We start from the raw sequence: 576716 nt of genomic DNA on the forward strand, positions 1-576716 counted from the left end.
ACTACCATTTAATTTTGGCGTGCTTTGTCATTGAGCTTACCAGATGATGTCAGTTTCAAAATGTATTATGTAATATTGAAAACATCCCCTCACCAGTGCCAGCTTCATACGAATTGTAGCATGGCAATAAAATATTGATTTTTACTATGTAAGTGTTCAGTGCTTCTTGAGTGGATGGGAGAAGGGTGTTTTCAGGTGTTTGTATTTTGAACTTTTTCTTACAGTCAAGTCAACTGTAAAGATAATCTGATTTTGAGTACACATCACATTAATTAGTTATTCAAATAGTCTCTCCTGTTTTGGATCGAAAGCCACCAAACCTAGCTAGTTCTTGAGCAGAGAAACTTGAAGGCTGGGTTAAAACTACGGTGAACTCCCTTTGTCGTTTCTATAGAGAGTGTTGTTTTGTGTAGGACCGTTCAAAAATGCAAGTTTTCCTTCTCCACCTTTAAATGGTGGAATCTGTTAATAGCTCCTGGCCATTATTTTTGTTGATAGTTTAAATTGGGCCAGATCAGAAGGGTTCCTAACCACTATCTCCCATCTTGAAGTCCAGGTCTCTGACATTTGTGGCAACCCAGTACAGTATTTAGAACCTTCGGTTTTGCCTAATTAAAAAAAATATAGATACCACTGTGTGAGACTGCTATACCCAGAACTAACAGCTGCTTCAAGCTGTTGTTGCTTCAAGAAATCTTTCTGCATACTCCATAAGTTTTTATACCCAATTCTTCCTTTGCTGGGACTTCTGCTTCTTTCCATTTTGGGGCGAGTAATATTCTTGCCGCTGTAGCAGCTAGATCTGAAAACCCATCTCCACCCGTTACATTACAAGCTCGTGCCGATCCCTGGCTACGCTCCAACCTGCTACGCAGAGGTATAAAGAACCCGCTGGTGGGGGGGGGAACTACACTTCCCGGCATGCAACGAGCGCGCTCTGCCCTTCCTTTCCCCGGCGGCGAGCGTCATTTCCGGTGTTCGTTGAATCCGCTCGAACGCGCAGCTGCGGCTCCGGGCACGAGGCGGCTGGGAAGATTCGAGTAGCGGCCTGGAAGCCCGACCGCGCCGTCAACATGGTGAGCCTCGAGTCTAATAATCCCATCCCCTACGTCCCTCTTCGCTGAGGGGGAGCCGGAGCCCGGCGTGGCTGAGAGGGGGAAGGGAACCGAAGGTTCCAGAATTACCGGAAAGGGGGAGGGGAGGGGAGCCGGTGACGCCCTGCCGGCAACGGCCGGGGATGGAGAGGCCCCTGGGCCCCGCTCTCTACTTGGGCGGCGCCGTCCACGGTGGGTAGGATGCTGGGGCCTTCAGGCCGTCCCCGTCGCCTTTCCTCGGCCCGAGGAGGAAGGGTCGCCTCCCTCTCCCTTCGGTGCGCAGGCGGCGCTTAAAGGCAGCCAGCGCCAGAGACAAAGGAAGCCGCAGCTCGGGGGGGGGGGGCGGGACTCCGGAGAGGCCTCTTGGTTGTAGTTCCATGCAGTCACTTCATAATGTTGGACGGGACCCCGAAGGTCATCTAGCCCAACCCCCTGCAAGGCAGGAATCTCGCGTAGAGCTTCCTTTTATTATTCAAAATCTTCCAAGGAAGGAGAGTCCCGTCGCCTCCCGAGTTCATTGGGGATCTGTGTGAAGACTCCTTTCACGGAGCCTGGCTGCTGCCATGCCTCCGGCGTCGCATATCACACACACCGCCCTTTTTCTTAAATTTCGATGTACAGTGGTACCCCGGGTTACATATGCTTCAGGTTACATACACTTCAGGTTGCAGACACCGCTAACCCATAAATATTACCTCGGGTTAAGAACTTTGCTTCAGGATGAGAACAGAAATCGTGCTCCGGCGGCGCGGCGGCAGTGGGAGGCCCCATTAGCTAAAGTCGTGCTTCAGGTTAAGAACAGTTTCCGGTTAAGAACGGACCACCAGAACAAATTAAGTTCTTAACCCGAGGTACCACTGTAGTGATTTGCACCACAGTTTACGTTGCATTCTGCAGCAGGGGTGGGGGGCCTGGATTTGGTGGGTGGACCACATCCTTGTTTCCTTCCCCAAGTTTGACAGGTGGGCAAGACTACCCGTATTTGCCCTTGTTGTTTGAAACCAAGCAGCAAAGGCAGAGAGGCACGTAAAGTGCTGAGCGCTGTCTGATCGTTGAGCCTGTCGATGCCAGGTGTGTGGCATTCTGCAAGAACTAGCAGCCGTCTGATTGGCGGGTCTAGTCCTATGCACAGCACTTTGCAAGACCTGATGATCAGAGCTTGTGAAGCTTTGCAGACAGTGTGTCTTTAGCTGCCCCACACTTGACAATAGCAGGTACGAGACATTCTCGTGCGGCTTGACCAGAATGGCTTGGTGGGCCGTGTGGGTGTTATTTGGCCTGAGGTCAAGATATTCCTCATCGCTGTTCTGCAGCTGTAAGCTCTTGTTTGGTTGTTCGATTTGTGTGTACATTTTACACCTGAGGAGGGACAAGCATGCTCAGCTCATTCCCCAAACATCACCATACTGTTGCCCTCCACAAATTGGATGAAGTGCTTCTACTCATTGAGGCTTATTATTTATTAAATTTGTATGTCGCTCTTCACCTGATGACCACAGGGCAGTTGACAACATTAAAAAAACAAAACAAAATGAGAACACAAAATACATAATAAAACAAAAACAAACCAATTGCTTCTCTCCCGCAAACACATTTAAAAGGCCATAGAATGTTAAATCAGCCCAAGACCTGGTTACAGAGTAACATTTTTGCTGGGCACCTAAAGATGTGTGATGAAAGCACCAGGTGGACTCCTTGTGAAGAGCGTTCCACAAATGGGAAGCCACTGCAGAAAAAACCTGATCTTGTGCTGCCACCCTCCAGACCTCTTGGGGAGGCACTCAAAGAAGCACCTCAGATGATGATTGCAGGGTCTGGGTTGGTTCATACTTTAAATCACACTGTCAGCCTCCACCCTAACCCCCAAATAGAAAATGCTGTCCACTTCAGACTCATGAAGGGCGATGACAGTGGTGATCTGGGAGGCAGAACTTATTGCTCTTGTACCTGTTAGTGTGTAGGATTTATAAGTGATCATCATGCCTGAAAGGAGCAATAGTCACAATGTGAGCAATTCAGAAATCACATAACACTCATAGTAAGTGGATGGCAAGGTGTAAAATTGTTATTTGAAAATTAAGTCTTTACTATATGCTAATTGGCATTTTGTTTCCTATTATTTCAGGCATCCTTATCTCTAGCACCTGTGAATATCTTCAAGGCTGGTGCTGATGAAGAGAGAGCAGAGACAGCCCGTTTGGCAAGTCTAATATTCATTGACACTTGATATCTAGAACTGTAGTTGCACCTGTATATGTTTTGCTATAAAAGAAACTTGAGCTTATTCTGCTTGGGGTCATATTTATAATTTCCCCTTTTTTATTCCAGTCATCTTTTGTTGGGGCTATTGCCATTGGAGATCTAGTTAAAAGCACTTTGGGACCTAAGGGCATGGTAAGTTATTTGTAATTTCTGAAATACATTGTTTTTGTCACTGCTACCACTTTTGAGTCAAATATTTAATATCTTCAAATATGGACCTTCAGGACAAGATTCTCCTTAGTACTGGAAGAGAAGGCACAGTGACAGTAACCAATGATGGGGCAACTATCTTAAAAGCTATTGGAGTGGACAACCCTGCAGCCAAGGTTTTGGTTGGTATGTTTGACTAAATACATTACGGGGATATTTTATTTTGCTAAATTAAAAGATTGTAGATTGTCTGCTTCCTGTGAAAACTACACTGTGTTCCCAGTCTGACATTATTCACCACATCATGCTGGTTCTTGAACCAAAGCAGTCAAACTTAGACGTAAAGAAAAAGCTGGATGGTGCTGCGTAAGCATTGGATAATGCTGTAATTGCTTCTCATGACATAGTGCCATATCCTGGGCACATACAGCCTTGTCTGTAGTATGACAATGCAGTTAGAGAGATCCTGTTTTTATCTCTGATTTCTGTATAGCCGTTTAGAATACTAACATGCTATTTCAATATTAAAGCTTATGTGGTAATGTTCTCCTCACAGATATGTCCAAGGTTCAAGATGACGAAGTTGGAGATGGAACTACTTCAGTAACTGTTCTGGCAGCTGAATTGCTAAGGGTAATAAATAGTTCCATTTTTTAAAACACTGAAAAGGTATGCTGAAATGCTAAGTTGAAGTTTTTTTGCTGCAACAAACTAATATAGCTAACTTTATAGAATATGTATAAGGTATAAAGTAAAGGTAAAGGTACCCCTGCCCGTACGGGCCAGTCGTGTCCGACTCTAGGGTTGTGCGCCCATCTCACTTAAGAGGCCGGGGGCCAGCGCTGTCCGGAGACACTTCCGGGTCACATGGCCAGCGTGACAAAGCTGCTCTGGCGAGCCAGCAGCAGCACAGCACACGGAAACGCCGTTTACCTTCCCGCTATAAAGCGGTACCTATTTATCTACTTGCACTTAGGGGTGCTTTCAAACTGCTAGGTGGGCAGGAGCTGGGACCGAAAGACGGGAGCTCACCCCGCTGCGGGGATTCGAACCGCCGACCATGCGATCGGCAAGCCCTAGGCGCTGAGGTTTTACCCACAGCGCCACACGCGTGCCCTGTATAAGGTATTCTAATAATAATAATAATAATAATAATAATAATAATAAAGGTATACTAATACCTTATTTTATTAGTATACCAAGGTATACTAATAAAAAAAATTAGGGAGTTTTTATTTGTTGAAGATTCCAGGTAATCTTATTTAAGCTGTTATATCATTGAAACAACTGAAAAAAGGGACAAGAAAGTGGCATGTGTTTGCCGGAAAGCACACTTGAAGTTACTGTTTTACTTGCAACTGCATTAAGATAAACTAAATGCTTTTATTTTTCTAGGAGGCAGAATTATTGATTGCCAGAAAAATCCACCCTCAGACCATTATTGCGGGTTGGAGAGAAGCCACAAAAGCAGCAAGAGAAGCTTTGGTGAAATCTGCTGTGGATCATGGGTTAGTTCTAGTCACAGACAACAGGCATTTGTCTCTCAGATTGTTATGGTCCAATATCATGTAACTAATGGCAGGTGTGTGTAGCCAAACAAAAAAGGAAAGTAGCGTTAAGAGCTGAATGGTGCTTGCACTTAAAGAAGTGTTTCCTGCTATTTGAAACACACAATTCGTTGTAATATTCTACCAATAAGCAAAATAGTCTTGAAATTTATCCTGAGCATACTACTACTACTACTACTACTACTACTACTAATTTATTTATACCCCGCCCATCCGGCTGGGTTTCCCCAGCCACTCTGGGCGGCTCACAACAGATTAAAAACATTCGGAATTCTGCAGTATATTATTTTAGATATTGCTGTATTTATTTCTGAAAAACATTTTTAAAAGACAATTGTGTCTGATGCAAATGGCTTCTTCCCTCCTTAGTTTTCTATTTTTCCAACTACTTTAAATATTTTACAGTGGCTATTATGGAAAGAATAGCCTCCCTGTTCTAGATTCTCTTGTCCTAGTGAACAAGACTTCTTCACACCTGGATAGGACAGTGTTCTAGGACATTATTCTACATTTTGAATAAAATTGTCTTGTATTAGAAAAAATTGACCTGTGTTGCAAAACTTTGATTTATACCAGAGTTCAAAAATGTGCTAGATACAGAGGGAAAGGAAGGACTGGCACATTAATGAGGCAAAACCCTATTGTACGGCTGTTTATTCATGGATTTTAATTGCTGAGGAGGTTCTGCATTTGAAAAAATAAAATCCATGATTCATGGATTAATTTAGTCTCATCAGTATGCAGATGAAACATTGGGTATTTTCTTTATGTGAAAATACACTTTTACATTTTTCTAAAATACAAATAGTGCAGCACATGCTGTTAGGCATCTGCATGGGCTCACAGTATTTTTGTTCTTAACATTCTTAACATTTGAAGATGATGTCTTCCAAGTTTGGGTAGCGGCTTGTTAGGTTGGTGTAGGTGGGTGGTTGTTGTTCGAAAGTGGAGTGTCAGGAGCCTTGCAATTATATGCAGAACTTTGCTGTGTGGTTCTCTGGATCAAGGCCATATATTTTAGTGATGATCCAAGATGTGCTTTTAAGTTTACTTTTTCTGCTTTTCAGGGGAAATGAAGCTTCATTTCACAAAGACTTGATGAATATTGCAGAAACCACACTCTCTTCAAAATTGCTTACTCATCATAAAGATCACTTTGCAAAACTTGCAGTAGATGCTGTCCTTAGGCTGAAGGGATCTGGTAATCTGGAAGCTATTCATATCATCAAGAAACTAGGAGGAAGTCTAATAGACTCCTACTTGGATGAAGGTATAATTTTGCTTACTGGTAACAATTCAGTAAATTATGTCAAAGCAAGGAACCTTGTCATTGCTTACTATGAAGATAAAATAGCAGGCTTTCCACTAAGCCAGTTTAAAAATCATTGTTTACTGTCATGTAAGCCATAACACCAGACAGTGTTCACAAACAAAATAGTGCCTGCTTTATTCCTACAGGCTTGCACTGGGAGAAAACTAGCTCACAATTTCTGCCTTAGTATTATGCCCAAACCAGGGATCGTAGTTTGTTTCACTCTAAATAAACTGATCTGTAACCAAATTTTCTTCTTTGCTTACTGCTCACTGGTTTGTAGGAGCGAAACAAACAATCACTGGTTCAGATATAGCGCTGAAAATGGAAGGAACAAGATGGGTTATGGCTTACTGTGATATATTAGTGCAGCCAGTATTTGCATATTTCTATTAGCCTTGGTAAAATTTTGAAGGCAAGTTCCAAAGTAATATTTTGCATGCAGAGAAGGGCCTCCGAAAGCTATTCCCATAGATGTGAAGCGTAAGTGGATCATGTTTACATTGCTTCCTGAATGGTTTTAGATCACAGGATTACCGTATTTTTCGCTCCATAGGGCGCACCTGACCATAAGGCGCACTTAGTTTTTAGAGGAGGAAAACATGAAAAAAAATATTCTGAATCAAATGTTGTACTAAACTATTTAAAGCAGCAAAGCGGGAGCGGGTGGCTCCTGTCCGCTTTGCTGCTTTAAAGTGAGCCTCAGAGGAGGGAAGGAAGGGGAACCATGGCTTATCTAAGTCCAGTTAATAATGCTGAGCCTGATTTTGTATGCATCTCAAAGCCCTTGACATATATACATTATAATGACAAGCCGAGATAGGCCTCCTGCATAGGAGGAGGGGAGGAGAAGAGAGGGAACTATCATAGCTCAATGGGGAGAGCATGGAGAAGATCCCAAGTTCAGTCCTTGAAAGCTTCTCCAGGTAGGACTGAAGGTGTGTCTCCTGAAACCCAGGTGAGCCTCTGCCCATCAGTGAAGACAAAACTGAGCTAAATGGGCTCAGGGGTCCTGGCATGGTACAGGGAAGGTCCCTCTGTTCATGTTTAAATTAGCCCTTTCTTCAGAACCATGGGGACTACAATCTTAGTTTGTTTTTAAAGGGAACAGCTGTAACCTCAGTGGCTTTGCATGCAGAACACCACACGTTCAATCCCCAGCCTCTCCAGGCTTGAAACTCTGGCAAACTGCTACCAGTCAGTGTTGACATTACTAAGCTAGATGGAGTAGTGGATCCAACTCCTTATAAGGCAGCTTCCTAGGTTCCCATTAATGCTTCAGATCTGGGTGTGAGGCTTGCTGTCACATTTAGTGTGGCGAGGGTGGTTCTTTGCACATCTGGAAGATGACTGTGTCACCTCCCATCACCCTCTTGAAGGTGCTTTTACAGCTCAGGGAAAAGGGCAGGCAGCCACAGCATGTGTAGACTGTAGCATCCTGAATTAAGGGAGGGATTCCCCTTGCAGCTAAAGGGTTGTTTGAGGCCACCACGAAAGAGCTGATCTTAAGCTTGAAACCAGGACTTGCTCTTTAACCATGCTGCTCCTCCAGTTGCCAATGCCATCCATGTAACCTTGTGTGAATATCAAGTGTGGATTGTGTCCAGGAACCTGGGAGGATTTCTTTCACATGAGTGCATGTTTTCGTCTTTAAATAAACAGCCCATGCAAGTTTCCAGCTCTTATGGCCATGCCTGGCTGTCTCAGTGGAAATCTGGGGAGGCTGAGGTGGACTTTCCAGTGGTCAAAGTCTTCCTGCCCAGCATCTATTTCCTACCCTCTTTCCCCACTGAACCCCCGCACCCTGCTTCGAAGCAAGCCACGGAGGGGATTCCCTCCACTTTGAAGCAGGAAAGTGGAAGAGGAGCTGCTTACACGAATGTAAGCTGCTCCCCTCCCACTTTCCTGCTTCAAAGGGAGCCCAGGAGGAGGGAATCCGCTGCAGCCTCGAGCAGCGAGGAGGATCCATGGGTCCCCTCCTTCCCTCCTCCGTAGTTGCTTTGATGAAGGAAAGTGGGAGAGGAGCTGCTTACACGAGTGTAAGCTGCTCCCCTCCCACTTTCTTGCTTCAAAGGGAGCCCGGGAGGAGGGAATCCGCTGCAGCCTCGAGCAGCGAGGAGGATCCATGGGTCCCCTTCCTTCCCTCCTCCGTAGTTGCTTTGAAGCAGGAAAGTGGGAGAGGAGCTGCTTACACGGGTGTAAGCGGCTTCCCTCCCACTTTGCTGCTTCAAAGCGAGCCACGGAGGAGGGAGGGACCAACGGAATCCCCTTCCCTCCCTCCTCCCCGGCTCAGCTCAGCAGCCGCGGCTCTTGCTGGGTTTACAATGAGCCGGAAGGAGGGACAGACGGCAGTCCCTCCTCCCGCCTCCCTGTAAACCCAGCCAGAGTCGCAGACACACTCTATGCAGCTCTTGCTTTAAAGGGAGAGCTGCGCAGAGCTTGTCGGCAGCAGCGGTTCTTGCTGGCGTCGCTCCATAAGACGCACAGACATTTCCCCTTACTTTTTAAGGGGGGAAAAGTGCGTCCAATGGTGCGAAAAATACGGTACCTATGTAAACTGAATGTTTGCCCATTCTGAGAGAAACCTTTTCATATTTATGCACTTGGGTCACTTAATAACGTATTGTACGAATTAAGCATCTGAAGTAGCCTCAAATTATCTACATTTAAGAAGCTAAGTATCTTCTGATTCTATTACTGTTTCATTTTGGTCTGCCTTATGTGTTCCTTGATGCTTCATATGATTTGGGTGGGGGGATACTGCTTTGTTTTATTCAGCTAAGTGTTTGAGTCTATTCCTATGACTGTTTGAGTGAAAAGAGACCCAGGCAACCTGTTCAGTTTCATAAAATATGCCCGATAATCCTTGCTGCTATAACAAAAGTCTGATTCTTCTTCATTTTAGGTTTTCTGTTGGATAAAAAAATTGGAGTCAACCAGCCAAAAAGGATTGAAAATGCAAAAATCCTTATCGCAAATACTGGCATGGATACTGATAAAATTAAGGTGTGTAATTTTTGTGGTGCAAATCCTGGTGTAGTCAAAGCAGTTGAGCTATTGCTTAATATTGCCATATTTATTTCTTAGATATTTGGCTCCCGTGTAAGAGTGGATTCCACAGCAAAGGTGGCAGAAATTGAACAAGCAGAAAAAGAGAAAATGAAGGAGAAGGTTGAACGTATTCTGAAGCATGGAATAAACTGCTTTATCAACAGGTATGTATTATTCTGAGGGATGTTCGGAACATGCTGATTGACCCTTCAGAGCCTCTGCTGACAAGCCTGTAACTACATAGTGGCACAGTTCACACATCACCTTAAACCACAGCTTAAAACAAACTGTAGTTTAGTGTGAGGAAACAGCATTCTGGTGCAAGGTGCTCAGAAATTCCCACATCACTCCTTCCTCGTATCTGCTGCTGCTGCCTGCCATACCATGGGTGAAAGCTTCTTGAACCCAAGAAAAAAAGCTTGGTCACTAGTCATTAACAGTTAAAAGTCATACACAATGTTTAAAAATCATTGTACTGTTAAGCACTATGGAAGTTTTTGTTGAGATAAATTAAGATATGTTTCCTGCCACATTATTATGAGCACCTTTTCTTATTACAGACAATTGATCTATAACTACCCAGAACAGATGTTTGCTGCTGCTGGTGTTATGGCTATTGAACATGCAGATTTTGCTGGAGTTGAACGTCTAGCTCTTGTTACAGGTACAGAATTATTTTTAACCTGCCTTTTGTTACACAAGGGATCCCAGAATGTGGTACAGTAAAATAACAACAACAATACAATTGCTTAATAAAAGTAAATCAGCAGCACCAGAAAAAAACATGCCAGTAATAACCAGGAATCACATAGTAAATACCTTACCTTGATGGCAAAGTACTATCCACTGAACAAAGGATCTGAACTCCTACTCCTACACTTCATTTTTTTTACAACATACTGTAAATCTGATTTCTTTCTTAGCTATTCGGGAAAGAACCCAGCTTCTTTGCTGCTTGTGGGCGAACTATGAGAGGTGAAATTGGCTACCAATACATTTTTTAACTTTTTTTCGCACAATGATAGTAAGTGGCATATCAGCATAGTAGTTCCTTTAAAACAAAACACACACACACACACACACACACACACAGAGACTGATGAACATCTGCTCATACTTCTTTTCATAAACTTCTTTTCAAAGTTCAGGTTTGTATGTCTACTAAGCAAACAGTTACTAAAACTATTGTACACTTGTGGGAGGAAAAGGCTTACACAAAGTTGCATTCATTCTCAGGTGGTGAAATTGCTTCAACTTTTGACCATCCAGAATTGGTAAAGCTAGGAAGCTGCAAGCTGATTGAAGAAGTCATGATTGGTGAAGATAAACTTCTTCATTTCTCTGGAGTTGCCATGGGTAGGTTTTGCTTCTCAATGTTGGACAGAAAAATCATATGCACCAACTACCGTCTACTGCTATGTCTGTGGAGCAGCTGCCACCTTGCATTCATGCTTTTCCCCAGGAAGGGAGGAGAAGATACCCACAGTCTGAAAATTTTAAAAACAACAGGCACGTCCCTGGAAACTATCAGGGATGGTGGTTAGCAGCAATGCTCATATGTTACCCACTCATGGAAAGAGCAATGACCCCAGCACCTCTACCACCTAGAGACAGAATAACACCTTTTGCTAGTATGCAAAGGGAAATGCCTGAATATGCAACAAGAGCAGCTACAGAGTAACTATCTCTAGTAGCTCAGTTCATCTAGTGGGGGGAGGGTGGTTTATTGGTTTGTTGTTGTTTCTTGTTTTTATGCTTTTATTTAGTGTGTTTATGTTGTGAACTGCCCTGAGATCTGCAGATGAAGGGTGGTACACATATTTTAACAATAATTAATAAAAATAATAATAACAACCAGTCACCACTATACGGCTTTAGGATTTGGCTTGATAGACAGCAGGGCAGCAGGTTCGGTGTCCTTTTATATATCGCTATGTAGGAGACAGGATTTTGTTGGAAATATTTTTATTGCTTTTCCTTACCTTTTAATACCTTTTAGGTGAAGCATGCACCGTAGTTCTGCGTGGTGCAACACAACAGATCATAGATGAAGCAGAAAGATCTCTGCATGATGCACTGTGTGTTCTTGCCCAGACTGTAAAAGATACTAGAACGGTGTATGGTGGAGGTAAATATACAGTGTTCTTATTTTAACTCCAGCAATTGAAAGATTAACTTTAATACTTGCTCAGGTTGGTTACAAGGTGTCTGTTTGTTTCCTAACTCATAGGCTGCTCAGAGATGTTAATGGCTAATGCTGTCTGGGAGCTTGCAAAGAGAACACCAGGCAAGGAATCTGTAGCAATGGAGTCATTCGCTAAGGCCTTGAGCACGGTAAACTAGTGTTTGGTTCTTTTTACTACCAGTATAACGAAGCACAGTGCTCTGGAAAGCTAGTAATTATGAGGAGGAGGCTGAGCACCCAAACGACATTTACTGGTTGTTGGTCATTGCAAAGTCTTTTGAGATGGTAGTTTTCAGGTTTGTGGCTCAATGCAACCAACTTGTGCCCTTGTTAACCAAGGAACTAACATTACCTATCTTCCTCTAGGCCCTTTCCCATGTTTCTTTTGGCTTGGCTGACGTTACATAGTGTTATTTCTAAGCGTTTCTAAAACATGGGTTGGTTTTCTCTCTCTCCAAACCAGTTGTAGCAGGATTCCCTTGAGCCAGGAATGGAGGACTGTGGCCCTCCAGATGTTGTTGGACTCCACCTTCCATCAGCCCTGGCCAGTGCTCAAGGATAATGGTTCCCTAGCCCTGACCTAAGCAGAGATCTGGGATTCTCTTGTAAACTTGTTTCTCTTCAGTGAATGGGAGGGATTGCCAAAGATTGTCAGTATTGACAAATTCAGATTCTGCATCAAGGATACACAGATTTTGAGTAAGGATAGTGCAATAGTACAGTAGTAACTAATAGCGCTTATATGTGTGTTGTGCATTATTGTTATTTATTTTTGCAACTGGCATGTAGTTTGCAGGTTTGTTCTTTGCTAAATTGTCTAACAAGCCTGCTTAATTTTGTTAGCTCCCAACTATCATCGCTGATAACGCCGGCTATGACAGTGCAGATTTGGTTTCCCAGCTTCGAGCTGCTCATATTGAAGGGAAAACCACGTATGGACTTGGTGAGGATTTTTATATATAATTTGTATGTTTTATTTTTATAAAAAACACACTTGTGTTACTAAGACTAATAAACACTTGCAGTGGGAATAGAAGCTGCTTTGGGGTGCTTTACATTCAACAACAGCAGTGAAAATTAAAATCCGGCGTAAGACTGGATTTCACTAAATGCAAATTCCACTTGAAAATGTGTAGACCTTTAATTAAAATCAGTGTCATTTTAATAGTGCCAAGATATAAAATGGAAAACAACTATGGAAATGGGATGCTTGCCTTAGTAACACTGAGAAACTTTTTTTTTTTTAATCTCTTGAAGACATGAAGGAGGCTACCATTGCAGACATGGCAACTCTGGGAGTGGTGGAAAGCTTTCAAGTGAAACGGCAAGTTTTGCTGAGTGCTGCTGAAGCTGCAGAGGTGATTCTCCGTGTCGATGATATTATCAAAGCAGCTCCAAGGTAAAACCCAAAGCTTTTCCAGTTCTTGCAAGACAATCTTCATCAGAAAAACAATTGATTTGAACTATAATTTCCTTATAATAGGTATGCTTCTACGTTTACTAAATTTTGTTATGGTTGTACATTTGATGCTACCGGCTAATATAGGATATAATCCCATCAAGGTGCCATCAGTGTCCTATTTGGTCTAGTAGGATCCGTTTCAGGTTTTGAGGCCTGAGGATGTGGCCAAGGGAGTTGAAGCAGCGGGACTGAAAACATACCCTCTTGGCACTTGCCTTTTTTGGCTGATTCAAAATAATCAGAAGGGCTTGGCCAAAGGGATCCAACGTGTTGGGAGCTTGTACATGAAGATCTGTGGGGAGGCCCTCTTGATGGAGCTGCAATTAATTGTCTGATAAGCAGTGCAGGAGGGAGGTCTTTCTTGGTGTTGGTTGTCTGACTGTTGAATTCCCTCCTCCTCAGATACAGCTGGTGCCAACTCTCTTGTAGGCATCTGTGGTAGTGGGCTGAAAGGTGGTCTTACCCTCTTGACTTGTAGCTATCTCTGTCTGCTAGTGTTTCGAATTGAAATATTGTAACCTACTCTGGAATTACCTGGGCAATTAAGAGTAGACTGAGAAGGCTGTTGCTGATGAACTAAATAACAAACATGTACAAACACTTTTAGGTTCTTAATATTCTAGGCTTGCAATGAACTTGGAGACTCTTCTTTCCTTCCAACATTTGTGTGTACTGAATTCTGATTATTCTTTCAGGAAAAGAGTACCAGATCGTTATCCGTGTTGAGTATTCCGTGGTCAGTAAAAACATGTGGACCAGAAGTTTGCAAAATACGTTGTGCGCTTCAGACCGATTTGAAGAATAAAGGGATGGAATATTGAGCTTTGGCATGTGATCATTCTTTTGTTGGTTTAACTTATATTGTTTCAAAAAGACCAAGTCATTCTTATTGTATAACATCTATACTTCCCCACCATCCTCTTTGTAGTCCCCCATAATAAAAGTTTCAAATCTGTTTTGACTTTCCATTTACCTTGCTATAGTACCGGAGTGTGCGCTTTTTATTGGAAAGACCTTCGAATGCATACATGTGAAACAATGAGAGCACAATTCAGATAATATGCAGGTGGCTGATCATGAAAGCAAAGTTTACTGCTGGTATTTAAAAATGTCATCCTGTGTGATTCTTTTATTAAACATTGCATGAAGATAATACAGGCCACTAAACCTTAGCTAGTTGTGTGTTTATCACATCTCGGCAAGGAGGAAGTAATCTGAACCCTCACTGTTTTTGCTGGAATTGGAGGTTCAAGTACATAACTTCCCCAAGACAAAAAAAGTTAATTTCTAGTTGGCATGATAAAAAAAAATCTGGAAGAAGTAACTGTATTAACTGGTTGCAGCAAATGATAGAGTGCTGTGGTACTCTAACTATGACTGCATGTCTTGTGGCATGAGCTTTTGTAGGCTGTAGTCTACTTTCAGAGTTCTGAAATAAGTTGGAGGAGAAATAGTTCACAATGAAATAATAATAAAGCTTTACTTAGGATCACAGCCAACATATTTCACGCCTTTTAATTTAAAAGGTAAAACAACTAACTGCATAGATCCTCTTGTTAGGCATGTGTAATGGGCTAAAGCAGTGGTTCCCTGTTGGTGGTCCGTGGTACCATTCACATAGCAAAAAGTACCACAGAGATATCTACATTTTCAAAATTAGGAGGGTCATTGGCTTGACTATTGAAAAATGGGGTCTGCAGTACTTCGTTAATGGGATAGCACCGGGTAAAATAGTTAAATGGAAACGAACTATTCTAATGGCATATCTATAAATCTTGCTTTTCTATCAGTCATGGCTTCCCCAGAGACTGACGGCGCTGAACACTATGCTAGGGGTACTATGTCTCCTAGCCCTACATGCTATATTTCCCTGAGCAGTGCTCAAGCTGGTATGCAGATATGCTCCATGTAGCTGGATTTGTAACTGGTGAACCCCAACTTAAAAGTTCTCATTTACACACAAAACCAGGATAAATGCAAAGAATTTCCCTGTTTGGCTGTACTAGATACATTTGCAGGATAAAATATCTTCAAATTGCCTTCAAAATACACACAATTTCTTTAATACCACAGAGCTAGTGCTGTAGCATTGGTTTTAATATTACAGAAGGCAAGGCACCTGCATTTATATCTTTAAATGGATTCCTTTCCCCCTTCTCAAAGATTTGTTTCTAGGTTTTATTCCATCTGAATTCTGTAGAAGAGCTGCAGGTATCAGAAGGGGTACGTTAGCTGGCTGTCACAGTTCAGAGTTTATCTTGCTAATTCTAGATATTTAAATTACTCACCAAGCTGGGCATGCACACAATACTGTAGAAATCAAGTGAAATCGAACACATGCAGCTTTACACTGGATTATACAGCCTGTGAAAACACAGTCCAGATACTCTCATCTTTATCTGGTGATGAACACCCTGGCTGAGAAGGCTCCTGCGGCAAACTTACAAGTTCTAGTGGAAATTTTTGTCACTCGGCTAGACTGAGATGGCCTGGAGGGGGGAGAATGGAGTCTATGTCCTCAGATCCTTTGTCCCTATCCATACCAGATCGTTTCCTAGGTTCGGGGCTTTCCTCAGACCACCTCCCAACCCTATGCACCCCCTTGGCTACCTTGGGTGCGTTTCTGCAGGGGTTGTGGTCATAGATCACCAGCTTCAAGCTGCTCAGGTGCACGAGACTGGGGAAGTGAGTGATGACGTTGCGGTCGACGTCGATAATTTCCAGGAATGGCATGTGAAGCAACACGGGGGGGAATTCAGGCAGCAGGTTGCCTGAGAGCCAGATGCTGCGCAGGTCCTTCAGATACCACAGCTGCGCAGGGAGGGAGTGCAGCGCATTGGAGCCGGCGTGCAGCGTCTTGAGTTGCTTCAACTCGCACACCACGTTGGGCAGGTGATACAAACAGTTGGACTCGATCCAGAGCGTCTTCAGGTTCTGCAGCTGGCGCAGCTCCACAGGCAGGTCTCCGAGTCTGTTGTTGCCCAGGTAAAGGATACACAGCTGCTTCAAGGTGCACACCACCGGGGGAAGCCTTTGGAAATTGTTGAAATCCAGTGCCAAGATCTGTAGGTTCTGCAGCTGTTCTAGCTCAGAGGGCAGATGATTCAGATTGTTGTTGCTCAGGTACAATTTGACCAGTTCCCTGAAAGAACAAATGTGCAGTGGGAACCTCCTCACCTGCCTGCTGCTCAGATCCAACATTTTATCAATTGGCATCTCTTCAAGGTCTCCCAGGATGTATTTCTGGCAGGCATCTGATGGGAAGAAAGCAATGACTGTTCGGAAAGCGTTGCCCATCCTAACAACTTTGGAAAGTTACATCGGTTCTTCGCTACCCAGTGAATCAGGCTTATGGAGCAGGGAAGCTGCCTGGCTTCTATTTTGTGTGCTGTTCCCTCCTCCTTGCTGCAATATATATGGTCCACATAGCAACAATCATGAATCTCAAGAGCCCTGAAATGTTCCTGATAACTGAATGAGTGTCTGCTGATGAGAAATACAGGCATTGCCTTGGAATAGCTCTCGTGCGCAAAAGCAGCAGAAAACACCGAGGTGAAGTTCTGAGATTGCACAGTGGTTAATCAGACATATTTTCCAAAACAGTCCCAATGTTCCCCTTAGCATGCTCTACTCTAAAGGCTCTGCTCTAATGGTGCTTTATGCTATAGTCACTTGCTAGTAACATGAGAGAGGGATATATTCAGTTCTCATTTATGTAAATGTCATCTACTGTAAGTGTTTATTCATTGCAAGTAACATATTATGCCCTCTGGCACAAGCTGAAGGGCTCTCAGCCATGGCTTTCAGTCAGGGTTCAACCATCAGCCAAGCAATTCTTGTTGGCCCTAAACTGTGACAGGTTCCCGTTCTGGATAGGTGCGGCTGTTTTAGTATACCTGATGTAAACCACCCTACACCTGTACCACAAACCTGAACTGAATTGGACTCCATTGGCTGCTTTTGGTTAAAAAATATGTGGGAGTCTTAAGCATGGGATTCAAAGACACCTTTAACATCTAATTTGACCCTGAGTGGATGGTTTCAAATTTCATGGCACAATTAGGCAAATCCTACTGCTTAAATTGGACATTGATTTATATGACACTTTGCTATTTCTGGATGCAGAATGCTTATTTACATTTATTTGTTGTTAAGGAACATATTTAGGACTTACTTAAATATATTGTGGGGTAAAAACTCTGGTTCACAGTTTAACTATTAATCTAGTCTTATCAGTGCAGATCACAATGACCTTAGATTGCTGCACCTTGTGACTATGTTGGCAAGCCAAAGTCTCCTTGCAGTGGGCTAATGAGATCAAGGCAATGAAAAAATAGCCAGAGTCTGGACTTTTGAGGACCTTAATGAGTGATGGGGGGTGAAGACCAGTTAATGTAGGATGCTCTGCCTCTCAGAGGTGAAAGTCTTGAGACAGACAGTAGTTGCACCTTTGTCTGCAAGAGAACAAGAGCTGATTCACGTAGCCCTCTGCATGTGATCAGATGTGAGTGTTGACTGAATCCTGATTCAACTTGGGTTGTGTCCCCAAATGGTTATGCAGTGACTCCATCCACTGGGGCCCATTGGGGCTGCTGGAGTGCAAGGCAGGGAGGCCAACAGGAAGTGGAGCCACAGCCAATGACAAACAGAGCAACTAAATTCGTTTGGACCCCATCCTTGTCCCTGCTGAGTTTTACAATGGGAACAGAGAGACTGGGGAGGAGGAGGGAAGCGATAGACAATGCTACCCCTTGGGCTATAGTTGTAGGCACGCAGCCGGCCAAGTTTGGGTTTGGTGGGGCAGTGAGCCATTTTCCCTAAGGGATGAGCCTGTATAGTCTCCGTTACTCACTGGGCTTGGCCTGAGGTCTTTGCAAAGCTGCTTGCGTTAGATGTGCAAGCTGAAGGCCAGAGCCATTGAGCAACAGCTTTTGACACAAGGATTACTCAACTCCATGTTATATATGTCAGGAGTAGGGAAGCTTTTTCAGAGGGCCACATTCCTCTCCAAGCAGCCTTCTGGGGGCCACATGCCAATGATGGGGAGAACCAGAGGTAAGGAAGAGGCATTGCCAGAGTTCAAGGACGCACTTGAGCTCCAGGAGGGTACAAAAGAGGGCTAGTGAGAGGCATGGCCTGGGGAGAGGCTGTGTGGCTAAGGAGGAGGAGGAGGAGCAACCTGGAGACAGCCTATCTGGAGGGATGAATGTGGCCCCCAGAATTGAGGTTCCCCACCCCTGATACATTTTGTAGGAATAACTTGAACTGATGAATTGGATTGCAGACAAACTGTACCTTTGAAGCACATTCTTTCTCTCCATGAATTCTGGACCCTGTCGTTTGTTTATGAGGTGCTTGGAATTATTGCTCCGTGAGGGGTAAACTACAGCAACCAGAATCCTTCGAGGGAAAGAATGTGCTTCAAGGGGGGTTTAAAGGTATATAGTGTCTAAACAGCCTTAGAGTGCAAGCTTTGCTCCTGCCTCCTTGGGGAGAGGTTAAAAGGTAAAGATAAAGGGACCCGTGACCATTAGGTCCAGTCATGAGAGAGCCAGTGTGGTGTAGTGGTTAAGAGCGGTAGTCTCGTAGTCTGGGGAACCGGGTTTGCGTCTCTGCTCCTCCAAATGCAGCTGCTGGGTGACCTTGGGCCAGTCACACTTCTGTGAAGTCTCTCAGCCCCACTCACCTCACAGAGTGTTTGTTGTGGGGGAGGAAGGGAAAGGAGAATGTTAGCCGCTTTGAGACTCCTTAAATGGAGTGAAAGGCAGGATATCAAATCCAAACTCTTCTTCTTCTTCATGACCGACTCTGGGGTTGCGGTGCTCATCTCGCTTTATTGGCTGAGGGAGCCGGCGTACAGCTTCCGGGTCATGTGGCCAGCATGACTAAGCCACTTCTGGTGAACCAGAGCAGCACATGGAAACGCCGTTTACCTTCCTGCCAGAGCGGTACCTATTTATCTACTTGCACTTTGACATGCTTTCGAACTGCTAGGTTGGCAGGAGCAGGGACTGAACAATGGGAGCTCACCCCGTTGCGGGATTCGAACCGCCAACCTTCTGATCGGCAAGTCCTAGGCTCTGTGGTTTAACCCACAGCGCCACCCGCGTCCCTGGGGAGAGGTTAAATGAAATTAATTCAGTAACAGTTAATGAGAAAACCCAGCTGAAATAAGGAAAGGTCAATTTGCTTGTTATGGTGCTGAATCTTTCAGATGAGCCCATTTACCCTTCATCTTTCTATAGTGCTTTGAATTGCATAGGTTCACCTAGGAAGACCTGGGGACATGGTAAGACCTGGTTTATAATAACTTAGTCCACACTGAAAAAGACTCATTATTCTTAGGGCATGTGTGGTGAGACACAGCCAACCTCCTTACAACAGAGTCTACCAGAGGCAGACTTTCAAATTTCAATAGCGCCCTGCGCAACACAACTAAATTTGGCACCCCCATCCACATCTCTCAACTTTCACTATAAGTAATTGTTTCAGCCCCCCTACAGCGCCCTCTCACCAGTGCAGGTGAACCAGTTGTCCTTCCCTAAATCCACCTCTGTCACTGCTCCTTATTTGGACAGCGTTTGGGCAGGGCGATAGTGGCAAGGTTGGGGTGGGTTGGTTGCGCCAGTGGGAGCATCCCTGCAGATCCAGCACTCCTGTCAGTGCAACTGCACAGTCTGGCCCTTATTGGCACCTCAGCCCCGTTCAGGTAAGCAACCACACCAGCGTCAAGCTCTACCACATGCGCTGCTACTACCTGCCTCCATCACTCCCTTGTTTGAGTGTTCTAGTGCAGAGGTGGGGAACGTGTGGTCCCCTAGATGTCACTGAACTCCAACTCCCAGCATCCCTGGCTATTGGGGATGCTGGCTGGGGTTGATGGGAGTTGGAGTCCAACAGCATCCTGAGGGCCACCGGTTCCCCATCCATGTTGTAACAGATTGCAGTATTTACACAAATTGGCGGGTCCTTGTCCAGCACATTACAAATGTCCTGCCAAGCAACTGACCTGCAGTCATTGACTGACCCTGCAAACAGCTGGTTGTGATCCAGCAAAGTATATAAAAGAGATAGAGAGAAGAAAAGCCAGCTTTATTTCCACTTCCAGCTGAAGCCATGAGGGTTCTCTTAGCAGCTCTGGTTTATATTCCGTGCCTCACAGCTGTAGTAAGGTAAGGAAGCATTTCATATATTTTCAGTGTGTTCTTAGCAGTGGGCCCATGTTTCTGTAAAAAGGAGTCTTGTTAATTACTTTAGAAGCTTTTTTTATATATAAAAAAGAAACTGTTGGTGTTGGCATGCTATAGAAAGGCATTTGCTACAAGATGGTACTAGACTCAAACCCTGGGCAAAATTCATGGAAACATTTCCCCTGCAACAAGTCCCAATGATTGGAAGGCATAATACAACAATTTATGTTAATTTCAGTTCTTGGGAAGATGCTTTATTCAGGCTATTTATCTAGTCCAGTACTACACAGACTAGCAGTGGCTCATGTACCTCAAATAGGAATGGGGGAGAAACTTTATTCCATTGGCACTTAAAAGTGAGCTAACCAACTTTGTGTTTTCTGAAACAAGATGCGAACTGAAGAACAGCTATCCTCCAATATTCTCAGCCAGCTTTTTCAGTGCAGTTCTCCAGTCAAGTAATGTACATAAAAGCGCCTATACAATGGTAAAGGGTGCACATATTAGTGAAAATAACATATAAACATGTGTATATTGGTATGTGCATATAAAAATGTACACAGGAGAGATTTTCGCTAAAATGTTGGCAAATTTTCATGAGGATTTTTTTTTTAATCGCAAACTGATGCAGAAATGTGGAATTTAAGATTAGAAAACTGAGAGAAACCCAAAATGGACATGTTTGCCCATTCCAAGCCTCAACATCTACCATGTAATTTTATAACACTCTAAGGGCCGGATTCAACTCAACTGGTGCACTAGCAGAAGCCAGAGCAAAGACTTGCGATAGCTCAGAAGAGCTGTCCCTCCTCTTCTCCCCCTGCACTTCCTCAATTCATTTCGGAGGGTCGGGGAAACCCCAGAACAACACATGTGGGGAGGAGAAGGACGGTTGTTCCATCTGGCGGGCAGAAATGCTTGAAGAATTATCTTATTAGCTCTATGTTGATTTCTATCCTAAGCTAGGCAAAATTAACATGGTACATACCAGGGGAAAAATATTGATTACACCACCCTAGAAAAAACATACTAGTCCTAGTCCTAATTTCTGCTTTTCTGTGATTTTATTGTCCATTGTGTGCCACACAAAACATGCATTCATGTCATCCGCCCAGGATCCCTCTAACGCGATTTGAATCTATCAGAGGAAAACTCCGTAAAAGAGGAGAGCTGCATAAGCTTCTTGAAGACCGCCAACCTGACATTTTTGTTCAGAGGTACCCGCACTGTCTCCCTTCCGATATTAATTTGTCACAGGGACTTGCAACAGAAAGGCTCTATGATTACATGAATGTGAGTATGTCACTGCATAATAATGGGATGAAAGCTCATAGGACAGATGTTGCTCATTGATTGATTTATTTGAAGACTGATAACCTGCTCTTTCATGAAATAACAAGGCTCCTTCATAAAATAACAAGGCAGATTGCAACATATAAAATAGTCTATAAATGTCTATAAAAGAATGTCAGCAAACATCCATTGCTCAAAGTATATGTCCATCTGTCCCTTAGTAAAATTGCTGCACTTGGAATCCATTAAGCCAATATTTATAGAGCTGTTAGTAGCCCAGACCATACCAGAAACATTATTGTTGTATTGTAAAGTAAACCTAAATTAGATTGCAAATTTAAACCACCCGTTCACTCCCAGGACAATTAGGAATTAAAGCACATGCCTCAAATAAGCAACAATTGACTTTTTATGTTTTCTTAAAATATAATAGAGGCTCCATATGTAAATTCCTAATTCTAGGAAACATTTATTCCTCATAAACTGCAAAGAGAAGGAAGGTTGGGTTTATCATTTAACATACCATTGGCAATGTGGTGCCATCCAGATGTTGCTAGACTACTACTTCCATCATCCCTGACTGTTGACCACACTGCCTGGGGCTGGTGGGAGCTGTATTCCTCCGAAATCTGGGGGGGGGGCACCATGTTGACTCCCTCTGTGCTAACCATTTGAGCAGAATAGCTATCAGACTTCTTGTCTAAGGATTTGTGAATGGTTCTTGGTTTAATTCTGATCCTGTTTACTTGAGGAGGTGGCTGGACTTAGAGCAGGTCCTTCAAAGGGACTGTGCGAGAAAAGGAGGAGAAAGGGATCGTGAGGTAAATCCACTGGATGAGAGGTGTGGTAAAAACAGCTCTTTCCTCAAACTGCTGTAGAAAAGGAACACAACGAGATGGAAAACAGTTTCCTTTAACAGTTTCCTTGTGAGGCCACAAATGTTTTCGTTTTGTTTTAGCTATGTTTTGAGGTAGCCGTCAACAAAGGCGCTGCCTTGAGCCAAAGATTGGGGGGCCAGCAGTGCGGTGCGGTCCATGTGTGACATGCCAGTGAATTTTGTAACACGTGTTGTGTCATGTGTTGTGTGTGCATCGTTGGGAGAAGGCCTTGCCCAACACCACAGCTGCTCCTCTCTCACACTCAGGAGCAGGCTGCCTTTGATGCTGTGCCACACTTGGCTTGGTGGTTTGGCCTCCTCCACCCCCTCAATATTGGGGGCGCTGAGGCCCCTGCTAAGAAATATTGAAGGCGCTGATGACACCTCCACCCCTTAGAGTTGGCACACCTGGCCGTGAAGGTCTGTTAAAGCAAAAACAACCAGGAGTCTTGTGGCCCCACTATTATATATGCATGCATATGTGTGTGTATGTACAGTGGTATCTTGGGTTAAGAACTTAATTCGTTCTGGAGGTCCGTTCTTAACCTGAAACTGTTCTTAACCTGAAGCACCACTTTAGCTAATGGGGCCTCCCGCTGCCACCGTGCTGCTGCACAATTTCTGTTCTCATTTCTGGGTTAGCAGAGTCTGTAACCTGAAGCGTCTGTAATCCGAGGTACCACTGTATATGTATATAATATTGTTAATTGTCAATAGCAATAGAGGGACTTGCTCCTTTGCAGTTGCTGACCCATGTTGCTTCAAATGTGTCAACGAGGGCTGGGGAACCCGTGGCCCTTCATACATTCCAGAAATAAAAAGTTAAAGGTAAAGGACCCCTGGACGGTTAAGTCCAGTCAAAGGCGACTATGGGGTTGCAGCACTCATCTCACTTTCAGGCCGAGGGAGCCGGCGTTTGTCCACAGACACCTTTCTGGGTCATGCGGCTAGCACGACTAAACTGCTTCTGGTGCAACGGAAACTAGAGTGCATGGAAACGCTGTTTACCTTCCCGCCACATCTGTACTTATTTATCTACTTGCACTGGTATGCTTTCGAACTGCTAGGTTGGCAGAAGAAGGGACAGAGCAAAGGGAGCTCACCCTGTTGCAGGGATTCGAACCACCGACCTACTGATCGGCAAGCCCAAGAGGCTCAGTGGTTTAGACCACAGCGCCACCCGCTTCAGACATTCCTGGACTATAGCGCCCGTCATCCCTGCCCACTGGCTGTGCTGGCTGGAGCTGATGGAAACTGGAACCCAACCATGTGCCACAGGTTCCCCAGCCCTGCTGTAAACAAGGATCTTGGTTTGCTCAGGAAAGAGTGAAATTGCTCCAGGAACAGCACCATGGTAGCTTCTCCTATTTCGTTCTTTAAAATTTGCCGGGTCAAACAAATATGCAAAATATGCATTTCCAATTAAAGCAATGAAAATATAAATTAACAGTTAAAGCCTGTTCTCGGAATACAAGATCACATCACCTTCTGCAGCAGATGCCAGGAATGGGTTGTTTTTTTAAAAAAATACTAAAAATAGAACGTGAGACGAGGCTGTGCTGCTGCCAGGGGATGATATGGAAGTAGAAGGCTGATAAGCTTGTGGAGTTCATTGGTGGGCTGATCCTGTCTTGGCATCCAGGATTCTTTGCCTGGTTTCTAAATTCACTTGGATATTTAAGAAAGCAAAGCTTAATCAGGCTTGTTAAGAATTTCTGAATAAAACATTCCCTCCCCCAATTTGAACAACATCCTATGCAAGGTATGTCTCAGAGTTCTGTGCAGTAAGTCATTTAGAAACATAGCTGTGCCTTTAAGTGCAGGGTTTTGTTTTTAAAAGCAAAATTGCCTTGGTGGGTTCCCTAATACAAACGGGAATCCTAGCATTTCTCCAGTTTGTATAGAGAGAGAAAAAGCTCCTGTTGCTGGTGTGGGGATTGGGACCACAGCAGGAAAACAAGATTAAAGCCCTCTGGCACCACACTAAAATCCCAGTCCTGATTGGGACCCTATGCTGGCAATTCCTTTAAAAGACAAGCACCAAATTGGCAGGTTTGTGACTAACGTAACATGTGAAATCCCTCCCAGCAGAGGTGTGCCTGGCACCTTGATTAGATAGCTTCTGGTGAATGCTGAAGACATACCTCTTTACCTTGGCTTTTTGGGTGTATACCTTTCAGACCCACCTCTATTTTCAGTGTTTAGGCTTGGAGGGTCGTTACTTCTGCTTCTAAAATGGAACTACCTACCCAACGTTGTGTTCACCTGCTGGGCACTATCACCCACCTGAAGCTCCCCTAACCTTGTCTGTCAGGTGACTGAATACTGGACTGATGGGTTGTTTTCCCCATAGGCCCAGTACTATGGAGAGGTGAGTGTTGGCACTCCACCTCAGCGATTCACCGTGGTGTTTGACACCGGCTCCAGCGATTTTTGGGTCCCATCCGCTCGTTGCTACAGTAAAGCTTGCAGTAAGAAATATTTTGACATTTAATGGGTTTAAAGCAGCAGCAATCTCAAACATATTCCACCTTGTGTACCACAGAATTCTCCAGTCCCAAACTAAAATAATTTAAGGTTTGTTTCCATTCCACACACCCCAAAAGATGGGCGGGGTACAAATAATATATATAGAGAGAAATAATGGATTGGAGACAGGGAAAGGGAGATTTTAGATGGCTGATTGGGATGGAAGCAGCACAGAATTTTAGTCAGGGAGGGACATAAAAAGGTATGTAGGGCATTGATGTAATCAATTTCTGTCTTTTCTACCCCTCTGTGAGTTCCTGAGCTTTCACCAATTGCCCACTGTTAAGGAAAATTCCGGGTTGAGAGCCTACTCAACAGCCCAGCTCATTGGGGTATAAGTCCCCCGCGGGTCCATGCGGTCAGTAAAAGAAGGAAATTCCAGCCAAGCAATTTGGAGCAAATCAGCAGTCAGTAGACTTAGATCCTTTATTGTTGCGCAACAGGTTCAACAGCAGCGAGTGAACCCAGAACAGGGGGCAACATTGACTTTCCCACCATATCTCAGAATACAGTGCGCACAGCATCATCAATACATCATTGCTACATCACTAACATGTCACAAAAGGGGAGGGTTGCACAAGATTAGCATAGACAGATATATCAGGGCAACACCCAAGTATAAGATTAGCATAGGCAAACATATCTTAAGTACCCACCACCCAAAAGTACGATAGAACTTCCTTTGCATGTCTGGAGCCTGAAGCAAGTCTAGTGATGAGATTTGGCTTCCCTTGGAGAACAGTGAGCCCAGCAATTGTCACCTCTGGGAATTTCCTGGGGTAGGAGGTGTGTAAACATGTCTTCAAGCTTGGGGAGGTGGCAGGGGAAAGAGTCCTTTTTCCATGGGCAAAATGGTGTTGGAATGGAGGAACTTGGCAAAGGGGTTGATTTTACAGTGGTACCTCAGGTTAAGTACTTAATTCCTTCCGGTGGTCTGTACTTAACCTGAAACTGTTCTTAACCTGAAGCACCACATTAGCTAATGGGGCCTCCTGCTGCTGCTGCGCCGCCGGAGCACGATTTCTGTTCTCATCCTGAAGCAAAGTTCTTAACCTGAAGCAATATTTATGGGTTAGTGGAGTCTGTAACCTGAAGCGTATGTAACCTGAAGCGTATGTAACCTGAAGCGTATGTAACCTGAGGTACCACTGTATATGATTCATAAAGCTAGGTATCTTCCCTGAGCTGTCAAGTCAAAAGGATACATTCAGGCATAATATTTGTAACATTTAACAACTTCAAATATATGCCCCCCGCCCCTGTAATTTCCGTAACACCACACAATGCCAGTAGAAGGAACAGCCAAATTCGGTATCTGAGTGATCTCTTGCAGGCATGGAGGAGGTTCCAATGCATGCAAAGAGCTGCTTCTGTGTTGGCTTCCCCATTTGCTTTAGTCCCAATGGAAAGGATGCCTGCATGCATCTTCCCCACTTATCAGAGCGAAAGCGAAGCCTGCAGGTGTATTCACCTATTTTAACTCAAAGGACTCCAGCCCCAGGATGCCCGTTTCACATTTCCATGACATAGAAGATCCATACAGAAAATGCAGTGCTTTGCTTTTTAATTAATGCAATGCTTTGCTTTTATTATTTAATCAAAATTAGGCCTAAACTTGGGGGGAAATCATGTTTATAGCTGAGGTTACTAATGGCCTTTGTTTTTACAGGCATGCATAAAAGATTTGAGTCATTTATGTCATACTCCTATGCGCAAGTAGGGGAGCCGTTTTATTTACAATATGGGACTGGGAGTTTGATCGGCGTCACTGCCAAAGACACCGTCCAGGTGAGAGAAGCTCTTCGAGGGTTCTGTATTTCGTTGGGTTCTTGGCAGTACACGTGAGGGCATGGATAATTTGGGACATGTCTTTTATAATAATTCAGCTGATGTTCAAAATGCATTGTTAAGGAAATCCAGTCCATGTTTTGTGTGTTCCAGTTCACCAAAGTCTCTTTGAAGGTAAGGGAACACTAACCACACAACTATCATATAAAGTAACTTTATATGCAGATGATATAGCATTAATACTATCATTGTTTCTCATCTTTGCCAGAACTGGAGAAAGTTACTGGCATATATGGTTCAATATCAGGTTGTGTGATAAGCTTTTTCCATCAGATGCAAGGAAACTTAGGCCCAAACTATAGAATTTTGTGACATAAACCAAACCTGAAAAGGTTCAAGAAAGAAATTGCTTTGAACTGAATAACCTGAACTATAATGTGGTTACATGTTTTTCATATTGTTTCTCTTTGGCAAATCAATGAACCAGTTCAGCAACCTTTCCATTGAGGCTCAAGACTTTGGAGAGTCTGTCTATGAGCCTGACCTGACCTTTACCTTTGCACACTTCGATGGGGTGCTGGGCTTGGGATATCCATCGTTGTCAGTGCTGCATGGACTTCCAGTATTCGACAATATGCTGAGGCAACAATTGATAGAGGAACCTGTATTTTCCTTCATCTTGAACAGGTCAGTGTTTGAGAGTGAAAAGATAGGATGGCGCAAACCAGCCTTTCCACAGAATGGTTTCTGGTGAAATATTCACGTTGTTGTTGTTGTCTCGAGAGACAATAGAGTGTGCCTTCTGGGGTAAATCAAACCACTGTGATAGCAACACTGAAGTAACTTCCCTGGGACATAAGCCTGGGCTTTGTGTATGAGAGTCCTTGGCTGCCTAGACAAGACCACCATCCCTCTGGCTTCGTTGATGTGGTCCAAAGGAAAGCAGAGCAACACTCTTGGCACCAGCTTGGCTGCAGGAGTTGCCAGAAAGAGGAGCGCAAGGTGCCATCCAATCATCTTAGGGACTTCACTCCAGATTTGTGGAGGGTTTACTCAGTGCTTTTTTTTTCTAAAAGAAATGTTTAGAGGTACTCTCATTTTGACTCAAGAACACCACCATTTTATAGTTCAAATTGGGGGAAATAAATACAGTAAATGGACAAAAGTACAAAGATTCACAACATGTTTAGGGTACCCCTGCATACCCCCAGAAAAAAGCACTGAGTATATATATATTTATTTATGCAGTTATTGTGAGATTTCTGGTACAGTGGTACCTCGGGTTAAGAACTTAATTCATTCTGGAGGTCCGTTCTTAACCTGAAACTGTTCTTAACCTGAGGTACCACTTTAGCTAATGGGGCCTCCCGCTGCCGCCGCACAATTTCTGTTCTCATCCTGAAGTAAAGTTCTTAACCCGAGGTACTATTTCTGGGTTAGTGGAGTCTGTAAACTGAAGTGTCTGTAACCTGAAGCATCTCAAGTAAATAGAAATTTAAAAAATCCAAAAGCAGTTAAAAACAAAAAGAACAGCTGATACATTTTAAACAAAACTGAAACAATACAAAATAGACACTCATAACAAAGGTCTATTTATCCAGCTGGGAAAGCCTGTTGGAACAAAAATGTCTCCAATTGTTTCTAGAAAGTGCAGATAGTGGGCACTTATCATATCTCAGCAGGAATGCTATTCTGCAGAACCAGGGAAACCACACTGAAATTCCTGCTGGGAGTTGCTGAGATCTTTGGAACTTGCATGAGAAACTTTCCTGCAGACCACAGAAATCTTCTGGATATGTAAGGGATAAGGCTATCCCTCAAGTAACCTGGTTCTGTATATGTTATTACCAAAACCTTGAACCTGTCCTGGTAGCAGATTTCTGTTTCCTCTTTTTGTTAGAAAATGAACGTATTCATATTTGAGCTTTTAAAGAACTCCAATCAGGGCTGTAATTTCTAATGAACTTCTATTATTATTACTATTATTATTAATAGTAATAATAATAATAAATTTTATTTATATCCCGCCCTCCCCAGCCGAAGCTGGGCTCAGGGCGGCTAACAACAATCAAAATAATCCAACATTCTAAAAACATTCATTATAAAATTAATTAAAATCAAATTATTATTATTATTATTATTATTATTATTATTAATTTATTTAATCAATTTATACACTGCCCTATACCCGGAGGTCTCAGGGCAGTTCACAAACAAAACCACAACATATAAAATCAAACCAAGCACAATAACCCCCCCAAAATGTCATTTAACTCTATTTGAGTTGCTTTTCAGATTTGGATTTGATAGTTCTGAAGTATTAAATACTGTTTTTGTATTCTGGCTATTCTCTTGTCATGGTTTGACTATGGCTGCACACATACCATACATTTAAACCATGGCTTTCCCCGGAGAATCATGGGAACGACAGGTTACCCCTCACAGAGCTACAATCTTCACCACCCTTATCAAACTCCTGTTCCCAGGCTTATTTGAGGAAAGTCATGTGCTTTAAGTATGCTTTGAATGTATGGTATGTTAGCAGCCTAGGACACTTGCAGCTTCCAAGACAATCACAAATATCTGAGAAGGCTGAACTGGTTTACACCCTCATTCAACTTCATGTCAAACCACAACTGTGTTTATGCTTGCCTATTCAATAATAGTTTTTCTTTCTTCTTTTAGAGGAGGCAACACTGAGAACGGGGGTGAGTTGATATTTGGAGGCATTGACCATTCTCTCTACAAAGGGTCCATTCACTGGGTTCCAGTCACTGAGCAAAAGTATTGGAAAATTCATATGGACAAGTAAGTTTGAAAAATAAATTAACCAGAAACCTTTGGAGTGGCAATGTAGAAAGGAAAGCATCTTCGGATCAAATAACACAAAAGAGTGAGGTACGGGGGGGGTGTTTGTTGTATTTGGACCAAAGCCCTTGTAGAATGTGATTTATGGAGCAAAAAATGTACAGACTCCATTCTAAGCAATTGCTTTGGGAGAAAAGCACTTGCTCTCACCTTTCAATGTTTTTAACCAATGAGCCAACTCACAGCTTTGATTGTTGGGTACTATAGAGAAATAGTAGAATCATGCATGTCCTAGAGAGGACCTTTAAAACTAACCAGGAAGTTCCTTCTCCAGAAAATGGCTGGCAGCAATTCAGCAGGTTAAACCCTGGCTATTATGGAAATACAATTATGGTGGAAAGTTCACCTGAGGACATTATGCCTGTCAGGCAAACTTATTACTTGTGTGTGTGTTATGTACTGAGTTGAATAGGATCCAAACTGCAGCAGTCTGATTGGTCCTAGAACAATAGGATCCAAAAGGCAGCAGTCTGATTGGTCCTAGAACAATAGGATTCAGAATGCAGCAGTCTGATTGGTCCTAGCACAATGCAGCAGTATGATTGGTTGGCAGGAACCACCCAATCATGCTCCAGATAAAAGTGAATCCACAACCTGATTGGCTTACAGTAGAATTCCGGAATTAGCCAATCATGTGCAGCCCATTGTGTAAATAATGTATATAAAGCAGATACTTTGAAGGGACATTCATTCATTCCTCCTCACCACTATGAGCTGAATAAAGAGCATGAAATCACTTTGCGACTCTGAGTATATTTCACTGGCGACGAGGATGGGATCCCGCTGAGCTGACTGCCACACACAGCACTGCAGCACCGCCACCTGCTGCACCGCTGCCTCGCACCGTGTATCCAGGCTTCAGCTCCGGGACACAAGGAACTCAGAATGGCAACCGACAGCAGCTTCTCGCCGTTCAACCCAGCATCTGGAGACTGGGAAGCGTACGCCTCCCGTTTCACCTTCCTCCTAGAAGCCAAGGGGCCAATCGTCACACCCGTCAAGCCTAATGGTTCGGTCCGCATCTGCGCAGACTACAAATGTACCATAAACAAGGCCCTCACGGCCCATGCATACCCAGTGCCAGTGGTCAGCCATGTCCTTGCCACCCTGGCTGGGTCGAAAATTTTTGGCAAGCTGGACCTGGCCCAAGCATATCAACAGCTGCCAGTAGATGAGGCCACAGCAGAGGCACAGACGATTGTGACGCACAGAGGAGCGTTCAGGGTAAAGCGGCTGCAATTCAGTGTCAGCGTGGCACCAGGCATATTCCAGAATCTAATGGACTCTCTCCTTAAAGGGATTCCTGGCGTCACCCCCTTCTTCGATGATGTGCTGATTGCCGGGCCCACACCCGAGGAGTTTGAGGACCGCCTCCGCACCGTTCTGCACCGTTTCCAGACGGCGGGTCTCAAGGTGAAGCGGGAAAGATGTCTACTAGGAGTGCCTCAGGTGGACTTTCTGGGATTTATGGTGGACGCAGAAGGGGTCCACCCGACTGGGGACAAGGTACGGGCCATTTGTGATGCCCCAGCGCCCAAGAGCAAGACTGAACTTCAGGCCTTCTTGGGACTATTGAACTTTTACCATTCCTTCCTTCACCACAAGGCGGCGGTAGCGGAGCCCCTACACAGACTCCTGGACAAGCGGGCCCCTTGGGTGTGGGGCCAGCGCCAGGAGGCCGCATTCCAGGCAGTCAAGGACTTGCTAGTCTCAAACTCGGTCTTGGCACACTTCAACGAGAGGCTGCCGGTGGTGCTAGCATGCGACGCCTCGCCCTATGGCATTGGCGCTGTCCTGGGACACCAACTCCCGGATGGAAGAGAGGTACCGGTGGCATACTTTTCCCAGACACTCAACGCAACCGAGCGGAACTACTCGCAAATCGACAAGGAGGGTCTGGCAATCGTGACGGGAGTAAAAAATTCAATGATTTCTTATACGGGTGGCCCTTCACCGTGGTGACTGACCACAAGCTGTTGCTTGGCTTGTTTGCCCCCGAAAAGCAGACCCCCCAAGTGCTGTCTCCTCGCGTCCTCAGGTGGTCAATTTTCCTTGCCAGCTACCAGTATGCACTGATTGACCGCCCTGGGAAGGCGATGGGCCATGCGGATGCCCTCAGCAGGCTACCACTACTGGAAACAGGCCCCGACCCAGCACCTGCACAAGAGGTTATGAGCCTGGAGCTGCTTCCCGACCGCCCCATTCAGGCACAAGAAGTTGCACACCATTCCAAGAAAGATAGGGTCATCTCCCGGGTCCTGGACTGGGTGTGGAGGGGATGGCCCAGCAGCAGCCCTGGGCCAGAATTCGCTGGCTACACAATCCGCAAACATGAACTGTCGGCCCACAAGGGGTGCCTGTTATGGGGAAGCAGGGTCGTTGTTCCCCAGCCCCTCCGCAAACGGGTCCTCACAGCCCTACACGAGACACACCCAGGGGTAGTAAGAATGAAGGCCCTTGCCAGGAGTTATGTGTGGTGGCCGGGGATCGACGGAGAGATAGAGGCCTGGGTCAAACACTGCCAGGCCTGCCAAGAATCCCGCCCAGATCCCCCAAGGGCCCCAGTCTAGTCCTGGGAGTCCGCCCGAGCACCATGGTCACGCCTGCATGTGGACTTCGCTGGCCCCTTTCAGCGGAAAACATTCTTCATAGTGGTGGACTCCTACACCAAATGGCTAGAAGTCGCACTGGTACCGTCCACTTCTACGTCTGCAGCCATCCGGGTACTACGCAGGCTGTTTGCAACCCACAGGCTCCCTGACACTCTCGTCTGCATTTACGTCAGGGACTGCATTTACGTCAGGAGAATTCCAAACCTTCACAGCGCAGAACGCCATCCGTCACATCCGTTCGGCGCCATTCCACCCTGCCACCAATGGCCAAGCAGAACGCATGGTGCGGACCACCAAGGACACCCTTCGCCGCATGACGCAAGGGGATTGGGAGTACCACCTTGCCACATTCCTTCTAGCACAGCACAGCACCCCCAGCTCAACGACTGGCCGGAGCCCCGCTGAACTACTAATGGGTCGGCGCCTTGCAATCAGATTGGACCGCCTTCACCCCGATAGAGCTCAGGATGAGGTAGTGGTGGGGGAAGGCAGGAACCCCCGGACCTTCGAGGCCCAGGACCCAGTGTACGCAAAGAATTTTGGGGCAGGCCCTGCATGGGTACCCGCCACAGTCACCAGGGTCACTGGCCCCGTGTCGTACGAGGTGCTAACAGATGGGGGGCAATGCTGGCGCCGCCACTGCGACCAGATACGGCGACGATTCCCGGGAGAAAACCAGGAGGAGGAGGACGACAGGTCAGAGGAGTCCCAAGGGAACAGTGGGGCAGTGAGGCCCATAGAGCAGCAGGGGCAAGCAGGAGAGGCAGAATCAGTAAATACAGAGAGGACCCGTGAGGCCGAAAGGACACCGGAACCAGAACCACGACTGAGCGAGCCGGTTGCACCAGACCAAACAGCCCCATCACAGCCAGCATCCTTGGAACACGAGCCAGAACCTGAACCCCGGACCAGGGAACACCCCAGGCCGCAACGCACACGTAGGCTGCCGGTGTACCTTGAGGACTATGAATGCGACCTCCCGGGCAGGACTGGAACTTAGAGGGGAGGGCTGTTATGTACTGAGTTGAATAGGATCTAAACTGTAGCAGTCTGATTGGTCCTAGAACAATAGGATCCAAAAGGCAGCAGTCTGATTGGTCCTAGAACAATAGGATTCAGAATGCAGCAGTCTGATTGGTCCTAGCACAATGCAGCAGTATGATTGGTTGGCAGGAACCACCCAATCATGCTCCAGATAAAAGTGAATCCACAACCTGATTGGCTTACAGTAGAATTCCGGAATTAGCCAATCACGTGCAGCCCATTGTGTAAATAATGTATATAAAGCAGATACTTTGAAGGGACATTCATTCATTCCCCCTCACCACTATGAGCTGAATAAAGAGCATGAAATCACTTTGCGACTCTGAGTATATTTCAGTGTTGCTCCTGATTATTTTTGTGAGGGTTTCCTCCACCCCCTTGCAAAACAGTCTGAATACAAATATATTTTACAGCTAATTTTATGCAAATATTGTGCCAGTATTTGCAGGGTGTGGGGATGACCCAACCTACATGCCATATACCAGGCCCAGAAAATCTCTTTGGAGCTCCTGGTATTTGGAGCCCAGCAAAATCTAGACGCCACAGTTCCCCCAGAACTGTTTTAAGCTATTCAAAATTAGAACTAGTTTGATAATATAGAGGCAAATTTTAATATCTATCAGAAGATAATTTTGCTGAAATGATTTTAAAAGGTTATGTTTTAACTGATTGCTGACCTTTGCATGCTTTCCTCATCTCTATTTCCCCGCATGCTTGTAACCTGATTCAATCAAGAGTATTCATGTTTGTTGTTTTCTCCCCTTAAAAATACAGCGTGAAAATCCAGGGACAGATAGCGGCATGCAAAGATGGCTGTGCAGCCATTGTAGACTCGGGCACCTCTCTCATTACTGGCCCACCCTCAGAAATAATACGACTGCAACAAAAAATCGGAGCCCACCCAGCACCGCATGGCGAGGTAAACAGAATGTTTGGGGCAGCAGAGCCCCAAAGAAAATCCAGAGCTGTTGATATGATGGTGGTCCAGGACATATTGTTTTGAGTTGTGGGGAAAAAAGAATCAAAGGTCAAAATAAGGGGGAAGTTTTGGGCAAGGCTAGAAATATACCGTATCTTTTGCTCTATAAGACTCACTTTTTCCCTCCTAAAAAGTAAGGGGAAATGTGTGTGCATCTTATGGAGTGAATGCAGGCTGCGCAGCTATCCCAGAAGCCAGAACAGTAAGAGGGATTGCTGCTTTCACTGCGCAGCGATCCCTCTTGCTGTTCTGGCTTCTGATATTCAGGATAATTTTTTTCTTGTTTTCCTCCTCCAAAAACTAGGTGCATCTTGTGGTCTGGTGCGTTTTATAGAGTGGAAAATACAGTACTTCGCTGAAATTTGAGAGAAATAGGAAGTTACGTTTGTCTACTCTCATGTTATGGGCAAAAGCAACAAAGATTCTGGTGTTACCTTGCCTCATCCACACCATACATTTAAAGCAGCCTTCTACCACTTTAAGAGTTGCGGCTTCCCCCAAAGAATTATGAGAACTGTAGTTTGTCAAAGGTCTCCTAGCTGCCAGCTCTCCCCACGTACCAACACCAATAGGTCACTTTCGCTGTTTATGTGAATGACAATAAGAACCCCAGTTCAAGTGGAGGAATTCATTTCTGTTACAGTTTATTGTAGACTGCAGAAGACTCTCCAGCCTGCCTCCCATAACCTTTACCATCGGGCAGAGAGAATACACAATAACTTCAAAGCAGTATATAATCAAGGTACGTATCTGAATTCTCACGGTTGCTGTCTTCTGATACAAGAGCTGTGTGGAGTGTTTGTGGGCTGAGTGTTGATATGGAATGTGGGTTTTTAGCTGATGGGCGTAAGAAGTCTTTCAAGAGCCTCCCTAGCAGCTGGCATTCAGAGGAGCACTTAACAGTGGGTGCCCACTGCCTTCTCGCCACTTTCCCCTGTACAAACATCCCTGTACCCTTTGGCCCAAAGGGTGTGGAAAATTGTCAGAGGAAGGGCATGTGTTTTGCAGAGGCCAAAAGGCTCATGAAACGAAAGCATGTTGGTTTTGGTTCAATCCAGGGACGGCATGGCTCATTTCACCACTTAAGGTGAAATGGGAAATGGCAGGTTTACTCTGCTGCTGCTCCCACTGCCACATGTCATGCTGCATCTGAAGCTGGTGGAGAAGTGGCGGCCCCACCAGCATTGATTTTGGGCAAGATTGCACTGATTTTGAGTGACATCTCACCCCAAATCACGTGAGATCTGCGCTCTCTGCCTCACCCTGCCTAATAGCTCTGGTTCAAACAGCTCTGGTTCAAACGCTAGTGGAAAAGCATCACCCAAACAGAAGTGTTTGTTTTTCTGTGACAGCAAACCAGTGGAGGAGAAGCTTTTTGCCTCAGTGGCTTTCAGGCTCTGGATCTCGGCCCCCGCAACAAACCGATGTGGATTCTGGGAGACGTATTTATGTCAGCTTTCTATTGCGTCTTTGATCGCGGGAATAACAGAGTTGGATTTGCACACAAAGCAAAATAGCACAAGTAATGGGAAATGCTTTGACAGCGGTTTGCATCCCGCCAGTAAACTTGCCCTAGGTGCAATGAGTCCAACTGATTTGGACAAGGAGGGGCGGGGGGAAGAGGCAGTGTTAAAGAAGACTTGGAAATTCTTTGATCAACTTGGAAGTGAATCAGTGTTTTTTTTCTCTATGTGGGAATAGGAAAGCAGTCGTAGGTTGCAACCCTGTAGCCACTTACAGTGGTACCTTGGTTCTCGAATGGCTTAGTTGTTAAACAAATCGGCTCCCGAACGCTGAAAACCCAGAAGTAAGTGTTCCAGTTTTTGAATGTTTTTCAGAAGCTGAATGTTTGACACGGCTTCTGCTTGAGTGCAGGAAGCTCCTGCAGCCAATTGGAAGCCGCACCCTGGTTTTCGAACTGTTTCAGGAGTTGAGTGGACTTCCGGAACAGATTAAGTTTGAGAACCAAGGTACCACTGTACTTGCGAATAAACCCCATTAAACTCGGGGCTAAAAATGCATGGAATTGTATTTTAAATCTCTGGACTAGAATTTTTCTCAAGGAGCTGAAGGCGAAGCAGGAGGTGAGGCTGTCTCAGGGATGGTGGCCCTCCCAGAGCAGCCCCACTTTTCAAAGAATGGTATGTGCATCATTGTTCTCACCTACCGTGCTCTTCCAATGGCACATTTCTTAGTGGAGGGAATTGGATACCAGACTAATACGAAAGGGAAGAACCCAAATTATTCACTGCAAACTGGATTTCCCCTTCTTCTGAGCAGTAGTTATGGAAAGAGGAGTCTTGGCTTCTCAGAGTTTGTGTTGCATTATAGGTAGGCAGTGATAATAATAAAAAATTCCTTTGACTGTGCAATCCTATGCACGGTTTACTCGGAAGTAAGGATGGAAGGATCTGTCCTTTTCAGTTCTCCCAGTTTCTCAGTTTCCGAACCTTAAATCAAGTTCTTCCCATTTCTGTGGCAATTTGTGAATTTTTTTTTAAAAAATCCTCATGAAAATTCATCCTCATTTTTAGTGCAGGTTTCTCCAAATAAACATATTTTTGTATGTTCCAACTAATGTACACATTTTTGCAAGCATTTCCCCTAAATATAGGTGTTTTCATATGTTATTTTCACTGTTGTATCCACACATTTCCATAACACGTTCATTATTGTGTAAACATTATTTGGTTGGAGAACTGCACCGCAAAGTTTGGCCGAGTCTGAATTTTGTAGGATATCTGTGTTTTGGTTCTCGTATTGCTTTGGCAAGTGCAAATTTAATAGATAAGGCTTTAAATGTGTACTGAATCAAGGTTCTCCTCCATCGCTACTCAGAAGTCAACAAATTCCAGTGGGGCTTATTGCCATGTAAGTGTGCATGGTCCAATGAATGGGATTTACAGGTTAAACTTATGCAGAGCTGCGCTGTAAGTCTGGAATTTGTCACTTGCACAGTGGAAAGGAGAGAACTCCAGGCAATTTGGTTTTTAAATCTCAACTACAGATGCTGAAATCGCTTAAAGCAATTTAAACTTTACTTCTGGCAACTGTGTCAACATGTCACATTTTAGATCCTGCTTTGGCCATCTCTCCTACACAAAAATATTTTACAAAGGCTGAATACTAATCAAATGGTGTTTAAACAGATACTTTAAAAGGCTGCATTTTTCACTAATGCCCACAGGGCTAGATTTGTTAAATCTGGTTTTAGAATCAGATGTATGGATGAATTAAAGTTGATCAAGAAAATGCCCTTTGGGGTTGTCCTGTTTTCACTTTATTTGACCATTTTGTTTTCATTTGCAAATGACTTCACTCTGTTTGTGTCCTCTTGCGGATTTATGCTGTGGGAAAAGTGAATGGAGGACATTAACTCTGTCATACAAAGAAATTTCTCTGTTGTTGTGAGGCATAAAAGGGGGAAAATCCAAATGTAATGGTGTGGAAATCTCCAAAGTGTTTGCTGCCGACTTTGATTTATACCTCTTCCTTTCATTGCATTCTCCTAATTTGACTGGAGATATTTGGTGGAGACAAACAGCATATTTAAATCTGAAGGAATCCTGTTATTATAAACAGGACAGTTCTTACTTCAGCCAGAAGGATAAACACCCTAAATGTAGCTTCACGGATCCTGTGAGAACTCCTCTTTTAGTTGATATTCCTGTGTGCAGATTCAAACATCATTGTTTCATCTGCCCCACTACCCCCACATGCCGTTTGCATTCAGATACAGATGCAGGTGGCGCTGTGGTCTAAACCACTAAGCCTCTTGGGCTTGCCGATCGGAAGGTCGGTGGTTCGAATCCCCGCGATGAGGTGAGCTTCCATTGCTCTGTTCCAGCTCCTGCCAACCTAGCAGTTCGAAAGCACGCCAGTGGAAGTAGATAAATAGGTACCGCTGCAGCGGCAAGGTAGATGGTGTTTCCGTGTGCTCTGGTTTCCATCACGGTGTCCCGTTGCTCCAGAAGTGGTTTAGTCATGCTGGCCACATGACCCGGAAAGCTAACTGTGGACAAACGCCAGCTCCCTCGGCCTGAAAGCGAGATGAGCACCACAACCCCATAGTCGCTTTTGACAGGACTTAACCGTCCAGAAGTCCTTTACCTTTACTTATATTACAGACAGTGGTAGAAGGACCAAGGAGATTTTAACGGCCCGACTCTCTTTGGGACTGTCTCTTTCACCTCTGTGCCTCCCTGCAGCTTTTTCTCCTGTCTCTGACTGCTCAGCCTCTTCCTCCTCCCCCTGCCTCATGGATGGCACAGAACCCCACAAATCACCGGTCCTTTATCCTGGATCATCTTCCTGCCCCCCTGCCTCCTTTGCCCGCACTTTGGACTCTCTAACCTGTTAATGACACCAGGCCGTTACCAATGTTTCATTCCTGTCAGTTTGTTAATTTGTACCCTGTTGGTTTATCATCTACACTGGTTATTTTCACTTTAGTTTTATTGTTTCTTTATTTTTTATTTAAAAAACCCATTCTTTCAATGGGCAGTCTCTGGCCCCACCCACTCTTGGCACTCAGCCCCTGGAATAGTCACTATAAGGGGATGCAGCCATTGGGCTGGATTCTGCCTTGGGTATCGAAATGTCTTCTCTGGTACCAGTGCAGATAAAGGCTGCTGAACCGCACCCACCATTGTGAGGTCTTGCTGAGGTCACGATGATGCTTCCACAGCTACTGCCATTGGCTGTGGACTGCCTGTGATGTCACAAAATCAATAATGCTGCTGGGTGGATATAAAGGAGGTTCATCCCCTTCTTCCTAGCAGAACGCAGTTGGCAACTGCTGTGACGTTCAACCCTCAGGTGGTCCACATGGCAGACGGAAGGAGGTAATCGCCCAGCCATGGGATGCTGTGGAGCAGCAAGAAGGCAAGTTCATATGCTGAGTGGAATTGAGGCTTGAAGGGACTTGATTTCCATGGTTGGTAATAATAATAATAATAATAATAATAATAATAATAATAATAATAATTCTTACACCCCCACTCATCTGACTGGGTTGCCCCAGCCACTCTGGGCGACTTCCAACAAAAATACAGAGGGAAAGAAAGAGGGTGGATGGGGGGGGGGAGAGAAACCTCAGACTTTAAAAGCTTCCCTGTGTCTCTCAACGGCACCAGCCATATTAAGAGTGTTCAGGCTGTTGTGGGGGAAATTAGACTTCTGCTTCAAACAGTGAGATGGGGGGTGCGGTGCATCAAAGGGAGCTGCAAAATGGGGAAGGAGGGAAGGACATCTGGGGGGCATAAGAGGGGAAGGACAATAGTTGTGACACTGTTTGTCAAGCCCTAATTTCTCTGACTGACTGTGTGCCTGAAAAGTCGCTTGATGCACACGCACAGAGATAGAGTGTGGAAGCGGCCACAGCGGCCATATTCACTTCATACATACAGTTCCCTGTCATGAGGGATTTTATCGTTAACCCATTCTGGGGAATGTAGCTATCTGAGGGGAATATGGAGTGTCTCCTAGCAACTCCCAGCTCCCATAACAAACTACAGCTCCCAGAATTCTTTGTGGAAAGCATTTAAAGTGGTATCAGAGGGCTTTAAACATATTATAAAGTGAATGTGGTCTAGAACTGGTGTACATCCTGAGGAGAATGCCACTGCAGCTAGAGCTGGGAAAAAAGAGATAAGGGGAATACTGACTGCTTTGCTATCCACGCGACGTGCGGGGGGTGGGGGGCAAGCTACACCGCAAAGCTTAGGCTTAGATTATGATGGAGCAGCTGCTGTTTCTGCTGTTCTTCACACTGTGGACCACCAGCATGGAGCTCTCAGGCCACTGGTGATCCATGAGCCAGTTTGGGAACCTCTTGATATATGCAACTGTGTTGATAGGCAACTTTCTCTATTTGCTCCAAAGTAAGATAATGTAACTCTTGTAGTGCTAATCATTAGGACTATTTTTGGCTCCTAACTTTTCTTTTAAAAAAATAATTCTTATTCGATTTTACAAGTATAGAACTATAACAATACAAATTACATATCCATATTTAGAGATATTTCCCAAATCTCTAGACTTCCCACCTTCCCCTCCATGGGTCCTATTGTCCACCTTCTCAACTGCATATTATTTCATAGTCCACATTTTATATCTCTCCATATCAACCTTAGTATTTGCTACATACAAGTGTTATTAGAATCCTGCTAATGTTTTCATCTGCTTATAGTGGTCTCCTAGATCATTTCCCCCCATTCTTTTGGTCTTCTTGGTTCCTGAGCTTTCCAGTCAATTGGCTCCTAAATTTTCTATAATTGTTGAGCTAGCTATTGAAAACCTGAGTACAATTTTACTAACAACAAGAAAGAAAAGTTTTGAAAGGCGTTAGTTATGAAAAGGACAATTCAAGAGAAACAAAGCCATTGTAATGATATCCCACCTCAAACACTCATAATATTTGCACAAGCGTACGCTGTTTTTCGAAAATTCCTGCGTGTTTTTGAACCGGTTTTCTTTTCCGTTGAAGAAGGCCGCTGAAATAGTTGTGTGGCACTTTCTAATTGAAAACATCACCAGAAATGTCACACTAATTAAGAAGGCCTGATAGAAACTGATGATCCGACGCTGGTGTCAGAACTGTGAGGGGCTTATTTTGCAAAATGCCAAACCTGCCAGAGTGTTAGCGAACAAAGACAACTCATTTTTACTTGTTCACAGTTTGAAGGGGAAAGGATGGATCTTAAGGCAACAGGGAAAGTAATGGTTGTTTCAAAGCCTGCCACATTTTACCTTTTGTGAACAGCGCTGCCTTTGAGTGACTATAGTGCAATATCCCATCCATGCAATATAGTCAGTGCTGAATAAATAAAGCGGGAAGGGGTGGAACTGTAACAATCTCTGCAACTGAGTGAAGGAGCGTGTCTGGATCCCATGTTACAGGAGCAAGAACAAATTTATTACGGCAGGGGAAACATCACATAGAAAGGGGAGATTATCCTTTTGCATTGCTGCCACAGGCAAATAGAGATCAAGGGAAAGGCTATGCACAGATTCACCAGGCTTCCCCATTGCAGACATTTCTCCAACGTGGCATGGAGGTGGACCTGGCAGTGGTGGTGGGGCAGGGCCAATGGGAAGCAATGCCATGCCCTCTTCATGCAATCTTAACAAGAGCCTGCTAGATCAGGATGATGGCTCCTCCAGCCCAGCGTCCTGCTCTACAGTGGCCAAGCAGATACCCCAATGGGAAACCCGCTAGCAGGACCTAAGCACAAGAGCTCCATCTGCTCCTGCAGTTTCCAGCAGCTGGTATTCCGAAGCAATACTGGCTCTTAACTGTGGAAGGAGAGTGAGACCATCATGGCTAGTAGCTCTATGGGATTAAGCAACAATTAACCACGGAGGATAAGGCTAGTGAGTCAGGTGTGCGTGCAGGAGCCAGGCCCTGTGACCAATAGGACTTTGCAGGACTGGGGCCTTCCTAAGTTTGTTCTGAAGAGGCAAGGCGTGGCCACACAGGTGAGGCCGATTGGTAACTCACAGCACCTGGTGGCAAGAGCTGGGAAGGGATAGAAGGTCAGCATTTCCCTTCAGCTCTTTGCCACAGCAACACGCTTCCTGCCTTGCTGCGTTTGGCTTCTTGCTTTCTGATACTTGAACCTCAGCTTCTTGACTCCCTCCTTCTTGATCCTCGGACCTTTGACTTCTTGACTCCTTGCTTCCTGACCCTCAGACCCTTGGCTTCTTGACTCCAGCTCTCTGACCCTCGGACTCTTGGCTGCTGACCTGGCTTCTGGACCCCTGTTCCTGCTCCTACCCCACCATCTTGCCCCCAGTCTTGACATCCCCTGCCGGGACTTTGATCGCCTGTGAACCAGACCTTGACATAGTGACTGATGGGAACTTCTATGAGCTTATTTCTTTTCTACCTATTAAGTAGCAAAACAGGCTAGAAATGATACGGAATGAAATGCACCAGTAAAATGTCAACCAGTTGCCAGAATGGACAGGGCTCAGAGGAGGAATCTTCACCCTTCTCCAGTCACAATGTCCCAGTAATGGGCAGAAATATGCCTGCTGAATGTTGCCGCTGCCTTCTTATCTGTGGCTCTTAAAGAAGCTCCAACACCAGTTGAGATACAGGCAGCCCCCTGTTTATGCGAAGGTTATGTTCCAAGGCAACACACACATCGGTGAAATCGTGCATAACTGAAACCCACTGAAAAAAGCCTGCAAACACCCCACCCCACCCTCCATTCTGCCCTTTTAGTGGCATTTCAGTGATGTCTTTATGACGTTTCCGGGTGTTATGTACTGAGTTGAATAGGATCCAAACTGCAGCAGTCTGATTGGTCCTAGAACAATAGGATTCAGAATGCAGAAGTCTGATTGGTCCTAGAACAATGCAGCAGTATGATTGGTTGGCAGGAACCACCCAATCATGCTCCAGATATAAGTGAATCCACAACCTGATTGGCTTACAGTAGAATTCCAGAATGAGCCAATCATGTGCAGCCCATTGTGTAAATAATGTATATAAAGCAGATACTTTGAGGGGACATTCATTCATTCCTCCTCACCACTATGAGCTGAATAAAGAGCATGAAATCACTTTGCGACTCTGAGTATATTTCACCGGGTCACTTCTGGGTTCGGTGCAATGGTTGTATACACAGTCGCACACATATTGAATATGCATAAATGGCGCACTTACCTGTATGGTCATCTTACTGTGTACACACACACATACACCCCCACCTGTATCTCATATTTACCTGTTCAGTTTGAGCTAAATTACCCAGTATAATTAAACCAAGATAGGATTAAATATTTTCAAATTGTATTATCAATATTGAGGCTTTTGGTGAAGCATAATGTTGCCTGCAAGCTGTTGCCTGTCCTGAGGTGAGCTGTTAAAAAATAGATGCCCTGCGTGGCATGAGTCAGCAGCACAAGATCTTGGCGCTCCAATTTGTCAGAGGTGCCCTTTATTTTTCTCATTGCTACACTCAACGATATAAAGGATATCAGTTTCTCTAGCATCCACTTGTTCCAGTAAGTGGCTTATGTCAAATGTATTAGTAGCAGCAGCAGGAGAAGAAGAAGAAGTGGGAGTGCTCTCAGTACTTAAGCTGCCTTCTCCAGGCATTGTCCCAGACTCTGTTGAAAGAGATTCAGTTTTTGTCCTAGGTGCCGCATGGTGAGTAAAAACTTCTGGGTATTGCCACATTTGATTATTTGGCAAGTTGCTGGATGTGGTGCTTTGATGGGTGTGAGGTTCCTTTTCCTGTTTTGCACCAGTGGATGAATCCTGTTGCCCGGATGCCATATGAGGTGGTGCAATTTTTGAAGGAGTTATGAGCAAATCTGTGGGAGAGCTGTGCAGGGGGGCACAGTGGGTCATCCCAGGTCCTTCGGAATCGGTCTCTGACTCACTTTGATTGTCAAAATCTTCTTCTGTCAGGATGTTAATGTCCTTGTTTATTTGTGAATTCAATCTGCCTTCATTTTCAACAACCATCTTTTCAACTGCTGCCGAGTCCATTTTAGCTAGGCTTTCTTCCGCACTGGACTGGTAGCCTGTCTCCAGTCCTTCATTCCTGCTGCTTTCTCTAATGACTCCAAGATCCATGCTCCCATGCCCCCTCTCGTGGCTTTTCATGCTGTTTGAGGAGAAATGTCTCCCCCTGGAGTGCATTTCTAGCAACTTGCCAATGTGATGCATTTCGTGAGAGGGGAAGAAAACAGAGTTCTCACTCGACTGCCTTTGGTAGGACCGTCTTGTTGGGGCAGGAGAGCCTTCACGGACACTCAGGAACCGTTTCACTTTTCTTAGCATCGAATGCTGCCTTCTGGGCTTATCGTTATTCCGGGGCCAGTTTTCTCCATGGAGGAACTGGCTATCAGTCAGGCTGCAAGTTGAAACATGAAAGCAGTTATCATCCCTATTGCTAACAATGAACTCAATTCTTAGCGTGTGGATCCTTATGTGGCCCCATTCACACATGGTGGCATCATCCATGAAGAAAAGGGAGGCAACATCTGCAAACCCCCCAGGATTTACAGAAGTACAACAAAACCTTTGGGAGGGGAACTCTATGAGGGGAACATAAAAAAAATCCCAACCTCAAGGATTGCCTCTCTCCATATAAACCATCTCAGACTCTATGCTCATCATCTGAGGGCCATCTTGGTGTGCCTCCTCCATGTGAGGTCTGAGGGTGGCAACACGAGAACAGGCCTTCTCTGTAGTGGCTCCCCATTTGTGGAATGCTCTCTCCCAGGGAGGTTCGTCTGGTGCCTTCATTATAGGCATGAGACAAAAATGTTCTTCTTCAACCAGGCCTTGGGCTGATTAATGTTCTGCAGGCTTTTAATATGCGTCTGTGGGAAGGGTGGGTTATTGTTCCGCTGATTTGTTTTAGTTATTTACATGTGCCTTCATCTTGTAATAAACTACAATATCTATAGTCACCGATAGCTTCTTCTAACATGAATTTGCCTACTAGTCATGGGGCTAAAGGTTGCCTACACTGGACTGGAGGCAACGTTCTCCAGAATACCACTTGCTGGAAGCAACAGTGAGAGAGTGCTGCTGCCCTCATGTGCCTGCCTAGTGACTGGAAACAAGAGACTGCATGAGATAGCAAGAGCTCTGCTGGATCAGACAAAAGAGCTATGTTCTTAATAGTCTGACATCTGGTATCTTCTATCAAGAATTAGGAATGTCTAAGCCTGAATTCTTTTAGGACTGGGCTGTTAACGATGGAACAAACTGGGCCCATGAGGAACCATTTTGACCCTGTCTTAACTGTGGTAGGAGACCGCAGACTTGCGTACCGCATTTCGATGGTGGATCCAAGGAAAGATGGAATACAGGAGTCTGCAGCTGCTAATGTGTAGGGCGGGCGGGCGGACGAATCATCCCAGTAAATGTCTTTTTTCATTCTGGGTAAATTCATGTGCATTTCATCAACAGCCAGAAGTGAAACCTGGAAGAATGGCCGTGAATTAGAAAGCTTGCAATGCAGTTTTAGGCGCAATAAACTCTGACCACAGTCTAGAGAATAGAGAGAACTGCACTATTCATACCCAGAACACCCAACATGACCTGGTCATTAGTTTTTTCCAAGCAGCAGCTCCTTGCACCCTATGACAAAATTATACTGAAACATGGGCATTTCAGAAGCAATTTGTGAAGTGGTTGCTGTTTGGAGTAGGGCGGATCTGCTCCCACAGGGTGTCTGCAGGCCTTTGAGCATGCATAAAAGAGCTCTCTTCTGGTAGCTTTAAGCTACAATCTGTCCAGACTAGCCAAAACCAGAGGAAAGTGAAACAACCTCAGAGGAGAAAACGCCACCATTGGCCAGAGCACTTACTAGGGTTTGGAGTACCTGCTGTAGGAAAAATGCATGCATACGAACACTAAAGAGCCATGCAGCCTGACATTTCAGATACTGCAGCAAAAAAATATTTGGAACTCTTGATGATAGCATATTGTAGGGTAATGATGTGTTTCTCCTGTACTTTTGCCAAGAGAACAATCCGCCTCTTAGCTCCGAAATCAGTCACAGCAAAATAAACGAACATGGCAGGCAGTGAAGAGCCTTCAGCAATGTGTTGAAGTGGAGCTTGCGAAGAAGTGTTCGAAATATGTCTGTAGTCTAATCTGTGAAATGTGGGAGGGGGGCATCACGCAATATTATCCATGGCAGAAATTTTTTTAAAAAATTACATTGCTGCAGAGCTGAAGAAAATAATTGTAAGTGGCAGCAAGAAAAGTCACACCTGCAGATTCCTATCGATGCACCAATTTGTTTCAAAATCATCGTCGTCTTCACCAAATGGGTTGATGAGCTGCTCAGCAACCTGTTATTAGAATTGCACGTATATATAAGTACATCACCAAAAGCTGAAATATCAAAAGATATTTATGCTACAGATTTGTACTAATGCACAGTCCCCTAGAGGGTAAGGACGATGCTTTTGATAGGTGATTGTGCAATCTCCACATTTTCCCAAGTGGATTTTGCAGCATGCGGCACCTGATCTACTGGACTGAGAAATCTGCTGGAGTAGGGGAGGTAAAGTATACAAAGAGGCTGGGTTTTCTTTGATAAATCTGACAGATTCTGCCAGTTACAAAGAGGAATGGGTAGAAGAATCCAAATCCCTCGTCAGTCGTGCTGGGGCTTAACAGACCCAATAAGCACGCGAGATGTAACCGGCTGTGTTCTTAGACAAATAAGGTATACTATTCATAGTATCAAATTATAAATTGCAGCAGAAGTAACTTATAAAGTTCAACAAACGAACAAAGTAGAAGACCCAGTGGATCAGATCATACTTTAGTCAGTTCATGCATAACGTCCATCTGTGTAATGGTGTCTATTCCATCTGTCTGTTCGTAAAGTCCAAAAAATCCACATGAAAGGTTGTTACAGTTCCACAAAATCCTTACACAGAGTCTAGACAAGGATTTCCAGAATAATGGCCTTGTTTCGCCGTCCTGGGCTTCATCAGTACTTAAAGCTCATATGTGATATTACAGGACAGTGGATCTTATGGCATCATAGTATCTGCATGACCAATATCACCTCGAAAGCCCAGCTGCTCATGACTGCGAGAGCGGAAGGTGGGTGGTTCAGGAAGGAAAGTGTTATTTCATTATGTCACTTCCTGGGCTAACATGACGAAAAGGTCTATATTGGGCCTATCTTACCATCCTGTGATGGCAGAAGTATTGGCTCAAGGGTGCAGTGGTTCCTAGCACGAACCCAGTGGACTCAAGATGAATTACGATTTTACGAACAATTATGTATCTAGATGCTACAGAAGTAGGACAATGAGACTTGCTATACTACCCAGCTAGGCAGATATCTGTGCACAAGAAATCACATTGCAGGGCATCCTTAAATGAATGTGGAAGATATAAAGGAGAGTGACTACAAGTGGAAACATTGCGTTGGCTCATCTGCCACAGGCAATGCGGCACATGATATCACAGTCTGAAAAGAAATGCAAACCAGGACAATTAAGTGCTATTTTAGGATTCCTGGATATGAGAACTGAACAGATTAGTGACTAATCCAGGACAACACAAAGTAGGATTAAAAGGGCCTCATGTGAGGGGGACTGTTGTCCTATACATAACAGCAATGACTGGCAGCCAGACAATGATTTCAAATAACCTGTTTTGCAAACTAACTTGTATTCAGTGCCATCAGTAGATGCAAATGTCCCTTTCATCTAAGACTTCATAGAACCTTTATTTTCAGTGAGGATAGAACTCACAGGAGGAGAATGCTTTTATTTTTATGTATCTTTGTTATTTGTAGAGGGAACCTTTGCATAATACCTTTGGAGCTGTGCTGTAACTTCTCCTTCTGGGCTGTAATGCTTTATGGTTTACATTGCTATTTATTTTTGTTATGTTTGCACTTCTTGTTGGTTAACAAATAAACACCATTTTTTTTTGCGTTCTTCACACTGTCGTATTAGGTGGACAGTAGCGTGTGTTTTAACATCGTTACCGGGGCCAGCAGCATAATCGCAACAAACCTCTTTTGATAAAAAATGCAGCAGAGGGTGTATTCCTACTTGCGATTTCACTATGACAAGGTCTGCTTTGTAGATATTGTCAGAGAGTGAGGGGAGAGTTTGACCCAGTGAGCACAGTCATACCTTGGATCTGAAACAGCTTAGTTGCTGAACGTTTTGGCTCCTGAACGATCGAAAACTGGAAGTGAGTGTTCTGAAGCCAAACATCCATCACAGCTTTCGAATGGCTGCAGGAGGCTCCTGCAGCCAATCAGAAGCCTCACCTTGGTTATCGAACGTTTTGGAAGTCGAACGGGTTCCCTCCAGCTTCCAAGGTATGACTGTACTTGCAAGAAGGACTTGTGATGTAGCTGCCTCCGGACTTTGGGAGATTGGAAGTGCTGCTACTTTTTAGTTGCATTGTGATTTTAGGAAGTTCTTATGATGAAATTGGACTGGGCTGTGATTTTTTAATTACTTCCCTCCACATTGGGGGGAAAATATTCCTGCATCGCAGGGGGTTGGACTAGGTGACTCTTGCTGCCCCTTCCAACTCTACAATTCTATGATTCTATGTCTGATTAAAATGTATAACCTGCCCCATATTTAGGATTTAAGATGTGTGAGAGTTACAATGTAAACATTACATACTGGGGAAACCCAGCCAGATGGGCGGGGTATAAATAATAAAATTATTATTACTTCATATGGTAAAATCAGATTAAAACATATGGTCTGATGTTCCTAAATAGGCACCATTAGAGGATCAATTTTCTCTGGAGGAGGATAGTACCAGAGGGTTACTGTTTTGTTGCCACAATCTGTTTATTTGCTAATGTACAGGTTAAGCAGATATTATTGAGGCACTGAGGAAAAGCAAGTATGTTCCTCAGCCCCAGGTACGTCTTCACAACTCTGTGGGCAGGCCCATACTACCTAACAACTCTCACCGGACTCCTGGGAGACACCAGTGCTTGCACCAGTGTCTCCGTGTGCAATGGCTTCTGAAAGGGCCGTCAGATCACGGAGGCCCTGTGTATGTTCAGTACTGATTGCTCCTATTGCTCCTGCCAGGCGTCTACTCTGGCAGGGATGCCGAGCCTGAGGCCCTCTAAATGACTCCCATTTCCTTTCATTATTGGCCATGCTGGCTAGAGCTGATGGAAGTTGGAGACCAACATCAGGAAGTGGCGCACATTCCCCACCCCTGTGCAATGGTAAGGTTTCATCTGATACAGTGGCTGTACCCTTTCGGGGAGACATGAGCTCTTCCACAGCCATGTATGCTTTTGTCTTTCCAGGGATGGTCTATTGCAATGAGGTGTACATGGCATTATGGAGCTCTGGTAAGAGTGGGGAGATGCATATACAGCGGTACCTTGGTTCCCAAAGACTCTCCTCCTGCAAGAGAGGGGAGTGGTTGTGGTCGGGAGCCGGACTCCGCCTCAAGCAGGGGGCTTTAGCCCCCTGCCTCCCACTCACCTGGCTGGCGCCCACACCCACGGGCAGGCACCCAACCAGGTGCCTGCGAGGGGGCGTGTTTAGCAGCCTAAATTGCTGCGGCGCCAGCCTTCCGGCCTCACTTTTCGGCGTCCCGTCACGAGTCACCCACCCTCCACTCCCTTAGAGCTCAGGGTCTCAGTTTTCTTTTGGCCTTGCTATGGACTTTAGGTTGGTCGCCCTGGTTGTCCGGGGGCCTGGTAGGAATTTTTCCATTTGGCATTAGGCTTTTTGGTTTTTTCGCCTACCTCGTAGCAATCGTCACAACTTTCGTGGTATTGGTGGGTAGGTTAGGCATTGGAATAATGTGTTGTGGTGTGTCGAAGGGCTAGGTGTGGCCATCGCCTGCGCCTTCAATTTTGGGTATTCTGTTAAAGGAATCCGGCGGTCGTGTATTCTGTCCGATGCCTGCGTGGCGGGAGGCCATGGCACAACCCTCGGTGACATCAGGGGAGAGCTTATAGTTGGATTAGCATCAACAGGCTCCACCTACTGGCGAATAAACCCCCCTGTTTTAGACTCACCCCTCTCTGAGGGGGTGGAGTCAGCTGATGTAATCCAATGCCTAAGCCAATACCTTTTCACTTGCTGTAATCAATAAAGTTGTGGCCTTTTCTTGCCCATTAACCTTATATCACGTGTCCTTGTGTTTTCATTCCACTACGCGGGGATCGGGTCCTCGAACCACAAACGCTTTAGTTCCCAAACACCGAAAACCCAAAAGTAAGTGTTCTGGTTTTTGAACTTTTTTCGGAAGCTGAACGTCCAATTTGGCTGTTGGCTATTGTTTCCGGGGCTCTTGCACCAATCAGAAGCCATGCCTTGGTTTCTGAACATTTTGGAAGTCAAACAGACTTCTGGAACGGATTATGTTTGAGAACCAAGGTACCACTGTAATTGGCGCTTTTGTTTTTGCTGTTTATTTTGCGTTTTTGTTTTTGAGGATTTTTTGGTTAAATTGTTTTTGTGACTGTGCGGCACCCAGTTCAGCTACTGATTGACTGAATGTGTGAGTGTGGAAATGGATAAAAGCCCCCCATCCAAACAATGACTATCATCAGTGCAAGTAAGAAATACTTTTCATTTTATTTTTATCATCTACAATACTGTCTTATTTATTTTATAGTACAGTACACTGATTATTGCTTTCATTTTATGGATCAATGGTCTTGTTAGGTAGTAAAATTCATGTTAAATTGCTGTTTTAGGGGTTGTTTTTAAAAGTCTGGTACGGATTAATCCATTTTGCATTACTTTCTATGGGAAAGCGTGCTTTGGTTTTGGAACGGACTTCCGGAATGGATTAAGTTTGAGAACAAAGGTACCACTGTACATTGTAGGACAATGATTGGAGAACAACTTCCCTCTTCATCTGTGATATCCACTATGGTAGAAGCAGGAAGCTCTGGCTACTCACTCATATCTCTCTGTCTCTGTCTCTCTCTGTACTATTTTGTTTTTACCTTGTAAGCACCATTGAGTGGGCTCCTGCCCTTTAAAGGCAGCCTCAAAGCCCCCCACCCCCCACTACTACAGTTGATGAAGTGGTCTGTGAAATCCAAGGCTGGCAGATTCCTCTATACACCACATACATAGCCTTCTCAGTGGGATTTCAAGAGACAGAATAACACTTGCAGCAATTTATAGTAGGCTATGTATAAAACTGCCAAAACCTGCATTGCTGATAGCGGGGCTGTTTGCAAAGTTGAGCTACAAGGGGCTCAACACATTGGTGTGGCTGATACTGGGCAGGGTGCTGTGCATAATACTTGGAGTCTGCAAGAAGCCTGTGATCCAGAAATGCTGCTTGCAGTGTCATCGTAAATGCCAAACCTTCTGCAGTATGCACTATCAGCAGTGCGAACGTGTTCAGATCATTGTAAGAAACATAGCACATTGGATAGCTATATATTTTTGGTATTACCTAAACCCAGTGCTTTTTTTTCTAAAAAAATAATGTTTAGGGGTACTCTCATTTTCCTACTCATATTGAAATACTGCCCCTCAATGAGGCCAAACTTAGATTCACAAAATGTTTCGGGGTATGTGTACCCCTGCGTCCCCCCAGAAAAAAAGCACTGCCTAAATCACTATGTGATGCTGTATGCTGAATAATTGCTAAGTGTCCCTCTCTATATCCCCTTTACTTTGTAATTGCGTCTATTCAGATTGCAAGCCTGAGAAGCATAGCCGGTGCGCTTTTAAGCTTTATAGAATATTTTTTTAATAGAAAAAAGCAGTCTGAATATCATTGTTACTTTATCTTAGCCTAGCTTGGACTATGAGACATGGATGCCAGATATGATGCTGTTGGCTGAGCTTCATGAAACACAGTGGGCTGTGTCCAGTGGTGACCTCGTGTGACCACAATGGACTTCTATCTGAGTGACAGGACAGACTTTCCAGAGCAGATTTTCCAGAGCAGATTTGCAAGGGAATGGGAGAGGGGAATGGGGGGGGGGGGAGGGAAGGAGAGGAGCAATGAAAGTATAGATAGCTTTTTAAAGGGGCCCTTTACTTCCATTGACTTGGCTGGAATAAATCTTACTCACTGAATCTGAACAAACAAATCACAAGAAAATTCCGAACACACTGGAAAACTATAGTAGCGATTTACCTTTAGCCATCCTGCATAGAAGAAAAACTGTAACAATGTGAAGATAGGAATGTAAAGATCTAAATCATGACCTGGATAGTTTTGTTCAGGGTCCAAAAACTGACGTCCTATCAGGCACGTGAAGAAGAAGGTGTAGACAGCAAGTGTTACAACCTGAAATGAATTAAGGCCACATTAAGCTACTGCTATGGATATAATAAGGCAAAGGTAAAAGGTAAAGGACCCCTGAATGGTTAAGTCCAGTCAAAGGCAACTATGGAGTGCAGCGCTCATCTCGCTTTCAGGCTGAGGGAGCCGGCGTTTGTCCACAGATAGCTTTCTGGGTCACGTGGCCAGCATGACTAAGCCGCTTCTGGCGCAACGGAACACCATGACGGAAGCTAGAGCGCATAGAAATGCTGTTTACCTTCCCACTGCAGTGGTATCTATTTATCTATTTGCACTGCTTTCGAACTGCTAGGTTGGCAGGAGCTGGAACAGAGCAACAGGAGCTTACCCTGTCACATGGATTTGAACTGCCGACTTTCAAATCAGCAAGCCCAAGAGGCTCAGTGGTTTAGACCACAGCACCACCTGTGTTCCTATTACGGATATAATTACTGTATAAGAAGTGTGCCATATATTTATATATATATATATATATATCTAGACCTACACAGTGAATGGGCAAAGTTCTGTTGGCCACACACAGTGCAATACATTCTCATGCAAGATGATACAAATGTGATATGGCAGTGGGAGAGCAGTTCCAAGTTGGGCTGTTAGGGTTTGGTCTTTATTCAGTCTCCAGTTCCACCTCAGCCCTAAGAAGTGAATAAACCAGAATGGGAAACCTGTGGTCCTCCAGAGGTTGCTGGACTCCAACTACCACCATCCTTGGCTATTGGGCAAACTGGCTGGGGCTTCTGGGAGTTGGAGTCCAGCAACATCTAGAAGGCCACAGGATCCCCATTCATGGAATCAACTATTTGTGAAAGCAGGAGGTGGAGGGAGAAACACAAACCTTTCAGGTTTCGAATATACACTACATTTAAGTTTAAACTTTTCAGCATCCCAAGATCCATCTCTACCCAACATTCATCATTGTTTCTGTATATTGGCAAAAGGTTTCACTTAGATACCTGTGTGTACACTAGGGGAATTCCAACCCAGTCATAACCAAATAGCAGGCTACACCATGATCGATAACGATTCATCTCCTAAGTGGAAAACAAACAAACATGAACACAAAGTTGATGTGGTCATTGAAGAGAATGACTTCATTCTTCTTATTATTAGCATGGTGGAGCTTGGTAGTAATAGTGATGTAACAGACTCTCTGGCTGTAATTGGTTTAACTGATGTGATGTCACAGCGTAGCAGAGCAGGATTGGTTTAGGCCGTGGATTGCCTAGGGCGATGGCAGATCTTAGAGCCAGAACCCTAAGGCTGGAACCTTAAAGCCAAACAGTAACATTTTATGAAATTAACAGTGAAATCGATACATGTCTACTCAGAAGTAAGTCCCCTTGAATTCAATGAGGCTTGCTCCATCAAGGTATCTGTGGATAGGATTGCAGCCTGAACTATGCAATTATATCCTGGATTTCTCAGTTGAACTTTAAATCATATCATTGCTACAGACCAGAGGAGGTCACTTTTGTATGACAGCTGACAATATAGTTGTATTTTTGTAACACACCTTTCATGTTTCCTGGGGCCAGGAGCAGCAATTTTAATGTCTTACAAAGTCCTAGAATGACACTACTACGAGGGCATTGTGGGAAATTAAAATAGCGGCTCCCAGACCCAATTGCCTAGTACTGCTGTTAGGTAAGCCAGAGGAGGCTCACCAACATAGGAGGAGAATCACTAGTGGGCACTTTGTCTGCCCCACACTCAAGCCTGACAGCAGCCCTGCAATAGGCTACAAATGCAATAAAAATAAGGCATTCAAAATGCGAACCAATGGAAGGGTAGGATGTGAAGATGCCTTGTCTGGGGTGTCATCTGATCTAGGGCTGGCCCTGGTGTACTGTAGTGTAGGATGAAACCCAGTCACTATGATATAATGGAAAGGAAAGAGACAGGCCTATGGTTTATATACGTAAAACAGGCATGTTTAAGAAAGAGCACACCCCCTATGGCGTTAAGCTGTGTTGGCTTACTTACGATCAAAAGGGTCTGCAAGTCTACACTGTCTCTGATCCTTCCGTCCTGTCGCGCTTTCGCTGCCAAATTTCCAAACCAGACAAAGGGGACCCAGTATTTAAGGTGGGGAGATTTAAGTTCATCAAATATTTTCCTTTCCTCTGGTGTCATAAAACCTGTTTATAAAGAGATAGAGTTGCCTTTGGATCTCCTATATTTGTTCAGAAAGCGCATCTTCTGAAGCATGTGACCCCAAACAACCTTACTCATTTCTGCTTGTACCCATATATTATTAAAAGGATGATCATAAACCCCTTCATATAGTCAAATGTTATGTCTAAAACAAGGATGACGAATCGGCTCTTGAAGCAGTTTTATATGACCCTTAATGACCCAACCAAATTGTAGTCAAGGTGTAGTTAAAAAACAAAAAAACTGTCAGTTTAACCTGAAAGAAAGAGAAGCAACAGCTCATGCTGTGTACTGCATATATATGGTGGTCCCAAACCACCTTTGGGGTTGGTCTGGAGGCAGCAGTTGTGCAGAATGTGGAGGATAGTAGTGACTTGCGGTGAATTTTTTTGTAGGGGAACAGTTAGAGCCAGACATATCAGCTTTTGAGGACATTTTTTTTGGGGGGGGGTGGAGTTTGTTGTGCGTGTTAGCATCGCGCCTTCCTCCCTAAACTGGGCAGAAGCTTCCTTGGCTTTGGGTTTCTACCATTTTGAATCTAAGCTCTTAAAGTAAAACTGCACCTGCTTGTGGAATCCCATTTCCTATAATGCTACATTTAGCATGATTGTCATGGTTCATGCAACACCCTAAGTACTTACTAACTGGAAAAGCAACTCCCAGGATAAGGACGGAAGTGCTGCTTCTCTTTCTGACGATGTGGCCCTGTGCCTTGTCTACTGATACGTCAAAATATTCTGCCCCTGCTCAGTTATGGCCACATGTGACGTGGCTGAGATGGAGAAGAAAAGAAATGGACAAGTACCTCCTTCTACCACGTGGTCCATTGTTGGAAATCGCTTATAGACAGCTGTGCTCACTGAACGGAAGATGAGGAGGGACGTTAAATTCACGTAACGCATTAGAGTTCTTCTGAGCAAGCGGCCGTGCTCGTCTCTCCCCTGGATAGTACTGGAGATCAAGAACATAAGTCTGTCTGGCCACGGTAGATTTACAAACTGGTTCCACCAACGGTTCACCACCAAAGTAACATAGAAGCCTGGAGATTTTGAAAGATCCCGATTCACATTTGTTGCTACAAATCATCACATAGCTCTGGCTCTTCTAAAAAATGTGCACAGTTAAAATATACACCTAGGCTTACAACAACTCTGTCATGGAAAGCACTGGGGGGGCCCTATCACTCAGTAGTGGGGAACTTGTGGCTCTCCAGTTGCTTCTGGACTCCTACCCATCCTAGTCAGGAAGCACAATGGTTAGGGCTGATGGGAGTTGCAGTCTAGTAACATCTGGAGGCAGGGGTGCCAACTTGAATAAAATATGGGGGGGGGGCAGGGAAGCCCTGCCATGCATAATTGATCACAAGATGTGGCACACACACACCATTTGAATGGCAATGTCCATCAACTTTAGGGGGGGCGGGCCCTTCAAATATTTTATTGGGGGGATTGAAAGCACCTCGGCCCCTAGGAGTTGGCTCCTATGTGTGGAGGACCAAAGGAGGTTTTCCACCACTGCTGTAGCTCTTTTGTGAAGTCAGATTTCTTGACGGGAGTATTCAACAGGAAAATATCATGACAGAGCAGCAAGTGCATTCCTACTCCCACGCCACAATTCAAGGTGCACAGCACCCAAGACCTGCCACATTATTTTGGCAACAAGAGGCAGAAAATTCCACAAGAACTTCCCCTCCTTCTCCTCCCAAGCAGTAAAAATACAATCCTAATAAATTAAATAAGTAACAACTCACTGCCTTTTCATGATATCCGCTCTGCCTGAAGCGGATGCTACACTTTGCCAGCCCTGGTAAATGGGGAGAAACTAGTGCTAGCATGTCTCCCATCCTCAGACTGGTACTGACATTGTGATCGTACCAGCATCAGAGCAGCTTGTGAACTGAGCTGCCTACTGGCTGTACACCCCTGGTGCATATGATGTGCAGTTAATATTGTTAAACAATTTGGGAGTAAGAAATCTGGGCCAATCTACCATGACTCACCCAGAGATCTATCCAGTACATCCCAAGTGTCTTCCTGCCCATCCCTGCTTCAAGGTTAGTGGTGAAGTCCTAAATGAAGTCATGGTAATTATGGTATATATATATATGCATATACTCACCAAGCACAAAAGTAACTGGGATTTGTTCTGCATATTTGTCACAATAAATGGCCAGTTTTTCAAAGTATCGTTTCTGGCTACCAGTAAGAAAAAATCTGCAAGGACAAAAGAAAAGGGGGGGGGGGAGATATTAGTTTTTCAAGTTAGTTTTGTATAAAGAGCAGGTTAATTCCATCTTACGAATATAATATGGGCAAGCAGAAATACTAGTATTAATAGTCATTTACTGCATAGGAGGTGATAAGGAAGCTCGTCTGTGTGTTTCACAATTATGACAAAAGCCACTGCTCCGAGACTGACAAGTGAATGGAAAAATCTCAGATATGCAGAATGAAATGCATTATACAACTATTATTCCGGGCATATAACTCATTGGGGCATGCTTCTCAGCAGACATGTATAGGCTTGTCCCTGCTTAGCAACGTGGGTGAAAATGAGAAATATTCAGTGCATTATGACAATATTTCTACAACAACACAATTCTGTATAACGGTAATAATACAGCCCATTAAAAACAGATCTGATTATATAATCCATGGTGGGAAAGCAGGAATCCATCAAACAATGGCCACTCAAAAATAGCTTATGCAGGTTGTGAATCTTGGAGGTTGTGAAAGATGCAAACTCTAAATCCACATCAGCACCCAGATCAAACTATGCAGATTGCATCTAAACGACTCTCATTACTATTCAGGACATTCCCCAAAAGATCTATAACAAGACAAAATTGGCTAGATTGCACCCCCCCTTTTTATTCATTTATAAAAACAGTTTTACACCACCTTTCAGTCCTAACTAGGGCCCCCTGTGGCAGTGAACAAGAAGACAATAACAAAATTAAAATTCAACAACAAAATTAAAACAGAAAATTACAGATCAAACAAGAGCACAGTAAATAAAAAACCATTGCAAGCATGCAGCATTATAAAACATTTTTGCTGCCTGCCTAAATGTCATCAGAGATGGGGCCAGTCTAATGTCCCTGGAGAAGCTGTCATGTGATCCAACTCTGAAGAAACCCAAAGCTCTGGCCAGGGACACCTCGGGAAGCAACCCACACTCAAGGCTCTACTTGCAGAAATTTGATAGGAAAAACCATCGCAAGACATACCGTATTTTTCGCACCATAGGACGCACTTTTTCCCCTCCAAAAATAAAGGGGAAATGTGTGTGCGTCCTATGGTGCGAATGCAGGCTTTCGCTGAAGCCTGGAGAGTGAGAGAGGTCGGTGCGCACCGACCCCTCACGCTCTCCAGGCTTCGCACACCTCTCTGCAAGCAGCAGGAGCCCAGCGCTGGGCTCCCGCTGCTTGCGGAGACTTGCCTGCATGCCGAAGCCTGCGCGCGCTGAACTCAGCACGCCCAGGCTTCGCGGACCTCTCCGCAAACAGCGGGAGCGCTCCCGCTGCTTGCGGAGAGTTGCCTGCATGCCGAAGCCTGCGCGCGCTGAGATCAGCGCGCCCAGGCTTCGCGGACCTCTCCGCAAACAGCGGGAGCGCTCCCGCTGCTTGCGGAGAGTTGCCAGCATGCCGAAGCCTGCACGCGCTGAGATCAGCGCGCCCAGGCTTCGCGGACCTCTCCGCAAACAGTGGGAGCGCTCCCGCTGCTTGCGGAGAGTTGCCAGCAAGCCGAAGCCTGCGCGCGCTGAGATCAGCGCGGCCAGGCTTCGCGGACCTCTCCGCAAGCAGTGGGAGCGCTCCCACGGCTTGCAGAGAGCTGCCTGTTTGGGGGCTGGGGTCGGGGGAAGCTCGAGCTTTCCCCGCCCCAGCCTCACGCTTGGGGGGAAAATAATTTTCCCCCTTTATTTCCCCCCCAAAAAACTGGGTGCGCCCTATGGTCCGGTGCGCCCTATGGTGCGAAAAATACGGTAAATGGGCCTGTTTTTGCTAGAATGTATTACTAATTGGGGGAGGGGAAACTATAGCTCTCCTACTGACATATTGTTATAATTGAGTATTTGTCTTCATAAAGGGATGTAGCTTTGTTTTCACAACACTTTTGCTGTTGAATATCAGAGACTTTTCCACTTCATTGTCAGTCGGTGTAGGAGTGACTCCCAAGATAACTGCAAGCCAATCAGCTTCCTTACTGGAACAGGAGGCATGGGGGCTGCACAAGAGATCCTGGACCATGTATGCTCTTGCTGAAGCCAAGCAGGTCTGAGTCTGGTCAGGGCCTGGATGGGTAGACCCCGGGAAACCACTTGTACGCTGTCTCGGGTTCCATGAGAAAAGTAGGATATACATTTAAGAAGATTAAATAAATAGTGATATTGCATAGCTCCTTCAGTAGAGCTTGTGCAGGAGAACATCCTAGTGGATTGTGTCATAGTCATGTTTCTTCAAGTCTTTCTTCAAGTACCAATCTTTATGTGGCCTAGATAGCACCATCCTTCTACAAAAAGATACAAGCAGACCTGGGGGAAATTCAGGTTTGGAGAAGTAAATAAATTCCTTGTGGAGGAGAACGAACCCATGCATTTGCGGCGGGGGAATAGTTCAGGCCACAGATCACTTGAGTGTTGGTGAGGGGGATGGGAGCCATAAAACTGGGAGGTGTGGCTAATCTTTCACCCTCCAGATGTTGCTTGATGACAACTCCATCATTCCTCACCACGGTTGGCCATGATGGCTTGAGCTGATAGGACTCCCAACAACATTTGGAGGGCTACACATCCCTGGAACAGAGTATCCTGAGAAAGGGCAGGATTGGCTACAACTGCATCCTGAACAGAAAACAACATACTGAAACGTTTTGTTGCAGATCCCTCCATCATTATCCGAGGAAAGATTTCAATATGGAATTTTTCACAAGGTGGAAAAAAACAAAACCCAGTACCTGTATAATAGACTTATTGCCGTGTAGAGAGAAGCAAAGAGCAAAAATTCTCTGTAAAGCAGTTTGTAGATGCTTCCTTTCCACTTGAGAAGCAATCTGTGGAACCCAAAGAAAGTGGCATTTGCTACTTTGCTAGAGTATGTGACTGTCATCGCCTCTGCTGATTGCTCCTGGGAAAATGGAAAGACAAAACACAACAGGTAACCCGTATAACTTTTATTTATTTATTTGCATATTGATAATCCACACTTTCATTTAAAAATATACACCAAGGTGGTATACTACATATAAGAATGCAATTGGAAAAAGCATCCATAAAAATGCTATTATAAGATCGAAAAAGCATCATTGGTTAAAAAAGAGGTCTGAAAGAAGATAGGAGTGGGTCCCACCAAACCTCTACTGGTAAGGTGTTCCACAGGCCACACTAACGCCTCCTTCCACTCCCTAGTGAAGGACAATTGAAACTCAGGGTGTGGGGGACTACCACACTTGCCCCATTGGAAGATCTCAGTACATGTGGTAGCTTTGAAGGGATCAGATGATTCTTTAAGTAATCTGGGCCTAAGCTGACTAGGGTTTTGTGAATTAACACAAGCACCTTGAACCTGGTTGCGTAGCAAATCAGCAACCAACACATCTCTCTCAGCAGAGTTACTGAGCGGAGTAACTTGTTGCCAGTAAGCTACTCCTGTGAACAGTCTGGCAGCTGCATCTCGCCCTAGTTGAAACTTTTAGAAGGGATACAGGGGCAGACCCACGTAAAGTGTGTTACAGTAATCAAGCCTTGACGTTACCAGTGCCTGGGCCATTGTGGTCAGGCTGTTGTGGTCCATGGCATACCAGCAGGAACTGGTAAAAAGCACTCCTGGTCATGGAGGTCACTTGGGCCTCTGGTGACAGAGGTGGCTCAAGGTGTACCCACAGACTGCATCCCTGCTCCTTCAGAGAAAGTGCAACCCCACCCAGAACAGGAAATCCAGCTGTCTCCTGGCTCTGGGAACTACTCATCCATCAGGCCCCTCTTTCCAGGATTTAAGCTCAGTTTTTTCCAATTAGAATATCAACTTGGACATACAGCATCACAGCAGCCACCACAAGGAACAGTGTTACCAGAGTATTCACAGCATGTACAATCTGGATGCCTGCTGTGATCTCCACAGACATAGCCTACATTTTCCCAAGCTACGTAGCCCCAAGGGATAACAATATGCTGTAAATTATGAATTCTGTAAGAGACACCGGATCCTGCAATTGTGTGGCAACCCTGCTAATAGACAGAATATATTCTACGTAACTCAAGCTGTTCTAATGCCAATCTACCATGTCATTAGCAATGATGCTGCAACGAGCATAGAAATACCAATAGACCCTCTGGACTTTTACTGGGGTTTCAACATGCTGCTCAGAATGCAGCTTTCCATCCTCCAGGTAGACTCAGCAGTAGGAGACGTGTTTCCCAACTAAGGCAAATGTTCCATTAGTGCAGGGGTGACCAACTCTCAAGAGACTGCCATCTACTCGCAGAGTTAAAAACTGGCAATGATCTACCTCCTTTCTTGGGGTTCAGGTAAAAGTTTTTAGGGGAGCCACAATTGTTCAGCTTCTTTGGGGGGAGCCAGTGATCTACCAGTGGTCTATTGCAGACATCCAGTGATCTACCGGTAGATCATGATCTACCTGTTGGACATGCCTGCATTAGTGGAAGCTCTAGCTAAAACATTTTCAAAGCACTGATTAAGCCAGTTGGGATCTAAAGTAGCAAAAGGCATTAGTTGCAATGTTATTGGCAGTATGCATTGGCTGTGTTTAAGAAACCACCTAACAAAGACATGAGCTGCAATCTGGCTTTACTGAAAATGGTGGAATTTAGGCTGTAATCCCCGTAACACTTAACCTGGGAGCAAGCCCCAAGAAATTCAAGGGGATTTACTTGCATGCAGACTTGCATGGTTTTATTAGCCACACATAATGGATAATGGGATTGTACATTAGCCTCCAAACCATATTATTTATTCAGTTTATAACTCAAACTTTTCAAAAAAAAATTATAAAATAATAATAGATTTTTAAAACTCATATTGGAAAGGAGTATTAATCCCACCTCTATTCATCATTTCCCCTTTGACGCCCTTCCATGACACCCTCCCAATAAACGAGCTCATATAAATTGATCATGCAAGCTTTTAAAAAAAAGTATTAAATAATCACAAACAGACAATAATCTCCCCATCATGAAAAGCAACCACCGAATGCCTCTACAGTCAGTACTTTTAATGCAACTATAAATAACTGCTGTGGGTTTTGTGTGTGCTGTACAGTAACTGTGTATCCTAGAATTGCAAGTGTAAATAAAACACCGTAAGAACATCAATCACATGCAGGCATAAGAAAGGCTACAGCATGACTGGCCGAGGTAAATGAGGCTTTGCTGCATGTTTAAAAAACGTAATTTATTTCCCCCAAAAATATTTGTTCAAGTGTTAACTCAGGTTAACTCAAGCACGGAGAGATATCAAAATAAAAATCGACTAACCTGCTCTCCTGATGAGATCACTCAAACACGGAGATGATGATCTGAGGCCTTCTGTGCTCCCCAAGCGTGGGAGCGTTCAGGTCACTTTGTTTCCCTCTCCACCTTAGGCACACAGCCTATCAGGGCTTTAATTGCTCCCTGGAGTCCTCACCATAGCGGACTGACAAGCACAGGGGTTAACGTGTCTTTCCACTTCTGGAAGCCTGTTTTTGCCAAGTTCTCTACTGCTGTCAGCTACAACAGGGAACAAACGCAAGCAGCAGCAGCTGCTGATCTGGCTCTTTTCTAATCTATAATTATCTCTCCACTTGTTATCCAAAGGAGGACCCCCTTTGGTCTGAATGCAGAACCAGCCGTGGGCATGATTTGCCACGATGTTTTTTCAGCTTGGATTCCTGCCCCCCCTTCTGCCATCTGCCTAGTGCAGAAGAAGTAAAGAACCACTGCAAAAAACAGGAGCCTGCTTTTTAAAAAAGTGCTACAGAGCAACCTGCGTCAAAAACAAACGGGGCCCCTTTTTTGGGGGGGTTGCAACCCTTAGCTGCTCTGCAAAGTTCAAAAACTTGTGCAATTTGGTGAAGGGGAATTGGATCAATAAATAGGTATTGCTTTGCCTGCTTTCTTTCTTCTGAAGGCAATCTGTCTGTGCCTGTCTCCAGTGGTTGCTGAGATCAGGAGAAAATACGTTACAAAAATAATGTGATTAATCTGAAGACTGTATAATAGGAAGATGTATGAGGTCTAGGATTCTGGGCTTTAAAAAAATCCTAAATCCTGTTAGCAGAAGATAGCAAAAAATAGTCAATTAGAATAAATTATGCACACTGAACATGTAATTTGTGCGTGTGTTTTCTGTAACCTGACTCATGATGTGAATATGCTTTGTTTAGGTGGCCCAGGGTTCTTGGTGGAAGAATTAGGAATTCTGTGATGCATTTTTTCTCTCCTCCACAGCCTACAAGATGAGGAAGGTTAGGGGTCTGACTGGTGGGGCAGGACGCTTGCTCATTCCTTGGAAACGAGTGGAACTAGGGAGAAGTAGTGGCTCAGGGAATTTATTTGGAGCCTGAAGGGACCAATGTCTGGAATGCAGAGTAGAATTAGTTAACATAAATAATATGACATGGTAAATATGTGAGATGAATGAATCAGGACTTAAGTCTGACATGTGATGAAATGGTTGCGTTATTGACCGAATTTTTTAGGCTTTGCTAGTGACATTGTTCTCGACTATTTTTCAGTACTCAGAGATATCATAGTTTATTCTGATACATCAATTCAGTAGTTCATTCAGGTTTTCCACTTAATAAACGTATAGGCCATCAGCAAGAACTAGGGATGGATGAATCTGCCAATTTCCCCCATTTCTTCTTTTTCTATTCTTAGTTTCAGTTCTCCACATTTTTGCAGTACTATCCAATTAAAAAACCCACAAAAACTTAATGAAAATTCACCAGCATTTCAGTGTGTATGTCTCCTGATGAGAAAATTTTTGTATGCACCTAAACACGTTACAGGCAATTTCCTTTAATATATGCATATTTGTATAGTAGTTTCACTAATACATGCATTTCTTTCTCCATATTCACTTTCTCCATGTTCATGCATTTTTGTACATGTTGTTGGGTGGCAGAACTGCATCAAGTGTGAATTTCAAAGGGTACTTGAGTTTCAGTCTGAGTGTTGGTTCAAGAAGTGTGAAACAGGTAGTTTCTCATTGACCATACAAACAAAACTGAATTTCACCTCCATCCCAAGTAAGAATCTTTGTACAGTCGTACCTTGGAAGTTGGACAGAATGTGTTCCGGAAGTTCGTTTGACTTCCAAAACGTTTGGAAACCAAAGCGCAGCTTCTGATTGGCTGCAGGAAGGTCCTGCAGCCAATCAGAAGCCATGGAAGCCCTGTCAGACATTCGGCTTCTAAAAATAGTTTGCAAACTGGACATTCGGCTTCCAAAATACCGTAGTTTGCAAACCTGCGTTTGTGTTTGGGAGCCAAAATGTTCGAGAACAAGGCTGTTCAAAAACCAAGGTACGACTGTACTCTGGCACTTCAGTCTGTGTGAGTGATCTCGTGTGTGTAGATTGGCTGTGTACAAAGGACTGCTATAGAGGGGGCAATTGTACCTTGCACTCAGGGGCAGAGAACCTATGGTCCTCCAGTTCTTATTCGACTACAACTCCCATCATCCATGGTCACCATCTACACTGACGGGCATTGGAATACAGCAGCATTTGGAGGGCAACAGGTTCCCCAAGCCTGCCTTGTTTAGTACCTGGAATTAATTTGCAAATCTCCACTCTGCACTGACAGTACCTGTTAGGAGGGAAGAACAGGGAATTGAGACCCTCCATCTTTGCCAGCCATCAAGAGATCAGCACTTTTACAACTGCTAACATTTTAGATGCTAATGGGTATTCAGTGAGTGCAGCAGTAGGTACCCTGATCCTCTGCTGGATTGGGGCCATGGCCTTTTTGCTCAGGGGCACCAGCTGCTTGCTCAGTTCTTGGCAGTGTCTAGGAAAACACTGGCTGCGAAGAGCAGACATTTCCCTTTCCAGACAGAACAAAAGCCTGCCAGAAATGTGTGAGCAAATGGGGAGAGGATTTACTTAGATGTATATGTGTTTAGGATCCTATCCAGACATTGTTATCAACCACTTATTCCTGTATGGGGGTACTTCAATAGTTTGCTGACACTGCAGTACTTCAGGTATGCTGCGAACATTCAAACTACAATCTTAAAAGCGACTTGTAGAGAATCAGCACCATTTACCTTAGTAGAGTTTATTATTTCTGAGTAAATATACACAGGATTGAACTGTAAATTTCCAAGAATTATACTACTCTCATACTCATAGCACGCAAATATAATTAAATATAGCCACAGCAATATTTGAGTTTTAACACGTCTTGAGAATAAGGGAGTTTTTCTATCTTGGGTTGATTGCTAAATGAAGTCTTACCTCAAAGGAAGCTCTAGTCTGCAATTCTGAATACACTAATGTCTTTTCAGTGCCGTGTAAATTTCTCTTTATTTTCTAACACCGTTTAAATTTTTATTATGTTGTTATTTAGTTCTCTGATAGGTTTTACTTCTTTGCTCTCTACTTTAATTATGATGCTGTGGTGTTTTATTTGCTTGTTCTAAGTGATCTATTTGACTTTAAACCTATCTGATCTTAAAGCTGTGCTTTTGCTGCATTTAAACTGTCTTTCACACAACTGTGATTTTTGTTTTTATTTTATAATTTTTATTGGTTTTTACAAATACTTTCTTGCATGACACCATAGCAACCTTTTTACAAAAGTAAAACATCTGGTTCCAAGAGCCTATGACTTCCCTCCTACCTGACTGATCGTTTTCAAACCAAATCTCTATATATTGCATTTTCCTATATTTCTTATTCCTTCTAAATCTTATCCTTATATAATTACTTAACTACAATAAGTAATATGTGATTAATTTCTCTATACAAAACTTCTTATAACCCTGCTAGCGATGTTAATTGTTTACAGTTGTCTTTCAAATATAACATAAATTTATTCCAGTCTTTCTGAAAAGCCTGATCCTGCTGGTTCTGAATTTTTTTCTGTCATTTTCGCCAATTCTGTGTAGTCCATTAATTTCATCTGCCACTCTTCTTTCGTTGGTAAATCTTCTTGCTTCCATCTTTGGGCTAGTAACATTCTTTCCGCATTTGTTGCATATAAAAACAATGTTTTATCCTGCTTGTGTATTTCTCTGCCTACTAGACCCAACGTGATTTTTAAAATTATCGTTTTCCTTCGCAGGCCACCCAGAGACCTTCTGTTATATGGTGGCTAATAAATCAATTGAATGATTAAATAAATGAGTACTCAATTGGGCTTGCTTCTGAATAAGCATGCATAGGATTTGCTCCTTCTGCTAGTCATAGTCTTCAAGATATTTAAATAAATCTTACGATTTACATTAAAATTTATATCCCATTTTTCTAGACAAAATGTCAAATCATGATGGCTTTAGAGTATCTTAGGATAAAACAATGACACAAAACAATACCAAATTCATTAAATCAATAAGCCAACAATAAAACAATGGAAACAGAAGAGACAAAAACCAGGGGAAAATGATATATTTCATATTGTGTTTTAGCATTTTATCTTTATGAGGATGCAGAGGACTGTGTAATTGGGCAGTTGATAGAAATACCACAAATAAAAAATATATTTAAAAAAGTGAATTTTACATTTCAGAATTAAAAGGTATAGCTTGATCTTCACCCCTTGATTGCACCCCAGCTTCAGCCTTGACAAGGAAAACCATTCACACACAAAAAACCCCACTTTTAATTAAAAGTAGCATTTCCTTCTAAGCAGTTGCTAATATATTTATTGGCTATAAGAATTTCTGGGTCTTGGCCGCACTGTTATCTTTCAAGGTTAGCACATACTGCTTTGCAAAACTAACAGTTTTAAGTTCTCAGTGTACCCTGGTTAAAACACAGCTTTCATTAACTTTCATAATAAAACACCACAACTTTATTGAATTAAAAAAAACAATAGAAACAGAATAGGGGGTTTACTACAGTGATATACATATATTTGAAAGCATTCTATGTAATCAAGAGTAAATCTATCATAAACAAATGTTACAAAGGAGCATTGTTTACTGGGTTGCCAAACACACAAACTGGTCATGGCGCTTCGAAACAATGCCGGTGTAATCCTGACAACCCCTGCAAGGATTTGTTGCACTTAGTCAGCGCTTCCCTCCTGATCAATGCTCAAATTTGAGGGGGCTACGAGGCAGGAGGAGCCCAGACCACTCAACTTATCCCTTTATAAGCGCTAGAAACCACACCGCTTTAACCTACAACAATTTGCAAGCTGCCCGGCTAAGTGCAAAGGGAGAGCTTTGCAGAGTTTCTGCGCCTCTCTTCTTCTTCCCCATGATTGGGGCCCGGAGAGGCGTTGAAGTGACGGGACGCAGCCTCCAGGGGGAGCCCGCGGAGCCCTCTGGCGCCGCCTACCTGGACCTCCTCCTCCTACCCAGCGGGCCGCTGCTTCTTACCTGGCATCTGATTACTGGAGTTCCGCCCGGCCCGAGGGCGCCGCGTCCCCTTGGGCGCATGCGCGGCGGCTCCCCGCCTCTCCGCTTGCCCTCTTGTTATCATAGACTGGCTGCAGCCGCCGAAGGAAGAAGGAGTAGCGCAGGGAGCCGCCGCCGCCGCCGCCGCCGCCGCCTTTGGCAGGGAAGCGTCTCACTCGGCTTGGCAGGTAAGCCTTTTCTGTCCTTCTCTGCAACTCTGGCTCTCCGGGGCGCCCCAGCCCCACCTGTGGCACCTTCTCGCCTCCCATCCCGTCGGGGGCTCCTCCTCTCCCCGGGCAGGGGCTCCCCGGGGCACCCGAAACACGCAGCTCCCGAGCAGCCGGGACGCCTGGAGGGGAGGCCCTTCCCTTCCCTTCCCCGCCGCCGCCTCCGTCCCTGCTGTGTTTTGCTAGGCACCCATGGCGGAGAGGCGCCCTTCTGCACCCCTCTCTTTCCACGCGGGTGCGCCTCCAAGATCACTTCCAAGCCCATCTGGGTGGCCGTTCCTCAAACTCGACGGAGTCACCTTGCCCAAATGCGCTCAGGAGCGGCTCCTTCTCTCCTCCCCCACCTTAGTGCATTCATCAAGGAGGGTGTCTAACAGCCATATACCGATGGCACCAATTTAGATGCGAGAAGGGGTGAATGAAGATAGTATTTGATGGGGGGGGGGGTAACCTGATGCAGCTCCCTAGATAGCACTGCATTTAACGGTGTTTCTTAAGAGAGGGTTGGACACCCAGGATCTATGGTTTTTAAACCCTTGACACTCTTTTAAGTGGCTTTGCATTCATTCTAGACACCCTACGAGGTTCCCAGCACTCAGCGCCTGTGGCCCGGCCATCTGCAGACGGCCACATTTTGCACAGTCAGTCTTTCTGTTGTTTTTCAGAAAGCCAGCACTTGCAAGTTGGAAAGCCTGCAATCGTGCAGAGTAATGTTTGCAACCCTGTGGCAGCCATAATGTTGTCTGGCTAGCCAGTCGTCTGCTCCAAGAGCGTTTGTTGTTTCTATGCCCTGCTTTCCTGGCTCTGCCGGCTACATAATTTAATGCTGTTCCCAGCTGTCATCCCCTATATTCCATCTTGAAAGCAGAATAAATTATACAAGGGCAATATATGCAAGTTTAATTAGCACAACTTATTCTGAACTTGATCTTGACTGAAGGGGGACTAGAATTTGGGAGGATGTTAAAGTAGGCTTTGCATAAGAAACAAAGTCAAATGAATTTAAGAGGCAAATTTCATGAAAGGAATGGGAAGGTGCTGGTAACTATTGCTTTAAAAATCAACATGGAGAACAGATTGGAATTACTCTTCATGAAGAGTTGACAGTAAAACTTTGTTCCTGGAGTTAAACATTGTCGGTTTTTCATGAAAACATCGTCTTTAAAGTTTTGATACGAACTTGACAGTTCTGCTGGATGTAAAGCAGACTGTATCCGTTGTTCTTAAAATTAAAGTGTCCATTGTGTTGTCTAGAACAATTTATCAATAGGAGACCTACTTTCAATAGCATGCTAATACCTTGTAACTGGAGATTACCAATACTGTAAATGCTACAGATTATGAAATTGAGGTTAAGTTGAAGGAAGGATAAATGGAGTCTCTGTTCCTCCACAGTTAATGTTAAAAGTTCTGGATGGTGGCTTGTGGGGAACAAAACAACTATTTTCTGAAGCAGTGTTTGGTTTGAAAAAGTTGTGAAAGCAACTTTTATTTTGATAGGTTTTGTGTCTCTCATTTTGTACAAGTTCTTCCTTGTCTGCTTGGTTCATAAATGCTAGAGCATTAAAAATAAAAAAAGAAATAATGTATGGTTCTTTGAAAATTGCTTCTAACATAGATGAAAGGTTGATAATGCATGCATATGAATGTCATTACTGCATAAGTTTAATCTATTATACATGAAACAAGGGGGATGGTGTGCAGAAATTAAAACAAAATTGTGTGCTTTTTATGTTTCTGGCAGTTTATGTTTCTTGTTTTCTGTGCATGGTCACATCACCCTTTATCTGTCCCCTCCCCCCCTTAAGTCCTTTGTCTATTCCACCCCCCAAGGCCATTTAGTAGTGCTAGAGTTCTGTTACGCTAGGTTAACATTACCTTGAGAATAAAGAGGGATAAATAATTTATCCTAGTCATTATGCTTTTAATAAATAACTAATGTCCATGTAACTTGCAGCTGACACTTAATACTCAAATCTCATTTTAGGAGGGCCATATTTAGTGGAGAATATTCAAGTGTATCTTAGAATTGTCATTTTCGTTAGAGCAAAACATATTTTGAGTATCATGACATCTCCTTAGCACCCTGCAAGCAAATATATTTTGAAGATTTTTAAAATGACCTAGAAGCAAGTTAATGGATATTCTAATAGTGCACATTGAAAAGTAGCCTTGTACTCAGCACAGATTGCTATTGGCACAGGTATGCAAATTTAATTTGCCCAATGCAAGTAGTAAACAGTATTACCCCTGGCTTGCCTAGGAATCTAGTCCTGATTCATAGCCTCATTGCCATGCGCATTCTCTGTCAACTGCTGTTTCTCACTGGTTGCCATGCTCCTTGGATACATAGGCTACTGTCTCATTTGTTTACCTGCAGCAGCAGTTCTTCACACTGTGTCTGAGAAATGGTTGGTCTCAGGAGCAGTACTACTAGTCAGACTGAGCAACTGATAATGATTGGGGAAGCAGAGAGATTTAGGGGGGGCAATGTAATACAGTGGACGCTTGGGTTGCGAACGTGATCCGTGTGGGAGGCACGTTCACAACCCACAGTGTTCACAACCCGCAGCACAGCACCGTGTCTGCGCACACGCGGGTCGCAATTCGGCGCTTTTGCTCATGCGCAAAGGACCGAAACCCAGAAGTAACCCGTTCCAGTACTTCCAGGTTCGGTGCAGTGCACAACCCAAAAATGCGCAACCTGAAGTGTCTGTAACCCGACGTATGACTGTAATCTGGAAAAAGGAGGAGGGAACATTATAGCTGTCATTTGGAGTTTGGGCCTAATTGATTTAACAGTATTTCTGGCCTTAGGGTTTGAGTTAGTAGGTAACATTATGCAGCCACAAAGTTGTGTTTTGCTTGCCTGATATAAGTCCTGCACTTCTGTTAGCACTCACTCTGTTCCCAAGATCACCTTGGTTCATTGCACTGCCTGTTTCATGTCATCCAGCAAGTTGTTCTTAGTTAGTGATATAGCCCCGCTGAGCCATTGGCTCAGTGGATTAGGTGCTTATCGAGAAGTGGCTCAGTGACCCAGCAGAGCCGCTGAGCAACTTGATTTGTAACATGCACCAAATACATGTTTGCAGTGTTTACATGTTCATGATACTAGCAAAAGAATCAGGCAAGGCATCCTTCGTATAACCTCACATACCTGCTATTGAATACACAAACTGCCATTTGTAACCCACTGAGCCTCTTCAGCTTGCTGATCAGAAGGTTGGCGGTTCGAATCCCCATGACAGGGTGAGCTCCCGTTGCTCTGTCACAGGTCCTGCCAACCTAGCAGCTTGAAAGCATACCAGTGCAAGTAGATAAATAGGTACTGCTGTGGCAGGAAGGTAAACGGCGTTTCCATGCGCTCTGGCTTCCGTCACGGTGTTCCGTTGCACCAGAAGCGGTTTAGTCATGCTGGCCACATGGCCTGGAAAGCTGTCTGTGGACAAATGCTGGCTCCCTCGGCCTGAAAGCGAGATGAGCGCCACAACCCCATAGCATAGCTGTCAACTTACAGATTCGAAAATAAGGGACCAGCAGCCTTAAAAATAAGGGACCAGCAGCCAAAATAAGGGACCTGCAGCCTCACCTGTTCCAGGCACTCCAGCCTTCCTGTCCTCCTGCAGTCTGGTCAAACTCATGCTGGTAGCTTTGAGAACACTGTCCAACCAACTTTGTAACCAGAGGTTCAACTGAATAGAATCTGAATCGCATGCACCACAAGGCCTATGCAGCCTCAACTTAAGATGGCTCCCCGACCTGGCTTTGCACTGCAAAGTTTGCAGCAGCACGTGCAACAAAATGGTGTCCAGCATTCAAAAAACCCCTCAGCTTGCATTAACTAGTCACACACAAGGCATGCAAGCTCCACCCCCCAGTCGTTCTTAGACTTCTTATTGGGTGAGCAACACAGCCAAGCAACACAGTTGGAGCCTCCCTCCTCCCTGGCCGGCAGGGAGGGAGGGAGAGGAGCTGCTTCCTTTGAAATTTAAGGGACATTTAAGAGACATCCATCAATAAGGGACAGCAGCTGGAATAAGGGACTGTCCCTTCAAATAAGGGACACTTGACAGCTATGCCCCATAGTCACCTTTGGCTGGACTTAACCGTCCAGAGGTCCTTTACCTTTATTTACTATTTACTCTGACTGATGCTCTCCAGGGTCTCTGCTAGCCACTTTCTACCAGAGAACTTTTATCTGACTGTCTCGTGGATTGAATCAACAACTTTCTGCATGCAAAACATAGCATCTATCACTGAATAATGGTCTCTTCATGTAGGGTTTAATTCTATACACTCTTGCTGCTTTTTGCCTAATACAGAGGTGCAGGAGAGGAGCATTGCCTATTGGTCTGTGCAGGAGATTTATTTTATTATTACACCGATGTTCCTCTTGCCACAGGAGTGCTGAAAATGTTGTGCATGCTTCTCCTCACAACAGCCTTGTGTGACAGGTTAGGCTGAGAGCCTGGCCCAAGATTGTTTAGTTAACTTCACAGCTGGGTGGAGATTTTCCAACATTCTGGTCCAACATTCTAACTGATATATCACACTGTCTCTTTAAATGTTTGGCTTTAATGGAAACTTTGAGATTTAACACTAAAAGTGTAGAGGATAAGAGTAGCAGAAGAAGAAGTAGTGGAACATTTCCTGCCAAATAAACATTAACTCAAGGGAGTCGTGTCCTTTGGTCAGAGTAAAAAACAACAACCCATAAACCCATAGCTTTGTGTTGTGCAGAGATGGCAAAGATTGAAAGAATTTTGCTAGGAAGATTACATTTAAAATATTTAACGAAAGACACATTCTTTGGAATTTAAGATAGGTAAAGCTCTAAGCTTAAGATCTTTAACCAGCTCAACTCCATAGTAAACCAACAGTTAACATTTGTACTTCTATCCAGAAATAGTCCATTCCTCCTCCTGCACCAGGGGCTCACTTTGCATTTCTGTTATCTTCCTTACAACAAAAGTGATTGAATTCACACTTTTTTCAAAATATTCAATTACATGTTATTGCTCTTTCTTCCTTTTTTATTATAAAAAAATTGCGTCTGACAGAAATGGGCATTAGGGTTACAAACAGGATTAGAAACCTCATTCCTTAATGGAAGAACACTGAATTGGGATTAATGCAAATTCACTAGTACAGTGGTGCCTCGCAAGACGAAATTAATTCGTTTCGTGAGTCTTTTCGTCTTGCGATGTTTTTCGTCTTGCGAAGCACGGTCCGTCGCAACTGCGCCTCTTCAAGCGGCTTTAGGAAAAAAGCGAACAAACTCGCAAGACGTTTTCGTCTTGCGAAGCAAGCCCATAGGGAAAATCGTCTAGTGAAGCGACGCAAAAACTGAAAAACCCTTTCGTCTTGCGCGTTTTCTGTTTTGCGAGGCATTCGTCTTGCGGGGCACCACTGTAATGCATATAAGTTTCCACTCAAAGAGTTCTCATTTTTCAAAAAATTAAAATGCTCACTTTTAAGAATCTCATCGAAAACAGCAAGAAAAGTCACAAAGCAGCTTTCTGTCTTGTTATTGTTGATGAAGGTAGTCTCTGGTGATTGGTTGCAAAGGCTAGTGATGGCAGGAATCTGGGGAAACTTCCAGAATCCTCATCAAAGATGTAATTATTCCCTTGCCTCCGACATTTTTCTTTTTTTTTTTAAGTCTGCTGATTTGATTATGTCTTGCTTGATTGGGATAAATGAGGTTGTCTTGCAGGCTGTTCATTAAGGGTTTTCATGCAGAGGCCGAATCTAAATGTGGCATTCTGCATTTGTGGGCAACTACACAGAGTGGGTGTAAGATGTCTGTGAATCTCAAAATGCCAAAAATAGCCCTGAATTGCAAAAGCCTACTGGTGAATCACGTGTGTTTATCAGTTCATGCTGTGTACTTAGCGGAGAATTAATCCTTCATCTGTAAATGTGCAATATCTTGAGTTAGCCTTCCCTTCAATGCTGCTGTTTAAGTGAATTGAGGAACCTCTCAGTCTGTTGTCCCACACATACAGGAAAAGCACAAATCCTTATGAATCTGGTGGTGGGCAGGAACTTGGAAGATAAGCAGGTTCTGTGGGTTCTCTGGAGAAAGGGCCTTTCTGGTGAATCCCCATCTCTTTTGGCCCTGGCTTACCCAACTTTAGGGACGCAGGTGGCGCTGTGGGTTAAACCACAGAGCCTAGGACTTGCTGATCAGAAGGTCGGCGGTTTGAATTCCTGCGACAGGGTGAGCTCCCATTCCTCTGTCCCAGCTCCTGCCTAGCAGTTCGAAAGCACGTCAAACTGCAAGTAGATAAATAGGTACCACTCCGGCGGGAAGGTAAACGGCATTTCCGTGTGCTGCTCTGTTTCGCCAGAAACAGCTTACTCATGCTGGCCACATGACCCAGAAGCTGTACACCGTCTCCCTCGGCCAATAAAGCGAGATGAGCGCCGCAACCCCAGAGTCAGCCACAACCGGACCTAACGGTCAGGGGGTCCCTTTACCCTTTACCTACCCAACTTCAGCAGCAGTCAGTTGCCACCCAGCCCTGGGTGGGCACTATTTAAATTTCCCTTAATGCCCCAGAGTGCCACTTCATTGGGGGAATTGTGGGAAATGAAATGGCACCTAGAACAGCCAGCCAGTGCTGATCAGAGCACTAAGTGAGGTGGGGGGGAAACCTAAAGTGGGGGGCTAGACAGACATTAGCACTGGACCTTGCCAGGGATTTGGGGTCTTGACAGCTGCCCATGGGCACTGAGTGCTGATGTCTTCCCCTGAAGGGAAAACCATTACTGGAAAGAATGGCAAGATTACGTCTATATTAGAAGTGGAAAAAATATTTAAAAATCTATTTTTTTTTCATAGACTCATTTCTGATACGTAAGTTAGCATTCTAATGGACTGGAAAACTGAAATGGTATCTGAAATGGTCATTATCTACATTAAAATTCCAATGTATATATTATGTAAGGTATGATGTGGTCATAGACTCTTCCTATTATGCATGTTTAAAATGATTTATATTTTAAGAACTTAAAACTTTGTAAGTTTTATGACTTTAGGATGTAGCTGGGAAACTGAACAGTTTCTATCTCATACCTTACTGAAGTACCCTCTTAATTAGCTCTGTGTCACATGTGCTTTCAGAAAATGTGGATTGACCCTGTGCTTGCGTGTTGTGTGGTGTTATCTTTAGAGAACTATGTCCATGACTCCAGTGTCTGGTGCTTACCAAGCTAAAGTCTATAATATAATTTATTAGCCACTTACCCAGAAATTGTACAGAGGCCAGTCCAAAGCTTTTTGTATTCAAAGCCTCTTTCCTTTAGTTAGCTTGCAGCTTTTGACACATGTGACACCGAAACATGTTTTAAGGTCTCCTCAGAGGCTAATGCATTGTGTAAGCAAGCCTTGAGTGCTGATTAAACCATATCACTTTCACTCTGTTTATAGAACTAAAACATAAATAAGCTTTAAATGGTGGTTTGTTTTTTAAAGTGTTTTTACAACTTTCCGTCACTGTTTCACTAGAGATTTAAATATTGGAACTTCCTTGTTTCTTAGATTGTCTTTACACATGAGGCTTAAGCTGGCTTTTCTTTGAGAGCGTAGAACTACTGTGGCAGTAATTTACATAAAATGTCTTATTTGTCATATAATAATGGTGTGGGTGGCTCTGTGGGTTAAACCACAGAGCCTAGGACTTGCCGATCAGAAGGTCGGTGGTTTGAATCCCCGTGACGGGGTGAGCTCCCGTTGCTCGGTCCCTGCTCCTGCCCACCTAGCAGTTCGAAAGCACGTCAAAGTGCAAGTAGATAAATAGGTACCGCTCTGGTGGGAAGGTAAACGGCATTTCTGTACGCTGCTCTGGTTTGCCAGAAGCGGCTTAGTCATGCTGGCCACATGACCTGGAAGCTCTCTCGGCCAGTAAAGCGAGATGAGCGCTGCAACCCCAGAGTCGGCCACGACTGGTCCTAATGGTCAGGGGTCCCTTTACCTTCACCTAATGGTGACAAAACATGGCATGACTATCTCTATAGAAGTTCTAAGGTCCTTTTTACTTCTGAAATTGGTGCTTTCCAACACCATGCAATGCTTGGTAAGAACACAAAGTTGTTTTGTCTGTTTTACATCCGAATGAGCACAAAACTGGTTCTTGTATTCATTTTCTTTGTTACCTCAACGTGTAAATCACTCCCTCTAATAGCTGGTTTGGCTGGTGAGTGCTGACAGGATTGTAGCCAGAATGAGGCCACTGAAGCAAGAGAGAATGATTGGCATGGTTCCCAGAAGTACAGAACATATTTCAGAAGAAATACCCTAAGCTGCCCCCCACCCAAAAAACCCAGCCTGGCTAAAGCTGAGCAGGCTGAGTGGACTCGAAAGGTGCAAATGGAAAAGGGGGTGGCATTGAATGGATTGGAGTATTCTGGAAGAGGGCGTTACTTGAATGAGCAGGAATTTTGTTGCTGTTCTCATTTGTACTTGACTAATTCATCTTTTCACAATGAAGACAAGGACATTTCCAGACTAGAACAATGCCAAATGCTAAGATCAAATTGTATGTAAATTGGCCACTTGGGAAGTCATGCTCAACCATAGTTTATTATGGCCGGAACAAGACTTGGGGGCTTGCATGCTCCCCCTCCCTTATCTGTCTCTGGCATGACTTTGAGGAGGTGATCAAAAGTTTCCATTTTTTGCTAGCCATAGTTTAGTGTTTTATCCCAACTGAATGAATTGTTTTGTTTGAGACAAGCCAGCTTTATCCCCCATGTCTCTGAAGTCGGTTTATTCCAAACAAACCACTGTTAAACACACCAAACTGTGGATAATCATTGTGATATCGAAAACAGCTTAATGATTTGTTTAGTCGTTTAGTCGTGTCCGACTCTTCGTGACCCCATGGACCAGAGCGTGCCAGGCACTCCTGTTTTCCACTGCCTCCCGCAGTTTGGTCAAACTCATGCTGGTAGCTTAGAGAACACTGTCCAGCCATCTCGTCCTCTGTCGTCTCCTTCTCCTTGTGCCCTCAATCTTTCCCAGCATCAGGGTCTTTTCCAGGGAGTCTTCTCTTCTCATGAGGTGGCCAAAGTATTAGAGCCTCAGCTTCACGATCTGTCCTTCCAGTGAGCACTCAGGGCTGATTTCCTTAAGAATGGATAGGTTTGATCTTCTTGCAGTCCATGGGACTCTCAAGAGTCTCCTCCAGCACCATAATTCAAAAGCATCAATTCTTTGGCGATCAGCCTTCTTTATGGTCCAGCTCTCACTTCCATACTTAACTACTGGGAAAACCATAGTTTTAACTATACAGACCTTTGTCTGAATGCAGCTGCCTGTCTTGCTAAAAACCCTCAAGCCTCAATATCTGCTTGGTGGGGGAAGGGAGTTCAGGAGTTGCATCAGGTAACAACCAGCTCCCTTGGGGGTTTGGATTACTGACTATATAAAACAAAGATTTAGCAATGCAGTGCCTTGGGAAGCTTTGACCCTCATGATCTTTATATAGTTGTTATTATTAAAGATGTTCATAAGACGATTTTTAGGGATTAAGCCTGGTCAAACACACTGAGTCAAAGTACATCAGATTCTACTGTAAATATTGAGTAATGAAGAAAAGCACGGTATGGTCAAGTTATGTCTTCTGGTTAGCTGTGGACATTCTAAAAATAATTCTGGAAAATCTTCCTATCCAAATTGGGGTGCTTTGCTTCGGAAAATGTTCGGATGCCCTAGAACAGAGCTTTCCAAGCTATATGTTGCGACATGTTAGTGTGTTGGCTGCACTGTGTAGGTGTGTCACACAAACACTCCCTGCTCTCCTCCCGGGGCCGGAAAGGGGTTAGTTTAACCTCTGTGGTTTGCTAGTAAAACTGAATTACTATGTCGCGACGTGATGTATGCCTAAAAAGTGTTTCACCAACCTGAAAAGTGTGGAAAGCTCTTCCCTAGAGAATGATCTAACTTAGAATGTTTGTTTCACTTATATTTAATAAACAAAGCTAAAAATTTGATATTGCCAAACCTCCCAAAGACCATATTTGTAATTGTCATCCAGTCATTGCTACTAATGAGTTTATGAAATAAACATCTATCTACCTATCTATCATCTATCATCTATCTATCTTTGAGAAAATAAAAGCACTGAATTTTTTTCTGACCCACGCTACTGATTTGATTACACCTTCCCATTTCGAATCTCTGGCACCCTATCTGCATAACCTAGCAATTCTAAAATATAGGTGCGCTTTTACTCTCGCAAGATTGAATGTATTCCCCTCAGCTGTACTTGAGGGATGATTCCAACAGATACTGTGGAGATGGCAGTACCGAATCGGTGGCGCATGCTCTCCTGGCTTGCACTCTTTATAAAAATTTGAGGAATGAGAATATCTTTTATTGTCCATTCCGGGTCGCCCAACCACTGCCGCAGTATCCTTTCTGTTGGCAGATCAAGATGAGCAGGTGACAGCAAAGGCTGCAAGGTTTTTAGCTGGGGCAATCAGAATAAGATCCACTATTTGACTATTGATTCAAAACCCTAAAATGTATTTTATATAATTGACTTTTTATTTCGATTCTTTGTATATCACATTCTTGTTTTATTGCTATGGCCGATGGCTGGCGCAAATAAAGATTCATTCATTACAGCAGAGGTAGCCAACTTGGCTAGCCAACAACAGATGTTGTTGGTTTATATTTCACCAGCCCCAGCCAGCACTACCAATGGTAGGGGTGTTGGGGCTCCGCAACATCTGGAGGGACCTACATTTGCTATCCCAACATCACAGCAAGGCTCATACCATTCATGACAGAGGAATGAATTGAATATTTATTACGAGATGGAGAAGTCTTTTGAATATTTCTCTCTAAACAACAACATGCACGATACTTGCAGAAACACAGTGATTTTTGAGCTGTTGTGTTTGCAGCAGTTTTGCCTTGCCGACCATACTTTCAGGGTGATGAATTGTCCTTCAATTTCCAGCTTATATCAGTTTTGTATATTTGATTTGTGATCCATGGAAATTGGTCTTTTCGGGTAGGCAATATAGAAAACCACGAGGTTCAGACTTGGTTACAAAAAGTAATTTGTGTGTCTGTGAACATTAAAAGAAGCTTTAATTCTCATTTATGTAGGCTGTAAGAAAAAGGGAGAGCACCGTATCCACTGTAGGCAAGAACTGAAAGTGTAGCTACACTTTTCTCCCTGTGTGCTTAAGTCAGGCACCCCCAACCTGTGGCTCTCCAGATGTTTTGGCATACAATTCCCATGATCCCTAGCTAATAGGACCAGTGGTCAGGGATGATGGGAATTGCAGTCCAAAACATCTGGAGGGCCAAAGGTTGGGGATGCCTGGCTTAAGTGGTATTACTGTTGTACAGAAACTGAGCATTTAGTTAAGCACAACCGTAGAAGACTACATTTTTAAAAGGAGGTATTATGCAAGTTTGTGCAAGCTGTATATTCAGGCTTTCTTCTTCCTTACAAAGCAACCATTTGAGATGAGATGGGAGGGAGACTGGACAGAGTGTGTGCCTCTAGAAAACCAGTAGGAATACCAGGAAGTCCCTGTTTACTGCGCAGACTTGGTGGGGGGTTTCTTGGCAGAACACTTTGGCAGTTGGGAGATGAAGCCGCATTCCACAGAAAATTACAGTGTTTCTTTTGTGTGGCTGTTTCTTGGGTTATTTTCTTCGACAGTCAAAAGCTGGAGTACAGTTGTCAGGGTAGCAATTTATTGCTCGCCACTTCTGCGCGCAGTATGCAATAGGAGCAAAAATAACATTTTGAATAGAGCTAAGCCGCAATATACTTGTGGAAAAAATGGATACAATGACTGAAATAGATAATAAGCTTTTACCTTCATGTTAGTAAGCAGCAGAATCTCTTTCCTCCCACCCACACCTCCCGGCAAACACATCTTTTCCATAGTTGGAGCTTTCTCCATTTGTCCTGCATAAAATTATCTGAAAGCTCATAGCTATCATTCAGCGGTTCTCCATGGTATCCTATACAGTGGTACCTCTGAATGCAAATGGGATCCGTTCTGGAGCCCTGTTCGCATCCTGAAGCGAAAGTAAGATGCGTCTGCACGGGTCGTGTTTCGCCGCTTCCACACATGCGCGTGATGTCGTTTTGAACATCTGTGCATGCGCGAGCGACGAAACCCGGAAGTAACACACTCCGTTACTTCCGGGTCGCCGCGGAGCACAACTCGAAAATATTTAAGCTGAAGCTTTTCATCCCGAGGTATGACTGTATGTGTTATTATCATCTCCTTTTTCTAAGCATCTCAGAGCAGCATCTTAACATCATAGTACCCTTGAAAGGTAGGCATCATTAGACTTTACATCTGAATGGGAATGTGAAGCTGGGTTTCCCAGCTGTATGCTTCAGCCACTGTCCCATGCTGATTCCCCACACCAATAGTTACTTCGGCGAGGGCACATTTGCTTCCCTCACTGTCTGTCAGTCTCCTTCCTTTCGCTGTGTTAGCAACATGCTACAACTTTCCCCATTCTGCTGCTGAGTGTTACAGAGATGAAACGTAAGTGTGACCCCCCTAAATCTGGTCTGGGTTTCCCCTCAACCCTCTAGAGCAGCGTTTCCCAAACTTGGGTCTCCAGCTGTTTTTTTTGGACTACAGCTTCCATCATCCCTAGGTAGCAAGACCATTGGTGAGGGATGATGGGACTTGTAGTCCAAAAACAGCTGTAGACCCAAGTATGGGAAACACTGCTCTAGAGCAGATTTAGGGGTTGTGCTGGGAGGGGAGAGTTTCATTCTGTTGCTAAAAGCGCTTGCACTAGGGGGGCCACTAGGTGGCGCGTCGGAAGATGGCTGACAATAACATCTCTCCGACCCACACGAGGTAATTTGGAGGCTATGATGGGGGTAATTAGCCTCCTTAACCCCCCCAGGATTGTGGGGGGGACGGCCCTTGCCTGCTGTGCCCTATACCACCCCCAAATTTGTGGGGGTGGGGGCACTAGGCACAAAGCCCTCCTGTGGGATTCCGGCACTCCTGGATGCCGTCCCTGATTCGCGCTGCTAGTTGCAAGCATCTTCAAAAGAAACAATTTGGACGAGATAAATTGCACATGCTTCAAGGAAAAAGGGGAGTAAAGACTGCTGACAGAAGAGATCTCTGATAACAAGACAAGAATAAAATATGAGAAGATACGTCAAGATACGGTACGACAAATGACTGAGGGGGGAGGGGGGGAAAAACCTGCCTTCCTTTTTCTTATGTGATTTAACAAGAATCCCCTCCCCTAATGAGTCAGAAATTAAGGACTTAAGCTGTGGATTTAAGGCTGTGTGGAGATAAACTTTCGAACCAAAGCAATGTTTCAAGATGAAGCGGGAAAGCTAAGAGTTTTGGAATGACGCAGTTAAAAATGCCGTCGCCATTTTGGGAGGCATTGTTGGAGCTCTTGGGTCTGGGAGGAGAAAGAGAGAAATAGAGTTGTTTACATATCGTGGATCAACTCCTCGGTGGGACTTAAGAGCAACAAATGCCAAATTCATGATGGAAAGAGCGATGCTATCTACGAAGGAGATATATGGAAACCATCTGGACTTAGTGGAGGAACGGGAAATCCACACAGGATTATTATTTTGCTTATCGGCTTAAGGAGACTAACAGAAGAGATCGTAAAGGAAAAATAGAAATTATATGAACAAGATATGATGTGGAAACACCAAGATAAGACTGGATAGAATTATGAACTTTGTCTGGACTGATTGGGACTGATTTGGACATTAACACAGTAATAAGAAGATGATCTGAATCCCCCTTTGGATCTTGAAGTATGGGTTCCCCCAACAAAATTTAAAAATTTGGCTTTGTAATTTGGAATTATGTGATGTGATTTAATTTGATGTGATTAGCCAGTTAATAAAAAATATTTTAAAAAAATAAAATAAAAGCGCTTGCACTAGTGGAATTGTTTAGTTGGGTACCACCCAATGGCTTAAGTGATTTATTTCAGTGGAACTACTAAGTATGACTTGGTTAGGTGTCATCCAATGTCGCCATATCTGGCCACACTGTTTGCCTCTCCGTTTCCTAAGGGTCATCTCAGGTAAACAAGCGATACAGCTGACGTAGTGCAATAATTCAAAAATTGTTCTCATTTTAGGACTTCATATGATGAATCTTTTATTATGGCCAATGACACCCTGGAAGGTTTTCATGAAGTGAATCTAGCCTCACCCACCACTCCAGATCTTCTAGGAGTCTATGAATCTAGTGCTTCTGAACAAACTACCTCACCCACGGTCATCTACCGGCTTCATGCCTCAGCTGTGTGCTCCACGCCAATTCAGCCGACTGCCCTGAACGTCTCTGATCTTCCTACACAACCCGTCTATTCATCTCCTAGGCACCTCAATTGTGCAGAAGCATCAGGTATCAGGTTGGTTGTGAAAATCTTCTCTTGATGATCTAAGCAAGCTTTGTTGTAAGTCGCTTTCTGGTGTATGTGTTCGTCTGTGTTTTGTTTTTTAACAATACTTTATGTGCAGCAGTATACATTGCTAAAATATGTATGCCTTTTTCTTTCAGCATCAATGTTACAGAAACCATTCCTTGTTCTACCTCGGGACTCCAAGGTGCTTCGTCCAAATATGATAATTCCAGAAAGGCAAGTAGCAATGCCGAGAGAGAATTTTTGCAGGGAGCAACCATAACAGACTCCTCTGAAGGAAGTGATGATGTTTTGGGACTGAGCACAGACACTCTGTCTCGCCTACGGAGCCCATCGGTTTTGGAAGTCAGAGAAAAGGGCTATGAAAGATTAAAAGAGGAACTTGCTAAAGCTCAGAGGGTAAGATTAATGTATATGGTATGTTTTTTCAGTTCTGTGTAAGTGCAGTTTACTGTTGAGTGCAGAATTCAGCATCCGGAAAATCTTGGAGTTCGTGCAAACTTCCATACTTCCTTTATTTATTTATTCATTCTCTTAACGTGATTGGTATATTGAAAATTATGAGGCGCTTCATAAAAATAAAACTTGTAAAATCAGTTGGAAGGAACCCCAAGGGTAAAAGATTTAAAATAGAAGCAGACAGAACTTCAAATTTCAGTCTTGATCAAGTGGTTTTCCACTCTAACATTCCAGAAGAATAAAAATGTGATTTATTGCCTCTGAAAGGAGGCAAATAACAAGGCCTATATGGAATAGCCTCTCATTGGGTTGATTGCAGAATATGCTCTGCTCTTAGCAGAATCTAATCTTGCATCTGAACAAAACATCATGTGTATATGGTAGGGAGAGTTAGGACTTCTTACAAAAGACTTTCCATGACCTGGACCCACTTAAGGCTTTAAGTACCTTTAACCGGGCCTGGAAACAGTCTAGCAAGTAACAGAGATGCTGTAAGATCGGTGTAAGATAGGTGTAATATGACCCCATAAAGTTCATTGCAGTAATTGAGTGTGGAAGGTGCATGGATGACAGTGGCATGTCTCTGATGATGAAGACTGACTTCAAGCTGCATGGGCAACATTTGATGGAATTTCAAAGGTTGTGAGATAAAATGTCAATATGAATTTCAGTCGTTCAAGGGAGAGTGTTTCATTGCCCTGTACCCCCTCCCTATGAATAGTCAAGCAATTTAAACTACAAATATTTGCCAATTCAGTGATTTATACAGGTTCTAACAGTACTATCCTTCAGGTACAGCATACTTTAAGTGTTAAAATACATAGTTATGAATAGCCAAATGGGCATTTTGCAAAGCTATCATTACTCTTTCTTGTTTTCTAACAGACCTCTAAGAAAGTGCTGTTAAAAGTCGTCCCCCCCCCAATTTTATTGCTAATTACATATGCTTATTTAGCCAAGCTTAATCATTCAACCTCTTTTAAAATGAATATTATTTTCACTTCAGTATCCTGATGCTGATGATACTGATGTTGTTAAATGTGTATATTGTCCTTCATCCGTACATCTCAGGGCTTCAATTCTGTATCTATAAAATGAACTTAGGTTGACTGATTTTAGTTTGAAAAGTGATGCAAGTCTTGGGTTTTCCCTTCACTCATATAAATCACATATGGCCATAGCCTGTGGAGATGCTCTACAATGTAGGCATTGATGTCATGAAAGAGAAGGAACGATCTTTCTGCTTGGTTTCTGTTTTCTTGTTTTGGCCAGGTCAGCATTGCTTTAAGCCAAGACTGCTCACGTCCCAATCTTCAAGCTGCTTAGTCCAGAGTAACCCTATTCACGTAAACAGGGCTCTTTCTAAGGAACGGGCCTTGGAACTGCCTTTTCAGCTCACCTTGCTTTCAAAATGAAACCCTTTGCTACTTTGCAATTTTGCCGAGTTGTTTGTGAGTGAGCTTTGCAAACCTTTGCAAATCTTATCCATCATCCCGAAAGTATCCTGTTACCCTCCTGGAGATATAACTCTTTGTTTTCTGTTCTGTGTGAGTTTGTCATGCATATCTTCTAAATATTGGCTGCCCCCTAGTGCTGTATACTTACTAACACTGGCAAATGAAAAGGTGAAGGGATTGTTTCCATTTTGGTTCATTCTTGACATCTTTTGGGGAGAGGCAAGGGTTATTTTGCTGCAGTTCCTACTTTGCCTGAAAGCATATCATCAAGGTGAAACTACTGGCTATGCACCAGTAGCAATTCCCACGAAGAGCTTGTATGGAGCAAGGTTTCTGTTCCAGCAAAAGACAAGCAATGGGCAACAAGGCAACCCATAAGAAGCAGTGGGCCCTGTTTCTTTTGAAAATGTAGAGCACAAGAGCAGAAGGGCAGCGATAGCTTCTCCTCTCTTGCCTTGCTATGCCCCATTGCTTCAAACACTTTTATCTCCAGCACAGCTTGCTTCTGGTATGAGAGCCACGTCAGGAGAAAAGAGCAGAAAGGAACTCAATCTCCCATTCTTGCCTGCGTATTCCATTTCATGTAACGCCACTGCCCTTTTCCACGTGAACAAAGCAGACACGTGAGCAAAATGCACATGGCTGCTGTATCGTGTCTGGTTTGGTCCAAACATCTCTCTTCTGCCCAGGGTTGGAAAGGCCGTAAATTATAACTCTCAAAATCAACACCCATTTCTTTTTCTTAGGAGCTGAAACTGAAAGATGAAGAATGCGAGAGGCTTTCTAAAGTGCGTGACCAACTCGGACAGGAACTGGAAGAACTTACTGCCAGCCTCTTTGAGGTTTGTTTGGAGACTTTGCTGTGATAACACGCTTCGGATTGAGGTTGCCATTTCAGGATGTACTTGAATGTCTTCCCCCACTCCACCTTCAAAAATGGGAAGTTTAGGAAGTAGTTTGTTCTTGTGAGCTCATCTACTAAAAATGGAGCAAATTTCTTCACCAGTTGGGGTGACAGCAGATTCACCAGGGTGTGTGTGCTCATGCCTGTAAATGCGGTTGTGTAGTCGAAATTGTCCAAGCCATGCTTCTCCAAATAAATGGCGGGTTTCCTGGGTGGAATAGCAGCTATATTGTTGCCTTTTGAATGGCAATCAAACCGCAAAGTAGCTGTCTCTTTTGATTGGACCTCGGACTCAAACATTATGTTTCCAGCACTTTCCGTCGCTTATCTTTAAGGTATGGGCGACTCGCCTGTTGGTGCACTTGAGAGTTTCAGAAGCAACGTGAAAAGCAGCTGTGCGGTTGGGTGACTTCAAAACCTTATCCCTTCTATCTATTCTTTTTAAAGACAAAAAAAGGCCACGTTTCATAGCTTACTGTTTTCATGTGGCAGGAAAACCCATGCAAAAGCGTTTATATACCATGCAAATGTTTGTTCTTGTAGGAAGCACACAAAATGGTGAGGGAAGCAAACATAAAGCAGGCGACAGCTGAAAAACAACTGAAAGAAGCACAAGGAAAAGTGAGTTAATGATATCCCTGTGACCCAGAGGGGTTTGTTTTTGTGTGTATGCATTCCTTTCCTCAGCTTTTCACTCACAAAACAGCCGCCTCAGGTTGCCAACTGACCTTTGAACTCTAGGTGTTTAAAAAAACACAGTAGTGGTGTCAAGCGAGGAGGTTAGGTGTGTAAAAACAGACTAAGGTGGATTGGGACCCACGAGTGGGCCTTGGGCTAGTTTCAGGTGGGCCTTGGTACCAGAGCCTGCCTTGTACATCCTCGTTGAGCCTTAGCTTTGTGGTTGGACCCAGTGCCAGTACTAACAACTCATGCTGAGTAAAAGTAGGCAGGAGACAGATGTTTTGGATGACACAGGAAGAAAAGTCTCCTTTCTAAGGATAAAGGCTAGAGGACATGCTGAGGGCAATTAGAAAGTGAGGTGAAAAGTTAATATTATAAATAAAAATAAAATTGGTTAGCAAAGTATTGGAAGACACAAGAACTACCCACGCTGGAAGAGTGGCAGACGAAGGTGATTGACTATATGGGACTGGCTGAGATGACAGGCAGAATCCGTGACCAAGGGAAAGAGACGGTGGAAGAAGATTGGAAGAAATTTAAAGTTTATCTTAAGAACTGTTGTAAAATTAACGAGTGCTAAAATATCATGGGTAATGTAAAACAGAATTGCAGTGATAAATAATTGGGTAAGAGGAAAAAGATTAGAAACTGAATTATAAGTATTGAAATTAGGGGTTGCTGGAAAAGTTTAAAACAGGGATGCAGAAAAGGGAGGTATGGGGAAGTCATTGAAACAAGGTTCAAGAAAGAGAGGTTAAGAAATTATATGTGTTTATATGTTTGTTTGTTTATGTGTTGTTAATTGTTAGTTGTATTGTGTTTTAATATATGTTGGAAAATCAATAAAAATTTATTAAAAAAATAAGAAATAAAATAAAATTGGGAATATAAAGGAAAATTGATAAGAGTGGAAAGCTGTTGCAGTTAGGAAGAAGTGAACGTGAAAGGACAACAGAGGAGGAGGGAAATTTGAAGGGAGGAGGAATACAAAGTACAAGCTGAGTGTGAAAGGAGAACGGGAAGAAATTACAGGAATTGGGCAAAAATACTTTCAGAGGCAAATAGGTGTGGGAAGGGGAGAATATGAAAGAAAAAGTATTTTCCATATAGAGCCTTCTGGATCAGCAAATTCTGCCCCAAGTGGGAAGGCTGAGTCACTCTAGCTTGAGGAAAGCTTATACAGTGGTACCTCTGGTTACGAACTTAATTCGTTCTGGAGGTCCATTCTTAACCCGAAACCGTTCTTAACATGAGGTATGCTTTCACTAATGGGGTCTTCTGCTGCCGGCGCGCCACCGGCACACGACTTCTGCTCGCATCCCGGGCAAAGTCCACAACAAGGAACATCTACTTCCAGGTTAGCAGAGCTCATTACCCAAAGTGTTCGTAAGGAGGACGGTACGTAACCTGAAGCTCCAGTGTATATGAAATTCTTTGCCACAAGGAAAATGCTGTGACATTTTGTAATATTTTTTTTTTAGTAATTTCCAGAGGGGGATTAGATATCCAGTAGAAAATGACATTAGTAATTGTGAGCTGGTGGTGTCAAGCTCTGTCTTCATCCGACACCATTTAGTGATTGTTTGGCCTCGGTGATTCTCATTTATGTAACCTATAGATATACTTGTATGACAATTTGAACAAATATATGAGCTAGTTCTTGCCAGAGGTCAAATTTACACTACTTGGAGTTGTGTCATTATTTCCCTTCGTAACTATTCTGCAGTATGTTACAGACTTCAGCTGGAACATTCTTTACCCCGTCAGTCATTAGAGTTCTGTTTTTCTAGTTCAACAATGAGCTGAGGTGATGGACTCCATTTGTAGTGAACTTAGAGATGAATAATTTCCTCCCCGGTGGACTTTCATGTTTAGTCTGTTTCCACTGTATGGCAATGTGAGGAAAACTCAAGAATGACCATGAATGGTAAACTGAAAGATCTGTTGAACAAGAGGATATAAAGTCGATTGCTCTCTTGCTTTTGTGAAAATGACTTTATGTTGTGACTCTGGGGCACACAGGTGTCTTCCTTTCTCCTGGTTTTTAACAAAACAGATCTTTCAAGCAGGTGAAAGGGCAGAGAATGAAACTAATAGCTGTGGCCATGCAACGTTGCTGTTAAAGGCCTCTTACGTGGTGACCCCTAACCTCTGTAGCTAGCCCATTGCTGAGATTTCACCTTCAGCTCTGCCAATAAGGCATCGCGCAAGTTACTCATATTCAGAAATGCCCCAGAGTGTTCTTGTCGAATTATCCAAAAGCAAACCCCAAACTAATTCAAATATACGAAGATTGCTAATGCAGAGTTCTGAATGGATAGGCTTTCTTCTAGCGTCTTACTGGCGAGTGAAATCCTAGGTCTTCGGGGCTAGGTCCCTTGGTTACGTCAGGTCATTTTGGCTACAAATGACCTTATTCCATGAAGGACCTTGCCATGAATGAGTGACTGTAGTAGAAGCAGCTTTTGCTTGCTTTCCAATCAGTTACAGTGGTACCTCTGGTTAAGTACTTAATTCGTTCCGGAGGTCCGTTCTTAACCTGAAGCACCACTTTAGCTAATGGGGCTTCCCGCTGCTGCCGTGCCGCCGGAGCACAATTTCTGTTCTCATCCTGAAGCAAAGTTCTTAACCCGAGGTACTATTTCTGGGTTAGCGGAGTCTGTAACCTGAAGCGTATGTAACCTGAAGTGTATGTAACCCGAGGTACCACTGTATTTGCTACTTGAAAGTTTGGTCTCTCCTTTTCTTTCATACGTGTTTAGATTGATGTCCTTCAGGCCGAAGTAGCAGCCCTGAAAACGTTAGTGCTGTCCACTTCACCGACTTCGCCCACGAAAGAGCTTCAATCTAGCGGAAAGACACCCTTCAAAAAAGGCCATGCGAGGAACAAGAGTACGAGCAGTGCGATGGGGGTCAGCAACCAGGATGTCGCCATGATGCAGCCAATTGTGAAAGACTGCAAAGAGGTACCGTATTTTTCGCACGATTGGACGCACCGGACCATAGGACGCACCTAGTTTTCAGGGGGGGAAAATCAAGGAAAAAATATGATCCCCCCCCCGCAGCTCTGGAAGCAGTGGACAGGCTGCACGCAGCCTGTGCGCTACTCCAAGACCTTCTCCCTGCTTTTGCGGGAGGTGGCGGAATTCCCCCACCTCCCGCAAAAGCCCACAGGAGCCCCGCGTGACTCCTGCGGGCTTTTCGACCAGGAGGGAGAAGGGACTGAAACGGCCAGTCAGTCCCTTCTCCCTCCTTGGGGAAAAGCCCCCAAGAGCCGCTCGCTCTTTAAAGGCTGCGTGGCTCCTGCGGGCTTTCTTGCAAGGTGGGGGGATTCCCCCACCTCCTAGAAAAGCCAGCAAAGCCGCGCAGCTCATTTAAAGAGCGCACAGCTTTTGCCTGCTTTTGCGGGAGGTGGGGGAATTCCCCCATCTCCCGCAAAAGCCCGCAGGAGGGAGAAGGGACTGACTCGGCCAGTCAGTCCCTTCTCCCTCCTTGGGGAAAAGCGCCCAAGAGCTGCACGCTCTTTAAAGGCTGTGCGGCTCTTGCAGGCTTTTCTAGGAGGTGGGGGAATTCCCCAACCTCGCAGAAAAGCCTGCAAGAGCCGCGCAGCCTTTAAAGAGCGCACGGCTTTTGCCTGCTTTTGCGGGAGGTGGGGGAATTCCCCCATCTCCCGCAAAAGCCCGCAGGAGGGAGAAGGGACTGACTCTGCCAGTCAATCCCTTCTCCCTCCTTGGGGAAAAGCCCCCAAGAGCTGCGCCGTCTTTAAAGGCTGCGCGGCTCTTGCAGGCTTTTCTGCGAGGTGGGGGAATTCCCCCACCTCCTAGAAAAGCCAGCAGAAGCCACGGAGCCCCTTTAAAGAGCGCGCGGCTTTTGCCTGCTTTTGCGGGAGGTGGGGGAATTCCCCCATCTCCCGCAAAAGCCCACAGGAGGGTTGGAGAGTAGCGGGAAGGCGTCGCGCGCCTCCCTGCTGCCCCCCATCCTCTGGGGCTGGCGATGGGGGAAGCGCTGCTTTCCCCACCGCCAGCCTCGAAGCCGGGTTGGAGAGTAGCGGGAAGGCGTCGCGCGCCTTCCTGCTGCCCCCCATCCTCTGGGGCTGGCGATGGGGGAAGCGCTGCTTTCCCCACCGCCAGCCTCCAACCCGGGTTGGAGAGTAGCGGGAAGGCGTCGCGCGCCTTCCGGCTGCCCCCCAATCTCTGGGGCAGGCGATGGGGGAAGCGCTGCTTTCCCCACCGCCAGCCACCAACCCGGGTTGGAGAGTAGCGGGAAGGCGTCGCGCGCCTTCCTGCTGCCCCCCAATCTCTGGGGCGGGCGATGGGGGAAGCGCTGCTTTCCCCACCGCCAGCCTCAAAGAGCAGACTCTCCTGGCTTCAGCGGAAGCAACGCGAAGCCTCCGGAGCGCAGGCTCTGAGGCTTCGCGTTGCTATCACTGAAGCCAGGGAGCCTGCATTCGCTCCATAGGACGCACACACATTTCCCCTTCATTTTTGGAGGGGAAAAAGTGCGTCCTATAGAGCGAAAAATACGGTATTTCACGTTTGTATGTATTGTAGGTCTGCATAAAAACACCTGCAACGAACTGGTAGAAAACAATGGCACTTGGAAGCTGCCATAAGGCAGTACAATCCACTGAGGCAATGGAACAAAGCATTTGCATTTCTCTTCCAAAGAACAGTTTGTTAATTCGGCTGCCTAACTGTGGCCAGATCACTCTGTTCCCCCTCAAAAAAGATGTGTACATTTTGCCAAAGGATTGCCTTCAAACTCTGTCTTTTGATTCAGTTGTTTTTAAATTCAGCTCCCTTACCCCGTTAAACAGGTCTTTAGAATGACCCACAAAGAGAATATTTCTGACTTATATCAGGTGTTCCATGTTTCTTTCCTTTGTGCACTCAAAGAAAATAAGGCGTGCAAATTTAAAATACCTGCACCCTTATGTGAGTTAGTCTCAAGAGCATGAGCTGAGGTTAAGAAGCAAAGGCAGATGTTGGCAGGTAACCAATGCCCTAGTTAGTGATTGAACAAGGAGGGAAATATAACCTTTGTGCAACTTGACGCCTATAGCTGTGGTATTAGGGTGTAATCTACCCATGTTAAATGTGTGTAAATCAGTGGGACTTAGGGGTTCTTATCACTGTCTGTATAGTCATGTGGATTCTGTATTCAAGGAGATGTGGATGTCGTCTGCAATATATGACTTTAGTATGAATTTTGCATTCTTTTTTTTCATTTTGTTTCATTTTGTTTCTTTAATGATAGGCTGACTTAGCTCTGTATAATGAATTCAGATCCTGGAAGGATGATCCCACTATGGACAGGGCATGCCCTTTCCTGGATAAAATCTACCAGGAAGATATCTTTCCGTGTTTGACCTTCTCAAAAAGTGAGGTAACGTTTTGGAACCATATACAGGAACTCTCTTCCTTAGGAGGCAGTGATGGCTACCAGCTTGGATGGCTTTCAAAAGTGGGTTGGACAAATTTGTGGAGGAGAAAGCTATCAGTGGCTACTAACAATGATGGTTACTACTTTCTGCTTCTATGGTCAGAGCAGAATGCTTCTGAATGCCAATTGCTAGAAACCTGCTTTGCAGGTTTTTCACAGGCATCCGGTTGCTCGCTGTCCAGAGACTCAGGGTTCAGCTACCTTAGTAAAGAAAAAGTGTTTTATATGGGTTATAACACTGTGGCACCAGATGGCGCTGTAATGCCCCATCTTTCATCAATGGGATTTCCCGTTACGAAGTTTACAGCGTGTTTTCCGAAACGCGTTTTTGATGTGCCTAGATCCAGCCTAAGTGTGCAGTTGTTTCAGGGTAGTATGCTTTGTATTTAATATCTTTAGGAAATTTCAACAGATCTAAACTCCGTGCTCCATTTTCAGCTGGCATCTGCCGTCTTGGAAGCTGTGGAAAACAATACCTTAAGCATTGAACCAGTTGGCTTGCAACCTGTTCGATTTGTGAAAGCTTCTGCGGTTGAATGTGGAGGACCAAAGTATGTTCAAACTGGTGGAATCGGGATCGTGCAAGAGACATGAAGATGCTATTTCAAAACAATGTCTGCCTGCCTGTCAGAAATGACTGGCATAGGTTTGCTAAGGGCCAGAAATGTCATAGGGTGCTGCAGAAAAGGGCCGTAGGGTTTCTTTTCCATGTGAGCTGTTTTGTGCCAAAGAATCACAATGTGCATGTGCATACAGGCATAGTAACATAAATGGCAGCTGCTGTGTGAACTGTGGGGCAGGCCTTGTCCTGAGTTTCTTTGAGGAAAATTGGTGTTATGTGTCCTGAGTTCTCAGGCTCAGGAGTTGGGGAGGCAGCTGGACCTGGGTGGGGTTTCTCTCTTTAGGATGGAGCAGGTCTGTACTTTGGGGGTCCTCCTCACCTGTCTTGGAGGCTCAAGTGGCCTTGGTGGCTAGTATCCCTTTTTCCTGCAACAGCTGGTTTGCCAGCTATGGCCCTTTTTGCCAGAAATTACTTCAAATCTGTGCTAAAATTTTGGAACTGATCACTCAAACTTGATTCATTTTGGTATAAAGTACCAAGTGCCATGTCACTGCCATAGAATCATGGAATTGGAAGGGACCCGGGCCTTATTAGTGTGATTCTCGCAACTTGATAGTGTACTATAAAGTTAGCATAACATAGTTTTCTCTCTCTCTGTAAATACTGCAAGTGCTTATTTATATTGCTACATAATAGCTGAAAGTAGTGATAAGCACAGCCCTTTCAGTTGTCTTTAAATATTTGTTGTGTCTTGACTTTGAAATTATAGCTAGCAATATATTCCACAGTTGAGAGTGGCTTACTGGATATCCTTACCTCTGCTGTCCACCTAAGGCACATTAAGTGACTGAGAATTTATGGTGGATGTTCTCTGAAGGAGATTTTCGGCCTCAATAAGCACGATTGAGGAAGAGAGCGTGAAAGCTGCATGACCACTGTGCACAACTATCGTTCACGATGTCAAGTGGTGTCTGTAAATCATGGTGTAAAATCAGATTGCAGATTTCTTGTTTAATTGTAGGCAACTGTACCAGACCTCAGTTTTCATGTAGTTTAGATAGGTTTCAAAACAACAACAAACAAACTACTTTTCTGTTCCATCCATACAGGAAATGTGCTCTCAGTGGACAAAGTAAAACATGCAAGCATAGAATCAAGTTGGGGGACTCAAGCAACTATTACTATATTTCTCCTTTCTGTAGATATAGGGTAAGTATTGGGGTTCCCCTGTGCTTTGACTCTGCTCATGGAGCAGACAGTTGTGTAATGCGCACAATTAAGTATATTAAATTATAACTCTTGCATCTCTCTTGTGCAGATTACATCTGTATGTAACTTCTTCACGTACATTCGGTATATACAACAGGGGCTTGTGAAGCAGCAAGATGGTAAGTAAAGAGCTATGTCTAATGCAAATACCAAAAATTACTTACTTACTGGTGAACTTACTATAGGAAGGCTCTGTGTCTATCTGTAGTTGAGACTTTTCTGACCCTAAAGATTGCCTACTTGTTATTGGCAGTGACCGAGTGTCCATTAATTGAGCAAAGACTTTTACAGCAGCCTTTCCCAAAACATTGCCTTCTAGATGTTTGGGACTACAACTCCCATCATTCCATGAACATTGACTGAGCTGATGGGAGTTGGAGTCATACGACATCAGAAAGGACCAGAGCTTCCCCATCCCTGCTTTGCAACCTCTAGGGGTATGCATATACCATATGCAGTCGTACCTTGAAGGTCAAACGGAATCTGTTCCGGAAGTCCGTTCGACTTCCAAAACGTTCGAAAACCAAAGCACGGCAGACATTTGTCTTGCAAAAATAGTTCACAAACCAGAACAGTCACTTCCGGGTTTGTGACGTTCAGGAGCCAAAACGTTCTGAAACTAAGCTGTTCGACTTCCAAGGTACAACTGTACTTTGGGAATATGGACAAGAAGCAATACAGCTAGCGAGGAGAAGTCTTCATAACTAAGCCTGAAATAATATAAGATTTATACCACCTAACTGTTGGTAAGATTTAGGAAGTGTCCCGAAAAACAGATAGCAATCCAAATTATAAATTACCAGGTTATCACTGGATGCCGCGTAACCAGATAATTTTCTTTCCCTATGCTTTAAATAACCAGAAAAGAATAATTTTTGGGAAGGGGGGGCATTCTAGCAAATGCTGTAAATTCGGTGACTGCGACACACGGGCACACATGATTTATAGCTGTGGTTCAGGGACCACCAACATGGTACGAGTGGGTATAATGGCATCCTTGTCCGGTGCCCACAAAGACTCTGAGCCCCTCCCCTCCCCTGCCTCTTGGCCATAAGGTACCCTTGAAAAGTACATAGCTGAAGGAGGAAGTTGGAAGAGTTGACACCCTTTCCCACTTCCTCTTTCAGCTGTGAATGCTTTCCAAGGCTCAGATGAATTCCGCTGGATCTGATCTTTGCTCAGCTCCCTGCTATCTCTCAGGGGTGTCAATGGGGGGCGGGGAAAAGTGATTGGAGGTGGGTACTGCTTGCGGCACTTCCTGAAAACTCAGATTGCGCCAATGGGCCTAAAAAGGCTTGGTGGACCCCTGTTGGAACCAAGCCTGGTAGACTAGTTATATTCTTTCCTTCCCCTGTGCCCAACTGCATTAAATTGGTAAGAAAACTGAACCCTCGGCAGTTCAATGAGAGGCTAGTAGTGTTTCTAATGCAAAATGCATTAGCCATGCTTTGTAACGATGCTCTCAAGCTGCATTATTTTTAAATACTGAATTTTTAATATCTGAAAACTCAAGACCCTTTCCCTTTTCTTTCTTTCAAAAAAGAAAAGAAAAGAAAAAAGCCCCTGTTCCTGGCACAGTGGATGATACTTAATGTTAGTATGTTAATGCTTTGGAATGTCTTTGTCTGACTCATACGACTTCTGCAACCAGTTTGCGTTCTGTAAAAGGGAAGGAATAACATGAAAGTATACAAAAGTAGATAAGTATACAAAGCTGGGAGCTTTTAACGAAACGCGTTTCCCCAACATGTCTGTTTTCTTTGTTTTACCTTTTGTTAAAACTTTAAAAGGAAAGCAGCACTAGTAAATCTTAGTAAAATAACGCTAAACATACTACAGTGGTACCTCGGGTTAAGTATTTAATTCGTTCCGGAGGTCCGTTCTTAACCTGAAACTGTTCTTAACCTGAAGCACCACTTTAGCTAATGGGGCCTCCCGCTGCCGCCACGCCGCCACTGCGCGATTTCTGTTCTCATCCTGAAGCAAAGTTCTTAACCTGAGGTAATATTTCTGGGTTAGCGGAGTCTGTAACCTGAAGCGTATGTAACCCGAGGTACCACTGTAAAGGAAAAACGAAAACAATCACTTCGTGGAATACCAAGGCAAGTACAAAGCAGAGAGGGAGCCATAAGACAGCAAATGAAAAAAGAGAATGTCGCTAAGTAGGGTTGGGTGAAAGGGGGCATGATTTGGACCACACAGTCAAACAAAGTCAGATGTCAGAGGTGTTGTCCAATAAAGTCATGCTTCACTGGGATAAGTAGCTTCATATGTTTGTTTATGTGTATGGCAAAAGTCCTCCAAGTGGCAGCAAAGTCCACTGGTTGAGCCTTAAGATAATGAGTTAATTTTTCTGAGACACCTAAGAACAAAGCTTTCTTACACCAACGGTTCACCATAGTAAACACATGCTTCCATTTCCCTTTTTACAACCAATCTAGCTGCAACTAAAATGTCTTGGGTTTTTTCTTTCTTTTTTGTGCAGTGGATCAGATGTTTTGGGAGGTTATGCAGCTGAGGAAAGAGATGTCGCTGGCAAAACTCGGATATTACAAGGAAGAGCTGTAACTGCTACACTTTTCTGGTGCTTGCATGCACTTCCATAAATGTACATATCTTCGGAGTGGTTCAAAATCCTTGTCACAACATTGATATTTATTTTGAAAAGGGTCCAAGGCTTCTCCTCCTGTGCAAATTGCGCCACATACTCTTGGAGTTCAGCAAGATTATTTTATTTAAGGATGGACATTATTGTTTCGTTTGAAATGAAGGCGAGAGGATTTTCAGGTGTACTATAGCGATTGTAACTTTAACAGTTGAGAAACGCAGGTTTGATGCTGTTCAAATATTGTGTTCATTTTTGTGTTCTGGAGAGTTTATAATGTAGGATTTCAACTTAATAAAAGTTAAGTCAAACTTGAGTCCTGTGGTGTCGAACTTTAAAAGGAGAAGTGCGCATTCTGCAAATTGTGAGGGGCATGTTTCTGCACAGATGTTCCCATTACTATAGGGAACTTTGCGTTAATAGCTTGGGGTAAATATATATGGCAATACCAACCAAAAACTAGGGCTTTGAAGTAGTAAAGCTGCTTCAAAGTTGGTATCCCAAATTACCCACCTGGTGTCTATGGGATTGGAAATATCTATATAGGGGTTTTCCTCTGGAGTAAAAAAGTAATGGTAAAGGACCCCTGGATGGTTAAGTCTAGTCAAAGGTGACAATGGGGTTGCGGCGCTCTTCTTGCTTTTAGGCCGAGGGAGCCGGCATTGGTCCACAGACAGCTTTCCGGGTCATGTGGCCAGCATGACTAAACAGCTTCTAGTGCAACGGACCACCGTGACGGAAGCCAGAGTGCACAGAAACGCCGTTTACCTTACCGCTGTAGCAGTACTTATTTATCTACTTGCACTGGTGTGCTTTTGAACTGCTAGGTTGACAGGAGCTGGGACAGAGCAATGGGAAATCACTCCGCCGTGGGGATTTGAACCGCCAACCTTTCTGACCGGCAAGCTCAAAAGGCTCAGTGGTTTAGACCACAGCGCCACCCGCGTCCTTTGCCTTTTACCTCTGAGTGGAGAACATGAGAAATCCCTTCTGGACATTTAGTCCAACATCCTGTTCTCATTGGCCAACCGGATGCCTATAGGAAGCCTGCAAGCAAGGACTCGGTACGACAGCCCCTCTGTCCACTTGTGGCTCCCAGCAGCTAGTCCTCCAAGTCATCCTACCCCCCCCCCAACCTCTTTTTCTGTATTGAATCTTTTACTTTCTTGGTTTATCTTGTATGTTTTCTTATCTTACGCCATTCTGTGCTCCACCCCTTTTCCCATATGAGCTTCCAAGGAGTGACGATTTACGCACCAGTTCTATTTCCTTCCAAAACCTAAATAAAATGCTTGTGCACTTAATGTAAGGTGTACATATCCCAACCATTCAGCATTTTAAAAAGAAAATAACTGACAAATACTAGAGGACAATTTTCCCTTGCCTTGTATGCCATCTTTTCATGGCATCTGAGCTTTTGGCATATGACTTACCAGGGTATGGCCATAAACGTGTTTAAAATACCCCCGAGGCCTAGTCACATAACCACGCTGCTAGTGGCCAGAGGCTGCTTTTCATTCAATCTGGATTGTGTAACTAAACAGGCAATCTGCGTATTTTGCACATCTATTCCATCTTTATTTATGGTACTCTGCAAATATCCTTACGATGGGCAGGCCTTTTTGGTAATGTCCATCATCCAAGCTGATCTACAAAAAATCACCAAAGCCCTACTCAGAGTAGACCCATTGAAATGGATGAACCTGAGTTACATTTATTGATTTTAATGGGTCTACTCTTGAGTAGGACTAGAATACAACTCCATCCCATGACAGTGTATTAAGCATAACCATAAGAAGACAGGGTGTCAAAGATGGACTCCTCCATTGTCTCCCGAGACAGACAGATGTCAGCAACAAGGAGTTTGGGGGCCGCACGCCAATGGTGGGCAGGGTCAGGCACAAAAGCAGGCTTACCATCATATAGTAGGCTAGTTCATACAAACTTGGTACACTCTTCTCTGTCCTCCAGCCAGGTAAGCAAAAAGTAGGATCAAAGGTTTGGCGGCACATTCCTGCCCAGGCCAAAAGGAGGGTAAAAAACAGAGCTGGTAAGGAGTGTCGTCTGGGGAGAGTTCCTGGGACCATCTAGAGAAGCAGCCAGGAGGGCTGCATTTGGCTCCCTGGTTTGCGGTTTCCCATGGTTCCATCCATGGTTCCCCATAGTTTCTCTAGGTGTGCTTCATGGCTTTAAGCTGGACTTGATTCTTTGGAGTTCCCTTCCACAACAGAAAATTTTTGCTGTTATCCTGCCATGAGGGAAAATGGAGAAAGACAATTGCAAAGTTTTATTTGTTTCTTTGTTTTCTTTTTTAAAAAAAATGTCTTTATTGAAAGTTCAAAAAGTACATAATTATATGTGCACTAAACATGGTGAGACATAAATGAAAAAGAGAAAGAGAACCCGTGTAGAAGGGAAAATAAAGGGGGGGGAATATATTTTACAAGGTGGTTATTGTACTTCACCAGATGTTAACCTATTACAGTATTTGTAAGAATGGATTCCAAATGTCATTGAATTTGTCCATTGCAAATTGCAAAGTTAAAAGTTATGCTCGTTTTGCAAAAAAGTGCACAGGAATTAAAGCTGCCTGAAACTTCATTAACTATTTTACCAAATACAGGTCTGTCTGTCACACACACGGCAAATATATTGGAGGTTTGTGGTACTATACATCAAGTACATAAGAAGTGCAACTGTGGGTGGAGAAGAATGAAGTTTGTTCTGCATTTCACTTCCTGGACTTTAAACATGCAGACTGGAATATAATTATCCTTCAGGTTTTACACTTGCTTTGCTATACAGGTGTTGGCTTTGAAAGCAACAACAACCCAAATGTCAACTGTATTTTAAGATAAAATATGTCTGGAAATGTATATAGAGATAAAAATGAGCTTTTTAAACTTTTATACAGATTTTGTTGTTGTTGTTTAATCAGATTAATGCAGAAATGGGACAAAACAGATTTATGAATGAATGTATCGTAACATTGCTACCCCAACTTTTCTCCAAGGATCTCACGGTGGCTTACATATTTCTCCCCCTCACAATAAACTCTGTTTGTTGATTAGGTGGAGAGAGAGGGACTGGCCCAAGTTCACCCAGCCAAGTTCATTGCTGAGTGGAATCTTGAACTTGGGTCTCCCGGATCCTAGCTCAGCAGTCTAACCATTGCAGCACAGTGGTGTAACAAGCGCCATGTTGAACCGTGACTGATCATCAAGAAATAGCTGCATCTTCAGACTAGCTTTTTAAAAAGAAAAGAAAAAGCAAAAAATCCGTTCATACCTCCGTTTATAGCATTTGCCTTAGCTATACATAAACACATGCAGGGGAAGGACAGGCAAGAGATAAGCAACCTTTGTTGCCTTCTTAATTGCACACATGCCGCATAGCCGAGGGAATTAAAGGGTAAAGGTCCTTAAGGAAGGAAACACTTACTGGGATCAGCATTACGTAAGGCGAAAATACTGTACACGTTTTGGTCCTAAAGTTGTGGCAGGATCTTTATTTGGTGCTGAAACCTTCAAATCTGACCAGGAGCTCATTTGCAAAAGTCCTGGATTCTCTCCGGCACACGTAGCCTGTGTGTTTTGACAAGAATGAAGAAGATCTTTTTTGGATATGTTGGCAGCCCTCTGAAAAAGTGCCAGCTCTCCGTAACTAGCTGAGCAAGTCTGAACGCTCGCAAAGTGGTTTGGGGGTGCAAACTGCCGCCTCCTCCTACTTGCCCATGGATGTTGTGGGTGAAAATGAGGCTCTTCAACAGTTCTTCGAAGGTAGGTGGCCAGCAGCTAAAGTCAAAGATCATTTTGTCTGTGCTAAGGGAGTGTGTTGTATTTTCGTTGCCTCTTCTGATCACTCCCTATTCATATACACCAAAAGATAACTTACTTTTTGCTGGGCTATTCTCCCAATTTCGTTACCAAAGAGAGCACATGTATTGAGTGGGTGGGGCCATGTGAATGACTAGAAAAGAACATATTTTAATATATTTATATCTTGCCTTACCTCCCAGGAACTTGAGATTGATTCATTTATGATATTTATATATTATGCGGGAGGCAGTGGAAGACAGAAGTGCCTGGCGTGCTCTGGTCCATGGGGTCACAAAGAGTCGGACACGACTAAACGCCTAAACAACAACATGCTTCTTATTTGGACTACAGGGACTACAGAGTATATGAAGCATAAAATCAAATACAGTGCTACCTCGGGTTAATAACTTAATTCGTTCTGGAGGTTTGTTCTTAACCTGAAATTGTTCTTAACCAGAGGTACCACTTTAGCTAATGGGGCCTCCCACTATGTGATTTCTGTTCTCATCCTGAAGTAAAGTCTTAACCCAAGGTACTGTTTCTGGGTTAGCAGAATCTGTAACCTGAAGCGCCTGTAACACGAGGTACCACTGTAACTCAATACAGAGAAAATGTAAACAGACCTTAGAGCAGACATAAAGCCATTAAAATGCGTAAGATTTTTTTAAAAAGTGCTTTCCTGGTGCCTAAAGAATAGTAGTGTGGGTGCCAGGTAGTCTAGGTCTAGTGCCATGCATGACTACAACAACAACAACAACCCTGTGAGGAAGTTTAGGTTGAAAGATGATCACTGCTGTGAGCGCATCTAGTAAACTTCATGGCCGAGTAGAGATTTGAACCTGAGGTTTTAACACACATGAATGTTCACCATACTGTCTGCAGCTTCAAGCTGTGATCTTATCCAGCACTGCATGCATATGGGGTTTTAATTTTAAAAATCTTAGTACAGACGTACCCGGGTAGTTGAACAGAATCTGTTCCGGAAGTCCGTTTGTCTTCTGAAAAGTTTGGAAGCCAAGGTGCGGCTTCCAATTGGTTCCCAGTTGCGCAGGTGTGCTGGAAACAATAGCAGAAGCTGCGCTGGATGTTCAGCTTCCAAAAAAACATTAGAAAACCAGAACACTCACTTCCCATTTTCGATCATTCGGGAGCTGGAACATTCAACTCCCAAGGCGTTCGGGAGCCGACGTTACGACTGTACATTTTAAAATATTTTAAAATATTTAAATGTACAGTGATAAGAGAATGAACTTTGTAGTCATCTTGTTCAGAAAACCCTAAAATCCTCTGGCAGCAACTTTACATGCATATTAATCAAAACATTTTCCTGAGATCTAACCACATATTCACACATATTCACATTAGCCACATCCCATATTTTCTAAGCTATAAATATATAAAGGATAATTCAGTTTGTTTTTTAGTATTGGACAACTAATATATATATATTAGCAAGCAGCAGTCCCCCTCCCCCTTTGACATTATAATACTATTGTGCCTGGAATCTTTGAAGTCAGAATAATAATAATATAATGATAATGATAATAAATTTATTATTTATACCCTGCCCATCTGGCTGGGTTTCCCCAGCCACTCTGGGCAGCTCCCAACAGAATATTAAAAACAGAATAAAACATCAAACATTTAAAAACTTCCCTAAACAGGGCTGCCTTCAGATGTCTTCTAAAAGTCGGATAGTTGTTTATTTCCTTGACATCTGATGGGAGGGCGTTCCACAGGGTGGGCACCACTACCGAGAAGGCCCTCTGCCTGCTTTCCTGTAACTTCGCTTCTTACAGTGAGGGAACCGCCAGAAGGCCCTCGGTGCTGGACCTCAGTGTCTGGGCTGAACGATGGTGGGTGGAGAATTATTTGGTCACCGAAAAAAATAAATATATAACAGCATTTTTCAGCCGAAAACCATAGCCCGAATTCTCCATGTTTAATCTTAAGGGCAAGACGTGCACAGAGCATTGGAGAATGCATTGGTGGATACACGGATGCTGGAAGAATTCATAGACAGTGACTTTGAATCGTTTGGAAGCCTGTAAGTATGAAAAGTACACTGTTTTCCTCATCATTTCCCTCCTCCAGCAATTTCTTAAAATCGCACACAAATAATGGCAGGGATGACGCGCCATTCCTGAAATGATCCATGCCTTATTCAAAATAGTTTTTTCAAGGACAAATGACAAATGAATGGCTGCTAAACAGCAATGAGATTTATTTTATCCCTCCTCCTGTGTCCTCCACCCCACATTGTTCAAGATTGTTCCATACCGTCTGAATAGGCTTGGGGCTGGGAAAGGTCGCAGGGGAAAGCAAGGAATGGGAAACTTTTCGTTGTCAACTTAGGACCTGAGCTAATATCTTCAACAGCTCAATTGATTCTTAGAAATATCCTGTGGAATGGGAGGGAGAGAACAGCAAATGTGCCCCAAGCTTCTGTTTAATGGAGCCATGCCAATGCCGAGAAAGTGGCAATATTATCAGTTCTGGATTGTGCTGCTTCTTCTTCCATAGGCAACTCTTTGAATATGTCAATGCATCATATAACACATGCGAATGTGTGGTAAGACAAGTGTCAGCGGTCATTAGAATAGCAGACTCACTTTGGAAGGAGAAGGAAAGAGTACAATCGCTGCTATCATAATTTCCCGAGAATCAATTGCAGATCTTAATAACCACAGTTTCTCTTCAGTACTTGTTATAATGCCATCTGTGGGGGTTTTGGGTGGTGGGACCTCCACATTTATTGGGCCTATCAGGAATCCTTGCAGAACGAGACTTTAATAGCTCACGTAACATGTAGATCTGCATTAAAAGCTATTCGCATGGCCTTGGCATAGCTAACAAATAGGTTTGTGGGGTTTTTTTGTAAACACATAGAAACTACATTTTTTAAATTAATAATTTTATTGTTTATTTAACATAATTGTTACAAAATATTGCAAATGCATATATATTTCAAATAAGTAGATATACATGAAAGAAGGAACAAAAGAGAAAAAAAGAGAAGAAGAAAAATAAAGAGAAAAAAAGAAGAAAAGTTGGAAGATACATTTTTGTTATCTGTATAATGGTGTTTTTTTGCCCTGCCCCTCTTGACTCCAATTCCAGGCAAAACACGCTCCCAGACTCCCCGCCAGATTCAGGATCGGAGCCCTGCTCTCCACCACAGACCAAAGGTTGGTTGTGTGAGTCCTGATTGGTTGGCATTCTGGATTGGGTGTTCAGTGTTCATCTGAAGTGGTGACGCTGGATGATGCAATGCTTCTCTATCTCTCTTTCTCCACAGTCACGTATTATGACATTTCATACCCTGCCGGGTTGCGACCTTCAGCACCTCTCCCTTCCGTAGGGCCCACCAATAAGTTCCCTTGCAACTTTTTTGAGACTTCTTGTAAGACAAACGCTATCGGACAAGCGTGTGGTGCACACCATGACTTCAGTCTGAAGACAGGCAATGCTCCAACTCCCTGGAATAACTCCACACCATCAAATAATCATGCTTTAAATGGCTCCCCGTTAAGACCTTCTCACAACCCCAGGTAATTTAAAATATATATTACTGTAACCAGTGCTTTCCCCCTCGTGGGTTAGCAAGAAAAAGTGTGAAGAAAAAAATGACTCTGATTTAAATTTCACCTGCAAAAAGAAAGAAAAGAATTCTGCTGCATCTTTTAGAGGCTCGTCATATTTTAGAGGCATTTCCTTTTGTAGGAAAGAGCTGCTGTCAGCAAATTCATGTTGTTAAGGCGCACAAAATAAGATTTCAATCTTTCCACAAGGTGGCAGCATTTAAATGTTGAACAGCTCAGTCTTGTGCAAGTTTTACTCAGAAGTAAGTTACATTGTAAGGGACATGGGTGGCATTGTGGGTTAAACCACAGAGCCTAGGGCTTGCTGATCAGAAGGTCGGCAGTTCGAATCCCCGCAACGGGGTGAGCTCCCGTTGTTCGGTCTCTGCTCCTGCCAACCTAGCAGTTTGAAAGCACGTCAAAGTGCAAGTAGATAAATAGGTACTGCTCCGGCGGGAAGGTAAACAGTGTTTCCGTGCACTGCTCTGGTTCGCCAGAAGCGGCTTAGTCATGCTGGCCACATGACCCGGAAGCTTTCTGTGGACAAACGCTGGGTTCCTTGGCCACTAAAGCGAGATGAGCGCTGCAACTCCAGAGTTGTCTGCGACTGGACCTAACGGTCAGGGGTCCCTTTACCTTTACCTAAGTTACATTGTGTTCAGTAGAATTTAGGATTGCATTTGTCACATGATCTTTCTTTGAAACATTGCATTCATATTTTAATCAATCGGTATCAACGTTCATGTTCCTTCTAGTCTTTCCTTGGTATCTAAAAAGAGAAAGCACTCTGAGATGTTGGAGGACCCTCTAGAATTTCAAACATGGTCTGGCAATGTTGGACAAAGTAAGTGGAAATGTATATTTTGTGGGTGGGGATCATCCTTCAGCACAGATATGTCCACCTCCATACACCTGAGACTTTAAAGTACCGTATTTTTCGCCCTATGAGGCGCACTGGCCCATAGGACGCACCTCGTTTTTTTTGGGGGGGGGGAATGAATAAAAAAAAATCCCCTCCCCAGCCTCAGGGCTGGAGTGGGGGAAGCCGAGCTTCCCCCGACCCCAGCCCACAGAACAGGCTGCTGCCCGCAAGCCTTACGAGCCCGCGGGAACTCCCGCCGGGCTCCCCAGGCTTGCGGATAGCTGCCTGGAGAGCGAGAGGGGTCAGTGCGCACCGACCCCTCTCGCTCTCCAGGCTTCAGCGAAAGCCTGCATTTGCCCCATAGGATGCACACACATTTCCCCTTCATTTTTGGAGGGGAAAAAGTGCATCCTTTAGGGTGAAAAATACGGTAATATAATAGTGGGGTTGGAAGATGGAAAGCATGAAACTAAAAACACCCAGACTTGAGCCAAGATCTGTCTATCTACCTATCAAACTGATCACTGACATTCCTGAGGGGCCTGTATGAGAAGGCTTGGACTATTTCCTTAATTTTGTTTTTTGGTTTGCTGTGTTCTGTGGGCTGGAGATCAGTGCAACTCACATGTCCCATGTGTAATGCCAATGAATATACACAATTGCACCAGGCGGGGAGCTGTCATTGATCCAATGGGCCAATCAGCACCTCTGTTGTTTGAGCAGAAAGACCTGGACACCTTGGATGGTATTCAGTTCAGTAGTTCTGCTAGTGCAAGCACTTTTGACTGTGCAGCAGAACTTCCCCTCCCTCTCCTCTCACCACAAACCCTGTGCACTCCCTACATTTGCTCTGGAGGGTTGGGAGGAAACCCAGGACATCTTTTAGGAGTGTGTGGGGAGTACACAGGGAAAGGAACTTCAGTTGTACAGCCAAAAGTGCTTGCTCTTGCATAATTGTTTAGGGGGGTGCTGCACTCCGCATGCAATTGCACACACAATGTATCATCTTCTTTGGCCCCAAGATTCTGCACTCCTAATCCTGTAAACTGCTATCCAAGCACAACAAGCAAGAGATGGTACAAGAGCGTCTCTATGGCTCAAGGTGCCATCACCATCATTTATTGTTTATATGCCTCCCATCTGACTGGGTTACCCCAGCCACTCTGGGCGGCTCACAGCAAAATATTAAAAACACAATAAAATATGAACCATTAAAAACTTCCCTGAGCAGGGCTGCCTTCAGGCATCTTCTAAAAGTCAAATAGTTTATCTGTTTGGCATTTGAAGGGAGGGCATTCCACAGGGCAGGCGCCACTACCAAGAAGGCCCTCTACCTGGTTCCCTGTAGCTTCATGTCTCGTAGTGAGGGAACTGCCAGAAGGCCCTCAGACCTGGACAATGGGCTGGACAATGCGGGTGGAGACGCTCCCTTGGGTATACAGGGCCAAGGCATGCTTCTTCTAGCCTGACAGAATCCCAGAAACGACAATATGACAGCTCTGCTGATGGTGTGATCTCCTTCCAGTGACTGTAAAGGATTCTTCTCCTGACATGCAAGAGTATGACGGTGATGTGCAGAACGTAGCGTCTGTTGAAAAATCCTATCCATCCCTCGCCTGGCAACCATATCGGATATCTCCCTGGAGCAGCCTGTTCAACCATAATTATGAAAAGCTGTAAGTGCTTATCACATTCCATCCTTTTTTCATTGTGATGCTCAGATTGGAAAGAAATAGACACCACAGGCTTCTCTTGAGGAAGAGACTGAATTGATGTTTGAACTAAAAATTTAAATGGGTTTGATGATGATGATAAATTTATTCATACCCCACCCATCCGGCTGGGCTTCCGCAGCCACTCTGGGTGGCTCCCAAAAGATTAAAAACAGAATAAAACATCATGACTGGGATGTTAGGTTGTAGGCTGCCTTGTCCCAAGTCAGAACACAGTCCGTCTGGCTCATACGGCTTCTGCTGACTGGCAGACGTTCTCCTGGGTTTCAGACACTGGAGTTACCCCCAGCCCCACTTGAGAGATGTGAGAATTATACCTGGGACCTTGCAACACAGGAGGCATTCTTGGGGAGTGCGCACAGCTGGGGAGGGAAGGATTAAGGGGAACTAATGAGTGCAGGGTGTCCATGCCAGACATGCAGATGACATTAGGAAGGCCAAGCCGGTGGCTCACCCTGTTAAACTGTTCAGCTTGACTGTGTGTCCACTGGGTGAGCCATCTTCAAGATGGCATTTCTAATTTCTGTCCTCATGTCTGACATGGACACCCCGCGTCCATTAGTTCCAGGCATTCAGCATGGAGGCTGCCTCTGAATATTGTTTGCTGGGGAGGAACAGATGAGGAAAGCTATTGCTGTCATGCTTTCTTGTGGACTTCCTAGAAGCATCTGCAGAAAGCAGGATGCTGGCCGAAATGAACCTCTGGTATGATCCAGCAATGCTGCTCTTCTTATTCTTTGAAAATAAGAGACATTTTTCACCTGAAACTGATTGGTAGCTTGAGCTGCATTTTTAGTATTGTGTAAATCAAGTAAATAAATAGGCACCGCTCCGGCGGGAAGATAAACGGCGTTTCCATGCGCTGCTCTGGTTCACCAGAAGCGGCTTAGTCAAGCTGGCCACATGACCCGGAAGCTGTACGCTGGCTCCCTCAGCCAATAAAGCAAGATGAGCGCCGCAACCCCAGAGTCGGCCACGACTGGACCTAATGGTCAGGGGTCCCTTTACCTTTACCTTAAACCTACCCTATAAGCACCCGGGGGTTTGCTGGGATCATAAAAACAAGGCACCATGGCATCTCTCTGATGTTCTTGCATCCTGTTGGAAATCAAGTGACTGTCAATGTACTTATGGTTACTGCTTAAAACTTAATATAGTCTTACTTTATGAATACATTATTTTACTTCTTGGATATGTGCAGTAGTTCAAAGTCTTTCATATCTATGGATACCTTATTTTATTTCTTGGAATTGCACAATTGTTAGAACCATTTCTTGCTTTATCATCTTTTTAGAAGTAGTCCTATAATATGAACAGGGATATGAGACTGGGCTGGGGTGGAGGTGTCCGCAATACAAAAGAGAAGTAGTGAATATCTTCTCAGTCTATATATCTTTTTGTCTTTGTTGTCCAAAACCGGGCATATCAAGTCTTTCAGCAGCAGGGTAATATTGGGACTACCAAATGTTTACTCTCCAATGTAGAAGAAACATTTAAAAATACAGATAAAGTCTGATTTTCAGACATTTGTATCTTCGAAATTTGATATCCTCTTTATTACATGCTTTACAAATCCAGAAGTGAGCGGACATTATTTATGAGCCGGTTCTTTTCTCTGCTGTAGATTAAAATCTCATGAAGAAAGTGACAGGTCTCAAAAGGGACCATTTGCTCTTTCTTCACCATCCCGAGAGACCATAAAGTTGAAATAAATCTTTTGCAAAAGGCTATACATTCTAACCTCTAATGGCCAAGTGAAAGGAGGAACCCCAAAGAGCCACCTTTCATTTGCTGGGAGGAAAGTGGGTTTCCACAGTACCATGTGACAAGGGATCATTGTTCAGCCTTCCTTTAATGAACAAAGTGACTCTATATAATGGAGACTTTGAGTCTTGGGCTGTAGTTTTCAAGTGATGTATTACAGAGATGCAGACAGAGAGGCACAATTGTCCTAGATAGCTAATTCACTGCTTCTTTCTAGACGGCCTTTGAGACCTTTGCCCCATACACGATAGCAGAAAAGAAGGGTCTCACATTTGGTAGAAACCCACATTTAAACAGCACATGATAGCAGCTATCCTCATAGTGACTCTGCATAGTAACCACCTCCCAATCCACATTGCACAGTATATTTATTAGGACCAAAACAAAATGTCACAAAATAAGATGTAGGTTTAATGCTCTCCAGAATTCTTCTTCAGGCTGGGATATGACACACAGCCGTGGACTGGGATGGAGGTTGGGGAAAGAAACAAATAAGCAAATGAGGGACAAAAATGGGCTTGATGCTATTGCTGTCTCAAGATGGGAGATTGCAGACTTGGTTAGATTTGTCCCTGCTAGAACCTGCTGCAAGTCTCAGGTTATGCCTATGATTTTAGGACAAAGAAGCAATTTGGAAACACCGGGGCATCAGTTTTCCAGATCTGTTGCTAGCATTAAGTGAAACAGACACGAGGAAGTAGAAAGAAACATACTTATATTAACTAAACTGGAGATCAGTTGAAGTGGGTGTTAATCTTCGTGAGACTACAAATGTAGGAAATTTTTTATTACCCAGAAAAATTCTACTGGATAATACTGCAGGAGGTTGAAACAATCTTCCATGTATTTTTTTACTGTCATTTACATCAGGGGGTTTGATGGCACACAAAATATCCTCAATCTTAAAGAGTATACTTAAAGAGTATCTTCCTTGAGGGTGCTACTACATTTATTAATGAGCAGCTGCAAAACATCAGCATGTCTCTTAGACCTGATGTGGCTGTTAGTTCTTAGCTAGGCATTTTTTAAAATAAATGGTTTTTTGCTGAGGTTGTGATTTTGCATTTCATATTTGTATTTTGACTTATTGGTTGGTTGACCGTCATAAATATCTGACTGGATGTTTTAAAATGAGGGTTATATGAGAAAAATGAGTAGCCTTTTCGCTCACTGCGTCAGAAAAGCATCGTGAGCAACAGTGCTCCTTTCTGCTTCCTGTCAGCCCTGGAAGGAGCCAATCACTCTCTTAAAAAAGGAACTACTTGAGGTGTTTAGGTATCTCTGCCTATTTCCTGTACAGCATTAAAAGCCAATTTAAGAATCCATTATTACTTCAAAGATCCCCCTCCAAAAAGACATGAATAATTTGTTACTGGAGTATCCACATCTATGATATTGTCTGAGCGATGTGACTTGCTGAAATATTATTCCACTTACAGATTCCTCTTGTGTGTTTTTTTTTCCAGCCCAGATGTGGGATATTACATTGTTACAAACAAAGGATTTAATTTTTCAACAACAGATAGCGCTTTTGTTTGTCAGAAGAAAAACCATTTCCAGATCACAGTCTACATTCGAGTGGTTGGACACCCAAAATTCGTCAAAACGCATTTGGGGCTGAAGCTGGTAGAAAAGTTTTACTTGAAAACTTTTGGTATTAAGGCAAGTGTGTTTCCTTCCTTCCTTCCTTCCTTCCTTCCTTCCTTCCTTCCTTCCTTCCTCATTTTCATCATTAATTTATTTCAGATACTTCTATGCTACCTTTTAGGGCAGGTATGGGGAAGCAAATACAGCCCTCCAAACCCTTGGGACTATTCCCAGGCCTTCCCCCACCACTTGCCCTGCTTCACACCTTCCTTGAATGTTTTTGTGTGGCTGGAATATGCCCTTGAACTCTGATCCTCCCTCTTTCTTGCCTGGATGGAGGTCAGGTATTTTCCCAGATAAGCTTAATGTACAGAAAGCTTCTGGTATGTTAAGAGAGAGAGAGAGAGAGAGAGAGAGAGAGAGAGAGAGAGAGAGAGAGAGAGAGTCTTAAACCTCCTTTGCTTGTTATTCCATATTTAGATGGAAGCCCCCAATCAAATAATCATCATTGAGCAATCTCAACCTGATCGAAGCAAAAAACCTTTCTACCCTGTTCAGTAAGTAAAAACAAACATACAAACCACAAAACACCAAAACCCACCCATTATTATTACTATCATTAGTAGTAGTAGTAGTTCCCCACCCATCTGACTGGGTTGCCCCAGCCACTCTTAGATGCTTCCAACAAATAATAAAGCACTGTACTTAACAAGTAAGTATATGTATCCATTCAGTTATTCACTGGACATATCCCACTCTATTCAGAAATACACAGTGGCTCCTTTCGATTTCCAGTCTAGGCACCTGTCCATTCCAGACCCCCAGCCACCCAGCCACCCCTGCCTAAAAAGGGCAGGTAAAGCAGAAAACTGCTCAGACCCATGCTTTCTCGGCATGGCACAAGGGCATGTGTGAACATCCTAACTATTCATTTGCTAAAGCCACTAAACTGTTTAAGCTGTGCACTCCTGAGTCAGAAAAGGTAAAGGTAAAGGACCCCTGGATGGTTTAGTCCAGTCAAAGGTAACTTTGGGGTTGTGGAGCTCATCTCGCTTTCAGACCGAGGGAGCAGGCGTTTGTCCACAGACACCTTTCTGTGTTATGTGGCACAACAGAACATCATGATGGAAACCAGAGTGCACGGAAACACCGTTTACCTTCCCGCTGCAGCAGTACCTATTATCTCCTTGCACTGAGAGCTCACCCTGTTGTGTGGATTCGAACAGCCGACCTTCCGATCAGCAAGCCCAAGAGGCTCAGTGGTTTAAACCACAGCACCACCCATGTACGCACAGGATCTAAATATTCTTAAATTTAGCGTCTTCAAGTGCTGCCTGTCTGTATTTGTCAATAATCCGTGGATTGTGGCAGTACTACCTTTAGGATTAGGAAGTGTGAGTATCAATGAGCTCCATCCTTTCACTTTTCATAGAACAACTTTCCTTAGGACAACTTCCTCCCTGTGGGTAGGCTGAGATCCTGCATGCGTAGCCTGGGGACCAAATTAGATGTGACATCATTCACCACAATTAGTAACTGCATAAGTGATTTTTTTAAAAAGTGAATTGTATGGGTGTTCCTCAGGCCCAATCTGGGTTGGGACTTCAGTGGGCATTGAAGACCCCCTTCCACCATTGCAATCTGCCAGGGTCCAAACTGGGCCCACCAGACCCACTGTTTACTTTAGCAAGCCATTCATGCAATTGCTAATCTTGGGAATGCTATCATGTCTAGTTGGGCTCTTTTGCAGTTGATACTTGTTGGGCAGCTCCAGTCCTGTTTTCATGTTCCTCTGCCTACATCATTGTTTTGCTGATGAGAAGGCCAAAGACATATCTTTTTCCTGGGAGGTGTTATGTATTCAGTGGTCTGTGTTTGTCTGAGCTTGAGTCTGGACTAAGGATTCTGAGCTCCTGTGTTCTGATTCGATACATGATGCCCAATCACAAAACATTTCAGGATTTGGGCCTCTGCCATTGGCCCTTGAACTCTGAGTCATTATTTGCAGCTTGGAAGCTGTCAATCATGCTTTGTGTGGGAGTGGCCCAGGCTTTCAGGAATGTATATAAGCAGCTGCTTTGCCCCTGTTTCCCAGTTACGTAGTTAAATAAAGGTTCTTGCTGTTATCACTGCGTCTGGCATCATGGGAACCCACCTACACTTCAGGAGTATTTGAGGTGAGGGATATATCATTTGGGAGATGGAAAGCACCAGGGAAGGAATCCAAAACTGTTGAGATCTGGGGGCATCTAGCTGTAAGAAGATTCAGCAGAGCGTTAGCCAAAAATGAGTCTTCACAAATTGTCTTGCCAATTATCTGTCAATAACCTGGTGATACCCCGCAATATACATCTTTTCACAAATGTAAATAGATGAATACTTGAGAGACGCAATGGAAATTGGGGTGCGGGAAGTGGGGAGCAAAGTCACCTATTATCACTGCCACCTCAAATTAGGGGTTTCTCTCTTTGAAGTGCATGTGTGTTACAAGTTATTAAAAAAAATTCTGTGCACTACATAGATGGCGAATGCTCACCTCTGTTAAGGACTGAGAGTTTAACTTATTAGGCACCTTGTGGAAAATTTGCTGTGAATTAACAGTTAAACTGAAATCTGTGTGCTTTCCCCCTTTTGTGCTATAGAGTTGATCTGCCAGGAGACCAGGTGACCAAAGTAACCTTGGCACGATTGCACTTTAGTGAAACAACAGCCAATAATATGAGGAAGAAAGGAAAACCTAACCCTGACCAAAGGTACTGCATTTGACAGCAAGCATTTCACACATTTCACCATGTGATTATGTTTTAAGGCTCATTACTCTTCAGCTCCTCTGTTATCTTACTTCTTTTTCTGGTCCACGAAAATCTCTCATATAGATTTGTGTGTGTACACACACACACACACACACACACACACACACACACCTCATGGGAAAAGTGTGACGTAATTTGCAAGCACCACTGAACCCAGTGAAACTTACTTCTCAGAAGTCCCATTCAATGCAGAAGGGTTTACACCCAGGTAAACCTTTGCACATGTAGTCCCACTGTTCAGAACAGTGATTATCTATTGTGTAATTAATGTATACGGCATGTGCAGCCTTACAGCACAATCCTAAACATGTCTACTTAAAGCAAATTCCATTGAAATAATGGGCCTTACTCTGAGGTAAGTGGGTTTAGGATTGCAACCTTAGTGTATGTATTGCTATAAGTTTGTGGGGTGCCTGGTGTCTCCTTCTAATCCTGGACCCCACTTCTAATTCCGGGGTGCCTGAATTTAGCATGTTAAAATATAAGTCATGTTAAAACATGAGCCAGGCTGGCTTCCTGATGAAGTCATTGCCTGGAGAGATGAACCATTAAAATAGCACAAAGAAGGCCATTAGCAGAGACTCTGGCCCTGGTGGCAAATGGTGAAAGCCCCTCTCGGAGGTGAGAGATAATTAACAGAGACAAAAGGCCAGAGTTTCAGGAAGGTGGGGGCAGAATGCAGCGGAAAAAGAGGTAAGCAAACAGGAAAAGGTGTCAGTTTTGCAAGCTGGACAGGGGAGGAACACGAGGTCGGCTATCTGTTTCATGCTGCAGAGAAGGTCAGATACAATGTTTGGGGATCTCTTGGAATCTGAGGCTACAGCAGCAGAAGGACAAGACCCTGTTGGGATCTGAATGCTCTGCACTCTCACTATCTAGGCTCAGGTTGTTGTTGTTTAGTCATTTAGTCGTGTCCGACTCTTCGTGACCCCTTGGACCAGAGCATGCCAGGCACTCCTGTCTTCCACTGCCTGGGTTGTACATATGTGTAAATAAACCATATATCATAAAGACATCGCAATCTCTGTTGTGCCTCATTGTCCAAACACAGACCCTGGTAAGGACACAAGACCCTGAATCTCACACCGCTCAGAGATTGGGGTGGTGTGTCACAGTATGTTTACTCAAAAGTAAACCCCAGCTTCAGGTGTGGGATCCCCTGGGGGCTGGGCAGAGAGAGAGAGACTTTGTCAGGCAAGCTCCTAAGCATGTCTACTCAGAAGCCATTGACTCAATAGCATTGACTTTCAGATAAGTGGATTTCAGCTTGCAACCTTACTCAAAGGGAAATCCCAACTTTGGGTGTGGTTTGGACAGCATTAGCATCCTTGTAATGTAAGTCTTGGACAGAGTACAGGAAGCTTCTCTGTTTTTGAGGCACACACCCCTTTGTTTCCGGAGTTCTTGGCCATGTCTGTGATTTTTTTTAATGCCTGAAATGATTTTCTAATTTAAAAAACAACAACATTCTATTTAGGTACTTCATGTTAGTTGCTGGGTTGTACGCCGTCAGTCAAGACCAGCCTTATTTGGTGGCTGCTCATGTTTCGGAAAGGATCATTGTCAGGGTAGGTCCAGTGCCGGATACGGCCCTCTGTGTTTTGTTACTGCTCTTCACCTCAGCTGCGTAGTATTACTATTGAGATTTATGGGGTGGCTTTGCTGCTGCAGTAATGGTTTTGCACTCTTTGCCCCACCTCTTCCTCCCTTCCCCCACCTTTGTGCTTGCAGTGGGAAGCATGTTTTATCTTCCATTTTATTCCTGTGAAAGTTGGGATGCTAAAAAGTCCTTGCAATTACAAGGGGCTGCCAAGTGGATCCAGCCCTTGGAACTGGAATGGTCTCATAGCCTGGGCTAACTCACATGATGTTTGTGAGAATAAAAGCGGGATAACCCGTGTTTACTATTTCGATCACCACGAAAGCGTGGGTTGCAAATGTTCATTCAAAAGTTGGCATTTTAAAAAAATATTTATAAAAAAATATATATCGCTGCATTCTAGAAATACATCACATCCGTTTGCAACTATATAAAACCATGCAGTAAAATCATTTTTTAAAATTAAAAACAAACTAAAAGCAAAACAATTAAAAACAAGCATCCAAAAATTCCACGATTGCCATGTAAACAAAAGCTCTTTTCAGGCCTTCTTGGTTTGCATCCAAGGAGAGGCACAAGACCACATATCTCAGCCTGACCCCTTTACCAACCCACCACAACCTTCCTGCGTTGATTGGGATGGTCTGAGAGGGAATTCTAACGGCACACAGCTGATCTTGGTTCCATCCCCCATCTCCAGACTGTGCCACTCAATGTGGGAAGGTCAGGGTGGAGAGGGCTGGGGTGTCATGCAGAGTCCTGCCACCCCAGATACAAATTAAGAATGCCTGAAGAGGACTAAAATCTTAATAAGAGCTCGTGCATCTGAAATCTCTGCTTAACTCGGTATGTGCATCAAAGGTCCTTAAGAGAGAAGCTCTGCTCCGCTTTTCCTGCAATACTGGGAAAACTCAGCCATCTACTCACCCAGTTGTGGTTAACAGGCATATCAGATCATGCTCTAATTGTGAGGTGCTTGGCTCCACATTCTTACAGATGGCAGAGAACGGTTAAAAAGAAAGAAAGCTTCCCCCGGTGCTGTTTTGCTTGGATACAAATGGGAATCCTTGAATTCCATACTGATTGTCTGATCTTTTTTAAAATAAACGCTAATAAATCACTAAAATCTCAGCATCATCATGTTTTGAACACCTGCCCTAATTTTGCATTCTCATCCCACTTCCCTGAATGGTAAGATGTTTCAGTGAAATGTTATAGTGTTTACAGCACAATCCTAGGCATGTCTACTCAGAATTACGTCCGGCTGAGTTGAGTGAAATTTATTGCCAGGTGACAGAGCAATCCTAACAACAGGAAGCGGGCATAATTTAGGCCAGTGTAATTTATGCTCTTGCCCTTGTTCCCAGCTTCCTTCAGGACCCTCTGGCAAGGGGCTATTGCTGGATGAAACAGGATGGAGGGTGGGCCTGAGTTTTGAGGGCATGACTGAGCTGAACAGGGTTTGGAATAGGTGCAAGTCTCTTCTCATACCTTCCGGTACACCAAAGACAAAAACCAGGACGCCATCTTCTGGGATGACATCTTTTTCTTGTGAAAGGATGGCAGCCATTTTGGACGCCATGACCTTGTGCAATTTCACACTGCGATTATCCCTGCTGAAAGTGCTTTTTTGGGCACGGCACCCAAAGACGTGCGTTTGGGGGAGCTGCACAATATTGTGGCCCGGTAAAGCTGCTTTTTAAAGGGGAAAATTGCCTGAGATCATGGCACCCAAAATGGCCACCATCCTCTTCAGAGGAAAAAATGGGATGTCCCAGGTTTTTTGGGACACTTGCCCTGTCCTGCTCAGGCCATGCCCCAGAACACCCCTTTGGGGGATTTATGCCATTGCAGATTATCTTCTTGTTATCTAGCCAGATTTGTCTAATATCAGTTGTGCACTTTTGAAAGTCACTTTGCTTTAGTAGATGCTCCCAATCCCATCCTCCATCCTGCCCCCCTTCCCTCTCTGATAAGATTCAGTGAGGTGATTTTGGACCAGATGTTTGCTTCAGGACTTCCCTTCCTTGCCCCCTGTTGCATCTTTAAAGTATTTCAACACACACCGACTCCTTTTGGGTGAGGTTGTCTTTACTCAGCTGTTAATTTTGCTGCATCACAAAGAAGCATGAGGGTGCATTTCACTGGAAGGATTTTGCGTGGTACTAATTCGCCCCCCCCTTAGAAAACGAGTTCTGTGTTTGTACGCTACTGACCTGAAAATGTTTTCAGGCCTCTAACCCTGGACAGTTTGAGAATGACAGCGATACGCTCTGGCAGCGAGGACATGTTCCTGAAACCGCCGTTTGCCACGGTCGAGTGGGAATTAACACAGACGCACCAGATGAAGCCCTGGTTGTCTGTGGAAACATGAAAGTTATGGGAGCAGTCATGCATCCATCTGACAGGCGAGCCAAACAGAATATCCAGGAGGTGAGCAAGACAGGGAAGTAATTTCCCAACACAGCAGCGCATGTTCGCATGGAGACGGTGACTGAGAGGCAGGCATTGCGTTGCGAAGTAACCAGATGTTTCATAGCTTTTGCTCATACCTTAAAAAACTAGCAGTGTGCTAGAAGGGATGGGGAGGAAGGAAAAAATAAGAAGGTGCCTTATACGGCATAAAAGTATTTTGTCCATCTAGGCCAGTATTGCCAACTCAGGCTGGCAGCAGTTATATGGGGAAGGGGTTGCCCCCATCATTTCCATTAAGTGGGAAGTGAGGAACACAAGAAGCTGCCTTATACGGAGTCAGACTATTGGTCCATCTCATTCAGTATTGTCTACACTGACTGGCAGCGACTCTCCAGGGTTTAAGGCAGGAATCTCCCCCAGCCCACCTGGAGATGCTGGTCATTGAACTTGGGAGTTTATATTATTATTATTATTATTATTATTATTATTATTATTATTATTATTATTAATTTATTTATACCCCGCCCATCTGGCTGAGTTTCCCTAGCCACTCTGGGCAGCTCCCAATCAAGTGTTAAAAACAGTACAGCGTTAAATATTAAAAACTTTCCTAAACAGGGCTGCCTTCAGATGTCTTTTAAAGACAGGATAGCTGCTGATTTCCTTCACCTCTGAAGGGAGAGCGTTCCACAGGGTGGGTGCCACTACCGAGAAGGCCCTCTGTCTGGTTCCCTGTAACCTCACTTCTCGCAATGAGGGAACCGCTAGAAGGCCTCGGCACTGGATCTCAGTGTCCGGGCTGAACGATGGGGGTGGAGACGCTCCTTCAGGTATACAGGACTAAGGCCGTTTAGGGTTTTAAAGTTTCTGCATGCGACAGATGCTCTACCATCTTTTCTCATCTTGAGCCTTTTAACGGGAGGTGATACTAGGTGACAGTTAACAAAAAGTACGAAATTCACTAATTTATATTTAAATGATGTCTCAGTCGTCCTTCTTTGTGGTCACATCCACACCATTCATTTAAAACATATAGTTCCCCCACATATATTTGTAAAGGAACCTATCCTGACTACGTTGTGAAGTCTGTACAGTCGTACCTTGGTTCTCGAACGGAATCCATTCCAGAAGTCCGTTTGACTTCCAAAAACGTTAGAAATCTAAGGCGCGGCTTCCGATTGGCTGCAGGAGCTTCCTGCACTCACTCGGAAGCCGCGTCGGACGTTCGGCTTCCAAAAAATGTTCGCAAACCAGAACACTCACTTCTGGGTTTGTGGCATTCGGGAGCCAAAACGTTTGAGTCACCAGGAGTTTGAGAACCAAGGTACGGCTGTATCTGGTTTGCATCCAGTGGTGGTTTTGCACTAGTGGAAAGTACTTCTGTACTTGTACAAAACAGGGCACCCAACCTGCCCTATCAATTTCAACCCCCTGTGATCCCCAAAAAGCTACTCCTGAGGGTTGAGGAGGCTTCTGGGATGGTATGGGATATGGCACAGATTATTTCAGTAGGTAATCTGAAATTGGCAAAAATGGGGTACCCCACCTTGTGGAAACCCTCTCCCTAGGGCTCCCCCCCCAGGTGGATGCCATTGCCATTATAAGAGAATGAGGGAGGTGTTCGTGGTGAGTTCCTGCACCTCTTTTTCTAGATAAATAGCACTGCCTCTCCCTTTGCCTCAAAATACGAATTGGAATATGGGGGCATTAAAGCTGCTTAATAACAACTAGGCATATTAACTGCGGCCACCTCAGACTTCAAAAGCACGTGCACATTAAAGCCCTTTGACATGACTTGACTGTTTTAAATATTTTAACATTCTAAGCCTTGTCTTTGGTCAATTAGGTTGATACGCATGAGCAGCTGAGAAGAATAGCACAGATGCGGCTGGTTGAATACGACTACAAGCCCGAGTTTGCATCTGTTATGGGGATTAACCAGATCCACGAAACAGGTATTCCATCAAATCATCTGTTGTTTTCAGGTCTTCAGGCATAATAATCTTGAATACACCCCAGCATCATCTTCCTTTATAACGTTGCAATGTTTGCCTTGGCAGTCAAACGTAACGCAGTAATCCAATTAATGAATGTATCAATTGCATTGTATTGTGTTTTTTAGACTGCCCTTCAATCACATCCCCAGGGCAATGGGCAAAAGAACAAAACACCTAAAATGCAAATGCGAACACAACAGCAAACCTTTACACAAGGCCCCAAGTTCAGAAAAGTGTCTGGAAAGTTGGGGGAAATAAAAAGGGGGTTGCCTAGTACAGGAAACACCTCATAGTAGGTACCTGGTCAACCTTTTTAGAGAGGGTGCTCCAAAATTGGGGTGCCTCTGTCTTCCACTAAATAATAAGGTACAAAATGTGCAGGTGGGTCAAGGGTCTGAACTGGGAAGAATAGTCCCCTGGGTTATATCAGGGACCACATACAGGCATTGCACCTAGACAAGTGGAATCTGCAACAAAATATTGCAGTGTGGAATGCTTCTGTCCGGGATTCAAATCAATAAGCCATGTCCTTTTTTCAGGATACTCCATTCCATTCGGAGGGAGGTCCTCCCTATTTTCCATAGCCTCCTTCCCAGCAGTCAGTAATCCATTGTTTATTAATATTTACAGTGTTTAAGAATAAAATAAAACTTCTAGCTTGTAAGTAAAGCAACAAGGAGTGCTTACAGAAGGAACCCCCTGTGAGAAATGTTCTGCTTTCGATTGCACCCCTTCTCTTAATTTTTTGTGTGAGCAGGAGTAATTGCCCAGGAAGTTCAGGAACTTCTGCCAAGAGCTGTGAGAGACACTGGAGACTTAACATGTGAAAATGGAGAAAAAGTGGATCATTTCCTCATGGTTGATAAGGTACGGTAATTCTATTTTCCTACAGTGCAGTAAACCATCTTGCTTTGAAAAAGAGTAGTTGTAAGTTCACTGTAATTAGTGTTCATGATTAGTCACATCATTTTTGAGATTCACCTTCTGGAGAAGTAATAGTCTACTCTTTGATGGTTCTGTGTTTTAATACAGCAGTGATTAGAAACAGATGTCTCATCCAAGCAGGGAAAGGGAGAAGGCAACTTCAAAATGTTGAACTGGGGAGACCCAGGGTCAAATCCCAACTCGGCTTGCAGTGCACAAGAAGACCTTAGGTCAGGCACACTCTATTGACTTGGCCTAGCTCAAAGGATTGTGGTTAAGATAAAATGGGGGTTGTGGGGGGAGAGATTCATGTACGCCACTTTGAGCTTCCTTGAGGAAAAGCAGAATATACATTGGAAATAAAAAAGTAGTAATAACGAGCTATTCCTTCCTTTCATTTGGATCTCCCTTTGGCCAACTTGTGTTATGCCAACGTTCCCAGCTGAATTACCATATTTTTCGCTCTATAAGACACACCAGACCACAAGATGCACCTAATTTTTGGAGGAGGAAAACAAGAAAAAAAATATTCTGAATCTCAGAAGCCAGAACAGCAAGAGGGATCGCTGTGCAGTGAAAGCAGCAATCCCTCTCACTGTTCTGGCTTCTGTGATAGCTGTGCAGCCTGCATTCGCTCCATAAGAAGCACACACATTTCCCTGTACTTTTTAGGAGGGAAAAAGTGAGTCTTATAGAGCAAAAAATACAGTAACTTCCAAGACTCTCAGTCCTTCACCATTGGCATGAAATGGGACCAAAGGCAAACTTGAATTAAATGCTAGGCCCCATCATTTGGATCTTTCAGATACCTTCTTCAGGCTGCTCAAGATAAAGTAGACCTGTGTTTTTCTTATCACTGGGTCCTGATGGGAGAAGAGCATTTTCACAAAGGGGAATAGGTTAACCATACGTGCATCCGTTCAGAAAAAATGTGCCGAATTTGATTGTTTCTGAAAATATTAATACTATATACCTGGGGTTGCCAATGTGGTGCCCTACAGATTCTGGACTCCAGCTTCCATCAGCCTCAGTCAGCAAGGCCAATGGTCAGGGATGATGGGAATTGTAGTCCAACAACAGGGCATTATATTGTGTACCCCATATTAATAGTGATGTAAATTATCTGAGTGCCAGTCCTTATGTTGCCAAAAAAGCACTATCCACCTCCACAAAAGAGCAGGCACCAGCAGCCTGGGGGATGTACAAAAGAAGAGGAATGGTCTACACTGCAACTTTTTGTTTTAGCAGGCCCCTCCCCTCTTGTGGATTTCACTATGAACTTGCACAGTTTCACTTAAATGGCTGCAAGCTCTGGCACTCTGTGGGACCTTGTGACTTAATAAAACTCCAGTCTGTCTCTCTCGCCTCATACAAACTATACTTTTGTGGAGATCTGGGCATGACCGGTTGGGAAGGCATCAGATTCATATCTCCTGTGCAGGGGGACAAGAGGACCATGTCATCGATGTAATGGCTTCAAGACCATGAGTGTTTTGAAGATACCCTTCAGCGAACCAATTGTGGAATGTCTTGTCTCTGTTGATTGTGTGGGCTTTCCCAACTGTGTAGGTTTTGTTTATGCTACATATCATATGCGGCAGTACAATTTGGGCACCATAAAAAAAACCAGACCATCTCTGTGCGGCATTTACAATGGTGTTTTGTATGGCTTAAATGTACTGTGGCAGCTTAATAACATATGGAACAATAACTGCTTTATTCAAAGGCTGAATGGCAGCTTTCAATTTGCACGTTATAGTGTGGGAAAGCAGTTTGCCGAAATACAGCGATATAAATAGTATAGCATCCTGGGGGCCTTGCGTAGACAACTTCCCTCAACCATAGGAGTGGCTGCACCTCTGTACAGAAATGTGTTTGTTTGTGTGATGAGTAAGAAAAATGGGAATGAAAGGGCAGCTTACCCAAGCCATCACAACCCTGCAAACATCTAGGAAGAAAGCCAGGATCCTGAGGGAGCATTCTTATGTCATGTATGAACTGCTTTCACACTTGCGTGGCTGCATTTGTGAAGAGGAACGATGTGGCTTGAGCCAATGGTGTGGCTCCTTCTAGGGAAGCTTGAGAAATCCAGTCTTTGTGAATTCTCATATGACCATCAAAGATTGGACCAGGGACCTTCCATGTGAACAGTAAGTGCTAAGTGTTTAGGACTGCGCTGTACATCACATCTGAGAGAGACACATCTGCTGCTGCTGATCCCAAGTACCTAGTATGCTACCCCTGAACCCATTTCAGCTGTTGTGGGGTTAGGAGGAACAGGCGCTTGGAACTCGTTCCTCCAGAAATTAGCCTACCTGTGACTACTCTGAGAACGTATGCATACAGAAAGTACAAGGCTTTAAGGACTGTGAAGATGAGGTGAGCTGTGGAGGAGAACCCCACCCACCCACCCATACATGATGTTGTGGAGGCATCAGCCCAGGCTTTGTACCATGGAAGGTGCTCATGGTGGAGAGGACCTCCAGGAGACACACACTGTTACCAGCTGCAAAGCCGAAGAGGTGCCTATGCTTAGTGACCTTACCCTAGCCAGGCAAATGCATAGATTGGAAGGCCAATGACTCGGTCCACTTCCTAAATATTCCAAGGCAGTTCTCAGCTCAAGAGATCTATTGTAAGATTTCTCAAGTGCTTATTTTCAGAGAAACAACTACATCTTTAAATGCATCTGGAAGAGCCAGTGTGATATAGTAGCGCAGTGTGTTGGGCCACTTATGAAGTTTGTCGTGTGGCCTTGGGTTCCAGTCATGCTCTCACAGCCTAACCTACCCCACAGGGTTGTTGTGGGGATAAAATGGGGAGAAGGGGACCTTGTATGCAAACTTGAGCTCCTTGGAAGAGAGATGGGATATAAATGCAATAAAATCAATAAGCACATTTAAAAAACAACAACAGATCAACATGGAAATGGGACAGAGTGGAGTTTCAGGTGAATTCATGAGAAAGTGTCACAGAGTAGAAATAGCAGATTTACCAGTCCCTCGCTCCCCTCCTTTCTATCTCACTCTGGTGCACTCTGGAACATGTTTGGAACATGTTCCACTATGTAGCCGCATGGCCACTTCTTCATGCATTCAGATTCAAACCATATTCCCTCAATACTTTCTCAGGTTTATATAAATTGACCGGTTCATACATAAGAAACAAGGACACCTCATAGAAGGCCCACAAAGAGGACCTGGTGTTAGCTGATTCAGTGTCTGTTATCCTGCTTAGCAAAAAAATAAACAAATACTTCCCAAGCTCCCATTTCAGAAATAGCATAAGGGGACTCTCTTCTTCCATCTGTCTTTCTCTCCCTGGGGAAGTTGTGTTGGAGTTGCAAGATAAATGGTTCAGCTGAGTCTGTTTGCACCACCTGATCTGCACAGAACGTACTGTGTGACAGGGAATTCTGAATCTGTCCATGGGAAACAGTTTGTGGAGGAAAACATTCAGAAACCTCGAATGCCTGTCACGATCTATTTAGTGTTTAGGCACAACACTAATTTAAAACAAATGTTTTAGCGTGGTGCTGCATGATGTCTTCTTGTTAGTCACTGCCTTTCCTGCACAAGTGCTCACCGGCAACTGAGTGCAGATGGCACATAATTTATTATTTTTATTATTTACATACATAACTGATCCAGCAGTTTGGGGGTTGTGGGGGGGATTTTTGTGGTCTTTTTATTTTGAATAAAGGTGTTGGTATTGCATGCACTTGAACTCTCTTTAGGGTAGAACTGAGAAATCACATGCCAAGGGTAGTATCCAAAGGATTGTAAAGCTTACACTTGTGTTTCCTGAACAGCAATCTGCTCTGGTGCACGGTGAAGAGCTTTTGAAATCGACAAGAGTCTTAAAAGCAAATTGTGATTTGGTTAGTGTTGTGCCAAACTCTGTTCTCCAGATTCTCAAAAGTTTTCTTCTCCTGCAAAAGAAGCTTGCGTTTTTCTGTCACGTTTTCAGAGGGGAAAAAAAAGATTAGGGAAAACTTTGGCACATCATTAGTCATGATACAATGGAAGGGGAGTGAGTTTTGTGGTTTAAAAAGGCAGAAATAATACCTTCAGGAAGCCATCTAGGATGCTCAGCTAAGGTAATTCCTTTCTTCACATCTTATTTATTGATGGGATTCTTTGTCTGTGTTTCTTTCAAGGACCAAATTTTCATGGAGAATGTGGGTGCAGTGAAGCAGCTTTGCAAATTAACAAACAATCTTGAAGTCCGGATAGAAGAGTTGGAGGTGTGGAATAAAAAACTAGCCAGACTGAAACAGATAAACAGCTTGAAGTCAACGACATCCAGTGAAAAGAACACAAGAAGGTATCTGCATTTCTCCACAGGGCACACAGCCAAATTCACCAGGTTCCTTAACATGTCAGACATAACCTGTATAGCTAAAGGTAGAGCTAAATTCATAGGACGGCAAGTTCTGGATATTTCAGGAACATTTTTGTGTTTTATTGTTTAGACTGCAACTTGTTTCAGAGCACTTAAAAAAAAGAAAGAAAGGTGGTTGAGGGAGCAACCCCAACTGAGCCTGGCACAGGGCTTTGGTTCCTTATCAGCCTTGCTTGAGCCCAATAAGCCCCATTTTTGAGAGCTACAGTGACTACCCACTGGCAGCTGCAGGCACTCTGCCATATCATCAGTGGTGGAGTCTAGTGTACACCTCTGCAACATCTTACCCTTTTCCAGCAGTGTGCATCAGGGATTAGTACTCACCCGTAGCTATCGCCATGGTCAGATTTGCCCTTTGATACTTATGATTTCTGAAGAGTCCATTGTTTTGGCAAAACTGTTTCTAGTCACATACTATTTTCATGCAAATGGAATGCACTCCAAATGTCCATTGCAGCTTCCATGTAATAATAATAATAATAATAATAATAATAATAATAATAATAATAATTTTATTATTTATACCCCGCCCATCTGGCTGGGTTTCCGCAGCCACTCTGGGCGGCTCCCAACAGAATATTAAAAACAGAATAAAACATCAAACATTAAAAACTTCCCTAAACAGGGCTGCCTTCAGATGTCTTCTAAAAGTCAGATAGTTGTTTGTTTCCTTGACATCTTATGGGAGGGTATTCCACAGGGCGGGCACCGCTACTGAGAAGGTCCTCTGGCTGGTTCCCTGTAACCTCACTTCTCGCCATGAGGGAACCTCCAGAAGGCCCTTGGAGCTGGACCTCAGTGTCCAGGCTGAACGATGGGGGTGGAGATGCTCCTTCAGGTATACTGGGGTTTGTCATTCTAATCAATGTTTCAACATGAAAAACAATCTTTGATGGCATTCATCTGAGCAAGCTAACAACAGGATTCACCTCCTTGTTGATTTCCCCTTCTAATATTCTTTTTTTTATCACTTCCTGCAATGAATTCACAAAGTAAAGCATTTTTTAAAAAATATGTATTCCAGGATTTTTAGCCAAGCTACTTCTCGTTTACCATCAAGAAAATCAGCCCCCATAAAGGTGAGTGAAAGTAAGAACATAGATTGCGAATAACTCTCCAATGTGTAGGTAAAAAGACTGTCAATTTAAACAGAAAACCTGTTGAATTAGTTATAATCTCTTAAAAAGGAAGGGGGGGGCACATGTGGAAATCACCTTGCTTCCAGGTAGGAACAAGCATGGGAAAGTTGGGGAAAGGCTACATGCTCTGCATGCAAAAGGTCAAATCCTGGCTCTTCCAGGTAGGACAGTATAATTTGGGCTACAGTCCTGGAATCTTCAAACTGCAGCTTACTTCTGAACAGATGTATAAAAGAATGCATTGTAGGTTGCTAAAGCAAGTGAGCTAAACTGCACGCTGTGGGGGTAGGAAAAATAATTTTAAAAAGAGCAAATTTTTTTGCAGACACCTCAACTCAGCAATTGGTTGTCTCAGGCAGCTGATTTTGGGTGTAAGGAAAGGGCAGCATATGGTTTGCTATTCAATTCCGCCCCCCACCCCCCTGGCTTGGGTCAAGACTTAGTTCCACTGAAATCCACTGAAATTAGACTTGTGGTTCATTGATTTCAGTGGGTTGACTCTTAATCCTGGGTCCAATCCCTTGCATTTTTATTCCCAGGGAGAAGTGCTTGTGGGATCTTCTGCCTAGAGGTGCCAAAGGAACTTTAACAGGTGTTGAATAGTTTTCAGTGTAGATTCTGAGCTATACTCGCAGAAAAATATTCTGATGATGCACACTGCCTGCTCCCCATAAGCATTATGGATTAAGCCCATGCTCCTTCCTTCCTTCTTCCTCAGATGCGTTCTCCAGAGAAAAGTCAGTCATGGTCCAGCTCCAGGATCTTCCAGATAACTGTGATTGCCTTGGTTGCAGTTATGGCAGTCTGGTAAAGAAAAGCATATTATTAATGAGATGTTGGGATGTAATTTCAGCATTGCACAAGCAAAGTTCTACTAGTGCAATGGGACTTACTTTTCCTCTCTGCCCCTCCACGTGTTATCAATTTTGTCCTGGAGGGTCCCTCAACCCTCTGGACCAGATTTTGAAGGCTGCAAGAAGGAAAGGAGAGGAAGTTACATTGTGCGAGTGGAAGTCTGTTGTGCAAGCAGAACAGCAGCACTGGATACGACCACTTGGTTGTTTTGTTCATCAGTTCATTCATAAAAGCTTTTTGTAAAACAACAACAACAACAACATGGTTTTTATTGTTATAGGGAAGAACACACACACACATACACATTTAAGTGGTGGTGATAATCATCAACACCATCAGACTTCATTTCTTTGATCCTAATATTAAGTACTGGTTTAATGAAATAAATGATAACTGAGGCTCATAAGAGAACTTCAACAATGGGGAGGAGATATTTCAAAGATTTTGCTTCTTCTGTACTCTTTTTTTTTTGGTATATGATGATAGATGTCAATCTATGGAATAAATGTCTCGTTACAGTGTTCTGTCGATAGCCACCATTTATGTCCTTAGCATACCCGACCCAGTCATGGCCAGTTCTACAAGCAGGCAAGTAACTGATTTGTCACTTATTTGAACTTTAATTGTTTGCTCTTTGTAATGCTCTGGGGATGGGCAGATAGCAGCCTATTTATAGCGTATAAGCATTAAATGAAAAGGATTGGCAAGCCTCCATGGAGATGCAATTGCACTCTTTGGGAGCAGTCACTTTTATGTGCGTGTTTCCCACTTGGTGCTAGCAAAGCATACTTGAATATGCTTATATACCCTTGTTGCTGCTGTGTTAGAGTAATAGCTGCATGGTTTTTTTTATATGCTAATGTGATTTTATCAACCTTTCCCAGCAATTCAACAAGTCTGATAACACTCCCTCCACCCACCACTTTGACAGGTACTGTGCTTTACGCTGTTATTTGAGGCTGAAAAAATGTTAATAGAGTAAATCTAAAAACTGTACCCTGCATTGATGGAATTTGGCAGGTGACACAGAATTCTGCATCCTCAGAACCATGACCTTCATTGTGCTGTTTTTTTAAAAAGCTCATGAGGTAGAGCCAGCAGAGCATGAGTGGACATCCGCTCATACAACAGGATTTATCCCCCTCTCTTCAGTCCTGAAAAGCCTTCCATTCCTCCTAAATCTGCTCCAGGGGGTTGGGAGATGCCCTCAGAACAGATGTTTGGGGTGTGTTTGCAGGGATCTTGTGGGGTGAGTAAGAGAAACAGGAAGTGTAAATGGAATTCTACTGTGCAAACAGGCGGGCGTCATTGGACGTTGCCCCATATTTCTAGGCTATAAGGCTGAAGAAGTACACTTAGAAATATATGGGCAGCACTATACATCAGACTCACAACTTATGCTCACTTTACATATGCAACCTTATGCAGTGGGCAGGAAATAAAGGGAGATTGGGAGAAACGATTCCCTGCTCTCCCTTTATTTATTTTCCATTTATTTATTTTCCACTTATTTATTTTCCACACTCCCAGCAGGTTTTCCTTCCTTACCAGCCTCTGGGAAGGAGGTGTGAGGGCTCTGGAAGCATCCCAGAGCCTGGTAAGGAAGATGGCACATCACTTACAATATAAAGCCACAAAAATATTGAACATAGTAACAAATGAAACAATAAACCCCCAGGGGCTTCTGGGAGCTCCTGACTTTGCATGATGTTGTCTTTGAGCATGGATCCCCCCCAGAACTGAACCCTCACTTAAGTGGCATGCCAATTGTGTAATATTTCTGAAGGCAGGTATGTGGGTCAAAATTTCCCATTGTCGTGGTGTGCACTGCTACTCAATGTGGAGAGCAGAAGTAGAATGAATTAACTGTTGAAAAGAAGCAAATCTGTTTGAACTGAAAAATTAGAATGTATTGACACACCCAAATTTCGCTATGTTAAAACTGGTGAAGGTGATATGTGTGTCACTCATGGATTTCTTCTACTGTAGTGACCAGATACAGCACAATGTCTTCAAGCCCCAAACCTACTGGCGTCATTCCTGAAGTGAATTTTTGTGGCATTTTACCTTGTCAGGAAACTTACTGCTGTCCAAGTCATCAAACAGTAAGAAAAGACCTAAATTATCAGAAGGTGAAGGCAAAGGAACATAGTAAGTTAAATCATGAATGGATGTTGCTACTACTTACGAGAAGGCAATTTCTGTGGCAATTTCTGTGATTGTAGTGATTGTGAAAATGGTTGCTGAGGATAGATCTCTCCATGTAGCTGTGTGCCTACACTTGCCCAATGACGATAATGTGGAGACAAAATTAGCACTTTGCTGAAATCTGTTCTCAGTTTCTCAGAAGTCTTATTTCTCTGTGAAAGATTATTTTTCAGTTTTTCTGTTTCTTTCTCAGGGAACATGAGGATTCCTTGAGAATTTCAGGGGGTGGGGGTATGCAGCTTACCTTACTGCTGCAAGGTGTTCAAAGGTGGATTATGTGTTTTTCTTTCTGCAGCCTCCCTGGCTGGCCCATCTGAAAAACAAAACAAAACAGACCACAAGAGGAGTTACTCATGTTATCTTTCTCTGGGCTTTCGCTGATGTGCTGGTGACCAGAACAGATAATGCTTTCAGACCAGCACCAGGGGCTGGCTGAATATATTTTGCTATCTGAGGCAAATATGGTGAACCACACCCCATTCTATATCCTGGAAAGTGGCCAGACTGGTAGCTAAAACTTACTTCAAGACTGACAAAGGGACAGTCTGCTCCCCCACTGTAGCTGAGAGCAGCAGGCTAGCTTAGGACAGTATTCTTCAACTATGGATCTCCAGATGTTGTGGGGCTATAACTCCTCTGACCCCTGACTACTGGCTAAACTAACTGAGGATGATGGGAGTTGTAGTTCCCACAACATCTGGGGACCCAAGGTTGAAGGACACTGGCCTATGGAGCACACTGCAGGTCACATGACACACACAGCTCTGTTCTCTCCACCACCTCCCCACCATGTAAGGTCTGAGGCCACCATCTCACTCTACTTAACAGTGGAGCTGACCCTGGCTCATCCTGCCGGGACTTGCTGCTGCACCCCCCAACACCTAATTCGCTTTACACTTTTGTAAATAAAACAGAGTATTGCAATGCAAACTGTATACAGTATTCCCTTTGCTTATTCTCTTCTCCAAATGGAATGGTCCTTGAGAAACTGAATATGACCTCTAGAGTGTGAAAAAAGTCCCCTTTCATAAAATGAACTGTCTTCAGAATAGAGCATCTGCAAGCATCCTTCAAACCTGTGCTTGGAAAACTCATGCAGAAGCTCATTTTGCTGTATTTGTTTTTGTCATATAATTGTTTCAGTTTGTGAAGGCCCTCTATTCTTTCCTCAGGAACGAAAAGGAAAGTACTGCCAGGAAACAACTGGTTTGAGAAGCCTGACCTTGGAAATGACTGTAAAGTATTTTTTATTTCCTTTGAAAAATAAAGTTCCTCAAAACCCCTTTGGTTACTTTAAAATGTTGATCTAGTTTAGAGAAGTTATGCATTGCCAGGACAGCTGGCGCATCTTAGTCTCTGTGGTCCATTATGATTTCCTCCTATCAATAGTTTTGAGGAAATGTATTAGACCCACTTTGTGAATAATTATTCTGGGGATGTCACCCACAACTTGGCTCAATGGGTCGTGTTCTCCTCCACCTCTTCCTTTTGCCTCCCGTTACCAGCAGGAACGGGGAGAAATTTGAATCAGTTTGTATTTAAAGGTAAACCTACCTAATCTGCACTTTTTGAAACAATCCTTGGGGCTCCTTCATATAGAATTATAGAATTGTAGGGTTGGAAGGGACCTTAGGGGTCATCTAGTCCAACCCCCTCAAATGCAGGAATCCTGCCCACAGCCATCGCTGGATGGGCTCGAACCACCAACCATCTGGTTAACAGCCAGACACATTGACCCATTGCTCCCCTAAGTCCCATCCTTTTTTTCTGACACGATTTGCACATGTGTTTTCGAAATGGTACCACGTCGTTGTTTTCACATGTGGTGTGATTTGGATGAAATTGTGTGTGTATCAGAGTTACAATTCCAGAGGACTCTTCAAAGTTAATATGTCTTCTGAAAGCTTGACTTTTGCTTCATGTGAAGACCATAAGGCAAAGTCACTACCATTAATAGGGTGTTATGTACTAAGCCTGGATCCTAGAACAATAGGCAGGTAGGATCCTAGAATGCAACAACTGATTGGCTTGCAGGAGAAGACCAATCAGGCTCCAGGAGGAAGGTAATCAGTCTATTAAGCTGGTAAGATCATAGAATGCAACAACTGATTGGCCTGCAGGAGAAGACCAATCAGGCTCCAGGAGGGAAGCAGAATCAGCCAATCAGAAGGGACTCATTGTGTAAATAATGTATATAAAAGGCTGGGGTTTGGGGGGAAATTCAATAACTGTTTTACAAGCTGCAATAAAGAGGATGAAATCACTGCAGGACTCCGGGTATATTTCATAGGGCCTTTCACCAGGAGTGCCAGGGTGAGGGCAGAGGGCAAAGGCAGCTAATGGAATGGGGAGCCAGTTGTAACAAAAAGATTTCATATAAACTTTTCATTATTATTGTGTGTGCATTTTTTTAAAAAAGTTTCTTCATGCCAAATGTCTATGCTCATGAAAACAATTCATCTTCCTCTCAGGGACTGACACATCAATCATCTCTATGCAGATCTTAGAGACGCAACAAAAAATAGATCGCCGTTATTGTCGCAAAAACCTGCAGTGTGGGTGGGTAAAATTGTTTCCTTACATCTCTTCGTCTAATGCAGTACGAAACCTCAATATGTTAAGTTGAGCTAAGGATTTTGCTGCTGCAGGCGGGCCACTATGAAAAACCAGTAGAGATGGAGGGGAAATTTTATTCAGCATGCACTTAAAGCCAAATCCGACAAATTTCTGAAACATTATGCAGACTGAAACACAGCTATCCTTCAGCAATTGCACTTAATCTGAATTTTGCAATGAAGTTCTCGAGGCAGCCAGTGTTTGCGGAATTGCATATATTAGGGGAAATTGCTTGCAAAAATTGGTACATTGATCAAAACTACATATAAAAATGTATTTATTAAGAGAAATTTGCACTAGAATGCAGATGAGTTTTTATGAGGATTTTTAAAAATTGCCAAGTTGCTGTGAAATGTGGAAAACTGAAGTTCAGATTCGAAAAAACGAGAAACTGAGAAAACGGATCTTTGAATCCCTAGCTGTCAGTTGGTTTTACCATAACTTATAGTTAACTCAACAGAGATTAGCTATTTGGAGAGGGCAATTCTATACCTGGGAGTAAAGTGCCATTGAATTCAATGAGACTTCCTTCTGAGTAGACATATGTAAGGTGGTAGTGTCATGCCTCCACAATTAATGGTGCAAATATTTTCATCTAAGAACAAAAAAAGTGATACCGCATGCCCAGGAAACTGATCTTGTGAAATCACCGTGTGATCTTTGGATGAAGGGCGGTATACAAATTTAATAAATAATAATGATAATCATCACCATCTGCACATGGGGATGCAGAATCTTCAGAAAGGCAAGATTTTCTAAATTTTGTTTTTGCTTTTAGTTCATATCCTAGCTCAGTCATGCTCCTGTCATTTATTTCAGCTGTTTTTAATACTGAATTTTAAAGTGTTGTAACGGGACCTGTTGCTGAAGGTTGGATCATAATTTGCAAGAGGATGGCTGAATTATTTTACCTGTTGCTCACTGCTGTTCTCAGTTTTAAAAGCAGGCTACCTTGCTATTCTGTGCAGTGCAGGTGATTGTCTCAAAGTGCCTCCCACTGAAATTGTTGCCCCGTTATGCTACTGGGAACTGTTCATTGCTATTTCCCATTAGAATAGTTGATAAGGTTGCTTAAGGCTGTACTTTGCAGTCTCCAGTTCATATAGCTGATTGGCTCAGCATTTGACTTTTTTTCACTTTTATTGATATTTGCCTAGAATTTCAAAATATTGAATGCCATTGTCACTATTTATTATTTTAGGTCCGGAAATTATAGTTACATTGTTCCCATTAACAAACACACACCTGTCATAGTGAAAATCTCTCTGGAAATCAAGTAAGTACACAGACAGATTTTGCTATAGATAAACTTTTTTTTTTAACCTTATCTGTTATTATGTATATGGTATGAATGAAGATTGTGCCCAGATCTTAACAGATCCTAATGAAACGGCAAGGATGAGAAAGCACAAACCGAAATTTACGAAAGGCCTTTAATGGTTCACATTCTGCTGGAAACCTCAGTTGGCCTTAATGGAGCTGGGTTGAGTCCTTAAAGCCAATTCATGTGTTGCGCTTGGCTGCTGATGTTTACAGTAGAGACCCCCTGTGAGTGCAGACGTTGAGTGTACTGGCCGTTGAATCTAATTTCAGCTCATCACTGATGATGGGACAGCATCTTCCACTGAACCTGCGAGCAGCTGACTAATATAGGAGGTCCTCCAACATCTCTCCTCTTCTCCCTATCCTCCAGCAATCCACCAGCCTAGGCAGCTGCTTCACTCTGCCTAATGGTGGGACTGGCCCTGAAAGTCCATCATTCAAACATTCACAAAATTTGATTTGCACTATTGATATGAGTTAGCCCCTGCTATGCTATGGTACTCCTGGAAGTAGATCATTCACTTGATCTGCAAAATGGGAATGCAAGCAGTCATATATGAACTGGCCCATAGAATTTAAACTCAACATTTCCAAATTGCTATGATCCCATTTCCATGTCGGTACACTCTTTTGAGCAGCAGCTATATTGTTAGAATTAGCATTGATTTTCAGTGGAATTCTGTCTCCCAATATGGAGCCACGCATTTGCCTTGGGTGCTTTGCTTGTTAAACTCCATAGGTCTTATTTCGTATATTTTTTAAAGCAGTACTATAGAATCTTGCAGCTTTTAATATTATCCTTGTTCCTTGAAGTACAACGGAACCACTCATTATCTTTCAATGCAAAATCACCTTTGGAAAGTCTTGCTTTCGTCTTCCACAACAAACCCGTCATAAGAGGGAACCCTTTCCAGAAACTACACAGGTACTTAGTTCTGTTGTCTCTTCCATACAAGGAGTTTATTTTATTTACTTCATCTTACAGTTAAAAAACAACTAGAAGGAAGCACTGCCCACTGCTGTTATATTTTCTGGAACCTAGGGAGGCTCCAGCTCTTGGAAATAATACAACAAAGGCTTGTAAACAAGCAAGATGTGTTTCCCTTGAGTTAGGATAAAGTACTAATTCTCATTCTGACCTTGGCAAACCCCAGAACTGCCATAGCCTTAGAAACTGCAGCTTTCCCACATGTGTAATAGGAATGTCAGAAAATTCTGATGAAAATGGGAAAGGAAGCGGAAATTACTGCAGTTTGCGTATTTGTCTGTGGTCAATGAGATGAATGCAATTGGTATTCATTCACGTTGCTCTTGTTCTTGATGTGCACAGATGATTTGTAATTAATGGCTTTTTTTACGTGGTGGCGATGTTTCCGTTACATTGAAATGAATGTAAGTTATGTAAATTGCTACCTAAGTTATGTGCGCTAACTATAACTTATGTAACTTATGTGAAATAGTAGACAGCAAGACAAATAATGTATTATTTGGTGAAAACTGAACTGCAGCAGAATGGAAACAGTGCTGCTTGCAATGACTACATGTCCAGATGGAAATGGCTGCCTTCTTACTTCCCTAATGTGCATTTGCAGCAATAGACATACATGCAAGTTTCATTCCCTATCATCTTCCTCTCTCTCTCTCTCTCTCTCTCTCTCTTATTTGGTTATATAGGGATTCCATCATATTTGGTATCTCCCTGTAAGCTCGTTCCATGACAGTGCTTACCATTTTCGTGTTGCTGCTCCAGTAAGTCTTATTATTATTATTTTTTTTAAAAGACTAAAAAAGAACAAAACATTTAGCTATGATTATTGGATCTATCTTAATCTTACTTTATTGTTTTGTCCCACCAGGATCTTGCAGACTGTTCAACGGATCCTAACTACGCTGGGATATTTTTCACTGATTACTTCTTCTATTTCTATCGGAACTGCATCTGAAAGGATGGCTTTAACTCTCCCTGAAAAGAATGGGGATGGGGAAATCTTTAGTGCTGCTGAAAGCTTGTTTGCCACATTAATTCTTCCTGGCAAACACTTAATGAACTTCTGTTTTATGCCCTTGTTTTGGGAATATCAAATGGGAGTAAATAAAACAAGCATTTTGTTGTTTTGTGAGGTATTCATAGAAGCTGCTAGTAAAATTGTGTGATTGCTGATGATTCAAAGGCGAGCACATGAGCCGACTTCAGTTTAAGCTGATTTCCCGCAGTAAGACACAATTGGCTTAAATCCAACTATCTGTCTGATCTAGTTTGTGGACTGGGCTGTAATCATTCATTTTAATGGTGCAATAGAGTAACAGAGTAATTGGACGGAAACAATCTTATTTTGCAGAGCCTCTTGGCATGTTTAACTGCCCCCCTAACCAAAGGGAAAAAACAATTGGATTTCTAATGGGATTTGTGCCCCATACACAATATTGTGCTCTTGCAACCCGCGCTAATAAATTGGAAGGCAACGGGGAAACCTACCATGTTAACCAAATGACTTTTTCTTATGTCACCTATAAATGTGCTTTGTAGGAATGTATCTTGAGCTGACGCTGTTACAGGCCTCTCCCAATAGTATAGGCACCCCTCCCCTTACATGCATGACTGCACATGGACATGTGGTGCCAGGAAATAAATAAATAATTCAATTCAAACTTGGAAATGGCAGGAGAGAGCTGGTGAGCCCTCCTGGCTTGCAAGGAGACCCTCCCTGGAGCCTGAAGAGGATGTCATTGAGGGTGGAGCAACCCCTGAAGAGACTGGAGGCACAGCCGGGCTTTGTTTAGGCTGCTCAGCCTCCCCACCTGACAGCTGATGTGCGGGGCAGCATGGCAGCTGCAGTCATTTCCCCATGACTCCTCCAGCCTCCAGCCAGCCCCAGAGCTTCAATTATTGGATGCAGTGTTTTTGGTCTAGACTGGAGAGACAACAGCAGAGAGGGTGTTTAGAGGAAGCTCCCCACTTGTGTAATTTTCGCCTATGCGCACGGGGACCCAGAGCATAACTGGAGCGTAAGTGGAGAGGGGGGATGCCTGTCCAATCACAATACTCGTGTCTAAATATGAATGTTTAGATAGGCCAGAGTAATTTTACATGGGCAACCAGGCCATGGCAGCGCAAATGATGCATGTACAGCCCATGTTTAAAAAAACACCCCATATTTTTTGTGGGTGCTGAAAAGCCTAATCTTATATCTACAAAACAAACATTTGGTATTAGGTGAAAGGGCCCTGTTTTGTGTTGTGTCCTCTGTGGAAACATTTTTTTACAGAATTCGAGCTCTGCACAGGTTTTGGCAATTTTAGCGGTTTGTGACTATGGGGGTTCTACACACCTTGCTGTCGGGGCTCTTTGTGCAGGCCTGCAGCAGGGTTTCTTTCTAGGCCAGGAAAAAAAGGATTATGCTTGAGGGGACAGCATGCAGTTAATTCACTCTGTATGAATAAAACACAATCTTGACCCACTTTATTCCAGTTACTAGAGAATTGACAGAATTGCAGAAACGTGTATTTATATATATGTATATCTACACACACAAATGTACACACAAAGTAAATCAATGTGGGGTAAAAATCACAGCCTTTTATTCTCTCTGTCTTAAATCCAGAGAGCATGCGTGTCTCTTGACAGTTGGCTATCGTTTCCGTTTGTTGAGAAGGAGCAGCAATGAAATTGCATTCACTTTCGCAAGGTCATCTTTGTATTTTACATAGCGAATTCACACCATACATGTAAAGCACATTTAATGCACATTTAAAACACAAGGCCTCCTGCAAAGAATCCTGGGAACTGTAGTTTTTAGGGGAGCTGGTAATTATAGCTCTGTGATGCGTGAATTACAGTTCCTAGGATTACTAAGGGGGGGGGTAGCTATGTGCTTTACAAAATCCATATACCACTTGATTGTGACATAACCTTTGGTGCCCAAACAAGCAAACAGCATTTCTGATCCTGTTGGCAAGGACCCACTCCCAACCTGTCCCTAGTGTGCTCTAGACCACATGAAGTCTGTTTCCTGCTCTCTGTTTGCCCCCTGGAAGATGAAAAATTATAAGGGCTCAAGCTGAAAGCATCATTAAATGTTAATCTGCCAGGGCCGGCGAGGTCAGTTTGTGTTGCTGAATGTAGCGACAGATGGAGAGTCCTCTGTGAAATAATGCAGCTTTGCCAAAAGCTGTCAGTACATGAGCTGTCTGTCATCCTGCACATGTTCTCACCATGCGCCCTATAAACAGGGAATGTGAGCTGGATGGGGAAGCTCACAAAGAGATCACCAGTGGATCTAGATGGTCTCATTACGGAGCTTCTAACTATGGAAAAACTTGCTCTTGGTAGTCTGGAGGTGGCGGGGACAAAGAAGAAAGATGCAGGAGCACACGTTTCCCATTTCTTTCTTTTAAAATCCCCCCCCCCGTAAGAATAAATATTAAACATGTATTAATCTATATTTAAACTTCAGGGTAGATTTAAGGTAAAGGTAAAGGGACCCCTGACCATTAGGTCCAGTCGTGGCCGACTCTGGGGTTGCGGCGCTCATCTCGCTTTATTGGCCGAGGGAGCCAGTGTACAGCTTCTGGGTCATGTGGCCAGCATGACTAAGCCACTTCTAGTGAACCAGAGCAGCGCACGGAAACGCTGTTTACCTTCCCGCTGGAGCGGTACCTATTTATCTACTTGCACTTTGATGTGCTTTCGAACTGCTAGGTTGGCAGGAGCAGAGACCGAGCAACAGGAGCTCACCCCGTTGCGGGGATTCGAACCACTGACCTTCTGATCGGCAAGCGCTAGGCTCTGTGGTTTAACCCACAGTGCCACCCGTGTCCCTAGGGTAGCGTTTAATTTAGGATAAACTTTCCACATTCGTTCTCAACAACTCTGTGATGCATGTTTTAGTGATATCCTTTTTACAGACAGGCAATTAAGGTTGGGAGCTTTGTCCAGGGTTATTGGTGGAATGAAGTCTTCTCAGAGGACCGTTCTAAAATATATGGCACAGGATGGTGATGCAGGTAAGAACATAAGAGCCCTGCAAGCAGGACCAGAGGGAAGCAGCACACTCTCTGCTTGTGATTGCCAGCAACTGGCATTCAGATGCATCCTGCTTTCAGCAGTGGATGTAGAACATAGATATATCCCTGCTGGTAGCCTTTGTGGGCTTTATCTTCCATGGACTGAGTCATCCAAGTTGGTGGCTCTACATCTTATATTAGACAATACTTTGACTATGTGTTGAGTAAAGAAGTGCTTTCCTTTGTCTATCCTGAATCTTCTAACGTTCAGCTTCATTGGGTGGTCCTAAGTTCTCCCAAGTGCTTCTTGGGAGAAAAACAATGACAAACCTAGACAGCATCTTAAAAAGCAAAGACATCACCTTGTCAACAATGGTCCATATAGTTAAAGCTATGGTTTTCCCAGTAGTGATGTATGGAAGTGAGAGCTGGACCATAAAGAAGGTTGATTGCCAAAGAACTGGTGCTTTTGAATTATGATGCTGTCTTGGACTGCAAGAAGACCAAACCTATCCATTCTGAAGGAAACCAGCCCTGAGTGCTCACTGGAAGGACAGATCCTGAAGCTGAGGCTCCAATACTTTGGCCACCTCATGAGAAGAGAAGACTCCCTGGAAAAGACCCTGATGCTGGGAAAGATGGAGGGCACAAGGAGAAGGGGACGACAGAGGACGGGGTGGTTGGACAGTGTTCTCGAAGCTACCAGCATGCGTTTGACCAAACTGCGGGAGGTAGTGGAAGACAGGAGTGCCTGGCGTGCTCTGGTCCATGGGGTCACGAAGAGTCAGAAACGACTAAACAATAACAACAAGTTCTAATATTATGAGAGCAGGAGAACATCTCCCTATGCACTTTCTCTATCCCATGTATACTTTGAGTCACCTCTAACATACTCTCTCTTACTTGCCTTTTTTTCTAAAAAGAAGAAAGAATGAAAAAGCCCCATATAACACCCCCATATTTGTGTAGCTGCCTCACAATTTGGCTAAAAGAGACTGAGCTACAAATCAGGAGGTGCCTGGCTCAAATCTTGCCTCTGCACGAGTGCAAAAGAGATTGGAATAGCTCAGCTGGTAAAACACGAGACTCTTAATCTCAGGCTCATGGGTTCAAGCCCCGTGTTAAGCAAAAGATTCTTGTATGGCAGGGGGTTGGGCTAGATGACCCCTGTGGTTCCTTCCAAATCTGCAATTCTATGACTCCATTCTAATAGGCACATTGGATTTCTTCTGATTATTTTGCCATAAATCTGCCACTGTGCTTCATTACCGGCATTTATTTTTCACTAGGTTGGGTTAGGTGTGCCCGCCGTCCTGTTCTTGAACTAAAACCATTTTTCTCAAGAACCACTTAACCAGACTCCGGGAGCCTTTTTCTTTAAAAAGTGCTTGCATGAGGAGTAGGTCATGCACAGTTAAATGCATAAATATTTCAAGCTGATGGAACCTAAGCAGCAGTCGTGCAGGAGTGAAAGAGCACAGCAATTACAAACGTTAAGTGGCGGTTGTTGTAGTGCCACATTACGTATGACGCAACAGTACCACTGAAGCTTCACAAAGCCTCTGTCAGTTGAATGCTACACACGCAACAGCGAGAAGAGCTTGCAGTCTGTGCGTAATATGCATTTTTGTATTCTGTTATTTTCTCTGTTAATTCATGCTCTCCAAATGAGAGTTTTGCTTTCAACACTCCAGTGCCAAGGATCACATCAAGAGTTCTACCGCAGGGTTGCCAAATTTCAAGAGGTAAAAATCCAGAGACAGAAAGTGCCGCCCGAGCTGCCCACATCGGAGCCTGAACAAGAGCCGTCCGGCACATTATTTTTTTTAAAAAAATACCCAAATCCAGTACATTTGATTTAAATGGTAAAATTCCCCCCGGAGGGGCATGTAGGACCACCAAAAGAGGACATGTCCGGGAATTCCTGGACATATGGCAACCCTATATCTATCATTTCCATTATTATATAGATAGGTTGTTGAAGATTTGCCACTGCCTGCTTTATTCATTGGTGGGTCAAATATGGCCCTGCTGGCCACTGATTTAAATGCTCAAACAATTCATTCCTCTTTTGGGTTAAAGTTCAACCACCGAAGATGTGCTCAGTGGGGGGATTATCATATAATTACATTATTGACAGTTCAAAATATAGGACAGCAGCGGCAGTTTTCGAAGTGGCTGGCTGTGCGCCATATGTCACCGTAGGCTGCAATCCTATTCAGAGGCGTGCCTAGGTTCCCTTGTGCCCTTGGCAAGGAGATGTGGGCCACTCTGAGCATTGGAAGAGTGGCCTGGGGGACTGCACAGGTGGGTTTCTAGCCATTCTGAGCCAGATTGGAGAGATGTGATTTTTGTGGCTTCTTGGCCCAGCCACCTAGGGACACCCCTGATCCTATTCCAACTTCCCTTGGAGCTATCTGAGACATCTATAGAATTGGACGTGGGTTTAAACCACTGAGCCTCTTGAGCTTGCTGATCGGAAGGTCAGCGGTTCAAATCCCTGTGGCGGGGTGAGCTCCCGTTGCTCTGTCCCAGCTTCTGCCAACCTAGTAGTTCGAAAGCATACCAGTGCAAGTAGATAAATAAGTACAGGTATGGCGGGAAGGTAAACGGTGTTTCCATGCACTCTGGTTTCCGTTGCACCAGAAGCAGTTTAGTCACATGAATCAGTGTGTGGACAAATGCCGGCTCCCTCAGCCTGAAAGCAAGATGAGCGCCACAACCCCATTGTCACCTTTGACTGGACATAACCGTCCAGGAGTCCTTTACCCTTTACCTTACCTTTTTTTACGCATGGATATGCATGCGCATTTAGAAGTAAGATCAGCCCTCTCCACCATCTGAGATCTAGCTTCTAGAGACCCTGGGGAGGAAGCTAAATCTTAAAGAAGGGGGACTCTAGCAATTTACACTAACTGCCTTCTTGTTCATGGGACCTACTATTGGTCTTGTCCTCTCAACCCGCCGGAGCCTGTCTTCACATTCAGGGGGAGTTCCTAACTCACTGAGGGTTCGAAATCCATCCCAACTGTACTCCATCAATAAATGACAAAATAATTTGCATTTTAATGTTATAAAATGGGAGAGAAATTTTTAATTAAATTCTCATAGGTGGGATGTAGGCTTTGTAGAGGATTGAATGGTGTCCAAGAGTCTGAAGCTCAGTCCAGACTAGTTAGAGGGGCACATTGTACGAAACAGGCAAAATGACACATTTTACTGGGATTTTATTTTAACAGCTTCAGATGGTGTTAGGAATGTGTAAGCATTTGATTATTACGAAATTCTTACAAAAACACAAGTGACAAAACCAAAGAAACTTCACATACATGCACACACAATTATCAGAAAAATAGAAACATTTGACAAAGCCATTGTCCCAGGAGCCAATAAAACGATTATCTTAAAAATGTATATATCTTAATTCGTATTTCTTTGTAATACAAAGCACTAGGAATATGATTGAAGGATGATATAAAAATACCATTAATAAGGAAATGTACATACTGAATTACTGGCCACCAGAGAAGTTTTGATTTCATTCTCAACAAAGCAGTTAAAATTTAATTACATTTTACAGTTTCCCGTGTCTTTAATAACCTTTCTTTCTTATGGTTCTTGTGGCATTTCCCAATATTTCCCAAGGCTACAACTGACCTCAATGGGATCGATTACTTGACTATCAAGGTATCTAACTCCAAACTATTCCTGGAATCAGGTATTAGAAGAACACATCTTTTTTAGTTCATAGATCTAATTTCAGAGACATGTACATGTATATTATTTAAGACTCTGCGTTCATTGCTATGCATAGGAATCTCCCCTGTGGACTATATCCAAAATGGCAACCTGCTCCTACATGTTGGATGCCATGGGTGACTTAGGGAGACATCAGCAGTAGGCAAGTTATTGGCCTAGGAAATGAAAAACACCACCGGCTTTGCATATTTGAAATATCACCTTCTTACTTTCATTGTTCCATGATGATTTGAAATCAACCAAGTTTATTATCCTGTTTATTTCTTCTATGCACCATTTAGATCTAGAGAAGCAGAAAGGTTTGGGCAGAAAGTGATTTCCCCAGTCCTCCTTCCCCCTCTCTGAAAAAGTCCGTCCCAAGGAGGACCATCCTGAACAGGGTGATGGGCCGAGGGGGAAAGAGGCTCCCTGAAAACTGGGTGGAGCTAACTCAGAGTGTTGCTGAAGGGGACAAGCAAATTACCTTCTGCCCACCCTCTTCTGGTGGGATTTCTCTAATAACTCAAGCTTGTAACTGTAGAGTTCTGCCCCACAGAAATGGTAGCCTATCCATTTGAAAACCCCATGCTTAAAGAGCCTTAATGCAATTTAAAAATGGCGAGATTAAACTGCTGTTTGATGGGGTGAAGAGTTGGGAAGATTAATCTTTTTTAGAGCTGGAGGGGGGATTTAATATGAAGATTCTGCAGTAAGAAGAATTATGTGTGTTTGGTTTTTCAACCAGCATGATCCTCTCAACCTAGGTGATGTGACGGAATTGAAATATAAAGAAATAGAGTTTCTCGATGTATCCTTCTGCTTGAACTAACACAAAGGTATCTGCTTCCAGAGAAGTAATTGCAAGTCTGGTACTAAACCTTAACGCTGATTTAGGAGAGTGACCAGCGAGCACAGATGGAAATCACTGATAGAAGGGAAGACTGCTGTTGCCAGGCAGATTTTGCCTCTTACGCCCTCACTAGGTGTAATGACTTTCCATGTGTGGTGCATGTGATGAAAGGATTATGTTTGAATGTGAACTCTTCTTTAAAGTAATACTCTCTGCACCGAACCGAGTAATACTCTTTTCCTTGCAACTCTCCATTTATTTTTGTTTGAAGTCCTGAAGGCTATTTGTGAATAAGTACTTATTGCCAAAAAAAAAAAAAAGGGAGGATTTGCTATGCCAGGATTTTTGAGTCAAGGATTAGTTCTGTTTGGAACTGGATTAGGCATGTGCTGATAAAATAAATTCAGCATCTGGATGGCTTCCATAAAGAATACAGCATCTTATTATTTCACCAACTTTTTCAAACACCCCCCACCCCCGAATAATTTCACACCAATTTCTGCCCAGGTTATTTTTGTTCTCCAGAAGGAAAAGCTGCATTTCCACTTATATGTAATCTTCCTTGCTAGACATTCAATTATACGACCCTGTCTTGAAAACGACTTGCACCAATTTACTAGGAATCCTACTAGGAATAATCTCGCTTTGTTCGTTTTGAAATTAATCCTATATGATCTTTTCAGCTCAGATGACTGACATAGATTTTCCTGCTAGGCATTGCATATATAGAAGCGTTTCTGGCTACAATCCAGCCTCCGCTATTGTTTCTGCTGCCAAGAGAAGGATATATGGATAAGAGATCAAAGAACAAGGACTACAGAATTGGAGGATTTGGCGATAATAATCCACACACAAGGGATGCTCTAAAGGACACCTTGAATGAAATGCTGATTTTTCATTTGCCTGCTGGCCTTGGATACTTACATATACAAACAATTGCCTCAGGTAGCAAAATGTCCTAGTCTGGCCAGTGGTGGCTGTTGCCCATTGGTACTGGTGGAATGGTAGGCTGGGAGGCCAACAGCAGGGGGAGCCAGAACAAATAGTAGGCAGGGCCAGCTCATTTGTTCCCAACCTCCTCCCTGCTCTGTAAGAGGCAACACCAAGACTAAGGAGGAGTCAGCTTTACAGGCAGTGCCACCTCTTGGAAGTAAGGAGGCAGGTGGGTGGGGGCTGGCTATGGGCAGATAGAGTTTGGTGGAGAAGTGCCCCATTTTCTCCCCTGGGTCCAGCCCTACTGGGAAGTGAGGTGGCTACAGTGCTGAGGAGGAAATAAAAATGGCAGCAGTGAAGAGATGGAACTGCCGAGGGTGATCTGCCCAAGAACCCCTCCCCCAAAAAGATCTGGAACCAACTCACAAGTTTGTTGTGGGGATTAAATGAGGAGGGGGAGAACCATTGAGCTTTCTTGAAGGAAAAGGTATAGATGCAATAAAACAAACAAACCTTTCAGGGGTTGCCAACATGGTGCATGCAGAGGCCTTCCTTGGAGCCCATAGATCATGGGTAGGCAAACTAAGGCCTGGGGGCCAGATCTGGCCAAATCGCCTTCTAAATCCGGCCCGCGGGCGGTCCAGGAATCAGCGTGTTTTTACATGAGTAGAATGTGTCCTTTTATTTAAAATACATCTCTGGGTTATTTGTGGAGCCTGCCTATTGTTTTTACATGAGTAGAATGTGTTCTTTTATTTAAAATGCATCTTTGGGTTATTTGTGGGGCATAGGAATTCGTTCATTCCCCCCCACCTAAATATAGTTCGTCTCCCCACAAAGTCTGAGGGACAGTGGACCGGCCCCCTGCTGAAAAAGTTTGCTGACCCCTGCCATAGATTCTTCTCTGCCCCACTTCTTTATGAAATTAGGCTTGAAAGAAGCCTTCAGCTGTAGCCAATAGAACAGAGCATACCAAGTGCTTGGTTGAGGGGTGTGTGCGTGCCCACAACAGTTTGTCCAGTTTGCAGATTTACCCACAGACCTCAAAAGATTGGTGACCCCCTATATGTTACTGCACTGACTACTTACCATATGTCCAAAGAGCCCCACAGTGAATAGGACTCTGTGCTTCACTCTACAGTGGTACCTCGGGTTACAGACGCTTCAGGGTACATACGCTTCAGGTTACAGACTCTGCTAACCCAGAAGTATTACCTCGGGTTAAGAACTTTGCTTCAGGATGAGAACAGAAATTGTGCTTCGGCAGCGCGGCGGCAGCAGGAGGCCCCATTAGCTAAAGTGGTGCTTCATGTTAAGAACAGTTTCAGGTTAAGAACTGACCTCCAGAACGAATTAAATTCTTAATCCGAGGTACCACTGTATTTGGTTTTTAAAGTTTTCCTTTCCTTCCAGATTTTGCAAAGTTTAAACTAGTACACCTGAGCTTTGTCTCACTTTGAAGGTTGCTGTCCTTTATGTTCAAGCGGCAGCAATATTTCATTTTGCTATGCATCATGCACAATTTCTTGTTACAAAGTATAGTTCAGAAGCCCGCCAGTTTCTGGGATTTAATCCAATTGTTTATTTGCTCTTTGGGGATCGCTTAATACGTTGCAAGGGATTTCTCTCTGAAGTCTGTGTTTCTCTTTTGATGTTCACTTTGGAATTGTATCCGTGTCCTTGCAGAAATCCAATGTCCCGACTAATACAGAACAGATATGTGGGAAGTGGTGAAAATGAAAAATAAGCTGTTAATAGTGAAAGATGTAATAATACTTCATTGGCATTGGTGGAACTGTCCTGTTCTCTGCGACTTCTTCTGGGAAGACTATAAACTGATTCTCAAGAGAGCTGCATAATATGTTTCAGTGTCTTTTTCAGATTTTATCTGTGCTCACTTTTTTATATAAAAAAAGCAAACTTTAAAGATATGGTGACAGTAATTATTGTTTGAGATTTTTCAAGGCATGCGGCTGACAACAATGGGAAGCCCCAGACTGCACTATATAGATATTTAGCCTGATCTGGCACAGTTCAGAGATCTTCGTATGCAACAATGAGCAGCTCAGAGTCGGGGCAGAGGAAGAGGGTGCGGTGGGGGCGGGCTGCCCCGGGTGTAACCACTAAGCAGGGGGTGACAAAATGCCGGGCAGCACTCACTACGGGGCCTGCAGCATGCCCAAGCCACGCGTCTCTCCTGGGAGTGACTTGTGCGCCCGCAGGCTCCGTGCTGCCCCAAATGGTCTGCCCACCGCCTCCCCCTCAGCTGTAGGGCGACTGAGTGGGAGGAGGGTATGGAGTTATCCGAACCCTAAGTCATCTGAAGGCAGCCCTGTATAGGTAAGTCTTTTAATGTTTAATGTTTTGTTATTATTTTTATATGTTGGAAGCTGCCTGGAGTGGCTGGGTCAACCCCAAAAGATGGGCGTGATATTATTATTATTATTACTATTAAATAGAATGCCCCTATTTTCATCAGAGAAATGTTGGAAGGTATGGAACTGGAAGATGAAATTGCAGTGCAGGGAGAGAGAGAGGTATAATTTTCTACCTCTTATACAACAGTTGACAAACTTATTTTTCAGCAAATCCTCTGCATGTCTGCTCACAGCTAAGTCCCAGGAAAGTGAATATTGGATTGCAGCCCAAATTTATTTATTTATTTCCTGAGCTTTCTTTGAAGTTTCAGAGCTGCTAACACAGTCACTAAAAACATATTTAGATCATTTTTGCGGGGGGACGGTAAAGTAATACAAAAACACCAGCAGCTGAATAAAACCTCGTCCGTAGGATGTAAAAAGCATAGAATGCTTACAGCATCCTCAATAAATCAACAGCAGGGTAATGTTATAAATGCAGAAGCGTTGGCAAAAGAGATTAAAACAAGTCTGGCAAATATTTCATTGCAAAGCCTTTCTAAGAAGAAAAGTTCCCCCCGTACAGTCCATGAGAGAAGGAGCAACACCAGCCTTCCTTGGGGTGATTTGCCCAAGTTTACAGACTCCTCCCCCTTCCACAATTCAGCAAAAAGCTACTTCTTTAACTCAGTCCTTGAATATATTGTTTTACCTACATCTTTAACTCATAAACCATTCTTGTGTCCTTAGCGAGCTAATTTATATGTTAATACACAGCCAAAAGCTTTTGCAGCAGTATAAAATTGATCTTCTGATTATTAGGTCTCCCCCTTTTATTGCTCTGTTCTGCCAAATGTTATTTGCAAATAAAATTGGTTAATGCATCCTGCTCCAGACAGATAGATACATTTACCCCACGGCCTGCTAATAAGAGCTGTTTTTAAGCCAGCAACTTAAGGAAACCCATTTATACTCACAGGAGAGACATTGCTGCTTAGGTGAAGGATGTGCCTTCATTAAAATGAAAAATGGTTGGATGCCAGCTTAAAAGATGCTCTATAATGTTCACATTTTCCGTACTCTGTGACTTCAGACGGCTTCAGTAAGAGCTTCGGTATGACCTTTGATGCGAAATATAAAGTAAACTTAGTGAATTGAATATTTTCTTAAGGTTGCTGGTGTGGTACAGTGTAGTGGTTAGAGAGTTGGGCTAGAACATTGGTGAGGAACTGATGGGATGCTATGATTCTATACATGACTGTGGCCTGATGGGAAGTCTTGCTCTTAAGCTTCGCTCCTGCACATAATGCTGCACAAACCGTTCTAATACTAAGACATTCACTCACCACCTTAGAATGTTCAGTTCACATTGAGTTCAGGAAAAACATTGTACTTTGACCCGTTCTTAATGCATAGTTGATCACATCTATGGAACGTGATTATTATACTCTTTTAAGTTTCCTATATCAATCATTAGTAATTGTTTTAAGTCTTACTATATTAATCATTGGTTATAATTTAATAAGGAGGTTTTCACGCCTGTCCAGTCCTGTGCTCCCTTTCCCAGCCTTTAATCTATTGGTGATTAATGCCTATATGCAACCTTTGCTTTGTACTTGTGTTAACCAATCAGCAATAAGCACATATGTGGCAATGCTGTAATATTCAATAAAAGAGGCTCCTCGAGACTTGCTCGAGAGATGCCTCCCAGATGACACTCGCTACCTGTCTGTCGTTATTTCAACCCAACAAGGAACCTCCAGCCCGTGGGCCTGACTAGACCTATATATGACAAGTGTAGGGCAGGAAAAGACATGACTGGGACAAAAAGTGGTTTGCAGGAAACTGCAACCCCCGTGCCCTGATAGCTCTCTGCTAGTCCCTACAATCAGCTAACCATTGGTGCTTGCAGACATCCATGTGTGGCACTATGAAGCCACAATGATCAGCTGGTTCTTGGGGCTTCATAGTGCCATGGATCAAAAGTGGGTGTCACTGTGATATCAACAGTTTGGCAGCCCCACCCACCTGCCCTACTAGGCCCACGGGGTGGGGGATAAGGATTGAAATCTTCACTCAGTTGCAAAATTCACTTCGTACCTTCCAACATTTCATCCCATTACATCATCATATTACTATTTCTATGGCTGCCATACGTTCAGATTTTCCTGGACATTACTGGGATTTCAAAGGTGGAACTGACGTCTGGGGGGAATTGCCAAAAGGCAGCACTTTGTCCTTGGTATTAGGCAAGTCAATTGAAAAGTCAATGATTTTGGAGTCTTCGAAAAAACCCTCAACAATTTGTATCCCATAATAAAAACTTCCCTATACAGGGCTGCCTTCAGATGACCCAGGGATTGGATAACTGGATGAGTTTCTTGGTCCATCACACTCTCACACAAGTGCATTGTGAGGATAAAGGGAGTGAGGGTACTACAGCAACAGCCCCCTGGAACTCCTCAGAGGAAGATAAGACTGTACAGCAGGGATGGAAACATCTGTGAAATTCCAGATGTTGCTGGATTTCAGCTTCCATCACCCCTGACAATTGGCCACGTTGAGCAGACGTTTATAGGATTGCACTGTAAGATAGCAAAATATTAAATGGTGGAGAGATTTCTTCTGGAACTCAGTCAGCTTTGAAACTTATATATTCTGCATGGCGCTTCTCTCCCCACTCCCTGTTTATAGGTTGAGGTTTCAGTAATTTGCAATGACTCTGCTTGGCTGTTTTAATCTCCCATCACAATAGCATCATCAGGGGGCCTTTTATGGGCATGCAAGTTGGGCTATTGCAACCACTGCTATTGCTGTTTTCCCCGTTGTAATGGGTTTTGTCAAAGGGCTTAATTTCTAAATTTAAGCGAACATGCTTATGGCGGAACTAGGCAATCCTTCCAGATTCTGAAATGCTTTGCCTTGTTAAAAATTCTCAGGACAATGATGATATGCATGCATGTATGCATGTATGTCTTAACTGTAGATAATTCCTGATTCTTCTCTTGGGTTGCAAAACATATTGGCGGGGGGGGCTGTGTCATTTATTATTAGGCTCCCAATGAGCTTAGCATTATCTGGATACACTGGAAACGTGGCTTCTCCTTCCAAAAAAAAAAAAAAAAATAATCCTAATCAAAACAAACCCCAGAGGCTGAATGATAATTTCTAGGGTCCCAAACCACCAACCCAGCCCTGGTAAGATTCTACATGGTGCTTTAGGGTTAACATTTAGGGATTTGGCTAAATCATACACTTCTCATTAATTTCTGATGATATGGACCCAAGCCGCTGCCCTCCTGTTGTTTAACACGACTATAAACATTACATTTTATAGATTTCATATATCTGGAGGTGCTTTTACAGCAGAGTAGATTGCAGTCCTGCGGCAATAAAGGCAAACTGCATTGTGGCAAAATAAGTCACACAAAGCTATTGGCGTTGAGGCTAGAAGCACCTTCACCCTCCTTTTGCTGCAGTCTCTTCACACCGCAGGCCAGATCCTGCAACTGCCATTATCCCTGACTAGGGATGGGTGAATGTGTCAATTCTGGTTTCTTTACACAAGCCCTCTCTCAGAAACAAAGCTAAACTGTTGTGCACGAGATAAGACACCTCACTTGACCTGTATCTACGCTTAAACCCACCAAGGCAGGAATCATTTTGGCACTATACCATTATTACAATAACTATTTAAAAGTGAAACCTGTTTTATTGTTTACTATTGTTGGCTGAAAAGGTGTCTTCTAAAACTGCAAGATGTAGGGATGTAACTACATTTGCAATCAAGGGAAAACTCCAGACATTCTAGATTATTTATTCTGAGAGGGAGTTGCTTTGGCAAATGCCTGATTGTGATGGGACATAATCGTAATTGGTTGCTTTGTTCCTCAGTGCACAACACAAGGACATGAGAACATTTGATTAAATTAAAGGGCAGTAAATTTTCAAATGCTGCTTTGAGCTTCAGACAGCAACACCCCTGATACTTTCTATGATGAGAGGCTCCTGAGACCTGGCAGTGAAGCTGTGGCTTAAAGAAGTCGAGAATATTATAATTGCAAGACAATGCTGTTTGGCTGAAATGGTGCCTTAAATGGCTCAGGACTGCAATACCCCAAGGACTGCCTCGCCCCTTATGAACCAACCTGGACCCTGTGGTCATCATTGGAGGCCCTGCTTCGTGTGCCTCCTCCACAAGAGGTCCGGAGAGTGGCAACACGAGAACAGTTCTTTGCTGTGGTGGCTTCCCGTGTGTGGAAATGCTCTCCCCAGAGAGTCTCGCCTGATGCCTTCATCACGCACCTTTAGGTGCCAGGCAAAAACATTTCTCTTTAACCAGGCATTTGACCATGACCTTTTAAATATGTATTGATTTGTTTCTGTTTTTATTATTGAAATATACTCAGAGTCGAGAGTGGATTTCATGCTCTTTATTCAGCTCATAGTGGTGAGGAGGAAAAAAAGTCCCCTCAAAGTATCTGCTTTATATACATTATTTATACAATGGGCTGCACGTAATTGGCTAATTCTGGAATTCTCCTGTAGGCCAATCAGGTTGTGGATTCACTTCCATCTGGAGCTGGATTGGGTGGCTCCTGCAGACCAATCATACTGCTGCATTGTTCTAGGACCAATCAGACTGCTGCATTCTGAATCCTATTGTTCTAGGACCAATCAGACTGCTGCATTTTGGATCCTATTCAACAATTATGTACAGTTGTACCTTGGATCCCGAATGCCGTGCGAGTCAAACATTTTGGCTCCCTAACACCGCAAACCTGGAGGTGAGTGTTCCAGTTTGTGAACATTTTAGGAACCCGAACGCCTGATGAGGATTCCAACGCTTCTGATTGGCTGCAGGAGTTTCCTGCAGCCAACTGAAAGCTGTGCCTTGGTTTCCAAACGTTTTGGAAGTCGAACAAGAGTTCCAGAATGGATTCCATTCGACTTCCGGTGTACCGCTGTATTTTGTGTTCTTATTTTGTATTTTTCTGTTGTGAACAGCTTTGTGATCTTCAGATGAAGGGTGGTAAATCAGTTTAATAAATATTAATAATAATTGTGAGGGGGTGGCCCAGGAAGCCCAAGCCCTGTCCCACTCCAGGCCCTGGATCTCCTGCCTAGGTGGGTTGAGCTAGTGACATAATTTACTTTATACCCTTCTCTCAAAAACATGTTTTTGTTTTACTTTGGTGGCAGGGTGTCTAGGTGCACTGCCAAGTGCCAAGTGCATTGCTGGCGAGATCCCACTCTGGATTTGCTCATCCTATGCATATCAATCAGCACATGCAAATTTGTGGCATAGGCCTGTCCCCCAAGTCCTTTAAGAACTTGGCAACACTTTTGCAGATAGAGCTAGAACAGCTGCCCATGCTCCCTTTTTTCTCCCCAAATCCATAGCACTGCTCTTTATTTATTGTCTCGATATCCCACCTTCCTTCCAAGGGGCTCAGTGGGGCATACTTGGTTCTCCACCCTCCCCATTTTATCCTCACAACAATCCTGTGAGGTCGTTTAGGCTGAGAGACAGAGACTGACCCAAGGTCATTCACTAAGTCTGAGTGAGGATTCAAACCCTGGTCTCCCAGGTCCTAGTCTGCCATTCTAACCTCTACACCACACTGGCTCCCGGATGGTAGTGGTAGCCATTGCCCTATTCATGCCAAAGCCATTGTGGCTATTTCTATCTGCTGCTTTTGCAGCCAGGACTTCAATTTGCCTTAGGATCTCTGAGAATGTATTGAGGTAGGAAGCGCTTGCAGCTGACCTCCTTCATCTGGAACGAGTTCAAGCCTCCAAACCCCCATCAACTCAATACAAATGACTGCAGGAGGTATTGTGAGAAAGACACCCAGCTCCAGTAAAGGTAGGGGGACTCTTAAATGTAAAAGCATGAAATGCTGAACATATACTTTGATTAATATCGCCCCTTCCCCAGTAATGAATCAGCAACACTTCCTCACTCCAACAGCAGCTGAGTGATGATGACAGCAGCCACTGATTTCATGAACGGACAAAGACTAAACTATTCCACTGCCTTGTTTGAAACCTGACGGTAATTTGACGATGGAGATAAAACAGGCAATGGGCCAAAATATCCATTTGTGATGCCCCTGTGCACTCGCCTTGCCCAGCTATGGTACCATTTATATCCTTTTTAAAAAAATTCAAAATATTTAATGTGGCTGCTAAACTATCTTGCATGCACTTAATGAGGAAGCCCTGTGGTGGGCATGAAAGATGATAAAACGAGAAAGGTAACTTAAGGAGGTAATAGCAAGCTTTATTGGCTCTTTATAACTGGCAACGGACCTTAAAAGCTTCTAGGATAAAGGAGGGGGGACACATTTTTCAGAAGGATTCCAGTGTCTTCTCCTAAGATTCCGTTCTATCAATTAATCTGACGGTATGAATGAAGCTGTGATTGCCCCAAGAGGTGCTGCTATGACTATGAGACCTTAAGGCCTAAAATGTACAGTGTCTATTTTGTGCAGAAAGTTTGGCATGTTTAGAGCTAAAACTACCTCCAGCTGTGGATCTTTTATTTCTCTCTAAAAAAACACATACCCTGCATTTCACCACATTGGTGAGTCAATGCATCTTACAAAATAAAATTACAACATTGAAAACAGGGCCTCAGACATTAATGAACCAAAGCAATAGAACAGCATTAGCGGCGCAAAGGTCTCCTGAAGTGAAACCGTTTTAACCGGGTGTCTGAAGCTCAGCAGGGGCAATGCCTGCCTGGTTTTGTTTTTGTTATAATTATACTTTATTGAAAATTTTCAGTAGAGAGGTAGAGTGAAAAAGGTGATTTTCACTGCCTGGTTGTTAATGGGAGGGAGTGCCATAGTTAGTTGGTTTTTGCAGGGGTCCCCAACCTTTCTAGGCTTGTGGATACATTTGCAAATGGGAGAAACTGTTGTGGGCACCAAGAACACACTGCAACCACAACACTCACTCTCCCCTTGCCAGCATTTAGGCTGGGAATAAAGCTTTCTGTTGGCTGCAATGGAAGGCTTTGTTTAAGTTTAAGCAAGGAAACAGAGGCAAGGTAACCATCCAGAGAGCCAGTGTGGTATAGTGGTTAAGGGCAATAGACTCATAATCTGGTGAACCAGGTTCGCATCCCCACTCTTCCACATGCAGCTGCTGGGTGACCTTGGGCTAGTCACACTTCTCTGAAGTCTCTCAGCCTCACTCACCTCACAGAGTGTTTGTTGTGGGGGATGAGGGGAAAGGAGATTGTTAGCCTCTTTGAGACTCCTTAAGGGGAATGAAAGGGGCACGGGTGGTGCTGTGGGTTAAACCACAGAGCCTAGGACTTGCTGATCAGAAGGTTGGTGGTTCAAATCCCTGCGACGGGGTGAACTCCCGTTGCTCAGTCCCTACTCCTGCCAACCTAGCAGTTCGAAAGCACGTCAAAGTGTAAGTAGATAAATAGGTACCGCTCTGGCGGGAAGGTAAACGGTGTTTCCGTGCGCTGCTCTGGTTCGCCAGAAGTGGCTTAGTCATGCTGGCCACATGACCTGGAAGCTGTACAGCAGCTCCCTCGGCCAATAAAACAAGATGAGCGCCACAACCCCAGAGTCGGCCACGACTGGACCTAATGGTCAGGGGTCCCTTTACCTTTAAGGGGAGTGAAAGGTGGGATATCAAGTCCAAACTCCTCCTCCTCCTCTTCCCTAGGGGAATTGGGAAAGGCTTTTGTGGCCGCATCTCTTCCCATGGGTGCCATGTTGCAACCAGTTTGGGGCTGTGCAGTTTCACAAGTGGGACTGTTGAGCTGCTCATCAGGCAGTCCTACAGGTGTTCCTGTGCTCCCCAAACATTGCTGCTGCCTCGTCCAGGGAAGCAGTAGTGATGTTGGTGTCGGGAAGGTGTCCTGGGGCTCTACTCTAAATGCACCAAACTCGCCATTACTGGTATCTATGGTGTGGTAAATTGAAAAGTCTTTGTCAATAAAACTGTTTTGTAGACCAGTGATGCGACTGTGACACCCTTGGGTTTCAGGAGGAGCTAGGAAGATAGGACAATGGTGGTTTGGTGTGTTGACAACTATGCATAAACCAATATATCTGCAAAGGTATTTGCCTCTCAAGAAGAGATGGCATCATGACCCATCTTGTCACATAATACGATGGATAAATATAGTTGTTTTCAACAGGACATGTTGGAACTATTCATACAAGCTATTGGGTATCTGCAGAAGCTGGCTCCCCAAAGTGCTAATTAGAGCCGCTTGCAATGTCAAACAATTTCTGCAGTAAGCCAGAGAGAGTCAGGAAGTTGTTGCTTGCTTCACTGATTACGAGTTATAACATCAACTGGGTTGAGGCAGAACTCCAGATTTTTACAAAAAGTTTTGTTCTGTAAAATGTAGCATGATCATTCCAAAGTAAGAATGAAATGAGCTCACCTGTTCTACACAGACATCCAATGATTATTTCAATAAACCAGAAACAGCCCAAGTTTGCATCCTCAGCATCTTCAGCCTGCATAGCTCAGCTGGTTAGAGCATGGTGCTGATAATGCCAAGGTTGCAAGTTCAATTCCCGTATTGCAGGGGGTTGGACTAGATGATCCTCATGGTCCCTTCCTACTCTACAATTCCATGATTCTAAATATCCCTCACATATTATGAGCTGAATTAAATTTAATCCCTTGGCCTCACTGATGAGAACTGAAGGTGGACTTTCATCATCCCATAGCATGAAGCTGAAGGAGCAATCAGGAGCAGCACAATTCCTTACAAGCCTGAATTGCAATTCTTGTGATCTATGGTGGGTCATGCATGGAGTAGGTCAGGGGTGGGGAACTCATGTCCCAGGGGCAATCTTCTCTCTGGCTGCATTCTCGCATTTTCCTTGAGTAGTTTTGCCTGCCTGGAATATGCCTGATAATGGACTCTGATAATGCCGCTTGCTTGCCTGGATGGAGGACAGAGATGGGGAGGTGAGAGTGTGTAGAAACTAGTCTACCACACAAAGGGAAAATACACATTTGTAGCTCTGCCTACTGCTGGCATCCCAGAAGGATGTGCAGAACAGTGGCGTAGCGTGGGTTGTCAGCACCCGGGGCAAGGCAAGTAATTTGCGCCCCCTAACCCATGGATTTGCGCCCCCTAACCCGTGGATTTGCCCTAACCCCAGATGTTGCGCCCGGTGCGGCCGGCCCCCCCTGCACCCCCCACGCTACGCCACTGGTGCAGAAGGCAATGCAGCCTTTGAACTGAAAAAGATTCCCTACTCCTTGTGTATATAGTCTAAAAGTTTGTAGCCATGCCTGTCCTATGTCTGAGTTCAGAAGGATCATCACAGAAGGGTTGGAAGAGGAATAGAGAAGAGTCTGGATGGGGATGAGTTTTACACTAGAGTTGGAGAGCCTTGGGCCCAAGGACTGACCGCAACCCTCTAGTCCTCTCTTTCTGGTCCATGGGACCCTCTGTAGCCACACCCCTTTGTCCAGGCCACACCAGGCCTTCTTCACAACCTCCTATGATTTCATCAATGATGTCTCCAAAAAGTTTGACACATCACTTGGAAAGACAGGCGAACTAATGTTAGCGTACTGGAAGAAGCAAAGATTACCAGTGTCGAAGCAATGCTTCTTCAACATCAACTCTGTTGGGCTGGTCATGCTGTACGGATGCCTGATTATCGTCTTCCAAAGCAACTACTTATTCCAAACTTAAAAATGGAAAGCATAGTGCTGGTGGTCGACAAGAGGTTTAAAGACTCTCTCAAGGCAATTCTTAAAAAATGGGGTATAAACACCGACAACTGGGAAACACTGGCCTGCGAGCGCTCCAATTGAAGAACAGCCTTTACCAAAGGTGTCATGGGTTTTGAAGATGCTCAAACTCAGGACGAAAGGGAGAAACGTGCTAAGAGGAAGGCACGCTTGGCAAACCCTCACCATGATCCATTCCCGCCCAGAAACCTATGTCCCCACTGTGGAAAGACATGTGGATCCAGAACTGGCCTCCACAGTTACTTATGGACTCACTGTTAAAACCGTGTTCATGGAAGACAATCTTACTCGACTACACGGGATCGCCAAAGAAAAAGGAGACATAGCCTCCTTGATTTCTTTTGGCCTGGCTGGAATGTATCCTTGAATTCTGATAATGCCTCTTGCTTACCTGAATGGGGGACAGAGAGGGTGTAAAAAGGGGGAGGAACTACAACCATTGCTGTGCTCAGTTTTGCCTCAGGCCCCATCCACTACTGGCATATGCTCCCTAAGGGAATGTGGCCTCTGTTTTAAGCAATCCATGGTTCCTTGTGCACTTGGCAAAATCCAGCCCCCTTGACATGACTGTGGTTGAGAAAGGATTGTGCCTGCTCCACACAATAATTGACATGTCTGAGAAAGGCATACGTTGTGTCCAAACTGTGCAGTGTGGAAGAGACTCAAGGTTGAGCCCTTCTGATTGTTCCCTGAGTGCAAGCATTTTTGCTAGCCAGATGGAGTGGTTCCCCTTCTCCTCCTCTTGCTCACTGTTCTGGGGGTTCTTCCGACACTCCAGAGTGGATTTAAGGGAAGGGGGACACATGAGGGGAGGAGAGAAAGCCCAATGGCACTAGCGGGAGTCTTTGCACTGGCTTCCACTAGCACGGTGGGTTAGTTGAAACTGGACCATAATCTGTATCCTGGGGACGCACAGCCTCTGTGTGGACATCAGAGACAGGACCAGGAAGTACCATTTCAAGCCTCCTCCCCCACCCCCATCCATTGTACACACCATGTTCTGTGCACATGCTGTGTTTTAAGACATTGAGCAGCTGTTTGGTTTGATAATGACTGTGTAAAATCATGTAGTAATTGCTTTTTTTTGTTCTTTTGACATTGCTGTGGTACAAGATCGCTCATAAGAAACAAAACCTCCTCACTCAGCTGAGGCTACTGCTGTTTCCCTCCCCCCCTCCCTTTAGTGTCCCCATTTAGAGCAGAAGAAAAACAGAGACATCTGCAACTCTTGAAGGATCAAAGGCGAGGAAGAGGATTGAAGGTATACGAGAAGTATAAATTTCACCTTTTCATTTTATCCTATGCTAATTAAGGGCTAGGGATCCAAGCCTCGTCTGGTGCCATGAAAGGCTCTTACATGTGTAACTAGGATACATGCTACTGCGTGATTATACATATATCAAATTGGGGTGGGGAATTTATTCTTTGGTGATTAATGCTGTTATCTGTAGAATGCACACTCGACACATCTGGTGCAGACGGCCTATTATTCAAAAAATGAATTCGTCCAAGTAAGAAGGTGCTGCGAAACATGAAACAGTTTCCTGCAGTGGTGCCATCAGGGGTAGGATTCTGGTGCACAAGATGACTAGAATGAACAGGAAGCCCCCCCCCCATGCAATGGGGTGTCCTACCACATTTTGAAGTAAGTGGGGGCTGTAAGAACATGAGGTATAGTCTAAAATTATGTAAAAATGCCCCTGGTTTCAAAGAGCACCATCAAGCAGCTGCCCAAACTATGCTTTGGAAGAAATGAAACTCACACTTCTTCTTACAATAGAGATTATCTCAGAAAGAAAAGGGGGGGGGGATGCATGAAATGGCCCGTATTGGCTGTACAGTCGTACCTTGGTTGTTGAACGGTTCAACTTCTGAAAACGTTCAGAAACCAAGGCAAGGCTTCCGATTGGCTCCAGGAGCTTCCTGCACTCAATCGGAAGCCACGGAAGCTGTGTCAGACGTTTGGCTTCCAAAGAACATTCACAAACCGGAACACTCAATTCCAGGTTTGTGGCGTTCAGGAGCCAAAACGGATAAGTACCAAGGCGTTTGACAACTAAGGGGTGACTCTACATGTTATTTGACTTATGCTGGTGAAAGTAAAGATCAGGCATGAATGTGATCTGTGTAGAAAAGTGTGGCTAAATTATCTTTAATTCAGTGGCTTTTTGGTTACAAAGAGTTTTGAGGAGGGAGCATTAAGCAGTATGCCAGACCGCTCTAATCCCTGGATCCAGCAAGTGTCAAAAGCTAAACAAGACTTCTAATTCCTGGAATAGCCAAGCTAGCTTACTGGTGAGGTGATGGGGAATTAAGGGGCTCTGTGTGAAATGAAGAATGGGTGGGGGCCCCTCCCTTAACAGACAACGTCAGAATTTGGAGAAAAGAGTTGCAGTGATGTAGGACAGATGTAAAACAGCAAGCTGGGAGAAGGCAGAGAGAAAGAGCAATGTTTGATGTCTGTTTGAATCCAAGGCTGCAGCTATGGGAGAAATAAGATGCATTTGCGGTGTTGATGTTTGTGAACCCCTCCATCGTAGGCTCAGGTTTTATGTGTGTAAATAAGCCATATATCATAAAGACACCACAGTCTCTGCTGTGCCTCATTCCAAAAGGGAGCATGAACCCTGGAATCTCATATCACTTGGAAACTGGGGTGGTGTCAGATACTAAAATCCACATGTCCCCCACCCACCTAATTGGCTACATCAATAAAGCTGCAATTGTATGCACGTTTACCTGGGAGCAAGCCTCATAGAACTCAATAGGAATTACTTCCAAATAGCTTTTCTGCTGCAAATGTGTTTTCTGCATATCAGCACAATGAACACTGTAACTTTCGAAAGGCCCATGTGCATCTATAAATATACTTGTATTAAGATACGAACGGCATACTCTTGAATAGGAAATATACACCTGTAAAACACAGTCCAGTTTCTGATGCAAATTAACGTCTCTCCCCTTTGAATGTTGCCACCATATCTGTGGTTTGGCAAGCACACTGCAAACATATTTGCCATCTAAACGTGAGTGTCCATGAAGTGTCTCTAGTATAAAAGGGAAGAGATGGTATAGAAATCTGAGAGAAGATCCCTTGTTCCTCCAGGCTGAGTTGGATTACTGCGATGTCATATGTGGGCCTGCTTTTAGAGACAGTTAACTAACCTGCACTTAGTTCAAAAGATGACCGTCAGGCTGTTGTCAGGATCATACTTCACCTGTGCTGAATCAGCTTTATTAGCTCCCAGTCTGTTTTCAATTCAAACTACTGTGCTGATCTTACGACGTCTTGGATCCCTGAATGCCTCTGGGATGATTTTCACCTGCATCAGTCTGTTTGTCCAAAGATCATCATGTGAGGCTTTCATCCAGGTGCCTCCACCTTCTAAATTAAGTCTGCTAGTAATCCTAGAGAGAGAGTTTGGGGCTGTGGCACTTCCCTTTGAAATGCTTTTCAAAACACTGGTGCCACCTGGCACTAATGTTGTCATTTGGTACCAGGTAGGCAGAGCCAGAGACGAAAGTGTTCTGAATTAACCACAAAGGCATAAAGACCACTCTACTGCCATTTTCACCATGGCTTCTGAGGTTAGAATTCTCAGAATCCCCACTGGGATTGACAGGGCTGCTCTCAAATAAATACACAGTGGTGTTGTTGTTTTTTAAAAAGTGCAACATACCAATACAAACACCATTTTGGAAAGCAAGTGAAAACAATTCCTTTCTGACTGTAGCATGCCAGAGAGAAAGAGAAGTGTAACAATTTGTGCTCCTACAGCTGTAGGAAACACTTGCACCTCAAGCCTAGGAAAATGTTTTTTTTAAAACATCAATTTATTTTAAATCAAATAAAATATTGTCCCTTTTGGTTATTTTGAAACTGCACTGAAATAGGGAAAAAAACTAAAACAATAATAATGAGATGGAGAAACAAGCAGGAAGGGACTCTGATAGGCTGGGGAAATGGGGCTTCATAAGGAGGGATAAGGAGTGGCATGATAATAATAATAATAATAATAATAATAATAATAATAATAATAATAATATTTATTTATACCCCGCCCTCCCCAGCCAAGGCCGGGCTCAGGGCAGCTAACAAGCAATAATAAAAACAAGTTGAATGAATACAACTTAAAAACAAGATTAAAATACATTAAAATATTGAAACATTAAAATATTAAAATGCAGCCTCATCACAGGAGGAGAAAGGAAAAAGAAAAAAGAAAGAGGGGCAGGGAATCAAATTGGCTCCAAGCCAAAGGCCAGGTGGAACAATTCTGTCTTACAGGCCCTGCGGAAAGAAATCAGATCCTGCAGGGCGCTGATCTCATGAGCCAGTGTTGAAAAGGCCCTGGCTCTGGTTGAAGCTAATCTAACTTCCTTAGGGCCCTGGACCACTAGGGTGTTGCTATTTATGGACCTTGAGGCTCTCCGTGGGGCATATCGGGAGAGGCGGTCCCATAGGTACAAGGGTCCTAGGCCGTGAAGGGCTTTAAAGGTCAAAACCAGCACCTTAAATCTGACCCTGTACTCCACCGGGCGCCAGTGCAGCTGGAAAAGCACTGGGTGAATATGCTCCCATGGCAGAGACCCCGTGAGGAGCCTCGCTGCTGCATTCTGCACCCGCTGGAGTTTCTGGGACAGCTTGTGGGCCCTATGTGGCCTTCAGAACTCAAGTTGCCCACCTATGAAGCAGGTATCACTCTGGAAGGTGCACCAATTGGCTGGCTCAGAAGCACCTTTATATTTTCATGCTTGGTCATATGTCTGCACTACCCCACCCAATTCTCAGTATACAGCCTGCAGCAGGTGTTACAAGTTAGTGCAAATCTCCTGCACAGTGCATGGTGGCAGCAGAAAGTGAAACCCCCTTTCCCTCCCCCTTAGATCTTCCTCCTTACATTGTCTCAACTTGTTTACAGCTCATCTTGAGGAAATCTTTTGTACACATGCCCTCCAGTCTGGCCTTTACATTTGCTGGGGTGAAGGACAAGGCCAACACGTGACATGGCACCAAGATGGAGGTCTCCATCTCATGATGTTCCACTCAGCCTTTGTGATGATGTAGGACATGGGTAGGCAAACTAAGGCCCAGGGGCCGGATCTGGCCCAATCGCCTTCTAAATCTGGCCCACGGACAGTCCGGGAATCAGCATGTTTTTACATGAGTAGAATGTGTGCTTTTACTTAAAATGCATCTCTGGGTTATTTGTGGGGCATAGGAATTCATTCATTTTTTAAAATCCAAAATATAGTCCTCCCCCCCCCCAAGGTCTGAGGGACAGTGGTCCGGCCCCCTGCTGAAAAAGTTTGCTGACCCCTGATGAAGGATTATTGAAGTCACATTGGAGTTTTGAAGCCAGCAGGGAAAAATATCCTTGCACAATTGATCTTTATTTGCAAAAGAAGTTAGTGCTATACAGTATTTCACCTTGAATTTAGCCAGTGGTATAAAGTTATTTTTATTTGAAGCAAGCCCAGTGCAGATCAGTGGAGGAGAGATTAAACAACTGAAATAATCTGATACTCTTTTCAGCATGCAATTGGCAAAGCTCTTTTGCTTTGATTTTAATCTAAGCCTATACAGACCTATATTAAAACACAGGCATTAAATCAGCAAGCAGTTCAGAATTTGTGACTACGGTAAATATATTTACAAAAAAAAGAGTACAGCATTAGACATCACCATTAATAGCGGCGGTGAACATTTTATAGTAGTCATATAGAACCACCATTCTCCTTTCTCAACCTTCACTCTATATTAACTGGACAGCTTACTCAGGCTTTGCTTCTCTGAATGTTTAAGGCATGTGAGCTTTAGCACTCTGTGGACTTGGAACAGCTGTGGTGTGGTTTAATAGCTGCCCCACAGATACAAATCCCATTGACCTCAATAAAGTGAAATTTAAAGTCAAAGTTAACCATTAAATGCTATGGATCGAGCTGGTGCTCCAAAAGTGTGTTTTTCACTGCATTTCTAGATTCTTAGCCTCAGCCCTTCCTTAAATTGTCTCGAGCTGCAATCCCTAAGCACATTACTCAGAAGTAACTGAACACAGTGGGGGACTGAACACGCAGAGCACTGCACTGCTAGGCTGTGATTTTATGCACCTTTATCTGCGGTAAGATCTGCTGAATGAAGTGAGACTTTACTTCCGAGTAAGCATGCATCATATTGCATTGTTTCATTTTCTCTGGTTAGCTAAGCCTTATATCTAGGCTCCCTAGTTTCCAACACCCTCAGGTGTGTTGTTGTGTACTCCACATCTTTTCTAATCGCTCATCAGTTTATCTCTCATCTGAAAAATAAATAAATGCAAGCAACTAAATAAATGCCCTAACAATTTAAACATCTTCCTAGGGTGCCTCTAAACACAACTTTTAATTTTTTTGATGGCAATCCTTATGAACCTGTTGATGGTGCCTGATTTTGAATATACAAAAGCCAGACAGTTTCAGACTTTGTTACCTTAGATTAGAATGACATCGCTGGGTTTAAGATTTTTTTATGGTCTGTGTGTGCATGTGAATACACTGGGGAAGAACATTTAATCTTTACTGAAAAATATACTGATGAAAACATTCACTCCTGGTCAACAGAAAGAAAATATTTCAAAGCAAGATTGTTGCCCTCCTCTAATATTGCACGCTTTTATTCTGGGCCAAAGGTATAAGCGATAATTCACCATAGAAGGCAATGGCCGAGGTCTTGTCTATACACTGTAGCTTTGATGTTGCTTGTGTCGGTTTGTAAGGCTTGTACTGTTGTTAATATCTGCTCAGCCCCACTTAAAATTGCAGCCAGTGTATAAGCAAAGCCTCTGCTTACACCGTGGTGGTCCTTGACAGAACAAAAGCAGATCATACCAGACATGCTTAATCTCTGACAAACTAATTGGCTTAGTAAAGATGTTGTCTTCTTGCATTATATCTTGGGTTTTCCACCATGCTCATCCACATTATTATAATGCTTTTGAATCGTTGATTTCAAGAAACTGCTATAAGATTTGTGGCCCGTTGGTGGGAAAGGTAAATGGCTTGAAATCAAATTAGAAAGTGTTATCCAATTACATTCCACTAGGCCCGTCTAGAGTCAGTGCTAGGATTGCTTTTGTTCAGTGGTTTGGTTTTTTTTATCAGTGATTTAGATTGCACTTGCCATAAAACTCTGGTATTGCAAAATAAAGAGATGCTCAAAACAGACTGAGATCAGAGCTAAACACTGTTAAATGATTTCAGTAAATGGGTGAGTTGGGCAGCTAGCAGCAAAATGAAATTTCCACGCGAACTCCGACATGTTGTATACAAAAATAAAAGCATGTATGTTTTAGGTGATGATAACTGCCCGAGAAGCAGCATTTTCAAATTATCAAAAGGAGCAGTGCTCAAGCTATTTTCTTGTCACTAGTAAAATTGGAAAACCTTGTTAAAAGCTATTGACAAGCTGAAAATAGTTTCTTCTACCCAAATAGTCACGTGGCTAAAGGAAAAATCCAATAGGATTTCCAGGCTAAAGGAACCGAATGTGTTTTGCCTAGAGAAAAGAGAATGTGTGCTTTAGTGCTGATGGTGGAATGAGGGGCATGGGCAGAATATGCGGGCCAATATTTCAGGATTTGAAATAATGAATTTTTTTAAAGGATCCCAGGAAGAAGAGGGAGGAAACACTGGTTAATTTAACCTGATCACAGGGAATGAGACAAGGAATGGTTTAAGGCAGGTAGGCTAGTTTAAACTACTGGTAAGAAGACCTCTGGGGACTGTAAGAGCAGTTTAAATTATAATTTAAATTTTAAAAAGAGCAGAGCAGCAATGGGGCGCACTGTTTAGGAGTGTGATGGGATCTAGTTCCTGATAAGTTTTGAGGAAAATATTGAAGCTAGATTCCACTAGTCCTGTGACCTATATAATCAAAAAATTCTGGTACATGTACTCCCATATATCTCCTGGTTGGGGTGAAAGGGACTTCCAAGTGGTTGCACCCAGATTGTAGAACACATTGCCCTCTGAAGTGCAGCCAGCCATCTTTTAAAAGAATACAGTGGTACCTCGGGTCAAAAACTTAATTCGTTCCGGAGGTCCATTCTTAACCTGAAACTGTTCTTAACGTGAAGCACCACTTTAGCTAATGGGGCCTCCTGCTGCTGCCATGCCGCAGCCGTGCGATTTCTGTTCTCATCCTGAAGCAAAGTTTTTAACCCGAGGTACTATTTCCAGGTTGGCAGTCTGTAACCTGAAGCATCTGTAACCCGAGGTACCACTGTAGTCCAGAGGACTGCATTTGACCCTAGGCCTAAGGTTCACCATTCCTTGACCACTGGTATTGCTAGCTAGAGATGAAGAGAGTTGTAGTCCAGAAACAGCTGGAGACCCAAGTTTGAAAAACACTGATGTTGCTGGTCTAAGACTCCCATTATCTGTGACCACTGGACATTCTGGCTGGGGCTGATGGGAGTTGGAGTCCAACACCATCCAGAGGGCCAATGGTTAGCTACTCCTGAAGTAGACCAAGACCACCCCAGAGGGCGATATATAGAGGTGAGCAGCAGCCCACTGCAGCCGGTACCATCTGCCAGTTGTTGTGAAGTTATAATACGTTTTGTAGCTTCTTCCTCTGAACTGCAGTGGGTCAAGACTTGGGAAGCATAACTGTCAATCACATATAGTTGTTTCTGGGCTGAACAGCTGGTGAACTATTCCATGTTTGTCAAGGTTGTTCATACTGTCTGCGTAGTTACAGGAATATGTGCTTCACTGAATTGAGGTAACAGTGTTTCAAATTTAGTCAGTTTATCTCAGTATTTTATATCAAATTTCTACTCGTCAACAAGCAGAGTACTGATGGCTTGATTTTGAACAAGAACTATTTTATACATTCTGCTACATAGTTACGGCATTGAATAGCAGCTGTTTTGTAAAACTGTATTTATTTTTTGTACTTGTCAAACATACTAGAGATGTTAATGATTTTCTCATTATTCAGTTAATCTCACATTATATGCTGGTCAAATTACTTATTTTGATGGCTGGTGCCATGCTATTTTTATTGTATTTATTTGTATATTTTAAACTGCTTTTATATATGTATATAGTTTTAAATTCATCAATATTTAATTGTTTTTAATGATTGTTTTTTTCTGTGTTTTTAGCAATTCTAGGTTTTATCTGCAAGAGGACTTGAGTCCCAACAGGGAAAAAGGTGGGGTATAGATAAGTATATAATAATAATAAATATTACTATGATTATTTAATTTAATAATAAGGTGATATAAAATAAGCAGAGTTCCAGATGCTTTCTACAAGTGCATAGATGGTTTAAAAACAACTGGAAAACTCTAATAACTATTTCCAGAGGGCTAGCTGTGTAAGTTTCTTGCACCAACAACAATCAGAGACTCTTGTGGCACCTTAAAAGACTAGTCTTGATCATTCATTCATTCATTCATTCATAAATAAATAAATAAATAAATACAGTAGGTTTCACAATCCTGATTACAGTATTACCGATTTCACTTATGAATTGCTTCCTATGAAATATCCTGAAGTGATTAACAATAAAAAACATATATAAATTCAATCTCTAGTCCATTGCAGTTAAAAACTGGGATAAAAACCTGTACTTATTAAAAGGCTTGTGGGAAGGCCTTCATCAGGCACTGAAAAGATAATACAGTCTGATATGTAACAAGAGGGAGTTCCAAAGAGTACACTAAAAGTCCAATTCCAACACAGTGTGGAACAGACCTGTTGATGCCCCTTTCCTGGAAACTTTTGAGCCGCAAACATTTGCTCCGCAAAGCACAGAGGTACTCCTCTTAGGTCTGCTTCACAAGTAGCCAGATTCGTACACAAAAGGCACGTGTGCCACACATTGAGAAGCCAGGTCTGTGTGCCATATGACAAGTGTGAAAGGGCGTCAAATGTGACGCTGTGCATTCAAATTCCTGCAGGGACGGTAGAAATTCGTCTAGGAATTTCATCACATCTGAGGAGCCCTGTAACTTCTGGGGCAGGAACCTACTGGGAACTATTAAGGCCTCAGTCCTTGGGAAAAGAAAGGAGATTCTCCCCAGGCTCTACTGTACGGACCTGCCCACAAAAGAGGACAAAAGTTGTATAATTCCGGTCAAATCCTTGCGCAAGGTTCAGCTAGTCTTCACATCTCTGACCAGCTTCTATTCAAGCTAGTCACTGTAAGACTCTAAGACCTGATGCCTCAGTTTGCTTTTACCCTCTTCTCTCCCCACCCCTCCTTCCCCCTTTTGTATTGTGTCTTATAGAGCAGAGACATCACCTTGCCAACAAAGGTCCGTATAGTCAAAGCGATGGTGATGTATGGAAGTGAGAGCTGGACCATAAAGAAGGCTGATCGCTGAAGAATTGATGCTTTTGAATTATGGTGCTGGAGGAGACTCTTGAGAGTCCCATGGACTGCAAGAAGTTCAAACCTATCCATTCTGAAGGAAACCACCCCTGAGTGCTCGCTGGAAGGACAGGTCGTGAAGCTGAGGCTCCAATACTTTGGCCACCTCATGAGAAGAGAAGACTCCCTGGGAAAGACCCTGATGTTGGGAAAGATGGAGGGCACAAGGAGAAGGGGACGACAGAGGACGAGATGGTTGGACAGTGTTCTCGAAGCTACCAGCATGAGTTTGACCAAACTGCGGGAGGCAGTGGAAGACAGGAGTGCTTGGCATGCTCTGGTCCATGGGGTCACGAAGAGTCGGACACGACTAAACGACAACAACAGAGTGCAAGCCTACCAACTGTCTTCTTTGTTATTAGTAAGATTGTAAGAATAGCACTACTGCACCTGGCCAGTAGTTCACCTAGTCCAGCATCTTGTTCTTACAGCAGCCAACCAGATGCCCATGCAAGCAGGATCTTAGTGCAACAGCCTTCTCCTCTGTTGTGGTTTCTAGCACCTGATGTTCAGAAGTATGCTGCCTCCAACAGTGGTGGTAGAACATGACCACCATGTCTAGTAGTCGTCAATATGAATATCCTTCATAAATTTGTCTATCCCTCTTTTAAAGGCTTCCAGGTTTGTGGTCATCACTGCCACCATTTTGTTATCCTGTGTAAGTCTCTTTTGGGAGCCCATTCAGCTGAAGAGCAATGAAAACGCTTTAAATAAATCCTGCTCTATTCAATGGGAATAAAGTAATATTTTAAAACATTAATAAATCACCTTACCTATTCTACAAAAGTTGGAGATGTCAGAGATTGAACCTAGGACCTTCTCCATGCAAAGCATGCCACTGAACTACAACCTCTCAGTTCTACATGTTTGGAAGGAAGTAAACAAAAATATTTCCAATGGCGTAGGTAGATCCTACTTAAATGCAGAAAATGTGCTGAGCTAGTTACATTAAGACACTCTGCTATTTCTGGGTTCTTTAAATAGTGAAACTGTTATTGCCAAATTTCCAAATCCTACACAAACCATCCCATTACACCCTACTGAAAAATAAAATCAATTAAGTGTTGCCATGGCACCCTTCAACCTGACAGCTCATACTGGGCTACTACGAATTACCGTATATGCATAGTGGAAATATTAAACACCATCTGATTATACCAAGGTGTTAAGTCATGAACAGAGAGAAAGCTACTCTTTAATGGCAGCAATTGTGGGTATGGTTGGTAGTGCCTACATTCAGTCTACCTGCTTGATAAATGTCTAGATCAGCATAAAATGTGGCTTTGTTGTATTATGAAATTAACTCTGCCTATGGACCTAGGAACTCTTGCAAGTCATTAGCTGGAATAACCACACACTGCTATTGTCATGACAAGTTTTACAAAAGTTATATGATGCTGAAGTAGGGACACCACATACACATACATGGTTAAACAGTTTGGGATGGATGGACAAATCCAGATGGCCTGCAAAATTCTACCTAAATCACACGCCTTTCGTGCAATAATATTCTACAAAAGTCATGTTAGATTTGTTTCACAATTGTCATTGTAAGAAATGAATATCATTCTCATTTCTGGTTGGGAAGGCAACAGTTGGAGAACTTCCCCAAATGTCTAGGGCTATAGTGGAGTTTCCCTGTATCACTATGCACCAGAGCTACTTCAAAAATCACATATTTCCTACATTGATAGGATTTATTGGCAGATCATGTGTTCTACAGCAAGAGACGGTGAAACTGCAATTCAGCACCTGGCTGAGGCCTGCAGGGAATTTCCTACATGCAGGTGCTATCTGTATAATAATGTATGACATGGCCTTTAATCAGATACAAAGGTTCTGATGTAAACATAATTATATCACTCAAACTCAAATAAATCACAAATCTAGACACAAACCTAAACACACTTTTTAGAGGGTACATGATCTCACTGAACTTAACAGGACTTCTTTCAAAGTATGTTTAGATTTTCTGCATGAACGGATTTAAGTTTTGTATTTTGCACCTTGTCACCTGTATTAGATCCTTCAGTAGCTAATTTATGCCCTGAAATGTGAAAATTAAATATGCTCCTGCTCTTTCTTTATAAATATGGATTTCACGTAATTGTTTTTTAAAAAACAAACCATTGAGACCATTTTTTATATATTACTCTTTAAAAGTTTATACAGAACAAGAGATGGAAAATATTATAAACGGTAGTTCAGGGCAACAAACTAAGCATATGCTGCGGGGAGTATAGGGATTACAAAAGATTACCTCTGCCCCTATCTTTTTCAGTGGATAAGATTTACCTTCATACTGGCACCAAAGTGCTGCACTCATGAACTTTCAGCCAGGTTTGTGGGAAAAGATGATTTGTTAATGTCTCCATTTCAAAATTTTGTTATTGGAACTTTCCTATATATTTTCCCACATGGGAAAATGAGAGAATTTTATCCTCTAAGAGGTGTCATGGTCTGTTACTGGCTACTGTTCTTGGCTCCTCCTTTTCTCTATAAGGGGGAACAAGGGCGTGTGTATGTCAATTTAAACATGTTGGGAGATGACCAAGAACTTACCCATCCGGTGTTACACATATCTGGTGCCTCATATAACCTGGGGCACCAGGTGCTAGCACACCAGTTCCACAGACCAGGCGGTGCTGCACTCAAACGCTATCACTTTATGCACAGCGGCCAAGGACATAACAATGGCAGGGGAGTACAATGCCTCACAGGCACATTGCTTTTGGTTTTTATAGTATCATGTGGAAACGGGCCATAAACTATTTCGGGGGGGTGGGGCGGCGGCTATGGTAGTTAAAAAATGTTGATTCTAACCCCACTTTGTCCTTACCCCTTCTCCCATATAGCTGCTGCTCAGCACTCGCTTTTACTGTGTCGCAAGTTATCCTATGGACTTATCTCTTAGACCAGGGTTTCCCAAACTTGGGTCTTCAGCTGTTTTCGGACTGCAATTCCCATCATCCCTGACCACTGGTTCTGCTTTTGTACCATGTTTGTGCTAATACTTTAAATTGTGAACTGCCCCGAGATCTATGGATGAAGGGCGGTCTACAAATTTTAATAACGGGAGTTGTAGTCCAAAAACAGCTGGAGACGCTAATTTGAGAAACTCTGTCTTTAAACCATTTCCCCTTCATTAAGAGAAGTGTCTTATCCCTTTCCTGGAAACTTCTGAGGCGTTCCTCCATGAAGAAACGGGTACTAGTCTTAGGCCTGCTTCGCAAGTGGCCAAATCCTTACCCAAAAGACACCACACACGGGGAAGCCCTGTCTAGGTGCCACACAGAACACGCGTGGAAGGCCATCCCACGTGACAAGGTGCATTCAAATCCCTAGTTTCGTATAGGAATTTCATCACCTCGGGTGGGGGGGGGTGAGCGTAGCTTTTGTAGTAGGAATAAACCGGGGACTATCCTGGCCTCAGTGGTCGGGAGGAGAAAGGAGCCTCTTCCTCCCCTCCAGGCTCAGATGAAGGGGCTCTTGCGACCCCCCGCGCCACAACTCGCTCTCCCAAGGACGTGTGTAAAAGGTTCCCTCCCTCCCAGCGTGTAAATAACGGCTCCCCCGCCCGCCCGCCCCGCTTCCCCCGGATGTCTCGGGAGCTCTTCTTCTCCCACAAGGCCGCTCTCTCCACAGCGGGGCCTGGCGTCGCCGCCATCCTCCTCCTCCTCAGGCCCGCAAGCGCCTCCCGCCGACCGGGCTCCGCGCCGCGAGACTCCTCCGCGCCCGCCCGAAGAAGCCAGGCCGAGTTTCGCCCCCCTCAGAGGCTCTGGCGGACGGCAGGCGCCTGCAGGCCGGCACCGAGCGCTGGTCCCGCGGTTGCTGCCGGGCGGCGGCGACGGCGAGGTCACGACGGCAGCGGCGGGGTCAGAGGGTAAAGGTCGCTCCCCCAGCATCCTCCGTGCAGGGTGCTCAGCCATCTTGGATCCTCGGGACAAGAAAATTCATGCGGTGAGTTCGGCCCGATTCTCCTTCCCCCCGCCGCCTCTCCCCCCCGCCGCGGCCCAGCTCGGCAGCTCCCGGGGGAGCTGGCGGGCGCCGGGGGAGGCCTTCCCGACGGCTCCGGCCCGCTTCGGGCTGGCCGAGGCCCGCTTCATCCCGCTCGGTTTCCGTTTGCTTTTGTCTCTCTCTCTCTCTCTCTCTGAGGGAGAGGAGCAGGGAGGGGGTGAGAAGAGATGCGTGAGGGGAAGAGGAGGAGGAGGGCGAGCGAGGCGACGCGCAGGCTCTGAGCAGGCAGCCCCGAGGCCCGGCCCGGAGCAAGGAGGGGGTGGGTGGGAAGCCCCGCCGCGGGAGGCGGCACCGCGGAGGCCCGTCAGGGCCGCGTCCTGCTTCTGCCCGGCCGCTCCTCCCCTGGGCCCGCTGCTTCCGTTCCCGCCGCCGCTGCCGGCCGACTCGGGTCCTGCCTGCCGCCGCTCGGCCTAGTCGCGGCCGCCTCCGCTCTTGTCCCTCTTTCCCGCGCTGCTGCTGCCCTTTAGGCCACCCGAGTGCGAGCGCCGCGTCCCCCCCGATGCCTGAGGCTCCGGGTAAGGAAGCGACAAAGCAGAGCTCTCTGCCCCTTCCCGCCGCCTCGCGTCTTTCTCGCTTCCCAAGCGGCCTCGGCGGCCTGTTTATTAGGATGGAAGGCCCGGGATGGAGAAGGGGGGGAGGTTCCCTTTGCATTTGCCTGGGGGGGTATGGGGGGTGTTTCGCCGCAGCCGTACGACCCAGCGGTTGCGAAGAGCCTCCTTCCGGCCCCCGACGAGGTTTGCAGAACAAACTTGCGAGCGAGCGGTTGCGCTCTCTCTTCCAGGACGAGGTCTTTCTTGCGTGTATGGGCTTGTTTTTGTTTTGCTCGCTCGGGAGCGTGCACTGCAGTTCCCCCGCGGTAAACTGATAACGTGTTTGTTTGTTTGTGTGTGTGTGTGTGTAAATAGTAACATTGCATTTGGGGGGGTGGGGTGGAAAAGCAGCTCCCCGGAGGAAGTGGCAAGGCTGCCCTTTGTTCGCGTTGAAGCTGTGTGTAATGTGGCTGATCCTGTCAACGTTTACTGAGCAGGAGTGAGGTTTTTGATGAGACTGAGATGGTTTGGGCCATTAAGGAGTTTTGATACCCGGCTGCCTTTAAAAAAAAAAAAAAAAGTTCGAAGTTGAGGCCTTGCATGTAGCACATCTTTCAGCCCTGGCAAACTGCAACTTGCAAAACTGATCATGTTAGAACACAGTGGGTGCATTGAAGCTTCCCCTGCCTAGCCCCTGCTTTTTAAGCAAATATCATGGTGATTCTTACAATTGCATTGTGGTTCTTGAATTAATATATGTGATGTGGCATTCCTTAACATGCTCTTGTAAAGTTTATAGGGGAGTTGTAAGCATCCCAGGCAGCTGGTTGTTTTGGTCTTGTGTGGCCTGCTGGCACCTAGATTTTAGGTATAGGCTGTAAGATTCAGAAACAGTTTTGTGAGTCTGCTGAGCTTTCTACTTGGAATTTGTGTATTGTTTCAATCCCTAATTTACAGTTTGTTTTTCAAAAAAACTTATGGTGGGAGTAATACTGAGCATTAATTACTTGTGAAATATTTGGGGAGGGGAGTGGAAAGTCAGTCTTCTTTTGCTGCTGGTAATTAATTTAATCTGTACACACACACACACAGAGTAATCAACATTAAAAGACTACATAGAACTGTTTCGATATGATACACAAAATAATACATCTGATCATAAAGCACAAATCATTTCTAAAAGCACTGTTCACTTCATTTACTATTTGGTGAAAGACAACAACAAACATTGGTGTTCCTGAAATAGAAATTTTCAGCTTTGATCTTAAAGATGTCATGAATGTGTGCAGGGAAATCTTTTAAATACCATTGTTTTAAGAAAAATCATTTTTAAGGGAAAGTTAAAGAGCAAATGTTACTGATAAGGCTGGATAATGAAAATTGTATAACTTATGACCACCAATAGATTTCTAATACAGTATGATGTAAAATCTCAAGCAGGTAATACCTTTTTCAAAATAATAATTAGAAATGGGTATTCATCTCTTAATGAGATATGCATAGATTCTACCAAAGTCCATGTAGTGTAAGTTCTAAAAGCTACTCTGATAGTTGTTTGTGAGGGTGAACTTCTACTTCAGTGACTTCAGAAAATTGTTACAGATCATGACTTTCTTCTTCCTGTTGATAAAATATTAGTGATGTGGCTTTCTCAGAAAGAAATTGAATAGAATATTTTTCTGGAATTTTTATGTGTGCAAGTGAGGATAATTTCATCAGTAATTTTTCTGATGTCATAAAGTTTGAGCTAATTACAGACTGTTTATTTTACTTGTATTTAGTGAGCAAAACTAAAAACTTGACTAATATTTTTTTGCAACTGGGATCCATACATTTTTGCTGATGGACTTCTTAAATGGGAAATTTTCCACAGAAAAACAAAGCACTGGAAATTTTTCCAACCATCACCATTAGTTATGCCTTAGAGTTAAGGTTTTCAACCTTTTTGAGTCCACAGCTCCTTTGACCCAGCTACATTCTTTCTGTGGGTCTTAGGAGCCCAGTTATGTCACCCTTTGCCTGCAGAGTCAGCAGCCCCTCACCTCTTTTCAAACATGCTCCCTTGTGGAGTGTTCCCTCAGCCTCCTATCCCCTCTCCTTGGGAGTCCTGGGCAGCTGCAGCTGCCGCCCCTGTTCTCTGAGCTGCCCCCTGCCCCAAAGAGAGGTGCCTTCTCACACTGCCCTACAGGACTTGGGAAGCACCCCTGGCCAGCCCCAGAGGCACCATTCACCTGAGGAGCTTTTAACCAGGGGTGCTGTAACAAACAGTTGTGTAAGTCTTTTGGCGGCAGAGGTGCAAGAGGGCATAAGAGGAGGGAAGAAAGGAAAGAGGGACAGAGGCCAGTGTTCTCTACAGCACCCCTGACTATCATTTAAGGCACCTCAGGGAGCCATGGCACACTGGTTGAAAACCACTGCCTTCGAGGTTTCTTCTCATTTTAAGCAAGACCAAGACGTCTAGATTTATGTACTAAAGTAACTGCAGAAAATGGTTAGTAATTATCAGGAGTAGTCCTTAAGCTCAAAAAGTTGTACTTCAATGATGCTCCCTGAAAAGTTGTCAGATACACATGTAACTGAAGCAGAGGTCTTCTGATGTCTCTGGTGGATATTTTTATACCGTAAAGTTAGGTTTTCCATGGTGAGACTTGTGTATGGATTCACTGCACAAAATTTTGAACTGTTTAAAGACTGTAACCTTGAGTACAAACAACTTACCTGTTAACTTGAGTAATTAAAAGTTGCATGGAGTAGGTGACATTTTCTGGAATTACTAATATATAACATAATGATTGATATTGTCCATCGTTATGGATTCAGAGCTGGCCTTTCTATAAATGGAAGGGACTGCAATCCATTGGAGGCTCCTGCTGACGGAACTGGGGAGCAGGCAGGTAGGAGGAGGCTGAACACTTCACCCACTGTTCTGAAGGGTCTCTCAGCCCTCTGGAACAGACTTTACATGAGAAGGATAGAATTCACAGAAAGCCAGAGGGCATCCTGTGAGCTCTGTTCCACTCAAGGGAACTCTGGATCCAATTATACATTACTTGGAAATCATAAGTTGTGGCAGTTACTTCATTTGCAGAGCAGTCCTGTGCATGCTTACTCAAAACTAGTTCCACTGTTTCAGTGGTGCTTACTTCCATGTAAGTGTGCCACTTAAAGTGGCACATTACTATGTTCTACAATTTGCCATGGAGATACTTTCCTCTTAGCTTATTAAAACTGCAATTCTATGTGCATGTACCTGGAAGTAAACCCACTTTAATTCAGTTACACTTATTTCTGAGTAAACATGCAGAGAAGTGCATTCCATGTTCACTAGAGTATCTGAAACACAAAAATTAATGATATAAAATCAAGTTTCTTTCAAGGATTCAAAATAGATATTCACAAAGTTACCACTCTGTGACCATCACTGTTTCTTTATTTTTTAAGTCCTTCGTAAAATTGTTTGCAATAGTAATGCAAGTGTGAGTTTCTTTCTCTTTTTTAAAAGGCTGTTTAAGGCAACTTAAGATGAACATGTAATGTATATTTATGATGAAATTAATATATTAGATAATTTTGGTCTAATTATGTAATATTTACAGGCAATAAAATTCCATGTACTGATTGACTGCAGTTTCCCAGAACATGTATATACAGTAGATGCTTGCACAATAATCAAATATTATTTATGTACTACTTAAGTAACGTGTTGTTTACATGTTACTTTCACATGGAGTTGCTTTCTGTGTAGACAGTATATAATACTTGAGGCAGTCTTTGTCCTCTGAAACTCTCCTGCACTTCCTGGTTTGTTAAGGTATCTCAGCACACGTTGTGACACACTAGACATGAAATTTCATGAGGGTGAAGGCGATAGCAGTTGTTTGTATAATGAAATGTCTTCATAGAATGAAGAAATAGTATTAGAATGTCAAAGAGGGTAGTGAATAGTCAAGTCAATATATTATGGAGATTCTACCCGTTTCTATATGTATGTTCACCTGAGCATTTTTAATTTATCACTTTAGCTTGTTGCTTGCTTCTGTTTTTAGCAATTGTGTGTGAAATACACTATATATGCCTGCTCAGAAATGAGCCCCATTGAGTTCAGTGGTGTTACTCCCAGGTGAGTGGATATAGACTTGCAGCCTCGGGTATTGATCATAGTTGATACTGTTATTGAAGTGTTTTAGTGATGAAATTCAAATGCTTAACAAATAGCCTGTGACATCATTAAACTTCTTGGCACATTTGAACTAGCTTTAAGAGTCAAAATTGTACTTTTACAGGTAATAGAAAGATTTGCAACCTAATTCAAAATTTTGCATAGGATTTGGCCTCCCTGCAGGTTCCTTGTGATAAAAAGCTTCTCCTATTTATTTCCGAGTAGTGGACAATGCAAAGCTCTGACATCCACAAATAGTAGTCTTGTGTGTTGGGACTCAGATATGTCTGCCATTTAAACTTGCCTTTTTAGCATACACATACCGTTAAAAACTTGTTTACATTTGACTGGTAATACTTTTGTATATTAAGTACTCTCAAATTAGGTTATTGAAAAGCTAAACTAGTAAATTTATTCATTTAGATTTAAAAACATTACAGAACATCCAGTTTAACTTTATGTATTCAGGGTTGTATCTAACTAAGCCATACTCTGACTAGATCCACTGAAATAAATGAGCTTAAGGTAGCCATAGTTTTGAATGGGTGTGGTTAAGCCACACTTGTTTGGATACCACCCTTGGTTCTAAAATCAACTTTGGGGCTTCCTGTGATTTTATTTATTACAATAATTTATATCCCATCTTTCTATGGAAATTGTGTGCCGTTTGGTTGTTACAAATAACAGGACAGACTTTCTGATCAGAAAATATCTGACTGAGTTCTGCCAGGTGATTATAAGCTACATGCTTCCTTCAAACAGTTCTGGGTTGTGAGGAGTTGATGTAAGGGTTGGACCTCTTCTCTGGATAAAATTGTATATTAGAATTCTGTTTTCATTTTAAAAAATATTCATCCTCAAACTAAATAAATCTGTAGGCCTTGAATGCAACTGAGTTGGAGAGCCTCTGTCCATAGCTCATAAAATTTCCTTGTCTTGGCAGAGGGACTATAATTGATGATTTTTAAAACAGTTATTTGGGTTATGAAGTACAGTGGTACCTCGCAAGACGAATGCCTCGGAAGACAAAAAACTCGCAAGACGAAAGACTTTTTCGTTTTTTGAGTTGCTTTGCAAGACGAATTTCCCTATGGGCTTGCTTCGCAAGACGAAAACGTCTTGCGAGTTTGTTTCCTTTTTCTTAAAACCGCTTGAAGAGGTGCAGTTGCGACTTGACCGTGCTTCGCAAGATGAAAAATTCGCAAGACGAAAAAACTCGCAGAACGAATTAATTTCGTCTTGCGAGGCACCACTGTATGCAAATGCTAGGAGGCTCTTTTGAACTAAAGTATGTAAAAACAGAATCTGTTTATAATGCTGCCAGGTAGCCAAATGAACCTCTGCCTGGCCTACTAGTGTGCTTTTGGTATGCAATATGCAGATACACCTTTTCATAGTATAGAGGTAGATGTTGTCGCCTGCTCATGCCTGCACATCCAGTTTCTGTTAGAGGTACAGAAAATGGACAGCCCTGTGTTATCACTGTACATTAAAGGGTAATTTTGAAGATGGCAGGTTTTTATATTTCATGTGACCTTGAAATTGGTTAGCATTGTTAAGTTGCACAAGAATAAAAGGAATGGACTCTCTAGGTACCAGAGAGAGAGTAGTGCAGAGTGTGTATAGTAAAATTTAACAAGAGACATTAGTTTTTAGTATCTTGGAAAGCTTTAAGTCCAGGGTTCAAAATTAGCAGGGCGGCAGGTGAATTTTGCATCTAAAGATTCTCCATTTGCGAGAACCTAAAAAAGTCTGGGTGCTATTTTTTGCACCTGGCTGACATTCAAGGATTACTGAAATGCATGTGCTTTAAACCTCAAAGTATATGTTAAGGTTAGACAATATGTCAAAGAGTTTAACAATAAAGAGTAGAGTGTTTGGAAAAAATGAAGTATGGTACCAATATTTTTATTGTAAACACCAAATTAAACATGTATTAACAATTTCTGCTAAAAACTGATATTAACAATGTGTCACTTACGTGAATTGCGTATTAGTTCATGCTTATCAAAATAAATAGGGTTGCCGACACTCCCCCCATGGTGACTAGACATTCTGTTTTGACTCCCACAACCTAGGTCCCAAAAGCCATTTGACTCCTAGCTTTTCTATCCCACTTTCTAACACTGTTCAAGCCCATTAGGATTTGAAATATATTTGTTCTTATTTGAAATAAATTAATTAGGAATGTGTATTTGGATTTCATTAATGAAATCAATCTGATATGAAAACACTTTCACCTTCCTAGAATAATAGTATAAAGATGATATTGGAACTTAAAATACGAACATTGCCTTCCTAGAGCACATTACCGAACATTCAAAAAGGAGAGATAAAGTAATCATGGGATACTTCAGCTACCCTGAAATCTGTTGGAACTCAATCTCAGCCAAGAATGTAAAGTCCAACAAATTCCTCACTTTCTTCGCTGACAATTTCATTTCCCAGAAGCTTGAAGAAGCAACAAGGGGATCATGTGTCTTGAACCTAATGGAGGAACTGGTTGACAAAGTGGAAGTACTGGGAACCTTGAGAGGAAGGGATCATGTCCTCTTGGGTTTCATGATAGAGGCAAGGGAAAGCTGAGTGTAGTTGGACATGCACCCTGGACTTTAAGAAGGCAGATTTCAAAATGCTTAAGTAACTTCTGGGTGAGATCCCATGGTCAGAAATATTCGAAGAGAAGGGAGTCCAAGAGGAATGGGAGCTACTTAAAGGAGAAATATTGAAGGCCCAAATGCAGACAATTCCAACAAGAAAAGAAAGTGGGAGGCATCTAAAGAAACTAGTGTGGCTACAGATGAGCTGAGATTTAACAATGGCATGTATAAGAAATGGAAGAAAGGGGAAATCACAAAGTAAGAATATACATGAGCAGCCAACAAATGCCGGGAGAAGGTCAAGCAGACCAAAGCTCAGAAATGAGCTCAGGCCTTCAAGAGAGGTTAAAAATAATTTTAAAAGTTTTCTTCAACCATGTTTGAAAAAGCAAAAGAAAGAAAGAGTATGTATTAGGTTCTCTGCATGGAGAAATGCTTTTGGGGTGGCAGAGAGGTGGAACTACTCAACATGTACTTTACCTTTGTCTTCACTTAAAAGGAAAGCAGTGCCCAACCTGGTGATAACATAATAAATGATGCAAGGAGAGAGCTTCAACCCAATATAGGAAAAGAGGTGGTAAGGGAACACCTAACTACTTTAAATGAATTCAAATCTCCAGGACGTGATGAGCTGCATCTAAGAGTACTAAAGGAGCTTGTGGATGTAATATCAGAGCCTGTCTATAATCGTTGAGAATTCTTGGAGACAGGTGAGGTCCCTGCAGATTGGAGGCAGGCAAATGTTGTCTGCATCTCCATAAAGGGGGAAAAAGTAGACCTATGTAACTACTGATTGGTCAGTTTGACATCTGCACTAGGCAAGGTCCTAGAACAGATAATTAAATGGTCTATGAGCACTTAGAGAAGTTGTGATTACTAAGACGCAAGCATGGGATTCTCAGAAACAAGTCATGACAGGCAAATCTCAATTCTCTTTTTGGAAAGAGTTACAAGCTTGAAGGACCAGGGTAATGTTGTAGATGTAGTGTATCTTTCTTTCAGTAAGACTTTTGACAGCGTCCTCCATGATACTCTTGCAGAGAAGCTGGTAAAATGGGGGCTGGACAAAGTTACTGTTAGGTGGATTGGTAGCTGACCAAACCCAAAGAGTGCTCACTAATGATTTTGTGTCATCCTGGATAAAATGAAAAGTGGGGTACTGCAGGGTTCTGTCCTGGGCCCATTGTTCAACATCTTTATAAATTACTTGGATGAAGGAATTGAGGGGATGCTCAGCAAAATTGCAGAAGACACCATTCTGGGAGGGTGTAGAATACATAATCAAGGATTCAAGATGACTTTAATAGATTGGAGAACTGGACCAAAACTAACAAAATGAATTTCAGTAGGGATAAATGCATGGTTCTACACTTAGGCAGGAAGAACCAGCTGTACAAATATAAGATGGGGGAAACTTGGCTTGCCAGTAGTACATGTGAAAAGGATTGAGGAATTTTAGTTAGGCCAAGAGCTAAACGTGAATATGATGCAGCAGCAAAAAAAGCTAATGCTAGTCTAGGCTGTACCAACAGAAGTCTAGTGTCCTGCACGTTCAAGAGAAGTAATGGTCTCGCTGTATTCTGCCTTGGCCAGCCCACGCCTGTAGTGCTGTGTCCAGTTTTGGCCACCAGAATTTAAGAAGGATGTTGACAAGAAGTTACAAGAGAGGAGATTCAGACTAAGCATCAAAAAGAACCTTCTGACAGTAAGAGCTGCTTGACAGTGGATTGGGAGCCCCTTGGAAGGTGGAGGTTTTAAAGCAGAGTTTGGATGGCCATCTGTGATGGATGCTTTAGATGAGATTCCTGCATTGCAGAGCGTTGGACTAGACTAGATTCATAAATAGTGAAAAGAGTTGAGAAGCCGCTTTCATTTCATTCAAACCTTCCATTTTCTGAAGACCTTGAGGCTTGCTGTGAAAATTCAGAATAGGAAGCAATTGGTCTTTCATACACATATACTGTTTAGAGAAATAGAAGAAGTTATACTGTTGTTTTAAGAAAAAACATATTTACTGGGATTGGAATAGAATTAATCATCATTTACTCAGTTACGTTGATGCTTGCTATGCGAAGTAACAGTGGATAGAATTATAAAGTGTATTTGATATTCAAATTTATTGCAACTTCTTAATTACATTGTGGTGGTGTTTATATCTTTGAGCCTTTTCTCCAGAAATTATTTTTTTATGTTTATGTGTGAAAATGCTTCTAAGCTCAGATAACATAACTTACTTTTTGTTTGTTACAATGTTGATCTTTTCTATTATCTTTTCTTTTTTAGTTTCTTAATTGTCAAATATATATATGTACCGGGGGTTGTAACAACTTACATCTTCATCTTTGGGTAGTTGTTGTTTCAATAAAACAAAGGCAAGCTATATTTTCACAAATTTATCATACTTAACCACTTTTATCAGCTGTTATACGTAATAGGTGATACCACACTAGAATGCTCAGGAGTTCCACTGAAATCAGTAGGATTGATTTTTGGTGAGTCAGTTCTGAGTATGACTAGCAGTGGATATCACCCAATATATTTCATGATCTTGAAGTACCAGAAGAAACTTAGCTACAACTCTAGTTGGAACAGGCACACTTTAAAGGTGAAGCTGGCCACATTCCCACTGAATTTTTTGGGCGTATTGTGTCAAAGAGGAAAATACCATCTAGTACATATACCTTTGGGAGATGCTAAACTTTTTAGTTTAAATTTTATGAGCAGAGTGTTTACCTGGAAATAAGTTATTGGAGCAGTTTGTACAACAGTTGTTCGTATGCTGTATTGAAAATAGTGCAAAATATAAGAACCACTGTTTTACTCATTACTCCTTACCCCAATAACTTAAAGTGGTTTGGTCTTTGCAATCTTCCACATTTCTTAGCTTCTCTTCCCATGTGGTGTGGGAGGGTGCTTTTATAGAATAAAAACTAAAATTTGCCTGCTTTTGTACAGTTGTACCATTTTTCAGCCAATAAAATACATGTGCAGAATAAAGAGGAAAGGAAACAAGCATTGAGAAGTAGTGTATAGATATACTGGCTTATTTCATTCTTTGTGTCCCTGATCTTTACAATGGACTAAGGGCTGTACTGCTAGGTTATTTGTTCTGCCTGTATAAAATAGTAGCTTACAGGGTTTTTTTTACCATGAAAACTAGTCTGGAAGAGTTTATCAGTGGGCCAGTGGACTGTACAAATGGTGGACTGTACACATTTTCTTTTTGTTTTGTTTCAGGCGGCACAAATCATATGCAGCAAAAATTACTCCTTTGATCAGACAGTTTAGACATGTAGTATTCAGCTGGTGGGTTGGGACTCATTGCTGGACATAGTCTGACCAAAGGTAGGTTACAACAGCAGCACTACTTTTACCTTTTACAACAGCAGCACTACTACAAATGATAAAGAAATTAAGAAATGGATCCTCAGATGGATGTCAGGGTAAAGGCGGAGCCTGGGTTTGAAAAAAGTTGAAGACTTCGGCCATAAGGATTCAGATGATCTGAGTTGTTTTGGTGGCAAGCTGATTGTAGAGCCTTACATGACTGTCTACAGTTATCTTCTTTCCAGAGTGGACCATGGGTTGGATGAAAGTTGTAGCATCCCTTTCTGTATCAGAATTCAAGGTTTTGTTATTTCCAAGAGTTGAAAATAGGTCGAGCATATCAATCCTAAGAACTTTCCTGAAGAGAACTTGTTTTGAGGCTCTGTAAAGTAGCGTGTGTTTGCAGTACTTGTTAGAACATGTTTGAGAGAGGCTGGAATTCAAATTTTGTGCGTGATCTTTCTTATGCTGATGAACCTGTTGAATATCTGCTTGAACCAATCTGCCTTTTGACGGTTTAAGTGAGAGCATAGACCATCATTATGAGTGTGTATCATTTGATTTGATATTGACTGCACCACCAGCAAGAAATGTATGCAACACCACCTGAGCATCTCCCCTCTCATGTTTACAGCTCAAGATCACTTTTATGTCTTCTCCTACAGTTACATTGAAAGCTTTTGGTAGTTGATTGTATATAAGATACCGGTAAATGAGGCTAAACTACATGTACTGTTATGATCAGCCCAGATTGATCAAGTGAGTCTGCCTTGGAATCCATTCCTCTTCTATTCCTAGTCTTGATAACATTTACAGCTGCTTCCTTTTAAGTCCAGTGCCTTTAAGGGACAGCTTATGGAGTTGCATAGAACAGTCATAGTGTCAGCCTTCTGCTGCAAGGTTTGCTAAACCTTCTGATTCTACTCCAGGTTGAACACACCATTCTAGTTCCATGAGTCCACATTGCTCACGAAGAAGCATTTAACCACATCATAATAATGTGGAAATCACCCACATCAGTAACTTGAATATGGCTTATTTTTCTAGCAATTTGGCTCCTAGCTTTTATATCTCACTTTCTAACACTGGTTCCAAACTGTGACTGTTGTCACAGGGAAGCCCTACATATAGTACATTGCAGTAATCTAATGATGAAGTACCAATGCCTGAACTATTGTGGTCAAGGTCTCCCATTCCAGGAATTGCTGTAGCTGTTGCACCATTTGCAGCTGGTAAAAGGTGCTTACAGCCATCAAGGCTAGCTGGATTTCTTGTGACAAAGCTGGATCCAAAGAACACTCAAGCTATGTTCTTTCTCCTGCAGGGGAAGAGTAAACCCATCTAGGACTAATTTTCTGGACATAGGAGCCACTCACCCACAGTGCCTCAGTCTTGCCAAGATTCAATTTCAGCTTACTTTCCTTTATCCATCCCACCACTTCACCAGGCGTTGGTCCAGGGCCTGCCTAGCTTTGTTGATTCAGGTGTTATGGAGAAATGGAGCTGAGTGTCATCAGTGTATGATGTCACCCTGCCTCAAAATTCTTTTAAAGACTGCTCCCAGTGGCATCAGGTAAATATTAAGTAGCACTGGGATTAGAGTAGTGTCATAGTGTAACTGCTTGAGGCCCCCAAAAGTACTCTTTTAGCTCTGTTCTTTGGACTCTGTCCTGAAGGTTGGACAGGAACAATGACAATTCAGTTCTTCCAGTTCCCATTCCATAGAACCAGTCTGGGAAGATACTATGGTCTATGGTACCAAAATCCTCAGAGAGCTCAAGAAGCAGGAATAAGGTCACATTCCCTTGTTCCACTCTCTGCAAAGGTAATCTATCAGGGCGACCAAGACAGACTCAGTTCAGGCTTGGCCTGAACCCAGATTGGAACTGATCTAAAGAATCTGTGTCATCCAACAATGCCTGCAGCTGTCCCACTACAATCCTGTCTGCCACGTCCCCCAAGAAGAGATATTTAGTACAGTGGTACCTCTAGTTACAAACTTAATTCATTCTGGAGGTCCGTTCTTAACCTGAAACTGTTCTTAACTAGAGGCATGCTTTCGCTAATGGAGCCTCTTGCTGCTGCTGCACCGCCGGCACATGATTTCTGTTCTCATCCTGGGGCAAAGTTCTCAACTCAAGGTAACTCTTCCAGGTTAGTGGAGTTTGTAACCTGAGGCGTTTGTAACTCGAGGTGCCACTTTAATTATTCCAGTCCAAGGGGTCCAGAGCTGGGGTCTTTAAAGGAGAGGCTGCACCATGGGAAGTGTTAACTGTGCTTTGGAGCTAAGCAGTCAAGCCTTAGCTTTAATAAGCCAGTTGGGGACAGGGTTAGGAGGGCATATGGTTGGATGTATTACTGCCCCCACTTTGTCCACATCAGTTGCCTGTACAGGCTGAAACCGATCCCACAGCACAGCACCAACTCTGGTTTTGGATACTTCATCTGGAACTACAATAATTGAAGAGTCAAGGTCACTCAGAAGTCAAGCAACCCTATCCTCAAATTGTGTAGCCAGTTGGTCACAGCAGGTCCTTGAATGCACCAAAGTTCCCACCCCTCGAGTGGGAGTCAGTAACCTCCAGACTGTGAAATAATTTTGCCAGCTTGCTATTAGAAGAAGCAATCCAGGCTGTGATATGAGCCTTCTTTGCAGCCTGTACTGCACCATGGTAGACAAGATTATGCCCACTGACAAGGGTTCAGTCTGCTTCAGAGTCAGACTTGCGGCATTTGCGCTTTAGTCTTCATCTAGTTTGCTTCATGGTACGAAGCTCTTCAGAATACAAAAGAATACAAAAGAGCCCATTGGGGCTCCACAACGGCAGAGAGGACATTTGGTAGTGATCATGTCAACCACTCATTTCAGCTCACTATTTCATAGTGAAACTGAGGCATTGACAAGCTTATCAGCTTTCTCTTCTGAAAGATCCCCAGATCAGATTCAGGAACTCCTCATATTCCATCAATTCCTGAGGATAGACCATTCAAAAAGGCCCATGACCTTGTGAGGGAATAGCAGTAATTAGTCTAATCTTCACCAGGTAATCATCCAACCAGGACAAGGAACTGCATTGCACCATGTCACAACTTTGTTTCACTGCTCATCACTTGGAGTAAAGACTACATTGAGGGTGTGCACTGCTCATTTTGTTGGACTAATGACTGAGACAGCCCCATAGTTGTCATGAAGACTATAAAGTGCTGAGCAGGCCTAACATCAGTTTCTGCATGGATACTCCAAGTCCTCCAACACCATGCGAGATACAATTTTGGCCAGCTTTGTCAGGGGTGCATTTGGGCAACAGGAGGCTTGATAGACCACAGCACCCCCAGTCTGTCCAACACCAGGCTGAGACCCCCTAAACTTAGAGAGTACCAACATGAAACTTACTCAGGTTTGTAATTATTCTAATGTAGGAGCTCTCACCCGGTTTTTGAACCCTTGTAAAGATTTCTGTTTTATAGTTTAGCAATAGTAGAGCACCAAAGCTACCATCGAAGCAGACAATGCCAAACTCACAAGAATGCTGCTTCTTTTTAGAATGTGTCAATAAAGTAAATTTAATTTTCCTGCTTGCCCTTTCTTCATCCATTAAAAATTTATTCCTGAGCCACATTCTAGTCTCCAAAGTTGAGGATGCCTAGGGTGGAGTGGAATAGATGGTCTTGTGTCACAACTGTATGTTAAAACCACTCCTGTTGTTATTGTTTTTCAAAACAACGTTGTAAGAAGTCTGCTCCCAACCACATTGCAGGAAGAAAGAGGATGGTCTTACAGAGTTCATGCAACCGACTTCCTGGTCTTTTGCGCCAGATCATTGCTTTTCGACATGGAAGCTGATTTTCTTCCCTTGCTTCTGTTCAACATCTTTCCACTCTTTGATATTTCTATTTCAGCTGTTTGCACTGCTAAAAAGAGGCAAACTGCTTTAAGGTTAAATTGTAAAAGTTGAAATAGATAAGGAGTTTCCATCTTCAGAACAAATTTTTAAGAAACCTTTGGCTCTTCTGGTATTCTCTCTATATTGCAATTGTCTCAAAAGCTAGCTAGAAGTACAACAGTGAGTACCTGTACTTGGTCTCTGGGCTATTGTGTAGATCACTGAAATGACACAAACTTTTAAAAATATATGTAAAAAATAGAAAACGGTAATGTAGAACTGCTTCATGGAATATCACAAATATAGTTTCTATATTCTTTGGAATCTAAGATGATGTCTGTATGTATTCTATCTCGTCTTCTGAAGTCCTTCATATTTTTCCCCATTACAGTGATACTGTTCCATTCTCATTCATCTAGGAGAAAGTAAGGAGTTTAGATACTAACAGAATATATCTAACACCTTCTGACAGCAAGAGAAATTCATAAGATATTAATCCTGCTGCACTTGTGTATCAGCACTAATGTTTTTGTTTTTTTAAAAAAGTTTGGATAGTTTGGAGGTTAAAAGTTGGCTCTGCAGAAAATTGGTTTGGATGAGAATGAGGCGGCACTTGAATGTCCATGAGATTATAGAAAATGAAACTGGGTGGTAACCACTTAAAAACACAGAAGTAGATTTTGTACTGGAAGTGCTGATAAATTTAGGTACGTGTGATGGGATGTTGAGCTGCTTGTGCGTAAAGTTCCTAGTCCCTCAGTGTTTGGCTAAGTCCACAAACCACTGTCTGTAACGGAGCGCCATAAGCATGGCTCCGTCAGTCGCTGGCAGAATCCGACAGTGGGCGTTTACGGAATTTCTTCCAGCATAACAGCTCCTTAACGGAAACACGTCTTCTGGACTCTCTACGTGACAATTTCCGGCGAGGAGTGGGTGTCCCTATAGGAGGTCCTGAAACCTCCTCGCTGTTCTCGCTGGAATTGTCTCTGAGCCATTCTTCTGACTCGCTTTCCCTTGGAGCTCTTTCTCGCCCCCTGCTGGTTCCCTCCTCCGCTGATAAGTCTCTCTCAACCTCTGGGAGCCCTTGCACCACCTGTTCTTCCGATGACAGTTCCCTGACAGTACGGATATTGAAGTTGGCTTCCTTTTTGAAAGGTCTAGCTTTATTGGAAAGTTATCTTTCTAAAATGTATGCTTATAGTTTTGTTTATTAAAAATACACACAAATTTGTAAAAGAGTCCATAACTTGAGATACACATCAAATAAAATGTTTTTAAAAAGTTGTCTTCTGTTTACTATTGGCAAGGGTTTCCCTTATTTCTAAATGTTAAGAGACAAATATTAATTACTGGTAATTAGCTTCTGCAAAACTCCTGTTGACAGGATGGCTTGGAGAAGAATTTCTCCTAGGTTGAATTTTCTGTATTGCTGTCTTCTATTTACTTTATTAGGAAAGTAAGTTACATTTTTAATTCTTTGGACAGTAAGGACATTTCTATTTTTTCCATTTTCTTGTTCCAGGCATCTGTTCAAAATGGAATCAGTTAGCCCCATCAGTTTAAAACAGTTGCATGTATTGGATGTTTTTGAAACCCCGTTTCACTTTCATTATCATAAGTGCACATATTGTTTCGCTGCAATGTTTCATGATTGTTAAGATTTCTAAGGAAAATATCCAAAACTCTTGAAAACACTTTGAAATATCTGAAGGTAAACTAGTGTTATAATTGTAGGCAGTGACTTAAACTTGAAAGCTACAAAATAATTTAATTATAGTTAATCTTTCAAAAATACGTATTTTAAAATGGCTTTCAAATAGCACTGTTACACTCATTAAGTTCCACTTAATGAGTTACCACTTAAGCTCCAAGACAAGTTTGAGTTAAGTGTGTGCCAGATTATGACAAATAAGCTCTACTTTTTATTAACAATTTTTAATTAAATTTTAACAATGAAAAGCAAAGAACAAAATTATTGTTAATTACAACGATAAAGAACTCTTAAACCTCTTACCTTAGTGTGGGTTGTTATGAACCCTTGCTACCTTACTGGTGTTGTTGTGCACTCCAGTGGCTTTTGGAAATACTTTTGAGCAAACATGAAGCATCATATATTCCACGTTCTCTTCACAATTGTGGGACCAATTGTCCTGTGGTGTTTCACCTCCCACCGCCATTTATAATTTCTTATAATTTACAATTAATTTACTAAGTTGCTTTACTGCTTTTGAAATGAATGGGAAAGGGAAGCTCTTAAATGCCAAAAGTAACTGGGGTCTGTTCTATTCCCATCAACTTCTCAAAATAGGATAGAGAAAACAACAGCATTCCATCTGTATAATAAATTCCTTTTTTTTTTTTTTTTTTTTTGGTAATACCACTTAACGGGTACTGGAGGGTGGTGGTGGAAGGAATTAGATCTGTACAGTCCTGTATCAGAAAACAAAGAAACCCCAATACAAAGCATTGCAGGAGTCTGTTGAACTCCAGGAGTAAATTTTGCCTAGGGCAGTGATGTTGAATCTCAGGCCTCCCTGTGCTTGGAACTCTTCCCTAGGAAACACACCCTCACTTCCCATGCACATCTCTCAACAGCCATGCTTCACACACCCCTTGAATGTTTTTGCCTAGTTGGAATTCTTCCTTGAACTCTTGTTACTGCCTGTTGTTTGCCTGGATGGAGGATAGAGAAGTGTATGTGAGCGTATATAGAAACTAACTTACTGTACGGAGGTAATTTTTACTTTTATTGCTCTGTCCACTTTTGCCCCTGGCTCCGCCTGCCACTTGCATGTGACTCTCAGAAGGTTGCTGTGAAGGCACTTGGGCCGAAAAAGTTTCCCCTCTTCTGCGCTTTGGGACTAATCCTACTCCTAGTTGGCCTTTTCTGGACGTAAGCATTAACATTCTCATAATGAAATCAGTTATAACCTTTATTTCTAGCTAGAACTTTAATGGGATCTTTGGACCCCAATATCAGATTGTTACCATTAAAAAATAAAAGTGTTGAAGGGTTAAAATTGCATAGCAGCATTACGCAGCTTGAAGTGACACTTGCTTGTTTTTTGGTTGCAGTTAACACAGATAAGAAGTACTTCCAAATAACTCACTGCATTTCTGTAAAAAGTGCATATAGGGGATAATTTAACCATAGCTTAACTTCTGAAATAGAATTGCAAGAGTTATATTGACATTAAAGAACAAAAAAACTTCCAAGAAAGTACCGTATTTCATGATTCCTGCATTGCAGGGTGTGTGTGTGTGTGTGTGTACATGACCCTTATGGCCCTTCCAACTCTACAATTTATAATTCTATTCTGTGGTTTTGTGTATAGCTGAGGGTATATAAATCCATTTTCTGAAAGCTGTTACCTATCGCGCTGTTTGAAAAAGTCATCCAAGCCTCTGGAGCAGATTTAGAGAACAAAGGGTGCTGCATAGGGAAGTGAAATCACCTCCTTTCCATCAATGAAAACTTCTACTGGATCAACTATCCTGCTAAAATCTGAGATATTGTTCACAGTAGCATAACTGATGCTGGAATCTGGTCCCACTATCTGGAAGCACGCCCCACTTAACACAGCTAGGCTTACTATTGAGTAATCACTCATCCTTGGGACAAAAGTTAAGGACTTATTATTGCCCATCTTTTCTAAGTGAATAATATTGAAGTTAATATTAAACTCTACAGTTCATTCTTTAGGCTGAAGTAACTGTTTACATGAACATAGACAGTGTTATCATTGATGAGGACAAATCTGCTTGCATTAGAGGAAGTGATGGAAAGGAGAGACACTCCATTAGCTTCTCTCCCTGAACTCCGATTTCAGCTGGTCATTAGAAGAACTATGAAAAACTATTTGTACCTGAGTTAGCTTGTTTTTCTTCTTTTCTCCTCATCACTTTTTCCTTTTGTGTCCCATATTTTAGAATTATTGTGAGTCTGCAGGCAGGGGCCACCTTGCTTTTTGGTTTGATCTTATGTGGGCCCCTCAAGGAGCCTTTTCAGCAGAAGAGTGAGGTAAACATGCTTTAAAACAAGAAAAAAGTATCTTAAGATAATAAAAACTATGCCAAGTAAGTAGCTTTATTGAGTATCTTTGGAAAAGCAAACATGTTGAGGGCAATTGCCTATCAGTGAGGTTTACCAAATAGCTCATACAATAGTAAGCAATGATTTTGGATTATGAGAATAAACTATGGTAAGCCTCAGGTTCTCTCCCTTCCCATTTCCCTTCCTTTGCATGTGAGCGTAGAGATAAAGAGCTTCCACTTTCTGTTTCAAATAACCTGCAGCTTCCCATTATGTCTGAACTTTGCAAGCGACAATTAATTCTAACTGGTTTGTTCAGGGAAACCAGGATTTAAGTGTGTCTTCAGATGCTGATTTCTTTGAACTTTGGGCAGGGTTCAATGGTAGAGCAACAGGTTTGCATGCAGAATGACACAGATTCAGTCCCCAGTTTCTCCAAGTAGGGCTACTAAAGACTCCTGCCTAAAACCAGGCATAGACAATACTGGGCTGGATGGGCAGCCATCCCATGTTTCTATCAGTCTTAGAAACTCAGATGTGTAAGCTAATCGCCAAGTGCCAGCTTAAACCTCAGTTACTGTCGCCATCATGGAATGTCTAGGCACCATCCCCCCCCAATAGAATTTATTTTCATTTTTATTTCTATGCTGCTTCATATTTTAAATCTCACAGCAGTTGACAACTTCCAGAATAAAATATATCCAAGCTTCAAGGAAAAGATTTCAGATCCTTCTCTAAGGTACATTTTGCTTTCCCCATATTGATTTACCGATTCAATTTATAGAACTGCCCCATAGCAGAAGGACAGTAGGAAGCCAGGGTGGTTTAGTGGTTGGAGTGTTGGACTAGGACCTGGGAGATCAGGGTTCAAATCCCTACTCAGTCATGAAGCTCACAAGGTGACCTTGGAGTTGATCGCAACCTCTTCACCTGCCTTGCAGGGTCGTCATAGGCATTAACTGATGAGGCTGTGTGTGAACAATGTCCTTAGAGCAATAGGTAGGAGATAAATGCAATAAATAAGCTTTTCTGCTGAGCTGCTTAAGAAAGCTGAAGATGGAGGTGTCTGTCATCAACCAACATCTGTACTAACCAGATGAACTATTTTCCTGACTGGTTAATACAGTGGTACCTCGGGTTAAGTACTTAATTCGTTCCGGAGGTCCGTACTTAACCTGAAACTGTTCTTAACCTGAAGCACCACTTTAGCTAATAATGGGGCCTCCTGCTGCTGCTGCACCGCCGGAGCACGTTTTCTGTTCTCATCCTGAAGCAAAGTTCTTAACCTGAAGCACTATTTCTGGGTTAGCGGAGTCTGTAACCTGAAGCGTATGTAACCTGAAGCATATGTAACCCGAGGTACCACTGTAATGTGATTTCTGTCCCCCATAACATAGGGTTCCATCGTAGCTCAGAATGCATTGCTTGCTAGCGTTCAATGCTCCCTTTTCATTTTATTTTAGAGAGAATCCCTCCTAGAGCTTGTTTTGCTTTATATCTTTGCAGTCCACTAGCTCAGACTTGTCTTTAATCACTAACTTGGAAGCCATAGGTAACCAGGAATCCATTCAGCTGAGTGAGCAGATTGGTGGAGGAGGGAAGAAGTGGCTGATCCCTCCATCATGCTCAGCTCAGAAAGTAGTGAGCTGGAGGAGAGAAGTCCCCTCCTCTGTGTCCGGCATTAAAATGGATTAGGCTGCAGGACAGAGTTCTCAGCCTGCTGAGAGCTGGCAGACCTTTTTTGAAGGCCAGCAACTTTTGTGGCCTTATTAAAAGAAATCTCATACTTTTATTAATATATCTCAGTGGAGAGAGGTGGAAGGAAAGGTGACACTGTTTCATTGAATCTATTGCCACATCTATTTCCTCAGATGTCTGCTGTACCTTCTGTGACCCATTATGTTGTAGTCAAAAAGAACTGACACAATATAGCTTGTTTAATTGTAATTTGAGAAGCCACTGGTAGAAACGCCAGGTGTTCAGTGAACACATTACTGAGTTAACAGTATTTCTTTTGAATATTAGTACTCTATAGTGAATGTGCCTTTTCGTGGAAATGCCTGGATGCTTTCTGTATATGCATCCTTGGTTTGATCTTATATATAAATGATCTGTGTGAGATTAATACAATATATAAAGTGGGGTGAAAATTATTTGAACAGGCTTCTTTATGAATTGACAAATGGCTAAAGAACAGCAAGCAGAGAGGAAGGAGAAATGGACATTTCTCACAATGGAGAGATGTAAAAAGTGATGTCCTCAAGGATTTGTATTAGGATCCCTGTTCTTTAACTTGTTCATAAATTACCTGGAGGTGAGCAGGGAGGTAGACAAGTTTGCTGGTGACACCAAGTCATTTGGGGTGATAAAATAAAAGGGATTTCAAGGCATTCCAAAAGGTTCACTCCAAACTGGATGAATTGGTATTTAAATGGTAATTGTGGTTCAGTCAAATAAGTGTAAAGTGTAAGTGATGGGGCCTTCACTTACAAGGAAAGGGATCCTGGTGTTGTCATAGATAGCTCAAGGAAACAGTTGGCCCTCTTTTTCAGCATTTATGAAAAGACAAAGTCTGTGGCTGAGGATCATTAGGAAAGGGGTGGAAAATAAAACTGGCAATATTGCAATTCCTTTATAAAAATATATCGTGCAACCACAGTTGGAATACTGTAAACAGGTCTAGTTGCTGCATCTTGAAAAGAATATTATAGAGCTAGAAAAGGTGCAGAAAAGGGCCACCAGAATTATTAGGGTGTGTGTGTGGAACAACTAGCCTCTAAGGAAAGAGCTACAGCATTTGGGGTTTTTTAGTTTAGGAAAAAAGTGAAGGGGGCCATAAGTAACGTTGTGTACCTTGCCCCAGCCCACATCCTCTGGCATTCACAGATGACTTTGAGGAGATCTCAGGTCCACTTCTGAACTTGTACTGGGATTTGCAGGTGTTTCTGCCTGCAAAGGTACGGTAAGTGAAGAACTCACTTTGTGCTGTGTTTTGAAGACCATCAAAGGCAGTGAGAGGCTTGTTTAAAGTGTAGGAGGCTTCCACCTTAAGAGTCTTCTGTAGGTTTCTCTCTTTGGGGAATGTACATATGATAAGACATTCATGCAAAAAATGAATTTAAAAAGCAGTGTTAGGATGAATCTTTGGCATGTTTAACAAGGAAAGAATATCTCTTGTTAATGAACCAGACAAAATTGTTGTTGATGCAGACTGTTCTATTAAGTGGCAGTCCTAAAATTCTGTTTTCATCAGAATTTGAATTGAATGTTAGTTGCACTTCACTTCATTTCTTTTATTGGTGTAGGGAGCCATGGTAGAAATTGTTTCATAACTTTGCTGCAGCATCAGTTAAAATGTTTATTCTGAAATCTGCTATATTATTTGTATTTAATTTAGTATCAGCACAAATTGATTCATCCAGATTTTGTAGTAATGGGAGAGAAGTCCGGAAAGCAGTTTCCCATGCACCCCTTTTTATAATTTAACACCTTTTGATGTCCTAATGTTCTATTGGGATTGCTATATTACATTACATTATTTATTGTGTTAGAATAACAATACAATTTTCTCTAGTTTGTCTTCCCATTGGCCCCCTAAGTGGCAAGCTGACAGCAAAGGCAATGGCAAGCCACAAATACTCCTTCTAGGCTGATTATTTTAAGCTTGCTTGCTGATTCTAGCCACATAGGCAGCTTTTCAAATGAGTTTAGCTATTCCAAATGCTGTTCAGAAATCCGTGTTAAAATTCTTTCTCACGGATCACGTATTGTAACCAATGACTTTGCAACATACTTAAACCACCTTGGGTCATCTTAGGGTGGAAAATTAAAAAATAAAAATATTGAATATTGTTTTTCATATGTGCTGCATGTGAGTTGAGTAAATATTACTCCTTTGTTTATTTCATTTACTTGATTTGGTTCTCATATTCTAACCTGCCCAGGTAGGAGTAAATGCCTTCCTCTGGAATGTAATTGATTTCCTCTTGTTGCCATCTTGGATGTGAAAAGCCAATTCAGAAAAGTTACCTGGGTGTGAAAAGTTCATTTTCAAATAAATGAAATAATTGTCTGATCCTTCCACTTCCGCTTGATGCAGCCTAACATAATAAAAAGTTTGCAAAATAACACATTCAAATACCATCTCTAGCATAGAATATTTTGCCATATTGTATTCTGGGTCTAAATACTTTTTTTTTAAGGGGTTTGTACGTGAACAAGTTGCATAGATTTCTGCGAACACCGTGTATTTCAGGCTTTTGTCATTTTGCAACGAAGAGGAGGGGCATGGTGCCAAACTCCATCCCACTCCAGTGCATCACTTTTTTATTGTTTTCAGCCCTCCATGAGTTGGGTGGTCACGTTCTGAAACAAGGAGTGTCTCTACTCTTGGAAGGGGGAAAGTGATCCGCTGGAGGGGGTGGAGCGTGACAGTGTGCCCCTGCTTTCCTTTGTGCAGTATAAGCCACATAGGGCTGCCATACGTCCGGAATTTCCTGGACATATCTGGGATCCGTCCATCGAAAACAGCCAGTCCATCGAAATTCGTACAGGCAGAATTTCCTATGGCTGATTAAAAACCCTGGTGTATGGCAGTCTATATTGGAAGTGTTGATTTTTTTGGTGATTTTCATTCAAAAAAAAAAAGAAGCAGCTTAAAAGCCTCTTTGAGTGGGGGCTCAACAAAGCTCAACAACTTTTCTAAACAAAGCCTGATGTTGTGTACAAAAATTGTATGTGTTTAGTTATATGTGAGAGACTTCAGGCATCTTCTTGTGTTAAGCAGTGCTTCATTTCTATATGTGGCATGTCCATACTAGTTTTAACTCTTTCACCCCTGCCTGCATGGAAGTAGAGAGAGACGAGAGTTGGAGCTATGTAAGCTCATGGGCCAGGCTTTTCCTAGCTGGCTAAAAATGGTGCCTTATCATCCTATCCCCATCCATTAGTGCATTCTTCTGTGTTAATTGAGAGGACTGTGGTCTTTATGTCCTGCTTGGGAGTTTGCCAAAAGCATCTGCCTGGCAACTGTGGGAAATGGGATGCAGGATGCTGGATCCAGTAGGGAGCAATTTAAAAGATAGTTGGTTCACAAAAACAAATGCTAATGTTAGATCACATAGGTAATTTTGCTGAGAGAAGGCTATGGTCTTGAATAGAGATTCTTTAGTTCCTGATGGATGGCGGACACGAGATATCTAGAGTTATCCTATCCAGAGAGATAGGAAAAGATGTTGTCATTGAACTCTGAATTGTATCTTCATATTGCTCAGTTTTGTATTTTCAGGGTTGGGAAAATATTTCACTTTCTTATTTGAGCCCTGCACTGAGATTAAAATCTTTCAAATTCCTGGGTTTCAGAATAAAAATTTCCTAGGTAGCCATGCTCGGCAGTGTTTTGCTCAGTGTTCGAAACTCCCATTGTTCTAGGCGCACTTTGTGACAGGGAATTTCATTAGTGCGAGCAGCTTCTGAGCTCTGGGTACAGTACTGCACCTAAGATTTCAGATTAAAACTGCAGAGTGGAAGGAAAGGAGGACCTGTTTCTGCCTTCCCATTTCCAGCTGCTACTCTTTGAAGACTAGAGAAGAGATCCTGTTAGGAATATTAGGGGAATGGGCAGGGGCAGGACTAGACTATGTGGAAAATGAACATAATATTCTAGCTGCAGTTCATTCATTTTCAGCTGTGTATTCTTGTTATGAAAAAGCGAGACTAGACATTCCATTGTTGGCCCATAACCTCTGTTTAAGGTGCGATTTAGCTCCTAGTTTTCATATCTCAGTTTCTAATACTTGTTTTGCTATATTTTAATATCCCCATTTTTGCATATTCTGTGTTTATAAATGCAAATATACACCATCTATAATTCCTGGGTGTGGGGAAATGATCAGAAATAAGTGATGGAACCGCTGTGTCTGTTGTGTAGGTGGCTCAGTTTTAATAGTTACCAGAACTCATTAGAGAAAATAAGCAATGATAGAACATAACTTACGTAACGTTATAGCTTTGCTGTATTTTGTACTGTGGTTTGTGTACCTTTTGACTTTTTTGAGAGATGTACTATCAAGCTAAGGAGAGGTTTTTAAAATAAACTTGAGTTACTGTAATATTTCTCTATAATTTATTCTTTATCTCAGTATGCGGTCTTAAAAGGCCGTTTACAAACGGTACAACATGAAAACAGTCTTCAATAATAAAAGTTTCTAATTAATTGAAAATGCAGTCATTAAACTGTAATGGAGTCAAGTCTTTTGTTTCCTTATTTCATTAGTTTTTATCTGGCTTGGGCACAATCTGTAGTTTGCAATCCATGTTTTGCTTGTCATTCTTTCTGTAGCTGGCTGCTCTGACTTTCATAGCCCATCATTCCCAGCAGTTACCTCCCGCATGGGTATGGTGGGAAAAAAACGATGTGGGGGCAAATGCATTCAGTGCCAATGTCTCACTCTTTCTCCTTCCCCTTGGACATGCAGGTGCTGCTAAATTAGTGAACAGTCCAACTTCTCGTTTCCTGTCCTTAAACAGTGGGGTTAAGGAAGCCATATAATGAATGGCAGTTTTTGTCTCTGCAGTAGCCACAGAAAGAACAAAGAATTCTTAAATGTAAGAGATGGTTTGAATTCTCCCCCCGCCCCTTTTTGTATTTCTTATTTGTGTAGTATTGGACTGGGGCTATATATGGAGCTGCTGCTTTAAGCAAACTCCTGCTGTTACAGCTGAGGGAGCCCCACCATGCATCATATGTATGTATACAGTGGTACCTCTGGATGCGAACGGGAGCTGTTCCGGAGCCCTGTTTGCATCCAGAAGCGAACGCAACGTGCGTCTGCACGTGCCCAGCTCGCAATTCACCGCTTCTACGCATGCTTCATTTTGACCATCTGCACATGCGTGAGCAGCGAAACCCAGAAGTAACGCGCTCTGTTACTTCCGGGTCGCCGCAGCACGCAACCCGAAAATACTTATCCTGAAGCTACTTCAACCCGAGGTATGACTGTATTGCAAGAAGAAGGGGGTTGAGGATGGAGCTGCTCTTGGCCTTTAAGGATAGCTACATTGATGAAACTCCTTTAGCACCCTTGACCAGTTCTGCACAAGCGGCTTGAAATGAAAGACTGCAGTTTAACAACTTTTTTAGTTTTAAGCTCATACACTTTAGTGTATAAAGTAACTGCTATTGAGGCCTCAGTCCCTATGAGCACTTAACAGAGAATAAGGCCCTTTGAATTTAATGGGGCATACGTCTAAGTGAAGATGCATGCATAGCATCAAAGCATGCCCTTTTTTCAGTTAGATTTTACACATTGTTTGTGGCTTCTCTCTGTATGCTGTTAAGATCCATATTCCTGGGCTGACTATGATGTGTTTTGCCCTCTGTATGCTGTTAGAGAAGGACAGATTAAAGGAAGTGAATCTGGGTCACTTGCTTATCATAAAGGAAGGCTCAGCCCTTTAGCAACTGTACTGAGTCAGAGTTCTTTTCATGTGTTAGAGAAAGTAGTAATTCCCTTGAATTGTTGCATTAAGAGTACATTTCACCTTAACATTTTATTCTTATGGACTGGCCCTATCGAGGAGAAGCTTGTAAGGCAAACAAGCGGTCATGGAACACTCTTCTGCATCCACAGTCTTCAAAATTTAGGGAGGCAAAGGAAAAAACAACCAGTGGGAAACTTACGCTGCATAACATTTTAATGTGTTTCAGTAACATTTACATCTATATCAACGTAATACTTTCCAGTTGACAAAAAGCAATTTGACAGTATCTGTGTGCCTTTTAGTTGATTTATAAACAGAAGTGACTACTGTGGGAATGAGTTCCACTGTTTATTTATGTGCTGTGTGAAGGAGACAAAAGAAAGTACTACTCCACACAGTGCATAGTTAAACTATGCCATGGAATTTGCTTCCATGGGAGGTAGTGATGGTGACCACTTGGATGGCTTTAAAAGGAGATTAGACATTTATTATTACTGCGTTTCTGATTCATTTCAGCAGAAGAAACCCCCCCCCCAAAGTAATAAAAAAAGGAAAAAAGAATTACATATTACACAATATGTTACATTAAAAAATACAATCATTGACGGACTTCCCTTCCTCTCCTTTCTTGGTTTCTTGTATATTCCACTTCGTCTCACGTTTTCTTCGTTTCCCCAGTCTTTCTCTACTCCTCCCATTAATTCTAGTTCTAACTTACACTGCTGAACATACTAAGATGAGACAAATTCCTTGTCCTAGGCGCATTTTGCAACAGGGAATTTCATTAATGCGAGCAGCTTCTGAGCTCTGGGCACAGTACTGCGCCTAAGATTTCAGATTAAAACTGCCGCTGCTGGAAGGAACCTTTTTCTGCCTCCCCACTGCCAGCCATCCTGAGGACTGGAGAAGGGACCCTCATAAGAATATTAGGGGGACGGGCAGGGGAAGTATGGCTTTTTTTTTTTTGCAGCCTTCAGATGAGGACTAGACTATGTGATTTTACCAGTTTATGAGGAGCAGGCTGCAGTTTATTCATTTTCGACTTTGTGTTCTTGTTATAAAAAAATGCGCCTAGACAATCCTTTGTAGCACCTATAACCTAGGTTTAAGGTGCCATTTAGTTCCTAGCTTTCATATCTCAGTTGCTAACACTGATGCCCATATTAACTGGCAATATTTCAGTGGCTGGGTGGTTGTTGTTTTGGTTACCATCTGGCACACTAAAAACAAAAACAAACCCAGAATACCACCTCCATCCTTGCCCATGCTTGAGATTTGTATTGGCACTTGGTTGGATACTGTTGGAGACAGTGTTCTGGACTCGGTGGACCCTTGGCCTGGTCAATGTATTTGGTATGTTCCCAGTAAGTAAATAAGGAGCATATAAGTAGAAGACTTGTAGCTAATTTTTGATAGCCCTTTTTTAATCCTGTAAAACATTAATTTACATTGGCAATAATACCTTGCCGTTAAAGAATTCATATATTGTTTATGTTGTACCACATTTCATAATGGCAAGGTCAATGCTTTTGAAGATCCTTTCAGTTCTGTAAGTAACATATAAATTAGCCTTTAACTTTATAATATGATTTTTCATTTTATAGTGAAATAAAACCTATTGTGTTTGCTAAAGTTGTTGATTCCCTCAACTTTTCTAATAACTTAATCTACTTCATTTACAGGAAGTGTCCATCAAAGCTTGCTTGCTTCAACAGACACAAAAAAGTTAATGGGCAAAAGTACAGTTTTTAGGTAGGTAGATATTTTCTTAGTGTGTGTTAGGTTTTCTAGGAAAGATTTTCTAGTAATGTTTGTAAACAGATAATAAATAAAGTTTTTCACTGATAAATATTTGATCCAGTGCAGGATGGAAAAGTAACCTGAATGTTTGTAGGCAATTTTGCAATCTTTTATTTTAATTTATTTTTTGTTGAACTTTGCATATAATGGCAATTCAGTATTGTGGAGGGTTTGTAAGATGAGTGTTTTTCTTGTGAAAACATTTTGGAATACTTGGGACGGGGGAAATGCCCAAATGGGAAGTTTGCTTCCAATATTATAGTTCTAATAAGTCAAATTGCTGCTTTTAAACTGAGTTGGTAACACTTTGTTGTGGTTGAATTACCGTTTTAGTTAGTCATAACTGAAGTGTACCCTGTGTATGTTTTTGTACATTATTTTAGTGGTTTTGCCATTGGCATTTTTGAAGCCACCTTGAGTGCCCATTGGGCCATTTGTTAAAAGGTATGTTTATTCAATGTATTTATTTGAACCTTAATATTAAAGTGTTTGTTCAGTTCCTCTCACTGATCCAACATTTGAGACTGCATGCACATAACTCTTCAGGGAAAAGCACTGCTCAGCTGTTTGGAAGTAGGAGTAGGCAATTTTTTTCAGTTCCTTGCTTTTCCATCCTGTTCCTGCCAAGCAGTTGAACAGCTGTATTTTAAGATTTTTGGAAGGGGCTTTCCACACGAAGCCCTGATTGATGCACATGTGTTCCTTTTTTTGAGATTAGGATAACTGTCTGGTATTTGTGCTAACATATTGTGATGGAAAACCTGTTCAGCCTTAAGAACCCTCTTGACCTTAACAGTCCTATGAATTGTTTACACAGGAGTAAATCCCACTGTGCTTGCTTACTTCCTGATAAGCATGCATAGGATTGAAGACTTAGAGCAGGATCATTGAAGACATTTGCTAGTGCAGCAGGGATTTCTCCCTTCCCTGTCCCCTGTGTATCACCCAAATTGGGCTCTGGTGGGGCTGGGAGAACCAGAAGGACAATATGGGAACGGGGTTGGGGGGGAGAGAGATGTTCCATCTGGCAAGTTGAAAAGCTTGTTGTGCTGGAATGATTGCCACAGAGCTGCATTGAATCCCAGCAAGTTCAAAACCCCATGAGTTCTGCATACTTGAGGGAAATCGCTTCCATATGTACCTGCATGTCTCCTTTGATCTCTTTCGGAAGTGGTACACCGTATGCCACCACTATTGGAATATTTTAAAGCTATGTCCTAATATCTTTGATTAAAGAGTTATTCAGGGAAATGTCTTCAGAGAGTTGTAGGTGGTAGACCTCCCTTTTATAAGTATAAGAGAGCAAAGTTTTGATGAGAAGACTCTCCCTCAGAGGAAAAATATTTCAAATTCCTAAGAGTCTGCATCATGTACTAAGGACAGTACCCTGAGCAAACTTGAGGGAGAGCAAGAATGCCAAATTGTTTGGTGTCAGAAGCAAATGTTAAGCTGTTTGGAGGAAATGTACAGAATTCCCGCCCGCCCTCCCAGCTCCAGTCTATAATTAATCAGACATGATTTGAATTAAATATCTTCAAAGAGGAGTCTTACAGTTTGTAACCTTAAACACTAGATATCTAAAATCTGACTATGATTTTTGCCTTCCCTTAAAGAGCTTGTTATTCTTACAAAATCTGTTCTGCCCTTTTATGACTTCTCAGACAAGATGTAAATTACTGTTGAACAGATCATATACTAACTACCCCATTATGACAACATCTTTCTCTTAGCTGCTGTTACCACAGCCATGTGGCTCTTTGTATGCCTATACTTGGGAATGCAAATCCCTTGTCTTGGCTGGGGAAGGGTACTCAAGTTAATATTTTCCCTTGCCACTTAGAGATGCTTCAGGTTTCACTCTTTCTTCCCTTGTGGGAATGCACATGGAGGCAATTCTCATGATGAAAATAAAAATGATGAGAGTGCCTAAACCACACTGGCTTGTGGGACAGACCTAGTTTTTCCAAGAATTCCAGAAGTAGGTTCATATATCTCGTTTATACTTGTGAATAAACTCCAGTATAAGTTATTGCTAATAATACCTATTTCAAAAGCTGTGCTTGTTAAGAAGTAGCCATCAGTAGATGGAGTACGGGTGAGGAATTACTACAATTTCTTAGTTTTGGTGGAATGAGTAAAGATTTATAGTTCTTTGAATTTAAGAAAATCTTACAATTGAAATCCTTTAAAAACAGCCATAGAAGAATACAGTATAGGAAAACTGGGAGGCTAGAACTAATTATCACTGGAGGAAGAAAGTACTTTGATCTTGAGACTGAGGCTAGGAAGGTAAAAATCGTGCCTAATGGAAGATTCTTCAAAGAGAGCAAGCATTAGCGTAACATGTGTGAAATGACAATGCTATTACTGCTCCACTCCCTGCTCCAAAAAGGAGGAAATTATATTTTCCTTTGGCTAAATATGGCAACTCCGCTCAGGAGATGGGTGGACTATCATTGTCTCTATAGTTGATGTTTCAAATGGGGAAACATTCCATGAAAGTTCCTTATGTTTACTAGGCAACCTTGGCATTATCGGATCATAGAGTTGGAAGGGACCCTGAGGATCACCTTAGTCCAACCCCTTGCAATGCGGGACTATGCAGCTGCCCCATATGGGAATCAAACCTGCAGTCTTGGCATTATTAGCACCACACTCTAACCAACTGAGCTATCCAGGCCTGGGTGATGTATTGATAAGTCGCCCAGAACCGGTTTGAGGACCAGAGCATGATGGTGCCTTCACCTGGCAATATATTGCAGGTGAGGCTTGCTTGGGCCTCCTTCCTTTCTGCACCAAAGGTACAGCACAAACTTTGCTGAGGAACAAGATCAAACTTAAATCTGCCGTGGTTACTGATTTATGTCTTTATGCTGGCAGTTTGTAACTTTAAGTGCAAGTATTGATAACTACAAAGCAATTCTGCCTTTTTATTTTTAGTGAGGGTAATGCAATGGTAGTAATAGTAGGGTAGGGTAGTGTTATAATGAGAAGGGAGTAAGTTGGCAAAGAACATTCTTTCTGGCTTCACTGCATGCAAGATTACCTTGGTTGACTCTACTCTTCTTCACCCTTGCTAGGAGCAGCAGCTGCCACCAATAATTTCTCAGCTCATCATCACTTTGCTCAGCTAGAGTAAAAGAGGAGATAATCCCCTTAGCCTGTTAAATACTGCATTCCATTTTGTAGGTGATTTGTGAGCCAATTGTGAAGTGAGAGCGCTACCTAAGTGTATTGGGAAAACCTGGAATTTACTTTTGTGTGAAATAAAAATTAGAGGAGTGAAGGGGGGACTGTGGATTCCATCCTACTTACCCCAAAAAAGGCTTTCTTGTTTGTTTTCAGGGAAAAATGGATTATGGAATATTTTCTTTTAGAATGATTGGGGGGGGGATGTTTAAGCCAAGGTGTTCATATATTTACACCCCTGAAATGATTTCTAAAAGCTATGTAACACAAAGGCTTTCTGTAAGACTATGTACAGTGTCAGATCATTGCAGCTCCTGTGCACTGAGGACAAACAAGCCCTGAGTTGTAAACAGAGACTACTACTATCAACCTTAAGAGCAAGATGCATTTGTGCCTCTGGGGCACTGCCATTGTCACAGGAGGAGGAGGAGGAGGAGGAAGGTTTTAGTGCCTCCTTTGCTTGTGGGCTTCCTCTTGTTGGCATAGTTGGTGCATCTGTTTCTGTCCTTGACTAGGCCTCAAAGGACCGGAGCATAGTACAGTGCAACAAAAAAGAGCTGAAAGTGTACTTAAATTACCTGTACGGTATATTTATTGAATCTTTCTTGCCCAGTCTCCCCTTTTTCTCAACTGTTTTTATGGAAATAAGTGTTTTATGTCTGCTTGACACTGTGAAGTACTGTAGGATACATAATAATTTTCTTTGTTGTACTAATGTTGTTTTGTTTCTTCTGTTTTTATCGGTTTTTGCCTGCTCCTCATAAACTAGCAGAACCAAAGAGGTTCCTTATAGCTCAGGTTCCTTACAGTTCAGCAGTTTGTAGCTCAGTTTGTAACAAAAAAATAAAAATTAACTTCAGTTTCGAATTATTGTCTGACTAAACTGTTCTTTTAATATACCAAACATATATACCAAGATATAAATAATACAGTCTGTGTTCCTAACGTACGGAAATTGCTTTTAATCTGTAACGGGAGAGAGAGAGAGAGAGAGCGCGCAATAACTTTCACTGAACATTAGTGGCTGGATATAAAAGAAGCTGGCCTAAGGAGGATATCATCATATATGACTTTGTTTTATCACTGTCTGGGCCCTTCATTGCTACAGCACTCCAAACACACATCCCTGTTGGTAAAGAATTAAGAATGTTACAACTAAGCAGAGATTTGTATTGTATGCATTTCTCAGCTTCCACTGCCCATTAACAAAGTAGGTATAATAGTTGCCTACTTCATGGTGTTATTGTGAGGACATACAAGTAGTAAATTAATTTGTGCATTTTTAGGAACACAAGGCAATTGATTATTTAATAGTAGTGTGTACAAATGAGTGGTGTAGACTGCAGTCCTATATCCACTTGGGAGTAACTCCCATTGAACTTCTGAGTAGGCATGTATAGATCAAACCATTAACCATCAATAGCTAGGGAACTGGTTTGCTGTTCTGCACTGTAGAATTTTGGTTTGAGAGAAGCTATACATTGTGCTGGGTTTAACACGTTTTGTTTTGTGGAGCTGGAGGTGCTACATAAGAATGAGTATGATTAGGTTCAGATGTGTAACACTAAACTATGGCTTCTATGCTTCTGCTCCCTTCTTTGTCACAGCCACAAGAAGATTGGAAACTTTCGTTTCTGTTTTCAGCTAACTGGTGATCATTTTAGCCAAAACCAGAACTGTGGTTAACTTTAACTGTGGTTTAGGGAAACAAATCCTGGTTTAAGTTCGGTTCATTCCCCAAATGAGAGATTCAAATATAATGAGTAAGTTTGGTTTTCAACAAACAAATAGAAGCAAATGCTTCCTCTTGCCTGTGGTAGAGGAGTATTACAGTAAACCATAGTTTAGCAAATTGTTAGAACTGGAGTATGTGTGTTTTTAAGCATCATTAAATTCAGGAATTGCTTTACTTTTGTTACAGAGATTAATGCCATATTCATATTAATGCCATATGTAGGTGACAAACAGCATGTTTGGTGCTTCAAGAAAGAAGTTTGTAGAGGGAGTCGACAGTGACTACCACGATGAAAACATGTACTACGGCCAGCCTTCGATGTTCCCACATCGATCAGAAAAAGATGTAAGTTTTTATGAACACTAACTTATTTTTTCCATTTTTAAAACTGGTTAAAAATACATGATTTTGTAATCAGGGATACCAGAGTTAATTGGCTTGAATTACCATACATGCTGCACAGAATGTGCATAAGTGTTCACACTTGCGATAGATTGGAAAGCTCAAGGCCTCAAGTGTAGATCTAACCATTAACTGGAAAAATTGGCATTTGTGGCTAGCATTTAACATATTTAGTGCTATAATCAGATTTCCAGGCACCACCTTATTTATTTGTGTAAGCATTTTTGCTCCAACTTTCCAATATGTATGTATTTACTCAAGGGAGCTTTTGCAGATTAAAATTCACAATAAAATAGTAATATGAAAGAAAACACAACAAAAGCAGGCACAGTAGGCAAAATCTCTTGAATAAACAACTGGAAAATATTTGATATCATATTTAGGTGCACACATGGTACTTGAGTGTTTGTAAGCTCCACGTTTGTGCCACATCTGTGGCAATGTATGCCCTTCAGCTAACTAGGAACTATAACATGTGTAGGTTGTTCTTGTGCCAGACCTGAGTGCCTTGTGAAGCTATCACACAGGACATGAAGGAAATAATCTTCTCCAGTTATTCAGAATATGAAGTTTATTGCTGTGCTGCCTGTAAATATGGAGGCCCCATTTTGCCTCCAGTCATTCCTGAAAGCTTTTATAATGCACCTATTCATAGTCCAGTGGCTCTTTTGCACTAAATGCAAACTAGGGATCACTCCAAACATTCCAGTGTTCAGTTTTTCAGAGAGTTAGAAATGCTATTTATGCTCATGGAGCTTTTCATTGGCATATGGCTGTGTGGTTGATCATCCTTGATAAGAAGTCCACCCAATCTCTCTCTCCCCCCCCCCCGGTTCTTTGTCTTATTCCCCATGCTTCAAACATTCTTGAGGCATTTCTTATACATCAGTGGCCTGAGAGAGGGAAAATAAAATCACTTTTCCAATTTCCAAAAAGCTTTTCTGTTTAGTTACTTCGTGGTGACCTGCCTACTGGTGACAAAGTTCTCAGGGGGCTAGTTTTCAGTGTGGTGGCAAGCCTATTGTTGGGCAGTACCACTTCAGACTACAGGTGGAAGAAAGTTCATATGACTAAATACCCCTCTGTTTTGAAAAAATAAATAAATCTGGAAATCTAAACTAGAACACCCTGTCATACAGTTATCTATGTAGAGAGATGCTTTATGTACAGGAGCAACTGATGCTGTAAACTTCCACCTGCAGTCTGAGCGAAACAGCTCAGACTGAGAACTAGGTCAATGATACTTAGTGAGTTAGATAATCTCTGTTAGGTTTAATGTGCTGATAACAAGTCAGAATGCAGAAAATGTGCACATTACTGCACATATGTCATAGAACCATTTTTTTCTGTGAGTTTTGAATAATAATTTTGGATGTTAGAAATTTATGGTGAATTGAGAGTATTAATAAATCATGGATGGCCTTGCATTCTGAGTGTCACATTGAGAAATTTCCTCCCTTTCATGTCAAATTGTTTTGTTAAATGTGATTATTTTGAATTAGAGCCTGAATAGTTTATTAGTATTTTTTTTTCTTTTGGTACTATTGCTCATCTATTTGCATCTGTGTTTTTGGAGCTTTCCAACCTCCCCCTTCCTCCTGCAACTCCCCGTGGTGCCTTGAGAGCTTCTCAGTCTTTCTCAACCTCAATCTTTTAGAGCATATTTCGTAGGAGAGGGGCACTTGGGAGCTTCTGTGCATAAGCACAAGTGCTGCCTTTGTAACTTCAGATACTTCCTGTATGTTCCATTATCTGTTCTGTTAGTGGTGGTCCCTAGCTTAGAGTACCTTCCTAATCTCAGTTTACTAAAACTGGGTCCTTGTACGCAGCTCCGTATAGCAAAATGTAACTAACAATAGTCCTATTTAGGCAAAAGCTTGGGGGTATAAAGTGGGGAGGGCATCTGCACACAGGGCTCCACTCCCAGTGACTGCTGGTTCTACTTTCAAACTTCTGGTATTAAATGCAAGATCCAAAGAAGGGCGATTCTAAGCTGAACATGCTTAGAAGTCTCTTCTTAGCCAAGAACCCTGTGTTATTACTTTTGCACATCTTCATATGAGCACGCTTAGAACTCCACTTCAGACCTATGCACCCAACACACAAAGGAAGTTCGAAGGGTGCCAGAGTTCACTGGGAGGTTGGGAGCAGGGCCTTCTCTGCACACTGCCTTCAGTAAAGGTAAAGGGACCTCTGACCATTAGGTCCAGTCGTGACCGACTCTGGGGTTGTGGTGCTCATCTCGCTTTATTGGCTGAGGGAGCCGGCGTACAGCTTCCGGGTCATGTGGCCAGCATGACTAAGCCGCTTCTGGCAAACCAGAGCAGCGCATGGAAACACCGTTTACCTTCCCGCCGGAGCGGTACCTATTTATCTACTTGCACTCTGACGTGCTTTCAAACTGCTAGGTTGGCAGGAGCAGGGACAGAGCAATGGGAGCTCACCCCATTGCGAGGATTCGAACCACAACCTTAATAATAATAATAATAATAAATTTTATTTATATCCCGCCCTCCCCAGCCGAAGCTGGGCTCAGGGCAGCTAACAACAATAAAACAGTACAACAGCAAGCCCTGGGCTCTGATCAGCAAGTCCTAGGCTCTGTGGTTTAACCCACAGTGCCACCCGCGTCCCTCACGCCTTTAGCTCCCTATTTTAAACCTGCACATGCTTGCCCCAAACACATGAATTGCAGTTAAAACTTGCCTGCAGTAGATGATTTCACAACTGCCTTCATTAATTTTCTTAAAGAGTTTAATATTGTAGAAATACTTTATTATTCTATCCTTGACCAACTCTTTATTTACCATTTTAGATGCTGGCATCACCTTCAACATCAGGTCAGCTGTCTCAGTTTGGGGCAAGTTTATACGGGCATCAAAGTAAGTATTCTATTCTAAGTTATATGTGAATGTACAGGCTTGTATAAGTTGTTTTGCCAACATGCTGGCTTAATGTTGCTGTTTCTTTGCCTACCACTGTGATTTCAGTATATCTTTAGAATCTTGTTTTTTTAAACCAACCCCTGAAAGGTCAACGGAGTGCAACATACATTTCTAGTGGCCTACCTTCTGTCTAATAGGGAGGTTTTCCTAGGTTACAAGAGGCTGAATATCCTCTATGGGGCAGTGGATTTTTTCTCTCATAGGCCTAGTTCACACACCACATTAAATCATAGTTAAAATAAACTATGGTTTAATGTGAACAAGCATGGTCCTGGTGCATGCTGCTGAAATTGCATCTTTTCTGCTCTTGTTGCTGCTGTCTTGCCGGGAAATAGGGCATGTAGCTTGTATTGTCTGAATCTGGCCTCGTGGTTTATTTCTCTGTGAACAAACCATGATCAGAAACCAGCTTGGCTTACCACTTGTGGTTTGTTGGGAGGAAACAGAATCATGTGGTTTGTTTCAGAAACATACAGGACCATAGTACAACTTGCTTCCTGGCAGTGTGGCAAGAGTGAGAGAAGAAGGAAGTGCTTGCAATTTCAGCACTGTACAACAAGCACATTGCTCGATCACATTAAACAATAGTCTGTTTTAACTATGGTTTGATGTGAAGTGCAAATCAGGTTACATAGCTGTTAAATACAGCTGATTTTTCATGACTTTTGGGGTGGGCAGCCTCCCCTTGACTCTAAATTGAAAAACAGCTGGGCTGAATTTATTAGTTTAGCGGATATCTGGAAATAATTCAGTAGGTCAGGATTATTTCCAAGTCTGGATAAACTGCCAACAGGAATTAAAAGTGAAAGTAGACAAAAGCAACTCCTTTGCCTTACAAGACTGTCTAGGAATTTATCTTCATTTCAGCAGGCAAATGTAGAAATCTCTTAACTGCCCACAAGAAATTCTCCCCGTGGTGCAACAATGTGCTAATACTTCCCCACTTCATAGTAGCCAGTTATGATATAATAAAGACAGAATTGCTCTCAGGATTACTAACATCTAATTCCTCACAACTAAGGTGTTTTAGGATTCCACATTTTTTTTAAAAAAAAATACCAATCATGTTGATAGCCTGATGTGTTATTTCTTTTCATACCCATATTCATGAGCAGGAAGGCATGGTGGTATTTGTGGCACAAATTTTCCCTGTGAAGAGCAAGCAGGAGTAGCAAACAGTAGGAAGCCTGGCTAGACAATTCAGGTGGTAATGTTGTGCAGTGCAGAACAAAGGCTAATCACAGCCCTAGCCCAAACTGTTGGAGGCCTGAGGAGCCAGACTCACATGGATGAATGGGTCTCTGCTGTCAGGGATATTGGCAATGCTCATTCAGGGAAATGGCTAGGTGCAAACCTTTTAAGATCTTTGCTAGAGCTCCCCGTGGCAAAACAAAAGACACATACGCACCGCCTTTTAATTGACTTTAATATTGTACCAATTAATCAGCATTTTCAACATTAATATAAATAGTGCAGAATTTTGAAAGTAATGACTTAAACATTATTTCTTGGGCATAATGAATGTTCCAGGGTGTGGTTTTCACTATGATTTTCCACTTATTTTTTCACTAATAATATAGAAGGTATTGCAATGTAAATATAGTCTACTCTTTAAGAAGCCTATTTCTTTGTTGACTGAAAATGGAAAGTGAAAAGTTGTACCAAGGGCATGCCTTCTCCTTTTCCAAGTGCTTTTTAATATTATGCAGATCTATCTCTGAAACCGTGATTTACAGCAATAGTCCAAAATGAAATCAAACCCACCAGCAGACCCTAAAAAGAGCCACAGCATGTTGAGATAAACAGTACTTACCATATTCAAAATTCCAAGTTATGCAGACGCGTAGGAATCAGTTAAATATATTTTATGACGATGAAGATTAAAACAACCTATAAGCCACTCCAAAATAAATACATACCAACTGATGCATGTAAAAGAACTGTTGATTGCTCTTAGGCAAACCAATATTAACAGCTTCTTTCACAACACATAGAGTGTTGTAAAACTGATGACAGTACATCTTTTTTCCATTCTGATCTTCCATTCTTTTTAAATTTGAGTAGTCCCACATGAAGAAATGTTTCTATATTTTCAAACAAATGTGTCACATGCAATGGATCAATGACAAATCAGTAGGTTTGCCACTTGAATATTTAATACATTACCTTTAACAAGGGCAAATGAGTTTAAAGTTGGGGGCTTGTATATCAACAAAGTTGGGTAAAACAAAAGCCCATATTTACCCCTGCTTAACATATAGGTATATAGTCTTTTTTGTTATACCTTTAGGTGGCTTGGTTTTTGGAATATAGAAACTTCTCTGCAGAAGTTTGTGGTACTTCAGATGGTCTGGATGCCAAATAAAACTTCATAACATACTCATTGTGTCCATATTCACAGATGTGTTGCAAAAGAGGAGAATGAACCTTGACTGCAGTTTGTAGTTAGCAAGGAGAGACCTTATACATAACCTTGGGTTCGAATGACACAATAAGCCAAACCTTGATTTAACTTGGCATGGTTTTTTAAAAGGATGGAAGAGAGAATGAAAACAACAGGGAGGAGCAAAGACGCTTTGAGCTCCTCTCCAGAAGCCTGCACAGTTCTGTGGTTCTAGAACTATAATGTGAAAACCAGGCCATTTTCTAGTGAACTGGTGAAGGATTTCAATCATAGGCACTCAGTGACTATGTTTTGATGCCTAGTTTCCTTTGGCATTCATTCTTCTTGCATAGCTGTGAAGTGGCCAGGTCTCTTTTTGATTAACTGCCACTTGTCACCTGAACCCAGCAAATTCTGGTTAATCTTGCTTTGTTTCAAACAGACTGTGGGTAACTTCAAACCGTAGTTTATGAAGCTGAGTCCCCGCTCCCAATAAACCATAGTTAAGATTAACTGCTTTTTAGGATTCAGATGAAATGCTAATCTGCTTAATCTAAATGGGAAGCAACAGCTTCTGATTTCATGGCACTGCAGTGGGAGAGGAAACATACAAGTCTGGAGAGAGACTAGGTTTGTTCCTGTCATAATTAACACAGCCTGAACAAAGCCAATGGAGCTTACAATCAATGTAAGTGACATTGCAGTCCACCAATAAATACTGGAAATGAAGACTTCTGGTATACCCTTTTTTAAAATCTGGATGTTTTAAAGTAAATGGAACAGTTTCTGTTAGTGAAATTTGTTTGGAGCCAATATTTGCTTAGGAGGCTTATGGTGCCCTTCAAATTAAAAATAAGTTCTAAAAACATAGCTGCTGCTTGAAAATCTCACTTAAAAAAATGTTTTGTCAATCAAACACATTAACATTTCAGGGAAAACTTTATATTAATATATATGTAAGTAATTTATCTCCAAAAGGTAGTTCCCTTTACCCAATTAAAAAAACAACAACAAAAGTTTGGAAACTGCACCCACTGAATTTAGAACTGATTTCATAAAAAGATAGCCTATTGTGTGCATTTTTGTTTTTTAAAAAAACTACCTAGCACATTTGGCTGTCAAATCAGAATGAATACCCATTTTCGCGAAAACCATACTTGTCTTCCTTAATTCTCTGCATTGCCACTCCTCTGACTTTTTTCCAATAGGTGCACTAGGCCTTCCAATGAGGGGAATGAGCAACAATACCCCTCAGTTAAATCGCAGCTTATCGCAAGGCACTCAGTTACCGAGCCACGTAACGCCAACAACAGGGGTACCAACAATGTCACTTCACACGCCTCCATCTCCAAGCAGGTATTTATTGACAGCACTTATTTCTGCAGGGGTTCCTAAAATATGTAGCATATGTTTTTACTTTACATTATTTTGCAGTGCACATACATTAAAAAGAACAATGTTTTAATTTTCTAGATTACGGCTTGTGTTTTGAGGGTACTGGAAGAAAGCTTGTAATGCAATATTGATCCCAGCCTTTGGAAAATAATATTCACATTCTGCTGTGCAGCTTGTTAAAATAAGACACTATATATATATGAAATGTCCTAAACGTGCTCACCCTTTTAAAAAAATCTGAAACTAACCGAGCTAGGGAAAAACTTTGGGAGCCACTGCCAGTCAAGGTAGACAATACAGGCAGCTCTTTATATGCGTATGTTTCTAATAGCCAGTTTGTTTAGAAGCAATTCTGAAAAGAATGGTTTGCTTTGACTGCTTCAGAATAACGATATTCTGCTGAACATCATTGTATCTGTTGGATCTTCTTTTCCAGGGGTATATTGCCTATGAATCCTAGGAATATGATGAACCACTCCCAGGTCGGTCAGGGCATTGGAATTCCCAGCAGGACAAACAGCATGAGTAGTTCGGGATTAGGCAGCCCTAATCGAAGCTCACCCAGCATAATCTGTATGCCAAAGCAACAACCCTCTCGACAACCTTTTACTGTGAACAGGTAAGGCAGATTCAGTATTAGGAACCAGTTTGCTGCTATCAGCTAAGCAAATGATCTGAATTTTCAAAGCTGGGTTATGAGTTAAATTAGGTCAATTTTTGTGGGAAAGTGAATGGGTATTATTATTATTAATAATAATAATAATAATAATAATAATAATAATACCCCGCCCATCTGGCTGGGTTTCTTTTGAAATGCTTTCACCAGTTTTTGCCCTACAAACTAAAATCAAAACTTTTTTTATCAAATTTATCAAAACATAATTATTTAGGATTGTATTGAATGCTACACCAGTGGCGTTCCATTGGCACAGCAGGACTTTCCCCCACCCCACCCAAAATCTGCTCCAGTGTGTTGCCAACTCCCCCCCCCCAGCTGAGGTTGAGGGTGCATGAGGGACAAGAGAGGATGAGGAAGAGCCATTGTGAGCATGGGTGTCTTACTGTTCAAGTGGAACAGCAGCCAAAGCTGAATTGCGATGCATTAGGATTAGTTAGCTCGTATTGCCAAGCCTTGTGTTAAATGTGTCAACTCTCCCAGCTCAAGGAGCAATATGAATACGTGAACTTCATGTATTCATAATGGAGCTTCTCTTCTTCTGACATAAACCCATGTCCCACAAGCTGCCCTTCCTTCCATCCAGAACAGCGCCTCTGAAACAGATCAAGCCCTTACACAAATATAACTGGCTTCTCTGGATAAGATAGTGCAGACATAGGCAAACTCGGCCCTCCAGATGTTTTGGGACTACAACTCCCACCATCCCTATCTAACAGGACCAGTGGTCAGGGATGATGGGAGCTGTAGTCCCAGAACATCTGGAGGGCCGAGTTTGCCTGTGCCTGAGATAGTGCTTATCATCTACTCTTCCTGATCCAAGCTTTTTTAAAAGGACTAGAAAAAGAAAGCAAACTTTAAACAGAACACCTTTTAGTCACCCATGTTAACCTGCTGAGATTCAGTCTTGGATGCTTGTAGACCAAAAATAACATTTAGTACACTGGTATCATGTATTTATAATTCCAGACAGAATAACTCGAAAGTGGTAATAGGAAGTAAAATAATGTTATATATTTAGTATTTAAGTTGCAGTATAGGTAATGTAGATCTTCATATAAGGAAATAAATACAATTGCTAATAAGCAAGTTCCCATATCTAAGGGAGGTCATATCACTACTTTATCAAATTTAGCCAAGGTTTCTTTTAAAACCTCTTAAATTATTAACTGGCTTCAGTTCTCAACAATTTTTGTACAGTGAAGACTTCTGTGTTTGTGCAGTTGTTTCATAGAGAAATCTTTTCACTCGCTGGGTCTGTTGGTCAATGTAATATCCATTTTCTGAACATTTTTAGCCTGGAAGAGGTGCAGTATTGGTATTACTGTACTTTAAGAATACGAGTGTTAGACATAAATTTTACCAAGGCATAGGGCAATAGCTAACAGAACTGTATATGCTCCTGCAGCGTGTTTATTTTAAATAAGAAATGTTAAAACATAAACCTGTTCAGCCATCATTCCAGTTTTCTGACAGTGAACAATACCAATTATTCCAAACAGTGCATTTTTGAAAATGGAAGGCAGGTGTGTCAGTTAGAATGCGACTAATAATTCATTAGCAGTTCCATTCTTTTCACTTGAAGAATCTTGAATCTGACCATCAGATACCCATTTTCAAATAACATACTAAAACAAGCTTATTGTTGCATTAATAAATTACGGACAACACGTTAATAGCCTTCATCTTATACTCATGGCTGTTCTTTCTCTGCACTCACCCCCAAAGTCAGGTGGACCGACTGCTTGAAGTATAAATGAAGAAGTGGCTAAATAGAAAAAACACACCAAACAGCTGGTGAAAGGGAGAAACAGGAAGAGAGACTGAGTATTAAAATAGTTTTATACTTTTATGAGTATGTTTCAAATCTGAAACAACTAAGAGCCCTTTTTTTCTTTCTCTTTTTACCATATACTGATTGTTTTCAGTATTATACGTGATCTCTACTTCCTGGGGAGGTTTTGAATTTCCTCTGTTGTTTTGAGAGCTTGCTCGGATGCTTACTTCTGCATTTCCTCAGAGCTGCACTTTACACCTTGTCCTAACATTTTCCATGAAAGGATTTGTTCGAGACAAAGCAACCTTGGAATGCACACCCTGCTTAAACAAATGTAGGATATGCATAAAGATGCTTCATTGAACCCGCTAAAATGCTCCTTTTTTGACCTCTTTTGGTGCAAGTTTCCACTTTAAGTTTTTATTAAGTTAAATATTCATGGAAAAGTTGAAACAATCTCATTCTAACATTTTGACCAGCGTTGAATACAATGGTGTGCCATTATATTCTATTGGCGGGTTTAGGTTTTTTGTTCCTCTTCACATGGATTGCCTTTATCAGCATTCCATGGGATCCTAGCTGTACTGAGGATTGCTTTTAAGAGCTCAAAGGGCTGTCAACTTAAAATCCCTGATCCTTTTAAAAAAAACCTGTAAGGATCTATTTAGGTTTCCAGCAGGAGCCAGTTAGCTCTTTACCTATTTTAGCCAATGTAGTCATCCAGATCTGAAAGACGACCAAAGCATTTTTGAGATTGAAGCAGTATAATAAAGATTTTTGTTTTAAATTTTGAGCTTTCTTTTTAAACTTAACATTATATTGTGTTCAAATTAATGTTTGTTTTGCAGAGCTGTGTGTGTTGGGGAGTCATATGAGAACAGTTAGTTAGGTGTTAGTTATGTATCATTTACTCTCATCCCCCACAGATGATTTTAAATCTGTTCCCTTACTCTACTTTTATTTGTTTGTTTTTTATAGTATGTCTGGATTTGGAATGAACAGGAATCAGGCGTTTGGAATGAATAATTCTTTATCAAGTAACATTTTTAATGGAACAGGTAAGCCCACTTAAAATTGCACACTTGGGAGACTTTGCTGGAAGCACATTTTGTATACAATTTTAGGGTTCCCCCCAAAATTACAACATTTGTGTAGACATTCATGATGTTTTTCAATAAATGTTCAGAGTTCTTGAATTATAAATGACTTAAGTTCTGAGTCATATAAATTAGAAGGCAAACTAAATTATTTTATTTACAAAGACACTTAAATAATGTGTGTTAAATGTCTTGCTTGTAATCATAGCCCAGCTCCACCAAATTTCTGCTCTGGGTTTGCAACCTTCTTCCAACTGAGTCCTGGGGATCTCAGGGGAAGCAGATACCACAATGCTGGAATGACGGCCTTCTCCCCATTCCCAGCCACTGGACTTTCTCACTACAGTGGGAATGTCATAAATTGTGTTGGTAGTATTTGACACACAACTATCCATTGGTTTTCCTGGGACTCAGCTGCTTATGCTGCTGGCTAGACATCAGGCATAATTCCCCTCTTTAAACCCTCTATCATGTAGGATGTTTTGAACTGCTGTTGGATCATTAACTGGGTAATTTAACACTAGACAACTACTAGTTAAATTAAAATTATATAGTGATGCCAGAGCTGCATCATCTGTAGTCCCAGTGGTAAACCACTGTTATATTGAACCTGTTCCAGTATGTTGTTGGTAATGTTGTTTTTTTCATCTTTTTTTGCCAGCTAGCTATAGCCACAACATGGTTTTAGGACTGTTAATTTTGCTTTTAATTGTTTTCTGTGTCCATTCAAGAATTAGCATTTTATTTTTACTAGCTTGCGTTAAGCTCCTGGTCATATTTACAGTGCGAGACCCTCCTCTAACTTGATCTCTCCATTTTGGGATATTTCTTTCCTTTTGTTGTAGGGGCAAGAAAATGATATAAATATCACCCTGGTGCTTGAGAGTTAGTAATTACCGTATTTTTCGCCCTATAGGACGCACTTTCCCCCCTCCAAAAATGAGGGGAAAATAATTTTTGTACCCTTTATTTCCCCCCCAAAAAACTAGGTGCGTCCTATGGGCCGGTGCGTCCTATGGGGCGAAAAATACGGTATTCACTCTGCAGTGTCGTTTTTATGGGAGACAATTTTTGAGAAGAATTTTAAGTTGCCTGCATTTACTTTTAGATGGCAGTGAAAATGTGACGGGACTGGACCTTTCAGATTTTCCGGCACTAGCAGACAGAAACAGAAGGGAAGGAAGTGGGAATCCAACTCCACTAATAAACCCTCTAGCTGGAAGGGCACCCTATGGTGAGTGTGTGTCACTTAAAACTGGTACTTTGGCAGCCTAGTTTGCTTTTATCACAAGGCACAATGGATATTTGAAAACAGGTTTGTTGAACTTGATACTTGACACTGTTCTATAGTTAATGTCATTTCTTGGGCAAAAGGAAATTGCAAGATTCCAATAGAAACATAATTAAAACATATTTAGGCTGCAATCCTATACCAACTCACCCAGAAGCCCAAAAGAGGCAAAGTTCCTAAAATCAAGAGAGAACTTTGATTTCGTAATCTGAGAATAATTAAGGGAAGCAAGAGAATTGCCAGATCATCTGTGCTATAAATTTTCCTCCCCATTCTACTTCCAACTGCTACTTCGTATTTTTTTATCTATATGTGAGTCAAACAGTTATTTCTGATGTACTTTCCATTGTTGTAGCAAAGAATTAATCTCTTTAGCCCAGTTTCACATTCCCATCTTGAATAGCTTGGCCTATTTTTGTGTGTGTGAAATAAGGGTTGAAGGATTGTGTCTAGAGGGTATCTGCAGATCTACCAGTCTAAGTGCTTGCAGTTTTTCTCCTGCACTTAGTCACCATAAACCATTGCAAGGACGTGTTGTGTTACCAATTATCTTAGTATGTTAGATGAGGAAGAGTGCCCAAGCAATTTAGAACTGCTTTCTTTAATAATACTGTGTTAAATGCTGTTTGTTTTATTTTTTAAAGCACCCTGTTGCCCCCCTCCCATACCTTGACATTGTTAATTGTAAGAATGTTAACTTAAAAATGACAAGCAAATCTTTTATGAAGAATTGGTTCAGTAGACCTACATTTATAATAGTTTCTGCAAACTGCTGCATTGAAAGAACATATTTTTCCCTGTTTTTTAATTTCTTCTTTCATTATCTGTTGAGGTAGAAAATTTTGCTGATGGAAGTGAGAAAAATCAATAGCAGCACAGAAATATAATATCTAATTTGGTACACTTATCTTCAACACAGTTGGAATGGTAACAAAACCAGCAAGTGAGCAAACCCAGGACTTCTCAATACACAATGAAGATTTCCCAGCTTTACCAGGCTCTAACTACAAAGATCCAACATCGAGTAATGATGACAGTAAATCCGTAAGTGTCTCCTGGTTTTAAAGAAAGAAACAATTATTTTGAACCAATTGATCTAGGAAGAATTATCCTCATCCAGAACAGGTTGAACATCAACCTCTTTGGCAGAACTTCTGTATTGTTAGTGTTGAGCATCAGTTTATGGACCCTCAAAGTCTACTAATGTACTGTGGTACTAATTTTGCATTCCACTACTTCCCTAAATTTTATGTAAAGGAGAAATAGAGTTGGGTGGTGTGAGCACATTGATGATGCCCTATTCAAATTTCCCAGTTCATGGCATTGAACAGCTTTATACAGATCAGCAGTGGGGAGCCTGCAAGCCAGATTAGGACCAGCACAGCTCTTAATTTGGCCTGCAAAGCCAGCCATTTCCCCCAACCATTTCCACCTGCCCTACACCTTAAATCTTTTATTATGCTGGGCAGGCAAAGATTCAGCCTTCAAGTACACTCCTGACTGTTCCATGGCAAGCAAAGCTTGCAGTCGGTTCTAATCAGTGGTAACTAGAAAACCTTTTCCATGATAGGTTGCACCGTGGCATTCCCAGCCATGCGACTTTGCAGCCTGCCATGAGTTCAAAGAATCGGGTGCGCACTTAGAACACCAGGTGATTGACATGTTGGCATCCTCACCCAGCTAGCAAAATGGCCAGCAGGGATTGAGGAGCTCCTGCTCGTGTTCTCCGCCCCGATATAGATGCTATAAAACATGGGGAACGAAAAGGAGACCTGCAAATACTTCATAGCAAAAAATGACATATGGTGAAATCAGCTGGACAAATACTTAAAAAAGGAAAAGAATTTGCAGCTTTAATTTAAGGCCCTATTCCAAAGGGTTGGGATGTGGACGCCTTGAATATGCACACAGCCAATCTTCTGAGCCCATGGTTTTAAGGCTGTTGTCCTCCCTTACAGTGCTGCACTCAAAGCTCGTGGGAGGTTCAGGATCAACCTCTAACACAAGGAAACAGTTGTCATTGGGAAGAAAAAATGGTACACAAGCACGTATCTCTGTACACCTCTAAAGGGATTCTGTGGCTTACAGTTTATGTATACTTGTCCTTCTATGTCTTTTCTCATGCTAAATTTCTTGCTACATTTTCTCTGAATAGAATCTGAATACATCAGGCAAGACATCTTCTAGTGCAGATGGACCTAAATTTCCTGGAGATAAAAGTTCAACAACGCAAAACAATAACCAGCAGAAAAAAGGGATCCAGGTGTTACCTGATGGTATGCTCAATCTCTTTCTCTTTCTCTCCTCCTGCCCCTGTTTTCCATTAAATTTTCTCACAAAAGCTTTTAAATGTTTTTTGGTTCTGGACATTTTGGGATTAATCTCATGGTGTGTTTGCCTAGGTCGGGTTACCAACATTCCTCAAGGGATGGTAACAGACCAGTTTGGAATGATTGGTTTGTTAACATTCATCAGGGCAGCAGAGACAGACCCCGGCATGGTACATCTTGCATTAGGAAGTGACTTGACAACTCTAGGTCTCAATCTCAACTCTCCTGAGTAAGTTGTTCTCTGTTTCCATACCATTTGTTGTTCAAACTAATGATTTCAGCTAGCCACCTTGAAAAATCAAAACTTTAAATATATTTTGCTAACTGAAAATGTAATATTGGAAAGCAAAAAAATACAGTTTGTTTCAAGATGTTGAGTTCAACTCCGCAAGCTTCCAATAAATCAAGATCCTCTTTTCATTTCCTTCTGTTTTCAAGAGTGTGAATTGGAAAAATGCTTCATATCAAATCAATTAAAACAAAACAAGATACTGATTTGCATTTGTGAATAGTGTATGTTCTTGTGCACATTTTTTTGTTTAAAACACTTACATAACACTTATTTGAGAATATCCAAAAGGAAAAAGCATACAATTAATAATAATAATTATTTATGCCATAAAATTTATCTACTGCTTGATTGAAAAAAACCATTGATAATAATAATAAAACAATAAAGCACCATAATATAATTTCTAATATCTGCAGTAACCAACCAACTGCACCAACCAATATTAATAAGAGAATATAATAGGTCATATTCGGTGTACAGCCACAATCATTACCATTTATAATACACACACACCCTAGAAAGACTTTGTTTTCACTGACTATGTAATTCCTGCTTTTCTTGAGTTATTTGTTGTCTGAGCGGCAGATAATGTGCTGGACTACTTGCATTAGCATAGTTTGCTGCCCTTATTGCTAGGTGAGGAATAGCCATTGATTTTATTTATCAAGCTTTCCATAGAAAAGTGTGCAACTGAGGATGTACACGTGATATTAGTAGAGTAGGCTCATGAGAATGGCTGAAAGTGCTTATTAAATGTATGTTTTATTTTTTTGGAGGGTGGCTGTCCCAGGGAGCATGATAGACACCTCCCCTGCCCCTGGCACTACATTTTTAGGAGCATTTTTCCCCTTTGCAGAGACTTGAGGAGCTCTCTTAACTGACAATCAGCTGCTGGTCAGTTGCATGGAGTCTCTGCAAAGTCCCTGCACCAATCAGCTGAAGGCGCTGAAAGCACGTTTTCAAAGGAGGTTGCTGTTAGCCAGCTAATCAGTGGCTACAGCACCCTCTTCTGAAAACGTTGTCACTGATGGGTGGGGAATACATCACGGCGTCATATGATTGACTGGGGTAGGGGTGGGAGAACAGAAAGATCTGGTCCCCCGACACAATCTCGTCCCATGCCCCTCTTTATTGGGCCTATGCCGCTACTTTGATCAGGACTCTGGTTTTGTGTTGTGTGTTGGGCTTTTGCAAAAATAAAAATGTTTGGTAATAGCATGTGAGGGCTCTGCTGCTTCCAGTTCCTTTGCTGCGTGTGAGTGTATGCGAAGAACAAGTTCCCTAGTGCACTATTTCTCCACACATCCCATGTTCAGAGCAGAAAGGTAATTGAGTAAGCTTGAAGGTAGTTAAATTGTAATGGTTTTAAGGCTGTACGTGGTGAATTTTAGAACCTATTGACAGTTTCAGCTGGAAAATTTCCTTCATCTACATTCCCTCCATTCCACCAGAAAACAGGGTATGCTGTGACCTCAAAAGAAAGATCATAGCTCTGCTGGTATCTGAATGGTTGTTTCCCACTCTGTGGAGTACAGTGGTGCCTCGCAAGACGAAATTAATCCGTTCCGCGAGTCTCTTCGTCTTGCGGTTTTTCCGTCTTGCGAAGCACGGCTATTAGCGGCTATTAGCGGCTTTAAGAAAACAAGGAAACAAAGGAACAAAGGAAACAAACTCGCAAGAACTCGCAAGACGTTTTGTCTTGTGAAGCAAGCCCATAGGGAAAATCGTCTAGCGAAGCGACGCAAAAACCAAAAAACCCTTTCGTCTTGCGCGTTTTGCGTTTTGCGAGGCATTCGTCTTGCGGGGCACCACTGTATGAGAAACCTGAGGAATGGTGTAGTTCCTTCAGCAAGAGAAGAGAAGCAGTGGTATGCTCCTTCTCAGGCCTGAGATGAAGTATTGGTATGGGAAGTACCCAAGAAGATCAAGCAGCCCACATGTTTTGCAATTTCATACATTACCGTTGCGCAGTGGAGCCAAGCCATACCAAATCAGGGTTTCAATGGCTACTGTGTTGTCTATATAATGTATGAATTTTAGCCTGTGTGTGTGCATAAAGTAGTTTTGTGAAAAGTAACACAAATGTTGGGAGAAAGGTGGATCTTGATACCAATTCAGTCACTTTTTTTTCTGTGCAGAAATCTTTATCCCAAATTTGCATCACCTTGGGCTTCTTCACCTTGTCGACCTCAAGATATAGGTAGGGTGGATGTTCGTGTGTGTGTGGTTAAAATTCCTAAGTGAGAGTCAGTGTCATGGGATCAGAATTAAATCGCTTTTCATTCCTTTATCTAGACTTCCATGTTCCATCTGAATATTTAACGAACATTCACATTAGGGATAAGGTGAGCAATACCGTCTTGTCCCTTTATATAAACAAAAGTTTGCCTGTTGAAATGCTTAATGCAAGTTTCTTTGAGTTGTCTATAATTTCAGCAAAAAACTTGATTTCTAGACAGATTAAATTCTTTACTTCTCCCAGGATAATACAGTTCAGGAAAACTATTTTAACAGATACTTGTTACGTAAACAAACTAGTAGTAAGGACTATGAATATGTGAAGGACAAGAAAATTATAAGACCAGATATTTTCTACAACATTAGCTCTGCAACTGCTAAATAGGTAAATTGAAATAGACGCTAGAGGGGGAAATGGATTGTTTTATTATACATGCTAGAAAAAGTGTTGGCAACATGCTTGGAGATAGGTTCACAATCTAGTTACACTCTTCCTGCTTCGTTGAAGCCAGCTGGAATTCTACCAGAGTAATTTGTCTCATAATAGCACCCTTACCTATAGGTCAATAAAAGTTTGATTGGATTTAGTGCCTTTATGCAAACTCCTTTCTTTAAAAAGTGTTCATCTTTTTTTTTTTTTCTTTTACAGTTGGCTGCAATAAAGCTTGGCCGCTATGGGGAAGATCTACTGTTTTATCTCTATTACATGAATGGAGGAGATGTATTACAGCTATTAGCAGCAGTAGAGCTGTATGTTCAGATTTCAGTGAATTTTGTATTAGGATACAAAGGAGACAATTATTCTGGTTATTTAAAATTTTTTAAATTGCTGTTTCAAATGCAAGTTATTTTATATGCCACATGTTAGGGAATTCCATGCTAGCAAGAATGACACTTGAAAGGAAACAGGTTTCTGCGTATATATTTCCTGCACTTGTGCTTGCATAGTGGAGAACCTAATCTCTAATCTCTGCCAGATGATAGACACCCATCGCTCATTAGAAGGAGAATACTGGGAGTTCTTAGTGTGGGGGGGGGATGTGTGTGTGCACCGCTTTATCCTCTAGATTGAAGCCATTAATTAAAACCGTAATCTAAGCTCTCATAAATTGTCTTGCAATTTAGTTATATTGTATTGCCTACTTTATGCTGGGCAAAAATATTTTATTAATACTTCCTAATATTACCATTGCATATAGGACAATAAGTTCAGTTTTTTGCTTGAGGTACTAACTTTGATAGCGGCTAGATTATTGTAGCATGTTAAAGATGTTGAGCAGCCATGTTGGCGTAGATATATTTTGAGTTTTAAAGAAGATTAAATCAGTGGAAATTAGCCAAGCTAACAGAATCTCTTCCTTCCTGATTGGATAATAATAGATTCAACCGAGATTGGAGATACCACAAAGAAGAAAGAGTATGGATTACCAGGGCACCAGGCATGGAGCCAACAATGAAAACCAATACATATGAAAGGGGAACATACTACTTCTTTGACTGTCTTAACTGGAGAAAAGTAGCTAAGGTATTTTTCTTCTTCAGAGAAATATTTAAAAGTTGCACATAAAATGTTTACTTTGTGCACATTCTCAGTAGTATTTGTAAAAAATGGGGGGGGTATTCAAGGCTGTGCACATTTATGGTGGGTTGTTCTACACCAAAAATTCTGATTATGTGAAAGGAGACTCTGTTGGGGCAAAGGCAGTTGCATACCAGCATTCATTACCTTGGTTCCCTCTCAGTTCGCTGACTGTTGCCCATCTTCGGAATGCCTCAGATAATGGCCCTATTTTTTTTTTTTACACAAATGCTTATCAGAAGATGAACCCAGAAGTATATCAAGATCCCCTAGTTAAGTCGGAACTGTGTTCCTTCTTTTCAACTTGCTTCAGCCTTTGATTGTCCCCTCGTTGCGTAAGTGATTGAAACGTATTAAGATTATTGTCATGGGGATAATTACGTAAGGATGACATCCATCAACCAGCTTCGTAGAAAGCCTGTGGGGTTTTGATTTCACATTCTAGAAATGGCTCTTAAAACAATAGTTCGTTCACCTTAGGAGGAGGTCTGATTTGTACCTTTCTGTGAATCTTGGTTGAAATGTAAATGGAGTGGTAAAATGCAGTTTATTTTGTCACAAATCTATATATCGGCAGTGGGGAACCACTACTTAGGCTCAAGCAGGGTATCTTCTGCAGCATCCAGAATCTGTTGCTAAGAGGTAACCAGGGACACTCTGGGCACTGTGACTCATATCCTACTTCCCTTTTTCTCTATACCCGGCTTGAAGCTAAGCTTGGGGTGCAAAGGAGCATTTTTCTTTCTCAACTGCAGCTATTCAAATTGGGCTGCAAAGGGAAAAAATTCTTAGGAGGTGCATCTTAAAATCAAGCCATACCTGCGAAAGGAGGAAGGAAATCGCATGTGGATTACATTACATGTAGTATTTGTTGACTGAGTACAGGATCAGTAATAGATATTTTGTATAAATGAGGACATTTCTCTCCAGACAGCTCACAATCTAAAGGCAGGAGAAGAAACAACTTAAATCTTGGAATAATTGCTTACACACAAGATGGGAGAGAGAGGCATGTCCTAGCCAACATAGCAGGAAGCTTGAATGGCTAGGAGTTGGTCTTGCTCTCTGTGGACATGAGAAGGAGTTTGAGTGTGACTTTGTATCTTTGAAAAATGTTGTTTTTGTAATTTTGAACTGAACTGAATGTTATCTATCTTGAATGTGTGCTGCGATACAAATTGTAGGTAAATAAACCATTGTTTAAAAGAAATGGATGAGAAAATACTGTATAGCTATTTCAGATCACCAGAAAACATTAGACTTTTTCTTGTTAGCCTTCATCACAGAAAGACGAATGGTGTGTTTGGATGCCGTCTTGTCTTTAAAATCTTAAACTTGATGGGTATTCCTAAACATGCTGGCAAGCACAAACCATTACCATTAGTACACATAACATGCAGATCTGTCCCTGATATTGAGATGGACAGGAAAGCTCTTTCATTCAGAGAACTCTGATCCAAAGAACTGTCAGAGCTTAAAAATCTACACTGAGTACACACTTCAATATGTGTGTTTTACCTATAAAGCTCTGAACGTGTTGAGGCATAACTAAAGGCCTTCCTGCTCTCATATTTCCCCCCGCCCCCCTTGTAAGATCATCTGCAGAAGTCTTGCTCTTTGTACCCATCCTTTCATAGGTAAGTTAAGCGGCCATGAGGAACAGAGCCTTTTATTTGGCAACCCTCTGACTATGAATAGTACTCCCTTGCTTTATTCCTCATGGGCCTGTGTTATTTATGTTTTAAGCATCCAGATCTTTCTGTACGTGGATTTCTCCCCCATCTCTCAGCTGCAGTCCATCACAGCCCCCAGAAAGATGCTCCTGAGGGTCAGTGCATTGCATCACGGGAGAAATGGGAAATTCCTGCATGTGAGCAAAAGTGCCTTCTGCTCACACATGGGACAATTTGGAGCCAATCCATTTGGAGCCAGTTTGGAGCTCCCACACACGCCACTGCGGTTGAGCTGCAAGGCGATAACATTTTTCTTTCGTTATTTATAATCTGCCCTGAGATCACTGAAGTGGAAAGGGGCAGAATATATAGAGAAATGAATAAATAGATGTCTGCCTATCACCTGGAGGTAGTTCTTACCAGCTACAGGTGAGCAGGTGACTGACTGGCTTTACATTCCAGATATATCCTTTAGTAGGATTTAAAACTACAGCACATCATTTTCACTTCACAAGTTGCTGCTTCTTCATCGTCAAGAATGCCTTCCTCTGCCTCCTTATAAAAGAGCTTGCAGGGGAAATGTAATTTATAGTCCAGCGCCTCCCAAAATTTAGAATATGTTACGCATTCTGCACATCTGCAGAATGTGGCACAGAATAAAAAAAGTAAAATGGGGGGAATAGTAGATGGACAGTTTTGGGAAAACACTTTAAAGTTTGTATGTAGTGTTTTACCATGATCCTCCAGAGCAGATTTTGGGGTTGCAGGGAGACAGGAAGCCCTAAGTCTTTTCTGCAGGAGTGGAAGTTCATTGGCATTATGTTGGATTCTGCCATAAGTTTTAAAGTAGCTACTGGAGAGTTTTTGTAAAGCCAATTTCAAAAGTGAAGGCTGTTGCTGCTGCTGCAGAATATTTATTTCCCCCTCACCATCATAATATAAAAGGAGACAAGGCCAAGAGAAGATTAGCTTCTTTGGTCAAGAGAAAATCTAGCAGATTTTATTTCCCCCTGAAGCAGCATTTTTCTTTGGGTTACACATGACCTTATAGAATTTAGTGGGCCATCTGCTGATAATGAAGTGATCGTCTTTTTTATTTGGTTTCTAGGAGTTTCATCTGGAATATGACAAGCTAGAAGAAAGGCCTCATCTGCCATCCACCTTCAACTACAACCCTGCTCAGCAAGCCTTCTAAAGACTTCCCTTGTCTTGGGGTATGGCTGTCTCAGCACAATACTCAACATAACTGCAAAACTGATGTGGCTCAGGCATCCTGGTTTTAATTCCTTATGAGGATCTGGCAATTGGCTCATGCAAAAGGGTCACCATTTGAAGTCCTGCCTTACTAATTATGTGCTGCCCAACAACTAAATTTATAATTTGTTTTTCTTTAGTTTGAGCAGGGTCGGATTAAATTTTTTTTTTACTTTTTTTTTTGCCAGCAGACAAGCTTGGGTCTGTAAAGACAAGCAAGTACACTGACAAAAGTTTACCACTTAGTTTCCAAATTGTAAAAAAAGGAAAAAAAGAAACAAGAAATAGACAATAAAATTTGCATTGTTCATTGTAGCACTCTTGGTAATAAAAAAAAATGTTTGTGCATTTTTATGTGAAGATCCTTCTCGTATTTCATTTGGAAAGATGAGCAAGGTCTGCTTCCTTCATTTTACTTCCCCTTCAGTTTTTGAAAAGGCAGTTTTCGCCAACTTAATGCAAGAATATCTGACTGTTTAGAAGAAAGATATTGCCACAACCTTTGGTTCATTTCCAGGGTTGTGTGTTACTGAGCTTCATCTTTCCAGAATGAGCAAAACACTGTCCAGTCTTTGTTACGATTTTGTAATAAATGTGTACATTTTTTTTAAATTTTTGGACATCACATGAATAAAGGTATGTATGTACGAATGTGTATATATTATATATATGACATCTATTTTGGAAAATGTTTGCCCTGCTGTACCTCATTTTTAGGAGGTGTGCATGGATGCAATATATGAAAACGGGACATTCTGGAACTGCTGGTCAGGGGACGTCTTTGTCGCCCTGTGCACTAAAGGGCCAGATTTCAGCAGCCAAGGACATCCATACCCAAGTGAATGTGATGGGACTTAACGAAGTGAACTGAGACAATTCACTCTGGCTGTTTGAACAGCAGCGTTTCATAGGAAGAGAAAAAAAAAGATCAATCTTGTATTTTCTGACCACATAAAGGCTTCTTCTCTTTGTAATAAAGTAGAAAAGCTCTCCTCACTGCAGTGTTGACTTTGATTTGAGATTGTGATATCACTTCTTCAACGATGAGAAAAATATGGAAAAAAAAGTTGAAGTATTAAAACATACTAAGCTATAAAGTGTTTGTGGCACTTAAAAGGAAGAGTCTTTTCGCTGCTGGAGCTTCATTGAATAAGAGTCGCATACGTTTCCACTGTAGGTCTGAATTCGTGATCAAACCTTGTTAATGTCAGAACAGGCTGACGTAATAATAGAACAATGTATTTTTAGCAATGGGGTAAGATGGGCAATCATGGAAGATGGTCCAAAAATTCACATTGAAATAACTTTCTTTTTGTCATGAGTATGTTGTTTAAACTTTTTGAGCAGAGAAGGTACATTTCGTTTAATGGCTATTTTTTCCCCTGGAGGTTCAAATCTAAATAAACCAACATGAAAAGCATTTAATTTGTGAAAGGCACTGTAACTATTCTCTAGGCGAAGGGGAAAAGGGGATAGTGTATATCCTTTTTTTTAAACACATAATTCAGTCAACTGTGAATTATATTGCAATCGGATATTATAAGTTGTTACAACTTATCTGAAGTTACCAAAGTGGGAAAAGACAGCAAAATAATGTCGAGAGAAATGTTTAGTTTAAAACTTTTTTCTATATAGCGCAAAATAAATTTGTTAGCTCTTTTCTCAAGCGACTTTGGGAAATCAGCTGCTAGTAACATTGCTATGTTTTCTGTATCAGGTGTACAGCAAATATAAATTCTACATTTTTATATGTATTTTGGGTTAATGACAGACATAAAAATATAAAATGACAACTTATCATCTTCTTCTTATTTAAAACAAAGTGCTTCCTCAGCCAGTTAATGCTGGTAACTTACACCGTGACAAATACTGCTTAGTTGCTTGGTTTTGTTTCTCAGTTATTCAATACATTTGTGTTATTTACAAAGACCTTTAAAAGGGATGGGATTGGAAATATTCTCCACATTCTATTAATTTGTGAAACATAGAGCATTACCACAGAAGCCTCCACAACACACACACACACACAAATGTAACGTCAGCACTGGCACATTTTGTGGTGTCAAAATGATCTCTCTCATTTTATGCTGGACCCCATGCGTTCAAATGTTCCTGTTGCATTATAGTTTGGGATGATTGCTAGGCATGAACTACTCTCCTGCAATGTGCCCTAATAAATAATGTTGCTGTTTCAAAGGGCCTGTTTTAAAATACTTCTAAGTATAACTTTAGATGCACTTTCTTGTGGCCTAATTCACAGTATTGTACATGATCGAAACTTGGAAATGAATAAAGCAAGAACAGGATGTTGATGCTGGATGCTAATATAATAAAGCATTACATGCTGCCAAGAACAGAATTCTACTTTAGACTATCATTGTTACGGAGCTGAGAATAGGTAGTAGTGGTTTATAAAACCATTGTGCCCTTCACATTCACACATTTGATCTATTTAACATTGAATTTAATATTATGAACAAAATGCTTGTGCACAAGAAAAATAGAAGACTGCCACAGGATTAAATATCTGCCTCTTAATTTCTTTTGAAAGAGAGCTGTAATTTAATGCTATTTTAATGATCCTTTATGCCAAATTGAGGAACAACTAGGTAAAAGTCAAGTATTCCCTTTTAGATAAACCTAAATGGACACATTGCTGTGTTTTGAAATATAGCTCTCATGTCATCGTTCTGGTTACAGAAGGGTGAAACTGGGCATTATCTACTTGCTCCAGAACAGTCCCAGTAATAATAGCAGGACTTGAACTGAAGTCAGCGAGTTGCTGAACTCCTGTCTACATCAAGTTCACATTGACAGATGAACGACAGCAATTCCATATTGATTTGTGCAGTCCTAGAAATACTACCGTTGGCCAATTTTGATGGTGAAATTTCGCTTGCACTACAATTCACAAGGTAAGTTGAAAAACAACATATCTTTCTCAACGGTGGGAAAGTTTTAATTGTTTCCAAATTAGTCCTATATGCACTTACTTTCCTTTCTATATTTAAACCTCATTTATTGGCAGGGTACAGATTTTTTAGATTTTAGAATGCTGCCTTTTACTTAATGTCCATCATATCCCTATCCTGCAGAATACATAAATGGGCACTACCAAATTGTGTTTCATTTTTTAAAAAAAGAAAAGATGCTGACACCACAATAGAGGGAGCAGAGCTAATTAGGTTAAAGAAGGGACTGGGTACATTTATTTATAGTAAATAAGGAACTTGGAACAACTTGCAAATAGTTCCCAGGCAGTTTCTAATCAAGTGTTAGACCTGCTTAGTTTCAGCCGTACGACTTTTATGATGTGTGCTCATCACCCAAAGAATGGTCTGAAGTGGCCATGAGCAAATTTAGGTTGAATTCACAAATACTCTATTAACAGTTTAAAAATTGCAGAATGTAGTTTTGCAAGGTATTTAAGTCAGGGGTGACTAACCCGAGGGCTATATGGTCCACCAGGAGGTTTTAAGTGGCCTATGGGGAACCTTCCAACAATTCAGTAGCTTTAAAAAATACTTTTCCGATTTACCCCCTTCTTCTGTTTTACACAGCTGTTTAGTTCCATTGGGTTTGCTCATGTGCCCTTTGTTATATTGGGGTGACTTCCATTTCTGGGGGGCTTATTTTAAAGTCTGTTGTATCATCTCTGTCTGAGGATGCTTCAGTTTCTGGATGTGCTATCAATAGCCCCACTCATAGAATTGTAGAGTTGGAAGGGGCCGCAGGGGTCATCTAGTCCCACCCCCTGCAAAGCAGGATCCTGCCCACAGCCATCTCTGGGTAGGCTTGGACCACCAACCTTCTGGTTAACAGCCAGATCCACTAGCCCATTTTTTTTCTATACCATCGGCAGCTGAAGACTTGACGATCTGCCCTGCCTGCTGCCCAATTCACCACAGCTGGAAAAAACCGAATAGGCGGTAAGTAGCACCTCTTCAGTATATTGGTGAGCAAATGAAAATGAAGTTGGAGGAGGGAAGAAGGAGCAGAAATGGAATTCATGAAGGCACAAAACCAAATCTGGAAGGAATAAGTTAATAACAAGATTGATTTGCAGGAAGTAAGCAGAATGAATGAAAACAAGGGAATGAAACAGGGCAAAAAGGAAGAAATGAATAACAACATTTTACCCTTTTTTGGGGGGGGGGAGTTCTGCCTCAGCCATGTCTAGTTTTCTATGTGGCCTCTTAAGGGTTGATAATGGGTCAAAGTACTGCATAGAACATTGGGTAGCTTGGGAGGGGCACCTGATTTTCTTTGTGAGTGATTGCTTGTCCTGGTGTTTGACACCACAGCAAGAGCACAAACGGTTCTGCTTAAGTCCCATCAAAAACAAGGGCACTTGTTAGCTTTTACTGATGTCCTTGATTTTGATGGGATAATAATGACTGACTGCCTCTCTCTGGACAAGTTCTGTGCAGTCAGGAAGGCATTTCTGCTTAGGTTGAAAGAATAGTTTAGGGGAGGGGTTGGCTGCCGTGCATGGTGGGACTCTGCTCTCGTCTGTTGAGTGTCTTCCCACAACACACTTGCTCTGCTTTTGTAACTTGCTGCTTTCTAGATGAACCTGCTGAGTGGATGTTCTTGTGTTACGGAGCAGGCGTTGGACTAGATCGGATGTTCCCGACATGAAGCCCACAGAGCCTCTACATTCCTCCACTTCCCTCAGGGCCATAGCTGTCAACTTTCAGATTTGAAAATAAGGGATAAGCAGCCTTGAAAATAAGGGATCAGCAGCCTCACCTGTTCCAGGGACAGTCTACGGGATATCTAACAATCCAGGGTAGCAGCGGGAAATGGAGCTGGAATAAGGGAATGTCCTGCAAAAAAAAGGGAAGGTTGACAGCTATGCTCAGGGCTGTCTTTGCCAAGAGTTACCATTTTTGCCTGGAGCATTGTAGAGGGTTGGGAGAGGAAGTTCGAAGAGTGTTGCTCCTCCTTAGTTCCTCTTCCGGTTCTCTGTGGTTCCGGGCTGAGAATGCCACCTGAGAGGAGGGAAGCTTCTTCCATTCCTGATCGCAGCCACCAGAATGGAAGGTGAGATAGCATTTTGGAAGTAGTTGTGTAAGAAAGTAAGGTGGGAAGGAGAGACCTAACTGGGTACCAAGGATAAGGAAAAGGAACAGAATTTGTGTGTTTTGTTTTTTCCTTTTCCTGAAGATGAGGGTGTGTGCCCCCCCAGGGGGGGTCTGTTTTTGAATTTTGGGTTTCCACCCTCTCTGGGGAGACGTCTTGCATATTATTGTCCTTCCTCTGGGAGGGGTCTGTGTTCAAAGCTGTCCCTGTGCTCTGGGCACCTATAGGCTTGTTTCCCTCTTCTTGGGGGGCAGTTCCACTTGTTTTTCCTTCCTATTTGGTGTTCCGTAACTCTTGGTTCGCCAACCCTTTGGAATCTTTGGGGGAAGTCTTCTGTTTGGCTTCCCCTTCTTACAGCCGGCCAACCTGTCTCCCAACACCGAAGAAATGCACACAGAGTACAAGCTAGCAAGGGGACACCCCCAAAGATCCGTGGCTATGTGTGCCTCCTCAAGGCCCCGGCAGCCCTTTTGTGACTGGCAAAGCCCCTTAAGGCAGCCATTTCCCAGTGGGGCTACTAAAACCTTTTGAAAACTTCAAATGTACCCACTGGCCCAGATGAATTAGGGACCCATGGATTAGATAAATTAGAAAGTTTGTGCCCATTCTAACGGATTATCCCTATGGCTTCTTGATTCAAATTATCTTTATCTCCCATCCACCCCCATAGGGAAAATCTGAATGAGAAAAAAAGCCTTCATTTTTGTGTATTTTAAACATAATGCTTTTAAGAGTGGGTCATATGCATGTGGGACCAGCAGTCGTTTCAAATGTTTATATGCTACTCTACTTGTGTGTCCTTTGTGTACAGTGATTTATTCGCAGTACTTTTCGCTTATAGAAGGCACTAACTTTAAATGAAAACGGCTGGTTCTGAAGCAAGCAATTCCATTTATTTTAGTAACTATACTCTTAAATGTTCTGGTTTGGCGACTACATCCTCCTGATCTCAGCAGATAGCTTTCAGCATTTTTAGTATTTTCTTCTTCCTAAAAGTCTATTTAATTTGATACTGCTGAGGTTGGAGCCGATTTCTAAATTAAAAAAATACTAAAAAGATGTAAACTGAGAACCAGTGTTTAAATTAGCTTTGGTACTGTTCCCATAAGCTGAACTACGTACCCTTTAATGTATATTTACATGGACTAAAATTTAAATGTAAATTTGACTAGCAGTCTTCCTTTATTCATTAATTATTCAGACTAAATATTACGACTGTGGCTAAAATGAAACTTGGGGCACGGTATCCTGGCTTTAAACTTTTTCATTTCAAGGGGATTTTGTTTTCAAATTATTAAAAGGCCTCAACAATGTAAATTGTGCCTGGATTGCTTTTATGGAAACTGCATACACCAAGTCCCTCTGGAATTAATTTGATGCAAGTCCCTGCGATTTCTCTGGATTGTAACCAAAAGCAACACTTGTAATTGGTTTGGAAGGAAGCAAGACGCTGTGTGTCAACAGAGTGCTGAGAATCTTCACTTTTGATTACTTGCTGTGTCCAGGTATAGTAAAACAAGGAACTCTCATACCTATCTGCAAGGTACATTTGGATATTAACGCAAGCTGATAGGAAAAAAGAAAAGGTAATGTTTTCTCCAATTAGCTTCCGTCCCATTACAGTGGTTCCTCAGGTTACAAACGCTTCAGGTTACATGCGCTTCAGGTTACAGACTCCGCTAACCCAGAAATAGTACTTCAGGTTAAGAACTTTGCTTCAGGATGAGAACAGAAGTTGTGCTCCGGCGGCGCGGCAGCAGGAGGAGGCCCCATTAGCTAAAGTGGTGCTTCAGGTTAAGAACAGTTTCAGGTTAAGAACGGACCTCCGGAACGAATTAAGTATTTAATCTGAGGTACCACTGTACTGCATTTTTACCCACTTCTATAAAGTATTTGGTGGGTTTTCCTTTTCTTTATCATCGTAGCTATTCTGTGTTAATAGGTGTATATTATATTGGTGTAACCAGCACTGGGGCTGAAAACATATATAAATATATTGTAAAACTTTTAAATGAAGCAAGCATTAGGAAGAACTCCACTGAGCCACCTATTTGGGAGAGATGCTAAAATCATTTGGCGTGAGGCTGCATTCCAGATAAGGTTTTTAAAAATAACTTCTGGCGTTGTTTAGTAATCGAAATAATGAGAAGATAAACGAAACCGAGGCAAATGCTAGTTAGAACTAGCTCTTTAGCTGAAGGCTTCTACATTCCTTTAAACTCATTTATCTTTCTCTGGTTCTCAACATACAAAGATTTTTCTGTTTTTTATATACAAGAGTAAATTTATCTTTTCCTCCCTGTTGGACATACGCCATCATCTATCACACAGGTTTTGGTTTATCTTCAAGTTCCTTTATAATCGCTATCAGTCTGTAATCAGGTCAGCTTTGACAGGCACCATTTATGTAAATCACAACTCATTACTTCCCATCTTGTAGTTTATGCAAATTTCTTTATACTGAAATAAAGAAATGTGCATGTGTCATGCATGATATTTAACTGTACTGCATTCCCCGCTCTCAGATTTGTTTAGACTGCTTTAAATTATCTGTGGGCATAACTGCATTGCTTCCCTTCCTTCTCTTGATTACACTCATGATTTGCCTCTTCCAACACAGGTGTGTTTTCCATGAGCTTAAAAGCCCAGAATTTTTAGTTTGAGAAACTTTTAGGCATCCATCTTAAAAGTTCCCTAAACTAGACATATTCATAAAGCAAATGTTAGCCTATGGGTTTTTTTGTGTGTTTTCATTTTTAAAATATTGCCTCTTATCACACAGGATTTAACATGGTGCTAACCCTAGCAAACCACTGAGAAAACTGATATAATTATGTTACATCGTTGAAAAGCTTGAGATGTTCAATGTGAATGCAATCTAGCCAGCTTACGATTCGTCCTTTCAATAGCAGTTCATTAGTACAGACTCAGGTTGGAATCCTAAACATACAGAGGAGCAAACCCCCACTGAACACAGTGTAACTTCTGAGTACACATGCTTAGAGTTGCTCTACATTTGGGGTAGCTGACATGGTGCCCTCCAGACTTTCATCAGTCACAGCCAGCATAGCCAACAGTCAAAGAGTTGATGTGAATTGTAGTTCAACATCTGGAGAGCACTATGTCTACCCCTGCTTAACATACAGTGGTACCTCGGGTTAAGTACTTAATTCGTTCCGGAGGTCCGTTCTTAACCTGAAACTGTTCTTAACCTGAAGCACCACTTTAGCTAATGGGGCCTCCTGCTGCTGCCGCGCCGCCGGAGCACAATTTCTGTTCTCATCCTGAAGCAAAGTTCTTAACCTGAAGCACTATTTCTGGGTTAGCGGAGTCTGTAACCTGAAGTGTATGTAACCTGAAGCATATGTAACCCGAGTACCACTGTATTTGAAAACATCTGAAGTTAAACACTAGCTGGGTGATGAGGATTCCTGCTTAATCCCCAATGTCGCTGCCCTTAAAATATAGGGCCCGAACTATTTTGCCAGTCGTGATTCATCACCAGAATACAGAAGCTCCAGCCATAGTTTAGTGATCCCAGTTTCAATTCTTCGCATCTTCCATTTAAAAGAGACAGCTGAGAGCCAACCCAGTCAAGAGTTGGCCATACTGAGTTAAGATAGACAAGTAGCAAGGTTCCTATGCCCATCCCAAGGGACATGGCAGCATTGCTCTGCCTCCAAACTCACTCTATTCAAACTTGTGATTGTTTTTTCAGCTGCCTCTCTTTTCCAATGTTTAGCAGATAGGGAACTTCACCATCCCCGACTCTCATTCTCTTCGAACGTCTTCAGGATGGGACCGCCATCTGGATTTTCACTCAAGCTGTGGCTTTGCCATTGGAGCACTAGCAAGGAGAAAGCTTGAAAGTCCTTGCAGCTTAATGCCTATCATTATCTCCTCTCCTTGCCCCATTTACTGTTGATGTGATTAGGCTTGCATTGCTATGAGGGAGGTTGGGGGTGATTTATGAAGAGGTGTGCTGGGTAAATAACCAGGTACATGAATGAGTTCATTTGACTGATCCCTCTTTTTCCCCTTCTTGAGCTATTTTCTTCAGTTCTTCTGATGCTGCAGAGGAAGCATAGGATGCTAGCTAGCTCCATTGATGCAAAGGTCCAAGGTTGATGTGATGGTCTTTAATATGACCATGGGGTTGCTTTGCCCAGCTTTCTAGCAATGGTTATACAGCAGAGCTTCTCCTTTTGCAAAAGTTTAGCTATGCCAGTTTGTTTTATACTGTACTAAAACACTGTTCTTTTGAACAAGAACTGCAAAAATGGCTAAATCTTGCATTAACCAGATGTTAGTGCAAATCTCTACAGATTCATTCAGAAAGTTTTGAGAGAGATTGTCTCAATGAGCTTATCTTTGCAAGCTTCCAGTAACTGCATATTGTCATGTTCTGAAGACAATTTTCTTGAATTATGAACCTTCCTCATAATACTATGTACTGTATATGCTTCCTCTACTGCATTGCACAAGTTGTCGGGGTGCACATGTCACGTACAGATAGAAATATTATTTTTCTCTGGAAACATCGGAGCCTTGTGGCATCTTAAAGGTGAGAAATGTTATTTAATATGGCCATAAGATGAAATCTCGGGCTATAATAAATTTGTTTCGCAGTTGCTTGTGTGAATAGCAGGTGAAAGGGAGAATCGTGGGTTCATTTATTGACTTTTTTTGGGGTGGCATGAAAACCAAATCATTAAACAAAACCTTAAAATGGAACACTGGGGAAAAGAAGGAAACTTCCATGCCATAGGTTACAGTACCTTGACATTTTCTGCCATATATCTTTATATGAAACTTATTAAATGTCTGGGGGATTGCCTCACCGCATCTCTTCCCCCACCCTGACAGAGAGCAGATTCAGAGGAGGGGAAGGGTTAAATTCCCTCTACATGGCTGAGCCTCCAGTGTCTGCAATCTGTGTTGCATCTTCAATGCAAAGACATCTCCTTTGGTCCTTAGTCCTGGGTTGCAGGCCTAGTTATATGCTTTTCTTTGAATACTTCCACGCTCCACATCTAGTGCTGAACTCTGGCCTGTAAAAATCCACTCTGAACTCATGCTTCCTTATGACCTAGTCGGTCCACGTTGATTCCTGACACTGCTGACTTTTAGATTTAAAACAAACCCCGCACATGTGTTCCTGAACTACAGTCCAGGAAGCGAAGTTGCATTCTGAAGGAACTGCAGTAGTCAGCTGAGTTCACAGAAAGGGGGAATCTATAATATAGCGGCCAGCTCAAGTGATAAAGTGGTTATTGACTGCCTGTAGTGTACTGCTGGGCTCTCGTGGTGAGAAATTAAGTGTCATGGCTTCTGTTGTTAAGGATGAAGAATGCTGATGGGCTGCTGAGCGGGAAGCAGCGTTCTGTATCATGCAGCAGTGTGTGTGTGTGTGTGTGTGTGTGTGTGTGTGTGTGTGTAAGTTACATACCAAGGCCGGTCCAGTTCTGCCTCTGCTTCTCCATCCATCACTTCTTCTTAGAGATGCAAGTTGGATTTAGCTCAGGCTTGTGTGCAAATAGGAACATCTACTGGATTAGCAGTGCCCATCCAGATTATGCCTCTGGTCTCCCCGCTCCCACTGCCCAATAAAAGCATGTGAGCTTTTTCAGAGCCGATGATCTCCAGTGTGGAGGAGTGGGTTAGAGTGCCAGACTAGGAACTATAGTTTACCCTCCACAGAGTTGCAATTCCCAGCACCCTTAACAATAAATTCCCAGGTTTCTCGGGCAAGGGGCGTGCTTTAAATGTATGGTTTGTATGCAGCCGTCTACAGTTCAAAGCACTGCTGCCAGGAAATCTGGATCCCAAATCTGGGGGTGCCACCACAGGGAAGACCCTCTTCCCACGGAGCACTTGGTGGGGAATGTGTTGTGGCTGCTGCTGCTGTTGGAGTTCCCTTATCTTGCCACAGGGTGTTTGCCTGACCCCTCTATTGTTCCCTCTCCTGTTGTAGGCCTAATGAGGCGAAAGGCGGTGACTGCCTTGGGTGGCAGACTCTGGACAGTTGGGAAGGCTGGCAGATCCACACCTGAGGGAGATAGATGAAGCTGCTGTGAACCAAGCCCCTTTGCTGGGTCTATCTCCCGCAGTAGGGTTGCCATATGCCTGGGATTTCCCGGACATAGCTGGCAATTGGCCTTCAGAAGCAGTGTCCTGGCAGAAATTGCTGAAAAGTCCAGGAAAAGCCATGTCAGCAGTGTCTTTTTTTTTTGGCAATTTCCCTTAAAAATAGCTCAAAAACTTCCTCCTTTTTTTGAGAGAGAGAGATTTTGCAAAAAAAAAAAAAAAGCCCAACAACTTTTCTGTCCAGATTTTCACTTTTTGAAATATGGCAGCCCTATCCCTCAGGAAAGCAAAGGGGAAAAGCAACCACTAGAGAGGCAGGGCCCTGCCTGTGAACCAACCAATGTGTGTCATTATCTGGTTTGCCTCAGGCAGCAAAACATATTGGGCTGGCCCTGGCTTGGATTGGAGAAATATTTAACCCAATCAGAGGCAGGAATTGAGGCTTCCTGTGATGAACCCATTAAACCCAGGCCACCAGTTCCCAGAATCTGTTTTCCCTCTGTTTCATTACTGCTAGTAGCAATTCCTGCCACTGGGTTTTTGTATACTTGGCTTTTTTGTTTTTGAGCAGACTCTTGGGATGGTACTGCTGTGTTTGTTGGAGTTGCTTTAGCTTCCCTTCATTGTAAGGACATTTTGGTTGTTTTATCCCATGGCTGTTGCTGCTCTGTAGCCCTAAAGCATAGCTGTCAACTTTCAGATTTGAAAATAAGGGATCAGCAGCCTCACCTGTCCCGGGGACAGTCTACGGGATATCTAAAAATCCGGGATAGCAGTGGGAAGCAGCGGGAAACGGCGCTGGAATAAGGGAATTTCCCGCAAAAAAGGGAAGGTTGACAGCTATGCCCTAAAGCCCAGGGCGTGGATAGGGGACGTTCTCGAGAGAGATACTATCCATTGCTCAGGGGAGAAAAACCGAGGTTTCCCCGTCGCTGCCCAGGTGGACTGTGCAGTTTGAGCTAATCTTGCCCCGGGATTTGCCATTTGAACAATCGGAAGAAGAGCGCGGAATATGCACGGGGCACCGCCCAGCTGCCCTGTAAGGCAAACCCTTATTCCAAGAGATGGCGACACTTTGAAATAATAGTAATACTAAAGTTTTCTTGCCAGGAAATCACCACCATCATATTTTATAACGGGCACTCCTTTATTTCAGATCATTCCAGTGCACATGTAAAGCATCGGCTCCGGTTTGGAAACTTTTACGCGGGCGCAAGAGAGTAAGCGGGATGCGCATGTGGTTTCCGTCGTTGCTGTTGCGAGCTTGATGGTTGGCCAGCTGGGCCGGCCGGGCGTGGAGGGCACGGAGGTTGGGTGGGGGAGGAGAACGAGAAATTACTGAATGAGATTTCTCGGTCTCTTCCAGGAGATTAAAGCGGCTAAAACCCCTTCATAAAAAAACGGAGAGGAGCAAGCCGGCCTGGAGGGGGCGGCGAGCGCCTGCTGCGAGCCACGTGCTCGCTCCCGTTCCAGCGCGACTCCCGCGCGTCCCTCCCCGCCCTCCACGCTTGGAGGCGCTTGAATGAGCTGCACGTGGCGCTGCCCCCATTCAAGACTTGCCTCCCTGCGGACGCCCTTAATCGGGGCGAGTAATCAAGCTCCACTTCCGGGACTTAAAACAAGAGATAATCCTGGGCCGAGCTGTCCCTGTCCGCTTTCACTGGAGATGAGGGGGGGGGGGGGGGGAGGGAGGGAAGAAGAGGAGGAGGAGGAGGTGCCGCCTGCCTGCCTGCCTGGGTCCCCCTTTCCGATTGTCAATGGCGAGCCCCCCTCCCCGCCCTACACCCCCCCCCCGGAGCGGCTGGGAGGGAGGGAAGAGATTGAGCAAGGGCAGCGCGGCGGCTCGGGCTCCCTCCTCCGCCGTAAGGCGCTTACCTCGTGGCAGATGTCGCCAGGCTCCCAGCCAGCTCGGATCCAGTCGGTGGGAGGCGAGCCGCGAGCCGCCAGACTCCGGGGAAGCCCCCTGTCCTCGGGAGTAGGGAAGCGCAGCGCAGCGCGCCGGGGTCTTTTTCCCGCCTTGCAAGGCCTGTTTGGCGCGCCGCGAGGGGAGCCTCCCTGCCTGCTCGCCGGCCCCAGGCGCCTCCCCCTGGGCTGGAGCCCGGCCAGGGCTAGTCCCGCAGCTGGGATCGAACGGGCGGCGGCGGGACGGAGCGGGTCTTGCGGGGCTTCCCCGCTTTGGACGGGAAGGAGCCAGAAGCAAAACCCAAACCCCTCGCCGATTCTGCTGCTTTTCCTCTTCCCGCCCCTCTCCTCCTCCTGCTCCTCCGCCCGCCTTTCCGTTTGGTTCGCTCGCCGCCTCCCGCGATCCCGATGGCGAAGATCCGGGTGTCTTACGAGTACACCGAAGCCGAGGACAAGAGCATCCGGCTGGGCTTGTTCCTCATCGCCACGGGCATCGTGTCTCTCTTCATCCTGGGCTTCTGCTGGCTCAACCCGGCCCTGCAGGACCTGCAGGGCAAAGCGGCCAACTGCACGGTGGTGTCGGTGCAGCAGGTCGGCGAGCTCTTCGAGTGCACTTTCACGTGCGGCGCCGACTGCAAGGGCACCGCGCTCTACCCCTGCCTCCAGATCTACGTCAACAACTCCGAGTCCGACGCCCGGGCGCTGCTGCACCAGGACGAGCACGAGCTGCTGGCCAACCCCAAGGTAAGCCCGGACTAGGCGCAGCCCCGGAACCCTCCTCGGCAAGCGCTCCTCGCCAGCGGGAGCGCCCTCTGGGCATGTGCAGAGGGCAACCCGCTGAAATCTTGGGACCTTGGAGGAAAGGTTGGGGAGGGGGGGCGAACAGGAGTGATTTGAACTGGGGCGCGTTGGGGGTTTGAGAAAGGAAGCCCCGTTACTCGCCTGCCCGATCCGCCAGGGGATCCGCAGAAAGGTCCGCAGGCGGGATTGGTGCCCTCGTCCTGGAGTTGGGCGAGTGTAAGCAGGGGCAGCCTGTTGCGCCTCCGTGCGTCCCCAGGTGTCTCCACGGGACTCTGCGGGCAACGATCGACTCTCGGACCAAGAAAGAGGGTCAGGAGGCTCCGGGGATGTTCCGGGACTCGAGACAGCTGGCAACTCTTGCGGCTTCGTCAGTGCCAGAGGAGCTTGCCACGGATCTGTCCAACTGGCCGGGGACCCGAGTCCAGAGCCCCGTAGCCCAGAACATTCTGTCCCTTCCATAGGATGCAGGACCTCCTGCCCATTGGGCCGCCCACGCTCTAGAAGTCGCTCGCTCCAATAGGAAGCCGGGGCTCCGGTTCTTTTCAGAGTAGCCAGAGGCGCAGCGAGCGCAGCTTTGGAAAGTTTGCGCCGATGACATTTTGCGCTGGTGGGGATGTCTTTCCCCACTGCGCCTCCTCCCCCCTTTCCTGATTGGGATCTCTGCTGGAGGAGGTGGTATAACGGGGTTCCTGAGAGCGTGCAGAGCGCTTTTACTTACAGAACTGTTTTGCCTTCTCATTACACCTCAGGGTAACGAAGGCTGCCCAATACTGGCATGTTATAGTGGTTAGAGTACAAGAAAGGCTCCGCCTCAAATCCCTATTGTGTGGCAAAGCTCGCTGGGTGACCTTGGGACACCTGTTCTTTCTTACCGCATAGCCTCCCTCACAGGGTTGTTGTTGTGGGGATAAATGTCAAGGAGAGGGTATATTCGCCACCCTGGGCTCCTTAGGGTTTAAACCACAAGTGATGTTAAACACGTTCATTGGCATTGCTTGTATCTTTTTAAAACTAAATAGCTGTAGGGGTGGAGTGTGTGTGTGATCGGACCTGGGACACATGAGCCTGCAGGTTTGAATCCTCCTTGCAGCACCATGGTCCTGATGCAAATTGTCCCCCCACCTGGAGCTTCTATTTGCCACAGGAGGAATATTACTACTGCTACTTAAAACCTTTTGAAGTAAGGTGTTGGTGTTCCTATTTCACAGACTGGAAAACTGGGTGAAGTAAATTGCCCACTGTTCTCTTTGTATAGTGTGAATGTTCAAATTTCCCCCCATAAATCATTTCTGTTCTTGTTCTTTCACCTCTTCCTGGCAGTGGATGTGCCTGCTAAGGGTTTGGCATTAAAGTAGCCCTGGTTTTGGAGGGGAATCTGGGCAGAACCTGATTTAAAAGGAAAGGAGATTTCTAATTAATTTCAGGGAAGGAGCCAAAAATTGATTGATCGTTGCCTGAGGCACTGGAATCTATTAGAAGTAGTGGAGGAGACCGTGACAGGCTTGGGCCATGTCCACTGAGATACAGATATTTCACTTAAATGTATTTGTATCCCCCCCCGCCCCCAGTTGCAATAAAGGGATTAAGCTGCAAACAGAAAGTCCCCAGTTCAGATTTCATCTCTGCCCCGAGCTCCCTAGGTAGCCATTGGGGAACCACTTCCCATGTGAAATATGAGAGGTGTTTATACAGATTTACCTTGCAGGGTTTGGCGTGTAGATCACCTGCTTTGCTCTCCCCCCCCCCCCAATTTTTAAATCACACACTACACAGAGGTAAGCCAAGGTTTGGCTCTTAGTGTGTCGTTTGAACCTGGGCTTGCAGTTAAACTCTCTCCTTACTAACCACAAGCTCTAGCCAAGAACAAATCTTAACTACAATCCCATGCCTGGATGACACGCTAAGCCCAACCTTGGCTTGGCTGGTGTGCTACACTGAGTTAAAAGGACCAGGGAGGAGCAAAATGGGTGCGATCTCCTCACGGAGAGTCCACACATTTGCACTGACATATGGTTTGGCTTTGCTCTATGTGCAAACATGGGCAGCGTACATGAAGCACCTTGAGCACTTCAATATCCAAATATTGGGTGGTGCTACTATTGTAAATTTTTTTGTTGCACTTTTATCCACTTACAGTTCAAGTAGGTAGGTTCACTTGGACTCTTTGAGTCACTGCATCCAGCTGCAAACTCCCAGCTGTTTGAACGTATACCCAAAAGGCAGCTGCAACCTGTAACAGTGGCCTGACAAAGTTTCCTATATGAGGCATATGTTTCCAAATTTCCACCTCACATTTTCTGGGGGTACACTTACAGTTGTTCTCATCAGGCCTGTAAACCCAGTGTGCAAGTAGGGGGGGGGGGAATTAATACGAGTTTTATTTTAAAAAACCCACACAGCAATGAGGCTCTATTTTGTAAGAGACAAAGAACACCCTGCAATTTATGTGCGCTAATGAAATCCAGATAATGCCTTGAGATTCTTACTTGCACCATCTTTTTCTTTAATAGTGGCAATTTAAAAGTGTGACTGGTTTCTTTCTTTTCCTCGGGTGGCGAAAGCTCTCTGTCCATTATTCATTGTAAAAGTTGTAGATGGCAAATGAATTGCTCTTGCTTTTTTTTAAAAAAGTATGGTGGCTAAAGCAATAAAAAGGTGGGTGGCAGAATCATGGCTACTCCTGAGGCAACCTCTAAAATAAATGGATAGCTATCTCCTCCTGTATCCACTTCAAGCATCAGATTAAATGGGCTATTGGTTTTGAAGGTTCATGCTACAGTAAACCCATTAGATGGGCAGTGAAGGTGTGTCCACTTTCCTAGTACTTCTGCTCTTATAAGCTAACTCTGGCTATTCGTCTTCACCTCTGATCTGATTTGCCTCTAATAATTCTCAAAATGCAGGATGAGGTCCACCGGTAGGTCTTGGAAACGTCCAAGGTAGTTGCTGTGGTTTTTAAGAGCAGTGAAGCAGAGCCAGTCGCTACTAGGAAAATAAGGACAAGATAGTGCTATCCTTTCATTCCATGCATACAGTCTGACTGGACTGACAGCTGAAACTTCCTATCAACCCTGGCATTGGGACAGTGTCCTCCACTGCACTTGGGGACAGCTGGCAAATTTAGGGTATGCAATGCAGGGCATGCTGCATGCACAGCACCTGTCCTGTAACAGCATGCTCACTGGTTCCTGCTCACTGCCTGCTCAAACAATGGCTATAATGTAGCAATGGTAGCAGCAGTATACATCAGCTGAGTGGGCAATCTGAGCACATGTGCAATGTCTGCTGGAAGTGCGTGACCCCTTTCCTTGGTCAGGGGCCTTTCCCAACAGTGTTATCTGTGATGCGTTGCGAGAAGGCGATTAGGCAAGATGGCCGGCCAACTGTTTCGTTCTGCTCCCCAGGAAGAGATCACTAAACAAGGCAGGTTGAGTTCTTTCAGCACCAAGGAGAGCTCTTAGTGAGCAACTTTCTCCATTGAAGGCTGGAGGTGAATTGAGACCCTTCTGAGTGTCTGCTGTCAATTCCACCTCTTCTGTGCTCTGCCCTTTTTGTTGAAGAACTGCAGTTCTTGAAAGGCCAACCCTCTGACCCGAAGACTGATGCTTCTCCTTTGCTGCATGGGCTCTCACCTGGTGCACTTTCTGGGAGGCAGTCAGTTCCTTGGGCCCAGAGAAGTGCCTATGAGGGTCCTGGCTCTGCTTCTACAGACTCTGGTGCTGTGGGATCTGGTTCAGCAGGTGCCTGTCTGCCAGCCTCATGTTCAGAGCTAGGAACCTGGTCCAGCTCCTCAACTGGTGGCGCTATAGCTTCTGACTCAGTGGCTTGGTCACTGCTGGTCTCTAGGGTCATGACACCAACTCATGCCAGCAACAAGCAAACATTGCCACTGCCAAGTCACCAGCTTAGGAGGATAGAAAGGGCCAAGGAAGCTCAAGAGAAATGGCTCCACGGGCAGGGGCATGTTACTTGTCCCAGTATCTGCTGCCTGAGGTACCTACCTCACTCTGCTTAAAGGTAGGACCTGATATGATGTAAAATAAGAAACATATTGTTCCTTGTGGTAGTTGAGCTATAAGTAAAAAAACACACACAAGAAATCCAAAGTCTTGACTGGATTTGTCATCATCCCTTTTGTTTTCTCTTGTTCTTTAGCTTTGACCTTGGTGCCTGCCTGCATCTACCATCATCCCCTCCCTTTCCTCTCCTCCTTCTTGCCCTCGTTTACTTACATCATTGCTGCGCTCCCTTGTGGCACAGACATATTTTAAGCAGGTTCAGAAAATGGAAAAAACACCTATTGTGCTTAGGAACATCAGAAGCTGCCTCATTCCAAGTCAAACCATTGTTCCATCTGACTTATTGTCTATACTGATGAGAGCGACCTGCCAGTGTTGGAGAATGAACAGGGAAAGGTGTGGTGTGAGAATCTAGTAGAAAGATGCTAGTCCTCTCGTGACTAGTAGCTCACGGCTTCATCTTATTGTTTGGGTGGCTCTGGAAGAGCCGCTTAGAATGGCTGTTGTCCTGCGACAACCATGTTTCACATGCATCCTCAAAGTGATACAAAGAAGGTGCCCCATTATCATTTAAAAAGATGCTGTGAAGTTTTGGGTGGGTTCTTTTGTCCCTTACATTTGGCTCAAATCTGAAAGTTCCTTATTTAAATGCTGGGAAGAGTGTATTGTGATTGATTGTGGTGTCTTACAGCACCAGGCTGTTCATAAGCGTGATGTTCTGAATGAAAAGAAACTGCTGAGCAGAATCAAGTTTGGATATAAATGGCTGTTAGGACTTTTGAGCATTAAAAGTAAAAAAAAATAATTGCAGTGCAGGGCAGAGGAGGAAAGAGAAAACCAGTTGTTCAGTGGTGCAGCAAAGCTTAGCTGTGGTTACAGGGCTGGACCTACCATGAAGCAACATGAAGCTGGGCAGAAGTTTCTAGAGAGACTGCCAACTCACTTCCTTCCCCCAGTCGAGGTATCTGATTGGATACTTTGAGAAGCAGCTTGCTGGAGTAGATGGATCTTTAGTTTGACCCAGCACGGCTATTTTTATGTTGCTTGTATGTCACTTTAAAAAAGTGAGCTCCACTTTTAAAGCCGGGTTACCACTCTGACTTTTTAACTTCAGGTGCAAATGGGTCTAAGATCAGCAGCAAGCTGATAGACTGGGCCAAGCTGAGGGGTGCTGGCTGTCTTGAGGCTGAGGGCTGAGGGCTGAACATTGCTCAGCATGTGCTCTTGCCAACACACACCTGAGGGGAAGCCTAGTGAACTGAAATGGACAAAGAGATGAGAAGAAAGGGGAGAAAATGAATTCAATAAATAAACTGCAGAAATAAGAGAGAGAGTGAAAAACAATGGTCATTAACTGGAACTGGAGGCATCTCCAAGTAGAACAGGAAGCACAACCGAGGCTTAGTTTCCTCGATATCTGTTGTTTGTATAGCTCCTTGCTTTGATGCTTCAGACTTTATGTTCAAGACTCATGAAACGGGGTAAAGGGGACCTGTAACTAGTTGAGCTTCTCATTGCCCATGAGTTGGTGTTTCTTGTATCAGGAGAGGGTGACTTCAGAGCTAGGGGATTCTGAGAGAATAAACTGCTTGTAAAAAGTCTACTGGTAAACTCTAGTCAAGCTACTCTGTCTCTAACTTCCCTCGCCTCACAGAGGCCTCCCATTTACCAGCAGGCTTTGAAGATGTATTTGTCTATTGGCAGAGCTCGGCCTCTCTTGTTTTTACAGATTGGAACATTTCAGATCATCACACCTTAGAGGAGCATATGTAAGTTTTCAGCCCATGGGCCACAACATGCCAAGGATCACATGCCAGTGGTTAAGTGAGGCTGGGGGCAGAAGTTGGTGGAGCAATGCATGTAAATGTTACCTTTCTGCAGTAGGGGAGCTTCTACCCACACACTCACCCGCCCCTCTCTATCCTCTACCTAGGCAAGCAAAAGGCCTTATCGGAGTTCAGGGACACATTCAAGACCAGTGTTCAAAACTAGGCAGGCGCCAGGTGCATTTTGCTACTGGCACAGGTCCCATTGTGACCGCGTGGAGATTTCTGGGTGACAAGTTGGTGACCGCAGTTTAAAAAACCTCTGCCTTAGTCCATAGTTAATACCACTTCCATTTCCCCTGTGTGGGTTTCTCCTTCTTGCATACTGGGACAAGTGAGTTGCTGTAAGAGTGAGCTACAGTCAAGCAATGTGGTTGAGATCACAGAATCAAACAGCTGCAGCGTTGGAACTGATCCCAAGGGCCATCTAGTCCAACCCTCTGGCTAATAGAAAATATGTTGTGGCGACCGTAACCTAGGTTTAAGGTGCCATTTGAAACCTTGCTTATATATCTGAGTTTCTTACGCCGTCAGATGGGTAAAAGCACTCAGAGAACAGTGAGGAACAGTGAGGGGTGGGGCCTGGGGCTTGGGGCGGATTCTGATGACCAGATAGAGAGGCCTGGCAGGACATGTTCAGCCCCCAGGCCTGAAGTTCCCCACCATGTATGTATTTTCATCAGCCTGCCATGCTTCTGTAGAATTCTCATTCCATTGCTTGCTCAAGGAAAGCTGATCTTCATTTTACATGTTGTTACTGTCTGGATTCCAGGAGAGCTGTTTTACTCCTCTGCGTGTTTCTCACTCTGTTCAGGTGCATTGTACCCTTCAAAGCCGTTGCCGCTGTGTTTTTGTTTTGTTTGTTGCTAATGAGGGTGGAGGTAGAGAATAAGAAGCATCTTTCTTGGTTGAGGGGGGAAAACAAAGAAGGCACAATGTGGATGCAACAGAGGTTGCGTCCTTTGGTTGCATGGCAACCAAATTTTGCTTCTTTCCCAACTGGATATGCAAGATGATGAAGGCAAGTGGGAAACCAAAGGAGAGGGGGAAATGGAGCAGCAAGGCTGGAGGGGCAGAATTGGCAAGAGTGTAGTGAAGGGGAGGGTTTTTAGGTCAAACCACCTCCAACAATGGAGGTATAAAATAGCCATTAGAGTTGGTAGTCATTATCATCCATGAACAAGCTTTCCCCCCAATTTTTCCCCTTAAGTTCTCAGTTCATGGGCACTCACTTGCAAAAGCATTGAGTCTCTAACAACGATACAAGATTTGGGAAGCAAGTGACCCATAGATATCCCGTCCAGTCCCCCCACCTCATTCTGCTTGGAATACAAAAACAAAAACGGACAAGCTATTATTTTAATTAATTGAACATTACTAAAATGTCTATTTGTGCTACAGTGAGAATTAATGCCTTTAAACAAAATTAGAGACACCATAATATTTACTTTGGAAATAGACACCATTTCTTGGTGGAAGGTGCCTTCTGAGCATTGCTATTAATTCAAATGTGCGTGCCTTTCTGGCTGCCTGCTGTTTAGAATGGATAAAGCACTAACTCTGATTGCTTTGTGAAGTATTAGGTTTTCAGGATGGCTGCTATGATAGGTCATGATGATCCTGGATCAGAAAAGAAAGCAATTAAAGTAGATGTTTCCAATTTACTTGCTTTACTACAGGTGAAAGGAGTATGGACAAGATTTTGTGTCTTGCTGAATAAAGGCTATAATCCTAAACATACTTATTTGGACAACTTGCATCAAAATCAATGAGAGTCAATGTTGCCCAATCCCACTCTAGTTGCAGGCAGAAGACACACCCACCCTTTTTTTAAGGAGGCTCAGATCTTCATCACAATGTGCACATCACCATCCATATTAGCCATGCCTACATCTGTATATAAATCTCCTTTCCAGGATCAAGAAAAATGTATTCAGAATTTAAGGAGCAATTAAGTAAATACTGCCTTATAATTAACAACTTGCCTGGTAGCCATTGGTGATCAGGAATCCCATGTAGGCGAGTGAGCAAGATGGATTTTTCCACCCAGTCCACTTGGTTTTCATGCTAGCCATGAAGGTAGGAAAGTCCCTTTCTTCATGACAAGCATGGAAACTGGACAGGTTGGTGGAAGAGGAACGGATTGCACTGTTCCTCCTCTGCAAGTCTACTTGCTAGAAGACTACTTGGTTTGCATTTCCTGGCTGGCTGCAGCAGAGGGAGGCTTTTCTTTCTCCCCCAAGCTAGTAACTTTTGTGGGCTTATTTGCAAGGCTGAGTAACTTGTTACCATTGATGGGATCCAGAAGGCTGCGTGTGGCATTGACCTCCTTTGCACATGTCAACATCCTTCTTAAATTGTGGCACCCAGAACTGGACACAGGACTCCAGGTGTGCTCTCACCAAGGCAGAATAGAATGGGACAATGACTTCCCTTGATTGGGACACTCTACAGTGTCTTTTGCTGCTGCATCACACTGTCGACTCATGTTAAGCTTTTAAAGATGAGGTACAGTGTGCTCACTTGTGAGCATTTTCCACCTTGGTTATTGCAGTAGTCTAACCAGGAGGTTACCCAGAGCATGGATAACTGTTGCACCCCACACCTAGAATTCTTCAGGCAGCTTATAGGATAATAAAATGTGACCCACGTTGAAACAGTCTCCAAAATCAGAGTAGTGTTGTAAAAGCAGAAGTTGACATTAAAAAAGTGAAGAAACTTGAAACTGAAACTCAGAGGACTAAGAAGGCAGCAGGTTAATCATGAAAAGTACTGAAAAGCCTGGCAGTGAGTGTTCCTGTGGAGAAGCTGTGGGATATCAGAACAGAATAGGTTTGTTTCCTCCATTGCCACTTGCCTTTTCCCTTCTCTGTTGGCCTCCAGTATCCCCAGTCAGCACAAATGGGAAGCTTACAGGTTCCTGGTGGGCAGTAGATGAATTACTTGACATGGGTTGCTCATATTCTTCTTTTGGGCTAGTGAAGACATGTGACATAGTATTTTACTTATTTACAAAATAAAAATAAATAAATACATTTGCTTACCTGTCTTCCTTTTTGTGGATTGAACTTGAGCCACAACTTGCCAGGCTTTGTCTCAGAATCTGCTTTCGTTGCTAGGTACATACAGATAAAAGGTAAAGGACTCTTGGACAGTTGAGTCCAGTCAAAGGCGACTCTGGGGTTGCGGCGCTCATCTCACTTTCAGGCTGAGGGAGCCAGCGTTTGTCCACAGACAGCTTTCCAGGTCATGTGACCAGCATGACTAAACCGCTTCTGGTGCAATGGAACACCGTGACAGAAACCAAAGCGCACGGAAACACTGTTGACCTTCCTGCCACAGCGGTACCTATTTATCTACCTGCACTGGCGTGCTTTCGAACTGCTAGGTTGGTAGGAACTGGGACAGAGCAACGGGAGTTCACTCTGTCGCAGGGATTCAAACCGCTGACCTTCTGATTGGCAAGCCCAAGAGGCTCAGTGGTTCAGAGCGCCACCCACATCTCGCCATAATGTACATATATTGGTCCTTATATAGAGAGTGTTTCCTTCACTACTGGTCCCATTGCACCGGAGGTTGTGGATATGGACTTTGAGGTCTGAGTATATCTGCAGGGGTTTTTTTTTTTAGAAATAAGTGCTACCTAAAACAGCTCCGAAAAGGATTCAGAACAGAATAGGCTAACCTGTGAGGACACAAGAGACCCTTCTCATCGACTGCTTATTCATGTTGTGCTCTAGGGGGACTCGTTGGGAGTATACAGCCAAATTTGGGAGTGCACGACTTTGAACATCTTCCCCAGACCTGAAATGGCAATTTTATTAGTGTGCTGTCTTTCAGGCTCTTCCGGTCTGTTCTATGGCCACAGTAGCTTTTAATTAACTCACAGGGGTGTTGTGAGGGTTACTTATTGTTTGTACCGAAACTCCTGAAGAGTTGCTTTTTGGTGCTTAATCATCAAGCAACAAAATGTTAAGCTAAAGGAAGAAATTGAGAATAACTATGCAACCAAGATTAAAACTTTACTGAAGTTATTTATGTGTGTGTCTATTAGCTATAAGAGGCAAGAGGAATTTGGGGTGGAGTTGTGGGGAGAGAGAGAGAGAGAGAAGCAGGAGTTCAAAGAAGGAACACAGTAAAATATTGTATAATTGAGGGATATAAAAGGTGGTTGATCACCTGGAAAGTGAAAGCTAGGGACCTTCTTGTCATCTTGGTTTATGAACCCATTTCAACTTTGTTTGTCCCTAGACACAGCTGCATGCTTTTCTGTCAGAGATATTCCAATTTTCCCAATTTCTTTTTCATTCCATTTCGTTTTTTAACTGTCTCACGCCTTTCTATATTATTGTACCCAAGGCAGTTTATGACCCATAGAAATGTCAAAATATACAACCCCAAAATACATTGCTGTTCTAAAACAATGCAGAATACAACCAAAAAGGAACAATTAAGGAAATTCAAGGATTTGTTTTTTCTTATAATATTACAAAATGATTGTCAACAAAATATCAGCAAATGTTAAATAAAACAAAATCACCCCAAAGATTACAATAATTGGTAAATTAAATTAAAAGCAGCCATGACAATATCAGCAGAAATATAACATACAAAGACTGGCCTTGTCTGTTTTGTTAGCTGAGTGAGGCATTGGGAAGCTCCAAGACCTTCAGTATTAGTTGTAAAAAAATATATCAAAAACATTGGCCGACCACTAGAGAGGACCTGTCTCTGTTGTGTTTTGTGTGCTGTGCTTTAAAGGGACCCCTGACCATTAGGTCCAGTCGTGACCGACTCTGGGGTTGCGGCGCTCATCTCACTTCATTGGCCAAGGGAGCCGGCGTACAGCTTCTGGGTCATGTGGCCAGCATGACTAAGCCGCTTCTGGCGAACCAGAGCAGCGCATGGAAACGCCGTTTACCTTCCCGCTGGAGCGGTACCTATTTATCTGCTTGCACTTCGACGTGCTTTTGAACTGCTAGGTTGGCAGGAGCTGGGACTGAACAACGGGAGCTCACCCCGTAGCGGGGATTCGAACCGCCGACCTTCTGATCGGCAAGTCCTAGGCTCTGTGGTTTAACCCACAGCGCCACCCCCGTGCTGTGCTTTAGCTAGTTCCAAATCTAATGAAATGAGTACTGAGCAGGGTTGCCTGTCTCAGTAAATCAAGACGACTCTTGATCTCAATGTTGTGGGTTCAAGCCCCATGTTGAACAAAAGATTCCTGCATTGAAGGTGGTTGGACTAGATGACCCTCATGGTCCCTTCCAACTCTGCAGTTCTGTGATTCTGACATCTTTCATTGCTGTTGTTACTTTTAGTGCAGCTGTCCTATGATTACACACTCACTTCTATACTTAGGGCTGCTCTGGCGTTTCCAGCTTATGACAACATTGCAGGGTATTAGGGGTTTAAGTCCCTAGCTGCATGGAACAGTTCAAGTATTTTTATTTTTTTAACAATCCTGAAAACCTTTTGAACCATTGTCCTTTTGATGATCTGTAGAGTTTCATTCTTTTATGCTGCAGGTGTTTAAGCACCTTGAGATAACCTAATTTTTATCTGCTTAGCAATCCCGCTTTGATGTTGCACATCAAAACGAAGGAATGCAAAGGTTCCGAATTATACTAATAAGGACATATGTCAGTGTTAAAAGTTGTAAGAGACAGCCTAAGGGCACTGTCTCTTTAAGAACATTGTTCATAGTTAAGTAAGAAATATATAAAAGGCACCCAGTCACAACTGGGGCCCACAATTCCCATTTAACATGACCCCTTGGGTTAAGGCCCAGATATAGTGCAGGCGTGGGGAAATTTTGGCCCTCCAGATGTTGCTGGCCAATGGCTGTGGTTGCTAGGGTTGATGGCAGTTGTTAGTTCAGCAACATCAGAATAGCCAGGTCTTCCCATACCAGTGTCAGTAGTTGTGTGAGTTGATCCTGAAATGTGCAGAATAGTATCAAAGAGGCTCAGAAATGGACTGCAATAATTTTGTGTGTTGCTACATGGAGTGAGTATGTCGTATGTATGAACTTGAAAATATCTTTTTAGCATGGATTACTGGATGTTTCTAATACGCTTGTATAAATGTTCGCCCTTTTGGTTTGCGGTGTTTTTAATTAATTGGATGAGACTAAGTACATAATAGATGGTATATTTGTTTAGTTAAGTAAATTCTTTGGGCGTAATTTTAACTAAACAAACACTGGAAGAATTGCATAGAGGAGATACATTTTGATTATTTTACGGATCCCTAAAAAAACCACCCAGCCATATCCAAAAGTCCTCATACGTTGTATAATCAATCTCTTTTGAACTGGGTAGTAACATATGTGGGCTGGTAAGTCAACAGAGACTTTAAAATAACTGTTTAGTGGGATAACAATAGTGAGTTCCTACGGGTATTTTTCAAAACTTTAAAAGCATAAAAAGTATCAGGATGAATCCATGTAAATCATGCATTTCCTGAACAAGAGTGTATACCAGCTAGTGACTGCAAGAATCAAACCATATTGATTTGCAACAAAATAAGACCAGTCTTTGGTCGGTTCAGCCCCGCGCTCCACACCTTTTGTATGAGGGTTGAGGTGATTTGGTAAACACTATTTCTTTGGATTTCAAAAAAAGCTTTTGACATAGTTGTGGCGTTTGCCCTCGTAGGTGTGTGACGTTATACTGGGCTCATAAGGAAAGGGTTAACTAATTGTAAAATGACTAACCAATAGGAACCCAAGGGGAGGAGTTAGAGTTGTTAAGAAGTCAGTCTGGAGTTAGAGAAGAGAGACAGAGAGGATAAGTCTGTGGGTTGGGCTAGTCTGACGTGAGAGAGGGAGAGAATCTTTTAAGAGGAGTCAGTCAAACAGTTGAGATAATCAGTCAGAAGGTATTAAGAAGGTATAGGCCGGTAAAGAAACTAAAGTTAAGAAACTGACAAGAATATTATCTGAGAAACCATAAACTTGTTAATACTAATAAAATAAACTTGTTTATTTGGTTCAATTTTAACAACTGTCTGGACTCAGAGTTTTACCCGAGAGTAACGGGTTGGTGGCAGCGGGGAAGCGAGCACAGTGGTGGCACAGGGATCAATAGACCGTTAAACGTCCGGGGACCCTGTGTGATTGCCACAAAAGTGTCTTGCCAAATCCCTCACCAATGATTTCTGAGGTCATTCTCACCCCAGATAATGTATGTCAAGTTAAATAGTGCCAGTTCTAATACATATCTTTGGGGATCTCAGTGCTTACTTCTTTCTGTTGTGAAAACTGACAGTTCAATGTCTCTGCACTTCCTGTTGTTTAATCACTTGTCTACAAGAGATCTATCTAAATCATTTATATCCTCCTTCTAGTAAAATAAAATCCAGGATGGCTTATAAAAGTGAACAATCAGGATAAGGTGCACACTTTTGTTTTGGAATGATGTGATTCTGCTTGATCAGTGCTTCTGCTGTATATCTGATATGCCAATTTCGGGCCAGCTTGAGTAGATCTCTCCATTAAAACAAAAATCCAAATCCTGTTGATGTCTTCCAGGGAATTGTTGCAGAACTTGTGTCCTCTAACGTCTACAACTACTAATTACACATAATCAACACACCTCGGCTGGTTTGAGGGTCAGGGCAAAGTGGCTAAGCAAGTTCTGGCTAAGGTAGTTAAGGATTCTTGTGAGAATTCATCAGAGAAACCCATGGAAAAATTGATGAAATATAGATTAAAATACAAGATTCGCCTATCTTGGCTGGCTTATTTACCACTATAAACAACATGGGGCAAATGCCCTCTGGATGGAAAAGGGGTATCACTTTCCCGATATATAAGGAAGGTGATCATTCCTATCAGCTAGCTAGCTTGTTAGGCATACATGCACATTATTTGATCATTCACCACTTCATTTGTCATTGTTTGACCCTTGAGGACTTGCAGACTCCATTGAAAAGTGTTTCCTTTGAGGCTGACACTGGGATTGGGTGATACGAAAGCTCAATCCGTGCTCTTAGATCTGTGGCAACACATTTGCACACGGAAGTCAAGTGATGAACGTGCGTCTGGGAATTAGCATCGTGTTTCCCTGGACGTGCCATTGATGATGTATTCTATGTCGTGCAACCAGATACGTTGTAATTATTCAAAGAAAAAAACTACAGTACAATGAATAAGTTAATTGTTGGTGCATCCCCCCCCCCCATGTTAAAAGATGACTCTTCTGCCCCCGTCCTGTTTTACTTCTCAGTAGGGTCCACTGCCATCTGCTAAACCAATAGCTTAGGGGGGGGGCAGAATATGTACTTTAGTCTCATGAGTACTTCCTACACAACAAAACCAAATTAGCTGCCATTTGAAATCTTCCCCAAACACTTCTTGGAGCTGTAAAAATATTTTCCCCCAGTTTCTATAGTATCACAGTCTGATTTAGATTCATAATACCCAGTAAGTCTATTCCTGCACTAGCAAGTGCCACAAATGCAAAGGAACAAAACTCTCTCCCCCAAGAGTGCGACTGCTGGATCCATAACAGTTGTCATCTTGGAGGAAATCAGAAGACCTTGATGCAGCCCTCAACTTGTTTTGGTTCTTAAAGGATTAGGCCAGGTAAGGTGGAGTAAAGCCTAAAATATAACTGTATCTATCTGTAGTTATAACTATATATATATATTCTGTTGGCTTAAAACAACCTCAGCCCATCTGCTTTGTGGATCTTGTTTTGAAGAGAAATTAATTAAATTACATCATTGTGGCTTTCCTCTGGTTCCTTAAGTAGCAGTCTATATTTTTAATCCATGCCGAAGACTGACAGCTTAAGAGACTTGGGACAAGAGTAACTGTGTTTGAACCTTATGCCTTTCTTGCCACTGATTTCATTAACAAAGACCCAGTTCAGAATTTGTCTGTCTGTCTGTCTCTGGCAAGCTGCAGGCTGCTTGTTAGAGCCCAGGGGTGAGGGAAGGATGTGGGTGAGGGACAAGGGCCATAGATCATCATCATCATCAGAGCTTGCGATCTGCATGAAGGAGGTTGCAAGTTCAATTGACACCACCTGCAACTAATAAGTATATTTGGTTTCTAGCTGGGAAAGGCATCTGTCTGAGGCCATGGAATGTCAAACTAGACATGGTAGGCTAGATGGATTTGGTCTAAGGGTCTTCAGGTGAACTTGAGTGCCTGCGGTGGGAATCTGTGCCCATGTTGATGAATAATCAATCCTTTGAAACACTTTGTTGGTACTCTATGTATAAAGATGGAGAGCACCAAGCAGTAGGCCTGGAGAACAGGTGGAGTTCTAACCAGCTGCCTGCTTGGAAAAGAATATGACATTGAGATTGGTTTATAATGTTTGTGCTCAGAAACTTCAGTCTCACTCTCCCTGGGATCCACCTCTACGGGGACAGATCTCTGAATTCTGTTTCTGAAGTATAGCCTGTGCTACCCATAATTCACTTAGTTATTATTTCTGGTGCTCTGGAAGAGGCAGCAGCAGCAGCAGCCAAGATATCCTTAATATTTATGGTTAGCAATGAACTGAACACCATCCTCATGATAAACCAAGCTGGGTGGGAGCTTTAATCTCCTTGCACTTCATTGCACCTTAATCTTCTTTGCTTGTCTCTGAATCGAGTAATACCTCCATGCCTGTTGTGTGCCAGTGGCTGACTTCATCACATTGCTCACTAAATTATAACACTGCATAAGGATTTTGTACACACATATATCTGTATTTTCTTTTATTTCCAGTTTCAAAGTCATAGATTTTTATTAGAGATAAAACAGCAAGTAATCCTCTGTTTTCTAAACGTGCAGAATGACAGACTTATTCTGTTATGCATGCATTCCTTTTATGTAACTTGTCTAAAATTAGAGGTTAGACCCACCCACTTTGAGTTAGACCATTAAGCATTCAGTAACAATTGTTAAACAGCAACAGTATTCAGTTAAACCTCCTGCTTGTCTTTTTGCCCAGTCCTGAAACATATGCTTTCGTTTTAATTATAAAAACTGTTGAGGGATGTCCAAAGAGAATTGAAGTCTTTACTTGTTGCAAGCGAAAATGATGCCATCTTAATGACATTTATTTCAACAGTGTTCGTATATCCCTCCCTGCAAAAGAGAAAACCAGAAGAACACTGAAAATGTAAAGCTCTGGCAGGTTTACTGGGAAGATGAAGTTGGCTCTCAGCCTTTCACGTGCTACTTTAATCAACACCTCAGGTGAGTATCTTGGCTCATCTGCTGTCAGGGTCCAGGGTTGGATCTAGACGCATCAAAGAAGTGTTTCCGTTAAATGCATTGCAAACTTTATGAGAAATCGGGTGAGCGAAAACGGAACTCCACAGCGCCATCTAGTGTCACAAGTGTTAGAATGCATAAACAACGCATATAAAGCATTTTTTCTTTGCCCATGTAGCGAAGTCCCAGCAGGGCTCTGGCAAGTTTGGGGCAGAGGCAGTGGGGTGGGAGGTTGACCAAGGAGAGGGGTTGGGTGCCACACGCGAGGCAGGAGCCAAGGCGAAGGGAATCAGGGTCTGAGCAGTCAGAGACGGAGATCGAGGCTTAGGACCTGCCGGAAGCGGGGGAAGAGGAAGAATGCATACGCGCTGTTTTTGCATTCAGGTGAGGGACAGGCTGGTCAGATACCCTAGAACCAGCAGGGGCTTGGAGACGGAAGCACAGCAGCGACTTCTATGCAGCAGAAGTCTCAGCTTGTGTGCACAAACCCGTCAGATGGGGGTATATAAGCCTGGGGAGGGGGAGGCATGGTCCCAATGTTGCTTCAACTCCTCTGCCAGGCAAGGCACACACCTGGAAAAGTTAATGCCAGCTATGTCAACTCCAGAAGTCTGTGTATCTGGTGCACCTGAGGAGCTGCTGCAAGTGTGTTCTCTCCCCCCCCCGCCCCCGCCCCCCCAATTTAACTATCAGCCATTTGCTTTCTTCAGCTGGGTTGCGCAAGACACCTGCTAGTTTACATACATCTCAACAGTGCTCGAGTCTGACTGGAAAAGAAATTCCAGGGTTCAAGCTAAGATATAACTGTACAGTGGTACCTCGTGTTACAGACGCTTCAGGTTACAGACTCTGCTAACCCAGAAATAGTACCTTGGGTTAAGAACTTTGCTTCAGGATGCGAACAGAAATCGCACGGCCGTGGCACGAGGCCCCATTAGCTAAAGTGGTATCTCAGGTTAAGAACAGTTTCAGGTTAAGAATGGACCTCCAGAACAAATTAAGTTCTTAACCTGAGGTACCACTCTATAGCAAATTTGACACCCTGTTTGGGCATTCAATTTACTTGTGCGTAAGGACCGGAAGCTGTATGCCGGCTCCCTTGGCCAATAAAGCGAGATGAGCACCGCAACCCCAGAGTCGTCCGCGACTGGACCTAATGGTCAGGGGTCCCTTTACCTTTAAGGAACAGGAGCATGTCGTTTTCACCCAGGGTGAATCTACACGCAGGGAAAAACCCCCCTGTTATTTATAACCAAAGTCTGAAAAATTAAATCGTTATAACAAAAGTTTTTTTAAAAACTTATGTAAAAATGCTAAAGAAAGGTTTTGTGGTCTCTGGTGCCATGCTTGTCTCTGGTGTTGCATGTTTATAATGCATTCATTCAAATCGCTGATTTGTTTGTTTTTTTACTAATGTAGCTGAGTTCCCTGTTTATAGACTTCTGTATGTCTGAGGCCAGAGATCTGATGTGGCAGCTTCTTCTGCTCATGGAGTTCCTCTGGCGGTTTAGAAAACCCTGGAAAAATCAGGTTCTTCATGAAGCGGCTCCCCTCTTCCAACCTCTCATACTCAAGGAGGGCTGTAAATGGTGCGAAATGTGATGTGCTAAAGGGGGTGGGGCTTAGCAACAAGTCTCTGCTGCCTTTTGTGTACTCTCTTACACGGGTAAACTGAATGCCCAAATAGGGCCACAGTCTTGCTGGTCACTAATTAATAAACATTTGAAGTTAGAATTATTATTATTATTTTGTAGTACAGGCCCTACTATTCAGCTAAAAATTTACAAGCTGGCTTCCAGTATTTTATTTTATTTTTAATTCCTACTTTATTTAAGGTAGTTATAGAACACTTAATTCCAATAGTTTCTAAGCAGCAAACATAAAAATTGTAGAAAGCGTACGCTTTTCAATTGTAAAAGCAGAAATCTCCCTTAAAATGCCTGCTGAAAAAGAAAGATCTTTGACAGGCACTTGAGGCTCAACAGGAAGGGGGACCCATCTAATCATAGCCCAGAGGGAGCTCATGGTATCCATTGCTTCTGGTGGAGATGATGATGATGATGATGATGATGATGATGATAATAAATGTCATTCCAAGAAGGCTTCCTATAGTCTTTCCTGTCTAGCACAATCCAACAACTGGCATGGATGCGCAATGTCAGTCCAGGACCTAAGGATGCATGCAGCTCCTGATTGTCGCCTACAACGCATTCCCAGGAAATCTTTTTTAAGGAATTGTTATCTAATGTGGCACCGGTTGAGTTCTGCTGGTGCAATGGGACTTCTTCTCTTTTCATGTGCCCCCTAGACACTGTTCTGGAGGGTTCCCCCAACCCCCCAGAGGTGATTTTGAGAGCATGTGAGGGGACTGGAGGCCCAGGAGAGGAACAATAAGCTTCCTGGTGTGCACAGAAGTCTGTTGCACCAGAGGAGATGCAGTGTTGGATATGGTCCAAACACTATCCTGAGTAAATGGGTTCTATATATGTAGACTGCAATAAGAAAAGGGAATCTTATGCATGCTGCATAAGAAAAAAAAAACCCTCCTATTTCATCTTGACCCAAAACATATTCCGCAATTGGTGCTTTAATTTGCTTGGGATTTTTTGTCCGTTGGATCTCCTCCAAGTTGGATCCCTCCTATGGGATATAAACAGATAAATATTATAAATTCCATTTTGTGTGGGAGAAGGGCTTTTTGTCCATTTGAACAGCAGCCCATTTTCTGTAGGCTGAAGTTGGATTTGATGGGCTGGCTTTGCAGCCATTCATCCCATCACTAAAAGACAGCCTACATGCAGTTTTCCTGTCCTATGTTCCTTTGCAACATTACATGGTGACCTTGAGGGCTGCTCTTTGTTAATATTGGAGCTGTCTTCCTCTCCTTCTATTTCTAACCTGGCATTCCCTAGTTAGGAAGCAAGTTAGGTAACCAGTCCAATGAGGCTGAAGTGAGACAGAGGGTTAAAGTGGTCTCTTTTATATCTCATGAACAGCACCTTGAATTGGCCTGGAAACCAGTGCAGACACTGAAAAACAGCAGTAACTAGCGTGAATTGAATTGAATTTCTTTGGCAGCTGAAGCTTCCAAACCTTCATCAAGCAGCCCCATGCCCACTTCATTACAGTAGTCTATTGCCACAATTACATAAATAAATAGGAGCTGCATTTTGAGCATGACTTCAAAAGTTGGGAATCAGTTTATCAGCAGTTGGTGGAAAGTTATTCTGCTTAGTAACTACAGTCATATCCATTCGGTTCAACAGCAACAGAAGCCTGTAAACCAGAACTTAATTGGGAAGGCTAAACACCCTTTGTTGTTGTTGTTGTTGTTTAGTCGTTCAGTCGTGTCCGACTCTTCGTGACCCCATGGACCAGAGCACGCCAGGCACTCCTGTCTTCCACTGCCTCCCGCAGTTTGGTCAGACTCATGTTGGTAGCTTCAAGAACACTGTCCAACCATCTCATCCTCTGTCATCCACTTCTTCTTGTGCCCTCAATCTTTCCCAACATCAGGGTCTTTTCTAGGGAGTCTTCTCTTCTCATGAGGTGGCCAAAGTATTGGAGCCTCAGCTTCAGGATCTGTCCTTCCAGTGAGCACCCAGGGCTGATTTCCTTCAGAATGGATAGGTTTGATCTTCTTGCAGTCCTTCATGGATCACTGCCTTGCCGTGGCGAAGGGGCTTGAATAACTCAGATTAGCTATGAGCTATGCCGTGCAGAGCCACCCAAGATGGACAGGTCATAGTGGAGAGTTTTGACTAAATGTGATCCACCTGGAGCAGGAACTGGCAAGCCACTCCAGTATCCCTGCCAAGAAAACTCCATGGACAAAACATCCTTGAAAACCATCATTCCTAGGTCAGAAGAACTGCTGGACACCATGATTTCTGCCTTTGTAATTTAGCTTCAGTTTCATTCTGTTTCCGTTTCAATACCCAGTACAGCACACTGCTTCTTTGGCAGTGTTTATCAGTCCACTTCCCCAAGAGGGTGGCAAAAAATGAGCATCAAGAGCCCTTTCAGATGTTGCTCATCTCTAAAGACCAGGAGCAGAGAGGGGAACAATACTGAAAGAGAATGCCAACAATAAGCAGCACCTGTTAGGTTGTGCTGACTCACTGCACCAGCCTTAATTACTTTCACCATCAGCAAAGCTGTAATTGATTGCATGGCACTCCAGGTTTGTTTTCTCTCGAAATGTTTGTATTTTATTTTAATGAACTTAAATTTTATTGGCAAACGCATTGGCAAAGCTCGGGCGTTTTAGCATTTTGCCTCCAGCCATGTTTCCCTTTAGTGATCATGCTGGAGCTTGTAAAAAGAAGGGAGAAGGAAGTTCATCACTAAAAATGCATTAGCAGCAGTCCAGTGGACACCCCTACAAAGCCATTCAGTGTAACTGATGTCCTTTCTTGCTAGAGACAGAAATGGGGTTTGGAAGGTTTGACTTGTAGGCAGGGCAAGGCTAGGCATGCAGTTTAACAGATGGAAAACAACATTGCAAAGATTGATGGGGGAAAGCCTCCTTTATCGTTGTGTTTTCTCTTTTGTTGAGAGCTGAGGACTCTCAGCCTGAGGGCCAAATAATAATAATAATAATAATAATAATAATAATAATAATAATAATATAATTCCCCAGCCCCTCTGGGCGGCTTTCAACAAAAGATTAAAAATACCTTAAAACATCAGTCATTAAAAACTTCCCTAAACAGGGCTGCCTTCAGATGTCTTCTAAACGTCAGATAGTTGTTTATTTCTTTGTCATCTGATGGGAGGGCATTCCACAGGGCGGGCGCCACTACGAAGAAGGCCCTCTGCCTGATTCCCTGTAACCTCACTTCTCGCAGTGAGGGAACTGCCAGAAGGCCCTTGGAGCTGGACCTCAGTGTCGAGGTTGAACGATGGGGGTGGAGATGCTCTTTCAGGTATACTTGGCTGAGGCTGTTTAGGGCTTTAAAGGTCAGCACCAACACTTTGAATTGTGCTCAGAAATGTACTGGGAGCCAATGTAGGTATTTCAAGACCAATGTTATGTGAACTTGGCGGCCACTCCTAGTCACCAGTCTAGCTGCCACATTTTCTCCTGAGGGCCATCTGCCACTGGTGGGTGGGGCCAGAGGCAAAAGTGGGCAGAGCAATGAATGTTCATTTCACCTCTGTACAGACATCTACTCCTCTCCATCATTCTTCCAGCCAAGCCAGAGTCATGGGCAGAGTTAAAGGATGCATTCCAGCTAGGCAAAAACACCCAAGGAAGGCATGAAGGAGGGCCAGAGGTGGGGTGTGAAAAATCCTGATGGCTGGAGGCCTGGAGGGTTACATTCACCCCCAGTCCTGAGGCTCCCCACCCCTGAGTTAGACTTTATAATGTAGAGTACAGATAGAGAATTTGTAGTCCTCCAAATTTTGCTGAACACCATCACCCATCATCTGTGACCATTGGGCAGGCCTGATGGACTCCAGCAACGCCTGTCAGGGTGTCACAGGCTCACACACACCCCCGCCTTGATGTGGGGTTTACAAAGCCATTTAACTTGTCCCTGGTGACTTGGCTACTAGCATTTTTTTTACCTTTTTATGGGGAGGGGGGGATTCCCAAAATTTCACTAATAAGGAAATCTGTTTACAAAGTGCTGTGAGGCAGATATTTAAACCAGTAATGTTACATCACTGTTTTAAATTTTACACATAACGTCCTGCACATGTGAAACCCGTGTTAGATGTCCCAGCTTGTACTCTCAGCTTTACCATCATTGATAATGTCAGATTGCACAGCTAAATACAATTTTGGGACCACTGTCAAAAGCCACAGGTGCACAAGCTTTGAGAGATGATGCCAACTGTGTGGGCTAGCTTAAGACCACAAGAATTAATGCACTGGATCAAACCCAAGACCTGCCCAGGCCACATCCGCACCATACATTTAAAGCACTGTGACACTACTTTATGCAATCATGGCTTCTCCTAAAGAATTGTGGGAGCTGTAGTTTATTAAGGGTGCTGAGAGTTGCTAGGAGATCCCTATTCCTGGGGCTTTTTTTCAGCCAGAACTCACCGGATCTCAGTTCTGGCAGCACCTCTTAGGTGGGCGCCATTGCCATTCTTAGAGAACAAGGAAGGTGTTCATGGTGAGTTCCGGCACCTTTTTCTCTAGAAAAAGAGCACTGCCTATTCCCATCACAGAACTACAGTTCCCAGAGTGGCTTAATAGTCATGAACTCTGAAGCTTGTAGCTCTGTGAGGAGAACAGGGACCTCTCAGGCCCCTTAGTAAACTACAGCTCCCTTAATTCTTTGGGAGAAGCTGTGAATATTCAAAGCTGGTATCATAGCACTTTAAAAGTATGGTGTGAATGCGGCCGCAGTACGGCCACCTGTTCCTAGCCATTGTGGACCAGATACCTATGGGAAGCCCATAAGCAAGACATGAGGAAAGAGTGCTCTCCTCAGCAACTCCTCACCAATGGGTGTTAGAGGCAAACAGCTTCTGAGGCTGAAGGTAGTTCAAACACAGACATCATGCCTAGTAGCCATTAGTAGACTTAACCACCACAAATTCATCTAATCCTCTTTAAATGCCACCTGAATTGTTGACCATAGCTACATCTTGGAGCAAATTTCATCGTCTTAACCATGTGCTGTGTGAATAAGTACTTCACTTTGTCCTGAATCTTCCAAGTCAGCTTTCTTAGATGACCCCAGCTTCTATTTTACAAGAGATGGAGGAGTCTCTCCATGCCACACATGGCTCTGTATACCTCTCTGATCCCACACTCACCTTTTTCCCTAAACCCAAACAGCCCAAATTGCTGTAACTGTGCTGTAATTGGCTGGGAACCAGTGTGGGTCTCACTGTACTCCCTACTAAGCATCTCAGTTGAAGAGTGAGATTATGTTTGCTCAAGGAAAGTTGTTTGCCAGGTGTTGACTCTGCCTATCTCCCTCCCACCCCCTTTTTAATACTGCAAGCAATTAGCATGGCAGTTTGGGGGCTGTGCATATATCCTCACCTATTGTGCTGAAATAAGGTTATTGTTTATTTTCCATTGTGACTTGGCAGCTGTACCCTTTATCCTGTGCCAGGAGAAAGTGCTATACACAAATATTTGATTAGGGTTCAGTAAATGAAAGCATGTAATAGACCGATGACTATCTGAGGATCACTAGTTTGCACCCTGGGGGTCATCCATCTTGGAATAATTACTTGCTGGCAGAGGACTTACTGTTACGAGACTGTTCTGCTTTAGAGCATCTGTTAGGCTTTGCTTTGTCCTCGTAGTTTGATCTCTCTTCTTTGGAGTGGCAACCAAATCCAGATTGAAACCGGGACCCCATGCTGAAAAGATCATGCTGTGCAAGACAATCTGTCTTTGAATGCATTTCATTTATGTAACATAATTAAGGAAGCGAGTGGAGTCTTACAGGGGTGGGGCAGGCTAAAAGAAGAGGGCCAGTGAGCTGCAATCAACAGAGATCTGCAAAGCTGCATGAGGATGTTGATGACTGGGAAAGGCACTCTGGCCCAGAATTCTAGGAGTGCAAGACTGCCCTTGAGGTTCCTCTCAGAGAAGTTTCCCCGTTCACAGGAAACAGACCCATTGCCTGAATGGTCCAGGTGTTCATGGAACTGTTGCTTTCAGGGAAGTGAATGGATAAACCTTTACAGGTGTGGGTGCTTCACCTGCGCATCAGAGCACCCACACTCCCAAGAAATTATGTGCTAATGTTGTTGTTGATGTTTAGTCGTTTAGTCACGTCCGACGCTTCGTGACCCCATGGACCAGAGCACACCAGGCACTCCTGTCTTCCACTGCCTCCCGCAGTTTGGTCAAACTCATGCTGGTAGCTTAGAGAACACTATCTTACATTCCAGGTTCCTATGCAATATTTTTCTTTACAGCATTGGACTTTCCTTTCGCTTCCAGGCATATCCGCAACTGAGCGACCTTTCGGCTTTAGCCCAGGTGCTTCATCAGCTCTGAATCTACTTGTACTTGTCCTCTGCTCTTCCTCAGTAGCATGTTGGACGCCTTCCGACCTGAGGGGCTCATCTTCCAGCGTCATAACTTTTATATGCCTGTTGTCTTTGTCCATAGAGTTTTCTTGGCAGGGATACTGGAGTGGCTTGCCGGTTCCTGCTCCAGGTGGATCACGTTTGGTCAAAACTCTCCACTATGACCTGTCCATCTAGGGTGGCCCTGCACAGCATAGCTCATAGCTTCTCTGAGTTATTCAAGCCCCTTCGCCACGGCAAGGCAGTGATCCATGAAGGCGGTGTGCTCATGTAGATATCTGCAAATGTAGTATATGTCATATAAACCGATTGGTGATGCCATCTAAATATTACCCCATGGGAGCTCCAACTCACCTGTTTCATTGCATTTATGGGAAAGAGACAAAATACACAGTGTTTTGGGGGACTGGCAGTGCCCCTGGAAGGCTAGTGGGCTCAGTCTGCTGGAGGTTTGCAAAACATTCTGTCTGGAAGCGCCCTAAGTGTTCACAGGAACACAAGTCAGATTCCGTTGTTGTGTTCTTTTCCAAAGCACTTTTTACAACCTAGGGATACAAATCAATAAGGTGTCCTACCCTAGGGAAACCCATTAACCATCACTATTGGCTGGGCATGAGGAGCTGGCCTCACTGTGGGTTTGTGTTGCCACCTTTGGTTCACTCAGCAAGCTGGTTGCTAGTCTTTTTTCAATCCCCAAGTTGTTTGAGGTGGATGCTTAGACACATAAATCAACTCAGATGGCATAATCCAAGATTTGAGATAATAATTGTTGTCCATGTATCTTGTATCTCACAGTTTTTTCCACTTGCATAGTTAACTATTATTGGCTTAATTTAAAGGAAAGATGTTTGAATATATTTTTGAAAAATAAAATATTTTTGTATATCCCAACACCTATGCACTTATTGAAAATGTTATGCAGTCTGAAGTTGTTGTGTAATGTTTCTCTGAGTCATTTTCAAATGTGGAAAACTCTAGAATTTCTGTTTCTAGTTAATATTTGCCATGCACCGTGGTGGTAATTTTTAGAACTTATTGTAGTTCCTCTTCTTTTTATTGTTTGACTTTTATTTACAGGGTGGAATCCCGCTAATTGGATCGTCCTGCGGGTTGAAGCACTGGAGATAATGTTTACCAATTTCCACTGCAGGCCTCACCCCTTTAAAAATCTACTCTGGATGTCTTGGTTTTTCTGCCCTGCTTTCCTCGCTTCCTTCCCCCTGTAATTCTGCCTTTCCTATTGCAGACCGGACGACGTACTGTTACGACGCACACACGACGAGTCGGTTCTTTTGCACTGCTTCCTTTGGCCGGTGGTGACGTTCCTGGTTGGAGTCCTCATTGTGGTCCTCACCATATGTGCAAAGAGCTTGGCTGTCAAAGCAGAAGCGATAAAGAAAAGGAAGCACTCCTAAGTGGTTCACTTTCCTTGGACGAAAGCGGAGGGGATTTTGTAGGAGGAGTGCCAAATGCAATTGACAGGCACTCCCGTGGCGCTTCCCAGCGATGCCCGTTCCCAGTGTATTGCCAGCTGTTGGTCTTGCTGATGCCTGAAGATTACTCTTAGGTTGACCACGCTGTGAATTGTTAGCTAGCTGCTTCTGCCACTAAAGAAAGCAAAATGTGTCTATTCCAAAAAAAATGATCCTAAGCTGCACCAAACTGGCTGTACTGCATTTTGTGAGATCTGAACGATGGCTCTTCACTCCAGGTCTTTTGATGGACTGAAGGACAGTTTCTTGGGGGGAGGATCCCCCAAAGTGTGGTTGACTTCATCTTAGCAAAATGATCTTTCTTACCATTATTATTTAGTATTGAATATTTATTATTTCCTTTCTCATAGACTGTATTTCTGAAATATTAAAAAGTGGTTGGTTTTTATTAGTCTGTGTTTTTATTTTCTGAGTGGGTTTACCTTCCAAATCAAAGACCAAAAAAAAAAAAAAATTTCACAATGACCTAATTGTCCTCAACGGTGCCATTTTGGAATTAGAATTTTGAACACGTGTATGTGCCAAAATTATCTACTGACTGACAACAGAATTTCAGGGATAATCTCATCCTACTCGCCCTTCTCATATGCTGCTCTGTACATTGGAGACTCTGCTTATTGCCTCTGTGGGCAGCTCCCCTCTCCCAAGGAGCGGGAACACTGGATTGAGTTCGTAGCATTAGCTGTCTTTTCATTAAAAACCTATCAACCCAGTGGCATTCCCCTTTTTTTGTTGGAACAGGAATAGCAGTTTTCTATAGACCAAAGTCAAATACAATGAATTCATTATGAGCACACTTTGCTGAAAGTAATTTAATTCCTGTCTGATTATTGTGGCATTTTTAAGCTCTAGAAACAATAAATCCAGGAGGTGTTCTCCAAGTCCAGATCCCATTGAGATCAGTGGAAGCTAAGCATATTATTAAGCACCTAAATCCTTTTGCTCGATCAATTGCTTACCCGCTCCGCTCCCATATTCAAGCTGGCACCCTTGCATGCATTTAAAGTTTGGAGCTCTTGAAAAGTAGAATAAGGCTTATATAAGGGGTGAACAGATTTCAGTCTTGTGGAATCTACTTTGTTTTTCCACTAGAACCTTGAGATTCACCAAAGGAGCTAGGTATAAAAACCATGCCCTTAGATTGAAAGGCTTCTGAACCCAGCCATTTGGTTCCAGTTTCAGAGCTGAACTGAGCGCACTGTCTTCCTGCACAAATATCATTTGGCTATTCTGCCCTCCACCCCCAAAGAAGATTTGTTTTTGCCATTTCAGTAGTATGATTTATTTTCTTTTATTTATAGTTTCTATATATTGCTTTTCAGGCAAGCCTCATAAAGCAGTTTGCATAAGATTACTGCAACAATAGGCATTGTGGGATGGGATGGGGGAGAGTTATAACAGCATAGAAAATACAATTGTAATTGTGTACATAATCCCATTTACTCTGCATCCGGTATGCTCCCAGTATGGAAGCGGGATACACACAATATTAGCCACAATCCATGTTGTTCCTTAGGAAATACTTCTTCGATCTGAGAAAAAGAAAGACCTATCTGCATTTCAAGCAGTAATGTGTACACAGCTTGCTTCTTCTCTCTTGGCAAGATGATTCTGCAGAAGCCCCTGTGGTGACAACTGGAGGGCAGAAGGACCACCGCTGGCAGCTGGAGTGAAAAGCCAGAACTTGGACTCAAAATCATCACCAATCTATTTCTGAGTCACCTAGAGATCAATCAGATCCCAAGCTACCTTCTTCCCAATTTATGGTAACACCAAACATTGGAACAGGAAGGTGTGGGTCAACTGACAACATCCTACATTATGTTATGACTCAAGCTGTGAACTTACCTGTTTTCATCTTCTCAACTGTGACGGCTAGACACTTGCCATTTCACATTGGTTCTGTTAATTTTCAGCTCTAAGGCCAGATGAGGAGTCTTGTTCTTGCACATAGCTGTGTAATGGGCTGAAATGGAGACCCGATACTGGAGGTTGATAAATCTGTGCAATTCAGCAAAATCCTCCATATTATTCTTGGGAGTGGGTAGTATATTTATTTCATAAAATCTATGCGCTACTTGATGGTAAAACAAAAATACCTCAAAAATCTATGCGCTACTTGATGGTAAAACAAAAATACCTCAAAGTGGTTTACAAAGAGAATAAAACAATAAAATTATCAGTAAAAACAGCTATTTAAAACATTTCAAACCCTCAATAAGATCAGCAATAAACTACAAGCAGATTGAAACATACATCAACATTATACATGTCTGGGTAGGATTGTCTAAATGCTTTTAACCAAGAGAGTACAGTGAAGGCGTTTGCCTGATCTCAGGAGGCAGGGTGTATATGTGTCTGCATGTCTCAGTGCAGTATGCAATTAAAACGAAACACTCCTTTCTCCCACCTGGAACCAAGAAAATATACTACACACAGGGAGTGTCTCACTGGAGTGTGTGGAAGTGCAACATGTCATTGATAAAAGGTGCGATTTTTATTTAACCTAACCAAAACCAGCATCCCTTGGAAACCACTGTGTGAAGCTGCATCGATCAGCCAAGTACATCTTTTTTTAGCCCGCTACACTAAGTCGCTCTTGAGCCCTCTGTTCCATATGCTGCGGTTCTGTTACCTTGGTAACCAAGGAAAACATTCCAGGGCTTTGCATTGTTAGGTTTGGCAGAACGCAGAAAATTGCCACCTTCTGACCATTTTGCCATTTGACTGAAATTATGGCAAACCTTTTTCTTGCGTCCTTTGAGCGTAACTCAGTGCGGATGAACACTTTTGAATAAAAGCCCTTTGTTTTGTTCTCTTTTCCTTTTTTGGTGGGATTTGGTTATAAATTCATTGAGAGTTTTCCTTCAGCAGTTTGAGTTTCTTCAAAGACTTATTGACCAAAATGCCCCTGTTAGGCCCACTGTGACATGATCATCCAGTTGACTCTCCGCAAAGGTAAGGGGCAAAGCGAGTTTGGACAGTTTTGTCCTCTCTTATATAGACTCTTTTGACCTCAGAATCTGATAGGCCCATGCAGCTTGCGTGAGCTCAGTGGAAGTAAATCAATTCTAAGAAGGTAAATCATCTCCTTGCCTTTCAGCTTGGAGTGAATGATTGGCAGGAGGAAACGGTGGTGAACTAAGAGGCCTGGCTGAGCAGCAGCAAGCCATTAACATGCCAGACACCAGGAATTAATCTTTAGTGCAGATGCCACAAATCGTACCACTTCTCCAGTGCCCAAGATGTTTTCACAAATTATAAATCTGGCACTGTGCTGACTGAGTTGTGCATTTCTCTGCACCATCTTCCTTCTCCATATAGCTTAACAGGGCTTTTCCTAGTGCATTCTGTGTAGATCCGAATGTAAGACTCTAGAGGTTGTTGGGAGAAGTGTACATTATTGGCACTTCTCTGCAACTTACTTATTTAGCGTAACTTTTGGGGTAAGCATGTGTTGCATCCTTTGGAATAAGGTTTTCTCTGCTTTGCCCCCTTATATAGCTGCACCCAAATCTGGAGAATGGGACAATATGACAAGGAGAACATGCCTCCCCTTTTTGCTTTGTTTTTGGCTGAACTTTATGGAAGCTTTGAAGGGGAAAAGCGTGAAATTTGCCACAGCATGTGAGAAATGTCAACGTCTCTAAGTGCTACTAAGGGTTTGTTCATTGCCCACTGAGTCAATTCTTCCAGTAGCACAGCTACTTGATCCATTAAGCAAGGTGTGGATAACCTGCAGCCCTCCAGATGTTGTGCGATGTTGACTCCCATCATCTCTGGCAATTGGTCATTCTGTCTGGTGCTGATGGGAGTTGGAGTCCCATCACATCTGGAGGGTCACCACGTTAGCATTTCTTGTTAAACCTGCATTTTTTATTCCTCAGTTCTGTGGAGGTCTCATTTATTTACATTTTGTTTCATCTATCTTGAAGGATCCTTTTGGTTGCACATTTTTCAAACATATCCTGCTGGGTGTATGTATCTTTTAAGACAGCCAACTGTCCTGATTTTTCTGTTTTATTCAATATTTATATTGCCATTACTTTGAAAAATTCTGCTTCAGCAAACTCTCCGATGCTCAGCTTTATTAAAGGATGCTAATTCTCTTTCATGTGTTTCAATTAGGTTTCTTTTTCTCATGATATCTCAATCCGGTTAGCTTTTTATTGCTCAGATCTCTAAATTTGACATAGGAAATAATTTCAACATGACTATACACCTTTTCTGAAATTCAGCTTTGTATGTGTTGCTTTTAGCTACAAGACAAGTGTGAGCCACTGGTTCAGACAGTGGTTTTACTATGCCTTAAAAATGAAATACACATTTCAGTGTGTATATTCAGTCTGAATATAATAAACATATCATGTTTGGTTGAGACACCGTTGTTTGAGGAGCTACAACTGTCTTTCCATAATTATTTCATCTTAAGAAAAGAGCCATACAGGAGAGACTCAATTCTCATGCATAAAGTAAGGTTGTAGAATATGAGGTTGTAGTCCACTTATTCCAGAATAGTTCTGTTCAAGTAATATTAAAGTCAATGAGATCTGGGCATGACTTGCTTGATCGTTTTGAGAGGAGTTGGGTCTGCAGAAAGCATATCCACACACAGTTTAGTGTCATTATATAGCTGAGTTAGTAAGTGGCCCGAGACCTAGGTGTACCTGGGTAGATTCAGAGGTTTCCTGTTACTGTTCTTGTTTAAAGAAGACAATAAAGTTCTTGTCTAGCATTTGCCTGAACAGGTGAATATTTAAACTGTGAATGGGAGAATGGGCACAGACATAAGTCCTGCCTGGTGCATATTGCCCTGACCTTCCTCATGCCCTGGCCTTGGCCCAGTATACCTGAAGGAGCGTCTCCACCCCCATCGTTCTGCCCGGATGCTGAGGTCCAGTGCTGAGGGCCTTCTGGCAGTTCCCTCACTGCGAGAAGCAAAGCTACAGGGAACCAGGCAGAGGGCCTTCTCGGTAGTGGCGCCCGCCCTGTGGAACGCCCTCCCATCAGATGTCAAAGAGATAAACAACTACCTGACATTCAGAAGACATCTTAAGGCAGCCCTGTTCAGGGAAGTTTTTAATGTGTGACATCTTAGTGTATTTTTGGTCTTTGTGGAAGCCGCCCAGAGTGGCTGGGGAAACTCAACCAGATGGGTGGGGTACAAATAACAAATTATTATTATTATTATTAATGTTTGGAGAAGGTCTAAAGAGGGTGCTTACTCATGTTTGCTTGAATACAAGTAGAACCCTCCACATAATTGGGGACCCTGATAAAGTATGGTCCTTGATCATGCAGAAGTTTCCATACATATTGAAGGAAAAGCTCCCTTCAGACCTTCCCATTCAACACAAGAAATGTGGGGATCTGTTGGGTAAGGCTGTTGAATGTTGGGGGCAGGACCTCTGTGAACAGCCCAACGCCTCCATCGCTTGAGGAGGTTTCCTGTTAAGGTGTAATACTGACCTCTTCTATGATATCTTGGTTATACCACTGCTTTGTTCCAGGTGTGATGCATGGGGAATAAGAGGTATCCTAACAACCACCAGAGCAATCAAAACTGAGAAACGAGAGGTTTACACAAGCACCGCAGATGGATGCTAGATCTTTTCACAATTTGGTCAGTTGAACCAAGAAAGGTGGGTAGGGCTGGGTACCTGGGCAGAGTTCATAAAAATCCACCAATTCATGGGCCACATTTTCCAAGCTATCGTTTTATCTTTAAAAGCAATGCTTCCCACAATATATGTTACATGAACAGATTTCTAAAAATTGAAAGGAAATGGGTGTGATTCGCATCACTTCTGAAAGTAACCTGCAATTTACTGACCAGTTTGATTGGGGAAACAGATTCCTTGATCCACTCCTCCCTACCTGCTTGCATATCTGCCTCCCTGAACTCAACCTCATGGAAACATTTTCATGGATTGTGAGCATCTGAGTCCTGAAAAATTACTTTTCCAGTATAAGAACAAGTATTCATTTGTGTGCTTCTATTCTGAAAGAGTAGACTATTCATGTATATTTAGGCAACATCTACTGGTTGGTCTGAAGCAACTATTCAGCATTTGTTTGTATTGAGAATAATGGCATTTTTTTCACTCTCCACTTCTTTTTATTCTAGTGTATATGCTTGTCTTTAGTCCAATCATCTCCCAAGGAGTGCATATTTTAACCTAAAATGTTAAGAATACGAAAGATTTCTTTGACGGAACAAAAAAGCTGTTTGCTTATACTTTACAAATGAGATAAGATAATAGATGAAAGAAAAAGAAAGAGATCATGCTGTTTTAATGGCAAGTTCCAACAGCAAAATAAAATGGTTGGAGGTTCGTGAAAGCTCCCCTTGAGCAATATTTATAGGGATCAAATGAACATCAAGAAGTACGTCTGTCTCAGCAAGGGATATATTATTCTTCCAAATATCATGAAGTGTAATGGATGCATTTGGAAAGATGAAGCATTCATGACTGAAGGAATAACGTAAGATGCTGGGTATGTGTTTTATAGCAGAGGATATATCCTTATAATGAATGTCATCGCCCCCCCCATAGTGTCCTTTGTATTAGAAGCTGTCAAATGTGCATTTCTTTTCTTGCATAGAACTTTTGGCAGTTCAATGTACTGACCCATAAAGCTCTTTGTCCACCTGGTGGCTTCAAGGACATCTTTTCAGCACCAGGTAAAGACTTCATTTTTCCTGTAGGCTCTTGATGGACTGAGGGGATGTTGCTGGAATTAGTGTTCTGCCAAAGCTTCCTGTGGCTGTTTTTTGTGTGTGTGTGCATTTATAATTTTATATGAATGGTAGGTGTTTTGTATGTTTTTTAAGGGTATAGTCAGGATTTTTTTCCAACCAGAACTCACTGGAACTCACTTCCAGCACTTCTCAGGTGGGCACCATTGCCATTCTAAGAAAATGAGGGAGCTGTTCATGGTGAGTTCCAGCACCTGTTTTTCTAGGAAAATAGCACTGAGTAACAGACTTCTAACAAGTCTAAATAACTACTACAGCTACTACTACTACTACCACCACCACTACTACTACTACATTCAAGTTCAGATTAAAGATAAAGAAGGGAGATCAAAGAGGCCTTAAAGTTGCCCATCAATAGGTAGCCCTTAGACAGAGAGCTATGTGAGCACACATCGTGGTCATTGTCTTCTGAGGTAAAAATATAGAAATGTATTTCTAAATATGCATTTATACATATAAATTAGCACTTGTAAATCTGTGCCCTCTTTTGATATCCTCTTTAGCCACTGTGGAGCAGCCATTCTTGTCCTTCCTTCCAAATGCCAACACGATGGCTGTTTTAAGAATGAGGTTGCACTTCATGTTCACTAGATCCATAGCCCTGACCTCCAGGAATATTTAAAACTCAAGTTTCCTTACTGGCCTTCACACCGTGTCAGGTTGTTTAGCAGGGTGAAGCAACCCACTTCAGGGGACACCATGATGGTGGAACAGGAAAGGTGAAAGCAGGAATTGGTGTATAAATGGTGACAGCAAGGCTTGTTTAAGGTGTTGAAGTTAGTGGAGGAGGGGATGGGCCCTGTTTAGGCTGACACTGCCGAAGCCATTATTTATTGTGGGGTGTCATGAACTGGCAGGACAACAGGGAGGAGGAAGAGGATCCGAGTGAGGGGTGTAGCTGCAACTAGGACACACTGGGGCAAGCTAAGGATGGAGAACAAGAGGTGTAGAAAATATGGGGCGACGGAGGACAGTGAAGCGATGGGGGTCACTGCACAGGAACCAGAGCAGCAGGACCCATCACCAGAGCCAGAGGAGCCCCTGTCTTCCCGAACACGACAAACTCTGAGGCATGAGGAACACTATAGGAGGCCGAGGCAGGAAAGGGCCCACAGCCCAGCTTCCTAGTTGGCCAGGTGGGGCTCGCTAGCTCTGGGAGGAGGTGTGTGATTCCTCAGCTGAAGTAGGCTGAGGACAGGTGAGGGCCACCTGCCTTATCAAGCCCAGATGCTGCAATCAGCATGCAAAGTGCAAAAGGGAAGCAGAGCTGAAGTGTTGTGTCTGTTTGACTGTCTGTGCTGATGAACCTTGGCTTGGCTGCCCCTCGACTTCTATGGGACTGTGCTTTGGGTTTGACTCTGGGCTGTATTCTGAGTGCTGGACTTTGGACTTGGCTCCTTGGATCAACCCTAGACTGTGTTTACTGACCTTTGGAGTTTGTTTGTGTGGATTGACCTGCAGACCTTGAACTTTGGGTTGGTGTGCTGACCTGCTGCCAAGTCGGCCAGCGGTTCAGGACATGAAGACACGGTAAAAGCAACAGTTCCCTATTAAGGTGCTTTACAAATAGGGTTCATATCTTGATAAAAGAGCTGGGGTCCCAGCACAAAATGGCTGCCAATGGCAACAAAAATAGAAAAAAGAAAAAACGTGATGGTACTTCAGACCAGCGACTACCATCACAAAGAAACCACTGGTATCTTCCAATGTGCTGTAAATGTCTGTATTGAGTGCATGTTGATTGTCACTTTAAAAAAAAAAGAATTGCAGTGATGCAGCGACAATTTTTAAAACATTGTTTAACTCATTTCTGTATCTGAAAAGACAGAACCTCTTGCGTTAAAGTGTGATTAGAACTGTAAGCATAATTGAAAAATGGTGTGTAGCACTGATTTTTAAAAACAGCATTATAACATTTACATACCTATCTTTGCACAGCAGTTCAGAACATTGTTAGGCACTTAGTCTGCAAACTAATGCACATTTATCTAGGAGTCGGAACCATTGATCACAGTGGCACTTACTTCTGAGTAAGCAGCATGAAATGGCACTATCAGCCTGTTCCACTGTGGCATGGCTATCAGTGAGCAGCCAGGAATGACTTCGGTGGCAGATTCCTAAATGCTATCAATTCGTTCAATTTAATATTATTTTCCTATATACTTGGAATAATTTCCCCTTCATCTGTTTCTTTGTACCTATCTCTTTTGCCTTTTGCTTTGGCAGAGTTTACTCTAATTTGTTTTGAGTTTCATAATATTAAAGTTAGCTATTTTGGGCATATCTTGTCAAGTTTCAAATAAGCAACAGAGACAAATTGATGAGGTGAAATTACGAGCACAATGGAATTAAACAGAGTTTAGGAACACACGAAGCTGCCTTTTACTAGGTCAGACTATTTATTTACCTCAGTACTTTAACTGGCAATAACTGTCTTGAATCCCAGAGATTCCCTGCCCCCCCATGCCAAATGCTTTAAAGCAGGGGTGATGAACCTGTGGCTCTTGCACTTTCATTGGATTCTGGCTCTCATCATCGCTGCCCATTGGCTATTCTGCTTGGGGCTGATGGGAGTTGGAGCAACAACATCTGGCGGCCATTTTCTTCAAGGTTGTGCATGGCAACCATGGTGGACACCTCATGTTTGCATTTATGTAATTTCTTTTCCTCACCAGCTCCCTGAAGTGGTTCCAGAACGCTATAAAAATGTAATCGGGCATCAAGTCTTGAAAAAAGAACATAAAGTCGGCTGCCAGCCCCGTAGAAACAGCACTGAATAACATGCTCAGACAATAATAGGAAATGTGGTTTTTATTAGGTCAATGTTTTATGAGATTAAGAAAGAAAACCGGCTGTTTTCCTGTGCTCCGTGAAAGTTAATAGTGTCCGCACAGGAAAACAAATTAGCAAGGAAGTAGAAAATCAAGTTATGTTTTATCGAGGGAGCTGAGCATGAAATGCACATATTTGCATGGTAATATATCCCAAAACTATAAATGGAATGGATTTTGTGAAAATATTTTGAAAGCTATGGCGGTTTAGGGAAATGAATACAGGCAAAATTAAGCAAAGAACTGTTTGGAAGTTAATTAAAAGTTAAAAACAAATATAAATTGTAGAAAATAGAATACTGGCACCAAAGAGCCATCAACAACAAAGGAATAATACGGGACAATGCAGCAACCTGAACACAGCTTGATGGGGAGTGCTGCAGCTGCTTGGCTGAGAGAAGGGAAAACAAGCTAAACAGTAAATGTAACTGATGTTCAAAGCCATATTAGACTGCAGAATGTTAGGTGATGCCGGCATAATGGACAATGTGAGCACTGGGCCCAAGAGAGGGGTTAGCAGTCCAGGCCAGAAACAGAGTACTGCTGAACACCTTGGGTGGGTAGCTTCCAGTTTTTCTGCCCTACAAACAAGGTTGTTGGAGGGACTCTTCCCCTCCCCTCCAGTACAATATCCTTTTGTAGGCATGGACTTGATTCAGGTGACCTTTTCTGTTCGTGAATGTGGATGAGCTGTGACACAACTGTCATCGTGAGGTGTGTCTGAGAGCTGCAGGAGCAGAGCAAGGAGGACATCTGAAATGATTTCAGGTTTTACTATTATAGAATCATAGACTTGTAGAACTGGAAGAGACCCTGAAAGTTATCTAGTCCAGCCCCCTGCAATGCAGGAATTTCAACACACCGTCACTCATCCAATCTGAAACCATATCTGACCCATTTTAGCTTTGCAAATGTGCTAGCAGTTTTATTGCTGCAGCACTAGGATGCCTTACATTTCAAAAATCTTAATAATAGTGTTATATTGATGGGGGCATGATGTAATTTCCCCCTGCTTTGTTATGGCTGTGACGTGCTTTGAGCTCAACTTTGTTGTTGGAAAACCAATAACCTAACCAAACCAAATTTAGCGACCGTTTTTGAAATGGTAGCTTTCAGACCTGAAGCCTAGTACCACATAACTTTCAAAAGCACCTGGTGCAATCCAGGAAAAGATTTAGCACCAAATCACTGGGATTTAAATCACAGCTCAATGCACTTATCAGATGGATGCCAGAGAGATTTAATCATGCCTTACCGTCTTTTACTGAGACCATTACGACTGACTTGTAACTTGGTTATTGGTAATTCTCTCCACAGATTCATAAGATGTTACAGGGATGTTACTTATATCCAACTTGCTTTTTCTTCTTGTGGTTGGTTGACTCTGTCACAGAAGTGGAAACTGAGTGTCTGATTCAATTTGGCTCAAGGTTTCAGAGCAAATTAAATAAAGCTGAAGCAAACTAAACAAACCTGAGGTTTGCCCAACATTGTTAGTTAAGCTGGTGTTGTTAAGACCATTTATGAGACAGAAAAGGTCTCCTGTTGCATAAATAAAATATAATTCTGGTTAATGGTTTTGGAAAAATCATGGTGTTCCTTTACCTTAGCTACATCCAGGGCCCCTCAATATGTCCCTTTAATTGTGCATTCATGATGATTTGTGCTGCTTTCAATACTGTTTGTGCCTGCAAACATTTTGGGGTGGCTATGCTGTTCCTTTCCAATCAGTGTATGCCATGTAGCTTGCTGCTGAAATCTTGCAACTTTTTATAGCATGACTGTTCAGGTTTAATGGTTTGCTCCACTTTTGTTGCTCTACAGCATGGGTAGGCAAACTAAGGCCCGGGGGCTGGATCCGGCCCAATTGCCTTCTAAATCTGGCCCGCGGACGTTCCAGGAATCAGTGTGTTTTTACATGAGTTGAATGTGTCCTTTTATTTAAAATGCATCTCTGGGTTATTTGTGGGGCATAGGAATTGGTTCATTCCCCCCCCCAAAAAAATATAGTCTGGCCCCCCACAAGGTCTGAGGGACAGTGGACCGACCCCCTGCTGAAAAAGTTTGCTGACCCCTGCTCTACAGTGCAAGAGTGCCCTTCAAGATGGCAACAGTGTGATAACATTGGGGGAGCATCACAGAACAACTCATAGAATGGAATGATGAGGGGGCAGTCCGGTATAAATCCACCATGAATGCACTGTTTTTGCAGAAAATACACCTGCAAAAATCTTCACTGGTCTGGAGGACCCCCAGTCTCATGTCCGCATTAAATGCATCCGTTCCTTCAATAATAGCACCACCATATCCTCATGGTGACATACACAGAATGGTAGGACAACCAATTCTAGGATCAGTCCCATAAAGTTAGGCTTGGCCTCAACACATGGGTGACATTAAGCCCCACACAGAAAGTTCCAAATAAGCAATTTACTCTGGGGTATATGTGCCCACAATAGTATAGTAATATTCCCCTACTTTAGACGCCATCTTTCACACTGTCTGTTGTCCAAGACACTCAAATGAGTTGCATAATTTAATTACTGAGATAAGGAACACAGCAAAAGTAAATGAAGGATGATGTGTATAGAAGGAAGTATGCAGAAAAGTATGTGATGTGCCTTCTGTAAAAGCTACAAGCTTAATACGCTCATAGCTAAATGAGAACAAATGAGCTTGAAATGCAAAAACAATGTTTCCCCTTGAGATTCCTTCAACATTCTTGGAGTTTTTAAATGCACACTTTCCTGCACTGTTTTCCAGGATCTCTAAGGTTGTAAGAGTGATGATTCTTAAGGCACAAAGCTTTGAGTGAATTTTGTTTCTTCAGTCCTGCAATCAGGCATTGTTCACATACTTTCCTACTGAAGGGTTGTCCCTCTAAAATTGAACCCCAAAACATATTCACTACAAAAGGAAAGTCAGTTGTGAGATGTGGATTTTTTGTGTGGGGAGAACAGAGATAGGTATCTCTCCTTCACGTCGTCCTTCTCAGTGAAATGTGAACATCAAGGAAACTGTATTACATCTATCTTTCTTTTTTACATTTGGGACTCCATCACCTTTTGCCCCAGTGCTCAATCCTTGTCTGCTATCAAAAGATCTCTTTAGATTTCAAAAAGTAAATGTGATGGAGCACCAGGACTTTTTTTTCCAGCCGGAACTCACCAGAACTCAGTTCTGACACCTCTCAGTTGGGCACCATCGCCATTAGAAGAGAACAAGAGAGATGTTCATTGTGCTGCTACCTCTTTTTCTAGAGACATAGCACTTTGGAGCAGCTCATCACATACTGGAAGCCACTTCCATACCAGCAAAAACCTGCCTGAGTTCTACCTAAGGTAAAGGTAAAGGGGCCCCTGACCATTAGGTCCAGTTGTGACCGACTCTGGTGTTGCGGCGCTCATCTCGCTTTATTGGCTGAGGGAGCCGGCGTACAGCTTCTGGGTCATGTGGCCAGCATGATTAAGCCGCTTCTGGCGAAACAGAGCAGCACACGGAAATGCCGTTTACCTTCTTGCCGGAGCGGTACCTATTTATCTACTTGCACTTTGATGCGCTTTCGAACTGCTAGGTTGGCAGGAGCAGGGACCGAGCAACGGGAGCTCACCCCGTTGCGGGGATTCGAACTGCCAACCTTCTGATTGGCAAGTCCTAGGCTCTGTGGTTTAACCCACAGTGCCACCCGCGTCCCTTGAGTTCTACCTAGATTGCCCTTATTTTGTGGCCCAAGAATGCAGTTTGACTTGATTTTAGCATCCTTCTAAAGCACTCCGTATGTTTGTCTGCAGAGCTCATAACCATATTGTTCTTCATCACTGGCTGCCCTTGTTCACAATGTTACAGCAACCCTAATTGCACCTGCCTGGGAGTAAGCTCCACTGAATTCAAAAGCCAATTACTTTTGAGTAGTTATGGTTAGGATTGCTCTATTGGTGGCCTAAAATAGCTGTCCCTCCAAAAAAAGTATATGTGTTTTTCATACGTTGCTATTTTTAAAATATGTAATATGTAAGCCACCTTGGCAGGATTTATAAATAATTGCAAGAGATAAATAAATATGGTCCATGTCTTCCTGGTTGCTCCCTACAACCTACTGTGTGGGAAGTTTCCATGTGGATGAGGCCATAGGGCCTTGGTGGATTGATGATGATGAATGTTCTGCCATTTTTATGAAAGGCTATTTTTAAGTGGAGATAAGTCTAGGCAGCCCAGCTGTGATGCATCCCAGATTCTTTTTCATTCCCCAGTTGGACAAAGTTGTTGGCATCCGTCTGTCTTGAGAGACAATGGTACTGGATCCAAAAAGGCTCAGGACTGCCAGCTCCTCCTTGCTCCAACTGTAAGTAAAGTTACCTGCCCAGAAACAGATTTCAGCTAAACAATTTACTTGATGAAAGCTACAAGTTACTCCCCCCCCCCCCGAATGTCTAATTCGGTTTCAAGGAGGTAGCTTATATTTCAAGTAAGAGGAGACAGAGCATGCGAAAAATACATGGCTCATAATCCCTTCTGCACTTGCCCCCTGTGTCAACAATACCTGCTTGGGGAAGGCATTTTCTCAAAGAGCATTAAGAAAAAAATGGGGAAAATCATTTCTAAAACAATTCTTTTCTGAAAAAGGTTAGTATTTAATGCACCACAGCTGGAAACATTTCAGAATGTTCATGGCCATCTCCACTATATTTTTTTAAGATACTGGATTTTCTCCTGTTCCTGTAATTGCTGAGCACATCCATTTTAAAGGTCAGACGAAGCCAATTATCTTGCTGTGACCTCCTGTACAGGGGTGAGGGTAGCATTCAAATGATCCCTTCTAGCAGAGGCAATAGTAGTTTGCCTTTGGACTGCAGCATACTGAGGGGGGAGATAAAGCTGAAAATCAATTTTATAGTTTATGGACACAGTTAATTTACCATTCCACTTAGTAATTTGCTCCCATTATGAATGATCTCAGTATTACAATGCACAGCTCTTATTTCCTGCCTTGGAATTTTTCAATAATTAGAAAAACTTGTTCTGTTAATTATTTTTCTCCTCTGTTTTAAATCTCCAAGGTTCACCACAACGCTGTATAGATTTTCCTTGGTCCAACGGGAGACGATGTCTGGAAGTTTCAGAGGTAAAAAGTGGATGGGGGTGAAACATTCCTCCCCTCAAAAAAAAAGGCATGGGGTTGCTCAGGTAAATAGTACTGAAGTAGCTGCACGTTTGACTGCAGGTCCCCCTTGTCATTGTTATGCTCTGGCTGGAAGCCTCTGGTGAATGTGAATGCCCATCTGTGGATGCAGAAGCTGGAGTCAATTCGATGCATCTCCCTGACCCCACCCACCCCTAACTTCACAATAAAGCTCACTCATGCCCCCAGACTTCACACATAACCCAGACTGGGGAGCAAGGGGAAATCAAAGAATGTGGTTTTCCAAGCTTGTAGATGTATGTCTACTGCGAATCAAATTTTGTCCCAAATGACATAACTTAAGCATCCAAGTATGTAAGGATTGACACTGTCCACCATTGTGGACAGTACTTAAGCTAGGGAGACCTCTGTATAAGACAGTTTCATGGGGATTAGGAGCACTTCTTCAGTGACCTGTGTGATGCTCTTGCCATTTCCATGTGGTTAATGAGCCAAACTAGATCTGAAGTGAGAGACCTGTGCTGAAGTGGGACATTGGTGACATCATGAAGCTTCTTCTAAACCAGGCATGGCCAAACTTGGCCCTCCAGCTGTTTTGGGACTACAACTCACATCATCCCTAGCTAACAGGACCAGTGGTCAGAGATGATGGGAATTGTAGTCCCAAAACAGCTGGAGGGCCAAGTTAGGCCATGCCTGTTCTAAACCAACCAACCAACCAACCAACCAACCAAAGCAGCAACAGGAAGGAGGGAATAGAGTCAAAGGAGAAGCAAGGCAGACAGAAGGCTTAACCTTTCCCACTGCACATTTTTCTCAGTTTAAATTGTCCCTTCTCCCTGAAGCTGCTCTGTGCCCTGCAAGGAAAACCTTAGCCTGGAGTGTGTATATTTGAGATATAAATTGCAGTGCGGGGTTGCCATATGCCCTCTTTTTCTGGGACAGGTCTTCTTTTCCACAGGTAGAGTCGTCACAGCGACCCATAGTTAAAAGCAGAAGTCGGCAAATGTGTCCTCTTTTTGGTTCTTCAAAATATGGCAACCCTAGAACCCAGTACTGCTTCCCGACCCAGCTGCAAGCCCTTTGACTGAAACAACGATGGGGGTCTCATTCACAGATTTTATGTGTCAAGTTTGGTTCTGAGTTCCATACCTCCCTGGTAAGCTTTCACACGATAGTATGGAAAACAGGAGGCCTATGCTGGTGCTCAGGGCCAGCCCAGGACATTTTGGCACCAGAGGCGAACCACAAAATGGTACCCCCTTGGGAATCAAAGGCCATCATGGTGGGGGGAGGGGCCTGTTCTGGATCACGTCAGCTGGGTGCAGAGCCCAGTAGATCCTCAGAGGGCACCCCACATTTTCCTTCCTGGGGTAGGAGGAGACCAGCAGCACCTTCTACTTGCCGAGACAGGATAAATGTGCTTCAAGTTAAGTATTTTTTGGTTGCGCTCCGTGGCGACCCGGAAGTAACGGAGCACGTTACTTCTGGGTTTCGCCGTGTGCGCATGCGCAGACAGTCAAAATGACGTCATGCGCATGCGCCAAAGCGGCGAAAGGCGACCTGCGCACACACAGATGCATGGACGTGAGTTGTGTTCACTTCAGGATGCAAACAGGGCTCCGGAACGGATCCCATTCGCATCCCAAGGTACCACTGTAGTGGCAGAACTGGCCTCCAAGGAGCGTGCCACAGCCGTTGCTCTCACTGAGAGCCAGTGTGATGTAGTGGTTAAGAGCAGTGGACTCATAATCCAGTGAACCGGGTTTGCTTCTCTGCTCCTCCACATGCAGCTGCTGGGTGACCTTGGGCCAGTCACACTTCTCTGAGCCTCACTCTGAGCCTCACTCACATCACAGAGTGTTTGTTGTGGGGGAGGAAGGGAAAGCAGAATGTTAGCCGCTTTGAGACTCCTTCGGGTAGTGATAAAGCGGGATATCAAATCTAAACTCTTCTTCTTCTCACTGCGGCAGTGGCAGCAGCAGCAGGCAATGCATTCCTTGGAGGCTGGATCTGCTGCCCCCGTGAAGCCTGCCGCCCAAGGCGGTTGCCTCACCTTGCCTCATGGGTGGGCCAGCCCTGCTAGTGCTAAACTACACATTATGCCTGGGAATCCAGTATTCTGAAAAGACCAGGCCAAGTGGCAACTCCACTGCCATTGGCATAGGGACAGAGCTGCCGTTCTTCTCCATTAAACTGAAGAGAAATCCTTTTATATGCTTAGTCCGGATGGAAAGCTCTGTCCCTCCAGATGTTGCTGGACTCCACTTCTCAGCATCCCTGATCACTGGCTATCATAGGAGCCAACTCCTAGGGGCCGTGGCAACTTTGGCCCCTGCAATAAAATATTTGAGAGAGCTGTGCCCCTGCAAAGTTGCTGGGCATTGCCATTCAAATAGGGTGTGTGGACCTTGTCATTTGATCCATTATGTGGGGCAGGGCTTACCTTGGGCCCCCACAATATTTTATTCAAGTTGGCACCCTTGCTGGCTTTGCTGGCAGGCGCTGATGAGAGTTGGAATCTGACAACATCTGGAGGGCCACATATGTTCTGCCCATGGGCCATGGGGTGCTTTTTGAAAGACCAACAATTCTAGTTCCTGGAATTTAGGACAGCATAATATACCAAGTAACCAGACAGCCTTTATTCAGAAATAGCCTCACTGTGTTCATTGCGCTTTAAAAGGTAAAGGGACCCCTGACCATTAGGTCCAGTCGTGACTGACTCTGGGGTTGCGGTGCTCATCTCGCTTTACTGGCCGAGGGAGACGGCGTACAGCTTCCGGGTCATGTGGCCAGCATGACTAAGCCGCTTCTGGTGAACCAGAGCAGCACATGGAAACGCCGTTTACCTTCCCGCCGGAGCGGTACCTATTTATCTACTTGCACTTTGACATGCTTTCGAACTGCTAGGTTGGCAGGAGCAGGGACTGAGAAACGGGAGCTCACCCCGTTGTGGGGATTCGAACCGCTGACCTTCTGACTGGCAAGTCCTAGGCTCTGTGGTTTAACCCACAGCACCACCCACGTCCCTCAATGGGCTTTCCCCCTGGTAAATGTGCATGAGATTTGTATGGGTTTTGTAGTCTAGAGCTGAAAATCTGTGCAAACTTGCTTGGGAGTGAAATATACTCCCAGGTTAAGCATGTTTAGTATGGGGCTATAAATGTACAGTATTCTTTTTGCTTGCTAAAAACACAAAGGCAAACACGTTTAGAAGAAAGAAGTTAATGATCAGTTGCGACAGGGTTATTTATCTGTGACACACAAGTACAAGGAAATATAAAGGAAGGGCGTTTGATTAATTTTAAGTTCCCTGGAAATGCTTTTCTCCCCAATCAAACTTCCTGATGACCTTTTCTCTGAACAGCTTGACAAGAAAATCCATAATACAAAAAAGCAGTCCGGTAGAATGCAAAGAACTTGCTTTAAATAAGCAATTGTTTTATTTATGAACTGTTCATAAAAACGTGCATCACATGCTCAGAGAGTTTGGATTTGTTGATTCCAGTATAAAAATACACTTAAGATACATAACTTAAATCAACAATAACTGTATTATGTTTGGTTGGTAAATGGTTTGTTAGGAACACAGATGGATACAATAATGCAGCATATAAAATGTATTATATTCCCCCAGATACTTTTAAAGTCTTCAATGGTCAGAACAGAATTTATAGTCTACATATTTCAGAATAATTCCTGGACTGCTGTAAACAATTTCCCTCTATCAAATATGTGTTTGGCTGCTTGGCTTTTAGCAACACTATTTTATTTATTTGCTTTGCTTTCAAATAACCCATGGAAAATTAATCACTTCTACATGCAATTGGATCTGATTAATTTTTTAATTTTTTTTTTTTTACAATATTTCTTAAATATAATGAGCTTGTCAAAATCACTATTCCACCCCCCAAGGACTTTAAAAATAATCCAATGTGTTCTTTTATTGGTGTGTTCAACAGGCACCAGTTGCAAAGTTATGGTCTTCTGCTTCTGTAGATAGTCTTTGAACATCTGTTGATGGTGAGGTGACCTATAACAAATATTATTGAACCTTAATGGGATTACTCTAGAGTACATGGTTATTTTATACAATTGTGTTGCCAGACCCTCCAAGTGTCCCTATTTTCTAGGGACAGTCCCGGATTTACAGAAGGCATCCCCATTTCTGATTTGATCCCAGAATGTCCCACTTTTCCTTAGGACATCCCTATTTTCATAGGAGAAATGTTGGATGGTATGGAGTTATGCAACCCCCAAGCCAAGGAGATAAGTAAAAAGGTAAAGGACCCCTGGACGGTTAAGTCCAGTCAAAGGCAACTATGGGGTTGTGACACTCATCTAGCTTTCAATAATTTGTCCATAGACAGCTTCCCGGGTCATGTGGCCAGCATGACTAACCACTTCTGGTGCAACAGAACACCGTGATGGAAACCAGAGCGCATGGAAACGCCGTTTACCTTCCCAGCACTTGCACTGGTGTGCCTTTTAACTGCTAGGTTGGCAGAAGCTGGGACGGAGCAACGGGAGCTCACTCCATCGTGGGGATTTGAACTGCTGACCTTCTGATCTGCAAGCCTAAGAGGCTCAGTGGTTTACACCACAGCATCACCCGCATCTCCAACTATAGGCAGCCCTATATAGGGAAGTTTTAAAAAATGTTTGATGTTTTATTATGTTTTTATATATGTTGGAAGCCGCCCAGAGTGGCTGGGGCAACGCAGTCAGATGAGCAGGGTATTATTATTATTCTTAACATTATTATGAATAATAGAATAGGACATCCCTATTTTCATCAGAGAAGTGTTGTGATCTACAGCCTAATCTAATATTCTCTACGTCCCTCCCCACCCCCACCCCTGAGTTGTTGAGGGGCACATTCTCTTAATAAATAAATCTATCAGGCCAAAAACTAATCTATGTTGATGGTGGGCTGGACCAATGGGCCAAAGTCCAAAGTGGTCAGGGCCACCCACTTTTGTCCCTCCTTTTACCACATCTCTCCTTTTCTGACACCTCTCGTTTTCTTCCCACTCAGGAGGCTGTAAGAGGAGGAACAAATCCCTTTGGCTGAGGCCTGGCTTGTGCAGATGGCTTTTGAAATTATGCCAGAGGCCACAGCAAAGTAGGCCAAGTTTCTATGTAAATGAAACCTTTCAGCATAGTCATGGCACTCCTACTTCGCAACACTATTCCCATTGAAATCAGACAGGCACCTGCAATTTTGATATTTCGCCTCCCACTGAAAACATTTCTGATTTGCCAAGAGCTTTTAAAGGATAGATTTACTGAGTGCTTGAGCACTGCTTGAGGTCTGTATTTTTTTAATGATTTTATGATATTCTAAACTGTGGGATGGGGGTTATTTTTCTGTTGGTTATTGTGTTGTGTGTTTATATTTTAAACCACCCTGTGACCCTCAGATGAAAGGTGGTATAGAAATTTAATAAATAATGATGATGATGATGATTTTAGTGGCAGTGCCACAATATTTTTTTAATGAGCTGGCTAGTTAATGCTTTTAAAAATAAAATAAAATGAAAGTGCTGCAGGCTGCCCATTCCTGGATTAAAAGTTGATACTGTATTAGATTATTATTTGGCAGAAAACTCAAACCATTTAAACACACACATACCTATTTTTCAGGCATTCTGGAAAACATGGAATGACAGACCCTGAGTAATACAAGCCATCTACCTCCGACACCAACCCTTTGCAGGAGTGTTGTGGAGCAAGTGAGTTGCCTCCATATCTGTTATTTTTTAATGATAGCAAAACAAATGAGTACAACAAGCTTACCAGACTCATTCACCAGCAGCGTAGTGCAAATTGCCAGGTGTTTGATTAGCTGCCTCCTTTTTGAAATCTGCTTTTGGCCTGCCAGTTTGACATTTTGCTTTTATGCCTGTTGTATGTGCCTTAATGATTTAAATGGAACACAGTTTTATCCTTTGTAAACTTAGACAGTTGCAGGAATAGTAGTGCTTTTACACACACACACACACACACACACACACACACACACCCTCCCTCATGCACAGAGAGTACAATCCAGCTAACATTAATGATTTTTTAAGTCCCAGTGATGTTGAAGAGTTAATAATAATATGTTGAGTTTTTCTCTGCTGAAATGAAGAAAAATTGAAAGTGCCTAACTTTATCTGGATCATAGGATGAACTGAGGTTGTGGAGTCCTCGTTCTCCTGAAATCCATAGAGTTCTGGTTTTATAAACAGAAATGTTGTAGGACTAAGTTCTCAGCATGAAAATTCATTTCCTTGGCAAAGGAAACAATGGTTTCTGCTGCAATGCTTTATTTTTTAATAAAATAGTATTAACTTTAGACTATCCTCTCTTGTTATTTTAACGATGTATTTCATAAAAAGGGAATTTTGCATTGGCTTAAACTCCCTGCATCATGCATGCCTAATCTGCTGTTTTAGGATGCAGTCGTATACTGACTTGCCTGTGAATAAGCACCATTTAATTCAATGGGATTTCCTTGCATCGAATTATTACTTTAATCACATGTCATTTATTTATTAGATAAATATATCCTTTCTTCCCTCCAAAAAGTTTAAGGTTATTTCCATTTTTATCCACAAAAGTATCCTGTGAAGTGGGTTAGGGTGAGAGATAGTGACTGGCCCAAGGTCACCAAGTGAGTGGAGATTTGAACTCATGTCTCTCCAATCCTAGTCCGATACTCAAGCTCAAACTCAATACTGGCATAACATGTGCAGCTTTAGCACAGCTCATCAGAAGTGTTGGATTGCTAAGCAGGGACTGCCAAATTAGTTTCATGTTGCTTAGTTTATATTTGTTTTAGATTGTACCTACATTTAAAATGTATTAACATGACCCAAAGTTCTAAAGGGTTCTGCTTTGCACACAGAACTCTAGTGATGCACACAGATAGTCTAGCTCATTTTGATGTCATGGAATGCTCTGTGACAGCAATGAGGACGCTTGCAGCAATTATTATTATTATTATTATTATTATTTAATTAGTTTTATTGGTTTTTTGTGTTACAAACAGATAAACAGGGGAACAGTGCATCTGTTGTCTCCACTTTGAATTCAGTCTTTTTCATAGTTTGTTTACATTTGGTGAGAGACATTTTTGTCATAGACATCTTGCAGTTGAGGAGGGGGGAGAGAAATGGGGATACAGTGGTACCTTGGGTTAAGTACTTAATTCGTTCCAGAGGTCCGTTCTTAACCTGAAACTGTTCTTAACCTGAAGCACCACTTTAGAAAATGGGGCCTCCTGCTGCTGCCGCGCCATCGGAGCACGATTTCTGTTCTCATCCTGAAGCAAAGTTCTTAACCCGAGGTAATATTTATGGGTTAGCGGTGTCTGTAACCTGAAGCGTATGTAACCCAAGGTACCACTGTATTGTTCTTTTGTTCTGTCACCTATTCTTAGTGTTGAGGGGGTAGGTTGTGTCAGCATGGGCAGGTTCTTTGTTTGAGTATTTATTATTGATATTGCGAGAGGTTAGGGGTTCCTGAGCTTGCTTGGTTGTGTTTAGTTGATTGCGGTGTGGTTTATTTGTGTGAGGGAGGTGGGCTAGGTTGTTGGGTCAGGTGAGCCATATTGATTTGTATGCTGTTGAAGGGGGAATAGGTCATTGTCCTGTTGTGTTGTGTATCTAATAAAGGAGAACCACACTGGGGTGAAGGCATCTTCCTTAGCTTGTCACTGCGCTAGTTTGAGTTTGTTGGTTAGCTTTCCCAGTAGAGCGGTTTCCCATACGCTTTGGGACCAGTGGCCTATGTTGCTTGCAGCAATTATCAGTTCACAGAATAAATTGTGCAGGGTGGTTCCTGAGATCATGGAGCAGGTTTTCATCTGTGTTTAGATCATTTTGAATCAAGAGGGTGGGCTGAACCTTTCAAAACTGTGTTGTTGTTGTTTCTTCTTAGAATTCCCAAGCAATGTTGGGTGTGAGGCTGCTAGTAATTAAATAGATCAACTCTGTTCTTCGGCAGAATTCAAGAACTAAATCATACAGTAAAAACAGGGGCGGGGGAGAGTTCATTTGAGGGCCAATATGTACAAGGAGAGCAGCATTCCAGTTTGGTTTTGCTATAAATGGTGTCCAGAGGCATAGCAAAGAGACAAATAATTTCCAAAATATATAGCAGATAGTGGTACCAACCTTATGCAAAAGCATTGTAATCTGTCAATACTTTTACTCATCTGGTCTCTGGGAACATACCAGATGTTGATTCTGCAGAGACTATGGTAACAATGGGGAGCAATAGATTCATGAACCAATCACAAGTGTGGCTTCCTGAAGTGGTTGAAATGGCTGTTGGCAGAATGATGTGGTCTTATTTGTATACACAGAGTGTACAAAGGAGAAAAATGAAAACAAAGAGCAGTGGAAATGAGAAAAGGGAGTGTCATTTGTATTCTTTGGCGAATGATGTACAATCCAAAATGCTTGCTCTCACATCATATATTACTGAATAGGATTCATTTCCTCAGCAGAAAGATGACACTTTAATAGATCTCGGAGATAATTTATATAGGGCAGCTGATGTTTCCTCAGAGTTGCTCAACACATTGTAATTGTATTACTGGTAATGAATCTCATTTTTGCCGTGATGCTGAAGAAACAGGATTGCTGATGAACGTCGAATCAATTGCCCTCAAAAGAGACACAAGGTTTTGATTATTTAAATTCACTCCCCTCCTTCCCACTGCATTGTTTTGGTAGGTAAACAGGGAAGTAAGAAGCAATGTGAATTTATAATCTCTCTGAACACACTACTTTCCATTTCACTCCCACTGGGGAAACCCAGCCAGATGGGTGGGGCATAAATAATAATAATAATAATAATAATTAATAATAATAATAATAATAATAATAATAATAATAACAACTATGTATGATAGCTATTGAGAAGGAGTCATGGAATGTGCTGATTTGCCAGCACAGGAACATAACGGCCACGGCAGGTGAAGGGAGGGCCACACTGGAAGGCCTTCAGTGGAATTAGATTCTATGGGATCAGGGAGGGAAATTTCTTCCTCAGCTGTTCCCTGCCATGCGTTTTGTAGCCGAAAAACACCTGGTTTGTAAAGCGCTAAAAACGAAGAAGCATCTGCTCCATCTGTCTCCTTGGTGACAAGAGGGTTGCACACTGGCTCCCAGTTTCTTTCTCCTAGCATAGACAAATGATTCTAAATTTAACTTTGATTTTCTGCTTAGCTGAGCCTGTGTCCAACCAGTTTAAACAGATACCTGCTGTTAACAACAGAGAGCCAAACAGCCAGAAGCCTGCTGAAGTCTTCCTATGAGTAGGGAGGCAATAGACAGAGGAGTGGCAGGCAGTGGCGGAGCAAGCCGATTGGGCGCCTGGGGTGGCGCGTGTGCCCTGCGCCCAGGGGCGGGGCCAGCCACCCCTGGGGGCACCGTGGGGCCTCCAAGGAGTCTGCCTGCCTCCTCCCACTCAGCCGCCCTACAGCTGAGGGGGAGGCAATGGGCAGACTGCTTGGGGCAGCACTGAGCCTGCAGGCGCCCAAGCCACCGTGTCACTCCCAGGAGAGACGCGTAGCTCGGGCGTGCTGCAGGCCCTGTGGTGAGTGCCGCCCACCATTTTGTCACCCCCCTCAGTGGGGACACCCGGTGCGGGTCGCACCCAGTGGCGTAGCGTGGGGGGTGCAGGGGGGCCGGCCGCACCGGGCGCAACATCTGGGGTTAGGGCAAATCCATGGGTTAGGGGGCGCAAATCCACGGGTTAGGGGGCGCAAATTACTTGTCTTGCCCCGGGTGCTGACAACCCACGCTACGCCACTGGTCGCACCCACCGCACCCCCCTTGCTACGCCCCTCAAAGGTCCCCTTAAAAATAAATTCTGTGCTTCTGTTCAACAACCCCATGTTCTGGGCAAATTCACTGAGGGCTAAAAAAATGGGTTTTATCAAGTTACTCCTCCTCCTAAATACTAGATGGATTACCAACAACCACATTGCTGTTTGAAAATATAAAAAAGTGTGCAGGGGTCTTCTGGCTGACCGTAACACTCTGTTTGATGAGTTTTTCCACATGTGGTTGATCAGAACAGAAAAAAAGAATCACAAGCTTATAACAGCAGTTACTAATGAAAGCTATGAGACGACCACTTTACCGTGCAGCTAGCCAATGTGTGCTTTCAGTTGTCGTAATCTTAGGACCAGTTTGGGGGTCACATGAATCAGTCTTTACCCTCAAAAAAAATGTTTGTATGATGTGTGTAAGGGGAATTGTGTCCTATATAAAACATTCACGTCCTATTAAGGTTACATGGGGGAGGTGCACGTCACTTTTGTTAAGCAATTTTGGCATGGCAAATGGTCAGGGAGTTGTAGTTCAGAAACGTCTGAAAAGTCACATGATTGAATTAGAGAATGTAGGTCAGGGATGGGGAGCATTTGTTGTTGGACTGCACTTCCCAACAGTCCCAGGAAGCATGGCCAATGGTCAGTGATGATGGGAGTTGTAGTCCAACAAAACTAGGAAGGCTACAGTGTTCCTATCCCTGCTTTTGTATGGACAGAGACCCTGTGAAAGCCTGGCAGGCTACCTCTCTTCTTGCCATCTACGATTTAGTTATTTTGTTTGCTGAGTAAGTGCCATTGCCCTTAGTGGGTCTTACATTTGAGTAGGCAATGTGTAGTATTGTGCCATAAACAAATATCTCTCCTAATTTGCTGCTACTTGTATTTATGTTTTCTGTATCCAGTTGTTGCTTGAAAATTTGATTTTACTGGCATTGCCTTTTGACTGTAAATGCTTTCTTTTGTACATCACCTCGGGCACCTTGTCAGAAAGGGGGCATGCAAATGAAGTAATTAGATGAAGTGCAGCAGGGGTTCTTTGTGTGGTGTGTCCAGAAACACCACAACATTGGCTATAAATATTAATGACCCCCCTCTACCTCTTTTGGAAAGAAAGCAATTTGCAATGAACAGTAAGGTTTGAAGTATTTTAAGAATGTGGCAAAATCTTGGCTATAATTCATTCTCTCTGCATATAGAGCCTTTGTCCTCCACATGTAGAGAGGATTGATGATAGTCTTTATGTCTTTATTGGGCTGAAGACTCTTTTCTATCAGATGGTCTCTCATCAAACTCAGGATCTGTCTTCAAAACTTTTTTAATGTGCTGCACAAATATTCTAGCCTTTGCATCTAAAAAACATTTGTGCTGTGTAAGTGTTTATTCACTGCATGCATTTTTCAGATCAGGCTGCATATTCATTTTATAGTGAAAATATGAAGTTAAGTGTCAACAGTGGAAACAGTTCAATCTCAACTTATTGTCCCATTTAGCAACAATGTTCTATTTAATAGAACTCTTTAATGCCCTGCATCTGTTCCTATTGACCTAACATATTGCAGCACCTTCATAAAAGTGAGCCAATTAAAGCAGCTGGCTGTTCTTAAAGTTGAGCAACTTTGTTCATTCCAGAGTGTCTCAATGGAAATTAATCTGATGCTGAAAAATAGGCAGCAGGCCTTGGGCAGAGTGTCAGAGTTGGAAGGGACCTGAGTGTTATCTAATCCAACTCCCGGCAATGAAGGAATCTTTTAAAACAAACCTCCAAGGAAGGTTAGTACCCTTGGGTGCACTTCATCAGGTCCCAGAGATGTGAATTCATTTAAGGTAGCTAGATGTTCCATTACCACATCTTGGGCTGTAGCTCCCTCTGTGCATCGTTTATTCTGTTCTCAACAGGTTGGGCACTGCTTTTCTTTCGAGTAACGAAAGAGGTAAAGTAGGTGTTCTGCCTTCTGTCACCTAATAGTATTTATCTGTCTTCTCCATACTGTGTTAAGAGCTCATATTTGTCTTGCTTGTTTCCCCTTACTCTGTGCATTAGTACAGAGACAACCGAAACCATGAGTCATTCTCTCCAGCTGCTTCCTCCTTGTAGTTTCCCAACCTTTAGCAGGTTTTCTGGAGCACCACCTCAGTTTCCTGTGCATCAATGAAGCTATTATCCCTAGTGCTAGGTGTTCCCCTGTCACCTATAATATGACAGTCTCTTTATTGTCTCCCTCCCCCTCAGGATTGCAGTCTTCATTATTATTTAAAATCCTGATGCCTTCAGAAGTCTAAAGAACATGACATGTGCACAGATGAATGGAAGCTGATATCACAGTTCACAAGGTATGAAATATGCATGCTTTTGCAAATCTTGAATGATCAGTAATTTTTAACCCTTAACAACATAGATGCAAGGAGGAGCTAGTCTAGGTGTGCTGGTTGCCCACCCATGCCTGGAAGTGTTGTGTTACACAATTTTGTCTCATGCTTAAAAACTTGCTACTTATTCAGCAAAAGATAGTTTATAGGGGAGAATTCATTAAAATAACTTTAGCATGGAAAAATAGTATTATCTGAAGCTTAATATAAACATTATAGATAAAATACATATTTACACAATAGCAAAGTACATTTATATACAACAATATCTATTATATTTAAATTATATACTTTAAAAATGTCACCAGACTAATAAATTATACACAGTATCAAACATGTCTGGCACTTCTGTAGTGCATAAAATATTTTTTTTAAAAAAATCAACAGATACAACTGCAACAAGCAGGAATCTGTTGGAGTTTTAGTGCCTTGAATAAACAGCATCTGAAACAAAAAGAAAGCGGAAGTTAGGAAGTGCACACAGAATGGTTTTGTTTTCGTATTTCCAGTGCCAGCTGTAAACATGTCCTTATGAAAGTACTAGAATGATATAGATAGCTGGAGACCAGAATTGTGTCTCTATGCAAAATAAGGAAGCGGCAACTGTGCCTTAGAACAACAAGACAGAACAGTCATATATATTTTTTTCTTGACAGGACTCCTGCCTTTTTAATGCTAATAGGACATTGCCCTATAAATCTTTTAAATAAAAACAAATAACAAAACCAAGCTATATAAAAAGCAGAAATTGAGGAAAGAAAGCTCTTTTTGGCATACGAGTTCTGTGATTAGGTTAAGCCTTTCCTGCTGGATTTCTGCTTATCACACAGCTCTTAAAGGACATAAGCTCTGCAACGGGGTGGGGTGGGGAGGTAGCCATATTAGTATTCAGTATCATCTATACTACAGACTTACAGTGCAGTTCTAAACTTGTCTACTCAGATGCAAGTGCTGCATAGTTTTGTAGGACTTCCTCCCATCTGGAGTTACAGCTTTGAACTGGTTAAGCCATCATTCCTTACCCCAGGGAACTCTGGGAACTTTAGTTCTGTGAAAGGGGAAAAGGTTCTTTAAAAAAATAGTATCTTTTTCAGGGCAGCCATCTTGGTACTCCCCAGATGTTATAGACTTCAGTGGTCAGGGGTGAGAGGAGTAAGAGTCCAACAAGCCTATTTAGTGGCTTTCACCAGTGCTGTAAATAATCTATGCTCTGGAGAGTTGGCATACACATGTGTTGAAAACAATTCTAGCAGGGAATTAACAGAAATCTTTATAATTCATACAGTAGGATCATTTTTTTGCTGGGGGGGGGGGAAGCAATGGCAGTTAAATTGGCCTAAAACACCCACACATTTGTACTTATGAAACAGCAGTGAGATTCAAACTGCAAACCCTCGCAAAGGAACATCCATTAATCTTGTGAAAATAAATAAATCAAAATCAGGTACAGTGGTACCTCAGGTTAAGTACAGTGGTACCTCAGGTTACATATGCTTCAGGTTACAGACTCTGCTAACCCAGAAATAGTACCTTGGGTTAAGAACTTTGCTTCAGGATGAGAACAGAAATCGTGCTGTGGCGGCACGGCAGCAGCAGGAGGCCCCATTAGCTAAAGTGGTGCTTCAGGTTAAGAACAGTTTCATGTGAAGAACGGACCTAGGGGAACGAATTAAGTACTTAACCCGAGGCACCACTGTACTTAATTCGTTCCTGAGGTCCGTACTTAACCTGAAACTGTTCTTAACCTGAAGCACCACTTTAGCTAATGGGGCCTCCTGCTGCCGCCGCGCCGCCGGAGCACAATTTCTGTTCTCATCCTGAAGCAAAGTTCTTAACCTGAAGCAATATTTCTGGGTTAGCGGAGTCTGTAACCTGAAGCATATGTAACCCGAGGTACCACTGTATAGTTATCATGCCTACTCTCTGGAGTTTGGGACAGAACCTTCCTTCAGCCCCAGCCACCATGGCCCAGGGATGAAGAGAGTTGTGGTCTACAACATCTGGAGATATCATATTGGCTATCCTTGAACAAAATAAGAGACTTAAAAAAATTGTCAGTATGGGTAAAAATAAAATAAAAAGTTTACTGGGCATTTAGCTGCAGAATAGTCAGATATTCTGTGAATCTACCACCACAGAACTGATTACTATACAGGACTCCACGATCAAAAATTGATAAGAAGGCTTTAGTAAATCCTCTCATTATGACTTCCTATACTGGAGCAAGATGTCAAGCAAAGAAAGTGATGGAAGGGCAAGGCAGGTTATTCTTATCAAGATCGTTTGTTTGGTATAGTAAATATGTCTGGTATTTTATTAGCACAATATATTCTCCCTTCTCCAGAAAGCCTAAAACCTCAAAAGGCAGCAAAAGGGTGATGTTCTATAGCATAAAATATGGCATATGAACATATAACACATGAAGGGAAACACATTAAGCCTGTAATGGAGCCTTCAAGTACAGCCCATGAAAAGTTGAAAGAACTAGATGGTGTTTAGAGATGCCTTGAATGGCGGAGATTTCTTTCAAATAATAGAAAGGTCAAGTTGGAGGACAGTAATAAATCCATGAGATTTCGTTCAGAGTTCTGGGGTGTAAATTCTCAACTTTTTCAATGGGAGTAGACTGGTTTAAATAAAAATATTTAATCCTCTCTTGTGGTGGACTGTGCAGTAACAGCACAAATGTAAGAAATATCAGGGAGTTGTAGGTTCAAAGGCACTGCATGAACAACTGAAGAAAAACAAAATGAGGGTTAACGCTCAGAACCATCTTGCTTCTCTTCTCAGCTCATGATACCTTCTTACCCGTAAGAAGCAGATTATATGATTTGCCATCCATCGCCAGCTCTTTTAGCAGAAGTCCCAGGTTGTGTGCTAACATTCAAAATTGCAATTTTTATATTTACTGAAAGAGATGGCTGCTTTTGCTATAACTACCAGTTATATTATAATCATGTTGTTAACGTATCATAAAGTTATATTTTTTTAATCTTAAAAAGAAATCCTTACCTCTGTGATACTCTGGATTCACATTTTCATATATTGGAAACAATGGGTTTTCCTGTTCACTGCGTAGCTTTCTTGCTCTTAAGACATCTCTCACACATTGATGTAAATACGCATACTGACACTGCAATGAAGGAAGAGAATGTGTCAAGATGAGGAAAAAAATGTTTTTTTCAGGTCTTCCTTTCCTAGTGATAGGAGAACATATTTGTTCAGGTCATTTTGGACTTTCTGAACCAATATATGAACTGGAAAACAGCTTTCCCTGGGAAAAAACGCACACACTATTTTATGAATTTTGCATTGTCATTCTCTAACCAAACCATATTAAAGAGAGAGCATGCATTGGGTGCAAATTGCTTGCAAAAAAATCATATAACAGATAAATCTGTGTATATTAGGAGGCATGGGCACAATATTATGAATTTTCATACGGCTTCTTTGAAAATTGCAAATGTGCACAGAAACTAGATAAGCTGAAATTAAGATTTGAAAAATGATAAATTGTGAGAAATCAGAATTGACAGATCCCTCTAATCTCTTGACACGAATCAACACCTGAATCATTAAGTTGTTGGGGGGGGGGGTCTGCTTCCTTCACAGCTTAGAGAGCCTTTTGCAGCTGGCTTATTAGGATGGAATTCCTCTTATCCAAGTGTTCTCTTTCCGCCATAATTTAAGGTGTTAAAGGGCCAGAATTCCTAATAAGTGAATGGACTGGAGGCATTGGGTTTGGATGACATACCACCAGACTGGAATGGAATGTTAGCTGCACACCATGCATACCACATTAGATTGTTCAGAATGGTTGCTCCTGCCCTAGGCTTGACTTCTGTAATGTTACTAGATTATAGAGCATGAAGTGGGGGGGGGGGGAGAGATTTTCCCACTGTTTATTTCAACATCCACCTGTAAGTTCTTGCCAGCCCCCAACATGCTATGAAATATTGACCTCTTTGATCCAGAAATGTACAAGTGAGGAGGGCCTAATTGGTTTAAATGAGCTGCATTGCATGACTGCACAGTACATTTTAGCCCATAGCCATGCTAGGTAGATCTGAAAGGTCCATTTCCTTGACAGAAGCAGCAAGTCACCAAATCTCAACTCTTGCAGTAAGACTGGGGAGGCCTCTTTGCCTCCTTCCTATTCTGCTTGGATCATAGTAAAGTTCAAAATGTTGAATTTTGAATGTAATGAAAGAACTCAAAACCATTCAATCTTCTCCTCACTTTTATACCAGATAACTGGAATATTATTGTAAATCCCATCTAAAAATAAATTAGTTTCATTTTTCTAACTAGGAAGGAAGAATATCCCCATTAGTTAATTCAATTAATAATACTCATCATCTTAATGGTAGTAATATTTTCCAGAGTGATGCCAGCCTTGTGACTAAGGCGTCTTTTTTTTTTTTTTTTTTGCAATGCAATCATTTTCAGTGCCTACATGCAAAATCTCCCCCACAATTATAACACAGGCTTCTCAGCTTTGCCTGTTAAAAACCTTAAGCTTGAACTTATTAGAGCATCTCATTTATTAGGAAGCACTTGGATTTTTCATTATGATCCAAGCAACAGCACCATAGCATTTTCAAACAGTGCTAAGCACAGTCTAAGTCTCTGTATTGTAAGAGACAATACAGGAATTTGTAGATGACTGTAACCTGACAAATTAAACAGACCCAGATTCTGATACTGCTGGAACAGTCCCTCTCTCATTGTGCCTGGTTGGAGGGGAGGGAGAAATTCCCAGCAGCCAACCAGGAAGAATTTAAACTAATGAAGGCTTGCAGGATCCCAGACTACAACACTGAACTTTAACAATCCGCTCTCCCAGTTCTGCTACTCTTCCTGTTTAATCCTCCCCCACTCCATATTTCCAGCATAATAATAAGACTTTCCCATCCCATTTGTCCTTCTGTTTGTTTCCTCCCCTGTTCTCTACCAGTGAGGGAGATGTACTGTAATTCTCTATTGTGGCTGATAAGTGCAAACTGTTTAATTATTATATGCTGAGGTTTAATTTTACTGTTTACTATTAGATCCTGATGGATTGCTGAATGTTGCTTTGCTTTATATGTTGTTTATTTTAAAGTTATTGTGACTTTTTATATTGGATCAGATTGTTACTATTAGGCTGGATCTAGACACATCAAAGAAGTGTTTCAGTTAAATGCGCTGTAAACTTTGTATGCGAAATCAGCATAGCAAAAATGAAACTCCACAGTACGCAGCTGGTGTCACAGTCTTACAAAGCATAAACAATGCATATAAAGCAATTTTTATTTACCAATGTAGCCAAGTCCTTAATGTTTGGTTAGATTTTTATATGTGTTGGAAGCCGCCCAGAGTTGCTGGGGCAACCCAGCCAGATGGGTGAGGTATAAATAAATTATATTATTATTATTTTATTTTACATGCAAGATGCATGTTTTCCTGGACTTCACAGCAGCATGCATAATGCTGTGATGGTTCCAAATAGGAGCTTAATATTGCAAAGATGTCCTTCGGATATTGCAAATGGGAAGCTGGCATCAGGGTGTGTGTGTTTTTTTTAAACTTGTCTTATTTTACACTGAAAATCCAGATTAAATGAGGAAAAAATATTAGCTGGTATGTTGATGCCAGCAATGGCATCTAGACAAACAAACAAACATGCATGAGGAGCACCTATCCCTATCTGGAAGCACCCTGGTTGCAAGCATAGCAGGTGTCCTCACCAACAACAGTAGCACCAACCTCTGGGAACTGGCACTGCAAGTAAAGCCACTAGTATCATAGCTCACTTTGGGTTAGCCTGTGATTGCAATGCCTCTTAAGAGAGCACAGAAATGTACACATTGCTTTTCCTTGTTTTCTAGTATCTCTGGTTAAATAGCATTATGTGACTGACTTCTCTCTTTCTCTCTTTCTCTCTTTCTGTGTGTTTTAAATTAAAGAATTGTGCTCTCATCTTGTTTTATTACCCACTTGTGAACAACATGTTGGGAAGAGACTGATCTCTTCTTCCCAATACCATAATAATGAATGATGGCAAGACCTGCTTGGTAAATAAATAGAACACACTAAAAGTTGTCTCTCCCTCTGACCTTGCAGCTTCTAAGTAATAAGCTCACAGATAAGTATCTACATCTTCAGTTATATATCCTTCTTTATCTCTGCCTGTTTGTCTGATGGTTTTCTAAGCACTCATACACAGAGCTCCTAAGTATGTCTCATCTTTTGAACCACTGTCTACCCCACTAAGCCTAATGCTCTGAAACACTGACCCTATTTCACCCATGGAGGGGGGAAAAATCCCTAGTTATTTGTTTGAAGCATTTCCAGAGTGCCTGTAAATTACTGTCTATATAAATGGATAGCGAAACAGGCACTTCCCCAGAGCTGGTGAAAATTGCTTTCACTTCCGTCATTGTAAAGGACTACATTTCTTGTGAGGCTGCTGTTAGGGAGCAAGTACATCCCCCTTGTATTTTGAAAAGTTAAGTAATTAAGCTGCAGCAGCTACTGATTGTTTTGTAGTACCAGCATTCATCTGTGCAATACAGAAGGTGTACAAAAAGGAGCGAAGAAAGGAGAAGGGGGAAAAAACCTCCTGTTGAAGTGCGGCTAGCTAGCATCATGGGAGATAAAAGGTACTTAAGGTACTGCTGTACAAGCAAAGCTTTGTTATAGGACGGGTGGCTGGATAGCCATAGAAATCCAGACATTACATGAGAGCTCAGCACTTTTAGGAAATGATGCATGAGGTCCAAGAAGACAAAGAGGGATGAGCTAAGGCCTAGATGATACATTGGCTCAGTAATCTGTGCCCTTAAGTGCATTGAATGGGGGGAGGGACTGAATCATGACCTTAGTGTGGGAAGCAGTAGGCTTTACCCAACAGCTAATTGGGATTGCCACCCCCGCCAACACCCCCTGCATCAATATGCAAGGGGGGGGGGACGTTCCATTTCCTTCAGTGGTGTTCTAATGCAATCTGAGATCACAGCAGGGAACAGAGACTCTGGCCCTTGAGGAAAGTTACTTGTGCCTAGCTTACCTTTGCTAGCTGACTTCCTCCCATAACTGACAAGCAGTTGCTAGCTGACCAGCAATTTATTTATTAACTTTGTATACCAGCTTTCATTTGTACACAGCATAAAAAATGCAAGATAAAAACACATAAAAATGAGAACAGCTTATCTATGCTAGCTGACCACCTACCCTAGTTGATTAGCAGTTTCTAACTGACCAGGAATTTGAGAAGGGAGGGAGAAGATGTAGAATTGAGGAAAGATGGGCACAAGGAGGAAAAGGAGCTGGAGAAACTTCACACATGGTCTAGAGCCATGGTTCCCAATGTGGGGCACACACACCACAGGGGGGCAATTTGATTTTTAAGGGGGGCAATTCGAGAATGAGTTAACAGTTAATGGCCTTTTAGGTTTCCTTCATGTGAATAAGAGTTCACTTTTTGAATAATAAGAATTATATGTCACGGGGAGGGCATCAGGATTTTAGAGATGCTTAGGTGGGGCATGGCTAAAAAAAGGTTGGGAACCACTGGTCTGGAGACTTATTTCTGTTGAGAGGAAGGGGGAGGGTGGAAACAAGCAGAGTTTTGGGAGGGCTGGTGAGGGAAGGGGCTTGTGGGAAGGTAAAGTTGCAATTGCTGCTGCTGCAGCAGCAGCAGAACCTTACCCAAACCCAGAAGAGTGGACCAGGAAGACCGGAGAGTGAAAAAAGTGTGCTGGAATTTCATACACTGGTTTGAACCGAACAATTCACTTTTTAGCAAGGACTCTCCGGTTATTGTGGTATGATAATAGTGGCATCCTAATAATGCTTACCTCTGTTTGGACCATGTGGACTCTGTGAAGCCTCAGATCATGCACAGCCCCGTAAATATCAACAGAGTCTTTTGAGTCCAACTGCTGAAGAATTCGATCCAGTGCAATAAAGGTGCCTGTTCTTCCAACTCCAGCACTGAAAAAGAATACAGAAACAGTGTGTCTCCTGATGTGCTGCTCCTCTTCCTCGTCTGGCTAGTAAGACACAGGAGGCTCAAGCTAAGCTCTCATTTGTATTCATTTCCATCATTTCCATCTTTTGTATTTTAACTGAGAGAGAAGCAGGGAAACTTCTCAGTGCCGCCCACCGGCAAAACGGTTGGAAGAATGATCTCTTGTTAGGTACACTTTGCACTTGGGGAAGACTTAAACTTCCAATTGGCTATCAGAAGTCCTACCTGTTCAATGAGTCTGGAAAGCAAATAAAAGGCAAATACTTCTTGATGCTCTCTTGCCCACCCCCAACCCAGTCTTCAAAGCACTGTTGTCCTGCTAATACCTGCAGTGTACTATGGTTGGTCCTGCACGGGGTGTTCGGTTGATATAATCTCGTACAGTTCTCACAAACTGGATGAGGGACTGGGTGGTTTCTGGTACACCATGGTCTGGCCACACCGTGTAGTGGAACTGACGAATGAGTCTAGAGGAATCAAGCTGCTCTTCCTATAAGGTCAATTGAAGGCGGAGGGGAAAATTAGACACGGAAAGCAGACAATATACGCCACTGTGTATCTCTGCTGAGTATCAGAGGGCAGGTTCTCACACTGTACAGATAAGGGAGAGGTGGGGAACCTTTGGCCCTCCAGAGGTTGCTGAACCTCAGATAGGTAGATAGGTAGGTATATTTAAGTTTATGACACAGCAGCAACCAGGCCATATTTGCCACACACTAGTCAGAACTAACAGCTCAAAGAGTTAGCTGAAAGTTGGGTGCTTCATGCTGTGACATGGTATCTGCATGTCTTTTCAAAACACAAACATACTCTCATGTTGTTTCATTGTAATGTGAGAAACAACTTCCACAGAGCAGTTCTTACATGCCTACTCAGAAGTAACTTCCATTTTGTTTAGTGAGACTTAAAGGTAAAGGTAAAGGGACCCCTGACCATTAGGTCCAGTCATGGCCGACTCTGGGGTTGCAGCGCTCATCTCGCTTTATTGGCCGAGGGAGCTGGAGTACAGCTTCCGGGTCATGTGGCCAGCATGACTAAGCCACTTCTGGCGAACCAGAGCAGCACACAGAAACACCGTTTACCTTCCCGCTGGAGCGGTACCTATTTATCTACTTGCACTTTGACGTGCTTTCGAACTGCTAGGTTGGCAGGAGCTGGGACAGAGCAATGGGAGCTCACCCTGTCGCGGGGATTCGAACCGCTGACCTTCTGATCGGCAAGTCCTAGGCTCTGTGGTTTAACCCACAGCGCCACCTGTGTCCCAAACCTGTGGCCCACATCTGTGGCCCAAACTGTGTCTCACCTGTTAGTGAGACTTAGGTAAAGGTAAATGTACCCCTGCCCGTACGGGCCAGTCTTAACAGACTCTAGGCTTGTGCGCTCATCTCACTCTATAGGCTGGGAGCCAGCGCTGTCCGCAGACACTTCCGGGTCACGTGGCCAGTGTGACAAGCTGCATCTGGCGAGCCAGCGCAGCACACGGAACGCCGTTTACCTTCCCGCTGGTAAGCGGTCCCTATTTATCTACTTGCACCCGGAGGTGCTTTCGAACTGCTAGGTTGGCAGGCGCTGGGACCAAACGACGGGAGCGCACCCCGCCGCGGGGATTTGAACCACCGACCATGTGATCGGCAAGTCCTAGGCGCTGAGGTTTTACCCACAGCGCCACCCGCATCCCTTGTTAGTGAGACTTACTCCCAGGTAAATAAGTATCGGATTGGGGGACTCCTAGTCTTTAACTTCTGGCCCAAGGAACCAGTTGATTATTTAATACTCAGTCTCTGCCAGTGTAACTTTATTTTTGAGGAAAGCTTGCTAAAATAGTTATATTATACTTACACTGCAAACCTTAAACTCTCTTATTGTCCATTCTGGGAGTACTGACTCAGATAGCATCTGGACTATTAAGTCTCCATAATATAAGGAGTCCTGATCAAAGGGCCAGTAATGGTCACATTTCACCTAAAGAAACAAAGAAGAGTCTGCTTTTACTATCAGAAGAATAGATTTACTTTTATGCCTATATTCCCTTTGGTAATCAATAAACAAAAATGACAAAACATAACTTCAGTTGATGTGAATTCTTTATATTTAACTTTAAAAGGCTCAGCAAATTATATACAATTATATACAATTACATGGATGGCACAAATTATGATGTATTCTCTTCTAGAAGCATAGTGCAGATTTTATCAGGATGCAAATTACAACTGTAGAATGCTAGGGTGCTTTCAGACAGAGGGTTTTTAGTGCTGCCCACTCATTATTCTCCCACAGTAAGCCACGTAACTAGCCACGCTTCAACAGGTACATCCTGCTATCTTCTGTCATGTCAATGTTCACTCATTTCTTATGGGGAAAAGAGTAGCAATTTCACATTAAAACGACAGCTGTCCTGTGCACCAATAGCATTGCTGATCCACACCCTGCCTTCCTTCTGGAAGATAATCACATTAGCACACTGATCTGCCACTGGAGGACTAATGGCTCCAAGCCAGAAGGCTATTTGGATTAACTTCTGTAGATCTTTTCATGCATTTGTCGTGAAGCTCTTTACACGATGTGGAATGCAACATGTCCTGACCCTGGTTGGGTTATCTCAAGTGCTAGTGTGAGATATAGATACATATATGTAATCAAGAAACAGGAAAGCTATTTACTCACCCGACCCTTCTCAACACATTGGGTTACCATGACAACATTGTGAACATTCTGTTCCCATGCCATTTTCCAGAAATCATCCTTTGTGCCGGGCAGAGGTCCTTGAGTTGCGATATATTCCCTGCGAAAATTATTGCCCTGCCAATTTAGAAACCTATGATTAGTTTAGATAGTGTCGTCGTATGCAGAGGCATCTTTCTTGGATAACTGGCTTTAAAGCACAGTGCTGAAGGTTGCTTTGAGGCTTGAGAGCAGTAAGGTGATTGGAGAAGAGAAAGAGAGAATGTGTCAGTGCATTGAATCACGGGGATCAAAAGGCACTGTACTCCAAGCACCATGTCGCAAAACAATACCATCCATTCCTCACCAGCCAATCATCCTTGCCCTCTCAAGATCGACTCACACAATGCAAAACAGAGAATGATGCAAGGAGAGAGCAGGTTTTTCTTTAAAAGAGGCCTGAAGGACAAATAGCTCTAGGTTACAAAAAAGACTAACGGTTTTGAAATTAAGAAACAACAGCAAGATTATGATCAAAGCCTATCCACTGATTCTTCCCAAGGAAAATGTTAAAAGTAAAGGTAAAGGGATCCCTGACCATTAGGTCCAGTCGCGGATGACTCTGGGGTTGCGGCGCTCATCTCGCTCTATAGGCCGAGGGAGCCAGCGTTTGTCCGCAGACAGCTTCCGGGTCATGTGGCCAGCATGACTAAGCCGCTTCTGGCAAACCAGAGCAGCGCATGGAAACATCGTTTACCTTCCTGCCGGAGTGGTACCTATTTATCTACTTGCACTTGATGTGCTTTCGAACTGCTACGTGGGTAGGAACTGGAACCTAAAAATGGGAGCTCACCCTGTCACAGGGAGAACTGCCGACCTTCTGATCGGCAAGCCCTAGGGTCTGTGGATTAGACCACAGTAAATTCAGTTTACCCAACAACTTGGATCTTGTTAGGAGATATTTATTAGCTCCTCTTGTTCATGTTAACTATATTGTACTAGGCCAGCCTTTACCAACGTGCTGCCCTATGGCCGTTTCAGATTACATTACATCAACTCCAGGCAGCATCGGCAATGGCAAGGGATGATGGGTATTGTAGTAAAAAGCATCTGGGGAACACTGGCATGGCCAAAGCTGTTCAAATCCCTCATCAGCCATCAGACTCATTAGGTGAAATTGGGCCACCGGTCCCTATCTTGCCTACCTCATAGGTTCATTGTGAGAATAAAATGGGAGAAGGAGAACCATTATGCCAACAGAAGGATGGGCAAGATCAATAACAACAGAAATAATAACCTAAACTGGGATGTCATGGCAACAAAGTCACCCAATCAATTCATCAAGGTCTTCTGGAGTGTCCACAGTTATAATTACAATAGATGACAGAGTGAAAATCTTAACATTGAGTGTTCACAACAGTATAGCTCATTGTCCTTCAGCCTTGGGTCTCTGAATCCCCCATGATTGGCTAAGCAGTTTGAGGATGATGGGAGATGCCGTCCAATAATACAGGGGAACCCATGGTTGAAGAACACTGGTCTACCTTATGAGAGGAAAGCAAAATGTAAATGTGACTCAGGAAAACACTAATACAGGGATTAGAAACCAGATCACGGGTTGTGGGAGGTAGATAGACCACCACAGATAGGACATTATTTGGTGATCTATGGATCTGGAGGCATTCTGCCATTTATGACAAATGAGAGTGTAATCTTTGCCAGTTGTGCTTTAATGTAAGATATGCATGCTTTCAAGATGAAATACAATTTCGGGCACTGTGTGCCAAACAGTTGTACCTATCTGTAGACGTTCCACAAAGACAGAGATATTTAAAAAGTTGTTCTTGGCTGATTCTAATGCTGCTCACACAAAGCTACAGAAAGTCCAGAAAATGGCCTTAAGTGATTACTGAATTTCAATTCTATGGCAGCCCGCCAGGCACAATTTTCAAATTTGGATTGTAAGTATAACTGGGCTGGGTATGAGGATTAGAGGTTTATGAACTTGAGTAAAGATTGCTGTCAAATACCCAATTTTTAAAAGGGCTGTAAAAAGGAAGCACGGAGTCACTTACTGGGATATAGCTTGCATTGATATAGTCAGAGCATGGGTCATCATCTACATTTGAAAGTTTTACTCTCGTTGTGTCATCTGTGGAAGAGATTCATTGCAAAAACATTTTCACTATTGGTTCCCTTAATTTTAATAAATGCATAACAATGAATAAGTACTGACAGTCAAGGTGTGAATCTAAATATTCAATTGTATGTATGTAGCAATGATGGTCCATATTTATGTTTCATCTAGGCATGCTAGAAATGGGGGCAGGGAATTTCTTAATTAGGAGACAAATCATGCTGATGACTCTAAAGATTAGAAAGTCACACCTGCAGAATGAAACATGAAAGTCACACCTGCAGAATTTTCCCCTGTTACACAACAATTAAAGGTGGAGGAATCTTGTCCTCATTTTTATCAGGCTGCCCTCTCTTTTGGTGAAATATAGTAGCTGAAAACTTTCAGAAGCATGATGCAGAAATATGGGTTTGGAAATGAATTCTTACAGGCAAATATACTGGGAATTATTCCAACTGGCTGCAAAACCTCTGATTAGCTAAGGCAGGAATTGACAATATAGAGGAAATATACATGTAGATTTTTAGATGTGTCATCTGGCTATTTCTTTTGTATCTTATATAATGGACAATTTTATAACAAAGCCAGAGAACCAGGATTCAGTGTTCCTTAGGTTTGTGCAAGAACATCTCCATGTGTTCTGGTGTTTTCTTTTTCCTGACTGCAGTTCCTCATACTACTGGATGGCTATACTGGATGGCTTTGGAGCAGCTTTCAGGTTCCAGATTTTGAGTTTCTTGGGACACTGCTTTAGGTAGCAGAAGGTACAAGAGGGTGCAAGGAGGGGAGAAATGATGATGAGCTGATTCTTCCATGACTCCAAGATCAAGGAAGAGAGATGGACGAGCGGTTAGCATATAGACACGCCCAGCTGTTGAGGTTTCACATTGCACAAAAGTCTTCTGGAGGCACAGCAGCAAGTGAAAAATGTATTTCATTGCAGCCATAAAAATTGGTTGCATTCTTCATTGTCCTCTTATTACCTTTTAGCAAGCAAGTAATATGATAAGCTTGCCCGATTAGGATTTCCCACAAAACCTCTATTCCTGGACAGAGTGGAGACATGTGACCATGTTTTGTGGATTAAAATTAGATCTTCTGTCCCCAGTTCTTTTCTCAAACATGACTCCACTTATGGGACAGGACACTTGCTTGTGTGAAGCTGAGATGAGGACTTCACCATGGGGACAAATTCTGTTACAACACTGTAGCCCAGATTTCTGTAGCCCAAGATTCATCATTGGATACATTGGGTACTACTTTTATTAACAGCTGAAAGAAAAACCCTCCCATGTGAAATTATACTGAAAACGGAAATGTTGCTTGAGAAGTTTCTTAGCTTTGGGATATCTTCTCTCTGATCACTTAAACTGACCCTTCAAAAAGATGTCATGGAAGATTCGGTTGACACCTTCACCAGTTAAGATGAGGGAGGCTGTTCCTCTTATCTTGGCTATTTGACTTGGGAGTCCTCACTGTCTCAGTAAATGTTCCCAAAACATGAGACAGTATACTATGGAGATCCTGTTTTTATTGCTATTCTCTTCTTTACATGTTGCAGTAGAGTTCTTAGAGTTTGTAGATGAAAAAAACACATGCACTCTTTGAAAACGCATCCTACTTTCACTTATTCTGTGTTCTAAAGTCAAGGACCATTAATCCTTCTGTGGACTTTAAATTTATTCTGATAGATAAAAGAAAAATCTACTGCCTACCAAATCAGTAATGCTGGTTGAGTGATTTATGGACGTATTAGAACAGGTTTGGTTTCTGGTTTTTTTGAGCAAATACTAAACTCGGCTGTTTGTCTTTTGGCTGATCACATAAAACCAACCATGCATGCAAAGGTTGCTATTTATTGCTACATCTGCCTACCATCAACAGTGACAATTCAGCAAAATTGCTTTAACGGCTGAAGCCTTTCATAACCAAGATGAACATTATTAGTCACTGCACTTTGGGTACGAAGTGAGAGAGTTCTCTCATTATGCGACCTGCAGTATGAATATCAAAGGGTAAGACCCCTTGATGGGAGTGGTGCTTTTCTGCCAGGTAGAAGTACTGGGGTGAAGGATATACCACATTTCCTGTCTCTCTTATTCTTGCTGAAAAGATGTAGGAAGAGGAAAAGAAAAGGCTTGCATCCAGCAGGAAACTTACAGGGCAATATATTATTGTATCGATTTTTCCCTCTGTTCTCTGGCAAAAGTGCTATGTCACACAATTGGTTTCGACCCACATCCTTTAGATCCTGTAAAATCCAAAAGAAAGAAAAGGGGAGATGAAAATGGTTAAATTATATTAATATATGGTCTCTATAGCACATCAGCTACCCAAGACTAAAGGATGGAAACAGATGTGTGATTGAATTCAAGCAGTTCTGGATTTGTGCCAAGAACCAAGTGGTTCAAGCCTTTGATCCTCACCTCTCCAAGGCAATTTCTAGTGCTAAGCTACTATACAATAGAGCCACTTCTCATCATGCCAGATGAGTCTGTTGCTTAGAAACTTGGGAACTTGCTTAAATAAATGCAAATAATAAAGACTTTGGAGGCTGACATGGAATGTACTCATATTGTCCATAGAGGATCAATCTGGAAATCACAAGAAAGGAATGTGATGTTCCACTCGGGTCCTGCTTGCAGGCGCCCTGCCACCCCCCACCATAGGCAACTGATTGGCCTCTGTGAGAACAGGATGCTGTACAAGATGGGCATGATCCAGGATGGCTCTTCTTAATTGGATTGACATGCCTGAGGGCGATGTACATAGATGGATGAGCTGCACTGCTCAGAGACCCAATGAATGCCAACCAAGAGTGGAAAAGCATCATATATACATACTGTTGGGTACTGCAAAGGAGAAACAGCAGAGAGGGAACAAACCAGGAGGAACAAATAGTGCACAGTAATATTCAGCAGCCACTTCAGGTCAAAATGCTGATATAAACAGTTTGTGTTAGTTGCTGAAAACTGTTGAGCAAGGACCTCAAAATGGCACCTGCATTTTTTAGCCTAGGCCCTAGAGCCCTATTCCACTGATACCTCCTGCTGGCACCTGCTGCTATCTATGTCATGTCCCTTTCCATCTTGATTCCCAGTATACCTGAAGGAGTGTCTCCATACCATCGTTCTGCCCGGATGCTGAGGTCCAGTGCCAAGGGCCTTCTGGCGGTTCCCTCGCTGCGAAAAGCAAAGCTACAGGGAACCAGGCAGAGGGCCTTCTCGGTAGTGGCGCCCGCCTTGTGGAACGCCCTTCCATCAGATGTCAAAGAGAACTACCTGACATTTAGAAGACATCTGAAGGGAAGTTTTTAATGTGTGACATTTTAATGTCTTTTTAATCTTTGTTGGAAGCCGCCCAGAGTGGCTGGGGAAACCCAGCCAGATGGGCGGGGTACAAATAATAAAATTATTATTATTATTATTATTATTATTATTATTATTATTATTATTATTATTCCCAAACAATGCAACATTTTCTCCCTGTGTATGTCAACCGCCACTGATCCGGTCTCCTTTAATATGACTGGTCTTGAGTCAATGCATTGTGAATGATAGCCAGATGTACCAAAACAGCCCATTCTTTTCACTCTGATTGGTCCTTACCTCATATTCCTTTGACAGGAGGTAGTTTGAGTCTGCTTGTAGTTTGGTGAAGTGCATTTCAAACTGACTGACTTTTACTGGGCTAAAACATTCAAAGCAGGGCATGGGGAGGGGCAAGGAGAGAAAGAAAACACCATATGTTAACACATTATTAAAACAAAGAGCAAGTATTTTCCAACGCAGTAGAAAGGATGACTTAGCATTGGCTCTTACCTGGACACTTTCCGGCTCCTTCAGATTATTTGGAAAGAAAGAAAAAGAAAGAAAAGGTCAGATGGTGATTAGAAAGACTGCATTGTCCAATGATGCCAAGGCAAGCACTTTGACCTTACCCTTTTTGTCCCAAGTTCAGGTGAACAGAGAGCGGTCTGTCCCTGCGAATACTCATTCTCACCGTTGGTCTTTCATGGCCACTACTGCAACACAAGAAGTTGTCAAGTGTTTGTTACATCTAGAGCCCTAGTGAGGGAGATATGTTGTTTTGCTCTGCCAGGACAGCCACCTCCTATGGCCAAAAGCAAATTATGTCTGTTACAAGAACAATTCAAGACTGAATCATTGCAACATCACACTCTATTTTTCTGTGTGATGCTCTGCTTTGCACATGATGCATCTTCTCTTCAAAGCACAGTACAGTGGTACCTCAGGTTACATACGCTTCAGGCAAATCTCCAGGCCCGGATGGGCTTACCTCCAAATACTACAAGACTTTGAAGGACTACTTGACACAGCCTTTGATGGAGGTATGCAACCAGATCATGGAGGGGAAGAGGGCACCGGAAACGTGGAAAGAAGCATTCATCACATTGATACCCAAGCTAGAATCTGAAAAGACCCAGCTTAAGAACTACCGTCCCATCTCACTCCTGAATGTGGATTACAAAATATTTGCAGATATTTTAGCAAGTAGACTTAAAAAGGTCTTAAATGAAGTAATTCACAAGGACCAAGCTGGCTTTCTCCCTGGTAGACATTTATATGGAAATACCAGAAACATCATTGACATTTTGGAACTATTGCAAACCAATAGGAACACAAGGGCGGTTTTAATCTTCATTGATGCGGAGAAAGCATTTGATAATATATCTTGGAAGTTTATGAAGAAAAATTTGGAAGGGATGGGAGTGGGACGGGGGTTTGAAAATGGAATAGAAGCAATCTATTCAGAACAGAAAGCTAAATTAATAGTGAACAATGTGGTGACGGAGGAATTTAAAATTGAAAAAGGGACACGACAAGGGTGCCCTCTATCCCCTCTTTTATTCATTTCAGTCCTGGAGGTGCTATTGAACATGATTAGGGAGGACCGGTTGGTACAAGGGATAGAGGTCGGAGTGAAACAATATAAACTGAAAGCTTTTGCAGATGACTTAGTTTTGACATTACAGGAGCCAGAACCCAGTACAAAAAGAGTTTTAGAACTTATTCATGAGTTTGGTCGGGTTGCAGGATTTAAGTTGAACAAACAAAAGACTAAGGTTTTGGCCAAAAACTTGACATCTACAGAAACAGAGGGGTTTCAGAGAGAAACAGAATTAAATGTGGTTAAAAAGGTGAAATACCTAGGGATTTATTTGTCTTCCAAAAATTTGAACTTATTTAAAGACAATTATGAAAAATGTTGGTCGGAAATTAAGAAGGACTTAGAAATTTGGTCAAGATTAAAACTTTCCTTGTTGGGTCGAATAGCAGCTATAAAAATGAATGTATTGCCGAAAATGTTATTTTTGTTTCAGACCCTACAGATCGTGGACAGAGTGGAATGTTTTGGAAAATGGCAGAAGGATATATCTGGGTTTGTCTGGCAGGGCAAAAAGCCTCGAATAAAGTTTAAAATACTAACTGACTCGAAAGAAAGAGGAGGGTTTGCCCTGCCGGACTTGAGGTTATATTATGAATCTGCAGCCTTCTGCTGGTTGAAAGATTGGTTTTTGTTAGAAAACACTGATGTCCTGGATCTGGAAGGGTTTGATAATGCTTTTGGTTGGCATGCATATCTATGGTACGACAAGGTTAAGGTTCATAAACTGTTCAAAAATCATATTGTCAGAAAATCAATTTTTGCAGTCTGGATGAAATATAAGGACTTATTAGAGAGTAAAACCCCGAGGTGGCTATCACCAGTGGAGGCCAAGGCTCGAAAAAGACCCAATATGGAGGCCTATTGGCCGAAATATTGGGAAATAATTGAAAAAATTGGAGACAACTGGAAACTGCAGAGTCAGGATAAACTAAAAAATAAGGTGCGAGATTGGTTACACTATGCTCAAATTCAAGAGGTTTTTAAATTGGATAAAAAAGTTGGTTTCCAAGTGGAAAAATCGAAATTGGAGACAGAATTGCTAGAACCAAAAACTAAGGTATTATCGAGAATGTATAACTTGCTGCTTAAGTGGAATACACAGGATGAGACAGTTAAATCTGCCATGATAAAATGGGCACAGGATGTCGGACATAACATTATGTTTGAAGACTGGGAAAGGTTATGGAACAACGGGATAAAATTCACGGCATGTAGTGCCCTGAAAGAAAATATTATGAAAATGTTATACCGGTGGTACATGACCCCAGTCAAACTAGCTAAGATATATCACCTATCTGATAACAAATGTTGGAAATGTAAGGAGGCAGAAGGGACATTTTTTCATCTCTGGTGGACCTGCCCAAAAGTGAAGGCCTTCTGGGAAATGATTTACAATGAACTGAAAAAGGTATTTAAGTATACCTTTCCCAAGAAACCAGAGGCCTTCCTGCTGGGCATGGTAGACCAGAAAGTGTCAAAGAAAGATAGAACTTTGTTTATGTATGCTACCACAGCAGCAAGAATACTCATCGCAAAGAATTGGAAGACACAAGATTTACCCACGTTGGAGGAATGGCAGACGCAGTTGATGGACTATATGGAACTAGCTGAAATGACCGGCAGAATCCGAGATTTGGATGAAGAATCAGTCGAGGCGGATTGGAAAAAATTTAAAGACTATTTGCAAAAATACTATAAGCTGTATGAACTTTAAGACAGTGCATGTTTTTGGAAAGGTTACGCTTTAGCAAATATGATTAAGCAAATGGTAAAATTAATGACAAATGAGAAAAGAAGTCAATGTGAATCAAACATTTTATGTTTATTTTAAAAGGTAACAAAGTTAAGATACAATATACTGAATATGGGTACATAATAATGGAAAGTTCCAACAAGGTTTGAAATAAGGTAACAAATTGCTGATATTGCTACTACAAAGAACGCAGATCTGGAAGGTGTGGGGAAGTCCAATGGTTTTCTTTTTTGTTAAAAAAATCAAAAATTGTTTCTTGTATTTGGGTCTTTCTGTATTGTATTGAATTGTCAAAATTATGAAAAGAAACGTAATAAAAATTATTTAAAAAAAAAAAAAAAAAATATAAATTTAATAAATAATAAATAAATTTACATACGCTTCAGGTTACATATGCTTCAGGTTACAGACTCTGCTAACCCAGAAATAGTACCTCGGGTTAAGAACTTTGCTTCAGGATGAGAACAGAAATTGTGCAGCAGCGGCAGGAGGCCCCATTAGCTAAAGTGGTGCTTCAGATTACGAGCAGTTTCAGGTTAAGAATGGACCTCCAGAACGAATTAAGTACTTAACCCGAGGTACCGCTGTATCAGCATTAAGGCTGCAATCCTGCTCCTACTTTCATTGACCAATAAATATTATAGCAAATCTATCTGCCATTCAAGATTCAAATACACACACACACACACACACACACACACACACACACACACACACAGACAGCGCTTAGGACCTACTGAGGAATAGCTTCAAAAGGTGCAACTATAAAATCGTAGGTCTTGCATTTAGAGCACCTGTCATAAAGTGAAATTTACATTGCATGATGAATAAGTTTACATTTATTCTTTCTGGCGCCAGAAAGAAAGAAACGTGAATTTCTACTCACTTTGCTTTTCGTCTGCAGACAAGCAATGCAGTGACAGCCACCAGCATAATTATTAGGAACAGACCAGCACTCACCCCTTCAACAACTCCAAGTGAGGGCTCTGAAAAAATTGTATACACAGATCAGACTTAGAGTTTTAAAGTTAGAAGAAAGGTCATGATATAATAGTCAATGTCTACCTTTTGCTGTTTTCCGATACAATTCCTAGCAAGGATCTGCACATGCAAACACATGCGCGTGCACACACAATGGGACAATTTGGACCAATTAGAATTATGTAACTATTAGAAACACTGCCAGTTTGCTTATACTGTTGTTGTTATTTCAGTTTGCAGTTTCAGCAAACGTAAGAAAAGCCCTGCTGGATCTGCCCCAAAGACCCATTTTGTCGAGCATCCTGCGGTTAGAGTGGCCAACCAGAAACCTAAGGGAAGTTTGCAAGCAGGACCTGCATACAACAACACTTTCCCCTCCCCATGGGTCCCAGCAGCAGGCATTCAGAAGCATATTGTCTCCAACTGTGGAGGGAGAACATAGCAATCAGGGTTAGCGATAGCTAAATCCTTCATTTTCAAAGGGTAGTATTCTGTCAGTTACCAAACGCTGAGGACAAACAGCAGAAGAGGGGTTGTTACTTTCATCTCCTGTTTTATCTCCCTACCTGTGGTTCCAAACAAATGGTAATGCACAGGCATACTGCCTCCAGCAGTGAACATAGCCAGCACAACATTTTTTAAATTTATAAACCAACCTGTGACCATTTGGTCAAACCGCAATATAGAAACTCCTGAATGAATGAGTAGCTAAAAAAAAAAAAAAAGTGTGTGTGTGTGTGTGTGAGGGGGGGATAACTGTGTTAAAAATAAACATTCTAGTGCTGAACCCATATTATTTCAGGTTTCAAAAGTACTGTAATTCTGAAATGCAGAAAATGCTTAAATAAAGAAGGAGCGATGAAAAAGAAATCCTTAAAGCAAAACAATATAAAACTTTATGAGTCCCAGTCAGCTCTGGCTGAAATTAAACCATGCTTTTAGACTTGCAGATCATCTTCTGATGACCCGTCCCTATCAAGAGGCAGGCTTCCACATTCTCCTCAACAGCAGACGCTCTCCAGAGATTCATCAAAGGCGGCTTGCTACAGAGTCTCCAACTGAAGACAGCATGAACCATGTTGCTTACAGGTTCTCATTAAATAGCAGTGGCTGAATCAGCCTTCTAAATGGATGGATTTGACTAAAGTCACTTTTGGCCAAGATAGAGCTCTACAAACCCCTTCCTGCTGTCTTTTGTCTCCATCAAATGCTCAGGTTTTAGATACCTTGAAATGCTTCATAGGTAGGAGGGGAAACTGACCTGACTCGGTAACAATTGGCAAAGAGAAATAGGTATCAGAGAATAGGGGTTCAGGAAGTTCCTTCAGGTCTTCTTTGAAGAGTTGTGTGAAAGCCCGGATGCTGATCCTGGAAAGGAGGGGAATGTTTTTTAAAATTAGATTTCCCTGGGATGTATAATTTACAATGATAGTCCTAAATGGAAGGAAGCATTTGAATTATTAAGGGTTATAGGAATACTAATTATTAAACCAGGGCTGGGGAACTTGTGGCTCTCCAGATGTTGATGGACTACAACACCCATGATCCTTGACCAAAAGCCACGTGGCTGGGACTGAGGCCAATGAAATCTGGAGGGCCAAACGACCCCAGTTCTGTATTAAAGGCTACACAAAGTAATAAGACATACAAAGCCAGGCTTCTAACCTGTCACGACTTGTAATTTACTAGTAATTTCCATCTCCTACTGCTTTTGAGTGATGCAAAAGCTAGCCAGAAACCATCTGTAATGTGCCCATATTGGGCCAAGGCCACTACACTTTGAAGTGTGGGGACGGAGAAGTTTTAACGCTTCCCATTCTCTCCTCTGTGTACTTTCCTCAACTTAAATTACCCCACATTCAGAGCTACTATTAGCTGCAGTGGTAGTGTTGGGATACAGGGCCTGCAAGAGGTCAGCAAAGCTGTTTTGTTACTCTCAGTTTCTGATATTTCCAAGCCTAAATTAAGTTCTCCACATATCGACATCAGTTTGCACACATGCATGCATACGCACACTAAAAGTCCTAATGGAAATTTATCAACATTCCAGTGTGAATTTCTCCTAACGCACACATTTTTGCAAAGCATTTCCCTGAATATAATGCATCTTTGTATGTCATTTCCACAAATATCTGTGTTTTTATGCCCTTTTTACCCTAAGACCTTTTACATTTTACTTGACTGGAGAAGTGCGATTTTTGAAAAAAATGCTGCGTTTTGATTTTCATATTGTTTTGGAAAGTGTAGATTGGGGAAGATCGCCTCCAAATGAAAACTTCATCAAATTTCTCTTCCATTCCTAATTGTACCTACTTTCCTCTTATTCTACAGCCATTAGCAACTTCAGACTATGTGTGCGTGTGTGATTTAAATAAGGGAAACTGTTAGAAAGAGTTAAGCCTGCTTTTCTAGCACTGCGAGCTTAATACAATCCCTCTGTGGTTTCTTTTTTGTAAATAAAAGGGCTTTGAGCAATCCAGTCATGGATCTTCTGAGTTCTCTGCAGTTTCGCTCCTAATAATTTAAGAAAGGAAGGAATGCAAAAACCTAGGATGCTTCTGACATTTTGCGCTTAACCCCTCCCCCACTTTTTCTTATGAATTCCTTGCACCTTAATCATACTGCTTGATCTCTATGCTGCATACAGTGCTTCAGATAGTTTGCTAAATCACAATGCAGAACCTGTCCTTTGTCTTTGGATATGTTGATCACAAACCGCACAGGGCATTTCGTAATCCACAAATGCTCCCTGCTTGTTTTAGGGGATAGTCTTGCAAGCAAGCTCAAAAAGCCCTTTGAACATAGTCAGAGGAAATGCATTATAACAAAAGTTTTGCAATGACCTGTAAGAGAGTGGGAGACATGCTGGCCCATTTTGCACTGAGACTAATGCACACTTAAGAGATGAAAGAAACCACATATGATTAGTCTCACTACCCAGTGGGCAGTGTTGCTTATTTTGCTTTATCATTGTCAATTCTCAGTCAAAGTTGGCTACATAATACATTTGGAAAACTGGGCCCACCTTCTAAAGAACTGGCACTCTGATTCTGAAGTTCTGCATTATGATGACTAATATTGTTTTGGCAGAGAGTTTGGTGTACTTATCCTAAATACGTATTAGTTGGCACAGCAAACCTAAGTTCTGGGCTGTAACGGATTATTCAGCAGCCCCATACTAATTGGTAGACCCTGGTTAGTAACTCCACGCTCCATCAGAAAATGAAGAAAGAAAACATTGTACATTTATACCTGTTTTTAAACTGGAACAATGGCAAAGTTATCCAACTGGTAATACTTTTATGAGATCATTTTTCTAGTCTGAGAATTTCAGAGAAAACCTTACCATAGACAGTAGTTTAAATAGGCTAGTAAAAACTCAGACCCTACAAGGTTGGAGTTTTTTCTCGCAAGTGAACAGGATTTATGATAGGGAGGGGGAAATGGAAAAATAACTTGATCATGATTTTTGGACCATTTGAGTTTGGCAACTGGTCTTACGCTGACAAAAGAGTCTAGTATATTTTGCCCACAATTTCAAAAGTATCCATCATGTGTATGCTGGTATTTTAGCTGCACTGAACACTTTTTATACTGCAAATGAGGACTAGGGACCATCCTAAGGTTATCCGCTGAGGGATTAGCACGTTCACTGATCAGTGTAAAAATGACACGTTACAGAGTCCTCTATCTAACGCACTGCAGGATAGACAGACATGGGTGAAGGAAATGTTTAGACATTATCTATGAGACAGAGCAGGGCAAAGCTATTATAAATGGCACAGTAAAGCACAGATAACATCATGCAACAGAGGCTATTAATCTTCGGTAGTTCAAATGCTTCCAGAAAGCACAGTTCCAAATGACAAGCCACATTTTTTGTGGCATGATTACCGCACTAAATCTGACCTATAGGCAGTCCTGGGTTTTAGTGGCCCATCGCAATATTTCTGCTGATTTGGATCACACTTTCCTCCCAGATTTTCCATCTCTGCTCCAAGCTTAATATCAAAGCTCTTTGAAATGCTGTCAGGGCTTTCAGTGCATTTACTTGCAAAATAATCTGTTTGATAGATTTGGATGGAGTTGTTGTGTTTGTATTCCAAGTAAGAAGGCAAAGGGTGATGCTGTTCTGGCTTCCGCTCTTCACTGCCTAGAAAGGGGTGATTGGAAAAGTTAAAAAATGGAAGTAAAATACTGTGTTATTACTGCAGAACAAGGCTTGTGGGGATCAAATTACAGTGGTATCTCAGGTTACATACGCTTCAGGTTACATACGCTTCAGGTTACAGACTCCACTAACTCAGAAATAGTGCTTCAGGTTAAGAACTTTGCTTCAGGATGAGAACAGAAATTGTGCTCCGGCGGCACGGCAGCAGCAGGAGGCCCCATTAGCTAAAGTGGTGCTCCAGGTTAAGAACAGTTTCAGGTTAAGTACGGACCTCAGGAACGAATTAAGTACTTAACCCGAGGTACCACTGTACACACCTGTAGATTACCAAGGACCCCTGATACTTTTCTGTTAAGATGCTTTATCCATGATTATTGTATATTGAAATCACCCTTGTGGTCATAATGGGATTTTACAATGATCAACCAGATTGTGGAAGACTATGGCAAAGGCACTATGTCAATGCAGGCTATTTTGTATAGCCATGGAAACTTACCATCAGCTTCTCTCACAACCACGGTAAAGTATTTCACAGCTCCATTGGTGTCACTGAACCAGCTGCAATTGAAAGCGAAGTGGATGGAAGATTTGGTAATGACTGCATCCTTTTTGTTCACTCGAATATGTGCAGGTGGTGGTGGAGGGCCTAAATGATAGCAGTAGTTGTGTTACAAAAGCTGTATTTTGTCAATAAGTACTAGGCACCTAAATGCAAACTTTTACCCAAGTGGAATCAAATATCCACTGAAATGCTCTTCCTAGCCACCAAAACATATCTTGTAGTTGAAGATTAGCAAGTAGAATGCAGCAGTGTGTTAGGTTGCAGTGAGCTCCATTGCAGATTTTTGTAGTCTTTCTTCATCTCTTTACATCAGGGGTAGGAAACTGGATTCACCCACTGCAAGCCAAGTTTGTCAGGTGGGCAGGGCTCAGTGTACAGCACTTTGCAAGACCCAACCATCAGCTGCGAATGCCTTTAGAATTCAAATTCTAATGACTCAACAGTGGTTTCAGGCTGCTCATCCCTTCTTTGATAATAGAACACTTAGCATTAAAAGTGCATTTATATTAAGGAAAGCTGCTGGTACATTAGTGAGATATACAAAATGTGTTCATTAGGAAAAAAATCAAACTAAAATGTAAAGGATTTTCGTCATGATTTTTCTTTAAAGAAACCCTTGCAGATTGCTGCAGAGAATGTAGAGAACCAAATTTAAGATGGGGAAAATGAGAAACAGAGAACCGAGATTGTCAGGTCCTTCCATCCCTAGTGGAAATAAGGTTCACTGTACCTGTGCACATGCAACTCCTTCCTCGCTTAATTGCATATGTTTTAATAAACCAGATTTCTGGTGGGATAGGACAAGTGGTACAACCCTGAGACATCACCAGGTCTACACCAATAGGAAGTGACTTAAGAAAACACTCTCTGTATACAGATGATGGCAGCAAGTGCTTGAGAAGTGCATTCTCAGCATGAATTGGATTAAAACCAGAATGTACTTTACATCAACCAACAATGTGGGACAGCACTGACACAGCGGCAATATGTGTACAGCAACCCTAAATACAACTGCATCCAGCACTAAATGCACACCATCAGACTGTGTGTGTACATGCCTAGAAACCAATGGTTGTCACCCGCCATTATGGCATCTTCTCCATTTTTTTCTGAAGGGGAAATGATTGAACTGTTGAGGATTCACAGAAGCTATGCTTTCTTCCCTTAACGTCTGGTACAATAAGCAAACGTCAAGAGAAAGGAGAAAGGCTTGTGAGAATCTAGATTTCCTGATTCATAACTGTAGGAAGGAAGATACACCTAGCTGTTTTGTTTGAAGGATGCAAAAGGGGGGAAAGGTGAAAGAAACATTTTGCAAATGGAAGGTAAACCAATAACTGAGTTTTGCTGGCATGTTAGAATATATAAACTGCCTATGACTTTTAAAAGTATGAGTCAAGCAAGCAAGTTTAGCAATTAAAAATAACATTCAGCACTTTGAGAACTTATGTCAGCTCTTACAACATGCACTGAATGCAGCGGAACAGATGTTCCACATTATGGCCACATGTCATTCATTTCAAAGTATTGCATCATGCATTGGAAACCACCTCCCTCCTTTTTGCTTTCCATTGCAATGCAATGTAGCCATCCATACAATAAAAGGCTTACGGTCTATCATAGTGATGGTATTGTCTTCTACCACCTCACTGGTCATGTCGGCTGACTGCACTTTGATGGAAACCAAGTATCTTGTATGGGGAACGAGGGTCATGATGTTGTACACAGATCTCTCCCTCTCTATTCTTCTGGAGAACTCAATCTCCGCAGTGTCCATTTTTTTGCACTCAATGCTATATCCATCAAAATCAGAGTCAGGAGGGATCCAGGAGCAAGCAATGGCAGTCGAGTTCTGCGGTCGGCAATGCAAACTTTGTATCTTGTCTGGCCCTTTGAAGCAAAGCAGGAGCAGAATCAATAATGTGCATTGTATATTTCGAGCTTACTTTATAGCACAAAGATGTATCTCACCATACGAAAGCTAAAATTAAATTAGGGAACAGCATGGTAATGTACTAATGCTAATGTTAACGCTACAGTTAATTAGATGGCAGCCACATTATTTAAGTTCCTTTGAACTCAACCTATTACTTTGCAAAATCATATTTATGTCTTATATCTGTTGTTATGAATCATTTATACAGCACTTTTAAAAATTGCTATGTCTTTACAGTGTTTGTCTTATTCACCCTCAAAATAATCCTGTAATAAAATTAGGTCACTGTTTTATTGCTGACTGAGATGAGAGATAGGAGTTTCACTGCTATTTGTGTGTGTGCAATATTTATACCACACCCTCCCTATAAGAACCCGGGGGGGGGGTCATAGATATGCCTATCCCATTACAGTCTCAGAACAGTCACGTGAGCTAAGTCCAAAGGCAATGTTTGAAGACATATGGATACAGCAAACTTGCTGAAGCTAAGCAGCTCAGGGTCTTCTCAATATCTGGATGGGGACAGCATAGGAAACCAACAGACATTTTGCAGAATGGCATCCCCATCATCCCATGTACAATGGAGCCAACTAGACTGGCCATTAGACCTTATTTCAATTCTGGCAATGGGACAGAGTTCTTTACCATAGTGTTTCTCAACCTTTTCCCGACCTAGTTTCCTTCCTGTGACCCCCCCTTGTCCTATTAGGACAACCTGGTGCATGCATTTGATCAGTGACAGCTCTGAGCTCTTCACCAGATGAGGATACAACAGAAATGTGAAACAGGTAAAGACATCAATCCCTGCACAAGCACTCATGAATCAGCTGGTGGTTGGGGTGGAGTACTGGGTCAAGACTAACATTAAGGTGGATTGCAACAGCAGTACCACAACTATACAAATATATGGTAACATAGTAAGAAGCAGGTCCCCAAATGGATGTTGGGGCTATGGATGTTGTTGACTACTGTGCTAATATAAATTAATATAATATAAATGAGCATTAACTAAAGCACTGGAGGTTAATACCAAACTTTTCATCAATGTCCCAATATGGTGTCTTACTTGTTCTCACGGTTCCAGAAAGTGATTTACTGTACGTTTTATGAATGATTCCACTAACGCTCCTAACACTGAAGTGATACAGTCTCCCTGGGTGGAGTCCATTTATTTTGCGTCCTTTTGATTTGCTACTACTGTAAGGATTGGAAACTGTGAGGGTCTCCCTTGGGGTCCATTGAAGTTCAAAGTCATCATAATCCGTCCAGTCAGGAGGGCCCAACCACATGATGGACAAGGAACTGTTGGTGACATCAGCAAATGACACTGTATTCGGAGGGATTGGCACTAAGAGAGAGAAAGCATAAAATGGGGAAATAAATAATTACATTACTCTTGAATACGTAATACATAATAATTCCAATTTTTTTTAAAGAAGAAACCAACAAATAGATTTCTGTTTTGTTCAGGAGTTATGTATTTGGGCTTGTTCACATTTGGGTTGGCTCTCACTTGGAATCCATGTTTCCTCCATTCAGATTTGACCTTATTAGTCCATACCTGTGTTCATTTGCAGCTGAAGATCAAATCCACTTGTTTCCATCCATACCTGTAGACATTCCCTTTTGTCTTTCTCCCTGCATTCAAATTTGCTGATTCAAATGTATTAATTTTGTGCAAACAGGGGAAGGATGCAGGAATCTGCTGAGCAGTGTGTACACCTTTTTTTTCCAAAAGGTATCCACCCAGGAATTGTCAGTAACACACACCAGGGAATTCCCAATTCCAAATACGTTTGCATGTAGACATTTTATGTTCAATCCTAAAATGGCATGCATTTCCCATTCTAAAATAGGAATATGGTTGTGTGATAGAGCAATATATAGTGAAATCAATAGGGGGGGAATGAAGCAGGGAGATCTGGAGAAACCATGGGTTTTTTGTTTTCCAGTATTGCAGAAATATGTTTTGTTTTTCTTTTTAAGCTGCCTAAGGAGTTTGCAAGAAATAGGTACTACCACTGCCAGAACAGAACTGGTGTTAGGTAAGTGTAAGGTGTGTGGAAGGCAAGTTGCAAAATGGATTCTTGATACCCAGCAAAAAAGAGAGAGCCTCAAGTGGAGATGCATTTTTCAAAATTTATCAAATTATCAGTGGATTGGGGAAATTCAAATTTGCATGAGGAAACCAACAGGATAAGAGATGTTTGAGGGGGACATCATGTGGACAATGCTATTTAAATGGGACTTGAAATACACATTAAAGTCAGGCGTGGACAAGCCCTTTGTTTACTCCACCTTGACTGGAGACTCCTTTCATATTTCCAAAATCACCTACTGACAGCTGTAGGAATGCCCGCCGGGTGTGAAGCACACTTCTGCCCACAGACAAGCCACAGCTGTCTGAACACCATGTCCTCTATCTAACCTTTTGCTTTCTCAGTAGTCTCCCGTGCCCTGTCTGTGACCTTTGTCGCCTTCGTTTAAACATTGTTCAAGGGGAAAGTGACGTGGTGGAAACTGATGCCAAAATAACTTTGTACCACCCCACGATCTTGTGTTTGGAAGATGTGTAAAGGGCACAGTCCAAAATGTATCTGGCTGATTTTGCATATTGTGCTAATAAAAAGAGCCTCTGCAAAGCTAGCCGGCAGCTTGCTTATGCACAGCTCACCTGCGTCATCAACTCCTGTCTCGTCTCCTTCACTTCAGGCGGCAGGTTCACTGGAGAACTTCCTAAAGTTTTCTACTAGCGGAACATGAAATATTGAGAGTTCTAAAGCCTGGGGGGCAGGGAATGCAAAAGTCAAATCCAAGGTGCACAGGCAACCCTGAGTGAAATTGTTGGACTTAAGGCCAAAGCAGATCAATGATTGGATTTCCAAGTGTCTTTATTTTGCTACACCTGCTGATTAGAGCATTGAAGCAATCAATGATGGCAGCAACAGTATAAACAAGACGAGGAACTGCTGTTCTTTACCTGTTCTGCCTTTAGTATCTGCTGTATTGGTCAGGTCACCACTATAGGTAACTACAACAAGGGTGTATATTCCGCCAGGGACTAAGCCCTGGAAGTGCCAATCTGTCAAGTCTTTTCCGTACTGTGCTTCTTTCTGTGTGCCATTTGGGTTATAGAGATTCAGTTCATAGGAGTCAACGTCTCCTGCTGCTGGGTCCCAGGTAAACCACAGACTCTCTGTCATGTTTTTATTGAACCCTTTGAGATTGGTAACTGAGGCTGGAACTATGAAAAAAAAGGAAACAGTGGAGAGTCACTCTGCATCCTAGGGCAGGTGAAGATGACAATTAGTTATGGTATCCATACAGGGGCATAATAAAAATAGGTTAAATAATAATAATCCTATTGTCTCTAATCATTAAACGTTTTAATTAAAAACAACCCTGGCCACTGAAAACTATTACGTTCCTTTTGCTATTTTATACTTTGTGTTCATATTATTCTTTCCGCTTTTTAGCTGCTTTTCTTTACAAAAGGTAATCCAAGGTGAAAGATTAAAACTAGCATAATAGCCAAAACAGAATAAAAACATGTTCATACATAGAAAAGGCAGGTCTAACATATCCCACCCACTGAACAAGGCCACAAATATCTGAAACTCTCCCAAAGGTCTACGTAAAAATAATTTTTTTGCCTGGTGCTGAAAATAGATAGTGATGGCACCAGGCATACCTCCATGGGGAAAGCATTCTGTAAGCAGGGAGCTACCACTGAGAAATGACTGTCCCTGTGTTGTGACCCTCTGTCCCTCCCTTCCAGAAAACACACAGAGAAGGGCCTTGAATACTGAATGCAGGGTCCAGATTGGTTCATGTGGGGAGAGGCAGCCTTTGAGGTACTAGGGTCTTGAGCTGCAGAAGGCTTTATAGGTCAAAACAAGCACTTTTAATTGAAACTAATCAGTAGCCAGTGGAGTCATGCCCAAATTGGTTTTATATGCTCAGGCTGTCTTGCCTTGATCAGCAACCTGGCTGCTGAATTCTGTACCAGCTGTAGTTTCTAAACCGTCTTCAAAGGCAGCCCCCCCATATACTTCCTGAAGGTTACCAGAGCATAGACAACAGAAGTGAGGCTATCCTAGTCCATAAAGGGGTGCAGCTGGGCCACCAGCTGAAGCTGAAGCACTCTGTGTCACTGAGCTCACTAGAGCCTCAAGCAACAGTCATGGATCCAGGAGTACCCTCCAAGCTATGTACCTGCTCTTTCAGAGGGAGTGTGACCCACCCAGAGCAGGCCACATCCCTTCCACCTGGTCTAGGGAGCCACCCACCAATAATGCCTCAGTCTTGTTTGGATTAAGCTTCATTTTACTGGCTCTCATCTAGTGCATTACCAAGGCCAGACATCAGTCCAGCACTTCCACTGTCACACCAGCAGATGTAAAGGAGAAGTAGAGCTGTGTGTCATCAGCATATTGCTGACAACAACTGAACTGGTTGCTCAGTTTGTGTACATCAAACACATGCCCAGTTAAGCTTTAGACAAACTGGGGTTTGCCAACATGAATTTGCATCTTTGATCTGTTCCCTTGAAGAAATTTGTTATTTGTTTTAGGATGCTTCTGAAAACCCTTCTATCAACTTCATAGGAAAGCAGTCTGGGTTTTATTTATCGGCAACTCCTCTAGCAATCCCTTCTTACAATTAAAGTAGCCCATTGAGGTTTTAAAAGTGTATCTCGCTGCTGATGGATCAGCTCATTAGATACTTTTACCTGTTCTCCCAAAGATGGATGATTCATTAGTAAGCTTGCCACTGTGAGTAACAATCACCATTTTGTACAACCTTCCTTGTACTAAGTTCTGGAAAGAATACTGCTTGAGATTCTGGTCTCCAGAAGTTCTGTCCTGGAGAGATTGGTCTGGATTATATAGAAAGATTTCATATTTGTCCAGCTCTCCCTGAGAAGTTGTCCAGCTAAACGACAGGCGCCCAGTGGTGGTATTTGTGACCTTCAGATTTGTGGCAGCTGCTGGAGCTGAAATAAGAGAAGATATTGCATCCAGTGTTGTAGCTTTTGGCAAGCAGTAAGAAATGGGCAGCAGAAATGTCCTTTGAACCTCAGAAACTATGTTTATACATGTTTCATGCCAATATTTTCCTTCTATGTGGATTAACCCTTTGCTATCATTAAACACGACACATAGTTTAAGGGACATTCTCAGAATCGTGAGTAGATTGTTTTGCATTTACTAATTTATTTATTATCCTGCCTTTATTTGAATCAAAATCAAAGTAGTTAACAAACGCCAAAGAACGTGTAGTTAATGCAGTAATTTATTTAATAATTTTTGTGTTTGTGCAAAAATATTTGCTCAAGCCAAAATTAGTGCCAAAGAATTTTCATATGGTACTAAGATTACCCTTTTATCTGGGGCAAAGTAAGCAAAATAGCAAGCAGAAGAAAATCATTTTCAGGCTGAATATACATTCTAGCCAATGTTGCTTTTATATATTTCTAAGTTGCATATTCTGGGAAAGTAAATGCTGATATAAGCATCATGTGGCCCAAATCTGTTTTGCTAGATTTATATTTAGTATCCTCACTATCAGTTGCCTCCATCTCTTGCTCAAGCAAAGTTCTCATTAATTTCAGCTGAACCTTCTGACTGAACGGGGACAATCCATTTCACAGGTAGCTGCGGTACTGCAGGCCCATCTCCAAAAGCTTAAGGGAGGGATGATTTAAGGAGTTATATTATTTGTATATGTGCTGACATATTTAAAACCTGTTTTGGTGCCTCAGCTAAAAAGAAAGTAATTAAAAATAACAATATTCATTCATAAATACAAATATTCACAATACACTTTCCAAGTTATTAAAAACGGAGCAGGTCTTCTGGAATATTCTATGTTTATAGCCTCAGTTATTTTGCTGTCCCCTAATAAAAATGCTGGAATTACCTGTTCGGCCTTCAGTTTCTGCCCGACGGCTGAAGAGGCCACCGCTGACTGTCAATATTTGTACTTTATACTTCTTCCCTGGTGTTAAATCTTCAAATTTGTGTTGCTTAGCAGTAGCTGGCTCTGATTTGTTGCTCAGAGGGATGCCGTGCTCAGTCAGAAGCAGGATGTCGTAACGTTCAGCCACACCAGCAGCGCTTTGCCAGGTTACAACCAATGAGTAACTGCTGTATGCATTGTCTGCATGTAATTTCTGAACAGGAGCAGGGACTGGGAACAATGGTTTAAAAGGTGAGGCTTATTCATGCGTCTTGAAAATTATTAGCTAATTAGTTGTGAACGCACACATACACTACACACACACACACAATTGTTATCAAATTCAGTCAACCAGATCTCTTGTTCAGGCCAATCTGTGTCATCTTCCCATTTCCTTAGCACACAGAATATTTTGTTGTCTTTTGTATCCATCCTCATTAAAATTATATTTTGCAAGACAGAGCAGTGTGGGGGTGACATACATACCAATTCTGGGTCATTCACATTTATTCAGACCTGAGTTTAGCTAGATGCAAATAGTGCTCAAAAACTGATGTACTGTATATTATAAATGTCAGGCCTAATAATCTAGTAAAGTTTTTACTGATTTAATGATTGAGAAATTCAGTATAAATGTATTTACATTTTATAAAAAAACACACCTCAATGGGGGAGGGTGCCTTTTTGAAGATCTTGAAGAAGTAAAATCTTTTCTCTTTGAGATTCTGTAAATAATGTTTAGCATTCATTGGCCATATTCAGACAATCATATCAAGGTGTAATGAGCCAAGCTATGAACAAGCCTTTTCACAGCATTTATAACTATCATTTCCTTTTCTATTCAAACTGGGAACCGGAGGTTACCAGCTTTGAAACAGATCAGTATATTAACCCACAGTTTGACTTTGCTTTTAATATTCTGACTTGTGCTGGAGCAGGTAACTACGATTTAAAAAAAAATTGATGAGAATTTACCCATCACTGTTCTGAGATCATGAACTTACGAAAATAATGGATGAGATTCACCTAATGAACTGTGTCGGTGGATGCCCTGCACAGGGGTGTCCACTTATGCAATGGGGTTTCCCACACCTCAAGAAACAGGCTCTGGAGAATCAAGAAAACCCCCAGATAGCACACTGGGGGAGAGGATCGTTCTACCTGGCAATCTGATATGCTTGTGCAGATAGAATGTTTGTAACTGTGCAACACTGAATTCCACTCAATGAATTTTAGCCTGTGAACCTAAAATTGCAACTGAGTTGCTCTCTTTCCCCTTCCCCATTCCTTTGTGCTGTTCAACAGGAAACTGAATGGTCTTCTTAATTATTTTGCCCTGCTTTGATTCAGGGAGAAACTTACTTGTTCGCCCAAAGGCTGTTGAGTTGTTGTGCAAAGTTCCGCTCCTTGTCTGTATAACAACCTTGTACAGCTCCCCTGCTTCCAGTTTGTTAAATGTGTGATCGTTCACATTTTTGGAAACGGTCTGGGTATCAAGGGGGTGGTTCTGATGGAATATTGTGACCGTGTAGGAATCAACATCTCCTCCTGCATGGGTCCAAACCACTTTCAAGCTGTTCGTCATTCCGTTGGGTGAAATATGAATGTTTTTGACAGCGCTTGGAACTAAAGAGGAGGAAATACCAACAAGAACGGCCAAAGAAGTCAATAAATATTTTCTTACCATGCCACTTATTTTGTTAAAAGTTGTGGTTAACAAAATTGTGAAAGCTAGATAATGACCAGACCACAAGACACGGAAGGCTTTTACCTTGTGATTTTTGTAACAGAGTAATAAAAGGTTGGCATTAAAGCAGGATGCAGGAATGGCACAGTCAAGTTGGAGAGGAATGGCAGATCTCTGTTCATGAACCCACGGAAAGCACATGGTCATGACAAGTGGCATTTCTAGGATGTGGTGGTAACAGGATGAGGGAAGTTTCCAAATTCCTGCACCTGAATGCACATATAGCCAGAGTCCTGTGCTGAGATGGCAATTAGCATTCTGGGTGCAGCTGCGCACTGCTGTTCTGTGCTGCTGCTTTGTTACTTTGTCACTGGTGGTTTTATTTTGCAATTTCAATGTAAATGCTGCTTGTTTTCATTGCGGCACTCACTATGGGACCATTCAGCAAAAGTTCACTTAATATTATATAGTTACAATACAGAGAACGAGAAAGAGAGAGACAGAAACACAGAGAGAAAGATACAAAGAGGCTGTCGAGAAGTGACGAGCTAAAAAGGCAGGTGTCAGAGGGAGAGAAAATAAATAATTTGAACTTGTTATATAATGGGCCGTATTATACATGGCAAAGGGAGACCTGAGTCTTTAAAAAACATGACTGGCCTAATAGCAGGAGGTAGCAGGTGAATGTAAAGTGATAAAAGGGACAGGCAGGTGAAGGTTGATGACCATTCCTGTCAGGTGGTGGTGGTGGTTGCTCGTGAGTAACCAGGCAGGACTCCGACCTGTCTTTTGCAGCTTTTATTGGTGCAAAACTATTTACAGTGCAGAAGCACAGAGTTCATGTCTGTCTTAGTCACTTGCAGAATCCGGGAGTGGCCCCTTCTGGCTTCTCCCTCAACATAAGAACTTCGGTACCCCAAGCCTCCGCCTCCCTTCCATGCATTTTACCCTTCTGCGCAAGGTGGGCGACAGAAGAGGTGTGTTTCCCTCCTGGCCAGCCTGGCAACGTGAGGTGCTGGAGCTCCCAGGAGCATCCTCTAGCCCTTTCCCCTCCTTTCCCCTGGAGGTGTGGCTTTCCCCACCCTCAGACTGACGAGGTGCGGCTCTGGGGCTCTCAGCAGCATCCTCTGGCCCTTTCCCTCTTCTCCACTGGAGGTGTGGCTTTCACCACTGCAGGAAGAGGAACTACTTCACAGGATTTTCGGAGGCTCCCTGTATCCCAACGGCCCCTCTGCCTCCCTCTCCTGTTCTGATGGCAGACCCCTGACAATTCCCATCTGCTAATAATTCTTCTATCCAACTTTCTTTCTCCCATGCAGGTTTGTTTCCAGCACTAGAGTTTGACTGAAGGAAAAATGAATTTAGGGGTTATAAGGTAAAGGTAAAGGGGCCCCTGACCATTAGGTCCAGTCATGGCCAACTCTGGGGTTGTGGCGCTCATCTCGCTTTATTTGCTGAGGGAGCCGGCGTACAGCTTTCGGGTCATGTGGCCAGCATGACTAAGCCGCTTCTGGCGAACCAGAGCAGCGCACGGAAACACCGTTTACCTTCCCACCAGAGTGGTACCTATTTATCTACTTGTACTTTGATGTGCTTTTGAACTGCTAGGTTGGCAGGAGCAGGGACTGAGGAACGGCTGCTCACTCCGCCGCGGGGATTTGAACTGCCAACCTTCTGATCGGCAAGTCCTAGGCTCTGTGGTTTAACCCACAGCGCCACCCGTGTCCCATTTAGGGGTTATACAGTGATGGGAAAACAAGATGGCACAAAGTGAGTGAGTCAGTACTCCTTACTTGCTTGCCTCCTTTTCACTTTAAATCACCACTCCATCCCCAGTTTTACATGTGATTGAGGCAGAATAATGTTTAAAGACATAGGTCTACCTGTGTCTTGAGTGGTGAGAAATGGCACCTGTATTTCTCTGTCTGACCTACCAGTTTCTGAAAACTTGCAAAAAATCACATTGTAACGTACCAGGACAGACAGACTCAAAATCTGTTTGATATAAACTTTTCCTAACCTGTCAGTCCTTGTATAAAAGTAGCTCGTTCTGCTTTTCCACTAATTGTGATGACAACAATTTTGTAAAGGCGTCCTGGAGTTAGAGATGTGAACCTGAATTCTTCAAAGGTGTTCTCAAGGTGATTGGGTGGGAAAACCTTCATGTCGTTGAACAGAAGCTGTATCTCATACTGATCAACATCACCATCAGCTTTGGACCAAGTAATATACAGCTCTTCAGTGCTTTTACCACTTAGAGTCAATTTCTTTACAGATTCTGGGACTGGGAAAGGAATGATAGGACATTGTCAGGCAGCAATAATGACTATTACTGAAAAAGAAATAAATTGACAACAAAGGTATATGAAGTGCCAATACATTGCTGAAAGCAATTATGTGTTGAGCATAAAAGTCTAGTTTGTGAAAAACAAAGTCACAAATATATTTTGCATATTCTCATAGGCTCTCACAATTTTTGTAAATACATGTCTGCATGGTGACATAATTTATTAATAATACAAACATGTGATATAACAATTTGGAGAAAGCAGACCACATCAAACTTCAATGAATGGTTAATGACACTGATTTCAACAAGACACACTGGTGAAACCTGGGATAAACTACTACAAGTAGGCCATGTTGAATTTTTTAAACTTTCAAATTCCAAAAATGAGGGGGATTTGCTAAAAAGTGGGTACATGACTCGGGAATTCAAAAGATATTTGATTTAAATTAATATAATTTAGTTTTGCTTGGTAAATAAGGTATGTGTAAAATTGCATAGAAATCATTAAAAAAGATTGCCAAGTACTTGCAGTTATATTGATATTAATATTTTTATATATTATACATATTTTACATTACCTGACACTTTCAGAAGGTAAAATTAAAAATTCTTCAGTTTTCTGAAAACAGCTTCTTTGTTTCTCAGTCAACATAGACTTACCAGGCTAAATGTTGTCCAATTACAAAAACAATAGCAGATTTGAATTCCCCACCCCGAAAAACATATTTTGAAGACCCCTCACTGAATAAATTTGCAAAAACTAGAACACTGGATAAAAGGTAAAGGTAAAGGTACCCCTGCCCGTACGGGCCAGTCGTGTCCGACTCTAGGGTTGTGCGCCCATCTCACTTAAGAGTTCGGAGGCCAGCGCTGTCCGGAGACACTTCCGGGTCACGTGGCCAGCGTGACGAAGCTGCTCTGGCGAGCCAGCACCAGCGCAGCACACGGAAATGCCGTTTACCTTCCCGCTGGAAAGCGGTACCTATTTATCTACTTGCACTTAAGGGTGCTTTCGAACTGCTAGGTGGGCAGGAGCTGGGACCGAAGATGGGAGCTCACCCCGCCGCGGGGATTCGAACCGCCGACCATATGATTGGCAAGTCCTAGGCACTGAGGTTTTACCCACAGCGCCACCCGCGTCCCAGAACACTGGATATTTAACAATTAAATTGGACATTTTCAACACTGAGAAAATATTATTATTATATGCAACAACAGCAGCAAGAATACTTATAGCGAAGTATTGGAAGACACAAGAGCTACCCACCCGGGAAGAATGGCAGATGAAAGTGATGGACTATATGGAACTGGCGGAAATGACTGGCAGAATCCGAGACCAGGGAGAAGAGTCGGTAGAAGAAGATTGGAAGAAATTTAAAGACTATCTACAGAAACATTGTAAAATTAAGGAATGTTAAAAGGATGTTGGAATGAAGTAATGTGGTTTTCGCAGTAATGCTATACAGGGTTAAGGAAGAATGGATTGTTAACAGGTCAGAATGTAAAGCTACAATATATTAAGATAAATTAATAAGATAAATACAAGAATGGAAAGGACTTGCTGAAACAATCAATTTAACTAGAATACAAAAAAGGGAGTTGTGAGGAGGTCAAGGAAATAAGTAAATGAAGGATAAGTTATGGAAAGATGGATTTTTTTTAACTGTTTTTACTTTTTCTGTATTTTGTGTTTTTTGTTTTTTGTTTTTCCTTATTTTTGTAACTTTTTTGAAACTTTAATAAATATTATTTTTTTTAAAAAAGGAGAAAAAAAGAGAAAATATTATTATCCACCTGGAGCATTTATTTACCTGTCCTTCCACTGGCCCTTTCACTAGTCTCATATTTTCCACTCTTTGTGCTGACCGTGACACTATAAAGTCTGCCTGGAACCAAGTTAGTGAACACACTTTCATTTTTATCTTTGGGGACGGTTTTTGTTTGGATGAAGTCATTGTTGTGCTTGATGATCACTTCATAATTATCATAGTCTCCTGTGGCGTGTTGCCAAGACACCTTTAAATAGTCACTTCTTGCAGAATTGCTCACTGTAAGTCCCTGGACGCTTGAAGGCACTGAAAAGATAGAACACACTCCAACGTGTCCTGATTTCAGGAATAATAAACGTGCATTGCAGACTGAGGCTAATTTGAGAAAGAAATTGGTGTGTGTGTGTGTGTGTGTGTGTGTGTTGGGAGTGGAGAGAAGACAATGAAGCCCAGCCAGATCCAGCTGTTGTCATGCATAGTTAATGTGACTAGATGGGCCAAAATGTGGATGGAGATGTAAGTTCAGACCCCATCCAGATTCAACTGAAATTAAGATGACAACATTCACATTTTTTGCCTACAATTCCTGAATCCCAATCCAGCAAGTGATATATGCCTGGGTCATGTTACCTGGACCAAGGTAGCCATGTCTTATTTCAGGGGTGGCAAACTTTGGCCCTCCACATGTTACTGAACTACAATGCTCATCACCCCTGACCATTGGGCCATGCTTGCTGCAGCTGATGGGAACTGTGGCTGAGTAACATTTGAAGGACAAAAGGTTTCTCACCCTTGTTTTATTCGGACATGTGAAATCTGAGCAAAGAGACAAACTATCTCTGCCATGGTTTCTCTCTCAGTCTCAGGTTTCCTGAGATATAAATGACCTTTAACAAGGGATTTTTTGCAAGTGGATTTCAGGAGAGATAGACACCTGAGACTGCAATTGAGGTGTGACTCAGTGGGGCTTACTTCCAAGTAGACATGCATAGGATTGTACTGTTCAAGTCCTTGTCCTTTACTGCCTTGGTATAAAATGCATTTCACTGGAAAATGTGCATGCAAATATTTCTAAGCTACGAATGTCTATTTTTAAAAATATTTTTTCCCCTTTTGTAAACTTTCTTAGAATATAATTAAACATTCTTATGAAAAAGTCATTTGAAATCATTTGACATGTTGCTTTTAAGATTAGAGGGACTAACATCTACAGCAGATGTTGTTCCTCTGTTGTCATATCATCATTTCCCTCTTTTCCGATTTACCCCATGCTCCCTGCAGTTGTATAAATAAAAATATATACGCCTAGGAACAGTGACATGGTTTCTCTGTGACTGCGAGTATATTGTATACCTCTTTCCTTCACCTTTTTACCTGTTCTTTCCTGACTGAAGGATTGCTTTTCATATTTTCCACTCTTTGTAGTTATTGTCACATCATAGAGTCGCCCAGGAGTGAGAGTGTTGAAGGAACATTCATTGGCAGATTTTGCAATGGTGACAGTATGAACAGTCTGCCCTTTATGTGAGAGTGTTACCAAATAGCTGTCTACATCTCCAACAGCTGGCAGCCAGGAAATACTGAGGTAATCGCTCCGCCCTGAATTGTTCACGGTTACTCCGCTTACACTGGAAGGAACTGTACAACAAAGCATTAAAACAAACATGTGTTTTCAATGTATTTAGAGAAATTGTTCATGCTGTATAATAGGACTTTTTTTTCTTATAGTGGACCAAAACCTAATACAGTGGTACCTCGATTTAAGAACAGCCCTGTTTATGAACTATTTGGTTTACGAACTCCGCAAAACCGGAAATAGTGTCTTGGTTTGTGAACTTTACCTCGGTCTAAGAACGGAATCCGAACGGTAGAAGGGCACCAGCAGCGGGAGGCCTCATTAGGAAAAGCGCACCTCGGTTTAAGAACAGTTTCAGTTTAAGAATGGACTTCTGGAACGGATTAAGTTCGTAAACCGAGGTACCACTGTACATATTTCCTGCAGGTGGCTATGATAAGGCTAATATAATACTTTTATAACTTTTAAAACCACCTCTCATATGTGAGAAATAAACAGTTTGCATGCACACATGGTATAAGTGCTGTACACTGAGTCAGCAAATTCTTAAGAGCAATATGCAGCTAAGTCACAGAACATAAACGAAACATCGAAGTCCCTGGAATTTTAGTTACAATTTTGAAGAGGGGAAAACAGACCCAGAAGAATGCCAAACTCAACCAAAGAAATACAGCAAGCACCTGGAGTAACACAACTTACTAATTTCATAAGAGGCTGTTGTACATTAAAACTGGTAAAAGCATCACAGCAGATAATTCTAAGAATTACACAGAAATATTGAGAGTTTCCCGCCCTCTAGTGGAAAGAATTATGAATAATTTTCTAAGAGGTGAAACAAAGTTTATGCAGGTCAGTCCTGTAGCTACCCTTTCTTGTTAGGACAACAAGCGGATACCAAAACGTGTTAAAGCAAACAAAATAGTTTATGCTATAACAAAGAATTTTTTAAAAAAACTAGTGTGGCATTTGTTTTCTTGAAAATTCAGTTCGAATCTTGTATCACAATGACAACAATTTTAAAAAGCCAACTTTAGAAACAGAGTATGTTACAATGCCATCACAGGCAAATATTTAAAGAGTGATGAAAATAATATGCATATCTCTTCCTTATTGAAGTCAATGAGACCGAGTCCTAAACTTTGTGCAGTACTTGCTGCATAATAGACTAACTTTCAGAAACTTATAAAAATGCTTGATAAACATGAAATAAACTGGGTGCCATATAAAGGAACAAACTAAGCAACTGGAAACTAATTGTGGAAAGCATTTGGATTTTTTAAAAAACTGGTTGCTGGGTGGACTTATTTGTCCAGAAACTCTGAGAAGGGCTCACGCTGAGTTGCATACATTGGAAAAATCGGAAACTAGGCCTGAGTTACAGCCTAGGTGGCCAGCCAGCTAACTGTATTGGGCACAGCACAGTTTCTCTTCTTCATTATTTCCCATTAAGCCTCAAGAAAAAAGCTTCTTTGATTGCAAGTATAGCGAGTGCTTTAAAAGGATAATTTAGGATTATTTTTTCCCCAGGTCACTTTAAGCTCTCTCATTATTTCACCCTTTATCAATAGACACCCAATGCTGTTCTACGCATCATAATAACTGCAGAAGAAAGAAACTCGTTAATTCTTACAGCAGGCAAACAAACGTGCTTTCTCGCTGTCTTTAAACAGCTGAAACTGAAAAGCAGAACAAAAGGAAGTCCAAGGGGTGGAGTTTAACGCCAAAGGCCTAACATTTAACACTTCACTGTTCATGTTATTATATATGCTGTTGTTCTCTGGGTCATTTCCTATACGGTGACTGTGATCATGAAAAATCCACACTCAGTCAGGGAAAGTCTTCAGTCAGGAGGGGGTGGGGAGGCTCTTCAAGGCTTTGTTGTCCTGTTCTCTGTCATTCTTTAATTGGAGACTGTCATGTTATAATTAAAAAATAAATAAAAAATCTGGGAGGGCATGAAGCAGCATTTTGCCCCACCTTGGCTGCAGAGCTAAGCTAGATGCATTTAGTTGTCCCAAGAATTACCAGAAGTAATATATATATATATATGTGTGTGTGTGTGTGTGTGTGTGTGTGTGTGTGTGGCCAAATCCCAATGGGACATATTTCCAACATATACAAAACACTCAACAAATAAACTCCACTCCTAAATGCTTCAGTTCTGCTACTGACAAACCTTTAGTTAAAAAAAAATGTGTCTGTCATTTTTAAAAAATTCAGTTTTTTATCAGCTATGTTTTAAAAATCATCGTCATATTAACGGTCAGCCATGACACATTCTTGCGATACCTGCATTTTAGTGATGATACAGAAGGTCTTTGAACTATAGTTATTTACACACAAAAAATGCATATATGGCTGGAACTGAGAAGCTCAAGACTAGAGAACCCATGCCGCTGTGCAAGTGTGGATAAAGCACAATATGCAAAGCACACAGACCCTTTTGCTGAATTGAACTATGAAACAACAGTGAAACACGGCTGCACATGGAGGAAAGCTGAAGCACCGAGTGATATACCGTATTTTTTTGCTCTATAAGACTCACTTTTTCCCTCCTAAAAAGTAAGGGGAAATGTGTGTGCGTCTTATGGAGAGAATGCAGGCTGCGCAGCTATCCCAGAAGCCAGAACAGCAAGAGGGATTGGTGCTTTCACTGCGCAGCAATCCCTCTTGCTGTTCTGGCTTCTGAGATTCAGAATATTTTTTTTCTTGTTTTCCTCCTCCAAAAACTAGGTGCGTCTTGTGGTCTGGTACGTCTTATAGAGCAAAAAATACGGTATTTTCGTGGGATGGAAAATAGAACACTGCCTGTGATTTTCACATTTTTCTATCTCAACAAAGCTTTCATTTATTCCCCTTTACCTGTTCTCCCTTCTGCGATGGCTTGTCTTGAAGATACTCCTCCACTAACCGTGGTGACAACCACTGAGTAGAGCCCTCCAGGTTTTAGAGACTGGAAGTGGTATTTGTTGGTGTCGCTAGGAACACTTTCGTTTTTTATGACAACGTTTTCATGAATGAGTAACACTTGGTAAGAATCCACATCTCCTTGGGCCCTTATCCAGCTGGTGAATAGGCTGTTGCTTGTTCCTTGGTTTGCCACATTTAAACTTGTCACTTGTGCCGGAACTGCAATTCAAGGCCAGAATTGTGGTCAATGAACAGATAAAAGATTATTTTTCCTAAACAAACCCAGCAACCCTAACAGCTGCAACAATACAGTTATGTATATTGATTAAAACACCACAATGTCGTTCACAATAGTTTTGAGTGTGCACATCCCATACTTTTAAAAAGACATAGAATCATAGAACTGTAGAGTTGGAAGGGACCCTGAGGCTCATCTAGTCCAACCCTCTGCTATACAGGAATATCAAGTTCCCAGAAAGCAAAACATGATGCTTGCTGTTTAAGGAAAGCTCGAAGAAACATTATGCCAACCGTATGGTACCTGTGCGTCCCACAACAGAAGTCCTATTGCTCAGATCCCCACTTATGCTGGTGACTGTAGCCGTGTACTTCCGTCCAGGTAACAAGTCTGTGTAAGTGAATTCTTTGGCTTCTTTTGCAAGAGCCTTGTTTATGACCGTGAGGCTTCTGTCTCCCAGTGAAACCACATAACTATCCCACTCAGCCAGAGGCGTCACCCACATGATGGTGAGAGAGGATTCATTGGTGTGCTTTACACGGAGCTGGAGGACTGGCTGTGGAGCTGTGGGAAAGAGAAACAGGGGGTAAGGGGGGGGGGAGAGAGAGGAATACTTAACACCAGATGAGCCACAGCAAGAGGGGATTTCACAACCCGACAAAATATTAATACTGTTACACATTTCAGCTATCATGCTAATGCTCAATGCGGAACTTGACTGCAAACAATGGGCTGAACCGTAGTAGTTATGATTTCTGTTACAGGAAAATAGATACAATGGATTAAACGTGAATAATCGTTACATATGTCCCAACAAACTGATGACAGTTGGCAACATTAGTTAGGGAGCAGACATTGATTAAAGCAGCTGTGATACTATCTGTATTCTACTCAGCTTGCTGTGTTTCCTCTAAAGGTTACTTTATTATTATTATTATTATTATTTACATTTCCATTCCGCTTTATATTTTTAATAAAAAAATCTCAAAGCAGTTTACAACGCATGGAAACATCAAATAAATAAATAAAAATCCAAAATAAAACATTACTGAAGAAAGTCAAATATAAAGCGTACATTCGAAGCGACATAATTAACAGGAAACTAAAAGATTATCTTAAAGATTCCGAAACAAATCATTACAAAGGAGGCCAACTACATTTAGTGCAGCAAAGTTAACAAACAAAAACACTGAGCATTTCAAAAAAAAAAAACATTGCTAAAGGAAGTCTGTTATAAAATGCGCATTCAAAATAGCACAATTAACCAGAGAATAAAATAACATCTTAAGCACAGGGTTTGCGACTCATAATATCAACATGAGATGGGCACCAATTCTCACTGCTTCTGTAGGGTGGTAGCTGCCCCACAGCACCGCCAGACATGCCTAGCAAAACCTTTCAGGAAAGCTGCACAGATAGGCCTCATCCATAAGTCAGAAGAGAAAAAGCAGCCATGCAGAAGCAATTTCAAGCAACCCCCACACCCTAGCCAAATGAATACAGGAAACAGCCATATGTTTATTAAGCCCAGTAATAGCTATTCCGACAGGTAATAGCTCTCAAAAAGAAGTCTTTTAAATTACTTGCAACCTGATCCTTTTCAACAGGGGATGCCAAAAACTGAGGCAGGGAGTGGGATGAGACTTCTGCATGCAATTCCTCATTCTGGCATTGCCAGGGGTTGGACTAGATGGTCATTGGGATCCCTTCCAATTCTATGATATGATCTACCACAGAGTTATGGCCCTTCCCCAATGAGAAACACCCCATCATAACCGTACTTCAGCTCACAGCTTTCAAAACCTGTGTAGTTTACTTTTTGCAGATTAGCAAGTTGCCTTTTCAAGGAGCTTTCCTTTTCCTTTTAAAGCACAATACCTTTATTAAAGGTAAAGGTAAAGGGGCCCCTGACCATTAGGTCCAGTCGTGACTGACTCTGGGGTTGCGGCGCTCATCTTGCTTTATTGGCCGAGGGAGCCAGCGTACAGCTTCTGTGTCATGTGGCCAGCAGGACTAAGCCGCTTCTGGCGAACCAGAGCAGCACACGGAAACGCCGTTTACCTTCCCGCTGGAGCGGTTCCTATTTATCTACTTGCACTTTGATGTGCTTTCGAACCGCTAGGTTGGCAGGAGCAGGGACCGAGCAATGGGAGCTCACCCCATCACAGGGATTCGAACCGCCGACCTTCTGATCCCAGGCTCTGTGGTTTAACCCACAGCGCCACCCACATCCCAATACCTTTATTAGGTGAACCCAAATATCACTGTGTGCAAGCACTTGAGTTCTCCAGAAGGTTAGAAAGCCTGGCTTCATTTATCATCTAGTTTCATGAAGAGTTATGGAGAACTCAAAAGCTTGCATGCTGTTTTGTGACTTTTTGGCAGGACTGATGAAAGTTACTGCCCTAATGTGGATTTTGGAAATTTTCTTATGGGCCAGTGTGGTTATCTTTACTTTTTGTGTTTCTTTTGGTTTTCTGTCTGCAAGTTACTATTAGAACAGGCTTTATTATCTTGCTATTAAATGAAAACGTGTGTGTTAAGTATCAAAGATGACAATTAAGCTCCATCTGCTATTTAGCTATGCTATTAGGATTTAGCAACGTAGCTCCTAATTTATGAAAGGCTTTAAACAGAGTACAATGTGTGTGGGAGGAACATTTGTTCAGCTATTCAACAAATGGAGTGTTCACTCATGAAAATTCACAATCTGTATGTAATCAGATTTTAAACTAAAGTAAACTGAACAAATCAAAAGGTATGATCCAGTGATTTACAGAAATGTCTGGGAGTTTCTGTGAGATGCAGGATTCTGCATCTGCATCTAATTGGCTTCAGTTTCTTAAAACAGCACAGAACACTTTTTATCAACTGAGACTTGAACTCAAGAGACTAACCTTATAGCTCTATTTAGTAACACCATTTTATTCATCTGCTATGTGGAATGACTAAAACAGACACGAGACACCATAAGTATTGTCTCTATATGGGAACGTTATTGTTACCTAATAGCAGTTTCCCTCCACTAAGTTAAAAGGATTTGCTTCAGAATGACATCAAAAGGATGCTTGTTGAACTTTGCAAGATCACAAAATGACTATGAATAGCTCATTCCTACAATCCACAATAATCTGGCATTCTGTGGTTATGAAAAAAATATGGTGTCAAAGAGTCAAAAAGCATGCAACGTCTAAAGAATCAAAAGGGAGGGTGTAGCAGGAAAAATAATCAACACGAGGTGTAAGATAAGGCACAGTTTCCCACCCTGATTTCTTATACACCCTTCTATCTATTGTTTTCCAGGCTACTCCCTTCCTTTTTGTAAATTTTGAATACTTGGCTTGCTGCACACAGCAATAGCTTATTTCAGGAGGAGGCAAATTCCATTTAATGGGCCAGTTATGGTTAGTCTCCAAGGCTTTTTTATGCAGTGCAGTTTCTTGTCAAAATGATAAGAAAACCAGTTTTCAGTTCACTAATAATAATAATAATAATAATAATAATAATAATAATATCTAAACCTTGTGCTTAAATAAGTATCAGTAGGTGATGGGAGACATCACAATGTGATATTCTGTTCCAAAAATCACCCTCCTTTAGATTAATGACTGCACAATCGGCAAGCATAAATGTATATACTATTAATACTTCTTCTGTTTGATTTTTATACAATACCAACAATGTGGCAGTTTGGGGGAGGTTCTCATCATTCAGCACCTATTTGCTCTCTCTGTTTCTGTCAAATCAATTCACACGAACTGATGTAGACACATAGGGTCTGCTTGCCACACACCCCAGCCCAGCCCGCACGACTTCCTCTAATTGTGACCCAAATAATCTGGTCCCTCCCAGTAAACCAGCTGCAGACAGCTTGCTCTGTTCTTGCCTGTGCTGTGCCCATTCTACTTTTCCTTATAACAATGCTTTTTCTTATAACTGAAACCTCTCACGCCTTCCACCACTGCCATTGCCAGAGACTGCTGCCATTGGAAAAGTATCCAGCAGGTAGGCATTCCTGCAGTTGTGCAATCAAACCACAGACCATGGACCTACTAGCCATTTCCCCTCTGTCAAGAACAGTGCTTTACAGCAGCAGCTGTGTGAGTCTTGGGGCACTGCATCTAGGGAGGTGGAAAGACAACAGGTTGCCCGTGAGTGGTAGGTAAAAGGTAAAATGTAAAGGACCCCTGGATGGTTAAGTCCAGTCAAAGGCTACTATGGGGTGCGGCGCTCAACTTGCTTTTCAGGCCAAGGGAGCCGGCGTTTATCCAGAGTTTTCCAGGTCATGTGGCCAGCATGACTAAACCGCTACTGGTGCATGGAGGACAGTGACAGAAGCCAGAGCTCATGGAAACGGCGTTTACTTTCCCGCCGCAGTGATACCTATTTATCTACTTGCACAGGTGTGCTTTCGAACTACAGTGGACCCTCGGGTTACGTAACTTTTGGGTTGCGAACGCAGCAAACCCGGAAGTGCATACTTCCGGGTTTTGCCCCGCATGCATGCACAGAAGCGCTCTGCGTGCTTCACGCATGTGCAGAAGCGTTCTGCACGCCACGTTAGTGCACAGAAGCACTCTATCGTGTTGCACGCATGCGCAGAAGTGGCACCTCATGTTGCAGACTTTTCGGGGTACGTAAGGACCCCCGGAACAAGTTAAGCTCATATCCGGAGGGTCCACTGTACTAGGTTGGCAGAAGCTGGGACAGAGCAATGGGTGCTCACCCTGTTGCGTGGATTCGAACCGCCAACCTTCCGATCAGCAAGCCCAAGAGCAAGAAATCAAAACCAACTTGACAAAGTCATATGAATCAAAGATCAACATACCCATGACTAAACAAATAACGCTTCAGTCTCCCTTCCCTGGGGGGTTGTCTATATGAGTCTGTATTTTATTCTGTATCTATGTTATGGGTTGTTGGACCATAATAAAGATTATTATTATTACTTGAAATATGGCCTTTTGTTTATTCTGGCCACATACCGTATATCCCATACATTTTTAGCAGTGTCACACCACTTTAAACAGTCATGGCTTCCCCCAAAGAATCCTGGGGACTGTAGCTTGTTTAGTTGCTGAGAGTTCAAAGGAGACACCCTATTCCCCTGGCAGTGTTACAATTCCCAGCGTGGTTTAGCGATCAATGCATCTCCCCAGGAAAATTTGGGAATTGTAGCTCAGTGAGGGAAATAAGGGCATTCTAAGAGCGTCATTGGGACGCGGGTGGTGCTGTGGGTAAAACCTCAGTGCCTAGGACTTGCCGATCGCATGGTCGGCGGTTCGAATCCCCGCGGCGGGGTGAGCTCCCGTCTTTCGGTCCCAGCTCCTGCCCACCTAGCAGTTCGAAAGCACCCTTAAGTGCAAGTAGATAAATAGGTACCGCTTTCCAGCGGGAAGGTAAACGGCGTTTCCGTGTGCTGTGCTGGTGCTGGCTCGCCAGAGCAGCTTCGTCACGCTGGCCACGTGACCCGGAAGTGTCTCCGGACAGCGCTGGCCCCCGGCCTCTTAAGTGAGATGGGCGCACAACCCTAGAGTCGGACACGACTGGCCCGTACGGGCAGGGGTATCTTTACCTTTTTTAAGAGCTCTTAGCACCCTTAACAAACCATAGTTTCCAGGATTCTTTGAGAGAAGCCATGGCAGTTACATGACATCCACTTAAAAGACGTCACATAACAGGTAATGCAAAAGATTTCAGTCTGAGTAAACAATAGGTTGCTTATTATAAACGTGTAAAACTATACCTATCGCAATATGGACAGTGAAAATAAAAATATAATGTTTAAGCCACCTTCTTGTGACTGATCTCTACAGATACACTTAATGCTCATTGAATCTGCTCATGCAAACACAGCCAACGTTAGAATAGCATTATAAATACACACATAAGCATTTTGCGAAGGCAAATGCATCCCATAATAGACTCCATCTAATCACCCGCAAACGATCTGTCAGTTTTCAGAGTTTCTTTCTGACTACGATAAAAAAAGTTTGCTTACCTGTTCTGCCTTTGCAGCGTGCTGTGTTCTTCAAGTCTCCACTTATGACAGTAACTTCCACCTCATACTGTCTTCCTGGAATAAGCCTTAAACCAGTGATAATATATTCCATTTGGTCTTTCTCCACTGTAGTATTCAGCAGCACCGTAGCATGGTCAAACAGCACAATACAGTACTTCTCCCAGTCTCCAGTAGGGGGCAACCAGTTCACTTTCAGAGCTCTTAACGAGCCCATGCTGTCGGCTTTCAGCTCTGAAACTTTCTGGGGAACTGAAACATATAATTTCAACAACATGAAACAGAAGACTGTGTTCTCTCATGGAAGAGGTCATTGGTTCACAAGTGTACTTCAGTTAACAACCTTCTAGTCAATAGCTTCCCATATTTGTTCTCAAAATGACTAGGCAATAATGGAAGCATGAATTTAACATTACTTTTCAATGCCCAATGAAAGAACAGTATATGGTTCTGTTTCCTGTATCATGCCAACAATGGAGGACAATTGTAAGGGAGGAATGGCAGGTGGGTGGGAATACTTTTTTTATCCAGCTAGACTCTGAAACTAGAAGTGACCAGAGTGGGATGAAGAATGGCTGATAGGTAGGGTATTTGAACAGTGAACTGCTGGGTGTGGGGCACACTTAAGCATCCCTCTCGACAGCAGTTCTGTCCTGCAAATACCCAACCCCACAGTCCAGACTGTCTCATCAAACGCAGGCCAGAGGACCATGTGTTTTCTGAGATAATATCAAGATCTGTCCTGATCTTCCTTCAGAGGATATAACACGGATTTGCAAAAAGAAGGCTGCTGCAGACAGACCGGTCAGTAGAGAGAACTGCAAGTGGGTACCATGTTTTTGTATTCTACTGAAACCAAAATCTTGTCTTTCCCCATAATATCTCCTGTATGGAAGGAAATAGGTGGAAAACGTGAAAGTGTTTCTGATTAGAAAATTGTAGAAACGTACCTGTCCTGCCATATGCTGTCGCTCCAGTGAACAATTCACCACTGACTGTGTTGACATCAACTTGATAAAGACGTCCCGATACTAGTTTGTTGAAGTATGTCCCTGTGACATGTGACTCTAAAGACTTCCTTTCTTTAACAGATCCAAGATGAAACAAGGTGACGTTGTAGAAATCAAGGTTTCCTGGAGGCTCCTTCCACGTCACTTTTAGGGTATCCAAGCTGCCGTCATTAGTTACCAGCAAATCTAAAACTTTGGCTGGAACTATTTTTATTAAAAAAAAAGAGTAAGAAATTTATTGGCTGTGTGGACTTTAGAACTGTATGTAATACTGGAAACTAGGATAGCAATGCACAGAACAGTAATAGATACTATGGCTGAGTACAAAAATGTTTCTCAAAATTTGGGAAATGATACCCTTTTAAGTGATTATTCACAAATCATTCATAAAGGGTAGCAATGGTGTTGACTCGGGTGACCTTTAGAGGCAGCAATGCCTTCACTAAATGGGCTTAATTGTTCCTTAGTGAAATCAGCAAATAGCCAAATCTGACAGCCAAATAGACTGTAACATCTTCACATCTAGTACACAATCCCTATTTGTCTAGGAACACTTGTGGAAGGACAGAAGTGAGGAAAACAGCAGCAGTGAAGAGGAAAAATAGTGGATGCCATCTAGAAAGCAGCCTTGGAAATTGCACAATTAAATGGGTTTAGCAGGGTTTATCTTCTCTGTGTAACCAGGGGGTGGGAACCAGATTCAGCCAGTGAGCTGGGTCCCAAATTTCCCCACCCCACAGACTATCAACCACCATGCATTACATGACATTAGGTGATCTGACTTCAACATTCTGTCTTAGAGAAAATCCCCAATTACAGAGAATCTATAAAGTTGGAATGGGCCCTAAGGATCATCTAGTCCAAACTCCTGCAACACAGGAATATGTAGCTGTCCCTTATGAGGATTGAACCTGCAACCTTGGCATTATCAGCACCACACTCTAACCAACTGAGCTATCCAGATTATAATGGCATAAGATCGCTAATTTCTACCCCCCTTCATCTGAGGATCACAGGGTGGTTTACAGTTTAATTAGAATTCTTTGTTGATCTGACACAGGACATTTTGCGAAATGGCCCTACCACAGTGCTAGAGCATCTGCTTTGAACACAGATGGCCCCAGGTTCAATATGGTGTCACTGAGTCTACAGCAGCGATGGAAAACATGTGGTTTGGGGACTCCAGTGGTTTTGGGACTCTAATTCCCAGTAGCTTCAACCAGCATGGCCAAGAGTCAGGGTTAATGGGAACTGCAATCCAACACCATTGGGAAAGCCACAGAATTTTGAGCAACCATATTTAACTGCTTTTGAAGCTGGCTTTTGACTACTATCTAATATTTTGTTTAAGGCAACAGTGCTTACACAAAACTTCCAAGTGAAACGGTCAGTGAACAGAGAGTCTAAAATATAAATGATGAATAGGTAAAGGTAAAGGGACCCCTGACCATTAGGTCCAGTCGTGGCCGACTCTGGGGTTGTGGCGCTCATCTCGCTTTATTGGCCGAGGGAGCCAGCGTACAGCTTCCGGGTCATGTGGGCAGCATGACTAAGCCGCTTCTGCCAAACCAGAGCAGAAACACCATTTACCTTCCCACCGGAGTGGTACCTATTTATCTATTTGCACTTTGACGTGTTTTCAAACTGCTAGGTTGGCAGGAGCTGGGACTGAGCAATGGGAGCTCACCCCATTGCGGGGATTCGAACTGCCAACCTTCTGATCGGCAAGTCCTAGGCTCGGTGGTTTAACCCACAGCGCCACCCGCGTCCCTTAAACTAAATGACGAATATACGGTAATTACCTTAATTCAGAGTCTAAACGAGTAAAGAGAATGTTCAGAAATACCTAACATGTGCCAACAGCTGACTTTATTATATTCAGTTGCTCTGATCCATAATTGGCTGCTGTGGGTTGGATCTCTGATGTGTGCTCCTTGGACTCCTCCAAGGGGAATGCTTGGAGCTACTTCCATTACTGATGCGAGAGGGACAACCCATATATGCTGGTGACTCATATGCACTCAGATTTACACACGAGACTCTGAATTACACAAATCTCCTAAAGATCTCAAGCAGCTCAAGACTGCAGCCCTTCACATTTCCCCCCCAAAATCTGCAGGCACTCCTTACAATCTCAGTCAATCTATAGGGACATTTATATGAACAAATCTTTCAAATGTCGACTGCGATCCTCGCAGGAGGCCAAGTTGTTAGATTTCTACTGAAAAATGTATTGGTAGTTTTATCCTCACATTCTGTTCTCTTATTCAAGGAAAGATCTGTAAAACCTTACCAGTCCTAATTAGTCTAAAATTGTAGTTCTCCAGCCCTGCAGCTTTGGAAATGACAGTGAGATTATACAGACGTCCTGGTGTTAGTCCTGAAAAATTGTATGCCAAATAGTGTTTCTCTAGATCCGTTTGTTGAACTGGACCATCTTTATCCAGCAAAACCAGCCTGTATTGATCCACATTCCCAGCACCTGGCAACCATGAAACATGGATTGTTTCAGCCTTGACTAAGACCTGGATATTTTCTACTGGAGAAGGAGCTGTTAAGAGAGAAGGAGTGGGGAGGGAGAAAAATGGTTTATATACAAACAAAATTGTACAGCTGTTAAAATATTTAGGATTTGCAACACAAATGTACTTAAAATATACTGCATATTTTACAAAACAAAGACTGTTATGTTTCACTCAAAAAATTTATTTATGCTTAGAAGAGAAATCAAAATGGCTGCAATTAAAACAGAAAGCCATCCTAATGCTACTCTGATGCAATACCTGTTTAAATCATAGCTGTCAAATTTTCCCTTTTCTTGCAAGGAATCCTATTCAGAACAAGGGAATTTCCCTTTAAAAAAGGGAAAAGTTGACAGCTATGGTTTAAATGGCTAGATGGGATTATGAATATCCCTTGGCTGATTTTCAGTAACTAACCCGTTGCCATCTTTTTAATGCTTATTTCTTGTTTGATACTATGTTTTCCCCATAGCCTTTTATGGGATATGAGAAATGCAAGTGGAAATAATATTACTGTAGGATTAGTCAAAGAAAGATGTCTTACCAGTAGAACCACTGATGTTAGTTGAAGGGCTCTTTTTATTTCCTGCAGCTGCACTGATCGATACAGTGTATCTGCTTCCAGGGGTGAGATTGGCAAATGTCTGTTCATTTCTTGAAAGGCCTCCAGGAACTTGGACCTCATGGGCTTTGTTGGTGTTACTCTCAAGTAACTGCAGCTCATACCAGTCTACTTTTCCTAAGGATGGGCTCCACCACACCTGCAAGGTTGTGGTTGTAATTCCGTCTTTTTTAATTTCAAATCTCGCAGGTGGCAAGGGGTCTGCATTCCAGAAAACAAACAAACACGTAATAAATCCTAATGCAGTGCACACAAATTCACTTAATCCTTTAACTAGTATGAAAATAAAAGTTCTCCACAGCAGTCACTGGGAAGGTGAGCCGAAGTCAACAACATGCCAAGGAAAAGAGCAGAAAGGAGCTCTTCAGCCTGTAAGTGGTGTTTGGAGAACGGGAGAGGAACAGATGATACCTCAAAGTGGAAAAAGCTAAACCAAGCACTCTGAGGATGGAGGAGGAAGATATTTGACTGACTGAGAGTGATCACAGTTTAAATGGGAGGGGCATAGTGGGTGATGACACAGGTGATGATAACACAGTAGGAGTTATTAGTGCACAACGCTGTCTCAGTAGCCTCTGTTGGGAGCAGGACCAAAGCTAACCCAGGTTGAAGTGGTTCACAACTCTCTTGCATTGATTTTGGTGTGGTAGCACAAATCCCTAAGTCAATCATGCCACGCAGGCATGTTGCTTCTCACCTGGATGGCACCCCAAAGAAAGTGACAGAGTGATCTTCAGAGCATGCTCTTCTTCATACCAGAATAGGTGCCACAGTCAAAAGGAGCACAAGAAAGACAACACCACCGTGGAAAGTAACGGGGTGATTATGCAATAGCAATAGGGACACTCTCACATTTTGCTTTCTCAGAAGTAATATAAGGGTCAGAAGCTGTGTGTTGATCGCTTCCACACTGCTTTTGGCCAGTGGCCTTGAGCACTGGAGAGATTTGTGTATTGCTTCTAATGTAGATGCCCCATTATCCAAATCAGTAGCTCATTGGCTGGGGCTTGCAAGAACAAACCAACTCCTCATCTGACAGGTGTGCTGCCCTCACCAATCTAGGCTACTAACTGGCCATTCCTGTGTCATGCCATCTGTAATCTACCTGGTTACATTGCCTTTCTCCTTAGATTTGTACCTAGCAACCATCACTCATTTTTTCATAACTTCATGACTAGACTATTGCAATTTACTTTACAAAATACTGGTTACACTGCCTTTCTCCTTAGATTTGTACCTAGCAACCATCACTCATTTTTTCATAACTTCATGACTAGACTATTGCAATTTACTCTACAAAATACTGCCCTTGATAGCATTTTTGGAAGCTGCAGCTGCCTTCTGACAGAGGTTGGTCATTAGAAGCATGTGCCATTGGTGCTCTGATAATGGAAATTCAAGGTTCTGCCTATGTGATTTACAAAGTGCTAAAAATGTTTCTGGATTTTGGATAGTAGAAGAATATGATGGTATAAGGGCTGAGGTTTAACACCTGGTAGGGTTTTATGTTTTTACCAGATTGTTACTGCCCTGAACTGTGGGATGGAGAACGCTTCAAGTCATCCAGTCCCTTTTAAAGACCTGCGTTGATTTCTGCGGAAGAATTAAGCAAATACAACTTTCTCAGGGTGCTTAAGTCTAGTTGGGGTTGCCCCTTAAATTAAAAATTTACACAAATGAGGAAAGATGTGGAGGTGGGATACAACTTCTAAAGCCAATTTTAAAAGGTTGCGTGCCTAGAAGGCGAAGTTCAGAAATTCAGACTTTATCTAATCTATCTAGCCCAGAACACAAAACACCCAGTCCTCTGTACATCCGTTATAACAAAGGAACAATGAGCTTGGGAAGTGCCTGGCCTGAAAAGCCCTGGCTGGAAACAAACACTTAAAAAACCATTTACATTGTTATAAAGTTCTTGACTGGCAGCTGTCCAATACCGATATATCATAGAAATAAGATATTTCTAAGAAGGTATTTTTGCGGGACTCTTATCGAACACTGGCTACACAATTTGACATTTAAATAAGAAATCAATTGTGCTGAAACTTTGAAAAGTTGTGCTTTTTGTAAAGATTCCAAATAAGAAGCCAATTGCACCAGTTATTATTATTTCAGTTTCTATCCTGCTTCCTAGCAAAGTATTGCAAGTGGCTTCAATAGGAGGAGTCAGTATTTTACCTTCCACATCAATTTATTGTTGCCAAATCAAATTAATGTATTGACAAAAAGCTAGTGCTCTTACAGAGAAGCTGGATGTCTATCTGTCTCAAATTTTGAAAATTATTAACCTTGTTCAAATACAAAAATGCTTTTACTTTTATTAAGTTATGTCCTGCAGTACAATAATGTCTTAGAGTATTTCAATTGCAGAGCAATCTTACGCTTGACTACTCAGAAGTAAGTCCTACAGAGTCCAATGGGGGCTTACTCCCAAGTAATGGGTACCTAGGAGTAAATCCCATAGAACACAATGGCACATGTTTCTGAGTACACATGTACAGGATTGTACTATTACTCTTTTAAACATCCAAGTTGAAAAAGCATTTTAGAGTATTGTGCACAGGAATAGATTATATTGCACAATTGATTATATTGTATCTGAAGGGGATGAAGACTTCTTAGCTATATATATTTAATATGACATGTCTAACTTAGGTTTAACAATTTCATTGGTCTGTTCTGAGGACTAAGAAGAATACCACCCATTGCCTTTCTACAGTACACAATTTCCAAAAAGCATGGATATATGTTGCAAATGATATTTACAAACCAAATACGAAATGTTTTTATTTGTATAACATTTCACTTGCTGTGGAAAATAATGCTCTGTAGTCTGCTTCTACCTTGAGAACTTGTCCTGTCAGTAATATGATATTGCAAGATACACCCTAATCATTATAGTGGAAGCTTGGCTGGGCTGTGTGAAATTACATTAATAATGTATCTGTTAGTTTGAGGTGTAAGTAGGTAAGGAAATGTGTCCTGAAACAATAACTAAGAATCATCACTTTGGATTATTCTGCTGCCATCAATTTCAAATACAAACTACAATGCACTTTAAAACTGTGCATCTAGGACTGCATCTGATAACATATTACGGAATATTACACAAATGCTCTGTGATGACTGATGTTAAAAACTAAGAGCATTTGCAGGTCCTTTAAATATATATAGGACCGAGTATGTTTCTTGGAAAGCTTTCATAATCACTTTCTCTTTAACTCTTAAAGTTGCAATCCTGCACTCCACATTTACTAGGGAGTAAGTCCCACTTAACTCAGTAGGACTTACTTTTGAGTGGACATACTTTTGAGTGACTATTCATGACTAATCTCACCTATGTACCTGTAAGAAGAACCATCCATATTTTTTCAGTGTTATTCTAACTGCATTATTTGAGAAAAGAAAGTCACTTAGATAGTTACCATCAAGTATCACTCAACTATCCTGGGTAAAATCTGTATACAGCCACTAAACAACTAAAGGCAGGAAAGATGCCCAGCAGTCCAAAATGGGCTACTTCCAGGTAAGGGAGCATAGGATTGCAGCCTAAATTGGGACAAAATTACTAAAGTGAGCTTACTAAAAATAATGACTAATATAAACAGAAACTCAAAATATAAGCCCAGTTGTAAAGTACAATATATATGCTTGAATTTCTTTTTCTTTTTTAGATTTCAAGCCACTTCTTTTAATGAGTTCCAGATCATTGCTCACCTTGAAAGTCAAATCAGTTATTAAGCTTAACTAAGAGATTGTTTTTAGGAACTAGAATAAAGTTCTAGCAAGTGGGGTGTGTGTGTGTGTGGATTAATTATGTACCCACTGACCTACATTTGGAATATATTGAAAAGTGTTTGGAATGACTTGTGCTATCCCTTCATAATGTCCATTTCAGAAGTTCAGGTTGAACATCACAGAGACAACAGGGCAACGACAGATCCTCCCTCTATGCCAAAACTCAAAGTGCTCATCAAACCTGCACCTGTCACCCATACCTGTTTGCAATGTGATATTGCTGGTTTCTCCATCAGACAGAGAGACAATCCTGATATGGTACCAAGTCCCTGCTTCTAAGCCGTTGTAGTCACATTCATAGGAACCGTTGACTTTCTGGATGGGCTGGCAAACCCTGTACAAGGCATTGCGGGAGTTGCAGGTGACGCTGAAGTTACATGGAGATCCCAAACTGTCCCACCTGAGATGGACAGACTGGCTGGAGACCTTCCACTCTGTCTGGTTGATGGTGCATTTTACTGGAGCTCCTAGACCACTCTGGAGAAGGATCAGAAACAGCATACAGTGATTATCTCATCCAAGAGCAAATGATTTCTGTCTCTTCTATGGTCACCTGAGGCAATCGTTCTAAATTTCAGACTGCTGCACTTTAATCTTAAACATACTGACATGGAACAAGTCCTTCAGTTTGGATGGAAATGACTTCCTTATATGTGTGCATGTAAAATCACACACACACACACACACGCCTTGCACTCTGTACATGGAATACCCAACACCTGCAGACACAAACCCCAGTCGCAGAACACACTTTGCCCATTCTCCTCTTTGAATAGGTGTGTGCGGGTCATGGGTGTGAAAGGATGGTAATTCATGTGCCAGATGATGAACTCTTTTTGAATACCCAGAACTGCATCAGTAGTGGTTAACTTCTGTGCAGCCAACTTGGAGAAGTATCATTATGTGGGGTGGGGGGGAGAAGAGAACGCAGGAGAGAGCTTCCATCCTGGATGGGATCCTGTTTGATAAGCTGGCGCTGAAAGCAAAGGTAAGTTAGAGGCTGATCTGACAGGTAGCACTGGAGGAGGCCGGCTGCGTTTGCCAGGAGGGAGAATCATAGAAGGGACCCCGAGGGTCATCTAGTCCAACCCCCTGCAATGCATGAATCTTTTGGATCTCGACATTCAGAGTCTCATGCTCTATCCCGGCTTGTCTCCAGCTTCGGCTCCTGCCTTGCAAGTCCCCCCCCCTCCCTCCCCATCCTCTTCCTTTGCGCGTGGCTGCCACCCACCTTGAGAAGGGCCAGTGCGAGAATCCACAAGGAGACTCCCGCTCCGCATCTCAGCCTTGCCATCCGCTTGGATCTGCAAGGCAGCCTGCAGGTGGTGGGGGCGAGGAGGCGCCTTTGGCCCCGCCGGCGGCTTCCTCAGCTCCCTCCCCTGCTCGCCCGCCCGCCCGCGGGGCCGAGGGTAGCAGCGCGCGGCCGCCCTCTGCTGGCCAGCTCGACCTCGGGAGGCAGGCCGGCCCTCACGACGCTCCTCGAGGAAGTTTCCTTCGCGCCGGCCGAGCGCACGGGCGGCTGCCTAAGGCGGGCAGGCGCGGTGGGAAGGCGCGGCGGGAGACGGCTGCCCGCCGCTCTCCCCGCGCGGCCATGGCCAGGCGCTTCGGCGGCCGCTTGCTCCTCTCTGCCCCTCGCAGAGCCAATGTCCGAGGCGGCGCGCACACGAGAGAGAGAGCCCTCTTTGCCGCCTTTCCCTTTGCTCCTCTCCTCACAGCGCCTTGGCGCGCGCGCTCTCCCTCTCCACCATGCCCTCTCCGCGTTTCTCTCTTCCTCCGCCGCACCCTGCCCCTCTTCCTTCCTCCTCCTCCCCTCGCTCGCCTCGGACCTTCTTTTCCCAGGGCTATTTCTGACACTGGAGATGGTTTCCTTCAGGCGTTTCTCCTCCCCCTGGAATGTCCTCTCTAAACCTCCTCAGTTCATGCTTGCCCCTCAGTGGTGGCTTGCCTTCCTCTCCTCTCCCCTCAGGGGATTTCTTCCCCCCGGGATCCAGATCTTGTTTGGACAACAACAACAAGAGAGGCAGCCATTGCTTTCACTCGCTTCAGCCCTGGGGTCGTGAGGTGGAGTGGGTAGAGCCAAGGCTGAAGCGAAGTTAGACCACAGGAGGCAACTCCTAGGGACCAAGGACCCTTTGACCCCCATCAAATATTTGAGGGGGTTGCCCCCCAAAAGCTGATAGGCATTGCCATTCAAATGGTGCGTGTGTTATGGGGCTTATCTGAGGCTCCCCCATTTTTTTTATTCAAGTTGGCACCCCTAAGTTATCGGGGTCATGGAAATGAACCCAGGGGTAGTAATATTTCCCTCAACACAGTTGCTGTGCCCAGGGAAAATGGCTGCGTGGACACCGTGGCTGATACCTGTGGTGAACATGGGTCATGCAAATTTTCTACAAACACAGAGCCGACATGCCGTCTCTGGCGTTGGGCTCCCTTGAACTGAGCGCAAAGATGGCTCTCCCCACAACCACCACCTCAGCAACTATTCCAAACTCTCTTGACTGTACAAACAAGACCTTAAGTGCCCTTTCAGAGCTGAGATATAATTTTTTTTCTCTGTAGGCAAGCTCTTTCCCTCCCTTTTACCGGAAATGCAAATTTCCTCTGTTCTGTCTTAGCAAGCACAAATCCGTAATCAACAGACAACCATTATTTTTCTCTCACACATTCCAGCCAATATAGCTTAGAAATTTAGCCTTGCTACCTTGAAAACAACAAGTGTTGTGTCAAGCGCAAAAAGTCCAATGGTATCTCAATTCCATGGCTGTAGGAATATCATTAGTCTGAAAAACTGCCAATTTGTCTCAGTTTTTCTTTTCCTTGGATCAGCATGTGCCTTGGAGTCAACTACCACCCTGGACCCAAATAAATTGCCCTTAAGAAATATATATAACTTAAAGCAAGCAAATTTCCATATTTTCAAGGAATATTTGCCTATCCTTTGGAAAAAGAACAGACAAATGAATTCTGTCATTTCTTTTCCAATAACAATCAGTTATAATTATTTATCACTAAAGAAACAATTTGTAAACAAATGGTAAAGTTTGCAGGAGAATTAAAGCAGCACTGATGGAAGGCAATCTTTTTGGTTTACACAGACAGAGTGCTCTTGCAGCTTTTAATATCTTAAATACTGCACCGCTGTGGAGTTGAGCTTGATGTCTACCTCTTACTGCAGACGACACTAAGGTGAGGTCTAAAATGACACCGAAGAACTCACTTTTAATTATCTTTTAACAAGATGAAGTACAACCAGGTTCAAGTGTACCATATGAACACTTAGTAGAGCAACATAACCATAATTTGCAATGGGACAACAAATGTAGGTAGTGCCAAATAAATATTACAGCTGATACTGAATAGATGTGCAACAGTACTATTTCTGCTGACCCAAGTTTTAAGAAGAGAGAGTAAAAGAAAGAGCTGGAAGTAACTGTGGGGAGTGACTGAACATATCACCAATAGCAGGTTCCAGTCTGCTTTAGATCCTTTCTCAAGGTTTCCTGGCTTTAGAACACACACACAAATCTCTCTCTCTTTTTTATCAAGAGGAAATGGGCTTTGCATAGCTTTTCTCATAGTTCTGAAAGTGCGAGCTGCAGATTTACTTCCAACCCAAGGTTGGTCTTGTGTAAACAATTTTAAAAACCATCATCACCAAGCAACCACCATCGTGCCTTGAAAATCAGTTGACCTCAGCCAAACAGCAGCAGCCAGCCTTTCATTGTGTAAACGAATAAATGTTATTGTTCTTCACAATAATGTTTAGCATACTAACACTGTCCACTATCAAAACAAAAAATTTTTTTTCCTTCCAGTAGCACCTTAAAGACCAACTAAGTTAGTTCTTGGTATGAGCTTTCGTGTGCATGCACACTTCTTCAGATACATGTACATGTGTATCTGAAGAAGTGTGCATGCACACGAAAGCTCATACCAAGAACTAACTTAGTTGGTCTTTAAGGTGCTACTGGAAGGAAATTTTTTTTTTGTTTTGACTATGGCAGACCAACACGGCTACCTATCTGTAACTGTCCACTATGTTTTCAATGTCTCAGATGTGTGCCTCCCTGAACAATATGTGCCTCCATGAACAATTGACATACATGGATATGGATGGTCAGAAGGAAAACAAGGTAAAGCATAATTAACACCGCAACCCACCATGAATCCATATAAAAAGGAATCTCCTTTCAAAAATATACACAAGATGTGCTGCATACTGAAACATGCCTCAACACATAAGTGAATCAATATTCCACTGCTATCAATGGAAGAGGAATCTTCCAACATTTCTCTTCACTGGATGTCCACAAATTCTAGTGGCATGCATACCTTTGCAAACTCCTATCATGTCACCTCTTACTTGCCTTTTCTCTAACCTAAGAAATCCCAAATGCTGTAACTTTTTCTCACAGTGGAGTTGCTTCATACTGTGATGCTGTGAGCTCCATAGTGACCCCTGCTCTGTGTATGAAGCTACAGTTTCCTCTTGTGTAATGGTCTTTTGAAAGTGGCCTGGAAGGCAGCATATAAGTGTTTAGTCTAAATCAATATTAAATAAATAAATCTCCTACCCCTGTACCCTTAACAAATTAATGATAATTTGCACAAGCCACAGCATCTAACCCTTTAGCCTCATATAACTCAGCCTTCTTATGCAACCCTTCTTAAAGAAGCTTTTGAACCCCTGATTGGACAGGAGTGAATTCTTCCCCGGATTCGTTTCCCAATTTGGGGTACATGTCTTTTCTGAGCTGGCAGATGGATAGCAAGACCTGTTGTCTCTATTGTGTGGCACATAGTTCCCCACTCTGAAGCATGCAACAAAAAACTGGTTGGATAATTCAACTGAAAAATATGTGAAAATGAGTGAAAATGCTGCTTTTTGGTTCCCATTGCCCCTTTAGGGTTTGCAAGCCACTTCCTACTTTATTGTTTATCCTAGTTTATGAAGAGTATCCTCCATCCCAAATACAACAACGAACAGGTTTGGCAAATAAATCATACTTGGACACCTGCAATGAGACAGCATCCTCAGGCCTGTTCCAAGGCATGTTGCCACCTGAGGCAAAGATCAAGATGGCGCCTTATCCCCATTCCATGGTTCAGAAGCTGACTAAACTGGCAACTGAACCTGCGCTTCCACACTGGCAATGGGATAATCTCTTCCACTGCACTTGAGCAAGCAGGCTATCTGAAGTGATCCAGCGCAGGCCATGTGGTATACACAGTTGTGCCTTCCAACAGAAGGGGACATTTGCGGGGCTTGGGAGGAACAGCTAGCAGCCATTGCTTTCCCCAATGTCTTTGCTGGTCTTCCAGTAGCAGCAACAGAAGGAAGATTTCTCTCCCTCTTCCTCCCCCCCCCCCAATGCCTGGCATGCTGCCATAGTAGCATAGCAAGCATCCTCAGAGAAGGAAGGAGGGGGCAAGATATCTTCCTCCCTTCCTCTGCTGCTGGAACAGCAGTGAAGATAAGTGAAGGGGATATGAGGCAGGAATGGGGTGGGAAAGAACAGGGAGGCAGGGCTTAAAGTTCTTCTGTGACCGTGAGCTAGAGAACTTGTGAGCCTGCAATGTTTGCCTTTCCTGAGCCAGGAAATATGAATTTTGGCTGCACCATTATCTAACACAGTAGCTCAACCGGCCTGTGCCAGAAGCTGCAATATAGATGTGACTCTACTTGCTAAATCATTTGCCAGTGATGAGAACCACCGTCCAATCCCCTAGTGTTTGAGGCATTCTGTTTTGTCATAGGTTGCCGTTTCTTGGCAATTTACAGCATACAATAGAACCACGTATCCACACAAACTCCTCCACACCTTATGATTTATCTCTTAGCATTATGAGGGTGACGATCAAGTTTCTGGCAAATCTCAGTCAGTTTTGCACGCCTTAGATTGGGTACAATTTGTGAAGCTTGAAGGATTCTATCCTCAAAGTAGCTGCAGAAGAACTACCGCCAATCCCAGCTATGAGCTGAACTTACCTGTTCTTTGGTGGTAGAGAAATGATGGGTAGGTGTAGGAATCCAGGGTGTTTTTGTCACTTCAAGTACATTCTGGGTAGGGTTGACTTTGCCCATGTTTTTATCGTTGCTTTCTGTGACATTGCTGATGAAAACCACCGTATTGCTAGTGCCAAGAACATTCTGTGGACTGTGTGTTATAGAATTAAATGTAAGGGCTGTGCTTCTAGTGGTTCGAACAAATGTTTCAGCATCTTCAAAATCTAAGATGAATAAATGACAGTGAATAAAGTCAGTGCTAAGCATAGTTGAAAATACTTTTAGGCATGCTAATCACATCTTGTTTATTGTTCTAGCCAAAGGCCATGAGAAACTTGCAGCAGTAACATTAATAAAATAATCCAGAACAAAATACATCCATAATAAAAGCCAACCTCCATGACGTATGAGAGAGAAGATACCAGAGTCACCAAGAATCTTAAATTTAGCTTAATTTCAGGTTAAACCTCAGAATCACCGAAACAACTTATAACAATTTTATCTATTTCATTTGTCCTGATTTTATTTTTGCAGCTAGTGCATACCGAATGCGCTCTGTGTTATTGTCAAGAAAAGCCAAACCATTCCTGCTTGCTAGTGAGAACAAAGGTTTCAGAAAGTGATCTCTTGGATCTCTGCAAAAAGGGGCAGGCTAAAAGATAGTGATTGATGTCTTCCACCTCAGGTTACCCACAGATACAAAGTGTGTCTCTGTGTGGGATCTTGTTATAGTGAAGGCCACTATAACAAGATCCCACACACAGACACACTTTGTATCTGTGGGTAACCTGAGGTGGAAGACATCAGTCACTATCTTTTAGCCTGCCCCTTTTTGCAGACATCAATCATTATCAATCAAAGACTGTTGTGGGCATCACTTGGAAAAAGCAGCTTCATAAAAGCATTTCTTAATGAAACTGGCAAGAGATTGGTCAGATAACTAGCTCTAAAATGCTGCTATCAGGAGTGGGTACCAAGGGGAAAATTTCGGTGCTCCTGGCAAATAGAAGGGGAAGAAATGGAGGCAGTAAGAGATTTTACTTTTTTGGGTTCCATGATCACTTCAGATGGTGACAGCAATCACGAAATTAAAAGACGCCTGCTTCTTGGGAGAAAAGCAATGGCAAACCTAGACAGCATCTTAAAAAGCAGAGACATCACCTTGCCGACAAAGGTCCATATTGTTAAAGCTATGGTTTTCCCAGTAGTGATGTATGGAAGTGAGAACTGGACCATAAAGAAGGCTGATCGCCAAAGAATTGATGCTTTTGAATTATAGTTCTGGAGGAGACTCTTGAGAGTCCCATGGACTGCAAGAAGATCAAACCTCTCCATTCTTAAGGAAATCAGCCCTGAGTGCTCACTGGAATGACAGATCCTGAAGTTGAGGCTCCAGTACTTTGGCCACCTCACGAGAAGAGAAGACTTCCTGGGAAAGACCCTGATGTTGGGAAAGATGGAGGGCACAAGGAGAAGGGGACGACAAAGGATGAGATGGTTGGACAGTGTTCTCGAAGCTATCAACATGAGTCTGACCAAATTGCAGGAGGCAGTGGAAGACAGGAGTGCCTGGCGTGCTCTGGTCCATGGGGTCATGAAGAGTCAGACACGACTAAATGACTAAACAACAACAACAACAGCTAGTTGCAGGTCGCCTTCTAGATTCTATCCAGAAGAGCCAATCCCTTAGTTGTCACTTGTTCAAGGGCAATACAGAGCTTAGTTCTAGAAAACACCAGCAACATCTTGACAAGCTGCATTCCAGGGCAGGTTATCTCAGGAAAGAGCTTGATTGGCACAGTAGCAATTCTTTTAATATATTTTAACTTATTTTAACTGAGTGCAGTTAATATATTTTAACTAAAACTCCAGGTTCTAGCTTGGAAACCCATATATTTAATCTACAAAGAATAAACTGGAAAAGTCCTCTCAAAAATGAAAAAAGAGAAGAAATCCATTAAAAAAAAGGGGGGGTCAATTCCACATCCAACCAAACTTATTTAATTCCCCCACAAAAATAAATCCAAATTAAAGACTGAAGAGCAGGCAGATTAGCAAATTGTTCAATAATAAAACTGAAGTGCCCAAAGATAGATAGACAGACAGACAGACAGACAGAGATATGGAACATAGGAAGCTACCTTTCCAGGTAGCTATCTAGCTCAGTATGGTCTACGTTGGCAGTGACTCTCCAGGATTTCAGAGAAGTATTTCCCATACTGTACCTGATGATGTGCAGAAACTGAACCTCTTAGTGTAAAACAGATGTACTATTACTGAGCTATGGCAGACAGACAGATAACAGTACGGTTGTAGGTTGCTTTTTTCCATTTTAATTTGACTTATTTGTTTATTATGACTGATGAATTCAAAAAGCACGCTTCTCATGTGATAATCAGCAACCACCCTACAATAGCAAGCTTGTTCGAGATCTTCAAAATGGATACAGAAAAATGCATATGCAATAAAAGACGAAATGGAATTCAATCGGATTATGTGGGCTGGTTATTAGAAACACCTCTGCCCAAGGTCAAGGAATTCATTTTTAACAGGCACCTGTATATACAAGGTTCACTACGTTTTGTGGATGTGCATGATACATGCAACTGCATCCCTGGCAAACCTGTAAACGCTAAGCCCATTCACACCTGTTCTTGAATCACTACCTAGCAGTCTGGGGCAAGTTCCTATCCCTCGCCACACCCAGTGCTTTCTCCACTGTTCATCAAGGGAGACATGGGTAACCCTTCAGCTTTGGAGAATCTGGTCCTGATGTTCCTGCATGTGCCCTCTCCTCTAACCTTTCATGTGCTCTGTACCTGTGTACTTCTTTGTACAAGGCATATGGGAGCAACTTGTTTTTGCAGATTTTGGTGGGCTACTACAAAACCAAGAAGTTCTCCAATTCGTTTGTGGACTGCTGTACAGAGCTGATAGGCTGCGTTAAGCCTGGCTGGTCACAAATGGCTCAAGGCTGCTTTATAATAACAGATATTCAGAACTCTTCCATGTAAAATCTCATGCTCGCTCTGTTCAGGAAATAACCTGGAGGGCACAGCCCACAAGCTTCTGGTAATGGGCTGTAATTATATGAGCTTTTTAAAGTCACCTATCTTTTAGGGAATGCCAAAATTACAATGGGAGTGCAGGAAGAAACTTTTACACATTTTCCGTTCACATTCTGTACTTCTCCCTATGTGGTAAGAGAATGTCGTCCTTTCTATGTGACTGGAAATTAAGGCTCAATCTGTGGTGTTCTATGACCACTAGTGCTACATTTATAGGCCAAAAAGTTTGGGACTGTTCCTTTGCAATGTGAACTTCCCCCTCTCACAGAAAACCAGGTTACCTTTCAATAGCAGGATGTGTTTGCTTGAGGCAAAATGACTCCTAGAAGCAGAGTTTCACACATGGCAAAACCTTGTTTTGCTGCCACAACAGTAGGCTGCCTGCCACGTATAAATTTTTTAGCTTACAGCCCCTCTAAAAAAGTTGTAATTACTAGGTTAGAAGCAGCAGATGTTTCCAAATATGATCACTCAGTGTGTAATTATGAAGTCTTAGAATGTCAACCTATGATTTCTCCCCTGCCAAAAGGACCACTTGGTGAACTTTCATCTTGCAGTGAACAACATCCCTTAAAAGCAACAACATTGACATGCATGTTTAATGCTACCAATAAAATAAAACTGTCTATCTTCTGTTTACATGTACAAGATGCATGTTCCTGCGAGGTCCTTTTCAACGTAAAACATGCGTGTTATGTTAGCCTAACATGTATTTTGAACCCCTCAAGAAGGCCCACCCCCACCAATGAACACACGACTCACTTCTAATGTTTTTTCTATTTTAAACTATAATCTTTGCTCTTCTCCGAAGAGGAAATTGTAGGAGTCTGTTAAATTACACACACAAAAGTCACTGTAAGTGTGAGGCCAGCCCAACATCCAGCACTGGCCCTGAGACAATCCATTCGCAGGAGTCCAATAATACATTTGTGGGTTAAACTCCTTCATATGGAAATCACTACTCTGCGCTATTATAGAACGATGTGGCTTTTGTGACATGATGATTGCTTCAATTATTGCCTTCAGGAGATTTTGGAACATATGGGCAACACTGTGTCAACAATACGCTAAAAAAAATGTGCCAAGTTAATTCAGGGCCAAAGTGGAGGTGATGATAACGGTCATGCAGTTTGCCTCTGCATAGTAGTATTTTCTTTTGCAAATAGCTGGCATGGGGATCCCTAAACCGTATGGCAGAGAGTTGGGCATTAACCCTTTCCCCCATCATGGTCCTGATTTCAGAATCGAAATCGAAATATTCACCCATCTCTACTTACGAACCACTCAAGCATGCTGTCAATGATCAGTCCTGACAATGGCACTTCACTCTCACAGGCCTTGGTGGTGGAAGGTCTATACTTGCTTAGAAACAGCCTCCACCCCCAGTCTAGCACTGCTACTCATCAGGAACAACATTACAGAGATATGGACACAAAGACCAAACCCTATAACAATTCTATCCTAGTGTCTTCTCTGGCAACACTCCTACAGGGCCTGATAGTGTCACCTACCATATTGGGTTCATTTGTTTTTCTCATCTTTTAATGTGACATATGCATCACAATGCCCCTCTACACAGCATAAACAGGGCTTTATCTAAAAGAAGAATAAATGGGCACTAATCTGTTATCAGAAATGGCAACATCCCCAAACCAGCAGGGGAACAGTCGAACCTCCTGGTATGTTCTATAACTATAAGGTGGCCATCCTTGAACAAAAAGGGAGACTCTTGAACTTCAGAGGGAAACTCCATCGTGGAAACATTGAATTGCAAGTTATCCATAGAATGAGTACCATCACTTCTGGATTGAATCAATCAACACAGTGGATTTTATTACACTAAATGTGTTGTTTCACTTACCAATGCCAGGACTGGAACAAATAATAACACCATGCATATTGGAATACTGCATGTGACTGTGGTGTTGTTTTTTAAAAAATCAGAACTACAATAGAAGAAATGTGGTGGAGGAGCGACAAGTGAAGCTTGAGGCCCAGGCTGTGTCCATTGGGAAGGACTGTGATATTAGCAAATTTTAGCAGTCTCTTTCAGGTTGCATCCTATGAGCATTTGCCTGCAAGCACTATTGAACTCAGTGGAGCATACTCTTGAATAGAAAGTATGTTTGTGGCAGAGACAAAGCTGATTTCAAATCTGTGGGTTCAAAAGTAATTTGTGATGCAGCACAATGAGTTTCTGCTATGGTTTTACAATCAATGTTATTTTATTGACTCATATTGATTTGTATATTTGTTTTGTTTTTGTATTGACTTTAAGCAGTGTGGCAGATATAGTAGTAGTAGATTAAAGGTAAAGGTAAAGGGACCCCTGACCATTAGGTCCAGTCGTGGCCGACTCTGGGGTTGCGACACTCATCTTGCTTTATTGGCCCAGGGAGCCGGCGTACAGCTTCCGGGTCATGTGGCCAGCATGACTATGCCGCTTCTGGTGAACCAGAGCAGCGCACGGAAACGGCGTTTACCTTCCCACCATCTACTTGCACTTTGACATGCTTTCGAACTGCAAGGTTGGCAGGAGCAGGGACCGAGTGACGGCAGCTCACCCCATTGTGGGGATTCGAACTGCCGACCTTCTGATCGGCAAGCCCTACGCTCTGTGGTTTAACCCACAGCGCCACCTGTGTCCCAGTAGTAGATTATGATGATGTAATAAAAAGCCAACAATGCTGCTCAGCTCTTAGTAAGGCTTCCATCAACAGAATGGGAAGGGAAGCAATTTTTGCTCCCACAATGTCCTCACACACTCGGGATGGTTTTTCTCAAGTTATCATTCCTGCAGTATCAATTTCAATACTCCACCTTTCCACATCAGTTTGCATTTCTTTTCTTTTAAAATAATGTCCTCATCAAAATTCACCAGCATGTTAGTCAGATTTCCCCATATATATATATATATATATATATATATATATATATATATATATTGTGATGGGATGTTGAGCTGCTTGTGCGTAAAGTTCCTAGTCCCTCAGTGTTTGGCTAAGTCCACAAACCACTGTCTGGAACGGAGCTCCATAAGCATGGCTCCGTCAGTCGCTGGCAGAATCCGACAGTGGGCGTTTACGGAATTTCTTCCAGCATAACAGCTCCTTAACGGAAACACGTCTTCTGGACTCTCTATGTGACAATTTCCGGCGAGGAGTGGGTGTCCCTATAGGAGGTCCTGAAACCTCCTCGCTGTTCTCGCTGGAATTGTCTCTGAGCCATTCTTCTGACTCGCCTTCCCTTGGAGCTCTTTCTCTCCCCCTGCTGGTTCCCTCCTCCGCTGATAGGTCTCTCTCAACCTCTGGGAGCCCTTGCACCACCGGTTCTTCCGATGACAGTTCCCTGACATATATATATATGTTTCTATGCAATTTTACCTTTATACACATTTTTACAAAGCAATTTTCCTAATACAATGCATGTTAATGTTATTTTCACTGATACATACATTTTTGTGCATGGTTTACTGCAGTATATGTATTTTTTTGTACACAGTAATTGCCTGGAGAACTGCATTGCAAAATTCAGGGAAGTGCGAATTTTAAAGGATGGTTGTGTTTTGGTTCTTTATAGTATCTGAAAATGCAAATTTGGGAGGTTCAGCTTTAAATACAAACAGAATCAATTTTCTCCTCCATCCCTACCCCACACCCAGCTAAAACTGCTCTGAAAGTTTAGGGATGATCCAGAGCAAATTTAGAAAGGCATGAAGGTACAGGGGAGAAGGGGAATCACAGAAAATTGCTTCCCTCTTTATTCTGCTGAACATCAGTCAAAGGATACCACTGGATATGCACATCACCACCATCATTATAGCAATAGTGAAGTCACAACCCTTATTGTGCACACACATGCCTTTGTATGTAATGGGGCTCATTGGATCACTACTTTGCTCTCATAATTGGGCTCGTTGAGTCATAGCTGGACTATTTAGAAGAAACCATAAGTGCATTCTTATCACCATGCCTTCCAAATACACATCAGTCATTTAGCTATTATGCTATATCCTTTTCGCTTATCCTCTGTTTTGTCTACTTAAGACTGCAGACAAAACAAAGGGAGGATATAAAGTACGAGTAAAATGACTCATGTCACACTTGGTGTCTGATAATTTTTTTTCTTCGTCGAAATGAGGATTCTTTTTGGGGATTTAAAAAAAATATTAGTCTTCTAATCAGAGTACAATTTAGTCAATAAATAATATGTAGAGTTGCTTTTCAAATAAAACTAAAAATGAAACAAGTTAGCTTTTGAAATAAGGTAAGGAATGCATTTGCAACCACCGAACCAGTGTTCCTTCTCTCTGCTTTGTGAACTATCCACTCCACAAATTTAGCTAGCAAGCTATTTTTTTAAGGACAAATTGCAAATAACTGTTTAAACAAATGAGTCCTTTCCCAAGTTATATAAATATGTTGAGTCTCAAAATTTGTGCAATGCTGATAAGATTTACAACAAAATCATAGCCATGTCTACTCAGAAGGAAGTTCAGTGAAACTCCATACGCACTACATACAGAGAGCAACAATTCTAAGATTGGCTTAACAAACATTCCTGTTTTCCCAGAGGATGCTGAGAATTGTAGCATGGTGAAGGGAATAGGGGGGTCTCCTATCAACTCTCAACACCCTTAAACTGCAGTTCACAGGATGCTTTGACTGTTTGAAGTGGTATGGCACTGATTTAAAGGTATAGGAGTGCAAAGGCTGAAAATCTATATCCATTTACTTGGAACTAATCCCTGTTGAATTCAAAGGGGCTTACCACTGAGCAGTGCCGGCCCACCAACAAGGCCAGCTGAGGCAGCCACCTTGGGTGGTGGGATTTCAAATGGGTGCCCTAGCACCCTTGTGGGTGCCCCACCAGCCTCCCCAGCTCTGCTGCTTGTGGAGCAGCACCAGTGGCTTCCACAGAGCTCCGCAAGCTCTTTTAAGATCTCGTGAGATCTTGCCAGAACTTGCCACCACCCCTTGGCTGGCACCGCTGCACAGGCCAGGTAAGGGAGGCTTCGGCAGAGGGGTGGCAACTTCCCATTTTGCCTCAGGCAGCAGAATGGGATGGGCCATGCCTTCTGAGTAGACATGGATAGGATTGCACTGTTAGTGATACAACTCAATGTCCTGTCTGCTTCCTAACAGGTTGATCTACTGAGAATGTTTTCTGGATTTCAGTTTGCCAATATCATTGATGGTACTCCTCACAACTGCTCCTTTAATTTATTAGGTTTATCCCTAAGGCTCACATAAATATTTACAGTGCAATTCAATGAATGTCTGCTTAGAGGTAAAGCTCCTGGAATTCAGTGGGGCTTACTTCCAGGTAAGTAGATATAGGACTGGTGCTTTAAAATCATAAAATGTTTTTAGCAAGGAGAAAAGTTCAAAGAAACTGAATATTCCTTCACATGCCTTGAATAGTCTTTGAATCTAACCCTGTGGCTATAACTTAAGACTGCATCCAGAAATTGTATGCATGCTCTTCTTTAGAAAAGGCAGGCTCCAACTTCCACCCAGTAGCTCTTGATCTTGGACCTCAGATCTGTCCTGGGGGAAGCAGGACAGACCACGTGGTAAACACAGTACTGTCCTCTAACACTTTGCTGGCATTTGCTTATTGCTCCACTTGGTGCCTGCTCACTGCCCACCCAAACAAATACCGCAATGCAGCAACATTGGCACCGGCATGCATCACATGAGCAGGCAAAATATATGCAGATGTGGTGCCTGCTGGAGTCTGTGGCATGGGTTGACAGCCACCTGTCTGCTTTCTGAATCTGGGAACTTTCCCAGTGGTGCAGCCTGTTTTGTGTGAAGAGGAGGTAACATGTCCAGCCAAGCCAGGACAGAAACAAGCAAGCATCACCAATACAGGGTGCGGACCCAGCAGGTTGTAGTGGCCAGGGAGCTCAGGAGAAATGGACCAAGGGGCTGCAACGACCAGCCCCCAATATCTGCTGCCTAAGACGTGTTGAAGTAAGAGTAGTGAAATCACAGCTAAGAAGCTCATATCATAGATATGACTGACACCCTTCTTTGGAAATTAAACCAGTGTCCAGATTTTAATATTCAAATATTTAACTTGCAGAAACTTATAGATGAATTAAAAGATAATATTTACAGTCACATGCTTGTCCAAGCATGGGCTTTCAGTCTCTTCTTCTAACTTCCAAACAGCTGCATTTCTCTCTCTTTCCAGAGCTCAGTACTTTGTATTTCAGTTAGGCCATGCCTTGCAGCTCTTTTGAGAGATTACCACTTTTACCTTCTCCTGAGCCTTTCCTGTCTTTCTTTCAAGCAGAGAAGCGCTCCAACACTCTATTCAACTTAGTAGTGTTCGCAGTGGATTCTAAAACACAGTCATCTTGCTTCCCATAAAATGGAGTCTCTCCATCTTTATATACCTCCCATGTGACCCCTGTTAGCCAATCACATGAGAACTACTAGAGAACTCTCTAGAATTCAGTTACCAACTAATCAGATTTAAACACAAAGTAATGCACACAAGCATTTACCATTTCAGTGAAATATAGTACTATACTTAACTGGGTGGCCACCTCACACTGCTTAAAAGTAGGATGCCCTTGATAGAAGAACAGCAAGTTTTTATCAGAAGCATTTTACACTGCCTCTGATTTAAAGCTAAACTCCCTTGTACTCAGATCTGTGCTGAGGTTGGTGGATGAGACTGCTTCACTTGCTTTCCTATCTCCACCCTCTTCCCCTTTAAATCCACCTTTGCTGCTATGGGAATGAGAGATTTTGACAGGTGGGCAGTTCTGACAGATTTGACCCATGAGGCAGATTCCCAATATCCCTGACCACGGGTCTTGCTAGCTAGGGATGATGGGAATTGTAGTCCAAAAACAGCTGGAGACCCAAGTTTGGGAAACGCTGCTCTAGATGATACCAACTATTCCTCCTAGCTAGGGAGAGCCAATCAGGATGCACCTGCTTCCTTGATGCACCTGAAGGGAAGCAGGTAACAAGCTTCAAGAAAGCAGGTGAGGGTCTAGTGGAGAAAAGATACATTTGATGCCTTTTTAAACCATACTAAGGTTGAAGTTACTGACCATTAACCTTAAAAGGGTACCTAATTACTAAATATATCAACACATGATTATATTACATTTCTTCTAAAAGTGATACCAGCTCCCCTAGTCTGATTTATCTTTCAGATAAGTTAAGTTCCTTGATGGCAGGCACCTGCCTCTGTAAAACTCTGTAAGATGCCCCACACTGATGCTATAACCGGCCTAATAATTATGAAGTTCCCAGCGAAGGAATTATGACTGTCCTAAAAATAGGTTTAAATGACAGTACATTTATGCTATGTAAGTTGCACATTGTGTATATTACATTTGTCACATTGCATGTATAACACATTTCAGGTAACATTCCAGCACCTTTTCTTACGGCTAAGAACCTTAAGGAAGAATTTCAACCAACACAATTTTTACTGATTTTGTTATTAACATAACATTTCTTGTCAATTCACCTAATGGGAAAGCAAAACTATCAAGACGACAAAGGGCCATTGTGTATTTTCTTGGAGAGGTCTTTAACAGAACTTTGGTGGCAGCAAGGGGGAACCAGACGTCCTGAATTTTTTTCACTCAAGTGTAAAATTTTGAAGAACTGTTGCCAGATAACAAAACTTTGGAAAATTATATTTAAAATGAAATAAAACATGTTTATTGGAAAATGGAAAATGGGTCTGTAGGTCAAAATTTTTGTGAATTTCCCCTGTATTTCTTCTATTTTATCCTGCTTAGAAACTATAGTACTAAGCAGCATATAAATTATTAAAATAAATAATACAGTTCTACATTACCTGCTTATTATTAGGATTTCTAAGTGCTTGTAAATGCTATGTAATATCAGATGAACAAACAACTGAGGGGCTTATGTTTGTGAAGATATACCTGCCTATGCACCACTACTGTTGCTTGATTTTGTTTTTAAAAGATTGCTGATTTTTTTACTCTTCATTTCTGTGATGAAATGTTTTAAGAGGGGATGTTGTGTAATTTGTATACTCCTTTTTTGCAGACTGTATCAGGCCTACACACAACAATAAACAAAACAATAAAACCAAGAAAGGCCATTTAAAAGCTATTTCAGAGTGCCGAAGGATCAAATACTATAATTGTCTTATTATTTTTTTAATTTATATCCCGCCTTCTCCTCCAAGGTACTCAAGGTGGCATACATGGTTCCCCCCTCCTCTTTTAATCCCCACAACAACCCTGTGAGGTAGGTTAGGCTGAGAGGCAGTGATTGGCGCAAAGGCATTTAGTGAACTTCATGGCTGAGTGGGTATTTGAACCCTGGTCTCCCAGCTCCTAGTCTGACACTCATACTATTACCCCATACTGGCTTTCAGCTAAGAAAGCACCTGACAGGCTAAAAATACCTAAGCATACGAGGAAAAGACATCTTATTCCTTTCCTTTGAAAAGTGGCTTTGAAGCTACCCTTAATGGCTTTTTATTAGTGCAAGTCATGTTACTTAAATGTCAATACAGACAGGGCCATGAAGCTGATTGGGTGACCTTGGGCCAATCACTGCCTCTCAGCCTAACCTACCTCACAGGGTTGTTGAAGGGAAGGAGGGAGAAGAACCACATACACTACTTTGAAAAAATGATATAAATGCAAAACAAAACAAAAACTTTCAAAATTGGTCCATGCAAGGCACACTTTACGGTTCATGGGAAGCATATTCGAAGGAGTGGCTTACCATTCCTTGAGCACAGGTTGTCATGGAGAGTCTCTCCCTTCTTGTTGACGTCAATTCTTTTCCAACTATGAAGATATTTCCTCCCCATCTTCACTACTACCGTCGAGCCTTGTTTCTTGAGGAACAGAAAGCTGTTTTTCACCTCAAGGAGTCCTTCCCTGCTGTGACAGGTCCAACTGGGTGCCTCAGAGCAGTTGGTGGTGATGGCTTTGCGTGAATGGGCTGCTTTAAACCTGCTGATAGCCAGACATTGGCCTGATCTAACATGGAGGAGCTTTTCATTCTTCATCCATCTCCACTGCTGGTTTATATTGGTCAGGTTGCATGTTCCCACATATACTGTTTTATTGCTCTCATAAATACATTGCTGTTTTAGCTCATGGATAATAAGAAAACCACCTGAGAGGGGAAATGAAGAACCCATACAAATGGGACAGAGTATATGTTAATGTTCACAGAACAGAAACAATAGCAACCATACAAGCTCCACAAGTGTGATAACCCATTTCCATAACCATTACCATCTCACTATCTTTCTGTTGTGGCACTTGCCTACAAATCATGGTAAAAAGAAAGTTCACAGTTGTGTCAAAAGGAGGTTTGGGATCATGGTGTACAGGCTTTCTGCATACTTCTGTGGATTCCCTAAACTTAATTCCACTCAGAGTGGAGGGGAAAAAAATCAAACCAAGCCATTAACTGCCCATGTTTTCATTTCACAATGAAACAATAAGTCGAACTCTTAACAATCCTTTTAAAAACTGGTTTGCAATATGCAAACCATTTGCTTGAAAGTGTTTTCAAATCTGTCTCTGCTTCTTTCGCCCTTGGGCTCCATTTACTTCATATAAACATGAGATACGGTGTTATTAATATAAACTCCCTGACTTATGCTGCTCATTGCAATGCGGTTTCCATTCACTGCTTTGCAATAATGACTGACTGGTACCATGTATACAGCAGTGGTTAGACTCAGGAATCACAAAATCACAAGGAATCACCCCCTTGCATCACAAAATAAGTTCTTTCCCATCCCATATTTTACAGCATGGAATAAATACAATTTCAGCTCTTCGGTGATGAGCCCCATCTTCAGCTAAAGAATATGCCTGGCTGCTTCCCTTTTCTGTGTTTTATTTGTAATTAGCTGTGGGATGATTTATATTACGATAAGTTCTAGCAAAAATGTATCTGTAAAAGCCTTTGATTTTATAACTTGCCTGCACAAAACATGGATAAAGTCTCAGAGTCCTTCACAAATGAGCATGGACCAAAGAGAGTGTCCAGTGGGGAGGACTTCTCAAAGAATGAAGCAATGATTCAAAAGAAAGTTTATTTCCTTTTTTTGATTGAAACCTAAACAATCTCGGGTTTTACTCGGCCAATGCCTCTCTCCCTTATTGTATAAACTGAAGCACGGAAATCATTCCCTTTCAGCAGCTCAGGGGAAACTCCCAGGAACTCTTGGGAACCACGGCCAGAAGGAGCAAGAAACACAAAAATCTGAAGGGGAGTTGTACTTACCAGAGATCCCAAAAGCCAGGCAGGTAGAAATTAGAATGTGAAATAAACTCTCCATTTTTCTTCTAACAACTCCCATTGCTTCTTTCTCTTTCTCTCTCGCTCATTTTTTTTTTCTTTTTAGAAAAATGCATACCCTAGATAAGTGAAGCGAAGGCTAGGAAGGAAATGTGCCTTCGCAGGAGGAAAATGTCAGTGACGAACACTTCCTTCTATTCAATTGTTTTTGGGGGGTTTTTTATACCACTTTGTCGTTTCATATGATTCTTCAGTATGCACTAGCTATCTGTCCTGGCTAGGCAAAACACAAGCAAAAGGGGGATACATTTCAAAAACAAATACAGAGCTTAAGCATCTTTGAAAACTCAGCAGAGGAAAAGGGGCTATAATTTCCTTTAATTGCCTGTCTGTAAACCATTCTGTGTCTGCAGGTATTCTTGATTGGCCGATGTAAATATATACTATGTTGTCCTGTAAACACTCAAGCTTGTGTAATGATATGTTATTTATGAATCCATCCAGGAGCATCACGTGATTAGATACCACATTTGACTCACACCCAGAAGTCTCTCCCATTAGGCTTATTCACACATTATATTGTCCCTATGGGTGTATAAGTGTTTGTGTGAAAGAATGGACACTCGAAAATTTGGACAGCTCAGCTGTTCTGAACCCAGGTACACAAATTGAACACTTGTTGCATGTCATGTGTGAACACTCCTTTGTGAGTTTAATTGATGCCGATGGCTTGGACCTTTTGTATTAGGAAGCCAGCATGAAGGAAAGGCCATGACACTGAATTCTGATTCTTCTCTCAGTAGAACAGTGGTACCTTGGTTTTCAAACGTAATACGTTCCAGAAAACAATTCGAGTTCTGAAACATTCGAAAACCGAAAACTCAATAGCCGACAGCTAGGCCTCCGGATCTTTCACTCAGCAGAAGCAGTGTGGCATGTTTGACTTCCAAGGCGTGTTCAAAAACTGAAGTATTAACTTCTGGGTTTATGGCGTTCGAAAACCGAAACGTTCGACTTCTGAGACGTTTGAAAACAGGTACCACTGTACCCTTTTTTGATCCTATCTTGTCCAGATGGATGGAAACTTTTATGCAGCGTCTGCCCCTTCTGAGTGCAGAACTGTAAATCTTAGGGCTACTTTCTTTGTTCCAGGGAGACTGGGGCATGTACGTGTCTCTCAATCTACCCACCAAGATATACCCATGTCTATCTCTGCTATATCTCTCTGGTTTCTCTCTGTTTCTCATTTTTTCAATCTTAAATTCAGTTCTTCACAATTCCACGCAATTGCTATTTTAAAAAGGCCTCACAAAAATTAATCAGTATTTTAGTGCAGATTTATTCTAATACAGTTGTACCTCAGGTTACATACGCTTCAGGTTACATACACTTCAGGTTACAGACTCCGCTAACCCAGAAATAGTGCTTCAGGTTAAGAACTTTGCCTCAGGATGAGAACAGAAATTGTACTCCGGCGGCGCAGCGGCAGCAGGAGGCCCCATTAGCTAAAGTGGTGCTTCAGGTTAAGAACTGTTTCAGGTTAAGAACGGACCTCTGGAACGAATTAAGTACTTAACCCGAGGTACCACTGTATCCACATTTGCCTATAATTTTGCCTAAAATACACATTTTTGCAAGGCAGTTTCTCTTAATATAATGCATTTGTGTACGTTATTTTCAATAATATAATCCTTTCTATGTACACTTTCTCCTAATATAGGCATTTTTGACACATTGGCTGGAGAACTGCATCACAAATTTGGAGAAGCGTGACTTTGAAGGACGGCTGTGTTTCAGTTCACATTTTGTTTCAGAACGTTCAGATTAGGTAGCCTTTAAATGCAAACTGAGTCTCATTTCGCCCCTACCCATGTATAATCCTGAGGTACTTTGCACCCTTGGCTCTGGCTAATTGCCTCATCTTTAGCTAATACTACTTTCACATATCTTTAAAGATGGGTGTGTCAACTTCCATAGCGCTCACATCCAGGGGGAGATTTCTGCACTGCAGGTTGAACACTGAAGTACTCAGCTGAAATGGCAGAAAATGTTTCAGGGAAAGGCCCTATGCGCTCACCAGTGGCCTCACACCACTTTCTGCCAGCCGAGGAGATGGCCCAGAGGCAGCCCTACCATTAGACAGAGTGGGAAGGGCACCTTTAGCAGCTGATGCTGGGTTGGGGACAAGTGGTGAGGTGTTGGAGAACAAAGCTATGTGTGCTGTGATGAGTCCTGTCCTACAGGCCGTCGGAAACTAGTCTGCTGCCCCCGGGTGCACTGGAGGGCACGGTAAGCCTCAGATGCCAGTGAGACTATCTTCTGTACATGGAATTAGGGAGGGGGTCAATTTGTCCTTCACCTCAAGCAGAAAAGACATATTGGATTAGGCCTAGGTAGGCCAGAGGAAGGAGCATATTATAGGGTACTGTGGGAAGTAAAATGCCCAGGGCGGGGTATTCCGAGATGAGTATCACTTCAACATGAAGCTAAGAGACAGACCTGAGTTTCATGGGCTTGCTGAGGGAGAAAATTGGCTGGTAATCGGTGAAATAACATGAGGAAAATATAGACATCTTTAAATATTTTGTATCAAGTTTATTGGTTGGATGAAGCAAAGGTAACATAACTGCTTTAGAAACTCATTATCAAATCCTATGCTGAGACTCCTCAGTTCTTGCCAAATGGGGGGTTCCAGCGATACTTTTTTTGTCTTTACAAACTGATCACTGCAAAGATAAAAAGAAGAAAACACCAAGATCCTCATGGTCCATTCTAGTTTGTGTTCTCCTGAACACCCATCCATCTCCTTACAATAAATGGAACTTGTGTTTATTTTTAAAAAAAGCTTTCGGTAAAAGACAGGCAAATATTTAAAATTCTTACCATTTAGTATATGTTACAAAGTTTCTCTTTTTTTAAAATTAAAACGACTCACGAGATTTACAAATACACCGGATTCTGTCCTGGAGCAAAAAGCAGCTTCTAAGACAATTGACAGTATCAAATATATACATCAACATTGAAAAAAAGACACTGGGCTCAATCCACTGGAAATGTCACTTGTGCAAGCCCCAATGAAGCGAAAGAGAAGTCCACAAGGGCATAGCAACCTCGAATGAAATACAGGATTTCTTTTATAACTTTTATTTGTTTCAGTCAGGCTTGCACAGGAAACACTCCCTTTGTGTGGCCGCCATTGTGTTCCACAATGCTTTATAGAATTTACTATACACACTTAAATATCTAAGAGTACTTGGGAGTTGTCGTATAAGACAACTTAGGAGCTGTCATATAAAATACCAAACTGATTTCGAATAGTTTCAAAAACAATGGGCTTTTCAAAAAATATTTGTTTCCATTTGAAGCCAATAACTGACCAAGAATCATAATTGGCAAGAATCATAAAAGGCTCGGAATAAAGTTTACCACATAATAGGTAATAGCACTTAACAGGTACAGTAGAACACCTGACAGCCTATTCACAAGACAGACTTTTTGTTGTTGTTGCAAACGTTAAAGCATTTGTACACATTTCTTCAGTGGAATTTCCCGAGTCCATTGTAGAACATACAAACATACGTTACATACATTCTGTGTGGCAGATCCCACTAATACAGAAACAAATCCTCCATAAGATATATATGTGAAATCCAAATGTAACATCAGTACATTAACCTTCATTTAAAAACTGGTTCAGGGAACTCACAATACATTCAAGACAAAGGTCCGTCAATCTTGTATGCTTTTGTTTTTGTTTTTAACCATCCACATTCCTTTTACAAGTTGGCTGCAGTGCCACTCCTCTTCACAGCTGTAAACTCCTTGAAGAAGTTGCTGGTAGGTAACGAATCAAATTACCCCAAGAGAGATCAACATATTTGCTTCTTCCTTCTTGGTTTCACTGGACAGCTTCAGCAGATGGCCTGCTTTCGTACAGGTTCAGCGCATGATGCACAAATTCATACTGTTCACTGGTTTGGACCATTCCACCTCTGGGGGGAAAAAGGGGGAGGTGGAAAGAGATGGCAAGTACCTTTAGTGACAGAATAGTTCCCACTACCCCAGAGAGTTTATAGGGGTATCACTGCTAATGGCATAGCCATTCAGATGCTATTGAGCTCCAGTTCCCATCAGGTCCAGTCAGCATGGCCAATAGGGTTGCTGGGAGCATCTCCTGGTATGTCCCACAGAGGAACTTACGGTCTTCAAACAAAAACATCCTGAAGGTCCCAGGCCACAGAGAGGTTAGGCTGGCCTCAACTAGAGCCAGGGCTTTTTTGGCTGTGGCTCCAATCTGGTGGAACGCTCGGTCACAAGAGACTAGAGCCCTGAGGGATTTGACATCTTTCCGCAGGGCCTGCAAGACAGAGCTGTTCCACCAGGCCTTTGGTCAGGGCACAGCCTGACTCCCTCCTTTGGCAATCTTCACAGAACTTTAGCCTAATGGTTGCCATCAATTTGAGTTGAATTAATTTTATAATGAAATTATTTTAGAATGTTGTACTATTTTATTGTTGTTAGCTGCCCTGAGCCCGGCTTCGGCTGTGGAGGGCGGGATATAAATAAAATTTATTATTATTATTATTATTATTATTATTATTATTATTATTATTATTCCAACAAATATTTGGAGGGTCAGAGGTTTCTCATCTCTGGCCTATGGTGTGTAGGTTCACATTACTTTTTATTTCTGTCTAACAAGGTTTCACGTGAGGTTCTGTATCAGCCCCAAATACAGTAATGAGCAGAAACTTAATGTTAAAGATGGATGTTTGCAGAGAATCTGCTGCATTTTATATTTCATGCTATGAAAATCTAAAATTACACCGTCAGATTTTGCTTCCTCTTTTTGCAACGTGCGGCGCCTCAGCCACCAAACTATTTATTCCAAATTAATTTGGACGGAGCAACGTGCATCTTAAAACGTAGCAGCAAATCAAAACCTGGCTCCCAGTGTCAATGCATTTTCATTCTTACATTAAATATGTGACCTATTGTGACCGTAGGGGCACATGTACAAAGTGCAGGTTTTCCTGTCCTTTTTCTAACGCCTCCCAGACTTCCTGCCTTACCAGCTGACACAGAAGAAATTCTGCAGCAGTGACTCACCGACTGCAGCATTCGACAGTGCCATTCTTATTTGGTTTTGACCATAAAAGTATAGTGTGTGGACACCTACGACAAATGTGTTAAAAGTCACTGCAAAAGTACCCTGGAGTTTCTGCACCGCTATCAAACAAGGACTCATACTAAAAGGGAAGGCAGGGAAAGAATTAAGTACCAATCCTACCACCACCACTTGTCTGCTGAAATTTGCAGTCTGTTGAAGTTGCTTTTTAATATTTTTCTTCAAAAACTCCAAGCTAGGGATGGGCGAATCTGTCCATTTCACTTTGTCTCCATTTCTACTTTTTTCTGCCCTAAGCTCTGTTTGCTGTAGTTATGCATCGGTTTGTGTTAAAAAGCAACAACAGAAAAGACCTCGCAAAAATTATTCAGCATTTTAGTGTGTATTTCTACTAATATACACATCTTCGCAGGCTGTTTTGACTAATAAACACATTTCTGCAAGCAAATTTCCTAATATAATGCATTTTTGTACTTTATATCCATCGGTGCATGCATTTTAAAGCATACTGTCCCCACAAATACCATTTTTGTACATATATTTTGGTTCGGGAATTGCATCACAAAATTTCGGAGATGTGCAAATTTGGAAGGATATCTAAGTTTTGGCTCACATATTATATCCGAAAGTGTGAATTAGGTATTGCAAACCAAACCAAATTTATCTCCAAATGAATTTATTGAGTCTTCATTATACACAAAAGTGAGTTTGTTCCTAGAATGATTCCCTAAAGGCCAAACCAGATATGATGATGGCAATGCGTGAACGAATCTCCATCTCTTTGATGTTTTGGCAAATAGTGTTGGATGGGAGAAATGACCAGGACTGGGACTGCAGATGGATTTTGCATGTGGCGTCATCTTACCTGTCCAAACGAAGTTGGCAGACAATGCTTAATGCGTCAACAACTCCTTCTTCCTTCAGCTGATGACAACCAATTGCGGTAGCAATGAAACATCCAGTCCTTCCTATTCCAGCACTGAAAGTTAAAAAAAGGGAAAAAAAGGCACACCAAAGATCAAAGAGACTAAAATGTCAGTTATCATCATCTTCCATCATCTGTCAAAGTTCTACCCATGGAGAAGAAGGAATGGCGAGCCCAGGATAATCTTATTGGTTCATATTCACCCCCCCCCACCTAGCAGAAAATATTAATGCTTGGTGAATTAGTAGATTGGCATTTTCAGGTTTCTATTCTGTAAAAACACATATGGCCCTGATTATGTTGAGGCAGGATTTTTCTTTAAAATGGTTCTTTCGTTAGTTTTAATATATCCTTATAAACTGAGTTTGAAATCACCCCCCCGCCCAATACTATGAGGGATGATCAGGGCCGGATTTAGGTTTGATGAGGCCCTAAGCTACTGAAGGTAATGGGGCCCTTTATATGTCCAGCTGTCCTTTGTCAACAATAAATTGTCACTGTTTTTTGTTTTGGATATATGCTATATGGTAATTTATGGACCTAATAGGTATCTAAAGCCATTTGGACATGTTGCCATGCAAACAGTCCATGCAGAATGTAGGCTCTGGAGCCAAGTGAGGATTCCCAGGTAAGATCCTCCCTCTATTGTGTGGGCAGGTAATCCCTCCCCTACCTGGCCTGGTCTCCTTGGCAACGCTTCCCCTAGGTGGGATTGGACAACTGACTGAGGTAGGTGGAGACCTCCAGGTATCCCACCTGAGGGAAGGCAAAGCCAAGCCTATGCTGATGGGGCCGCTCCAGATCTAGGGCTGCGCGCGTCCATGCAAAGGGCACCCCCTGTTTTAAGCGGAGAGTGGTCATTGCACATGTTGCCATGCAAACAGTCCATGCAGAATGTAGGCACTCTATATAGAGAAATGAGCAAACCAGTGATATTTTAGGGAGCAGGCTAGCAGGCGGGGCCCATTACTTACATCATAGGAGCCTACACAACACAAAACACTGTTGCTCTATGTAGGTTTTATTTTATTTGTTTGTTATCTTATATTTTGGAAATGTACCTTCAGGTTTTTTCCCCTTTAATTTTTTTGGGGACCCCCAAGAGAATGGGGCCCTAATCTATAGCTTGCTTAGCTTATACATAAATCTAGCACTGGGATGCTCTTGCCTTCTATTCATACAAGACTATAATGTTTGAAATCATAAAAAAGAGGAAAATTGTTTTCCAAAAAGAGGAGCAGAATTTAGACAATGTTAACACTGACAAGGAGTGACACACGTGCCATTTCCTCAAAGCATGAAAGGTGTGCTTCAATCTGCCGATTTCCCTCCTAGTTTTCTAGGTTTGCTTATGTTTCAGTTTGCTCCTTTCATAACTGAGCAGTGATCCACTGCACAAAATTGTAATGGTTTCCTGCCCCAGCATGGTGGGAATGCGCAATTGCACATTTCTCTGCTTTATTAAAAATTAGCATATAGAGATATGCTGAGGGGAAAGTTGAAGCAACACCTTGGCAGAACAGCAATGGTGTAAAGGTAAACACATTTCTGCGACTGCAATTCTAATTCAGTAGAAACGTTGTTAGCTACATTGGGATGGGAGTAACCAGTACAAGCTTTCTATCTTCCTATCAAGTGTTATCAGGAAAAGATGGCAGCAAACAGTGACTTTACATAGTGATTTGATTTCTGAATCCCCCCCCCAGCACCCTTATAGAAATTCTCCTTCACTGAATTTGCAAGAGAAACAACTTTTTTAAAAAGCAAGCAAGCAAGCAAGCAAGCAAGAAAGAAAGCAAATTACCTGCAATGCACAATTACAGGTCCTCTACCAACGGATCCCACCCTGTCCTCTTCGACATCCAGCATGAGCTGTAGAAGGGGCTGAGCACTATCTGGAGTTTTGTGGTCTGGCCAGGATGTGTACCAGTAATGTTTGACATGTCTTGAAAGGCTTCCTTGCTGAAAATAAACGTGTATGTGATGAACCACGAATAGTGCTTTCTTAATTGTATTACTCCTTAAAAGAAGACACAAGCAGATATGGTAAAGGTAAACGTACCCCTGCCCGTACGGGCCAGTCTTGCCAGACTCTAGGGTTGTGCGCTCATCTCACTCTGTAGGCCGGGAGCCAGCGCTGTCCGAAGACACTTCCAGGTCACGTGGCCAGCGTGACAAGCTGCATCTGGCGAGCCAGCACAGCACACGGAACGCCGTTTACCTTCCCGCTGGTAAGCGGTCCCTATTTATCTACTTGCACCCGGAGGTGCTTTCGAACTGCTAGGTTGGCAGGCGCTGGGACCGAACGACGGGAGCGCACCCCGCCGCGGGGATTCGAACCGCCAACCATGCGATCGGCAAGTCCTAGGCGCTGAGGATTTACCCACAGTGCCACCCGTGTCCCTGTACTTTTTACTCCTTAAAAGAAGACACAAGCAGATATGGTAAGAGACGAGAAATGACCAGAACTTGTATTACCTTTAATGTAAGGTTACGGACAGTGTAATTCTCACATTCTTGCACACTGTTAACAAGAACTTCCACTTTTCCATATATCCCTCTTTTCTCCGGCCAATAGAGCACACATTTCTGGAAAATAGAAATTTTAAAATGCTTGATTAAAAACAAACAAACCCTGTTTTGCTTGATAGTGGCGATGGAATAACTCCCTTGTTACAACTGCGAATATTTCAATATAATTTTTAACATAAATGCCAATATTTCCAATATTGTCTTTATTTCCCATGGGCAGTTCCATTTTCTGGAACATGACCCTGTTTTGTTCCCTCTTTGCCTTTTGGGGAGAAGTTGCAGGTGACTTTTTAAAAATGTCATTTGAGTTCAATGGTACCCTAAGGTAGGGTTTTGTTTGTTTGTGGTGTGTGTGTGTGTGTGTGTGTGTGTGTGTGTGTATCTTGTCTCCAGCCCACACCTACATAAAATGCATGTGCAGACACACTACAGCACACCTAGAGCACATACTAGCATTTCACACCTTAGTGAGACTCACTTTGAATTTTGGGGAACAGATTTTATGACAATTCATGTTCTCCACCCTTTACACACCTTTAACTGAGGCTTTCTCATCCTTTGGTCTCCAGATGTTGTTGACCTACAACTCCCATCGTAGCCAGTGCTGAGAGGTGATGGGGGTTGAGGTCCAACAACATCTGGAGGGCAATCCAGTGATCCAAGCCAATGGTTTATGATGCCAGAAAAAATAGTCAATCATGGCCTTTCCCTGTGAACTTTAGATGCAAACCTTGAATTCAAATGCATGAGCATATATTCATAACACATTTTAATTACTTTGCAAATTTATTACAGTTGCCTTTACACGCCTTGTTTTGTGAATAGATAACAGAAGGTGGTGGTGGTGGGGGAACCAACATACAATTTGTGAAAAAGAAATGTTAGAGACCAGAAATAGGAGCTCTGCATGTTCAAAATTCATTTAGCTAATACATAGAATATTGCCTGACTTCTTTTCCATTGAGTTTTCATAAAAGTTCAGTTTCTCCACACTTTCTTCAGCTGTTAGCAGCTTCTTCTTCTTTAACTGCCTACACGTTTTTAAAAGCCCCATTATTATACCAGTGCCTATGAAATTATTTTATTTAAATCTCATGCTGCACATAAATGTCTTGATTAAAAACCAATTGCTATATTAAGGCTGCAATCCTCTCTGAATGGAACTGGAAGTAAGTCTTATTATAAAAAAGACACTAAGCATGACTCCTTCCAAAAAATAAATTATGTGGTGGGTGGCGCTGTGGGTTAAACCACAGAGCCTAGGGCTTGCCGATCAGAAGGTTGGCGGTTCGAATTCCCGCAATGGGGTGAGCTCCCGTTGCTCGATCCCTGCTCCTGCCAACCTAGTAGTTCGAAAGCATGTCAGAGTGCAAGTAGATAAATAGGTACCTCTCCGGTAGGAAGGTAAACGGCATTTCTGTGCACTGCTCTGGTTTGCCAGAAGCGGCTTATTCATGCTGGCCACATGACCGGAAACTGTATGCCGGCTCCCTCAGCCAATAAAGAGAGATGAGCACTGCAACCCCAGAGTCGTCCGTGACTGGACCCTAATGGTCAGGGGTCCCTTTACCTTTACAGTGTAATTCTATATTGACTATTTAGAAATAAGTCCTACTGAGTTCAGTTGAGGTTACTCTTAGGTAAATGTGTATAGGATTGCAGCCTAAAAGACTATTTTTTTTAAACCTTGTATTCTTATTACAGGTAGGTAGCCGTGTTGGTCTGCCGTAGTCGAAACAAAATTTAAAAATTCCTTCCAGTAGCACCTTAGAGACCAACTGAGTTTGTTATTGGTATGATCTTTCATATTTGTGCATGCACACAAAAGCTCATACCAATAACAAACTCAGTTGGTCTCTAAGGTGCTACTGGAAGGAATTTTTTTATTTTGTATTCTTATGTGCATGAAAAGACTTTTTACCCACCATTGATGTATGCACCTCTTTTTTAAAGTAAACACACACTTAAGTTTTTGGAAAAGCTGAGAAACTTCTTGCGCATTCTGTGCCTCCTGAGTGTCCCCTGAAAAGATTGTCCTAGGAAACCCCAGTTATCAGTTACCATTTTTCTATTTCTGGAAGAGCTTAACAACAAGGAAAAACAACAACAACAAAGCCAACCAACAGACCAAAACAACAGGCGAAACTTTTCTTGCCCCTATGTCTTTGAGCTAGGAAGCCCACACCAGAGAGGGAGAAAAGCCCACACCAGAGAGGGGAAAATTTGCAACATTCCTCTTGTGGATTCATTTTGCAAGTTATTTTGGATTGTAATTGCAGATCATTTTTCCATGAAACCTGCAGGGTTTGAGAACTAGACTCTGGGCTAGTTTCATTTCATGGCAATGCTTCTGCATTGTTGTACAACTGCAGTAAAAATGGTTAAATTGTTGAACATTTCACTGCTGCCTTTTCCCTTGTCCCCCCCACAACAGCACCATGATAAATTTCTCATAACCCAGGTACTTTATTCATGGTACTTATCTGTAACGGCAAACATGCATTCCCCCCCCCCCTTTGGGGAAATGAAAACCACAGATATCTGTACATCCCTATGTAATAATTGGCTTGCTATTGAAAACCAAGGCTGGTCCTTTTTTATTGGTTTATCCACTTGTTTCCCTTTCTACCTAGTGTTTAAGGAATATTATTATTATTATTATTATTATTATTATTATTATTATTATTATAGCAATACTGGTGCACCTGCTAGTGAATAGATTAATCACCAGTGAAAAGCAGGCCTAAGTTCATTAGTAAAAGGTAAAATTGAAACTGAATATATATACCGAGGAAATTGTCTCAGTGATAGGATCAGCATTTCTTCCCATAAAGGACAATGGAGTGATTTACAATCAAGAAATACACAGAAAGCAGCCAAATGCATTAGATCAAAATTGGCTTGAAAAAAACCTGAGACCTGACTAGAAACAAAAGGCTAAGGGAGGAGTCTTATCTTCAGTCCACAGTAACAAATGTAACCCATTACGACTCTTATGTAAAAACTACTACTGATAACAACATAATGTTGCTGCTCTTTTGTCTGCCCCAATGCTTCTATTCTCTTTCATATAGATATAGTATGCTTTTCGATTCTGTTGTGTTGCCTGCCCTGAGTTCTTTGAATGAGAGGCAGACTATTAATGGTCTAAATTAATAAAGAATGCTCCAATCAGCTGCCATAAAGTCTCACTGACAGCAACTAGAGATGCGGATGGGGTGCCTGCACTCTCTCCTCTGGCGAATATGGATTTAGCAGTAAGCCACTCAAAATGCCTGGGTTTTGGTTTCTCGTCGGGAGCGTTGGGGTTTGCACATTTTCATCCATGCCAGTACTTTCAAAATAAAAACAACTCTCCGCTCTTCTTTGAAAGTTAATGAGCAAACAAAGATATGAATTCTCATGACTTGCTAGAGTATTTCAGTGAGGCCTGATACCCTCAAGGAAGGGTCAGCTGAAACACTTTAGGCATTAGATAGGTAAAGGCAAAGGGACCCCTGACCATTAGGTCCAGTTGTGACCGACTCTGGGGTTGCGGCGCTCATCTCGCTTTATTGGCCGAGGGAGCCGGCGTACAGCTTCCGGGTCATGTGGCCAGCATGACTAAGCTGCTTCTGGCGAACCAGAGCAGCACATGGAAACGGCGTTTACCTTCCCGCCGGAGCGGTACCTATTTATCTACTTGCACTTTGACATGCTTTTTGAACTGCTAGGTTGGCAGGAGTAGGGACCGAGCAACAGGAGCTCACCCCGTTGCGGGGATTCAAACCACCAACCTTCTGATTGGCAAGTCCTAGGCTCTGTGGTTTAACCCACAGCGCCACCCACATCCCTTTAGGCATTATATATTTCTTATTAAAGCTTTTACACAGCTCAGCACCATTTCGATGCTTTGTCTCTTCTCTTTTTTATTCATCAGTCCTTTTCCAGCTGCTCCTTCCTTTCTTCCCCTGTTCTCTGAATATTTGACAGACATTTAGATAGCAAAACAACCGTGTGCCCAAACCTCTGTGCTTCCAGTAGCAAATAAGGTGACAGAATCATTCATCTACCATCGCAACAGTCCTTAATACTCTTGCCAGGGTTTCTCAGCGGAATGCCAGAAGCTCATGTAAACACAGACTTTCTCCATATAGCCTGGGAACTACTTAAGACGTCTCCCCTTCTTTTATTAGGAGGAAATTGCCACTGTCAGTCCATGACAATGTAGATAAACAATATTGTAAGGAGCCTAGGCAATTCAGGTAAACACAGGGCTTCCTGATATGTTGGAAACCATTGGGTGTTCCTTTCAAGTCATTCTTTTCAAGCAGTGTTAGATGTAAGTGTTCAAAAAATTGGCATTTCCTTTGGGAAAATATTTCTACTTTAGGTCATATTATAGGTTTAAGAACGTAAGAAGAGCCAGCTGGATCAGAATCCTGTTCTCACAGTGGCCAACCAGATGCTGTAGGAAACCCACAAACAGTACCCAGCACAAGAGTGCTCTGCTCTCCTGTGGCTTCCAGCACCTGGTATCTAGAAACATTAGGCAGAACAGAGCCACCATAGCTAGTATCCTTTGATAGCCTTATCCTCCATTAATCTGTCCACTCCTTTTCAAAATCCATCCAAGTTGGCCACCACAGGTTTCTATAAGCATTCTGATCAGGTCAGACAAGGATCTGTTTAATTCACGTGCCCTTAGAATACCATCTGTTTAATCTCTCACGTGCCCTTAGAATACCATCATTTAGATGTCATGTAAGTATATTTTGGATAGGGTAATAATTAAATAGATAGGTCCTCAATCAATTGCCTAGACCAGGGTTTCCCAAACTTGGGTCTCCTGCTGTTTTTGGACTACAACTACCACCATGCCTAGCTAGCAGGACCAGTAGTCAGGGATGATGGGAGTTGTAGTCCAAAAACAGCTGGAGACACAAGTTTGGGAAACCCTGACATAGACTCTCTTCCTGATCACAGTACCACTCCACCGACCCTGCATGCTTCAATGCAACTATGCTGTCAAAGTAGGACTTGAAGGCAGAAGTCCAGACACAAGGTATGGAGAATGAGCAGTGTGTATCTGGGCAGTGTGTATGGAGGTCCTGGGCTGCCCAGATGACAAAAAAACCCCAACCCCTCTTGGCCTCGCTGATGTGGTCCAAAGGAAAGCTTGGCTGCAGGAGTTGCCAGAAGGAGGCATACAAGACACCATCCAACCATCTTAGGGCCTCCACTCTAGATTTGTGAAGGGATTACGCCTTAGCTTTTTCTTCTCCCAAATATGTCCTGCATGGCTCCGATTGTATATAGCATTCATCATGATGACGTTTGGGTCTTGATCATTTGATCCCAGCACTGGCTGTTTTCCACATTTGGAGGGGTTGTTTTCACAAGTGGCTCATCTGAGAAATCGTACCTCATTTTTCTCCTTCAGCTTTGTGATCATAACAATGACAGGACTGTCCTCTTGCCACACCATCAGCCAGAAATCATTCACTGTATTAATCATCGGGCCCTGGGTTGCGATGAAAGCCTTCTCCTGGCCACCATAACCCTGGTTGAGAAACAAGATACCTTACATTTGAACGATTAACAGTTAAAGATCTTCATTTGTATAAAAGAATCAGACACTTAAAAAAGGAGAGAGCCAACACTGAAAGCTTGTACAGTCCTTTAGCTTAAAGCACCAATAATCTAAATGTGCCTCCAGACAATCTGTTATTGTGCTTTCATTGTGATTTGCTTGCATAAAGCTCACACAAAGGTTAGGTGCTATCTGCTCTTTCCTGGACATTTGCTCTGATTTGTTTGTGGGGAGGCTATCTGACAATGAGCATTCTTCCTGATTTTATCCTCATTTGCTTGTATGATGGTTATATGCTTGCTGATTAATCAGTCATTTATCCCATCTTTTTTTTTTACTGCATTTCCCTGTCCAATCAGGTCCTACTCAGAGTAGACCCATTGAAATAAATGGGCCTAAGTCAGTCATGCCTGCTCATTCGAATGGGTCTACTTAGAGCAGGACTAGCATTGAATGCAACCCATGGGTTCCTGGGGTAGACACAGAGCAGAAGTAAAGAGAAACATGGTGGCCTTTAATTCAGCAAAACTAGGCAACTAATGTTGGATAGTCTCCTAGGTAAACAAGAATCAAGTATTCCTAAACTGAAGGCACGAAAATGAACTTTAAGAAAGTAAATCCTCACACAATTCACACTGATTTACTTACCCGGATGTAGTTAGCATTTATGTAGGTGCTCAAAGCATCGCTTGGGTTCTTTGGTTTCAAACAGACTCTGCTTACAGGATCTGGGAGGGAAAAAACAAACTTGGAAATCAAAATGAAAATCCATTTACCTTTAAGAGCTACAGAAGCATATGAAAAGGAATAGGTGGTGAGGTGGCCAGTGGTCAAGAATGATGGGAATAGCAGTCTCCCCTCTTGTGATTCCCAGCATACAGTGGAGGTAGAACATAAGCATCATGGCTTCTGGCTACCATGTCCATCAACCCCTGGAAGACCACAGGTTTGCCACCCCTGATCAATGAATTTGAGTTTGGCTGCTTTCTAGAGTGGGCTGAAAATCTACAGCATCAGTTTCAATACAATTGAAGCCAGACATTCAAAAGACATAGTGCTAATTGATTGAGTAAATAATAATAATAACCTGTGTGTGGAGGGATTATTGTTTTCACTTGTTACTATGGTATGTGTAATGTGTATGTGTTTTTATATTGTGACCCTTGGTTGAAGGGTGGTATAGAAATTTAATAAATAATAAGAAGAAACCTCAATGAATTTTGAAGAAAACAATGTTGCAATAAGCTATAAATACCAGGGGGGGGGGGGGGAAGGAAGGGTCCACAACTCAAAAGAACACATGGTCCTTCTCTCCCCAAAAAGGTGTGTGTGTGGGAGGGGGAGAAAATTCTGTCATTATAAAATTAAGAACCATGCCACATTACGGTTAGGTAACTGACCAGCCCAGGAAAGAAAGATCATAATTCAGAAGTACGGAAAACTTTTAACACAAGTCACTGGAGAACTTCACAGCAATGCACAGGGTGGGGTTGTCAGCCTACAGCCCTTTTCAAAGAAAAGCCATCATTTCACACATCCCTTGTCAGGTGCCCTAGTTCAAAAGGCACACCCAGTGTTGGGAATGGAAAGGCTGACATCAGCAATGGACTGATGATAGGAAAAGGGAGGACTGCACCGCTGGATTAAATAGCAGACGGATAAAAACATCAGTTTAAACGGACTTACTCGGAAGAATGGTCTTATAGCGGTTTTTAGTTCCATGACTAGGGATGTCAATTTCTTTAGGATCCACAAAATTCATGGGGATTTCCTAGAGAGGAAGGAAACACACACACCCATAATCAAGTCACATTAGCCTTTATAAAGTGCTACTTACCACTTGCATGAAAGGAACCACAAAGCAGCCTTGAAAGACTATAATTTTGAGTACAGCAGTAATGGGAGGGAGGCAGGGTGCTTAGTCTTTTTCCCGCTGGCCATTTCTCTGGCTCAAAATGGCCTCTCCAAGGGTGATGGATGTTCACAGTGGAGCTGTGCCACATACTTGTCTGCCCTCTGGCTAAGTAGCTGCAGCAGAAGGGGATGGAAAGTTGCTGGGGAGGTTGGCACTGCGCAAACATGCTGGCAGAGCTAATCTGGTGTTCCTGCTGGTGCATTTGCACCGCACCGAACTTGTTGCCACCTTACTTCTTCCCGTCTTCCTCCCAGTAGGCAGCAATTGGGCCAGAAGGAGGTCAGGTAAACAGCACAGCCCCAGTGCGCTGCCCACTACTGGGCGGCAGGTGTGGAAATGTTACTGCATTCAATTTCCCTTGGGATGACTTAGCTCATCAGGACCAGTTGCATCAAGCTGCAAGAGGCTCTGCTGGCTGTACTGCCTTCACAGGTGTCCACCTGGCCATTGTACAGAAGAGAGTTCCTCTGGCAGTAAGCAAGCAGTGGGCACTGATGCTGGATGGTGTCAACCAGAACAGAGGGGGGAAATGTACTTCTTGTCCTCACCACTTTTTTGCTGTTCTGATATTGGTTGTTTGGATTTTTGGTTTTAACAGCTGGGTACCTCTGAGTATATGGTCTTGCATTATATTTAATATGTAAACCACTTTGGTAATTCATAACAGAAGGCAAAAGCAGCATAGAAACTCTCTAAAATAAATACATAAAAATAAGCTAAGTCGTAGAATAGGGTCACAGATTTGAGCAAGTTGTGACGACAGGCCAACAGACTTACCATAAATTCGGTCTGGAGCAAATGAGAACTTGCCACTGTGTCTTGCAACTGCTGTCTTGTCAGAATCCGGCTGGCTGACTGCAGGTACTCCATGGCAACCTTTTCTCTTGGCGTCGGCACGGCTACGAAAGGTTCGATGCTGCCCAAGCTGCTCATATCCAAGGTGAGCGATACATTGGATCCTCGCCTGCATTACAAAACAAGTGACGTGCAATCAGCTCTTTAACTCATGAGGACCTTACCTGCTATTTTAAAACTTGATCTAGGTTGAGTGTTTGCATGTGGAGTTTGGGCTGCAATCCCAAACATACCGTTTTTTTCGCTCTATAAGACGCACCAGACCATTAGACGCACGTAGTTTTTGGAGGAGGAAAACAAGAAAAAAAAATTCTGAATCTCAGAAGCCAGAACAGCAAGAGGGATCGCTGCGCAGTGAAAGCAGCAATCCCTCTTGCTGTTCTGGCTTCTGGGATAGCTGTGCAGCCTGCATTCACCCCATAAGACGCACACACATCTCCCCTTACTTTTTAGGAGGGAAAAAGTGAGTCTTATAGAGCAAAAAATACGGTACTTCTTGGGCAGTAGGTCCCACTGGAGTAAACATGCACGGGATTGCACAGCACTTTCTCAGTTCCATGTGATTCAAATAGCCATGTGTGTTCTTCTGATCTCTGCCACTCTGTAAGCTCCTCCCTAAAAGCTTCCTAAGAACGTCAGAAGACTGTCCATCAGCCCAGGACCTATTAGGTGCTGCTGTTGTCCTGATGTCATTGGAATTGCAGGCAAACAAACTGGCATGGTTCTGCTCTCAGATATCACAGCTGGGAGTCATCATCTACAGTGGTACCTCGGGTTACAGACACTTTAGGTTACAGACGCTTCAGGTTACAGACTCCACTAACCCAGAAATAGTACCTCGGGTTAAGAACTTTGCTTCAGGATGAGAACAGAAATTGTGCAGCAGCGGCAGGAGGCCCCATTAGCTAAAGTGGTGCTTCAGGTTAATAACAGTTTCAGGTTAAGAACGGACCTCCAGAACAAATTAAGTTCTTAACCCGAGGTACCACTGTATTCTTATTATTTCACACTATTCATTTGCTTGCTTTTCTCTGCTATGTGTCAGGCAGATTGAAACCTAATTCACATTAGAGCACATTGCTCCTTGCACCTAATGGACTTTGGCTCTGGACAGTTCTCTGATCTCAGGAGGTTATGAACTCTTCTTCCTTGGAGGTTTTTAAGCAGAGGTTGGGTGTCCCTCTGTCATGGATGCTTTAGCTGAGATTCCTGCATTGCAGGGGGTTGGACTAGATGACCCTTAGGTCCCTTCCAACTCTATGATTCTATGATCTTCTGGGTCAGGTTTGTGCATGTGCATGTGCAGAGGCAGCAGTGGCGTAGCGTGGGTTGTCAGCACCCGGGGCAAGGCAAGTAATTTGCGCCCCCTAACCCGTGGATTTGCGCCCCCTAACCCTAACCCCCAGATGTTGCGCCTGGTGCGGCCGGCCCCCCCTGCACCCCCCACGCTACGCCACTGAGAGGCAGAGGTAGGAAGAGGCAGTTTCAAGTAAAAATTACCAGGAGGCATTTTTGTCACATCAGTTAAAATCATATGAACATATTGTTGGAATTGGGGATGGACAAATCTGTCAATTTTTGTTTCTCTCAATCTTATCCCCCCCCCAATTCTTAAATTCAGTTCTCTGCTTTTCCAAAGAAATTTGCACATTTTTTGGGGGTAAAAAAAGTCCACAATTTAGTGTGAATTTCTCCTAATATTTCTATGAAGTTTTGACCATTATGCACATATTTCTAAGCAATTCCCCCAAATACAATGCATTTCTGTCTGTTATTTTTACTAACACAGTGGTACCTCAGAAGTCGAATGGAATCTGTTCCGGAAGTCCATTCGACTTCCAAAACGTTCAGAAACCAAGGCACGGCTTCCAATTGGCTGCAGGAAGCTCTGCAGCCAATCGGAAGCCGTGTCGGACGTCCGGGTTCCAAAGAACAGTCGCAAACCAGAACGCTCACTTCCGGGTTTGCGGCATTCGAGAGCCAAAACGTTAGACTCACATGGCATTCATAATCCAAGGTACGATTGTATATGTAATCTTCTGGATGAGACTTAAACTTCAATCAGAGTATGGTGTGAAAAGGCATGGGGCCATCACCTTTCTGAAGCTAAGCAGATCTAGGTCTGTCCAACCTAGCTGAAAGAGTTCTAGAGAACAACATGTTAACCACCTTGGGAACAATGATATAATATAAATGTAAGAAATAAATAACTTCAATAGGTGGATCATGGCCCCACTGCAGGATCACTCCATGTAATATACAATTCTGTCACTGTTAGGTCTGTTAATTCTCATTTTATGGACTTGTCCCCTTGAAAAATATTCTGTTGCTGCCAATGTTGCCCTGCTTTTTCAGCTAATTAGCAGCTTCCTGCATTGCAAAACTAACTTAGAAAAGAACCATTTCCCCTTCTTTATATGCTGGAAACACAATCCTTCATTCTCTCTTATTTGCTGCCAAAGGATCCTTCCAATATACTCAGGTTTGTTTGATTGAATCAGCACGCTCCTGCCATTTTGCAAGAGTGAAAATGACTTTAATTATTTGGATGTTGCTTGAGAATAATTTATCAAAGAACACTTGCTAAAAATCAATGAGGCCAACTAAAACACTATTGCTTGCAGGCTTATATCTGTTTTAAATAAGAGCTTTGGAATTATTAATGTATCCACCAAGAAAGAGAGTTCAAAGTTGCTGACAGATGTTTGCCTTCCTCTCATAGCCTCCACACACGGCAGTTTCATTAAGAGCTGGCTGCCTCATTCTGGCACTTTCCCTCGAAGAATCATAGAGTTGTAGAGTTGGAAGGGACCAGAAAGATCGTCCAGTCAAACCTCCTGCAATGCAGGAATCTTTTGCCCAACGTGGGGCTCAAACCCACAGCCTTGAGTTTAAGAGTCTCATGTTCTAACAGCTGAGCTATTACTTGCCTTTCTAAGGGAAACCACCCACTGATGCTAATCACATGGAACACTCTGCCAATAGAGATTCAGCAGACGCCTTCCGTTTCAACTTTTAAGTGCCCCCTAGTCTGTCAGGGTTATAGCTCTTCTTACAATAGTCAGTCAATTTCTGATTTTAAAATTTTCATGGTTTTTAAAGCTGGTTTTATGTACAGTATATACTGTTGCCAGTTGCTCTGATATTTTTCATGAATAGAAGCATATAAATATTTTTATCAATCAATTGTAGTCTGATGATCTGCTTGTATGCAGTGCTTTTTTCTGGGGGTATGCAGGGGTATGCATACCCCTAAACATTTTGTGAATCTAAGTTTGGCCTCATTGAGGGGCAGTATTTCCTATGAGTAGGAAAATGAGAGTACCCCTAAACATTTTTTAAAGAAAAAAAAGTACTGCCTACTGTACAATCACTCAGAATGTAGTGGGAGGGCATCAAAGATAAGAGAATCTTCCTTGATTTTATCCTTGCTTTTAGCAAAGTCCAGAGACATACATACATACATACATACATACATACATACATAGGCCAATAATACTTTACTGAGGAAACTGAACAAAAACAGTATATAACTAAGGAGAAAGAGACAAATAGGTTATATCTTTCTTACTTCAGGCCTTGGACATAGCAGGGAGACATTCAACCACAGGTACAGAGGAAAAGCTCCCTCAGAACTACACAGCCAGTCAGATTACATGCCTCCTCAGTAGGGATCATGCCACTCTGCCTGGTTGGTAAGCAACATCTTCTCCAACACCGGCTTTTGGTTAGCTGACTTACTGAGAGCAGAATTAACCCTTAGGTTACACATTGAATGATCCCCGCTGTTTCACTCCCAGCAGTTGTCATCCTTGCCATCTAGTGGAATATAGCTCCTGCTATTTTACATAGAAAAGGGTCCCCATTTCAATACTCCACTTTCCCAGAGCACTTTGCAAATGGGTGTGAAACTGTTCACAAGGGGGCAAATATCAGGGGGAAGAAGGTGCCCAGGCAACTAGATCAACTGCCCCCTCACATAGTGTGCAATCTTAACTTTCTAAAAGGGTCTGCGTTTTCTTTTCCCCAGCAAGCAGAGAAAACCCATTTGTTTTGTTTTGTAACAAAGCACAATTGAAATGTTAATATTTTCTTTGGCTTTTACATTGTTATATCTGTCAGTCGTGGCAAAAGGGCTACTTCCTTTTTAACAACAAAAAAAGAAATGTGGCCAGATCTAATTATAACTTTGAATTTATAGCTTTTTCCAGTTCAAGAGATTGATCAAGAAAACTGTGCAACAGCCCTGGTGGACAGGCGTAAAGAAGGCAATTCATTCGAAACAGTTTAAGGAGATGTATGGAAAGAAACACAAGAATTACACATATAAATTTGCTATTCAAATGGTTAGGGAATAACAAAGAATTGTTCCAAATGGTATTTAACGTCAGTGTTAGGGATGCAGGTGGCACTGTGGTCTAAACCACTGAGCTTCTTGGGCTTGTTGATCGGAAGGTCAGCAGTTCGAATCTGCGCAATGGGGTGAACTCCTATTGCTCTGTCCCAGCTTCTGCCAACCTAGCATTTGAAAGCATACCAGTGCAAGTAGGTAAATAGGTACCGCTGTGGTGGGAAGGTAAATGGCGTTTCCGTGCGCGCTGGCACTCATAATGGTCCTCCATGTGCCAGTAGCGGTTTAGTCACGCCTTTACTTTTACCTAATGTCAGTGATAAGAAATGTATCAAGGCCTTTAGCACCTCCTTGCTAAAGCTAAGCAGGTCTAAGACTGGACAGTTCCTGAATGAATGACCACCTGAGTACATCATGCATGCTGTCTTGGGTTACAGGATGAGCTATAAATGTAAGAAGATTATGAGGCAGTTCTTCTTAGGAAGGCTTTTCTGTAGAAACTCACAAATCCTCCTTAGCCCAATTTCAGAATATTTCGCATCCTCCCCAACTGATTCACACAGCAGTTTTGAGCGAGTGAGGCAAGGGTGAATGGAAGAGACATTTAACTGGGAAATAGTCTACGAGAAACTCCTCTTCTCCTTCTCGGGGGCATCCAAGCTGGTGAAAGCCACCAAGCCTTTAAAGGGGTTATTTCCTGCCTGTACTTTACATTTAAATCGCTTTTCTCGTCATACGTGGCTATTTCATTTGGCACCATGCTCTCTCAATGTAGTTTAAATTTACTGCTTTCTTCCAATGAAAATTGGACTGCCATGCAAATTTTCCTTTCTTCCTTTTTTATTAATTTAAATTACACACTTATACAAAGAATTTACAATCTCATACTACAAAAAGTAAATTAAAGAAAAAACAATTCAGAAAAAAGAAAAGAAAATACAGAAAAAAGAAAGAAGAAAAAGCAAATTTATGTACATAAAAAACACTTAATCTTCCTAATTAATACTTAATTAAACACTTAAATAAAAAAGACTTCTGACAAAACGAGTCCTCCAATCATTCTCATTGTACTGTTTATACTTTTTTTCGCACTTTACATTTAAATCGCTTCTCTCGTCATACGTGGCTATTTCATTTGGCACCCTGCTCTCTCAATGTAGTTTAAATTCACTGCTTTCTTCCAATGCAAACTGGACTGCCATGCAAATTTTCCTTTCTTCCAATCTGTTCAAGGAATTAAACAAGGCTGACCGATGTCTAAAAGTCTCTGCCTTCTCACTTTGGTATTCCAGACAAAGGGAGGAGCCGCTTCCTTCTGCCCTCCCAGACCTCCAGGACATTTGCCGAGATTCCCCATTGCTGCTGGGGGCTGTTTGTTAGACAGAGTCAACAGGGCAGGTGGAAGGAAGCCATTCATTAGTTGGCAGGAGGACCGATTACAGAGGAAAGGTGCTTGGCTTTGCATGTTAAGACTGCATCACAACTATGCACATCCTGATCTGGAGATTGCACTGACAGGCAAAGAGAAAGGATTGCCGAAGAGGCAAGTGTGGTGTAATGGTTAGAATGTTGGACTAGGACCTGGGCGAGAGACTTTGGGAATAATATATAGCTTACAGCTTGGGAAAAACTAAGTTTGTTATTGGTATGAGCTTTCGTGTGCATGCATACTTCTTCACATACCAATATCTGAAGAAGTGTGCATGCACACGAAAGCTCATAATAATAACAAACTTAGTTGGTCTCTAAGGTGCTACTGGAAGGATTTTTTTTCTTTTGTTTCGACTACAGGAGACCAACATGGCTATCTACTTGTAACTAGAGTTTTAAAGTTTGGGATTTAAAGTTCACGGCATGTTGAAAGAAAATTATATGAAAATGATGTGCCGATAGTATTTAACTCCTAGTAAATTAGCAAAAGTGTATAAAACATGCTCAAATGTATGCTGGAAATGCAAGGAAAAAGAAGGCACCTTTTATCATATGTGGTGGAATTGTAAGGCAGTAAAAGGATCTTGGGAAATGATATATAATGAGTTGAAAAAATGTTTAAAATAACCTTTGTTGAAAAGCCTGAAGCCTTCCGTTTAGGAATTCTAGGTGCTGAAATCCCAAAGATGCAGAGAAGACTATTATGTATGTGAGCACGGCTTCACGGATGTTACTGGCCCAGAGATGGAAAGAAGATAAAGTTCCTACCAGAGAAGAATGGCAGATGAAGTTAATGGACTATGCTGAAATGGTGAAAATGACTGGAAGAGTCAGAAATCAGGAAGACCAAAAGTTTCATAAGGAATGGAGGAAACTTATCTGAAAGACCATTGTAAACAGTTAAAATCGTTAGTAGGATTGGAATATCACTTGTGGTTTAAGGTTGAATTCTGGACATAATGGAAGAGGTAAAGGGTTTGGATTATCATAAGAGATGTGAGAAGAAAGGATTAATAATAGGACCCACAAAGGGGAGGATGGAAGTCCAAGAGATTCCTTGGAATCTTGTTTTTATGATTTATGTTTGATATATCTCTGTAATTTTTTAATTTGAAAAACCAAATAAATAAATGTTCAAGAAAGAAAGAAAGAAGAAAAGAATGTTGGACTAGGAGCTGGGAGGCCAGGGTTCAAATCTCCACTTGGCTATGAAGCACACTGTGAGGAAGAGAATTATGTATGCTACCTTGAGTTCTTTCGAGGAAAAGCGGGGTAGAAATGTAATAATAAAATTATTATTATTATTATTATTAAATGCTGCTTGTGCAAGCAAGTTCCAGGTGCATCTAAAAAGCATCACAAGATCCTCAACAATTAATTAAGCTGCCTGGATGTGGACCCTCTAGGTGTGTGTATATCCTGTGAATTCTGCCTTCTGTATATTTGTAGATGAATCCAGAAGGAGGATAGGGTTTTCCACAGTGCTCCCAGGATCCTTGCAATATGCTATAGCCGTTTCCATGCTCATCAGCACAAAGGTGCTAAATTGTTCTTGTTCTTTCAGTACAAGTGTAGTACACTGCCCTGTGGGGTTTGCAACCCTATTTCTGGCTCTAGGGCTCTCTGGTTCTCTCTTTCCAAACAGACTTTTAGAGAGCCTGATTTCTAATATCAAGCAAAGTAAAACAGTACTTAGATATTTTGTCCTTTGCTTTCAACTGAAAATCTGTAAAATAAAAACCAAACACATTGGAATTAGCACCACAAAGGGGTTGGTGGGAGAGCAAGCGATCAGGCAAATTATCCCATTTGGGTGCGGTGGGGACACACAGAAAAAGCATGCATGCTGCACTTTAGTTTGATAGGAACAGCTCCCTAGGGCTTCTTTGTGTGTGACGTTTGTATAGAAGAAAGCACACAGAGCATCATGTACAGAGTGTGGCATGAACATGCTTTAAAGACCAGGTGGCCAGTCTATGAACAGCGATCACAGAGAGCAGAAAGTGAAAAGCACACTGTGCAAGCACTTGTGTGCCTAGGGTGGCATGTGCCAGCTGCTGCTGAGATATGCCAGGTGGTTGTTTTTAATTAACCACCCCATTAATTCAGATGGCATGAATACATAAAACGCCAACTGGCTTAACCCTAGCAATGTCCATGCATACACTATTCACAACCACTGCACTTTGAGGAGTCAACTGGATGATCTTTGTGGCTCCCTTTCAGCCCTGTTGATTCTATGTCTCATGAACTGCCCAGCATCTTCAATGCCCAACTTCACACTCCAAGTCACTCATTCAGACTTTATCATCTCAAAATAAAAAATTTTTAAAAAATAAAAAAAATGAAGGAAATGATTTCGACAAGTACTTCTAGACTTAAGTTTTAAGCAATCAGTATCTGGTTGGGACAGGAATCGCTCAACATCCTGTGCAGGGAAACAGCTGACATGAGAGCAATTTCAGCTTTCCCTCTTTTAATCAGGCTTTCTAAAGTACTGCCAATTCACTCCTGTACTTCCCTCGATAAGGCTGTGCTGCTGAGCAACGGGAACTGACTGTTCAAAACTGAACGCTTAGACAGCCTCCCATCTTTTCCTGTCAATTAGTTCTACCATCGAACTGGAATGTTATCATGTAAACCATACTTTCAGATGAAACATTGACAGTAAACCCTCCCCCCAAGATTCATGCCTCTCGCTGTGTGTGTGTGTGTGTGTGTGTGTGTACACACCCACACCCACACCCTCACATCCCTATCAACTTCCCAACATTTTGTACTGCTCTCCTGCTGGTCCATCACTCTCTAGCATAGGGACTGGGAATCTATAGCCCTCCAGATAGTTATCCCATCAGCACCAATCAGTGTGGCCCAATAGTCAGGGATGCTGAGAGTTGGAGGGTTCCCCATCTATTGTGCACAAGAAACACAAATCAGATGATCTGTGTGGTTAGGAGAGGACTTGATTCTCAACGACTGGAGTCACCACATTAGCAGCGGCCCTGAGTGCATGCTTTTACTTTCCCCTTGTATTAAGTGACTGATTGCTGTTCATTCCTACATGGAAAGGTAAAGCACCGGAACAGTGCTCTCAGATGCAGCAAGGACAAAAGTATCCTTTGCTGACAGTGATTCCACAAGGAATCATGTCTTTGTATGCAGAACACACCGGTATGCAATGTATCTGCTGAGGTGCATAGTCAGGCTTGCCCTCCCCATACAGCCTGCCATCAAGGCTGGCGTTAGCCTGGTTGATGAAGAACCAGGGTTGCTGCTGTATACCAAGTCAGATCCATGGTCTAGCTAGCTCAGCAGTGTCCACACTCTGAGGCTCTCTAGGGTTTCAGACAAGGGACACTCCCAGTCTTGCCTGGAGATGCTGGGAAAATCCTGGAAAATCCCAGGGCTGTACCTGGGATTTTCTGCATTCAAAAGCTGATGAGACCATTATTTGCATGAGCTGTGGGGAGGGTTAGGGTGGAGCTTCAGAGGAACAATTGGGAGCTTAAAGTGAGCAAGGCAGACCAATACAGACTGAACAATTATTTAATTTGTACATGCATTTAACTGCATCCACACACCCTGGTTTTCTTAATGCTGCATAGCCACAGATTGACACTATTCATCCTCCTAAAATGTTGGGGGAATGGAAAATTCTAAACTCTTTGAAAACTATTTTAGTGCTCTCATGTCAGAAATAAGACTTATTGAGTACAATGGGGCTTACTCCTAGATAAGTGGGCCCTACGTTGCAGTCTAAGCTATTGCTCCTTCCCTTCCTCTCACCCCCAGCCGCTTATAAATACAAGGAACCTTTTAACAAGCCACTGAGACAAATCACTGACAAGCTACCAAAACTGTCTGCCAGATGTCAGCCAGTGATTAATCTGTCTTAAGTTCAGCCAAAGGGAATAAATGCAATGGGTGGTGCAGCAAAGACAAGCGCAATCAACAACTGACTGAAGAAGGTTTCCTGTCACCTTGGGAATGATATTGATTGGCACTGCAGTTTCCTGTGTACAAGCTAAAACCAGTAGCAACGACTGTAACAAGAATCAGGCCATGATAAGAACTGTGAGCCTGCAATATGCTTACGCTTCTCTTAGGAAAAAAAGCAAAACAAATCACTGGCCTAATTTACATAAAAGGCTTTGTATTAGTGTGGTGGCAACTGCAGATTTATTTGACTCTGGAGATGCTGATGCTGTAAGTAGAATTCTCATAAAAATGGAGTGTCTCTTGGGAGTTGTCTAATCCAAAATATAACCACAGTTTATGAGCTCTTTTGAACATTCTTTCTTAGGAAGGGTAGAAGATCTCCTTTGGTACAGGACACAGCGTACAACAAAAAAGGCAATGCCCTGTGTTCAGCGGAAAGAGCTTCCTGTTGTAAATATATGAAGTCTCTGTTGTGAATATTTACTGTAGGGGTGGGACCCTCTAGACAACAACTCCCATCATCCCTGACCATTGGCCATGCTGGCTGCAGCTGATGGGAGTTGTAGTCCAACAAAACACCTCCAGAGCCTCAAGTTCCCTGTTCCTGATTTATTGTCACAAACAGTTGTATTTCGGCCCTGAAGATACTAACCTGAGGTTTGTTCTCCATTTCCCCTCAGACTGAAATAGCTGCATTGTGAATCAGTAAGAGAAAATGCCTACTTAAAACTTTAGCTTCTTTTAAATTCATTTCCCTAAATTACGATATTTCTAACTACTTTGTTCTTAAGGTTTTTCTTGTGGTGAATATATGTGCGAGGGGCTTGTGGGGTTGTGGTAGTTAGCATGACCCCTGCTGATGTCATGCATGTCAGCTACATGCACCCACTGGCCTCACATCTGGCTGTTTCATGAGAGGAGGAATCCTGGACTAGTCAGGAGACTCCCCTTGCATGGAGGAGCCCTAGGCATGGACATCTCTTTGCACATGGGGCATTTCATAAGGCCACCAAATGCACAAACTGTAGAGAGTGGGGCCAGTACACGTGTTGCCTATTCATGCTTTCAGTACTCAAGAGGAATGATCTAAAACTGGGGTTTCCCAACCTTGGGTCTCCAGCTGTTTTTGGACTACAATTCCCATCCTCCCTGACCACTGCGCCTGCTAGCTAGGGATGATGGGAGTTGTAGTCCAACAACAGCTGGAGACCCAAGATTGGGAAACCCTGATCTAATCCATAAGAACAGGGTACCTTAAGGACTGCCTGAACCCTTAAATCCCAGCTCAATCACTACCATCTGCAAAAGCATCGTGGGTTGCCCCCCATCTTAGTGAGGCTCATTTGACATCAACATGAAACCAAGCCTTCTGCGTTACTGACCCATTCCTGTGGAATCCTCTTCCAATAGAGATTCAGCAAATGCATTCTACAGTAACTCTGGAATGTTTGCTGGAAATGTTTCTTTGCTGCCTGATGTATGCAGACGATGACCCGCCCCCCATTATAGTATGCTGGTGATACAGTTTAATTTTGGGGGTTTTTAATGGTATTATAATTCCTGGCACAGGTGCATAAGGTTATGGCAGGTGAAGGGAGGGCCACAATAATGTCATAGGAGACTGGTACTGGGTTGAATTAAGCCACAACTTTATTGATTATAGGAAAGAATAGGCTTGGCTAAGGCATTGAGCATTGATAGGAACCTGGTGCGGTTGCTTTTGTGCTGCTTTTTATGGTATTATAATTGTTGCATACCATGTTGAAATTTTCAAGTGAAACTGTGGTATACAAACATTTTTATAAATAACTAAACCACAGTACTCTCCCCTCCATTGTGTCCAATCTTTGAAATACTCTTCTGAAACAACTTTTTTGGGGGGGGTTATCCCAAGCTTCTGCTTTAAACAATTGTTACTGACATTTCCCTGAAAGCAAATGCCTAAGGGTTATATTAAGCACAAAGAAAAGCATATTCATCTCAACACAATGGAGTAAATTTATCCTCCAAATCTATGCAAAGCTGTGTATTTCGGCCAGGAAATTCCAGATCCCTTCCTGTAAATATATATTAGGTTCTCATGCTTGTGAAACCATCCACAAACACTGGCTCGGTTTCATTATTCAAATTGCAGAGAGCTACACAATGCCCGAAAGTCCGTTAACAGAATGCTGAACCATAAAGGCAGGAAATGTTTAATAATAATTAGCTTATAAATAGCAGAAGCAGCGATACTTAAGCCAGCAATTCTGCTCAATTAATTAAATATTAGAAAGGAAGGAATTTATCAGTACCTAAAAGGTATGAGAGCAGAAGAAACACTTGAGGCCCTGCTTTTTTCCCACAGAAGTATTTGAAAAAGCAGATAGCTTGTCACAGGTGAATGGTGGCCTTTTCCAGCCTAGTCTATACCTGCTGAACTAAATGCGCTTAGAGGCTGCACATGCCTGCGCATTAATAGGGCTCCCCACCAGGGCTGGATTTAGGTTGGATGAGGCCCTAAGCTACTGAAGGTAATGGGGCCCTTTATATGTCCAGCTGTCCTTTGTCAACAACAAATTGTCATTGTTTTTTGTGTTGAATATATGCTATATGGTAATTTATGGACCTAATGGGTATCTAAAGCCATTTGCACATAACAAATAGGTGCCTACACAACACAAAACACTGTTGCTGTAGGTAGGTTTTATTTTATTTGTTTTTTATCTTATATTTTGGAAATGTACATCCAGGTTGTTTTTTTGCCCCCCCCAAAAGAGTGGGGCCCTAAGCTATAGCTTGTTTAGCTTATACATAAATCCAGCACTGCTCCCCACATTGTAACATATAAAGGTAAAGGTAAAGGGACCCCTGACAGTTAGGTCCAGTATAGATTTCCCCAAATTGCAGGGCAATCCTGATAATGGGTTGCAGCCAACTAAGTTCTACTGAGAGTAGATCAATTGAAATTAACAGACCTAAGTTAGTCATGTCCATTAATTCCAATGGGTCCACTAACCTTGGATACAATCCCATGTCTATTCAAAGTCCTACTGAGCAATGAAGCTTACTCCCAGGTAAGTGGGGTTAAGATTGCAGCCTCAGCCATTAACATCTGTGTTTGAAAAATAAAAACACGTGAAACGTGATAGGATAAACCCATAAATGACACCAGTCTGTGGTATTTAGATAATCTAATTAGAATTACAAGGAAGAGTGCTGCATGTTGCTCTCCTGGGATCAGTAGGCCTAGGTAGGCATTGGGGACGGGGCTGACTTGAGGCCTGCAGCATCTATAGTCACTTTCTCCAGTGGGAAGTTGATCTTTGATCCTGAAAAGGTTGCTGTTATGTACTGAGCTGAATAGGATCCAAAATGCAGCAGTCTGATTGTTCCTAGAACAATAGGTTCCAAAATGCAGCAGTCTGATTGGTCCTAGAACAATAGGATTCAGAATGCAGCAGTCTGATTGGTCCTAGAACAATGCAGCAGTATGACTGGTCCGCAGGAGCCACCCAATCCAGCTCCTGGTGGAAGTGAATCCACAACCTGATTGGCCTACAGGAGAATCCTGGAATTAGCCAATCACATGCAGCCCATTGTGTAAATAATGTATATAAAGCAGATATTGTGGGGAACTTCCATTCCTCCTCACCACTATGAGCTGAATAAAGAGTATGAAATCCACTCTCGACTCTGAGTATATTTCAGTTGCCCACCTCTTTAACTGCTGTGGCTCTCTCTCTCTCTCTCTCTACCCCAAGATATATGAACAAGGGTAAGCTAGCTGAGGCCCAGGGGAACAGATGAAGTAAAGGCAAGTCTAAGAAGGGGAAATGACCCCAGTCAATGCTGTATCTTGCTTTGTGCCAGTGTAACGGGCTGCTTCCTGATCTGTAGCCAATGGAATCCACAGAGATCAGTTGGTACCACTTAGGAATGGTTGCTGAAGGCATGCATCCTATTATCCGCTCTCTTTTTCACTGTGTAGAGATCAATATTGCCAATGCCAGATTTCCTCTGTGAACACTAGAGAATAAAATTATCACTACCCCCAGTCAGCTCTGAGTGCTCGCTGGAAGGACAGATCCTGAAGCTGAGACTCCAATCCTTTGGCCACCTCATGAGAAGAGAAGACTCCCTGGAAAAGACCCTGATGTTGGGAAAGATGGAGGGCACAAGGAGAAGGGGACGACAGAGGACGAGATGATTGGATAGTGTTCTCGAAGCTACCAGCATGAGTTTGACCAAACTGCGGGAGGCAGTGGGAGACAGGAGTGCCTGGCGTGCTCTGGTCCATGGGGTCACGAAGAGTTGGACACGACTAAACGACTAAACAAGAACAACAACACCCCCAAACACATACACATACATGGGGGAAAGAGACCTTCCCCCAGATTGCTACTACCCAGTAACTTCTCTTACGATAGTAATATTAGGCCACACTATAGTGAAAGAGAAATACAAATGGACTACTGAGCTGGTTAAAGCAGAAAGATTGCCACCAGGGGGCACATTCTAATTTCTCGAATGAACTCTTACAAGAATTTGTAACAGATGGAACAGAAGATCCACTGACAATATTATCTTCTTCCGCTAGATGTCACTATCCATCAAGCAACAGCATCATGCCTACACCAGGGAGAACTCTATGGCAAGTTCTCAGCCCACACCATATGCACTTAAATAATACTCCAGAGTGAATTTAGTGAGCTCACAAAATATTGCTAATAATCAGGAAGCTTCTAGAAGAACTAATGCCTGGTAGTATAATGAAAGATGTGGCATAATCCTGATTAACGATGTTTTCGCCACTGTACACGGTGGCATTTTGCACAGCATTGAAGCTGCTCAAAAATAGTTAGGATAATGTGTTGGGACTGTGATTGTCCATCAGATTATATCCACTTGATATTTCCTACTTTCGATTTTTCAGACATCAGTATTTGTCTGGTTGTCTCACACACTGTCTGAGAATGTGAATTTCAGGGCAAGATGTTCCTGGTTCAAACTTTACGTTGGTGACGAATGACAATCCCCATCACACTGACCAGGGAGCCGAACCCATTGATCTCAATGGGGCTTACTTTTGAGTAGACATGTGTAGGATTGCACTGTGAGAAGCCTTAGGCAAGTTGCCATCACCTCAGCCTGCATCTGCAATATGTGGAATGCTAAAACTGTCCTACCTTGAAGAGCTACTATAAGGATAATTTACAATAATCTAAACCCCTGCACCTCATCCATGAGAATTTCACACCCCCCAAAAAAATCTCTCCTTTCCAATGCTATTTCTTTTCTTGTTCACCGATGGAGAATGGTTGAGAGAGATGTTGGGAGGAAACATAGTACACATTTTTGGGGGGCAGACATGCCCTTTTCTCTTCACCACACAGACAATGTCGCGTATGAGGAAACTATTTCACACGAACACCTGATTCGCTTAGTTCTCTCTGCTGCACCCCACCCAATTCAGGCATTAATTGTTCAACAATGCAGTCTGTCTGCTCATATCATATATCCCATATTAGCTAGAATTTTGTACACCTGTTTCAGACTTTGTCAGAGTGCTATTTCATATTGAAGTGTGTTAAGGGGAGCAAAATGTTCTGTACGGATCAAAAGCCCAACCTAAGCTATATTTTAAGACCGATCTGGGGTGGAGAGGCAGGAAGCAGGGCACTTTGAAGACCACTTTATGTTGTTACTTTTTATGAACATGATAATAATAGCAATGTTTTCAACCAATGTCAAAGGGGCCACCTTTATAAGCAAAAGGATTTATGCCTCTAGCATGTATACCTAGGGCACGGGCCTGTTAATAATCCCTCTCCAGCTTGTAAAAATAATGACTTGGCCAGAACTGTAGTTGCTCCATAGGAAGAAAACCACATGACGTCTGAAAGGGGTGTGGGGAGCGGTCTTACTCTGTTCTCTTTAAATAAAATTTGTGTCTATCTGCAGCTCAGTAATCCAGAGAGATTGTGATAGACTACTACATTTATGTGCAGATTTCAAGATCTCAAAAGAAGCTTTGGGATCACTAAATACATAATGGTTCTAATCCAACTGAGCAGATCTCCATTTACTAGCTCTTTGGCAGGGAAAGGAGAGGCAGTGGTGATGGGGTACCAAAGCCAGCTCCCCATCTTTCTCCTGATTGATTGGGTCTCTCTCCAAAACGGCTGATTGGTGGAAGCTGTTATGGTTCCCCATCCAGATACAGATATCCATGCAACCTGGGCAATATCTGTAGAATTTCCATTTCCCTCTTGAGAACCAATGGCCTTTCTTCCTTGTTGACTATTTTATTGCACAGAGAAACCAGCAGGACTCCTTTATTTGAACAAAAGGGAAGCCCTTTTAAGTATTCAGACATTTAAGTACACATCCTGTACACTGTTGCAATTTCTGACATACCTTTGATGAAAATGCATCTATTGGTGAGATGCTGTTGTTTAAAAGGAATCTGTTCTTCCTAAACAGCAATGCTCTTAAATAACAATATTTTTGAGCTCCCACCCACCCTCCCACCTCGCTTCTGTTGCCTGCATGCTCTTTGCATCTTTCTTTTGTCTGCTAGCTGGGCTTAGGCACTTTAGCCAACAAGAGTCACTGCGCAGCATATTGATGATTTATGAAAAGTGCTTGCACTAGAAGGTATGTTTCTAATTGATGGCTTTCCAGCAGATGTGCTGCAACCGAGGCCAGGACATAAACACAGGAAAGCAAAATGATGAAATTAACCACTCAATCCAAAAAGATCACATTGCGGATTCAAAGCATGTTTGTTTTCCTCTTTGGAAATATTCGGAAGGTTCCAACCTTTTTTTTTTTTTTTAACCTTTACCGATTCCAAACATTATTTCAATACTTGGCAGTTTAAGTGCAAATTATAATATCAAAAGTACTCAGTAAATAACATCCTTTATAGCAGGGGTGGGCAACCTGTGGCCTTCTGTATCTTGCTGGAGCAAAATTCCCAGAGCATTTGGGTAGATGGGCAGCATACAGATGGAATGAATGAATAAGCTCTCATCATCTCTGCTCCTGCTTGGCTGGGACTGATGGCAAGAGGAGCACGACAACATCTGCAGGGCCACATCACTTGTCTCACCTGCTTATAACTGCAAAGGGGAACAATGGCAAACTGCATCTGGAGAGGCGTAAGCCTACCTTTCTTGAAGCCCCACTGACTTGATCTTGAAAGGCGATGGGCTGGTTGAAAGGGTAGGCTTGATCTCAGGTGCACACTGCCCTTGTGGATCTACTATGACATTCACAGCTTTAGGAGCCGCTTCGGGCTGGACCATTCTGTTTGCTGCCTTGTACTCAGACGGAGTTCTCTGCAGCGGGATGGATGAAAGGTGTATTTCCTGTTTCTTGTTCTTATCTTGTCTCACCGAAAATTGTATTTTCTCTTTCAGTCGGTACAGGACCTATTGAAAACAGAGAGAAGAGCTGATTTTATCTTAAATTTGGTGGGGGAGGGGGGAGAGACAAACTGGATTAAACGAGGCATCAGTCAACGGCAAAGAATGTCAGTGGCAATGTTTTAAAATGAGCATTTTGTGCTACAGATTCTTTTCAAAAGAGGCCACACCCACATTTAAAGCACATGGTTCCCCCTAAAGTATCATGGGAACTGTAGTTTGTTTAAAGTCCTAATAACTGCATTTCCCAGGATCCTTTGGGATGAAGCCGTGTGTTTAAAATCTGCATGCAATGTGCTTTAAATGTATGGTAGGGATGAGACCAGAATACTCAGCACTTCCTGTAAATAAACCTCAGTTTGTATTGTCTGCAGCTGAGGGTTCTTTGGGAATCATCTTCATGCCAATATTGATCATTTCAGTTGCTTTTTGTAAAAGATAAATGAGATACAGTGGGAAGTAACTGAGCCAGAATTATTGCAAAGAAAAGAAATGTTGGGACAGAATGTATAAAACGTATCAAAAGACTGATCATTTCCTTCAAACAGCAATCTTGCACAGTGCCCCATACCTCTCAACAGTGCAATCTTATGCTTGTCTATTCAGTAGTAAGCCCCATTCAGTTCAATGGACCTTACTCCCACACCAGGACCCACAGAATCTATAGATTTATTACAATCTAGGTTCCCATTTAACTCTTAAATACTCCTAGCATACACTTCAAAAAATGTAACCACTCCAGTCCATCTAAGGGACATATATACAAAGGATTCTGCACGAATACCCCCCAGCTCTGGAGTCAGCAGATTTCAGGCATGTGGAATCTACATTGCTTTTTTTTAGTAGTAGAACCTCAAGATCCATCAACCAGAACGGGATGCAAAAAAATAGACATTTTCAATTCAGAATTATTAGCCCGGGATTTTGTTTGGAGTATGAGAACTGCATTATCCTTGCACAGAAAAATCGACTTCTGCTCCCTGCTCCCTGCTCCCTGCCCCCAACTTCCTTTATTTCATGAGCATAAATGAAAAGGTGGGGGCATTTTTGGTGTTTAGCAGTTGGGAATAATAAACATTTGACGATATACTTCATTACTATTATTTATTATATATTTATTATATTTGCTAATTCACTTTAATTGCCCCAAACAACCTGCAACCAACCAAGCAAAGTAGCTCCGATGCTACTTTGAACCAGTAGATCCAATAATAATAATAATAATAATAATAATAATAATAATAATAATACTTATACCCCGCCCATCCGGTCGGGCCTGCCCAGCCACTCTGGGTGGCTACCAACAGAATATTAAAAACATCAAACATTAAAAACTTCCCTTCAAAGGGCTCCTAATCTACCCTCTGCCCTCTTCCCCCCCCCCCAGCTGAATGAAGAATGGTCTATGCAAAGAGTGCTGCATAGGGTGGTCTTCAGCACGTCCTAGTCAGAGTCGAGCCTTCGAATCTAATTAACAACTAACTTCAATAGCTCAACCCTGAGTGGGAAAATATCACCCATGGTTTCTCTCCACCAGTCGAGCTGCATAGCCTTCATCTGTGAAGCCCTCTCCAAAAAGCAGTAAGTACACACAAATCAGCTGTTTAGTAGAAGGACTGATGGCTGGGTGTCATCTGTTCTACTCTTTCTCCCCGTAGAGAAGAACGCTTACTGATTTTTGAGGAGAGCTCCTCATGCTCAGCAACTCTGGCTGTAAGCAAGCACACATGCTTTGAGTTGGGCTCTACCCCTTACAAAATAAATGTGAGGCGTAAGCCGTTTTCGAGTCAGCTGCAGCAAAGCTTTAGTCGTTCCAGATGCAAACACCCAGCTTACATCAAGTCTGGCTGTGCATAATTTTTTATTGCTTTTTGTTAGTGGTTTAAAGACTGGACTGCATTATGTAAATACTTCTGGCACAAATCTGCTGCTTGGGCTTTTGAGACAAGCATGAGCTAAAGAAAATGTAAAGAAACAGACTTACCATCAGACATGTCACAATGATAACAAAGATGCTCAGAAATATGATGACAGCATAAAATCCTTCTTTGCTCCAGAGTTTACCCGATTCGTGCTTGCCTTGCAAGACGTTTTTCTTTGATTTTATAAAAACACAAAAGCAAAACAAAATGTAATTACACTGTTTTGGTTGCACACTTGAGAGCCCTTGTCAGGTAGATATGAAGGTTTTTTTTTAAAAAATCTTTGCTGTGTTTTTCTATAATATAAAATGCTTGGATGAATCAGTTCCAATCACACTTCTAACAAATACGATACAAAAACCACCCTAACCTGTCTAGGAAGGAGACTTTATACCTTCCTTAGTGAGCACTGGAAAAGTCTTTCTACCCATGAATCGAACTGTGTCAAGTTATATAGCCAAGTCTAATTCCTTCTTGGAAATCACCAGGTTCAGCAGGTGAGAAGGTAACTGGAATTGCTTAAACTTTCGGTTGACTTGTTTTGTATCTCCGCCCACAACTCCTTCAATAGTGTCAGGGAACTGTCATCTGAGACGAAGGAGGTGAAAGGGCTCATGGAGGGTGAGAGAGACCACTCAGCGGAGGAGGGGACCAGCAGGGGGAGAAGTGGAGTTCCAAGGGAAAGTGAGTCGGAGGGAGAGCTCAGAGATACTTCTAGCGAGAACAGTGGGGGGGTTTCAGGACCTCCCCTAGGAACACCCACTCCTCGGCGGAAACTGTCACGCCGAGAGTCCAGAAGACGTGTTTCCGTTAAGGAGCTTTTATGCTGGAAGAAGTTCCGTAAACGCCCACTGTCCGATTCAACGAGCGATTGATGGAGCCACGCTTAAGGAGCTCCATCACAGACAGAGGTTTGGGAACTTAGCCAAACTCTGAGGGATCAGGATTTTACGCACAAGCAGCTCATCATCCCATCACAGCAATCGGACAGTCCCTGAAAGCAGCTTGTGCAGAGAGGCATCATGAGTGACCCAGCCGGAGCCGGAGGAGCAGGAGGAGCTGGAGGAGGTCCAACTCTGGAAGAAAGGTACAGAATGTTGGAACTCCAGCTAGCAATGCAAACGGCGAGGCTAGAAGAAAGGAGGGCGCAGGATGCAGAAAAGGCAAAAGGCGCTACACTAGCAAGAAAGATGCCAGGAATGGTGCAGAAGTTTGGGGGGGACCCCAGGAACTACCAAGCCTTTAGGACAGAGATGCAGTATGCTCTTGAACTGCAGTTTAATGACTTTCCCGATGAGGCGTCGCGAGTGGCGTTTGTGATTGGCCATCTCGAAGGAGGGGCGAGAGACTGGGTCAGGCCCCTGATGGCAGGGAATAGTGACATGCTGAAGGACGCGAGGAAGTTTTTTCGCGCCATGGATTTGATGTTTTCCAGCGAGATTGAACAGGGACTGGTACGCAGACAATTGATGGCTTGCAAACAGGGGAGCCGATCGGTTCGTGAGTACTGGACTGAGTTTACAATGTTGATACATAGATTGGGGTGGGACCTATCGGCGGAACCCATTCAAATGCTATTTGAAGAGGGGCTTTCTTCGGCGGTGAAAGACGAACTTTCCCGGGCGCCCAGGGCGGAGTCTATGGACCAGCTGACCAAATCAGCGCTGACCATTGGAGCGCGCCAGGAGGCAAGAGCCTTGGAGAAGCGGGAGGGGAAAGGAGAGCGTTGGAGGGATTTCCGCATTCCAGAGATTCCAGAGCCAAGTTTCCCGCCCGGAGAGCCGATGGAAGTTGGAACAGCGCGCGCGCGCGCGGTTTCAAATCCCAGTGAAGGGAGGAAGAAGGAGGGAAAGAGCGCCAAGAAATGTTACCTCTGCCAGCAGCCAGGTCACTTTGCCAGAGTCTGCCCGCAAAGAAAGGAATGGCAAGGGATGGCAGGGGCTGTTGGGGGGAAGGAGGAGGAAGTCCAGGAGCCAGTAAAAGCCAACGCCTGTCTGCCTCTGTCAGGGCACTGCAGACAGGCCAAGGAGCAGTAAAAGTGCCCACTCCGGAACCTCCAAGACCAGCCCTAGTAATAGAGGTGTTGCTAGAGCTGGCAAACGGATACCCACTAAAGACCAAGGCGCTGTTAGACTCAGGCAGCTCCTGTAATTTTATGAGCAAGGAGTTTGCAGCGGAACACCAGATACAGACACTCCCTTTAAGCAACCCCCTGCAGGTCACCACGATCGATGGGAGGGAGCTGTTGGGGGGAGAAGTTAGCCTACAGACCGTCCCAATGGTTATGAGGGTGGCAAGGCACACCGAAAGGATAGCGTTCAATGTAGCCACCCTGGGAGGGGCGCCAGTCATTTTGGGAATGAGCTGGCTAGCGTTGCATGACCCGCTAGTGGGCTGGCATCAGAGAGTGGTGTCCTTTGGGTCAGGACATTGCCTGGAACACTGCAAAGAGGGAAAGGTGCCAGAAGGGGCAAAAGCCTCCATAGCAGGGACGGAAGTGGCGAACAAAGGGAAGGTGCCCAAACAATACGCTGACCTGAGCAAGGTCTTCAGCGAAAGGGAAGCAGATAAACTACCACCGCATAGAGACTTTGACTGCCAGATTAACCTGGTCCCTGGGGCCCAGCTACCCGTGGGCAAGCTGTATGCCATGTCAGACAGGGAAATGCAGGAGTTGAGGGAGTTTATTGACAAAAACCTGAAGAGAGGTTTCATCAGAGAGTCCAGAGCGGTGGGGGGCAGTCCAGTGTTCTTTGTGGACAAAAAAAACACGGATAAACCGAGATTGGTCGTGGACTACCGGGCCCTGAATGCCGTGTCAGAACCAGTGACTTTCCCCATGCCCAGGATTGATGACATTTTGACCAGGGTGAGGAAGGGAAAGATATTCACGAAACTGGACTTGAGAGGAGCGTACAACCTGATACGAATAAAGAAGGGGGATGAATGGAAGACAACGATGTTCACCCCCCTAGGGGCTTTCGAATATCGCGTTATGCCATTCGGATTGCAATCAGGCTCCGCCTGTTTTCAATCGCTCATGAACCATGTACTGGGACCTTTGCTCTACAAGAATTGCGTGGCATTCCTCGATGACGTGCTGATATATTCGGAGAATGAGGAGCAGCATGTGAAGGATGTCAGGGAAGTGCTGAGCCAGCTGCAAGCAAACCAGTTGTGGGTGAAATTGGAGAAGTGTCAGTTCCACACCAAGGAGGTGGAATTCCTGGGGTACCGCTTATCAGACAAGGGATTAGCCATGGATCCAGGCAAGGTCCAGGCGGTGCTGGAATGGAAGACACCGAAAACCAAAAAAGATGTGCAAAGGTTCTTAGGGTTTGGGAACTTTTACCGTAAATTCATCAAGAACTTTGCCCACTTAACGGCTCCCATCACGGACTGTCTAAGCAGCAAGAAGAAATTCGTTTGGACGGCAGAGGCGGAGCACGCTTTTGAGGAATTGAAAAAGGCATTCGCTTCGGAAGAACAGCTCCTGCATGTGGATTTACAAAAACCCATGAGAGTGGAAACTGATGCCTCAGACCGGGCGGTGGGGGCAGTGCTGCTTCAGCCAGGGAGCAATAAGTCGGAATGGAGACCGTGTGCCTTCTTTTCGCGTAAGCTGAACAAATCCGAGAGGAACTACACGGTATATGACCGAGAACTACTCGCCATTCACGAAGCGTTCCGGAGATGGAGACACTTACTAATTGGCGCACAGCATAAGGTGCAAGTGTGTACGGACCACAAGAATTTGGAGTATTGGAGAACAGCACGAGTGCTCAACCAACGACAAGTGAGATGGGCCCAGGAGTTCTCCAAATTCCATTTTGAAATCTGCTACGTGCCAGGTCCAGAAAACATCAGAGCGGACGCTCTCTCTCGCAAACCTGAATATTTGGAGGGGGAGAGAGCGCCAGAAGAGAGACATATTATCCCAGAGGACCACTGGGTGTGTGGTGCGGCCTGGGTGGGGCAAAGAGAACTGGTAGAGGGGACGGTCAATGATGAGTACGCCCAGGATAAGCTCAGAGGTTTAAGGAGAGAGGGAGAAGACCCCGGAGGTTTTGAAGAAAGAAACGGGGCATTGTATTACAAAGGGGCACTATATATACCCGAAGGGGAATTGAGGGGGAGAGTACTCAAACAGTTGCACGACAATCCCACAGCGGGGCATTTTGGGCAACACAAGACCATGTGGTTGGTGACCAGGGAGTTTTGGTGGCCCAAGGTGAGGGAGGATGTACGGGAGTATGTGAGAAGGTGTGACCAATGCCAGAGAGCCAAAGGAGAAAGGCGGGCACCAGCGGGTTTATTAGAACCGTTACCCACACCAGAAAGACCGTGGGAGGCGGTGTCGATAGATTTTATGACTGATCTGCCCAAATCCCAGGGGAAAACCGCCATACTAGTCGTAGTAGACCAGTTAACTAAGATGGGTCACTTTGTAGCTTGCTCACATGCAGTCACGGCGGAAGAGACAGCGAAATTGTTTGTAGAACATATTTTTAGGCTGCATGGCGCCCCCTTGAGGCTGGTGTCCGACAGAGGGAAACAGTTCACGTCCAGATTCTGGAGGAAGCTTATGAGCTTGTTGCACGTAGAGGTCAACTTTTCGACTGCCAGGCACCCTGAGACCAATGGGCAGGCGGAGAGGGCAAACGGTATCCTTCAACAATACCTGAGGTGCTATGTCAATGACAGAGAAAACGATTGGGTCGAAAAGTTGGCACTAGCGGAATTTGCTTACAATAATGCAGAGAATGTGTCCACCGGGATGAGCCCATTTTTGGCTAATTATGGGTGCCACCCCAGGGCGTTTCCAGGGGAAGGAGGAGAGAGATGGAGTGTTCCGGCCGCTGAACTTTTTGTAGAAGAAATGGAAGCGATCCATCGTCAACTCCAACACCACTTAGAAAGGGCCAAAGAAGAATATAAGAGGCAGGCAGACAAGAGCAGAAGGGAAGGTGAAACAATTAGGGTGGGGAGTCGGGTCTGGCTATCAACCCAAGGGTTGCCATACAAGGGGGGTTGCAAGAAATTGAGACCCAAAAGATTGGGACCATTTGAGGTCATCCAACAGATCAACCCAGTGGCTTTCAGACTCCGGTTACCGAACCACATGAAACTGCACCCAGTATTCCACAGGTCATTACTGTCACCATACCGGGGGGAAGGTGAAGGGGTATCCACACGGGGGCCAGCCATAGAAGAAAGGGAAAGCCGCAACTATGTGGCGGAAATCATCGACTCCAGGTGGAAGGGGAATCAGGTGGAGTATTTGGTCGCGTGGGAAGGGGAACCAGAGTCAGAAAACACCTGGGTGAAGGCAGAGGAGGTCCATGACGAGGTCTTGATCGAAACGTTCCACCAAAGGTTCCCCAGGAAACCTCAGCCAGTAGCGAGGTTCCGAAGGGAGTACTTTGGCACCACCGACGATGAGGAGGAACTGGAGGGATTCAGGGAATCGGAGTTGGAAGGAGGTACCGACTCCGAGGAGGAGGAGTACTTGGAAACCGGGAACAGCAAAAGGTGGAGGGAAGTGTTCGAAACTTCGGAAGATGAGGGAGGTTCCTTCAGGGGTTTTGCTCCCTCGCCTCCCGCAGAGGAGGGGAGGGAAGGGGGTGAAGGGGGCCCTGGAGGGGAGGTGGATGTCAGGGAACTGTCATCTGAGACGAAGGAGGTGAAAGGGCTCATGGAGGGTGAGAGAGACCACTCAGCGGAGGAGGGGACCAGCAGGGGGAGAAGTGGAGTTCCAAGGGAAAGTGAGTCGGAGGGAGAGCTCAGAGATACTTCTAGCGAGAACAGTGGGGGGGTTTCAGGACCTCCCCTAGGAACACCCACTCCTCGGCGGAAACTGTCACGCCGAGAGTCCAGAAGACGTGTTTCCGTTAAGGAGCTTTTATGCTGGAAGAAGTTCCGTAAACGCCCACTGTCCGATTCAACGAGCGATTGATGGAGCCACGCTTAAGGAGCTCCATCACAGACAGAGGTTTGGGAACTTAGCCAAACTCTGAGGGATCAGGATTTTACGCACAAGCAGCTCATCATCCCATCACAAATAGCTATATAAGGCAACCTTAATCTGTGAACCATATAGAGAACCGAAAGCAGGTGCAAATGAAATCTTAGGAGGCAGCTGATAAGCAAAGAAAGATAAGTTATAAAAATCCTGACTTAGTCTGCATCTAACCCAACTTTTATATTATGCTGCTTCACAAGGCACTCAGTTTTCAGTAGTCAAGGCTCTTCTCTGTTGATATATCCTCAAATGGAGTGGAACTAAATTTTTGCTCAAGCTAAATTGCATTTTTCAATTGCAGTGTATGCATGCGTATTTGGGTAGTCAAAACGATGTACACTTTGTTTCAAATAAGCTAAAATTTTAATCACAAGCCTTGAAAATCTCATGTCAAAACAAAACAGCTAAGCTTTAAGGTGCCACAAAGTTCTGTGTCAATGTTTTGATTACCTTCTGGCTGAGCCTTTGGTCTTTTCCCCATAATACGTACATCAGAAGCCCCATTCATGCATTTGGTACCTGTGGTTACCAAACACACCAAGAACATGTGTGGGGCTGCTACCACTCCTTAATGCTGCTGTGTGCCTCAACCACACACCATGACATGCAATTAACATCAGTCTGAAGGAGGCTGGTTAATGCCAGCTATGTGTCAGCTGGGGGAAGTGGCCAATGAGCAGTTTCAAGTAGCAGAGCTCGCTCCTCACATTCTCACTGACCTTTTCATAGGTGGGGATGGAAGAGAAATTTGATTCAGATTGCATTTAAATGCAAACTTGCCTCATTCTCATTTGCTGAAACAATACGTAGCCAACCTTCACAATTTTCTGAATTTGCAAGTCATGGAATGCATATGCTAGGGTAATGTATGCATATAAATGCATATATTAATGAAAATAACCCACAAAAACGCATTACAGTGGTACCTTGGTTCCCAAATGGCTTAGTTGATGAACAAATTGGCTCCCAAACGCAGCAAACCCGGAAGTAAGGGTCGGTTTGTGAACGTCCGTTTCGGCTGTCAACATTGCTTCCGGGGCCAATCAGCCAATCAGAAGCCGTGCCTTGGTTTTCAAATGTTTGCGAAGTCAAATGGACTTTCAGAATGGATTGAGTTTGAGAACCAAGGTACCACTGTATACTACAAAACTGCTTTGCAAAAATGTGTATGTTGGGAGAAATTTGCAGCGACGAATTTTCATGAGGACTTTTTTAAAAATTGCAAACTGATGTGAAAATGTGAAAAACCAAACTTCAGACTGAAAAAGTTAGACGCTGAGAACTGAAATTGACATATCTGTCATCACTGCCTAATGGATAGGAAACATCTGACTAAGGCTAAAATCTAGGCATGGCTAGGAGCACATTTATCTGCTATGCACCATATCACTACCTTTTGAAATGGTAGTGCTTAATAAGAGCACACTTGAGATGTGTGTTGAATAATGAGATGCAGCATGATATACTCATGATTGCTTACCTCTGGAGAGACTTCGGTAATTCCAAACTGGGATAAACTGTGGTGTAGCACATTGATATTAAGAGATCTCAAGACTTCTTCAGACGGTAGTGTTTCAGAAACGCCTTTTCTGTTTACTGGTGACACAAAGAGCTCAACACAGTTCTTCTTGCCCTAGCAGAATTGGAGAACATAAATATGAGCAGGATGCGGACCTCTAAAAAAATCTCTACTAATAACAAAACATGGTATGATTCTATGATTTGCTCTTCTTACAAGTGTTCATGAGAGACCAGAGCTGGGTGAATTCCCCTCAGTTCAAATCAGAATTATTGGATTAAGTAGAATATCTACCAAACTGAGTCCAGTTGGTATTTAGAACATCCAAATGGCACTTCAGATGTTTTAAATTTCCTCTTCCTTATGCTGTGCTTAAAAGTGATGTTACAGTCAGTTATGTGGATGCAAATGTTTAGGAGTGAGGTGCAAGCCATCAGTGTGAAGATAAAAACCCCAAGGGCTGAATATAGAGGGTTTGAAATTCATGGATTAAATTTGGTGATTCACATCCTTTCCTGATAATAGCTACTTATTTACAATTTTCTAATGTGCCATGTTACCCTTAAGCAAATAATCCGAACTTGAATTCACACCATCAGAAAGACACTACATCATACATTTGGACAACTTCAACTTCATTTAGTTTGCTCCAGCAAATTCTGACTGCCATGAAAACAGATGTTTCATCTCCCTCATAGGGGCACACATGACATGCTGTCAACCAACCACAAGTAAGTCCAGCCAGCTACAGGACCATGAACTCTCAAAGGCCAAAGTAGAACGTGGAAAACTGATCTAGACATAATTGTTGCAAAGTTAATAAATCTAAAGGTGAAGCTCTCACATTTGTGATTCACGTAACATTCCACGTGACATTTCTTCCGAGTCAGAAGTGGGACTGCGTTTTGCCAAATTCAGCCATGGCTGCTCCTCAGGCCATGTATGAGCTGTGCACATCCATCTTGTGGTGTTAAGAGGAGCATGTTGACTGTGTCTTATAATCCACACAACTAAATTTGGTTTTAAAATGAATCGTCCCTGATTGAGGCGATATACAGCGTGTTGTACATGTGGAACACAATATAATGTCTATCACTGCTAACTTATTTCTGTGTTACAGTGCAAGTAAAATCTCCCCATCGGACCAGTTTCACCAGATAAGTTCTGCAGAAGTGAACTGGTTAAGAACGGATGCAAAAATAACCAGAACTTTGTATATGCACTTTGAATATGTTGTGCAGAACATTATATAGAGCAGGGCTGGAAAACTCCCTTTCAGCCCAAGGGCCACATTTTTAACTCCTGAGGGTCACTTGCCAATGGTGGGTGAGGCCACAGGCAAAGGCGGCCAGAGCAATTAACACTGATTTTTATTTTTGTATGGTAGGCTAGTTTCTACACATCCCTCTCTATCCTTCATTGAGACAAGCAAGAGACGTTATCAGAGTTGCAGGACACATTCCAGCCAGGTGACACTTCTGAGGGCTAGATGGAGAGTTCTGGAGGGCCATATTCAGCCCCTGGACCTGAGGCTCCCCACACCGCATATATAGAGAAAAGAAGCTCAGAAATGACCCTGCATGATCCTCCTTAAATTGGTGGGTAGATGTTCTCTTCTCAAAAATCTGGAGCAAACTGCTCATTCATAATTTGATCATTGTTTTGCTAGATGTCTGCCACATGCCTGCTAACTACACAAGGCACCAGGATGGAATCAACTGAAGAGCTGTAGCTCAGTGGTGGATTACATGCCTTTATATAAACAAAGGCCGGGTTCAACCCCTGGCCATATTTAAGAGAAAGTCTCCTCTCTGAAAACATGGAAAGTTGTTGCCATTCAGTGGTGACAAAAACTGAACTAGGTGGGTCAGTGGTCTCACTAGAATTTGGCAGATTCTTATGAGCATTGGTGGGATACTTTTCCAGCCCAAATAGGAATTTGCCCAGGGGGAAGGTGTTGGGTGTGGTACTTCTCAACTCCATCATAGCCTCTCTGGGCACGGTGTCACGGAACCCACCCCTGGAAGATTTGCTACGTCCTACGGAAGATCTTGCACCATATCCAATGGGAGTTCAAGATGCAAATTAAAGAAAACTGGTTGGCCATGTGGAATGTGATCATGTGACTTGACCTTCTGACTCTACAGTGGTCAGAATGAGCTATATGAAAGAGCTTCAGTGGCCATCAGAAGTCACCCTTGCAGTCAGCAGTTTGGGGAAATCTTTTCACTGTTTAAAGCTGTGCTGGGTTTTTATTCCCAGGACATGAAAGCTAAGAAATGAAAATTGTCACACAAAATGCTCACCACTTACAATGAGTCTGTTGATGTGCACTTGCTGCGGCAGCAGTCCTAAAGCAGCAGCTACTCCTTGGCGGAAAATCCGAAGCAATGTGATATTCAGCTTATTTACATCCATTTGCAGAGTCTGCAAAACAAACCCCAAACAGACAAATGCTAATCTTGCTCGGCATACACAGTTCCCTGCTAATGAATGACTTCTGCGAATTGTGCAAACGGTTTTTCCCAGGACGACGACAAAGCTGCACTGGCTCTACCCAGAGGCAGAGGAGTTTGGGAGGGTCATGAAAAGGCAGCAAATTGTTTAGTTATTTAATTTGTTATCATGAAGGACGTTGTGGGGGTTTCTGTTCAGGTGACCAAATAACATGACGGTCCTGCGGTCCATTGTGCCTTGACCAGAGGAGGAGGCACCATTTGCTGTCCTGCCCACAATTAGCAAAACATGGCCCTGAAATCTGTGAAGCCAATGTGTGTTTTAAATCAAGAACAAGGGGAGCTGTTGTCATTTTTCAGGATGGGCAGATTCCAGTGTGTTGAAGGCTGCTAATTTAAAGTGTGTAACATCTCGTCTTCTCCCAACTTTCAGTTCAAGGTGAGGTCACGGAACATTAGAAGGCTTCTTTGGCTGCAATCTTAAAAGCTTTACTCAGGAGTAAACCCCCCACAAGTCAATCAGAGCAAAAGCAGCAGGGTAGTAACCCCTCTAAACGAAACGGCATTACATAAAATAAGCAAAGGTTTGTTTTTGATTACCATTTCACTTCCGAGGCATAAAGCAATTGAGTACAAAATCTGATGGCTTTACATGCTTGTTTCCTGAGCTGTGGTCATTATGCTGAACATCCTTTTTACTGCCACTTCCCACATTCCTGAACTGAGCCCTGATATGCCTAGCATGTTCTCTGGCTGATCCTTGACGCCAGTGAAGCCTTGCTGACTGCTCATTCACTCGCTTCGACTATTCCCATCAGCTACTAGTCTAAATGGCTCCCTAGAAAGAATCACTTGTTTTCTTAGGACTATAATGCACCCTTCTTGTCGTACAAGAACTCATCCTACTTTGTAAAACGCGCAACAGATTACACCCCCCTAATCCAGCTGATCTTAATCAGGGCACATGCCGTAAATCACCTGACATACATCATGCCCTCTTTTTGTCTGGAACAACCAGGCCTTGCCACGTGGAACCAGGCCTTCGCATGGGAAGTCAGAAGTGTCTACCCTCTGGTATAGAGTCTTGTAACTGAGCTTAAGTTGGTGAGACAGCTGCAGAAGAGAGAGGGCTGCAGCTTGTAGGAATCTGGTTGTCTCTGCTACATTTTTGCATTTTGAATCTGCTTGTAGTTATTATAGTCCCCATATGTTTCAGTTTATAGTTGTGTTCAAGAATATAGCTTATCTAATTATTCTCTGCACTGCTCTAAAACATATAATTTTTTAATAACTTTTTTGCAGTTGATTTGTGATATTTTGGGGACATCGTAAACTGCTTAAGAGTTTTCCTTTGAAATGCGAAGTGGTATATAAATTACCTAAATAAAATAATGACCTAAATAACAACAATGCAAACTGCCCTTTACATCTAGGGTATTCATGGAATAGAAAAGCAGATCACGGGCACCGAGTTCACTCTGATTTATTTATTTTTTTAAGTCTCCAAAGTATTGCAGACACTTTTATTTTATTTTTATTTTTTAAATATTTTTATTTTTCCATATAAACACAATACAACAAACATAAACATACAAAAACAAAAACAAAACAAGAAACATGTATCATTTCATGTCCTAATTTCATATCCTATCTTCCCCGACTTCCTCATGCTTCCCCTTTCTGTATTCCAAATTCTTATCGATTGTTCAGCAAATCTTCCCTTATTTTAATTTAAATTTAGACTATTCTTCCTTGTTTTCCTTGTCTTAACCATTGCTAGTAGTAACCATTTACTTTCCAGTCCAACATCATTCTAACTTTCATTAACTTTATGATATTTCTTTAAATAGTCCTTAAATTTTTTCCATTCTTCTTGCGCTGCTTCTCTTCCCTGGTTTCGGATTCTGCTCGTCATTTCTGCCAAGCCCATATAGTCTATCACCTTCATCTGCCATTCTTCCAGTGTGGGTAGTTCTTGCGTCTTCCAGTACTTCGCAATGAGTATTCTAGCTGCTGTTGTAGCATACATAAAGAAAGTTATATCCGTCTTTAACACCCCTTGGCCGACAATACCCAAGAGAAAGGCCTCTGGTTTCTTGGGGAAAGTATATTTAAATACCTTTTTAAGTTCATTATAGATCATTTCCCAGAATGCCTTAATCTTCGGGCAGGTCCACCAAAGATGAAAAAATGTACCTTCAGTTTCTTTACATTTCCAACATTTGTTGTCAGGCACATGGTAAATCTTTGCAAGCTTGACTGGGGTTATGTACCACCTATATATCATTTTCATAATGTTTTCTCTTAAGGCATTACATGCCGTAAATTTTATCCCGGTGGTCCACAACTTTTCCCAATCAGCAAACAAAATATTATGACCAATGTCCTGAGCCCATTTAATCATGACCGATTTAACCGTTTCATCTTGTGTATTCCATTTCAGCAGCAAATTGTACATTTTGGACAAATTCTTAGTACTGGGTTCTAACAGTTCTGTCTCCAATTTTGATTTTTCCACCTGGAAGCCAATTTTACTGTCCAGTTTAAACGCTTCATTAATTTGATGGTAGTGAAACCAATCTCTCACCTTCCCTTTTAATTTCTCAAAACTCTGCAATCTCAATTTGTCCCCTTCCTTTTCCAAAATTTCCCAGTATCTTGGCCACTTGGACTCCATATTTAACTTTTTAACTGCCTTAGCTTCCATTGGCGACAGCCACCTTGGAGTTTTATTTTCCAGCAAGTCTTTATATCTGTCCCAGACATTTAGTAGTGCTTTTCTGACAATATGATTTTTAAAACTTTTATGTGCTTTAACCTTGTCGTACCACAAATATGCATGCCACCCAAGTATTGCAGACACTTTTAATTCAACAGAGGAAGTGTTGAACTGTCCAGAGTCAGCTGACACTAATTAATCATATTATTCCTTGCTGATCTGTACTGTTTATCATTTACGGCACTTGTTCCCTAAGGGGAATACAGTTTTGAATGTGTGGTACGTGCTGTCAGCCGTGACTTTGTATGCCTAAAGGAGCGGAAGGTAAGTCACCTTGGAGGGAACACGTTCCCAATGCAATCTATTAATCTAGCTACTGCAACTGTTAGCAACAGTTTCCAGGTTGCTGTGCTTCAGGCTATAAATGCAATGGTGTTATACTGTCAAGAGGGGCCTGGAAAGGTGGAGTTAAAAACAAAGAGGAACCCGTCAAGGTAAAAATCAGTAGCATCATGGAATCTGGCTGGAGTTTCTATAGAAAGGACAGGAGGACAATTAGGTGATCTGAGAAAAGGAGGGAATGCACCATCCAAACTACAAGGCATATCTCTTATATGCAGGGGCATACCTAGAGGTTAGGGATGCGGGTGGCGCTGTGGTCTAAATCACTGAGCCTCTTGGGCTTGCCGATCAGAAGGTCAGCGGTTCAAATCCCTGCAACGGGGTGAGCTCCCATTGTTCTGTCCCAACTCTTGCCTATCTAGCAGTTTGAAAGCACACAAGTGCAAGTAGATAAATAGATAACACTGTGCCAGGAAGGTAAACAGCGTTTCCGTGTGCTCTGGTTTCCATCATAGTGTTCCGTTGCGCCAGAAGTGGTTTAGTCATGCTGGCCACATGAGCCAGAAAGCTGTCTGTGGATTATTATTTTGCTTATTGGCTTAAGGAGACTAACAGAAGAGATCGTAAAGGAAAAATAGAAATTATATGAACAAGATATGATGTGGAAACACCAAGATAAGACTGGATAGAATTATGAATTTTGTTTGGACTGATTGGGACTGATTTGGACATTAACGCAGTAATAAGAAGATGATCTGAATCCCCCTTTGGATCTTGAAGTATGGGTTCCCCCAACAAAATTTAAAAATTTGGCTTTGTAATTTGGAATTTATGTGATGTGATTTAATTTGATGTGATTGGCCAGTTAATAAAAATTATTTAAAAAACAACAACAGAAAGCTGTCTGTGGACAAATGCCGGCTCCCTTGACCTGAAAGCGAGATGAGCGCCACAACCCCATAGTCACCTTTGACTGGGCTTAACCATCCAGGGGTCCTTTATCTTTTACCTTTCTACCTAGAGGTTGGTCAGGTAGGCCTCTGCCAAGGATGGAGACCCAGGGAGGGCACAAAAATTGCTCCTCTCCACTCTGGCTCCAAGTGCACGCACAGACAGATGGACTGAAGGAATTGGAGGAGGAGGAAGAGGAGGAGGAGGGGAGTTGTAGCTGAGCAGGCCTGACCCCGGTGGCTGTGGAAGAAGTCACTGGCAGAGCACAAAAGGTGCTCCTTGCGAAGGGTGCAAGGGATAGGAGGAATGCTGATATATCTCCTTGCTAAGGGTACAAGGGAGGCTAAGTACTTTCTATGAAAGTTTATGGAAGCAATCTCAGTTGGTCTAGCATAACAGGGGACTCCACTGACCAGGTGAATTAGAAAGAATAGGGAGGTTCCCCACTTCAGACGTGGCCCTCCAACTCAAGCAGGATGACAGGGATAGTGGTGAATGTGTTGTGTTTGTGCATGCTTCGCATGCTTGTCCCTGCTCACGTGTAGGATTTTGAGGTAAAGTGGCCAGACTGTTGTATCGTCTCCTAACATCGCTCCTCCACAAGGGGATAATTATGGAATGAGGGAGATCTCCCCTCCCTGCTGCCAGGAGCTCTAACACAATTCAAATAAGGAACTGCTCCTTAAAAATGGCGCTTATGGGAAAGTCTCCCAGCCATGCCCTCTGCTCAGCCGTGAGATAAGGACAATGGACAATGGACAACAACAGCAGGGCAGCCACTGGCTGAGCAGAGTCAAGCAGCCAAGGAGGCAGAGGTGCCTGTGGCCTGGCTTCATCCGCCACTGCCTCAGAGAATGAGCAGCTCCGCCTAGCTGGCTACTACCACCACTTCCTATGGTGGGTGCCTGGCAGCAAGCGGCAGGTGTGTTGCAGGCAAGCAGTGGCAGAAGCACCCTCAGGAACTGCTGCCTGAGGCAACTGCCCCACCCTGCCTCACAGACAACCCGGCCCTGGTGGCTCTCATAGCTGTTGATAAAGAAGAATTCCAATACATAAAGACAGACATTTCCCTTACCTGAATAAAAGCCTTCACTTCCTTTTTTTGAAAATGGCCATTTTGACAAGCTAACCCCTTTATCCTTTCAGGCTTTGGCATTCTAGGCTAAGTCACAGAGGAGGGAAGAAAATATCCCAGAGATGTTTTCTTTAGATACAGCTTGATTTCAATACTTATGCCCAACTCTGCCTTGAAAAGTTTGCTCAGATCCCGCCATCGTTTGATTTGACATTTCCTTCTGGGAGTGCAAACTAATTGAGCACAAAGTGGTGGGAAGCTGTTTGAAAGAACAGTCTGAGATACGTTTCAAAGCCTGTTTTAAAAAGTTTCCACTCTTGCCGGGCGATTTTGGTTTCTCTTTTAAGCAACGTGAAGTAATTGGCAAGCGTGGTCTCCCATAGAAGCAGATTGCTTATGATAAAGAGAAACATGAAGGGCCTTGAGCCCAATTGTACGTTTAGGCTGCCATTCTTCACATGCTGCATGTGTAGGTATTAGGAGTACTTTACAAACACTATGAAATCTCGCTTCGACTTCTGAAAGATGCCTGCAGTCCTCGGAATAATGTCATCTTACAAGCGTGTTTAGCACAGTAGCATCTATTTAGATCGCTCTAATTCCCCCACCCCCAAAAAATTATTTGAGTATTAAAATATGAGGCAAATATTGCTGCCGCTGCATTTATAAGCCTCAGCTCAATAACCCAAGGGATGCAGATGAACTTAATGCACCCATCCAGAGCCCCTCTGCTCCTGCATTGCTTCTCCTTTTGTGCAAAACGCTGAACAAGCCAGGAAGCCAAAGTTTCCCATAGCTTTGAGGGATGACGAAACCAGGAACTATAGCAAATGGCTTCCAAGCAATTCAGGGTCTGGAATCCAGCTTTAGATCATTCCTTCGTGTTCCAGTTTGTTTGGAAGCCATTAACCATAGCTTCCCAGTTTGGGTATCAACAAGGAACTGCGGCTTCCTTTGTCACTCATGCAAATGGGGAAATGAAGTAGCTGCACATGGGCATTTAAGAACATATAATCACAGAACTGTAGAGCTGGGAGGGACTCTGAGGGTCATCTAGTCCAACTGCCTGCTGGCTCAGTTAATATTCTAATGGGAAGCTACTAATTTGCACTTTCCAAAACAAAAACTATATAAAAAGCAAGTACGGTGCTTGAGTAACCTCTACTCACGTATATGGGGCACATTCATGGAGAATGAGGCTATCAATGGGTAGTAGTAGTAGTAGTAGTAGTAGTAATAATAATAATAATAATAATAATAATAATAATAATAATAATAATAATAATTTATTTATACCCCGCCCATCTGGCTGGGTTTACCCAGCCACTCTGGGCGGCTCCCAACAGAATATTAAAAACACGATAAAACATCAAACATTAAAACTTCCCTAAACAGGGCTGCCTCCAGATGTCTTCTAAAAGTCAGATATTTGTTTATTTCCTTGACATCTGATGGAAAGGGTGGGTACCACTACCAAGAAGGCTCTCTACCTGGTTCCCTGTAGCTTCACTTCTCACAGTGAGGGAACCGCCAGAAGGCCCTTGGAGCTTTACCTCAGTGCTTTAGCTCAACAATGGGGGTGGAGGCTACTAGCCACAATGGCTATGTTCTACCTCCGCCAACACAGTCAGTGTGCCTCGGAATGCCATTGGCTAGGAATCACAAGTGCTGCTGCACTCAGGTCCTGCTTTGGGGCTTCCTGCATACACCTGGTTGGCCACTCTGAGAGCAGGAGGCTGGACTAAATGGGTCTTTGGCCCAATCCAGCTGGTTCTTCTGACTGCTGTCACGACACATGCAAGAACCCCCACTAAAATGAAAGGAGGCTTTCAGCAACCTCCGCTACCCAGAGATGGTGGGTGGACCCTGATAGCTCACAAACCCCAGGGTTTCATTTGGAACTTGAAATCCGCATTTCAGTGTTTCAAGGAATGACCTTAAAAGCATTGTCTTCTGCTCCGCGAAAACAGCAAAGCAACAGTATCCATTTCTGTTTAAAACAGTTCTGAGCAGAAAGCAGATGGGATGCTTCCTTCCATGTAGCACTAAAGAGCGTAAACAGAGCCAAGGCATTATTCATTCATTATGGTTTGCTGGCGCCGGTAGGCACACTCCCCATGCTAGTCTGGAATCGGGCTGGTCGGTACGCTGACAGAGAAACGTAGATATTAAGGTGGCTATTGCAGAACCCCCAAAGAAGTGGTGTTCAGTGTCCACCATGTCTTTGGCATAACCTTCGTAGGTCTCAAGGTGAATGAGGTTTTAACCGGTGGCCCAGAACCCACCAGGGTTGGCATCACTTAAACCTAGAGGGCATGGCACAGCTGGCACGTTAGTATTGAGAACCCCCTCTCACATGCTTCCACACAGCAGATGCTTGGCAAATGTGGGCATCCTGGCTCGATTGGAACATCTGGGCTGGGTATAGGAGCAGGTATTCCACATAGAGCTTGACAGGTCCAAACAAGTACCTTGGACTTGGACTTGGCCACTGCAAACTGGCAGCCACTGCAACTTGTTCAGAATGAGTGTAATGCGTTCTTGGCAAGCTGTCCTGGTGAACTTGCTGCAGTTTCCAAATGAATCCCAAAGGTGGTTCCATATAGAGTGCATTGCAATAACCCAGCTTTGGGGCTATATAGAGCACCTCTTTCCAGGATTGGAAATCTTGCTCTTGCAGGATTCCTGACCATGGGGAGAGGAGGGATGTTTGCCTATGCATGTATCTTTATGCCTCTAAGGGAGTGCCAGCCTCACTCAAGTTGCCTACACCTTTCAGATAGGACACCCGGACAAGATCACACCCAGAAGCTCTACAAGAGTCAGAAGTGTATATTTTGACACAAATGAAATTAAAAATTGGCTCTGTAAATCATGGTCTTTCCTTTTAACAACAACAACAACAACCCAGTTTGAAAGTTCAATTTCATGCAACACTTTAAAAAACGTTGGGAAAGAAATTCAAATTCAAGACTGCTGTCGCCACCATTTATTTTGGTGAACCTCCTTCCTCTTTCAACATAATGAATCACAGACCAGGCTAAACTTTATATTAGGCTTAGAGGCTGGAAGCCATGTGCAAACATGAGCTAATTAACTTCCTTCTAGTTGGGGTTGTTTACCTTGTACTTTGCCCCTCCGGTTGCCTTGTTTCATGAACTCTACAGATAAGACAGTGAATGGAAAAGCAGGCACTTCATTTAGCGGAGAGGAAGTGTTGCTTTTGGAGTTGCTGAATGCCTCTATTTTTCTTTCTGGGTACATTTGACAGGTGGCCTTTCTCTGTCTCCTTGGTTATCCTCAAGAAAGGTACCCGAACACCTGCTTTGCTTCAGAGGTAACAGGTTGGACCCAATGCTGTACAAGCAGAGTTTCACTCACGCAACAGAACTTCCATTTTCTCTCCTCCCCCTGCGTAGCCCCAAAATATATGCTCTGGAGGGTCCCCCTCCAACCTTCCAGAGCATATTTTGAGGGCGTGCAGAGGGCTGGAGGGGACAGAAGAGAAAATGAAAGCTCCATTGCATATGCGAAAGTTGTGCACACTGACCAATTTTTCCATTTCCTCTTTTGCAGTCTCTGAAGGAAGATGAGAGGTTGCCAATCCATGCTGGCAGTCCTGCTGTGACTGGCACATCACATTTACCACAGATTTGTCAAATAGCAATTCATTACCCTAACTACCACGGATTTTTTTCCTCATCCCTTAAAAAAAACACTTCCCACAAATTTTCAATCAGAGCTAGGATTGTGTGGAATTTTCATTAAAGTGAAAAGTGCCATTCCAAGAGATCGAAAGCAGTCTGAGGAAAGCAAAGTCTCAAAGGAATTCCAAACAAAATCCCTTGTCTTCTGTTTTATGTGCTGTGGCTTTGGTTTGGAACTATATTTCCACTTAGGAACTAACTCATTTCCTGGTTTTTGAACTCCACTTACCTGGTCTTCCAAATTACCTCATGATACATGCATGACAACATAGTGTAGAAAACCTTTAGGGAAGTTTTTAATATTTAATGCTGTATTGTTTTTAACACTTGATTGGAAGCCGCTCAGAGTGGCTGGGGAAACTCAGCCAGATGGGCGGGGTATAAATAATAATAATAATAATAATAATAATAATAATTATTATTATTATTATTATTGACCTACAGTAACACAAGTCGGGTGGTGAATAATGGAGATTGTATGTATGTATATGCCATCATGCTATTATTTGGTGACACTACACTGCTTTGCCAACCATGGAAATAAAATGTCTGGCTGGAGTGGGGGTGGCTGAAAATGACAAGAAATTATGGACCCCTTCAGGTTATCTGTTTGTTGAGATTTCATCCTGATCTGCTTGCACAAAGCATTTGCTGAGCTTAGGCTATGTCTAGTCTTAATTGAGCACTGGTGCTAAATAGGGTGGTTATATGACTGAGTATTCAAGCCGATTTGCTTGTGGCTATTCAGACATCTTCCCATTAATAATTCGACCATCTCATTCTTTTTAGTGCATTTCCCTACTACTTTTTTAACTGCAAAACCCCCCACCCCCTCTTGTCACCCCTCTCAGAGTGGCACCCCAGGAGACCCAACCCTTCCGCCCCCCCCTTCCTACGTCTCTGTATACAGTGTCAGGATTTCAGCAGGAAGTTATGGAACATGCTCTGATTGGCGACAAAGAAGTATGTCCTCCTCAAAACTTTTGCAGGCCCAAACAGTATTGAAAGCTGCCTTGATAAAATCTTTATGAGTGCACACAAAACACATGTGGAGGGGTGATCTCCCCTTCCTTGCTAATTTATAAACAATAATTTATAATTTATAATTTATAGACAATACCAAGACAAAGGCATGTAAAGCAACAAGTGTTTCGTTTGTAGACTTTTAAACTACCAATGGTTAGAGGGATGTTCGAACGTTGGATGGATTTGCCCCTCTGTGAAACAATTTCCAAACAGAATATTAAACCCTACTTCATTTTGTTTGAATACATTACATTAAGCATTCTACAAAACAAAGTTTCTCAGCGCAACACTTTGGAATTCCCCAGATGCTAAGGATATTAGATTATCCCTGAAAATACGGCATGCCATTGCAGAAGATGGTCATTGGAGACAGGATAATGAATTACAGGGAATGGGGGATCATTTTATTTCAGACCATTTTTTAAAATATATATATAAACCATAATATTTAATAGAAATTTTTGATTTTTTCATTTATATGTCAAATTAGCCCTTCTCAGTAACAACGTTTAATTCTATTGAGGTATGGAAAAAGTAGTTATCTATATGGTAAAGGGTAAATGGGAAACATTCTGTGTCACTCCAATTTGCTTAATACCCTGACTGAAATCCTGGAGCCACATATAAGAAAAATGCTTTAGTCAAGCTACAAATGACAGCATGTGCTTGCTTTACATGTTTTAAAGTTTTTAAAGGTATTTTTATTTTATTTTTTAATTGCATTGCTTTTATGCTCATGTTTATTTTTAACTGTATTGTTTGCCACCCTAGCCTTCCCTGAGATAAAGATTTACTAAAATAAATAATACATTTTTCGGGGTGCAAACGGGAGCAGCAGCATAAATTTGAACATATTATGGAACACATGTGCTCAGAGACACAGACTGAAAATTGCATACAAATAAAAAGAAAAATGCAGCATTCAAATACCGAGTCTGCCTACTTCTGAGAGCTGAAGAAAATGCTTTCCCCACTTTTGAGTGAAACCGTTTTTGAACTATAGGATTTATTTGAATGAAACAATAGCAAGGCTATGAAGGAAACCGTGAACCAATAGCTTCTTGAAAACACCTTGATGAGTATTTTGCAGGGCACTCAGGAGTCAAATGAAATGGCTTTGGGGGGGGGGCTACACCAGGGCCACTGGACTACCCATAAATGAACCAGGTAAAGTGAAAGTAAAATTTCATTCCCCCCCCCCAGATTAATTTGCTTTCCTGTTATTAACACCATAGCAAACTCTAAACCACAGCTGATACGACGAGAACATTAAAGTGGAAAAACAATTATGCTCTTATTAAATTAGATACCTAAGAACTGGAAAATAGCACCTTTTAATCACTTGTGGTCATTTATTATCCTGGTGGCTAAAATGTAGCATTAACCACCACTGTATCAAAAATGCCCGAGGGCTGTATCTAGTAAATAAGCATTATTGCACGTAAATCCACCTGGAAGCCGATAGGACTGGTTCACATGAAAAGATGGCTTTGATTGAGGTACCAAAAACAGAACTCTTTCAGAAGGAGGTGGCAAGGAAGTTTAGTTGAAAGAAATGGTTAGAAACTGGGAGATATACCTGCATGCAGCTTGCAATATCTTGTTCAGATTATTATTATTATTTTAGTTTAATAAACTAATGCAATCAAGCTACATGATATGCTAAGCTTTTAAAAAATCGGGTTGCCCAAATATAAAATCAAATACTATATAAAACCAGGTTTGAAGCCACTATAGTTGCGATCCTTTGCACACTTACCAGAGAGCAAGTCTCATTTAAGTAAATTGCGCTTGCTTCTGAGTAGATATGGATTGGATTGAACTGTAAAGCCCATGATATTGCACACACCGTAATTCTTAGCCTTACTTAATATACAATTTGTTCTATTTTGTGGTTGTTGTTTTTAAAGGGCAGGGAGGTTGGGGGAAAAGGAAAAAATACAACATTGTACCTTGAATAATTTCCTGGCTTCTCTATTTTTTTCAGATCTGGCTGATGTCTCCACCTCCATGTGCAAGACACTGATTGTCTCATTTTCTCGTCAGGGTGTGATTCACTCTAACCAGCCTGGTTTCTAAGCCAACAGAGAAATACAGAGCAATTCCCATTCAGTCCCTGTAAACTCACTGCCTGCATAACTGGTCCCAGAACTGCTGAGACAGGCTCCTTTGGGATGCAGCTCAGGTGCCTGCTCCTGCTCCTGCAGTTTATTGGAACTGAAACACACAGAGACTTTTCACAAGAGGAAGATCTGGGGAAGGCACAGTGTTGAATAGTCTTTGATGAGACAGAAGCAACAACAGAACTAAAGATTCTGGACAGAGGAAATAAAGCACAGCCCGTCATTAACCTGCGGGAATTACTGCCACAATTTAGATTCTCAGGGCTCATGCAGACTTCCTTTTGTGCCATGTTTCCAGACACAGGTCTGTGTTTTAAAGTGTCATGTCCAAGTGTTTGGGTTTGTTGCTTGCTTTTTGCCCTGGCATTTTCCCCACGAAAACCTGCTCTTTACCACTGGATCGCAGCAAACGACAGTTCGCAGAAAACCCAAATTGCGGTTCGTTCCAATTCAATGTTAAAGGCAGTGCTTTTTTTTCCCTGGTGGGATGCAGGGGTAGGTACGCATACCCCTAAACATTTTGTGAATCTAAGTTTGGCCTCATTGAGCGGCAGTATTTCAATATGAGTAGGAAAACGCATCAAAGAGATAAACAACTACCCGACATTCAGAAGACATCTTAAGGCAGCCCTGTTCAGGGAAGTTTTTAATGTGTGACATCTTAGTGTATTTTGGGTTTTTGTGGAAGCCGCCCAGAGTGGCTGGGGTACAAATAATAAATAATTATTATTATTATTATTATTATTATTATTATTATTATTATACCTCTAAACATATTTTTAAATAGAAAAAAGCACTGGTTAAAGATAAGGGTGGATGAGCCCTCAGAGTTGCTCAAGTCCATGTGGCAAGGACAATGCCTCTCTGAAGCACATGTTTGTACAATGTTCTTTACTTAACAAGTTTTGGGAGAAAGTGTTGGGCTGTGTAACTATGACTGCATAAAAAGTTAAATCTTTCAGCGGAGAATATCTTACTGAATTATATACCTGCAGTATGAAAATTATCAATGGGACAACGGAAATGGATTTTCCATGCCCTAATGGTGGCCAAGAGATTGGTATTGATGAACTGGAAAAAATGAAGCTATGATACCTTTCAGTCAATGGACTGATGATACGATATCACTGGCAATTTATGAACGGATTGCTTACAGGCACAGACTCTATATGGTTAAATATGGTAACATTTGGAATGAGTTTTTACAAAATGTAGTAGGCTACTAGCACTTACATAAGCACTAGGACAATAACACCATACCAATTTATACAAGAATGTGTGGGAATATTGTATATTGCTCTTTTGTGTGTATATTTTCATTTTTATATGTATCTTTGGGGTTGTTGTTTTTCTCCCTCTCACTTTTCCTTCTTTTTTCCATATCACTTTATTTCTTTTAAATGAAATCACCTTAATAAAATATAAATATTTTAAAAAGAGTTACTCAAGTCCATTTATTTCAATAGGTCTGTTCTAAGCATGTCTGTCAAATCTCTAGCAGAAGAATTGTCTACCACATGGGACCCAAAGACCCAATTTCCAGTTTGAGGCAACTTGGTTCTGTGTAGCAGTCCAATCTCTTCATCCTCTGCTTTTGGGCTTCCCAGAAGCAGGCAACTATTAGATGCAGTGGACAAAAAAGCCCTTTTTCTATGCTAGCAGGACTCTTCATATGAGTGGAGAGAGCCAGGTTCAAATCCCTTTTAACCACTCAGCTCACTGGGTAATGTCACTCTCAGTGAGCTGAGTGGTTAAAAGGGATTTGAACCTGGCTCTCTCCAGGTAATGCTGGGCTTGTCACTCTCTCATTTTATTCAGGGTTGCTGTGAAGGTCAGATGTGGGACACCATAACCATGTGTGGTGCTCTGAGCACTTCAGAAGCCAAGGTGGAATAAAAGTTCATAAATACATAATAATAAATACAATTCATAAGTTAAACTATTCACAAAACATTTCGGTCTTGGTTGTATTTTGCCTTTTTTGCTGGATATATTCAATTTCTCTAAGGCACACAGCTGTGTAACTGCGTAGATTTGTGAAACTTCATTATCATAAATAGGGCTAATTTAAAATGTCCTCTAAGATTTGGAAGAAAATGGCTAAAAACAAATGGCTTGAATGATCAATGAAAGTCAACACTGGACTGAGGGGTGTCATGGTGTCATGTGAACATTTCATTGAGAATGCCAGCAGAAGATTGGGAATTGGATCAAATGTTAAGGTATTATCGTGCTTCCTCCACCGGGAATTTTTCACTCCTTTTTTTCTACATTCATATGCTATTCACCTGTTCTAATTAATGAGGTGATTCCACGCCTCAGTTGTTGCTGCTATCATAAGTTTTTGTCTAATGTTTCTGCCTTTGTGGCGAAATGCCAAAGTAACTGTAACAGAAAAGGGGGGGGGGAATATTGATTAAAAATATTCTTTCCTGAAAGGAGGAAAATAAAATCCAGTTTGAAAATTGTTGTAGCCTGAAGAGACTGCAGTCGTGCCTCAGAAGTCAAACAGAATCCGTTCTGGAAGTCTCTTCGACTTCCGAAACATTCAACTTCCAAAGCGCAGCTTCTGATTGGCTGCAGGAAGCTCCTGCAGCCAATCAGAGGCAGTGAAAGACCCATCAGACATTCGACTTCCTACATAACGTTCGAAAACTGGAACAGTCACTTCCGGGTTTTGATCGTTTGGGAGCTGGAACGTTCAGCTCCCAAGGCGTTCGGGAGCCGAGGTACAACTGTATAGCTTGAATCTAACAGCATGAAAGTCAGTGGGCCAGTGTTGTGTGTGTGTGTGTGTGTGTGGTGGTCCCAGCTTTCACTCACCCCATTCCTCCTTCAGTGTCATAACCACCTCTACATTTTACCTCCCAGGACAATATTTAGGATCTTCTGAAGATTTTCATGGGCGCGGGAGACTGTGGAGGGAATTTTGTTCTATTCATAGACTTCAAGTTTGGGTCCAAGCCTTGTACTTTTATTCTGAGCACACTGAAATAAAATTTCACTGAAAATATCCATTTCTGTGTACTGTGCCTTCTTAGGATCAGGTGCGTGACTGTGGCTACTTTTCCAGGAACACATTCAACCAACATCATCCAACAGTGATTTGGCTATTATAGTGGATGAAGTGAAAGCTCTGTGCGTCTCGTATGCACAATATACCTCTCTGGAGTTTGTCATTTTAGTTTCTCTAGCAAATTGGGTTAAAAATGCAAAAGTTATTGTCGCAAATCGGACATTTATTTACTATTCTCTATCACATACTCGCATATATGCCCGTGCAGGCTGCGTCAGCTACAAACAGCAACTCAGAGAGCAGGGGGAAGGGCGATATTCCAGTTGCTTCTAGCTTTGTAAACACATATTGACTTTATTATGGCTAATGAGCTGAATGTTAGCAATTGACACACAGCACCTGAGGAGTAGCTTGCACAGAATGCAATTTGCTCCTGGTTCCTGTAGGTGTTATTTAATTAGCACAACATCAATTTAAACCACTGAATAAGCCCCACAAAGAAAACACAGGAAATTACCAACAGTTAGACATTATCTTTCACAATTTTGTATGTTCAGAGCAATCCCATATATGTTTACTGTGTTCCACCAGCTAACTCCTGGAAAAAGCATACAAAAGATTTCAGCCAAATTGCACACTTATGTGGGGAAAAAGTGTATTGAACACAGTGGGGTTTACTTCTGAGTTTACACAAGATTGCACAGTTAGTGTACCAAAATAAGTTTCTTCACATTAACCCCATGCTTCACCAAAAACATAGAAAAGCCAGAGAAGTATATCAGATGCAGGTAAAGGTAAAGTTAAAGGGACCCCTGACCATTAGGTCCAGTCGTGACTGCCTCTGGGGTTGCGGCGCTCATCTTGCTTTATTGGCCGAGGGAGCTGGCGTACAGCTTCCGGGTCATGTGGCCAGCATGACTAAGCCGCTTCTGACGAACCAGAGCAGCGCACGGAAACGCCATTTACCTTCCCGCCAGAGCGGTACCTATTTATCTACTTGCACTTTGATGTGTTTTCGAACTGCTAAGTTGGCAGGAGCAGGGACCGAGCAACGGGGGCTTACCCTGTCATGGGGATTTGAACCACCAACCTTCTGATTGGCAAGTCCTAGGCTCTGTGGTTTAACCCACAGCGCCACCCGCTGTCAGATGCAGTAAACCCCAAATCCCAAGGAAAAAAGGAATGCCTTGAAGAGATTTGAGAATTTCCCAAGATGAAGAGGGATTTGTATCAGGCTGTCCCAAGATTTCCCTGAAGTGTTTCCTGGTGCTTCGGGAATGCTAAGAACATAGGAAATGCCCTGCTGGATAATGTCAATAGCCTATCTAGTCCATTCAGTCTAGATTTTTTTTTAAAATTATGCTTTTATGCATACCCTTATCGATTTTATTATATTTGTGTCCCAATATATGACATTGCGAAAGGATTGGAAATTTGCCACAGGGACACCAATTCCGATTGTGAATGCAATAACTAAAGTGGTTCAAATCATTAAAGGAAAAGGGGGTTAGCTGTACTGTCTGGGTACACTTTCTGACCCTGTTACATCATCCATTTTAGCAGCTGCAGCTGCTCCTAACGCTGCCCTCCTTGCTGAACATGAGCACAAACAACTCGGCAAAGATGCTTTGAGAGCAGTAGGCACCAGAGTGGTTTCCGAGAATCAGTGGATACCATGTGAGTTCACATGTACATATTTATCAACCAAAGGAGCATCGGTTGAAGACTTGCATGAGTGAGCACAGCCATCCCCAGTCAAATACCAAGATGACCAAGGGTTTGTATATCTCCCAATAATAGCTCGAACAAAGGGCTTTTTATTTATTCATTCCATTTATATCTCACCATTCCTCCCAAAGGAATCAGGGAAGGTCACATGATGAGCGGTGAGAAATCAAATTATCAGGTGTGAATCAGCCTAAAGCTATAGGCAAATCTAAAGGGACTCAAGTTAAGAATCAGATTCTACGCAAGGGTAACAAGGAGACAGGAATCGTCCAAACATCAACTCAGCAATGAATGAAACTGAAGTGTGCCATCCATTAGTCAAATTTGGGTTCAACAGAACTCCTGTCTTTTCAGGAAGCTAGCCTAATGTTCCCTTGCATTTTCCCCTAAGGGCTCATTTGTGAATTCGATGTAGTTTTGGATGCCAGCCTGCCTCCCTTGAAATACGATACATGTTATACCCTCTTGGTAGCTATGGATTACTCTTATTCATTCCCTCGCCATCTGCCACCACCCTTCTGCTCATGAAATTCATCCAAATCATTTCACAAGCACAAAAGAAAAAGTTAAAAATAGAACTCTTTAACCACACCCTGAAGGGGAGGTTGCGGGAAAGCCACCCGTGGGAGGAATGTTGGCCATTTCAGGAATCAGGGTTAACGGAAATATTATTGGGGTTAGCTCTTGCCACCATTTTAGAATGTGTGAGCTCACACATTTCAGGCTATGTAGCTGCCTACCTATAGCTGTGGTAAGTCCAGCTCAGATACCCCAGTACAATTTCTTGGTGGAATCAGAGTCCTCTTCCTTACCCCAGATGCCAAAAGGTTGCTGTTGCCCCAGGTTTTATGGCTCACACTTATTTCCAGAGCCACTGCTCCACAGGCACACCAACTAGTGCTCTTCATTTGGGTGTGTGTACACACACACACACACACACACACACACACACAATAACAATCCATCTATTTTCATCTACACTAACTTCTAAACTTTTGTTTTGAGTTACATGTTTTGAGGCTCCTGTCCAAAGGGAAAATATAGAGGAATTTAACAGTTTGCAGAAAAACACCACCTTGAATAAATAATATATTAAATCCACTGAAAATAGATACCGTATTTTCCGGCGTATAAGACGACTGGGTGTATAAGACGACCCCCCAACTTTTCCAGTTAAAATATAGAGTTTGGGATATACTCGCCGTATAAGACTACCCCTCTTCCAACGCACACCAAATAAAATTTTAAAAAAACCAGTCTCCAGTCCGGCTCGGAAATCCGCTCCACTTCCCAGTGGCCGGGAGCTTCTGGGGCCAATTTTCAAGCATATTTCTGCTTCACCTAGAGAGCTTGGTGTACTCTGATTTAATTTGCTGTCATTTTATCCTTTGGTGGGGAGTTGCTTCAGGAGCTGCTGCTGTAGCCGGCCTATAAGACGACCCCCGACTTTTGAGAAGATTTTCCTGGGTTAAAAAGTAGTCTTATATGCCAGAAAATACAGTAATTGAGATAAACACAAAGAAATACATTTTAAGAGCCTAAGTGTGCTTTCAATTCACTAGAATCCCTTTTTTTAAAAACCCCACTTATGCCTGCTCTTCAATATCATACTTTGTTAACAGAAGAATGCATGCAAGTTTATCCTAATGGCCCAGGGATGAAATGTAAGAATGCTTTTGAATGCAAGTGGATTAAGTGTTTGATTCCACGTTAAGTGCATTAACTGCACAATTTAAATCACACTCAGAACAGTGTGATAACATTTACAAAGTCTCATCAAAACAAAACTGCAATAACTCTATATTTTAACTGGAAAAGTTGGGGGTCGTCTTATACACCCAGTCATCTTAGCAAACATTAAAAGTAACAGGGGGTGCGAGTCTCTTTTCTTTTTAATTCTTTCGTTATGAATCAAGAAACAAGAAGTCATGCACATTTCCCCTAAGTGGTCACAGAATTAGGGACATAATGTAATAAATAAAAGCAGGAAAAATACAATATAATTGCAAATCTCACCACTTTAGGAAATCAAAAGCCTAAGCAAATACTGAGCTAACCAGAACATGCTTATGATTCAATCCTATGGCTAGCTGGGCAAAAAATTAAATTAGGTCAGCATCACCGGCAGAGATCTCAGCAATGAGCAGTGCTGGGGTGCTAATATGCTTGCATGCTTGATGATTAGTTACTTCTGCTCTCTGATTACATTCTGTATTCATTATTTCCAAAGAAAGATTGTACACTTTCCTGCTTGTCCGTGAGGTTTTCCTGCTACCTTATATGGGTCACTCCTTAAGGGGAACTGGATTACTGACAGTTGCAATGTTAGGATATAGTTACTGTTGCATAAACCTGTCAAAGCCAATTAGTTTCTGAATTTTCTGAATGAACAGGGTTCTTTTGATGTTCTATTTCGGTTCGCGGTGTCCTGTTTTAAACCAAGTGAAATCACATTTGTATAATAGGACGTTACATATGGACCTGCTACAACAACAACAGCAATTTCTAATAGACGCTTCACTGGTTAGTTAGTAAAGCAAATAAACACGGAAAATGAAATTTTACTTCTGGACAAGCACCACAGCAATAATAGGTAATGCATGAAAGCTGAAAATTAGAATTAAAAGCAACATTGGCCAAAAAATAGTGTTACACACTAAAAGGTAAAAAGGGAAAGGACCCCTGGACGGTTAAGTCCAGTCAAAGGCAACTATGGGGTTGTGGTGATCATCTCGCTTTTAGGCCAAGGGAGCCGGCATTTGTCCACAGACAGCTTTCTGGGTCCTGTGGCCAGCATGACAAAACCGCTTCTGGCACAACGGAACACTGTGATGGAAACAAGAGCACACAGAAATGCCATTTACCTCGCAATGGTACCTGCTTATCTACTTGCACTGGTATGCTTTCAAACTGCTAGGTTGGCAGGAGCTGGGACAGAGTGACAGGAGCTCACCCCGTCACGGGGATTCGAACTGCCAACCGACCATAGGGCACACCTAGGTTTTGGGGGGGGGAGATGAAGAAAAAGCCATCCCGCTGGCTGTCTTGGCTTCCTCTTTAGCCACGCACAAACTCTCCAGCCGAGAGAGGCTGCACGCGGCTTCATTTTTAGCCGCGGGACTGGAGCAGGGGAAGCCCGAGCTTCCCCCAACCCCAGCCCCCAGAACAGGTCCGGGAGCAGTGGCAAGCGCTGTGGATAGCTGCCCAAAGCCCGGTGGGCACTCCCGCCGCGCTCCGAAGGCTTGCGGATAGCTTCCTGGAGCCTGCATTCGCTCCATAGGACGCACACACATTTCCCCTTCATTTTTGGAGGGGGAAAGTGCATCCTATAGAGCAAAAAATACGGTATTCAGGATGGCAATGTTAGGGAATTCCCTCCCTATCCATATTAAACCAGCTCCCTCTGATTTATCTTTAGAATGTTCCTGTTCAACCAGTCTTTCAAACTGTAACCGGTTTTTTTCATTATTACTTATCTGATTATTGAATTTCAAAAAATAAAAAAAGTCATAACAGTGAGAAAACCTAAGGATTTTAGAGTGAGCCATTCTGTGAAACTGTTGCTTCTGCTCAATGAATGAGCAGTGTTATTTATTTTTAGTTCAAACTGAGTGCCAGAGGCTGCTTATGAGGCTGATGCCAATTTATGCACCCCAAGGGCTGCTTGCAAAAGTATAAAAATATATACTGTATATACTGTAAATGAAATAATACTGAAGTAAAAGCAAATGCCTGAGACCACAATCCTGCACACACTTACTTAGGGAGTAAACAGCAAAGCACCTGAGATGCTAAAGGTATACTTAGAGACAAGGGCAGCTTTAAAAAATAATAACAACAGGTGTGGGAGATACAATCTATTGTGATGGCAGTGTGATGGGATGGATGGCTAAGTTCTTTCTCCCTAGCCATGCTTCCTCCATGCTGCTATTAGGCTTAGGAGGTGGGATAGGGGTGAGGAACACCCTATTATTGATATATGTTGCTATAGATTTTGGGAGGGGTACCCCCCTAAACCCTAGAAATTAATAAATAGTAGGTTTTTTATTATTTGGGGTGTGAAAGGAGAAATTCAAGCTGTAGAGTAATTCCTAAACTAGCCTATGCAAAATGACCTGGCCAAGCTAGGGCCATTAAGAAACAATACAGGGTCACTGAGAGCCAATGGCAATGCAAGAAGACTGCCATCCCTCCTTGCCCTGAGGTGTGAACAGGGGATTTGGAAGGTTGCCAGGGTAACTGGGTGTGAGGTGACAGGAAAAGAGAGTTTTTAGCATGGTGTTCTAGGAAAAAGAAGAGGAGGAGGAGGAGGAGGAGGGGAGGAGGAGGAGAAGGAGGAGGAGGAGGAAGAAGAAGAAGAAGAAGAAGAAGAAGAAGAAGAAGAAGAAGAAGAAGAAGAAGAAGAAGAAAGACTGAGATCCATCTTGGGCAGGCTGGCTGAAGGCCAGCTGCACTGCTGTGGGGGGACAAGCCTTCTTGAAATGACCATGCTGTAAGATCTGGTCTCCCTCCATGCAGACTGAAGGTGTAAATAGGTGAATAAACCATATTTCTTAAAGCTACAACAGTCTTCACTATGTCTCAATTCACCAAGGTAACACAGACCCTGGGTAAGTGCCTGGAACCCTCAGTAATCTTGCAGAGATTGGGGGCAGCACACAACTTTTGTAACAATATATAGATTAGGCTTAGGTTTGTACCCTGTCAGCTCCTCGAGGAGAGCATACACACTGCATTGTTCTTAGATACCACAGTATCACTTCCTTACACCCCTTCTGCTGGTTTAGCATGTGACAGCACCTGCTGGCAAAATGGATCCCAGCATGGGAGAATCTCTGCACTTGAGCCATATCTATCTCACTCCCTTCTCCTCCTTGCTTTTAAAATGACACATTCTTGTCCTGTGCCAAAGCACCATGTAACACGATCCCCTTACCCTTTTAGATGCACTCCTTAGTGACTGCAAAGTTGCGCGAGTCCCATGCGTTCCCTCTCCCCAGCCCCTCAGATAATCGTGTCTCCCTCTGCGATGGGGAGACAAAGGCACTCTGTGGCAATTAGCTTTTAAGACCTTTTAGGTAAGGAAATCAAACCTAATTGAAATGCACTGTGACAGTTCTCTTGCTGCAAGTCATGTCAACATTAAAGAGGATCAGATTTAACTGATTAGTTTTCCAAAGGGCAAAGCACATTACCGAGAGCATAGACAAGGCGTCTTTGAAGTAGCGTCGTGGTGCTGGTGAAGGTCTTCAGTAAGTGGATCCCTAATGCAAATATCAAAGCCGGTTCTTAGAAAACTGGCAAAGCAATTATTCTGCATCAACACTTGGCATCGCATACTTGCATTGAAAGAAAAGAGCATCTGAATGCATGATGGAGAGCGGGGAAGAGATGGAGAAAATAGGAAGTCTCTGGCTGCGTTTACTCTGGCTCCAGCATGCTCCCACCAGCAAAGTTTGAAGCCATGCACACTTGATGGTAGCCACAATCCATATATATATATCCCAATATTGCTGGTTTGTGCATTTTCTCTCAAAGCAGTCTGCAAGCACATGGCAGCTTCATGAATAGGAACAGAACGGGTGTGGCATGCATGAGGTCACACAATTCAGGGGAAGATATCCCTGCCCTCTCTCTGCTGTGCACCAGAACATGAAAATGTGCCTTGAAACACAGAGGGGGCGGGAAATGATCTCGCAAAATTTTAAGCCACTCCATAGCCTCTGTCTTTGCACCAGTGTGATGGGGTATAATTTCAGAAACATTCTGGCTTGTTCAGAATGTAGCATTAAGTAGCTGTCCCACCAGTGCAAGGATTTCTGCTTGCACAAAGGGACTTCCCCACCCTCGAAATCCATTCTGGGGGTCTTCCCAACCATCTTGGGGAGAGTGTGGGGTGCAAGGGGGGAAGGAGATGTGGAAGTCCCATCACACAATTGGAAATCCTTGCTCTGATGAGACAGTTACTTAGCACCTTTGCAATGACACAGTGATGATCCTTTGTAGAATCACTACATTTTTATGCAGCAAAAACAGCACCACCCAGATGGAGGGAAGTATCAGCAGGCATGGGGGAGTCCCAATCTTTGCAGTCAGTGCCGGATTTACGTATAAGCTAAACAAGCTATAGCTTAGGCCCCACTCTCTTGGGGAGGGGGGCCCAAAAAGGAAAAAAAAAACCTGGATGCACATTTCCAAAATATAAGGTAAAAAAACAAATAAAATAAAACCTATATACAGCAACAATGGTTTGTGTTGTGTAGGGTCCTATCATGTAAGTAATGGGCCCCACCTGCTAGCCTGCTCCCTAAAATATCACATGTAAAGGGCCCCATTACTTTTTGTCGCTTAGGGCCTCATCAAACCTAAATCCGGCCCTGTTTGCAGTAGTACTATTTTTTATTTTTATTTTTATTTTTAAAGTATGGGGGAAATACCAAACCAGGACAAAAAACAACAGACAGTGAGAACTGAAAATGCTCAGAGGCCAGGTAATGTTAACTGACTATGGGAAACAGAAAACCTGGGGTTGAGAATAGAATGGGAAATGCTGTGGCTATGAATGAGAGCACTCCACAGTATAATTTAGTGTTGCAGGTCCCACTTATTTATATCTGGCCAGGAAGGACCAAGAAATTGTGGCCAGCTTTGGAGCTGGGCATTAAGGGTTCTCCATTGGCCATTCAATTGCTCTAGATTCTTGCAATGTTTGGCTGACCCCTGTTATTGGGAAGACATTGTGTTCTGGTTCCTCCTTGCTCCTTGTCAAAGCACACCTGTCACCCCCCCCCCAATTCTCCTCCCATCATTCTTGAGCAAAATAAAACAGACAGGCAACATTTCAAATTCTAGGACAAGTCCCCCTGCCAAATTGTTCTGGCCTAACAAACAATGCCTATTAGGGACCATTGTGTAAATATGATTGATCTATTCCAAGCATACATTTCTTGGCTTTCTTATTGCCTGCCCACCTCCGTTTTTCAATCACAGAAGCCACTTCGGATTTCAACTTCAGAGGAAGACAATGTTAAGTGTTACTGGGAGACAGTGACCTACATTTCTCAATGAATTGCAAGTTCCTGCCAGCCATTCAGGCTTGCAATGAGCAAAAATGGAATTGATTCACTAACTCAAAAAGCATTAGGATGTGTCGCCGCAGAATTATCTACCAGGCAGAAGGAGAATCCCCGATACAGGAAACACTAGCCTTCCAAGAGGAGGTGTGATCTTATTCCTATGAAGCATTAGCATGGATTTGCAGTCCATTGTTCGAAGTTTAAATATTTTCAAGAAAGATCTTGGTCACTTTAAGTCTTATTAGTGCCCTGCTTTTCTTCTGTTTTACCATGCTGGGTTTGTCCTGCATAGGACAATAACAGAACCTTTGGGGTGAGTGGGAAAAAGATTAATCCAATATGTGTCTCCAGGACAGAATATGAACTGTTGATGGAGACACAGAGGCAGGTCTTCATGGTTCTCATTGGGTTAGCAAGCTAGAACCTGTACTTTTGTGTGTGTGTATGTGTGTGTGTGTGTTTAAAGCAAGTGAGGGCCAAATTCCCTTCTGGGCAACATTCCAGAGGCCACATGCCAATGGTGGGAAAGGCCAAGGCGTGACTGGTGAGGGTGTATGGTATGGGTAGAAGACTCACTACACACTGTAAGGGTAATTTATCTATGTTAAAATTGGATCATCGGTCCCTCCTCTACTGCAGCCTAAGGCATCATTTCACATGAAAAAGGTAGCTGAAACACTATGGAATCTCTGTGGTTAAAACGAACTTTTTTGTACTTTGCACTGGGATTGGAAGTGCAAAAATTATAGATACAGTAAGCCCACAATTTGCATGGAGGTTATGTTCCACGGATCATGCCTAAAGCCAGAATCATGTACAGTCAAAATGCACTGGGTTCAACGGCAGGTGGGACTGCCAATGTCATCTTTCCCAGAACCCTACCCACTTTTTACAAACATTTTGCCACACATATAAAGCCGAATGCATACAAGTTAAATGTGCATAAATTGTGGGCTTACTGCATAGAAAAGATTGGAGCAGGCATAGGCAAACTCGGCCCTCCAGATGTTTTGGGACGACAACTCCCATCATCCCTCGCTAACAGGACCAGTGGTCAGGGAAGATGGGAGTTGTAGTCCCAAAACAGCTGGAGGGTGAGTTTGCCTATGCCTGGATTAGAGTCATACACCACACAGGCACTTCCACTTTCAAAATGAAGGGACTTTCCATCTCTCTTCCACTGCCAAGCATAGAGGAGTTTCATCACAGAGATGCCAAGGGATAGAGTTACACCACTCTGTGGCCATGTGATCTTATCCTCTTAGCTTCTGAGCCATCAGCCATGTAAATTTCAACACTAGCAAAGGAGCCTTTCCCCTTCTGGATGATTTATGTGTTGTTGCCCCCTGCTGGGGAAGGAAAAAGAGGCAATGAGTGAGTTGCATAATGTGATACAGGGTAATCACTTTGTCCTGTACACCCCAAGTCAATTGCTGAGATCATTGGGGGCGACTGGACAGGGTTCCTGACACTAGATCTGAGGCTAGCGATTAGAAGCCAGCAGAATCTGTGCTGGGACTCCCATGGATGCCTTTCCCCAGGTGCGATTTACCTGAGTTAAGTGCCTTCTATTTCACTGTGCCTGCCCAATAGCACCATAGAAAGAAACAGCAATGCGATGGGAGCTTACTCTTTTAAGGATTCACCCTCCTCAGGAAAGCGGGTGAAGCTAAGGGTGAATAGGCTGGACCCAAAGACTCTTAGGTTCACCTCTAGCCTTTGTTGGAAGACATTGCTCACTAGGAGCTTTCCATGGTGCTGAAAACACTGCCCTGCCTTGTTTCCTCCTGGCACAAGCTCCAGATGGCTCCTGACAAAAGATTAGATTTCCAGCTTCACTCATGCAACCCTACCCACCCACCCCAATGGAGGAGTGCACTCAATGGTTAATGGAGACCTTATTAAGCACTGGGTATACTTTACAAGGAATTAGGTTTGCTAACCTCCAAGCTTTCAGAGTAAAGCCTGATATGTATAAAGGGGGGAGGGACATCAATACAAGATTTATAGAAATGGGTTTTTAGTAGGACCTCCTGCTGACTGTCACTTTGGATTACACTGACCACTCACTTGTGACTAATTTGGCTTCAATTGACTTTTCCAAGCAATATCACCCTAATGTACTTAACAGTGTCTAGAAAGGTCTAGGTGGGCAGCTTTCATCTTTCTATAATTGTACATTACAACAATTATCCTTTAGAATCATTGCTCTGCTCGTCCACAAGACAAGGCTGTTTAACTATTATTTTTATTGTGATCCAGTTAAGCAACAAATGATTAAAGAAGGTAACTATCCTCAAAAGGATCACAGATGTTTACAAGCAGCAATTACTGCCTCAGAAGGAATGATGACTATCTGGAAAATGAGTGGCCTTTGGACAGGTGAGGGCAAAAACCCCTTGGCACATTTATTATGCCCAGCAACAGAAATGTCATTAAGAATGCTGCCTCTGGAATTCCAGAAGCATTCTGGGATTGGAGAAACATGGAGGCAGCTGGAGTTCTTGTTCCAGTGGCCTTGAATTTAATTGTAAACATGGGAGGAGATGTGGAGGAAGAGGAGAGGAGCCCACTGCCCAACCACCAGTGGTCTCAATTCAGCAACTTTTTGAATGTTTAAAACAGGGGTTGCAAACCGAGTACCTCTTATGCAGCCTGTGAAAGGTACATATATTCCCACAATAATCCACAATGCACAAGAAGCTGCTTGACCTTGCTTCTTAGTCTTTGCACTGCTTTGGCCTCTCTGCCCTGGAATGCTCACATTTCATTGGATGCCAGGATTGGAAGTGGCTTGTGTATGTGTATTTTTTCATGGTCGGGGAGGGACGGGCATGCCCACACTTCTTGTGGTTTTTGTCTCTTTTTCAGGTCTTTTACATGTGGTAGTCATTCTGTGTTAAGCAACATCACCGTGGTAGTTATTTCATGACTTGCGCCCATTGCGCTTCCTCAAAATTCCAAAATGTGCCCACTGGTATAACAACAAAAAAAGAGGTCGGTGACCCACAGTTTCAATTTTTTTTAAAAAGAAGCCACTGTTACAGAAGGATTCCTCATCCAAACTGGACCAACTAGTTTAGGCCTTACCCTTGAAATAGCTGCCCCTATTTCACGGTGGTGAAATTGTGTCTTGTTTCAGGGGCAAATTGTGAAACTGGGTAAAAATCTCTCTCCCTCTCTCTCTCTCCATATATATATATATATATATATATATATATATATATATATATATCCGAAAAAAGATACACTATTGAGCAGCAGCGTGTATAGAGAGCGCTCATCTGAAGTTTTGGAGGGCCAGAATTCACTTTAAAGGGTTGTTAAAACTATTTCCTTTTCACTAATTATCCCCTGGAGGGTCCTGTACATTTACATATATTTTTTTTCCACCGTGGGTATGCCAATACTAATGTTATTAAAGTATTGATCTTGGCAGCTTGTGTCTTAATGATGAAAATCTAAGGAAACTGAGTTCAGAGAGAGGGACCGAGACCTTAAAGTGGCCACCAGTACTTGGAAGAAGAGGCTGACAAAAAGTAGAAGTTGGGAACAAGTGTGAGATCAGCAAAGTCTAACAACAGACATTTCCTGAACCTCACCAAAATCTTCATATCCGCTGGCCTTGCTAGCCTAATTTGCAATGGTGCTGGTGGGGAAATCATTTGCTGAATGGATCAGTTACCCCAAGTGATCCACACTGATGTCTGTGTGCTTGGCCTTGTGCCCATGCCCATTTTCCCCATTCTCACTCACTCTATGCAATGAGTGGGGAGGGGATGAGTGTAATTTAATATCTCTCCTTGAAATGCCCTTGCACTTTCCATTCCCTCGCCATGTGTTTTGAAAGCATGGAAGAGAACCTAATGGCCTTAGGGGACTATTCTAACTCCTTGATGCCTGTGGCTTTCTCCCGTTAATGTTAATGGGAATTGAAAGTTGCATCCAGGAAAGAATACACCATTGCTTTTAACATGAAAAAGCAATACAGAAAAACAAGGAGTAAATGTAGTGTGTGCATAGTGTGGATATAAACCACAATAAGCTAAGAACACACTTCATATAACATGGACATTGAGATTTTAATCATAGGAAAATGACAAAACTCATGACTAGAAATAATTGCAATGCTCCAATTTCTTGCCAATGATACTTAGGAGACCAGAAAAAAAGGTTGAGTTATGTACCAGCCAAAATACATGCGAAAAGTGAAAGAAGCTTCCCAGTGAATTAATTTCTGATTTTCATTATCTCTCTTTCTGCATTACTGTATCCGCAAAAGTCAAATATTATGAACTCTGGAGACCAAGCTCATTAGTGATATATTATTTAGCATTTTAATATGCTGGAATTGTGGAAAGTACTCAACATGGCAAAAGAGAAACTCAGCTAAGGAAACGAGACTCCACAGATATTAGTAAAGCCTGTTAAGATACCTGCATATATTTAATAACTGATCATTTGCAGCACATTCCAAAATGATCAAACTATCGTCACATAATGATGTGGATATTCTGCAAGTCACAATGAGGTAGAATGCACTAGAATCGACAAAATGCAGCTTTTACAAATGTTCAGGTGTGATTAACAACAACAACAATAATAATTTTTATTTATACCCCGCCCTCCCCAGCCAAGGCTGGGCTCAGGGCGGCTAACAAGCAATAACAAAAACAAGTTGAATGAATACAACTTAAAAAATTGTATTGATAAAGCCTGGAATGTAAACAACCCATTCTCGAAAAATAACTATGTTTCTAAACAATTAAAAGAAACTTAAATGAAATTTGTGTACGAGGTGTGAACATAAAGCAGCATACCAGGCTTTTTTATACTTTTCCAAAAGAGAGGTGAAATATGCTACCTGGGATGCTTCTAGCTGTGCATCTTCACAATGTAGCTGCATAAATTGCTAATGGAGAGAACGCCACAAGTCAAGCTTAAAATTGGGTGGGAGGGGGGAATACAATTTGGAGGGTAGAGGGGCTACGAAAATAACTGCAATCCTAGCCCCAGTTATCCGGGAGCATCACTGAATTTAATAGGACTGACTTCTGAGTAGACATGGCTGGGATTGTGCAGTCCATTTATTCTGAGCCAATTCAGACTCTGTCGCTAACTGACCCACTTGCCTGCATCTCTCCAAGCCCTGTATTTGACTTGCTCACCAAGAGCTGGAAAACTACATTTCCCTACACTCCTTGCACCTGATGCATAACCGCAGCAGTGACCCAGACATCAGAGGCTGGAGTGAAAAGTGGTACCTCCCTTCGTTCTACCAACCTGGATAGGTTTATAAAGGGATTAGAGAAATACCTGGAAGATAAGGCTGTCCGTGGGGACTAGCCACAATGGCTATGTTCTCCCTGTACTGTTGGAGACAGCAATCCTCTCTATACCAGTCGCTGGAAACTACAAGTGTGGCGAATGCTGTCACACTCACGGACTTCCCGCAGGCATCTGCTTGACCACTGTAAGAACAGAATGCTGGCCATCAGTCCAGCAGGCCCTTCTTATGTTCTTATGTCTTCTTATTGGACTATATTGGAAGGTTGCTTATTTCCCAGCTGAGGGAGGTGCAGAACTGTCCTTTAGTATCTGACAGAGATGCAGAAAAGAACAAGAAGCTTCCCTTTCTGCCCCCTGCATAGTCATACGACGCACCTGAAGCCACTTCTTTGCTTGCTTTTACCTTATTCACGGCACGGTTGCCTGAGCCATGGCTTTCTGTGCCTGTTGACTGAAGAAATTAATACCTGCTGTTGGAGCATCTCACTGGCTCTTTAGTGCACACAGACTTCAGGGAGATTCCTGCCCTCATTTCGAGTCCTATTGACACTCATTTTGAAGTGCACGCCGAAGAGCTCTCCAAAACTCCAGCTCTGCATGCTCAATATCTCTGCTGTTTCTCTTTGATCTCATTCTTCCCCAGTGCCAAGAGCTCACCACTGATTTTTTAAAAAAAGCATATTAACACATGCGTTTGGAAAAGAGGAAACAAGAGGTGGAGGAAAGTCAATTAAACTGGAGACCTAAAGCATCCTTGCAGCCTATCGCTGGGCTGTTGCTTTGGTTAAAGCGTGGCACAGCCTCTTCTTACCTTGCCTCCTTCCTCAGTGGTAGCAGACACTACCATGCTCAGGAGAAAAAGGAATGCAGAGGCAATAACAATAGGCAAGATCTAGAGCATGTAGCAAACTCCAGCCATCGAGATTTTGCATTTAAACAAGAAGCTATCTAATTTGCACTTCTCAACCAATGTGCAAATGAAAACACAGCTATCCTCTGAAAACCACACTTTTCCAAATTTTATGATGTTGTTCTACAAGTCAACTGTATGGACAAAATGCACATATTAGGTGAAAATAACATACAAAAATGCATTAGAGATTGCTTGCAAGGATGTATGTGTTGGTTAAAACTGCACACAAACTTGTGTCTATTAGGAGGAATTAAAATGCTCGTGAATTTCAGGAGGGTTCTTCTGTTTGAAAAATCACAAATTGCTGTGTGAAGAACTGAATTTAAGACTAGAAAAATGAGAAACTTAAAGAAGCAAAACTGGCAGATTCATCCATCCCTCAAAAGGCAAATTAATTGGGATACAGATTTAGACTGCCCAACACGCAATCTCAGTTGTGGACATCCCTTAAAATCTTTGCAATTTTAAGGTGTTGTCCCCAGGTAGAAGTTTAGCCATACAAGAGAGGGAACCTAAAATAAGAGGGAGTTAATTTTCTATCACCTGAAGACGGTATTGCTTTACCTTGGGGCGGGGTGGGAGGCGACATGCTTTCTGACCACTAAGTAAAGCTACCGAATTCGGCTTCCCTTGACTTCTTATCTAAGCAATCACCTGAAATGAGCTTTGCTAATACAGTATTATGACCACCACATTTTTCTTTGCTTCTGTTCTGTGCTTCTCGGGGGACTGATATGCTTCAATTAAGGATTAAGAGAGATGCAAGCAAAGTGCTGGATGTTATGTTTTCAAAAAACAGGGGATCAGTCATTTTGGTTTCTTAGTCACAACAGCCCTCTGTGCAACTTAAAAGCTCTTTAGTACCAGGCAGAGACTAATCTCAATTAAGTCTGCACAACTCCTCATTAAACCCATTTTAAACTGCAGAAATTCTGGCTTAACACTGTTCATTCACACACACACATAATAGCAGTTGACAGGGCTTACCTGACCTCCTGTCTACCAGTCGCAGCTGGTAGGCGGAATAGGTCTCAAACTTTCTGCTGGGTTTCCCCACCCAATGCCTGCAACTCTTTCCTTCCTGATGCCTTGCCTCCCTGACAGCCCTGGAGTGTGCTGGGCCATCCAACCCCACATGAGACCATCTGTACCTGATTCGTCCAATGCCTGAGTCACCCCGAGTAAGCCTGATTTGGCTCAGTACTTGGGCCTCAGCCAAATCTGGCGCACAGCCCTAATAGAAAGTTGCATTAAAGAGCGTATTTCACAGAATGTACCACTTCATATAAATAAAGCTTTTTCTGAAGCCAGGTACTATAGTCCCAAATATATAATAAACTGGAATTACATATATAAAAATATCAGAGTTTGTGTTTCCGGTTTTCAAATGTTCAGGACAAACCTATTTCTGTCTTCTGTAGAATGTTTCCCGTAAGGCTAAAAGGCAAGAACAGTTGTGTCATCTGTGTGATTTGCTGACTGAGCCCAGTAATAGAGTGCCTATTATGGAGGTAAATTTAGTCATTCCTGTAATTATGGGCTGCAGCCAGACTTTTACCACTGGGCTTATCTCTCTTGCTCCTTTTATTTTCTGTTTCTATTTACTCCAGCAACAGAGCAGCACATCTTTCTGGCCAAATGAGTGAGGATGAGTTATACCAAAAGAAGCCATATGCAAACAGTCCAAAATTCAAAAAGTGAAAATCCAGCCTTTTTTTTTTTTTTAGAGGGCCGAATACCAGCTATACCCGGGAAATTCCAGACATTTTGCAACCCTACCAAAATTCTGATTGCTTCAGTGACAAGGTTTGGTTTAGCATTGTTATCGCAGACAAATATCAATTCCTAAGCCTTACAAGCCAAAGTTTTCATTGTATCCCTAAATTCTAAACTTGAGCTTGGAAATCAGATTTAAGTCTATCTCTTTATTAAGGACTAGTAAACTACTTTTTAAAAGGCTGATAGATATTCTAGAGGCTTCCAGTATAAACATAAAGGCTTTATGGTGTCAAAGCTAATCTTAATCCATTTTTGTTTACCAGGCCTATATGCAAATTGCTAATGTTCAAAGATTATTCAAAGCAAATTATTTATCAAAGGCTATTTGACTTGACTTGCAACAAAACCCCTGCTATACAATTTGAAACTCTGGCTAGCTGTATAATTTCAGTGAGTGGGATGCTCAAGTATTTCTTTCCCCTCTTTATGATTTATTATTATTGCATCTCCATTTTCTTCATGAACACACAGGAAAATTGCACGTTAAACTCCACAGTTAAATTGCACCTTCTCCCCAATGTGTCTGAGTACTGGATTAGAAACTCTGGTTTTACAGATGTTTAAGATTTATATGGCCCCGACCCTGTGCTAGGCACAAACACTGAAAAGGAACGAAAACCACTCCAGGTGTTGATGTTTTCAAATGGCAAGTGGAAAAATGAAGTAAATGAACAAATGTTCGCTAGAATCTAATAAGGTCAATCTATATAGGAGACGGAGAAATAAAAGTTACGTTACTATCTCAGTTCATCTGATAATAATATCTAAAAGCAGAGATGCAAATCACAGTAATCAAATCACATAAACCATATTTACCAAAATCTATCAATAGATAAATTTCTAACTACTGATTCCCTCTTAATGTTAATGACACCTTAAACCCCCAGGCTCTTTAATAATCAGTACTTACATAGTCACTCTTCATTTTTTAATGTACTTGTAGCTGGTGCTTGCCAGTATGTTCAAAGCAGTACATTAATTTGAGAGTCTTTCTTAAACTTTCAAGTTGCCTCCATACATGGTACAAAGCATGCAAAGCATCATATGCTACGAGATTACGCCACTACGGATATTTCTGGAAGCCTCAAATAGGATGATAGGATTAAAATATATAGTTAGCTCCCTGTAAATGTAAACGCATCAGCTTCATTTACATCCTATAAACCAAGGGTGACTCATTTTCCGAGGGTAGATCCTTATAGCCAAGATGACACCCTTCACACGCAAAGGGGGTGGAGATCAAGAAGCTGAGGAACCCCAAAGTTTGCCAAACGGTAGTTTACAAATTAAAACAAAGCCTAAGGAGAATAAAAAAATAAAATAAAAATCCAAATAGCCAGCAAGGATTGGACATGCTCAATTGCTATGGATTGCTGGCAGTCAAAGTAGGGAATGGAAAACTGGGGAGGCGATAGTGGAAGGGAGTGCCCTGGAAAAGGTGTATGGCACTGAATAGGAGCCCTTTACATCGCAACATTTTGCTGCTGTTCCCACTTATTGTTGTTCCAGTAGCACATCTGTAGTAAAGTATCTGAAAGCTATTTTATTGCCACCAACGAACTGCCTATAAAAGTGCCTTGTTTTTAAAATTGTGGATTTCAGTCACTCTAAATATGCATTCTTACAGCTATGAAAATCACTGCCTTCAGTGGCACACGGATTGCATTTAAAGCCTTTTTAAAAAATGAAAACTGCATCTTCCATTCTTTTTAAAAGAAAAGCATTTAAAAGGGGAAAAAAACATTTTTGTTATTGTATGAATCAGGAGGCATGGGTAATGTTCTATCGCACTCTTCTTTTTGCTCAAGGAAAAGAGTAAGCCATTTCCTTTACTCTGAAGTTAAGATTTCCTTTTATCTCCTCGTGTTGTCGTATTCTCTTTGGTCCAGCTGTCTCTTTGCAGGAAAATGTGAACCGCCGATGATTTCGTGGAAAGCAGAACAGTACAGATCTCCTGCTTATGAACACAACGTGGTTGTCAGGAGCTGAATTAAAAAGATCCTACACTATACACCCTCATTTCATTTCAGGAAAGGTCGTTTGCACAAAAGATAATGACATCTGGGGTCCCAGAATATATATATATTTTTCATTCTGCAAAATACTTAAGATCCCACGCTTGTTCCAAAGGAACCCTCAGTCTTCTTACATGTCTTTTCATGGTGTGTGCTTTCACAGGGCATGGCATCATGATGTACTGTGCACTTGAACACCTATATCTCCCATTCAATTCACCTCAGCTAGGTCATCCCTATACTACACTCACAGTACAATCTCATTCAGCCAGAGCACTTCTTGACATCTTTGCAGGACGGATGGTCAAAGTCATGCATAGGGTCTCTGGCTGCTGATGAGAGTTGGGTGATCTCTTGCTCTTTGTAAATCTACCCTGACTGGTACCCTACAAGTTCATGTCCAAAAGCCATTCTCTACTACTGATCTGTATAATAATAATAATAATAATAATAATAATAATAATAATAATAATACACCAGCTGAGACTGTCTCACCAGAGTGGTGCATGCTCTAGTTATCTCCCGCTTGGACTACTGCAATGCACTCTACTGGGGCTACCTTTCAAGGTGACCCGGAAACTGCAACTAATCCAGAATGTGGCAACAAGACTGGTGACTGGGAGTGGCCACCGAGACCACATAACACCAGTCCTGAAAGACCTTCATTGGCTCCCAGTTCATTTCCGATTCCGATTTCCGATTGGCTCCCAATTCAAAGTGTTGGTGTTGACCTTTAAAGCCCTAAACGGCTCCGGCCCAGTATGCCTGAAGGAGCGTCTCCACCCCCATCATCCAGCCCGGACACTGAGGTCCAGTGCTGAGGGCCTTCTGGCGGTTCCTTCACTGTGAGAAGTGAGGGAACCAGGCAGAGGGCCTTCTCAGTAGTGGCGCCCACCCTGTGGAACGTCCTCCCATCAGATGTCAAGGAAATAAACAACTATGTGACTTTTAGAAGACATCTGAAGGGAGCCCTGTTTAGGGAAGTTTTTAATGTTTGATGTTTTATCGCATTTTTAATATACTGTTGGGAGCTGCCCAAAATAATAATAATAATAATAATAATAATAATAATAATAATAATAATAATTTAGAAACACATTACAGAACATTAACGATTAAGACATAATAAAAGCATACTGACAGCCTAATATTAAAATAGTCATCCTAATAACAGTCTTCTCCCCCACAGGCCATAATTTAATAGCCATAGGCTATTACCATAGGGTAAAGAGGAATGTTTTTGCCTGGTGCCTAAAGGTATGTAATGATGGTGCCAGGTGAGCATTAAATGTCTGGTGTGGATCTGCCCAAAGTGGAAGAGCTCAGGGACACATTTCAGCCAGGCAAAGGAGGTTGCAAAAGCAAGGGTTGTGAGGTAGCATAAGAGTCAACTCCTAGGGGCTGAGTTCCCCTCAGCCCCCATAATAAAATATTTGAGGAGGCTGCCCCCCTCCAAGTTGATTGGCATTGCCACTCAAATGGGATGTGCGTGCCATGTCTTGTGATCAATTATATGGCACGGGGCTTACCTGGGGCCCCCTAATGTTTTATTCAAGTTGGCAACCCTGTGAGTTGGTGCAGTTCAGGAGGGGTGTGGCCTGGGAAGGGCCAGCTGGGGTCACATTTGTCCCTGGATGTTCCCTATCCCTAACACAGGGAATAAACAGCACCAGCACCTTATTTGAATATTTGTTCTAAAAGCAGTTTTCAATACAGAGCTCAAGACTTCCAATGCTGAATGCTTTCACACTTGGCAGCACAAAGCATTTATGTCAAACAGTTAGGGGTTGTTGGGGGGTGTTTTTGCTTCTCATATTCTTCACATGCCTTTAACTGGGTATTATAATCACCTATGTGTCCCTGCAGTTCTTGTATAAGCCAAGAACCACAATAAAGAGGCAATTTCTTGCTAGTTTGCCTTTGGGTGGATGCTAATGTATTTGATTTAAAATGACTTCAGAGGTAGGCTTTTAAGAGATTGCTTTGAACCAAAGGAACAAACTGCCTGGGAAACTGAGCAAAGCCCCCTCGTCACTTGTTGCCTGTCATCCCACGTAGACACGTTGCAACAATCTCCCATGGATATCTTCTGTTAAAAGGACAAAAATAGGGAGCAAATTGACAAGATCAGTGGAGCTGTGCTGGGGGAATGTGGAGGAGTGCAGCTCTGGAACTTTTTCCAGAGCAGCAAACGCACTGCTCTGCTTTCCTTTGGACCACATCAGAGAGGCTGGGGGGGTGGTCTTGTTGTCTGAGCAGTCCAGGACCCCATACACACTGCCCAGGCTTGCACACCCTGGAAAGTTGCTTCAGTACTGCAAGTGCAGTGGCTTGACTTCACCCCTCTCGAGACAGCTGGATGCCGCCAGCAACACTGCTTGGAAGGATTAAGATGTCCATTTGTACATATAGCATTTTTTACGCATTTGATCCTATGCCAGATCGCTGGACAAAAGGTGGGTCTATAATAAATATTATTATTATTATTATTATTATTATTATTATTATTATTAATATTTATATCCCGCCCTCCCCAGCCGAAGCCGGGCTCAGGGCGGCTAACAACAATAAAACAGTACAACAGTACAACACAACACAACAACACTCTAAAATCATTCATTACAAAATTAATTCAAATCAAACCAATGGCAACCATTGGGCCAGAGCTCCGCGAAGATTGCCGAAGGAGGGAGTCAGGCTGTGCCCTGGCCAAAGGCCTGGTGGAACAGCTCCGTCTTGCAGGCCCTGCGGAAAGATGTCAAGTCCCGCAGGGCCCTAGTCTCTTGTGACAGAGTGTTCCACCAGATCGGAGCCACAGCCGAAAAAGCCCTGGCTCTAGTTGAGGCCAGCCTAACCTCTCTGGGACCTTCAAGATGTTTTTATTTGAAGAGACTCATTTACACTGACTGAATAAAGAAAGTGATTAAAGTGAAGGACACTAGACAAAGTCTGGTCCTGGTCTGTAAGTATGTTGAATATAATTAGATTTTAGACTGCAATAATTAATTAATACGTTAATGGAAGTTGTCTGGCATGCTGCTAATGAATCTGCTTGCTCTCCTGTGTCGCTGTCTTGGCTTTCCCTTAAGATTCAAAAAATCCATGAGCCTTTGCACTGGACGTACATTAGCTATGATTTCCTATAAGTGTTGAGAATAAAACTGAACAGGCAATCAATAAGCATGGTTCGTAAAAAGACAAGACATATTGGTCACATTAGGATGGCACAAATAAGTCCATTACATGCAGGTTTTGCCCTGTATGGAAGAAGTTAGGAATTGCCAGCAAAGCAGGGCTTGTGTTCATTAGCCTGGGTGACTGTTCTGTTATCGGTCAAAGTCATATTATACGCAGCACAATGTAAATAGTGCCAGAAGCCATTTACCCAAATAATTCATAATTACAAAAATACTAACAGATCACAGAAAGACCAAAGCAAACAAACAAAAACCACTTGTACCATTCTTGGGCAAAAAGACAGCATAGCCAATACAATTTCAAAACTGAAATCTCTGCATAATGTTGTTTTCATCTGGCATTCTTTAATTTTGCTGGTTCATACTGTATTGCTCAACTGTGTTATTTGGACCAGTTGGAAAACATTTTGCACCCCCCAAAACAGTATATTAATGTCCAAAATAATAAATAATTATGGGAGAAGGATAATAGGGGAGGGAAGAAAACGAAAACAACTACCCAAACTGTTAATCTGAATTGAAATTTAACACAACATAGATGCATTTATGGACTAGATGACTCTTGGGGTCCCTTCCAACTCTACAGTTCGATGATTTCCACACCATCATCTCTCAAGTATATATCACCCAAGACTGTAGAGAATATATTCTCACAATATTCTCCAAGAACTGATAAAGGACATAATACTCTATTTCAAACCCACACCGGAACAAAGATTGCATGAGGGTAACACATATATTTACCATATATCTTCTTGACCATACCCAATACTAATGCCTAATTATAATGTTTTATTGCATATATATTCTTAGCTCTAGTTATTCCCCATAAGGCTTCCACCATGCAGTGAACAGGACATGCATTAACTCAACCTTCGATTTCTGAAAACCTTTCACCCATCTCTTTCTGGAACACAGCCAAATAAGAATTAAGCTCCATTACCAATTGTCAGTTAGGAGTGACCTTGAAGCAAAGGACAACAGAAGGATGATACAACATTTGTTATGGGAACCATAATATAGTACTAATAATGATAATAGAGATCCCAGCTTGGCCCCATTTGCAAAACTTGCTAACAGTCCACTAGGGTTTTTTTTAAAAGGCAAGGTTTCCTCATGCATTTACAGCCTACCAAGCTATAGGCCATTAATCATCCACGAAGTCACATCATCAGGAAGAGGGTCCCCATTTTGGTCCAGATGGAACAGAAGGTCAGGGAGGGGGCAGGGGAAGATGATTTTGAGGGGATGTGAACCATGTGCCTCAACATAGGGATTCCCATCCCATTCCCACCCTGCCTGCTGCTAGCAATGCTGTAGTGCCACAGTGCCCCTCGCTGAATGGACGCCTGACCAGCATCGGGGTGATGCACTGGCCTAGGGCTGCATCGGTTGGCTGGGCTCCCCCCTGTGCGGGCTGGCGGGCAGGTGGTACAGTGCGGCCCTGTGAGCCCTCTGTGCCCCGTGCCCACATTGCAACAGCAGCAGTGAGGGCTGGGCTGGCACAGTGGGTTTTGTATACATGGTATACACTAGTCCTTGTATACACTAGTCCTTGTCAGAAAAGACCCCTTGAAGTTAATGGACATGATTAATATGCTCATTCATTTCAATGGGTCGGATTTCAGTAGGATTTAGTTGAATACAGTCCTACAGCTGCAATCCTATGCCCACTTACTTGAGAGCAATGCCCATTTAATTCAGTGAGGCTTGCTTCCAAGTATGTGTGCATAGGACTGCACTGCACTCCACACATGATAAATTAAGAATATATTGCGCTCATATTTTTCCTCTTCATTTTATATGGAACAAGACAAAAATAAAAATAAAAATATGCCTTTGGGATGTTCTAGTGTACATTAGACTCTAAACACAATCCTTTCTGCCCTCTCTACAAAGACTGACAGCAAGCACAATGCCAGCATAATAGTTCGTCCCACAATTATCCCTGCTGAAGTGCACCGAAGGAAGCAAAAAGGAAATGAGGCCAGCAAACTTCTTTGTGCAAACAAAATACAGAACGACAGAGCTGGAGGCTCCTTGGATGCCATTTGGAACACGTGCCATGCCAATTAGAATTATTCACAAAATAAAGGGGACGAAGCATCTTTCCCTAAGAAGGAAATCTGGGATCCGAGGGCTACATGGCTTGAAGGAATCATGTTGCCATAAAGTGGTCCAAACCATAAAAAGAAAATGAAGGTGTTGGGTGTTTTTTTTGGGGGGGGGAGGGGAACAATCATAGGAAGGTGAAGTTAAACGATAAGAGACATGCATGTAATGACCTACTTCCACACTGCAAGCTGCCAGAGGATATCCCTTGGTACCAGTGTGCAGGCCCAGCCCTAGCATTAGACAGAGTGAAGCAGCTGCCTCAGGCATCAGCTGTCAGAGGTCACAGCAGCCCTTTCACTGTTCTCCCTAAATCTACTGTGCTAGCCTGTTCTATGCCCCCCTGAACTACCCTGCAACCCTCGGGTACAGTGTTGTTCTGTCACAAGTACTAAATAAAGATTCAACTGCTAGTCCAGTTGGACTGCGTGCAGGATTGGAGGGTGGGTGCTATCATCTTCTTCGCCTCAGGCAGCAAAACGTCTTGGGCCAGCCCTGCTAAGTGGTGTTTCTTAGCGCTGTAGGGCTAAATTAAGACATGCTGAGGCTTTAAGCTTTGCCAAATTTAGGAGGCCACATCATGTTAGAAATATACACATGTTTTTCGGTGACACAAAGTACGATGAAAACAGAAATACTAAACTTTTAAATTGTCATATATGAGGATTCAGCGAAAGCCAATCACCTAACAAACATAAACAACTTGCCATCAGCCTATTTGCAGATAAAATACATTTAAATGAAAACACCTTGTGAATGGCATATACAAAACTACATTATAGTTATTTATGCACAGATTTATCAACACTATATGACAAAGAATTGTGTAGGAATTAAGTATACTTTTGCCATCTTACCATACCCCACAAGTGCCCTGGAAAAAAGGGACATCCCGTTTTCTTGTGTGAACATGGAAACCATTTTTGGGGCTCATGAAATTTTGGTGCTCATGCAATTCTGCGTCAAGATCTTGCCCTAAAATGCGCTTTTTGGGAGGTCACAGTTTTGGGCACCATGCAAGCACGGCCCTGAAAAGAAGCGCATATTATGGGCTTCGTGATCTTGTGCGGGTCATGTGACTCGAACGGGAGCACAGGTGGGAAGACCCAACATACTGGTTTAGGGACTCAAGATGTTGGAGCGTATGCCTCAAAACAACATCTGTTTTATAGTCTGTTTATCCTGTTTCCTTTATTAACCAATTATTTAAAACTTGAAATCTAGTTTTTAAAAATTGAATTTAGAGGCCCCTCATAATCTGAGGCTCTGAGTTATAGTTTCCTTAGTTTATGCATAAAGCTGGCCCTGCACATGGGTCAATGAGCTATCACATAGTTCATTGGCAACAGGTGTTTTTGGCATTTTGATGAAATCGCCATTGTGTGGGAGTTGCAAAAAACTTCCACACTGAGGAGCATCTATTCCACAATAATCACCTGCCTGCAAGAGTCCTAGGGCAAAGGCCAGGCCAGAAGATCACATTTCAAAGTGCACATGATAACACCTTTTATTTTCACTTTCTAATTTATTTTTCAAATTGCACCAGACAGTTCCCATTCAAACAGGGCAAGTTGTCAGGTTTGATTGGATTCTTCTGTTTTCAGTTCAGCCAGTTCTGTGAACATCAAATCTTCTGGGAAACTAGGAAAGCCGCATTTGATCTTATATTTTATTTCAAGTGCTTCTTTTTTAAAAACACAACAACAAAAACCTAAGGCAGTCGACTGTGAACATTTGAAAAAAAGGCACAGTTAAAGCCCAAACTTAAAGAGGAACAGTCAATCTGAATCTGTGGGGCCTACTTATGGTATAATCAAATTCTGCTTAGGGCACTTAGAAATTGCATTGCAATTTCCTGTTGCTCCTTAATAGAAAAGGCTAAAAACATCAGAAAAGGACAACATTGTCTTGCAGTAGGAAGCCCCTCAAGGTTATATGAAATTATGCCTGGGAGGGGAAAAAATCCCTCTACCTCCTATTCATACAAATAAAATGATCAGGTTTACACCAAGATGTATCCTCAGATTATCCATTAGCATAGTTCCTTTATTGAGAGATTCACAAAGCAATTTTCTTTTTCTTTTTCCTTAGCTACATCCAGTTCCCAGCATCTGCAATCTGTTTCAAGGAAATGGTAATAGGGTAGCAATACAGCTTTTGGTGTTTTGTTTTTTTGTTCAGATTCTCATTTTCTAATGCAAAATTTTCACTCATAATAAGGAGGGTTGATAGCACATTCACCCACCCACCATTCCTGCTTCTACTTTGCAAATACATAAAACTGGATTGCGCTCAGAACCTTCTTGTTCTGCTGCAAGCGCTGGCAGCTTTTAAAAGGAAAAAATAAGCTCGCTTTCCAGACTTTCCTACTCCATCATAATGCACTCAAAGGATGCAATTGGATTGCAGGAGATATTATGACCTGCAATTGCTCTCATGAGTTCAAGAACCAGGAGCACTAGTAAAGGCAGGATCTAAAGGTCAGGTTTCCTTGGCAAAACCCACTCAAAGAAATGGGATCTGTAAAATAACAATTGCTGATCTGGTGGCGGGAGGGGAGAAGGGAGTATCTTAGGCAGCCATATTCTTTATAATAACCGGTCCCCATGCTTTAAACTCTTTCCTCCCACCCCCTTTCCCTCATATGCCATGTCTTCTTAGATTGTAAACCTGAGAGCAGAGATTCCTGGATTTTCGTAAGCCACCCTAGCAAGACTGAGTAAATGGTTGAAATAAATATCATTTTATTTAAAACATTATTCCACCCTTTCCCAATGAGCCCAAGGCATCCCACACTGATCTTAACCCATTTTCTCTCTCCTCATAATAACCTTATGAGCAGTACTATTTTTCTAGAAAAAGAGGTGCCGGAACTCACCATGAACACCTCCCTTGTTCTCTTATAATGGCGCCTGAGAGGTGCCGGAACTGAGCTCCATTGAGTTCCAGCTGAGAAAAAGCCCTGCCTATGAGGTAGGCTGGCATGAGATAGAGCAGCTGGCCCAAGTCAGGGGTGTAGGAAGCGGGTTGTGGGGGTTGCAGTCTACCCTGGGTTTCACCCTGACGGGCGGTGACAAAATGTCGGGCGGCACTCGTCACAGCGGGGCCTGCAGTGCACACCAGCCACGCGTCTCAGTGCCCGCAGGCTCTGCGCTGTCCGCCCGCTGCCTCCCCCCCCCAGTTGTAGGTCGGCTGAGGCCCCATTGCATGCCCTGTCCCTATGGGTGCTGTGCGTCCTGTATGGGAGCCATGTGCCCCATCCCTATGGGCGCCGTGTGCCCCGTGGCGCCCAAAGGGACAGGACGGGATGCTGAGTGCCCCGTTCTGTCCCTATGGGCACTGCGCCCCCCACCCCTATGGGCAGTTCACCCTGCCCCTGGGCACGCTGCCCCAGGTGCCTGAGAGGCTTCCTCCGCCACTGGCCCAAGTCACCAGCAGCAGATCTGAACCATTATTTGAGTAGGTGTGTTAATATTGTAAACCTGCCTCAGTGGCACTTTGGGTGATCAAATGGTGGTGCAACTGGGGGTTAATAAATGAATAAATAGAATGGATTCAGATAAAGACCACAGGAGAGAACACAGGAGAAGCCCTACTATCAAAGCCTTCACTAAGATTTCCAAAAAGCAAAACTGGGTGGGGAAGCTGTGACCACCACAACCCCTGGGTGTTTTTGAATTCCAGCTCCCATCAGCCCCAGCCAGTATAGCCAATGGTCAGGCCTGATGGAAGTTGTAGTCCCAAAAAACCGCTGAAGGCCGCCAGTTCCCCAACCCTGACATAACCTCATTTCTTTGAAGGTGACTAATGCACAGGGGAGCGTCTTTGCGCATTAGTGTTTCTGAAAAGGTCAGCAAGATGACAAAAAATGCTCCTGAAAGTTCAAAGAAAAAGAAAGGGGGGGGAGAGCAAAAGAAGCAAGCAAACAAAGAGGAAAAGTGCACGGCAATAAAATGCAAATCATTCAAAAAATGCTTTGAGAGAGGAATGACTCTCTGTGGGGAAGAGCATTCAGATTCTTAAACCCAAATCTCTCCTAACCGCTCGCTGGCCCACAGCTTTCCTGGAACACGGGAGAACCCCAACTGTCAAGGCTTCCCCAAAGACATTCCTGAGGGAAATTTATTTGCGAATGATTATTCAGTTTGGCAGTTGATTCTCCTCTCCATAATTGTGCACTGAAATACTTCTCTGCCCACCCAAGTGAGGCAATACTATAAGTAGAAAGTCCTCAGATATCCTCACAGAAGGGCTTGTACTCTAAATAGAGGCTAACCGGGTGCTTAATTCACACTGTTGTGCCCCAGCCATTGCTGCCCATATGGCTCTCAGTCAGGCCGGCACTCGCAGGAGAGCAGCCTTTGCTCTGCACAAATGCATTAAGTAGAGGAAGTCAGGACTCTCTCTAGACAGCTAATGGAGATTTAATAGGGCAGTTATGTAAGAATGACCAACTGCAAATGTGCTTAATTCAGGCTTCAGGTATTTATGTAAAAAAAACAAAAACCCAAACCCCCACACAGTAGAAGAATTCAGGCCAATTGAGGGAGCTTTCGCATTCTGTTCTACACATGTGGGGTTGCCATATAATTCATGCAAATTGCAACACATTTTCCTTTTAAAAAGCAGCTGCTGCTATGTTTATGGTAGCTGTGTTAAGCGTGCGCCTGCCTCCCACCTGCATGGCTCAGCTTTATCCACATGCGGGAAAAGAAAGGAAGTTTGGCAATTCTTTTGGTCTTTGCCAATCTGGTGCTTTGGATGCAACTCCCATCAATCTCAGTCAGCATGGATGGCCAAGGCTGATGGGAGTTGTAGTCCAAAACATCTGGAAGGCACAAGGTTGGCAAAGATTGTACCAGAGGATTTTCCACCTTATTTTCATTGACACTGGTGCTGTATCTCTAACAGAGGTATCTCTAACAGAGAGGCAGATGTCCTCATCACTGCATCTCCTCAGCGACATTTCCTATAGCCTCCATATATTGCTAGGCTTCAACTCCCATAAGCCCACTCAGTGTGCCCAGTGGTCAGGGATGACCTCTCTTGGAAATGTGATAGTTTGTCCTGCATAAGCTGTCTCTAGTACACCCAGGGCAACCAATGGCAAAAAAGCTTGGTCTTGAGTTGGTGGTCGTCAATTTTTTTTTGTTTTACACTAAGAAAGTTTGTAAATTCAAATTCATTCATCATTTTGCTCTTTGTTTCCTAGCAAGCCTTCAAGGCTTCTTACACTTCATCACCTTCTATGTAGAACAGGTTATAGCTAGGTTTGTCTAGTTTATCAGCAAGTGCAACAAAGCAGATGTTCCCAAGTTATCCTGCAGCATCGGAACAGTTTTGGTTTTGTTGAGGATCATTCAATCACACTTAACCCCTAACTTCTAAAACTTACATGGCCTCTGCCTTTTGTGCCACCAGCAGCCTAAAAACCAACAACAGGCTACACCAGGAGTAGATAACACATTGCCCTGAGGTGTGGTGAGTTACAACTCTCATTATCCCCACCAGCATATGTCTATGCCAGCTTGGACTGATGGGAGTTGGACTTCAATGACACCTGGATGGACACAGGTTCCTCACCTCTGGAGTAGATGGTTCTCAGCTATGATTCCAGAACTTAGAGCGAGAAAACTTACCACAGTTATCACATTAGCTGCTGGAATAGGCAGATTTTCCACTTCCTGGTCCTCATCACCAGTCATAGCTAATAGGTTGAGAGAGGGTTCGTATGCTGGCTTAACTATGACAGCAGGGTGCAGCTTGCTTATTTTTCCATGGGAAGATAAGTGGGAATTGTGCCCATAATCCTTCCGATCACTTGTATCCAAACTTTTCTCGACACTTTGCACATGGTGGTAAATGAATATTGGCTTCCTGCTCATTCTCTGATGAATTGCCAAGAAGTGATCATTGTCTCCTGAAAAGCATCCTGTTAAAAAAAAGGGGGGGAGGAAGATAAGTCATTATTTCCCTTTACTATTTCTTGATTTAGAATGATTTAAAACAAAAACAGAAACAAGACTCTTTCAAAAAGGAAAATAAAGAGAGTTATTTTTTGGTTATGCCCATTTCCTTACCATCTTGAAGTAATGAACTGTATTGGGGAAATGTAGAGAAACACATTTGAATGTGGTATGCTGTGTGCCTGAAATGTTTTGTGGGGTTGTATTTGTTGACATTGTCATTTACAAGCTCACACTATACAGCTCATAAGAAACCTTATTCTTCACTCTTTGCAAATTTGTTACATTTGCCACCATATGCACTATGTGCACACTGCCTAAATCTTTGACTGGATTTGCTAAGCTCTTCCCCATCTATATGACAAGATGCATTTTTTAAAATAAAAAATCCACTTTACATACGTGATGCTCTCTTCAAAATATGTTCCCAACAGCTGCGGTTAAGGAAGAGGTTTGCTCCTATCTCTGATGTAATTAACGTAATTTGTACCTTGTCTGTCGATTAAGGGGGAAACAATTATTGTTGATCAAAAACAGCCCCACACTCTTGTCTCCAGATATCAGATTTCACGGAGAGAACAAAACCAGATGGGGACTGGGAATTTAAAAAGCAAGGCAGGACTCCCACCTGGCAGTATCAGGCTTAGAGAAGGATGGATATATGGTACATCTTGCTGGAAGTGGAGGGGAAGTCAAAGGCATCAAGCTCTTGGGTTTGAGCTTTGTGAGCATAGGAAGATTTTCCAGGTCTGTCTTATTACAAGGAATTTATGCAGAAATGTAACGTAGAAGTCATGTAGCCCTTGGCAAGGAGATACACTGGTGCCCCCACCCCATCCCTTGTGCCCTTGGCAAGAAGATGTTGGCTGCCCAGAGCAATGAAGGAGCATCCCAGGGAGTGGACAGGCAGGCGGACTCCTAGCCACTCTGAGCCAAAGTGGGGAAATGCAATTTTTGTGCCCCCCTGCGCCTGCACCCTTGGCAGGGGCAAACCTAGCCAACCCCTAGGTATGTCCCTGTAGACACAAGATTGGAAAGGATTTAACACATCCAATATCATGTCTGTGTTTTGGCAGATTTTACATGCAACATCTAAAGGGCATTTTCACATTAGAAATGGCTTTTAATCTAGGAAGTGTCACTGGTGAATATTGTTAAGAAAAATATATTTGTTCCAGTTTCTTTAGCATTTCACTGAAGGTAGACATTTACTGTATTGGTTTAGAGGCACGGGAAGTGCAAAAAAACCTTATTGTATTTTTAATACCAATGATGCTTCAAACAAACCCCTTGGACACATTTATTTGGGAGCATAATGCTCCCAAAGAATGGGCTATGAAATCTGGGTGAAACTAATCCAGATTGCCTGTGATAACAGGGAAATCCAAGAATGTTATTAAACACAGTTCCCCAGTCGGGTTGGCAATTGATTTGTGGAAGTGGATGCACCAATGGCAAATTTCATTAGGTGTTACGTTCCAGATGACACTGGGAGTTATGAGCTACCTCATATCAGTCTGAAAAGTCAAGGAAAGGAGAATCTAAGACCATAAACATAAGAAGAGCCCTGCTGGATCAGAACAAAAGCCTATCTAGTCTGGTATCCTGTTCTCAGGGTGGTCAACACAGGACCTATTTTGAAGCCTGTAAACAGGACCTGAGTGCAACTGTACTCCATTTGTGATTCCAAGCAACAGGTATGCAAGATGCATGATGCCTCCAACAGCAGAGACAGAACAGAGCCATCATGAATAGTGACCACCGATGACCAGAGATGATGGAAGTTGTAATCCAACAACATCTGGGTGGCACAAGTTCTCCTTTTTAGCTCTTTGCCCGGGTTTCCCAAACTTGGATCTCCAGCTGTTTTTGGACTACAACTCCATCATCCCTAGCTAGCAGGACCAGTGGCCAGGGATGGTGGGAACTGTAGTCCAAAAACAGCTGGAGATCCAAGTTTGGGAAACCCTGCTCTACACTGTGAAACAGCCCTTGTCATACATCCGCATCAGCACATAAGAAGAACCTGCTGAATCGTGCCAATGGGGTCCATCTATCCCAGCATCCTGTTCTCACAGTTGCCGCCCTGATGTCTACAGGAAGCCCAAAATCAGGACTTGAGGACAACCTGAGGATTCACAGCAACTGGCCATTGGAAACCTACTGCTTCTGACAGTAGAGGCAGAACACAGCCACAGCAGGGGAGACATAAGGATTGCAAAGGACTGTGAGTAGATTAACACAAAAGGAGGTTGGTCTAGTCAGTGTGGTGCCCTCCTGATGGGGTGCCCTCCCATCATCCAGTGACTATGATGGCTAGGGCTGATAGGGGATAGAGTTAATCAACCTCCAAATGGTATCATATTGGTGGCATAACAGGATGGGGTGGGGGGGGTTGGCAATATTTTACTTTGCATATCAGCATAGACCTGTCCTTGAAAAAGACATCTCTAAATAGCGATGGGATCTCTAATAACCGAAATAGTATTTATGATATCAGGTGAAGAGTCAGAGAACTAACAGTCTGTTGCAGCTGGGGGGATATAATGTTACGGTCTTTACTATCAGACATCAATGACATCAAATAACCCTGTGAGTTTGCTACATCGAAAAGTAACATGAGCCAGAGCAATATGAACTTGCAGAAAGATCCTGCAATCTGTTTTCAGGCTGTGACTAATTAAAATCAGGATCTTTCACCTACGATTTCAGTTTATAACCCCAAAATTGTATCTTCTTGAAAGGAGTGTACGGTCATATCGGTTGCATACTCATTTAAATGCACAGAATCCAAGAACTGCCAAGGAATCCTGGGATACTGATTCTGGCTCAGGTGCCAAGAATACTGTGTTAGAGATCCCAACCATTCCTTGCATATCTACAATTCCCAGAATTCCCTGGGGAGGGAATGTCTCTGACACCAGCCCATAGTACAGAGATGCTCTGTGTGTGTTGAAGAAGGAATTATAGAGGGGGGGTGGGAATTGGTTGGCATGTCTGTAATGCTTGGCCAGTGGCTTGTGCACATAGTATTTAACCAGTTATATTGGGAGCAGAAGACCTTGGGTTGATGTAATTGTATTAGTACAAGATTTCCCAAGTATATCGTGACAATCCTGAAACGGTTACAAGATTATCCCAGAAATATTCAATTGTTTCATATCTCCCTGCTTTCAATAAAAGACAAAAGTCCATACTGTACCATCAGCTTCAGATACTGGACTTATAGGTAACAAGCAATGCCGCTTACCAGTTATTTCGTCTTTTATTCTAGATAATGACAGGATAAGGATTTGATTACTCAACATAATTCGGAAACAAACTACACCAGGAGAGCAATTTTTGCAGTCTTTGAAGTTGTTGTTTTTTAATCGCTGATCAAAATATGTTTCATAAGCAACTTTTTGAGCCAGCATCCACTCTTTGAAAATATGAGCAACCCCATTGATGTAAGTGGCCTTTAAGGGCTTGAATCAAAGTCAAATGAAGTCAGTGGGAAGTCTCCCTTTGATATTAGTGGTCTTTGGATCCGGTTGTATCGGTGAGATCAGAATTTGGCCTCAGAACGGCAACCCACACAAAAATCTCCCGCTTCATGAAAGGACTTGACTAATCGCTGAATGTTGCCTACACTTTAAAAAGCACAAAACATGCTCATAATTGTCTGGCTTGCACTGAGGACGCAGAGTGAATGGAAGCTGTTAAGGCTTGCTTAATGTGATTCCTGTTTGTCATTATTAAGTGTGCATGGAAAAAAAACAAAGCAACAGAGCAGACTTTTGACTCTTGGTGTATCAGTCTATACTGGTGTGTGACAGAAACACAGCGTTGTGCTCCAATGCCACGAGGGATGGTCCCTCAGGGCAACACAAAACTTCCTGTGGAAAACAAGCACGGAAAAGAGGAAGCCTCAGCTATTCTGTGCATGGGGAGTTAAGAGGTTTTGTACAGGGCAGAATCAGCTCCAGGAGCTGGTGGATCCATGACCAAAGCAAGTTCACTGTTTGTCCCTTAAACCTAGAAGAGGCACGGCATTCTTTCATTCTCTCTCCAGTCCTCTTTGATGGGCACTGAAGCTAGTTTGTGACCCTTTTGGCCTTGGGGGCCCTAGCAATAGTCTCAACTTGCTACCCTCTTGGGCTGGCTATCTAGGGTGGGCTCCCTCTCCTATTTTACAGGAGTGCACAGGGCATAGCTGTCAGCTTACAGATTTGAAAATAAGGGACCAGCAGCCTCAAAAATAAGGGATCAGCAGCCAAAATAAGGGATTTTGCTTAGCATATGCAGAAATCTGGCACTGATGGAGCCATGCTGCTTTTGCTGCGACTGACTGTGTTTTGCAGGGGGTTGGACTAGATGATCCTAAGGGTCTACAACTCCGACCAAAGAAGAGTGGCAGACAAAGCTGATGAACAACATCAAGATGGCAAAGCTTACAGGCAGAATTAGAAACCAGGAAGAGGACCTCTTTAATAAAGAATGGGGAAAGTTTATAATTTAGTTGAAAAGCTATTGTAAAGAGTTACATACATTGGTAGGACTGACAGAAAACTTGTAGTAAAAATTTGAACTATGGATGGACAAATGATTTATAAAAATAGAGTTATCAAAGGGATGCAGAGGGGGAAAGCTCTACATTAAGATGCTGCACTGGTTGGAGGGTATGCAAGCAGCACGTTGGGGCTGCCGTCGTGCTGGCGCAAGGAGTTCCATCAGCCCTTCCCCGCCCGAGAGGGGGGGAGGGAGAGAGACTCTCACCCACGCCGCCCGCGAGCCCGGCATGAGGCGGTTGCGGCGCCATGGTGGCAGCTGAAGTGCCACCCTTCTGCGTCCCTCCCCATCCCCTCCTCTTCCTCCTCCCTCAGGCCGCCTCCTCAGCTGCCGCTGCCGCCTCCGGCTTCCCCTGGCAGCACGGTGGAAGTCTTGCAAGAGAGGGGCTGCCTGCCCGCCCGCCGCCACCTGTCTCCTCACGACGCGCCCCTGAGGGGGAAAAGGGAGAGACGGAGACGCAGCAGCTCGTGCGCGTGCTCTCTCTCACGGCGGAGGACCCCGAGCTGCTGCTTCCCTCCCGAGCTGGGCGAGCATGAAACCTGGGAAATTTAAGGGACATCATCAATAAGGGACAGCAGCAGGACATGGTGCTGGGATAAGGGAGTTTCCCGCCAAATAAGGGACGGTTAACAGCTATGGTACAGAGGGAAGGTGCTTCCAAACAAACATACAGAGGAAAGATTTCAGGAGTTCCTTTCTTTTAGAATTCTTAGCTTCTCAGATTTGTACTCCACCCTAGCCTGGGCTAAAGGTAAAACTAGATATGAAGCTAAATGCATCCCTTGCTGCTGTGTCCTTAAAACAAGAAGCAGCAGAGAGCAGGGGTGGATTTTATTGGGACTGTGAAACACATGGAAAGGAGTGTAACCAGGGCTTTATTTCAAGCCAGAACTCACCAGAACTGAGTTTTGGCACCTCTCATGTGGGCACGATTGCCGTTATAAGAAAACAAGGGAGGCATTCATGGTGAGTTCCAACACCTCTTTTTCTAGAAAAATAGCACTGGGTGCAACACCCTCCACTGCAGACTCTATTAGCTCTAGGAAGGAAGCTCTGTTTAGGCAAATTTTGATATTTCCCTATTTTAAGAACGCATTATATAGGAAGAGGTCAGAATTATTAGACAATTTCAGACAAGTTTTTACGGTAAAAAACGCTTTTGACTTGTCTTAATTTTCGGTTGCTGGGTAGAGGAGGAATCATGTGAATTCAGTAGCACAAAAGGACAACTGAACATTATCATTCTCCATGTGTATGAGATCATATGGAAACACTCTCACATGCACAGACTTCAAGAATATTAAGTCTCCTGCTGTAGAGTGAATTGCAGTCTGTCACTTCACTTTGGTAAGTGATGGAAAAGGCAAAATAAAACAGAGTTAAATAGCCAGAAAGTAGTTCAGTAACCTAAGAGAGGGGGTAAGGATGGATGGGTAGATGGAAGACCATGTGCAGTAGCAGCATCTGAACTTTGGTAAGTGATGGACAAGGCTGAGTATAGCAGAGTTAGTAGTGAGAAAAAATTCAGTAACCTGAGAGAGGGGGAAAGGATAGATGGATGGATGGCCAGTGCAATTGTAGCATCTGAACTTTAGAACTGTGATGTAAAAATAAAGGAAGTTGAAGTTCCATGGAAGAAGAAGAAAAAAACCCAAGAACTACGCAGAGTTTCTGGATGCTCAAGGAAATTCCAAAACTCAGATCTTGCAAACAGATGCAATGGGACAGTTATGCAAGTGAGTGCTTTTCTAGTTGTGTTCAGGTGACATTTAATTCTATGCTTTTGTAGAAAGAGAACCAGACAACAGGTTTACAACTATGTGAGCAAGCCAGGAAAAACAAAAAAAGAAACCTGTAACGAAACAAAAAAAAAATCAAGCCAAGAGTGATTGACATTTATATATATTTCAGTAGCCATTGGATATTAGATTCAGGCTTGCAGTCTAGGCACCAAACGGGCAGGTGTTCACATCAAAGAAATCCGAGTTGACACCTGTCAAGATAATTATACATAAGCATAACAATGCACCGACACTACCTCTATAGCAGCGTTAACCTCTGGAAACATACACAGCCCGTTTCAGCTGCCTAATATTCCAGGTCCTTGAGCAGCTACAAAAGGCCATCAGTTAATATTTATAACATAATTTGTTTCCCACAGAAATAATTCTTCCAGAAATGGAATTCTTCTTCCAGACTCCCAACATTCTCTCCCTTTGTTGCAAAAGTGGTCAGTTCTATTTTTAGAACAGTAATCATTTTGAGTCAGTGCCATGAAAACGTAGAGCCAACCAACATTTTTGGATCCCTTTGTTATACTTCCCCGATATCTTGGAAGGACTGATGTTTTCACCTCCCAGCTCAAGCCTGCCCCGAAGGGGAACAAATATTTAGTGTTGGCACTTAGGGGCTTTCAGCTTAATTTCCCCCTGTCCCCGCTCCTGACGAAACCATATTGAAGTATCTTGGCAATTGCTCATGCCCTTTTGTCATTTTAGAGCAGAGCTTCTCAGCTGTTTTTGGACTACAACTCCCATCATCCCTAGCTAGCAGGACCAGCAGCCAGGGATGATGGGAATTGTAGTCCAAAAGCAGCTGGAGACCCAAGTTTGGGAAACCCTGTTTTAGAGCAAGAAATGAAAATGGATGCTTTGAAAAACAATCTACACCACGACTCTGACATGGTGGGAATATGGATTGAGGAAATCATGTGCTTTGCTTGTACAAAAGGAGTATCACAGGGGTGGGGAGCATTTTTCAGTCTGAACACCATGTCACTGCCACATCACTTCTGGTCAACCTTTTGAATGCTGCTTGCTGGTGGTGTGGAGGTCAGAGGCAGAAGTGGGTGAAGAAACAAATACGACGTTTAGCTTTGTACACTAGGCTAGTTTTTACGCACATTCAAACACTCCGTACCTTCAATCCAGACACACAAGAGGCATTATCAGAGTTAAAATCCTGGAACTATAGAATTGGAAGGTCCCCCAAGAATCTTGTAGTTCAACCCCCTGTAATGCAGGAATATTTTTGCCCAACATGAGGCTTGAACCTGCAACCCTCAGATTAAGAGTCCCATGCTCTATCAACTGAGCCAGGGTACCAAGGAAGCATTTTAGCCAGGCAAAAGCACTTGGATCAGTGATAGATGTGGCCTAAGGAGAAAGGCCAGACAGAGAGCCTTAAATTGTCACATTCAGCTCCCAGGATGAAAGTTTCCCACCCCTGGGGTAATATGACTGCTTCGTCGCTCACTGCTCAGTGAGCATCCTGGTTTTTCATTCAGCTAACTTTCAGTAGCTTCACAACATTAAATACAGGTTGACTTGGGAATTACAGTCAGGGTGAAGAATCACACAATCCTTTCATCACACACCTTACCCCACATTCCCACTGGGACAATTTGGTCATATGAATTTTGACCTCGCAGGGATGGATTATTCCTCTTAGTGAGAGGCAACGACACATGGTATCTGCCATTCTGTTGGCATGAATAAAATCCAGTGAATTATAATTAGTCAGCTTAATGGCAGGTTATTTCACTTTTATCCTCTGGTAATTATCTTGGGTCTATGGGGATGTTCAGGAATGGAAAACTACTTCACACCCGAGTTTCCCAACCTTGATGACTTTTTTTTTCAGAGCCTACCACGCAGATAGGCTCTGAAAATTAGAAAAATATCAGAACCTACCCCCTAATATGTTTTGTCTTTCTCTAAAATGAAAAAGAGAAAGAATTTCCTGTTTCCACTGAATAAAAAGATAAAATCCTTTCCATACAATCACCTGATCTCAGTGTAGTGATGGAAAAAGTCTGAGAGTATTGGCTCCTTTTGTGATTGGGTAGTCATTCTAATTGAAAGTGGGTTTCTTTTGTTTACTGTTGAAAACTGAAAAAGATTTATTTTTCTTAAGGCAGGTTTTGTCTCTTATCACCACTGTCGCTTTCCTGGTTTCTTTTCTCAATCTAGATCTGACCTACCATTTAGACCTCTGTTTCAGGTATTTTTTTATGCCCTCATTCCTCAACACACACACACACACACACACACACACACACACATTGTAGCTATCAATAAAATCCATTGGATGCTCTGTATAGGTTTTGAATTGACCCGACATCCCACTCGCCACCTCTTCACAGCAGATGGTGCTTCCTACTGAGAGAACAGGCTGCCTCTTCTATCCTCCTATTCAATGCACTTAACAACGAAGACTACTCCTAATAAATCAGGACTGCAAGTTTTAATCAGATTAATCAACTGGACCATTAATTGACAGTTGGAGGCAAATCTAACGAGTGAGAACTCGTGACAGAGTTGTTAATCTTTCGGCGGTTATTTTTGTCCTAGTGTCCTACTGCAATAAGGAAGAAAAAATAATAAAAAATACGATTCCATCTCCTCCTAACAAGGAGTGCTAACTTTTGTTTCTGAAACTACAGGTTCCCATGTCCTTTCTTCAACAATGGAAAAAAGACAGTTGGTGGGGCAGCTGAGTGGGGCTGCTTTCCTCCCCACCTTTCAAACACCGTTCAGCACCAGGAGGAGGAAGAGGGCTACTTATAGCTCCTTCTAGAAGTAAGGAGCTTGGCAGGTGCAGGCATGGCAGCGGAGCCATTTCAATGCTCCTGCAGCTGTGTCTGCACCGTGCCAGGCTCACTGCTGCCCTTCCCCTCCCTCCCAAATTGGCCGCAATTTTATAGGAACATACAGTTTCCATGTTAAATACTTGAAAAGCATGACCCTGTGGTCAACTTCCTTATTGCTCTCTTTGTGCAGTGTGTGTTCCAGTGTTTATCTTACACGTGGCATGAGGCGAACCATGTTTACTCAGAAGAACGTCCAACTGAACTCAGCTGACCATGCCAGTTTGCATAAGATTGCGTCTGTAGTTTCCTACACCCTGAAAGGAACATCACTGTTGTTACCACTGAACAGCCTTAGAGGCTATTGCAACTGCCGCGGAGGAAAAATTTCCACCAGTTTACAAGAAATTGGATGAATATGAACTGGCACTCTCTATGCAGGATATGCAACGCAAGGAGAGGAACCTGAGGATCAGACTTGTGCCGGAAAAGGAAGGAGAGAACTTGGTGGATGATTTGACAAAAGAATTTTCTGACTTTTGGAAGCAGGAGCTGAAGAAAGAAGATTTCAAGATAGAAAGTGCATTTAGATTGGGAATAAGACAGAAGAGAAATCGACCCAGAGATTGTCTTATTACCTTAAGATCAAAGGAGGAGCGAGATAAAATATTGAACCTGCACTACCAAACAGCCCTTCGAATTGAAGACTTTTTCATTGAGATCTTTAAAGACATCCCTAAGAGTATCTTGGACGCAAGAGGACATTATAAAGACCTGGTGACACTGCTGAAGAAGAACTACATACCATTCAGGTGGGAATTTCCCCAAGGCTTGTCTTTTAAATATAAGGGAAAGAAGAGAAGAATAAAGACTGTAAGTGATAAAGACAAGTTCTTGGGAGAACACGAAGAAGACCTACAGAAAGAGACATTTCCAGGACAAGGGCATCCATCACTGGACACGAACACGGTACCACCGACAGACGAGGAACAAAAACAGGGAGCTGTAGGAGGAAGGAGTAAATAATCCCATCATGGCTCTGCAACTTCTAACCTGGAATTGTAATGGCTTAAATATTCCCAGGAAGAGAAAAAATATATTTCATGCCTTAAAGAAAGACCAATTGGACTTGATTTGCCTACAAGAGACCCACGTGACAAGAGCACACAGAAAATTATTAATAAACAAAAGACTGGGACAGGAATTTATATCTTCAGACAGAGTAAAAAAGAGAGGAGTGGTGATCTATGCAAAAGAAAAATTGCAACCGAAACAAATTTTTAAAGATGATCAAGGAAGATATTTGGCAATTGAAATTCAATTTCAAGGAGAGAAGTATTTGATAGTGGGAATCTACGCACCAAACGAAGGGAAAGCTGAATTTTTTAAGAAGTTGCATGAAATTTTGATGGACCATATGGATTACAACTTAATTTTGATGGGAGATATGAATGGAGTGGTTTCAACAAATATGGACAAGGCACAAAGACAGGTAATAACAAAAGATGGAAGACTACCAAAGACTCTTTTTGAAATGACTGACAATATGGACTTGATTGATATTTGGAGAACAAAACACCCATTAGAAAGAGAGGGAACCTTCTTTTCTGAAGCCAAAATGACATGGACAAGGATTGACCAAATCTGGGTGACTAGCAGTATGGCTCCGAATATAAAAAAAGTAGAAATCTGCCCAAAAACTTTCTCCGACCATAATGCTGTAAAGATGGTGATGAGGCAAACAACAACTGGTTCCTTCAGATGGAGAATGAATGACACCTTATTTAGAGACGAGGAGATCTGTAAGAAGGCCCAAAAAACCTTGAAAGACTATTTTGAAATCAACTTAAGGTCTGAAGTAGAAAAAAGAATAGTATGGGACGCAAGTAAAGCCGTGATGAGAGGGTTTCTGATTCAGCAAAATACTTTAAAGAAGAGAAAGCAAAATGAGAAAAAGGAGAGAATTTTGGAAAAGATAAAAGAAGGGGAAAAACAATTAAGATCGAAGCCAAAATCCCAAGAGATTCTAAGAGAAATCAAATTTCATCAAACACAATATATGGAACTGATGAATCAAGAATTAGAGTGGAGAATTAAACAAATGAGACAAAAGACTTTTGAATCTGCTGATAAATGTGGCAAGTTACTGGCTTGGCAAATAAAGAAGAGACAAAAACTCAACACGGTAACAAATATAGAAGTGGAAGGAAAAAACATAAGCAACCCAGCGGAAATTAGGAATTGTTTTCAGAACTACTTTAGACAACTTTACACACAAGGGCCGCAAAAAGAAATGGACATACAACAGTTCCTCGAGGAAAATGGGCTGAAAAAGGTTTCGCATGAAAGTAAGATAATATTGAACCAGGAGATATCAGCACAAGAAATAGAAGATGCCATTCAAGGCATGACGCTGGGCAAATCCCCTGGACCGGATGGACTGACTTCCAAATACTATAAAGTTTTGAAGGAAGGGTTGATACAACCTTTGAAGGAAGTCTGCAATGAGATTATGGAGGGGAAAAGGGCACCCGATACGTGGAGAGAGGCCTACATTACACTTATACCAAAGACAGAGACTGAAAAGACCCAACTTAAAAACTACCGACCCATCTCGTTATTGAATGTGGATTACAAAATCTTTGCTGATATTTTGGCAAAAAGACTGAAGAGAGTTTTGATGGAGGAGATTCATGGGGACCAAGCGGGTTTTCTCCCAAAAAGGCATTTGTCGAACAATGTAAGGAATATAATTGACATTTTGGAAAAGCTGGAAGTGAACATAAACACTAAAGCTGTTTTGATATTTGTGGATGCCGAGAAAGCCTTTGACAACATTTCTTGGAGTTTTATGTTGAAGAACCTCCGGGGGATGGGGGTAGGCCAAGGGTTTGAAAATGGTATAGGTGCAATATACTCTGAACAGAAAGCCAAACTAATTGTAAATAATGTGGTTACAGAAGAGTTCAAGATTGAAAAAGGGACACGTCAGGGATGCCCTATCTCCCCATTACTTTTTATATCGGTCCTGGAGGTTTTGCTTAATATGATTAGGAGGGACCAGTTGGTTAAAGGGATTCAGGTCGGAGCCAAACAATATAAACTGAGAGCATTTGCAGATGACTTAGTACTTACATTGCAAGAGCCAGAAGCTAGCACGAAAAGAGTTTTGGAAATAATTCAAGAGTTTGGTCAAATGGCAGGATTTAAATTGAATAAGTCTAAGACAAAGGTTTTGGAGAAAAATTTGACACAGATAGAAAAGGAAAGGTTCCAGAATGAGACAGGGTTGACTGTGGTTAAAAAAGTGAAATATTTGGGTATAAATATGACAGCTAAAAATGTGAATTTGTTTAAAGATAATTATGAAAAAACTTGGAGAGAAGTGAAAAAAGATTTGGAGATTTGGTCCAACTTGAAGCTTTCCTTGTTAGGCCGTATTGCAGCTATAAAGATGAATGTATTGCCAAGAATGTTGTTTTTGTTCCAAGCGTTGCAAATAATTGATAAAATGGATTGTTTCAAGAGGTGGCAAAAAGACATATCTAAATTTGTCTGGCAGGGCAAAAAGCCCAGAATTAAATTTAAGATACTAACGGATTCAAAGGAAAGAGGGGGGTTTGCCCTGCCAGACTTTAAACTTTATTATGAAGCGGCAGCTTTCTGCTGGCTGAAAGAATGGCTACTTCTTGAAAACACAGACATTTTGGATTTGGAAGGTTTTAATAACATTTTTGGGTGGCATGCATATTTGTGGTATGACAAGGTTAAAGCACATAAAAGTTTTAAAAATCATATTGTCAGAAAAGCACTACTAAATGTCTGGGACAGATATAAAGACTTGCTGGAAAATAAAACTCCAAGGTGGCTGTCGCCAATGGAAGCTAAGGCAGTTAAAAAGTTAAATATGGAGCCCAAGTGGCCAAGATACTGGGAAATTTTGGAAAAGGAAGGGGACAAAATGAGATTGCAGAGTTTTGAGAAATTAAAAGGGAAGGTGAGAGATTGGTTTCACTACCATCAAATTAATGAAGCGTTTAAACTGGACAGTAAAATTGGCTTCCAGGTGGAAAAATCAAAATTGGAGACAGAACTGTTAGAACCCAGTACTAAGAACTTGTCCAAAATGTACAATCTGCTGCTGAAATGGAATACACAAGATGAAACGGTCAAATCGGTCATGATTAAATGGGCTCAGGACATTGGTCATAATATTTTGTTTGCTGATTGGGAAAAGTTGTGGACCACCGGGATAAAATTTACGGCATGTAATGCCTTAAGAGAAAACATTATGAAAATGATATATAGGTGGTACATAACCCCAGTCAAGCTTGCAAAGATTTACCATGTGCCTGACAATAAATGTTGGAAATGTAAAGAAACTGAAGGTACATTTTTTCATCTTTGGTGGACCTGCCCGAAGATTAAGGCATTCTGGGAAATGATCTATAATGAACTTAAAAAGGTATTTAAATATACTTTCACCAAGAAACCAGAGGCCTTTCTCTTGGGTATTGTCGGCCAAGGGGTGTTAAAGACGGATATAACTTTCTTTATGTATGCTACAACAGCAGCTAGAATACTCATTGCGAAGTACTGGAAGACGCAAGAACTACCCACACTGGAAGAATGGCAGATGAAGGTGATAGACTATATGGGCTTGGCAGAAATGACGAGCAGAATCCGAAACCAGGGAAGAGAAGCAGCGCAAGAAGAATGGAAAAAATTCAAGGACTATTTAAAGAAATATCATAAAGTTAATGAAAGTTAGAATGATGTTGGACTGGAAAGTAAATGGTTACTATTAGCAATGGTTAAGACAAGGAAAATAAGGAAGATTAGTCTAAATTTAAATTAAAACAAGGGAAGATTTGCTGAACAATCGATAAGAATTTGGAATACAGAAAGGGGAAGCATGAGGAAGTCGGGGAAGATAGGATATGAAATTAGGATATGAAATGATACATGTTTTTTGTTTTGTTTTTGTTTTTGTATGTTTATGTTTGTTGTATTGTGTTTTATGGAAAAATAAAAATATTTAAAAAAAAAAAAAAATGAACAGCCTTAGAGGCTGTTCATGCCAAACTCTCCCAGTCAGGGTTCAAATCCAGATTCCTCATCTTTCAAGCCTTCTCTCACATCCCTAGATCACACTGATTCTCATGAAGACAACCAAATTACTACCATATTTACGTGAATCTAACGCACCATCGAATCTAATGCATACCTCAGTTTTCAAAACCTTGAAACCAAAAAAGTATTTGCTTGCACCATCAAATCTCATGTGTACCCTAATTTCTGTGATGTAATTTGGCCAAAAAAGATGCGTGTTACATTTGAGTAAATACAGTACATCTAACCTCGACTTCAGCTGTACTCAGCCCCACCACATAACTTGTATTCTTAAACTCTACACAGAAAGTGTGCACGCATCCACCTTTGGACTATTATGGACTTGGGTTTGGAAATTCATAGATTTCAAACAACTTCAAATAAGAGATTCTGTGCTTCATGTTGATGTTGCTCTATATATTCCTTCAGCATCCAATGTACCTGTTTAACCATCCCAGCTACCATTTTTAAACTTACAAGTATGTGTGCACTGATGATAATCATTATCACATCACCTGTTCCACATGTGGGGAAGCTTTGGGCCTCTAGATGCTGCTGAACTACAGTTCCCATCATCCCAGGCTGTTTTCCATGCTTGTCAGGGGTGGAGGTAATGGGAGTTACAGTTCAGCAATATCTACAGGGCCAAAAGTTCTGTTCACCTGGCTACTCTTATGGTTTAAAACAGGGGCTGGAAACCTGTGACCCTCCACATGTTGCTAGACTGCAACTCCCATAATCCCTGAGCATTTTTACCATGCCTGCTGGGAGTTGGAGTCTATAAGCATTCAGAGAGCCACAGGTCTTCCACCCCTAGTTAAAAAGAGACATGGATAGAAGTAGCCATTTATTTACAGTGTTTTTATTCAGTCTTAAGAAGATCAGGGAGCCTAACCATTAAAGCAATCAATTAAAACAACGGTCATCAATAGCAAAATATACCTAGTAAATTAAAAGCATTAAAAAAAGAAGTTGTTCTTAAAAACCACAGAAACCCAGAGCCAGGAAGGGTAAAAAAACAAAACAAAACCTATTATAATAATCACTATTAATCCTAAATAAATACAAATACATCTTCAGTTGGTGCCAAAAAGATAACAAACCTGGTGCTACTTGGAGCACTGAATTCTAAAGCCTACTTAGAGTTACGTCTGCTTGCAATATTTTGCTGATAATTGAAGATAGGAAGTAGTGCGAGTATAAAGAGTGCGTTCTCCCCATCTCAAACCCCATAAGTAAACGCACATATCTGATTCCATGGACAACTCTACTAAAAACTGCTTAGACAAATAGCTTGCTTTAATTATATCCCCTTTCCCAATTAAACAAACCAAACCATAGAACATATTTACCCAAAGGATGCTTTCAAATGATGCTCAATGTCCAACTGAGTACAGAGCCATCTGGAGCTAGCATCCCTGGCATCTGTAATATCTGCTTAACAAATCCATCTCAAATGACCAGGAGGTCACATGCCAGTTGTGACAGACTCATTGCCTGCATTTCCCCTCCCCTAAATCCATTGCATCCAGAGCAAAGCTCTTCCTTGATTTTGCATATTTTAACATGCATTTAAAATATACTTTGTGAAATAATTAAATACTGCTCGGTACACTTTTAAACGAAAATCTGACAGGCTAGAAGTCACTGAGAATAAATCATCCATATGTGTTTAACTCATGACCAAGGCAGCATTTTAAGGCTCAAAACCAAAAAGGGCTTATTTGAGCTTCTGACTATAGAGATGTATTTCACGATCAACTTTTAAGTGAAGTGGAAATCTGATATTGTGGGCAATTGGATTTCTGTGGTACACTCATGTGAATTAAGAGTTGATGGATTGGTCCCTAATGTATTCACAATCCTGACTCCCTCATACACAGAATATTGATTCATTTAATGTTGCGCAAAACTTGGACATTTTCCAGAAGGTGCCTTTTTTCATCGTCCCTGAGATTCCATAGAACAGAATGGATAATCTCACTTTACAAGGAATGAATTTGGGATTATTTTCATGCATCCAAGGCTGTGTTCATGAGTTAGATATTCCGGAGGGTCCGCCTTCTGTATTAACCGCACTTTGAATTTTTGAATATAAATTTATTTTTTGCTTGTTCTTCACACGGCATTAAGTAAAATCACATGAAGCTATCTGAAGTACCATTTACTCCTATATGTACCATCCCATTAGCAATGTACAAAGCTGCCTTATACTGAATCAGACCATTGGTCCATCTATTTGAGTGCTGTCCACACTGACTGAGAGCAGCATTCTCAAGTTTCACGTACAATGGGAAGAAATCTCCAAATATATCCCGGTTCATCACTCTTCTCAGTTGACAGATAAAGATTTCCTTAGGATCATACTAAGATCTGCAGGACACATGGAACCCAGGCCTCCTCAATCTCAGTCTCAAATCTCTGTCTGCTGGATTACAGCGGCGCTGACAGGCTATGGTCTGAAGACACATAAAGCTAGCACCTTGCTGATGCTAATCAGGTCTGGGTTTGGGTCAATGCCCTGATGGGAAACTGCTGAGGAACCTTGAGTTTCACAACAGAGCAAAGGCAGGACAGAAATGTCAGGAAATCAATCAATGTGACTTGCACCATGCAGTGCTCATTTGATTGCTTTACCATGTGCATAAAGGCAGATTTCAACGTGCCACTGTATTGGTTTCCAACAGGGGTATGGTGGCAGCATAATAAAATATAGGTATGCTTTGAAACAACAACAACAACAATTATGCAACCACTCCATCACATTTCTAAAATGAGATTGAGTCCACTCAGCCCATATATTACCACACAAGTCCTGGACTGGTCAGAATCTTCTCTACCAATATTCTTCCATCCTACAGATTTGAAGATATTTTTCAATGTAATAACACACACACACACACACACACACACACACACACACAGACACACACCTCTCAATGCAGAACCACCAAGCTATTTCACATGAACACACCCTAACTAGCTTCTTCTGAAACAAAGCAAAAAATAACTTTGTAATATGTCTGCTGAGCTTTCACATAGAAAAAAAGATAATCGTCTACATCCTCCTAGCATAGATTATGTCCTAATAAAATTTCAGCAGGGAACCTTCTGCAGCAGAACAAATTTAAGGGATAATGGCTGGAAAGTGTTTAAATTAATTAATGCCGTGAAGCAGAATTCTAAACACGTTTCAAAGCAGAGTCGGCTACGCTCATTCTAAATATTCTTTTCATATGCATAGTAGACTTGTAATGTACATAGCAGCGCAAGTCCTCCTTCCCCCTAAAATAATTCTGCACTTGGAAATTGCATTCCCGTAGAATGTAGTTGGCTCACACTGAGCAGTCCACCTCCGTGGTGACAAGCTCTTCTCTCAAGGTAATACATTTGGTTCTTCTCTGCTTCAGTTTAGGCAGAGCTCCTGGAGCATGGCATGTAGGCAATATGAAGATCAGCCTTCATCAAGCAGGCACTCTCCAGGCATTGTTGGACTACAGCTCCCATCAGGCCCCAGCCAGCATGGCCAACAGTCGAGGATGGTGGGAGCTGGAGTCCTGCAACATCTGGAAGGCACCAGGATGATAAAGACCGATTAAGAAGGTGCATTTTTTTACGGCTTCTCATGCAGCTCAGAGATGGTGAACCTGCACCTCACAAACACCTTGATGTTTCTGGACTCCTGTCATTTCTGATTACGTTCGCTGGGGCCAATAGGAATTGGAGTCCAATAACATTTGGAGAACCACAGATTCCCCATCCCTGCTTTAGTTAAACTAGAAAGGGTCAGTAGAGCATACGCCAGGCATAGGCAAACTCGGCCCTCCAGATGTTTGGGGACTACAACTCCCATCATCCCTAGCTAATAGGACCAGTGGTCAGGGATGATAGGAGTTGTAGTTCCAAAACACCTGGAGGGCCAAGTTTGCCTATGCCTGGCATATGCTCTATTGCGCGGGGACTCCCTGGTCCTGAATGGGGTAACTGTGCCCCTGAAGGACCAGGTGTGCAGCCTGGCAGTCATTTTAGACTCATTGCTGTCCATGGAGGCACAGGTCAATTCTGGGTCTACCAGATCCATCTGGTATGCTGAGACCCTACCTGCCCACAGACAGTCTCTCCACAGTGGTGCATGCTCTAGTTAGCTCCCGCTTGGACTACTGCAATGTGGTCTACATGGGGCTACCTTTGAAGGTGACTTGGAAACTACAACTAATCCAGAATGTGGCAGCTAGACTGGTGACTGGGAGTAGCCCCCGGGACCATAAAACACCGATCCAAAAGAATCTTCACTGGCTCCCAGTATGTTTCTGAGCACAATTCAAAGTGTTGGTGCTGACCTTTAAAGTCCCAAATGACCTCAGCCCAGTATACCTGAAGGAGCATCCCCACCCCCTGGACACTGAGGTCCTTCTCTGAGGGTCTCCTGGTAGTTCTCTCACTGCGAGAAGTGAAGTTACAGGGAACCACACAGAGGGCCTTCTCAATAGTGGTACCCTCCCTGCAGAACGCCCTCTCATCAGATGTCAAGGAAATAAAGAACTAGAAGACATCTGAAGGCAGCCCTGTATCGGGAAACTTTTAATATTTGATGATTTACCATGTTTTTATATGTACTGCCCAGAGTCTCTGGGGAAACCCAGGCAGATGAGCAGGGTATAAATAAAAAAATTATTATGATTATTAAAAGGTCAGAGTTTCAATCCATCCATTTCCTGGTAATGCTGGAAAGACTGCTTTCTGAAAGCCAGGAGAGCAACTTTCAGTCAGTACCAACCACCCTGAGCCAGATGAACCACTGGCCTGAATCCATATAAGGTGGTTTCCTATGTTCCAAACCTATCTGAGCCTACTTGGGTTTTTAGATCTTCAGCGGACACTTTTCTCTGTCCTGTCACCCTCACCACACATTTGGCGAGGATATGTGAGAGTGTCTTGTCGAGGGCTGCTCCCAGATTATAAAACTCCCTTCCATGGGTGTCCAGGCCAGCCTCCTCTCTGGTTTTCTTTCACCAGCAAGCAATGACTTTTTTGTTTAGAAGGGTCTTTGGCCATTAACTGGCTGTTATGACAAGATCCTTTAATGGTGGGTGTTGTACATTTTCTTCTCCTCTTGTGCTTTTGGATGCTTTTAACTTGTTTTGATTCAGTGCTGGTTTTAATATGCAAAATTTCCTAACTGTTCTATGCATGTTCTTAGCTGCATCTGTTTTTTATTCTTGTTGTGATCTGCCTTGGGTCCTGCACCGATTAAAATATAGGATATCAAATAAAGTAAACTAAAACAAATCGTTGTTGGCTAGTGCTGTGCTGAAACCTGTCCCCCCAATTTCTAAAAGTTATCTTCACCTGTGAAAGAGCCTTCTGTTTTTCTACCTCACTTGCAGGTTGGGTGGAGTATTGGGCTTGCTTTATTCCTGTGAGGTTGATGTGGGTAGTGTGGGTGTTTTTTCATCTCGTAAAACATTTATTCAGGGCTCTGCAGCCTACAGAGTTGCCTGTGCTTCCTGTTCTGGGGAGGAAAAGAACTCAAGGGAGGAGTTCTCATGATGTATTCCCCTGGGTTTTGACTGAAGCATGGGAAGTAGGGAGGGTGGCTGCTGAGCCCTTAAGATCGGTTCACTCAATGGTTTTGTTTTTAAGGGAAGTGCTTCCTTTATTTATTTCTGTGCTGGTTTCTATAAAAGCAAACTGACTAAACAACAACAATGCACAGCTGTTAGGCACATGCTAGGCAGGGTGCTTGAACTTCTGAAAAGCCTAAGTTAGGACAACACAGAGTTTTCAGGTAGCATGGCCATCTGAGGAAAGGTCATAGCCCAGTCAGTGGCAGGCTATCCGCTTCTCATGCAAAAGGTCCCAGGTTCAATCCCTGTCTGAAACTCTGGGGAACTGCTGTCAGTCAGTGTCAACAATACTGAGCCAGATGGACCAACAGCCTGGCTCCATATAAGGCAGCTTCCTCTGTCCCAAGTGTGCAGAACTTGTGGATTTGTAGAATGAAAGGACACTCACAAGCATCCTTTGGCCATGCCAGAGGTAAGGTAAGTCCTGAATTCCACTCATGAGACTTTTGCAGAAATTTGTGGTAGAATGGCTGAAAAATTCAGGATAATTTGTCAGCATAGCATTATTGTCGAGAGCTTTAATGTGACCCGATAGATTTGTTTTAGAGGCTTACATAAAGATCTTCTGAATCAATCATCTCCTAGTGGTGGTGACCAAGTTCTGATGCTGAACAAAACTACCCAAAACCTTCCCCAAATGTCCAGGATTCAGTAAAGGACAGGGACAGATCTGCCCTATAGATGTGATTCATTGGCTGCAATCCAGCAGTTACGCAGCTTATGCCAATTCATTTTAATGAGCTGAATGGCACTCATAGCCTTTAAATAAATACTCTAATGTAAATAAATACAGTGCTGGAGGGAGGCATGGCCAAAGGAGATTTAAACCACAGCACAGCTGGGGGCTGTCCTCTCGCGCCCAAAGCTCAGTCACTTTGTTGCAATCAGCTTTCTTCTATTGCTGTTGCAATAAACCAAACTATATGGTTCTTGGATCTCTCCCATACAACAACAACAACAACAACAACAGGAATCAAACTTCTGGCCAATGGCATCCTGGAGCTCATCTAATCAAAGCCCACAAACCTATTTTCCTTCCTAACTTAGTGAAAGCTAGAGATTTTTAAAATGTGTTGCTTATTGTTAACTCCACACTGAAAAAGTCTCCGCTTGTACCACAGAATGGGAGCCATACTGAGAACCAGAGATGTTTCAGCCACATCTCACAGAGGGGATATAATGAGAGACTCACAGCAGCGCTAAGTGCAATGCAGCTGATGGCTATAGATGGAAACCACCATGTATAATTCATAACTGTAGTCCATGATTAGATGAATTTCACAATCTTGTTGGCCAGATTCCTCCTTTGCTGTATGCAAGAGATCCAGGAATCGTAGTTAGGTGTATCACAAGAGCAATATGGGGAAGCCCATCAAAATTTGTGTGCATAATTTCAAGCCATGCATCAGGGAGGTACAGTTTTAGACAGCACGCGAGGGCTCTCTGGAGTGAAAATTACTCCATTAAAAATAATAATCCTCACACTTAGAAAACCAGAATGTCTTGGAGAAGGCTAAGCTAGAACTCTTCCCTGACACCAAGTATATTATGTGCAAAGTTGTTGTTGTTGTTTTTAATAGAGAAGCATTATGAGTGCAGCTTAGACACAGGCTTACTTCCATCATGAGAACTAAAAGACACAGGATCATAGAACTGGAAGGGACTGCAAGGGTCATGTAGTCTTACCCTCTGCAATGCATGGGGCTTGAACCCATGACCCTGAAATTAAGAGTCTCATGCTCTACCAATCCTTTGCCTAGTGGGATGTGATCCTAAACCCATTTACTTGTGGCTTACTCCAGCTAGATGGCTTATAGGGCATGACCTTAAGCACAAGACTTCATTCTTAAGACTACTGATTCATGAAATAAGATTCAAATGAAATAAATAGGACTGGGTTTCCATTGGAGTGGGCTGCACAGATCCAATCCTAAGCAAATCAAATGGCTCTTCAATTGTTACGCCTACACACTCAAAGTACGTAGATGTGCTTCTCCATGAGGAGGTGCGACTGCCCATTAAAACACACCTCCATGCCCATGTATTCAGCAGACCACCAAAAAGGGCAACCTATGTGCCTATAAGCAGAGCCTATCCACCTGATGTAAAGTTCCTGACGGTGGGGAGAGCCTACACACAGGCTCTCCTTTCCTATAGTCCAGGCATGTTCAACTCCCAAGAGACTGTGATCTACTCCCACTAAAAAAAAAAAGTGGCAGTGATCTACCTACCCTCTTCTGGATTGAGCTTCAGGGGTCTTATTCTAAATATTAGCTTCCAATTTGATCTCCAAAGTAATCTTAGCCACTAAAAAATTATTTAAAAATAAAGGACAATAGTCAGCTAAGTTTTACTCAGAGTAGACCCACTGAAATTAAGAGACTTAGTCATATGCTGTCATTTCAATGGGTCTACTACGAGTAAACTTTAGGTGACTACCATCCAAACATATGCAGACATGCAAGTTTAGAATGTCCCAGCCATGGCAGAAGATAAGTTGAGGGGCATAAAAAAGGGACTTTCTCTGTGGCCACACTTAAATTCTGGAAGTATTTGCCCTGTGAGGCTCAGTTGGCGCCTTCTCTTATGCCATAGGGCAAAAACCATTTCCTTTGGTAGGTTTTAGGTTTATCTGATCCACAATTTGTATTATCTGCTGCACCAGTCTCTGTTTCCACTATATTGTAGCTCTGAAATATTTTGCATTGTATAGTTGGTTTTAGGGTGCAACAGTCCCCAAGAGTACATCCCAGGGGCCAGAGGTTATTGTGGAGAGAAAGGTCCACCTGTGAAGATGGAGGTCCACAGGTGGAAGCCCTCCAGGGGCAAACCATCCATATGAATGCAGAGATACAGAGAGCGCTCAGGGCCTTAAGGGTTCTCACTGAACAGTCTTATAATATGTACTCAGATGTAAGTTTCACTGTTGTTCAGTGGAACTTACTCCCAGGTAAGTAGATACAGGCTTGCAGCCTCCATCATCCAACACTAACTAGATACAATTAGAGATTATAAAAATGTTGCATTAAACTAGCAGGAGTGAGAGACGGTACATCATTCCAGTATTAGACAGATGACTCAAAACTGCAATCCTAAAGGAGTTATTCCCATTGAATGCAACAGTATTTGCTTCTGAAAAGGCATGTTAAGCACCTGAGTTTTATGCAATACCTGAGTTTTATGCAACAAAATGTGACCAGCTGGGGGAGGGATGCCCAACTCCAAATCAGTGTGAGCCTGTGATTAGTGAGGTATTGAGTCCGCAAGATTTTTCTTTCTTCGATTTTTCCAAACAAAACCCTTGGGCAACTAACATCTCCCCACCACACCACCACCACCAAACTGTAGCCATGTAAGACCACTCAGACAAACTGGGAGGGAAGCTCCTTAGCAGACGACATCCATTTTCATTGCAGGAAGAACTTAACGGCAATGTTTGCTGAAATGAGGTGATGCTGTGGTTTTATTAACAGAGAGTTATCTTTAAGTAATGGTCCTTCTGTTTAAAATGAGGACATTGCACTTTAAATGACGGGGATCAGTAGCCCAAGACGACTGCGATATTCTTTGAACCATCTTTCTCTTTCTGTGCAGAAATTCAAGCATATAATAACTAGTCTAAAACCGATGGCCAAGACTGAAAAGGTGTTCACGGAGAGGGGCTGTAATGCTTTAATTGCAGCGTTTTCCCGAAGGCGGCAAAGCTTTTGCTAGGTAAGCAGAGAGGGGATTTATTATCCCCGCTGTACGGCTATTGCACAAGAGAGAGCTGTCGCAGCAGGATTTCACCTTTCCTAAAATGCTACTTCCACATCCCAGCACGCATTTAAAGCGCAGCCTCCATCATGCTACAATAATGACTTGTGCGATCGCCCCTGCAAACAAACCAACCAAAAACGTGCACAGGCATAAACCTCTAGTCCTTCGATCTCTTGTTACCTGGAAGGGCAGCAGCTGAGCGTTTGCAATGCTGTGTTATTTTGAACTACCGTATTTCTTATTAACAGAGCTCAGACAGCGGGGACCGTATGATTGCAAGATGTAGAATTGTCTGGCCCGGTTCCCCGCTGCTTCGCATTTCTAGGTATTTCGGCTTGTCGCTGACCCTGGTGCTGAAACCCGAAAACATGCACCGTACACAGACGGACAGAGGCGCCCACACCAGACAACACCGACAGAAAACAGCCCCACCCGCTCTCCCCAAACTGCTCCTGTCTGGGCAGAAAACAGACACTTTTCCCGAACAAAAGAGGGATCTTCAGCTTTCGAGAGAAGCAGCTCCGGGCTGCTGGGGGAGAGCTCGAGGCGAATCTAGCCCAGATTACGGCGGGGCTAAGACACGTCGCCGGAGCTGCAAACCAGATGGTCTGCCTCTGCTAAAGCGAACAAGCTATTGCTCCAAATCCACCCTTTGGAAGGCGCAAAAGCAAATGACCCACAAAAACGCGCAGATGAACAGCGGGGAGGATCCAACGCCGATTTGCTCGTTTTTCAGCCCCAAAACCCTTTCTGGGACGCCAATAAAGGATGGTGGCGCCGCACCCAAGGAGGGGGACCACCCAACAGGTGGTTTAATGGCCCCGATTCTCCCTCTCTCCCTCCCTCTGTCCCTCTCAACGTGCCCGGGCGCTCAGAGAGACCCCTTTCAACCCTCCTAGCCCAAGCCTCAGCTGCTTTGCGCGCCATCCTAGCACGGCCAGATTGGGTCCTCTTGCGTGTTTACCTGCACCGTGGAACTGGAGCAAGAGGCACGCCACGGGCAGGCAGGCTGCTGTCGTCCACATGGTGTGCGCCTGCGGCTGGGAGAGCGCCGATCTCCGCCTCGCTCGCTCTGGCCGCGCTCGGGGTTTTGCTTCCCATCAGGTTTTCCTCCTTCCTGGTTAATGAGCACGCTGGGGGAAACGGCGCGTGCGCAGCTGCGGCGAGCCGAGAGACGGCCCCTTGGCCGCCCGAGCCGGCTGCCGGCGGAAGGGGCTTCCCGGAGGGGCGCTTGTATGATGGCAGGCAGGCATCCAAGTGGACAGGCTCGGGGAGCTGGGAGGAGAGGGGGGATCCCTGGATCTGGAAAGGCAGTTGAGGACGGGGAAGAAGGAGCAATGGAAGAGCCTAGAGACTAGCTCTCTCTTCCACAGCTGGTCAGAATTGGAAGGGACCACGAGGGTCATCCATCCCAACCCCCTGCAATATGAAGGGATCTTATGGGACTCAAACCCACGACCTTGAGATTTAGAGCCTCATGCTTACCCACCGAGCTATTCCGCCACCCTTTCTTTTCACCCATCCAGCCACCTTGCATACACAGACAGTTGGGTTAACTCTCTACAGTTGCCCAAGCAGTGACCACCATATTTTCTGCCTCCAACTCCATAAAAACTGTTCCAGCCAGCTGAGCCAGCCCTACCATGAGGCAAAGTGAGAGGGCCATGTTGCAGCCGCCTCAGACAGTTGAATTTGAGTGCCATGAAAGTTCAGCATACAGTGGTACCTCGGGTTACATACGCTTCAGGTTACATACGCTTCAGGTTACAGACTCCACTAACCCAGAAATAGTACCTCGGGTTAAGAACTTTGCTTCATGATGAGAACAGAAATTGTGCTCCGGCGGTGTAGCGGCAGCGGGAGGCCCCATTAGCTAAAGTGGTGCTTCAGGTTAAGAACAGTTTCAGGTTAAGAACGGACCTCTGGAACAAATTAAGTACTTAACCCGAGGTACCACTGTATTACTACTTTACATGTAATATAATATAAAGAGGGAGAGAGGGGCATGTGTGGGATTTTTCTGCTTCAGCCTGTCTGTCTGCCAGGTGCATTTGTTAGAAACCACTGGCTGCTGCAGAAATGAAGTACATTTTAGCAGAGGTGGTCACCAGCACATGGCACCCCATGTGATAAAATTATATTTTTTCTGAGCTGTTGGGCTGCTAAGGCAAACATAGCAACCTTATGTGTCATGCATTTATTCCCATCCATGAACAAATAACAGATTTCCCCATATAATTCAAAAAGGAAATGCTGGAGAATTTCTGACTGAATTTGACTGACTGTGCCAACATCAGAAGTAGTGGTTAAAGTGTTGTACTAGGAGCTGGGAGATCGGGGTTCATAGCCATGTTAAGTCTGGAAGCTCACTGGGTGACAGTTTGGGCCAGCTGTTATATCTCAGCCTAACCTACCTCACAAGGTTTTTGTGAAGATAAAATTTGGGGGTTGAGGACCATGTATGCCATCAGGAGCTCCTGGGAGGAAAAGTGGCATATAAATGAAGCATCATCAGCATCATTTTCACCTTGACTTGGAGGGAGGGAATGTGTGCTATTTGCACAGTCAGCCCATATCAAATGTGTCACTTGTGAGTGCACACACAAACACACACACACAGTTGTTAGAGACATGCATAATAGCACATGCTCACTGATGGCAGGGAAGGGCTACTGCAAGAGTTGCCACAGGTCCATCAGGTCCAGCACCTTTCTAGTTGCGCCCACCTCAAACTGGGTTTTGCATCTCTTGTGCCAATTCCCATGCCTCCCCCAGTCAAAAAACAAGAACCTTGACTTGGGGAAAGAAGAGGCAATTACAGACAGCAGAGTCAATCTTCGCTTTCAGAAAGCCCCATAATTCCTTTCCTCATCCATAAATGACATGCAGAGCATCATTTCCAAGATTCCAAGACTACTGAGAAAGAAATAGCTTGTTGCTTCAAAGAGAGAGAGAGAGAGAAGAGAAGAGAAGAGAAGAGAAGAGAAGAGAAGAAGAACTTTGTTCCTCTTCTTCAAAAAAAGAAATCAGAGCAGCTGACAACATAAAATAAAATCCAATTTGCAACAATAAAATCATAGCTTCAAAGGATAAAAACAAAAATGACAACATTTATTTATTTATTTATTTGACACATTTCTAGTCTGCACTTTTAACCCACGGTGTTAAATCCAGGTAAAATACAAAGCTAAAAAATCTTTTTCATGAAAACAATGGAGCAGCAGATCGGGGGGAGGGGGGGAGACGACAACGACGACAGTTTTAATGCAAAACCAGAAAACGATACAAACAACACATGATCTAAAAATGTTTAATGTCGGGGGTAGCTGGGTCAGGAAGTAAGGTACCCCACAGGGCTGGCATCCCGATTGAAAAAGTTCTGCTCCGTATTTTGTCCACAAGACAGCAGGCAACATTTACAGCCAAGAAAAGGCTTTGTGGGGCTTTCTTTGGAAAGGAGTAGTCTGCTCATATCTCCTCATATCCCAAAGTAGAACGTTGTTGGTTATTGGTTATTGTTTATTATTTAGAGACCTTCAAAGTCCTCAGATCAAGCACACTGCTCAGTATATGAATCTTGTGACTACAGAGCCTTTGAGATATGTCTATCCACTTTTTGCTTAAATACCTTCGGTAGAGAAGTTCCTTATAATGCTGGGCCTCAAACCTTGCCATTTCCACCCATTTGTTCTAGATTTGCCCTCTAAAGCAAGTCTAAAGAGAGCAGGTCTGCTTAATCTTCTACATGACAGCACGTCAGACTCTTGAAGACATGCCTCATGCCTCCCCTTAATTTCTCTCCTCCAAGATAAACATATACAGGACTTCTCAACCATTCTTCGTGAGATGAGTGCCTCATCTGCACTATACATTTAAAGTGGTATCATACCACTTTAAACCATCATGGCTTCCTGCAAAGAATCCCGGGAAGTGTGGTTGTTAATGGCGCTGAGAGATGCTAGAATACCCCTGTTCCCCTCACAGAGCTACAGTTTCCAGAGGGGTTAACAATCTTTCCCTCTTCCCAAGGATGAGGAACCTGTGATCTTCTATATGTTGTTGGAATTCATTAGTATGGCTGGTAGTCAGGGCTGATGAGAGCCCAACAACAATAGGGGGAGCTACAAGTTGCTTTGTCCCATATTTACTCTACCTGGCAACACCCTCCAAAGTCTCACGGAGAAGTTTTTCCTCACTGCACGATATTTGACGCTTTTTACTAGCCTTGGGTCTTCTGCATTCAAGGCATAAGGTATGGCCCCTCACCTATTTAAGATATTAGTAACTGAGAAGGATAATTATCCTTTTTAATGTAAAATATCTGATAAGAGCAGGTTTTATTAATGCTAGTCAATGCACCATATTTTAAAAAAAGAATATTTTCCTCAGTTATGTTCAACTCCTCCTCCACTCCATAATTTGAAACCTATTCACTTACTGCAGTGGTTTAAAAAAAAAAAAAAAACTTATGTCAAGATAAGCAGAAGCAGACGAGATAATTTCAAACTGGATTTGCAAGCTGTTGTCTGAGAAACACTTTGCAATGGTCTGTGGGAACCTGCCTGGTTAAATTCGTGCCCACTCAGTTCCTTGTTCGCCTCAGTTAAGTAACGTTCAAAGCTGTGTGACATACATTCATTATGACTTTTTCGTATGTTCAACCACAGAGTTAACATTTGGTTGCCCGTGGGAAAGAGAGTGGGCCACATACCAAAGGGCTGTCTACATTATCGTAAAATGCACTTAATGTATGCATCTGCATAATAAAGGACACCTGACATATGGTTTACAAATAAAGGATAGAAGTGCTAAATCTCTCCAGGAATCCACACCACAGACTTAAAACTGGTTTAACAATTCTTTCCCTATAGCAAAGCTAGGACTAAGGATCTCAGCATATTACAGTTCCCAGAATGCTTTGTCAAGAAGCCATGGCGGTCAGAACTGTCTTACCTCTGATGGTTGTGCCCATACAATTGTCTGTCCCCAAAGTAAGGAAGTCACAAGTGATTCGATTTATTAGACTTGTATATTGCTTTATACAAAAAAGTCTCCACACAAGAAGAAGAAGAAGAAGAAGAGGAGGAGGAGGAGGAGGGGGAGGAGGAGTTTGGATTTGATATCCCGCTTTATCACTACCCAAATGAGTCTCAAAGCGGCTAACATTCTCCTTTCCCTTCCTCCCCCACAACAAACACTCTGTGAGGTGTGTGGGGCTGAGAGACATCAGAGAAGTGTGACTAGCCCAAGGTCACCCAGCAACTGTATGTGGAGGAGGGGAGACGTGAACCTGGTTCCCCAGATTACGAGTCTACCTCTCTTAACCACTACACCACACTGGCTCTATAGAATACAATGGGAAAAATATTAAATGGCACAATGGTGGTACAATAACAATTGTGGAAAACGCACGCAACATAGTGACCTGGCTCACCGGTCATACTAAGCCAAACCATGGTTTAGTGTAAACCAGGTTCCTGCAGAGGAGCTCACAGCTGCTTTGCCCCCTCCCTCCCTCCTTTTTGCTACCACACTAAGATAAGCCAAAGTTAGGCTCAACATGTCATCTGACCCTTGGCTCATGGTTAAGCTCTCTCCAGATGTGCATTGAGCTGTCACCAAGGCCTGCTCTTGATTTACCATGTGTGGTTAGTCTGGGAGAGACTTAGATCACGAACCCAGATTTGGACAACATGCTAAACCAATCCTTGGCTCAACTCAGTGTGGTGCAACAGCACAAAGGGCCTGGGAGCAGCAAGGCTTCTTTCTAAGAGATGCCCACTCATATGTTCACGCTAAACCATGGTTTGGCTTCGTGTGCCATGTGAACCAAGCCACTATTACAACAATATAATGAGAGCTCCCCACATGTGCAGGAGGATAAAAACTGCGACTGAAATGATAGCGAAGTTGGTTCCACACATGCCTTGCTGAGAAGTGTCTTCCAACAAGGGAAGTGGGTGGGATCTCAATCTCATGAGATTTCAATTGGAAGACTTAAAGAGGAGTTTCTCCTCTCCAGTATTGCTGCTGATCTCCTTGCCTCATGTGCCTTTATTGTCCTATTAGCTGTGGTGCTTTATCACCAGGGATATTACTTTCCCACAGTATCAAACCTGAGAAACTCGTGGGTTGGATTATGGTGGGTTAGTGTCTTTACTGCATCGCAGGAGTAAACTCCATATCTGATGTGTCTGGTTTCCCTAGCAACTGAGCATATTAAGTTGTCTTCCCAACTAGAATTTACTTCAGTCTCCTAACTCAACACAGCAGTTTACCTTTCTCTTGGTAATAGAGATAATCCAAAATTATAGGTCTTCTGTAATTTTCTTTAAACTGTTTGGAGAAAGGGTGGCTGGTCTTGATGAGTGGGTTCTAAGAACATAGGACAACAAGGAAGACATGTGAAGATACATATTTTTTTTCCACCTGTAAGTTGAAAACAGTGACATTTTCTGAGACCCTGAGCAACAGATGGATAGAGATAAGTGCATTTAGGAATCTGTCTGGTGATGATTTTGCCAGTAATGGTGTGATCCTATGCATGTCTGAGAAGTAAGCATCACTGAGTCCAATGGGACTCCCTCTTGAAAGTGCATAGTTGATTGCGAACTAAATGTGTTTTTTGGGACTATATTTAACCATGATAGGAAAACAGAACCTCTGTATTCAGAGGTAATATACCTCCAAATACATTTTGCTAGAAACAAACTAGTGGGTAGGACTTCTGCCTTCATCTCCTCCTTGTCTGTTTCTCAGAGCATTCTATGGGAAACATAGTGTGTGAACGTTATCCACATTGTACATCCTAGCAACTGGAGTTTACCTCTCACTGAGCTACAGTTCAAATTGTTTCATCATCTTCATCATTACAAAGAAACCAAAAAACACCTGCCATCTTGGTACATATATATTGACCTTGAATTACCAGTACAGTGGTACTTCAGGTTAACTACTTAATTCATTCTGAAGGTCTGTTCTTAACCTGAAACTGTTCTTAACCTGAAGCACCGCTTTAGCTAATGGGGCCTCCTCCTGCTGCTGCACTGCCGGAGCATCATTTCTGTTCTCATCCTGAAGCAAAGTTCTTAACCCAAGGTACTATTTCTGGGATAGCGGAGTCTGTAACCTGAAGCGTATGTAACCTGAAGCATATGTAGCCCGAGGTACCACTGTACTCTTGGAAAGCAAACACCTAGGGGTCTGTTTCTTGAGAGCAATTTTCAGGAGTTTTACTGGCTGCAGTGATGCCTGTTTCCAGTAAGTGGCAGTAAAAGATTCATGCTCAAGTCTGTGCCATCATGAAATCCTTCAGAAAGCTGAAGGGAGGAAAGCAGAAGTATGGCATGGACAAAGTATCTCTGCGTCTGTCTGGCTCTTTTCCCCTAAAGTGAACAACCTGCTTGGAGTCAGTATGACACAAAAAAGGGCATCATAGAAGGCTTAGAGGACACACCAGTTCGGAAGCTTGACAAGCACGTCAATTGTCTCTCCCCAACAAGAATGGAACAGACACAGGAAACTCCAGACTGTTCAGAATACAGATACAACTAATGCCAGTACCAACCAGCTACTAAACTGTGTAATGACATTATCCACACAGATGACCAGCCATCTTCAAATCTCATCCTAAAGTGCTTAAAAGAGGTGTGCTAACACTGGTGGTGATGGTGATCCTGTACTCTGATTTTATGTACCTGTCCAAGGATTTGACCCCAAGTGCAGCTAGTCCAAACCTAGCCCTCTTATTTGCTTTGCCACACTGGCTCTCCAAGTTCTCCAGTTATGGCCAGATCCACACTATACATTTAAAGCATGCGGTGTCCCCCGAAGAACCCTGGGAGCTGTAGTTTGTTAAGGGTACTGGGAATTAATCTACAGTTCCCAGAATTCTTTGGGGAAAGTCATGTTCTTTAAATGTGTGTTGGGTGTGCTTTAAATACATGGTGTGGATCTGCTGCATCTTTCACTGAGTATCAGTTTAATTTCATTACGAAAGGCATAAATATCAATCTTATTATTCTTTAAAATAAGCTGGCTGTAAATAGGACAAAGATTAATGTGTATGCCAAGATGGAGTTGCTTGTTGCAATTTAGCTCATTTGATTTTCAGTGGAAACTGGTCTTAAGTGCTCCCATTACTGGGATTTTCTTCCATTCCGTCTAAATATGTTGACTACACAATTTCACAAGATTTATTCTTGGAAAGTACAGATTTGGTCAGCAGCGAGGATGACTTGGAATGACAGTGTAGCAGCCAGAGGGTGATCACTTTCCAACATGTCAACTTCAATGCTATTCTGGGATTTCTGGGATTGTTCATGACAGTTTTTTGATCAAATGGTTGCATAGGAGAACTACACAGTGTACAGTACTTAAATCCTGCAAATATGAATTGGACAAGATAATATGAACACCGCATGCATTAATGGACTGGGGAAAATGGCTGCTGATTTCTACCTTATAAGAGTTGCATTCTGAAGTTGCTTTGGGGTCACAGAGGTAATTCCTCTGTATAATGACAATTATATCTGTGTGGATAATGTCATTATGCTGCTTATTACATATTTTGTCAAGAACGTATACTCTCCATGAGTTCTTAGTCTTTCTCATTAATGTAGAAAAAACACATGGAAGGTGGATCAATCTAAGACAGTCTTAGTTCTTGCTTTTTTCACATTGCATTGCTACATCAGAGAAAATGTAATATTGGATTCCAGACATTCATTAACCTTCTTTGTTAATATATGTCTTCTGTGCTGGAATGCCACCTTACACAGACTCATACATCACTGAAACAGAAATCAACAGAGAGCAGTTTCCCCCTTTGGTGAGTGTTTGGCAAAACATGTTCATTGTTCTCTCCCGAAAGTTGGACATAAGATTCTTTAAGGTGGTGTAGGCCAACTGATGGCTATTAACATGATTAATTGGAATCTCCAGATTCTCAGGCAGTTCTCTAAGAGTGCCAGCAAGCATTCAGACAGAGGCAATCCAGTCAGCAGAGTGTACTTAGACTTTCAAAACTCCTTCAGCAAAGTACCTCACCAAAAACTCCTGAGTTAGCTTAGCAGTCATGGAGAGGTTCTCTTCTGGGTAAGGAACTGGTTAAGTAGCAGGAAGCAGGGAGTTTACATTGAATTGTATTCAACATTTTACTGCCCATTCCCTCAGTTTGGAGAAATCCTTTTTGGAGCTCTTTCTAATCTCTTTTCGTTTTAATGACCCTGAACAATTTAGTATTGTCAGCAAACTTGGCCACCTCACTGCCTACTCCTAACTCTAAGGTAAAGGGACCCCTGACCATTAGGTCCAGTCGTGACCGACTCTGGGGTTGCGGCGCTCATCTCGCTTTACTGGCCAAGGGAGCCGGCATACAGCTTCCGGGTCATGTGGCCAGCATGACTAAGCCACTTCTGGTGAAACTAGAGCAGCGCACAGAAATGCCATTTACCTTCCCGCTGGAACGGTACCTATTTATCTACTTGCACTTTGATGTGCTTTCGAACTGCTAGGTTGGCAGGAGCTGGGACCGAACAACAGGCGTTCTCCCCCCTCGTGGGTATTCGAACCGCCAACCTTCCGATCAGCAAGCCCTAGGCTCTGTGGTTTAGACCACAGTGCCACCAGCTCCTAACTCTAGATCAAGTTTAAAAGCACAGGTTCGAATTCTGACCTTGGGGTGGACTCCACTCTTTTCTCTCCATCTGGAGAACCATGCATTTATTCCTATTCTTTGCTTGCTGCAACTTAACCAATTTCTGACCTCTCTTCCTATTCTTTGACTGCTAAGTTTACTCAGGAGTCTGTGGTATTTTGTTGAAAATCAAAGTACTCTGTGGGCAACCTTCCAGGAGCCACATGGCAGTGGTCAGTGGGACCAGAGGCAAAAGTAGGTGGGGCAATTAATGTACATTTTCCCTTTGTACAGGTGCCTAAGTTTCTACAAATACTCACACATCCTTCTCTGTCCTGCATCCAGGCAAGCAAAAAGCATTACCAGAAGCTTTCCAGTCAGGGGAAAACATTCATGGAGGTTAGCAAGCTGTGCCAGTAGGGGTGTGTGGCAGTGAAGGGGTGTTGCCAGGGGGGAGTCCTGAGGCCCAGACAGAGAGGCATTGAAGACCACATTTGACCCCCCAGGCCTGAGGTTCTCCACCCTGAAACAGACCCTTACCTGGATCCCAGATGGCTCTTATGTTCCCTGCATCTCTGATTTGCAGGGAAAGCATGACTGACTTTCGTCAGGGAGTGGATACAAAAATATAGACGCTGTACTTTTTATATGGAGAATGAGACATATGTCCACATTTTTATTCTTGGCACAAACAAGCTGACATTTTCTGGCAGGTGTGAAGGCTGCAGCATTCAAGGAAGCAATGCACACATCTTTAAAATGACAGCTTCCAAGCTCTCCAGTTTGCAAAAAAAGCTGACAGTTGGCAGATATCTTTGTAACTTGCCAAAATCCAAACAGATCCCCTGTGAAACATTTCATTTTTGGGGGGAAGGGGAATGACTGATCCTGGCCTTAATGCCTCCTGGATTATAGGAGTAAACACCGTCCAAACTTTATAGCAGCCTTCTTGTTCTTCTTAATGAAAGCCAAGAAGAATCCTGAAATGATTCATAATGAAGAATGAGGTGTTTAATCCTCAATTTCAGCTCAAGGCAACTGGGAGCTCCTTCTCCAAAACAACAACAAAAAACCCTCTAGGTTTCAAAACTGCAAAGAGCTGTTGTTCCTTGGAGCAAGAAAAGGAAGCACAGAAACTGCTGGTAGTTTAGGTCAGATAAACTGATCCTGGTTACATATTGATAACAAGTCAACAGTTTATCTTCCTCTGCCACATAGAAAATCTTGAATTGCTCAGCAAATGCTGGTGTGCTGCTTGATGCAGTGTTATATGTTCTTGGGAAACTCTTTAGTAAAACAGGACTCTTGTATGTTGTGTTTGCATGGTCTACTTCAGAAGGTCCAATGCAAGAGAACAGAGTGCACCTCTTTAGTCAAGAACAGCGTGATCCTGAAAGTCCTTGAGACCCATCATGCTTCTTTGTCATCATCCACAGAAATTCACCAGCACATCTGTATTACAGAAGGATGTTTAGCATCATGCACACAGCTCGTGCCTGGTTGTGCACTTGTAGAATACCAATGGGCAATACAGGAGGTTGCATGGTTTCCTAATTTGTAGGTTTTCAAGGAAAGGTTGGAAAGGCTTCTTTTAATCATTCTCGTCCAGTCCATAGGCAGAGGGTTTGGTTTAGGATAGTGCTCAGGGCCAGCCCAAGGCATTTTGGCACCTGAGGTGAACCACAAAATGGCGCCCCCTCCTTTCCAAGGAAGAATGGGTGAGCAAAGTTCTACATCAAAAGCAGGCAGGGGAATAAAGATCTACATTGGGATTCTGCTGCCTCTGTGGATCCTGCCACCTGAGGCAGTTGCCTCACCTTGCCTCATGGGTGCGCCAGCTCCTGATAGTGCTGTATGTTATGGCAGGAAGCATTATGCACACATGCCCACCAACACTTCATGCACACATCATTTTATTTCCTCCAGTTGTGCAGTTTTTATCCATCTCTGAGACTGTGAATTCTGTGGGTATGCATTTCACTTTTTAATTAAGGAATATTTGGTTCCTTATAACATGGAGATTCATTACACACAAGCACATATGTGGAGTGTGACAGTAGGCTGTGGCAATGGATTATCCACCAGTGAACTAGAAATAGCAACAAAAGACATGTTTCTTGGCAGCTATGCATAATGACTGGGAAATGTGTATATTGCCAAAGAGCATACAAAATGCAGTTGAGATGTATACATTCCCCAAGGCTGGTTGGAGATTATGCACATTGCCTGGAGGATGTACAAAACCCTGTTAAGTTATGGACACTCCTCAAGGCCTTATTGGGGAGTATGCAGAGTGCCCAGGGAATATCCAAAAAGCAGCCAAGATATGCCATAGCTGTCAACGTTTCCCTTTTTTAAAGTAAAATTCCCTTATTCCGAATAGGATTCCTCACAAGAAAAGGGAAATGTTGACAGCTATGAGATATGCACATTCCTCAAAGTGTATATGTATGCCTGGGAACTGTGTACAGTTTCTTCTTCATGGACAGATAACGTGAACATTCTTCATGAGATATAGTAAATGTGCACAAAGGCTGGTTTTTATGGACATTAACCACTTAACTCATATAATCTCTAACACATATAGCACTTACAGTTCTAGGGTTTTTTCAAGGCTTTTTTTCTAGAAAAATAGGTGCCGGTACCCTTGAGTACCCCCTGAGGGGGGGAAGCACTGGCAGTAATACAGACTTTTAAAATACAGACTTTTGCCTAAAAGTCACATTCACATTCACATTACACATTCAGAAACGCCACACATTCTGTGTTATAGGAAGGCTTTCCTAAGAAGTCTTTCCAGTGCATAGAAAAACTATGAGTCTGGTTGACAGCTGAGAGGAAATGCATAGCAGAGCATTTTTGCCATTGATGCAATGGTCTATATGTCATACTTTGGGTTTTGTATGATAGCCCAGAAATTCCTCACAAGGCTATTTGCCTCAAAGCATTTCTAGGCTCCCTATCTAAGGAATAATTTAGTGTCTTAGAAACATGTCACAGTGTTGGCAAGGATTTTAATATGAAGATTAGTGCTTATACTGGCACCTCTCTGACCTCGAGTGAAAGGAAAAAATGGTCCACCGCAACAGCAATGATAGGAAAGGCATCTGTGTGAAAGACAAATGGAGCCAAAGCAAGACTGCCTGGCTGCCATTATATAAGCCAGGCTGTTAAAAAAAAACCAGAAGCCTTTTTGATAGGTATTTTAGGTTAAAAATTACCGAAAGGGAAATGCAAGTTATTTATGTATGTGACCACTACGGCAAGAATTTTAACAGCTCAAAACTGGAAATCTGAAGAAATACCAACAAAAGAACAATGGCAAGAAAGATTGATGGCCTATGCAGAGTTAGCAAAGTAAACTGACAAACTACATGAAAAAGATAACAGTGACTTTAGGAACCATTTACAATTTATCTGCAGTAACAATAAAAAGAAATGGACTCATTGGCAGGATTTGAATAAACTTTCACAACTTTATTGAATACAAAAATAGAGGCTGACAATGCAATAACATTTAATAGTATATATACATGCAGAATGGGATGCGGGTGGCGCTGTGGGTTAAACCACAGAGCCTAGGACTTGCCGATCAGAAGGTCGGTGGTTCGAATCCCCGCAACTTGGTGAGCTCCCGTTGCTTGGTCCTGGCTCCTGCCAATCTAGCAGTTTGAAAGCAGGTCAAAGTGCAAGTAGATAAATAGGTTCCGCTCCGGCTGGAAGGTAAACGGCGTTTCCGTGCGCTGCTCTGGTTCGCCAGAAGCGGCTTAGTCATGCTGGCCACATGACCTGGAAGCTGTACGCCGGCTCACTTGGCCAATAAAGCGAGATGAGTGCTGCAACCCCAGAGTCGGTCATGACTGGACCTAATGGTCAGGGGTCCCTTTACCTTTTATACATGCAGAATACAACAAACAATGTAACAAACCAGAAGGGGAAGATGAGGGATGTCAGGGAGGGGATTGTAAATGTAATGGTAAGGTAGGATTGGATAATGGCATATGATATTTGATATTTGCAATTACAAAATCTCAATAAAAATATTTTTTAAAAAATTATATAAGCCAGGCTGAATGAGCTTCAAGTCACCAGTATACTAATATACTATTACTTGGTTATTCCTCCTAAGCAGCTTTGGATTTCCCACCCCTAATTGCACATTTATTCCAATTTGCTAGGAATCTAATTCCTAGAGAGACAGATGAGCAGATGGTGGTCCGTGAGGAGGAAGGAAACTGGGAGCCAGGCATCCATCTTCAACCGAATGTCAATATGCTGAGCAAGCTTCTTGGATCTGTTAGTTAAATGAAGGAATTGTTTTGTCTACATACCCTTGGAACTGAATGTGGATACCATTGTCAAAAGGAGAGGCAGAAATAACTGAAGTGAGAAAATGCAGCTTTAAGACCCAAATATTCTTCTGACGTGTTTAGGGAGTTATTTTCCTGCCTCCCTTTCCTATCTTGTATGGAATGGTTTCCCCGTGTCTCAAAAGTATGTTAAAGGAAGATCTGGCAAAAAAGGAGAAGAGCTTTAATAATAATAATAATAATAATAATAATAATAATAATAATAATAATAATATCTTTATTGTCATTGCCCCCTCTCAGGGACAATGAAATTACTTGACTGCTCCATAAAAACACTAATTAAAACAATACAGTATAGTACAGCAAGGAAGATTAGATGACTTTCAAAGTCCAGGCTTCCCATTCAGGGCTGAGATCGCTCTGGAGAAGAAGCTGTTCTTAAGACAGCTGTTCTTAAACAGCATTTCTCAGTCATATCTAATAAAGTATGTTCTTTTTCTGACTCAGAGCTCTGCACATGTCTAAGTAGTTCATAAGTGCCTCTTCATATTAAACAATTATTATTACAGTGGTACCTCTGGTTATGTACTTAATTCGTTCCGGAGGTCCGTTCTTAACCTGAAACTGTTCTTAACCTGAAGCACCACTTTAGCTAATGGGGCCTCCCACTGCCGCCGTGCCACCGCTGCACAATTTCTGTTCTCATCCTGAAGCAAAGTTCTTAACCCGAGGTACTATTTCTGGGTTAGCAGAGTCTGTAACCTGAAGCATATGTAACCTGAAGCGTATGTAACCCAAGGTACCACTGTATTTTATTAAGGAGTCCACATTTCCACTCCATTTGATAACATCCAAATCCAAAAGAGGTCAAGGTATCACCTTCCGTTTAATCAGGGGCCAGCATCAGAGCAGCATGGATTGTCTTTGCAAAGCTTACTTTATTTAACTTTCGTCTGCTCAGTTGTTGTCGCTGCATTCCTAAAATCTCTTGATCAAAGGCGTCAAAGATTTCAGCCAGCAGAAACTTTCACAAGCGCCACTTGAAGCAGTTGCACTTCCCGTCGCTGAAACTCAAATCTAAATTCGACATTGACTATCTTTGATTTTAAAAAGTCTCCGACTCATTTTCCATCTTAACATTTGTGCATCTGAAATGCATTGCAGTATCATGTGTAAAATGTCCTCAGTCTGACTCTGGGTAGTTTATGCAGTTCCTGTAAGACCTCTGGGTGAACTTCAGAAGATATATGGATGCCACTTAAAGGAGAACATAAGCGGTCCCTCCCCCTTCCCCTTGCAAGATCATGTTATGCATAATCATATCTTGGTCTATGCTGTGAAGCAAACATTTATACTGGTCTCCTTACTGCAGCCAAAATCTTGTGCATTAGCTGTATCCTCTGCAACTGGAAGGAAACTAAACCTCATTGATCCTTCACCCTCACTGCGATACCTCCATATCTTAGGTTCCTCAAAATAAATATTAAGCTTCGTCCTGCTGTCATTTTTGAGAAATCAAATAAATCAAAAGGAATGAATTAATTTGGAATGCCGCAAAAGCAGTCGTGTTCATGTTCTAAGAATACCACACAAACAATTATAAGCTCAAGTAACACAGGCAAGAGCCTGATCTAACTAATATGATGAGCCTGTCTGGCGCCAGCCGTAGTTTTGGCGAGATGCCAGCCAGTGGCCCAACATTCTAGCCTTGCACTTCGAGTTGAAATGGTCGGAGATAAGCTGCAAAGTATTTCCTTTTGGAATAACCTCCCTGTTGGAAAGGCCAGGATTCACAAGTCACATTTTCCATACCAACCTTGTGGCACTGTCGGTGGCAAACACTGGCGGAGGAAGAGGGGTGGGGGGGGGAGCGCATCGCCCCCGGCAGCACGATCCCAGTGGGATGCCATCGCGGTCCCCCCCCCGCTGTGCACCACGCCCCCGCAGGCAGCATGCCACACCCCCAGGACGCGCATCACACCCCTGTGGGCAGCGCACCATGCCCCCTGGACGTGCGCCTGCCCTGCCCCCACCTGGTCTCCGCCACTGGTGGCAAAGGATCCTTACAGGCAGGAATCTTGATGTTCACTCTGTAGTGATGTACTCCAGCATGGTTTTTAAAGAAAAACATGGAATTTTAAGTGTGAGAGGTCTCTTACAAGGTACCCAACAGCCTGGTCTAGCACTTCCTTGGTTTGCAAGAGATATTTGCTTCTGGCTACTTCGTCACATGGGACACAGGTGGCGCTGTGGGTTAAACCACAGAGCCTAGGACTTGCCGATCAGAAGGTCAGCGGTTCGAATCCCCACAACAGGGTGAGCTCCCATTGCTCGGTCCCTGCTCCTGCCAACTTAGCAGTTCAAAAGCACGTCAAAGTGCAAGTAAATAGGTACTGCTCCGGCGGGAAGCTAAACAGCGTTTCCGTGCGCTGCTCTGGTTCATCAGAAGCGGCTTAGTCATGCTGGCCACATGACCTGGAAGCTATACACCAGCTCCCTCGGCCAATAATGCAAGATGAGCGCCGCAACCCCAGAGTCAGCCACGACTGGACCTAATGGTCAGGGGTCCCTTTACCTTTACCTTACTTCATCACATCTTAGATGGTCCTTCTTCACTATCCAGCAGTGGCCTTTGCCAATCTCATGCCCTCCAATCTTGGACTGCAGTTCCCATAGAACCAGACTGGCCAAGGGCACCAGACTGGCAAAGGCTACCCTATAGTCATCTGACTGATATTTGCTAGAAACACAGAGACAAAGCATGGGCATCATCCTGACCCAAAAAACATTTTTATCCACTGTATTTTTGTTGTTTCCCCATATTTTATTGTATTTGTATTACTCTTGTTAGCAGCTTTTAGTTGCAGTTACATCATATGGATTTGAGGAAGAGATAAATTATACACTGTATTCTCCATTAAAATCAATTAGTCCATTTTTGTGCCTTATTCAGAGTACTGGCATTAACCTTGAAATACCTGAACACTTTGAGGCCAGGTTACCTCAGGTACTACCTTCTCCCATATATTCCTGCCCTAGCAGTTAAATCTTCAACAAGGACACTTCTCTGGATTCCTGCACCTAATAAAGTGAGACAGGGGGCTATTGGGGACATAGTCTTTTTGGTGATTTTTAATGATATGCTTTGGTGCATTTTAGATCTTTATCATTTCATATTTTTAAATTTCATTTTAAGTTTGTAGACCACCCAGAGGACATGGTTGAGGGGTGGTGTATAGAAATGCCACCAACTTGAAGGGAGTGGGGAATACAGTAAAAGCAATCTGCATTGATTTTGGAGTTGTTATGTTCTCAGATTAGCAGAAAGGAGTCGCTAGTTGTTCTTTCTCAAAAATTCTCTTGCTAAATTATATATATATATAATTAAATAATCTTTATTAATTTAAATTACACACATATACAAAGAATTTACAAAGAATTTACAATCTCATACTACAAAAAGAAAATTAAATAAAAACAATTAAGAAGAAAAGAAGAAAATACAGAAAAAAGAAAGAAGAAAAAGCAGATTTACGTGCATAAAAAACTTAACCTTCCTAATTAATACTTAAATAAACACTTAAATAAAAAAGACTTATGACAAAACGAGTCTTCCAATTCTTCTCATTGTACTGTTTATACTGTTGTTTTTTCCGCACAGTTTAATATTCTTTAATATTGTTCCCGTCTCCTCCACAAACGGTATTTGTTGTGTTTACAAGTATGCTAAATGATATAGCCAAGCAAAGACCACTACAGTTTTCAGTGGAGGAAAAAGTGGGCACATCTGGCTTGTGGTTTTTTATTATTTGGCCCCACAAGCCTGGCTACTTAGTGAAGCATTCAAGCTGGGAGAGGACCATAGCTCAGTGAGAGAGCATTTCCTTTGCATGCAGAAGATCCCTGACCAATCCCTGGTGTCTCCAGGCAGGGCTGCCTGCCAGTGCAGACAATACTGAGCAAGATGGATTAGTGGTCTGACTCAGTATAAGGCAGCTTCCTATGTTCCTCTGCACCTTAAGCAATATTCGGCAATGTCAGATTGCTATTGCTTGTCTTCTGTTGCATCAAGCAGTGCCAGTTGATTGCTGCCTTTTCATCTCCAGATCCTGATCTCAGCCCCACGTTCTCCACTTGGAAGACACAGTGGTGGAGACAGAGGTCTCACAAACATTGAACATATATCCAAGTACTGTTATTCTTCATTAAGGACTGGTTCTCTCTGTCTCTCTCTCACTGTGTGCATGCCTTTAAAGGCCAATACATTTTCCCTCCAGCTACATAATGAAAGTCTTGAGTTTGCATTGAAACGTAAGAATCTATTATTTCTGGGGAAGGAGAGGTTAAGTTATTCATTTGTGTCTCACAAGTATATTAGCGTCATTCCACTCCCACCTCAAATTGCGTTCTCTCACCTTTTGCGACTTCTCTCCATGGGAGCTGAAAGAGCTCTTTCAGTGGGTGGAAGATGTCTTAAAATGACACTTTCCCCATTCAGTCAGCTGACTCAGCTGTGGGTGTTTGTCAGAGTAGAAGAAGCTACAGCAGAAATTACATTTGTGTGTGCATTTGTGTGTGTGTGTGTGTGTGTGTTGGTCTGGGTATCTAGGAAAGGCCACAGGGAGGTGAATCAACCTGCAAATTTATCTGAATACATGCCCTTTTAAAGGTTCAAATGTGCTCAGGGTCACACTTTTATGTAGCCTATGTGCAGGTGGTGTAGTTTGAGAGTGGGAAAGCCTGGCTTCTTATTCTCCTTTCAGAGCATGCCCACAGGTGCTGTGGCTGTTTGCATTGATTGCTCTTTGCACCTACCTGCAGGGTTATTTTTAGTTACTTGACAAGAGCATGTGGGCATGACCTTGGATGTGTCAAAATAAATAGTTGCCTAAAACCTAGATTGTGTTTGCTGGAGGGCATGTTTGTGACATATCGACTCTTACTCAGGAGGGAAAACATGCTGATCTGGAAGCAAGCATTATTTGCAGCCAGTGGTATGGCACAAATAGGAGCTGGGCACATCCTTTATCATATGTGAATGCAGGGATTCTAAAAAAATAAAATAAAATAGTATTGCTTACTGATTGATGCACATAATTTATATCCACCTACCTTCAACATCTATTTATAAGGCAGCTAGCCGGTAGTTAAAAAAAACAAAGCAACCAAATTACAATATAAATAATTTGCAATCCAGAATTCCTTGGAGAGATTAGCAAGTGCATAAAACTTAGCTTTTTGAAAATAAAATATCACCAAGTTAACTCACCCGACTTTTTTGCTCCTCCAGAGAACCTTTCTAGTCTTCAAATTTGTCTGCATTTCCATTTGATGTATTAGACCAGGAGTGAATCCATTGTGGGCTGGATCTGGCACACAATGCTACTTCTGGTAGCCCACAATCAGGTGCATTTTTTTGTAGTTGGAAAAAAACCCCATTTGATCTTCAGTGAGTGGGAATATATCTATATGTGGAATTACCCATTGAGGACCAGTCATGTGAATGCTGGGAGAGGTCAGAGCTGTAACTAGACCACAGTTTATCCCTTGCTTCAGGCTGACCTTCCAAAAAAAAAAAATTCCAGAGTGAGACAAGCTGTGATCGCTCAACGTAGATAACTTTCTGCTCTGGAGTGGCATACAAATACTTGACTATAATGAATTGTAGTATAAACATGACTAGACACTATTACTAGTACTACTACTACTACTACTACTACTAATAATAATAATAATAATGCCCTGCCCATCTGACTGGGTTGCCCCAGCACCCTGGACAGCTTCCAACATATATAAAAACATAATAAAACATTACACATTAAAAGCTTCCCTACACAGGGCTGCCTTCAGATGTCTTCCGAAGGTTATCCAGTTACTCATCTCCTTGACATCTGATGGGAAGGTGGTTCCACAGGGTGGGCACCACTACTGAGAAGGCCCTCTGCCTGGTTCCCTGCAGCTTCGCTTCTTGTAGTTAGGAAACTGCCAGAAGGCCCTCAGAGCTAGACTTCAGTGTCCAGGCTGAACGATGGGGGTAGAGATGCTCCTTCGGGTAGTTATTGGCTTCAGTCCCCTATTTGTTTATAGGAAGGCACTGATTATCTTACATCCATTTGCACAGCCATCTACCTCAGAGTTAAGGCAAGATAAAGGAGGTCTCTATTGACAGACCCATGTAAAGGTTGTTCCCCCTCCTTCTAGTTTATGGAACTAGAATTGGCCACTTACAGTTTTGTCATTTCCACTGATAAATGAGTCCTCAACTGTGGCAGCCCAGCATCAAAGTACCTCACCACCAAATGTTGCCCTTCAAGCCTGATGCTACAGAAGGTCGTAGTATGGTGAAGCAGAACAAAACTCAACCGCCATTGCCCCAGTGACTCAGTCAAGCTGTGTCTGTATCTGTATGTAAAAGTGTACATAAAGGAAAGGTTATCAGCAGTTCATTATTTCAACGTTCATTAATGCTGGCTGACTTGTTACATTAGTTGTTAACTTGGATACACAAAGATGGCCGAGGTGTTTTGACTAATTTTAGCCAGCACAAATCAGAGCAACCGACTCTTTGCAAACCTTGTAAAAACTAGACAAGAGGTTATCTGCCAACACACAGCCTATTCAGTCCTTCACAGGGTTTGCTGTTTACTTTAACTATATATCAAATGAACATAAATCACAGTCTGCGACTCAGATGCCTGGTATAGGATCTCCTTGTAAACGACAGGAAATCATTCGCTGCTCTATAAACATAGGTCTTTTTTCGCATTCCAGTTATTGTAAAAGAAGAAGAATAAAAAGATACCTGAGCACTGGCATTAAAAACCAAGTAACAGCAAACAATCAGACCTGTGACTCCCAGTCATTTGTTTGTCGGCAAGAGAGTTCAATATTTGACAAATGAAAGTAGCCTTGAAGTTAAGTTGATAAGATGCACTTGAAAGCATTGAATAACCTCATACAGATTTTTTTTTTCTTTCTTTGAAAGAACTCATCTCATTTCATAAATAATGCATGATATTTCGATTTTGACTAATAGGTCCTGGTAAGACTCAGTTGCACTTTAAGGAATCCATTAGCAACTGTGTGCTGTTGACTATGCTATGCTGATTTTTTAAAATTTGGTGCATACAAGATACAGCTGTGTTCTTTTTTAATTTACACACACAAACACAAACACACATATAAAAATGCAACTCATATGAGTCTGAGACTGTTATCACATTATATCCAGATTCCGTTGCAAGAGATCAATCAATCAATCTTTATTGCGGTCAAAGACCAGACAGCAAAGCTAACAGCAACAACATATGCCACAGCTATGTTATAACATAGTGATGTTATTAGGAATGAGTCAGAAATTCAGCTCAGCTCACAATGTCCTGCCTGGCATCCATCTGCCTTGGGAAACAACAGAGGAGTGTGCCTTTGGAAGTGAAGTCAAGCAGTTGGACAGTTGCAGCGCCTGCTGTGGCTGTAGAGACCGATATAGGAGAGACATGTTTTGTTGCAGCTGGGGCAGATGAAGGCATCCAGTTGTGCTGCTGCAGATGCGCCATGGCCTTTCTTCTCTCTGCGCTCCTCCCAGAGGTCAGTCCTCCTCTGGCCACTACTATGGATGCACAACTTGTCTGTTTATAGGCACTGTGGCCATCTGCAAGGGATTCCCACATGGCGGCGTTGACATTGCCATCCTTCATGCCACATTTAAAGGCAAAACTACCTAATTCACACTTTCTCAAGCAATACACAAATCAAAATCTTTCAAAATTCTCTCTTCTCCAAATTTTGCAATGCAGTTCTCCAGACAAGTAATGTGTACAAAAAGCCCTACACTAGTTTAAAGTGCGCATTAAACATGTATATACTGGTGAAAATAGCATGCAAAGATGCATTATGTAAGGGGAAATCGCTTTCAAAAACATATACAAAACTGCATACAAAATGGATATATTGGAAGAAGTCTACACCACACTGCTGAAAAATTTTCATGCGGATTTTTCTTAAAAGGAAAAAAACACACAAACGAATGTGGAAATGTGAATAAATGAATTGAAAAAGAAAAAATGAGCAACAGAGAGCAACAGAAATGGATACATTTGCCCATCCCAGGTTATTTAGACAGCAGTTGTTAGGAATTGTTTCCTGAAGAAAAGTGCATCTTCAAACATAATAAAAGTTTTAAAAAAGGGGGGGACACTATTCTGCCTCGCCTCCTTTGACAAATGTTGATCACAAGGACTGTAACAGTCACACACACTCTCCCCCCCAAAAAAGAACCAACCAGGTTTTTTTGAAGCATTCAAGTGGTTTGTTTTTAGTACTGGTCCCAAGTTAGCTTGCCAACCCTCACAGATTTTGAGTTGCCACTTTGATAGGCTACCATTTGCTTCTGTTCAACATGTGGTTTTCTCCAGCATATGGAAGTAATATTTCGCTACACTTCATACTCCTTGTTAAACCCCAGTTTCATTGCAGATTAAGCTTCTCGCTCGGTTCTCCTATTCTCTTAAACCCACTCTGACCCTGTTAGGGCACATACCAAGGGCTGTCCGCAGAAAATTCCTCCAGAACCTTGTACCCGGCGCAATGGGATTCCGCTTTGCAGGTCTGCGCATTGTCTACAGTGTGGCTAGGAGAACATTTGCTGCCTTGAGCTTTTAAAACCAGGTTTGCTTACAAGAGGAACTATTTGAATGACTGAGTCATTTTAGTTAGAAGGGGTAACTTTGGGACATTTGGGGTGGATGGATAGATAGATAGATGATAGATAGATAGATGATAGATAGATAGATAGATGATAGATGATAGATGATAGATGATAGATGATAGATGATAGATGATAGATGATAGATGATAGATGATAGATGATAGATGATTGATAGATAGATAGATAGATAGACGATAGATGATAGATAGATAGATAGATAGATAGATAGATAGATAGATAGATGATAGATAGATAGATAGATATAGATAGATAGATAGATAGATAGATAGATGATAGATAGATATAGATGATAGATAGTTAGATAGATAGATACAGTGGTACCTCGGGCTAAGAACTTAATTCGTTCTGGAGCTCCGTTCTTAACCTGAAACCGTTCTTAACCTGAGGTACCACTTTAGCTAATGGGGCCTCCAGCTGCCGCTGCGCGATTTCTGTTCTCATCCTGAAGCAAAGTTCTTAACCCGAGGTAATATTTCTGGATTAGCGGAGTCTGTAACCTGAAGCGTCTGTAACCCGAGGTACCACTGTAGATGATAGATAGATAGATAGATGATAGATAGATATTTCCCCTTGCACAAGCAGTGCTTTGAAATGTCTTTGACCAGTTCTGAAATAAAGTTCGGGGCTCCATGGGAAAGATTCCAAAAACTGACCCAAGGATACAACACATCACTTAGAAGAAAGGTGGAGGAACTGTAATTCTCTAGATATTGCTGGACAACAACTCCCATCATCCCTAACCAATGGCCATGCTGGCTGGGGCTGATGGGAACTGGATTTCAACATCTAAGTGGCCTTAGGTTCCTCACTCCTGACTTATAAGATCTCTCCTGACTGAAGCCTGATCAGTTATCATTGGCTTTATACGCACCATACATTTAAAGCACCTTCTTTTCCCCCAAGAATCCTCAGAACTATTGTCCCCCTTCACACAGCTTCAATTCCCAGGATTCCTGGGGGCAGGGGGAGAAGTAATGTGCTTTAAACGTATTATTTTTGATGAATTTATTGTTGTTTGCTTCATTTATGTGTTTGATATTATAGTGTTTACAATGGTTCACTTGTCCAATGCTGTTGGGATTCTTGTGAGTTGCTTTGAGATCAACATTTGTTGCTGGAAAAGCAAAACACAAATACAGTGGTACCTCGGTTTTCGAACGTAATTCATTCTGGAAGACCATTCGACTTCCAAAACATTCGAAAATCAAGGTACCACTGTATCAAATCAAAGAAAGAAAGAAAGAAAGAAAGAAAGAAAGAAAGAAAGAAAGAAAGAAAGGCACAGGTGGTTTTGCAGGTATGTGTGTGTAAGTAAATACATTTATTAGGAAGGTCTCAGGATTCATGGAACCAAAAATTTAGGAAGAGAAGCATACAGGCAGTAATTCCCTGGCCTCAAATCTCCAGTTTTCAGTTCAGCTTTTCTATCTCTGAGTATACAGGTGCTTGTGTGTTAATTTTTGGCAGTTGCCCTTGCCAAGTCCTGTTGGGAACTTAATTCCTGACTGATTGTGGATCCCTTGTATTTTAAAAGGCTGAGTGGAAATGACATACATTGTAACTAGCAAAGGTAAGATTTGTAAAATTTTGACATTGGCAGTGCTGACCTTAACACTCCCTTATTGCCCTGAAAATACACCAGTGTTTTATACTTAAGCATCTTGAAACAAGCTGTGCCATCACCCACTCACCCACCCACCCACCTCCCTCCCCCACTCCACTGCCAATTCCCATTGTGATTTTGAAACTATTCTTTAATTTTTTCAATATCTGTTTTAGTTGATAAGCAATGAAAATAGGTTCAATTGTTTGTACTGAATACTTCTTCCCTAGATTTTTAGCTGTTCTTATTTTTTATCTGTAAGCTGTCTTTAGCCCCTGTCGGGGGAAAAAGGCTGGATATAAATATGTACTGCTCCCACTGCATCTGTTTAGGTTTTCCCTCATGAGTCACTGCAGGCAGCAAGAGGCTGAACATATAGGCAGACATGTGCACACCAAGAGAAAGAGCTGGCTTCACTTTTGTCACCTTGCTCAGTGCATGTTGGGAACTTTGGGCAAGCATAGCTTCTTCCAAGTTTTGATCCACCAAAGTGATCCAGAAGAAGAGTTCAATAAAAGGGGAACAGCTTGGTGAGGTACTACAGAACTGCAAGGCGCATCTGTCAGAATCTATGATGAGTTGATCGCATAAGCCAGAGAAGAAATAAGATGTCTTAAATGGTCTGTGGTGGCTGGCTATACATAATTGATACCTGCGGAGCCAGTGGGGTTTTGGGTACAGAAACTGCAGTTCCCAAACCTGGCCCTAGAGGTCAGTGACACATAAGCTGTAAACCTTGTGTGGTTTAGAAACACGGTGAGCTTTGAGGGCCATTTTCTGAGGTCCATATCACAATACCTTTGAGAATTTGTTTGTTTTTTCGTACAGGTGTCTTGCTCTTTCAATTGGCTGGTCCAGGCATAGTGCATGCAGTACAGTGGTACCTCCGGTTATGAACTTAATTCGTTCCAGAGGTCCGTTTGTAACCCAAAACCTCTCGTAACATGAGGCGCGCTTTCACTAATGGTGCCTCCCGCTGCTGCTGGTGCGTGACTTCCACTCACATCCTGGGACAAAGTTCGCAACAAGGGGCATCTACTTCCGGGTTAGCGGAGCTTGCAACCTGCAGCGTTCGCAAGGAGGACGGTACGTAACACGAGGTCCCACTGTACATGACTAGTGCTACAGTTGCGCATTGGCAAACGGCTTGCGGCAGAAAGCAGCCTGCCTCTTCTGCAAAGAGGAAATGCATTTCCATCTCTGACTTATGTAGAGATCAAAGATTCGAGATGCCTATACACCCCCCCCAGTTTGCGACTGATGTAACAAAACCTCTACAGAGTGAAAATATCATTGATCAAGAGGTACAAACATTGTCTGGTGGTGAGTTGCAGCGGGTTGCTCTTGCCCTCTGTCTTGGCAAGCCAGCTGATGTCTACTTGATTGATGAACCTTCTGCACACCTAGACTCAGAACCACGTCTGATGGCAGCTAGAGTTGTCAAACGTTTCATTCTCCATGCTAAAAAAACTGCCTTTGTGGTAGAGCACGACTTCATCATGACTACCTACCTTGCAGATTGTGTCATTGTCTTTGATGGCATTCCATCCAGGTGCACAGCGGCAAACAGTCCTCAAACTCCTTTGGCTGGCACGAGTAAGTTCTTGTCTTACTTTCAGAAGAGATCCAAACAATTACAGACCAAGAATAAACAAACTCAGTTCAATCAAGGATGTGGAAGAGAAGAAAAGTGGAAACTACTTTTTCTTGGATGATTAAATGAAAAGTTGATCATCATTTTACAAAAATGAAAACTTTGTTATATGAAAATATGTAGAGATCCTCATCCGCACACTAGACTGGGCAGATGTGGCCCCGAACTGCACACTCAATCCAGTTGCATCCAGTTACTGAGAAAGGTGGATATTCTTCTTTGTGGGGAGGGGACACCATATTTCCCCTTCATCAATGGGGGTATTTCTGTTGCTGTATGAAAGTGTTGCATCACATGTGCAAACCCCCGCTTTATTGGAAAATGTCGTATAATTAGGTGAGGACCATCCCATTTTCCTCCAGCCATTGGCTGCTCTCTGTGATAAGAGTTCATGTCACTTTAACATCATCATCCAGATTTGTCCGGTCTCTAGGAGAGAGGGAGGCACGGGAAGCAGGATCACTCTGTTGTCTCTGCTCGGAGACCAGTTTCATCCAGCCTTTCCTCCCTCAACTGTTCCCTGACAGCAGCCATTCTGCGGCAGAAGGCTTTGCTGGAAGACCCATTACATTTGACGCCTGAACTCTTTCCATTCTAGTAGGTTGATGCTGGCAGAATAACAATTTAACTTGACATACTGGAGTTTGCTTTCCCCTCTGCCCTCCTACTCCCTTTTCCCTTTTGTATCATGTCTTTTAGATTGTAAGCCTGTGGGCAGTGACACATCTTATCTTTATTGATTGTATCTAAGCTAAGCTGCTCTTAAAAGCCTCTTTTTTTGCCTAAAAAGTGGTATAAAAAAACATGCTTTCAATAAATCGATATCTTATTAGTTGCAGGATATCATCAAGGAGTCCAGTGCAGTGAATAAAGTGGGCAAACACTTTGCTCGTGAATAAGTGCACCACAGCATTGGCAGGAGTTCCTGCTCTGCATTTTAGATGTTAGTATGGCCTTAACCTGTACGATAACATTGTCTATTGGCCTTACGAAAAACACCCTTGAATGCCATTCCCTGAAATCCAAAGGGAACAACATACCAAACACATTTCAGTTCCTAGGGACAGCTGTGCACTTATCAATATTCAGTTTAAATACTCTGTTTCTCAAATTTAGATAGGGTGGGGAAAGCTATCTGCACTTTTAGAGAAGCGTTTTGTAAGCAGAGTTGTTTAAGCTGCAAAGAATGCTTTCATCATTATTCATGGCATCACGTTCCCCGGTTCCTTTTGTTTTGGATCTATGATTTTTAGGTGCGGCATTCAAGCGTGAAAACCCGTTGACTCATTTCTTTGCCTCTCTTCTAAATGCTGTCAGCTTGGCAAAAAGATAGCTCGACGGAGTGATTTCCATTATGTACTTTAGTTTCATAAAGCCAAACATGTCACCAACAACCTCCCTGTTATACATCTTTATATTCCGTTGGATAATTCAGATCATGCTCTTCTTCCTTGATCGTTTTGATTTCAGATTTCACTGCACATAAAAATATTATCTTATTTATTTTATAACGCAGGAACGTTATCTGGACACAATCCTCCAGGCGACAAGAGGTGGATGAAATTACTTTGTGACATTCGGATTCACAGGCAAAGCAACAAAGCAAAAATAGGGGATATTTTGATCCAACCTGAAAGGAAATGTAAAAAGCTTTACAACTTGTGCGCTATGAGTCATGGATGGGGACCAAGTATGGAAAAGTTTAACACTGGGAACTGAGAGGAAAGGCAATATCAACTATTTTTTTAAAAAAAACAACAACACCCCATATGTAGGGTGCTGACTTGCCAACCTCTAGCACATTATCTATGTGGCCCTCTAATAAAATGAATTATCAGAGGCAGGAGAATGCAGCTTGCTCATGCCTTGTCTCCTCTTGTATGCAGTCTCTTCCCCACCCCCTTGCTTACAGAGCAATATATTGCTGCCGATAAGATGGACCACACTAAGCCCTTAAAACAATGATGGAGGACTAAGGTCCCTCCAGATGCCGTTGAGTTTCAACTCCCATCAGCCCTTGCCAGTATGGCTAATGGTCGGGGACGATGGGAACTGTAGATGAGGAGCGATACGTCTCCTCCTGTCAGTCATTATAAGTACAATGACACACCTCTTTGCTCTGGTTTTTGACACTTGAAGTGTCTATTTTCAGGACCCACCTTATTTATGTGATTCTAAGTTGCTTCAAACTGTTTTTCTTTAATATTGCATTTTAATGTCGTAGCCCGCCCTGGGCCCTTAGTATAAAGAGCAAGTAAATCATCACCATCATCATCACCACAAAAGGGCATGAAAGGATTCAGAGCTGAGACATTTATTTCTAGCAGGATTAGAATCCTCTGCAGTTTTCCAGTTCAAAAATCCCAGATGTGATCACTGTGCTGAGTCTCCTGACAAAGAACATTTCAAGAGGTGGCTAAATGAACTCAATGAAATAGCCCAAGGAACAGAAACACTAGGATAGGATAGGATAGGATAGGATAGGATAGGATAGGATAAGGTAGGGTAGGGTAGGGTAGGGTAGGATACACACACACACACACACACACACACACTGTAGAGTTGGAAGGGACCCTGAGGATCATCTGATCCATCCCCCTGAAATGCAAGAATCTCAGCTAAAGCACCCATGGCAGATGGCCACCCAGCCTCTGCTTAAAAACCTCCAAGGAAGGAGACCCCACCACCTCCCTAGAGAGTCCGTTCCACTGTCGAACAGCTCTTACTGCCAGAAAGTTCTGCCATGAATGGCATGCTAAAGCTTGCCACGTATGAGCTAATGAAATATCTAGCAGTTTCTCTCCGTTCTGAAACTGCTATCAACAGTCTAATATTTGATACTTAAAAGCATGTCCCTTTTACTAACAGCAACTCTTTCCTCAATAAAGCGACATTGGTCCCTGGAAAAATCCAACTCAGGAACTCCTTAGCCATGCAGGACCTACTGGCTTCAATCTTGGTACAAGTTAAAAAATCTTTGTAGTTTGGGTTTACGGGGAAAGCATATTTTACTGCCTTGACCATGTTGTAAATCACTGAAGACGTTTATTAGTTTTGAATGTTCGCTCCATACCATCCAGTAAAGCAGTTAATGAAAACGCTATTGCCTGAGCCAACAGTAGCTGCAGGTGTTGTCACACAGCCAGCAAAACAGCAAGCAGAAGGTGTGCAGCTCACATCTCTACTAATACCTTCAAGAGGCACATGGGAAGAGCAGGGTGCAGCAATTCAAAGCCCACTCAAGGAGGAGTTCAGGAATGCAGAAATTCAAAATCGATTCAGATCCCTTAACCCACTGTACATTTGCCATAGAATCAAGTCTAGTTCATCAAGTCCAGATATCAGGGATGTATTTGGACGTCTTCTAAGAGATGCTCCACCTGTATAGATCTAGTTACAGATAGGTAGCCGTGTTGGTCTGCTAAGGTGCTACCGGAAGGAATTTTTAAATTTTGTTTCACCTGTATAGAGTTCATCTCCTACTACAGCACCATGGAGTAAATCTGAGCAGCAGCTTCTGGCAAGTGTGAGGCAACGCCCATCAACTTTGGGACCTTCTGTATAAAGGTGAACAATCTGAACACTTGTCTGTGGTTTAGCAGTCAGAAGAGGCTCTATGACTGCCACCTGCTGGACAATGAAGTAATCATAGCGCTTATCACAGCTACTTAGCCTAGTTTTCAAAAAAACAAACAAAACAAAAACCTACAAAATCTATAGCACCATTTCTACCCTTTCTACAAAATAGCCTCTGGGGGCAATCTGAGATATCTCCTGAAAACAGCTGAGTCTGAATGGAACACTACCTCCTTCAGCCGTTATTCAATTTACAGAATTCTTTTTCAAAAAGGAAGAATAGGATCCCAGGAACAAAATAGTAACAAAATCCAATTCCTCCCCGCCCTGCGCTCAGTTTCAATGAGAAGCATTCGTTTCTGCAGCTTCCAGCTCCAACATTTTCAGCACGCTAGAATGGCAGCTAATACAAACACCATTTGGATGGTTTGCACCACACCTGGGCATTTTTCAGCCATCAGAAACTTCCCTGCTGCATGGCCTGTGTAGAGACAATCTGTTTACAGAAAAGCAGGGTCTGTAAACAAAATGCATTTTGGACAGCCAGTCAGCTGTGGGGTCAGGAGCATTGCATAAATATATCTGCTTGGCTGTTGCTTCACTCTCTTTCAGTCCAACACGTTGCACTAATGCTGCTTTTAAAATCTGTCTCGTGTTTTTTGTTTTTTTAAAAATATGTTTTTAATCTGATACTGCGTGTACTGTTTGTTACTTTGCTATTTTTTTTATATATATAAAACTGTTCAGTTGTGATTCCACTCTGTCCTTTGGTGAGTCATCTTGGAAAAATTGTATTTTTTTAAAGGAAGGATAAAAATTTCTTAAGTAACTAAAACAAATAAATGAAACCAAACTGACACACACAGAAACACAGACACTTTCCCTATCTTTTAAATGTGGTCCGTGCCACACATGAAAACCATAAGCACATAGTTTGCAAAGTTGTTAATGAGAAACACACCCACACACCCTTATATTCTAGAACAGACAAATGACGAGGCAACATTAGACTGTGTTGGTGTGTATTCTAAAATTCTACACTGACATTAAAACACAATGCAGAATATTCAAAATGGCATTTCTTATGACAAGCACTGCCCACCAACATAGAGAAACTGTTTCTTCACAAATACTCAACATCACTGCAATTATAAGGTACATAGGAGCCAACTCCTAGGGGCTGAGGGGTGTTCAGCTCCCCCCCCCAATAAAATATTTGAGAGGTCGCCCCTCCCAAAGTTGATGGGCATTGCCAATCAAATGGTGTGTGTGTGTGTATGTGTCACATCATGTGATCAATTATGCAGGGCGGGGCTTACCTCCCCCCCCCCAATATTTTATTCAAGTTGGCATCCCTGATGAGGTAGTTTCTCAGATATTTCACTGATTCACTACTAGAAAGAGGTATTCCAAAATATTTAGGCTGATTTTTCAAAGCATATTAGTCTTAGATGAATGGACTAAGGATGCAATTCTAAATCATCATCATCATCATCATCATAGTTACAAATGGCCCACTTAGTTCAATGGGGCTTCTTCCCAACTGAGGCTGCAACCGAATGCCCAGCTGGAAAGAGATGGGGCTTGATGGGAAGAAGTGGTGCTTAGTGGGGAGAGGGAGGTCTTAATGGAGCAGCAGAATCACCACTGTATCTGCAGCCCTTTTCCTCACACCTGTCAGGGTGGAAGATGGAGGCAGGCAGGGAAAGAACAGGACTGGCAGCTGAGTCTTACATCAGCGCAGGACACAAGGGTACTTGGCAAACAGAAAAATATATATATTTCAAGTGCACTGTTATGCCAGGTGTCTTAGCTCTGTCTCTGGATCTTTTCTAGTTTTGCTGATATAATCTGGCAGGAGAATAAATGCCAGCAAATAATCAGGTTTGAATTCACAGAGAAAACAACAACTACATGCATTTGTGTGCCCATACAGTCTGAAACAAGCCGAAAAATTATTTACAATTTTCTGTATCCCAGCATCCTTTGCCAGTACTGCTAACAGAATCTAATGACCAGAATTGCCTTTTCAAATGAGTCAGTTTGATAAATAAAACATCATTTTTACATCTGCCAAAGATTTTGGTCTACGATTAATAATTTGAACATCATGGCTGGTAAACCAATGTGTGTCTGTGATTACAGCAACCTTAAGTATAGTACATTCTGAATAAATATGCCAGAAACGATTATTTAAAAAAACACTTTTTGCAGGCTTAGCGGGGGAAAAGAGTTGTCTTTGGGTCAAGTATGAAAACCTCATTATACTTAAATACCACAGGCACTGGGAGGTAAAATACCAGAATACAGGGTGCCACTAACTCAAATATTAGTTGTGAGATTTAGATCAGTCCTTGTTCCAAATCTTGTTCTCGTCCCCCTACCCATCCCCATTGCATGCAATTCACTTTTGCTGATCTTCTACATATGGTGTTTAAGGCAACCTTTAGGCTGCCAAGTACACCATTATCAGAAAACTAGAAACCTAAAGCCAAAGAATGGGCTGGTTAATTCAAATAAATATGTGGAAAATTCTAAAATTATATATATATAAACCCCCATCCATTCCAGAAAAGAGTTAGGCCCGCTTACAAATTTTCTCAAGGGCCAAAAAGTAGTGTAATTGTGAGTTAAGGCACTTATCTTTAACCCCTGTCACATATAAGCAGCAAATATTGTTACAGATCTGGGGTAACAGAGTTTGGAGGTGTAAGGGCACACATAACTGCTAAACTCAATGAATGTTAGAAATTAATGAATGGTAGAATGTGGATAATATTTAGAGTATTGAAGGGAAGACGCCAGACATTATATTTAAATAAAAGCTGAGGCAATTCTTCTGTTCAGGAGATCGCTGATATAATGCCAACACAAGGAGAACTAAGTTGTCATTGTTGGCACCCATCTGTCTTGAGAAATAATGGAGTGTGCCTCCAGGGGTGAAGACAAACCGCTGCATGAGTAGCACCAAACTGACCTCCCCATGGCATAAGGCTGGGCTGCCCAAATGACAATACTCCTGCCCTCAGCCTCACTGATGTCGTCCAAAGGAAAGCAGGGCAATACACTTGGCACCAGCTGGGCTGCAGGAGTTGCCAAACCCACATTAGCAAAATCCAGGTTCTCATCATGTATTACTTTGGAAAATAAATACAACCCAGGTGGTTAAGAAAGCCCAACAGAGACTCCATCTCCTCAGAGTATTGCGGAAGAATGATGTCAATCAACATCTGATGATCTCCTTCTACCGGTCAGCAATAGAAAGTGTCCTTTCATTCTGCATCACGGTGTGGTATGCTGGTTTGACACCATCTGATAGGAAATGCCTACAGAGGGTGGTGAATACAGCACAAGATATTATGGGCTGTCCCGTGAATCTGCTGGATGAAACAGCGGAAGAACGTTGCCTCAGGAGAGTGAGGAAAATTCTCAGGGATGATTCATACCCTGGCTGGCACTTTCTTGATCTCCTGCCCTCAGGCAGAAGATACAGAAGCATGACTAGTCGCACCAACAGGGTAAAGAACAGCTTCTATCCGTGGGCTGTTAGGCTGCTGAATGAAAAGATAGGGCAACTGACTTTCGGGTTTGGTGGGTGTGCGTCAGTAAAAGAGGGGAATTAAGATTAAGAGAGCTGAGGGGGGGGGGTGCTCGTGTAATCTCACTGTATACAAGTTATACAAGTGACAATAAAGTATTTCAATTATTTCAATGTCTGAATTGTAATTCAGACATAATTACTTTCAATAAGACAGTCGTGGGAGTAGTCATGACACTAAAATGGGTGAAAACTTTATTACTGACTTCAGTGGTACCAGACTCTCTTAGCCCCCCCCCCCCCCATGCATAGGATCCAGTGTTTATATTAAGTACTATTGACATCCAGTGGAAAGTTAGAATCATCGCAGGCACATAAACTGATCATATAAAGATAATCTTTCAGGCAGGATGCATGTATATGAGAGCAAGAGAGAGAGAGAGGATTGAAACTTATCTAAATTGCTAAACAACCTTAAATAGCATTTGTGTCCATTTTTAATGGACAAAATACAGCACTTTTTACTGGTGGCAGCAAGGCAGATTATAACCAGTGGCGTAGCGTGGGGGGTGCAGGGGGGGCGGGCTGCACCGGGCGCAACATCTGGGGTTAGGGCAAATCCATGGGTTAGGGGGCGCAAATCCACGGGTTAGGGGGCGCAAATCCACGGGTTAGGGGGCGCAAATTACTTGCCTTGCCCCGGGTGCTGACAACCCACGCTACGCCACTGATTATAACAAATTATTGGAAAACAGAAGAAGGAGGTACTCTGCAGGAGTGGGACTCTATCAGAGACTTTCACTTATAAATCAAAGCAACAAGACATATAGGATGTCTCTAAAGATGACTTTAAAGCTCAGTGCTTTGGCTTTTTGCTATGGGCAAGGGATCAATTTGACGCCGCCATCTACTGCTCTGGAAAGGTCTGCTGGGATACAAGGGAAATATTATTTTGCTCAAATGACAGGAAAAGTAGTTATTTATTTACCTGTACCTCAGCTGCAGCTCTGGTGTATCATGTATTGTTGATGTTACTGTTAAAAGCTAAATAAAAATACACACATGCGCGTGTGCACACACACACACATATTTCTGAGGAAATCTGGGAATAAATAGAAATGCAAACTCCCTTCTTCCAAAGAATTTATTGCTTTGAACACTTAGATTGTTTTCAAAACCCTGTCGGAGACAAGGACTCTAGAACAATTGCTTTCTTGAGTATTTGCCATCCCTTCTTTTCTACAGGGAATCCTAAAATTATGATAGATAGCTGGTGATGTTCCTAAAACAAGTTCTCTCTTGATATCCTCCCCTCAAAAGAAGATCACGAGGAAAGATGGCCCCATACAGAGAGATCCTTATTTTATTTATGCTAAGGTTTCATGCTGAACAAGGGGCTGATGGGGACCACAAGTCAAAGAAAGAAAGCAATAAAGGGGGAGGTGTTTAAGTAAACTATCATACCCCTCAATTTTTATTAAATGACATTTATTTGAATATATGTACCACTAGCAGTTCTTGCGGGACATGGGTGGCACTGTGGGTTAAACCACAGAGCCTAGGACTTGCCGATCAGAAGGTTGGCAGTTCGAATCCCTGCAACGGGGTGAGCTCCCGTTGCTCGGTCCCTGCTCCTGCCAACCTAGCAGTTCAAAAGCATGTCAAAGTGCAAGTAGATAAATAGGTACCGCTCCGGCGGAAAGGTAAACGGCATTTCCGTACGCTGCTGTGGTTTGCCAGAAGTGGCTTAGTCATGCTGGCCACATGACCCAGAAGCTGTACGCTGGCTTCCTCGGCCAATAAAGCGAGATGAGCGCCACAACCCCAGAGTTGGTCACAACTGAACCTAATAGTCAGGGGTCCCTTTACCTTTTTAGCAGTCCTTATGTAGTCAAAATGGCACCATCCGTGTAAAAAGAGAGAGGCATGAGCAGGCATTTACTGGTGGATTAGCAGCATTTACTGGTGGAAAAATGGGGAAGATATAGTTGTTTCTGGACTTTCAGGAAATCCATCTAAGGTTGTCAGCATTCCCATATGAATGTTGACGTTCACCAGATTTGGGAGATTCCGTACAACTTGTATATTCCGCATGTATCAAGCTTGCTAAATGGGATGCATATTATGATGAAATTATGCACGATACATGATTCATCCATCACTCACATCACCTATCAAATCATAATGATGCTTATATGGGCTGCCTCACACACTCCATATGATATACATCACATCACCACCTTAGAACATCTGCTCTCGCCTGGACTTAAGTGCCTCACCTTCAAAAGATGCTGGCAAGTGACTCATCTTGGGTATGTTTCAAAACAATCAAGTCCCTGTGAGAATGATTGATTATTTCCAATTTCCATCTGTCTCCGGGTGTAATGTTCACGGATTCAAGAAGCTGGCGCAGTCCAGGTATGAAGCAAGTAGCCCACCTGGCTCTGCTTATACGTTTTCCTCTTCTTCTTCTTCTCCCTCTCTCTTTCTCTCTCTTTGAATTAAAGGCTGTGTAACCTAAAACCTCTATCTTCTGCTTTTTAACATTTCACACAAGGCCATTTGGGAAATTTATGGTGGTTTTTAAAAGATCGGACTTTTTCATTTGGTGTGTCACACTACAAACACAATACAGTACCTGCTAACCAGATGGTTTGGGAATTACCGGCCAAAAAAAAAAAAGCAGGCAGAAGAGAGGGGGAAAGTACAATATCTCCTATTTAGAAGTTGCTGCATGCCATACGCATGGCGTTCAGGTGATATTAATGGGGGGGGCGGTGTCCTGAAAAAATTGCAAGGCATTATTTTAAACACAAACAGCATTCCACCTCCCCGTTTTACAAGTACACACAATCTAAATAAGCTTTGAACTTCCAGATCTGAGCGTTTGCAGGGGTTGGCTTGTAGCAGTCGCTCAGCCAATATGACGGCAACGTTGGAATGGCTCCAGGTATTTTTAATCAGGGAAACTGCACTGCGCGGCATGAAACAGATGGGTCACGTTTGCCTTTTACATGGCTAACATTTTCTTTAACTTAATAGAAAAATCAGTACAAACCATACACTGAGTTCCAGAAGGATTTACAGCTTCCCGGCAGCACATATAGTACTGCCGTCATAACTGCAAGGCCTAATAGGATCTTGTAACGTTTTTATAGAACACAATTTATTTTTAGAGATTGTAAATGATACAATGACTGTGTCAGTATAGGGCCAATCAAACCGGTTTACTATCATATCAAAATTAATTCTGCGTTTTCTTTTCTTCCCCCCATCCCCACCCCAAGCTGGCATTAAAGCAAACCAGATGTTTCCCATGAGTAGTTCAGTATTGTTAACCACGACAAAGCAGAAAGCAAGCTTTGCAGGGACAGTCCCAGCTCTCAAATTCTCAGAGAAATGGAGGAAGGTGGTAGATTTTTACTTTCACTGCAATGTAAGGATCAGGCCCCATCTGCACTATACTGTACACTGAAAGCAACATCATACCACTTTAAACAATCATGGCTTGCTTCCCCCAAAGAATCCTGGGAAACGTAGTTGGTTAAAGAGGCTGAGAGTCGTTAGGAGACTTCCTATTCCCCTCACAGAGCTGGCCGAAGAAAAGTATTAAAAACACAGAATACTTTGTAGAGAGCAAACTGAAGCCTCTTGATGAGAGCATCACATTCAATGAGAGATTTTTGTAAAAAATATATTTATCGGACAAGATTTAAATACAGCTCAATCCACAAAAACCTCTAAGCAGTTTCATATCCATTGCAAATACCAATAAAATCAAACATTGACAGCAAATGGGCATAAACATAATCAAAATATAAATAAGAGCAGAAGATTTAAAAAACATATTTAGAATAAAATGGCATGCATATATAGAATAATACTGGCATGTCCAGTAGTTTTCAGTACCTATTTTGCCAGGCTTTCGAAGATTATTGAGATGTAGCCTGTCTTATGGGACATGGGTAGTGCTGTGGGTTAAACCCCAGAGCCTAGGGCTTGCTGATCAGAAGGTCGGTGGTTCGAATCCCCACGATGGGGTGAGCTCCCGTTGTTCAGTCCCTGCTCCTGCCAACCTAGCAGTTCGAAAGCATGTCAAAGTGCAAGTAGATAAATACTGGCGGGAAGGTAAACGGCATTTCCGTGCGCTGCTCTGGTTCGCCAGAAGCGACTTAGTCATGGTGGCCACATGACCTGGAAGCTGTATGCCGGCTCCCTCGGCCAATAAAGTGAGATGAGCGCCGCAACCCCAGAGTCGGACACGACTGGACCTAATGGTCAGGGGTCCCTTTACCTTTACCTTTTAGCCTGTCTTATTGTGGTTCTTGGTGCATCTTAATCTGTTTTTATTGTGACGTGTTTTTACTTACTTTGGTTTATTGTATTGCCTTTTAAAGCTGTGTTCTTACTGTTGTAAACCACTTTAGGATTTATATGAAGTTTTAACATCAATCAATCAATCAATATGCCAAGACTGCCTTTTAAGAAGTCAGATAATTGGTGCACTTAGCTCAATAATGTCTTCTCTGACTGGCAGTTCTGCTGCAGAGTTTTCCCGCCCTGCCTGGAGGTGCCAAGAATTCAACCTGAACCCTTTGGTGTGGAGAGTGTATGCTCTTCAGAGCTACTAGAGCTCTTCACCAGGATTCAAAATAAAAATCTACTCCAAGACTCAAATCGGATTGAGAACTAGCTGTTAGTGAAAAAATAACAACTGTAGAATGAATTCAGGTGCTAATTTTCTTTCTAGACTAAATATGAGGAAATGGTCCCATAAGCATAACCTTCAGAGATGTTTAATTATTGTTTACAACCTACAATTAAGGGATTTACTGACGTATATATTTCTTAAATTTCTATCCTGCCCTTTCTCCCAAAGGAGACCAGAGCAGCAAACAACCAAGCATCAAAACAATACAAATAAAACAAACATTAAAAAACACCTAGAAACTTGTTAAGAACACTGTTGAAATATAAACACTAAAATAAATTTGCATAACTTCCTCAAATTCAGAATAAGATCTTTGTACTTTGTACTTACTTACGCGGGTGGCACTGTGGGCTAAACCACAGAGCCTAGGACTTGCCGATCAGAAGGTCGGCGGTTCGAATCCCCGCGATGGGGTGAGCTTCTGTTGCTCGGTCCCTGCTCCTGCCAACCTAGCAGTTCGAAAGCACGTCAAAGTGCAAGTAGATAAATAGGTACCGCTCCGGCGGGAAGGTAAATTAGCACAGTAGATGGTGATGGGTATGCTCAAACTAGAACCCAGCTCAGAGGACTTACCATTTTGCATCACAAGATGTCACGGAATGGTAGGGATGCCGGGGCTGGCAGGATGAGGACGACCCGAAGGAAGGCATCAGGTCAGGAGACCTCAACAGCCTCGTAGAACATGAAGATGTGACAGAAGGGCTGGGGGTCAAGGGGTCAATGGGAGAGCAGGAAGACAGCATGGAATGCTAGGAACACAGGGAAGAAGAGATCACACAGTCCTCCATCTCAGAGGGAACCAGGACGCTGGGGGAACATGACTCCTTCCAAGAGCCAGGAGGAGGATTAGGAGGTAGGAACAGCTGGAGCGGTGGTAGGAAGGAGCACCAGATTGAAAGCACATGACTCACCCCCACCTGAAGCCAATTAAGAGTCAGGCCAACAGCTGGAGCCATTGAAGCCAAGGCACACACACACACATGGTGGTGAGTCTTTCCCCAGCAACTAAGGGCTATATAAGTAGAGACGTAGCAGGCACTTGGATGTTCACTTGATGTGAGAGATGCATGGGAGGAGGGACATCAGACACCGACAGAGGCAACAATGATGGAGGAAAATGAGGAGAAAATCACCTGAACGATGGAGGAGCACATGGGCTGGGCCAGGGAGCTGCTGTGTCGCTGGGTGGCAGGAAAAGGCCAAGGACTGGGCGCTTTGGGAGAACCATCATTGCCAACATTCAGGAGCCACCCGGGATGGAAGACTGCAGCACAGCTAGCCAATGCATAGGAGCCTCAGTCCTGGTGTTGGGACTGAGAAATACGTCTGGGGCCAGTGTGGCATGTGGTCCACTGACCTCGGCACTTAGTAGAAGAAAGTTGTTCATGTTTGAGTTTACTTGAAGTGCCTAGAGTCAGCTTTTAAGAAAGTCAGCCCTGCTGTAGAACATGTAGCTCCAGTGACATAGTGGGGTGGGGGGACGACATATGGGCAGTTGCTGTTGCCCTGGGCTCAAAATTCTTAGGGGCACAGAATTTCAACACCTGGTGCTGCCTCAATACATCTGTGTGCTTCTGTCCCCAGGCTCCATTGACAATGCTTTCTCCATTCGAACCAGGAAGTGACCTCTCCAGACACCAGAAGGACTCTTCTCTTCTTTTCTCTGTGGCTGCAATCTCCTGGGTGATGCAGATGCTGTTAGGCAGTTGAATGTGCATGTGAACTCTGTCCATCCCTCCCTCCCACCCCACTTTGCTCAGGGCACTGACAACCCACACTGCACCTCTGTGTAGCTCCCCTCCCCCCCAAAAAAACCTCTGCCCACGAATAAGTTAGAGAATTTTAAGAGTCCATTTGGACACAGCCCTATGACAAACCTACTCACCCTCTGAAGACTCGGGGCTGGCTGCAGGTTTCCCAGTTCGGTATACAGTGGTCCCTCAGGTTAAGTACTTAATTCGTTCCAGAGGTCCATTCTTAACCTGAAACTGTTCTTAACCTGAAGCACCACTTTAGCTAATGGGGCCTCCTGCTGCTGTCGCACCGCCAGAGCACGATTTCTGTTCTCATCCTGAAGCAAAGTTCTTAACCCGAGTTACTATTTCTGGGTTAGCAGAGTCTGTAATCTGAAGCGTATGTAACCCGAGGTACCACTGTATACCAGCAGTGCAGAAAATCTTCACTACAATGTCCTTTTTCATGAGGGGTTGTGCGTCCCTAGAGAGTACTTCTTTCAGCTCTCCTCCTGCAGTTATCGCCACACCTTACAATTATATGCTCACGATCAAATAAGTAGTGTAGCAAATGAGCCATTTTCTGTAGCACTTGTAAGCTCACATGCTGGCAGCCAGAGCTGCTAGAGAAAGCCATGGAACGCTTTAAAACAAAACGTTTAGAACTATTATTAGCGCCTGCGTTATATGGCTATTGGCTTTTTCTGCAGAGTAGAGTTCTGTTCCAGAATAATTCTCAGCAATATCCATCCCAGGCTACATAAATAAGCAAACTCGAGAGGATTTGTAACCATAAAAATCTATACCACCTATGGTTTCAAAATAATATGAATGCTTGCCATATAGCAGAACACATGCCAGCTGTCTCCCTCGGAAGATTTAAAATGCATTCTTCCTCATCACCAGGTTCTCTCCAGCAGCATGAAATCCATGACAATTGAGGTCCTTCCCCCATAACTTTGTTGCAGTTGTTATAGCTAGAAAAGAAGTTTATTAAAATCAACTTGCAGTTACCTCCATCCAAAAGCTGAGCTCGGCTTTTGGGAACCCTAACAGTGAAGCCAAGTTGCGCTCTGAGAAACTTATTTTTGTACATTTTTAGTTCATGGTTCCCCCCAAAACCCCTCCTGAAGTGAATATTCTCAACCAAAGGCAGAGATTAATGGAACGTTTATGCCTTGTCATACATTCCAAATTTATGAACTCATAATTTAGCAAGATGACTGGAGTGTCAGTCACAATATTTACAATCCTGTAAAACTGCTTACAGTGGGGAAGATTTTGTATCCCTTAAAAGAGAGATTGGTAAGCACTGGCTATGTTGTTGAAAGGGCTGCAGAAGAGTAATTAATTGAAAATTATCCACTTCAGAAAGGCACCAGGCAACCTAGATTCATTTTCATGTGGTACATATTTAAGACGCTGCACAACTCCAAAGAGTAATAGTCTTTTTGCTAACATTTTGTGCTAATGAATAACACATATGATCTGTTTCCTACAGAACTCGAAGACTCTGGAATTCATATTTCACTCCTTGACATTGATATAGGGCAAGTAATGTGTATTAACTATAAACAGAAAGAAGCTGGATGATATTGTTTTCATCTGTAACATGTAAAGTATCCAGTCTGCTCTCCTTATTACTGTCCAGCTACCTAGCAGAGATGAACCCAGTGGGTGTGAAGACAAGATGAATTTAGCCCCACTGGGTTACAGTGTATGGTTACCAGATTTTTTTTCAATGAATCTGGGGACACTTTAAAAAATAAATAAATTACATGCTTTAATATCCCTAATTACATCTATACTTCAGCTATTTTGTTGACTTGAGAAGTCCGGAGGAGGAGAGAAACCTGGGGGGGGGGGGTGGAGTTGGAAGCAGAGTTTGAGAATACGACTGTGGAATGATCACAGAATCGCAGATTTGGAAAGGATCTCTGAGGGGCACCTAGGCCAACCCCCTGCAATGGAGGTACCTCAACACAAGCAGCCTCAATGTAAAAGAACATAAGGCTCCGCTGCTCCAATTTGACTTCTGCAGTTCCCGGCCATCAGGGACACACTCTCGTTCATGCTCTCTCTCATGCTCAGCTGCCTGGCTCCATGCCAGCTCCACCACCGCTCCAGTTGGCCAAAAGGATCAAAGTCATCTCACCCCTCTGTGCCTTGCCCAGCAGAGAAACCGTGCACCTTGCGCACCCTCCTGGACAACAGTACACTGTCCACCCATGACTCCTGAGCCTCTCTGTTCTCCTGCCTCCTTCCCCCTTCCTTTAGCAGATCAGGGGAGGCTCGGGAGTCGCAGGCAAGCGGCTGTTTCCCTGAAGGGGCGCAAGGCAACTCCCGAGCCTCGCCCGATCTCCTGCCCCTTTCCCCCTTCATTTTGAGAGTTTCACAGGGTGCGAAAGAAGAGCTTTGCACCTTGCCCAGCAGAGAAACCACACGGTCCTGGGCAACAGCCGCCCACCTGCAATCTCTCAAAATGAAGGTGGAAGGGGGCGGGAGATCGGGCGAGGCTCTGGATTCACAAGTGTGTGGTGCGCTGTTGCCCAGGAGGGACGTAAGGTGCACGGTTTCTCTGCTGGGCAAGGTGCAAAGCCCTTCTTTCACACTCTTCAATCCCCCCACCCACCTCTGCCTCTGCCTGCGCAAAAACTATCTTCCCACCCCTCCAGCTGCATATTACTCCAGAAGAGCAGGGTGTCACATTTCCTGGGGACATTTAATGAAATCCGGGGACATTCCGGGGGCGGAATTTGTCCAGGGACAGATTTGTAAATCCGGAGACTGTCCCCGGGAAATGGGGATGTCTGGTAACCCTATTATAGTGTCACAATGGTGATTTCTATTTGGTTTGTTAGGATTCTGGGGCTTTTTAATGCTCCAAAGCATGTGAAAAAAAATGACTCTGATAATCTGAAGTTCTGTTTCTCATTCTGAAATAAGAAAGAATCTTGTAGCATCTTAAAGACTAACAAATCAATTATGGCATAAACTTTTCTGGGATAGACTGTGCTTCCTGACTTGGCTCCGCTTGATGCATCTGATGAAATGGAATCTAGTCTGCAAAATTACTTTCAAAGGAAGCCGAGTACCTCTCTGCATGTTCATTCTGAAAGGTTCTTGCTGCTTATCATGGGCTTATCATGCTTTGAAGAATACTTTCTCTTTGTGTCACATTGTACTGGATTGTGCAAATTGATCTGTGAGGGATTAGACATGTAGACATGCAGTGTTGTGAGTTTGTGTTGCACTTGATTTGTTCACAGTCAGATGCCAAATTCAAAGTGTCGATAGGCTAATTTAAATTTAAATTGGGGCTCTGGGACTGTCATTTTCTTCTTCATTGCCATCAGAATCATCTAATATAGTATATTATTACAGAAAATGTAATATAGCATCACAGTGATTACCAGGCCTTTTTTGAGCTGGAACTCACTGAAACTCAGTTCCAGCACCTCTCAGGTGACGGTCATTGCCATTGTAAGAGAACAGGGGAGGTGTTCATGGTGAGTTCCGGCACTTCTTTTTCAAGAAAAACGGCACTGATCATTACTATTAACAGCATCTGCATGCTGCTTTCTTGTCTGAACCCCCCTCCCCATTGTGGGTAACAGATCAGATTGCAATGCAATGCAATACAATACAATACAATACAATACAATACAATACAATACAATACAATACAATACAATACAATACACACATTTTCATGGAAGAAACCCCATTGAATGCATTGGGATCTCTTTTCCCTTACTATTTCCCTTACTTTCCCTTATTTTTAAGGGCTAACAATTATTAGGGCTGGCTCTCACATGCCTCGGTCTCTCACAGCTAAATTATAAGTCAGCACATGCAAAATTGCATCAAACATTTTGTATTGAAAAGGATTGTGTTGTGAGATTATGTAGGGTGGTAGGAAATTATTGCTGTTGGTATTAGATCAGGGATGCCTCATTCACACATGCAATCATTACTTGTGCACTACATCAAGTAGTACACATGCATGCGTGATTTGGTCCCATCAGTGCTTATCATCTGCTATCTTTCTGCTGAGCAGTTCTGACTTTCTAGATGTTTTCCCTCTTCATCTACAAAACTATTCACAATTATGTGCTTCAGTGTAAATTTTTCTGACTCTGCTTTTCCACCTTGGAGTTTGCTTTGTTATGCCTCCAAATAAGAATCCCTTAGAGATCAACCTTTCCTGGTACAATCCTTTTAAGTGATGTTACAAATTGTTCTTTGGAGAGAGTCTGACCTAAGTATAGTGTCATCTTGGTCGGGATTCAATATTGAGACATAAATCAACAGCTTGCAGCAAAAATAAAATAAAATACAAGCATGATTTTAATTTGGATCTCACCTCTTCTGGCAAAGGGAAATGCAGGTTGTTGGCTTTACTGTTCTTTTCCTTATGGTCTAATATTGTAACGATTTGCATCTATGATTTCTGCTATTGTAAATATCTAATTTCTTGGCCTCACATCTCTTCCATCTGTTTGATTTAACTGGCTTACATGAGAGCTCAACCTAACCTTGGCTATAATCATTGTGGTGTAAAAAAACAGTGCATAGATTTATCATTCCATTGAGGATTTACTGTCAAATTCCATTTTTAGCTGTTCCAGACATTAACATTAAGCAGTGAACGTGGTTGAAGAAATTGGCCTCTTGGCACTTTAAAAATAAGTTAATTGGTAATGCAACTGTTCCCTTTCATATGCATATTGAAAGTTCATTTTTTTTGAAATTTGCTGTGCTACATTTGTTCTAATAACGTGCTGACATCTACGTTTTGATGGACTGGCTTCCTCATATGCAGCATAGCATAATTAATGCCATTCATTGATCCTGCTGCTGTAGGATGATCTCCAAGGATATGATTTTTTTGTGGCACATACTGTACTATACCCTTAATCGCAAGAACAGGGAGCTGATATTACATCAGACCAACGATCCATTTAGCCCATCATTCTGTCTCCAAGTGTGGTAGTACGGCGCCATTTCTATTTATCAATCCCTCAATTATGAAAGGATCCAACATCTTCTTCCCTGTCTCACATTGAGATAGAATGCCCTTTTTGATCATTTCCATAGGGGAAGTCATGGCAGTCCATTGCAGCAAAAACTTGTGGTGCCCTAGAGTCTTAAGAAATGCATTGTGTCGTGAGCTTTTGTTGATGAGATTCTGCTTCATACATCTGGTGGAGCTGATTCTGGTCCATGAAAGCAAAGGCTATGATAAATTGGTCAAGTCTTTAAAGCTGCCACTCTTCGTTCGTCTTTCTTATTATATAAATTTCATTGATTACACTTACAGTAAGAAACAATTCCCATGTCCCATCATCCAGCTGTTGTGTTCCGTCCTTCCCACGTTGCAATGAATAATTACATAAAATGAGCAGGCATCACAAGTGATAACTGGACAATATGAAGACACAGAGAGGGGTGGGGTGAGGGAAGAAATAGAAACAAGTTGTCTCTGCAAGCACAGAGCACACCTGTCTTCCACTGCCTCCCGCAATTTGTTCAAACTCATGCTGGTAGCTTCGAGAATACTGTCCAACCATCTCATCCTCTGTCATCCCCTTCTCCTTGTGCCCTCAATCTTTCCCAGCATCAGGGTCTTTTCCAGGGAGTCTTCTCTTCTCATGAAGTGGCCAAAGTATTGGAGCCTCAACTTCAGGATCTGTCCTTCCAGTGAGCACTCAGGGCTGATTTCCTTCAGTGTGGAGAGCCAGTGTGGTGTAGTGGTTAAAAGCGGTAGTCTCGTAATCTGGGGAACCGGGTTCGTGTCTCCGCTTCTCCACATGCAGCTGCTGGGTGACCTTGGCTAGTCACACTTCTTTGAAGTCTCTCAGCCCCACTCACCTCACAGAGTGTTTGTTGTGGGGGAGGAAGGGAAAGGAGAATGTTAGCCGCTTTGAGACTCCTTAAAGGGAGTGAAAGGTGGGATATCAAATTCAAACTCTTCTTCTTCTTCTTCTTCTTCTTCTTCTTCTTCAGAATGGATAGGTTTGATCTTCTTACAGTCCATGGGACTCTCAAGAGTCTCCTCCAGCACCATAATTCAAAAGCATCAATTCTTCAGCGATCAGCCTTCTTTATGGTCCAGCTCTCACTTCCATACATCACTACTGGGAAAACCAGGCTTGCCCTACCACCCACCAAAAGGGAGCCTTCCCTCTACTCTCCCACCACAGCTCATAGGGAAAGCCTGCTGGATCAGGCCAGTGGCCCATCTAGTCCAGCATCCTGTACTCATAATGGGCAACCAGATGAGAAACCAGCAAGTGGAACCCAAGCACAAGACCACTCTTCTGTGGTTTCCAGCAACTGGTGATATTGAGAAGCATACTGATACTTACTTCAGTCACTGCCCTATTACCAGGCTTGGCTCTGCTCCTGTCCTGGAAAGCAAGGGTAGGTCAGAACTCTGAGGTACCTGCAGAGGAGAGAGAGGGTAGCAAAAAAGTCAGACCTGTTAATGCTGTCTCCTCTTTCCCCACGCTGAAAGGATAGTGTGGCTGTGAGATGCACAGAGCCCCCCCCCCCCTTTTTAATAGTGTGTGAAGAACTCAAAGAAGGCTGTGCATCCTTACCTTTGAATAAGCCACATTGAAAACTATTGGGCTTCCTTCTGGGCAAACAGAAAAGAAAACTGTACTGTTGATGTCTCAAAAGCATGGAGTTTGCAGATTCCTCCGTTGCCGCTGCCCTACAACAGAGCATTATATAAATGGCCTTGTGCTGTGATTCTGTCTCTTTTCATTGCAGCCAGCTAAGCTGCTTTTGGAGGCAGAATCTGATAATACTTAGCACCCACATCAGCAGCTTCTTCTCCATCTGAAGCAATAGTCTCCAATATTTTCTATAGGGAATAGCACAATACCACTGATGTCAGTAAGTATGCAATTGGCAAGCCTCTAAGGGTAGCCACAGTCCGTTTCTTTGGCAGATGAATAACCAATTGAATCTTTTCTTGGATTCATACCAATTAAGTATCATAGCAAGATAATCAAAACACAGCCGCTTGAAGGCTGTGTACTCAACACAGCACAAAAGATATTTTTTGGCAAATAACTACCCTGACTTCAAAACTGGAGATACTTACCTTAGCTCTTCAGACAATTGCCATATTAGTATTGTATTAAAAATGCCAGTCCTGACTCCCTCTGAAGTGCCTTCCATTCAGTTGCTGAGTTTGATAGAAATTGTCCAATGTCTCCAATCCTGATTCTAACAGAGGAATAGGGAACTCTATTAGATCTTGAAGGGCCTGGAAAAAACGTGTCTTCCTCAGAGATGCCACACAAATATGGCTGTTCAGCAGTGGAGTCACCCAGAATTTAGGTCTCTTGTCTTGCAAGAGGTGGGAATGGATAGTTGTCATAAAAAGACTATGTCATTCCTTGACAGAGTATAGTATGAGTGGCAGAGACCCAGTTGACTGTTGCGATTCAAAGAGTTTGGCTATGATAAATGGTCTAGGAGACTGCAATGTTTAGAAATCCACTCCATGTTTTTCTGATGTTTCTTGCATATCATAATCTGAAGCCCCTCCAGCTCAGGCTTTAGTTAGGGTTCTCTCTCTCTCTCTCTCTCTCTCTCTCTCCAACATCAACCTGGTGCACCTTCAAGATCTTTTGAACTACAACTCTCATCAACTCCACCCAGCATGGCTGATGGCAATGGCACTCCTAAACATCTGAAGGGCACTAGGTGGATGAAGGATGCACTGCACAATATTGATTCAGTCAGGCAGCCATGAAAGACTCTAGTTACATTGGCTTCAATCTAAAGAATACTTGTTTGATACTGAATTTGTTGCAATAAAACCAAGTTCTCCTTAGACCTTGTTTCTCTGTTTTCCTGGATCCCTGAATAATCTTATACATACTTTCTCCAAACCATTTCTGAAAAGGCAGCAATTGAAATAAATCTGCCCTATGTGTCCCCCTGACACACAGTGGAATTAATAGAATGCTTGACTAGTTAAAATATCAGATAAGAAGTGAAAGTTACCTTGGATCAGATCTTCAAAAGTGCTTTGAGCTCTCAGCACCTTTAATTTTGAATTGCTTAACCTGAGGCTTTTAAAACTGAGCCAAGTACACACAGAGTTTTAAAAACCAGTTACACAAATGTGTGTTATTCCTTTTTTGGGTAGTCTAATATCATGGCCAAATGAAAACATCAGATTCTATCTATCTGGCATTAACCCAGAAGTAACTGCAAGGGTGGCTGAGTTTTTGTCAATAGTATCTCTCTGAGTGGTGAATAGCACTATTTAGTGGGAAGAAATCCCAATAAAAATCCTCATTATTATATATTTTACATGGCTGTTTATTTGCATATATTTTAAATTTTTATATATGTATGTTTTTTGATGTTTTACGATGGCCCACACCTGTAACGCCTAACAAAGGTTTGGCAAAGTAAGAAGTAAAAATTAGACTTGGCAAATATATTATAGCACCATTTCTTCTTTTTCAAGAACCTTTAGAAACAAATTAGTTAGTGGAGAGGAGGAAAAGGGATGGGAATGCTGGGCTTGATTTTTTTGGGGGGGGGAATGGGAAATTTTTGGGAAACTTAACAGGGCTTGTTGAAAATAACAAAAAATCTCATGTAAGCCCAAAATATGCACCCGTCTATTCATTCTAAACGATTCTAGCCTTGCATCCTTTCAAGCTGACCTCTGGTGATAATTTGGCTGCATGGGGTATGACTTTAAAATACAGTCATTCCTATTGGAAAGATACTGAAGAAGATATTTGCTTCAGAAGGTGCACCACACAGGTGGGATGACTCCTCTGGGCTGGCTAATTTTGCTTTCATCACTGAGTGGACTAACCTAGCATTTCCCAATGTTCCTGAACTACAGCTCCCATTATGTCTCAGCATTGGCCTTGTATTAAGAGTTCAACAACATTCAGAGGAACACAGCCCCCGCCCCTGTCCCTGTTATAAGTAAAGCATTTCCAGTTGTGAAGCTGAAGTATGTGTGTCCAGTTTTAATTCCGAACAAAAAAGTATTCCTTGCTTATCAGAAGTCCGGAAAACAGTGCGCTGAGACAACACAATATGTGTCAAGTCAATATGCTTCATTTTGTTGACAAGTCGTCTTCAAATTAAAAAAAGGTGGCAGAAGTGTACACATAGGTATGTATTGCATTACAAAGAAACCAGTGACAGATCATTAGTTTCTCTAATTTTAAACAGATTTTATTTCATAAGTCATGAAGAGTATTTATCCATTGGTGCTTCGGCTGTTATCATCACAGCTGCTTCTGGCATTTATTTGCGGGTGCCAAACCAAACATCCATCTCTCAATCTACAAAGGTTTCTCATTTGGCTGGTGGCATATTTCTGACACTTCCATGGTTTCATTTTCTCTGGATTTGGCAGTAAAGGCTCATTGAAAACACCAGACCAAGAACCTGGAAAAGAAAGATGTTTATGGTATTATTTGGCAGCTTCAGAATATCCCCCACATACAGGCAAATGCACAGCAAGAACATTTTGTTTGCAAATTTCTTGGATTTACATACAGATGAAATGTGCTGTGCTGAAGACCATTTCCAAAGTAATTTTTAGAAGTATGACTCGAGAATAGTGGGATTTTAATTAAACCCATATATACCACACTATGGGAAACTTAAATTTATTCTGAAAGATGGATTGCTTTAATGGGTGAAGACATTGCCTTCTATGGAATTTGTACTGCTGTTTTCTGCTGTAACGTGGGGAGGGAATCAAATCTCATAGTAGCTAATAAAGGTTTTTCATACTACTTCTCTCTCAGAGAGAACCGTCCCAGAATGAAGCCCTTCGGTTCATCAGAAATGAATCACGATGTTATTCTAATGACTTGCTTAATAGTGACTTTGCCGTAGAGGAAAGCTCTCACACTGAGGCAGGATGGGGGCACTCAATTTTAGCAGGTCAGCCCCTTACCTAACGCATCCCTCTTCACCATTCTCCGTACCATTCCAGGGGGTCCCCTTACTTCTTATAAAAGCCATTCAGCAAATACAAATGTACAAAACAGACTTTTTTAAAAATGAAACATACTATTTCCCTTTAAGACACACACTTTCAGGTTCAGCACGGATATGGATAAAGGGTCATCTCAGGATCAGTTTTAATTAGAAACCTGTAATTCTTTTCAAACCTAGCTAGTAAGAAAAAGGCTGCATGTCTGACTCCTCTAGTAGCGAAGCAAATGGGCAGCCGTGTAATTCCTCACCTCCCAGCCCACATATTTCCCACATCATTAATTACCACACAATTATCACATGATTTGTCATCAGCTCATTTTGTTAAACATTTGTTATTCCTTTTTATTAACAGCCGTTTATATTATTTCATTTCACGGCTCCTTCCAGCTTCAGATGAAATTTAGTAGCAGTGGTTTAAGTGACAATACAGCTGATTTGCAGCAGTGTTTGGATACTGACAAAGGGGGAGTTGGCCATGGGCTCACAACATACACAGGACCACATCTGGGCTAAGGGTGGATACTGCTGGCCACCATGCATTGCATAGTGGCCAGATTAAACCGCTCTGTGTGGCTCCATGAGACAGCAAGGTCACTCTTCCAAAAGTAGACCATCTGTTGTGGCTGCTGACGCTGGTGGAATTCACAGATCAAGGGCCACCAATTCACGCCAGTCAGGAATGGCAAAAATACTAACTGATGCAGAAATGTGGTAAACTGTGTTTAAGGTGGGCAGGAAATACTAAGTGGGAGAAACTGAAATCAACAGATCGGTTCATCTCTAGCTGAGACAAACTGTTCTTTGGTTCCTTTTCTCCCAGATGAGTCTTCTTCAGGTCAAAGGTTGGAAGTGGAGTCAGCAAGCACCAGGATGCCTCTCCTCATTTTAAACCCACACACATTTACATAAATGCCATTCTAGGGCTTCTTAGTCAGCCTAAGGTGCTGCACAAAAGTGGGACATTTCCCCAGAGCTTCTTGGAGAAAGAGTAAGATAGAAAGAGCAAAAATAGCTGTAGATATACCTCAATGAATGCCAGCCCAAATGCTATCCCCATAACGATAACCATGTTATTCTTGAAGAACTCCATGATTACTTCTCTGCAAGGCTGAAAGATAAAAGAGACAAAAATTAAAGCAAGTGAAATGTTCACTAGTAATTCATAGGCTTCTAACATGAACACTTAATGGGAATGAACTAAACTAGTGGAATCTCCCACCTTGTGCCAAATATAAGCCATTTGTGGCTTGGCACCAGAAAGGCAAAACAGCGCACAACAAGTATCTATTGTCTTAAAACATATATGCAAGTTTAATCTTAATTGAATGGTTAATATGCAAAACAAGCTACCCCTATGCACATTCACCAGGCCTCATGGAGAAAGTGAACATAATCCTTCCAGGAAGAGGGAACTATATATACACAATTTCCAACAGGCCTTGAGGAATATGCATATCTCATGTGAATTTTCAGCATTCTCTGGCTATTATATGTACATAATCGCCAAGCAGGTGTTGGGAATGCATATGTGTTGATGGAGGTGACTCAGCTAGGTTCCTCTTTCCTCCTTTTTGAAGCTGGCAGTGCCAGGGGGGACGGGACGCAGAGAGGCTTGATGCTCTTCTCTATGAAACTCATGCTATCATACCCTCCAATATCCCACTGATCAAAATCAGGACACTTGTGTTTTGGTCCCAAACTCTCACGGGAGCCAGCTGATATGCAGAAGAGTGTGAGACCACAAAAAAAGCATCTTTTGGTCCAGCGTTCTGGCATGACCCAGCTGACTCACGTCAGAGCACCGGACCGAAAAATGGGACATTCCAGGATCCAATCAGAAGCCAGGATGGCTTCTGTAACTGTGATGTCCCACTCAAATCAGGATGATTGAGGAGTATGGAACCAATATCTGTTCAAGTTAATGCAGTGAAACTTCATACTAAGCCCATACAGACACACATATACGTTCATGTGTGTGTAAATAGACCATACATCACAGAAATGCCAGAAGTCTTCGGTGACCTTCATTCCAAGGAAAGTACCCAAGTTTATAACTGTGATATTGGAGTTCTCAACATTCAGAAAATGGAGGTATTGGGAATCCCATCAATGAAGAAATGCAAGATACAAGCAAAATGCAACGAACACATCACATTTGTTGAAAACTGTCCGTAGTGACAATGAATGTGAAGTCATGTACAACTTAGAATTTTAAATAGCTTGTGGCATTTTCATTCTCATTTTTTTTGCAGACTTTGTTCATCTTCTCAGCCCTCCATTAACGCATCAGGTTCTGGATAGCACGCTGTGTGCTATAGTACAGGGGAGATGCTACAGTAATGTATGTTTATATTTAATTCTGGAATGCAATACATGACTTGTTGTAATGCATAATACAGCAGCAATGATTAGGAGGAGAATTCCAAATGCGCACGCCAGAAGCAACCCATTCCAAGGTAGACAGAACACAATGTGCAATGCGCATACATTTTGTGGTGGGGCCATTACTCTTCTTCAGATATGTCACATGGCCTCTAACTAGTTCAATAAATAGGACTGCAAGAAAAGCAACAGAAACATGAGTTTCCACATTTCGAGGTAAGAGGTGACAAGTGTTTGAGGCAAGTAATAGAGCAACCCTTTACCAATATGTAATTTGCCATGTCGCCATGAATATTCAAGCAGTCCAAACAACAATAACCCTCAAAGGAAAATTATGAAACACGTTTTCATTCTTCTTACCGTTGTATACTTATCTCCTTTGCAAACTGATGTCCCTACGTCTTTAGTGTCACATTGACAGCCATTATATGTGGACTGTGCCTTTCCCCAGTCACTCTCTCCCTTAAGCAAACCACAGCATTTGTTCTATAGGAGAGGAAAAAATAAAGACAATGAGAGTTCCCAACTAGGATAAATAAATTATTATTATTATTATTATTATTATTATTATTATTATTATTATTATTTATACCCCTCCCATCTGGCTGGGTTTTCCCAGCCACTCTGGGCAGCTTCCAACAGAATATTAAAATACAATAACCTATTAAACATTAAAAGCTTCCCTAAGCAGGGCTGCCTTCAGATGTCTTCCAAAAGTCTGGTAGTTGTTTTTCTCTTTGACATCTGGTGGGAGGGCGTTCCACAGGGCGGGTGCCACTACCGATAAATGGCATGTGTCAAGATCTCAGAGAACTATTTCAAAAAACCAAACCATGTGACTAAACTTGCATATAGGGCAAAAAAGGAGAAACAGTAATAAGGGTACCACGTTGAACGGCTCTTCTTCTTGCTGTTGCAGTTAAATTATACTCACCAAAAATCAGTGGGAAGCAGGGAGGACTAAGCGCAACAAATAAACAGAAATTCTCAAGAAAAGCAACTTTCTCAGAATACTAACTATCCTTTTATAAGCTATGTGTGATCCAGAGAAATCACATTTTTTCTTTCAGTTATCAAAACTAAAGCAGATTTCTTTTAGAATTTTGGTCCCATTTTATCCAAATGTCAACTTTTCATGAGGAGAGAAAGGTTTTGACTTTGAACTTTATTTTTAAAAAATCAGCTGGTGCCACTCTTTACAAGAATCAAGGCTCACAGCTGTTGTAGTCAATTTAATGGGGTGTTTATGTAGGGATGGGTGAATCTGCCAATTTAATCTTCTGTCATTTTCTAATTTTTCCAGTCTTTAGCTCAGTTCATCACATGTTCAAACAAACTTTTTTTTTAAAGTCCTCATGAAAATTCATCAGCCTTTCAGTGCAACACAGCGAAGTTTGCGATAAAAGTTCTCAGCTTAGGAAAACCCAAGAGTCCTGCCTTGCTCCCTGAGTTTTCCACCATTTCCGACCATTTGTGTATATCTGTGATGTGCATAATAATGCTTTAATCATGTTTGTTTTAATATGTTTCTGAGACCTGTCTGCTTTTTCTATGTTTGTTTGTTTGTTTTTGGCTATAGCCTGTATTTAGTTCGTCAATAAAATCTAATGCATGCAACTATACACATTTGCAAAACATTTTTTTCCTAACATTATGTGCTTTTGTTTGTTTTCTTCTACTTATATATGAATTTTCATGCACACCTTCCCACAGTATATGTAGCTTGTATACATTTTTTGGCTGTACAACTGTATGACAAAATTTGGAGAACCGTGAATTTTGCATGAAAGGTGTGCTTTTGTTTGGGTATTGTTTGGGGAAGTGCAAATTAGGCTGAAGCAAATTTCTCTCCCCAACTATATTTTTTATACACTATGGGTCGTATCTAGCAGAGACCTCCACCTGTGCAACAGAACTTCCTCCCACTCTTTTCTCTGCATGCACCTCTCCAAAAACTGAACCATAGAATCATATAATTGTAGAGCTGAAAGTGACCCAGAGGGTAATCTAGTTCAGCTCCCTGTAATTCAGGAATCTCAACTAGATTATACATGACAGGTTGCCATTCAACCTCTGCTTTAAAATCTGGAGGATTAGGGAAACTCCTGGAGTATTTGGGAGGGCACATAGGGAGAGAAGTGAAAAAGGAAATATCATTGTTCAGGCAAAAGTCCTTGCACTAAGGAGATGACTTTCCTAGATGCAGCCCTATTTCTAGGGAATGTCTGAAGGCAGCTCCTTATAATTTCATACACTGGTGACTGATTAAGAAGTAGAGGGCAACTAAGAAGTAATCATTTCTTTTCAACCCCAGCGTAGCTACTGCTTTAGGAATACAACCCTTATTACTAGATTAAGATGGCTTATTCCCAACATTTCCATATTGGTTTGACATTGGCTTACTATCCTTCCTTGTTTTGAAGCCATTGACCATAGTTTCCTAGTTCAGATGAAAAGGGAAACTAATTAACGGAAGGCTTCCGAGTGATTTACTTGTTTGTGCAAAGAGAAGAGAGAAGGGGCTGTGTGCGCACCCCAAAATCTCACTGGTATCTTGCCTTATTAAACCAAGATATCATCCAAACATGGCCATTAGGAAATACCATTATGAAATACCAAATGCCATTGCCATTTTCTTTGAAGTAGAAGGGATACCAGCCAGCAGTGGAGGAAACAGTTTAACTAAATGAGGTTAAGAGTCTGCATTCTGTAACTCTACATTCCTCCATTCTAGTCCCCCCCCCCTTCATAGTTTTGTTCAGTAGAAAGTTGGTTCCTTCAGCAGAAAGCAAAACTGAGATGTTTCAGGCACCACATAAACAAGAAGCGGAGCAGTCATCCCGGCATAAGCTAAAACAGATGCTTGCCATAAGTTCTTACAAAGACACTGTGATAGTTTCAAAGCCTATGTATTTGCTGCATTCAGTTCTCTAATGTGAGAAACCCAGGTCTCTCTTATGATAGGCACCTTGAAGCACTTTGGCCATGAGGAGCAATGGGTGTCTCCTGGCCACCTGCCTCTTGAGCCAGTCACTCAGTAGAAGCCCCTTTCTTACCCACCTCCCAACTTGGCCTTGGGTGAGAGTAAGAATGAGTGAGATTTCTAAAGGCCCAAACATACTTGGGTTTATTGAACATTTATCCTAATTCGTTTGCACAAAGTTTGTGAACAGGAGATACAAGGTTGGCTTTTATCAAGCATTCCTTCTGAATTGTTTGTGAGGAGGTTATATGCACAACAAGTGAGTATTATTCTACTCTATCCACTGCCTTTCCCCCATCACTTTGATTACCACAAAAAGTCTGATTAATTTACTTATATTTAGGAAGCAGGCTTCTTATGCACCAAATCCACTTTAATTTTACAATCTGAATGTCCTGACACATGACTGATTCCCACCTACAAAATAGCCAGAGTCTGAAAGTGATCTGACTTAATGTATGAAACTGGTCCAGGTTTCAGATCCAAGGCTTGTAACAAACATAGATTTAACCATTAAACAGCTTGGTTCCCCAAGAATGAAGGGTCTGGACATATCTTGAGTCCAAGCACCAATGAGTAAGAATTTCACCTTTTAGCATTTTTTAAAAAATGTTAATATCATGTTTGTTTTTATTTTGTCTTTAAAGTTTAAATATATAACATCGCAATTAATTAAAAATAGCATATGGCTGCATTTACACTTATTGGGTTAGATTTATCGGGTGGGTTTACTTGTATTCCGAAATAAGTTAATACGACTATTGTCACAACCAACCAACCTTTTTCAATCTATTCACAAAGAGCAGAGGTTGTGTTCTTTTTCCAATTTCTTGCTATCACTATTCTTGTAACAGTTTTAAAAAAACAAAACCCCTCATTTGCCTTTATCTCAAATAAATCAGTAATATCATTTACCGCTTGCTCAAATTTGTGAAAACCGGCCTGGAAGTCTTGATTCTTGCCTGTAGTATCCTGCAACATTTGAACCTCCTCGGTTAAGGTCTTGTTAACAACTTCTTCAACCTAGAAAAAGGAACACAATATCAATCAGCATGTTTGATATACTTTCTTTGAAACAATTAAGCATGACTAAAAAAAATGTGGTACCTTAGATTTATACACTCCTCCCAAAATACCAGCTACGATTTGAAGAAGCAGGATTATTAGTAGTCCAATGAAAAACTGTTGAGGGGAGAAACAAAAAAAGAGAACAATTAATTATCTAAAAGTAGGGTAAAGGTAAAGGTAAAGGACCCCTGACAGTTAAGTCCAGTCGCGAATGACTCTGGGGTTGCGGCACTCATCTTGCTTTACTGGCCGAGGGAACTGACGTTTGTCCGCAGACAGTTTTTCCGGGTCATGTCAGGGTAAAGTAGATTTCTGGTAATCTGGCCATTGTATGACATATTTTGAAGTGAGGTGCAAATGTAATTAAATATATATATATATTTATTAGTTGCTTGTAGGCTCCATTTTACAGTTGGCTAAGCTATTCCAAATTTTGTCATTGTTCCTTTTGCAGTTCTCTTCCTAGAATTTATATATATATGTAGATAGAGAGAGAGAGAGAGAGAGTTTTTATGATATTGGTATAGTTGGTGACTGATCAATGCATTTATTGATTTGGTTCAAGCATATGTATAGTTTACTGTTGTCAGTCATTTGTGGGGGGGGGGTGAGCAAGTGAGATACAAGCCTTTAACATAAATAAAATGGCACATAGATCTTGGTCTACCATTCTGAGTGTCATCATGATGCACCCTCCAGAATAAACACCACTGCTGATTTCATACTTGTCGCCAGACTTGTCCTACTATACCTGTACCTAGCACTGTTCATGTGTTCAAATGTGTAGAAATGAAAGCATTAAGAGAAGACTGATGGTACTACATGTTGACTCCAGTCATCATTCATTTGCACAGCACCTGCATGCATAGGCTCCCATATGTGGAATCCATACTCTAGAAAAATGGAAGGTATGGCCTGACACCGATTGATGGATGGTTTGAGTTTACTTATATGTCGCTTTCCCCCATAATGAGCTGTGCCCAAAGCTGCTTTCAGGAAACATTCAAAAACATCCAAATACAGAAAAATGGAAAGACACATGAAAGAAACACAGAACATGTCAGTAAATTCAGAAGTGTCAAAAAGCAATAAAATAAATGCCAAACAGAATAAATTCAGTACAGTGGTACCTCGGGTTACAGATGCTTCAGGTTACAGATGCTTCAGGTTACAGACTTTACCTCAGGATGAGAACAGAAATCGTGCAGCAGCAGCGGGAGGCCCCATTAGCTAAAGTGGTACCTCAGGTTAAGAACAGTTTCAGGTTAAGAACGGACCTCCAGAACAAATTAAGTTCTTAACCTGAGGTACCACTGTATTACAAAACAACAACAACAACAGCAACAGCAGCAACAACAACAACCACCTAGGCTTAAGTACATAAATACTTAAGCAAAACAAAAGTTAACCAACCAAGTTTCTGGTATTGGTCTTGCTGCACTCCAAGGAGTCTGACTTGAGTTCAGTTCAGAAGGGAGGGATAGATGACATGCAACTGGCTCCCATAGTTTTACTCCAGAAGAGGCTGACAACAGGCTGTGTATGCTTTCAAGTTGTATATGCTCTGGCTGTGTCCAAACTGGGCCCTTGAAAGTGTGGTAATCAGGAGTGGTGGAGTCATTGGGTGTGACCCCAATTCATCGCCTCTGTGTAAACACTTCTAAACAGGGATTCAGAAATGTAAAAACTTCCCAGCCTTTTATTGATTCAAGAGGTACTCTTTATACATTATCCCTAATATAATGGCTTGTGAATTATGCATGCTAAACTATATATTTTTATTGTATTGTGTATATTTGTTCATTTAGATGGTACGTCTCTTGGGGTATAATTTCATGTTTTAATTGTATAGAGTCATGTGTGCTAATGGTGCTATATAAATAAATGATGATAATTCAATTAATAACAATAATAATCCGAGTCAAATTCCTTTATCCTTCTGTCTCATGTTTCCTTCATAGTCCACAGCTGGAAAGAAGGGAATTCTTGCCTGCTGCTTTGGAATTTTTTAGAAACACTAAATCATTTCATTGAATATACAGTGCTACCTCAGTTTTCGAACATCTCCATTGACGAACGTTTCGGAACTCAAACGCCAAAAACCAGGAAGGAAATGCTTCCGTTTTTGAACTTGCCTCAGCAGTCAAACTGCTTCTGCTGAGGTAGCACTAAGTTTTTCTCAAATTTCTCTGTAAACTTGCAGGCTGCCCTTTGCACCTCAGTTTTCGAACATTTTGGAAGTCCAGAACAGATTACGTTCGAAAACCGAGGTTCCACTGTAGAATGCTCCAAATCACAGACAAAGAATGGAGACAAGAAGTGAGCACACTAATGTAAACACTGGTGTGGAGAGGCTAGTGTTGAAGTTCCTGTTATTGAATCTCTTACCAGGAGGAGCATGCATTGGCTTTCCTTCATGGCACCACAGCAGCCCAGGAAACCCATCACCATGATGATAGCACCCACAGCAATGAGGAGGTCAATCCCGGCAAACATGCCACTGCCTTTGTTGAATGACTGTGGAGACAGAAGCAAAAGACCTCAAATATGGTGAACAGAGAAAGGACATTTTTCTTCAAAAACAATGTGAAAGGTAGTCAAAAACTCTTTCCTCTAGTCTATTGTGGATGGGATCAGTGGGAAAATGCATTTGCACCAGTGCAATTTCATGAGTTGAGCCACAGCCTATCTCTTACACCCAAATACCCAAAGGGCACTGCAGGATTGCTGTAATTTAGGGCAGAGCAACTGCTACAATGCACTGTTTTGCGTTGCTCAGGTATGAGTGGAGAAAGGGCACAAAGCAGCACAGAGAGTGTGGAAACATTTTGCACGGCCCTATCAGCTTCAAAGGCCTGTTCAAATGGCATATCCCTTGATATGTACACATGGCTAATGGGGAATAGGAAGGTGCTTGCTCATTGCATACCTGACTTCCATACATTCTGTGGAAGGTTGAACAGAACCTATGAATGTACAGTAGTACCTCGGGTTAAGTACTTAATTCGTTCCGGAGGTCCGTTCTTAACCTGAAACTGTTCTTAACCTGAAGCATCACTTTAGCTAATGGGGCCTCCTGCTGCCGCCGCGCCACCGGAGCACGATTTCTGTTCTCATCCTGAAGCAAAGTTCTTAACCTGAGGTACTATTTCTGGGTTAGCGGAGTCTGTAACCTGAAGCATATGTAACCTGAAATGTATGTAACCCGAGGTACCACTGTACATGGGGGGGGGGGGGATTGTAGACTCTGCCTTTTGCTGGGTCTCCCACTGCAAGAAGTGTGCCTGAATGCAAATGTGGGACTTCTCTTGATCTAAAAGCTGAAGTTAGTGAAGATTCCTGGAGCCCAATTGCTGACAGGAGTGAGACCCTGTCAGCATACAACACCACTGGTCAGAGGCCTGCACTGGTTGCCCATTTGCTACCAGGTCACATTCAAATTATTACTATCAGTTTATAAAATCCTTAACAACTTGGGACCAGTTTACCTGCGGGGTCACCTTGCTCCGTATATGCCCACTTGACTGCTTCAATTCATGGAATGGGCACTGTTACAGAGACCACATAATACTCGTTCTGCTTTTGTAAGAAATTAATTTTTTAATGCAGCAGAGCCGACACGTTGGAACTCCCTGCCCACTGATATCACTGTATTCTTTCAGGCAGCTGCTAAAAACATTTTTTGTTTAGACAATATATGCCTACCCAGATATTTTGATGTGTGTTTTAATCTATTTTTAGCTCATCGTTGATTTTAATTATTTGGGAATGCTTTAAAAAAAGCCGCTTTCAGTATTGTTTTATTATTCTTTTTGGAAACAGCTTTGAGATTTATTTATATATATATATTTACAATCAAGCAGCGTAGAAATGTTCTGATGTAAATAAATATAGGGATAACTGTGCAGATTTTGGGCACCTTCAAATATCCTTTTTTTATTGCGCATGGTGATTTGTGCTCATGATGGTGTCACTGTAGTTGCAACTCTACTTCTAGGATTGTCTCTCCAGTCACTTCAGTTAGTGGAGGCACCCAAAGAAGGGTTTCAGATGATGGTGTTGGAGGATGGGCAGGTTTTTAGAGGAGAAGATGACTGCATTACCCCTGCTAATGGGACTCCAGCAGCAAGCCAGTCATAGCCCTGTTTAGGGAAGTTTTTAATGTTTTATGTTTTATCATGTTTTTAATATTCTGTTGGGAGCTGCCCAGAGTGGCTAGGGAAACCCAGCCAGATGGGTGGGGTATAAATAAGAAATAATAATAATAATAATAATAATAATAATAATAATAATAAATTGGCTTAAAATGTATATTTATATTACTTGAAATGTAGCATATACTCATCTACATTCCTTATATTATGTTTAAAGTGGAAATCAGGTGTCTTGTCCTTGATCATATAAATAAAATGTCTTCAGCTCACCTCTTTTTCTCTCTCTCTTCAAAAGAGCACTCAAATTAATACAACTTGAATGCATTTCTGGATTATTCAAGAGTTTAAACCTGCAATCCTATGCACAGTTATCTGATAGTAAATCCCAATGAACATAGTGGTACTACTTACATTCCCACCTCCCACACCTAAAAAATCAATTGAATGATGCTTTTCATTATGTTTCTAAGAATGAAATATATTTTTGAGGCAGTGGGTAGCTGAGATAAGGCTCACACTTTAAATGACGTTTCTCTTCCCAGGAGCCCAACACATGGGACCAAGCTTTCCTCTTTCTCAAATGTGTCTTGAATCAAAAGGAGGCCAAGACAAATTACGGATTTCTAAAATTATATTTCTAAAATTAAAAAAATGATAATTTAAAAAACCCATTATTTCTTGGAAAGCACAAACCTGGATGCCCAGACCATTTTGGGATCAACAATGCATGGAGAAATAATATAGGAAAATAAGGATAAATAATATGGTGAAAAACAAACTTACTTCTTGAGCATCTTTGTTCACACGCATGTAAATAGAGGCTGCCAGAATAGCACATCCACACATCTGTTTATGGAAAGACATTGATCAGCAGTGTAAACAGAATGTAAAACAATCACTTTCAACAGATGCCTGCTTGCAAGTTCAGTACATACAATCACATGGAGTAGATATAATAATATCATGTGTTCCAGCTCTCCAGTCTCTGTTTGCCAGGAACCGTCCCTGGCTGGTGTTTTGCTCCTAATTTTCCTTTAGAGGAGGAGGAGGAGGAGGAGGAGGAGGAGGAGGAGGAGAAGAAGAAGAAGAAGAAGAAGAAGAAGAAGAAGAAGAAGAAGAGGAAGAAGAAGAGGAGGAGGAGGAGGAGGAGGAAGAGGAGGAAGAGGAGGAGGAGTTGTTTGGATTTGATATCCCGCTTTATCACTACCCGAAGGAGTCTCAAAGCAGCTAACAATCTCCTTCCCTTCCTCCCCCACAACAAACACTCTGTGTGGTGAGTGGGGCTGAGAAGAAGTGTGACTAGCCTAAGGTCACCCAGCAGCTGCATGTGGAAGAGCAGGGACGCAAACCCGGTTCACCAGATTATAAGTCTACCGCTCTTAACCACTACACCACACTGGCTCTTTAGAGGATGATTTGGTAAAAAATCTGACAGCATGAACACACAGAGAGTCAAGTTTCCCAGGTTTCAGCCCTCTCCCAGGTGTCCAGTTAACATCTTCCTCTGGGATTAGAGCACATGCATAGATGCAACTAGGGTGATGAGGAAGGACCTAATGGCCCCTCTCCCAACAGCAGTGTTACTGTCGCTTACCGTGATGGTCTGGTATGGGGCAGGACAGCAGAGAGGAGCAAAACTAGTGCTCCCAACAGTTTGCCCACAGTCCCAAATTTGCACCATCCCAGTAAGTGGCAGCAACACTGCTGTTGGGAGGCCACTGCCACCCAACCGCATGGCCGCTCCACTGTGCAGCCCATCAGTACACTGCTTTTCTTCCATCTCACGGTCACTCCCCACCAATGACTACTTATTCACATACAGCAGGTGGAGAAAAACCCTCAGCTATGTGTGGCATGGGTTCCAGCACTGATCCTTGGTCTGAAGAGATACAGTGTTCACAAGACATGCAAAATCTGAAACGTAACGGCAATCTGCTCCATGTGTTAGCCCAGAAGGTGATAAGTAGATCAATTCAAAATGGCAACTATGCAGTGCTGAGATGGCAGCTCCCAGGCCTCAACCTCGTGTTGCCCTTCAGCAGCAGTGAGGAACCTAAGTCTAAACGTGGCCCCCTAGGCATCTCTGTTTAGCCCTCAGGACTCCTCTGAGGCCACAGCCCTATCCAGCCCTGTTCCATGTTGTCCTCAGGTACTTTCATCTGGCTAGAATGGCTGAACTGTCCAATGCCTCTTGCCTGTCTGGTTAGAGTTTGTGTATATGTGTGGAAACCTTTGGCTTTTGTTTGGCTAGAATGCAGCCCAGAATACACAGGTACAAGTCACATCTGTTGCTCCACCCACTTTTAGAGAGGGGGTGCACAAAATATTGGGGTGTGCAGATACGGCTTAAAGACTGCAGGTTGTATGTGTGTGTGATTGAGTGAGTGAGAGATCATATGGTAGATAAATTCTATACTTCTAGAGGTATCCTCATGCTTTGACGACTTACAATACGCAGGCAGCTCAAGGGCAGATTTCCACAAGCAGGACCGGATCATTAATTGTGCTTAAGTGCAGACTAACCAGAAGCCCCAGTCTGTGCAGTTGTTTGAATGGCTGATCAACAGATACCTTTCATCGGGTTCTATTAAAATTCTCTGCAGCTGAGAACACAGCGGCTGTTGCCTTATCGCAAAGTGGAAAGGCTGTAGCTGTCTTATTTAAAATATTGCTAACCTGCTCATCAGCATAACAGAGTTCAAGATGGATTAGAAGCATAAGGTGTGCGTGGACCTCTTGCTATCTGTTTGTCTGTCTCTGTGTGTGTGTCTATATTAGTCCCTCTGAATGATTCAAAGCTGGCTCCAGATTTTGGTGGGTCCTGGCCAAGTGATCTGTAGTAGGCCCCATACCCACCACACAGACGGGTGCCTAAACACACAACTTGCCTAAGCTTCTGGTTCTTGTGGGCAGCAGAAGCAAGAGGCTAGTGCTGCAGGATGATGGAATGGCATGTGTCTAGAAAAAGCAGAAACAACAAAGCTGAAGAGAAAATGCAAGCTACATTATTTTGTCCCCCAGTCAAGCTTTTCTTTTATTTACTATTCATATAGAAGCTAGGTGCTAGGGCTTGAACTTGGGACCTTCTGCATGCAAAGCTACAGTTCTTCTCCACAACTGTAAGTGGGGAAACAATGAGTGTGAAGAAAATATTAAAGGTAGAAGAAAATAGATATAAGTTTCCACTGAAAGACAAGAAGGACGATGAACAAGCATTGCATATACTAGAAAGCAGGTCTGTATGACAATCGGTAGGGGGGATGCATCCTGTTTCGCCCCACCCTACTGCCACCACATCCCTTGCCTAGGTTGTGTGGTGGCAATATGAAGCGGTGGGGCACCTGTGGGGTGTTGCCTGAGGCGGCTGGTTCACCCTGCCCCATGGGTGGGCCGGTGCTGAGAATCAGTAGAGTTCATAGATTTAAAAGGATGAATTTTGGAAATGTTATAGATGGAAAGCCAGTAGGCCATGACTAAAACAGAGATATAAGCAGGCAGAGAGAGAGAGAGAGAGAGAGAGAGTAGAAGGATGAAGGATTATGTGCATTGAAAGTGAGGGCTTAGGTCAAAATAAAACAAAACATTATAGTTTCAATCTGAGGAGGAAGTTACATGATAAATGTTTTAGACATAGGGATATCTCTAAATGATTTTTGTGACTGGGTACGTATTACAATATGTCTTGCTAAGAATTTGGGAATGGGATTTACTCCCAAAAGTTCATACAAGTAACAGCTCTGACCTGAAGGGTTTCAGTTCACAAAGTCATCCAGGGATGTCATGAATAAATGCATTTGCATTCTCTCACTGAAGTAAGTTGAAAAGCATGAGGAAGTAATTGATTCTGAGGAAGACATTATGGGTTTTTCCAGTATGCACCAGTCATAGCTGTCAACTTTTCCCTTTTCTTGCGAGGAATCCTATTCAGAATAAGGGAATTTCCCTTAAAAAGGGGGAAATGTTGACAGCTATGGCACCAGTCAATAGACCATGGGCGTTGCCAAGGGGGCAATTGCCCCCCCAATCAATAAAAATACTTAACCACTTGAGGTTCTGCCCTCCCCTAACATAAAACCTGCCCCCCCAATATAAATCCTGGCTATGCCCATGCAATAGACATACAAAATACTGAAGTTTCAACTCTGTGCCTTTCCATTCCCAAGCCACTATTACAATTAGTCCTAATTTTGGTCAAGATCTTCAGAAATCTGAGCACTAATCATCTAGAAATATCAGGAGAGATAGAAGTTTCACACTCCTTTGGGTTGGTGGCAGATGGCTGACTGCATGCAGGTATCCAACAGGTGGTCAGTATATTATTAGCAACATTAAAACAATGCCTTTCTTTCCCCAACACCCTTTTAATGTGCTGTCCAACCCATGTGCTTCAGCTATACCAAACTACTGAAATATAAATCATTTTGGTCACATGAATTTAGGGGACATTAAAAAGGCCTGGGTTCTGAGCTTGCCCTTGGAATTTCACCCTACTTCCCACCCAATTGTGGTTTTTTTAAAGTTATGAATTGCCTTTCACGTGTATCTCAAGGTGATTTACAAACACAATTTTTTAAAAACAACACTAAACTAATTAATGAATTGCCTTTCACATGAGTCTCAATGCAATCTACTAACATACAATAGAAACATACAATAATAGTTTTTAAAGCACTGCCAAAGGATAGATTTAAAAACAATACAAAATGAACACCTTTACATCTTGCTAGAAAAGCATGTTGAAATGAAAGAGTCTCCAACTGTTTCCAGATAGAAAGCACCTGTTAAATATCAGCAATAATGCTGTTCTACAAATACCTCGTTATTGTTTAACTGCTGTTTCAGTATCCCTTGAATTCGCTTTGTTTCGCGTAACAGTCATTTTGAACAATTCAGACTTACCCAGAACAAAAAGTTGAAGATGAACATAGAGTACTTCATGCAGCTGCTGACACCAGCCATTTTTTATTTTTTTAAGAAAAATTCAGCAAGATCAAGGGTGATTTTATAAAAGTAGCACTTCTTAGAAGAGTCAAACTATTTCTGATCCTCACTCTTTGAGTAATCGGCTAGACCACTTCCTTACTTTCGAAAGCAGAAAAGGAAGTTCTGAGGAGAAAAGAAGTTCAATTAGTCAAGCCGTGCATATCTTGTAGCTAAATATTAACCAGGCAATTTTAAAAAGCACCAGTCAGAGCTATCTCTAACGCCTGTGTGTGTGTTTTTTCGGTTTACAGCAGCAACATACATCACAGCTACGTATAGTCTTACTAGTCCAACGCCTGAAAAGTAAATGTACTTATTGGAGCCTGGTGAAGGTGGTGGTGGGAAAATCAGAGTGCAGAACTTTAAAGGGCTAGTGTGTTAAAACCAGTTTTGAAACATAAAAACTTAAAAGAACATGTAACAGTTTTAAGATTTTTCCTTTTACCCTCCTTTTGGCATAGAAGCCATATTTACTATTAGCTCGGTCTTTTAGAAATGGGATACATGAAAGACATCTATATGTAACAAGGGGAGAACTTGGAGGTGTTTGCAGAATACAACCCCCATGCTTTTCATTCCCATTTTATGGTTTCAACTCTCTCGAAGACTTTCTTTTTTCACACAAAGGTAGGAGTTGTTTCTGAATGAACACCAGGTTTTTGCTACGGCTGTTTATTTCATATACAGTACCTCCAAAATTAACATCAAATTAAGATGGCCAGGGGTCCGGGAGCAAATCCTTAAACAATGTCCCTTTCTTCCAAAAAGGAACACATGAAATAAGGAACCACGAAATAGGGTATCTTACGTATTAAGGCACAAGTTTTGTGGACTACAAAAAATAATCTGAGCATGTGCAGTTTCACATTTTAAACTCATCACTGTTTTTCTTCACATCCTTCCTTGGACCACTCACCAACTCTCAGTCCAACCTTTCTCACTTGGCTGTTGTGAAGATATATAATGAAATATAAAATAGCTACAAAGTTATACTTAGTGCTTGTATCATGGGGATCAAATTTTGGTTCCTTTAACCAGAGCGATACATCTTTGTACTATATAGGGCATGTTTTTCTACCCTCCCCCACCTAATTTAGTACACCTCCAATGCTTCAACCAATCTTAAACTGATCTAATTGTTGCATGTTTTAGATGCCTAAGTCCTGCTTGTATTCAACTGAGCTTACTCCCAGGTTAGTGTGCAGAGGGAACCACTTCCTTCAGCCTGTAGTTATCGGGAGTCTGAAGAAAGCAGAAGGAACTGCTTTCATTTTTAAAAAATGATTTGTTTCTATTTTACTTTTACAGGTAAAATAATACATCCCAGTCCAATTCCTTAAATCAAGGGGGACAGAAAAGTAGTGTACAGGCACCCCAATAGGAAATGAACCTGCTGAGCATGTTCAGGAGTGTCCAAGCCAGTTTTTACAGGTCTCTCCTGTTTTAAGTGATCCCTTCCTGCTCCCAGTTCCACTCCTGTCCATTCTTCACAAGGTCAAGCTTGCTTGAAATGGGAGGACTGGTAGGGAGGGCTGGGGAATGATTCTGCTTTTGGAAGGAGGGGTGGAAGCAATCTTCCTAGTGCTTGGCTTTCCTCAGCTTTTATGGAGAATGTTGGAAAAGACTGCTCTCTTTTCTCAATAATTATCTTGGGATAACCTGACAGCATTCCAAGGTGAGCGAGAGAGGAACTCACCCATTTACAGGTAGGCTACAACTTTAGCTCTTTCAGAGAAAACAAAGCCTCTCAGCTAAATGATTAACCTGAACCTGTTCAACTGTCATACAAAAGACACAGTAACCATTATTATAAGGGACAGAGGGTACCACGCCCTTCAACTCCAAAAAAATAAATAAATTCCAACCCTCTGCTAGTTTCAGTTGAGTTATTTACTTTCACACCCTATTGTAAAGCCCTATTGTTGTTGTTTTTTAATTAAAGAAAAAACTCGGCATGCCTTGCTGTCCTCAGGAGCTTTTCACAAGACGCTTGCTACATAAAAAGCAAAGGTGTGGGTTCGTAAGGGGGGAAAACATCAACATCCAGTTAGGCAATTTTTTAAAAAATAGGGCTAACCAAAATTTCACAAAAAATGTGGCAAGCTTTCAAGTTCTCCAGAACTTTTCATCAGGTAAGATGCGTGCAAGGAGAAGAATGAGGAAGAAACAAAGAAAAACAAAAGCAGGCAGAATCTTGTAGCCGCGGGGTCAGCCTGTAGACTTGGTTCCAAGAGGGAGACTGCAGGCTGAATAAATTCCTCCCTGGTTGGGGTGGGGGGGTGCCTTCATCTAATAGTAAGTGATGTGTCAAAGATAAAGGTTCATAGGGCACCTTTCTCGAATGCAGCTGAGAAAACAAAATGTGGTATACTGAATACTCTAAGTGGCTAAAACTAATCAAAGTCACAATCTTGTTTTGTAAGGAAGTTGTGTCTGAATAGAGGTAACATTAATGTTCAAAGTCTAAGAACTTCCTTGTTCTGGGCTTCCCACCCATATGACTCATATTCCTTTGTCTCTTATAGGTACAGTCAGTCACTAGATAAAGGTGGGAGGCAGCCTGCTAACCTCATAAAGATTTGGTGAGGATTTTCTTTTTGACTTTCCCAAGAAAGGGCTGAGGATGTACTGCCAACCGACTGAAGCTCAATCCAGATAAGACTGAGGCACTGTTAGTGGGTGGTTCCCTAGACCGGATGCATGGGAGATCGCCTGCTCTTGATGGGGTTACACTTCCCCTGAAGGAGCAGGTTTGTAACTTGGGGGTACTCCTGGATCCCTTGCTGTTGCTTGAGGCTCAGGTGGCCTCAGTGGCCCAGAGTGCCTTCCATCAGCTTTGGCTGGTGGCCCAGCTATGCTCCTATCTGGACAGGGATAGCCTAACTACTGTTGTCTATGCTCTGGTAACCTCAAGGTTAGATTACTGCAATGTGTTATACGTAGGGCTGCCTCTGGAGACAGTTCAAAAACTTTGGCAGGCGCAGAAGTCAGTGGCCAGGTTGCTCACCAGAGCAAGATGGTTTGAATATATTACACTGATCCCGGTCCAACTACACTGGCTACCAATTAGTTTCCGGGCCCAATTCAAAGTGCTAGTTTTGACCTATAAAGCTTTAAATGGATCAGGACTGCAATACCTCAAGGACTGCCTCTTTCCATATGAACCTACCCGGATCCTGAGATCATCTTCTGAGGCCCTCCGTCATGTGCCCCCTCCTTGAGAGGTTTGGAGGGTGGCAACACGAGAATGGGCCTTCTCAGCAGTGATCCCTCATGTGTGGAATGCTCTTCCCAGAGAGGTTCACCTGGCGCCTTCATTATACACCTTTAGGCCCCAGGAAAAAATGTTCCTTTTTAACCAGGCCTTTGGTTGATCTGATTTACATCTTATGCCCTTTTAAAATGTGTTTTTTTGGGGTGGGGGTTAATTGGGCTGTTGTTTTGTTTTTATTTTATATTTTGTGGTTTTATATCTTGATTTTATTCTGTGATATAGGGCAGTATATAAATAATAATAATAATAATAATAATAATAATAATAATAATAATACTGAATAGCCTAATTCTGTCCCATTTCAGTCTCCCTGGCACTCAATCATAGGCCTGTTCTGCCCTGTTTTGTGCTGTTCCTTTTAAAGAATATATGAAAAGTCTGTATTTAAATTGTACACATTTTCCATGCTTTTTTCTTTTTAAAACCATTTTAACTACAATTGCCAAAACAGTAGAGCAACTAGAATTAATTTTTATTGAACCTTTTATTGTAAACAAAACCATAAAGGGAACATTTCCTCCCAATTCCTCCCATGGACACACTCCACACACAAACAGTGCCATCAACTCAGCTATTTCTTTCCCCTCACAAACAGTAGCCAGCCAGGCAGATACCAAGACAAAATTCAAGTTTTCATCACAAGTAGTAGAAGTAGGACAGCAATAGGAAATGAGCAAAGGAAATAAAATGTGCATGTGCTCATCCCTGTTACCCAGAAATATTAAAGCAGCATTAGTCAGTGTGGTGCCCTGGATGTTGCCAGTCTATAGGTCTCATCATCTCTGGCCATTAGCCATTCTGGTTGGGGCTGAAGGAAGTTGTCTACCCCTGCATTAAAATATAGTGTTGTTAGGGCAGTACGTTTTATGAGAAATGGTTGAAATATATGAGTTTAGCATGAAGAAGAGAAAAATAAGGCATACACGATATCTGTCTTCAAAAATTTGAAGGCCTGTAGCACAGAAGATGGAGCAGATTGTTCTATATTAGTCCTCTAGTATTTCCACTGTTAATAGAGATGTATAAATAGTCTAATATGCCACAGTGCATGTGAATCAGAAGAGAAGGGGTTTTGTTTAGAATTATGGTGCTGGAGGAGACTCTTGAGAGTCCCATGGATTGCAAGAAGATCAAACCTATCCATTCTTAAGGAAATCAGCCCTGAGTGCTCACTGGAAGGACAGTTCCTGAAGCTGAGGCTCCAATACTTTGGCCACCTCATGAGAAGAGAAGACTCCCTGGAAAAGACCCTGATGTTGGGAAAGATGGAGGGCACTAGGAGAAGGGGATGACAGAGGATGAGATGGTTGGACAGTGTTCTTGAAGCTACCAGCATGAGTTTGACCAAACTGCGGGTGGCAGTGGAAGACAGGAGTGCCTGGCGTCCTCTGGTCCATGGGGTCATGAAGAGTCAGACATGACTAAATAACTAAATAACAACATTGTTTTACTAGTCTGGAGAGCTTGATGAAAGGAAATGCTAGGGGAGGCATAAAGGATATTTAACCACACACAGCCACATCTTAGGAATGTTTGAAAGGAGTGTTAATGAATTTCCTGGGCATAATGAGGACTGTTTCTGGTGCTGCATTTCTGTACGTGGAGATTTTGATCAATTGTTGTTTTGCAGAGCCTTTACCAACACTGGTGTTGCATCTTATCTGCAAGCACACCTCAAGAAACTTAATAATGAATGGGTGGCCTTCAGTACTTGGTACAGAACTGATAAGGAAATAAGGTTCACTACTGTGACTATCACAGATTCCCAGGAGAGATGAGAAATGAAGTTTTAGCACTTGGAAAGCCAACACCCTGGATACTTGGCTGGCAGCCATAGCAGTGTGCTAGGTGCAGGAATAGGTAAAGGCAGAGGCACCTTCTCCCTTTCATTGTTGTTTGTGGAAGGAAGTAGGCGAGAGGTTCAGTGGTTTATTGAGGGAGAGATCGGACAGTATTCAGTTGTCAGTTATAATGATCAGGTGTGTAACAACCACAGTTTAAACTATAGCTCAATTTTCAAAGCCCATTTATATGCCTGAAAATAATTCATCTCTTCACTAATAGCCATGGGTGCAGCTTCCTGGTCTGCGTAGAGTGACACTGAGATCCAGTGCTGAGGGCCTTCTGGCGGTTCCTTCACTGCGAGAAGTGAGGTTACAGGGAACCAGACAGAGGGCCTTCTCGGTAGTGGCGCCCACCCTGTGAAACGCCCTCCCTTCAGATGTGAAGGAAATAAGCAGCTATCTAATCTTTAAAAGACATCCGAAGGCAGCCCTGTTTAGGGAAGTTTTTAATATTTAATGCTGTGTTGTTTTTAAGCACTCGATTGAAAGCCGCCCAGAGTGGCTGGGGAAACTCAGCCAGATGGGCGGGGTATAAATTATTATTATTATTATTATTATTATTATTATTATTATTATTATTATTATATTATTATTATTATTATTATTATTATTATTATTATTATTATTATTATTCATGGGTACAGAGAAGTCTGCAAAAACTACCGACTGACCCTTGGAGGCTCACACTGGAGGCTCTTTGTAGAGGGCATGCCCACCATGTTCCTTCAGCACTTTGTCCTCCCAAAGGTGCACAATGACATAGTGCTGCTGAGATAACAGCAAGAAACAATAACGAGAAAAATCAGCAGACCAGCCTGATTCAGGAAGCAATGAGTCACTGGATTTAAATCTGGAGCTGCTTAGAGTCCCGTCCCCCCCTAAAAATAGCAGTTACTAATAAATAATCTAGGATCTGGCTCACACCTTAGGGAAACTGGCAGTCTTATATGTTACATGAAGAGCTGGTTCTTGCACTATGCACCATATATATGAAGTAGTATGTGATGCGAGGGCAGGCATCACAATAATGGGACATGTGGGTGTACAAGCACACTGCCTGGGCCCCAACTCACAGAATCGTAGAGTTGGAAGGGACCCTGAGGATCATCTAGTCCAACTGCCTGCAATGCAGGAATATGCAGCTGTCCTTTAAAGGTAAAGGGACCCCTGACCATTAGGTCCAGTCGTGGCCGACTCTGGGGTTGCCATGCTCATTCCGCTTTATTGGCCGAGGGAGCCAGCATACAGCTTCCGGGTCATGTGGCCAGCATGACTAAGCCGCTTCTGGCAAACCAGAGCAGTGCATGGAAACGCCGTTTACCTACCTGCCAGAGCAGTACCTATTTATCTATTTGCACTTTGACATGCTTTCAAACTGCTAGGTTGGCAGGAGCAGGGACTGAGCAACGGGAGCTCACCCCGTTGCGGGGATTTGAACCGCCAACCTTCTGATCTGCAAGTCCTAGGCTCTGTGGTTTAACCCACAGTGCCACCCGCATCCCTTTCGCAGCTGTCCTTTACGGGGATCAAAATGTCAACCTTGGCATTATCAGCATCATACTGAGCTATGTATGTACAGTGATGGCTACGTCCATACTTGACCATGCATGTAAAAATGAGTTTCCCAAAGGACTGAACTGGCCCTAAGTCACTACACAGTGAAATTACTCCATCTTAACTCACTTGTGAATTGCAAGCAGCGCAGTCGGGCCTAGGAGCAAAATAGTGGCAAGCACCTTATAAACAGAGGTGGGTGGTGAGTGAAGGAAAAACCTCACAAGTTGCGAATGTTCGAGTAATGGGGAAAGAAATAATTGCCATTCAAAATAAACGTGCATAAATGGCATTCTGTCCAGCCACACACACTTTGTTTAGTCAATGATTGATTATTTAGTTTGTCTGGTCTCCATATTTATGACAGGAAGAGCTTTGCCAACTGGAGCTGTTGATTAGGTATGTGCAACAACAAATAAAAATAATACGAAGTCAGCTGGAAAAATGTGTTTCTCACTTAGCTAAACTATTGTGGCCAGAGTAAAAAGCTGAGGCATTTGATGGAAAACTTTTATCGCTATAAAAAATCTCCCATAGATGCACTGCACACACTGTGCAGCCCACATTCCTTCCTCGAGCCTCCAAAAAGTAAACTAATTGGAATTGGAAAGTGCTAATCTTGGGGAATTAAACAAAGAGTTGGCTCTTGCAAGTGGTGAATAAACCTGTGAGAGAGCAAGAACACAGAAATAAAGAAGAATCATCAATCACCTCGGTGTGAGGCAGAGAGAAGCGTTTCGAAAGGCGCAGAAGAATCTGGAAAATGTTGTGAGGAAAGTGAATGCAAGTAAAAAGAAAGTGCTCAAGAACCAGCACTGGTGATGGCAGAAGGATACAAGCACCCCATGACAAAGTGGGCTCCCTCATGTCGCAACCACACATAGTCATCTGCCTATTCACTTCCCCTGGCTTATCTGGAAGCAGCAGCTGTTACAGGGAAATAGGGATGTGCAAATATGTCCAATTTTGGTGTCTCTCAGTTCCTTCCCCCCCCAATCCCTTCACATTTCCCCATCAGTTTGCTTTTTCTAAAGTCCTCATGAAAATTAATCAACCTTGTGGTTCTAATATCTCCTCATATATATTTATATTTATGTGCCCTTTTGCCAAATACACAAATTTTCACAAGCAGTCTTCCCATATATAATACCTATTATATTATCCTATTATATTATTTTCAGTAATATATGCATTTATCAGCACACTTCACACACAAACATATGCATTTTTGTACATCTAACCTGGCTGGAAAACTGCATTGCAAAATTCAGAGACGGTAGAATTTCAAAGAATGACCCTGTTTCAGTTTGCGTTCTGTTTCAGAATTAGATAGGTTTGCCTTTAAACGTGAATTGAATTTCTTTCCCCTCCCTACTGGGAAGGTACCCACCATTTTTATTTCCCATAATTCAGTAGTACACAGGGAGATTTAAAATGGCTGGCAGTTTGGCATTGGTGCCATCCCTGACAAGAACAGACAAAAAGAGATCAAGAACTGAACTGTTAATTATTATCAAATATCCTCTCCTGGATGAGGGTGGAGCTCTGAAACTTGTTTTGAATATTTGGCATTAGGCCTGCCATGTAAAGTCACAATAATGAAGAAAATGCCTCTGAGCATGTATAGATTAGTAATTTCCCTTCTTGTCAGGCTCCACACAGCTCATCTGAGCTTGCGGGGGGGGGCAGTAATGTAAGCAAAGGAACCCATGAAGTCTAGAAGTTAACTAATATCAATATGGCACAATTGCAAACATCCTCATGGTGAGAAACATGTGTCAGTCATGGACATAGAAAGTTCACAAATGTCACATTTACAATGTATGCAGATACATCAAGCCCTTCAGCCTTTCATAAGCACTTGTCACAATCAATTTTCAAAAGCATCTGTTTTCATAATCATATTGCGAAAGAATGGGAGCTTGGGAGCTTATATGCCAAGGCAGAGCAGGCCTTTTGTCCCCCAGAGAGCTCTGAGGGATATCAATATTCAGAAGGTGCCTTGCTCCCATTATCTCACACTATGACAGAAGCCCTTAAGCCTTTCCTCAGCTATCTTAAAGGGACAGAAGCCCTGCCACTCTTAGCATACAGGCTTCTAGGCTCTGCCAGCCACTCCGAAAGGTTTGAATGCAAGGGCTATAATCATGGGTGATGTGACTGGATGGCAGTGGAAGTAAACTTTTTTTTAAGTGTTCCAGTCTTAAAAGCCAGATCACAGTACTACTACGATGCAGTAGATGGCAGAATAAAACACAAAAAGGGTACTAATGGAACAGATATTTGGCGACTGCGGAGAAGCACGGTAACGAAAAAAGAGAAGCGGAGGCTACTCCACATCTGGTCCTTCAAAGCAACATTCAACAACATGGTGTCCTCCAATTTAAGCATGAATCCAGAAACTATAATCTAAATTGTAAAATACATGTAAAAAAGGGGGGGTGTAAGTCATATATAGTGTTTATATATATAAAGATTATATCTTATGTGGAAGGATGTGTGGATCCAGAATTGGCCTCCACAGTCACTTATGGACTCACTGTTAAGACTATGTTCATGGAAGTCAATCTTACTCAGCTATGAGTGATCGCCAGAGAGGAAGAAGAAGAAGAGATATATATATATATATATATATATATATATATATATATATGGCAATTTTTGTTGTGATTTGTTACACACCCTTTACCCCAAGGTCCCAGGCTGGGTTGCAACAATTAAAACACAATATTAATACTTCAACACTATTTGCTACGATGCCCTATATATACTGTATATATATATACAATCACCTAATAAAAAATCCCTTGATTACATCCTTCATTCTCTTTCCAGCCGTCCTCTCCTTGATCAAATCTCTATTTTGCTGGCTGGCAATAATGTATCTATTACTGCACTGGTTGCAAAATTTACCTTGGCTGCAAGTAAGTTGAGAGCCAGACACCAAGACAAGTACCAAAATGGGGAGTATGAGTTGTGGGGGTCACGAAGAGTCGGACATGACTAAACGACTAAACAACAACAACAAACTTACGCAGGTGTGATTTTTGCATTTTTGTGTGTCTGTTCTTCTGTTGTTGCAGTGCAGTTTTAAACCAATTATTTGTATTCTATACATTGTGGCTTGTGTCAATTTGTGATGGCTTATAGCTTTTAGCAATAAATATTATTCATTCATTCATTCAATATTAATACTGAGACACAACATAACATAATATTAATAACAGATTTAAATAACTTACAATTACAAAATTTAAGGTGGGTCCCTATCCTAAAATATACACTTCAAGTGCCAACAGCCATGTACATCTTCAGCATCCAGTGAAAGTGTATAATAAAGGTGACATGTGTACCTCTGTGTAAATGGGAGTTCTGCAGCTTACAGGCCACCACAGATAATGCTCTATTGGAGGGTGGCATAACAACCAAGCAGGCCCCTCGGCTGATCCTAGCACCCAAGAGGGCCTGTAGGGAAGGAGGCAGTCTTTCAGATATTTGGGGCCTGGTACATTTAAGGCTTTAAATGCTAACTTGAAATGGGCCCAGAAATGAACTGGCACCTGTTTTAAAACAGCTTACATGTTTACATGGGAACCCCAGCTAGCAATCTGGGTGCTGCATTTTGGACCAACTCAGGTTTATGAGTCATCTTCAAGTGCATTACAATAATCCAATCTACACTTCAAGAATCCAGAGCATGGAGTTCAGTGGCCAAGTCATCTTTCTCCAATAGGAACCGTAGCTGGTGAACCAACCAGAATTGGGGGGAAAAGCATTCCTAGCCACTTGAGCCTCCAGTGAAAGGACTGAATCCAGGAGCACCACCAAACTATGGACCTGATCCTTCAAAATGAGACCAGTCCCATCCGGAGAAGGCCTTCTCCCTACCTCCTGGACATGAAGACTTGGGACACATAACACCTCTGTCTTTTCCACATACAGCTTCAGTTTATTGTGGTTCAGGATTCAAGTCAGCTTGTTTTTCCTCATCTGTCTCACCGCTGCGTCTTAGGACAGGTCCAGGAGCTGCATGACCTTTCCCAATTCATGTTTTATGGAAAAATAGAGCTGAGTGTCACCGGCAGATCAATGTCACCTTGCCCCCAAATCCTAAAAACCTATCCCAGCGGCTTGTAAAGAAAGCAGGGAAGATCTGTGGCTGAGTCCTGGATTCAGGGCATAAGGGGTGGCAGTATCTTTGGTTGGGGACACATTGCGCCCCACTCATCCCTGACTGAGCAAATAACTTCAGACAACTCTGGCTTCATACGGATATTAAATAGGATTGAAGACAAGATAGTGCCTCTTCATATAAAACTGGCACAATTTTATATGAATGTAAAATGAGAAACTCTATTTATAGTTGTGCAATGACGTATGAGTAGCTCATGTGCTGTCAGACAACTATGCTGGATGTTCATTTTACTTTCAGTTGAAGAGCTCTCAACAGCGGCGTTTTGAAAAGTTTGCTCCTTTAATCAGCTAAGGGGTTGTTCATTTTGCTTCCCTTTGAAAGCCTTTCAGGAGAAAGGGTTTGAAAGAATACGAAGGAAAATGAATAAGGGAAAGTATTTTTAACTTTCCAAAGGAGTATTAAATAGTAGAGATTAAAGAACAGAAGATCTGAAACAACCTGATGGTGTCTTTTCAAGTGAACGTGAGTAGGTTTTACACATTCACATATGCCCTACAGGTGCACTCGTCCACTGAACCCAAATCAAATTACAAAGTGTGTCGTTTACTATAAAATGAATTGAACAAGTTCAGTCTCTTGTAATCATAGAGGTACCACAAGGGTCATTTAGTCCAACCCTCTTAATAACGTACAGTACTCATAATACTTGCTGCAATTGTTTTGCCACTGGAGCAAACTGAGATGCAAAATGCTTGATATTTACCACTAGCATTCCTGGAGCAACCATCACCATACCTTGCCCAGAACCATGAAAAATAACTTATAGTTCAATATAAATCCATCTTTTCTTGCTTCTGGGCAGATATTGGCTAGCAGCACTTGAGAAGATGTTGACCAATGATGAGATAAATAGTAAGAACATAAAATCATAAGGGGTAAATAATTGTGTAGGGAAATGAACTGTGTTTTTTATGTGTTAAAAGACCAGCGCAACAGGTATCCTGGTGTAATTCCCATGCAACAAAAGGTTAAAACCTAAATAAAGGATTTTTACCTCTCATTGTGGACTGTGTGTCTGGACAATTCATTGTTGCCTTAAACTGCAATAGTCTGAATTGATTACTTATTGATGACTGGTGAAATTGGGTGATTTTTGAAGGTTGTGGTGTTCTTAAAATGTACCAGTAAATGTCCAAATTTCTTTTGGGTACTTGCCAACTTTAATATCATTGTTGACTTCATAGAAATGAGGATGAAGTTTGTACATTAGTTATGCCAAAAATATCTGCTTGGCCTTGACAAATGGAAGATTTTTTAAAAAATCTCTCTCTCTGGCCTAGTAATGACAAGAACTACCAGTAATATCAATATTTGAGTTTCTGACATTTATTGTAACTTATAGTCGAGCACGGTTTAAATCACAGCTGAGAACGTTCAAGAACTTATTATGACAAGACATTTAATTTACTGGCCAGTTTTTTTGAGGGAAAGGTGTGTGTGCCAGAGATCCACATTTAAACTTTGGATTGTTTTGCATTTTCAGTTCAGGTCACAAATACCTCCCACTTCTGTCTCCATTTTGTTCTTTTGTGAGGACCTTGTTAACTTTTATAAAGAGAAAGCTTGCCAGATCATCCCGACCTTTCCAAATCTACCTCTCCCTCCTATTCTTTCTCTCTTTTATTTTTCTCCCCCACTCCCACTACCTTTCTTAGACCTTTGCCTTGACCCCAGTATGCCCAGCTTGTAAATGCTATCAGAACCTTCTCAAGCCTTCCTCAAAGGGTGCAAATTTCTTCCTTTTCTCACCATTCATCAGTGCTTTGAAATATATTGAAACCACTAACCACTAACCACAACTGCTCGCATGTTATCTTCTTCTTTATTTGTCAATATAGCTTTCAGAGTTATGAATTTCACATTGCTTAATGAAAACCATATGTAACATTTGTACTATGCAGTGCTGCATCTTAGGGCCAAACTACACATGAAATGGAAGATCTGGGATTAGGTCTCCCAGTATTTTCTTCTTTACTGGATTTTTTTTAAGTTCTGGAGGAAGAGGGGTGGTTTGGACTGAGAACATAAGGTAGGGGAAAGAGGTCCCAAGCCAGTGCAAACTATCCCCTGGTGGCACTATTCACTGCAGAGGGGGAAATATACAGGTTCTGTCTATCCCACACCACTCTGGCTGCAAGTAGCCGCTCAGGAGGCTAATTTGCATCAGATAATGGGAATGGTGGGGGGTGAACTCTCCTCCCTGCCACCACAGCTCCAATGTGATTGAGCCTACTCAGAAATAGTGAGTGTCTGGAAGCACTCTCAGAATCCTGTTATGGACGCAGGGCAAATAACATCTCAGGAAGAATATTCATTTCTACGCTTCACTTTCACTTTAGAGACTATGAACATTTGAAGTCAGACTATTGGTACATCTTTCTGACTGACAGTGCGTCTCCAAGGTCTCAGACAGAAGTCTTTTCCAGGTCTGCGAGCTGAACGGCTGTGATATGGAGTTGCCAGATACTGAACATAGAACCTGGTGTGTGCAGAACATGTATCTTGCCAATGACCCACAGGCCTTCCCCCAAACTGCAGGAGAATTAGAGCCCATGGAGTTAACAACAGCAGAGAAGGCAATAGCAGCTACTTTGTCCCCTCAGCAACTCAACTCAAAGTCAGGTCTGGAGAACCTGTGGCCCTCCAGATTTTGCTGGACTCCAGCTTCTATCAGTCCCAGCCAACTTGGTCAATGGTGTGGGATGATGGGAGCTGTGGTCCATCAACAAAGAGCACAAGTTCCCCATCGCTGCTGCGGCATAAGTGAAAGCAACTGCAGTGTCCATGAGGTTAGCCTTGCCCTTTGTGGCTAGTCATAAATGAGATCACCATTGACTCATGCGCCAACCTTACTATTACAGAGAATGGGGTAAGAAAATAGTTCAGGATTTTTACATGGTTCAGTGGGTTTCTATTTATAGCAAGAATGGTGCAGTGGGCTTTGCCATAAAACATAACCATACCATATAGATGGATCAGTTGAATCCATGTGGTAGTAAAGCTACCACATGGACTATTGTTTCGGAAAGATATCTAAATCTATGTCAACCTTTTGGCTCTTGAGATATCTGGAAAACTTGCAAAATTAAGTTCTCCCATGAGAAACATAATCCTTCTTTGATTCGGAGAGGCCAATAAAAATACCACAAAGCAGTCTGTTTTGCTTTCTTCTCCTAACTGAAAGTACAAAATGAATTAAAACTCCCAAAGTGTTTAGCTCTTTCTTTTTTCAAATATCCCAAACTCTACCCATATTAACATTTAGAACTCCATGTTTGATCTAGGCAGCTGACATCATGAGAAGATGATTCCCATTAATGTCAAACACCAGATCATGATATATATCCTCACCAACCTCAATATTTACAATATCAAGCAGGGGGAAAATAGATCACCCTAATCAGAGATAATATCACCCTAAGCCATTTGCTGGCACCCACAGTCCTTTTATCAATATATGAGTATCAGCACTTTGGTTTGGAAAATATGCATGCACACACACACATAGCCAGCCAGAACAAATTCTTGCCATTGGCGCTTTTGGCTGTGGAGTTTCCTCCGTTTCCCTGGGCACATTTGATCTTGGCTGTAATACTGGTCTGAGTTCAGAAAAGTCTGTTGTTCAGCTTTCCCTCTCAGCTCCTGCCATTGTGCCATCTGTTTAGTTTTAAAGCAGAGGTAAAAAATCACAAAGTGAGATCCTTTGTGCATCATTATAGCCAAGTGGCTTGATATCTTGGCAGCCTGGTTAGCCAGACTTTCATCCCACTGTACCCAGGGATCCAGCAACGTGATAGTCTTTTGAATATAGGATTTCCACTTTCCTGTCAGAGAGAAAAAGACAACAGATAAAGGTGGATTGAACCTGATTAAAACCAAAGCTAGGAAGTCAGTTTCTGTTGAAACTATAATGGATTTTTTTTTTCAGAATCAAGAATTTTACTGAATTCTGGATCCCCTAAAATTGTAAAGATATATTATTATTCATACTGATTATTCAGAAGGGAAATTCCTGTCCTGCACAGTGCTGTGACCTGGAACCTTCTGTAAAAAAATGTAATTGTGGTTTGCGAAAACAGTTATAGGTACCAGAAAGCAGGTGTCAAGACCTGTGGAAAGTGAGACATGCAGCAGAAATACAGGAACTGTACAGGCTGAGGGGAAGCTGTGGCGGCCTAGATATGGCTAACAGAAGTTAGGTTTCTACCTCTGCTAAAGCCGAGTTTACTAGGACCTATACAGTGTTGATGATAAGAAAAACCCCGAGGTAAGAGATACAACCTTGCCCTACTGTCTCAGAGAAATCATTATTGTTTCAGGGTCATTATAAAGACATATTAGCTGCAAAGCAACTGTGCTTTGTTGCTGAATTAGACCCAGTACATGTGATCTCAAGACATCCAAAGGGTGGCAACACGAGAACAGGCCTTCTCTGCAGTGGCTCTCCATCTGTGGAGTGGTTCGCCTGGCACCTTCATGATACAACTTTAGGTGCCAGGCAAAAATTTTCCTTTTTAAACAGGCCTTGGGTTGATTTGATTGACATCCTATGCCCTTTTTAAAATGTAGTTTGGGGGGGGGGTTGGGGGGAAGGGGTTATTGTTTTTATTTTGATTATATATTTTGTGGTTTTATATTTTGATTTTGTTCTGCGAACCACTCTGAGACCTCCAGGTATAGGGTGGTATATAAATTCAGTAAATAATAATAACAATAATCTCAAAGCGCTGCTTTGGCACAAAGTGCAGTCCTTGTCAGTGGTACTGAGCTGCAAGCTTTCTTTCTTCTTGACTATCCTGCATTAACAAGCATGCTAAGAAACAGGTGCTTTTTTATTTTCATATGTACAAAACAAAACAAAAGAATAAAACGAAGTCCAGGTGCAAGAAATGTATTTTTTTTATAATAAACTGAATTTCTAATAGGCAAAATTTCTAAAACCTGGAGTTCTTCTTCCTCATTTTTTTGACTCTTAGTGGTGCTATCCCAGTTTGCTGGTTGCTTTTTTGTTATGTGGCCATGGATTGCTTGCTTACTGTTGGGGAAAACATTTCATCGTAATTATTAAATAGAATAAGAAAAGGGAATTTACTGGGAGCAGGACAACCTAGCATAGCTGTCTGGATACACCAGCAGAGCCAATCCAGCACCTGCACAATTTCAACCTTAGCCCTGCTCTGCTGTCACCCTGCCCAGGTTAGCGTTAGGGTTACCAATATCAGGAGAGAGGCTCCTGAGCTCTGCCCTGCTACCCAGGCTGCCTCTGCTTCTGCACAGACATGCCTAAGATGGATACGGGAGGATTAACAACGTTCCTCTTGTGTTATTTTCTTTTTAAATTGCCACAGATCTCTGGCAATCTCTAGCACGGATCTCATTCAAACATCTCTTACATCTCTGGTCACAGAGATGATTTTTTTTTTTTTTTTTTTTGCTTTTTCCTCATGAGTTTAGTAAGGATGCCAGATTTACAAAGTATATTGTTTTAAAGAAAGTACCACCTGGACTTCGAGAGTGGAAATATTACCACAATATCACATCTTAAAGGAGGGGGCAACTTCTGAGGGTGCTCTTACCGCTGGTGTTTGAAGCTGAGTATGCACGACATTAGCCACAATCCGTATTTATCCTGTTGTTTCATAAAGAATACTGCTAATCAGGGCTTTTTTTCCAGCTAGAACTCACCAGAACTCAGTTCTGGCACTTCTCATGTGGGCACCACTGTGATTATAAGAGAACAAGGAAGGCATTCATGGTGTGTTCTGTCACCTTTATTTTTTTAGAATAACTGCACTGCTGCTAGTTGATGCGTTTTGAAAAAAACAAGACACATTCCCTTTGCAGTTAAGCTGAGGTGTGTATAGGGAAATCAAACAGGCAATGCACACCAGGTAAAACTATCCCTACCCCTCTCTGGCATGAACAGCAGTATGCAAACCTTACTTGAAACACAGCAGGGGGAAATAACCTCACTGCAATTTAAGCTGATAATGGGTGCATAGCCTGAGTCAGAGATTTGTCACCGATATCTTTTACCTGTTCAGACAGTCTCATTTGTGTGCCAGGGATTATTGTTGCCCGGGGAAGAGGAAAAGATTGACAATTGTGGCAATTTCTTCTTAGCCCAACTCTCATCGCCATTCACCACTGGCCGTGCTTGTCCAACCCCAGCTAGAGGACCATCCATGCTTCAGTCCAATAGTTATCTATCATGGATGTAGCACAGGCCTTGAAATCCATCATTTCATCGTCTGGCAAAAGGGTGTGATGTTCTTGACATCCCACACACAGAAAGAGGCTGTTGAAACTGTGCGGCTGCCAGCAAGAATTTTGGAAGGAATCCTGTCCCCGCTCAATTGTTTCCACTGACTTCACTGAAGCATGATTTCTTTCATTGTGTTCGCTCCGTGCAACTCTCGCTGAGCCATCCATGGAAGTCTCTGCAAGTCAACCTGGGAAGGGGAGGTGGTCCTGAACACAAAGAGGCTAGTATGAAGTTATTTGTGCAAATCAGTGATTAGAAAGAAACTTCTCCAGTCTCTGAAGTCCCATATGATTCGTCTCTCGCAGCAGCTTTTCATCACCCTGCAATTTTTATATTGTTTTTAGAGAGGTTTGGCTTTTAAATCGATGGTTCTGCTAACCGGGTGGAAGAAGGCAGGCCAGCATCCACAGCTTGCACACACGAGAGCTTTTTTCTGTGTTCAAATCCTAAAGGACGAAAAAATGCTCAAGATGCACATTTTTTCTGCATCTAAACACGAATCAGAAGGATACATGTCTTCAGCCCCACATAGACTCTCTGGCTTTGACAAAGGTGTGTATAAGGTGGGTTTTTCCTTCAAGTTCCTTCCCCAAGTCTTTAGGAAGCAACAGTAGTGTAGTGGTACCAGGCAGAGGGCCTTCTCAGTAGTGGCACCTGCCCTGTGGAATGACCGCTCCCCGCTTAAAATGGGGGGCGCCCTGTGCGTGGACGTGTGCAGCCCCTAGATCTGGAGCGGCTCCATCAGCATAGGCTTGGCTTTGCCTTCCCTCAGGTGGGATACCTGGAGGTCTCCGCCTACCTCAGTCAGTTGTCCAATCCCACCTGGGGGAAGCGTTGCCAAGGAGACCAGGCCAGGTAGGGGAGGGATTACCTGCCCACACAATAGAGGGAGGATCTTACCTGGGAATCCTCACTTGGCTCCAGAGCTTCTCCCACCCTACCCACCCTCAGTTAATGTCTTATTTTGCAGGTTAACTTTTCTTCACAGGTATGCGGGCGCTGCTATGTTAAGGTCGCTGTTAAAGGGCCGGAAAGGAATTTCCCTGCATTGGCAGGTTTCGCCTTTCCCTTAGCAAAACATCACAACTTTGGCGGTATCAGGCCTTGGGCGGAATCCTTTAGTCCATCTTCCTCTTTGCGGCGGCGATACCAGGGTTTCCCATTAAGAGGGTTTCTGAAGGGAGGCTTTGACCGTACGCCGAAAGGTCGCCATTGCTCTCCCCTGCGGCGGCAGGGTAACGGGGGCAGCTATCTCTGCTTGAACATATGTTCTCCAGAGCCGGCCCATCCCCCCACACACACACACTGGATAACCCTGATGCTCCCTAGGTCCCCGGCTGGGGACTGGGGAGGGAGAACGCCCAATGCCTGAGCCAAGGTCTACCCACATTTGAAATTTAATAAAGTTGTGGCCAATTTAATCCCATAGCACGTTGTCTTGAGTCGTTATTCCACATGACGGGGGGGAACACTCGGGATCTGGGGACTCCACCTGTCCACACAACACCCTCCCAACAGATGTCAAGGAAATAAACAACTACCTGACTTTTAGAAAACATCTGAAGGCAGCCTTATTTAAGGAAGTTTTTAATGTTTGATGTTTTATCATGTTTTTAATATTCTGTTGGGAGCCGCCCAAATGGGTGGGTCTAAATATTATTATTATTATTATTATTATTATTATTATTATTATTATCTGCAAGAGCTCATCATGACAGCTCCACAGCGCCATCTCCAAGAACAGTTCAAAAGTGCAGGCAATTGTGTGTGTGTGTGTGTGTGTGTGTGTATGTATATGATGTATATGTATATGTATATGTGTGTGTGTGTGTGTGTGTGTGTGTGTATATATATAGATATATATATATATATATATTCAAAAATATTGTTGCCTGCAGTTAAAAGTTACCACTGTTGTTTCTTAAAAGATTTATATGTGCACACTTCCTCTGCGCTAAACTGCCACAAACAACAGTAAAACATGAAAGCCTCGTTATCATCTCACATCACTAACAAGGAGGGATCTTCAGGTACAGTAGTACCTCGGGTTACAGACGCTTCAGGTTACAGACGCTTCAGGTTACAGACTCTGCTAGCCCAGAAATAGTACCTCGGGTTAAGAACTTTGCTTCAGGATGAGAACAGAAATCGCGCAGCGGCAGCACAGCGGCAGCAGGAGGCCCCATTTGCTAAAGTGGTACCTCAGCTTAAGAACAGTTTCAGGTTAAGAATGGACCTCCAGAATGAATTAAGTTCTTAACCCGTGGTGCCACTGTACCTTGGTGCTCTGACACAGGAAATCATCGCTTCTGCTCTGAGAAAAGTTCCCAGTGCTGCACTTTTCCACATTCCCCGTCCACGACTCCACCAACAAACAACTAAAAACCGTAATATTGAGAGAAGCCCTCAGCAAACTAGGTTTTCTCACCTAGGCTGAAACTTCAATCAGCTGAGGGTGGTCCTAAACATGCCTGTCTCTACTACTTTGCTGTATAGGATGAAGGTGAGGTGAGGATTTGCTGCCCACAGCCTTTGAATTAGATCAGTAAGGAAACCAGCATTCTGGGACATACCGGTACCTGAATTTCACTGCAAGCACACAGTGGACACTGGTGCAGTCCTATGAATGCAAATTTGCCACACAGTGGCCCTGTCTGGAATGCAGCAGCTTTTAACACCATAATTTAGGGCTAGCCCTTCGAACGTAACAACCAGACTTATAAGCCCCCAGTGTATCAAGTGCACTCAGATTGTTCTACTTTCAGCCTTTATTGGTTTGGGATTTTCCAAAGCTCTAAGCTGCTTGATCAAGACCACATGAGACTGCCGAAGTGTCAAAGGATATCACTGGCAACATCCCAGTAACAAATTTTTCCTCCTTTCTTGCATGGTCCATTTAATTGAACACCCCTATCAGTGGCAGATGCATTGCAAAACACATTTTTCACTTTTATGTCTCTCTCTCTCATGCCCCTTTTATGAAAGTTGTAAAGTTATATGCTTAAGAGACTTTGGCTAAAATGTTTTATTGTGAAAATTGATAACATTTACTTTGCTGGAGCTGGGGCGAAATGTTCATATTGTGGACAGACTCTCACGTTATGACTTTTTTATTATTAATGTTCCTATTGTTTACAAGCTATAGCCAGATGCTGATTTGAAATGCACTCTTGGAAGATGAAAGGCTTTCTAGTGACACAGGCATATGCCTTCTGCTCACTTCAGCGCCACATAGCAGGTACCTGTTCAATACTTGGCAAGGCTATTCCATCTATGAAGTCAAACGCTCCCCCTCCCCCATTTTACACCAAATATGCTGGATTCCAGCATTTTGAAAGGCTTGGTCTGAACCTCCAAAGTTCATTTGGCTATCCTCACTTTCCACAATGTTGGCACCAGTTTGAGAGGACCTCACACTAGGAAAAACACAGGTCTGTGTGTGTACGACAGCAACATTCCCATTGACGTCAATAAGAGTTAGGCGTGGCTATGAACATTTGGGACTTGGCCCTATGTGCTCCTTTTGAAGGAGCCTCTGCTTACAAAACATGGGTGGATTTCATGAGATAGAGAAAGCAAACTAGGAATCCCCATCTTTGTTGTTGTTTTTTTAAAAATAATATTTATTACTCTTAAACCTTACAAAAAAAGAAGCAAGGGAAAAAAAGAAGCAAAAGAAAGAAAATACAATACAATACAATATATAAACAATACACAACACAACATTAACACATTAGACTAAACAAAACAAAGCAAAAACAATTTAAAAACATACATCATACCATTTCAATGCCCTATCTTTCATTCCCTCGTTTCATCGACCTCCTCTCACCTCCCTTTTTGTATTCCACTTCTATTAATTTTTTCAGCAATTCCTTTCCATCTTTCTCTATTTTCTGTCATATAATTTTCTTAACTTATTTTAACCTTATTTTCCATTAATACTATAATACTTATTTGTGCTTAACTCCTTATAACATTTCTACTAAAGCCATATAATTTCATTCCAACATTTTTCTAACACTCATTAATTTTACAGTATTTCTATAAATAAACTTTAAACTTTTTCCAATCTTCTTCCACCGTCTCTTCTCCCTGGTCTCGGATTCTGCCAGTCCTTTCCGTCAATTCCATATGGTCCATCAACCTGGTGATCTTCTGTCCGAGGCTCTTAACTCTTTTCCAAGTCCCTTCTGCAGATCTTCTTCATATTTATACATGCACTTTACTTTGTCTTCTGCTGATCTTGTTCTTAATTTCCTTCCTTTGATGCTGAAGAGTAGATCTCGGGGAAGCTCCGACTTAGCAATGTTTTTATTCCTTCTCGACAGGTCAGCGAAATCTCCGTAGTTAAAACTAAAATCAAATCCAAAAGATATTTCAGAACGTGTTTCAAAATCCCTCCAAATCTGAAGGTCCCCACAACTCCAATCTCCTCCTGACCCAAGTCCAGGTCCCAAAGGTCAGTACATCCCTGCATGGGGGGACCTATCCAACTTTCCTTCTCCAGTCCAAGCAGGGCTCCAATCCTCAAAATCTGACTTTCTCTAGATTCAGTCATAGAAGGCAACAACTTATATTCATCAAATTGCCTCTGTAAGGCTGGGGCTCTCTCCCTCTCCACTTGTATTACTTTAGGTTCAACAACAACTTTCTCCCTCGCCTTCTCCACAATTTGCCATGTCAAAGTAGATTCCTGTATCGATTCCTGAATAGTTTCTGTATAGATGTTCACTTTTTGTCCCAAATTAGTCACTTTTTGTCCCAAGTTATCAATTTTGATAGTCATCACATCCGTCTTCTTATGGAGCTGTTCCAATGAATCACTTATCTTGCATAATGCAATCACTAAGGCTTCTTCTGTCGACATTCTTACCGATCCAAGGTCAATCCCTGGTTCTCACGGTTTTTTATCTTGCAGCTGGAGATTCCCCCAGCTCAACTCTTGTAACAGTTTCAAAGGCTCCCTCTAGAGGGAAACATTTTCTATTTGTATCAATCCTTTTAAGCACGGTTCAAGCGATAAAATTAGTTTCAATTTTCAGTTACTTTTACTCCTTTTTAAACGCAGAAGGAAACAATGGAAACAATGTATTTCTCTTATTTAACTATCTGTCAGCAAACGTTTTATTCACAGTCAATGAACTTTCCCAAAACGTCAGACTTACTAGCAGCCCGTTTCCAGGTTCAGAGCGGTGGTAATTTAACTTTCTTCATTCTCTCTCCTGCAGGCTTACGCGCTCCAAAATTTCCCCCCTCTTCTCCTGCCTCCAAGGGGGGTTTAATGATTTTAGCCGATGGAAGTTTAACCCTTTACAGAGGACTTTCCAAGACTTTAGCTTGCAGCCTCTTTGCTTCAGTCTATTTACAAAAGGGGAAGGCGGATTTCCTGTTTGAAACCTCCCCGTTTCGGTGCCAAATTAAGACGTTTAAAAATCCAATTTTCCGTTCTACTCACGGGTAATTGTTTTAAGATCAAATTGTCCACAGGAAAAAGTCGGCGCTCTCCAGCAACAGCAATGCGGCTTCACTCCGTGAAAGAAGCAGTCAATTCGAAGCACCGCGCCACTCACCCCACATCGCTCCGGATCCCCGAAACTGGGTTTCCCTGCGAGTAGGGGAGGCGCAAAAGGTGCCAGCCAAATCCCACGTTCACAGGCTTCTCCCGCCTGTGATTTTTAGTGGGTCCCCGCCTTTGCCGTGGCGGCCAGACCCTGATTTCCACGAAGCAAATTCCTCCCGATCAAAGGAATTCAGCCATTGCTGGAGGCGCCAACCCGTAAGTCCGGAATCCCCATCTTTGTTTGGGCTAAAATGTTCCTTTGCAACTTCTGAATCTTTGTGCAAGAATAAGAGTGAGGCTCAAGGTTGGAAGTAAGTCAAAGGCAGAAACACACAATTCCTTTCCATACAATCTACAGCAACATAATGTGTTCAGTCGCAGTTTGGATATTTCCTACCCTGCTGTCATTATTTATTCCGCGGCTTGGTAGTGGAAAGTGGGTGTTGTGATTTGGGGGGCACTGAGGGTAGGAACTCAAACTCCATCACACTCCTAGTGATGGGAGCATGCATGGGCCAAACAGAGATCCCAAGTGCATTTGGAATAAACCAGGCTATTTTCCGCTTGTTTGAGGGAATTGCTTGATTTGTTCAGCCCAATTCTAAACCAAAATAAATCACTAATCTTATACCAGGAAGCTTGCCTGTTAGAATTACCCAGGCTTTTAAACCTGAGGGCTGAGTGTGGGGAATGGTGGAGTCTTCACAGAAACATGGGGAAATATATAAGCAATCTTTTCCATATGGGGGAATAAAGATAAGTCTGTGAGTAAAACAATCAGAACTCCAGCATCAATCTGCAGTCGCCCAACTGGACTGCATGGTTTTCAGGTTTTTTCTCTCACAATAAATTCCTGGTGTTCTTTTTTTTAAAAAAGATAAAAAACGCATTCATTTCTATGACTTTTTGCAACACAGGAGAAATCTCTTCTTGCCTTCCACTCCAATAGTATTCAGTTATTCTGTGGATAGGGAATGAATGAATGAATGAAACTTTATTTGCGTCAGCCATCGGCCATAGCAACAAAAGAACATTGCAATATACACAGAACAAAATAAAAAGTTGATTATATAAAGCACAGTTTAGGGTCCTGAATCAGCAGTCAAATAGTGGGCCTTATTCTGATTGCCCCAGCTTATTATCTAAGGGAACTGTGGGACATATTTGTTAATGGGGTGATCTTTTCAAGATGGATCCACTGCTGGACTGGTAACTGGAGACCCACATCATTTTATTGTCTCACTCATTTGTAACATGCAGCACCCAGGACTAATATACGTATGTTGAGATACGTATCTTGGAAAGAATTTCTTGTACTGTGTGTTAATCCCATCCTCACAGTACACGATGTATCCACAGCCTCCTGCCAAGGAAAATAAAATGCACAACATTCTTAGGCTAAGCTCCATTTCCAAAGCAATTAAGCTGGCTGTTGCTAATTAATACAAATGTCCTTAATACATACGAGACCCCTGACATGCATCTTAGCTCAGGAAACAAAGGTGCGGGGGAGGAAAAACCTCATCTCGTGAATGAAGACTCCACAAATACAAAATGTTTTCAGAGCATTCTGTCCATTTATCTCATCCTCGGGGGGGGGGGGCGCTTTTAAAACAAACTCTCTTTGTTTCATCTGCTTCTTTTGGCTTTTAACCTTTAAAGCAGGGACATGGATTGTTTTCTCTCCCAAACCAGAAATGGCGTGGCATGGAAGATCACCACATTGATGTTGTACCCGCCATTTATAAAATATCCCCTTGATGGTTCTAAAAGCAAGCTTATCTCATGCTGTATTTCTGCCAGAATTATATTGGTCATTCTGTTCAGATGTGAGGGATTCCGGTGGGCAGGGAGACATGTAAGGTACAGATGACTGGAGCTCAGAAATGACTATTGTCACTGGACCTCGAATGTCTGGTAACTTAGTTCCTAATACTTTGCTAAGGATCCTTGCTACCCACCCCACATAACTGATCACAAGACACTGCACATGCCCATCATTTGAATGGCAATGCCCATCAGCTTTGAGGGTCCCTGGTCCCCTTAAATATTTTAGGGGAGTCAAAAGGACGTCAGTCCCCAGGATTTGGCTACTACAGTAGATGTGTACCTGAGGCTGAAGAGAAAGGGCATTTGTTTCTATTTTTAACAGACTGGCTAAACATATTCTCTGAATAGTAAAGGTAAAGGGACCCCTGACCATTAGGTCCAGTCGTGGCCGACTCTGGAGTTGCGGCACTCATCTCACTTTATTGGCCGAGGGAGCCAGCGTTTGTCTGCAGACAGCTTCCTGGTCATGTGGCCAGCATGACCAAGCTGCTTCTGGTGAACCAGAGCAGCGCATGGAAACGCCGTTTACCTTCCCGCCGGAGTGGTACCTACGGTATTTATCTACTTGCACTTTGATGTGCTTTTGAACTGCTAGGTTGGCAGGAGCAGGGACCAAGCAACGGGAGCTCACCCCGTCACGGGGATTCGAACTGCCGACCTTCTGATCGGCAAGTCCTAGGCTCTGTGGTTTAACCCACAACGCCACCCGCGTCCCTAGCCACCCACGTCCCTATTCTCTGAATACCAATTCAGTATTGAAAAGCCTCATAGGGCAGTCAGTGTACCACCATAATTAGACTCTGAACTGACAACACTAATGTTTGCTTTGTACATTGCTCTCTTAAGGAAGAGTAAGTTTAAGCTATGGCATTACTACTCTAAGAACTCACACAATACTGGATTCGTATTTTCCCTGATACAACCCAAGATGTTGTGGATAAAAATAAGGTTGCTTGTTTTTCTAAAGCCAAAGGTTTTGAGCTGTAGAGAGAAAAGCAGACTTTCTATCAAAAAATAATAATCATGTTGCTTTATGCACTAAATAGATGGGCAGACAGAGCAATTCTCTCTTTTAGCAAGCAGAGGCTTTATGTTTAAACTCTGATTGCTTAAAATTTCTTGGTACCAAAACAGGGGCTCTGACTAGCTTTGGGACACATGTTATTGTTGAACTAACTCTGAGGTTATTCGTTTCCTAAATATTGTTTACATGATCTAGCAGCCTTCATTTTAGACCATGAAATATTTTAGACCATGAAATTGTGCTAGCAACAACAGAGACCACATCAGAAACAGATTTGGAACCTCTGCATCTCAGGCTATTCGTTTTGCTTTCTGTTCCGGTTCCATATATTCAGTGAAGCCAAGCTGTATTAGTTAACTTTTGCTGAATTCTACCAACTCATCACACAGATGAATATGGCACCTTCACTGTACAGCTTTTGTTGAATGCTGAAGAGACACCTCTTCAGCCTGACCTTTGACACTTGAGATGTATATTCTTAAGACCCACCCTATTCTTGTGGTTGTAGTTTGCTTTAAACTGTTTGTTAATGTTGCATTTTAAATTGTTGTGACCTGCCTTGGGACCTTGGGGTGAAGGGCAGGTAATAATATAAAATAATCAGTGTTTCTGTTATTTAAATCTTCAGTGCGATGTTGAAGCTGCCTGCCTGCCCTTAGCTCTATCTGCCTTTTACCTTAAGGTTACCAGACGTCCCCATTTTCCGGGGACAGTCTCTGGATTTACAAGTCAGTCCCCTGACAAAATCCATCTATTTAGTAGGAAGTTGAAAAGTGTCCCCGGATTCATTGAAAAAAATCTGGTAACTTTATTTCACCTTCAATCTACAGATTACTTGAAGACCATAAAAAAATATTATGTTTAAGAATGTTTGACCAATACAACCACAAATTCACTTAAACAAGAATCTGGGACAGGAATAGTGTTATCATTAGCTCAACTAGGCAGGCACCTAGGGTGCAGACCTCAGAGGGGCACAGTTTTATACAGATTAGCTTTTGTTATAGCTTATATATTTTGGATAATATTTTACTTTACTTTTCTTTTTTGAAGAATTTTATCATTTTTGAAGTACCGTAACTTTTCCATGTATAAGACTAGGGTGTTTTTTTTACTAAAAAATAATGTTAAAAAGGGGGAGTAATCTTATACATGGGGGCAATCTCCCCCCATTTTCTTAATTTTGAGTCCCCAAAAATAGGGAACGTCTTATACACGGGGGCGTGTTATGCACAGAAAAATAGGGTAACTCATACATTAGACTTGTTTTTTTATGTGTACATGAAATAGACCAAGTTGACTGGAGGTTATGTAAAATACACTTAATTTTAAATCTTATAGTCACATCTTAATCTTATTTAGAAAATGTATTCATTTTTCTAGTGAGTGATGGCTGATAAAACAACAACAACAACCCTTTGGAGCCCAGTACCACAAACGAAAGGCAGGAAAAGCTAAGGAGGAAGCAAAGCTAGAGGGGTTCTTCCTGAAAGACCTTGGTACACCGAAAGTAACTGAAGACAAGAATATGACTGCACTCTTCTTGAAACTAGCACTGTGGAAGTTGAATGTGGTGCTCCTACTGCAAATGATATAAACTCTAAGATAAAAGATTACTGCAAAGTCAGCAAATAAGATAGTATTGTGTCTGACTTAAATTTCAGTGCCCCTACTAACTGGCCTAACGATGGCAGTGATAATTTGTGACAGATTACAGTGGTACCTTGGGTTAAGTACTTAATTCGTTCCGGAGGTACGTACTTAACCTGAAACTGTTCTTAACCTGAAGCACCACTTTAGCTAATGTGGCCTCCTGCTGCTGCCGCTCCGCCGGAGCACAATTTCTGTTCTCATCCTGAAGCAAAGTTCTTAACCTGAAGCACTATTTCTGGGTTAGCGGAGTCTGTAACCTGAAGCGTATGTAACCTGAAGAGTATGTAACCTGAGGTACCACTGTATAATGCAACATGGACAACAGCAGACAGCATCACATGATTTTTCCAAAGATTCGAAACCAGAAGATTTTTGTCCTATACACTACCATAGGAAACTAGCAAACTGGTTGTTTGTACATCTGGAGACATTTATCTTGCTCTTGTAGGGAGGTAGTAGTATTATGGGGTTGGGGTGGCAGTTAGGCTGTATCCCTGAGCCCCTCCCAATTCCTGGATCCAGCAAGGATTCAATTGCTGGACTAGCCAGACATGTTTCTTGATAATGCCTCCACTCCCCCAGTATGGGTCATTAATGTAACAAAGGAAGTGGCTCTGTACCAGAAGCCAAAAGAGGGGGGCTTCCCTCCCTAAACCATCAGTTAGAAAGACAAAAACCAGAGTCAATGTGTGTGTGAAGATGATGCGAGAAGCAAGGCTGCAGGTTGGGCAGCTTGGACACAGAGCCATGCCTAACCTCTGCTTGAATCCAAGGTTGTGGCTATGAGAGAAGCACAACCCTCTTGGGGTGTTAATGCTGTGAGCCCCTCCATCATAGGCTCAGGTTGTATATATGTGCAAATAAACCATGTATCATAAAGACACCACAGCCTCTGCTGTGCCTCATTCTGAAGGAAACCGAACCCTGGAACCCCTGGAATCTCATGTCACTTAGAGATTGGGGTGGCATGAAACAATATACTTCAATTGCTGGCTGTGATTGGAACTTTCACATAAGCAGGATGACCCACTCTCGCTTCTCCTCATAAGCATTCTGCCCCACAATGATCAGGTGGATTTCAGAAGCAGTCTTTCAACTCTGAAGCTGTCTAGTCACTCTACTTTAGAGAGAGAAAACTCTTTTCCCCACCTAGTTTTTCCATTACCCCTTTCCAAGCATCATTTTCTTCCCGGCCTCCTTGTCCCTGGCAAATGTTCCCTGGCGCCAATGGCGTAGGAAGGGGGTTGTGGTGGGTGCGGGTCGCCCCGGGTGTCATCGCTAAGGGGGTGACAAAGTGGCTACGGGCTGTGTGAGTCTGTGGCATTTTTAACTGTCAGGTTAATTCATAGAAGCAATCAGCCCAAAATGAATGCCTAACAGAACAACAAACTATATTGCTGGAATCAATCAGGAGCAAAGGCATAGCTAGGGGGCGGGTGGGCGGGGGATACTAGGTGCCACACCACGGGGGGGGGGCAGAACTTACCATGGGGCCTGCAGCATACCCAAGCCACATGTCTCTCCTGGGAGTAACGCTGTGGCTCAGGTACCTGCAGGCCCCACGCTGCCCAAAATGGCAGCATGGGGCTTGCATCCAGCCGCCACCTCTCCCTCAGCCACCCTACAGCTGGGGGGGCAGTGGTGAGGCTCTGCCCCAGCTCACCCCGCCCAATGGGTGGCTTGCCCCGCCCCTGGGCAGAGGGTGCACACGGCACTCCGGGTGCCTGAGCGGCTTGCTGCCCCACTGCCTGGCACCTGTTACCATTTCTCTTTTCCCTTCCCGACAGTTCATTTTCCTGCCGGCTGATATACCAAAGACTTTATATAGTCTGTGTTACAGATGTGTGTTTCCCCCCGGTTATTCATATGAAAAATTCTTCACAGATGCCTAACTACATTACAACATATAAACAAACACATGGTTGTGAAAGAATATCACAGGATATTATATCGGCACTTCTTACACGTGATGGTTTATTTGATTATATAAATTGCACTTCATCAAATCTCAGTTTTTCATTTTCCTTCCTTTATGAAAATGAGTATAATTTTAGCGCATGCATAAATTTACTGCATTTTTTTTTAAAAAAAATAATATTTACAACTTAGTGCTTGAGCTAGAGCTAGAGTTCATAAAGTTCATTTGGAAAACAAATTTGTCTAGCTCATAATGCCTGGTTGAATTATAAATTGCCATTTTCTCCAGAAATTCTTCCCCGGCTCAGCATATAAGGTTCTGCACATGTGCTGTCAAGTTGGCCGCACTGCTTTGTAGGCAGATGCACAGAACTTCTTTAATGTTAAGCCTTTGCTCTCAAACAGTCATCGGTTGCTGTGAATTACATGACCAGACTAATATTGGATACGATGCGGTGTGTTCTGAGCGCTCAGCTAGGCTCCAGGAACTAATTTTCAGTCTTCCCACCCCCATGCTTTCCCAGTTGACTTAGAAAACTCCCAAAGCCAAACCACAGAGGTCCTCAGCGGGTTTTTACTACAAGAGGTCCTCCTTTGGGTTTTATACTGCAGGTTCCAAACATACATCCTCTGCAATAACCACTCGTCTATTACTAGGGACAGAATATCATTACTATTTGTTTCATTTATGAATTGCTTACCATGAGGCATCCCAAAGCGACTTACAATATAATAACATATATGTGTGTGCTATATATGCTGTTACATATATAAAATCAATTTGAACAATTGCATATATAAAACAGAGAGAGAGAGAGAGAGAGAGAGAAAGTTTAAAGCAATGACAGCACATACATAAAATCTATTGAAGTCCAATACAGACACTAACTGGGATAAAGAGCTTCATGTAGAAGGCTTGTTGAAACAGGAATGTCAGTAGCAGATACAAAACGACAATAGGGAAAGAGCCTCTCTGATATATATAATTGGAGGGAGTTCCAAAAGGTAGGTGCTGTCACACTTAAGATTCCATTCTGACCATACAGAATGGACCTCTGGTAGGATGGTATCTGCAGGATGCTGTCTCATGCAGAATGTGTTGCTCAGTTGGGTATGTAGGGGATAAGATAATGTTTTGGGTGTTTTGGTTCCAAGCTCTCTGCTTTTGTATACCAGTATACCTTCTTACACCTTGAACCTCTATTCCAGTAGCTAGCTGGCAGTCGGTTCTTTCTATTCTTTCAGCAGCAATAGTCCACCCCAGTGGACTATTTTGCACCACATTTTGCACTAATTGCAGCTTCCAGGTCAGTCTTAAAGGCAGCCCCACATACAGCACATTTGACTAATCTAATGTAATTGTTGTATAAATGCTATACAGTCATACCTCGGAAGTCAAACACCTTGCAAGTCGAACATTTTGGCTCCCGAATGCTGCAAACCCAAAAGTGAGTGTTCCGGTTTGCGAATGTTCTTTGTAACCCGAATGTCCGCCATTGCTTCTGTGGCTTCCGATTGGCTGCAGGAGCTTCCAGCAGCCAATCGGAAGCCGCACCTTGGTTCCCAAACGTTTTGGAAGTCGAAAGGACTTCTGGAACGGATTCCATTTGACTTCTGAGGTACGACTGTATATGTGCACTGTGTGACCAAGAAGTACCAACAGGTCCTATTGGTTAGCACTTGTAACATCATTAATGAGATGTTAAAGAAAGTCTTCTTCCCCATAAGCCGCTCTTTCATTGACCTTTTTTCCTCATAAAAATGTAGGTACTTGATGGCAGCGCGTTATGAGCAACATGTAGTATTATTTTTTTTTTAATCCTGTGGAAAGTACCTAAAGGGAAAGAGGTCACAAGCTTTCATGATCTTAATACAGAAATTATTTGAATAACAGACACCCATTGTCTTCAAAGTGCTGTAGTTTTAACGCCACACTCATTTTTGTTTGCTCAGTTAAGGTGATTTCATTTGTGGTTTGAAAATATTTGTAATAAGAAGCCTAACCGTACTATGTTGAACAGCACAACTGATAAGGCTGTTTATATCCGTTTCCAAGTTTGATTTACCGTATTTTTTGCTCTATAAGACTCACTTTTTCCCTCCTAAAAAGTAAGGGGAAATGTGTGTGCATCTTATGGAGCGAATGCAGGCTGCGCAGCTATCCCAGAAGCCAGAACAGCAAGAGGGATTACAACTTTCACTGCACAGCGATCCCTCTTGCTGTTCTGGCTTCTGAGATTCAGAATATTTTTTTTCTTGTTTTCCTCCTCCAAAAACTAGGTGCGTCTTGTGGTCTGGTGCATCTTATAGAGCGAAAAATACGGTAATTATTCTTTCAGATTCTTTGTTTCTGCTGAAACAGGTAAAGAAATTGAGAGAACTGGCAGTCTTGAACCATGACCAATAACATGATCTCCAGAGCGCTGGCATGGAAGGGAATTTTTGCAGATCACAAATCTGCAAGACACATGTTGGTGTTTTCCAAAAATATGTCATTAAATAGCTGGAAGAATCCTTATTTATGTTAAGCATGGTGTACTACAAGGCTGAATTATAAAATGCGCACATTTCAAACAACAGTTTTTTTGTTTAAAGAGAAGTGGTAAGCTTATGAGAATGAGAACCTGCTGTTTGGAAAGGGGGGAGGAAACCTCCTTAAAACAATTAAATTTCAGATAAAACCAGTTGTCATCTTTCTGTCTTTGCTCATCCATTGTCATAGAATGCCATCTCAAATCTTCAGCTGGAAATAGCATTATGAACACTAGCTGCTTTTTCCCAGACATACAATTTTAACTCAATCCCTTGCTATGAATTATCTCATCGTTCTCCACTGCGTATTCCACTTGTGCTTAAATCATAGCATAATAACATTTGGACATAGCCAAACTTTGCTCACCTAACGCTCTCTGGTGCTTATATGTTAAAGCGAGGTCTGTGCACCTGGTCCGGCTGAAGCCTGAGTCCCAAACTGAATCGAGCCAATTCAGGGGAGGACGACCAGGAATTGCTAG

General features: G+C 42.7%; 11 protein-coding genes and 3 long non-coding RNA genes across 33 annotated transcripts; 7 read left to right on the plus strand and 7 right to left on the minus strand.

Moving 5' to 3' along the window:
* The first annotated feature begins 960 nt into the window (after positions 1-960).
* CCT2 (chaperonin containing TCP1 subunit 2) lies at positions 961-14039 on the plus strand. 2 transcript variants are annotated; one of them, XM_083573558.1, is made up of 16 exons: positions 961-1076; positions 3220-3294; positions 3423-3488; positions 3581-3692; positions 4063-4139; positions 4902-5014; positions 6142-6344; positions 9292-9392; positions 9474-9601; positions 9998-10101; positions 10674-10793; positions 11437-11565; positions 11668-11771; positions 12466-12565; positions 12880-13021; positions 13780-14039. In XM_083573558.1, exons 1-16 carry the CDS (start codon positions 1074-1076, stop codon positions 13808-13810), a joined length of 1608 nt encoding a protein of 535 aa, XP_083429684.1. In that variant the 5' UTR covers positions 961-1073; the 3' UTR covers positions 13811-14039. The 2 variants fall into 2 exon arrangements, with proteins under 2 accessions (XP_083429684.1, XP_083429685.1); XM_083573559.1 differs by lacking the exon at positions 961-1076 and adding an exon at positions 1183-1369.
* A 1384-nt stretch (positions 14040-15423) lies between these two features.
* LRRC10 (leucine rich repeat containing 10) lies at positions 15424-16459 on the minus strand. The gene has a single exon (XM_083573560.1). It carries the CDS (start codon positions 16379-16381, stop codon positions 15551-15553), a length of 831 nt encoding a protein of 276 aa, XP_083429686.1. The 5' UTR covers positions 16382-16459; the 3' UTR covers positions 15424-15550.
* Positions 16460-25464: 9005 nt separating this feature from the next.
* Positions 25465-36636, plus strand: LOC310743944 (cathepsin D-like). The gene is made up of 7 exons (XM_083574705.1): positions 25465-25759; positions 26643-26761; positions 27249-27448; positions 29447-29569; positions 34060-34204; positions 34908-35006; positions 35617-36636. Exons 2-7 carry the CDS (start codon positions 26645-26647, stop codon positions 35779-35781), a joined length of 849 nt encoding a protein of 282 aa, XP_083430831.1. The 5' UTR covers positions 25465-25759; positions 26643-26644; the 3' UTR covers positions 35782-36636.
* Positions 36637-39042: 2406 nt separating this feature from the next.
* On the plus strand, positions 39043-95117 carry RAB3IP (RAB3A interacting protein). 4 transcript variants are annotated; one of them, XM_083574588.1, is made up of 11 exons: positions 39043-39148; positions 81135-81410; positions 81560-81821; positions 84085-84180; positions 84786-84863; positions 87686-87889; positions 90180-90308; positions 90804-90916; positions 92037-92136; positions 92246-92315; positions 94682-95117. In XM_083574588.1, exons 1-11 carry the CDS (start codon positions 39123-39125, stop codon positions 94762-94764), a joined length of 1437 nt encoding a protein of 478 aa, XP_083430714.1. In that variant the 5' UTR covers positions 39043-39122; the 3' UTR covers positions 94765-95117. The 4 variants fall into 4 exon arrangements, with proteins under 4 accessions (XP_083430714.1, XP_083430715.1, XP_083430716.1 ...); XM_083574589.1 differs by lacking the exon at positions 39043-39148 and adding an exon at positions 66386-66958; XM_083574590.1 differs by lacking the exon at positions 39043-39148 and adding an exon at positions 73853-73899.
* Positions 43043-62138, minus strand: BEST3 (bestrophin 3). 3 transcript variants are annotated; one of them, XM_083574505.1, is made up of 10 exons: positions 61695-62136; positions 59159-59328; positions 56322-56416; positions 55009-55242; positions 54033-54187; positions 53003-53080; positions 51882-52034; positions 46013-46093; positions 45065-45216; positions 43043-44136 (listed from the first exon to the last, which is right to left on the minus strand). In XM_083574505.1, the coding sequence occupies exons 2-10, from the start codon at positions 59308-59310 to the stop codon at positions 43200-43202; spliced, it is 2037 nt and encodes a 678-aa protein (XP_083430631.1). In that variant the 5' UTR covers positions 59311-59328; positions 61695-62136; the 3' UTR covers positions 43043-43199. The 3 variants fall into 3 exon arrangements, with proteins under 3 accessions (XP_083430631.1, XP_083430633.1, XP_083430632.1); XM_083574507.1 differs by having other exon boundaries at positions 55009-55154; positions 61695-62135; XM_083574506.1 differs by lacking the exon at positions 46013-46093 and having other exon boundaries at positions 61695-62138.
* A 3095-nt stretch (positions 95118-98212) lies between the features above and the next one.
* Positions 98213-133486, plus strand: MYRFL (myelin regulatory factor like). The gene is made up of 25 exons (XM_083574777.1): positions 98213-98580; positions 100573-100666; positions 101740-101807; positions 101918-102170; positions 102956-103044; positions 104588-104738; positions 108026-108221; positions 108627-108703; positions 110789-110899; positions 112437-112527; positions 114792-114992; positions 116821-116929; positions 117729-117838; positions 122055-122221; positions 123324-123378; positions 124157-124245; positions 124813-124881; positions 125178-125224; positions 126283-126444; positions 127674-127736; positions 128973-129060; positions 130319-130393; positions 131254-131365; positions 132115-132189; positions 132297-133486. Exons 1-25 carry the CDS (start codon positions 98535-98537, stop codon positions 132381-132383), a joined length of 2685 nt encoding a protein of 894 aa, XP_083430903.1. The 5' UTR covers positions 98213-98534; the 3' UTR covers positions 132384-133486.
* Positions 133487-161896: 28410 nt separating this feature from the next.
* CNOT2 (CCR4-NOT transcription complex subunit 2) lies at positions 161897-222585 on the plus strand. Of its 8 annotated transcripts, XM_083574568.1 has the most exons (17): positions 161897-167461; positions 195216-195285; positions 200480-200602; positions 203475-203541; positions 207196-207343; positions 207819-208001; positions 210814-210893; positions 212041-212166; positions 213143-213267; positions 214379-214499; positions 214626-214782; positions 216984-217045; positions 217141-217190; positions 217733-217833; positions 218464-218608; positions 221444-221549; positions 222307-222585. In XM_083574568.1, exons 3-16 carry the CDS (start codon positions 200492-200494, stop codon positions 221528-221530), a joined length of 1563 nt encoding a protein of 520 aa, XP_083430694.1. In that variant the 5' UTR covers positions 161897-167461; positions 195216-195285; positions 200480-200491; the 3' UTR covers positions 221531-221549; positions 222307-222585. The 8 variants fall into 8 exon arrangements, with proteins under 8 accessions (XP_083430694.1, XP_083430688.1, XP_083430693.1 ...); XM_083574562.1 differs by having other exon boundaries at positions 221444-222585; XM_083574567.1 differs by lacking the exon at positions 195216-195285.
* Positions 178086-182692, minus strand: LOC310744043. The gene is made up of 2 exons (XR_014539376.1): positions 181622-182692; positions 178086-181591 (listed from the first exon to the last, which is right to left on the minus strand). It is a non-coding gene; the product is annotated as an uncharacterized lncRNA (long non-coding RNA).
* An 11282-nt stretch (positions 222586-233867) lies between the features above and the next one.
* Positions 233868-261428, plus strand: KCNMB4 (potassium calcium-activated channel subfamily M regulatory beta subunit 4). Its single transcript, XM_083574732.1, has 3 exons — positions 233868-235407; positions 251386-251513; positions 260794-261428. Exons 1-3 carry the CDS (start codon positions 235072-235074, stop codon positions 260960-260962), a joined length of 633 nt encoding a protein of 210 aa, XP_083430858.1. The 5' UTR covers positions 233868-235071; the 3' UTR covers positions 260963-261428.
* Positions 261429-262461: 1033 nt separating this feature from the next.
* On the minus strand, positions 262462-263657 carry LOC310744044. The gene is made up of 3 exons (XR_014539377.1): positions 263547-263657; positions 262889-263041; positions 262462-262572 (listed from the first exon to the last, which is right to left on the minus strand). It is a non-coding gene; the product is annotated as an uncharacterized lncRNA (long non-coding RNA).
* Positions 263658-263718: 61 nt separating this feature from the next.
* Positions 263719-290976, plus strand: LOC310743989. Of its 4 annotated transcripts, XR_014539306.1 has the most exons (9): positions 263719-263998; positions 264144-264406; positions 264545-264702; positions 266551-266682; positions 274882-274973; positions 275689-275753; positions 276717-276930; positions 280813-280916; positions 281421-281459. It is a non-coding gene; the product is annotated as an uncharacterized lncRNA (long non-coding RNA). The 4 variants fall into 4 exon arrangements; XR_014539303.1 differs by lacking the exons at positions 274882-274973; positions 275689-275753; positions 276717-276930; positions 280813-280916 and adding exons at positions 279737-279797; positions 287840-287940; positions 290767-290976 and having other exon boundaries at positions 264545-264722; positions 266572-266682; positions 281421-281509; XR_014539304.1 differs by lacking the exons at positions 274882-274973; positions 275689-275753; positions 276717-276930; positions 280813-280916 and adding exons at positions 279737-279797; positions 287840-287940; positions 290767-290976 and having other exon boundaries at positions 281421-281509.
* PTPRB (protein tyrosine phosphatase receptor type B) lies at positions 288104-365047 on the minus strand. 2 transcript variants are annotated; one of them, XR_014539245.1, is made up of 33 exons: positions 364851-365047; positions 363327-363725; positions 351497-351738; positions 345705-345981; positions 341629-341907; positions 340856-341113; positions 338503-338766; positions 337535-337804; positions 331837-332097; positions 331248-331514; positions 328184-328447; positions 326852-327115; positions 324771-325034; positions 322426-322689; positions 321025-321294; positions 319835-320098; positions 318083-318346; positions 316169-316450; positions 314778-315056; positions 313101-313250; positions 312343-312586; positions 309695-309801; positions 308339-308438; positions 304718-304812; positions 304397-304478; positions 302949-303039; positions 300727-300803; positions 298655-298789; positions 297830-297952; positions 296317-296480; positions 295818-295953; positions 290989-291109; positions 288104-288420 (listed from the first exon to the last, which is right to left on the minus strand). XR_014539245.1 is itself a non-coding variant. In XM_083574300.1 (33 exons), exons 1-33 carry the CDS (start codon positions 364924-364926, stop codon positions 288398-288400), a joined length of 6645 nt encoding a protein of 2214 aa, XP_083430426.1. In that variant the 5' UTR covers positions 364927-364962; the 3' UTR covers positions 288104-288397. The 2 variants fall into 2 exon arrangements, 1 of the variants encoding a protein (XP_083430426.1); XM_083574300.1 differs by having other exon boundaries at positions 304729-304812; positions 364851-364962.
* Positions 365048-367445: 2398 nt separating this feature from the next.
* On the minus strand, positions 367446-480655 carry PTPRR (protein tyrosine phosphatase receptor type R). Of its 2 annotated transcripts, none has more exons than XM_083574515.1 (14): positions 480480-480655; positions 455552-455844; positions 410702-410815; positions 408350-408502; positions 400910-401020; positions 398669-398931; positions 381715-381901; positions 380709-380793; positions 379671-379750; positions 378855-378992; positions 373397-373507; positions 372723-372880; positions 370859-370972; positions 367446-368857 (listed from the first exon to the last, which is right to left on the minus strand). In XM_083574515.1, exons 1-14 carry the CDS (start codon positions 480538-480540, stop codon positions 368764-368766), a joined length of 1962 nt encoding a protein of 653 aa, XP_083430641.1. In that variant the 5' UTR covers positions 480541-480655; the 3' UTR covers positions 367446-368763. The 2 variants fall into 2 exon arrangements, with proteins under 2 accessions (XP_083430641.1, XP_083430642.1); XM_083574516.1 differs by lacking the exon at positions 480480-480655 and adding an exon at positions 471482-471587.
* A 47555-nt stretch (positions 480656-528210) lies between these two features.
* On the minus strand, positions 528211-555537 carry TSPAN8 (tetraspanin 8). 2 transcript variants are annotated; one of them, XM_083574721.1, is made up of 9 exons: positions 555196-555537; positions 544500-544706; positions 540384-540446; positions 537835-537963; positions 535486-535560; positions 535294-535401; positions 531756-531881; positions 530038-530121; positions 528211-528452 (listed from the first exon to the last, which is right to left on the minus strand). In XM_083574721.1, exons 2-9 carry the CDS (start codon positions 544557-544559, stop codon positions 528399-528401), a joined length of 699 nt encoding a protein of 232 aa, XP_083430847.1. In that variant the 5' UTR covers positions 544560-544706; positions 555196-555537; the 3' UTR covers positions 528211-528398. The 2 variants fall into 2 exon arrangements, with proteins under 2 accessions (XP_083430847.1, XP_083430846.1); XM_083574720.1 differs by lacking the exon at positions 555196-555537 and having other exon boundaries at positions 544500-544810.
* Between the last annotated feature and the right edge of the window lie 21179 nt (positions 555538-576716).

This window comes from Podarcis filfolensis (assembly GCF_964270895.1).
Source record: "Podarcis filfolensis genome assembly, chromosome: 10".
Lineage (NCBI taxonomy): Eukaryota > Metazoa > Chordata > Lepidosauria > Squamata > Lacertidae > Podarcis > Podarcis filfolensis.

Excerpts from the sequence above, each read along its gene's own strand:
- RAB3IP (XM_083574588.1), top strand. The coding sequence starts at position 39,123 with ATGGGATGCTGTGGAGCAGCAAGAAG. Across the intron at positions 84,864-87,685 it reads TGAAAGAAGCACAAGGAAAA|ATTGATGTCCTTCAGGCCGA; the intron begins GTGAGTTAATGA and ends ATACGTGTTTAG. Across the intron at positions 90,309-90,803 it reads TGACCTTCTCAAAAAGTGAG|CTGGCATCTGCCGTCTTGGA; the intron begins GTAACGTTTTGG and ends CTCCATTTTCAG.
- CCT2 (XM_083573558.1), top strand. Across the intron at positions 6,345-9,291 it reads AGACTCCTACTTGGATGAAG|GTTTTCTGTTGGATAAAAAA; the intron begins GTATAATTTTGC and ends TCTTCATTTTAG. Across the intron at positions 9,602-9,997 it reads ATAAACTGCTTTATCAACAG|ACAATTGATCTATAACTACC; the intron begins GTATGTATTATT and ends TTCTTATTACAG.
- KCNMB4 (XM_083574732.1), top strand. The coding sequence starts at position 235,072 with ATGGCGAAGATCCGGGTGTCTTACGAGTACACCGAAGCCGAGGACAAG. Across the intron at positions 235,408-251,385 it reads AGCTGCTGGCCAACCCCAAG|TGTTCGTATATCCCTCCCTG; the intron begins GTAAGCCCGGAC and ends TTATTTCAACAG. Across the intron at positions 251,514-260,793 it reads TACTTTAATCAACACCTCAG|ACCGGACGACGTACTGTTAC; the intron begins GTGAGTATCTTG and ends TTCCTATTGCAG.
- LRRC10 (XM_083573560.1), bottom strand. The coding sequence starts at position 16,381 with ATGGGCAACGCTTTCCGAACAGTCATTGCTTTCTTCCCATCAGATGCC.
- LOC310743944 (XM_083574705.1), top strand. The coding sequence starts at position 26,645 with ATGCATAAAAGATTTGAGTCATTTATGTCATACTCCTATGCGCAAGTA. Across the intron at positions 29,570-34,059 it reads TGGAAAATTCATATGGACAA|CGTGAAAATCCAGGGACAGA; the intron begins GTAAGTTTGAAA and ends TTAAAAATACAG. Across the intron at positions 35,007-35,616 it reads CAAAGCAGTATATAATCAAG|CAAACCAGTGGAGGAGAAGC; the intron begins GTACGTATCTGA and ends TTTCTGTGACAG.
- CNOT2 (XM_083574562.1), top strand. The coding sequence starts at position 200,492 with ATGTTTGGTGCTTCAAGAAAGAAGTTTGTAGAGGGAGTCGACAGTGAC. Across the intron at positions 207,344-207,818 it reads ACGCCTCCATCTCCAAGCAG|GGGTATATTGCCTATGAATC; the intron begins GTATTTATTGAC and ends CTTCTTTTCCAG. Across the intron at positions 214,783-216,983 it reads CTCAATCTCAACTCTCCTGA|AAATCTTTATCCCAAATTTG; the intron begins GTAAGTTGTTCT and ends TTTTCTGTGCAG.
- MYRFL (XM_083574777.1), top strand. The coding sequence starts at position 98,535 with ATGGATGTTGTGGGTGAAAATGAGGCTCTTCAACAGTTCTTCGAAG. Across the intron at positions 108,222-108,626 it reads TGAAAACTTTTGGTATTAAG|ATGGAAGCCCCCAATCAAAT; the intron begins GCAAGTGTGTTT and ends TTCCATATTTAG. Across the intron at positions 124,246-124,812 it reads GTTGCAGTTATGGCAGTCTG|TGTTCTGTCGATAGCCACCA; the intron begins GTAAAGAAAAGC and ends GTCTCGTTACAG.
- PTPRR (XM_083574515.1), bottom strand. The coding sequence starts at position 480,540 with ATGTGGACGACAGCAGCCTGCCTGCCCGTGGCGTGCCTCTTGCTCCAG. Across the intron at positions 410,816-455,551 it reads CAGCTAATGTGATAACTGTG|ACTCTGCAAATGGATGTAAA; the intron begins GTAAGTTTTCTC and ends TTTGTTTTGCAG. Across the intron at positions 368,858-370,858 it reads TGCCAACTTCGTTTGGACAG|AGGTGGAATGGTCCAAACCA; the intron begins GTAAGATGACGC and ends TTTTCCCCCCAG.
- TSPAN8 (XM_083574721.1), bottom strand. The coding sequence starts at position 544,559 with ATGGCTGGTGTCAGCAGCTGCATGAAGTACTCTATGTTCATCTTCAAC. Across the intron at positions 535,561-537,834 it reads GCCAATGCATGCTCCTCCTG|TTTTTCATTGGACTACTAAT; the intron begins GTAAGAGATTCA and ends TCCCCTCAACAG. Across the intron at positions 528,453-530,037 it reads TTGGGCTGGCATTCATTGAG|GTTCTTGGTCTGGTGTTTTC; the intron begins GTATATCTACAG and ends TTTCTTTTCCAG.
- PTPRB (XM_083574300.1), bottom strand. The coding sequence starts at position 364,926 with ATGGGAGTTGTTAGAAGAAAAATGGAGAGTTTATTTCACATTCTAATT. Across the intron at positions 341,114-341,628 it reads TAACATCAGTGGTTCTACTG|CTCCTTCTCCAGTAGAAAAT; the intron begins GTAAGACATCTT and ends CTCTCTTAACAG. Across the intron at positions 338,767-340,855 it reads TTTTAGACTAATTAGGACTG|TTCCAGCCAAAGTTTTAGAT; the intron begins GTAAGGTTTTAC and ends TAATAAAAATAG.
- BEST3 (XM_083574505.1), bottom strand. The coding sequence starts at position 59,310 with ATGACAGTCACATACTCTAGCAAAGTAGCAAATGCCACTTTCTTTGGG. Across the intron at positions 56,417-59,158 it reads GCAATAAGTCTATTATACAG|ATTTTTTCTTACTGGTAGCC; the intron begins GTACTGGGTTTT and ends TTGTCCTTGCAG. Across the intron at positions 53,081-54,032 it reads ACTTGCAGACCCTTTTGATC|GAGATGAATCGTTATCGATC; the intron begins GTAAGTAAGCCA and ends TTTTCCACTTAG.